This window comes from Erinaceus europaeus, chromosome 1, assembly GCF_950295315.1.
Source record: "Erinaceus europaeus chromosome 1, mEriEur2.1, whole genome shotgun sequence".
NCBI lineage: Eukaryota > Metazoa > Chordata > Mammalia > Eulipotyphla > Erinaceidae > Erinaceus > Erinaceus europaeus.
In genome coordinates, this window is record NC_080162.1 from 122,352,687 (window position 1) to 122,929,402 (window position 576,716).

Below are 576,716 nucleotides of genomic sequence, written 5' to 3' on the forward strand. Positions count from 1 at the left end.
CCCCACACACACACACATGCTGAAATGGATAAAAAGCTTTTGCATCAACCTGGCAGTTGGGTCACGCTTCTGGGTGCAAATCCCTTGAACATCAAGGTCAATAGAGCATAGCTCCTTGATCTCCATGTGGCCTTTATCTCACTATTTGTCTCAGTTTGGGGCAGTAACCCATGCTGTAATAGCAGTATTGCTGGGTTGTAAGGTATTTGTTCAACATACCTCAGGTGTTCAACAAAGTCCCTACCTTGGGGAAAATGTAATCACTTTTAACAGTGAGGAAACGCAGTAGCTCTGCCAGAATTAAAAAAAAAAAAATCAAAAGAACAACAGAAATGCAAAGAACTGCCTATTTTTACTTAACACTGGCTTTAAAAACTGTATAACTTTCCACTCTATTTGTATATGAGATTCACTGCAGGTACCACAATGTTTCAATGTCATCCCACAAAAAAGACCCCTCTACTTATTCTTCCCGCCCCTCTGTTTCTTTCCTCAGATACCACCGTAATTTTATCAGAGCAAAAGTAATCCCTTTTTTTATTTATTTACTAATGATTTAATAATGATTGAGAAAATTGTGGGGTAAGAGGATACAACTCCACAGAATTCAGTTCCTACCACCAGAGTTACATATCCCATCCCCCTCACTGGAAGTTTCTCTATTCTTTATCCCTCTGGGAGTATGGAGCAAAGGTCTCTATGGGCAGCAGAAGGTGGGCAGTCTGGCTTCTATAATTCCCTTTTTTAAATTTAATTTAATTTTTTTACTTATTTGTATTACTGAAAAAGATAGGAGAAAGAACCAGATATCACTCTGATAACATGTGCTGCCAGAGATTAAACTCAGGTCCTCAAGTTTGAGAGTCTGATGCTTTATTAACTACGCCACTTAGCAGATCATGTATGATCTTTTCAAACCTGATAACCGGGGGAAGCATGAACACAGTCTCCCACTACCACAAATTATGCAATCGAGTTTCCCACATTTGGGGTATAATTCCCTTTCTTAATGACTCAGTCACCCATTTACTGAATATTAAGTAGAGTGTTTCCTCATGTTCTAACACTCAGTCATTCAGCAAATATGCATAGACATATACAGGTCTATATGTGACCATTGTATTCATGGAGTGCAGGAGAGACGTGTGTAGGTAATTGAGATCTAGACGAGAAAACTAGAAGGAGCCTTTCCAGGAAGTGCTAGTAGGAAAAAGTTCTATAATGGTCCAGAAGATGGCACAATGGATGAGGCATTATATTTTCAACCTTGAGGTTCTGAGTTTGCTCCTAAGGTGCATATGTAGGAATAATACTCTGGTTTTTTATCTCTGTCTCTTCTCTCCTCCCCTTATTCTTTCTCATTAAACCTTTTCAAAAATGTGCCTTGAGGCTGAGGAGATAGCATGAGAGCTATACAAAAAAGACTTTCATTACTGAAACTCTCAGATCCTAATTTCAATCCCTAGCACCATCATAAATCAGAGCTGACAATGTTCTGGAAAAATATATATATATACATATATATGCTGTGATTAAAAAATAAATCCAGATGAGGAAGTAGAAACAAAGGTAGGAAAGTAATGTTTTGTTTAAATAAAGATTCTTTGAAGATATACTTGAGCAAAGCCCTGATATCAGTTTGAGAAGGGTCTCAAAGAGAACCCCCAGTCATATAAAGAGCAAAAACTGAAAATCACTTTTTTCAATAAATCCAGAAAAAATTATCTCTTCTCAGGACTTGACTGCTTGATTGAAGAATTGGTGTATTCCACCTCACCATCTGGGGCCCTAGTCAGGGAATCCTTGGATTCCCACACAAAATATGATGAGCCTAGACCTCTAATGGATCCCTCTCTGAACCACCATTGGCCACTTCTATCAGGAAATTCATCACAAACCCTCTGTGGACCCTCTCAGGACCTTGCCCTCACCATAGAGCAGCTATGGTGGGGACTGTCCCAACCTCCAAAAGGAGGCTGGAGTATCCTCTCCTGCCACTCGAGGAAGACTGGTCCTGAAACTAGTGTAGCCTAGAATGTTCTCAGCTGTGACCATGAGCTGAAATAGGGACTTAGAGGTTATACAGGCTCTGGTGCTAAATATATATCCTGAATCCGGTGGATGGAGGTAAATTCTTACACCAGTCCTTGTGCTTTGCACCACGTGCACTTAACCCATTGCACCACTGCCCAAGACTCCCATGATGGAGGTAAATTCTATCCATAGAATATTTTCCAGATTGAAAGCTACTCTCTGCCCTAATCCAACTTTCTGACCCTTTTCTTTACTCTGACATCATTTTCTCAGATAATATCTTTATCCAACTTGATGCCAGTTATAAAACTCAGGCAAAAACTACCATAGTTGTGTGCCCCTACAAGCATGGACTTCTGAGTGGTCTGGCAGGTGGCACAGTGATAAAGATTTGGATTTCAAGCATGAAGTCCTGAGTTCAATCCCCGGTAGCACATGTGCCAGTGATATCTGGTTCTTTCTCTATCCTCCTATCTTTCTCATTAATAAATAAATAAAGCCTTTAAAAAATATATTTTAAAAAATGGACTTCTGAGCTTTCTTCCACCCAACATCCCTAATCTCATCTGCTCTGTTCCTACTTTTTGGTTCCTGCTCCTTAGCCATTTTGTCTCAGTTTATGTCTTACCACCTTCCAGACACCAAGTTGCAGATGCTACCATGATTTAACCCTGACTTCTCTGGACAGATAACCTCATCAATGTGTCCTGGAATCTCACCTCTCCAGCGCCCTACCCCACAAGGGAAGGATAGAAAAAGGCCGGGGATATGGATTGACCTGCCAATGCCAAAATCTAGTGGAGAAGCAATTACAGAAGCCAGAACTCCTATCTTCTGCACCCCAAAAACAACTTTGATCCATACTCCCAAAGAATAGAAGTGATAGGAGGAAAAGAATAAGAGGGCTCTGAACTCCAGCTCCATCAGGTCCCAGAGAGAGGACAAAAAAGGGAGAGTTATCTGGATGTAGTAATAGGCTTATGTGTGCTTGGAGAGGAAGAGAGATTGGACCTGGAAGAAAAAGGGGAAAATTATGTACAGATGTAGACACATAGCTGTAGAGATGACAGTTAACCCATGTCTGCAACTCTTGGAGAACCATAGTGACTTGCAGTGGAGGGATTAGGGATTCAGAACTCTGGTGGTGGGAATGGTGTGGAATTATACCCATGTTGACATGTAATTTTGTAAATCAATAGTGAATCGCTAATAAGAAATAAATAAAAATAAAACATAAGAAATTTGTGTATTCTCTTTGCTTTGCTCTAGTTCAAGATTATGTGGAAATGGAAAATATGAGTCTCCCTAAATAAAACTCCATAGTGGTTATGCAATTGATGGAGAGTTGGTTCTATCAATAAGATCCTTCTTTACCATTGCTAGCCATAGATAGCAAAAGGAAGAAATTCAGAATATAGCCCCAAGCAAGCATCAAGCCATTGTGGGGCTTCAGTGTCCAAAGGGCAAATTACTAGACAAGAAGCTCAGTGGAGGAGCAGGAACCAGGCAACAAAAGATACTTATCTCCATACTGACTTCTCAGTACTATGATATGATTTTTCTCCTTTTCTTGTTTTTTGGACCAGTCCCTTTTCCAATTAGGGATCACAGCTGCTAAGAATAAAGTGGTATCTGTTTAACTGGCAGGAAGCACAAATAGCCCACTCATACTATCAATGGGAATCATTGTTCAGGAAATATTGCCATTGAGTTTTTAAAATATTAATGGAATTCACTTTTTTAAAAAAGTTTATTGTCAGCCTGTTTCTTTTCTGCTTAATACAGGAAGGTTTTTTTTAATAGTAGTGAATAAAAAATATTTCCCATGGAGGGCAGGGGTAGATAGCATAATGGTTATGCAAAGAGACTCTCATGCCTAAAGCTCCAAAGTCCTGAGTTCAGTCCCCTGTGACACCATAAACTAAAGCTGAGCAGAGTTCAGGGAAAAAATAATAAAATAAAAAAGGGGATCGGGCAGTAGCGCACCAGGTTAAGCACGCAAAATATGAAGTACAAGGACCCAAGCAAGTATCTCTGTTTCAGCCACCAACTTCCCGTATGCAGGGGAGTGGCTTCACAAGCAGTAAAGCAAGTTTTCAGGTGTCTACCTTTCTCTCTCCTTCTCTGTCTCCACCCCCTCAATTTCTCTCTGTCCTATTCAGTTAAAAATAAGTAAATAAAAATTTAAAAAATAATAACAAATTCCCATGGAACTGTAGATTCAGTTTTAAAACATGCAGGCATCTCAGACTTTATTTATTTATCTATTTATTTATTTATTCAACGAATTTATAGAAGAGAAACAGCCTATAAGTTTGAGTAGCTTGCTTAGTGTAGCACTAGAACTTTCTGAGCAACTTGGAACCAGTCTCTGCTCCCCATCAAGCATTCTTCTCACCGTAACAAGTTATGCCATCAGAATTATGTTTGTTAGCAAAAGCTGTAATTCACCATTAAAGATATGGTTTTGCTATGAATAAAAACCAAGAAGTGTCTTCTCCCAAAAACTTGTCTAAATACAAAGTCCATTCAAATTTCTCACAGAATTCTTGTTGAGTAAATGCCACTGTAGTCACTCAGGGAAAGAAAGTCCCATGTTTCTCAGCCTTCTGGCTAAAATCAAGGAAAGGAAAAGAACTCCTCTTGCTAAGGGAATCATGCAGCTGGGTTTCCTGAGCTCCAAGCTGTCAGGACTCTCTGAGCCTATGGCCATTTTGTTTTCCTTTTGCCATTCATTTGCCCTATGAGAGGGGTATAGTTTTGAATGTGCACTAAAAAGTAGTGGGAAGAGTTTTAATGAAGTAGATACCAAGAAACAATATTCCCCATCTAAGGGGCATTTAGAAAGGAAGCCATAACTGGAAAGCAAAGTCCAATAGAGAAGGCACATAATCTCAGTGGACTAATGAAAACCATATAGTGAGAAATTCATCAAACACTCTACTTTGATATGAATTTGCAAAAAGAAAAAAATAGTCAATCTTGTCGGGCAGCCTCCTTGCTCCATCCTCCACTGCTGACACTATGGTCTGTTTACATAATCATTGTTTTGCCTGAAAGATTCCCACCACATTATCCCCTCGGGAAATTGCTAATTCCTGCCAGTTAAAACCATCACAACAGTTGCTAAGGGTGCTTCCACCTTCCCAGCATGCCTTTTGCCTCTCTCCACCCCCTTTCCTAGCCATTTCCATTTCTGACTTGTCACTTCCAGTTTTTATCCCATAAAACCCACTTCTGTTTCTGGTTTTGCTCTCTTTTCTCTCCCACATCCCAACCTGGAGAAGGGCTGGTGTGCAGCGTGGGAGGCTGCCATTGTGGTTTTGTGCCATGTTGCCTAATCCACTGTGCTGATGCCCAACTCTGGGGCCCTGCATCAATAAAGAATTGTATTACCACACTGCCAAGAGTCCCTGGATTCTCTCTCCCGCCTGCAACATTAGCCCAGAATTCTGGTGCACCAACGTAGGACCTAACCCGCTCAGCCCCCAGATAAGTATACAGCCACTTGTCTCTCTGCAGCTTCGTGTTTTACGAAGGCACTGCGGTTGTTTATCTCTCTCTTCTTATTTTTCTGAGACCCTTCTGCCATGGGGGACCTTCCTCCTTATGAAGAGGTTTCCTAAACCCTCTATTCTTTTTTTGTGAGACAGGTTTTCTATCTCTGGGACATTTTGCTCAGGGCCACACCTTGGATCCTCTTGACCATGGTTGCAGCTTTCAGGAGATATGCAGGGCCCCCTCCCAAAAGGCTATGGGACCTTGAGGCTGCAATCCAAGATTTAAGGCAACAGGTCATTCTGCTTACCCAGCACCATACATGCTTTCTACAGAAATCAAAGTCTGCCCCAATCCAGACCCACCCTAAGCTCTCTGGATTTCACCCAGAGGCTTCCGTTTCAGCAGACATGTCTCTGGCTGATGCCACCACTTCTGCAGCTTCTCCTAACTCAGCTCCACACCACGCTGCTATCAGACACAGAATACCTTTGCCAGCTTCGCAATGGAGCTTTTCCTCCAGAGCAAGTCCACACATTCCCAGTAAACATTGCCCCCAATAGACAGAGACCTCAGGCATGGTACCCATATTCCTCCATAGATCTTAAGAAACTTTGTCAGGTCATTAAAGAGGATGAAGTCCATGTTCCGTAGACCAGGTCTATCTTACAAGGCCTTCTCCAGAACCTTAATAACCCCCAAGACTAGAGGGAGGTAGCTTGTGCTAGGGTCCCAGGCCTGCTCTTCCTTAAATGGGAGGCATTTTTTAGAGATGAATGTTTACAGAAATCCTGGAGAAATAGCCAGAATCAGCCCAAATGGGATTTTGAGGCCCTTTTTGGGGTGGGATGCTGGGAGATAGGACTTCAGTAAGCAGAAGGGAAATTTTGCCCCGACTATTTTGATCAGGTATACCTCTGTGCATTAGAAGTGTGGGAGTGATTAATATCCCCCAAGGGAATGACTTCAGCTCACATTCTCTCCCTTCACCAAGAACCTGATGAATCCCTAGCTAAATTCATTACCAGACTCCAATCAGGTTTGGAGAGAAAGATTCATGATCCTGACACCTGTTTTCTCCTCCTGCATTATTGTCTGGGATGGCATGTTTCCTGACATCCCTCAGGCATGCCTCAGTCTTAAATACGAACACCCAGACACCTGGATTATAGTGATACAGGAGATTGGATCAAGCTCTTATAAGGCAACCATTATGAGGCAGGCCTTTGCAGCCACCCTAGATAAGAAAAAGAGGGCAGGGGATTCCAGAAGATGGCGGAATAAGAAGCTCCTAGTGGCTTGATCTCTGAAAAAATTTTCTTTTCCCTTTCTTTTTACTCTATTTTCTATCCCGCTAGGACCCCTTATTGACTGGCCTACTAAAGGCAAAAAAATCCTACCATTTCCAATAGATTAAATTATTATTCCCGAAGCGCATCCCCCCCCTCCGCATAACTAGTCCCTGGGGACCAGAGATCTGCTCCTAGCAGGCTCCCCTGCTGAGCTTCTTTCTTTACCAAGATTCCTGTCCCACCAGGGGGTGCCATTCATTCTAATTCTATTCCCTTCTGAAACCTTTCGGCATTTTTCTTTCTAAGTAGCTAATCAGCTACTTAGAAAGAATTGCTCAGGGACTGAGGCAATCTGAAGCCATCCAAGCTGAAGACAGGACAGGGTTTTTTACTCTGTTCTATCTTATTATCAATACAAGATAAACGTGTACACCTTTCCCTCTCTCTTTCAGGTTGACCAGAATTAACTCTTAGTGTATTTTCCATTGCTAGGGGACCGAGTGTCTTATTAACTGCTAAAATAACTTATTTCACTTTTCCTACCGCCCCTACCCATTCTCTCCCTCCAACCCCCCGCATAGCTAATAAAATAATAAAAAATAAATAAATAAATAAAACCCTTTCCTTTCACTGCTCTTTTATTACTGTTCTTTTTCTTATCTTTTCTCTCTCTTTTTTTTCTTCTTTTTCTCATTCTTGTCATCCTTGCTTCCTTCCTCCTTCAGCTTTCTACATTCACTGATACACATTTGGGAATTATTTTGGGGAATAAATCTGACTCAGAGTCTCTCTGCATGTACCTCTGATCTACTTCCCTTTCTCCTTTAGCTACCACTAGAATATACAGTGGATAGTAGATTTGCATAACTGTCTATTCCTGATATTCTAGTCCTGAGGTTTATTATTTTTTGTTTTTTTTTTCTTTCTTAAGAATCAGCTGACTCTGCTCAGGAGGCTTAATGCAATCTAGGACAAGTTTTTTACCCTGCTCTATTTTGTTATTAATATTATATAAAGGTGTATATCTTCCCTCCTTCCTTTAGGTTGACCAGAATTAACTTTTAGGGTATCCTTCATTGCTAGGGGACTGGCATATTATCCATTGTGAGAGGAACTTGTCTCATTACTCCTACCTCCTCAACAGACTTTCCCCTTCTCCCTCATCCTAGCTAATTAAAAAATAAAATAAAATAAAAAATAAATTAATCAACTAAAAAACTCTCCTTTCACTGCTCTTTTATTACAGATTTTTTCTTATCTTTTTCTTTTCTCTCTCTTGTATCTCTTTTTTATCTTGTCTTCCATTTCTTCCTTCATTCTACTTTGTATTTCTGAATTCACTGATATTCATTTGTGAATTATTTTGGGGAAGAAATCTGACTCAGAGTGGACTCTCAATGTGTGTATCTCTGCTCTACTTCCCTTTCTCCTCTTGCTACCACTAGAATATACAATGGATAGTAGATTTGCATAATTGTCTATTCTTGCTAAACCTTTTTTCCTTTATCTTTCTTCTTCACTTGGACTTGGTTGCTATTTTTTCACAGACTGGAGACATTGTTTGGCTAACTGGTAGTGATTAAACTGCTTTAATCCTTGCTTCAGTTGCTATTGTAACTCCTGAGGTTGGTGATTTCATTTGTCATAAAGGTATTTAGTACAGTGTTTCTTGTGCACAAAACACAACAACTGAGGAACAACAGAACATAAAAATAAGAAACACATTAATACGGCAGCAGGGAAGCTTCACAAGTGGTGAAGCAGGGCTGCAGGTGTCATTCCTTTACATGCTGCTCTTTTCTTGGTTTGTCTCTACTCAATAAAAGTATTAAAAGTTGAAAAAAAAAAAGAAACACATTAATAAAAATAGGGTAGATCAAAAACAAATAAAACTGCTACTACAATGAATGAAGACAAGAGCCCAGAAGAAACTACAAATCAGCCAGAAGTAACCATAGATAAGAAAAGTATGCAAGCAGTAATAAACTTATTAATCACAGAAATGAAAAAAACTTTGGAGGAAAGGAATGGCAGTATTAGGAAAACAAAAGTTGAGACCACCAAGGAAAACACTGAATATCTCGAGGCAATTAGAGAACTGAAAGCTGAAATAGCTGAACTGAGGAAAGAAGCTGAGGGAAGGGAAAGCAGACTAACAGAAGCAGAAGACAGAATTAGTCAGACAGAGGATGAGTTAGAGAAAACTAAGGCAGAGGTGAAAGAACTCAAAAAGAGATTGAGAGACACCGAAAACAACAACAGAGACATATGGGGTGATCTCAAAACAAGTAACATTCGTAAACTGGCCTGCCAGAGAAAGAAAGGAAGGGGAAGGAAACATTCTAGAGGAAATAATAGAAGAAAATTTCCCAGACCTGAATAACAGAAAGGACATCAAGTTTCAAGAGGCCCAGAGAGTTCCAAACAGAATCACCCCAGACTTGAAGACACCAAAACACATCATAGTCACAATGAGAAGAAGTAAGGATAAAGAAAGGGTCCTAAAGGCTGCAAGAGGAAAACAAAAAGTCACATACAAGGGAAAACCCATAAGACTATCAGCAGACTTCTACACTCAAAATCTAAAAGCCAGAAAAGAATGGCAAGATATATATAAAGCCCTGAATGAAAAAGGGTTTCAAGCAAGGATAATATATCCTGCTATACTTTCATCCAAACTAGATGGAGGGATCAAAACCTTTTTAGACAAACAACAGTTAAAGGGAGTAACCATCACCAAACCAGCCCTGAAAGAGGTTCTAAAAGGCCTCTGATAAACAAGAACATCACTATAATACTTGCAATATAAAAGAGCAAACAAAAATTTTTTGAACAATAGCACTATAATACATGAAATCCATAATATCAATAAATGTCAATGGCTTAAAATCACCCATCAAAAGGCACAGAGTGGGAGGATGGATCAGAAAACATAATCTAACCATATGCTGCTTGCAAGAATCCCATCTGACACAACAAGATAAAAACAGACTTAAAGTGAAAGGATGGAAAACTATCATACAGGCTAACGGACCACAAAAAAAGGTAGGAACAGCCATTCTCATCGATGACACAATAGATTTTAAATTAAAAAAAGTAATAAAAGATAGGCAAGGATATTACATAATGATTAGAGGATCAATCAGCCAAGAAAAATTAACAATTATTAACACCAATAGTAATACAATAATAGTGGGAGACTTTAATATCCCACTCTCACACATAGACAGATCAACAAAGCAGAGAATCAACAAAGATGCAAGAGAATTAAATGAAGAGAAGACACACTAGACCTCTTGGACATTTTCAGAGTCCTTCACCCCAAAAAACTGGAATACACATTCTTCTAAAATCCACACAACACATACTCAAGGATAGACCACATGTTAAGCCACAAAGACAGCATGAATAAATTAAAGAATATTGAAATCATCCCTAGTATATTCTCAAACCACTGTGGAGTAAAACTAACATATAACAACAAACAGAAAATTATTAAAAGTCACAGAATTTGGAAACTAAACAACATGCTCCTTAAGAACCACTGGGTAAGAGAGTCACTCAAGCAGGCAATTCAAGTGTTCCTGGAAACAAATGAAAATGAAGACACAACCTATCAAAATATTTGGGACACAGCTAAAGCAGTACTGAGAGGGAAACTTATAAACATACAATCACATATTAAACACCAAGAAGAAGCTCAAATAAACGACCTTATGGCACACCTCAAGAACTTAGAGGAAGAGGAACAAAGGAACCATAAAGCATCTAGAAGGACAGAAATCACAAAAATTAGAGCAGAAATAAACAACATCGAAAATAAGAGAACCATACAGAAGATCAATGAAGCCAAATGTTGCTTCTTTGAAAGATTAAACAAAATTGACAAACCCCTGGCCAGACTCACTAAACAAAAAAGGGAGAAACTCAAATTAATAGAATTGTAAACAATGGAGGAGATAGACAACTGACACCAGAGAAATCCAGAGAATCTTGCGAAATTTCTATGAAGAACTATAAGCTACCAAGCTAGAGAATTTGGAAGAAATGGAACAATTCCTAGAAGCATATGCCCTTCCAAAACTGAACCAAGAAGACCTACAAAACCGAAATGCACCAATTACAGACAAAGAAATTGAAACCGTTATTAAGAATCTCCCCAACAACAAAAGCCCTGGACCAGATGACTTCACAAACGAATTCTACAAAATATTCAGGAAACAGTTAGTACCCATACTTCTTAAGCTTTTCCATAAGATAGAAGAAACATAAATACTCCCTTCCACCTTCTATGAAGCCAACATCACCCTGATATCAAAAGCTGATAGGGACACAACAAAAAAGGAAAACTACAGACCAATATCTCTGATGAACATACATGCCAAAATGTTAAACAAGATCTTCGCCAACCAGATACAATAGCACATCAAAAAGATTGTTCATCATGACCAAGTGGGATTCATCCCAGCAATGCAAGGCTGGTTCAACATCCATAAGTCAATCAATGTCATTCACCACATCAATAAAAGCAAAGCCAAAAACCACATGATTATCTCAATAGATGCAGAGAAAGACTTTGACAAAATCCAACATCCATTCATGCTCAAAACACTACAAAAAATAGGAATAGATGAGAAATTCCTCAAGATAGTGGAGTCTATATATAGCAAACCTACAGCCAACATCATACTCAATGGACAGAAGCTGAAAGCATTCCCCCTCAGATTGGGGACTAGACAGGGCTGTCCACTGTCACCATTACTCTTCAACATAGTATTGGAAGTTCTTGCCATAGCAATCAGGCAAGGGAAAGGAATCAAAGGGATACAGATTGGAAGGGAAGAAGTCAAGCTCTCACTATTTGCAGATGATATGATAGTATACATAGAAAGACCTAAAGAATCCAGCAGAAAACTATTGGAAATTATTAGGCAATATAGCAAGGTGTCAGGCTACAAAATCAACATACAAAAATCAGTGGCATTTCTTTAGCAAACACTAAATCTGAATAAGACATCCATAAATCACTCCCATTTACTGTCTCAGCAAAATCAATAAAATACCTAGGAGTAAAGCGGACCAAAGAAGTAAAAGACTTTTATAATGAATACTATGAGTCGTTACTCAAGGAAATAGAAACTGATACCAAGAAATGGAAATATATCCCATGCACATGGATTGGAAGAATAAATATCATCAAAATGAATATTCTCCCCAGACCCATATACAAATTGAATGCAATACACATCAAAGTTCCACCAAGTTTCTTTAAGAGAATAGAACAAACACTACAATCATTTATCTGGAACCTGAAAACATCTAGACTTACCAAAAACATCTTGAGGAAAAGAAACAGAAGTGGAGGCATCATACTCCCAGATCTCAAACTATATTATAAAGCCATCATCATCAAAACATCATGGTACTGGAACAAAAATAGGCACACAGACCAGTGGAACAGAATTGAAAGCCCAGAAATAAATCCCTAAACCTATGGACATCTAATCTTTGATACAGGGGCCCAAAGTATTAAATTGAAGAAGGAGGCTCTCTTCAATAAATGGTGCTGGGAAAACTAGGTTGTAACATGCAGAAGAATGAAACTGAACCACTTTATCTTAACAAAAACAAAAATTAACTCAAAATGGATCAGAGACCTTGATGTTAGACAAGAAACAATCAAATACTTATAGGAAAACATTGGTAAAACACTTTCCTACCTACACTTCAAGGACATCTTTGATGAAATAAACCCAATCGCAAGAAAGACTAAAGCAGAAACAAACCAATGGGACTACATCAAATTGAAAAGCTTCTTCACATACAAAGAAACTATTAAACAAACAAAGAGACCCCTCACAGAATGGGAGAAGATCTTTACATGCCATACATCAGACAAGAAACTAATCACCAAAATATATAGAGAGCTCAGCAAACTTGGCACCAAAAAAGCAAATGACCCCATTCAAAAATGGGCAGAGGATATGAACAAAACATTCACCTCAGAGGAGATCCAAAAGGCTAACAAACTTATGAAAAACTGCTCTAGGTCACTGATTGTCAGAGAAATGCAAATTAAGACAACATTGAGATACCACCTTACTCCTGTAAGAATGGCATACATCAAAAAGGACAGCAGCAACTAATGCTGGAGAGGCTGTGGGGACAGAGGAACCCTTTTGCATTGCTGATGGGAATGTAAATTGGTACAGTCTTTGTGGAGAGCAGTCTGGAAAACTCTCACAAAGCGAGACATGGACCTTCCATATGATCCAGTAATTTCTCTCCTCAGCATATTCCCCAAGGACACCATAACACCCAACCAAAAAGAGGTGTGTACTCCTATGTTAATAGCAGCACAATTCTTAATAGATAAAACCTGGAAGCAACCCAGGTGCCCAACAACAGATGAGTGGCTGAGAAAGCTGTGGTATATATACACAATGGAATACTATACAACTATCAAGAACAATGAACCCACCTTCTCTGACCAATCTTGGACAGAGATAGAAGGAATTATGTTAAGTGAGCTAAGTCAGAAAGATAAAGATGAGTATGGGATGATACCACCATCAACATAAGATGATAAAGAATATCTGAAAGGGAAACTAAAAGCAGGATCTCACTATATTGAAAGTAGGGCACGAAAGTAAAAACCCTGTGGTGAGGGGTAGACATGCAGCTTCCTGGGCTGGTGGGGGTTGGGGGTGGGTCAGTGGGATGGGACATAGTCTTTTTGGTGGTGGGAATGGTGTTTATGTACACTCCTAGTAAAGTGTAGTCATATAAATCACTAGTTAATTAACATGAGAGGGGGAAAATTGTCTCGAAGTTTTTAAAACACAGACTGAGTCATTTAAATATATAGGTTGTGTATTTGATATGTGGACTCTCTCAAAAGCCTAGACCAAGTAGATCAGAAGCAACCAATAGCACAGCTACATACAAGATACTGGGTACTATACAGTAAACCCTAACAAAAGGACTTTTCAACGTTAACCCAATTACCAAATAATGTGATGATAACATTAACTATCCATTGTCGTTTTGAACCCTAAGAGAGCAGGAACCTCACATCTCCACTAGAGAGCCTATATTTTTCCCCAGTCCTGGAACCTTAGGATAGGGCCCACTTTCCCGCATGCCTCTCCCAATCCATATCAAATAATATTGCATCTGCTGATCGCAACCTAATCAACACAATGATTGCCACCTCAACATGCTTCACTTCAGACTGTGTCCAGAGACTTCACATGTGGAATGACAACCCTTAGCTTCATTACTCGGGTGAGACCTTTCCTTTCATAGTATTCTCTAATTCCATCCCAGGTGATTCACTTTCTAACAAAGTCCCAAAACCTAGATATACACCAGGTTCTGTGAAAGAGAGCATATGTTCACACCTATCCATAAACTACTGCAAAATATGTACTTGAAAGCAGAAATACACTAGAGTTTGCAGTGAGTACCCCCCTAACACTTCCTCTCCACTATTCCAAGCTTTGGGTCCATGATTGCTCAACAATTTGTTTGGCTTTGTATGTTAACTCTCTTTTCAGCCACCAGGTTCCAGATGCCATCAGGATGCCAGCCAGGATTCCCTGGACTGAAGACCCCAATAATGTGCCCTGGAGCTCTGCTTCCCGGAGACCCACCCTACTAGGGAAAGAGAGAGGCAGACTGGGAATATGGACTGACCAGTCAATGCCCATGTTCAGAGAGGAAGCAATTACAGAAGCCAGACCTTCCACCTTCTGCAACCACAATGACTCTGGGTCCATGCTCCCAGAGGGATAGAGAATGGGAAAGCTATCAGGAGAGGGGATGGGATATGGATATTGGGTGGTGAGAATTGTGTAGAGTTGTACCCCTCCTACCCTATGGTTTTGTTAATTTATCCTTTCTTAATTAAAAAATAAATAAATAAATAAAAACATTAAAATTGTAACAGCAATAATAGTGAAAAAAAAAAAGAAGAGGGCTTGCTTCCAGTGCTGTCTCCAAGGGCAATGGCATAACCAATGTTCAGAAAATATACCACGATCCCACTTCCAGTCAGAGAAACAGAGGCCCTGAATACCTTGTCCTAGATGCCGGAAAGGTTTTCATTCAAGGAAAGATTGTTGGTTTAAATTCCATAAAAATGGCACACCCCTGCCAAATTTAGATTTAAATAGGGATTTAAATTAGGTGCAGGGCATCTCTCAGCCCCACCTTCAAGAGGGAGTCAAGCAGGTAGTCAACTAGGTGCCCAGTCTTTCTTCCGTAAACAAGATCCCAGCCTCGGACCCAAGCTGTGGCCCCACCCACAATGTCATGTAACAATAGCAGAGGGTGAGCCAGATGAAGAGCACAAGGCATGTGGGAACTCCTAGGGTAAAAATAGCCAGCTGGAGCAAGAGAATGGCCCGGATTCAGAGCCTAAGATTTTGTGGACCACCTATCTCCAAAATTAAAATACAAATTCTCTATACAGGACATTTTTGGAGGGCTCCAAATATGCCCTGTGAACTATCTTGTGGAAATTAATCAACAACAAATCTGGCATCAATCTGACATTGTGAATGTTCTAAAAAAAAAAAAAAATTGTCACTAACATGTGTTAACTCTCTAAGTAACTTGAGTTTGCTTAAAGTCTAAGGTAAAAATTAGTTTAAAATCAATATATTTTAACTAAATCTGGTCTGAAGATCCTGCACACACCTAGGGTGTGCCTCCATCTTAAATGGATGTAACAAAAGGTAGAAAAGATGCTATTGATATGTAAAGCTCTCATATACCTTCTCACTTAAAGAGGTAGAACCAACCTGGGTGAATGATAGATCACATAATACTTATGGTAATGATTCTCATGCTTGAGGCTTCTAACAATGGTTCTCCTCTTTAACTAACTATATTTTATTGTGCTTAAATTATTTAAACAGCCTTAAAATCATACTAGAAAGGCTTTCCCAAATTATAAAGATACTTTAACCAATTATAATCATCAAGTTATCAACTATAGTAAACTTCTAACTTGTTAAAAGTTTTTTTTTTTCCACAAGTGAATTACAGCTGTCAAGTTTTCACATGAAAAAGCATCTGCTCATATGGTAAGATATTAAACTGTATAGGAAGTTCTCCCATATACAACTTATGTAAGTCAATAACAACATTCACATATTTTTCTACATTTAACTGGTGTATCTCCTTTTGGGACTATAGGCCTGCCTTTGTCAGCCAACAATTTAAGGAGTTTTTTCCTTTAAAACATCACTCATGCCACAGACATCCCTTACAACCCCCAAAGACAAACGGTTGTTGAGAAGGCCCACCAAACACTTAGGCCCAATTAAGTAAAGAAAAAAGAGGGAGACATCACCCCAATATTCAGTTGGCTAATGCACTAACTACATTAAACCTCTTTTAATATCTATGAAAATTCAAACCAGACACCCTGCTCACCATGGGAAGCAGATTTATATGTGTTTCTTTCACAGGAATCCCCAGAAATCCATTTGGACCCCTGTCCTCTGACATCACCCACAAGATGGCATGACTACAGCACCCCCCCCCCGAAACCCATGATGTGACCTGACACAATCTGAAGAACCTGATTCACAGACTCCAAGACAGAAATTTCTTACTGCCTTTCTCTCACCCATCACTATCTGCCCTTCCTATTTCTGCTTTGCCTGTCAACTTTTGGCAGTTCCAGCTCACTCTATACAGAGAAGCAAAGTTCCAGTGGCTATCCTCCCCCATTGAGACAGACATGTGGCATTTCTTCCCCTGGTCATTGACATTGGACTGATGCTTCTATTGGACTTGCTGGTACACCTTTGGACACTCCCTTTACGATGCTGGACTTCAGTCAGAAGACTGAAGACACTGGAATACTCCCTTCCAGCTTCTATGAAGCCAACATCACTTTGATACCAAAAGCAGACAGGGACACAACCAGAAAAGAAAACTACAGACCAGTATCTCTGATGAACATAGATGCTAACATATTGAAGAAAATTCTAGCCAACCAAATATAGCTGTATATTAAAAAGATTGTTCATCATGACCAAGTGGGGTTTATCCCAGGCATGCAAGGTTGGTTTAATATACATAAAGCAATCAACATGAACCACCATATCAACAAAAGCAAGACCAAAAACCACATGGTCATATCAACAGATGCAGAGAAAGCCTTTGACAAAATACAACATTCCTTTATGATCAAAATGCTACAAAAATGAGAATAGACGGAAATTCCTTAAGATAGTGGAGTCTATATATAGCAAACCTACAGCCAACATCACTCAATGGTGAAAAACTGGAAGCATTTCCCCTCAGATAAGGTACTAGACAGGGATGTCCACTATCACCATTACTATTCAACATAGTATTGGAAGTTCTTGTCATAGCAGTCAGGCAGGAGCAAGGAATTAAAGGAATACAGACTGGAAGAGAAGAAGTCAAACTCTACCTGTTTGCAGATGACATGATAATATACATAGACAAACCTAAGGAATCCAGCAAGAAGCTTTTGGAAATCATCAGGCAATACAGTAAGGTGTCAGGCTACAAAATTAACATTCAAAAGTCAGTGTCATTCCTCTATGCAAACACTAAGTTAGGAGAAATTGAAATCCAGAAATCAATTCCTTTTACTATAGCAACAAAAACAATAAAATTTCTAGAAGTAAACCTAACCAAAGAAGTCAAAGACTTGTATACTGAAAATTATGTGTCACTCTTCAAGGAAATTGAAAAAGATACAAAAAAGTGGAAAGATATTCCATGTTCATGGGTTGGAAGAATTAACATCATCAAAATGAATATACTACCCAGAGACATGTACAAATTTAATAGTATCCCCATCAAGATCCCAACCACATTTTTTAGGAGAATAGAACAAATGCTACAAATGTTTATCTGGAACCAGAAAAGACCTAGAATTGCCAAAACAATATTCAGAAGAAAGAACACAACCAGAGGCATCACATTCCCAGATCTCAAATTGTATTATAGGGCCATTGTCATCAAAACTGCTTGGTACTGAAACATGAATAAACATACTGACCAGTGGAATAGGATTGAGAGCCCAGAAGTAAGCCCCCACACCTGTGGACATCTAAACTTTGACAAAGGTGCTCAGACTATTAAATGGGTAAAGCAGAGTCTCTTCAACAAATGGTGTTGGGAAAAATGGGTTGAAATATGCAGAAGAATGAAACTGAACCACTATATTTCACCAAATCCAAAAGTAAATTCCAAGTGGATCAATCATTTGGATTTAGACCACAAACTATCAGATATTTAGAGGAAAATATTGGCAGAAATCTTTTCCACATAAATTTTAAAGATATGAAATGAATCCAATTACAAAAAAGACTAAGGCAAGCATAAACATTTGGGGCTACATCAAATTAAAAATCATCTGCACAGCTAAAGAAATTACTACCCAAACCAAGAGACCCCTCACAGAATGGGAGAAGATCTTTACATGCCATACATGAGACAAGAGGCTAATAATCAGAATATATAAAGAACTTGCAAATATCAACAACAAGACAACAAATAACCCCATCCAAAAATAGGGGGAGGACATGAATAGAATATTCACCACAGAAGAGATCTAAACGGCCGAGAAAAATATGAAAAAATGCTCCAACTCTTTGATTGTCCGAAAAATGTAAATAAAGACAACAATGAGATATCACTTCACTCCTGTGAGAATGTCATACATCAGAAAATATAACAGCAGCAAATTCTGGAGAGGTTGTGGGGGCCAAAGGAACCCTCCTGAACTGTTGGTGGGAATGTCAATTGGTCCAGTCTCTGTGGAGAACAGTCTGGAGAACTCTCAGAAGGCTTGAAATGGACCTACTCTATTACCCTGCAATCCCTCTCCTGGGGATATATCCTAAGGAACCCAACACATCCATCAAAAAGATCTGTGTACACTTATGTTCTTTGCAACACAATTTGTAATAGACAAAACCAGGAAGCAACCCAGGTGTCCAACAACACATGAGTGACTGAGCAAGTTGTGATATATATATATACAATGGAATACTACTCAGCTATAAAAAATGGTGACTTCACCATTTTCAGCCGATCTTGGATGGACCTTAAAAAATTCATGTTAAGTGAAATAAGTCAGAAACAGAAGGATGAATATGGAATGATCTCACTCTCGGGCAGAAGTTGAAAAACAAGATAAGAAAAAAAAAAAAAAACACAAGTACAACCTGAACTGGAATTGGCATATTGCACCAAAGTAAAAGACTCTGGGGTGGGTGGGGTGGGAGAATACAGATCCAAGAAGGATGACAGAGGACCTAGTGGGGGTTGTATCGTTATATGGAAAACTGAGAAATGTTATGCATGTACAAACTATTGTATTTACTGTTGAATGTAAAACATTAATTCCCCAATAAAGGAATTTAAAAAAAGAGAGAAGAGAAGAAGAGAAAGAAGAGAAGAGAAGAGGAATAAGAGGTCATTTTCAGTTACAACAGGATTCCTGCTTTGACATGATTTACAGTGCAGTCTTTGAAAAATCCATTTTCTGCGGCCAGGTGGTGGCATGCCTGTTTGAGCAAACATGTTACAATGCACAAGGACTCAGGTTCAAGCCCCCATCCCCCACCTGCAAGGGTGAAGCACAGCTGCAGGTGTCTCTCTGCCTTTCTTCCTCTATATCTCATTCTTCCTTTCAATTTCTGGTTGTATCTATCCAATAAATTAAGATAATGAAAAATATTTTTTAAAAAATTCATTTTATATCTCTCAACCACAGTCTTCTGACTTTAAATTTGGAAGTTTTAATACTTGTCTTAAGATCTGAATCATGTTTAAAATGCAGACAGGTTTTTTTTAATTTATTTATAAAAAGGAAACACTGATAAGACCATAGTATAAGAGGGGTACAATCCCAAAAAATTCCCACCACCAGAACTCTGTATCCCCTGATAGCTTTCCTATTCTTATCCTTCTGAGAGTATGGACCCAAGGTCATTATGGAGTGCAGAAGGTGGAAGGTCTGGCTTCTGTAATTGCTTCCCCGCTGAACATGGGCGTTGGCAGTTTGATCCATATTCCAGCTGTAGACAGGTTTTTTAATATAATTTTTTGGCAAAGTTACAGTAGTTGTTGACACATGGGTAGAAGTTATCATCACATGTTAAGAACAAAAAAATATCACCCTCAATTTAGGGGAAAAAAGTGTTCTAGAACAGTGAAAATGTGCATGCACTAGGCTCTAGTACTACAAAAATAAGTAAATAAATAATTAAATTAATTAATTACAAGTGCTATTGTATTGGCGAAAAGGGAGGGACTGCAGTTTGTTTCCCCAACATTTAAAAAGTTCATCACACATTATCTCAGCAAAGAATTGAGGAGAGAGCATAATTTTCAGAAATTTTTATCTTTATTCGAGAAAATTGAAAACACTCATATATTCGACAGACAGAGAGAATAACAGGGGGCGGGGAGAGAGAGAGAGACAGAAGAGCAAGTCTGCAGGTGTCTATCTTTCTCGCTCCCTCTCTGATGACCTGGACAGAAAGAGAGAGGGAGAGAGAGAGAGAGACAGAAGAGAGAGAGAGAGAGATCTAACTTTCAATACCCAAGCCCCACCTCCACCTTTCCAAGCCACACGTGTCACCACTCCCATTTTCTGGGTGGTACCCTCCAGGTACCTCCTGTCCCTCAACAGTATGAAGACTAAAAAACATGAGTTTGTCGATGTATACCCTATACATTCCCTGCCCCTGACAAAAGAATGTCTCTCTTAGAGCAAAATATCTTAATCACTTGATTCAAATTCATCAAAAGTAATACTTGAAATCATATCTCAAGGTCAATCAGTTTACAAATTTGGCAGCTAAACAAAAGATGTGTGATCTATACTGTCATTTTTTTCAGTATGATAAATTCAATTAAATAAGGTTTACCAGAGTGGTAGCGCAGTGGGTTAAGCGCAGGTGGTGCAAAGTATAAGGACAGGAGCAAGGATCCCAGTTTGAGCCCCCAGTTCCCCACCTGCAGGGAAGTTGCTCCACAGTGAAGCAGGTCTGCAGGTGCCTATCTTTCTCTCTCCCTCTCTGTCTTCCCCTCCTCTCTCCATTTCTCTCTGTCCCATCCAACAATGACAACATCAATAACAACAACAATAAAACAAGGGCAACAAAAGGGAATAAATAAATAAATAAAATATTAAAAAATAAATAAGTTTACTAGAGATACATACAAAGAGCTTCAGGAGGTGGGATAGATAGCATAATGGTTATGCAAACAGACTCTTAATGTCTGAGGCTCCATGGCCCCAGGTTCAATCTACCATAACATCATACCATTCATAAAGCCAAAGCTGAGCAGTGCTCTGGTAAAAATTAAAACAAAATAAACAAACAAAAACCCTTCATTCCAGGTTGGGTGGTGGTGCACCTGGTTGAGTGCATGTGTCACAATGCACAAGGACCCAGGTTCAAGCCCCCGTCCCCACCTTCAGGGGGGAAAGCTTTACAAGTAGTGAAGCAGTGCTGCAGGTATCTGTCTCTCTTCCACTCTATCTCCCCCTTCCCTCTCAATTTCTCACTGTCTCTAGCCAATAAATAAATAAATAAATAAGATAATAATTTTTTTAAAAAAGAGTTTTAGGAACTGATCTTTGTGGCTTAGCTGCTTTTTTAACTACTAGCAAAAAAAAAAAAAAAAAAAAAAACAGAAAAACTGACAAGAAATCTGCTGTCCTAGAAACCATGATTCAAAAGCTATGTAGTAGAATCCAAGGAACTTTTTTTCTTTAGGCAGCACTATAACATGAAAGGATCAAAAATTGTTAAACTCTAGCTTGCACCTACTATGGCTCTTTTTTTAAAGGAACTTTAGTTTATATCTATTAATGTTAAAAAAAAAGAATTCTAGTTTGACCACAAGTCTTAAAAAAGTGAACTTTGGGGGGGAGTAACATAACTATGCAAAAAGACTTTCATGACTGAGGCTCAAAAGTCCCAGGTTCAATCAGTTCCCTATGCTACCGTAAACCAGCGCTGTCTAGTGTTCTGGCCCATCTCTTTCTCGTTCTTCTGCATCTCTCTCATTAAAACAAATAAAGAAACAAAATATCTTTTTTAAAGAAAGGTACTTCAGTTTCCATCTATTAGCATTAAAAAATAACTTTAGTTTGATTCTCTCTGCATATCCTGTGCTAAAAAGAACCATCCAGCTTATTTATTTATTTATTTATTTATTTATTTATTTATTTATTTATTTAAAAAAGGAGACATTAACAAAACCGTAGGATAGAAGGGGTACAATTCCCACCACCAGCTGTCTACATCCCATCCCCTCCCTGATAGCTTTCCCATTCTCTATCCCTCTGGGAGTATGGACCCAAGGTCATTGTGGGCTGCAGAAGGTAGAAGGTCTGGCTTCTGTAATTGCTTCCCCAGAATCATCCAGTTTTACAGGATGGGCTTTTAGCATCGGGCTCTGAAAATATAAAGTCTTCCAAGTATGGAGGAGACATTCTATATTAGAGGAAAAGGACAATAATGAAAGAGGAATGACTTGAGAGATTTACCTCTTTGGGCCCCTTTGGCCAATGGATCTTCTAATAAAGTTCAAGATTTTTGTTTCCTCTTGGACTGGACTGGTGTATTGCACCAAAGTAAAAGACTCTGGGGTGTGGGAGTGAGTGGGGGAGAAAGGGTTCAGGTCTTGGAACATGATGGCAGAGGAGGACCTAGTGGGGGCTGAATTGTTATGTGGAAAACTGGGGAATGTTACACATGTACAAACTGTTGTATTTTACTGTTGACTGTAAACTATTAATCCCCCTATGAAGAGTTTTTTTAAAAAAACTTGTTTCCCTTAAAAGTGACATGCACTATCGATTTGTTTGGGGAATCTACAATCTCTCTCAACACTTCTATTATTAAAACACCTCTATTATGAAAGGGTCCCGGGGTTGTTCCCTGGAACAGCCAACAGCCACATCTAAGTTATTCTCTCATCACAACAGACAAACAAAAAAGTCAACTGAATTGTGTCAGTGATCATAATTTGAAAATCATTGACCTGTTTTCTTTTTTTAGTTTTTGGTCACATGTCAGTAAGAGAGTCCAGAAAGAAACTTTCTTTTTTTTAATTAATGTTTTTTCCCATATATTTAAAGGGGGTTATCTATGTGTGAAAAGGAAGGAGGGAGCAGGGAGCATGCCTTTCCATATGCAAGTCCCTAAGATGGCATCCTGGCACCATGTGCGAGCACTATGGATGGCACCACAGAAATTACCGCAGACTGTACAGTGGTGCTGCAGTATCTCTTCTCTCTCTATCCATCTGAAATTGAAATAATAAAAGTAATACGTATTCGATTTATATTTATTTTTGCCTCCAGGGTTATCGCTGGGGCTTGGTGCAGCACCACAAATCCACTACTCCTGGTGGCCATTTTTTCCCACAGGATAGAAAAGAGAGAAATTGAGAGGGAAAAGGGAGACAGAGAGAGGGAGAAAGATAGACACCAGCAGACCTGCTTCACTGCTTGTGAAGGAACCCCCCCCCTGCAGGTGGGGGATCCGAGGGCTCAGACCAGGATCTTTGCACAGGTCCTTGCGGTTAGTACTATGTGTGCTTAACCTGCCCAGCCCCCCATATTCTAAAAAAAGATAATTGATGTAAATGTCTTGTGATGATTTAACACAATAGGCTTTATATGTTGGGGTGTAAAGTTCATCATATATGCAAGAGAGCAAGTGAAATTTACCCCTGGGTCTATCAAATGCAACTTGAAAATATGACAGTTCGGTAAACATTGCAGTTACATTTACTCTAGTATCATCACTACATATGTTGCTTTGGCTGCTTTGAACTAGGAAAATTATCAGTGGTTAAGGAACTAGATCAACTGGCATAGCATCTATCTTGCAGGCCTATGGTTCTCAGTTCCATCCTCTTACTACATATGCCAAAGTGGTACTCTGGCTTGTCTTTCTCTCTGTTTATTATAATGAAATAAATAAATACATAAATAAACAATTTATTTAATTTTTTCTTTTTTTATTTAAGAAAGGAGACATTAACAAAATCATAGGATAGGGGGTTACTACTCCACACAATTCCCACCACCCAATCTCTATATCCCATCCCCTCCCCACTAGCTTTCCCATTCTCTATCCCTCTGGGAGCATGGACCCAGGGTCTTTGTGGGTTGCAGAAGGTGGGAGGTCTGGCTTCTGTAATCGCTTCCCTGCTGAACATTGACACTGACTGGTCAATCTATACTCCCAGTCTGCCTCTCTCTTTCCCTAGTAGGGTGGGTCTCTGGGGAAGCAGAGCTCCAGGACTCATTGGTGGGGTCTTCAGTCCAGGGAAGCCTGGCCAGCATCCTGATGACATCTGGAGCCTGGGGGCTGAAAAGAGAGTTAAAATACAAAGCCAAACAAATTGTTGAAGAATCATGGACCCAAAGGATGGAATAGTGGGGATAAAATGTTGGAGGGTACTCACTGCAAAATCTAGTGTAGTACTGCTTTCAGGTATATATTTGCCTTAGTTTATGGATACGTGTGAACATATGCTCTATCTCCTGGAACCTGGTCTATATCTAGGTTTTGGGACTTTGTTAGAAAGTGAACCACCTGGGATGGAGTTAGAGAATACTATGAAAGGGAAAGTCTCACCCAAGTGATGAAGCTGAAGGGTTGTCATTCCATACCTGAAGTCTCTGGACACAGTCTGAAGTGAAGCATACTGGGGTGGCACTCGTTGTGTTGATTAGGTTGCGATCACCAGATGCAATATTATTTGATAAGAATTGGGAGAAGCATACGGGAAAGTGGGCCCTACCCTAGGGTCCCAGGACTGGGGGAAGTTTAGGCTCTATAGTGGAGAGGTGAGGTTCCTGCTGTCTTACGGTTCAAGAAGACAATGGATAGTTATTGTTAACATCACATTATTTGGTAATTGGGTTAACTTTGAAAAGTCCCTTTGTTAGACATACAATCAATTTTTCCCTTCTTATATTAATTAAATAGTGATTTATATGATGACAATTTAATAGGCGTGTACATAAACACCACTCCCATCACCAAAAGATTGTGTCCCATCCCACCCACCAAGCCTCACCCGACCCCCTGCCAGCCCAGGAAGCCACATGTCCATCCTCCCCCTCACCATAGGGTTTTTACTTTGGTGCCCTACTTTCAACTTAGTCAGATCCTGCTTTTAGTTTCACTTTCAGATCTTCTTTCTCAACTTCTGTTGATGAGTGGGATCATCCGATACTCATCTTTATCTTTCTGACTTAGCTCACTAAATATAATTCCTTCTAGCTCTGACCAAGATGGGTCAGAGAAGTTGAGTTCATTGTTCTTAGTAGCTCAAGTAGGAAGGCCTGGAAGCTTCTTCACAGACTGGGTGCCAGTAGCCAACCCCCTCCCGTCTCCCATCCTCCCATATCTCCAAACTCAGTGGCCAGTCACCTAACTCAAGTTGGACATGCTAAGATCAACCCAGTCTGGAAAAGAGAAATTTCCCATGAGTGGTCATCCCACTTCCGGTTATCTTGTCCATCTCCAAAACTCTCTCCCTTTACACTGTCTGAACTGGAAGACGCTTTGAAGAGGGTTAAACCAGGAACAGCTGCTGGCTATGATAACATCACCCCAGAACTCATTCTTAACCTGGGTTCTGCGGCAAAGAAGTGGCACACTTCATTCCTGTCCCACATCTTGGAATCTGAGTCTATGCCCAAAGTTTGGCGTCGTGCGAAGATTATAGCAGTTTTGAAACCAAAGAAAGACCCAACACTGGCCGCCAGCTATAGACCAATATCTCTCCTTTCCATGTGTTACAAACTCCTTGAGGCTGCTTCTGTCACGTATTTCTCCTCTTACAGAAAAATTCCTATCACCCGCCCAAGCTGGTTTCCGCCCAGGAAGATCTACCTGCGAACAAGTCCTGGCCCTCTCAACTTACATTGAAAATGGATTCCAGAAGAATTTAAAGACGGGTGCTGTCTTTGTTGATCTCACAGCAGCCTATGACACGGTATGGCACCGTGGTCTCCTAGTCAAGATCTCAAGATGCCTGCCTCCATGGGTGGCCAACACTATATCGTTTCTTCTCCAAAACAGAAGATTCCGGGTGCATCTGGGTGACAAGTCTAGCAGATGGAGACTTGTCTCAAGTGGCCTCCCCCAGGGCTCTGTTCTGGCTCCTATGCTATTTAATATTTACATCAATGACCTCCCAGAAACTTCTTCAAGGAAGTTCATCTACGCCGATGACATCTGCTGTGCAACTCAGGCATCCAAGTTCGACATCCTCGAGGAAACACTCACAAAAGACATGTCTCTGATATCTGATTACTGTAAAAAATGGCGACTAATCCCTAGCACTGCAAAAACGGTATCATCTGTTTTCCATCTACACCATGCCTCGGCCTCGCGTGAGCTTAATGTGCAGCTTGGCGATATGAGAATCCGGCATGAAGCCCAGGCAGTCTATCTTGGCGTTACTCTCGATTGCACTCTGTCATTTCATGAACATCTCATAAAAACTGCAGCAAAGGTGGGCGCGAGGAATAACATCATTGCAAGACTGGCCAGCTCCTCATGGGGCGCGAGTGCTTCCACACTATGATCATCATCTCTGGCATTATGCTATTCCACTGCAGAATACTGTGCCCTAGTATGGTTCCGTAGCCCCCATGTCCACTTGGTCGATTCTAAATTATATTCCTCCATGAGGATAATTTCTGGAACCATCCATTCCACCCCGGTTCCATGGCTGCCAGTTCTTAGCAACATCGCCCTGCCAGATATTCGTCGGGATGCGGCATCATCTAAGTTCATTTCCCACGTCTACGCTCCACCGGACCTGCCAATATACGCGGATATCTTCGCCCACCCTGTCCAACGCTTGACGTCTCGTCACCCAATCTGGTCCCCTATGCCTACACTGAACTTCTCTGTTCCAGTCTCTTGGAAACAGATTTGGCAGTCAGCTGAGGTAAAGAACAAACACCTCATCACAGACCCCTGCAAGCGTCAACCCGGCTTTGACCTAGTACGTTATGATTGGGCCCTCCTCAATCACTATCGAACAGGCCATGGCCGGTGCGCTGCTATGTTCCATCACTGGGGAGCCAGAGATAACCAAACTGCCCCTGCGGCTACAGACAGACTATGACCCACATAGTCAATGACTGCCACCTCTCCAGATTCAAAGGAGGTCTCGAAACTTTACATCAGGCTCAACCTGATGCTATTGACTGGCTACGGAAGAAGGGCAAATGCTAGAAGAAGAAGTAGCTGAATAGTATTCCATTGTGTGTATATACCACAGCTTTCTCAGCCACTCATCTGTTGTTGGGTACCTGGGTTGCTTCCAGGTTTTAGCTATTATGAATTGTGCTGCTATGAACATAGGAGTACACACATCTTTTTGGTTGGGTGTTATGGAGTCCTTGGGGTATATCCACAGGAAAGGAAATACTGGGTCATATGGAAGGTCCATGTCTAGACTTGTGAGAGTTCTCCAGACTGCTCTCCCCAGAGGCTGGACCAATTTATGAAAGGCTTCCTCTGTCCCCACAGCCTCTCCAGTTTGCTGCTGATGTCCTTTTTGATGTATGCCATTCTCATAGGGGTGAGGTGGTATCTCAATGTTGTCTTTATTTGCATTTCTCTGACACTCAGTGACCTGGAGCAGTTTTTCATATGTTTGTTAGCCTTTTGGATCTCCTCTGAGGTGAATGTTTTGTTCATATCCTCTGCCCACTTATGGATGGGGTCATTTGCTTTTTTGGCGCTAAGTTAGCTGAGCTCTTTGTATATTTTGGTGATTAGTCTCTTGTCTGATGTATGGCATGTGAAGATCTTCTCCCATTCTGTGAGGGGTGTCTTTGTTTGTGTGATAGTTTCTTTGGCTGTGCAGAAGCTTTTCAATTTAATATAGTCCCATTTGTTTGTTTCTGCATTAGTCTTCCTTGCAATTGGGTTTGTTTCATCAAAGATGTCCTTGAGGCTTAGGTGGGAAAGTGTTTTGCCAATGTTTTCCTCTAAGTATTTGATTGTTTCTGGTCTAACATCAAGGTCTTTAATTCATTTGGAGTTGATTTTTGTTTCTGGTGAGATAAAGTGGTTCAGTTTCATCTGCGTGTTACAACCAAGTTTTCCCAGCACCATTTATTGAAGAGAGCTTCCTTCTTCCATTTAATACTTTGGGCCCCCGTATCAAAGATTAGATGTCCATAGGTTTAGGGATTTATTTCTGGGCTTTCAATTCTGTTCCACTGGTCTGTGTGCCTATTTTTTTTTCCAATACCAGGCTGTTTTGATGATGATGGCTTTATAATAAAGTTTGAGGTCTGGGAGTATGATGCCATCATTTCTGTTTCTTTTCCTCAAGATGGTTTTGGCAATTCTAGGTGTTTTCTGGTTCCAGATAAATGATTGTAGTTTTTGGTCTATTCTCTTAAAGAAGATTGGTGGAACTTTGATGGGTATCTCATTAAATGTTATATGGCTCTGGGGAGAATATTCATTTTGATGATATTTATTCTTATGATCCATGAGCATGGGATAGCTTTCCATTTCTTGGTATCAGTTTCTATTTCCTTGAATATTGACTCATAGTTTTCAGTATACAAGTCTTTCACTTCTTTGGTCAGCTTTACTCCTAGGTATTTTATTGATTTTGCTGCAACAGTGAATGGGAGTGATTTCTGGATGTCTTCTTCTTCAGATTTAGTGTTTGCATAAAGAAATGCCACTGATTTTTGTACATTGATTTTGTAGCCTGACACCTTACTATATTGCCTAATAACTTCCAGTAGTTTTCTGCTGGATTCTTTAGGTTTTTTTATGTATATGATCATATCATCTACAAATAGTGAGAGCTTGACTTCTTCCCTTCCAATCTGTATTCCTTTGATTCCTTTCTCTTGCCTGATTGCTATGGCAAGAACTTCCAATACTATGTTGAAGAGTAATGGTGACAGTGGACAGCCCTGTCTAGTCCCTGATCTGAGGAGGAATGCTTTCAGCTTCTGTCCATTGAGTATGATGTTGGCCGTAGGTTTGCTATATATGGATTCCAGTATCTTGAGGAATTTCCCATCTATTCCCATTTTTTGTAGTGTTTTCAGCATGAATGGGTGTTGGATTTTGTCAAAGGCTTTCTCTGCATCTATTGAGATAATCATGTCATTTTTGGCTTTGCTTTTATTGATGTGGTGAATGACATTGATTGACTTACGGATGTTGAACCAGCCTTGCATTCCTGGGTTAAATCCCACTTGGTCGTGATGAACAATCTTTTTGATATGCTGCTGTATCCGGTTGGCCAAGATCTTGTTTAATATTTTGGCATGTATGTTCATCAGAGATATTGGTCTGTAGTTTTCCTTTTTTGTTGTGTCCCTTTCTGCTTTTGGTATTAGGATGATGTTGGCTTCATAGAAGGTGGAAGGCAGTATTCCTATTTCTTCAATCTTATGGAAAAGTTTTGAAAGTATGGGTACTAACTGTTTCCTGAAAGTTTTGTAGAATTCGTTTGTGAAGTCATCTGGTCCAGGACTTTTGTTTTGGGGGAGATTCTTAATAATGGTTTCAATTTCTTTGTGATTGGTGCATTTAGGTTTTGTAGTTCTTCTTGGTTCAATTTTGGCAGGGCATATGTTTCTAGGAATTGTTCCATTTCTTCCAGATTGTCTAGTTTGGTGGCGTATAGTTCTTCATAGAAGTTTCACATGTTTTCTGTATTTCTGTGGTGTCAGTTGTGATATCTCCTCTATCGTTTACAATTCTATTAATTTGAATGTTCTCCCTTTTTTGTTTAGTGAGTCTGGCTAGGGCTTTGTCAATTTTTTTAATCTTTGAAAAAACTGCATTTGACTTTGTTGATCTTCTGTATGGTTCTCTTATTTTCAATGTTGTTTATTTCTGCTCTAATTTTAGTGATTTCCATCCTTCTGGTTGCTATAGGGTTCCTTTTTTCCTCTTCCTCTAAGTCCTTGAGGTATGCAGTTAGGTCGTTTATTTGAACTTTTTCTTGTTGTTTAATATGTGATTGTATGGCTGTGAGTTTCCCTCTCAATACTGCCTTAGCTGTGTCCCAAATATTTTGATATCATGTGTCTTCATTTTCATTTGTTTCCAGGAACATTTGAATTTCTTGCTTAAGTGACTCTGACCCAGTGGTTCTTAAGCAGTATGTTGTTTAGTTTCCAAATTCTGTGACTTTTAATAATATTCTGTTTGTTTTTAAATGTCAGTTTTACTCCACTGTGGTCTGAGAAGATACTAGGGATGATGTCAATGCTCTTGAATTTATTGATGCTGTCTTTGTGGCCTAACATGTGGTTTATCCTTGAGTATGTGTTGTGTGGATTTGAGAAGAATGTGTATTCCAGTTTTTTGGGGTGAAGAACTCTGAAAATGTCTAGGAGATCTAGTCTAACCATCTCTTCATTTAATTTTCTTGTTTCTTTATTGGTTCTCTGCTTTGTTGATCTGTCTAAGTGTGAGAGTGGGATGTTAAAATCTCCCACTATTATTGTATTACTATTGATGTTTTTTTTGAAGTTCTTTCAGTAGGTGCTTGATGTATTTAGATGGTCCCTCTTTTGGTGCATAGATGTTAATAATGGTTAATTCTTCTTGGCTGATTGATCCTCTAATCATTATGTAATGTCCTTGCCTATCTTTTATTACTTTATTTAATTTAAAATCTATCATGTCTGAGATGAGAATGGCTGTTCCTGCCCTTTTTGTGGTCCATTAGCCTGTATGATAGTTTTCCACCCTTTCACTTTAGGTCTGTGTTTATCCTGTTGTGTCATATGGGATTCTTGCAAGCAGCATAGGGTTGGGTTGTGTTTTCTGATCCATCTTCCCACTCTGTGCCTTTTGATGGGTGAGTTTAAGCCATTGACGTTTAGTGATATTATCAATTTAATGTATTGTAGTACCATTGTTCAACGAGTTTTAATTTGCTCTGATATATGGCAAGTATTACAGTGAAGTTCTTGTTTATAAGAGGTCTTTTAGAACCTCTTTCAGGACCGGTTTGGTAATGGTTGCTTCCTTTAACTGTTGTTTGTCTAAGAAGGTTTTGATCTCTCCCTCTAGTTTGAATGAAAGTATAGCCGGATATACTATCCTTGGTTGAAACCCTTTTTCATTCAGGGCTCGATAGATATCTTGCCATTTTCTTCTGGCTTTTAGACTTTGAGTGGAGAAGTCTGCAGATAATCTTATGGGTTTTCCCCTGTATGTGACTTTTTGTTTTTCTCTTGCAACCTTTAGGATCCTTTTTTTATCCTTACTTCTTCTCATTGTGACTATGATGTGTCTTGGTGTCATCAAGTCTGGGTTGATTCTGCTTGGAACTCTCTGAGCCTCTTGAATCTTAATGTCCTTTCTGTTGTTCAGGTCTGGGAAGTTTTCTTCTATAATTTCTTCCAGAATATTTCCTTCCCCTTCCTCTCTTTCTTCCTATGGCAGGCCTATTATATGAATTTTACTTCTTTTGAGATCATCCCATATATCTCTGTTGTTGTTTTCAGTGTCTTTCAATCTCTTTTAGAGCTCTTTCACCTCTTTCTTAGTTTTCGCTAGCTCATCCTCTGCCTGACTAATTCTGTTTTCTGCTTCTGCTATTCTGGTTTCCCTTACCTCAGCTTCTTTCTTCATTTCAGCTATTTCAGCTTTCAGTTCTCTAATTGCCATAAGGTAAGCAGTGTTTTGACTGAGGGTCTCATTTGTTATTTCTCTAATACTGCCATTCCTTTCCTCCAAAGTTGTTTTCATTTCTGTGATTAATAAGTTTATTATTGCTTGCATACTTTTCTTATCTATGCTTACTTCTGGCTTATTTGTGGTTTCTTCCTATCTCTTGTCTTCATTCATTGTAGTAGCAGTTTTATTTGCTCTTGATATACCCATTTTTTTTATTAATGTGTTTCTTATTTTTATGTTCTGTTGTTCCTCAGTTGTGTTTTGAGTACAGGCAAAACTGTACTAAATACCTTTATGACAAATGAAATCATCAACCTCCAAATTACAATAGCAACTGGAACAAGGATTGAAGCAGTTTAACCACTACCAGTTAGCCAAACAATGTCTCTACTCCACGAAAAAATAGCAACCAAGTCCAAGTGAAGAAGAAAGAGAAAGGAAAAAAGGGATAGCAAGAATAGACAATTATTAAAATCTACTATCCCCTATATATTCTAGGGGTAGCAAGAGGAGAAATGGAAGTAGAGCAGAGATACTCTGTGTCAGATTTCTTCCCCACAATAATTCACAAATGAATATCAGTGAATTCAGAAAGCCGAAGAAGGAGGAAGGAAGAAAGGAAGACAAGAAAAAGAAAAAAAGAAGAAGAAAAACAGAGAGAGAATAGATAAGAAAAAGAACTGTAATAAAAGAGCAGTGAAAGGAAAGAGTATTTTTTAACTTAATTTTATTTTATTTTTTGATTAGCTAGGAGTAGGGAGAATGGGAGAGTGGGTAGAGGAGGTAGGAGTAGTGAAACAAGTTTCTCTCACAATGGGTAAGCCGCCCAGTCCTTTAGCATGGAAAATACACTAAGAGTTAATTCTGGTCAACCTAAAGGAGGGGGGGAAAGGGATACACCTATATATACTAATAATAAAATAGAGCAGGGTAAAAAACCTGTCCCAGATTGCCTCAAGCAGCCTAAGCAGAGGCAGCTGATTGTTAAGAAAGTAAAGCAAACAAACAAAAATAAATAAATAAACCAAACAAACAACAAAAAAAGGGGGAAAGAAAAAACACCTCAGGGAAGTCTTTGCCTTTTGTAGGTCCAGTTGGCCACTTAGACAGAAAGAAAGAGGGCCAAGGGTTTCAGAAAGGAATAGGAAAGGAATGGAACCCCTGTTGGGACAGGAATCTTGGTAAAGAAAGAAGCTCAGCAGGGGAGCCTACTAGGAGGAGCCTGTTAGGAACAGCCTTCTAGGAGCAGGGTATGGTTGTGGGAGGGAGCAGGGGTGCGCTTTGGGAATAATAAAAAATTTTTACTCTCTTTTTTCCTCTATATTCTAACCCAAACTGAGCTATATTCACCCCCTTGGTGTCATAGCTAGGACCCCAAATTTATTGTCCTTCTGAAGGCAAAAAAATCCTACCATTTCCAGCAGTTGTTGTCGGGACTCAGGCCAGTAGCTCCATCTCGGTCGCCATCGTGGCTCCACCCCCCAATAAATATTTTTTTTTTAAGTCAATAAACACAAATGAGAAAACTGAAAATTTTTCTAATTCTATTACTGTAGTTTGAGTGCTCAACAGTTAGGAAAAGTTATCAACAAAATTTCTATGAATTTGCAGACTGAAATCCACTTCCTACATCACCATAACATCTGTCAGCTCTATTATTTACTGACAAATTTGAAGTCACATTCCTGTTCCCAAGCATCCATCCAAATGATAGCCTGTGACAACTTTAATAGGTTCATGCCACTATACCGTAAGTAGAAAAGGTAATTTAGAGGAGAGAACCAAGTGTGTTAAATGTGGTAATTTGGCAACTGGATTCCTACAGGGGCCTTAAAGAAGTCCATAAGTTAGAAAAGCAACAACTAGAAACAAGCAAGATAGCTCACCTGAAAGGGTGCCTGCTTTGTTGTGCATCTTACCCAAGTCCAAGTCCTGTCCTGACCACACTGGAGGAACCTTCAGCATTGTGGTGTCTTTCCCTTTCTCCCACTGGTTCTCTGTTTCCCTCTGTTTCTCTCTCTCTCTATCTCTATCTCTCTGTCTCTCTCTCTCTCTCCTCTCTCTTCTCTCTCTCACACACACACACACACACACACACACACATCTTTATTTATTGGATATGGATAGCTAGAAATTATGAAGCTTTCTTCTTCAAGTCGGGATTGGGGGCTTGAATCTGGTTCCTTGCTCATTGTAACATGTGTGCTTAACCCAGGTGTGCCATCACTTGGTCCCTTGTTTCTGTCTCTCCCTGTCTGAAAAAGTCAGCCATGGTAAAGGGAAAAAAAAAAAAAGAGGAAAGTGGAGTAGAGGGGAGGGTGAAGGGAGGGGAGATGATAAGAACAAAGACACTGGTATCCCATATCTAGTCCTTATGTATCCCATCTCTTTGTGATTCGCCTTAAAATACTTCTGTAGTGCAACAAAATAAAAGACTCGGGGGGGGGGGGGGGGGTGTGAGAATACAGATCCAAGAAGGATGACAGAGGACCTAGTGGGGGTTGTATTGTTATATGGAAAACTGGGAAATGTTATGCATGTACAAACTATTGTATTTACTGTTGAATGTAAAACATTAATTCCCTAATAAGGAAATTTAAAAAAATACTTCTGTAAAATAGCTGGAATAGGTGTCATTATTCCCATTTTACAAATTTCAAAAGCTGTGACATTTAGGAACTAAACAACTTGCCTGATAAAAGCTGTCAGGTTTAATGTCTTGTGGGATGAATATAGACTGGACCCTTATTCTTGCCATCTTTTTTTTTTCCTCACCAGGTTTATCTCTAGCACTTAATGCCTATACAACTCTACCATTTCTAGAAACCAATGGTTTTTATAGAATGAGACAGAAAGGGAAGGAAGAAAGAGAAAAGGATCAATAAACTATGGCACTGCTCCACCATGTGTGAAGCTTTTCCCTTGAAGGACTTGAGCAAAGATCCTCAAGCATGGAAATGTGTGTGCTCTACAGAGTAGACTGCCTTGACACCTGTTCTTTCCCTTTCTCCTCTTCCTCCTCCTCCTCCCCCTTCCTCTTCTTCCACAACTCCCTTTTCCCTAGTTATCAGCACTTTTGTCAAAGACAACATGTCCTTGAACTACCTTATCAACTGTTTCTCTTTTCTACAGCTCCCTTTCCCTCCCCCCCCCCCCACAGCCCCAGTAATGAGTTCTTCTGATGTCTTAGAACTCAGACAAACATTTAGTTTAGCCACTGATTGATGAGCTCCTATTCCAACAGAAGTTTCCCTGGCTACCTGAAAGTTTGATTTAGATCATTTTACTTTTAGGAGAAACCTGCATTAGGGCTCACTTTCATTTAGTAAAAGAAATCTAAAGACAAATGTCAAAAAAGTGAAAACACTGGTGGGGGTAGATAGCATGATGTTTATGCAAAGAGACTCTCATAGCTGAGGCTCCAAAGTCCCAGGGTCAATCCAAATGCACCACATAAACCAGAGCTGATCAGTGCTCTGGGAAAAAAAAAAAAAAAAAAAAACAGCATTCAACAATTGTGGCAGCAGATATTCTAGAATATCTAAGCCACAATTAGAGGACAGCACCTCTAAGCTTCTTTTCCAGAAACTATTTTTTACACACTTGTATATGCATAGCAGCCCAGCTTAGATGGTGTGTTAGAGCTATTTTAGGTTTGATGTACTATGTGATAAGATATGGTTGGTTTTCTAGTACTCCAAGAATGCTCAAAAAGCTTTTTTTATATAAATTAATTGTAATGCTTTTTTGTTTTTTGTCTCAGGATTGGCTTTTCCAGGTAGAAAGAGACAGGAACAGAGAAAGATCACAGTATGTGGGCATCCTCCAGTACAATGGGAACCAATCTTCAGCCTGATTCACTGGTATAGCAAAGCAGACATGCTATTCAGATGTGCTATTTTAAACCTGCCTATTTGGTTATTTATTTATTTATTTATTGCTTTAAACTGTGTTGCTTCCAAAGGCTCTGCTTTTGGATAATAGGAAAACCCTGTTATCATAAATCTACCCTGTATAAAACTTAAATTGTCTACTAAGTTTCAAAACCTCATGTTATTTTGCATGGATATTTCTGGTCACTGTAATGAATAAACATGTACACTTTTGTTTTTTGTTGTAGTGATTTTTGTTTGTTTATTATTTTACCAGGGCACTGCTCAGATCTCACTTATGGTGGTACAGGAGATTAAACCTGGAACTTTGGAGCCCTCAGGCATGAGAATCTCTTTGCATAATCATTATGCTATCTATACCCACCCCCAAACATGTACACTGATTAATGGCCCAAATAACTTCATCACAAATATAAAACTATGTTTGTTGTGATCAATCTTATTTCATCTCCAAGTAATTTTGAAAAACAATGATTTAAGGTCACAAAGTTTGAAATTTTTTTTTTTAAGAAATAAACTGGGTTGAGGGGGAGACAACATAATGGTTTTGTAAAAGACTTTCATGCCTGAGGCTCTGAGGTCCCAGGTTCAATCTACAGCACCACCATAAATCGGGTCTGAGTAGTGCTCTTGCTTAAAATAATTTAGATAATTTGATTTAATTTTAAAAAACTGGACAGAGTTCCACATATAAAAAGCCACAATGGGGGTGGAGGTTGATAGCATAAAGGTTATGCAAAGAGGCACTCATGCCTGAGGCTTTGAAGTCCCAGGTTCAATCCTCCACAACACCATATGCCAGAGCTGAGCAGTACTCTGGTAAAAATAAATAAGTAAATAAATATTAAGAAAAAAAAAGGTATAAGAGGAAGAAGACAGAGGTTTCATTCCCTGCATCCCCCAGTCTCCTGTCAACCCAACATTCATAAAAACATCCTCACAATGTAGCTATTATTTTTGTTTGTTTGGTTGCTTGGTTGCTTGGTTTTTGCAATAATGCAGAGTGATTACCAATATCCTCAATCACATGATCTCAGGCAAGTGTCTGATCTTTCCATTTTTCATTCATGAAGACATTTATCAAATACTTCACTGTAGTGTCTGAATGACACTGTGAAAGAAAGAGAATTATGAGCAATATCACTATTTGAGATCAGTGAGCTATAAAGAAGGCAAGTGTGAAAGAAAAAAGAGGAAAGAGAAGCATTTAGCATGGGAAAACTGCAAACATCTACCTGTGTGTCAATTGTGAATTTACACATTTAGTTCCTCTTTGAAAGGAAAATAATCGGTTTTTCCCAGAGTATGTGCAAAGACATGATGTTGTGAGGTCTGGCTTCCGTAATTGCTTCTCCACTGGATAGGGGCATTGACAAGTCAATCCATATGCCCAGCCTGTTTCTATCTTTCCCTAGTGGGGCAGGGCTCTTTAGAAGGTGGTGTTCTAGGACACATTGGTGAGGTCATCTGCCCAGGGAAGTCAGATTGGCATCATGGTAGCATCGGCAACTTGGTGGCTAAAAAGCATTAAGATATAAAGCAGAACAAGTTGTTTAATAATCAGGAACCTAAAGGTAAGAAATAGCAGAGGAGATTTTGGGCCTTCATATTGAAAGAAACTAGGAAGGCAAATACATGATGTTAAACAGACTTTACCACATCAAGAAAAAAAGAGCAAAACCTTTTGAAAGCCTCTCCAGAGAACCATGCCCTCACTATAAAGTATCAATGGTGGAGACTGCCCCACTTCTGAAGGGAGGCTGGGTCATCCTACTCTGCCATTTGAGGAAGACTGGCCCCCAAAATGAGTACCACCTAGAATGTTCCCAGCTGTGACCGTGGACTGTAAGCTCAGGTTGACAGGGGCTTGAGGTTATACAGGCTCCTGTGCTAAATATGAATGTGCATGGGCCCTGAGTTGATCGATATGGTAAACAGTTCATTGTAGTTATACATTCTCTTCAAGTCTGGGAACTACTTTCTGCCCTAATCCAGCTTTCTAGTTCGATATTCATCTCTGACACCATTTTCCCAGACAATATTCTTTTTTTTTAAGTTTTTTTTTAATATTTATTTTCCCTTTTGTTGCCCTTGTTGTTTTATTGTTGTATTATTATTGTTGTTGTTATTGATGCCATCGTTATTGGATAGGACACAGAGAAATGGAGAGAGAAGGGGAATACAGAGGGGGAGAAAAAGATAGACACCTGTAGACCTGCTTCACTGCCTGTAAAGAGACTTTCTGCAAGTGGCAAGTCAGGGCTGGAATGCTGTCCTTGCACTTCAAGCCACCTGCTCTTAACCTGCTGTGCTACCGCCCAGCTCCCTCCCAGACAATATTCTTAGTCCACCTCCATGGTAGCTATCAAGCTCAAATAAAAATTACTAAAGTCATAGGCCCTAGGAACATACCCAAAATAGATTTTCAGATTTTTAATATTTTATCTAGTTATTATTGGATTGAGACTGAGAGAAATTGAGAGGGGAGGGAGGGAGGGAGAGAGAGGGGGGTGGAGAGAGGGAGAGAGACAGAGAGACACCTACAGCCCTGCTTCACCACTCATGAAGCTTTCCCACTGCAGGTGGGGACTTGAGTCCTTGCACACTGTGAGCACTCTGTCAGGTGCGCCACTGCCTGAACCTCCTAAAAATAGACTTTCCAGCTTCTTACTAGCCCCAAAATCTCTATTCTCACCTGCTCTATTCCTACTTTATAATAATTAAAATAAAATAAAAAACTTGACACAGCTTAGGGTGTGGTTTAAACAAACAAGAGGTTCATTACATATTAGGGTTAGGGTTAGCATTAGGGTTATTTAGATACAGCAAAATAGGCAAAGGGGCCAAGATTGGCTAGTCATGATGGTGGAAGCCATAAGTCTAAGCTAGTCATTAAAGCACTTTACACGTGTTTGGAGCAGGTCTTAGGGAGAAGGAGAGCATAGCAGGAACCGGGAACAAAACTGCAGTAACTGGAACAAAGGGCTATTTCTGGCAGACACTCTCTTAAATCAATTCCTATCAACACACAATCCCATATTATGCTTGTCAGACTGGCATCAGGCATATGTTAATTACATTTGTGTCAAAGGTAACACAATTTTCTGGTTCCTGTTTATGAAACATTTTGTCCTGCTTCACTTCCCAACTGCCTTTCAGACACCAAGTTACAGATGCAGCTATGATTCCATCCTGACTTCCCTGGGCAGCTCACCTCACCAGTGTTTCCTGGAACCCCAACTCTCCATAACCCTGTCCCACTAAGGAAAGACAGAAACAGGCTGGGGATACAGATCTACCTGCCAACCCCCATTTCCAGCAGAGAAGCAACTACAGAAGCCAGAACTCCCACCTTCTGCATCCCAAAAAGGATTTTGCCCATTGTCCCAGAGTGGGGGGAAATACTAGGGGGAAGGTGACCAGAGGGCTCTGAACTCTATTTATTTTTTTATTTTTTGTTTATAAAAAGGAAACATTGACAAAACCATAGGGTAAGAGGGGTACAACTTCACACAATTCCTTCCACAAGAACACTGTATCCCATCCCCTCCCCTGATAGCTTTCCTACTCTTTATCCCTTTGGGAGTATGGACCCAAGGTCATTGTGGGATGCAGAAAGTGGAAGGTCTGGCTTCTGTAATTGCTTCCCCGCTGAATATGGACGTTGAAAGGTCAATCCATACTCCTATGAACTCCAATTCTATCAGGACCTGAATAGACAAGAGGAAACTAAAGTAATTACATTTGGAGGTAGTAATAGGTATACGTATGACTTAGAAAGGAAGAGAAGGCAGGACAGTAAAAAAAATTGGGCAAAAACAAATAGAGATAGATAGGCAGATAAATAGTTATAGAAATAAGAGTCAACCCACATCAGTGACCTTGGGAAAACCACTGCAGTTTCCAATGGAGGGAATGTGGACACAGAACTCTGGTGGTGGGAATAGTGTGGAATTGTTCCTCTGTTATCTTTTAATTATGTAAAATGATATTAAATCACTAATAAATAAAAATTTTCTCTCAATATAGTATAGAGGACTGAAGAAAAATTCACCTTCTTCCTCTAGTGTTTTCTTCAATAGGATACAAGAGAGAATGCAACATAGAAGAGCAGCTAGGGGGCCAGGTGATGGTGCACCTGGTTAAGCACACACATTACAGTGCACAAGGACCCAGGTTCAAGCCCCTGGTCCCCACCTGCAGAGGGAAAGCTTCATAAGTGGTGAAGCAGGGCTGTAAGTGTCTCTCTGTTTCTTTCCCTCTTTAGCTCCCCCTCCCCTCTCAATTTCTCTCTGTCTCTATCCAATAATAAATAAATAGAATAAAAAGATTTTTTTTTTAATTTTAAAGCAGCTAGGTTGAGTATGCACCATGTGATAAGGTATTAGATTGTCGGGGGTTGGGCGGTAGCGCAGTGGGTTAAGTTATTAGATTGTCATTTTCAGAATGCCCTGGGCTCCTGCAGCTTTGAAATTCTTGGGAGTGGTGTGTTAGAGCAATATATCAGAGCTATCTCTACAAAGTGAATTCAAATTAGATAAGTAGCCAATTTAGATAAGACCATCACTGCTGCTATTGAACAAGAGGAGATTAAGAGAGTGTTCGTATACTCTAACATGTAGACCATCTGGTCTCGATAAAAAGCATGTCAAAATAGTTACCTGGTAACATCTGAATCATTATCACTGATCTGGTGCATTAGGAACTTTTCTTTCTTTTTCATCCTAACCTTTCACTCACTGCATCTCTTTGAGAGAATCATGTCTTCGACCAACTCTTAACTCACTCAGAGAAAAAAAGATAAATGCCACCCTACTCCCTTAAGGTACAAGTGGACTGAGAACTTCACCCTTGTTCAAAGTAGTCATAAAAGGATGAGATCATGATGTCAACAAGTCAATTAGCATTAACCCTAAGAACTTTTGCTAAAACTCTCTGGAAAGAGTTCTTTGTTCTTTGTGATCCCTAATTGTAAGAATGGTATAAGTTTAGAACTTGAATGATATAAACCTAGAAATTCTAGTCACCATGTTAGCCATCACATTCAAGTTGTTTCCTGAAAATGAGTATACACACTAAGGAAGCCAAGGCCAAGAAAGAACAAGGAGATTTACTGATGGCATTATTTGAACTACTGCTATCAGTCCTATTGAGACTTGTAACACTCTTGAAAATCTAGTTTTATGAGGTAATAAATTCCTTTTGAGTTACACAAGTTGATTTGAAATTGTAACTGAATGGATTTTTACTAATGCACCTTGGAATTCTAAATCTCTATAAAAACTGAAATATATGTGCATACAGACACATGCACATGGGCACACACACTCCAAAATTTACTGGAAGAAGAAAATTAAGTTTTTACTTCCTTTAAAAACTTAAATAGGGGGTCCGGCAGTAGCACAGCGGGTTAAGCACACATGGCACAAAGCGCAAGGACTGACAAAAGGATCCTGGTTCAAGCTTCCGGATCACCACTCACAGAGGAGTCGCTTCACAGTTGGTGAAGCAGGTCTGCAGGTGTCTATCTTTCTCTCTCCCCTCTGTCTTCCCCTCCCTCTCCATTTCTCTATGTCCCATCTAATGATGACATCAATAACAACTACAACGATAAAAAAATAAAGAAAAAAGGGAAAATAAATAAATATAAAAATATTTTTTTAAAAAACTATAATAAAAAATAAATTAAAAAAACACAAAAAATAAAATAAAATAAAAATGTGTACTATTAAAAAAAAAAAACCTAAAATATAGAGTAGGGCACCAAAGTAAAAACCCTGGGTTGAGGGTGAGGAGGGTGGATGTTTGGCTTCACAGGGCGGGGGGTGGGGAGGGATGAGATGGGATATCATCTTTGGGAACGATGTTTATATATACTATTTTTAATTTGTAGTCTTATAAATCACTATTTAAATAAAATGAGAGGGAAAATTTATTGAATATCTTAAACTTTTTAGTGCACAGACTATAGGCTGAGTCTTCGATATGCTGACTATCTTAAAAGCTTAGGCCAAGGAGAACAGAAGCAACCGGTGGCACAGCTATATACAAATAATGTCAAAAGACATAAATTATGGTGATGTTGTGTATGATACAGGAAATCCTAACAAAGGGATTTTTCAAAGTTAACCTAATTGCCAAATAATGTGATTATAGCAATAACTATCTATTGTCTCCTTAAACTCTAAGATAGCAGGAACCTCCTGCTTCCTCTATAGAGCCTATATTTCCCCCAGTCCTGGAACCTCTAGGGTGGGTCTCACTTTCCTGCATGCTTCTCTCAATTCATACCAAATGATATTGCATCTGCTGATCCCAAACTAATCAATGCAATAAGTACCACCTCAGCATGCTTCACTTCAAACTATGTCCAGAGACATCAGGCATGGAATGTCAACACTTCAGCCTCATTACTCAGAGGAGACCTTTCCTTTCTAGGATTCTCTAATTTCATTCCAGGTGGTTCACTTCCCAACAAAGTCCCAAAACTCAGATATAGACCAGGTCCCTTGAGATAGGGCATGTATTCACATGTATCCATAAATTAAGGCAAAATATATACCTGAAAGCAAAAGTACACAATAGTTTGCAGTGAGTCAGTATAAAGTTCATAATGAAATAGTATCCCCTAAGACTTAGATACCCTCCTCACCTGTTTCCTGTTATAGTTCACTCACTCACTCCCAAGCTATCCTTATCAAAGCAAGGACTGCAAAAGCTGAATAAGGGCAAGAGACTGGCAGACTTTTTTTTTTTATTTGTCTTTAATTATCTTTATTTATTTATTGGATACAGACAGCCATAAATCAAGAGGGAAGAGGTAGAGATAGAGAAGAAGAGAGACAGAGAGAGATACCTGCAGCACTGCTTCACCACTTGTGAACTGTTCCCCCTGCAGGTAAGGACCAGGGACTCGAACCTGGGTCCTTGCACATTGTAACATGTACGCTCAACCAGGTGTGCCACCACCCGGCCCTGAGACTGGCATACTTTAATGATGACTCTTTAGTCACTATCAGGCCACCCCATCAGCTGGGGCCCTATTCAGGGAATCCTGAGATTCCCAAACAGACTTGAAGGGCCTAGACCTCGATAAATCCCTTTCTCCATTGTTACTGGTCATCTCTATCAGGAACAACACAATAGATCCCCTTATGGGCCCCCATAGGACCTTGACCTCAATGTGGATCTACAATGGTAGAGAATATTCCATCCTCTGAAAGGAGGATGGACAACATACTCTATGCTACATCTGAGGAAGATGAGTCCTGAAATTGAGGCAGCTTGGAACATTCCTACTCATGACCACAAAATGTGAGCTCAGATCTACAGGGAGGCAGAGGTCACATAGGCTCCTAAGCTGAATATGGGCCCCAGATCACATCAATTCGATGGGGTTTATAGTCAACAACATCTATACACCTTCCCCATATTTGGGTGCTACTCTCTTCCCTGATCCAGCTTTCTGGCCCTTTTTCCAGCCGTGACATCATCTCCCCAGACAATAACTTGGATCCACCTGCATTTCAGATTTCAGACTCAGGGGGAAAAAAAATACCTAGTATAGCCATAGGCCCCTTGGAATATAACTAAAATATACCTACTAGCTATATACAAAATGGAGACACTCCCTACCCCCAACTCTTCATCAGCACTACTCCAGCCTTTTGGTTCATGATTAGTCAACAATTTGTTTGGTTTTATATGTTAACTCTCTTTTCAGCCACCAGGTTCCAGATGTTAGCATGATACCAACCAGACTTCCCTGGACAGACAACCCCACCAATGTGTCCTGGAGCTCCGATTCCCTAGAACCCCAACCTACTAGGGAAAGAGAGAGGCAGGCTGGGAGTATGGATCAGCCTGCCAACGCCCATGTTCAGCAGGGAAGCAATTACAAAAACCAGACCTTCCACCTTCTGCATCCCACAATGACCTTGGGTCAATGCTTCCAGAGGGTTAAAGAATAGGAAAGCTATCAGGAGAGGGGATGGGATACAGAGTTCTGGTCTTGGGAATTGTGTGGAGTTGTACCCCTCTTATTCTATGGTTTTGTCAGTGTTTCCTTTTTATAAATAAAATTTAAAAAAAACTAACATTTTTGAGTATTTTTATTGGGGTGATTAATGGTTTACAGTACATAGAATTATTAGTACATGTGTAAATTTTCTGTTTTCTGTAAAACACACTCACCTACAACATAGGTCCTCCTCCACCATCATGTACAAAAATCTGAAAGCCCCTCCTCACCCTAGAGTCCTTTACTTTGAGGCAATACACCAAACTTAGTCCAATTTCTGCTTTTTTGTTTCCTTTTCTGTTGTTACTTCTCAACTTCTGTCCATGAGTGAGATATACATTCTTCTATTTCTGGCTTATCTCACTTAACATGATTCCTTCAAAAATCCATGCAAGGTGAAGTGAAGAAGGTGATTTCATCATTCTTTTTTTTTTTTTTCAGGGTTAAGCAACAATTCTTTACTTATTCAGATGCCATAGAAGGGACCAACAATTCACACAATTTATACAACACACAGTCAACCTGATACCTCTCCTTACTTAGTAGCTGTTCTCAGGTAAAGCTCAGGACATGTTCACCAGTCGCTGTGTCACCAAGCTGATGGTCCTTCATCTGCTGGCACGACCAGATGAACGAGGGTCTCTGGCAGCTGGGGAAGCAGTTACTTAGCCTAGCCGCGTGTGCTTAAGTCTTTAGCAGCACTGGCAGCATCCCGGTCAGTAACAGCGAAGGTGCTTCATCCAGCTGGTTTCTGAGCCTCTACTTATACTATCTTGCCTCTGGTTTTAAGGTTAGATCTCCACTGCCCAATCAGGTTCGGCATTCTTAATTTTTGAGTAGTATTCTTAATAAATGAGTAGTATTCCACTGTGTATCTAGACCACAACTTACTCAGCTACTCATCTGTTGTTGGACATCTGGGTTGCTTTCAAGTTTTGGCTACAAATTGTGCTGCTATGATCATAAGTATACACAGATCTTTTTGGATGGGTGTGTTTGGTTCCTTAGGATATATCCCCAGGAGAGAAATTGCTGGATTATAGGTTAGGTCACTTCACAAGCAGTGAAGCAGGTCTGCAGATGTCTATCTGTCTTCCTTTCCTCTCTCAATTTCTCTTGTCCTATTCAACAACAATAACAACACAAGGGCAACAAAAATGAGGGGAAAAAGTGGCCTCCAGCAGCAGTGGATTTGTAGTGCTGGCACCGAGCCCCAGCAATAACCATGGAGGGAAAAAAAAAAGAAAGAAAGAAAGAAAGAAAGAAAGGGACTGGGTTGAGCATTAGAGAGGGTCATCATTTACAACCTTTTATTTAAAAAAATCTTCCCCTCTTTGTTTTTTTGCATTTGAGATAGAAAGGTATTAGAAGGATGCAGAATGTGGTGTATATGAGCATGATCATAACCAAATCATTTGAATAGTTTTGAACCAATTCTAGTGGTCAAAGGCCAAGACCAAGGAGAGCAGTTTGAAGGCTACTGAAAGGTACATGCAAAGAAAACACTGTGGCCCAGGGTGGTATCCCTGGAGGTAGAGTGTATTCTAACTATGTTTTTAAGATGTAGCTGTCAAGATTTGCTAACAGATTAGATTTGGAGTAGGTGGTAAGCAAAGGAGTAGAAAACAACTCTAGGGGTCAGGTGGTGGCACACCTGGTTGAGCTCACATATTACGTTTTTGTTTGTTTTTACCAGAGCACTGATCAGCTCTGGCTTATGGTGCTACTGAGGACTGAACCTGGGGCTTCAGAGCCTCAGGCACAAGAGTCAATTTGCATAACCATTATGCTATCTACTTCTGTCCACGTGCACATGTTGCAATGCACAAGGACCTGGGTTCAAGCTCCCAGCCCCCACCTGCAGGGGGAAAGCTTTGTGAGTGGTGAAACAGGGCTGCAAGTGTTTCTTTGTCTCTCTTTCTTTCTATCTCCTCCTTCCCTTTCAATTTCTGGAAATCTCTATCCAATAAATAAAGATAATTTTAGGGGATTCAGATAATAGCACAGCAGGTTAAGTGGACGTGGCACAAAGCGCAAGGAAAGGCTTAAGGATCTCGGTTTGAGCCCCTGATTCCCCACCTGCAGGTGAGTCAGGTGAAGCAGGACTGCAGGTGTCTATCTCTCCCCCTCTCTGTCTTCCCCTCATCTCTCTATTTCTCTCTGTCCTATCCAACAACGATGGCATCAATAACTGCAATAATAAAATAACAAGGGCAACAAATATCTTTTTTAAAAACATAATTTAAAATTTTTTAAATATTTAAAAAATTGAAAGCTTTTTTAAAAAATGAGAGAAAGGAAAGAAGGAAGGGAGGAAGGAATGAAGGAAGGAAGGAAGGAAGGAAGGAAGGAAGGAAGGAAGGAAGGAAGGACCTCTAAAGATCAGAGCACTGCTCAGCTCTGGCTGATGGTAGTGCAGGTGATTGAACCTTAGACCTCAGAGCCTCAGGCACGAGTCTTTTGCAAAACCACTAGGCTGTCTGTAGCCCTGGTATTAACTACTTTGTTTTTTATTCACCAGTGATGGGGAAAGATGCCTTAAGCATTTCTTCTTTGCAGTGTATGAGATGTTAAACTTTCTCATTAGGGCACATGGTGGTAGAGGGCTCAGTGGGAGCTGGGTTCTGCTGCTCGTACATAGACAAACAGCAGCGCATCAGGACAGCCAATTGTGCTGAAACAAACCTAGAGCATAAGATCCCTAAGAAAACTTTTTTTTTTTTCAGGGGGTAGGAGCTTTCAGGTCCTGGTGCATGATGGTGGAGGAGGGCCAAAGCTGAGGTTGAGAGTGTTTTGAAGAAAATTGAGAAATTTTACACATATATCAAAAACTGTATTTACTAAACCATTAGTCCACCCATTAAAAATCAATTAAAAAAATACAAAGAAACCTTATCTTCTCATTTGCTTCTATCTGCCATTCTGTGTGGATGGTCTTCCATCAGGACACTTATGACTCCCTCCAGGCCTTATTCCCAGCTGTATTCTGGTAAAGTTGTCTATGATATGCTTGTTATCCGGAGAGCACCATTTTCAGGGGAGTATTCTGCCATGGCTATAACTCCAGTTTTCTACTTTATCATTTTTACTGTAGGGTTTGCTTTCCAGAATTTTTCTATGAAAATACTATGTGTTGGGGCAGGTAGTGGCACATCTGGTAATGTAAACACATTACCATCCACAAGAACCTGGGTTCAAGTCCCTAGTCCCCAATTGCAGGTGTGTCACAAGAGGTGAAACAGTGCTGCAGGTGTTTCTCTTTTTTCTCTCTCCCTCATTCTCAATTTCTGTTCCAGTCCAGAAAAGAGGGGGGAGGAGGAAGGGAGAAAGAAAGGAAGGAAGGAAGAAGGAAGGAAGGAAGGAAGGAAGGAAGGAAGGAAGGAAGGAAGGAAGGAAGAAAAGAAGGAAGAAAGGAAGGGTATAGAGTGCAGGAGAGAGAGGAAGAGGGGGGGAATGGTTTCAGGGAGCAGGGGATTCATTATACAAACACCTTGCCCAGTAATAACGCCGGTGACCAGGGGCGGTGGGGGGGAAGTAGAAGAAAAGTTTGTGTCATTATTAAGAGCACATTCCTCTGAAGAAAACTTTGACTTTCTGAAAAGTGCCAGAACCATTTCAACTGGTCAGAAAGTAAAAAAGTTCAGCCCCTTATCCAAGAGAAAGCATTTTGGTGGTTAAATTTAGCAGAAGAAAAAACTTTGCTCTCATCCAAAGTCCAGACTTACCAAAAAGCTTTCTTGACCTCTCACTGTGCCCCTGGATCATTTCAGTCTGGTCTATACTATCACTAAAACAGCGGCCCTTGAATTGTGAGACTTATCACAGTGTCTCTACCACAACTGTTTGTTTATTGTTATTCATTTTCTCCTGTTCCACTGTCCTCAGCTAATACTATACATGTTAAGATTAGTTGTTACTAAGAATGTGAAGGATTTCTACACTTTCACAGTATCAATTCACTTTTTAGATTTTTTTCTTTTTTTATTTATTTATTTAAGAAAGGAGACATTAAAAAAACCATAGGATGGGGAGGGGGTACAACTCCACACAATTCCCGCCACCCAATCTCCATATCCCATCCCTTCCCCAATAGCATTCCCATTCTCTATCCCTCTGGGAGCATGGACCCAGGGTCATTGTGGGTTGCAGAAGGTGGGAGGTCTGCCTTGTATAATTGCTTCCCCGCTGAACATGGGCGTTGACTGGTGGATCCGTACTCCCAGTCTGTCTCTTTCTTTCCCTAGTAGGGTGAGTCTCTGCGGAAGAGGAGCTCCAGGACACATTGGTGGGGTCTTCAGTCCAGGGAAGCCTGGCCGGCATCCTGATGGCATTTGGAACCTGGGGGCTGAAAAGAGAGTTAACATACAAAGCCAAACAATTGTTGAGCAATCATAGACCCAAAGGTTGGAATAGTGGAGATGAAGTGTTGGGGGTTGCTCATTGCAAACTCTAGTTTACTACTGCTTTCAGGTATATATTTGCCCTGGTTTATGGATACCTGTGAACATATGCTCTATCTCCTGGAACCTGGTTTATATCTAGGTTTTGGGACTTTGTTAGGAAGTGAACCACCTGGGATGGAATTAGAGAATACTATGAAAGGAAAGGTCTCACCAGAGTAATAAAGCTGAAGGGTTGTAGTTCCACACCTGAAGTCTCTAGACACAGTCTGAAGTGAAGCATGTTGCACAGCCAAAGAAACTATCACACAAACAAAGAGACCCCTCACAGAATGGGAGAAGATCTTTATATGACATACATCAGATAAGAAACTAATCACCAAAATATACAAAGAGCTCAGCAAACTTAGCACCAAAAAAGCAAATGACCCCATCTATAAATGGGCAGAGGATATGAATAGAACATTCACTCCAGAGGAGATCCAAAAGGCTAACAAATATATGAAAAACTGCTCCAGGTCGCTGATTGTCAGAGAAATGAAAATAAAGACAACATTGAGATACCACCTCACCCCTATGAGAATGGTATACATCAAAAAAGACAGCAGCAACAAATGCTGGAGAGGATGTGGGGACAGAGGAACCCTTTTGCACTGCTGGTGGGAATGTAAATTGGTCCAGCCTCTGTGGAGAGCAGTCTGGAGAACTCTCACAAGGCTAGACATGGACCTTCCATATGACCCAGTAATTCCTCTCCTGGGAATATACCCCAAGGACTCCATAACACCCAACCAAAAAGATGTGTGTACTCCTATGTTCATAGCAGCACAATTCATAATAGCTAAAACCTGGAAGCAACCCAGGTACCCAACAACAGATAAGTAGCTGGGAAAGCTGTGGTATATATACACAATGGACTACTATGCAGCTATTAAGAACAATGAACTCAACTTCTCTGACCCATCTTGGATGGAGCTAGAAGAATTATGTTAAGTGAGCTAAGTCAGAAATATAAAGATGGGTATGGGATGATCCCACTCATCAACAGAAGTTAAGAAAGAAGATCAGAAAGGGAAACTAAAGGCAGGATCTGACTAAATTGAAAGTAGGGTACCAAAGTAAAAACCCTGTGGTGAGGGGAAGGGTTGACATGCTGGTTCCTGGGAAGGCAGGGTTGGGGTTGGGGCGGGGGTTGGGGGGGGTGGGATGGGACACAATCTTTTGTTGATGGGAGTGGTGTTTATGTACACACCTATTAAATTGTAGTCATAAATCACTAATTAATATGAAAAGGGGAAAAATTGATTGTATGTCTAACAAAGGGACTTTTCAAAGTTAACACAATTATGAAATAATGTGATGATAACAGTAAATATCCATTGTCTTCTTGAACCCTAAGACAGCAGGAACCTCACATTTCCACTATAGAGCCTAAACTTCCTCCGTCCTGGAACCCTAGGGTAGGGCCCACTTTCCTGTATGTTTCTCCCAGTTCTTATCAAATAATATTGCATCCGCTGATTGCAACCTAATCAACGCAAGGAGTGCTATCCCAGCATGCTTCACTTAATTTTTTTTAAGTTTATTATTATATATTTATTAGAAACAGAGAATTCAGGAAGGAAATGGGAGATAGAGGAGAGAAACACATAGACTTCTACAACACTACTCCACCAGTTGTGAAGCTTTCCACCTACAGGGGAGGACCAAGGGCTTGAACGCAGGCCTTTTCGAATGGTTATATGTGCACTTAATCAGATGTGCCACCAGCTGGCCCTCTCAACTCTCTTGGTACTCAGTGCATTCTCTGACTGATAATCTAATATATACATTCAAAAGGATGCTGCCTGATTTTTCTTTCATTTTTTTATTTGTAATAAATAATAGGTTACAAGACTGTAAAATTATAGTTTAGTTCCACACCACACCCATGAGCAAAATTCTGTTATCCTCTCCCTCTCATCTCTCAAAGATAACCACCATAGTTCTCACATAAACAGCTTAGCTGCCTGATTTTCAATTAATATGTGAGTTTTTTTTATAGAAAAGTTTCAGGTTTACCATTGTCCCCACTTTCTAGGTATACAATTATGGCTGTCAACTTAAAGTTTGTTTCCCTTAGTAAAATGAAGGTTGTCCTCATTCTGATAATAATAATAATAATTTTAAGGAAAGGTGCATTACAATTGGCATCACAGCTGGCAAAGAAGAAATATAATCTTCCTATTGATCATTCCTTTTTTATCTTGAAGTGCTTCTGTTAAAATAAAGTCAAAGAGCAGAGAACATGTTTTATCTGAGTTTTCTGAGTCATTAATTAATGTTTTCAAAGGCTTTTTTAAGATCTAACCATTATTCATGAGCAAGGTCTAGCTTTTTGATATCATAATGAAGTTTTCTTTCAAAGATGCTAATTGGCCCACCTGCCATGAAAGGATAATTTTACCTCTGCATTAATGACTGGAAACAATATACGTAGGCATCCCATTTTATAAATGTATAAACGAAGACTTCATAGGCCATATGTTTTTCTTCCTACTGTTACAACAATATTGAAAACCTATAATGAAAATGAACATTTTGGCAAGGCTGTGCAGTTCCTGTATATAGACTAAAGTTTGTATGAAAGAGTAAACCCATTATTGTCATTGTTTCCAGATCACAGTTTCTTTATATCAGAAAACCTTTCCATACTTCTCAACAGACCAGACTTGACTGAAATAGTCCATTCCCAGCACCTGTTCTATGAACATTGTGTTGTTTGTATTCTACTTCAATAGAGGGTAGAGAATTATTAAGTGGTATAATCAGCATGTAGATGAAAATAACAACCATGAGTTACTAAAAGCAACTAAAACAATACTGAGAAGAGTTCTCAAAGTGTTCTTTGTAACATGCTAAACTTGATTGGATAGAAAATTTGTGATATGACATTTAAGCTGACTTAATTTCTCCCAAGGGCTAGAATGATGTTTTGTACCACCAGAGGGGAGAAAAATTCTTTTGAAAGGCAAGTCAATACTCTTCTCATCTGAGGAAAGTAAGAGGACTATAAAAATCCAGCATAGAGAAGCAAGTACACTAGAGTTCTTACAAACCTGAAGGCTAAAAATAAACTTTTTCATGACACTTGTTTGAGAAAAGGGTTGTTCTAAAAGGATACTGTAGAAATAAATTTTATCCAAAATGTCTTTTTAAAAAAATATTTCGAAGCTTTTGAGTTATAATAAAAATATTGCAGCTTCAGAGTAATTTCCTTGTTGTATAGCAGGCATTCGAGGGTGGTGGCTTAGCCTTTTTCAGATTCAGGTCCCTTGAAGGAGACAAAGTATTTACTTATTAAAGAGTTATTCCAGTATTCAACAACCTAAGAAAACAATAAAAAAAACACCTCAGTTCTTGCCAACTAGATCTAACCCCTTTATAAAGTGTGTTTTATTCATAGGAATTGAAATGAACTGAAATTTTTGAATATACGATGTATAATGTTGAAAATCTGGTTTCCATATAAAGGTCTTATTCCTTTTTTTTTTTTTTATTTAAGAAAGTATTAACAAAACCATAGGGTGGGAGGGGTACAATTCCACACAATTTCCACCACCTATTCTCCATATCCCACCCCCTCCCCTGATAGCTTTCCCATTCTCTATCCCTCTGGGAGCATGGACCCAGGGTCATTGTGGGTTGCAGAAGGTAGAAGGTCTGGCTTCTGTAATTGCTTCCCCGCTGAACATGGGCGTTGACTGGTTGGTCCATATTCCCAGTCTGCCTCTCTCTTTCCCTAGTAGGGTGGGTCTCTGGGGAAACGGAGCTCCAGGACACATTGGTGGGGTCTTCAGTCCAGGGAAGCCTGGCCGGCATCCTGATGACATCTGGAACCTGGTGACTGAAAAGAGAGTTAACATACGAAGCCAAACAAGTTGTTGCGCAATCATGGACCCAAAGCTTGGAATAGTGGAGAGGAAGTGTTAAAGGGATACTCACTGCAAACTCTAGTGTACTTCTGCTTTCAGGTAGTTTTTGCAGTAGTTTACGGATACGTGTGAACATATACTCTCTCTCACAGAAACTGGTGTATATCTAGGTTTTGGGACTTTGTTAGAAAGTGAATCACCTGAGATGGAATTAGAGTATACTATGAAATGAAAGGTCTCACCCGAGTAATGAAGCTGAAGGATTGTCATTCCACACTTGTAGTCTCTGGACACAGTCTGAAGTGAAGCATGTTGAGGTGGCAATCGTTGTGTTGGTTAGGTTGTGATTGGCAGATGCAATATTATTTGATATGGATTGGGAGAGGCATACGGGAAAGTGGGCCCTATCCAATGGTCCCACTCATCAATAGAAGTTGAGGAAGAAGATCTGAAAGGGAAACTAAAAGCAGGACCTGACCAAATTGTAAGTAGGGCACCAAAGTAATAACCCTGTGGTGAGGGGTAGACATGCAGCTTCCTGGGACAGTGGGGGGTGGGAGTGGGTGGGAGGGATGGGTCACAGTCTTTTGGTGGTGGGAATGGTGTTTATGTACACTCCTAGCAAAATGTAGTCATATACATCACTAGTTAATTAATATGAGAGGGGGAAAATTAATTGTATGTCTCGAAGTTTTTCAAAACACAAACTGAATCTTTTCTCAGTATATGCAGTGTAATTGATATGCAGACTCTCTCAAAAGCCTAGACCAAGTAGATCAGAAGCAACAAATAGCACAGCTATATACAAGATACTGGGTACTGTAAAGCAAACCCTAACAGAAGGACTTTTCAAAGTTAACCCAATTACCAAATAATGTGATGATAACATTAACTATCGATTGTCTTTTTGAACCCTAAGACAGCAGGAACCTCACATCTCCACCATAGAGCCTCTACTTCCCCCAGTCCTGGAACCACTGGATAGGGCCCACTTTATTCCTTAATTTTAAAATCTGACCATATTAGTTTATGAGTTTCCATAGTATATAAGCTTCAAAATATCTTAATAAAGACTAAAATGTAGTGGGGTCAGGTGGTGGCACACCTGGTTGAGCACACATATTACAGTGCACAAGGACCCAGGTTCAAGCCCCTGATCCCCACCTGTAGGGGGAAAGCTTCATGAGTGGTGAAGCAGGGCTGCATGTGTTTCTTTGCCTCTCTCCCTCTCTATTATTCCTCCCCTCTCAATTCTCTTTGTCTCTATGCAGTAATAAATAAATAAATAATTTTTAAAAGGAATATAAAATAGTTAAGCAAAGAAACACTACTGTAAAGAAAGCTAAACATCTTTGAGTATAGATGACACATTTCAGGGGGCTGTACGTGTGTCTGTGATAACATGTGGATGTTCACTTTGATATAGTGTGCTAAGTGTTGGCTAGGCAAGTCATGAATACAGCATAGCCTCTTTTTTCATTATTCCCAAGTCCACAGAGGAGAGAGACATGTAAATCTCTAGTAATAAAGCAATGGTTGCAGAAAAGAAGAAAGTATCTACCTCAGAGGACTTAAAGGATGTTCTCACTGGAATCAAATAGATAATCAGTTTTGAGTTCTAATTTTCCATTAACTTGCATCATAGAATTAGACTTAAATTCCTCTGGAGGGGAAAAAGTATCTAGTAAGATGACATACAGAAATATAGTAAACATTCTCAAACCAAAAGGATATACAGATGGGATTGAGAAATAGCCACTCAGTAGAAATCAGACTTTTACCACCTTACCATACACAGACATCTAAATCTGAGCCTCTGGCACCACATAGGAGCACAGTATACAACAGGGGAAATTTCATGAACAATGAAGTGGAAGCGTATTGTGGTATCTCACCTTCTTTCTGCTTCTCTCTTTTCTATCTTTCTGCCTGAATTTAAAAAAAGAGCCTGCAAATAGTGGTGGAACTGTGTGTGCACAAGGCCCCAAGAACATGGAAAGAAATAGAAGAAAAAAAAAGAAAGGAAGGAAGGAAGGAAAGAAGGAAGGAAGAGAGAGAGAAAGAGAAAGAGAGAGAGGGAAGGAGAGGGAGGAAAGGAAGAAACAGGTAAAGAGAGAGAAAAAAAAAAGAGAGAGAGAAGGGGGACTAGGCTGTGGTGCATCTGGTTAAGTTCACACATTACAGTGGGGCAAGGCCCCAGGTTGAAGCCCCGCGTCCCCACTGCAGGGTGAAAGCTTCACAAGTGTGGTGAAGCAGTACTACAGGTGTCTCTCTGTCTCTCTCCCTCTCTATCTCCACTTCCCTTCTCAATTTCTTTCTGTCTCTACCCAATAATAAATAAAAAACATTTTAAAAGAGAAAAATAGTGAATAGAGAAAAAAAGAACTGATAAACTAATAATGCCAAAAATGGGTCATAAAATTACACACTACAAATAGTATCAATTTTGTGCTTGTTGTAAAAAAATTTAATATCCCCCCCCAAAAAAAAAAGCTAAAGTCAGAGTGCCACATTAGATGTCACTATCCCATTAAACCCATTTACCAGCGTCCATAGCAGACTAACCAGTGCTGAGTTATCTGGCACTGTGTATGAATGATTTGACTTCGGAGAATGATTATAATTAAATAAGCTACAAAAAAATCAAGAGAAATATTTTTTGTATTAATCCCTGAAAAAGCAAAAGAGAAAAAGAAAAGAGGAAGGAAAAAACAAATAAAGGGAAATGTTGATCTCATGTTTAACAACTGATGACATGAGTGACGGTTATCAAAAAGAGAGTGAAGAAAAACTTGAAAATTCGGTTCATTTACTCATCAGATATTAAATATATTTATTTTATTTTTTATATTTATTATTTTCCCTTTTGTTGCCCTTGTGTTTTTTTATTGTTATAGTTATTATTGCAACTGCTGTTGTCATCGTTGTTGGATAGGACAGAGAGAAATGGAGAGAGGAGGAGAAGACACAGAAGGGGTGTCGTGCTGCACCACAGAGAAGAAAGAGGGGAGATCCAAAGTGGAGAGAGGGAACACAAATCTTTTTTTTTAATTTATCTCTTTATAGGGGAATTAATGTTTTACATTCAACAGTAAATACAATAGTTGGTACATGCATAACATTCACCAGTTTCCCATTTAACAATACAACCCCCACTATGTCATTTATCATCCCTCATGGATCTGTATTCTCCCTACCAACCCACCCCAGAGTCTTGTACTTTGGTGCAATATGCCAATTACATTTCAGATTCTACTTGTATTTTCGTTTCTGATCTTGTTTTTCAACTTCTGCCTGAGAGTGAGATCATCCCATATTCATCCTTCTGTTTCTGACTTATTTCACATAACATGAATTTTTCAAGGTCCATCCAAGATCGGCTGAAAACAGTAAAGTCACCATTTTTTACAGCTGACTAGTATTGCATTGTGTAAATATATATATAACACAACTTGCTCAGCCACTCATCTGTTGTTGGATATCTGGGTTGCTTCCAGGTTTTGGCTATTAGAAATTGAGCTGCCAAGAACATATGTGTACACAGATCTTTTTGGATGGATGTGTTGGGTTCCTTAGGATATATCCCCAGGAGAGGAATTGCAGGGTCATAGGGTAGGTCCATTTCTGGCCTTCTGAGAGTTCTCCAGACTGTTCTCCACAGAGGTTGGACCAATTGACATTCCCACCAGCAGTGTAGGAGGGTTCCTTTGACCCCACACCCTCTCCAGCATTTGCTGCTGTTACCTTTTCTGATGTATGACATTCTCACAGGAGTGAAATGGTATCTCATTGTTGTCTTTATTTGCATTTCTCTGACAGTCAGAGACTTGGAGCACTTTTTCATGTGTTTCTCAGCCTTTTGGATCTCTTCTGTGGTGAATAGTCTGTCCAAGTCCTCCCCCCATTTTTGGATGGGGTTATTTGTTGTCTTGTTGTTGAGTCTGGCAAGCTCTTTATATATGTTGGTTATTAAACTCTTATCTGATGTATGGCATGTAAAGATCTTCTCCCATTCTGTGAGGGGTCTCTGGGTTTGGGTAGTGGTTTCTTTTGCTGTACAGAAGCTTTTTAATTTGATGTAGTCCCATAGGTTTATACTTGCCTTAGTCTTCTTTGTAATTGGATTCGTTTCACTGAAGATGTCTTTAAAATGTATGCGGAAAAGAGTTCTGCTAATATTTTCCTCTAAGTATCTGATAGTTTCTGGTCTAACATCCAAGTCCTTGATCCACTCGGAATTTATTTTTGTATTTGGTGAAATACAGTGATTCAGTTTCATTCTTCTGTGTGTTTCAACCCATTGTTTCCAACACCATTTGTTGAAGAGACTCTGCTTTCCCCATTTAATAGTCTGGGCACCTTTGTCAAAGATTAGATGTCCATAGGTGTGGGGCATCACTTCTGGGCTCTTCTGGGAGAAGTCTGAAAATGTTTCAGAAAGCTGTTTGTTAATGTTTGTTTATTTTTTTAATTACTATAACTCTTACTTATCTTTCTATAGAGCAAAAGAAGCAATGGGAACAAGGATATCAGAAAAACTCATTAAGAAATACTGGACCTTCCATATGATCCAGTAATTCCTCTCCTGGGGTTATACCCCAAGGACTCCATAACACCCAACCAAAAAGAGGTGTGTACTCCTATGTTCATAGCAGCACAATTCATAATAGCTAAAACCTGGAAGCAACCCAGGTGCCCAACAACAGATGAGTGGCTGAGAAAGCTGTGCTATATATACACAATGGAATACTATGCAGCTATCAAGAACAATGAACCCACCTTCTCTGACCCATCTTGGACAGAGCTAGAAGGAATTATGTTAAGTCAGCTAAGTCAGAAAGATAAAGATGAGTATGGGATGATCCCACTCATCAACAGAAGTTGAGTAAGAAGATCTGAAAGGGAAACTAAAAGCAGAACCTGATCAAATTGTAAGTAGGGCACCAAAGTAATAACACTGTGGTGAGGGGTAGACATGCAGCTTCCTGGGCCGGTGGGGGGTGGGAGTGGGTGGGAGGGATGGGTCACAGTCTTTTGGTGGTGGGAATGGTGTTTATGTACACTCCTAGCAAAATGTAGACATATAAATCAGTAGTTAATTAATATGAGAGGGGGAAAATCAGTTGTATGTCTCAAAGTTTCTCAAAACACAAACTGAATCTTTTTAATATATAGGCTGTGTATTTGATATGCGGACTCCCTCAAAAGCCTAGACCAAGTAGATTAGAAGCATCCAATAGCACAGCTATATACAAGATACTGGATACTGTACAGCAAACCATAACAAAAGGACTTTTCTAAGTTAACCCAATTAACAAATAATGTGATGATAACATTAAATATCGATTGTCTTTTTGAACCCTAAGACAGCAGGAATCTCACATCTCCACTCTAGAGCCCCTACTTCCCCCAGTCCTGGAACCCTTGGATAGGGCCCACTTTCCCGTATGCCTCTCCCAATCCATACCAAATAATATTGCATCCACCGATCACAACCTAACCAACGCAACGATTGCCACCTCAACATGCTTCACCTCAGACTGTGTCCAGAGACTTCAGATGTGGAATGACAACCCTTCAGCTTCATTACTCGGGTGAGACCTTTCCTTTTATAGTACACTCTAATTTCATCTCAGGTGGTTCACCTTCTAACAAAGTCCCATAACCTAGATATACACCAGTTTCTGTGAGAGAGAGCTTATGTGTACACGTATCCATAAACTACTGCAAAATATATACCTGAAAGCAGAAGTACACTAGAGTTTGCAGTGAGTACCTCCCTAACACTTCCTCTCCACTATTCCAAGCTTGGGGTCCATGATTGCTCAACAATTTGTTTGGCTTCGTATGTTAACTCTCTTTTCAATCACCAGGTTCCAGATGCCACCAGGATGATGGCCAGGCTTCCCTGGATTGAAGACCCCACCAATGTGTCCTGGAGCTCAGCTTCCCCAGAGACAAACCTTACTAGGGAAATAGAGAGGCAGACTGGGAGTATGGACCGACCAGTCAACGCCCATGTTCAGCGGGGAAGCAATTACAGAAGCCAGACCTTCTACCTTCTGCAACCCTCAACGACCCTGGGTCCATGCTCCCAGAGGGATAGAGAATGGGAAAGCTATCATGGGAGGGGGTGGGTTAAGGAGATTGGGTGGTGGGAATTGTGTGGAGTTGTACCCCTCCTACCTTATGGTTTTGTTAGTTAATCCTTTCTTAAATAAAAAATTAAAAAAAAAAAAAAAAAGAAATACTGGAGAAAAGAACCAGGATAAAAGTCCAGCTAAAAGCCCTGCAAAAATTGAAGCACAGAATAATCAGGTCAACATCCAAATGCTAGTTAAGGAAATAGTCACAGGAGTGAGTAAAGAGTTTGAAAGAATTGTCATCAGAAATGCAAAAACAACAAATGAGATTCTGGAAGAAAACACTAATCATCTCAAGGTTTTAAAGAGCTTAAAACTCAAATAGCTGAGCTAAGAGCACAACTAGCTGAAAAGCTAAAACAGTATCAGAACAGAGTAACAAAATACATGAACTCCAGAAAAGTAGAGGGGAGAGAGAATAGAATAAATGAGGCTAAATATAGAATTAGCAAGATAGTAATATTCGTAATTCAATCAACATGATCCACCACATCAACAAAGGTAAGACCAAAAACCACATGGTCATATCAACAGATGCAGAGAAAGCCTTTGACAAAATACAACATCCCTTTTTGATTAAAACACTACAAAGAATGGGAACAGATGGAAAATTCCTGAAGATAGTGGAGTCTATATATAGCAAACCTAGAGCCAATATCATACTTGATGGTGAAAAACTGGAAGCATTTCCCCTCAGATCAGGTACTACACAAGGCTGCCCACTGTCACCATTACTATTCAACATAGTGTTGGAAGTTCTTGCCATAGCAGTCAGGCAGGAGCAAGGAATTGAGGTATATAGATTGGAAGAGAAGAAGTCAATCTTTCCCTATTTGCAGATGACATGATAGTATACATTTGGAATGTTGCACCAAAGTAAAAGAATTCTAGAGAGGGAGAATACAGGTCCAAGAAGGATGACAGAGGACCTAGTGGGGCTTGTATTGTTATATGGAAAACTGAGAAATGTTATGCATATACAAACTATTGTATTTACTGTTGAATGTAAAACACTAATTCCCCAATAAAGAAATTAAAAAAAGAAATTAGGGTGCTAAATAAGGAGATAGATAACCTAGAACTGTTGGACATTTTCAGAGTCATTCACCCCAAGAAACTGGAATACACATTCTACTCAAATCCACATGGGTCAATCTCAAGGATAGATCATATGTTAGGCCACAAAGACAGCAAACTCAAAAGCATTGAAATCATCCCAAGCATCTTCTCAGACCACAGTGGAATTAAAATAACACTTAACAATCAACATAAGATTAGTAATAGTCCCAAAATGTGGAAGCTCAACAGTATACTACTTAACAACTCTTGGGTCAAAGAGGAAATAAAAGAAGAAATCAAAATGTTTCAAGAGTTCGATGAAAATGAAGACACAAGCTATCAAGATATTTGGGACATAGCAAAGGCAGTTCTGAGAGGGAAGATCATAGCCATACAAGCACACATTAGGAAACAAGAAAAAGCACAAATAAATAGCCTGAGTGCACATCTTAAAGACCTATAAGAAGAAGAACAAAGGAACCCTAAAGCAACCAGAAGGACAGAAATAACTAAAGTTAGGGCAGAAATAAATAACGTTGAAAATAAGAAAACCATACAAAGGATCAATGAAAGTAAATGTTGGTTCTTCACCTGAAGATTGTTTCAACACTTGTGAGCCTTCCCCTTTAGATGGGGAGCTGGGGGCTCGTGTCTTTGCACTTCATACTTTGTGCACTGAACCCAGTGTGACTCCGCTGACCCCCTCACTCCTTCCCATGACACCAGAGACATATCTAACTGAAGATTTTAGGAAAAAGCAACAACTTCATTCTGAATGTTATTAGGACAAGTTCTGTCTCTGTCAAGTGGTGGGGAGATATCTAATTATAATAAAACCTGTGACTGTGTGGATATACTATTCTAGCCCCTGTCTCCCCACCTGCAGGGGAGTCGCTTCACAAGTGGTGAAGCAGGTCTGCAGGTGTCTATCTTTCTCTCCCTCTCTCTGTCTTCCCCTCCTTTCTCCATTTCTCTCTGTCCTATCCAACAATGAAGACATCAACAACAATATTAACTACAACAACAATGAAACAACAAGGACAACAAAAAGGAAAACAAATAATAAAAACAAGATCTTGTTATAGGAAAAGAAGACAGACAACTAATCCAACTTGAAGAATTCAATATAATTTCAAGAAACAAGCTGAAACTTGAAGGGGATTTAGCCATCACAACGATAACCAACAAAAATAGCTACCATTTAGTGTTAATGTGCCATTTTTCCAGATAAGTATTAACATAATTTATTGCTCTCCTTTTATTTCTACTCTGATCTGGTTTATAGTAGTGCTGGAATTGAACCTGAGATTGAATATGAGGAATATAAGTCTTTTGTTAAGTCACTATACAAAACCTGCCCAAATTATCTGATTTTGTTTCATAAAAGTCTGTGAGTTTGTGAATTTTTTTAAATATTTTATTTACTGATTGATGAGAAAGATAGGAGGAGAGAGAGAAAGAACCAGACATCACTCTGGTACATGTGCTGCTGGGGCTTGAACTCAGGACCTCACTTGAGAGTCAAGCGCTTTATCCACTGTGCCATCTCCCGGACCACTGTCAAGTAGTGATTATTCCAGTCTCAATAGTGATGCAATTAAAACTCAAAAATTTAAAATATTTTTCAGCTCATACAACTTGCAAAGGATGCCAATGAAAGTATCTTTGGTGCTTTAGATCAAGACTCAGCAGGGATGTGAGAGCAATCTGGCCACGACATCTGTCACCCCATTGTTTGCCAGGGTTGATGTGCCTGATCTAGCTGGCTAGGCGTCTATCCCCTTCCTCCCTCACTGCTCCAAGTCCGTCACTCCCGAAGCTGACTTTGATGGGTGAAAGAGGGCGGCCTTTCGCGAATAAAGACTGACTGGTCTTTGGACCAGTCTTCAGCCGAAGGCATACCAGTATCTGCACTCTCCTGCTAGAACCTCCAAACAAGCTCTCAAAGTCCACTTGTAGGGCGGTCAAGCTTACAAGACTCCAGACATATCCAAATGAGGCACTGCATGTGGCAGTCTGCCTTTAAAAAATAATAAAATAAAATAATAAAATAAAATAATGTAATGAAATAAAATGAATTACTCCGAGGACTGTATCTGTACAGAAATAGACAATAATCTGCAGGAGGGGTCACTTCACAGGTGGTGAAGCAGGTCTGCAGGTGTCTGTCTTTCTCTCTCCCTCTCTGTCTTCCCCTCCTCTCTCCATTTTTCTCTGTTCTATCCAACAACAATAATAACCATAGCAACAATAAAAAAGAGAGAATAAATATGAGGGGCCAGGTTTTGGCGCACCTGGTTAACCCCATATGTGACAATGAACAAGGACCCAGGTTCAAGCCCCTGGTTCCTACTTGCAAAGAGAAAGCTTTGTGAGTGGTGAAGTAGGGCTGCAGGTGTATCTCTCTCCCCACCCCTTCCTCTCAATTTCTGGCTATCTCTATCCAATAAATAAATACAAAAAAAATTTAAAAAGAGAATAAATATGTTGGACTGTTTCATGTCACTCAACTATTTTATAATTATTCTCAAATTGCTATTGCAGCAAGAAAAGAGCCACAGAACATACATAAATTGATGATCATGGATGTGTTCTAGTTAAATCTTATTTATAGAAACTAAAATTTAAACTTCAGGTAATATACCATATGCTTATTCTGATTTTTTTCAAAATTAAAAAGTGCAAAAGCCTGAGAATTTGTTGCAAAAGTATTGACAACTAAACCAGTAAATAAAATGTCAAAATGGAGGCCAGGGTGGTGCACCTAGTAGAGTGCATGTGTTAAAATGTGCAAGTATGTGGATTCAAGTCCTTAGTCCCCACCTAAAGAAGAAAAAGGTTGCAAGCAGTGCTTCAAGTGTGTATGTGTCTCTCTCTCCCCTTCCCTTCTTTCTTGATTTCTGTCTCTATCCAATAAGTAAATAAATTAAAATAAAGATTTCAATTTAAAAAGTATGAACACGTAGCAAAAAAAGAATTTGAAAGGGTTGGGTGGTGGCACATCTGGTTGAGTGCACATTATCATGCACAAGGACCTTGCTTCAAGTCCCCAGTCCCCACCTGCAGGGGAGAGGCCTCAGAAGCAGTGGAGCAGTGCTGTAGGTGTCTGTCTTTCTCCCCTTCTATCTTCTCCTTCTTTCTCATTTTCTCTCTATCTTATCAAAAATAAGAAGAAGGAGGAGGAGTAGAAGGAAGAGGAGGAGGAAGAAGAGGAAGAGAAAAATGAGAAGAAGAAGGGGAAGGAGAAGAAGTGTAAGAGGCCAGGTGGTGGCACACCTGGTTGAGCACACATGTTACAATGAGCAAGGACCCAGGTTCGAGTCCCTGGTCCCCACGTGCAGGGAAAAAGCTTTGCAAGTGGTGAGGCAGTGCTGCAGGTGTCTCTCTGCCTCTCTTCCTCTCTATCCCCCCTTCCCTCTCAATTTCTGGCTGTCTCTATCCAATAAATAAATAAAGGTAATAAAAAAAAAAGAAGAGGAAGAGGAGGAAGAAGAAGAAGAGAAGGTTAAAAAAAAGAAAAAAATGGCTTCTAGGAGGAGTAGAATCATCATGCAGCCACTGAGCCCCAGAGATAATCCTGGTGGCAATGGTAAAAAGAATATGGGAAGAAAAAAAAAAAGAATATGGAAGCCATCCTAAGACATGGAAAGACATACCACATTCAAACATGCTATAGACCAGATTTGGACCAATAGCCATCAATTGCCAATAACTTCTTTAAATAACATTATATACATCTTCCACTTTTTGAAAAATTGTGTTAAGCCACTTCACTTTTATTTGTATATTTTTATATTAATTAATGGAAGAGAAAGAGGGAAGGAAAGAGGGCAAAAACTTCACTCCAGCACATTCAGTGATGAAAGTCAAACTTGGAACTTTATGCTTTAGAGTCCAACACCTCACCCACTGGGACACAACCATTTCACTCTTTTCAAAGGCTTAAAAGACTATTTCATTTCACTAAACAAAAAAATCCAAAAGAGACTTTTCACATTTATAGCAAAAAGTAAAAAGAGCATTATCTGTTGATATTGCCAAAGTAATTCTATTTCTTTTTTGTTCTGTGTATTTTTGGCTCTGTCTTGTGGAGGTGCTAGGGATTGAACTTGTGACCTGGGAACCATAACCACTGTGCTATCTCCCCACCCCACAGTAATCATTCCAGAAGCATAGCACTCACTGAGCAACAACAGTGGGAACAAGACACAAGCTCCTGCTTGGGAATTACTTTCAACAAGATGGGCTTATATATAGTTCCTTTAAAATGTTCTAATGATTTTCATAGATGTGCTTCATGTATTATATATGAAGGAAGGAGAGAGAATTCTATACAATACAGAGAGACTGAGAGAGGGACAAGGCAGCAGATGAAGTGTTGGGAATGAACTTAGAACCTCAGGAATGAAAGTTCAATGCCCTGCCAGCTAAGCTATTTCCACAGCCAATCATCCCAGCTTTTATAATATTGAGATTTTAGGCTTTATGTGTTAATTTTACATGATTTGGTAGGCTGTCTGTTGGATCTTAGCACAATGAGCTTTTTTCACAGAAGTTAATGATCTTCATAAGAACATGTTGCTTTTGGTTTAGCAGGAGAGACCTGTATCCTCAATTTTCTCTGATTTTCACTTGTACTTTTTCCCCTCCTTTTGTGATGACTGGGATTTGTTGGTTTTATTATATTTCTACTGAAATGTGAGTTACTAGTTTTTCTTTGATGTTCTCTAAGGTAGAAAATCATTTCTTACCTTCCCAGGGTGCTGCTTAGTAAGAACGTTGTGGCTTATATGGGTGCCAATTAGAAGCCATTACAGGCTGTCTGTCCTGCTGTGATGCTGAAATGTTTGGTAGAGCTTTACTTCTTGATCTTTCAAGGATTTTCTTTTTTTATTTCTCCTCACTATGTCCTATCATGACCCTCTGAGCTAAGAAGTTCACTTCTTAATACAGCTAGATAGGTAGATTGAAACTAAACATAGTGATAATATAGAAAATAACCCCTCAGTTTCTTAATACACTGGTTTGGGAGTTAGCCTAGAGCATTCCAAAGATGGAAGTAAAAGGCATGGATAGTCATTGTCTTCTTGTAGGAAAGAGGCCAGTAAATCTAAAATCATCAAAACTTAAGTCTGACTCTTAAGACTGATAAGAGGCACAACTGACTTTCAGAACACTTCCATCCTTTCTTAGAATTGTCTATATCTATTCTTCTATACTTATCTTCAATTAGGTACCTAGTGTCCTCAAAACACCTTGAAATAGATAGATGGATGATAGATAGATAGTAGTGTTCACATTATTGTTACTTTAATGATTACTTTTATTGTTACACTTTGTAAAACATTACCAGAAAAATGATAAAGGAATAAGATGATATTTCTTCCTGTCAGCTTAAATAAAATATTACCACTGCATGGGACAAAATAAGGAATTTGATAATTTCAGAATAGATGCTAGAGATTAATGAAGAGTGGGGATGAGGATGGAGAGAACAGAACCAAAACTACTTAAGTGCCATAGAGGAGAAATTTGCATTAAAATAGGAAGTTTACATCATACAGACAATTTAAAGTAAGAAGACACTTGTCTGTGAGAATATGTGGTAATAGCCAGTTTGCATAATACAAGAATGTTTCCTAAAAAACATCAGTATGATAAAAGTAGTAGTAGTTGAGACAGCCCCACTTTCCAAAGGGAAGATGGATCATCCTACCCTGAACACTGGTCCTGAAATGAGTGAAGCCTAGAATGTTCCCAGCTATGACCATGAACTGCAATTTCAGACCAATAAGGATTCAGAAGTTACATGGGCTCCTGTGTTAAATATGACTATATATGAATCATGTGTCAGGTTAATGGAGTAAACAGTTAATTTGATTCATAGATTTTCTTCAAGTTTGAGAACTACCCTCTACCCTAATCCAACTATTCTCAGATATTTTTGTCCAGCTCCATTTTAGACTTCTTAGCTTCTTTCCACCCTACGATTCCTTCTCTCATCTGCTCTATTCCTACTTTTTGGTTCCTACTCATTAATCATTGTGTCCTGCTTTATATATCACTGCCTTTCACCCACCAAGTTGCAGATGCTACTATGATTCCATCCTGACATCACTGGGTAGACAACCTCACCAATGTATCCTGGAACCTCACCTCTCCAAAACTCTACCCACTAGGGAAAGATAGAAACAGGCTGGGGGTGTGGATCAACCTGCCAATGCCCACATCCAGTAGAGAAGTAATTACAAAAGCCAGAACTACCACCTTCTGCACGCCATAAAGAATTCTGGTCTTATACTCCCAGAGGGGGAGAAATGTTAGGGGGAAGATGACCAGAAGGCTCTGAACTTCAACTACATCAGGACCCAGAGAGAGAACAGGAAAAGAGGAAGGACATTTGGAAGTAGTAATAAGTTTGGACATGTGTTGGTATGCTTCTAATTCTACTTCTAAAAACCTCTTCTGTTTCATTTGGTTTAATCCCCCCTGCTTAACACTGCATTCTATTTACATAACCACTGTATTCTATTTACATAACCACTATTAACAAGCACCACCCTCCCTCCAGGGCATTGGTGGTTCAGTGCTAGAATTCTTGCCTGCTCTGCCCCCTCTCCTTGTCACACCCTGATTTTCACCAGTCACTTTTCTCTCCACCCTCTCTACGTCACATCCTGTTCACACCCTACTTGGAAAGTATATATAAGGACAGCATTGTTCGTTTTAGTTTTTAGTTTAGTTTAGTTTAGCTCGGCTTAGATTGTGCTGCATCCTGCGTGAATAAAGAGATACTGCGTACAACCCAGCCATGAGTCCCTGGTCGTTTGTCTCCCATCAGTGAAGCTCAGCCTGACAGACATGACTTGGAATAAAAGAGAGTGAAGGTATATAGGAAAAAAGGAGGGATATATATATATATATATATATATATATATATATACAGAGAGAGAGAGAGAAAGAAAGAAAGAAAGAAAGAAAGAAAGAAAGAAAGAAAGAAAGAAAGAAAGAGAGATAGAAATAATATTCAACCCAACCCATATCTGCAATCTTGGGAAAACTATTGAAGCTTCCAATGGAGGGTATGAGGAAACAGAATTCTGGTAGTGGGAATGATGCAGAATTATACCCCTGTTATCTTATAATTTTGTATATATTAAGTCACTAGTAAAATTAATTTTAAAAAATCAGGAAGTGGTGAAGTAGATAAGAAGTTGGATTCTCAGCCATGTGATCCCAGGTCTGATACCAGGAATGACTTATAATACTAGAGTGGAGCTCTGGCTCTCTCTCCCTCATGCTCACTCATTAGTTCATTAATAAACAAACACATTAAAAAATTTAAGTATATAAAAAGAAAACTGAGTGGGGGTAGACAGCATGATGGTCATTCAAAGAGACTCTCATGCATGAGGCTCTGACGTCCCAGGTTCAACCCCCTGTACCACCATAAACCAGAGCTGTTCAGTGCTCTAGTTAAAAGTGACAAAGACTATGGGCATCTAATCTTTTATAAGGGGGCCCAAAGGATTAAATGGAAAAAGGAGGCTCTCTTCAATAAATGGTGCTGGGAAAACTGGGTTGAAACATGCAGAAGAATGAAATTGAACCACTTTATCTCACCAGAAACAAAAATCAACTCCAAATGGATCAAAGACCTAGATGTCAGACCAGAAACAATCAAATACTTAGAGGAAAACATTGGTAAAACACTTTCCCACCTACACCTCAAGGACATCTTTGATGAATCAAACCCAATTGCAAGGAAGACCAAAGCAGAAACAAACCAATGGGACTACATCAAATTGAAAAGCTTCTGCACATCCAAAGAAACTATTAAACAAACAGAGAGACCCCTCACAGAATGGGAAAAGATCTTCACATGCCAGACATCAGACAAGAAACTAATCACCAAAATATATAAAGAGCTCAGCAAACTTAGCCGCAAAAAAGCAAATGACCCCATCCAAAAATGGGCAGAGGAAATGAACAAAACATTCACCACAGAGGAGATCCAAAAGGCTAACAAACATATGAAAAACTGCTCTAGGTCACTGATTATCAGAGAAATGCAAATCAAGACAACACTAAGATACCACCTCACTCCTGTAAGAATGGCAAACATCAAAAAGGACAGCAGCAACAAATGCTGGAGAGGATGTGGGGACAGAGGAACCCTTTTACATTGCTGGTGGGAATGTAAATTGGTACAGCCTCTGTGGAGAGCAGTCTGGAAAACTCTCAGAAGGCTAGACATGGACCTTCCATATGACCCAATAATTCCTCTCCTGGGGTTATACCCCAAGGACTCCATAACACCCAACCAAAAAGAGGTGTGTACTCCTATGTTCATAGCAGCACAATTCATAATAGCTAAAACCTGGAAGCAACCCAGGTGCCCAACAACAGATGAGTGGCTGAGAAAGCTGTGCTATATATACACAATGGAATACTATGCAGCTATCAAGAACAATGAACCCACCTTCTCTGACCCATCTTGGACAGAGCTAGAAGGAATTATGTTAAGTGAACTAAGTCAGAAAGATAAAGATGAGTATGGGATGATCCCACTCATCAACAGAAGCTGACTAAGAAGATCTGAAAGGGAAACTAAAAGCAGGACCTGATCAAATTGTAAGTAGAGCACCAAAGTAAAAACCCAGTGGTGAGGGGTAGGCATGTAGCTTCCTGGGCCAGTGGGGGGTGGGAGTGGGCGGGAGGGATGGGTCACAGTCCTTTGGTGGTGGGAATGGTGTTTATGTACACTCCTAGCAAAATGTAGACATATAAATCAGTAGCTAATTAATGAGAGGGGGAAATCAATTGTATGTCTCAAAGTTTCTCAAAAGACAAACTGAATCTTTTTAATATATAGGCTATGTATTTGATATGCGGACTCTCTCAAAAGCCTAGACCAAGTAGATTAGAAGCTTCCAATAGCACAGCTATATACAAGATACTGGGTACTGTCCAGCAAACCATAACAAAGGGACTTTTCAAAGTTAACCCAATTAACAAATAATGTGATGATAATATTAACTATTGATTGTCTTTTTGAACCCTAAGACAGCAGGAACCTCACATCTTCACTATAGAGCCCCTACTTCACCCAGTCCTGGAACCCTTGGATAGGGCCCACTTTCCCGTATGCATCTCCCAATCCAAACCAAATAACATTGCATCTGCCGATCACAACCTAACCAAAGCAACGATTGCTACCTCAACATGCTTCACCTCAGAATGTATCCGGAGACTTCACGTATGGAATGACAACCCTTCAGCTTCATTACTCGGGTGAGACCTTTCCTTTAATAGTACACTCTAATTTCATCTCAGGTAGTTCACTTTCTAACAAAGTCCCATAACCTAGATATACACCAGTTTCTGTGAGAGAGAGCTTATGTGCACACGTATCCATAAACTACTGCAAAATATATACCTGAAAGCAGGACTACACTAGAGTTTGCAGTGAGTACCTCCCTAACACTTCCTCTCCACTATTCCAAGCTTGGGATCCATGATTGCTCAACAATTTGTTTGGCTTCATATGTTAACTCTCTTTTCAATCACCAGGTTTCAGATGCCACCAGGATGCTGGCTAGGCTTCCCTGGATTGAAGACCCACCAATGTGTCCTGGAGCTTAGCTTCCCCAGAGTCACACCCTACTAGGGAAAGAGAGAGGCAGACTGGGGGTATGGACCGACCAGTCAACGCCCATGTTCAGCGGGGAAGCAATTACAGAAGCCAGACCTTCTACCTTCTGCAACCCTCAACGACCCTGGGTCCATGCTCCCAGAGGGATAGAGAATGGGAAAGCTACCATGGGAGGGGGTGGGTTATGGGGATTGGGTGGAGGGAATTGTGTGGAGTTGTACCCCTCCTACCTTATGCTTTTGTTCACTAATCCTTTCTTAAATAAAAAATTTAAAAAAAAAAATAAAAGTGACAAAGATAGTAAACAACTTGTTTGACTTTATATGTTAACTCTCTTTTCAGCCACCAGGCTCCAGGTGCTAGCATGATGCCAACCAGACTTCCCTGTACAGACAACCCCAATGTGTCCTGGAGCTACGATTCCCCAGATCCCCACCCCACTAGGGAAAGAAGCAGGCTAGGAGTATGGATCGACCTTTCAACACCCATGTTCAGTGGGGAAGAAATTACAAAAGCCATACCTTCCACCTTCTGCATCCCACAATGACCTTGGGTCCATAATCCCAGAGGGATAAAGAATAAGGTAGCTATCAGGGGACGGGATGGGATGTGGAGTTCTGGTGGTGGGAATTGTATGGACTTGTACCCCTCTTAACCTATGGTTTTGTCAGTGTTTCCTTTCTATAAATAAAATAAAAAGTAACAGAAAGAAAACCTCACCTTAGATGAGAGGAAATGCAAACTAATGGCTACATATTATGTTTAATCCTCATTGCCTAAGGACTTACCAGTGTTTCTCCCTACTGTTTATGAAGCTGGAAGTGAATGGCAGGAGAGGACTGGCCATCCTAGCTCAAAACAGGACAATTATTTACACTCCTGAGACTGAAGTAGGAGCCTAAAACTCATCATGCTTTGCACCCACATTTCTTTCATATTTATTTATTTTTTAATTTTTATTTATAAAAAGGAAAAATTGACAAAAACCATAGGATAAGAGGGGTATAACTCCAGACAATTCCCATCACTGGAACTCCATATCCTATTGCCTCCCCTGATAGCTTTCCTACTCTTTAACCCACTGGGTCCATATTCAAAAGTCCTGGACCAGATGGCTTTACAAATCAATTCTACAAAACCTTCAGGAAACAGTTAATACTTATACTTCTAAAGCTCTTCCAAAAGATCGAAGAAACAGGAATACTCCCTTTCACCTTCTATGAAGCCAACATCACCCTGATAGCAAAAGCAGATAGAGATACAACAAAAAAGGAAAAGTACAGACCAATATCTCTGATGAACATAGATGCCAAAATATTAAACAAGATGCTGGCCAACTGGATACAGCAGTATATCAAAAAGATTGTTCATCATGACCGAGTGGGATTTATCCCAGGAATGCAAGGCTGGTTCAATATACATAAGTCAAGCAGTGTCATTCACCACATCAATAAAAGCAAAACCAAAAACCACATGATTATCTCAATAGATGCAGAGAAAGCCTTTGACAAAACCCAACACCCATTCATGCTCAAAACACTACAAAAAATGGGAATAGATGGGAAATTCCTCAAGATAGTGGAGTCCATATACAACAAACCTATAGCCAACATCATACTCAATGGACAGAAGCTGAAAGCATTCCCCCTCAGATCGGGGACTAGACAGGGCTGTCCATCACCATTACTTTTCAACATAGTACTGGAAGTTCTTGCCATAGCAATCAGGCAAGAGAAATAAATCAAAGGAATACAGATTGGAAGGGAAGAAGTCAAGTTCTCACTATTTGCAGATGCTATAGTAGTATACATAGAAAAACCTAAAGAATCCAGCAGAAAGCTACTGGAAGTTATTAGGCAATATAGCAAGGTGTCAGGCTACAAAATCAATGTACAAAAATCAGTAGCACTTCCTTCATATTTCTTAAGAATCCAAATTGTCAAATGACTCTTTGAAGCAAAGATTCTCTCAGCTTCCTTACAGCCAATAGTGAACAAGTGACTCTGTTATAAACAATGATGTAAGAGGAACTTTACTGAACAGTTTTCAAGAAACATACTTATGCAAAAGACCTTAATGCCTGAGACTCCAAAGTCACAGGTTCAGTTCCCAGATCATATCATAAGCCGGAGCTGAGCAGTGCTCCTATTTAAACAAAAGGAAAAAAACATACCTAGATACCTGGTATGCAACTCTGTTGTCCATTCCTCTTCTTCTTTTCTTTCTTTCTTTTTTTTTTTTTTGTCCCTTTGTCCTTGAAATAAGGCTCATATGGCTCAGACTCCAATATCCCTTTTGACCATAAGCATGAAGGTGCCACACAAAGAATGGTGTGTGGACAGCTGAAAGGAGGGTTGTTCCACACATTCACACAGTCGCCAAATTATTTCTATGCTGCTCTGAATTTTCTTTTCTTCTTTTTTAAATATTTCATTTATTTATTATTAGATAGAGGCAGAAACTGAGAGGGGAGGAAGAGCTAGAGAGGGAAAGAGAAAGAGAGACACCTGCAGCCCTGCTTCACCATTTGTGAAGCTTTCACCCTGCACATGGGGATCAGAGACTTGTGTTAAAGAGGTTGAAAGTTGGTGGGCCAGGTGGTGGCCACCTGGTTAAGCACACATGTTACAGTGCGTAAGGGCCAGCCCCTGGTACCCACCTGCAGGGGGGAAGCTTCATAAGTGGTGAAACAGTACTGCAGGTATCTGTCTCTCTTCCTCTCAATTTCCACCTGTCTCTCAGTTTCTGCTGTCTCTATCCAATAAATAAATATTTTTAATTTTTTAAAAATATTTGTTTATTTCCTTTTGTTGCCCTTGTTTTATTGTTGTAGTTATTATTGATGTTATTGCAATAGGATATGACAGAGAGAAATGGAGAGAGGAGGGGGAGACAGAGATGAGGAGAGAAAGACAGACACCTGTAGACCTATGAAGCGACTCCCCTGCAGGTGGGGAGCAAGGGGCTGGAACCTGGATCCTTATGCTTTGCATTACCTGCACTTAACCCTCTGTGCTACCACCCAACTCCCTTTAAACTTTTTTTTAAAAAAATTGAAAAGGGCGAGTTGGGCAGTAGCGCAGCAGGTTAAGCACACATGCTGCAAAGATCAAGGACTTGCTTAAGCCCCCACTTCCCACCTGCAGGGGAGTCGCTTCACAAGTGGTGAAACAGGTCTGTCTTTCTCTCCCTCTTTCTGTCTTCCCCTCTGCTCTCCATTTCTCTCTGTCCTATCCAACAATGATGGCATCAATAACAACAACAATAATAACTACGACAATAAAACAATAAGGGCAGCAAAAGGGAATAAATAAATAAATAAATTTTTTTTAAAAAAAAGTTGAAAATGGGATTGCTCTGAGGAGCAACTTGGAATGCAAACTATCTACTGAAGTGTGTTGGTAACCACCAGAGCTAAGGCCATAAATCAGACCTTGTGACCCCTTATCCTATTTGCCTGTGAGCCTGTGCATGTACAGTTCTCAGCCTCTATAAAAACCCTGTAGACAGGGCGGGGGTAGATAGTATAATGGTTATGCAAACAGACTCTCATGCCGTCAAGTCCCAGGTTAAATCTCCTGCACCATCATAAGCCAGAGCTGAGGAGTGCTCTTGTAAAAAATAAAAAGAAAGAAAGAAAGAAGAAAGGAAGGAAGAAAAAAAGAAAAGAAAAGAAAAGAAAAGAAAAGAAAAGAAAAGAAAAGAAAAGACCTGTAAACAAAGGATTCTCTGCTGGATACTTTACAGGAATGATTCTCCCCAGACTACTGGCATTAATAAAGTGTTCTTACTTTGACTCCATCAATTAGCTCTGATTTCTGGCCCCACAACTCTTGAGCCTGGGTCCTTGCACACTGTAATGTGAGTGCTTAACCAGGTGCACCACTGCCTGGAAACCTTCTCTGAATTTTTTCTACACAGGTAATAAATGAATGTTCATCTTATTTAAGCAGTTATCTTATTGGATTCCTATTATATACTGCTCCTTCTAATCCAAACTGACAAAATAAAGAGGTGAAAACTCATATGGGAGATATTGTCTCTGGATTTTTGAGGCAATTCAACTCTATGCCACCATGTATTTAGGGGCTGTTGAAGAACACAGGGGATATTGCATCAAAGCAAAGGACTCTGGGGAAGGAGTGGAAGGAATGGGATGAAGGGCCTCTCAGGTCCTGGTGTATGATGGTGGGAGATGTTGAGAAAGAGTGTCTTGCACACACCTATTATGGGGAGACGAAAGTTGGACCTATATGTCACCAACTCTACTGTTAACCACTAACTCCTCAATAAAGTGAGGAAAGTGAAAAGAGAGAAGAGAAGAGAAGAGAAGAGAAGAGAAGAGAAGAGAAGAGAAGAGAAGAGAAGAGAAGAGAAGAGAAGAGAAGAGAAGAGAAGAGAAGAGAAAAAAAAGAAAGTAGAGGAAAATAGAGAAGAGAAAGAGGAAAGAAAGAAAAAGGAAGGGGAAGGGAAGGAAAGGAAAGGAAACAGAGGCACTTCCAGACTATTGTTGCAATTTACTATTCACCTACTTGCCAATTCCAGGTGACTCTGCTCAGTTTAGAATTTGGAGTCTTTGGCCTCCTCATCTAAAAACATAAGGTGGTAGAGCAGACACTCCTTCCTTTGTCCATACTTGCTCAACAAATCTGTAATTCAGTTCCTTGTTGCAGAAATGGTGATATGTATAGGCACTAGTACTAGGATTATTGTAAACCTTAACTGAGCCAATGTATGCACTGTTCATAAAAGAATGTCTAGCACAGAGAAGTGGTAAGTATGTGCACTATTCACAGCATTATCATTAATACTATTAGTGTTTTGGACTGATGTGATAGAACATGACCTTCCCAGTATAGCATTATTCTTTTTTTTTTTATCTGTGGGTTATTTGTTTGTTTTTTTGTCACCAGGATTATACCTGGGGGTTTGGTGCATGCACAATGAATCCAGCTTTTGAAGCACTCCCCCCCCCTTTTTTTTTCTTTTTTCTATAGAGAAGTTGAGAGGGGAGGGAAAATAGAGATGGAGTGGGAGGAGAGAGAGAGAGAGAGAGAGAGAGAGAGAGAGAGATCTGTAGCACTGCTCCACCACTCCTGAAGATTCCCCCTGCAGGTGGGGGCTGGCACTTGCACTCAAGTCCTCACACATGGTGTCCTGTGTGACCTTACCAGGTTATTAAGTCTTCTGTAAATTTATTTAAAGTATTGTTACAAGTCCACTGACTTCTAAGCACAAGGGACCGAATTGAACCTTAGCATTACATGTGCCAGAGTGATATTCTGGCTTTCTCTCTTCCCATCTCCTTCTCTAACAAAAAAATAAAACTTTTAACAAATTAATTAAAACTCCTTTCATACCTGCAGTGCCAGAGGTCCCAAGTTCAATCCCTGGCCCTATGATAGGTCAAAGCTGTTCACATAACCAGATGCACCACCACCTGGCCCCCTGCAGGTATATCTCTGTGGAATATTTTCCATATATATATATATCATCTAAATGTCATTTGGGGGGCATATATTATAATACATTATATTATTTTTATAAGAGCATTTCTCAGTTCTGATTTATGATAATACAGGGGGCTGAACCTGGAAATTTAGAATCTCAAGCATGAAAGTCTTGGCTTAACCATTGTGCTATTTCTCTACCCTAAATGTCGCTAGTCAACTATTCACATATTTTCTTTTACCAGATTACATGAGTTTTTGTTGCTGTTGAACTGTATGACTTCCTTATAAGTATTTGATATCAAACCCTTGTCACACCTGTGATGAATAAATATTTTCTCCCAATTAAGTTGCCTTTTTTGTTCCTGTAGAATACTTTCCTTCTCTCTCTTTTTCTTCTCTTTCATTCTTTTTTCCTCTTATATTCCATTTTATTTAATTTCCCATTGCAATAGGTTGAACATACTTAGGAAAGAAATGAGATTTGCAAGTGGGTTTGCATAAATGTTATATATTTTCTACTTTGTACTTATGAGACTAAAGTAACAGCAAAATGATTATGCAAAGTGATTTGCATACCTAAGGCTCTTTAATCACCCAAGTTCAGTCCTCAATATACCGAAAATCCAAAATTAATATTTAATTTTATTTACTAGAAATAAAAAATAAATTTCAAAAAGAAAGTCTTATAGAATTCACTAGTAGAGTCATTGGAACTGGGGTCATGTCCTTAAGTATACTTGATTATTGCTTCAATTTTGCACTAGTGATTGGCTTATTTAACTTCTTTACTTCCTCCTGCATCAGTCTCAAGAGGTAGTATGAGCCTAAAAATGTGTCCATTTCATGTTTTCAAACTTATTTGCATAGAAACCAATATTATTTGTGTGTGATCCTTTTTATTTCTGTATTATCAGTTATAACTTCATCATCCTTATTTCTGACTGTTTTTATTATAGGATTCTTTCTATTTCTTGGTGAGTCTAGCCAATATTTTATCTATTTTATTCATTCTTTCCTAGAACCATTTTTGGATGCATTGATATTTTGCATATTTTCCTGTATTTATTTCATTTACTTTGATATAATGATGATGATTTCCAATATTCTGCTGAATTTTGCACCTGTTTTTGGCTCTGTTTCATGTAAGTTTAAATATTTGTTATATATGAAAAATATAAAGCAAATTCTAGTTCACACTGTATCTAGGAATACACCGACAACATCAATAATAGTAAATGTTTATTTACAGTTATTAATTTCTTTTATTTATTCCACAGCACTGCTTGGATCTGGCTTATGGTAGTGTTGGGGATTTAACTTGGGATCTCAAAGCCTTAGGCATTAAAGTTGTATTATTTATTTATTTATTTTTATTTCGCTATTGGGGAATTAATGTTTTACATTCAACAGTAAATACAATAGCTTGTACATGCATAACATTCCCCAGTTCCCCATATAACAATACAACCCCCACTAGGTCCTGTATCATCCTTCATGGACCTGTATTCTCCCCACACACCCAACCCAGAGTCTTTTACTTGGGTGCGATATGCCAATTCCATTTCAGGTTCTACTTCTGTTTTTTTTTCCTAATCTTGTTTTTCAACTTCTGCCTGAGAGTGAGATCATCCCATATTCATCCTTCTGTTTCTGACTTATTTCACATAACATGATTTTTTCAAGCTCTATCCAAGATCAACTGAAAACGGTGAAGTCACCATTTTTTTACAGCTGAGTAGTATTGCATTGTATATATACCACAACTTGCTCAGCCACTCATCTGTTGTTGGACACCTGGGTTGCTTCCAGGTTTTGGCTATTACAAATTGTGCTGCCAAGAACATATGTGTACACAGATTTTTTTTTGGATGGATATGTTGGGTTCCTTAGGATATATCCCCAGGAGAGGAATTGCAGGGTCATAGGGTAGGTCCATTTCTAGCCTTTTGAGAGTTCTCCAGACTGTTCTCCACAGAGGTTGGACCAATTGACATTCCCACCAGCAGTGTAGGAGGGTTGCTTTGACCCCACACCCTCTCCAGCATTTGCTGCTGTTACCTTTTCTGATGTATGACATTCTCATAGGAGTGAAGTAGTATCTCATTGTTGTCTTTATTTGCATTTCTCTGACAGTCAGAGACTTGGAGCACTTTTTCATGTGTTTCTCAGCCTTTTGGATCTCTTCTGTGGTGAATAGTCTGTCCAAGTCCTCCCCCCATTTTTGGATGGGGTTATTTGTTGTCTTGTTGTTGAGTCTGGCAAGCTCTTTATATATGTTGGTTATTAAACTCTTATCTGATGTATGGCATGTAAAGATCTTCTCCCATTCTGTGAGGGGTCTCTGGGTTTGGGTAGTGGTTTCTTTTGCTGTACAGAAGCTTTTTAATTTGATGTAGTCCCATAGGTTTATACTTGCCTTAGTCTTCTTTGTAATTGGATTCGTTTCATTGAAGATGTCTTTAAAATGTATGCGGAAAAGAATTCTGCTAATATTTTCCTCTAAGTATCTGATAGTTTCTGGTCTAACATCCAAGTCCTTGATCCACTTGGAATTTATTTTTGTATTTGGTGAAATACAGTGATTCAGTTTCATTCTTCTGCATGTTTCAACCCATTGTTTCCAACACCATTTGTTGAAGAGACTCTGCTTTCCCCATTTAATAGTCTGGGCACCTTTGTCAAAGTTTAGATGTCCATAGGTGTGGGGCCACACTTCTGGGCTCCCAATTCTATTCCACTGGTCAGTATGTCTATTCATGTTCCAGTACCAAGCAATTTTGATGACAATGACCCTATAATACAGTTTGAGATCTGGGAGTGTGATGCCTCCAGTTCTGTTCTTTTTTCTCAAGATTGTTTTGACAATTCTAGGTCTTTTCTGGTTCCAGATAAACATTTGTAGCATTTGTTCTATTCTCCTAAAAAATGTGCTTGGGATCTTGATGGGGATAGCATTAAATCTGTATATGTCTCTGGATAGTATATTCATTTTGATGATGTTAATTCTTCCAACCCATGAACATGGAAAATCTTTCCACTTCTTTGTATCTTTTTCAAATTCCTTTAGTAGTGACTCACAATTTTCAGTATACAAGTCTTTCACGTCTTTGGTTAGATTTACTCCTAGATATTTTATTTTTTTTATTGCTATAGTAAAAGGAATTGATTTCTGGATTTCAATTTCTTCTAACTTAGTGTTTGCATAGAGGAAGGCCACTGACTTTTGAATGTTAATTTTGTAGCCTGATACCTTACTATATTGCCTGGTGATTTCCAAAAGCTTCTTGCTGGATTCCTTAGGTTTTTCCATGTATACTATCATGTATTCTGCAAATAAGGAGAGTTTGACTTCTTCTCTTCCAATCTGTATCCCTTTAATTCCTTGCTCCTGCCTGATTGCTATGGCAAGAACTTCCAGTACTATGTTGAATATTAATGGTGATAGTGGACATCCCTGTCTAGTACCTGATCTGAGTGGACATGCTTCAAGTTTTTCACCATTGAGTTTGATGTTGGCTGTAGGTTTGCTATATATAGACTCCACTATCTTCAGGAATTTTCCATCTATTCCATTTTTATGTAGTGTTTTGATCATAAAGGGATATTGTATTTTGTCAAAGGCTTTCTCTGCATCTATTGATATGACCATGTGGTTTTTGGTCTTGTTTTTGTTGATGTGGTGGATCACATTGATTGATTTACATATATTAAACCAACCTTGCATGCCTGGGATAAACCCCACTTGGTCATGATGAACAATCTTTTTGATATACTGCTGTATCTGATTGACTAGAATTTTGTTCAATATTTTCGCATCTATATTCATCAGAGATATTAGTCTGTAGTTTTCTTTTTTGGTTGTGTCCCTGTCTGCTTTTGGTATCAGAGTGATGTTGGCTTCATAGAAGCTGGAAGGGAGTATTTCAGTGTCTTCAGTCTTCTGGAAGACTTTTAAAAGTAGAGGTATTAGTTCTTCTTTGAAGGTTTTGTAGAATTCATTTGTAAAACCGTCTGGTCCAGGACTTTTATTTTTGGGGAGATTTTTGATAACTGTTTCAATTTTATTAGCTGTGATGGGCCTGTTCATGTTATCTACTTCCTCTTTACTTAGTTTTGGAAGTTGGTAGGTATCTCGGAAATCGTTCATTTCTTCCAGATTCTTTAGCTTGGTGACATATAGTTGTTCATAGAAGCCTCGCATGATATGTTGAATTTCTGCAGTGTCTGTTGTGATAACTCCTTTTTCATTTAGTATCCGATTTATTTGGGTCTTCTCCCTTTTTTGTTTTGTGAGTCTGGCTAAAGGTTTGTCCATTTTGTTTACTCTTTCGAAGAACCAACATTTATTTTCGTTGATCTTTTGTATGGTTTTCTTATTCTCAATGTTATTTATTCCTGCCCTAACTTTAGTGATTTCCGTCCTTCTTGTTGCTTTAGGGTTCCTTTGTTCTTCTTCTTCTAGGTCTTTAAGATGTACAATCAGGCTGTTTATTTGTGCTTTTTCTTGTTTCGTAATGTGTGCTTGTACAGCTATGAACTTCCCTCTTAGTACTGCCTTAGCTGTGTCCCAAATATTTTGATAGCTTGTGTCTTCATTTTCACTGAATTCTTGAAACATTTTGATTTCTTCCTTTACTTCCTCTCTGACCCAGAAGTTGTTAAGAAGTGTACTGTTGAGCTTCCACATTTTGGGACTGTTACTAATCTTTTGTTGATTGTTAAGTGTTAGTTTAATTCCACTGTGGTCTGAGAAGATGCTTGGGATGATTTCAATGCTCTTGAATTTTCTGATGCTGTCTTTGTGGCCTAAGGATATGGTCTATCCTTGAGAATGACCCATGTGGATTTGAGTAAAATGTGTATTCCAGTTTCTTGGGATGAATGACTCTGAAAATGTCCAATAGTTCTAGTTTATCTATCTCTTCATTTAGCTCCCTAATGTCTTTATTGATTTTCTGCCTAGATGATCTGTCAAGTTGAGAGAGTGGGGTGTTGAAGTCCCCTACTATGATTGTGTTGCTGTTAATATATTGCTGTACCTCTTTCAGTAAAAGTTTGTTGTATTTAGATGACTTCTCATTGGGTGCATATGTTTTTTTTATTTATTTATTCATTCATTCATTCCCCTTTTTTGCCATTGCTGTTTTATTGTTGTAGTTATTATTATTGTTGTCATTGTTGATGGATAGGAAAGGGAGAAATGGAGAAAGATGAGGGAAGACAGAGAGAGGGAGAAAAAGATAGATACCTGCAGACCTGCTTCACCACTTGTGAAGCGACTGCCCTGCAGGTGGGGAGCCAAGGCTGGAACCGGAATTCTTACCCTGGTCCTTGTGCTTTGTGCCACCTGAGCTTAACCTGCTGCGCTACAGCCTCACTCCTTTTTTTTTTTTTAACATAATCTTTATGCTGTCTTCCTGGCTCAATAAAAGTAGAAAATCATAATATATACTCATTGTAAGTTTTGTAAATCTGTTTGGAATTTTTCTTTTAAGACTTCTATTTCTTTAGTGAAGTATTCCTTGAAACTTTATATCATTTTATATTAAGGTTGAACCTATGTTGAGTGCGTCATAATTCTGAGCATCCTGGTCATACAATTCATAAATTCTTTGACAATTCTTCTTGGTCTGCAAGGTTTTTTAAAATATTTATTTATTTATTCCTTTTTGTTGCCCTTGTTGTTTTATTGTTATCATTATTATTGTTGTTGTTATTGATGTCATTGTTGTTGGATAGGACAGAGAGAAATGGAGATAGGAGGGGAAGACAGAGAGGGGGAGAAAAATATAGACACCTGCAGACCTGTCTTACCTCTTGTGAAGCAACTTCCCTGCAGGTGGGGAGCCCGGGGCTCAAACCGGTATCCCTACACCATTCCTTGCGCTACCTATCGCCTAACTCCCAGTCTGCAAGTTTATAGATATTTACAATGGGCTCACTTTTTAAAAAACATTTATTTATTTATTTATTTATATGAGAAAGAGATGAAAGAGAAATCACTCTAACATATTTGGTGTAAGGGCTTGAACTCAAAACTTCATACTTGTGAGCCCAACACTTCTTCACTGAGCCACTTCCCATATTACTAGGTCCACTTTATACAGACCTCTCTAATATTAGAAGGATTGTCGGTTTGAATCTTTCTATTCATGCTTTCAGCTTGGCTCCTGTTACTGAACAGCAGGTGGTGCTAAGACTACAGTGTTTGGTTTCTCTTTTGCTTTAGAGTTGTTGCTGTGGTGGGGGGAAATAGGGGATATATATATATATATATATATATATATATATATATATATATATACCAATATGGTGCCTGGCTTCATTGTATCAATGCTTGGGTACAGTAGGAGGATTTCCTCTTCTCCTACAGATACTGCAAAATTTACCTTTTCATTCCTTTCATACAATACCTCAACTCAGGAAGCGCTTGACAAAGGCAATAAATCCATGGTCAGAACAGAGGCACTAGACAGTGTATAGCCTATAGCTCCCCAATCAGATTTTTTTATTATTATTTTTTTGCCTCTAGGGTTATCACTAGGGCTTGGTGCCTGCACTACAAATCCACAGCTCTTATGGCTTTTTTTTTGGGGGGGGGGATAGGACAGAGAGAAACTGAGAGGTGCAAGGAAGATAGAGAGAAAGTAAGAAGGGGAGAGAAAGATAGACACCTACAGACCTGCTTAACCACTTGTGAAAAAGGGATCCTTGAGCCAGTCCTTGTGCTTGGTACTATGTGCACTTAAACCAGTGTGCCACTGCCCAGCCCCCCCCCCCAAAAGTTTTTCTGATCTCTGAGAATGACTTTGACCGCACAGTTCTAACCAAGTTCTATTATTCATACTTTTATTAGCCTCTTTTGCTGGCCTCACCATGTCTCCATGTTCCCCTTTCAAGTTCCAACATAACACTTAATTCTCTGGCCCTGCCCTTCTCTGAAAATGCCAGATTTCCGCACTTTTCTGGGCACTGAACACTTCAGACTCCAGTACAATGAGTTTGTGTATTTTCAAGGAGTGAGAATGACATGGTGAAATTCCCCAGGACTTTGACATTTGAGAGAATGTGGTTGATTTCTAGTTATGACCTTGAAAAGGGTACTTTATAGTTTGCTCCACTATCATATGAATAATCACAGTTGCCTTGGAGAGAAGTTCCAAGGATTAAATCAGATAACCTATGTAAAGTACTTAGTTTTATACTTGACTCATGTTACGAGACCCATTTTTCATAGTTCTCTTTTCTTGAATTTTCATGTAGTGCTTTTCTTTCAAATCCAAACTATCTGTTCCCTGAGAATACAAATCAAGTCGTATAGTTTTTAATTCCATGAAGGTGTGTGGCACTGTTTATGGATTAGGAAATAATTGTTTGTGAAATATTAAAATGATTACCTCATATGAGGTCAAAGGTAAAGGAGGCATGTGATTCAAGTGTACAAGTCAAAATTGTCTCAACAAAATTGACACTATCGTACAAAAAGAAAAAGGATTTTTCACTTACGAATGAAAATGTGTTCCCATCTGACCCAGAAAACCTGAGTTATACTCTTTGCAAAGTCACACAACCTTATAAAGCTTTTGTATCCTCATCAGCAAATGATTTTTCTTTTCTTCCTTCCTTTCTTCCTTCCTTCCTTCCTTTCTTTCTTTCTTTCTTTCTTTCTTTCTTTCTTTCTTTCTTTCTTTCTTTCTTTCTTTCTTTTTTTACCAGAGCACTGATCAGCTGTGGTTTATGGTGGTACAGGGGACTGAAATTGGGGCTTTAGAGCCTTAGTTATGAGAGGAAAGTCTCTCTCTCTCTTATTTTAGTCTTTATTTATTTATAGGATAGTGACAGCCAGAAATTGAGAGGGAGAGAGATAAACACCAGCAGCACTACTTCACCACTTGCAAAGCTTTCCCCCTGCAGGTGGGGTTGGGGGGCTTGAACCTCAGTCCTTGCACACTATAGCATGTGCACTTAACCAGGTCCGCCACCACCTGGCCCCATGAGAGTTTCTTTGCATAACAATTATGCTATCTACCCCCACCCAGTAAATTATTTTCTAGAGCTGATTTTTTAGATAATATTTTAAATTTCTTTTTATTTGTTTTGCTGCAGATTTGTGAAAGTATTCGCCTTTTGGCTACTGGGAGTTGGAAATATACTGATAGCCGTGTGTGTGTGTGTGTGTGTGTGTGTGTGTGTGTGTGTGTGTGTTTGGCAAGAATGTAATATAGAAGCATCTGATCTGGTGATCAACCATACAGTGTTGAGTGTTTACCATCTTATTGCTATTGGTAGTATCAGCACTGCTGTAGGTTAATAGGTCAAAACATGGAGCAGAAGGAAGACTAGTTGCCTAATTGCTGTATACCATTACATTTAATACCTAAGCAGGAATGGACTTGGAGTTCAGAAGTTTGATTCTATAAGAACATTAGATTATATATCAGTACTGAGAGGTTGATTTGACCTATGCAAATTTACCAGTGGCTGACAGAAATCTAAATCCTCTGATTCAATTACTTAGCATTGTGAGGCATAAAATCATGATCTAGAACCTGGTGGCTGAAAAAGAGTTAACATATAAAGCCATACAAATTGTTGACTAATCATGGACCTAACGGCTGGAATACTGCAGATAAAGATTTGGGGCCTCTGTTTTGGAAATAGCTAGTAGGTCTATTTTAGATATATTCCAAAGGGCCCATGACTTTATTAGTTTTCGCCTGAGCCTGACATCTGATATGCAGGTCCTCAGAGCCCCACTAGGGACAGAGAGAGACAGGCTGTGAATATGGATCAACTTATAAACACCCATATTCAATGAGGATGCAATTACAGAAGCCAGACCTTCCACCTTCCCCATAATGACCCTGGGTCCATACTCCCAGAGGGTAAAAGAATAGGAAAGCAAGGAGTTGGACTGTAGCTCAGCAAGTTAGGCATACATGATGGGAAGTGCAAGGGCTGGCTTAAGGATCCCAGTTCTAGCCCCTGGCTCCCCAACTGCAGGAGAGTTGCTTCACAGGTGGTGAAGCAGGTCTGCAGGTGTCTTTCTCTCACCCTTTCTGTCTTCCCCTCCTCTCTCCATTTCTTTCTGTCCTATATAGCAATGACAACATTAATAACAACAATAATAATAATTATAACAATAAAAAAACCAGGGCAACAAAAGGGAAAATAAATAAGTAATTTTTTTTTAATTTAAGAAAGGATTAATTAACAAAACCATAGGGTAGGAGGGGTACAATTCCATACAATTCCCACCACCCAATCTCCATTTCCCACCCCCTCCCCTGATAGCTTTCCCATTCTCTATCCCTCTGGGAGCATGGACCCAGGGTCATTGTGGGTTGCAGAAGGTAGAAGGTCTGGCTTCTGTAATTGCTTCCCCGCTGAACATGGGTGTTGACTGGTTGGTCCATACTCCCAGTCTGCCTCTCTCTTTCCCTAGTAGGGTGGGTCTCTGGGGAAGCAGAGCTCCAGGACACATTATTGGGGTCTTCAGTCCAGGGAAGCCTGGCCGGCATCCTGATGGCATCTGGAACCTGGTGACTGAAAAGAGAGTTAACATACGAAGCCAAACAAATTGTTGAGCAATCATGGACACAAAGCTTGGAATAGTGGAGAGGAAGTCTTGGGGTGGGGGGGTAGTCACTGCAAACTCTAGTGTACTTCTGCTTTCAGGTATATATTTTACAGTACTTTACGGACATGTGTGAACATATGCTCTCTCTCACAGAAACTGGTGTATATCTAGGTTTTGGGACTTCGTTAGAAAGTGAACCACCTGAGATGAAATTAGAGTATACTATGAAAGGAAAGGTCTTACCTGAGTAATGAAGTTGAAGGGTTGTCATTCCACACGTGAAGTCTCTGGACACAGTCTGAAGTGAAGCATGTTGAGGTGGCAATCGTTGTGTTGGTTAGGTTGTGATCGGCAGATGCAATATTATTTGATATGGATTGGGAGAGGCATACAGGAAAGTGGGCCCTATCCAATGGTTCCAGGACTGGGGGAAGTAGAGGCTCTATAGAGGAGATGTGAGGTTCCTGCTGTCTTACGGTTCAAAAAGACAATGGATAGTTAATGTTATCATCACATTGTTTGGTAATTGGGTTAACTTTGAAAAGTCCTTTTGTTATGGTTTGCTGTACAGTACCCAGTATCTTGTATATAGTTGTGCTATTGGTTGCTTCTGATCTACTTGGTCTAGGCTTCTGAAGGTAAAAATTTTTTTTTAAATATTAAAAAAAAAAAAAAAAAATAGGGGGGGTTCCCAGAAGATGGCGGACTGAGAAGCTGCTAGTGGCTGAGCTCTGACCACATCTCCTAGAAATGGTAGGATTTTCTGCCTTTAGTAGGCCAGTCAATAAGGGGTCCTAGCGGTAACACCAAGGAGGTGACTATAATTTAATTTGGGTTAAGAATTAGAGTAGGAAAAAAGGAGAAAAAAATTTTTTTTCCTTTTAATTTTTAAGCATACCTCCTCCTCGTCCCCCCCCCCCCCCCATAACCAGTCCCTGGGGACCAGCTTCTAGCAGGCTTCCCTGCTAGGAGCTTCTTTCTTTACCAAATTCCTGTCCCACCAGGGAGTATCATTCATTCTAAGTCTATACCCTTCTGAAACCTCCGGCCTTTTTTCTTTCTAAGTAGCCAACCCCCCCCACCTCACCCCGCATAGCTAATTAAATAATTAAAAATAAATACATTAAAAAAAAAACCTTTCCTTTCACTGCTCTTTTATAACTGTTCTTTTTATCTTTTTCTTTTTTCTCTCTCTTTTTTTTCTTTTTCTCATTCTTGTCAGCCTTTCTTCCTTAATCCTACAGCTTCCAAAGCCACAGCCCCCAACCCCCACACCACCAAACAGTGCTTTTTTGAATTCACTGATACACATTTGGGAATTATTTTGGGGAAGAATTCTGACTCAGTGTGGACTCTCACTGCAAGTGTCTCTGCTCAACTTCCCTTCCTCCTTTAGCCACCCCTAGAATATACAGTGGGTAGTAGATTTGCATAACTGTCTATTTCAGCTATCCTTGTCTAGTCCTGATTTTTTTTTTCTCATTCTTAACAATCAGCTGCCTCTGATCACAAGGTCTGAGGTAATCTGGGACAGGGTTTTTATTTTATTTTTTTTACCCTGCTCTATTTTACTATTAATATTATATAAAGGCATATATCTTCCCCCCCCTTTAGGTTGATCAGAATTAACTCTTAGCATATATTTCAGTGCTAGGGTAGTGGACATCTTATCTATTGTAGGAGGAACTTGTCTCCTTACTCCTGCCTCCTCTACAGACCCTCCCCTCCCTCCCCCTCCTAGCTAATCAAAAAAAATAAATTAATTAAATTAAAAATAAAGTAATAAAAAAAACCTTTCCTTTCACTGCTCTTTAATTACAGCTCTTTTTCTTATCTTTTCCCTTTTCTCTCCCTTGTCTCTTCTTTCCTTTTCTTTTTTTTTTTTTTATCTTGTCATACACTTTTTCCTTCCTTCTTCTTTGCCTTTCTGAATTTGTGAATTATTTGGGGGAAGAAATCTGACTCAGAGTGGACTCTCTATGTGTGTATCTCTGCTCTAGTTCCCTTTCCCCTCTTGTTACCCCTAGAATATACGGTGGATAGTAGATTTGCATAACTGTCTATTCTGGCTATCTCTTCTTTCTTTTCTCTTTCTTCTTCACTGGGATTTAGGTACTATTTTTTCACAGACTGGAGAAATTGTTTGGCTAACTGGTAATGATTAAACTGCTTCAATACTTGCTTCAGTTGCTACTGTAATTCCTGAGGTTGGTGAGTGCAATTGTCATAAAGGTATTTCATACAGTGTTACTTGTACTCAAGACACAACAACTGAGGAACAACAGAGCTTAAAAAATATAAACATATAAATCAAAAAAATGGGTAGATCAAAAACAAATAAAACTGCCACTCCAATGAATGAAGACAAGAGCCCAGAAGAAACTACAAATTACCCAGAAGTAACCATAGATAAGTATGCAAGCAATAATAAACTTATTAATCACAGAAATGAAAACAACATTGGAGGAAAGGAATGGCAGTATTAGGGAAACAACAGTTGAGACCCCCAAGGAAAATACTGATTATCTTGAGGCAATTAGAGAACTGAAAGTTGAAATAGCTGTAATGAAGAAAGAAGCTGAGGCAAGGGAAAGCAGACTAACAGAAGCAGAAAACAGAATTAGTCAGACAGAGGATGAGCTAGAGAAAACGAAGAAAGAGGTAAAAGAGCTTAAAAAGAGATTGAGAGACACTGAAAACAACAACAGAGACATATGGGATGATCTCAAAAGAAGTAACATTCATATAATTGGCCTGCCAGAGGAAAAAAAAAGAATAGGAAAGCTATCAGGGGAGGGGTGGGGATGGGATATGTAGTTCTGGTGGTGGGAATTGTACCCCTCTTATCCTATGGTCTTCTCGGTGTTTCCATTTTATAAATAAATTAATTAAAAATTTAAAAATCATAATCTAAATATCAAAACCAAGCATGAGTTTATTTGTGGAACCAAATGCGTTATATAAATTTGAATCCAACCTTTTATCCAAGCTCAATGAGATATAATTGAAATAAAACACTGTGAAACTTTAAGGGTACGATGATCGGATATATGTATTTTTATGAAATAATCACTGTGGTAATGTTAGTTTACATATTCCTTGCCTCACATAGTCTACTGTTTACTGTTTGTTTGTTTGGCTGGTTGGTCAGTTTTTAGATTTTGTTTATTTTGGTGTGTGTGTGTGTGTGTGTATGTGATCACAGGGACTTTATTGCTCTAAATCAAATTTTTCTCAGAGAGAGGGAAGGATACCATAGCACCAAACTGTCCTTCAATGGGTACCAGGCTTGAATCTCGGATTATGTACATGACAAAGGTGAACTATTTTGCCAGTTCTACAACATTCAAGTACACAATGTGCATTCTTTAACTCTAGTCATCATGCCATCCATTACTTCTCCAGAAACTGTTCATTTTATAACTAACAGTGACTTTTTTGACTACCCAGTTCCTCTACCACTCCGAAGTCCTTTACAGCTATCAATATACTCTCTATTTGCATGAGTTAGATTTTTTCAGATTCCACAAACAATTCAGATCATACAATGCCTTTCTTGATTTATTTCACTTAGAATAATATCCTCCACGTTCACTTAGACCATCACAAGTAGCAAAATTTCCATCTTTTCTGTCACTAGAAAATATTATATTTTATTGACATATGACAGTTTTTGTTTTATCCTTTCAGTCATTGACACTTAGGCTGCTTTCTAATCTTAGGTACTGTTAATAAAGCTGCAATGAGCATAGACATGCAAAATTGTCGACGGGGCCAGGCAGTGGCACAACAGGTTAAGCGCACATAGTACTAAGTGCAAGGGACTGAGCAAGGGTCCTGATTCCCCACCTGCATCTCTTTCCCTCTCTATGTAACCCTTCCCCTCTCAATTTCTCTCTGTCATGTCCCATGGAAAAACTGGCCTCCAGGAGCAGTGGATTCATAGTGCCTGCATCAAAATCCAGCAATAACCCTGGAAGCACACACACACACAAAAAAAATGTTTTTGAGACAGTGATTTTGTTGCTTTCAGTTATATATCCAGAACTGAGATTGCTAGATTATCTGAAAGTTCTCTTTTTAATTTTGTAAGGAACCTCCATAGTGTGTTCCAGAGTGGCTGAACCAATCAATGCATATTCCCACCAAATTTACTAAGATTTCCTTTTTATCCACATCCTTGCCAACACTTGTTGGTTCTTGCCTCTTTAATAATAGTACTACTAACAAGCTGAGCCAAGATTTTTTTTTTTTCACCAGAGCATTAATCATCTCTGGTTTATAGTGGTGCATAGGATTGAACCGGGAGTAAGGAGCCTTAGGCATGAGAATCTCTTTGCATAACCATTATGCTATCTACGCCCCCCCCACACACACACACACATTAAGCCAAGATTTATTTTAGATAACTTAAAAGTATATCTCTTGACTTTCTTGGAAAACCAGAGGTCCCAGCCTCAAGGTTTTCCCAAATGGCAGCTATCACTGCTGTGACTAAGTAGTGCTGGCAATTTGCAGGAAGTTAGTACTCTGCAGGCTTGAATATCTCACTGTGTTATAATCCTACACTGCCATCTTTTTCATAGTAACTTGTATTGTTTTTCCTTTTTTAATATATCTTACTCACTTATTTAATGAGAGATAGACAGATAGATACCAGAACACTGCTCAGCTATGGCTTATGGTGGCACTGGAGATTGAACATGGAACTTCAGAGCCTCAGACATTAAAGTCTTTTGCATAACCATTATGCTGTCTTCCCAGTCCACTAACATTGTTTTGCTTATTTGAGAAATATCTCTTCTAGATTTATATCCCTATCAAAATTTGGAAAAACAAGTAGAAAGTTGATTTGTTGGTGGTGCTTTTTTTTTTTTACATTTATTTATTTTCCCTTTTGTTGCCCTTGTTTGTTTTTTTAATCATTGTTGTGGTTATTACTGTTGTTGTTATTGATGTTGTTGTTGTTGGATAGGACAGAGAGAAATGGAGAGAGGAGGGGAAGACAGAGAGGGGGAGAGAAAGAGACACCTGCAGATCTGCTTCACCACCTGTGAAGCGTCTCCCTTTCAGGTGGGGAGCCGGGGGCTCGAACTGGGATCTTTAATGCAGATCCTTGTGCTTGGCACCACGTGCACTTAACCTGCTGTGCTACCACCCAACTCCCTGATGCTACTTTTATTTGTCTGTTTTATTTGGTCACCTGGATTATCTCTGGGACTTGGTGCCAGCACAACTCCACCATTCATGGTGGTATTTATTTACTTACTTTTTTTTGTTCTTTTATGATAGACACAGAGAGAAATAGAGAGGGAGAGAATAAGAGAAGCATTCCTCCAGGAGCTTGCTCAGTATAGGTAGGGATGGGGGCTAGAACCTGAATCTTTGCACATGGTAGTAACATGTGCTCTACTGGGTGCACCACCACCCAGCCTCTTGAGAAAGGTGTTATATTATCATCACTATCATCATGCCCCTATTTGTTGCAAACTTCTTACTTTGTCAGACTGGATTCACAATAACTTGAGAATTGAATAAATTTTAGAACTCATTGACTAAAAAATATCCTTTAGGATTTTTTTGTGATAGAATCAAAGTAAATTCTACTGGAAAATACAGAATTCTCTCTAGAGAAAGAGACAAAGAGAAAAGAAACCTCTAACAATCACAAAACAAATTTTTCAGTTGCTTGACTTTGTGGAAAGAAAAGAAATGGCAGTAAAGTGCTTTTGTATTAGGGTATAGCTAAGCCTCCTTAGCCTTGACTGTAATCTAATGCTGCTTTTTACTTCAGGTTATTGGTATTGGTGACAGAGAGAAACAGTCACAGTTTTTTAACCTTTCAAAAAGCCTGTGGGACAGAGTTTAAAACATAGTAATGTTAAGGCAGCCAAAGACTCACTCTTTGGAAGAAAAGCTAATCCTTTTGGGGACTTCCCTTTAAAAGTGATTTTAAAGGTCCTTACACAGAGGACCATAAATGTAAAATCTGAGTTTCAATCAACTGAAACCTAAAATATGAAGGCAGCGGGGCAATCCAGTGGAAAGGGGACATGTTGTAGAGTTTGAAAACTCAAGTCTCATTTCTTATCATGCTACCCAACAATTGATGTGACCTTGAGTGGGCTTTATTTCTCTGTGTCCTAAGTTACCATTTATGAAATTTGGGTGACTACTTCACAATGTTGATACAAATATCAAAAGAGAAAATATAGCAAACTAGTCTCTTGTGAGAGCTTTCAAATGGTGGTTCTGATTCTTTGTTTTCTTTTCTTTTTCTTTTTGTTTCTTCTCTTCTTTCCTTCTCTTTTCCTTTCTTTTCCCTTCTTGTTTAAGATATAGGAAGAAAGGCAGTGGAATGGTAGGTAGGGGTGCAAATTAGACCACAGCATTGAAATGTCCTTTAATTTAGTGGAGATGAGGTTTAAACCTGGGTTACACACATGGCAAAGCAGCACACTATCCAAGTGAGCTATTTCACTGGTCCTTGGTTTATCTCCTTTTATATATAACAATGATAACTGGCATGTATATAGTGCTTGCGATTTGCCTGATCAGTCCTTACACTGATTTCCAGATTTCTCCTGCTTTGAAAATGGTTTGTCTCCCCCTCCCGACCCCCCAACCCCAGAACTGTAATTGTCTGGACCACATGACATTTCTCTTTTTTTTTAACTTTTATTTATAAAAAGGCAACACTGACAAAAACCATAGGATAAGAGGGGTACAACTCCACACAATTCCCACCATCAGAACTCCATAGACAATCCCTTCCCCTGATAGCTTTCCTATTCTTTAACCCTCTGGGAGTATGGACCCAGGGTCTTTACAGGGTGCAGAAGGTGGAAGGTCTGGCTTCTGCATTTGCTTCCCTGCTGAACATGGGCTTTGACAGGTTGATCCATACTCCCAGCCTGCCTCTCTCTTTCCCTAGTAGAGAAAGGGTTCTAGGGAATTGGAGCTCCAGGACACATTCGTGGGATTGTCTGTCCAGGGAAGTCTGTTTGGCATCATGCTAACATCTGGAACCTGGTGGCTGAAAAGAGAGTTAACATATAAAGCCAAACAAATTGTTGACTAATCATGAACCTAAAGGTTGGAATAGTGCAGATGAAGAGTTGGGTGGTGGTCACCGTTTTGTAGATAGCTAGTAGGCATATTTTAGTTATATTCCAAAGGGCCTGTGACTATACTAGTTTTGTTTGTTTGTTTATTTGTTTGTTTGTTTTTCCCCTGAGCCTGAAATCTGATATGCAGATGAATCCAAGTTATTGTCTGGGGGAGGTGATGTCATGGCTGGAAAAAGGACCAGAAAGTTGGATCAGGGAAGAGAGTAGCTCCCAAATATGGGAAAGGTGTATAAATATATATCTGAAAGCAAAAGTACACAATAGTCTACAGTGAGTCAATATAAAGTTCATACTAAGTTCTACTTAGACTTAGATACCCTCCTCATCTACTTCCTATTACATTTCCCTCACTCATTTCAAAGGTAACCTTATCAAAGCAAGGACTGCAAAAGTTGAATAAGGGCAAGAGACTAGCATACTTTAATAATGACTCTTTAGTCACTATCAGGCCACCCATCAGCTGGGGCCCTAGTGGGGGAGTCCTGAGATTCCCAAACAGATATGATGGGCTGTGTTGTATGAAAGGAGAGAAGGTTAGCACTCCCCTTGACAGATATGATGGGCCTATACCTCAAATAAATCCCTCTCTCCATTGTTACTGGTCATCTCTATCAGGAACAACAATAGACCCCTTTGTGGGCCCCCCATAGGACCTTGCCCTCAACTTGGATCAACAATGGTAGAGAATGTTCCATCCTCTGAAGGGAGGATGGACAACATACTCTATGCTACACCTGAGAAAGATGGGTCCTGATATTGGGGCAGCTTGGAATGTTCCTACTCATGACCACAGAATGTGAGCTCAGATCTAGAGGGATGCAGAGGTCAAGTAGGCTCCTGAGCTGAATATGGGCCTCAGATCACATCAAATTAATGGGGTTTATAGTCAACAATATTTATACACATGCCACTTCTTTACTCCAATGGGTGAGGTTATAAACTGACACACATGCATGAACATGCACACTGTCTCACACACACCTTTTAAAAACTATATCTATGGTAAACGTGCTAAAAATTCAGAGGGTCCTTCAGTCTGTATCAGTTCTGCCTGCCATTGTGGTATGAGAAAACAGCCATATTCAATATGGAGGTAAGTGTCTGGGCCAGTATCACAATATAATTTTGTTTATAAAATGAACAGCTGGATCAGTTTGCACTTGACTATGCATCTTCAATAGCTCATGCACATTTCTTGCTATCCTAAAGAACCCAGGTTCTCAGACAAGGCAATATATGAGCACTTCGAGGTGCACTACCACCTGGCCCCCTTTTAAATTTGGAGCTAAAAATAAATTTAATGCAAATTGAGTGCAAGAAATTGAGCTATGATACTTCACATTCGCCCCCTACAGCATCAGCCCATTTCTCAGTCTTTCTTTTAAAAAAAAATTTTTTTTTTAATTTCTTTATTGGGGAATTAATGTTTTACATTCAACAGTAAATACAATAGTTTCTACATGCATAACATTTCTCAGTCTTTGAACAGATTAATCTCCTACCACATCTGTTTTAGTTACACTTCTTCCTGAATTTGGAAAAACTAATGCCATTGCATTTTTTCTAACACTGTTTTTGATAGATTTTTTTATTAATGATTTAATACAGATTTACAAGATAACAGGGGTACAATTCCATACTATTCCTACCACCAGATTTCTGTGTCTCTATTCCCTCCATTGGAAACTACAGTATTTCACCCAGTTCATGAATATCAGTTGACTATAACAATCTATTTATTGATCTCTCTCTATATATATATGTAATATATATACATATATATTACATATATATCCCGATTTTTCCATGGTCCTACCTTATCTTCCTTTCTAAGTCATACCTACACCTATTACTACTTTTTTTAAAAAAAAATCTATTTAATCTTTATTAGATAGAGACAGCCAGAAATCAAGAGGGAAGTGGATGATAGAGAAGGGAAATAGACAGAGACAACTGCAACACTGTTTTACCGCTTGCAAAGCTTTCCCCTGCAGGTGGGGAGCAGGAGTTAGAACTCCAGTCAACATATGCACCCAACCAGGTGCACCACCACCCAGCCTGTACCTATTAATACTTCTAAATGTCCTTCCTTTTTTCACCTTCATTCTCTGGGTACTGATGGAGTTGGATTCAGAGCCCTCTTGTCATCTTCCCCTAACATTTCTTCCTCTCTGGGAATATGGACCAAAATTCTTTTTTTTTTAAATTTATTTATTGGGGAATTAATGTTTTACATTCAACAGTAAATACAATAGTTTGTACATGCATAACATCCCCCCAGTTTCCCATATAACAATACAACCCCCACTAGGTCCTCTGTCATCCTTCTTGGACCTGTATTCTCCCCAGCCACCCACCCCCACCCCAGAGTCTTTTACTTTGGTGCAATACACCAATTCCATTTCAGGTTCTACTTGTGTTTTTTTTTTTTCTAAAATTCTTCATGAGGTGCAGAAAGTGGGAGTTCTAGCTTCTGTAATTGCTTTGCATTATCTTTAATTAATTAATTAAATCAATTAATTTATTTTTCTTAATGTCCTTTCTGTTGTCCAGGACTGGGAAGTTTTCTTCTATTATTTCCTCTAGGATGTTTTCTTCCCCTTCCTCTCTTCTGGTAGTCCAATTATTGAATGTTACTTCTTTTGAGATCATCCCATATGTCTCTGTTGTTGTTTTCAGTGTCTCTCAATTTTTTTCTCTCTCTCTTTTTTTTTTTTTTTAGCTCTTTTACCTCCTTCTTAATTTTCTCTAAAGCATCCTCTGTCTGGATAATTCTGTTTTATCCTTCTGTTAATCTGTTTTCCCTTTCCTCCTCAGCTTCCTTCTTCAGTTCAGCACTTTTTTTTTTATTAAAGGGAAACACTGACAAAACCATAGGATAAGAGGGGTACAACTCCATACAATTCCCATCACCAGAACTCTGTATCCCATCCCCCTCCCTTGATAGCTTTCTTATTCTTTAACCCTCTGGGAGCATTGACCCAAGATCATTGTGGGATGCAGAAGGTGGAAGGTCTGGCTTCTATAATTGCTTCCCCGCTGAACATGGGCATTGACAGGTTGATCCATACTCCCAGCCTGCCTCTCTCTTTCCCTAGTGGGGAAGGGCTCTGGGGAATCAGAGCTCCAGGACACATTGGTGGGGTTATCTGTCCAGGGAAATCCAGTTGGCATCATGCTAGCATGTGGAACCTGGTGGCTGAAAAGAGAGTTAACATATAAAGCCAAGCAAATTCTTGACTAATCATGAACCTAAAGACTGGAGTAGTGCAGATGAAGAGTTGGTCTCCGTTTTGTAGATAGCTAGTAGGCATATTTTAGTTATATTCCAAAGGGGCTGTGGCCTATGCTAATTTTTTTTTTTCCCTGAGTCTGAAATCTGAAATGTAGGTGGATCCAAGTTATTGTCTGGGGAGATGTCATGGCTGGAAAAAGTGCCAGAAAGCAGGATCAGGAGGTAGCTCCTTAATATGGGAAAGGTGTATAAATATTGTTGACTGTAAGCCCCATCAAATTGATGTGATCTGGGGCCCATATTCAGTCTAGAAGCCTATGTGATCTCTGCCTCCCTGTAAATCTGATTTCACATTCTGTGGTCATGAGTAGGAATGTTCCAAGCTGCCCCAATATCAGGACCCATCTTCCTCAGGTGTAGCATAGAGTATGTTGTCCATCCTCCCTTCTGAGGATGGAACATTCTCTACCATTGTTGATACAAGTTGAGGGTAAGGTGAGGCCCTCAAAAGAGGCCCACAAAGGTTTCTATTGTATTGTTTCTGATAGAGATGATGGATAACAATGAGGTCTAGGCCTATCATGTCTGTTTGGGAATCTTAGGATTCCCTGAATAGGGCCCAGCTGATGGGGTGGCCTGATAGTGACTAAAGAGTCATCGCTAAAGTATGCCAGTCTTTTGCAGTCCTTGCTTTGAAAAGGTTAGCTTTGGAGTGAGTGAGGGAAGTGTAATAGGAAGTAGGTGAGGAGGGTATCTATGTCTAAGTAGATACCCTCTAAGTAGATTTCATTATGAACTTTATACTGACTCACTGTAGACTATTGTGTACTTTTGCTTCCAGGTTTATTTTGCCCTAACTTGGGGCATATGTTCACATGTATTCATATCTCATGGGACCTGGTCTATATCCAGGTTTTGGGACATGTTAGGAAGTGAACCTTGCTCAGTTACAGTATTAGCTTGTTCTGCTAGTTGTCTTTTTAGCTCAGTTATTTCAGTTTTCAGTTCACCAGTTACCTCAAGGTATCTAGTATTCTCCTTGAGGGTCTCATCTGTTGTTTCCCTGTTTCTGATAGCCTTTTCATCAATAGCTGTCCTCACTTCTGTGATTAATAGGTCAATTAATGTTTAGATATTTTCCTTATTTATAGTTGTTTCTGGCTTACTTGTAATTTTTTGGGGGAAGGGCTTATGTCCTGATTCATTGCCATAGTTGATTTAGTTGCTTTTTATTTTACCATATTTTTTTATTGGTGTGTTTTGTATTTTTGTGCCTTGGCTATTCAGATTCAGTTGTTGTGTTGAGTGAGGAAAGGCCCCACTAAACCAAAAGTCTCTTACAACTGAGGTCACAAACCTCAGCAAATACAAGAGCAGCAACAATAGTGATGATTAATGTAGTTCAACCCAAACATATTAGCCACAAAAACTTTCCCCACCCAAAACAAAACAAACCAAAAGCAAAAACAAAATAACAACTATAGCAGAAGAAAATACACAGCAAGAACAGACAATTACAAAATCTACTATCAAGCATAAATTTAAGAGATTGTGGGAAGGGAAAGAAAATAAAGGAAGAAAGAGAGTTAAAGACAGAAAAACTATTCAAACTGTTCTATGTCATATTTCTTTTTTAAAAAATATTTTTTTTATTTATTCCCTTTTGTTGCCCTTGTTTTTTTATTTTTGTAGTTATTAATGTCATCGTTGTTGGATAGGACAGAAAGAAAAGGAGAGAGGAGGGGAAAACAGAGAGGGGTAGAGAAAGAGAGACACCTGCAGACTTCCCTGTGGGTGGGAGCCAGGGGGGCTTGAACCAGGATCCTTATTTTGGTCCTTGCACTTTGTGTCACGTGAGCTTAACCCACTGTGCTACCATGGGACTCCCTATGTCAGATTTCTTACACAAGATAGATCACAGATAAGTACAAGTGAATACAGCCAATACAGGAGCAAATGCTTATGAGTTTTCAAATCAGAGAGAAGGAAAGAAAAAGAAAGAGGAAAAAAGAAAAAAGAAAGAAAGAAAGAAAGAAAACATACACACAAACAACAAACCACTACTACCACGATAGAGAGCACAGCCAATCACCAGTAAATGAAATGCATCACCAACAAAGGCTAATTTTAGTCAAAGTAATAAGAAAGGGAAATAAACTAACAGCAATGACAAAACATACAAACTAGCAAAAAACAAAAAAAGAAAGAAAGAAAATGGAAAAAAAAAAATACACCTGAGGACCAGTCTGCAGTTTAAACTATTCTAGATTGGCTATTCAAACCTCACCCCACCCTCCAAACAATTACAAAAAGCAATATAAACTAAAGAGCTAGAGGGAAGGAAAAAAGAAAGCTATTGTGGTATACTCTCACTGCCCCAGAAGAGACAGAATATTGGTCAAGGAAGTTGACCAATATGAGAGAGTTCAGCCCTCTTGAGTAAAGAAATAGGAAAACAAACAAACAAAAAAACAGAAACCCTCCTTTTCATGACTCCATACTGAGCTTGGCATCTTGAGAATGAGGTTGTCTCTACAGGACGGTCCCTTTGTCTGTAACTTGTTCCCTTAACCTCTCCAGAGTGGAGGTGGGGGTAGTACAGAGGAGGAATTGTTACTCACACAGCTTGGCTCAGGATCTGGTATGTGCCATTGTCCTTTCTGTAGCCTGTTTCAGCCTATATATGATCTGTGGCTCTCCTCCTTGGTTCCACCTTAACCCCTCCTATGCACCTCCTCCACCACTGGCCTAGAAATCCTGCCCACACTCCAGATTCTTAGGTTTTAAGCAGCTGCTTTGCAGACAGAAAGTCAGGAGATGTTCTCACACCACCATCTTGGCTCTGCCTTAATTAATTATTTTTTACCTAAACACTGCTCAATTCTGACTTGCAGTTCTGGGGATTGAATTTGAGCCCTTTGGTGCTTCAGGCACCAGAGTCTTTTTACATAATAATGCTGTCTCCCCAGTCCTTTACATTACTTTTATGATAAACTCCACAGATAGATTAGGTGGGTTCTAAACTATCTGTACCAGCGAATTATCTGGTGTGACCTTTTCCTTTTTCCTGACTTATTTTTGGTAAATATAGCTGTTCTTTTTGGAAAACTGCTCACCACACTCTATCACAATGGGATTATTGTGGGACTTGTCAATAATAGCATCTGCTTATGGCCATCATGATGGACATGGAGCATCAGTTGTGCCTCTGGTTTCTCTCTTTTAGATATAGTTCTAGTTGAAATAAGGAAAAAGTACCCCTTCCTTCCTGGGAGATAAGCTGGACACCTTGAACCTTTCAGTTGCCAATGGTTCGTTCACCTTCTCCTTGCCTGAATTTTCCATTGTCTATAATGAATTAGGGTGTGAACCCATGTATTTCCCATTTAGTTTTTAGTTTCAGTTGGGATGCTATTGTTTGAACCAAATGTTTTTTGTTTTGTTTTGTTTTGTTTTGTTTTGTTTTGTTTTGTTTTGTTTTTACCAGGTATCTTACTCTCTTCCCAAACTCCTTTAAACAGATCAATATACATTTCAATAAAGAGAATTTGCAAATATTTCCCTTCTCCTATGAGAACAAATTGTCCCTATTGCTGGGAATGTTCTCTTATCTCATTCTCCAAAGCCTGTTTTTCCTTTAAGACTCAAAACCTACAGTGTATTAACCTAGGCCTGGAAATGCAGGAATGGTTTCCAATTACAAACCTAGTTTCTGGAAGAGTACACTCAGGGTTTCTTAATGATACTTGTGTTTTACTTATGACAGTGGAGGAATGCATTCAAAAAGAAAAACATGAGGGACTCATAGATAGCTAACTTGGTAGAGTGCACAGTTTCTCATACATGTTTGAGTCCCTGGCCATCACAAGATGTGAAGAAGTAAATTCCCCAGGTCCCCAATAATTGATTCATCTAGGAGTGCCCCCTCCCATAGAAGCCTAAGTCACTAAGAGCAAACCAGATAATGAAGGAATTTCCCCTTTTCCCCACCCAAGGACAGCAGAGAGTTTTTGATTAACTAAGACTGTTTATAGAAGAGATACTGAAACCCATCTTCCCTGTAACCTTTATGCCTTGAAGTTACATGGTAACCCGCACATGTTCGCTTCTTTAACCTGGATTGCTTTCCGGAGCCGCATGGTAGTTTTGGAATGCTTATTCTAGGAATGTACTAATGTGACACCCTTGAGACCCCCATTCCCGTTCCCTTTAAAAGGGAGACCAGTTCCAGACCTCGGGATCTCAAAGCTATGGGGCCATATTGGCACTCTGGCCTGGGATCTCCTAGCTAGGATTTGTTTCTTGTCTTTGTCTGTGTCAGTTTGTATACTGGCCTTATTTTCACTCTTTCAAACTTAAGAATAAATTCCTTATACTTCATTTATATACGGGAGTTGTGTCAGTTTGTGTGGGTTCAGATCAGAAACGCCCTTTCAAAGAGAGCACTTGTAAGGGGGTATCTTTGTTGTGAGGGATGGAGAAGTGCTGTAATGCCTTTTCTCTCTCTCTCTTTTAGTTCTGTTTTACTTTCTTTAACTAGGTACTATTTTTTATTTTATTAGTGATTTGATCTGTCTTTCTCACCTTTGTATCTCTCTCCACCTTTCTGTCTTTCATCCTCTATTAAATATTAAAAAAAAAAAGACTAGTTTACCAAAAGTGGATTTGCCAGGAGAAGAGGAATTATGCATGTACAGAACCATATAAATTGCTCTGGTAACAATAAAGGAAGAAGAAGAAGAAAAATAAAGAAGAATGAAAGAGAGAAAGGGAGGAAATGAATTAAAACCATGAAGCAAAAGCCCAAAACATCCACAAATGTCGAGATTACTAGGGAACTAGGAGAAGAGCTGGAGTTTGCAGTTGAATTAGTGAAAAAACTGGACATCCTGCTAGATATCAAAACTATTAGTGACCTTAAATAGTCTACCAGAGCAGTGGAAGTGTGACTGGTTAGCTTTAAATTTTTTCCTGCAAATTTGGGATAAGAATTTCCAGATGTTCGATATAAAGAACATATTTCATGGAAAGATGGAGCAGGAGGAGAAGGCAGAGATTCAGCTACTGCTTCCTTTAGTATGGAATAGCAAATGGTCATAATTTGCAAGTGGGCTTCAATAGGAGTTTTTCATTATTTCTTCTTTAATTTTCATTGAATTTCTGGGAAGGATGAGATTTGATCTTGGAGTCCTGGGTTTGCCAATCTAGTGGCATAACCACCAAGCAATCAAGTAAAACTTGGACTGTGTTTGGTGTATTGCACCAAAGCAAAGGACCATGGAAAAAGAATGAGAAGGTAGCTAGGAGAGTTTTAGGATCCTGGTGCATGATGGTGGAAAACAGTCTAAGTTGGGGGTGAGAGTGTTTTGCAGACACCTATCACAGTGAGATAAGAAACTGTACCACTGTGCCATTAACTGTACTGTAATTCATTAAACTCCCACTCCTCTAATAAAAAGAAACAAAGTTAATTTATTTTAACTCCTCTCTTTCTTAGTTACCATATAGGCATGTCACAAAAGATGTTAAAAAAAAATCTTTTTGGGCAGGGATAGGTAGCATAATGATTATGCAAACTGACTCTCATACCTGAGGCTCTAAAGTCCCAGTTTCAATCCACCATACCACCATAAGCCAGATCTGAGCAGTGCTCTGATAAATAAATAAATAAATAAATAAATAAATAAATAAATAAATCAATCAGTTTTGGGCCAGGAGATATCTAGTTTCTCAAGTTGCAGTGATGTTTTTCTAATATTTATTTATTTATTCCCTTTTGTTGCCCTTGTTGTTTTATTGTTGTAGTTATTATTGTTGTTGTTATTGATGTTGTCATTGTTGGATAGGACAGAGAAAAATGGAGAGAGATGGGGAAGACAGGGGAGAGAAAGATAGACACCTGCAGACCTGCTTCACCACTTGTGAAGTGACTCCTCTGCAGGTGGAGAGCTGGGGACTTGAACTGGGATGGTCCTTGTGCTTTGAGCCAGGTGTGCTTAACCCTCTGCCCAACTCCACTGCAATAATGTTTTGCAAATGTAATTTCTGGAGACAAACCAAGATGTCTGTGTACATTTTTCATATAATTTAAAATATGTTATGTTAGAAACTAACAGTTTTTGTCTGTCTTCTCTTTTACCCCAGCTTATATATCCACTGACATCTACATTCTAAAGTTTCTAATAGGATTTACTTACTTGTTTATTTTGTCACCAGGGTTATCTCTGGGACCTGTAAGATGAATAGGATCTCAAAGAGCCATTTTGCTCAATATAACTTTTTCAAATGTTTTTATATATTTATTTTATTTATTTTCCCTTTTGTTGCCCTTGTTTTTTATTGTTGTTGTAGTTATTGATGTTGTTGTTGTTAGATAGGACAGGGAGAAATGGAGTGAGAGGGGGAGAGAAAGATTGACACTTGCAGACCTGCATCACTACTTGTGTAGCGACTACCCTGCAGGTGGGGAGCCAGGGGCTAGAAGCCAGATCCTTATGCTGGTCCTTGTACTTGGTGCCACATGCACTTAACCCACTGTGCACTACCACCCAACTCCCCTCAATATAACTTTATTATTTTTAAAAAATATTTTATTTTATTTATTTATTCCCTTTTGTTGCCCTTGTTGTTTTATTGTTGTAGTTATTATTGTTGTTGTCATCGTTGTTGGATAGGACAGAGAGAAATGAGACAGGAGGAGAAGACAGAGAGGAGGAGAGAAAGATAGACACCTGCAGACCTGCTTCACCACCTGTGAAGCGACTCCCCTGCAGGTGGGGAGCCGGGGTTCGAACTGGGATCCTTATGCCGGTCCTTGTGCTTTGCACCACGTGCGCTTAACCCGCTGCACTATAGCCCGACTCCCTCAATATAACTTTAATATGAGATCTAGTCTATTGTCCTACAGTGTTTAAAAGGGTAAAATGTAAAGTCCCTTAGGAAAATTAACAAATGTATATCATAGATATTATAAGACTGATATAAAGTTTATTTCAGTAGTAATAGATATGGAAGGGAAATAAAGAGATGAGACTCAAAAAGGAAGGTGGGGAATTAACATCTGAGTACTTTAAGTTCTACCTAGGGCTAATCTTGCTGCTGAGAAAGTCCCTACTACAACAGTCTTAACAGAGTGAGCAGTGATGTAACTCTCACCTAACTGGATCACTTGTAGTCTGGGTGGTGGTCTATCAAGTTTGCCAAGGACCCGCCCAGGTAAATGCCAGGTAGATATGTGCAACTGAAAGTGCTTGTCAACCCACTTAAATAGATGTATACCTGTTAGCCAACTGGGGCCACCAGAAGAGAAAGAACCTGTTGAGTCTTTTGTTCATTCATTTGCCTTCCTCCCCTGTTCTCAGTGTGTTACCTCCCAAATAGGAATGACGAACCATAATTCTGATTTTGAATCTGGAGACTGATTACTGGCTACTTCTATTCATTATACATACATCGCCACAGTTGTCTTGTTCTCTCCATTTTACATTTTGCTTCATATTCATGGTGCTTGTCTTAATTATCTTTGAATCTTTGAGTGGGTCTTCTAGTTGCTTCCTCAATTCTTTCTGAGCATAGTTACTTGGTGGTAAGTGTTTAGTCAAGAGCTGTTTATATAGATGGGCCTCACCTTAGGAATTTTTGCATTCTTGGGAGTCAGGCGGTAACACAGCAGGTTAAGCACATGTGGCGCAAAGCGCAAGGACGTGCTTAAGGGTCCTGTTTTGAGCCCCCACTTCCCACATGCAGGAGAGTCGCTTCACAAGCAGTGAAGCAGGTCTACAGGTGTCTCTCTTTCTCTCCCCCTCTCTGTCTTCCCCTCCTCTCTCCATTTCTCTCTGTCCTATCCAGCAACAACAACATCAATAACAACAACAATAATAGCTACAACAAGGGCAACAAAAGGGAATAAGTAAATAAGTATTTTTAAAAAGGAATTTTGCATTCTTAACATCCTTACAGCTTCCCTCTCATTCTGTATTGATATCATACAGATACCTTCTTCTTTTCCTCCACTATCTTTCCCTCTCCTTTTTCTTTCTGCTCTACCTTTTCCTCCTCTTCCTATTCTTCCTGCTTTTTCTTTTTTTTTAAATTTTTATTATCTTTATTTATTTATTGGATAGCCAGATATTGAGAGGGAAGGGGTGGTAGGAAGAGAGGCACCTGCAGTACTGCCTCACTACTTGTGAGGCTTTCTCCCTATAGGTGGTGACTGGGGGCTTAAACCTGGATCCTTGTGCACTGTACCATCTGTGCTCAACCAGGTGTGCCACCACCTGGCCCCCCTCCTTTTTCTTCGCTGTTCACTTTGTTTTATTTTATTTAGTGTTTTTTAATTTATTAAAATTATCTTTATTTATTGGATAGAGACAGCCAGAAATCAAGAGCATAGGGAGAGACGGAGAGGGAGAGAAAATGAGAGACACTGCTTCACCAGCTGCAAAGCTTCCCCCCGTAGGTGGGGACCAGGGATTCAAATCTGGGTCCTTATGCATTGTAACATCCACTTAACCAGGTGCACTCCCACCCAGTCCCATTTTTAAAAATATTTATTTATTTATTTTTTGTTGCTCTTGTTGTTTTTATTGTTGTAGTTATTGTTATTGTTGATGTCATTATTGTTGGATAGGACAGAGAAATGGAGAGAAGAGGGGAAGACAGAGAGAGGGAAATAAAGATAGACACCTGCAGACCTGCTTCACGACTTCTGAAGTGACACCTCCCCCCCGCAGGTGGGAGACCTGGGGACTCGAACCAGGATCCTTATGCCTGTCCTTGTGCCTCGCACCACATGCACTTAACCTGCTGCACTACTGCTTGCCCAACTCCCCCCAATCTCATTTTTAAAAAAAAATTTATTAGTTTATTTTGTATTAGATACTTAATATTGATTTTTTCAAATTGTAAGGCAATAGGGCTATAATTCCATACAGTTTCCACCACCACCATTCTGTATCCCATCCCTTCCACTGGAAATTGCAGTAGTTGTCCGAAGGTCACCAACATGGGCTGATTCTATATATATATATATTTCCCCCACTTTTAAAAACCATCCTGCCTTTACTTCCGTCCTAGTGACCCCCACATCTATTACTAGTTCCAAGAGTCTTTCCTTTGTTCTTTCTCAGATAAGCAAAATGATGCCTGGCTTCCTCTAGTGTTTTCCAGATTCCTACAGACAAACACTTTGGGTCCTGGTAGAATAGAAGTACAGAGCCCCCTGGTTGACTTCCTCTATTGCTCATTTATCTGGGAGTATGGACCAAAATTCTTTTTAGGGTACAGAAGAAAGGTGTTTTGGCTTCTGTAATCATTTCTGCACTGGACATGGGCATCATCAGGTCAATCCATACCCTAGCCTGTTTCTTTCTTTCCCTAGTGGGATAGGGCTCTGGAGAGGTGAGGTTTCAGGAGACATTGCCACTAATCATTTTGTATCACTTCTCTACTCTGAGTATTGGATAAATACCCTTGAATATGCTCAGTTACTTTTTAGGAATCAGTTCAATGATTCACATTTTCCAAACTTAAATATTAGCACTTAAATATTAGACTTAAATGTCTAACTAGTAGACGTTTCTTCAGCAGGTACTAGAGATAATATCTAAAATCAAGACAACCCAAAATGTATCACTGTTGAGGCTTAAGGAGATAGGAGCATAGTCTGACACAATCCTCCATGACCCACTTTGTGATTTGGTTTAGCCTATCTCTCCAATCCGATACCTGCTCCTCCTCCCATAAGCTGGCCTTCGTTTACCTGTGACCTTTTTGGGTTACTTTAGCCAAACAAATTTGGCATTGTCCCTGGTGTTTTCCATTGGTGCTTCCTTCATTCTGTTCTTTCTTCTCCCTAGTGTCCTCTTCCCTTAGTGTTTGAAAGACTCCCTTCTTATTAGCATCTATGTCTCACTCCAAGAGACACCAGTCAAAAGCACTTTCTTTCTTTCTTTTTCTTTCTTTCTTTCTTTCTTTCTTTCTTTCTTTCTTTCTTTCTTTCTTCCTTTCTGTCTTTCTTTATTTTCTATTTTTATTAGATAGGACAGAAAGAAATTAGAAAGAACAGAGGAGATGAAGAGGGAAGGGAAAGGTAGACAGACATACCTGCAGACCAATGACTTTCTTTAAAAGGGGAGGCCTAGAAAATATAGTTTGTCTTAATTGTATTATGAGGCTATTGTCTACTAGTTCCAAGCCCCACCAGGAGCTAAGAAACAAATAAGGCTGATCTGTCAGAGTAAGATTAATTAGCAAGACATCAGATCTAAGAGCTCTCTGAGACCTAAGGCAGGGCTGCTAAGCAGCAAAATTAGTATGACCACCAAATATAACATATTCTAAACCTTGCTAGAGGCTAGAATTTACAGAAGTGCCAGCTCTACTGTCAGGCCTTTTTTTTTTTTTAAGTCTTGGTATAAATGTGAAATGTTTAGTCTTAAACTGTGTGAGTAGAAATGGTTCAACTAAGACAATACAGATCTAAATTCGTGTTTGAAATGATATGTCTTTGTAACAAAAGTTTTTCTCCTCCTGTGTGCTATAGACCACATGTTATGTGTTTCAAGTTCAGTAAAAATTAACTTTAACATTAAAAGTGTAACTTTGAAGCTACAGTCTTACCAGGCAGAGTTATTTGAAGGAGTTTTCAACACGATTCTTATAAAGGTAAAATTAATTTGCTAAAGTAACTGAGTATTTAAGGTAAAAGCTTAAATATTCAATGTGACAATTCATCATCTCCAAAATTAAAATACAAATTCTCTATACAGGATGTTTTTGTAGAGCCCCCAAAAGTGCCCTGTAAACTGATCTTGTGGAAATTAATCCACAACAAATCTGGCATCAATCTGACACTGTAAATGTTCTAAAAAAAAAATTGTCACTAATATGTGTTAATTCTCTAAGTAACCTGAGTTTGTTTAAAGTCCAAAGTAAAAAATAGTTTAAAATCAATATATTTTAACTAAATGTGGTCTGAAGATCCTACTGTACAGAGGCTGCTACACGAGGTCACATAAGATGACCTTTAAACAAAATTATAAAGATACTTAAACCAATTATAATCATCAAGTTATCAATTATAGTAGACTTCTAACTTGTTAAAAGTTTTTTTTCTTCACAAGTAGTTGATTACAACTATGTCAAAGCCTTCACATTAAGAAGCACCTGCTCATATGATAAGATACTAAACTATATAAGAAGTTCCCCCATATTCAACTTATGTAAATTAACAACAACATTCACATATTTTTCTACAGTTAACTGGTGTATCTCGTTTACTATAGGCCTGCCTTTGTCAGCCAAAAATTTAAAGACTTTTTCCCTTTATAACATCACCCATACCACAAACATCCCTTATAACCCCCAAAGACAAATGGTTGTTGAGAAGGCCCGCCAAACACATAGGCTTAATTAAGTAAAGAAAAAAAAGTGGGGGGGGGGGTTCCTGGAAGATGGCGGACTGAGAAGCTGCTAGTGGCTTGAGCTCTGATCACATCTTCTGGAAACAGTAGGATTTTCTGCCTTTAGTAGGCCAGTCAATAAGGGGTCCTAGCGGTGACACCAAGGAGGTGACTATAACTTAATTTGGGTTAAGAATTTGAGTAGAGGTGGCGCGGACTAGCGGGAGGGCTGCTCCAGACTTCCCAGGCTGTGGCAGGCAAGGCGGGTGAGCTGGGCACTGTCCTTGGCACAGGAAGGCAGCTCCTCCGCCAGTTGCAGAGCGCTGCTAGGCGGCCGGCAGAGGACCGGGAGGGAGCACTATAGCATGGGGGCTTTCTCTTGGGAGTCTCCGGGGACCACCGCGACCCTGAGGGCGGATCCGAGGACAACCTTGAGTACAGCTCTCATTGGATCAAAAGGACTTGGAGCTAGTTTTCATCTTTGAGAAATCCTTTAAAAAAGCTTCGGGGGGGGGGGGGTCTTCCCGGAAGATGGCGGACTGAGAAGCTGCTAGTGGCTGAGCTCTGACCACATCTCCTGGAAACGATAGGATTTTCTGCCTTTAGCAGGCCAGTCAATAAGGGGTCCTAGTGGTGACACTAAGGAGGTGACTATAACTTAATTTGGGTTAAGAATTAGAGTAGGGAAAAAAGGGGGAAAAAAAAAGAGGAAAAAAAATTTTTTTCTTCCTTTTAATTTTCAAGCATACCTCCTTCCCGGCCCCCCCCACCCCCATAATCAGTCCTTTTCTTTACCAAATTCCTGTACCACCAGGGAATATAATTAATTCTAAGTCTATACACTTCTGAAACCTCTGGCCTTTTTTCTTTCTAAGTAGCCAACCCTCCCCACCTCACCCCGCATAGCTAATTAAATAATTAAAAACAAATACATTAAAAAAAACCCTTTCCTTTCACTGCCCTTTTATGACTGTTCTTTTTCTTATCTTTTTCTTTTTTCTCTCTCTCTTTCTTTTTTTTCTTTTTCTCATTCCTGTCATCCCTTCTTCCTTAATCCTACAGCTTCCAAAGTCACAGCCCCCAGCCCCCACACCAACAAACACTGTGCTTTTTTGAATTCACTGATACACATTTGGGAATTTCCTTACACTGCTCTTTAATTACAGCTCTTTTTCTTATCCTTTCCCTTTTCTCTCTCTTGTCTCTCTCTCTCTCTGTCTCTTTTTTTTAATCTTGTCATACACTTCTTCCTTCTTATTTGCCTTTCTGAATTTGTGAATTATTTTGGGGAAGAAATATGACTCAGAGTGGACTCTCTATGTGTGTATCTCTGCTCTAGTTCCCTTTCCCCTCTTGTTACCCCTAGACTATACAGTGGATAGAAGATTTGCATAACTGTCTATTCTTGCTATCCTTTCTTTTCTCTTTCTTCACTGGGATTTGGTTACTATTTTTTCACGGACTGGAAAAATTGTTTGGCTAACTGGTAACGATTAAACTACTTCAATACTTGCTTCAGTTGCTACTGTAATTCCTGAGGTTGGTAAGTGCAATTGTCATAAAAGTATTTAGTACAGTGTTACTTGTACTCAAGACACAACAACTGAGGAACAACAGAGCATAAAAAAGAAACATATAAATCAAAAAAATGGGTAGATCAAAAACAAATAAAACTGCTACTACAGTGAATGAAAACAAGAACCCAGAAGAAGCTACAAATCAGCCAGAGGTAACCATAGATAAGAAAAGTATGCAAGCAGTAATAAACTTATTAATCACAGAAATGAAAACAACATTGGAGGAAAGGAATGGCAGTATTAGGGAAACAACAGTTGAGACACCCAAGGAAAATACTGATTATCTTGAGGCAATTAGAGAACTGAAAGCTGAAATAGCTGTAATGAAGAAAGAAGCTGAGGCAAGGGAAAGCAGACTAACAGAAGCAGAAAACAGAATTAGTCAGACAGAGGATGAGCTAGAGAAAACGAAGAAAGAGGTGAAAGAGCTTAAAAAGAGATTGAGAGACACTGAAAACAACAACAGAGACATATGGGATGATCTCAAAAGAAGTAACATTCGTATAATTGGCCTGGCAGAGGAAGAAAGAGAGGAAGGGGAAGCAAACATTCTAGAGGAAATAATAGAAGAAAACTTCCCATACCTGCATAACAGAAAGGACATCAAGATTCAAGAGGCCCAGAGAGTACCAAACAGAATCAACCCAGACCTGAAGAAACCAAGACACATCATAGTCACAATGAGAAGAAGGAAGGATAAAGAAAGGATCCTAAAGGCTGCAAGAGAGAAACAAAAAGTCACATACAAGGGAAAACCCATAAGATTATCTGCAGACTTCTCCACTCAAACTCTAAAAGCCAGAAGAGAATGGCAAGATATCTATCAAGCCCTGAATGAAAAAGGGTTTCAACCAAGGATAATATATTCTGCTATACTTTCATTCAAACTAGATGGAGGGATCAAAACCTTCTTAGATAAACAACAGTTAAAGGAGGCAACCATCACCAAGCCGGCCCTGAAAGAGGTTCTAAAAGACCTCTTATAAACAAGAACATCACTATAATACTGGCAATATATCAGAGCAAACAAATTTTTTTTGAACAATGGCACTACAATACATTAAATCCATAATATCAATAAATGTCAATGGCTTAAACTCACCCATCGAAGGCACAGGGTGGGGGGATGGATCAGAAAACATAACCCAACCATATGCTGCTTGCAAGAATCCCATCTAACACAACAAGATAAACACAGATTTAAAGTGAAAGGATGGAAAACTATCATACAGGCTAACGGACCACAAAAAAGGGCAGGAACAGCCATTCTCATCTCAGACACAATAGATTTTAAATTAAATAAAGTAATAAAAGATAGGCAAGGACATTACATAATGATTAGAGGATTAATCGGCCAAGAAGACTTAGCAATTATTAACATCTATGCACCCAATGAGGGACCATCTAAATACATTAAGCACCTACTGAAAGAATTTCAAAAATACATCAATAGTAATATAATAATAGTGGGAGACTTCAATACCCCACTCTCACACTTAGACAGATAACAAAGCAGAGAACCAATAAAGATACAAGAAAATTGAATGAAGAGATTGACAGACTAGACCTCTTGGACATTTTCAGACTCCTCCACCCCAAAAAACTGGAATACACCTTCTTTTCAAATCCACATAACACATACTCAAGGATAGACCACATGTTAGGCCACAAAGACAGCATCAATGAATTCAAGAGCATTGAAATCATCCCAAGTATCTTCTCAGACCACAGTGGAGTAAAACTAACATTTAACAACAAACAGAAAATTATTAAAAGTCACAGAATTTGGAAACTAAACAACATACTCCTTAAGAACCACTGGGTCAGAGACTCACTCAAGCAGGAAATTCAAATGTTCCTGGAAACTAATGAAAATGAAGACACAACCTATCAAAATATTTGGGACACAGCTAAAGCAGTACTGAGATGTAACTTATAGCCATAAAATCACATATTAAACACCAAGAAGAAGCTCAAATGAGTGACCTTACTGCACACCTCAAGGACTTAGAGGAAGAGGAACAAAGGAACCCTAAAGCAACCAGAAGGACAGAAATCACTAAAGTTAGAGCAGAAATAAACAACATCAGAAATAAAAGAACCATACAAAAGATCAATGAAGCCAAATGTTGGTTCTTTGAAAGATTAAACAGAATTGACAAACCCTTAGCCAGACTCACCAAACAAAAAAGAGAGAAGACTGAAATTAATAGAATTGTAAACGATGGAGGAGATATCACAACTGACACCACAGAAATCCAGAGAATCCTGCGAAACTTCTATAAAGAACTATATGCTACCAAGCTAGAAAATCTGGAAGAAATGGAACAATTCCTAGAAACATATGCCCTTCCAAAACTAAACCAAGAAGAACTACAAAATCTAAATGCTCCAATCACAGACAAAAAAATTGAAACCATTAATAAGAATCTCCCCAACAACAAAAGTCCTGGACCAGATGGCTTCATAAACGAATTCTACAAAACTTTCAGGAAACAGTTAATACCCATACTTCTTAAGCTATTCCATAAGATTGAAGAAACAGGAATACTCCCTTCCACCTTCTATGAAGCCAACATCACCCTGATACCAAAATCTGATAGGGACAGAACAAAAAAGGAAAACTACACACCAATATCTCTGATGAACATAGATGCCAAAATATTAACCAAGACCTTGGCCAACCAGATACAGCAACGTATCTAAAAGATTGTTCATCACCACCAAGTGGGATTCATCCCAGCAATGCAAGGCTGGTTCAACATCCATAAGTCAATCAATGTCATTCACCACATCAATAAAAGCAAAGCCAAAAACCACATGATTATCTCAATAGATGCAGAGAAAGCCTTTGACAGGATCCAACACCCATTCATGCTCAAAACTCTACAAAAAATGGGAATAGATGGGAAATTCCTCAAGATAGTGGAGTCTATATATAGCAAACCTATAGCCAACATCATACTCAATGGACAGAAGCTGAAAGCATTCCCCCTCAGATCGGGGACAAGACAGGGCTGTCCACTGTCACCATTACTCTTCAACATAGTATTGGAAGTTCTTGCCATAGCAATCAGGCAGAGAAAGAAATCAAAGGAATACAGATTGGAAGGGAAGAAGTCAAGCTCTCACTATTTGTAGATGATATGATAGTATACATAGAAAGACCTAAAGAATCCAGCAGAAAATTACTGGAAGTTATTAGGCAATATAGCAAGGTATCAGGCTACAAAATCAATGTACAAAAATCAGTGGCATTTCTTTATGAAAACACTAAATCTGAAGACAACATCCAGAAATCACTCCCATTTACTGTCTCAGCAAAATCAATCAAATACCTAGGAATAAAGTTGACCAAAGAAGTGAAAGACTTGTATGCTGAAAACTATGAGTTGCTACTCAAGGAAATAGAAACTGATACCAAGAAATGGAAAGATATCCCATGGTCATGGATTGGAAGAATAAATATCATCAAAATGAATATTGTCCCCAGAGCCATATACAAATTTAATGCAATACCCATCAAAGTTCCAAGAAGCTTCTTTAAGAGAATAGAACAAACACTACAATCATTTATCTGGAACCTGAAAACACCTAGAATTGCCAAAACCATCTAGAGGAAAAGAAACAGAAATGGAGGCATCACACTCCCAGACCTTAAACTATATTATAATGCCATCATCATCAAAACAGTATGGTACTGGGAAAGAAAATTGGCACACAGACCAGTGGAACAGAATTGAAAGCCCAGAAATAAATCCCCACACCTACGGACATCTAATCTTTGATAAGGGAGCCCAAAGGATTAAATGGAAAAAGGAGGCTCTCTTCAATAAATGGTGCTGGGAAAACTGGGTTGAAACATGCAGAAGAATGAAATTGAACCACTTTATCTCACCAGAAACAAAAATCAACTCCAAATGGATCAAAGACCTAGATGTCAGACTAGAAACAATCAAATACTTAGAGGAAAACATTGGTAAAACACTTTCCCACATACACCTCAAGGACATCTTTGATGAATCAAACCCAATTGCAAGGAAGACTAAAGCAGAAACAAACTAATGGGACTACATCAAATTGAAAAGCTTCTGCACAGCCAAAGAAACTATTAAACAAACAAAGAGACCCCTCACAGAATGGGAGAAGATCTTCACATGCCAGACATCAGACAAGAAACTAATCACCAAAATATATAAAGAGCTCAGCAAACTTAGCACCAAAAAAGCAAATGACCCCATCCAAAAATGGGCAGAGGATATGAACAAAACATTGACCTCAGAGGAGATCCAAAAGGCTAACAAACATATGAAAAACTGCTCTAGGTCACTGATTGTCAGAGAAATGCAAATTAAGACAACACTAAGATACCACCTCACTCCTGTAAGAATGGCATACATCAAAAAGGACAGCAGCAACAAATGCTGGAGAGGCTGTGGGGACAGAGGAACCCTTTTACATTGCTGGTGGGAATGTAAATTGGTACAGCCTCTGTGGAGAGCAGTCTGGAAAACTCTCAGAAGGCTAGACATGGACCTTCCATATGATCCAGTAATTCCTCTCCTGGGGTTATACCCCAAGGACTCCATAACACCCAACCAAAAAGAGGTGTGTACTCCTATGTTCATAGCAGCACAATTCATAATAGCTAAAACCTGGAAGCAACCCAGGTGCCCAACACCAGATGAGTGGCTGAGAAAGCTGTGGTATATATACACAATGGAATACTATGCAGCTATCAAGAACAATGAACCCACCTTCTCTGATCCATCTTGGACAGAGCTAGAAGGAATTATGTTAAGTCAGCTAAGTCAGAAAGATAAAGATGAGTATGGGATGATCCCACTCATCAACAGAAGTTGAGAAAGAAGATCTGAAAGGGAAACTAAAAGCAGGACCTGACCAAATTGTATGTAGGGCACCAAAGTAAAAACCCTGTGGTGAGGGGTAGATATGCAGCTTCCTAGGACAGTGGGGGTTGGGAGTGGGTGAGAGGGATGGGTCACAGTCTTTTGGTGGTGGGAATGGTGTTTTTGTACACTCCTAGAAAAATGTAGACATATAAATCAGTAGTTAATTAATATGAGAGGGGGGAAATCAATTGTATGTCTCAAAGTTTTTCAAAACACAAACTGAATCTTTTTAATATATAGGCTGTGTATTTGATATGCAGACTCTCTCAAAAGCCTAGACCAAGTAGATTAGAAGCATCCAATAGCACAGCTATATACAAGATACTGGATACTGTACAGCAAACCATAACAAAAGGATTTTTCAAAGTTAACCCAATTAACAAATAATGTGATGATAACATTAACTATCGATTGTCTTTTTGAACCCTAAGACAGCAGGAACCTCACATCTCCACTCTAGAGCCCCTACTTCCCCCAGTCCTGGAACCCCTGGATAGGGCCCACTTTCCCGTATGCCTCTCCCAATCCATACTAAATAATATTGCATCCGCCGATCACAACCTAACCAACGCAACGATTGCCACCTCAACATGCTTCACCTCAGACTATGTCCAGAGACTTCACGTGTGGAATGACAACCCTTCAGCTTCATTACTCGGGTGAGACCTTTCCTTTCATAGTACACTCTTAACTTCATCTCAGGTGGTTCACTTTCTAACAAAGTCCCATAACCTAGATATACACCAGTTTCTGTGAGAGAGAGCTTATGTGTACATGTATCCATAAACTACTGCAAAATATATACCTGAAAGCAGAAGTACACTAGAGTTTTCAGTGAGTACCTCCCTAACACTTCCTCTCCACTATTCCAAGCTTTTGGTCCATGATTGTTCAACAATTTGTTTGGATTTGTATGTTAACTCTCTTTTCAATCACCAGGTTCCAGATGCCACCAGGATGCTGGCCAGGCTTCCTTGGATTGAAGACCCCACCAATGTGTCCTGGAGCTCAGCTTCCCCAGAGACACACCCTACTAGGGAAAGAGAGAGGCAGACTGGGAGTATGGACCGACCAGTCAATGCCCATGTTCAGTGGGGAAGAAATTACAGAAGCCAGACCTTCTACCTTCTGCAACCTTCAATGACCCTGGGTCCATGCTCCCAGAGAGATAGAGAATGGGAAAGCTATCATGGGAGGGGGTGGGTTATGGAGATTGGGTGGTGGGAATTGTGTGGAGTTGTACCCCTCCTACCCTATGGTTTTGTTAATTAATCCTTTCTTCAATAAATTTTAAAAAAAGAAAAAAAAGAGTGGATACATCCCACCAACATTCAGTGGGCTAAAGCACCAACTACATTAAACCTCTTTTAATATCTATAAAAATTTGAACCAGATGCCCTGCTAACCAAAGGAAGCACATTTGTTTGTGTTTCTTTCAAAGGAATTCCTGGAAATCCATTTGGACCCCTGTCCTCTGACATCACCCACTAGATGTCACTACTACAGTGCACACCCTGAAACCCATGATGTGACCTGACATGATCTGAAGAACCTAATTCACAGACTCCGAGAACAGAACTTTCTTACTGCCTTTCTCTCACCCATTGCTGTCTGCCCTTCGTGCCTCTGCTTCATCTATCACCTTTTGGCGGTTCCAACTCACTTTCTATAGAAAAACGGAATTCTGATGGCTGACCTTCCCCATCGAGATAGATGTGCAGTGTTTCATCCCTGGCATTTCTTCCCCTGGTCATCGGCATTGGACTGACGCTTCTATCGGACTTAGTGGTATACCTCTTAGACACTTTAGACAACTTTACAGCAGCTTCCCTTTATGCTGCTGGGTTTCTCAAAGACTGACTGCAGCAGTCCACAGACTTTGCATGTTGCTGTCTTGGAAGTCTACAGGCTACACCCCCTCGCCTTCAGTCCCTGCCCCCAGTTGCAAGAACCCCTCCCCCTGTTACTAGACACTGCGCCCAGAGGCAGAAAATGCCCTCTGAGGCAAGAAACACCCCCAGAGGCAGGAAACGCCCCTTCACATGATAGGCCCTGCTCCAGAGGCAGGAAATACTCCTTTACCCACCAGGCCTCCCCTTGACATTACACTGGCTCTTGCTGCTCTCCTACTTGTCCCTCCCTGTCTTGTTCCAGTTCTTTTAAAAATGCCTGCACGATATCATTTAGGTTTCTGCCCAACAGGTTTCTGTTCACCCCTACACTACTATTCCTCTGTCAGAGATGGAGACTTTTACAGACATTGATCCATTTAAATATGGCCATTGGAAAGAGGGAGATATTGGGAAATTGTGAGGATGTGGTTGAGCTTGGCAGGGATTGAACCTGAGGAGTGTGTCAATCCTGTTAGTCTTTCTCTCTGCTGAGAGGCTGAGTAAGGCAGGACAATAGTAACCCCAAAGGTGTGCCTCATCCTATCAGACTCCCTACCTCACAAAGCACCCTGCATTCCTGATACTGTGGCCATTAGATAAAAAGAAATGGGGGAATGTCAGGCCTTAAAGCCAGCGCCTCCCTGCTCTGTTCCATACTCCATTGCTGACACTATGGTCCATTTACATAATCATTGTTTTGCGTGAAAGATCCCCACCACATTATCCCCTCAGGGTATTGCTAATTCAGTTAAAACCATTGCAACAGTTGCTAAGGATGCTTCCACCTGCCTTTTGCCTCTCTCCATCCCCTTTCCTAGCCAATCCCATTCCCGATGTGCCACTTCCATTTTTACCCTCTAAGCCAGCTGCTCTTCCAGTTTCGCTCTCTTTCTCCTCCACATCCTGACCTGAAGAAGACCTGGAGAAGGGCTGGCATGTACAGTGGGAGGCGGCCATTGTGCTAGCTCCATGTGGCCTAAACCTGTTGTGCTCATATCAGACTCTGGGGCATCCACATCAATAAAGAATTGTATTACCACGCTGCCACAAGTTCCTTGTCTCTTTGGAGAAGCTAACCTAGCATCTACCATCTGAGTGCTGTCTAGGGGGAAGAGTTTTGATCCTCAGATTTGCCCTCCTAAGAGTAAAGTATCTTAGAGCCAAATAAACACAGGATTTTACCTAACAAACTAAGCATTTTCAGGAATGTGTGTGACAATAGTGACAAGTTTAGTCTCTACAGTTAACTTCAAATCCTGACTCTGCCATTTAGTAGCTATACAATTGTGCAAATTGTTCAACCTATGTCACTACATTTTTACCTAGGAAAATGGAACCAAAAATGATAGGAAGTATCTCCAATCATTGCTGGGAGGGTTAAGTTGCTATATATAAAATACTTAGACTAGGGGGTTCCTTACCCTATATGTCCTCTGCTCTGTCCCATAGTAAAATGCTCCTAGGAAGCCTCTCCTTAGCCAAAATGGGCAAAGCAAAAAGGAAATTTCCATTTACTTCTAGAAAAAATTGTTAGTGTGGAGGCCATGCAGTGACTACCAGGGTGAGTTCACATGTGACCTACCATGTACAAGGAGTGAGGTTCAAGCCGCTGGTCTCCACCTATAGAAGGGAAATTTCAAGAGTGGTAAAACAGTGCTACAGGTATCTCTTTTTCTCCCTCTCTATTTTCATCTCCAGTCTCAATTTCTCTCTGTCCTATCAATTAAAAGTAATCAAATTAAATTAAAAATACATTTAAAAGGAGAGGGAGAGTCACAGGGAGAGGTAGCTTCATCCTGCAGGCACTAAGTCCCAGCAATAACCCTGGTGACAATAAACACAAAACAAAACAAACAAATAAAACCCAAATACTACAACAACAAACTTTTAGTGTTCTCTTTTTATTTTATTTTCTTTATCTTTGTTTATTGGATATAGACAGCCAGAAACAGAGAGGAAAGGAAATGGTAGAGAGGAAGGGAGATAAAGACACCTGCAACACTGCTTCACCACTAACAAAGCTTTCCCCCGTAGCTCAGGACTGGAGGTTTAAACCTGGGTCCTTGTGCATTGTAAGATGTGTACTCAATCAGGTGCACCACCATCCAGCCCTAACTTTTGGTGTTCTCCAAACTCCCTAGATAGTCAAGTCAAATACTACATAAGCCCTACAATAACAAACAGTAAAAACAGTCATGACCTAAAGAACACATGACCTGTAGAAAATAAGTTCTGAAACACCTGGAATCACCAAAACAATCTTGAGGAAAAGAAACAGAAATGGAGGCATCACACTCCCAGATTGCAAACTATATTATAAAGTCATCAGCATCAAAACAGCTTGGTACTGGAACAAAAATATATACACAGACCAGTGGAACAGAATTGAAAGCCCAGAAATAAACACCCACACCTATGGACATCAAATCTTTGATAAGGGGGCCCAAAGTATTAAATGGAGGAAGGAGGCTCTCTTCAATAAATGGTGCTGGGGAAACTGGGTTGAAACATGCAGAAGAATGAAACTGAACCACTTTATCTCACCAGAAACAAAAGTCAACTACAAATGGATCAAGGACCTGAATGTTAGACCAGAAACTATCAAATACTTAGAAGAAAATATTAGTGGAACACATTCCTACTTAAATCTCAAGGACATATTTGATGACACAAACCCAATTGCAAAGAAGACTAAATAAAAAACACATCAATGGCACTACATCAAACTGAAAAGCTTCTGTACAGCAAAAGATACCATTATCCAAAGAGACCCTTCACAGAATGGGAGAAGATCTTTACATGCCATATATCAGACAAGAAGCTAATGACCAAAATATATAGAAAGCTCACCAAACTCAGCATCAAATGACCCCATCCAAAAGTGGGGAGAGGATATGAACAGAATATTCACTACAGAAGAAATACAAAAGGCCGGACTCTCTCAAAAGCCGAGACCAAGTAGATTAGAAGCATCCAATAGCACAGCTATATACAAGATACTGGATACTGTACAGCAAACCCTAACAAAAGGACTTTTCAAAGTTAACCCAATTAACAAATAATGTGATGATAACATTAACTATCGATTGTCTTTTTGAACCCTAAGACAGCAGGAACCTCACATCTCCACTCTAGAGCCCCTACTTCCCCCAGTCCTGGAACCCTTGGATAGGGCCCACTTTCCCGTATGCATCTCCCAATCCAAACCAAATAATATTGCATCCGCCGATCACAACCTAACCAACACAACGATTGCCACCTCAACATGCTTCACTTCAGACTGTGTCCAGAGACTTCACGTGTGGAATGACAACCCTTCAGCTTCATTACTCAGGTGAGACCTTTCCTTTTATAGTACACTCTAATTTCATCTCAGGTGGTTCACTTTCTAACAAAGTCCCATAACCTAGATATACACCAGTTTCTGTGAGAGAGAGCTTATGTGTACACGTATCCATAAACTACTGCAAAATATATACCTGAAAGCAGAAATACACTAGAGTTTTCAGTGAGTACCTTCCTAACACTTCCTCTCCACTATTCCAAGCTTGGGATCCATGATTGCTCAACAAATTGTTTGGCTTCGCATGTTAACTCTCTTTTCAATCACCAGGTTCCAGATGCCACCAGGATGCTGGCCAGGCTTCCCTGGATTGAAGACCCCACCAATATGTCCTGGAGCTCAGCTTCCCAGAGACACACCTTACTAGGGAAAGAGAGAGGCAGACTGGGAGTATGGACCGACCAGTCAATGCCCATGTTCAGTGGGGAAGCAATTACAGAAGCCAGACCTTCTACCTTCTGCAACCCTCAACGACCCTGGGTCCATGCTCCCAGAGGGCTAGAGAATTGGAAAGCTATCATGGGAGGGGGTGGGTTATGGAGATTGGGTGGAGGGAATTGTGTGGAGTTGTACCCCTCCTACCTTATGTTTTTGTTCATTAATCCTTTCTTAAATAAAAAATTTAAAAAAAAGAAATACAAAAGGCCAACAGACATATGAAATTAATTTCTGAGGCAGGTGTGTGGCAATGGGATTTGAGCTGCTTCTGGAAAAGCAGCTGCAAATCAGGCATTGAGTACTTTTTCAATTTTTTTCTTTTGTTACAAAAGTGAAAATCCACTTCACATTTCTCTTTTTGATATTTTAGTAATTTACAAAATTCTAAGATTATAGGGGTATAATTCCACACTATTCCTATCACTAGAGTTCTATATCCATCTCTAGCAGAAAAAGCAATAGTTCTCCCAAGGTCACAGGTATGGGTTGACAAAATGTTTACTTATTATTGGATAGAGACAGAGAGAAATTGAGAAGAAAGTGGGAGCTAGAAAGGGAAAGACACAGAGAGACACCTGCAGCCCTATTTTACCACTAGTGAAACTTTCCCCCTACAGGTGGGGACCAGGGGCTTGAACCTGGTTCCTTGCATGCTGTAATGTGTGGACTTAATCAGGTGTGCCACCGCTTGGCCCCGCTATATTTTTTAACTCATTTTTTTCCACTTCCTTTATAAGTCACACCTACTCCTATTACTATTTCAGAGAATACTTTTTCCTCTTCCCTCTCAGATCAGTGCAACAGTGCCTGACTTCCTTGGGTGTTTTCCATATTCTCTTCCATTTCAGTGATGATATAAAAACAAAGATTCCTGGTGACAAACATTTTGGGTTCCAGTGGAATTAGAGTTCAGAGCTCTCTTGTCATCTTTCCTTAATATTTCCTCCTTTCTGGGGGTGCGGAAGGAAAGAGTTCTGGTTTCTGTAATTGCTTCTCCACTGAACATGGGTGTCCGCAGGTTGATCCATACCTCCATCCTGTATCTATCTTTCTCTAGAGGGGCAGCGCTCTAGAGAGGTGAGGTTCCAGGACACATTGGTAAGGTGACCCATGGGGGTTAGGATGAAATCGTAGTAGCATCTACAACTTCCACTTCACATTTTCATCAAAACAAGTGCTGATACAGATCTTTGATAAAAGCTAAGTGGCTAACAGGAAGTTTTGGAGAAAATGTACTTATGTGACATCACCTGTCCTATAAAATCACTATTCCCCAAGAAAGTGATTTGAAGAAAGTAGAAGATAGTTGTAATTTCATTTAGAAAGTCATCTCTGGTTAACACGCATGTCTCAAATATAATGATATTTAATATTTGTCTCTTCTATTTAATTTCCTGATAGAGATAGGGAAAACAGAGGGATAGAGTGACAGCAAGAGAGACAATGAGAGAGAACACAGCACGGAAGCTCCCTTCAATGCAGTGGGGTCCTTGGTTCAAACCTAGGTTGTGCACATGGCAAAGCAGCTCACTCTATTCTCAGAATAAGCCATTTCATAGACCTTTCTCTTCTGATGCCACTTTCAGCACACAACCTACTTTTCTCATGCAAGTTTGTGTGCATAGTAGACTGTGTTGTCACAGAGGTTCCAAGAAATTCCCACCCTAGACCCTGCAAATTCCCATGGTGAATAAATAAACTACTTCTACTTATGTCTGGGTGTCCTGTATTCTTTGATACTGAGGCGAGGTATAGGCATGATGAGAATAGAAAGTTGTGCATGCTAATGCAGCGGGTTAAGCACACATGGAGCAAAAGGCCAGTAAGGATCCTGGTTCCAGCTCCCTACTCCCCACCTGCAGGGGGATCTTCCCACAAGCAATGAAGCAGGTCTGCAGGTGTCTATCATTCTCTCCCCCTCTCTGTCTTCCCCTCCTCTCTCGATTTCTCTCTGTCCTATCCAATAACAACAACTGCTATAACAATAACAACCACAACAAGGGAAACAACAAGGGCAATGAAATAGAAAAAATGGCCTCCAGGATCAGTGAATTTGTAGTGTAGGTACAGAGCCCCATCAATAACCCTGGAGGCAAAAAAAAAAAAAAGAAGAAGAAGAAAGAAAATTGTGCAGGGGCAGATCTACTTGGATTTCAAAATCATCACACTGGCATCTGGGTGCTAAAGTCTCTTTCATGTATTTAGGGTAGAATGCAGACAATCATATTTTGATTTCTCTGAAAATCCTGTGTTTGAGCACTCAGCCTCTAAAGCAGAGGGCAGTCCCAGCTGGTTTACCACCCACCACTGGTACCCTGTGTATCAGCTCCCAGTAGGATCCCGTGACTGCTATCCCTGCTGTGGGTCCCTTTGTATGAAAAAATAAATAAATAAAGAGCTTTTGCCATGAATAACCTAAGCTGGATATTGGCCCTGCTGCCCTGGAGGAAGCTTCAGTATTGTGGTGTCTTGTTCTCTGTGTGCCTCTCTATTTGTCTCTTTCTTTTAAAAATAGTTTTTGAACAATTATTTATTAACATGGGGAGAGAAGGAAAGAGGGAGAGAGAACAACCATGTCACTCTTGTATTCAATATGGGTGGCAGAATTCAGGACCTAGTGCTTGAGAGTTCCACTCCTTATGGAAATGTGTCCCTGCTGGGGTCACTGCCTCTCCCTTTCTCTCTTTCTCTCTTAAACATTTCTTTCTCCCTTTCTCTCTTAAACATTTATTTATTTATTTATTGTTTTTACTTTTCTTTCTATTTTATTCACTAGGAGCGTTGAGACTAGAAATGGTGGTAGAGAGGGAGAGAAGGAGGGGGAGGGGGAGAGAGAAAGTAAGAGAGAATCAGAGAGAGAGAGAGAGAGAGAGAGAGAGACCTGCAGCACTGCTTCACTGCTCCTGAAGCATCCCTCCTGCGGGTAGGGACCAGGGGTCAAACCTGGGTGCTTGAGCTTGCTCCTATGTGTGCTCAACCAGGTGTGCCACCTCTTGCCTCGCCTCTCTCTCATTCTATCTGCAAGAAAAACTGAACCTGGAATAGTGAAGTCCTAGTGATAACTATTAAAAAAAAAAAAGGAAGGAAGGAAGAGAAAGCTGATGGGTTAAAAAAAAAAAAAAACTAAGAAAGGAAGGAGATGTAAGCAGAGCATTAATTCCAAGGTTCTCCCTGACCTGCCTATAATAACTTCACCTCCTGCTCAATAAATATATCTCTATGTTTTCATTTAATTCTGTGAACCTGTTTAGCACATCAACCACCGTTAAGGAATTTGTCTAGGTTTTTAAACCATCCTTAATTAAAAATATTTATCATTTTAGTATGGCTAGAGAATAGACAGGAAAAAAGGTATCTTAACTTCTAACACATTGATGGTTTGAACTTCCCTTTAGAATTTCAAAGATTTGTAAGCTTTTGGTTATAGAGGGAAAGCAGAGAGGGTCAGAATGGGGGCAGCAAATAAGAAATAGGAAACATTTTGAACCATTTATGCAATCTGCTTAAGGTGAGGGAAGAACATGGGAATTCAAGGACCAGGAAGGTCCCCCGAGCTTCAGTTATGACATTAGCTAGATAGGCAGTTCCAGATTTGCCTGGAAATGTACCAGAGTGATGTCTGGTTCTCTCCCCCCCCCCATTCCTATCCCTGTCATTAGTAAATAAATATTTTAAAAATACCATTTTCCTGGGGGAAGGGACTGATGAAGATTACACTCCAAACAAGTAACTGGAAAGATGTTATTCAGATTGGAGAGACAATCACTGTCCTTTCTCTACTGGATCTTCAGGAAAAGGAGAAGGAGGAGAAGGAGGAGGAGGAGGAGGAGGAGGAGGAGGAGGAGGAGGAGGAGGAGGAGGAGGAGGAGGAGAAGGAGAAGAAGAAGAAGGAGGAGGAGGAGGAGGAGGAGGAGGAGGAGGAGGAGGAGGAGGAGGAGGAGGAGGAGGAGAAGAAGAAGAAGAAGAAGAAGAAGAAGAAGAAGAAGAAGAAGAAGAAGAAGAAGAAGAAGAAGAAGAAGAAGAAGAAGAAGAAGAAGAAGAAGAAACAGGGAAGCATTCGGTGTGGTATTCTTGCGGAATGATACATCAGAAGCAAAGTGCTAGAACAGGAAGAACATTGACCCCTGGAGTGTGCAGCAGGCAGTGACTGGGTGAAAACCCCAGTCAGCAGAGACACTTCTCCAGCGACTAGGCAGAAAAATATTCTGCATTTAAAGAACGGAAGTTTGGGACATTCTAGTTATGCTGACATCTCACTTTAAAGTTCTTAGGATAGTCTTCTCTTTTGCCTGTCAGAGAACCTGGGGTTACAATTTGCATCTGCTTGGGGAGCTGGGGGGAGGGCTCGCAGATAAGGGAGACAGGTAAGAAGCACTCAACAAAGGGGAAGAATCCTTGGAAGAAGCCCAAGTGAGAACCTAGGTGCAACTGGGGTTAAGACTGAGAGGCAATAATACAAACATGGGGGCTGTAAAATGAAAACTGCCTCCCAGGGGACTCAGACTGGACAAGCAGACCTTGCAAAAGTGCAGTGTGGACACCCGGGAGGAAGAACCAGTGGAGACGCGAGAGGACTGAGGCGGGGTGGAGAGAGGCGCACCGGGGAGGGAGGAGGTGGGGAGTGTCTGAGCCGGCCAAACGCAGAGCCCGCCCGGCTGGAACAGGTGAGCCGCGGAGGGCGGTGGTCCCGCCCCCCTTCCCCAGAGTGCTCGCACCCCGGCGCTTTGCTATTCCACGTTCCCCCGTTTCAGGCTCCGCCCCTTGCCTCTGGGGTTTTGCAACTGGCAGCTGTTCCCCCGTTTTTATCTCTCCTGTTTTTTTTTTTTTAAAGCTCGCTTCACCCCGCCCAGGATCAGGCGAGGGGGAGCCAGTTGGCTGAGGGCAGCCAGGAGAGCTGGGTGCCAGCACCAACTTCAGGAGTGGAGTCCCGCGTCCCGCCTCCAGCTCCCGGGGTGCGCTCTGCACGCTCCCGCTCCACCACCACCACTACCACTACCCGAGGCCGTGCGTTCTCCCACCACCCCCCCAACAAGCCCTTCCCCACTTTTCACCCCCTTTTGCAATCACATGGCATTTTAAGAATGCCGGAAAGATGGCGGTAGCGGGAGCGGCGGCTGTGGCGGCGGCGCCGGCCGGCGGGGGAGGCGGCCGAGCTCAGCGCAGCGGGCTGCTGGAAGTTTTGGTGCGGGATCGCTGGCACAAAGTTCTGGTGAACTTGGGCGAGGACGCCCTGGTGCTGAGCTGTGAAGAGGGCGCTGCGGCGTACAATGGCTTCGGGGCAGCCACGAATGGCTCTTTCTGCAGGGCCCCGGGGCCCTCGGGCCCCAGCGGCACGCAGTCCCCGGACTCTCCCGCCGGGGTGCGCACCGCCTTCACCGACCTGCCAGAGCAGGTGCCCGAAGCCATCTCGAACCAGAAGCGAGGCGTGAAGGTGCTGAAGCAGGAGATGGGCGGGCTGGGCATCAGCATCAAGGGAGGCAAGGAGAATAAGATGCCCATCCTCATCAGTAAGATCTTCAAGGGACTGGCGGCCGACCAGACCCAAGCCCTGTATGTGGGGGACGCCATCCTGTCTGTGAACGGAGCAGACCTGCGGGACGCCACCCACGACGAGGCGGTGCAGGCGCTGAAGCGCGCAGGCAAGGAAGTGCTCCTGGAAGGTAAGGGGTTAACCCGGCGCGCTGGCTCGGGGCAGGCACACACCCGGGCGCTTGCCCCACTGCACTTTCAGACTCAAGCACCAGATGTCACACCCCGGGGGGGGGGGGCAGGTGTGGGCGGTGGCAGGGAGTTCAGATAACTTTTACCTACTTGGGGGCAACTAGTCCCCGTCTTGGAGTTTGTCTATCGACTTTGACCCAGCAGTGGTGTCAATGGAGAAACTAGGTGCTCTGGGTTTGCTTCCTAAGTTCCTACTGTGCACAGTACATGGGGACTGGTGTCCAGAGCGGGCTGTTTCTCACTTGTGATCTGCAGAGGATACTAGTATAGCATGAAGGTTAAGGAAGTGGAACTGGAGATGAAAGGTAGACGGAGAGACACTCTCCATCTGTTCCAATGCCAGCTCACTTCACTGAGTGATAGCAACTCTTAGTTTTCATTCATTCATTCATTCTTTTTTCTTTTTTTTGTTTAAACTTCTTTATTGGGGGTTTAATGGTTTACAGCAACTCTTAGTTTTCTGCTGTGGGTGGTTTTCTTCTCCTAGCCCAGGCAATCCAGTTAACAAAAGGGTGGCATCATCAAGGAACCAGTGAAGCTTGGCTCTGCTTTGAATGCCAAGACTCCCACCACCCTTCATGACTTAAAGCCTGTCAAATTGGAAACTGCGATGATGGCTTGGGGAGCCTAACCAAAGTTCTCGGAAATGCGTTGCAGTTTTATGCAAAAGTTTGCTCCTGCTACCAGGTGTTTAGCCGGTCAGTCTGGATTCCAGGTTGCTCTGCGTGGAGAACTGGGGAAGTGGTTTTTCTCTGCCCTCCTTTTCTGGTATCTTTTTCTGGAGTGGTGTGGAAACAGCTTTGCCTTTGTAAATAGTTTTCCCAGTGTGTGTGAGGCTTCTTAGGATATCTACTCTTTGTGGACCTGACGTTCCCCAAGTCCATTCATTATGGACTGTGGATAGAATAGGTCACACCATTGTATACCCTTATGTGGCCATTATGGTATATGTGTGTGTGGCAGAGGTGGGGGCTGGGGAGTAGTTAAATAAGCTGATAATACACCTCCTCTTCACTACATCTACATTTCTCACTTGTTATCAGACTCTCTACCCTTAGCTCATTTTACACACATCTCTGTCAGCACCAGTAGCATGTGATTATTTTATGTATTTACTTGGCTTCCCCCTAAAACTGGATTGAGTTGGCTGGGTCTTCTATTTGGTTATGGGTCATCTCCCTTGAGCTTAAGTGTGACTAGATAAAGAAACCCATAGTCATTGAAACAGAGTTCTTAACTCAAACTGTAACTTAATAGTTAGTTGTTCTAAGCACTAAATTAGGTATTCAAGTCAATTTTCTGTTCACTCAGGGGTGGTGTGTGAAACTGAGAAAGTTTAGAGCTGGAAAGCTAACTTTTTATTTCCACATCTGAAAGCTGATGCAATTCCCTCGGACAGAATGGCCCACCTCTTGGCATAATATAGAGGTTTTTTTTTCCTCTTATTTGACCAGAAGCAGAAGATTGGTGATGTCTTCATATTTAATTACTATGCTGAATTCAGAAAGTTGGAGGCTATTTACTTTGGCTTGATGATTAATGTAAGTTAACAGAAAAAAGTTTTCTGTGGCAAGGGGCAAATTTGGAACTAGGACAAGAGTAGTTTGAACTATAAACTGCTGGACACCTGCTTGTAATATTCACTGTAAAGTATCAGGGAGGACAAAAGGTAGTTTATTGTTATTTCAGACACTGCTTTTCATGTTGTCTATTATAATTATTATTATTTAATAAATAAAACTTAGCAAAGAGGTTAAAAAAGACTCACCCAAAAGAGGGAATAGATGAAAATAAACTTAGACAAAAGAAAATAGTTATGTGACTGTTGATGCAACAACTGGAAACTGAGTTCTGCAAATGCTTCCAATATGAATATGGCATGTGTTGCAGACAGGACCTCTGTAGCTTATAAATGGAAACTGTTTAAACTCTTTGCCCAGCCTTCCACTGCTAGAAAGAGAAGCAAGTATCGGTTTTACTTACCAGGAGTGTCTTATTCTGAGGTGGAGTCCTGGCTGTAAATGCAGACACATAGTCACTGTATACCATTAAGTCAATATCATTCACCCCCCCTTTTTTTTGTAACTTGGTCTAGTACCAAGTTACTTCTGATATGCAGCCTCTCAATTCCAGAATTTCGCATATGAGATGTTTTGCATATGTAGTCTGGGAGAGGGAATTCAATTACTTCCTTTAGGAAGTAATTTAAGACATATATGGGGTTTGAGAAATAGTATAATGGTTATGTAAACAACTTTCATGTCTAAATCTCCACAGTCCCAGGTTTAATTCCCAACACTACCATAAGTCAGAGTTGAGCAGTACTCTAGTCTCTCTGTATCTATCTCATTCAAATAAAAATAATTTTTAAGGGGCAGGGGTAGATAGCATAATAGTTATGCAAAGAGTCTGTCATGCCTGAGGCTCTGAAGTTCCAAGTTCAATCACCTGCACCACCAAAAGCCAGAGCTCATTAGTGCTCTGGTAAAAAAAAAAAAAAAAAAAAAACCAAAAAAACATAAATAAATAAAATAAAGATATATGAACATAGTAAATACACTTTTTTAAAAAAACGTAATGCCATTTAATTTATTCATAGAGCTTTCTCTCCGAGCCAACTTTTTCTAATGGTGTGGGGAGACACTTTAGCACCTAAACTTTCCTCGGTGTGCTGAGGATCTGGCCCTGACCTGTGTTGCATGCATGGCAAAGCAGGTGCATTGTCCAAGTGAAGTATGTATGTTCAACCATAGTGTTTTTGTTGTTTTTTGAGGGAATCAATGCAGTTTAGTCCCTGAGGAACTTTCAGTCTACAACCTCATTATACACCGTGCGCCCCCTAGTGGAGAGTCCTTACCTCTACTAATGGACCGCCCTGTGAAATGAAATCCTGAAAAATCAACGTTTGTTTTTTAGTGGTTCACACTACCATATAGTTATCCTAAATTCTATAGACCTCAGTGTCCTCTTCTGAAAATTAGGAATAATGAAACTGGCTGGTCATAATGACTTTACAGGGTTGAGCACTCTGTGTGGAAGAACACTATGAGAAAAAAAATTTTAAAAGAGGAGCCCGTTGGTGTTGCAACTGGTTGAGATTACATGTTATAATGTGTAAGGACATGGGTTTAAGCCCCCAGTCCATCCCACCTGCAAGGGAAAGCTTTGCGAGTGGTGAAGCAGGACTGTAGGTGTCTCTGCCTCTCCCTCTCTATCATCCCCTTCCCTCCAATTTCTGTCTCTATCCAATAAATAAATAAAGATAATAAAAATATTTTAAAAATACAAATAAAATAAACATTTTAGAAGGATTATTATTTTTTACAATTCAAGTGAAGATGAAATCTCTCCTCCTAAGGGGTAATTATTTCCACCTCCTTAACTAAAGTTTACTTTCTAATTTTTAGTCTACTTTTTGTGTACTATAAAGCTAATGTTTGGAGAAGGCTCATTACTCTGGTTAAAGTGATTCATAGTAAAATTTTTTAGGCATTTTGTGTGTGTCAGTTTTACTTGCATTCGCTCACATTGCTCTTGTACTAACTATGTGATGTATTGCTATTCATTTTATTGGTAAAGAAACTTAATTTTTACTGACAAGTTATTTGCTTAAAGTAGCATCAGCTTAAAATACTTCCAGGTCTATCTCCATGTTAAAAGCTCATACTTGTAATCTGTAGCTGAAACAAATACTCTGAGCTTCTTAGAACTGTGGCTTTTGAGTTCATATAAGTATCATAAGTTTGTGAGGGGCCAGCTGGTGGTGCACCTGCTGAAGAGCACACATTACAATTCACAGGCTGAACTCAGGTTCAAACCCTTGTCCCCACCTGCAGGGGGAAAGCTTCATGAGTGGTGAAACAGGGCTGCAGGTGTCTCTCTCTCTCTGTCTCTTTCCCTCTCTGTTCCCCCTCCCTTCTCAGTTTCCCTCTGTCTCTATAAGATAAAATAAAAATAAGTTGATGGGCTCAAGATATTCTGCCTCAATTACGCTGAAGTTCTTGGGACAACGCTGAGGAGAAAATAAAAATTGTGTCTGCTACACAAAAGGGAAGGACAAAAAAGCGGATGAGCCTTGAAGCCTTCCTGCACCAAATGTCTGCAGTGATGTGCCCCTGTCTTAGATTAAGATCGATGCTCCCTGGTAGCACATTGGTAGCACAGAAATTAAATTGTAATTAAAACTTAAGTAATGAAACAGTTGTGGTGGTTGTCAGTGTCTAGCCACATAGTCATCAGCATTAGGATTATAAATCATTGTGCTTTAATTTCCCATCTTATGTTGTGGGTGCAGGGACTCAGTTTCCATCTAAACAGATGGTGAACCCCAAACTCCAGGAAGCACCGTTTATATAAGCTACCATGTGAATGGCACCTTGAGCTGGCCAGAGGGCACACCTGTGTAAACATCCTTGGAGTCTTGCGTGTAGAGAAGGATTTTTTTTCCATTAGATTAAAAACAAAATGATAATTGGAAACATACCAACTTTTTTTTTTATAGATGAGGTTATAGAAAAATGTGTTTCTCAATCACTTCATGGAGATCAAGGAATATAGAATATTTGGAAAGATTCTTATTGTGTTATAGAAACTAAGGAGCTAGTATAAATCTCCAAAATCTTTCTTTCTTTTTTTTTTTTGTCATTGCTTGAGTTTCATCACTCCAGGATGACTTCAGAGATGGAGGGATAGAGAGAGAATGAGAGAGGGAGAAAGTATGTGTGTGTGTGTGTGTGTGTGAGAGAGAGAGAGAGAGAGAGAGAAGCGCTACAATATCAGAACTTCTTTTTATTTATTTTTTATTGATTTGATGATCATCAACAAGATCATAGGATAAGAGGGGGTACAGTTCCTACCACCAGAGTTTCATATCCTATCCCCTTCATTGGAAGCTTCCCTATTCTTTATCCCTCTGGGAGCATGAACCAAAGTTATTTATGGGGTGCAGAAAGTGGAAGGTCTGGCTTCTGTAATTGCTTCTCCACTGGAAGTGTGCATTGGCAGGTGGATCCAAACGCCCAGCCTGTTGCTATAGTTCCGTAGTGGGGCAGGACTCTGGGGAGGTAGGGCTCCAGGACATATTGGTGAGGTCATCTGTCCAGGGAAATCAGGTTGGCATCAGAGCTTTCTTTTTTTTTTAATTTTAATTTATTTTTTATTTAAGAAAGGATACATTAACAAAACCATAGGGTAGGAGGGGTACAACTCCACACAATTCCCACCACCCAATCTCCATATCCCATCACCTCCCCTGATAGCTTTCCCATTCTCTATCCCTCTGGGAGCATGGACCCAGGGTCATTGTGGATTGCAGAAGGTGGAAGGTCTGGCTTCTGTGATTGCTTCCCTGCTGAACATGGACGTTGACTGGTCGGTCCATACTCCCAGTCTGCCTCTCTCTTTCCCTAGTAGGGTGGGTCTTTGGGGAAGTAGAGCTCCAGGACACATTGGTGGGGTCTTCAGTCCAGGGAAGCCTGGCCGGCATCCTGATGGCATCTGGAACCTGGTGGCTGAAAAGAGAGTTAACATACAAAGCCAAACAAATTGTTGAGCAATCATGGACCCAAAGCTTGGAATAGTGGAGAGGAAGTCTTGGAGGGGGGGTACTCACTGCAAACTCTAGTGTACTTCTGCTTTCAGATATATATTTTGCAGTAGTTTATGGATACGTGTGAACATATGCTCTCTCTCACAGAACCTGGTGCATATCTAGGTTTTGGGACTTTGTTAGAAAGTGAACCACCTGGGATGGAATTAGAGAATACTATGAAAGGAAAGGTCTCACCCAAGTAATGAAGCTGAAGGGTTGACATTCCACACGTGAAGTCTCTGGACACAGTCTGAGCTGAAGCATGTTGAGGTGGCAATCGTTGTGTTGACCAGGTTGCGATCGGCACATGCAATATTATTTGATATGGATTGGGAGAGGCATGAGGGAAAGTGGGCCCTATCCAAGGGTTCCAGGACTGGGGGAAATATAGGCTCTCTAGTGGAGATGTGAGGTTCCTGCTGTCTTAGGGTTCAGAAAGACAATGGATAGTTATTGTTATCATCACACTATTTGGTAATTGGGTTAACTTTGAAAAGTCCTTTTGTTAGGGTTTGCTGTATAGTACCCAGTATCTTGTATGTAGCTGTGCCATTGGTTGCTTCTGATCTACTTGGTCTAGGCTTTTGAGAGAGTCTGCATATCAAATACACAGCCTATATATTAAAAAGACTCAGTCTGTGTTTTAAAAACTTCGAGACATACTATTAATTTTCCCCCTCTTATATTAATTAACTAGTGATCTTAAAGGCAGTAGGGACCGGGTTTGAACTCCAGTTGCTGACATGACAAAGCAGCATCAAGTGAGCTATTCTGACAGCACTAAACCGTCTCTAGATCTTATTTCACCTTAAACTCTCTAAGTGCATTCCCAGAACATTTTTCATAATATTTTCTAAAACCTTTTTATTTCTAATAAAATCATAAGATGTGTGATTTATTAGTTAATTCCTTAAGTACCCATACATAGATTAAATACAAACATTAAAATAATACAGTTACTGTGTATTTTCAAAGTTGAGTCTTTAAGGACTTATATACAAATATAGCAGTAATATCTATCTCAAGTTATGTGTTTTGTTCTTGATCATATGCTAGGTTTCCAGATATCATTTTATAATCTTTGTTCCTTAGAATTCTTCTTCTTCTCCTCCTCCTCCTCCTCCTCCTCCTTCTTCTTTTTGGTTCCTTAGAATTCTAACATTTCATATTTATTTTCTACTGATTTTATTTGGCTAAGATATAAAGTCACACTGGGCCTCCAAGACTGAAGCACAAAATTAGGCTCATAACTGCTTGATAATCATAACATGCATTTCAAAAATACTATAAATTCTATTTAAATTTCAAGAACAATGTGTTCTTTATTATGATATCATAAACATAGTGAAGAAATAAAGTGAATTACTCAGTAGACAGATGACAGACACTACACCAGGGGTTGCAATCAGTGAGGGGAGTGACTGCTAGTATTTCTGTGTCAAATCTGTAAAGTCATTCTCAGTGAACAACTACAAATGAAGATGACTAAGCACATGTGGTATCACTCAGGCTTGGGTAGAATCTGTTGCTGTGAAGGATCACTTTAGTTGTTGAGAAATCCCTGTCACTATCCTTGTCTACTCTCAATAATTGGAATAGCATTTGACCTTCCTCATCTTGACCTTTAAAATGCACTCCATAAATGTCTGGACTGCATTTCAGATCTTGTATTGATCCTTCACCCTCTTGTGAGCCTCTATTCCATGAGCATGTTAATGCTGCTTGTGTGATACACCATACAGTAGTATGTGCACTATAACAGAGGCTGTTCCAAGTGCTTCTCCATTATTGAATCAAAGAGTCTCATGCTAACCCAATATTATTATTTATTTTTTTTCTTTTTCACTGCTTGTGAAGTGACCCCCCTGCAGGTGGGGAGCTGGGGGCTGGAACCCAGATCCTTGTGCCATGTGTGCTTAACCCGCTGAGCTACTGCCAGGCCCCCTAACCCAATATTATTAATGGGTCTACATGACAGATGAGAAAACTGAAACACAGTTCATCTACTTGCCAGAAAACTGTGTATAAATTCTGAGATTCAAGTATTAGATTTAACAGCTTTTGAACTTCATGGACAGCTTTTTTTTTTTTTTTTTTTAACCAGAGCACTGCTCAGCTCTGGTTTATGGTGGAGTGGGGATTGAATCTGGGACTTTGGAGCCTCAAGCATAAAGAGTCTCATTATGCTATCTTCCCTTAACAGTCAATCTTAAGAGAGAAGCAAATTAGGGATGCCAAATATCAAGAGGTGAAATGTCTATTCCTAATTAATTTTTTAAACTTTATTATTGAGTCTACCAGTCTTCTATTGTTGCTGTTATAAACTATTGGAAACCTTCAGAAATTGCAATACAAATTTATTACCTTATGGTAATTTTAAGTCAGAAGTCTGATACATCTCATCAAGCTAAAATTGAGGTGTCTTATGTGCCTTGACTCACTGCTCCCTTCTTTTAAGCCTGTGAGAATAAATAAATAAATACATCCTTCTTCTATTAAACTATTCCACACCGTAGTCTGCCTTTCTAATCTCTAGCAGTTTATGGTGGTGTGGGGGATTGAACCTGGGCCTTTAGAGCCTCAGGTCTGAGAGTGTCTTTGCATAACCATTATGCTATCTACCTCCGCCCTTCTCTTATATTTTTAAGGACATTGTTCTCACCCACATTATCCAGTATAACCTTCATATTTTAAAGTCAACTGAGTAGCAATCGTAGTTTAATTTGCAACCCTAACTTCCCTTTGCCGCGTAAAATAGCATATTCATGAGATTTGGAGACAAGGATGTGGATTTTTTTTTTTTTGCCTGCCACATCTGGCTTGCTGATGTTGTAATGAGGGTGAGGGTAGTACTTTTACAGCAACACTGAACCACAGTAAATAATCACTTCCTCCCTCACTGCAAAGGAGCTGCTCGTCTGTTCCTTTATTTACCCACCTAACAAGAAACTTGCTGAATGTCTTGTATGTGCAGCACAGTTTTAAGGCACTGCCTCCAGGAAACAACATTAGAGTGCAGACATTGTGATACAGGCATCTGTGGACTGGAGTAAAAAAACGCCTCATTCAGAGTTGGGCAGTAGCGCAGCGGGTTAAGTGCAGGTGACGCAAAGAGCAAGGACCTGCGTAAGGATCCCAGTTTGAGCCCCCGGCTCCCCACCTCCAGGGGAGTCCATTCACAAGCGGTGAAGCAGGTCTGCAGGTGTCTATCGTTCTCTCCCCTCTGTCTTCCCCTCCTGTCTCCATTTCTCTCTGTCCTATCCAACAACCATGACATCAATAACAACAATAACTACAATAGTAAAAAACAAGAACAAGAACAACAAAAAGAATAAATAAATAAATATTAAAGAAATTTTTAAAAAGCACCTCATCTCAGGCTCTATGTGATGCTGTGGTCACAAGGGAATGTGACCACATTCATGAATAAGACTTTAAGCTTGGGCATGACTGTTCATTGCAACTGCCAGGCAGAGTATGACTTTCAGACCTTACCAAGGGGAAAAGTGAAGAAAGAACAAAGAATTGAGGGGTGGTGGTGGTGAGTAAACTTGATACCCTAAGTGTAAAGTGTTTTAAGTAGTAACATGTGTTCGGTTTTGTATTTCAAGATCACTCTCTAGAGCTTGCTTCCAGAGTTAATATTGGCAAGGCTGTTGAAATAGGTTCAAAAGAATTAGGACAAATGGAAGGAAGAAGAGAGAAGAGAAGGGAGGAGGGCCAGGTGGTGGCGCACCTGGTTGAGTGCACATGTTATAATGCATAAGGACCCCCGGTTCCAGCCCTGGTCCTCACCTGCAGGAGGAAAGCTTTGCAGTGGTGACTTAGGACTGCAGGTGTCTCTCTGTCTCTCTCCCTCTCTGTTTCCCCCTTCCCTCTCAATTTCTGGCTGTCTCTATCCAATAAATAAATAAAGAGGGACCTGGACTCAGAACTTCATGCTTGAGAGGCCAATGCTCTCTCAGCTGTGTTACCTCTTGGGCTGCTGTACACATGTTCTTAAGGTTTTACTTTTGTTCTCCTCCTTATAAACATAAAGACAGTGGCATTCAGAGAGAAATGAGGTCTGTCCACTGGAAAAAAGAACTTAAAATTATTAAAAAAAAAAAAAAGAGGGGCTGGATGGTGGCACACTGGGTTAAGCACACATAGTACAAAGTGTAAGGACCTGTGCAAGGATCTGCTTTGGAGTCCCAGCTCCCCACCTGCAGGGGGTCGCTTCACAAGCTGTGAAGCAGGTCTGCAGGTGTCTTTCTCTCCCCATCTCTCTCTCTCTCTCTTTTACATAGCTCTCTTTTATTTTATTTTTTTAAATTTCTTTATTGGGGGATGGTTTACAGTCAACAGTAAAATACAGAAGTTTGTACATGCATAACATTTTTCAATGTTCCACATAACAGTTTGACCCTCACTAGGTCCTCCTCTCCCATCATGGTCCAGGACCTAAAATAAATATTTCTATTTTTGTTCTTTATTAGCTTACCTAGTTTTCTGTTGTTGTTTGTTTTTGTTTCTGTTTTGTTTTGTTTTTGCCTCCAGGGTTATTGCTGGAGCTCGGTGTCTGCACTATGAATCCACTGCTCCTGGAGGCCATTTTTCCCATTTTGTTGCTGTTGTTGTTACCCTTGTTGTCAGTGTTATTATTGTTGTCATTGCTGTTGTTGTTGTTGGATAGGACAGAGAGAAATCTAGAGAGGAAGGGAAGACGGAGAAGGGGAGAGAAAGATAGAGACCTGCAGACTTGCTTCACCACCCGTGAAGCGATCCCTCTGCAGCTGGGGAGCTGAGGGCTTGAACTGGGATCCTTGCGCTGCTCCTTGTGCTTTGTGCCACATGCACTTAGCCGCTGGGCTACCGCTGACACCCCCCTTTTTTTTCATACCAGAGCACTGAGCAGCTCTGGTTTATGGTGGTGCAGGGGATTAAACCTGGGATTTTGGAGTCTCAGGCATGAGAGTTTGCATAACCATTACGCTGTCTACTCCCACCCCCTCTCTATATTCCATTCCTCTTTCCATTTCTCTCTGCCCTATCCAATGTGGGGGGAGAAGGCCACCAGAAACAGTGGCTTTGTAGTGCCAACACCGAGCCCCAGCGATAACCCTGGAGACAAATAAAAAATAAATAAATATAATGAAATTAATTTAAAAAAGAAAAGGGGAATAAAGTCAAGAGAAGAAAACAAGAAAGACCAGAAAGTAGAGAAAGAAAGCATTTGGGAACTGAGTGAACCTCTTTATGACTCCCTTTTATCAGTGCTTTTGCTATAGGATGCATTTAGCATCAGATAGTGAAAGCAATGCCTTGCCTGTTGAGAAAAGGAATTAAGAATTGACTTTATAGACCTAGGCAGCTCTTATCATATGCTAGACTTGAAAGACAGTTGACAAAAGAGGATCCAGACAGGGTTTTTAAAAGTTATTGGAAAATGTACTTATCCTTTTAATGCTCTATTTATAACCACCTTTATTCGACCCTCTGTAGCTCAGGGACCCAAAAACTGTATATGTAAGAATGCTTTTTACCTGAGGAGATGAAAACTATCTGCTTAGCTATTTTTATTGTTTCTTCTTTTAAGCTTATGTATCAGACTGAGAATTCAGACCATATTCCATAAGTGAAGCTGATCAGAAAGACCCTTCAATACCGTTTATCCCATGCTAGGTAATGCTCTTCATTTTCAGTGATGCATTTTAGCAGTGTCCCCATGGGATTTGCATTAAAAATAACTCACAGCACATAGCTACGTAGTTGTGAAACTGAAGCTACTTACTAGTGGTCTGTTTGGCAAAAGGAAATTATTCTCTGGCACCTAGTGGCCTACTAAGAATTCTGTTACAAATGATGCATTTCAAAGTGTCGGTGTTAAAGAACATGCAGACTTTTCCCTACATTTATACCAAGTGTTTTATATACCAAACCTCATTATCCACTTGACTGGCTTTGATCTGTAAGAATGCTTGCCTTTAGCTTTGGCCCACAGAGTGAGACTCAAGAGAAAAATTCTTGAGTCGCACCAAGAAGTAAATGTCCCAGCGGATTTATGCAAATGAACTTTACTTCCAAAATGGGATAGTCAAGATGAAAAACTTCGTAATTAATAGTGATTACTGTGAGGGCAGCCAAAATAGCTGCTGGCTGGTATAGTGAGTGCACTTGACCCAGGTTCGAGCCTGACCTCCGCTGCACTGAAGGAAACTTACAGGCTATATATCTTTCTCTCTGTATTTGTCTCTGGCTATCTATAATGACAAAACACACAAACACAGTGATTACAATCAAAATTAGCATGATGATCCATACTTTAAATCAGTATTTTTTATTACTTTTTTTTTTTTTTAATATTGGATAGAGACAGCCAGACATCAAGAGGGAACAGGGTGTTAGAGAGGGAGAGAGGCAGAGAGACACCTGCAACATTGCTTCACCACTTGCAAAGCTTTTACTTTTACAGGTAGGGACTGGGACTGTTTTAAACTCTGGTCCTAACGTATTGTAACATGTGCACTCACCCAGGTGCACCACCACCTGACCCCTTAATTCAGTATTTTTTTTAAACTACTTTCCTTCCCTGTTGTTGGATGCACTCACTGTTCTTAACATGTTAAATATGCAAAGATGTATCTAGAATTTTACTGCTTACTGAATATCATTGTAATTGTCATATCCATTTTATTTGCATTGCTATTCAAACTGCCATTATTTCCCCTCTGCCTCCCCCCCTTTTTCTCTTTTCTCTCTTCAAATAGTTTACTTATTTATTTGGGAAGAGACAGAGAAATCAAGAGGGGAGTGGGGAAATAGAAAGAGAGAGGCAGAGAGACACCTGCAGCACTGCTTTACCACTTGTGAAGCTTTCCCCCCGTAGGTGGGGGCTGGGGCTTGAACCTTGTTCTTTGTGCATTGTAACATGTGTACTCAACCAGATGCACCACCACCTGGCCCTCTTTTTATTCTCTTCTCAAAGTACTCTGGTGCAGTGGTTTGAGGGTTAGGATTTGGATTGATCTCTCTGAGTGAGCTTTAATTCTTCCTCAATCTCTTTGTTTTTTTAAATAGACTTCTTTTTTTTTTTAATTATCTTTACTTATTGGGTAGAGTTAGCCAGAAATCGAGAGAAGAGGGGGAGATAGAGAGGAAGAGAGAGAGACACCTGCAGCACCCCTTCACCTCTTGCAAAGCTTCCGCCTGCAGATGGGGTTCGGGGGCTCGAACTTGGGTCCTTATGTACTGTAACGTGTGCACTTAGCCAGGTGAATCACCACCCAGCCCCCCAGTCAATCTCTTTTTTCTTTCTTTTTCTCTCCCTTTCTTTCTTTCTTTCTTTCTTTCTTCCTTTCTTTCTTTCTTCCTTTCTTCCTTTCTGGCTTTGTGATTTTTGTACAGGTTCCTTAACTACAAGCTTCCATGTCTTTTTTATTTTATTTTATTTTATTATTTATTTATTTATTTATTTATTTATTTTTTACCTCGGACTTCAGAGCCTCAGGCATGAAAGTCTCTTTGCATAACCATTATGCTATACCCCCACCCGCTTCCATATCTTAATCAGTATGTTCATTGTGAGGACTGAAGTGATTATATATTGTGAAGTGATTAGATTAGTTCATTGCCTTGAACTTACTAAACATTAAAAAATTACTAAGTATATAGTATGCCACATTTCATGTTTGGCTAAGTACTGTTTTGTGACAGTGAAGGTTCTAGCATATGTTATATGCAGTCTTAGAGACATGGGAACAGTTTGGATTGTTGGGTACTGAATGGTATCAGTGATGGCCTAGAAGAGATCACTTGGCTTGTAGAAGTGAATTATGGTCCTGAGGCGTGTGTTTCATTGATGGTTTTCAGTCACATTAGGTATTTTCCAGTGAACAAACCACAGTGTAGGATGCTGTAGGGTTTATTTGATTACTTATTTCTTTTTGGTGGCAAATTAACTACATCTTTGTATACTGACTATGCAGGATAGTGTTTATAAAAGGATGTAAGGGTTTAACCTACACAGTGAAATTCAAAAATTTTTGAAAATTTTTGTATTAACTATGGAAATTTGGAGAGCTTAAGAGCCAAACGAAGGCAAACTATTTCACTTATTAAACTGTAAAATATTTACATAACTTTTATACTGTAAGCTAGTCTTAGACTTTCTCAGTTTTTTATTCTCTTAGTTAATATTGCATTTCATATGGAAATCAGGAGGCCATCCCAAAGACCATAATGTCGAATGTGCAGAATTTAATTGGATTTCTGCTTAAAGTTGGATACCAAAGGGTTATTCCTTCAGTGTAAAGAGGAAATGAATAATAAACTTATCATAATCACAGGGACCACAGAGGAATGGACTTGTCTAAAATTGGGTATTGATTTTGAATTGCAAATCTTTTCTAGTAAAAATATACATCTAAATTTACAATATCAGCCTGAGTTTTAAAATATATATAAGTAAATAATTGAATATAAAATGATCTCAGGAACTTCTCGCAAGATGGAAAGAAGGGAGCACTGGAACAGTTACAGTGACCAAGCCCTTGTTATTCCTGGCCTTGTTCAGACTCACCACCAGGCACTTGACACTGAATTCTTGTCACTGCCTGCACTCATGGAACCTTAGGGTAGAGCTGCTACCAGGTACAACTGTGAAGCATTGAACTTTGCAAACAAGGCACATATGTGTGGCCAGACCCTCACAATTGCAAATTCTTTTGGTTGCCCGGCAAAAGCAGAGAAGGTGTGAGAAATGTCCAAGAAGTATCAGAGAGCTAAAAATCAAGTGGCTGAATTCAACTACAAGGGAGTGGCACAGCAGTGGAATAGGAGAATCCATAAGGCAAATCAGTATATTGAAGGAGAAGGTAAAGGCAGTCCAGTTATGATCTCCTGCAACTATAGATAATTAATTTTTGACAAGGGGACCCAAAGCATTAAGTGGGAGAGGTAGAATTTCTTAAACTCTTGGGAAGGTTGGGTTGACATGTATAGATGAGTGAAACAGAACTACCACATATCACCGCGCACATAAGTTAACTCTAAATGGATCAGAATTACGGACATCTGATAAGAAACTATCAAATACATAGAAGAAAAACAATGGCAGAAAACCTCATGGTGTCTGCTTTGGAAATGTCTTTGAAAACATCCAGTATTCTAACAACTTCAGGGCCCATCTACTTTATTGAGGATGGAAAACTTATGTTAAAAAGTGGGAAGTTTGGGTTGATAAGATATGGTTTATAGTCAATAAAACATTTTTCTTTTTTACATTTTTTATTTAAGAAAGGATTAATGAACAAAAACATAAGGTAGGAGGGGTACAACTCCACACAATTCCCACCACCCAATCCCCATAACCCACCCCCTCCCATGATAGCTTTCCCATTCTCTAGCCCTCTGGGAGCATGGACCCAGGGTCGTTGAGGGTTGCAGAAGGTAGAAGGTCTGGCTTCTGTAATTGCTTCCCCGCTGAACATGGGCGTTGACTGGTCGGTCCATACTCCCAGTCTGCCTCTCTCTTTCCCTAGTAAGGTGTGTCTCTGGGGAAGCTGAGCTACAGGACACATTGGTGGGGTCTTCAATCCAGGGAAGCCTGGCCATCATCCTGGTGGCATCTGAAACCTGGTGATTGAAAAGAGAGTTAACATGCGAAGCCAAACAATTTGTTGAGCAATCATGGATCCCAAGCTTGGAATAGTGGAGAGGAAGTGTTAGGGAGGTACTCACTGCAAACTCTAGTGTACTTCTGCTTTCAGGTATATATTTTGCAGTAGTTTATGGATACGTGTGCACATAAGCTGTCTCTCACAGAAACTGGTGTATATCTAGGTTATGGGACTTTGTTAGAAAGTGAATCACCTGAGATGAAATTAGAGTGTACTATAAAAGGAAAGGTCTCACCCGAGTAATGAAGCTGAAGGGTTGTCATTCCACACGTGAAGTCTCTGGACACAGTCTGAGGTGAAGCATGTTGAGGTGGCAATCGTTGCGTTGGTTAGGTTGTGATTGGCGGATGCAATATTATTTGATATGGATTGGGAGATGCATACGGGAAAGTGGGCCCTATCCAAGGGTTCCAGGACTGGGGGAAGTAGGGGCTCTAGAGTGGAAATGTGAGGTTCCTGCTGTCTTAGGGTTCAAAAAGACAATCGATATTTAATATTATCATCACATTATTTGTTAATTGGGTTAACTTTGAAAAGTCCCTTTGTTATGGTTTGCTGTACAGTATCCAGTATCTTGTATATAGCTGTGCTATTGGATGCTTCTAATCTACTTGGTCTAGGCTTTTGAGAGAGTCCGCATATCAAATACACAGCCTATATATTAAAAAGATTCAGTTTGTCTTTTGAGAAACTTTGAGACATACAATTGATTTCCCCCCTCATATTAATTAACTACTGATTTATTTGTCTGCATTTTGCTAGGAGTGTACATAAACACCATTCCCACCACCAAAGGACTGTGACCCATCCCTCCCACCCACTCCCACCCCCCACTGTCCCAGGAAGCTGCATGTCTACCCCTCACCACTGGGTTTTTACTTTGGTGCCCTATCTTTTTTACATTTTTAAGGTGGGAATTTGTTGGTACAAAAAAGCCAAAATCCAGAGAGGAATAAAATGAAATTCCTGTGGTTCTGAAATAGAACAGTCCAGAGAAGAGACAGATGTGGAATAATAAACTACCTTTATATAACTTTTAATGATAAGAAAAAAATTGGAGAATTAAGTGCTGTATGAACTATAAGAAGGGTCTAAGGATATCTGAAGTGGAAAGGAACACTTCACAGGAGAGGTGACTTATATAAGATTGCATAAGCAAAGTGCATTTAAAATAAAGATAATTACTTGCTTATTTGGGGCCCTGAATTTCAAATACTTTTATCTGAAACATGCTTTCATCTGCAGTGAGAATCAAGGTTAATGATATTTCTTCTTAGCTCACAATATTTTTAGACTTTGTCTAAATCAAAATGGTATGTTTATAACAACTAATTGCTTATCTATTACACAACTTCTTCTGTTTCTCAGAATATTAGAACGAATATTCTACATTGAAATGTTTTTCATATTAAAATATATTTTAGTTTCAGACATATTATTTGTAATATTTAAAGTACATCTATATGTACTTATATAGTGATAGTGTTCTATATAATATGCCTACTCCACTATTTCTTTTTTTAAAAGTAATTTATTTTTTTCTGATCAGAAAATCTGTTTATGAAGGTTGTTATTACTGTAAAAGTGTTCCCATAATTTATTCATTTCAGTTTTCCTCTTTTTAAAAAAAAAATCAGTTTTATGGGTGATTAATGGTTTATAGTTAACGACACATGGGTATGATTTCTCGTCTCTCCATGATAGAAGAAAACTATTCTCACCTCAAGTTAGGTCTTTTTCCCCCCATCATGCACCAGTACTCCACCTCTCCTCCTCTGCTCCCAAGTCCTTTGCTTTGGTGCAAGTTTAGTCCAAGTTTTATTTTGTGTTTTCCTTTTCTGTCCTTGTTTCTTAAATTTTGCCTGAGTGAGATCATCTGGTATCCATTTGTCCCATTTTGGCTTATCTCACCTAACCTGATTCCTTCAAACTCTGTCCAAGATAAGGCCAAGTCATCCTCTTTTTTTTAGTTGAGTTCATATTTTGAAGCTCTTACTATAGTACCAGTGGAAAAATAGGCCCAATTGGAGCAAGATAGTTGGTTTCTGTATTAAGTTCCTATCAAGAAATTTAAGGCTTGTTAGGCCAGGCTGGTCTGGTATAACAAAAAAATAAAGGAAGCTTTACTCCTCCCTCCTCCTCCCCCAAGGTAATGAAGTTACCAAAAGGAAAATGTCTATGAAGTGATAGTATATACCACTGTTACATTTTTGTAGTAGTAGTTGTTGTTTTAGGATTTGTTTATTTATTTTCATAAGAGAGATTTGACTAAAACACTGCTCAGCTGTGGTGTATGGTGGTACTAAGGATTTTACATGAGGCCTCTAAGGGCCTCTGGCATGCAAGTTTGATGTGTCACCACTTCCTGTCTCCCTGCCCAACATATTAATTCCAGTGACTATTGACTAGATCAGTTCACACTCATAAAATGTGGTCAGGTCAGTAACTTTTCATCTAAGTAATAATTTATGGAAGGGTTTCTGGCAGTTACTGATAATTTCATTTCCCCCTTTTTGAAAATTTACTTAATTTTCCTATACTCATTTCATATTTTTTCCAAATGCACTATTAGATCGCTAAATTTTCTCACAGTGATATTTTTTAAATCTTCTCACATAGCAACCAACGCATGCACAGTCTTCCCAAGCTGCACTATGGCTCACTCTTGTGTTCCTGGATCCATTATCACCTTCACTTTCTTGTTTACTTCCTAGTCTCTTTAGAACACAGTTGTTCTTCCTGAGACAGAAGATTGTGAAGGTGAATGTGTGAAAGATCTTTCATCTGTTCTTTCACTGCACTGGTACGCAGTCAACAGTCATTTCCCCTCAGCAGTTTCAGAGTTGCTGGTGAGAAATTTTATATCATTCTCTTTCTGGAATTTACAATGACTTCTTTTTGTCACTGATATTTGGATGTGGTGATTTACCTTGGTGTGAGTTTTTTTTAAAGCACTCGATGAATGCCAATAGGCAGTAATGAGCTAGTTTCTGTTTCTAAACTGTGTACCAAAGTGCCTTAGGGTGCTATAGTGAATTCACAGAGATGCTCTGGACTATTTTTAAATTTCAAGGAAAATACAGCAACATCAGTTGGATGCCAGGTAAACCATTAGCCAAAGTTTCAACATTACATTGCTACATTCATTTGTTGATGCAAATAACTTTGTGAAATTGAGTTTTTGGCTGTGACTGTGGTTAAAAACAAAATAAAACAAGACAACAATTTAGTACTTTATGAAAATTTACCTGGAGCATGTCCTGGGGATGGAAGTAAGTGTTCAATATGATTCCAAGGTTAGAGCTGTACCAATAGGTACTAAGTTTTTAGGACATAGAAATGTACCACATCATTTTGACCTATTCAATAAGCTAAAATTGGTGGTCATTTCTTTTTGCCTAGGAGTGTCATAAAAATAACTGAGACACTAAAGGTATTGGGTAGATTGGGGCATCTGTGGACTGTAGAATTTTATGTTTCAGTTCTGGAATATTCTGTTGTATTATTTCTTTGATTTCTTTGACAAGTCCTGTTCTCCGTCTTCTTCGATTACTGTAGGAAGAAACCCTTTGACTTGGGAATTGGACCCTTTGTATAGGTATGCTGACAACTGGTTTTTGTTGTCTCTTCTTCAGTTGTCCTTTTAATGTTTATTGTTCCACATAGAACTACTATCTCTTTATCTACAGCTCTTGTATTATTGCTTTTTTTTTTCCATTTCATCTGTCATATCTAAGTCCCAAGGATATTTTTCTTGTTATCATTGTTCTTTATTTTGGTTGCATACTTCTGTTGTTTGTAGATAAAATATCTTTGATGACCTCTTCGAATATATTAATAATAGTTTTCTGAAGAGTTTTTGCACCAGTATTGATTCAAGAGTTCTCCATGTTCCTTTTGATCTACTCCATGCTTGTGTATATTGGGAAAATCTGATAGTTTTGTCTATTTTAAGATTGTTTTTTTGTTATACTGCTGTTTTACCCCTCCAAGTCTAGAGATAGAGAGACAGAGAGGTAGAGACAAAGATATCACAAGCAACTACACTTCCTTCAGTGTGATAGGGGCTAGGTTCAAACCTGGGTCACGCCCATGACAAAGCAAGTTCATTGCCATCTGGAGTTGTGTACAGTACATCCTCCGTCATGATTTCTTCTGAACACATGGAAATCAAGAAGGACATAAAACACTGTTTTGAATGCCCTGGAAAGTAGTAAAGTGTATAAAGCATTGACCTCTCAAGAAGTGGTCCTAGATTCAATTCCCAGTGTCACATATATGAGAGGAATTTTTTGGCTTTCCCTCTCTCTTTCTCTCATAAACAAATGAATTCATATTTAAAAAAAGAATCTGTTTTAGAGAAAGAAAACTAATTTGAAAGGAGATGTGCAACCCTATTCTACAGCTGTACTATTCACAATAACCAAAATATGGAAACAACTTAAATTCCCAGTGGCAGATAACTGGATTAAGAAATTAGGGGATATAGATTCAATGGAATACCACTCTGCAATTAAAAAGAATATGTATCATTTGGTACAAAATGAATGAAACTGGAAACTACCATTAAATTACTATTAGTAATAAAAAAAAATGGGCATCTGATGAAGCCTGCTTACCATCTCAAGCTCAGCTTGAGGACATCTTTTTGACAACACCCCCCCCCCCTTTTTTACACTCATAGGTGAGATTACCTTTACGTTATGTCCAGAGTTTCTGAATGTTGTGGATTGATTTTCCTTTATTTGTACTTTGGAGTATATATAGGACATTAACTACATGCCTCTCTTTTAATAATACTGTTCCTGTTAGGGCAACAAAGGAACTATTGAGTTGAAGAATGCCAGTCTAAAGCTTGGACACAAGCAAAGTGGACAAACTAGATTTGTGACCTTGAGTAGTAGACTTATCTGTCTAGAACTCAGGTTTTTGTTTTTCCTACTTTTATTCTTGACAACATGAGATAACAACAGGACTTTATAGAACAATAGAGTTGACACAGGACTTAAGTATAGTGAGTAGCAAGAGAATTCCAAGTGTGCTAGTTGTTATAATGACCCCTTTGTTTTTTCTCTACTAAACCAGATGATCCTGAGAGATTAGGTCTAATCCTTCTGAAAATTTGAGAGAAAATAACAAAATGAACCCATTGCCAATTGACGGTTGCTCATTTGCCATAGCTACAATGGAGCAGGATTTAGGTGAAAGAAAGAAGCAGCTTTGATTGGCGAGTCTCACTGATTGCAAAATAATGTAGGAGGAGGTGTTAGTCATTAACTACCCAAGAGTTTCCAAAGTATAAGCCTTTATTAATTGATATAATTTATATATCAATTACTTGTTGAAAGAGGGTTTGAATCAACCCAAATGTTCTGTTTTTGGATTTGATTTTAAAATTAGGGAAAAAAAAAAGAGAGACCAAGATAAGAAGAGAAAACAGTAAGCAGAACTTGGACTGGAGTTGGTGTATTGCGCCAAAGTAAAAGACTCTGGAGTGGGTGGGGGAGAGTTCAGGTCCTGGAACATGATGACAAAGGACTTAGTGGGGATTGTATTGTTATGTGGAAAACTGGGAAATGTTATGCATGTACAGACATTTGTATTTACAGTTGATTGTAAAACATTAATCCTTAATAAAGAAATTTAAAAAATGAGACAAAAATTGAAAAAAAAATTTGCTGGTTTTCTAATGTTTTAAATGCTTTGAAGTTTCTTTTTCTTTTTTAAAGATTTTATTTATTTATGAGAAAGATAGGAGGAGAGAGAAAGAACCAGACGTCACTCTGGCACATGTGCTGCTGGGGATCAAACTCCAGACCTCATGCTTGAGAGTCCAAAGCTTTACCACTGCGCCACCTCCCAGACCACTGAAGGTTTTTATTTTCTCATAAGCAATAAACCACGGAGTCATTATTTCTCTTTTTTAAGTAGATGTACTTTCAACTAGTTCATCTTTTGTTAAATCGTGAATTGACAGGGAACCATGTTGCTTGTATAATATGATGATCCATCTCTATTTCAGGAAAATTAGTGAATATAACTTTATAACTGTTCCAAGTACTCAGTCAAGTTGTATATTCTTTGCAAATGCCCATAAGACCTAAGAAGGATTATCTCAGAGGCCAACATTTTCAAGGAAGAAACCTCAGATCTGGATTTGTAAAGGTCCATTCTTAGTTATTAACCTTTTAAAGATGTGGTCATGTTTATGCATTTATGTGTTGTTTAAATATTACCTCTCTTTATTATATAGAGACAGCCAGAAATTGAGAGGACAGAGGAGAGAGAGAAAGAGACAGAGAGAGACAGAGAGACAGAGAGACCTGCAAAATGTCTTCACTCACAAAGCGTTCTCCCTGCCGTCAGGGGCCAGGGGTCAAGACCGGGTCTTGACCATTATAACATGCGCTCAACCAGGTGCACCACCTACCCAGCCCCTGCTTTCATATGTTTGTAATGTGAAACATATCTACCAAATATATTTTGAGAGAAGGGAAAATTTCCCTGATGTGGTTATAGAGATAGATCATATGTAGACACGACCACAGCACCATCTGACAGCACTACTGAATGAGTACTACAGTGAATGCCACACAGACAATGAGGAAGGCAGTCTGAAAGTTGCAGACAATAAGGGATGTTTTTGACAAGAGTCAGGTCCTGAACTGGATAAAGAATCAGACATTTCACTGTGTAGACTTGTGCTTGTCATTACAGAGCAGCTCTATTCAAAGTCTGATCACTAGGGTGGCACAGGAAAACTCGGCACATTTCAGGCCTTGGGGGTCTCCACTTGATTTAGCCCTTGAAGTTCTTAGTCCTGGCACCTTGATTTCAAACTCCCAGGTCCTTTTCTTAGTTTCTTAAATTTTTATTTATTTATTCTTATTTTCACTGGCTAGAGACAGAGAGAAATTGAAGGAGATAGGGGGAGGTAGAGAGTGAGAGGGAAAGATGTCTTTTTAGTGTCTCATAATACATATATTTATATATTCTATTGTCTGTCATCTATCTTATGTAAACTATGTATTACTTATTGATTTCTTGTCTGTCTTCCTGGTTGGGAGGGAATAGCTTTATTCTCAATGGCGAGACTATTCCTTGAATTTAGAGAGCATTCAGTGCTTAGCAGTTAAGTGAATGAATGAATGAATGAATGAATAAATGAATGAATGAATGGCTTTTTCAAAGTAACCTTAGTTAGTATGAAAGAATGGGATTATCCACTGAGCTTCCTGTGTGGATGTCTGAGAAAATTTGCTATCAGTTGACTTGGCTTTGTGGAGAGTGAGTACAGTGATAGAAGAATTTGACAAAAAAAAAAATCATTTTCTCAAAAATTTCTAGCACTGCATTCTAAGTTATTAAGTGACTGCTGGCCTTGAAGACGTTGTATGATCTACTGGATGTTTATAAGGCTTCCCAGTTTCTTACTAACCTGTGACCTTCAGGATATTGTATAATCTAATGGATGTTTATAAGGTTCCTCAGTTTCTTACTAACGGGTGACCTTCATGATACTAAATTCACTAGCTCTTTACTTATTTCACCAGTTTGATCAAGAAGGATGGAGGCACATGGGAAAAAGTTTTGATACAAGGATCTTACCCTAATAGTGTCACAACTAAACCAATTTCAGATTGGCAGGAGAGCTTACTTGGATAGTGTGCTTGTTTGCCATGCACAGGACCCAGGTTTGAGCCTGGCCTACACCGCAGTAAAGGTGGTTTTTGTGTCACGGTTTCCTCTTCCTCCTCCCCCTCCTCTTCCTCCTTTCTTTTTTAAATGTTATTTCCTTCTTTATTATTTTTTGTTTTTATTCTATTAGTGATTTAATATTTACAAAATTACATTTCAGCAGGGGTATAATTCCATACCATTCCCACCACCAGAGTTCTGAATCCCAGTCCCTCCATTGCAAACCTCAGCAGTTCTAAAGTTGCAGACATGGGTTAACTATCATCTCTACAACTGTCTACATTTGTTCATAATTGCCCCCATTTCCTTTCAGGTCCAATCCTCTCTTCCCCTCCAAGCCACACATAACCCTGATACTACATCCACATATCTCTCCCCTTTTCATCCCCTCTCTCTGAGACTTGATGGAGCTGGAGTTCAGAGTCCTCTTATCCTCTCCCTGCTATCACTTCTCCCTCACTGGGAGTATGGATCAGAGTTGTTTTTGGGGTGCAGAAGGTAGGAGTTCTGGCTTCTGTAATTGTTTCTTCAGTGGACATGGGTATTGGCAGGTCAATCCACACCCCTCTGCCTATTTCTGTCTTTCCCTAGTGAGGTAGAGCTCCGGAGAATCTTTTTATTTGTTTATTATTGGAGAGAGAGAGAGAGAGAGAAGTTGAGAAGGGATGGGGAGATAGAGAGGGAAAGAGACAGAGAGACACCTGCCTCCCCTCCCCTCATGTGCTCAGGTGGGGGACCGGGGGCTTGAATCAGGGTCCTTGCACACTTATAATGTGTGCACTTAGCCAGGTGAGCCACCACAGGAACAAAAGTTCTTTCATGTACTTCAAACAACAATTATATAAAGGTGGAAAAAAAAAAACTGAATAATTTTTTTTTTCGCTTTTTGGCAGTAGCATTGAAATTCAGATTAAATCTTTGACTGTTAGTGCATTCTGGAGTCATGGGAATAGGATTTTCTAATCACCTTAAAAAAACCTGCATTTGACTTGTTTAGAACAATGTAGGGTTTGAAGTTAAATAGGCTGATTTGCAGTTGTACAAATTCTTGGACCCTAAGAGCCAAAGCATTGCCATTCTAGTTATTAAGAATCCCAGCACACTGGAAGAAAAAGTTTCTGAACTCAAGCTAATCCTTTGAGTGGAACACTTGCTAGATTGTACACTAATAGGTCACATCTGGAAACAGGCCTTCTTCCTGGGCAGCCTGTGTCCTCTCTCTTAGATCTCAACCTGTCTTATTTTTTTTTCAGCAGCATGATTAGAAGTGGCTGCCGCAATTGCTATGGAAAAACTCACCAGGAGGTTATCATATTTAATGTTTCAGAAAACTTCCTTTTGAAGGTGATAACAGTATTTCTTAATCACTGTGCCGTTGGGCAAGCACAGGTGTGTTGCATACCATTAAATCACTTTGTCCTGGGGACATAATGTTTTTCTTTGAAAGTATCTGGCTCTCCTTCCACCTCTAACTCCTCCTACCCCCTCTTGATGCCAAAGAAGACATATTTCCCAGACATGTTCTCCACACCCATCCATGTAGTTTTCAGAAATCCTGAGGGATTTATTCGACCCCACTTGAATCTCCAAGGTCAAAATCCATATTTCTTTTTTTCTTTTTAATTTAATGTGACAGGACAGGGATAAATTGAGAGAGAAGGGAAAGATAGATAGATAGGTAGATAGATAGATAGATAGATAGATAGATAGATAGATAGATAGATAGATAGATGAGAGGGGATAGGAGATAAATGAGAGATAGAGAAAAAGAGAGCGAGTTGCCTGTAGCACTGCTTCACCAGTTGTAAAGCTTCTCTCCTGCAGATGGGGACCAGTTGCTTGAATACAGGTCCTTGTGCATGATAATGTTTGCATTTAACTAGGTGTGCCACCATCTGGCCCCTGATTCACATTTCTTTCTTCCTTTCCTTCTTTCTTTCTCTTTCTTTTTTAAAATTATCTTTTATTTTATTTTATATTGAGTAGAAACAGCTAGTAATTGAGAGGGAAAGGGGTGATAGAGAGTGTGAGAGACAGAGAGACACTTGCAGCACTGCTTCACCACTTGCAAAGCTTTCCCCCTGCAGGTGGGGACTGGGGGCTCAAACTCAGGTCCTTGCACACTATACTGTATGTGCTCAGCCACATGAGCTACCACCTGGCCCCCTTCTTTCTCTCTCTCTCTTTCTTTCTTTCTTTCTTTCTTTCTTTCTTTCTTTCTTTCTTCCTTTCTTTCCTCCTTTCTTTCTTTTCTTTCTCTTTTAATATTTTATTGATTAATGAAAAAGATACAGAGAGAAAGAGAAAGAACCAGTTATCACTCTGGTACATGTGATGCTGGTGATCGAACTCAGGACCTCATGCTTGAGAATATCATGCTTTATCCACTGTGCCACTACCCAGACCATCACATTTATTTAATTGCATTTTGCATATAGTCGCTGAACATCTCTCATGTTCTGAGCATTATTGTGGGTGCCAGAAACAGAAGCATGCTATCAAAGCTTCTTTCTTCAAAGTACTTAGCACTCAAGCAGAGAGGCCACATTCTCTTTACCTGTCATGAGCTTTGCCTTGCGTTAGAGTCACTGAGAGGCAGGGTATAATAAATAAATAACTCAGGCCCAGTGATTCAAGGTGGTGGATTGGAATTGTATTTTAGTCAATTTTAATCGTATTTAGAATGAGTCTTGAAAAGCAAGTGGTGGCAAAACAGAGAACTTTCTTTCAGGGCTGCTTGGGTCTTGCATATTAACATTCCACTATTGTCTGGACCACCTTTAAAAATTTTATTTTTTTCATATATATAGAATATTTATTTTGCTAATATAATACAGTGTAACATGATATAAATAATGCTATGTAAGGGCTGAAGAACTATTTGGGGGATTTGCAGAAAGACTTGGAGATGACATTGTTCTTAAGGATGTTGTGCAAATACTCCATGACATCCATTACTTGCAACTTCTCATGTAAAATGGGTCTGTGCATATTAGAAGTGTACAGGGACATTCTGGGAGTGGCCCTTCCCCTACAGATGAGCAGGGACTCAGTCTCCTCTGAGGCACAGAAGGCCAGTAGCACCAGTGCTCTGGGAACCTTGGAGGCCACATGCATGTTGGGGGGGAGCTCTGGCAGATACCTTACCTGTGCACAGGCTGGAGAAAATGTCCTCCTGGTAGTGCTGATGCACCACCATATCAGTTCCCTGGTAGTGGGATCACTTGGTGATGAGGAGTGGAATGAACCAGGTGGCTATTTCTCCAGCAAAGATGCTCATCAGTGCTTCTGAGGTTTCATTTTTCATAGCAGTCACAGACAGCTGACGTGCAGAATCATATCATCGGTGTGTTACTCCCATGAGAATGCTGTGACCAGGCCGGTGCAGGGCGGGGTTGTTATCCTGTGGTATACTGTGGGTTCCCCTGTCCCTAGGGACCTGCATGGATGGGGGATGTTGAGAGGCATTCAGGGTCAGCGTGGTTGGGCCTTGGGGCACCACTGGGACCTCATGTATCTGTTTGCACAGCGATTACTGCCAGATGGCTTCTCTCACGGTTGTGCGGCTACTCTTCCAACAGGCTTCCCAGGGGCTGGGAACTCCTGGTGATGTCCTGGAATGCCGTCAAGGGGACTTTCCCACCAAGAAGGACACCTTTTCCCTGCTGGCTTCTTCTCAGCTGCTTGGGGTCTCCTTAGACATCCGTTCCAGATGGAAGGACCCACAGTTCCCAGCCTCCCTCTGTACTGTACAGGGGGGATGCCCTGGTTAGGGGTTTCAGGCTGGCTTTTGTCCTTAGCAAGAGAGATGCAATTCTCCAGACAGGAATGCCACTCTTGCTTTTTCTGAACAGATGAGAAAGTAACTTTGAGGCTGGTGTTGGGCCAGCCTAGAATCAGCAACACCCTGTCTCTGCTGGTAATTTTTCTGGGCCTCTCAAGGCAGGCAGGCACCCACATGCTGCTCAGGGGCACAGAATGCTTAATCCTGAAGCTGCATTTAAACTTTGAGTTATAGATGAACAAGACATTGGAGCATAGTACAGCTGTCACACCTGCCTCCTACATCTCCTTTGGAGTGTGGCTATGTTGACCAGCAGCAGCTTCCCACAGGGCCCCTCCCAGGCGTCTTCTCCCTCAGAAGCAGCTGTGTCCTCAGAAGCCCCTCTAAAATACTGATGTTTTCCGCCAGTGACTTGGTCACCAATTTACTCTGTACATTCTTTGTCTGTGATACCCTAGAGGACACCACCCTTTGTTATCATTTTAAAAAAAAGAAGGGCTGGGGAGACAGCATCATGGTTCTGCAAAAGACTTTCATCTCTGAGGGTATGAGGTCCCAGGTTCAAACCCCAGCACCACTTTAAGCTGGAGCTGAGCAGTCCTCTGGTCTTTCACTGTGTCTTTGTCTCTGTATTTCTCTCTCATTAAAATAATTTTTTTAAAAAAGAACAAAATACAAAGCACTATATCTGACTTCTCAGCATGGCTTTTTTTTGGGGGGGGGAGGAGACTTAAAGTGTATTTGGCTGTAAGTTATACACAATATGGTTATAACTTGGCTTTTTAAAAAATCACCATACAATTTATATATGTGTGTTTAGAACATTTGCAATAAGAAATGTTGTATCTTTCTCCATGGTTTTTGGAATTGTGAAGCTCCAACTTGCTAAACCAGTGTTCTACTACTAGCCTATTGCTCTGTTCAGCTTCTGGCTACAGGTTTTTCTTCTTTGAATTCCACTGATGTACTAATGTATGTCTTAGGCCCAGGTCCCGCTGGCTTCTGGCCACAGGCTTTCCTTCTTCTGATTCCACTAATAGGTGTCTTAGGCCCAGGCCCTGGTCCTGCTGGTTTCTGGACACAGCTTTTCCTACTAATTCAGTAATGTATATCAAAGGCAGTGGCCCTGGACCCTTTCTTTTATCAGATCCATCACAAGTTCACAGACCAAATTCTTTTAATTTCAATTCTCTTTATATATATATATATATATATATATATATATATATATATATATATACACACACACACACACACACACACACACACACAGACAGAGAGACAGAGACAGAGAGACAAAGAAATATATGAATGGACACCACAGCACTACTCCATTTGTGGATCGTCCTCAGCTATGGCGGTGCTCTCCTGGAGATTGGAGCTCAAATCTGCAGCCTACAATTTGTCAAGGATTGTGCTCTGTCAGCAGTGACACTGAAGACCATTTGGTGTGAGTGAGTTAAACATTTTGTTAAGCCAGCTACCATTTGATTTTAACTACAGGATAAAACTCATCTTTGGTCTGACATCAGAACCTGCTATAATTTTAGCCTTAACCTACTTTTCTGACTTCCCATATGAGTGTGGTGCCATAGCTAAATTATTCTCTCTCTCTCCCTTTTTTTTTCTCCACCTTCCAAAAAACCCTTTCCCATATATGTCTTGCCACAGTACTTGGCTAGAAATAAATATTTGGAGAATTCATAGTAATGAACAAATGAATGCATGTGAATATGTTTCTTTTTCTGTACTATTTCAACACGATTTTGTGCCAGAGTAGCCTAATGCCAAATCCCTGAAAGAGAAGGAGTCTTAGATTAGGTGTCTCTTCTTTGTCCAGCCAGTTGTGTCTGGGATGGGATGTCAGGACACATGGCCAGGTGCTCAGCCAACAGGGTTTCTGAGCACACTCCCTGAGAAGGGTGTCACGAGTATGACCTGTCATACCTGGGAATCCCTTCAAGGGCAGAGTTCATTGACAGGTTGGAGTAGATCATGTTATCTGAAAGGAGCAGGAGGGAACACAGAGTCTGCCAACTTTGACTCTTCTTTTTTGCCCTTGAAGTTGGGTAGAATGAAGTTGAAGGAATGGAAAGAGTTACAAAGTTAGAAAGAGGTACAAAGGAAGTGGTATTTTTAGGGGAAAGCCAGGCTTCCGTCAGGGCAAGTAAGAGGAGGAGGAGTGAGTGTTTGAAAACAGATTAAAGATAAGTAGAAAGAATTTTGTTTCTCAGAAGATACAACTTATTTTGTTTTTGCTTTAATTATGGGGCATTCATAGGTTTTTTTTTTTGCATTATGATCAGATACACATTTATTGAATATACAAGGCAAAGTCTTTGTGGATAACAGAGCTTTTATTATAAATTTTGATTCCAAGCAATAATATTACAATTTAAAAGAGAGGCAAACCACTTTTATTTTAGGGTTTACTCATAACCTAACTTCACTGAGTCAAGTGACTAAGTGAAAAGGGAGTGAATATGTCTGTTAATGAACACAAGTAAATGAACAGTGAGAAGTAGGTATAGTTATAAAACTATCAGCTTTACAGAATTTATTCTCATGAGAAACTTTTACTACCATCTATTTGTTGCCAGAATCTGTGTTCAGAATTAACTCAGAATAGTCTTCTCAACTCAGACACATTTGAAAAGCTTTTTCAGGTTAATATATAGCTAACATTTAAGAGAACTATTGGTTGGATAGTCCTTTTATATATATATGTATATATATATAAAATATGTATTTTGTTTATATATAATATATGTATATGTCTATATTTTATTTATATTTATATTTATATATATACACATATATAATATATACACTTTTTATATTTATTTCCCCTTTTGTTGCCCTTTTAAAAAAATTGTTGTAGTTATTATTGTTGTTGTTATTGATGTTGTCGTTGTTAGGACAGAGAGAAATGGAGAAAAGAGGGGAAGGCAGAGAGGTGGAGAGAAGGATAGACACCAGCAGACCTGCTTCACCACCTGTGAAGTGACTCCCCTGCAGGTGGGGAGCCAGGGGCTCGAACCAGGATCCTCAGTCCGGTCCTTGCGCTTCACACTATGCACACTTAACCCACTGTGCTACCACCGGACTCCCAGGTAGTCCTAATAAGAAGTGTTCTCTCTTTTAAACTTCTTACAAACCTACTGGAGGGCTTTAATTGTAATCAAACAAAACAAATCTCCTGTGAAGTCAGGGTCCCCTGTTGTAAAAACATTTATAAGGGGCTGACCAGAAGTCAAAGGGAAAACTGTTATTCTTTCCTTGTTCTGAGTGAAATGCAAAAGGTAAATGTAGTTGAATGGAAAAGTAAATTGAGTTTTACATTTTATGTGTTTCTCTAGCTTGGAGTGCTCAGACTTCATTCATCTGTGTAGTTAAAATTGACAAGATACTTCAATATATGACATGTCCATTTGAGGGCTCAACCTTTTATTGTAGCTACTGGTTGAATGATTCCACATCATTGGATGATGACTTTATTATGTAATTTATGTGTATAACACAACATTTTATATCGACTATATATAATATAAATGTATGCATACTTATTGTTTTAACATTACTATTACTTCTTTTGATTGTAAAGCACCTAGGGCATGTATTCATTTACAGATATTATGGTTAGCATGCTCCATTTTATTTACTGAAGATTTAAAAATAGGTAAATATGAGGTGAATTTCTAACCAACAGATCTCACTTTACCCTTTAAATAGGAAATATTTCTAGGAAAGGAAAACCTTTAGTAAACTCTGTAAGAGTGGAGGCTTCAAGGATTTGCTCATCTCCTTGGTCACATGGGTTGAATTGCTTTAGTACCCAGTTCAAATTGTAAACTCCACTATCTCTTTGATTTTTGAATATTTTAGATACAGAGAGGGAGGGAGTTAGAGAGAAGGGAGGTAGATAGATAGAGGGAGGGAGGGAGGGAGAGAGAACACACAAAAGAAAACAGTATCAAAGCTGTTGTATGCTTTACATTGGGTTCTAGTTCTCCCCCGCCAAGAGAATTGGATCAGTCCAGTTAAATTTCGCGGGCCGCTTGACCCCGCCCCAAGGAAACCGCGAGAGTTCCAGGGTTGAAGAGTTGCAGAGGAAGAGAGAGAGGGTTCCTGGGTTCCGGAGTTAGAGAGAGTGCTTGCGCCCAGCAAAGAGACAGCAGAGTTCTGTTTGGTGATTAGTTTGTCTTAGTTTATGAATCGTTGTTCCTGAATAAAGAAATACAGCTTCCCTGCCCAGCCGTTGTCTCAGCGTCTCTGTTACCCGCCTGTGAAGCAACCCGCCCGGCAAGAGCTACGAATTTTAACAACACAAAGCTTTATTCATTGTGGTGGGGGCCAGCCTTGAACCTGGGCTGTGCAGGTTAAGGGAGCTGATTCACCAGCCCAAAGCCCATGAACTCTTAGGGCAAACTTATCTGGAACTTGAGTTGATGAAGATGCAATCAGTTAAGATGAAGTCAGGGGTCAGGTGCTGGTGCTCTTGGTTTTGTGCACATGTTAAGATACATAAGGATTGGGGATCAAATTCCTGGCCCCCAACTACTGGGGGTGGGGGAAGCGTCACAAGTGGTGAAGCAGTGCTACAGGTGTCTATCTCCCCCTTTTCTCTCAATTTCTCTCTGTCCTGTCAGAGAGAGAAAGAGAGACAGAGAGACAGAGAGAGAGAGAGAGGTCATACTGAAGTAGTGCTTACCCAGTATCATCATTAATATTCTTATAAAAGAGGGACTTAATACAGGCAAGCCATGCCTACACAAGGGTGACTGTAAGAGGCACAGGGTTGTTTAAAAGCCACAGAGAAGCCCAGGACAGATCCTTCCTTTTTGACCTTAGTTTTGGACTATTGGTCTCTAGAACTGGGAGTCCCATACTGCTTAAGCCACCTCATTTGTGATGCTCTGTCCTGGTATTTTCTAGCAAGCTAACAGGTCTAGCAGTGTAGTCCTAGCAACAGTGGTGGCCATATGACTCCTCCCTCCTCAGAAGCTAATTTTCCTCATGGATATTTGTATCAGTTCCAAACTTCTATGAAGGCCTGTAGTATAGTCTAGAAATTTCTGAATACAAATGATCTATCTATTCCCCGTTTTGCAAAGCTTATTGAAAGAGCTACCTGTGAGTACCTCTTGTGAGTATGTGGATAAAACACTCACTAGTAGAGAAACTGTTTTGACTGCACTCTGTGACCTTGAGTAGCTCACGTAATTTACCGAGTCTCAGTTTTAATAGATATATTTTTTTAAAGATTTTATGTATTTATTAATGAGAAAGATAGAAAGGGAGAGAAGGAACCAGACATCATTCTGGTGCATGTGTTGCCAGGCATCAAACTCAGGACCTCATGCTTGAGAGCTCAATACTTTATCCACTTTTGTGCCACCTCCTGGACCACCACCCAGTTTTAATATTTGTAAATTAGAAGATAGTCTATCTTTTTTATGACTTTGTAAATTTAACCCCAGAAATCCTCATCATATAAGACAAAGTAAGCACACATGTATTAATAATATTGATTTACCCTTGCCACTTTTATATTATTCAAAGAAAATGCCTTTGGTTTAAAAAAAATGTGCTTAGTCTAGAAGATTTTACCTTGAAAAAGTGTCCAGGAGCCTTAGCTATCTCCACTCTTCAACCCCCAGCTCACTTCCCAGAGGAAACCAAGTTTAACTGTTTTCATATTTAGCTCTTTCAGTGGTTACCACCTTAACTTCAATAATATGCTTATGTTGCACTTATTTGATGAGCAGCTTGAGACTATCTCTCCACTCTCACCACTGACTAGTGTTTTTTTTTGTATTTTTATTTTTTTATTTTTTATTTCTTTATTGGGGAATTAATGTTTTACATTCAACAGCAAACACAATAGTTTGTGCATGCATAACATTCCCCAGTTTCCCATATAACAATACAACCCCCACTAGGTCCTCTGTCATCCTGGACCTGTATTCTCCCCACCCACCCACCCCCACCCCAGAATCTTTTACTTTGATGCGATACACCAATTCCATTTCAGGTTCTACTTGTGTGTTTTTTTTTCTTCTGATCTTGTTTTTCAACTTCTGCCTGAGAGTGAGATCATCCCGTATTCATCCTTCTGTTTCTGACTTATTTCACTTAACATGAATTTTTCAACGTCCATCCAAGATTGGCTGAAAACGGTGAAGTCACCATTTTTTACAGCTGAGTAGTATTCCATTGTGTATATATACCACAACTTGCTCAGCCACTTATCTGTTGTTGGACACCTGGGCTGCTTCCAGGTTTTGGCTATTACAAATTGTGCTGCTAAGAACATATGTGTACACAGATCTTTTTGGATGGATGTGTTGGGTTCCTTAGGATACATCCCCAGGAGAGGAATTGCAGGATCATAGGGTAGGTCCATTTCTAGCCTTTGGAGAGTTCTCCAGACTGTTCTCCACAGAGGTTGGACCATTCCCACCAGCATTGTAGGAGGGTTCCTTTGACCCCACAACCTCTCCAGCATTTGCTGCTGTTATCTTTTCTGATGTATGACATTCTCACAGGAGTGAAGTGGTATCTCATTATTGTCTTTATTTGCATTTCTCTGACAATCAGAGACTTGGAGCATTTTTTCATGTGTTTCTCAGCCTTTTGGATCTCTTTTGTGGTGAATATTCTATGTCTTCCCCCCATTTTTGGATGGGGTTATTTGTTTTCTTGTTGTTGAGTTTGGCAAGCTCTTTATATATATTGGTTATTAAACTCTTGTCTAATGTATGGCTTGTAAAGATCTTCTCCCATTCTGTGAGGGGTCTCTGGGTTTGGGTAGTGGTTTCTTTTGCTGTGAAGAAGCTTTTTAATTTGATGTAGTCCTATAGGTTTATACTTGCCTTAGTCTTCTTTGTAATTGGATTCATTTCATTGAAGATGTCTTTAAAATGTATGCGGAAAAGAGTTCTGCTAATATTTTCCTCTAAGTATCTGATAGTTTCTGGTCTAACATCCAAGTCCTTGATTCACTTGGAATTTACTTTTGTATCACTGATTAGTTTTAAAGTGGAGAATCACTGATTCAACAGGTATAACTGATAGCCTGTAGGTCAACAGACCTCTTTAGGACTCTCACTCTCTGTGGATCTAATTTGAGAAAAGAACTCTTTAGCTTTTGTCAAAGGGAAACTGGGGATTAGATGATTTCCATGGGGCATAACACAAGACAGGAAAAGGTTTGACTTAATGACTCAAGCCCTAGTTGGGCTTTAGTTGGCTTTATTTTTCTTTCCTATTTTTCTGTCTGTGTATATTTACTTAAGTATAATAAAACAAAACTTGAACTTAAAATAGTGTATGCTCCTTCTTTAGAAAAGAAAAATACTCTAATAACTCACAACTTAAAAAAAAAAGATATTTCTATAAGGGAAAGAAGTTCATTAAAAAGAAATAAAATCACTTATTCTTTAATATTAAAAAGTAAGAACCAAAGTGCATTGAAAGTATTCATTAAAGCTCACTTGTGGCACTAGTTTTTTTTACATATATTTTTATTTATTTATTTTTATCATTAGATAGTGACAGAGAGAAATTGAGAAGGGTTGGGGAGAGAGAGGGAGAGAGACAGAAAGATGCCTGCAGCCCTACTTCACCACTTGTGAAGCTTTTCCCCTGCAGGTGGGGACCAGGGGCTTGAACCTGGGTCCTTGTACACTGTAATGTGTGTGCTTAACCAGGTGCACCTGCCTGTGGCACTAGTTTAATTGGTCTTTGCAGCTTTCCCTTTCAAGAAAACTACAGTTGGTTATCCAGAACTACAACACGAGGGAACACAGAGCTAAAGAAATCATTATTGTTGCTTGGAAACACATTACTGCAATTTAGATTTTTTTGGAAATGCTGCTAGGTAAATGGCTTTGATGTAAAAATTCGAAGACCTCTTTGTCATCTCCATGATGCCAAGAAAATACACTTTTTTTTTCAATGAGTTTCATGCTGACCACTTCTGAAATAATCTGATGCATGCCTGCTGCTCATTTCTAATTCTTGACTACCTTGAACATCTCAGCAAAGTGGAGACAGGAAACACTGATATGAAATGAAGCTTCAGATGCAACTATTATAGGACTGTGGTTGAAGATAAATGCCAAGGCATCAATATAAAAAAAAATGTGGCACAGACTTGATGGAGAAGGGAAAAATGCAGAAGGAATGTAATGAAAGTGGAATACCACTTTTTGCTGGACGCTTGTACTCTTACGGCCTCTGAGGAAGCCGGGCTCCAGGACACATTGGTGGGGTTGTCTGTCTAGGGAAGTCCAATTGGCATCATGTTAGCATCTGGAACCTGGTGGCTGAAAGAGAGTTAACATATAAATCCAAACAAATTGTTGACTAATCATGAACCTAAAGGCTGGAATAGTGCACATGAAGAGTTGGGGGTCTCTGTTTTGTAGAAAGATAGTAGGCCTATTTTAGTTATATTCCAAAGTGCCCATGACTATACTAGTTTTTTTTTTCTTCTGATCCTGACATTTGATATACAGGTGGACCCAAGTTATTGTCTGAGGAGATGATGTCATGACTGGAAAAGGGCTAGAAAGCTGGATCAAGGAAGAGAATAGCTCCCAAATATGGGAAAGGTGTATGAATATTATTGACTGTAAACCCCATATATCTGATCTGGGGCCCATATTCTGCTTAGGAGCCTATGTGACCTCTGCATCCCTGTAGATCTGAGCTCACATTCTGTCGTCACCAGTAGGAATGTTCCAAGCTTTCCCATTTTAAAGACCCATCTTCCTCAGGTGGAAGGTAGAGTATGTTGTCCATCCTCCCTTCAGAGGATGGAATATCTCTACCATTGTTGATCTACAATAAAGGCAGGGTTCTGTGGGGGCCCACAAAGGAGTCTATTGTGTTGTTTCTGATGGAGATGACTGGGTAACAATGGAGAGAGGGATCTATTCGAGATCTAGGCCCATCATGATTGTCTGGGAATCTCAGGATTTCCCGACTAGGGGCCCAGCTGATGGGGTGACCTGATAGTGTCTAAAGAGTCCTTGTTAAAGTATGCCAGTCTCTTCTCCTTATTCAGCTTTTGTATCCCTTACTTTGATAAGGTTAGCTTTGGAGTGACTGAGGGAAGTGTAATAGGAAGTAGGTAAGGAGGGTACCTAAGTCTAAATAAACTATTTCATTGTGACCTTTATGGTGTCTTTCTCAGTCTTTCTGCTTGCTGCATATATTGACTTACTGCAGACTATTGTGCACTTTTGCTTTCAGGTATATATTTTGCCCTAATTTATGGATACATGTGTACATATGCCCTATCTCATGGGATCTGGTCTATATCTAGGTTTTGGACTTTGTTAGGAAGTGAACCACCTGAAATGGAATTAGAGAATCCTATGAAAGGAAAGGTCTCTGAGTAATGAGGCTGAAGGGTTGACATTCCATGCCTGATGTCTCTGGACACAGTCTGAAGTGAAGCATGCTGAGGTGGTACTTGTTGCGTTGATTAGGTTGGGATCAGCAGATGCAATATCATTCGGTATGAACTGAGAGAAGCATGCAGGAAAGTGAGCCCCACCCTAGAGGTTCAGGACTGGAGGGAATATAAGCTCTATAGAGGAAGTAGGAGTTTCCTGCTGTCTTAGGGTTTAAGAAGGCAATAGATAGTTATTGCTATAATCAAATTATTTGGCAATTGGGTTAACTTTGACAATCCCTTTGTTAGGATTTGCTGTATCATACACAACATCACCATAATTTTTGTCCTTTTAAATGCCTGTGTCTTATAAAGTAACGCCACAGGTTGCTTCTGTTCTCCCTGATCAAAGCTATTAGTGATTTAATAATGATCAACAAGACTGTGGGAAAAGAAGAATACAATTCCCATCTCCAGAGTTTCGTATCCCTTCTCCTCCATTAAAATCTTTCCTATTCTTTATCTCTCTGGAAGTATGGACCAAAATTCTTATGGGGTTCAGAAGGTGGAAGGTCTGGCTTCTGTAATTGCTTCTCTATTGCACATGGATGTTGGCAGGCTGATCCATACCTGTAGCTGTTTCTGTTTTTGCCTAGTTGGCCAGGGCTCTGGGGAAGTGGGGTTCCAGGACACATCAGTGTGGTCTGTTCAGGGAAGTCAGGTTGGTGTCAAGGTAGCATCTGCAACTTGGTGGCTGAAAAGCATTAAGATATTAAGCAGAGTAGATTGTTTAATAATCAGGAACCTAGAGGTAAGAATAGAGCAGATGAGATTTGGGGATCTTCATGTTGAAAGAAGCAAGGAAGTCTATTATAGGTATATTCCAAGGGACCCATGAATTCACTAATTTTTGCTTTGAGTCCAACAGCTAACATGAAGGTGGGCTGAAAGTATTGTCTGGAAGCTGGTATTAGAGTTGGGAAAAGGACTAGAAAGCTGCATCAGGGCAAAGAGTAGCTCCCAAATATGGGAAAAGTATATAAACACCATTAACTATAAATTCCATCCATCTGATATCTGGACCATGTCTATTCATATTTAGCCTGTGTAACCTCTGAATCCCTGTAGGTCTGAGCTCACATTCCATGTTCACAGCTTGGAACATTCTAGGTTGCACTCATTTTGGGACCAGTCTTCCTCGAGTGGCAGAGTATGTTGACCCAGCCTCCCTTCATAGAGTGGAGCAGTTTCTATCACTGTGACCTTGAGGGCAAGGTCCTGTAGAAGCCCATAAGACGGTTTATGATGTTGTTCTTAATGGAGATGACCAGTGATAGTGGAGAGAGGGATCTGTTAGAGGTCTAGACCCATCATATCTATGTGAAAATCCTAGAATTCTCTGACTAGGGCCCTAGATGATCAAGTGACCTGGTAGTGACCAAGAGGACCATCATTAAAGTGTGCTGGTCTCTTGCCCTTACTCAAATTTTGTGTCCTTCCTTATCTGGCAGGATTAGACTTAGAGTGGTTGAGGGAAGTGAAATAGGAAGTAGGTAAGGAGGGTGTCTAGGTCCAAGTAGAAAATACTTGATTAAGTATTTTATGGTGTCATTTCTAAGTCTTTCTACTTGCTTGCTGCACTTATTGAGTCACTGCAGACTCAATAAGACTTGCACACTTTTACCTTAAAGTAGATGTTTTCTTTTAACATATGGATACATGTCCACATGTGCCCTATCCCATGGGCAGTGGTCTATATCTTGGTTCTGTAACTTTGTTAGGAAGTGCACCACCCTAAATAGAACTAATGAGTTCTATGAGCTAGGAAAGGTCTCACCAGAGTATTGGAGCTGAAGGGTTATCATCCCAGACCTGGCATCTCTGGACACAGTGAAACCTGTCAAGGTGGCACTGGTTGCATTGATTTGACTGAGATCAGCAGATGCAGTATCACGTAGTATGGATCAAGAGAAGCATGAAGGAAAATGAGCAAATCCTAGAGGTTCCAAGACTTGAAGAAATAACGTATTTTACAGAGAAGGAGGAAGTTTCCTTGCTATTTTAGAGTTTAAGAAAGCAATAGATGATTGTTATTATAACCAAGTTATTTGGGAACTTACTTGGTTTATTTTGAAAATGCTATGGTTAGGGTTTACTGTACCATACAAGGCCTTACCATGATTTATGTCATTTATTGCTATTTATAAAAAACTGTATCTTATATACTGAAAAGACTGGTTGCTTCTGGTCTCACTGGTCTAAGATTAGAGGTGATTAATATTTCAGAGAAATATTCATTATTAGAAATGTGTTAGGGCAACAAAAGGGAATAAGTAAATTTAAAAAAGAAATGTGTTAACAATTTAAGCCCACTGTTAAAATTCAATCAGGTTACCAATTTGAAACCTTAAGTGCTTAAATTGAAGGAATATATACTCAGAAGGGGGGGTGTCTAGGCATTAAAAATAGATATTAAATCTATTTTCCCCTCTCATATTGATTAAATAGTGATTTATAAGACTATTAAGTTAATAAGAGTGAATATTAACACCATTTCTGCCACCAAAGGTCTGTGTCCCTATCTCCACTTCCTACCCTGTAGTGGAGCTGAAAATCTGCCTTCCTGCCTCCCCCTCACCCCTGCAGTTTTTTACTTTGGTACAATATTATTTCACTCCTTGGTTCACACTTCCTTCATCCTAATGCCTCTCATTGGATTCAGACTCTAATTCTACTTGCCAAGGATGAGAAACTGAGGCTCAGACATTGTCACTGCCCATTCCTCAGAGCTCTGTTGATTCTACCTACATGATTTGAAAACTATTATGCTTATTCTCCCTATGTTCATTGTTCCTGTCCAATTTGGGTCTTATAATCCTGTCTTCAGATGTAGATTTTGTAGTTGGGTTCTTAGTTATCAGCTTCTTTAATTCTTTATTTTTAGATTTTTTTTTTTTTTTGGCTAGAGCTATTTTTTAAAAAGTTTTTTCTCTTTCAAACTTTTAAAAATAATATTTATTTATTTATTAGATAGAGACAGTCAGAAATTAAGAGGGAAGGTAGAGAGGAAGAGAGATGGAGAGACACCTGCCACCCTGCTTCACTGCTGGCAAAGCTTTCCCCCTGTAGTTGGGGACCCGGGGCTCGAACCTGGATCCTTATGCATTATAAGATGTGCACTCAACCAGGTGTGTCACCACCAGGCTCCCAGAGCTATTTTTCTTAATAGAAGTTGTGAGCTTGTTTTTTGCTTGTTCAAAAGTACTTGCATGGGGGGGGGGGTGCTGGGTGGCATTGCACTGGGTTAAGTGCACATAGAAGCACGAAGCACAAGGACCTGTGCAAGGATTCCGGTTCGAGCCCCCTGCTCCCCACCTGTGGGGGTGAGGAGGTAGCTTCATAAGTGGTGGAGCAGGTCAGCAGGTGCCTATCTTTTTCTCTTCCTCTCTGTCTCCCCCTCCTCTCTCAATTTCTCGGTCCTATCCAATAAAATAGAAAAAATGAAAAAAAGAAAAATGGCCACCAGGAACAGGAACTGAGCCCCAGCCATAACCCAGGAGGAAAAAAAAAATGTACCTGGATTTATCTCCAGTGAGATGTCAGAATAAAAATCACAACTTTGAAAAATGTACTTGGATTTATCTCCAGTGAGATGTCAGAATAAAAATCACAACTTTGTAGTTTGAGTTCTGTTACTTCTTCTTCTTTTTTTTTTTTTTTTTTTGCCTCCAGGGTTATTGCTGGGGGGGCTCGGTGCCTGCACTACGAATCCACTGCTCCTGGAGGCCATTTTTTCCCTTTTGTTGCCTTTGTTGTCTTATTGTTGTTATTATTAATATTATTGTTGTCGTCATTGTTGGATAGGACAGAGAGAAATTGAGAGAGGAGGGGAAGACAGAGAGGGGAGAGAAAGATAGACACCTGCAGACCTGCTTCACTGCCTGTGAAGCAACTTCCCTACAGGTGGGGAGCTGAGGGCTCGAACCGATGTCCTTACGATGGTCCTTGTGCTTTGCACCATGTGCACTTAACCCACTGCACTACTGCCTGGCCCCGAGTTCTGTTACTTCTTCATGTGTCTCAACTAGGTTTTATTTAGCATAATATATATCCAGAGTCCCCTGTGCTGGTACTGGTATGATGAATAAATGAGTAATGACTGAATAAGTAAATGAATTAATGACTCAGTAGGAATGGAGCCTGCCAAACATGCATGTCTCATGTTGCCAGAACTATTAACCTCTTTCTATAACAGGTGAAAGCCTCTTAAATACATCATATTTGTGAAGTGTTTAATGATTATTCATGTCTCAATCAATGTCTTCTCTATTTGTGATTCTGAGGCATTTTGTTTATCCCACAGTCAAGCTAAGTTAATTGTATCATGATTATTTCTGTGTTCTGGGTGTCCTCAGAGATCAGAATGCTTGATGACAATGAGAAGACTTAGCCCCTCACACAAAAGCCTGGCACACAGGAAATCATATTTCTTTCAGTCTCATAATACTCATCCAATGTTCCACAAAAACTTCCTAGGTGCTTTCTCCACCTACAACCTCTCATTTTAAAATCTGCTTTTCATAGTCCTGCTAGATTAATCCTTTTGTTCTCTAAATGTTAACTTTGGCAAAGTGCTTAGAACACTGTTGAAATTACAGATTGGACTCCTGATTGAGAAGTTATTGCTTTAGACATCTTAAGTTTTCCCTCTTGATTGTGTTAAGAGTTTTTTTTTTTGGCACCCTTAGTTGCAAAAATAAATAGAATATCATTTTGTAAGGCTGTGGGAGATCTTTTAATATGTTTTTAGCTACCTCACCATTTTTCAGTATTTGTACTTGTAGAATCAGTATGGGGTCAAGAAGAAATATTCCTGGAAACAAGAAGGAGGCATATCTTAGCCTGACATGAACTTAAGAACTCTATTCTCCCTTCCCCACCTCACCCCCCACCTCCATTAACAGCAATCTTGGGAGTCACCTGAGGTATATCAAATAAATTATTGCAGTTTGATTAGGTTAGGTTCACATAAAATCTGGATGTGGTTGGAGTAAGTGACCAGACATTGTTAACACAACTTGCAAATACAGCTAAATAAGTTTTCAACTCAAGAAAGGGAGAAAGTCCAGAGAAGAAGCATCAGTTTAAGCAAACCATTTCTGCTGCTGTTGCAGATGCCACTGTTAATTGGAATTGCTGATTACCTCAGTTACTTTCAATAGTGCTTTGGGGGATACTGTTGCCGTCATATTGTCTAAATTTGTCCCTGCCACCAGTGACTAGACATCCTAGGCCACTTTAACAGGTAGCTTATTACCTGAGAGTAGGTATCTAGTTTCCTGTATTAGAAGTAGACTTTTCTCCTGGGATTTTCACCTTCTGTTCAAAGCCTGAACCACTTCAATAGAAAAAATGTGGTTCTAATAATGTTTGCAGTCACCTGTGGCCTGCAAAGTACTTAATGCTTATTAACTCATTAATCCTTTCCGTGAACCCTGAGAGGCAAGCAGATAGTAAGTCATGCTTTCTTCCTTTCTAGGGCTGTTGAGTCTGGAGCACAGATTATTTTGGATATATTAGTGGTAAATCCTGAGAAATTACCCTACCAGTTTGAGTGAAACCAATTTCTAGCAACTGACTCTTTTTTTTTCCTTTTCCCTAGAGTGGCTTTCCACTCTGCACCCACCAACCAGAAGTCTGTATTGGGTAGTTGAAGCAGGAGACACTGACTGAGAAATCAAGCTCAACTGGGTGTCTTTGTTACATCACAGCCATTATGCATGATCATGTACTTTTTCCAACTTGAGCATTTTTGTCAGTCTTTTGAGTGTCTTTAGTTAGCTACAGAGTAAGGATTTTATTTATAATAAACTTAACACCAAAAATAAACAAACAAACAAAAAAGCACAACCCAATCAGAAAATGGGGTGAGGACATGAACAGAAACTTTACAGAGGAAGACATCCAGAGAGTCAACAGATAAGAAAGTGCTCAGAATCATTGACTATCAGAGAAATACAAATACAGACAGCAATGAGATACCACTTTACACCTGCAAGAATGTCATATATTAGAAAAGACAGTAATAGCAAATTTTGGGAGAGGATGTGAGGGAAGTTTACACTCCTGTGCTGCTGGTGGGAATGTAAACTGGTCCAGTCCCTGTGGAAAGCAGTCTGGAGAGCTCTCAGAACACTAGACATAGACCTCTCCTATGACCCAGCAATTTCTCTCCTGAGGATTTGTCCAGAGGAAGCAGAAAGATTCATCAGAAGAGACCTTTGTATACCTATTTTGATAGAAGAGTGCACTGATGTGTTGACTTTCCACAAAAGTCACTGTATTTTATCTTGCTGTATGGCCCCTGTAGAATTATCACTCCTTAGGACACAGACTGGTTTTAGTTTCTTTTGTCTGTTCTCTTCCTCCCTTCCTTCTTTCCCTTCCCTTCCTTTCTGTCTCTTTTCTTTCCTCTCTCCCATTCCACTCATTCTCTCTCCCTTTTTCTTCGTCTCCTTTAATTGAGCACACCCTGGTTTATACACGTTATCAGTGTCTTCTCACCACAATACTTTGTTGTTCCTACCAGCAACAGAGCTTGGCCCACATCAAAAATAGAATGTTTAGTTTACATCAGAACAGTATTTGTGCCTGAGCTTTGATCTTGACTCTCTTGCCCGGGGCTAGTGCAGGACTTCATCACACATTGAACTTGAGACCACATGCTCACCACACCGGAGCTGCAATCCAGCAGGATGTCTCTAGCCTGCTGCAGAACTAATATCATTTGGATTAAAATCCTGCAACCATGTTTTTGTTTGTTTGTTTAATTTGCTTTTCTCAGTAAATCCCAATTACATGAGAAAGGGGGAGAAGAGAAAAAAAAGCCAGCAAAATAAGAAACTTATCCCCCCAAAACACTAAGAAAGGAAACTATGAATGATTACCTAGCTCATCCTTAAAAAAAAAAATGTTGGGAGTCGGGCTGTAGCGCAGCGGGTTAAGCGCAGGTGGCGCAAAGCACAAGGACCGACATAAGGATCCCGGTTGGAACCCCGGCTCCCCACCTGCAGGGGAGTCGCTTCACAGGCAGTGAAGCGGGTCTGCAGGTGTCTATCTTTCTCTCCTCCTCTCTGTCTTCCCCTCCTCTCTCCATTTCTCTCTGTCCTATCCAACAATGACAACAACAATAATAACTACAACAATAAAACAACAAGGGCAACAAAAGGGAATAAATAAATAAAATAAATTTAAAAAAATTTAAAAAAATGTTTCTTTGTTTTTGAGTTGTAGGCAAGGCAATATGACAAAAAAATTAACTCTGTGCTTTTCTTAGGGTTCCAGAATTATTTCTGAGCTACCTTGTTGATAGCCCACTCAGTGTGCCAAAGTTATCCTTCACCAAAATTCCCAGCTTGAAACTGTGGGTTCATCCTACACTCCTTTCTCTCACCCACTGAGTTGTTTAATCTACTGAATGCCTGTGAACCCAGGTACTACCACCCTTCCACCCCATATTTCACACAGCTGCCAGGAGATCTTTCTAGAATGCAGATCTGGCAGTGTCATTTCTCTTCACAGCCTTGCCCTTACACCTGATCCAGCCACATTAGCCCTTTTGGTTTTGCATACCTAGGTCTGTTAGATTACCTGGCCATCTTGTGATGGAGTGCACTCATAAATAAATGCCTCTGTTTTTTTTTCAACTTAATTCCACCCCCTGAAATAGTCATTTAAAATTTTAATTTGTTTTCTAATTATTTTAAATATTTATTTAATTTATTAGACAGAGACAGACAGAAACTGAGAAGGGAGGGGGAGATATAGAGGAAAAGAGACAGAGAGATACCTGCAGCCCTGCTTCACCACTCATGAAGCTTTCCCTCTGCAGGTGGGGACCTGGGTTCTTGCACACTATAATGTGTGCACTTAACCAGGTGTACTAATGCCTGGACCCCAGTTAAAAATTTTATATAATGAGATGGGGGGGGGAGAGAGAGAGAGAGAGAGAGAGAGGCCAGAGCACAGTTTCAGCATAGCATTTTCTAGTGCTGAGAATATAACCTGGGACCTCTCACACATACAAGTTCTATGCTCTCCTTAGCTGTAGGAATAACATTTTATAACTCATTACATCCTGCTTTTTCTGCTAGAGCAACTCAACTATCTCCACTTGGTTTTATCCTTTGACCTGGAGTATAACTTACTAGGCAGGAGAGTCTGCCCATACTGATCTTAAAAATCTGTTCCTCTCTGAGTTTCAGTTGTCTCATCCATTGCAGAAATACTGTGCCAAATCTTCATCTGCAATATTCCAGCTTTTAGGTTCATGATTATTCAACAATTTGTTTGGATTTATGTGTTAACTCTTTTTTCAGCCACCAGGTTCCAGATGCTACCATGATACCAACCTGACTACCTGGGCAGAGGACCCCACCAATGTGTCCTGAGCCCCCTTCCCTCTCAGAGTCCTGCCCCACTAGGGAAAGAGAGAACCAGGCTGGGAGTGTGGATCAACCTTCCAATGCCCATGTTCAGCAGGGAAGCAATTACAGAAGCCAGACCTTCTACCTTCTGCACCCCATAATGATCCTGGGTCTATACTCCCAGAGGGATAAAGAATAGGAATGCTATCAGAGGATGGGATGGGATATGGAGTTCTGGTGGTAGGAATTGTGTGGAGTTGTACCCCTCTTATCCTGTGTTTTTTTTTAATCAGTGTTTCCTTTTTATAAATAAAAAGTTAAAAAAAAGAATCACTGATTGAAGTAAATATTAATTTTAATTAAATAGTGAGAAAATTGTGCAGAGATATAGCATAGTTGCTAAATGAGTTTCCCCATGAATTGAGAATATGTGGTTTTAAAACCCATCCTCATCACTTTCTTATTTTGGTGACCCTGAACAATTACATTTGCCTGAGCAATTTAGTTTCCATTCTAAGTCTCATCTGTATGGTCACAGTACATTCTAGGGTGTCTGGGAATATTAAATGAGATAAATACAGAGTTACTATATTTGGCACACAGTAATCACATAATGGATGTTGGCTGTAATAATTTTTCTTCTTACTTGTCATTCTGTATCATAATTATTGACAGAATTCTTTCCCCATTAACTTCAGGATTCCTAAAGGAATGAGATACACCTTACTCCTGAACAGTGAACAGTGTGAACATTTGAACATTTTCTTCTTTTTTCTTTTCTTTCTTTCTTTTTTTTTTTTTTTTTTTTTTTTTTGAAATGGAGCCCTTCTTCTGAAGTTTTAATTCTAGGCTCTAGTTAACAGTACAGTCTGGGCTTCTTCTGCCCCATTTTGAAAGACATGCCAATCACTCTTTAAAACCTATTCAGAATGAACTGTATCACTCAGATCACTCCAGTTAGATCACTTTGACAGATCTCAGTTCCTGTTGCTTTATTAGTTTTTAAAGGACGTAGTTGCTATTCTGCAAGCATGCCCTCTGTGGGACTGGAGAAGGGCAAACAGCAATGACTCCATTCTCTTGTCTGTGGGCAATGTTGGTCCTACCATCAGGAGCTCACGTGTCATGGATACTTGTAATGAAAAGTTTTTAAGAGGCTTCCTCTGTAGCATTATCTTTCCCCCTCCCCCTTACTTCTCTTCTCATCCCTTCCTTGTTCCCTCTAGCCTTGAATAAATGTTGTCAGTACCAACTTTAGTCTTGAGAGCTTTGAGCTTTCATTCCTGCTCTTAACTGATCCTCAGCACAACCAACACCCAGAACTGAGCAGTGGTCTGGTGAAACAACTGCATATTTTTATGTATCTCCTTTGTTATATATAGGTTACTTGAAAAATAACTGCCCCTTTGGGGCTGAAGACACAGCATAATAGTTATGCAAGTGACTTTCATGCCTGAGACTCCAAGGCCCCAGGTTCAATCCCCTGCACCACTATAAACCAGAACTGAGCAGTGCTTTGGTGTTTTCTTTCTGTATTATTTCTCTGATTATCTCTCTCTCTCTCTAATTAAAGTAAAATTTTAAAATAAGGTAATAATCATGTCCTTAACCTCAAAATGAATTAACTCAAAGAATGTCCTTAATTCAAAGAATTCTGCAATAAAGACCGATAGAGCACACAGATAAGACATACATTGTAACACTGTTACCAAACAGAACTCCTGAGAGCAGCATATTTGTGGAAGATTCTGTTACAAAGATATTCCAAGAACTTGATGTGAATTAAGTTTCAAAGGAAAGAAGACTGATTTTATTTATTCCTCTTAGCATGCTTATAAACTGTTGTCAAGTCATACTCTCAAGTAGAAAAAAGTCAGTTTTGATTGGGAAGAAGGCAGAAACCCATTAAAGATTGCTATCCAAACTGTCTGACTACCAAGAAGAAATGAAGCACACTTCACTTGAATTTGCATAATCTTAATTGTATTTATTTTCTTAGTCAAAACATTTAATTGCTACCTAAAAGAACAGAAACCACTTATACATATTCTTTTACATCTGCCCTTTTGTGTTACTACAGAGACAGAAGTGTTTCTTGTCATTTTCCTTAAGAATAATTAGTTCTCCATTCTTTGGACAACAGAGAAAGTAGATAGTGTCATCCAAGCTCCACCCCCCTCCTAATGCCATAGATTCTAAAACTTTTATATTGCAGACTCCATATTCTCAGATTCTCATTTTTGTCTGAGTCCTTGGACCTTTCTGTTTTCTCAAAATCTTGTTCACCTCCCACTGGGACAAATTAATTTCCATTCTTGGTGATACTGGGCTGCTAGTTCCCTCTTCCAGAAACAAATTCAGTGCTGTGCAGTTGTCAAAAAAGGCCCACCAGCACCACTCTCCCCAAGCACACACATGTAATGCTATCTCTTCCCTTTCTGTTGAGTGATCAGTATGAGATTAGATCACCTAAAGTGACTCTTCTCTTTAAAATTCCATGATTACTGCTTCATACCTCTACTCATCTTTTCCTTTCCCCAACTCAATTTAAATGTGGATAAAGACTGGTGGTGGTATTTGCCTAACAAGGTAACATAGTTAGTAGAGCAGAGGATTGGTACCAGAAATAACTGCTTAAGAAAAATAGACACGGTGACATGTTTCCTTTAAGTTAGATGACTCTGGAGTTAAGAGTATTTTAAGAGGGATGTCTTACATTTAGTGTTTAAGTCCAAATTGTCTTAGGGTTCAAATTTCCAAAAGAACTAGAAGTTAGGCAAAGACTTACTGATTTGGGTATGACTCACTTCATGAAAAGAAAATATGGATGTAGAGAATGAGATGGGAGGTGCCAGCTGGTGGCATAGCCGATTAAGTACACACAGGACTAAGTACAAGGACCCTCACAAGGGTCCTGATTTGGATCCCCCCACCTGCAGGGGGGTTGTTTCATAAGCAGTGAGTCAGGTCTGCAGGTGTCTATCTTTCTTTCTTTCTCCCTTTCTGTCTCCCCTCCCCTCTCAGATTCTCTCTGTCATATCCAATACAATGGAAAAAAATGACCACCAGGAGCAGTGGATTCATAGTGCAGGTGCCAAGCCCCTGGAGGCAAGAGAGAGAGAGAAAGAGAGAAAATGAGATAGAGGGAGTGAAGAAAGCATCTACATTGACTGCATTCTCTGCAGTGATGGTAGTTGCTTTCTGGTCTCTTTATGTTAGTCCTCCCAGCAGTTTCAGTGTCTGTTGAGAGAAGTCCCTTGGAAAGGTAGGATTAATAGATGACATCCTAAGAGTGACTACTGGGGAGTCAGAAGTTGAAATAATTATAGACAATAATCCAATAAGTAGTCATTGGGCACATACAGATGAAATCAATTTCTTTCTCTTCTTCTGTTGATGTATTTTTTTGTTTTATTTTTTATTAGTGATTTAATGGCAAACGCTAGAAGAAGAAATGATTTAATATTGATTTACAAGATTGTAAGATAATAGGAGAATAATTTCATACAGTCCCCGCACCAAAGTTCTGTGTTCCCTTCCCTCCATTGAATGAAAACTTCCCTATTCTTTATCCCTCTGGGAGCATGGACCATAGATCTTTATGGGGTGCAGAAGGTGGGAGGTCTGGCTACTGTAATTGCTTCTTTGCTGGACATGGATGTTGACAGGTGGATTCATACTCCCAGCCTGTCCTTATCTTTTCCTAGTGCGATAGGGCTCTGGGGAAGTAAGCCAGGGCTGATAAACATTAAGACATAAAGCAGAACAAATCGTTTAATAATCAGGAACCTAAAGGTAAGAGTATAGCAGATGAGACTTGGAGCCTTTTGATCATCCTCATGATGAAGTTCTGAAGACATAGGTTGCCAAGCAGTAGTCACTCTTGGCTTCAAGGCATCAGTTGCGCCGGTGAAGCTAGTCAGTGGCTAGTCAATGAAGCTAGTCATTTACCAATAGCTTGGCAAAAGCCTTTTAATAGAAGAGATTTTTGAGGGGGTTGGCCAGTGGTGTATCCAGTTGAGTGCACATATTACTATACAGAAGGACCCAGCTTCAAATCCCCGATCCCCACCTGCAGAGATGAAGCTTCTCTAGTGGTGTCTTCCCCTCCCCCTCATCCTCTCCCTCCTCTCTCAATTTCTCTTCCTCTTATACAAATAAATACATATTTAAAAAGAAGAGACTTTCTTTAAAGACATTTTGTCGAAACCTTATGTGTCTTCTTACTCTGGAGACTCAGAACAAGCCTTTGGGCATATGTTTATTATACCCATTTCACAGATGAGTAGGATGAAGTGCAGAGATGCCTTAGTGATTAGCCCCAGGCCACAAATTGTGCTATACATCACTCCAGACTTGAATTGAATCATCTAATTTAGACACAACTATGATACTATTTAATTCTGTGCCCTTTTTTGTCCTTATTTTATTTTGTGAACATTTTGCATGTTCTACTGAGTGTATCAGGGACAAAAAAAAAAGATTATATCAGTAAAACAGGCTATCAATCTAAAATACAAGCTGTTTGTGTTATTGAAACATGTCAGTGAAATATGAGTGCGCAAACAATTTATATCCATTGCATACAGTTATAAAATATGTTCTAGTAGAGAAGATTACAAAAGTACTTTACTCCAACTTCCCACCAAAGCAGGGATCCTGAGATTCATCATTCAGCTTTGCTTGAACTTTAAGGTCAGGTGAATAAAAATACTAATGGCCAACACAGGAATTGATGCTAGTGATTCCTATAACTATGGAAACAAGCTAGAATACAAAGGGTAAAAAGTGTTCTTAAGAATAATAATAATAAAGGTAATGTCTAGGCTTGGGAACCTAGATTAATTAAGCCTGCATAGTGGAGAAGAGTGGGAGGTGAGAGAATTAGAAGTATTTCATTTCTGGGACTCTGTAAAGCATTGTCATGCTTTTGGTTTATTTGCTTTCATTAGATAGATAAGATTATTGTGTGTTTGTAGCTATCTACAGAATGGAGACTCCCCCAACTCTTCATCTGCACTACTCCAGCCTTTAGGTTCATGATTAGTCAACAACTTGTTTAGTTTTATATGTTAACTCTCTTTTCAGCCACCAGGTTCCAGATGCTAGCATGATGCCAACCAGACTTCCCTGGACAGACAGCCCCACCAATATGTCCTGGAGCTCCACTTCCCCAGAGCCCCACCCCATTAGGGAAAGAGAGAGGCAGGCTGGGAGTATGGATCAACCTGTCAATGCCCATGCTCAGCAGGGAAGCACTTACAGAAGCCAGACCTTGGGTCCATACTCCCAGAAGGTTAAAGAATAGGAAAACTATCAAGGGAAGGGATGGGATACAGAGTTCTGGTGGTGGGAGCTGTGTGGAGCTGTACCCCTCTTATCCTATGGTTTTGTCAGTGTTTCCTTTTTATAAATAAATAAATAAATAAGCTAAACTAACGACCATTTATATAATTTATATAATCAAAATTAGGATTCCTGTCTTCTAACTGGGCTTGGGCCATGTAATATAACCCAATAAAGGAATAAAAACAGTCGACAAGAAAAAGCAAGAAAAGAAAAACAATGAACTCCAAAGTTTATTTGTTAAAGAGAACACATGGCTTTAAATTCTTCTATAAGAGCATGAAACACTTAATAAGACAGTGTGTGTATGTGTGTGTGTGTGTAAATATGTAAGGTGATGTGTGTTAGATCGTACACATCAGAGACTTTACAATTTTATCAAGTATACTTGGAAATAACTTGGGAAAACAAAAATCAAAATAGATTAGAATAAATAAAAAGTTATCTGCTCTTATTTTCAGTGAATAAATATTTTCTAGTCAGTTACTGCTTAGAACAGTGGTAACTGTTAAGGTCGTCTTCTTAAGGTCATCATAAATTCCCTTGAAGACAGACTTTGGGGCTTATTTACTTTGGTACTACCAGTGAATGGTTAGTTATGATTTATGTTTAACTATGTGCTAAATGATAAAAATATAGTAAATGGGGAGTCGGGCTGTATCGCAGCGGGTTAAGCGCAGGTGGCGCAAAGCACAAGGACCGGCATAAGGATCCCGGTTCGAACCCCGGCTCCCCACTTCACAGGCGGTGAAGCAGGTCTGCAGGTGTCTATCTTTCTCTCCTCCTCTCTGTCTTCCCCTCCTCTCTCCATTTCTCTCTGTCCTATCCAACAACGACAACAACAATAATAACTACAACAATAAAACAACAAGGGCAACAAAAGGGAATAAATTAATAAAATAAATATTTAAAAAATATATAGTAAATGGAAATCAATATGAGGATAATAGTATTCAATCAAAAAACATTTTAGATTAGATGGTTTCTTGTTGATAAGTGATATAATCAATAATGAAGACTGAAACTTGGTGCCAGTGAGCGTAGCTATAAAACATGTAGCGGTAGTTGGGTGGTAGCACAGTGGGTTAAGCTCATGTGGCGCAAAGCACAATGACTGGCATTAAGGATCCTGATTCGAGCCCCCAGCTCCCCACCTGCAGGGCAGTCACTTCACAAGCAGTGAAGCTGATCTGTAGGTCTCTCTCTCTCTCTCTCTCCCCCTCTCTATCTTCCCCTCCTCTCTCTATTTCTCTCTGTCCTATTCAACAACAAATGGCATCAGTAACAATAACAATAATAACTACAACAATAAAAAAGGGCAACAAAAGGGAAAATTAAAAAAAAAGTGTAGCAACAACTACAAAAACAGAGATAAATCTGTGATAAAAATATGGATTTTTATAATCATATCTAGCTGTAAATCAAGGCTATGGTGTCTATGCTTTTCTCCTGTGACTCATTTTCATCATTTGCAAATAATGGGAATTAACTCCTTGACTTACAGGGAATATCGATAAAATACTGGGCCACAGAAGTGAGTCTTCCTTCCTTGGCCCTTTAATAAAAGATAAGAAGAGAAAAGAAAAAAGAAAAGAATGTGTTGAAGGAAGTGTGGAGGGGAGTGTCATGTTTTCAGTAGTTAGACTGTACTTGGTTAAAAAAATAACCCGAGTATAAAAATCATCTCCTTGTCATTCTCCTAATTTCCCAGTACCAGAATAATGTTTTGTCAAAATAGACTTTGAGATGTTTGCTGAATACTGAACTTTATTTATTGCCACTAGGGTTATTTCTGGGGCTCAGAGCCTGTGCTACAAATCCACCTCTACCTGTGGCTATCCCCTACCCCCTTTTTCCCTCTCATTTGATAGGACAGAGAGAAATTGAGAGGGAAGAAGAAGATAGAGAAGAAGAGAGAGAGAGAGACACCTATAGCAGTGCTTCACCACCTGTGAAGCTTCTTTATTGCAAGTGGAGACCAGGGGCTTAGGGGTCCTTGCACATCACCCAACTGCCCTGAATACTTTTTTTTTTTTAAAGGAATACATCACTTAAATTCTATCTGCTTGCTTAGTAACAAAACGCTGACTATAGTAACTTTAAAAACAAGAAGTTATTTTCTTAGCTGAAGTTCAGATGGAGGTCAGGTGGTGATGCACCTAATTGAGCATAATATATTACCATGTAAAAGGACCCAGCTTCAAGTCCCGCTCCCCACCTGTAGGGAGGATGTTTCAGGAGTGGTAAAGCATATCTACTTTTCCATGAACACATAATAATATCATTTATTTAATGAAAGCAAATAAACCAAAGCATGACACTGCTTTTTAAAAAATCTTTTAAAAAATATTTATTTATTCCCTTTTGTTCCCTTGTTGTTTTATTGTTGTAGTTATTGTTGTTGCTATTGATGTCGTCATTGTTGGATAGGACAGAGAGAAATGGGGAGAGGAGGGAAGACAGAGAGGAGGAGAGAAAGCTAGACACCTGCAGACCTTCTTCATGGCATGTGAAGTGACTCCCCTGCAGGTGGGGAGCTGGGGGCTCGAACCAGGATCCTTATGCCAGTCCTTGCGCTTTGCACCACGTGCACTTAACCTTCTGAGCTACCGCCTGACTCCCCATGACACTGCTTTATAGATTTAAGTGCACATATTACTATGTGCAAGTACCCGGGTTTGAGCTCCTGCACACCACCTGCGGAAGGGGGTGCTTTACAAACAGTGAAATAAGTCTGTAGGTATCTGTCTTCTTCTCTCCCTCTCTGTCTCCCCCTCTGATCTGAATTTCTCTAGCCCTATCAAATAAAATAAAATAGAAAAAATAAAAATGGCCACCAGGAACAGTAGATTTGTAGAGTTGGCACCAAGCCCCAGCCCAATAACCCTGGTTCCAAAATAAAGAAACGAAGTTCAGACATAAGTAGCCTAGGGATGTTTCCATGAAGTTTCATAGTTTCAGAGTACTTACCTCCTTCAGTGCCACGAGCCATAGCACTTTCTTTCCTTATTAAGTTCACACAATGTTTACTGAAGCTCTAGCCATCATATCTATAATCCAAGTCAGAGGGGGAAGAATGATAAAAGTAAAAGACAGTTCTCCCACAAAAGTTATCTTTTTTTTTTTTTAAAGCTCTTCTGCAATCCCCAGTCATAAATACTGCTTTTATCTGATACAATCCAGCATTCCATATAAGGAAGGCACAGAAATGTAGGTTTTTTTTTTTTTTTTGGCTGAGTATTTGAGCACTCCAATTGAAAGAGAATTGCCAGTGTTAGCAAATAATGAGATAACTGACACTGAGGTAGTAACGTATTCTCAAAAGAACTGATGCTTTTTCGAAACTTGGATTGGGTGTGGTATACAGCACTAAAGCAGAAGACTGGGGAAGGAGAGGAAGTAAAAAGGTGAAGAGGCCTTGGGGTCTTCGTGCATGATGATGGAAAAGGACCTAAGTTGGAGGTGAGAGTGTTCTGCAGACAACTACCACGGAGAGATGAGAAACTGTACCCAAGAAGCAGCAACCATGCTATAAACTATTCACCCCTTAATAAAGAGGGGGCAGGGAACGACAACATGCTTTTCTTGGATTAAGAGGTGATCATAATTGAAAGTTTATACTTCAGTTTTTTCATTGATTTAATAAAGATCTATAAGACCATAGGTTAAGAGGGGTACAATTCCACATAGTTCCCACCACCAGAGTTCCATAACCCATCCCCTCCATTGAAAGCTTTCCTATTCTTTATCCCTCTGGTAGTATGGAGCCAGAATCATTATGGGGTGCAGAAGGTAGAAGGTCTGGCTTCTGCAATTGCTTCTTCGCTAGACATGGGTGTTGGCTGGTGGATCTATACCCCCAGCTTTTTTTTTTTTTTTTTAAATCTTTCCTTAGTGGGGCAGAGCTCTGGAGAGGTGGGGTTCTAGGACACATCGTTGAAGGTCGTCTGCCTTTTATTGGTTTCTCTCCAAATAAGTTTGTTGCAACTGAGCAAGGCTTGGGATAAGTGTCATAAGTGACCATGATTCTTAAAAAAAAAAATTTTGTGGATTTTTTTGTGTCATATTCTTCAAAGCTGAATTCATATCATTGGGTAGTTAAGTGTGGCTAGGGATTATTGAATAGTACTTGTTATATATTTTTGAGAAATTTAACTGTAAAGTATGTAAAATATTTTACAAGGGGAAGGTAGTTTTTACCATTCTTGGATCCCCATGGAGCCTCTTTTTTTTTAAAGTAATTACTATTGTTAATTTTATACTATTATAACTTTGTATGGATTCTAGATATAATTTCTGCACTTATATATAGCATTAGTAGGCATTCTAGTTTCTTTTCTCCACCCCCCCTTTTTTTTCAAACCCACCCCCTTCTTAGGAAGTAAAGGTTTACAGGACAGTAGTCACTGAAGTAGCCTCTTATCTGACTATGATGGGTATTTGTGCACCACCCCCACTACCATCTAAAGTCTTCTTCCACCACTATAAAGTGGGTCCCCAATGTTCTCTTAACTCCTTCTATCTCTCCCCCTTCAGATTCCTTAATTCTTCTTCAATAGCCTACAAGTAATCTCAATTAATTGTTTTCCTCTTATTTTATCATTTTTAAAAAACATTTTTAAATATTTATTTATTTATTCCCTTTTGTTGCCCTTGTTTTATTGTTGTTGTAGTCATTGTTGGATAGGACAGAGAGAAATGGAGAGACAAGGGGAAGACAGAGAGGGGGAGAGAAAGATAGACACCTGTAGACCTGCTTCACGGCTTATGAAGCGACTCCCCTGCAAGTGGGGAGCCCGGAGCTCGAACTGGGATCCTTATGCCAGTCCTTGCACTTTGCGCCACCTGCACTTAACCCACTGTGCTACCTCCTGACTCCCTATTTTGCTTTTTTAAGTTGTATATCTGACGTATTCATTCTTCTCCTTCTGACTTATCTCACTTGACATGACTCCTTCTAGTTCCGCCCAAGATGTAGCAAAAGAGATATATCATCATTTCTTACAAACAAGTAGTGCTCCATTATGTGTCAATACTGCAATTTCCTTATCCACTCATCTGTCTTGGATGTTTGGGTTGTTTCCAAAATTAGACTGTTACAAATAGTGCAGATTTGGATAAGCATTTTCCTGTTCTTTGAGTAAACTCTTTGGAGATGAATTGCAAGATCATATAGTAGAGGCCCATTTGGAATGTTCTGAGGAATCTCCAGAATGTTTACCATAGGGGTTGAACCAGTTTTACATTCCCATCAATAATGTAGAAAGTTTCTTTTTCCCTCCTGTTCTCACTACCACTAATTTCTGTGCTCTTTAATGTAGGTTGTTCTCAGAGGTATGAGGCAGCATTTCATTGTCATCTTGATTTGCATTTCTCTGATAACCAGAGACGTGTATTTTTTTAAATTTATTTCTTTATTGGGGAATTAATGTTTTACATTCAACAGTAAATACAATAGTTTGTACATGCATAACATTCCCCAGTTTCCCATTTAACAATACAACCCCCACTATGTCATTTATCATCCTTCATGGACCTGTATTTTTTCATATTTCTGTTTTTTGTGTTTGTTTTTTTTTGCCTCCAGGCTTATCTCTGGCGCTCAGTGCCTGCACTTCAAATCCACTGCTCCTGGAGGCTATTTTTTCCCTTTTGTTGCCCTTGTTGTTGTTGTTATTGTTGCCATTGCTGTTGTTGTTGCATAGGACAGAGAGTAATGAAAAGGGAAGGGGAAGACAGAGAGGGGAAGAGAAAGATAGACTTGCTTCACCACTTGTGAAGTGACCCCCTGCTGCAGGTGGGGAGTGGGGCTCAACCAAGATCTTTATGCAGGTCCTTGCGCTTTGCTCCATGTGAGCTTAATCCAGTGTGCTAACGTCCAGTTCCTGTCTTTTTTTTTTTTTTTTCTCCAGTGTTATCGATGGGGCTCAGTGCCGGCACCACAAAGGCACTGCTCCTAGTGGCCATTTTTTCAACTCTGTTGTTGTTATTGCTGCTGTTATTGTTGTTGTTGTTGTTGTTGTTGGATAAGAGAGAGTAATCAAGAGAGGAGGGGAAGACAGAGAGGGGGAGAGAAAGATAAGATACCTGCTTCACCGCTTGTGAAGCAACCCCCCTGCAGATGGAGAGCTGGGGGCTCAAACCAAGATCCTTACAGTAGTAGTCCATGCACTTTGTGCCACCACCCGCCCCCCCTTTTCATATTTCTGTTAGCCATTTGAGTATCTTTTATGAAGATTTTGTTCATGTCCTCTCATTAAAAGAAAAACTTATTAGCGATTTGATATTGATTTACAAAATTACATGTCAACAGGGGTATAATTCCACACCATTCCCACCACCACTGTTCTGAATCCCAAGTCCCTCCACTGCAAACCATCACAGTTCTCCCAAGATTGCAGATATAGATGAACTGTCATCTCTACAACTATCCCTCTACATTTGTACATCTTTGCCCCCTTTCTCTTCTAGGTCCAGTCCTCTCTACCCCTCCAAGCCACACACAATGCTATTACTACATCCTATTACTACAACTGTTTGTAAGACTTGTGAGAACTGTGGTGTTTATCTTTTTTGAGGTTAGGGGTTGGGGATGTGGAATTTTGGTGGTGGTGTGGTATGTTTAATCTTAAAATTTTTGTAACAAACTACTAATAACAAATAAAATTATTAAAAAAAAGAAAAATGAGCTTTTCATTATTTGTAAGTATATTTCCAATTTGGCTTTTGATTTTTGTGCACGATATCTTAACAGAATTTTGAAAATTTGTCTAGTCAAGTTTATTCATCTTTTAAATATGGTGTTCAGATTTTATATAATATTTAGAAATATCTACCTTACTTTAAGTTTGTTGTAAAAGTTCATTATTCTTCTAATATTTTATGTTTCTGCTACTTGTATTTACTGTTTTATCCAGTGTAATTAATTTTCTTGAAGGTGCATTGATTTAACTTGACCTACAATGTACTAAAAATGTGGACTAAAAATAAGTTGTACTATTAATACCAAGACTTTGAGTGTCTAAATATAAGCATATAGAAATACCAGGCCCCAGGTACCAGCCAGGTGGCTTTCAAAAAGGAATATGTCATTTGTGTTTCACAAAAGTGGAACAGAGAAGACTTTAACTATAAGATAGAAAGACTCTGATTCTAGCTGTTCCAGGAAGAAAAAACATTTAAATAACCAGTGAGTCTTTTAATAATGGAATTGCTTCTTACTACAGATATTTTCATAGATTATTATTAATCATTTTCCTGAGTATCCCTGGGAATCCTGCTTTCCTTTTCTCTGTAACTCTCTGCCTGCTTTTCAAGAAAAAAAAAATTGCACTTTACAATAAGCAGCACTACCGAGCAGTTTTTGGAAAAGGAGTACCTGTAATTATTGGATATGTAAGAGTCATGATGCCCAGATATCAAAAGAAATTTCATAAGAAGTATACATATTGTGTAGACAGAATAGGTCATGAAATATTATAGTGGAAGTGGGAAGAGACTTGGTTTTGAAGTCAGAAGGGTTATATCAGCACCAGCTGTGAGTCTGGCTTTTTTATCTCTGGTATTTTTTTTATGATTTACTTATTTATTACCTGATAGAGAGAGAGAGAAATTGAGAGGGGAGCAGGAGATAGGGAGAGAGAACAGAGAAATAGCTGCAGACCTGCTTCACCACTTGTGAAGCTTCCTCCCTGCAGGTGGGGGACCACGGGCTTGAACCTGCATTCTTGTGCACTGTGATGTGAGTGCATAATCAGGTGTGCCAACACCTGGCCTGATATTTAGCTCTGAATTTTAGTTTGTTTATCTATAAAACAGGGATATTGATATTACCTATAACAAATGATTGGTTCAAGCATTCTTGAAAGCTTAAATGCTCCATTGAATATTTTAATTATATTCTTTAGGTGAAATTCTGTTGCCTAGTGTATTATTAATCAGCATTAATTGAGTGCCCACTGTATTGTATTCTGGAACATAGATAAAGAAGATTAAACAATCCCCAGAGACCCACCCTACTAGGGAAAGAGAGAGGCAGACTGGGAGTATGGACTGACCAGTCAACACCCATGTTCAGTGGGGAAGCAATTACAGAAGCCAGACCTTCTACCTTCTGCAACCCACAATGACCCTGGGTCCATGCTCCCAGAGGGATAGAGAGTGGGAAAGCTATCAGGGGAGGGGGTGGGATATGGAGATTGGGTGGTGGGAATTGTGTGGAATTGTACCCCTCCTACCCTATGGTTTTGTGAATTAATCCTTTCTTAAATAAAAAAGAAAAAAAAAAGAAGATTAAACAAGGTACCTATTCCCAAAGACCACCACTGCAGGTTATACAAAGACATTAGTAAACTCTGCTGTCTGAGCAATAAGGCCCCAAATCTATGAATTATAAAATAGAGAATGAATGAATGGCACACATGCCAAAGTAACATGTTGGCAACAAGCCTGGGAATGAATAGAGCTGGATTGGAAAATCTAGTAGAAGATTTCCTCCCATTCTCCAAACTCAAACAATCCCCTTCTTTCATGAAGGTAATGAGAGATGACAGCATAGGGATCTGGGCATAATGCACAACCTTTCATAAATCCAGCCCCTCTTTTCATCCTGATTAGAGGATAAAGGAAATGGGTTTCCTGGCTGGTCTCATCCTGGTAAACATTTTGTCTGCTTTGCAGAACCACCCCCCTAGTTAAGTGCAATTTGCTGGACCTGCAGTTGGCGAAAACAGCAGGCCCTTTGTCAGTGAGTAGAGTGGTAGTGACAGGGAGGACATTTATAAAAATTCGGGTGTATCTCATGTCCTGTGCCAGCTGGTGCTATTAGTGCTCTTTTATGCTACTCTTTTAGATAAAATTCACTACAGTCCCTAAAGCAAAACCAAGGCATAATCAGTAATCAATCTCACTTCTCTGGACTTGATTAATGCTAGTGACTTTCAAGCATGGATATGGTTCCACTGAAAGTGGAGAACACCTGAGAATTTTGGAAAAACAGAATGTTTTTAAAAATGTAACATTGATTTTTTTTAAAGTTGTTTTGGTTCTTTTCAGTGGTTTTAGTATTATTAAGAACTAGCAATTTATAAGCTAAAAGATATACTCTTACATATTGGAAGGAAGGATGAAGGTTCTCCCTGGAATCTTATTTTCAAGGACACCAAATCTCATATATGAGAGCTCTACCCTTGTGACCTTAACACCTCGCACAGTCCCAGGTCGTAAGACCATAACATTGTACTTTGTGCACTTAACCTGGGCTCAAGCCCCCAGTTCTACCTACAGGGGGAAAGCTTCACAAGTGGTCAAGCAGGGCTGCAGGTGTCTGTCTGTCTTCCTTTCTGTCCTTCACTTCTCAATTTCTGGCTGTCTCTATCCAATAAATAAAGGTAATAAAAATAAAAAAGAGAGAGAGGGAGAAGGAGAGAGGGAGAGGTGAAGGGAGAGGGAGAGAGAGAGAGAGAGAAAGAGAGACAGAGAGAGCGAGAAGAAAGAGAGAGAAGAGAGATACCTATGAAGTATTCCACTACTTGTGAAACTTTTTCCCATGCAGGTGGGGACCAGGAGCTTGAACCTAGGTCCTGGAACATGTGTGTGTTCTATCAGATGTGCCACCTCTCCCACCTCAACCATTTCTCTTTTGGTAATCATAGCTCTGCTGTCTGAATCTAAAAATTTGCTTTCATTGAATTTATTCCTTTGCTTTGCTTCTTCATATGCCACATATTAGTGAGAACATATGGTATTTTTCTTTTATTAATGACTCTTTAGCATTTCTTGTAGGAATAATTCAGTGACAATGAATTCTTTTAAATTTTATTTGTCTGAAAAATTATTTGTCACTCTTTCAAGTCTGACTGATTACCTATATATGTAGAATATTTGGGGGTGTGTATCTTCTCCATTCAGAACTTTGAATTTAACAAGTATCTGGCAGACTCTAGGCTGCTATGACAGTATGAGTATGGTTTGGTTTCTAGCAGTCAGGTATATATTGTTGAGGGCCAGATCTTTGTCAGTAGTAAGCACTTATGATAAATGATCTCTTTACCCCTAGCTAAATCAGTTATTTGTTTGGAGCAAGTATAACTCCACTTCTGGAATTTGACCTCAGGGTTTCTTACTATGGAAATTGAATTACAAAGGCAGTCAAGAACAGGTGCCTATTTGGACTCCTATCTGTTTAAAAAACTATAGAATCCTATAGTTTCTTGATTCCTATTCCAGTGTTATCAAGTATAAGATTTGGTCGCCAGAGATTCAGCACAATGTGCTCCCTCCCTGCCCCCAGAGTAAAATTCAACATTTCAAAGATTTCTTCCCAAATGTAGGTAGTTTTGTTTTATTTTTGATGAGTTCAGTACATTGTCACTACTGCATGGGTGCTGTCCTTTTATCCCTTGCTGTGGGATCTTATTTGTCTGGTTTCAGGTCTGTTTCTATGCATATTGTCCCAATTTTAGGGTCAGTTTTTCTGTTAATGAGCAAGGTTGTAAAATAAATAGGTAAACTGTTCATTCACCTTTGTCCCGCCTGGAATCCAGTCCTATGGTTTACCAGTTTGATGAGAAGAAATAGTTGTATTAAAAGTCTCTGTTGTGGGCTAGTAAGATAGCCACTTGGGATGGTGCCTGCTTGGCCATGTATGTAACCCAGGTTTGAGCCCAGCCTTCACTGATCTGGAGAAAGGTTTAATTAATGTTGTGCTGTCTTTCCCTTTTGTCTCTCTGTCTTTTTTTTTTTTTTTTCCTCCAGGGTTATCTCTGGGGCTTGGTGTCTGCACCATGAATCCATTGCTCCCATGGCCAGTTTTTTTCCATTGTTGTTATTATTGTTGTTGTTTTTGCTGCAGCTGTTGTTGGGTAGAGCAGAGAGAAATTAAGAGAGAAGGGGAAGACAGAGAGGGAGAGAAAGATAGATACCTGAACTGCTTGTAAAGTGACCCCCGCCCCCCGCAAATGAGAAGCTGGGGAGGCTCAAACCAGGATCCTTGTGCCAGCCCGTTCTTCTCACTTAACCTGGTGCACCACCACCTGGCCCTCTCTGTCTCTTTCTGTCTGAAAAATTGGGCCTGGAGTACTGAAGCCAGAGATGAGCAAAGTTTCTCTTACCACAATTGGGAAAACAGCTGTTAGAGAATAGGACTTGAGGGGTGGGGGGAGATAACATAACGGTTATGCAAAGAGACTCTCATGCCTGAGGCTCCAAGGTTTAATCCCATGAACCAATATAAACCAGAGCTGAGCAGCAGTGCTCTGGTCAAAAAGAGAGAAGTTAGGACTTGTTATGTCTGCAGCTCCAGTTTGATCCCCTTCACCACATTTAGCAGCGTAATGCTCTAGACTCTCTTACCTCTCTCAAACTTGTGTCCCTACCCCCACTCGCAATGAGATAGAAAGACTAGAAGGAGCTAGAGTTGAATATTTTCTTATTCCCAGGTTAGTTAGGCTCTGATAAAAGTCCAGAAGTTCAGATTTTGGTAACACAGAGGTCTTGTTGAGTAGAACAGTTGAGGTCCATTCCAGTATTTTTGTTTTTCCTATCTGCTGGGAACATGAGATGATGTTTCTCTCTTCTCTATAGTAAAGATACTTGATGGGCCTCCTAGAGATAAAACTCAGGATAGCATGCTTATCTCTTAAGGCTGGGTCTACAAACAAGAGTTTAAAATCTTTCAGATGAGATCAAGTTAGGCCTCTAGAAATTAGTGAAGAGAAATTAGCTTTATTGCCTTTTTAAATTATCTTTTTGTTTATTAGATAGAGACAGCCAGAAATTGAGAGGAGGGGTGAGGTAGAGAGGGAGAGAGACAGAAAGACACCTGCAGCCCTGCTCGTGAAGCTTTCCCCTTGCATGTGGAGACTAGGGACTTGAACCCAGGTCCTTTTACTTGTAACATGTGAACTCAACCAGGTGCACCACCACCTGGCCCCTGCCTTATTGCCTTTTAAATGTTACTATTAAGTACTAGCTCCAGCAAGGTATCTGCTTCCCTCTATCAACCTGTCTGTCCATATATGGAGGTGGTGATTTGCTCTGTGAACTCTGTTCTCTAATGCATCTTTAAAAAGTTATTGTCAGTTTTTTTTTTTCTTGTTGTGGGATTAGGAATGACAACTTCCAATCTCTTTAGGTATCTGAGCAAAGTAGTACCTTTCTTTATGTGACATGTGTACTAAGAATGTCTTTATTTTTTAACTATTAAGTGATTAGGAAAAACAAGGAATTGGGACAGGACAGTAGCACACCAGGTTAAGCACACCAGATTAAGCACACATAGTACAAAACACAAGGACCAGTGCAAAGATCCAGGTTTGAGCGTAAGTGTGGGGACATAAACTTGCCCTCAAAAAGCTAATGGATTAGTTTGTAGGTGTTGGAGGGTCAGTTACATAAGCTTTTGATGGACTGGTTCAGAATGTAATACACTGGAGTAGACTTGGGCAGGAGTCATTGGAGGTCAGCCTATACGGTAGAAGAAGAAGTACTTGACGATGGCCCAGCAACTGAACTTTTTCTTAGTTCTGCCAACAGGAAGAGGGATACTACTGGTTACTATCAGTAACAGAACCAGTGACAGCTATGGTGACCTCACTATTTTAATACTACTTTCAAATATGCATGACTGTACTCAAGGTGATTTTTTTTTTTAAATTATAAGTTATCAAGAGATATATTGAGGAAATGGGAAAACAGCTATGTATCAGAAGCAAAAAGCCCAAAGTAGCCTTTCAGTCTGATCTTAGGCAGTGATGTCTAGGGGTAAGTTCATAAACTATTCTGCACAAGCAGAAATGCTTGAACATGTTTTCTGTTGACGGGTTGGTCTTAGCATACTCTATACTACAGAATGTGTTTATTAGGATTATCACAGATAATATGAATTCTTGAAGTCTTAGCCTCAGTCATTACTGCTATTTGCAAGAACTAATTATAAGACACTAGAAACACTTCCTTGTAGCTGGTGAGGCTGCTCAGCAGTAGAGCACACAGGACTTAGATACCCAAGGCCCCTGATTCCATTTCTGATACCTATAAATGCCAGTCATGCCCCCCCCATAAAAGTAAATAAAACCATCACTTCTTTATTTTTGGTAGGTTGATACTGAGAAGGTGCTATACTGGACTCAGATCAATGAATGGTAGCAGGAAGACCGAAAGATAGTCTAAGCTGCCCTGTTCAGTAGAAACAATGATCCAGAGTCTTTAGAAGAGCAAGATGGCCGCACTATACTCTTGGATGCTAGTTGGAAGCCACAACCTTAAGGCTGACCTAGTTCATAACTAATTACTTGCTACAACCCTGATTGCACTCTCTTTAGAAACAAAGATCAACTTCCATACTTTCTTAGATTCTTTATAGGAGTGATTGTGAAATCCTCCCAGGAGGTCTTGCAAATGGGCCATCAACAGATTACATTGCATGTTAATGGTGCCGGAGAAATAATGAAGCAAATGACCCATGCAGAAGTGACTGAGGCATAAATGAAGATGTTCTTTACTATCTTGCTGCTTTCCTTGGAATTTTAGAACTGAAGAGGACCTTCATCTCCTTGCACTGGTCGGTCACCTTAATGAAATCTGTGTCTTAACACTCTTTCATCCATTCTTGAGTATGTCCACTGGTAGGGATCCATGTTCTCACTTCAACCTATGGTTGACTAATGACCACATTACTCAGTGATGTTGTGGCTGCAAGTTACAGAATCCAACTTCAGTTAATCTCAGGAAAAAAAAAAAACATTTTTGTCCTCTTGACAAATTTTGGGGAGGCCAGGAATCAAGGATAAGTAAAAACTAGATTTAAAACCAATCAATTTCTGTCTCTTTCACTGCCTCTGTTATTTTTCCTCCATTCTTCTTCCTTCCTTCCTTCCTTCCTGCCTTCCTTCCCTTTCTTTCTTCTTCTTCTTCTTCTCCTTCTCCTTCTTCTTTTTAAAATTCTTTATTGGGTACTTAATGGTTTACAGTCAACAGTAGAATAAAATACAATAGTTTGTACATATGTAACTTTTCTCATTTTCCACATGACAGTTCAACCTCCTTTAGGTCCTCATCTGTCTTCCAGGACCTGAACCCTCCTCCCCACCCCAGAGTCTTTTACTTTGGTGCAATACACCAACTCCAGTCCAAATTCTGCTTTGTGTTTTCCCTTCTGTTCTTGTTTTTCAACTTCTGTTTATGAGTGAGATCATCCCACATTCTTCCTTCTCTTTCTGGCTGATGTCGCTTAACATGATTCATTCAAGCTCCATCCAAGATGAGGTGAAGAAGGTGATTTTACCATTTTTTTCTTTTTCTTTTTCAATTTCTTTATTGGGGAATTAATTATTTACACTTGACAGTAAATACAATAGTTTGTACATGTATAACATTTCCCAGTTTTTCATATAACACTACAACCCGCACTAGGTCCTCTGCCATCCTTTTTGGACCTGTACTCTGAATTTACCATTTCTTTTCCTCCTCCTTCTTCTCCTTCTCCTGCTTCTTCCCCTCCTCTTCTTCTTCTTCTCCTTCTCCTCCTCCTCCTTCTCCTCCTGTTTTTTCTTCTACCAGAGCACTGCTCAACACTAGTTTATGGTGATGCAGGGAACTGAACCTGGGACTTTAGAGCCTCAGGCATGACAGTCTCTTTGCATAACCATTATGCTATCTTCCCCAACCCTCTGTTCTTCTTTCCATCTCTAATATCACTTTTTTTTGTTCCTTTCAATTTTTCAGGTTTTCTTTCTCTTCTTACTGGAAAATGAAACCACTAATAAGTTCACAAACTCATTTATACTTCATTTTTAGAAAGGGCCTAGAATTTGTCTTGTTTTCCATGTTCCCTTTGTGAGGAAAGATCTGATTGGTATTCATTCACAGGGTGTATACAGCTGTGCTCAAATGACCAGGAAGAAAGGACACCCTTTTGTTATGAGTTGGATAGAAGAAACTTTTTTTTTTTTAAAGAAAAGTGTGGTAGGTAGACAGCTAAGATGGAAATTAAAGACATCTTGAGTTGACTAAGAATGCCTTCATTAGTTAAAACTGAATGTGTGTACTTACTCATTTTGCCTTCTCTAAAACATAAATGAATTAGTTCTATATTCTTGGGCATTTCAGATGTTCAGACACATTGTTATGAAGGACCTGGGCAGTCGTCCACACAGTGAAATGCACACATTATCATGCACAAGTGCCAGGTCCAATCCCCTCCCCACCTACAAAAAGCTTCACAAGCAGTGGAGCCGTGCTGCAGTTGTCTTCCTTTCTCCCTCTCTCTCACCTCTGTTCCTCTCTAATTCTCTATGTCTTTATTGTAAAGTAAAGAGAAAAGGGGAAAAAAATTCCTTGGGAACAGTAAAGTTGTCAGTCATGGGATCTAGCAATAACCTTGGTAGCAAAAACAAACAGATCAATAAGTAGAGTTGCCATGTCTGTCCACTGGACCTATCACAGCAGTGTCAGTCTAGATCTTTCTCTGAGTTACCTTTCACTTACACTTTTGGCTCCAACACAACCCTTCTTACTTTTTCTTTATCCTCCTTAGTCACCTTGCTGTTCTACCACCCCTGCTCTAGTCCAGAGTTCTCCTTAATCTTTGGCCTTGGCAACTACAAACCTATTATCCATTATCATGTAGGAATGCAGTCCTTTCAGTAAAAAAACAGGTTTGGAAACCTGATAGATCTGTTTTGATTCCATCTCCCCCACTGAGTAAAAATGTGACCTGGAGAAATTGACTTAGCCTTTTGAAATGTTGTTGCAAGAATTAGGGGCTAGTATTTATTTAGCACATACTCACTAGCCCAAGGCCTGACATTTGAGTAAGCACTCAGTGAACCACAGATGTGGTTATTGTCATCATTATTATAATCTCAGTTGCCGGCATTCCACAGGAAAAGCACAAAGGGTTTATATATACTCTGTTCTGTGTCCATGAAGAAAAAGGTGAGATTCCACCTACTTAGAAACAGATAAGAGACTGCCTTGAAGATGTGGCATCACTACACAAGCAGGCAAAAAAATGAACCTTGTAACATTAATTTCTTTGTCCCACAGGCCTTAGATTTCAGTCTCAGTACTTCAATCACTGAGAAGTTTGCAAAAGGATGTTTGTTTGTTTGCTTTCTAAGCTCTGACTTAAGGTAACTATCTTGAGGGAAATAAAAGTCCCATTGCCTCAATATAGGGAATTGGACAAAACATAAATTTCATTTAGACCAGTTTTGCAAAGACCCTAAAGATGAGATTATTCTTCTCTGGAAGTTTTGCTGAGAATGCCAGCTCAAATCATTCATCTCAATTGAAGATAGATGGCTTCCCTGTAAGCATTCTGGCTGAATGTCTTGATATTTGAAGCTCTCTATGTTTTCACTTTAATCTACCTTTTCAGCTCTAACTCCATTCATTTCCCCCATTTTAATAAGTTCAATTCCACTCCACAAAATCTGCCTTGTAGTAAGCACCTGTGAGGTTTTCCGAACATCATTACCCTTATAGTAATTGTGTTGTAGTCAAACTAAAGCCATCTTTACCACTTTATATACCTATTCATTCACATCCATCCATCCACCAAGTTAACAAATAAATTAATATTTGCTCTATTCTTTTTTCATTGTTCCAGCTAATGAACTGGAGATGCAGATGTAAGGTCAAGTTACTGGTCTCATGAAGAGACCAATATATCTTAATGAAAGTAATAACAAACAGTTGAGTAAATTAATGCTGTGTGTTTCACATTGTGTTGAAAATTTTAAAAAAAATGGAAAATGTTGTTGGTTTTTGGGGGATGGTAGGGAAGAGTTACGTTAGTTAACTTAATGATTTGGAGTAATGGTGTACTGGGGGGAGTATGGCTGGTTCTTCCCCATGCCGTTAAAGATTTGTCACACATAAACTCAACAAAGAATTGAGGAGAAAGCATGATTTTCAGGAATTTTAAGCTTTTTCAGGAAAATTGAGAACACACACATTTGGGAGAACACATAGACAGAGAGAGAGAGAGCCAGCCATTTTCTCACACGTTAAAGGTCCCAGGTTGGCAGAGAGAGCGAGAAACCACATCCATATGGCTTCTTATGAACTCCCAAGCCCTGCCTTCACTTCCTTTCTAAGTCACACCCATACCTGTTACCACTCTCATTTCCCTGTGCAGCATTTATTTCCTTACCCCAATAGCATGAGAAACATGTGCCTGGGAAACATGTTTTCTGGTGTGGTCCAGTAGTGTCTGTGTTGCCCTAGTTCTCCATATTTGCTTACTGACCTCAGCATTGGAATCAGAAAGCTTTCTAGAATATCACCTGACAGGAATTTTATTTATTTATTTATTTATTTATTTATTTATTTATTATTTATAAAAAGGAAACACTGACAAAACCATAGGATAAGAGGGGTACAACTACACACGATTCCCACCACCAGAACTCTATATCCCATTCCCTCCTTTGATAGCTTTCCTATTCTTTAACACTCTGGGAGTATGGACCCAAGGTTATTGTGGGATGCAGAAGGTGGAAGTTCTGGCTTCTGTAAGTGCCTCCCCGCTGAATATGGGGGTTGATAGGCCAATCCATACTCCCAGTCTGCCTCTCTTTTTCCCTAGTCGGGCACGCTTCTGGGGAATTGGAGCTCCAGTACACATTGGTGCGGTCATCTGCCCAGGGAAGTTTGGTTGGCCATCATGCTGGCATCTGAAACATGATGGCTAAAAAGAGAGTTAATATATAAAGCCAAACAAGTTGTTGACTAATCATGAACCTAAAGGCTGGAGTAGTGCAGATGAAGAGTTGAGGGCAGGGGTCTCTGTTCTGTAGATAGCTAGTAGGCATATTTTAGTTATATTCCAAAGGGCCTGTGGCTATACTAGTTTTTTTTTTCCCCTGAGCCTAAAATCTGATATGCAGGTCGATCCTACTTATTGTCTGGGGAGATGATGTCATGGCTGGAAAAAGGACCAGAAAGCTGCATCAGGGAAGAGAGTAGCTCCCAAATATGGGAAAGATGTATAAATATTGTTGACTGTAAACCCCATCGAACTGATGTGATCTGGGGCCCATATTCAGCTAAGGAGCCTATGTGACCTCTGCATCCCTGCAGATCTGATCTCACATTCTGTGGTCATGAGTAGGAACGTTCCAAGCTGCCCCAATTTCAGGACCCATCTTCCTTATGTGTAGCATAGAGTATGTTGACCAGCTCCCTTCAGAGGATGGAACATTCTCTACCATTGTTGATCCAAGTTGAGGGCAAGGTCCTATGGGGGTCCACAAAGGAGTCTATTGTGTTGTTCCTGATAGAGATGACCGGTAACAATAGAGAGAGGGATTTATCGAGGTCTAGGCCCATCATGTCTATTTGGGAATCTCAGAATTCCCCGACTATGGCCCCAGCTGATGGGGTGTGCTAATAGTGACTAAAGAGTCATTGTTAAAGTATGCCAGTCTCTTGCCCTTATTCAGCTATTGCAGCCCTTGCTTTGATAAGGATAGCTTGGGAGTGAGTGAGGTAAGTATAATAAAAAATAGGTGAGGAGGGTATCTAAGTCTAAGTAGACACTATTTCATTATGAACTTCATACTGACTCACTGTAGACTATTGTGACTTTTGCTTTCAGGTGTATATTTTGCCCTAGTTTATGGATATATGTGAACATATGCCCTATCTCATGGGACCTGGTCTATATCTAGGTTGTGAGACTTTGTTGGGAAGTGAACCACCTGGAATGGAATTAGAGAATCCTTTGAAAGGAAAGGTCTCACCCTAGTAATGAGGGTGAAGCGCTGACATTCCATGCCTGGCATCTCTGGACACAGTCTGAATGAAGTAAAGTATACTTCAGGTGGTACTCATTGCGTTGGACATAGGTATTTTTTTTTTAACAGCATCTCTAAAATGAAAATAATAAGCGACTGTGGGCCATTGATCCTAACAATATGGACCTTTAAGATGGACTAACCGGGACTAGTTGGAGGCACACCTGGTTAGGTGCACACATTGTAGTGCACAAAGGCCTAAGTTCAAGCTCCTGGTCCCCATCTGCAGGGGAAAAGCTTCATGAGTGGTGAAGTACAGCTGCAGGTATCTCTGTCTCTCTCCCTCTCTAACTCCCCCACCATTCTCAATTTCTCTCTGTCTCTATCCAATAATAAACAGATAAAATATTTTTAAAAGGGAGTCGCTCAGCAGGTTAAACGCAGGTGGTGCAAAGTGCAAGGACCTGAGGAAGGATTCTGGTTCGAGCCCTGGCTCCCCACCTGCAGGGGAGTCGCTTCACAGGCAGTTAGGGTTAGGGTTAGGGTTAGGGTTAGGTCTGCAGGTGTCTGTCTTTCTCTTCCTCTCTCTGTCTTCCCCTCCTCTCTTCATTTCTCTCTGTCCTATCCAACAACGATGACATCAATAACAACAACAATAATAACTACAATAATAAAACAACAAGGGCAACAAAAGGGAATAAATAAATATTAAAAATATATTTAAAAAAAGATGGACTAACCCAGGTTTGAACACTTGCTAACTAATTGAAACTATCTCAGATTTGTAACTTAAAAATTTGTATATGTATTTGTATTAATTTATATATACATATTTATGTTTTAAAATATTTTTATTATTGGACAGAGACAGAGAATATTGAGAGGGGTGTCGGAGATATAGAGGGAGAGAGGCAGAGAGATACCTTTAGTCCTGCTTCACCACTTGTGAAGCTTTTCCCCTGCATGTGGGGACCAGGGGCTTGAACCTGGGTCCTTGTGTACTCTAATGGTGTGCTTAACCAGGTGCACCACTACCTGGCCATATATATATAATTTTATTAGCACCAGTGTTTCTGGGAACTTAACCAAACTTGCCTAATTTGGTATCAGATTGGATTTTTCATTAGCTTCTTGTCTAATGAACCATGTAAACCTGTCCTCCTACTAGGATTGGCTTTTGTTAATTAGTCCTTTTAATGTGATGTACTTTTCTCAGTGTGCATGTTATTTTTAATTAGATTAGTATGAGTTTTGGGAGAACACAGGAAGAATAACTCAGGACCATTAACAACAGTACTAGAAGAGGTTTTGGGGGGGAGTCTGTCTTTGTCTGTGCTTATGTGTGTGTTTGTGTTTTGGTGTTCACTGAAGTAAGTACAATTTATTATGGACAATTTTGTGACTACAGATTTTCTAAATGCCATTTGGAAAGATGTTTTTTGTTTGTTTGTTTGTTTGTTTGTACCAGAGCCCTGATCAGCTCTGGCTTATGGTGGTGCAGGGAATTGAACCTGGGACTTCTGAACCATAGGCCCGAGAGTCTCTTTTCATAACCGTTATTATGCTGTCTACCCCTACCCAAAACTTTTTTTAAATATTGATTTGCAAAAGTATAATATTACAGGGATATAATTCTTCAATGTTCCCACCACCAGAGTTCTTTGTATCCATTCTCTTCATTAGAAATTGCACTAGTTCTCCCAACGTCACAGATACAGGTTGATATATATAGATTTTTCCTATGATCTTGCCTTCTCTTTTTTTATAATATTTATTTATTCCCTTTTGTTGTCCTTGTATTATTGTTGTTGTTATTGATGTTGTTACTGTTGGATAGGACAGATAGAAATGGAGAGAGGAAGGGAAGACAGAGAGGGAGAGAGAAAGAGAGACACCTGTAGACCTGCTTCACCACTTGTGAAGCGACTCCCCTGCAGGTGGGGAGCCAGGGGCTCGAACTGGGATCCTTACATCGGTACTTGTGCTTTGCGCCACCTGTGCTTAACCCACTGCACTACTACCCAACTCCCCCTTCTTGCCTTCTCTTACTGGAAGAGTTTTGTAGACAAGAAAATAACAAATTCTTCATCAACAACTGGCAGCAGGTAGCAGTGCCAAGATTCCCTAGAAGACTAGGTGACATGTTGAGTCATGTGCTGAGTTGTGCCATTTTTGGTTTATTACTTTAAAACAAGATGAGCACAGGGCCGGGTGGTGGCGCACCTAGTTGAGCGCACAGGTTACAATGCACAAAGACCCAGGTTCGAGCCCCCAGTCCCTACCTGCCAGACGAAAGCTTTGTGAGAGGCGAAGTAGTGCTGCAGGTATCTCTCTGTCTCTTACCCTCTCTATCTCCCCTCCTCTTCTCAATTTCTGCCTGTCTCTATCTAATAAATAAATAAAAGATTATAAAAATATTTTAAAAAACTAAAAAAAGATATATACTTCCAAATTTCTTTTCTTATCATAATCTAACACAAACTTTAAAGAAAATGTGTTTATCAGTAAAATATCTTATTACAAATGCCCAGAAATGATTAAACATCAAAAACTGCTTTAAAATATGTCTAACAAGTCTTAGGATTATACTCATAATCTAATGAAGATGATGAGCCAACACTATCATTATTGGAGTCAATACTTCCAGCTATTTTTTGCGTATCAAACCTTACACTAGTAAAATATCATGCACACAAGACTGGAGAATAGACAATCTGTACTTCAGAAAAGCACAGTTCTATCTTTGTTTTTAATTTTAAATTTTCTTTATTAGATAGAAATTGAGAGGGGAGGGAGCGATAACGAGAGAGAGAGAGAGAGAGAGAGAGAGAGAGACCTGCATCCCTGCTTCACCACTTGTGAAGCTTTTCCCCTGCAGGTGGGGACCAGGTGCTTGAACATTGTAACTTGTGTGTTAAACCAGGTGCACCACCACCTGGCCCCCTACATTTATTTTTATAGAACAGTTCCTTGAATTACAGAGAAACACAGTTTAATCTTAAAGGACAAAAGAGAAAAGAAAAATGGAAGTCAACTCTACAACCAGGTGTTTTCTCCCAGAACCAATGGCAATATTTTCACAACTACAGATAGAGAGGTAATCTTTGGGATGGATTTCTTGTAAATAAAATCTATCTGTTAAGATGTAATTTCTTTTGACACCTGAGTCATATAAAATATGTAAAAGTATACAGATGAGGGTGAATTGAAAGACTTCAAAAACTTTTCCTTCATATATTATATCCTCTAAAGTCCCTTTATTAGTGACTACTATCTTTGCTTAGTTTTTTTTTTCCAGATTCTTTTTTTTTTTAAATTTTTTATTTAGATGTCATTACAGTATAGGGAACACATTTGGAGTCTGTCAGATTTTTTTCTTAAAATTCAGTTTATCTTTTCTTTTAAAAAATATTTATTTATTTATATATTCCCTTTTGTTGCCCTTGTTGTTTTATTGTTGTAGTTATTATTATCATTGTTGTTGGATAGGACAGAGAGAAATGATTGAGAGTCCAGTGCCTTAGCCACTGCGCCACCTCCTGGACCACAGGGACAGAGAGAAATGGAGAGAGGAGGGGAAGACAGAGAAGGGGAGAGAAAGTGAAGTGACCCCCGCTGCAGGTGGGGAGACGGAGGCTAGATCGGAATCCTTGCGCAGATTCCTGCGCTTTGCCCCACCTTCACTTTATCTTTTCACACCTACTTCTCCCATTTTCTGTCTTGTGATAACTTAGTCACTTTTTGCTTCTACACATCATTTCAGTGTCCTCCTAGAATTTCTCCTGCCTGTAACTTTGACCCTCACTCTTTTGGTCTCCAAAGCTGATAGTGGGTGCTAACAGGCCCACTAGTAGATGAGACATTTTAGACATAGATAATATGATTCTGGACTGAATAGATAGCATAATGATTATGCAAAAAGAATTTAGTGACTGAGACTCTGATGTCCCAGGTTCAATCCTAGCACCACCATAAGCCAGAGCTGAGCAGTGCTCTGGTAATAAGTAAATACATGTTCTTCTGCTACTTTGAAAACAGCACTGTAATATTTGCACACCAGTCTGGTTTTGTGAATTTTCACCATCTGAATATGATGTAGTAGACTGGGAGAGTGGCTAAAGAAAGGGGACAGGAATTTTAAATTTGCTGAGAACCTTTCCACATATTTAATCACAATTCCCTTTGCTCCAGAATAAAGCTGATTCTGCTATAAAATGGAAGTCAGCCCTTCATTTTCTATCTGACATCTCATGACAGATGGAAATGTCCCTCCTGCTTCTCATTGTTATCTCTCAGCATCCTTCTTCTCTGGACAAATGAGCATCTGTGACCTGTAGTGAGTCAATTCCATTTAAACAGAAGGGCAGATATACCCTGTTGTATTCAATTATTTTATAATCAGTTCACTTTTCTGCAGGATCTTTCTTCCAAGGGTCAGAGAACACTTTACAAACTGATTTGGCAACATTATCACAAGTCAGGGCACAGTGACCAGCATCTAAGTACTGTGATTTAGCAGTGAGTGAATATGAGAAGACAGGTTTGATTTTGATGAATGAATGATAAGCACTTTGCTGCTACCTACGTAAGGTGACACTTAGAGAAGTGAGCTCAACAAATAAATCACTAAGAAAAGAATTTCAGGCCAGCCAGCAGGGGTTGGCAGTAGTTAGGAGCCTAGATAGTCATTTCACATAGTGGATATTTAGCAGATCTTTAATGTAAATGATTAGTCATAGAAATGCATGCATTTTAAATGTTTGTTTTGAGCTAATCACTGGAGCTCAATGATACAGAGTTTAGGGGTGGAGCCATAAGATTCAGTTGTATTTGCATTCAAAAAGTTTACGTGAAGGGGGCTGGGCAGTGGTGCACCCGGTTAAGTACACACAGTATGGAAAGTAAGGATCTGGGTTAGAGACCCCACTCCCCACATATCGGGGGGACACTTCACAAGCAGTGAAGCAGATCTGTAGGTGTCTTTCTCTCTCCCTCTCTCTCTCTCCCCCCTCAATTTCTCTCTGTCCTATCCACTAAAATGGGGGATAAAATGACTGCCAGGAGCAGTGGCTTCTTAGTGCTGGCACTGAGTCCCAGTGATAACCCTGGAGGCAAAAAAAAAAAAAGTTTACATGGAAACACATGGACAAATAAACAAGATACAGATGGCCAGAAGACATGAGGAAATTAATATGCACAGTGAAAATATGTAGAGCAGAAGTTGAAACTGGAGTATTTATAATAGTTTGCTTAGTATTTAAAAATTCAATATTCTTTTGGCAGATAGATGGAGAAAAATGAGTGGTTGTGGGGGAATGTTCTTTTGAGTATTGAAACTTTGTACCCATGCATATACTCGCACATTTTACTTAGCTATTATTGAGCTTCTTTTGTGTCAGTAGAACCTAATGATATATTAGCTTCTAATCTCCACTCTGACAACCAATTGTAGTTTTGTAAGTAGCCTTTTAGGCAGCAGTTGATCTCTGATAAATCCCAACTTCCCCACCCCTATAGTGCTCACTGCAGACACCCTTATAGCTAAGTGATCTTCTTGTGTTTATGCCTTCATGCCACTCCAGTCATTTAAGTTTGAAAACACTGCTGCAGTGTGCAGTAGAGAGTGAAAAAGGCAGATATCATACCCATTTCCAGAGAGGAAGTGACTTTGAATATTGTCAAAAGCTATGATTTTTATTAGGTGGGAAATGGCCAATGGACATTTCCATATAGAGAGAAATCAAAAGAGAAAAGATAAGTAAATGCATGAACTACTAAGGAGCCTGTGTGATTTGGCAATAAGCATAGAGCTGGGAATGGGATTGGAGAGATGGGGAAAAGGTCAGATCACAGGGGACCTGATTTAGCCAACAAAGGAATGTGTACACAGCTTTAACCTCTTACTCTCTGCAACATGCTCTACCTCAAACACTAAAACAAGTCTCTAACATCCAAAAAGAAATTAATAGATGACATAAACATAGTTTCTAAGAATTCTAAGCCCACCAGAATCCTGACCCCACCATTAATACTTCTGCTTTTATTATTATTATTATTTTAATATGTATTTATTTTCCCTTTTGTTGCTTTTATTATTGCTGTTGTTATTGATGTCGTTGTTGTTGGATAGGACAGAGAGAAATCGAGAGAGGAGTGGAAGACAGAGAGGGGAAGAGAAAGATAGACACCTGCAGACCTGCTTGTGAAGTGCCTGTGAAGCGACTCCCCTGCAGGTGGGGAGCTGGGGACTGGAACTGGGATGCTTATGCCGGTCCTTGCGCTTTGTGCCACATGCACTTAACCTGCTGTGCTACCGCCTGACTCCCAGTACTTCTGCTTTTGCTCCTTCGTAAATCTGTGAATTCCCACCAGATCTGCCTTCTCAATTTCTGCTCCTCTTCCAGCTTCGTCTTAAGCTACTCTCACCTTTTTTCCACATTCCTTCCACAGGTCTTAGGTGTCTTTCTTTGCACCTGAGGGATTCCAAATTACTGTCTCCCTGACTAGATCTTTATTTCCAGTGACAGGTGCTTGCTTTCTCTTTAGGTCCCAGCTTAATTCTACTAACTCAGGGAACCTTGTCCTTGCCTACTTCTACCTTCATAATATTAGGTTATCTCATGTTTTCAAAATACCCTTGTGCTTCTCCACCATGGAACATAGAGCAGTTGATTTGCTTGTGTAATTATCTGTTCAGTGATTCTCACAGTCAGACAGTCTAAGATTCCAAATAACAAGGGTGGGGGGAGGTTACAGATTTGTCTGATTCATGTGCTGCATTACCTACCTCAGCCATAAGCAGGCAGCCCAGCAACTGCCATATTGTAGCAGGTATATCATCCTTGTTGAGTAGTACTTACAGAAATCAGTGCTTTGCAGAGAAATGATTCTGTGGGGCAGGAGAAATAGCATAATGGTTATGCAAAGAGACTGACATGCCTGAGACTCTAAAGTCACAGGTTCAAGCCCCCACACCACCATAAGCCAGAGTTGAGAGGTGCTCTGGTTTAAAAAAAAAAAGAAGACAAAGAAAAAAGAAAGAGAAATAATACTCTGCAGTTTTTTGTATTACTATAACTTGCTATATTATTAATGAGGGGGCAGCGATGGACTAAGTGGACACATGAGTAAAAGTACCTTATTTATTCATTCACTCAAACAATATGTATATACTGAAGGTTTATTATATACATAAAGAAGTGTCTGGCATTGTACAGTGCACACTGATGAATACATAAATAGAGGATTCGGGAGGAGATGCAAAGTTAAGGCAGGCAGGGAGAGAAGGAGAGAAAAAAAAAAGAAGGAAAGAAGCAAAGAAGGATCTAAGTGCATGAAATAATGTATTTCTAGTCAATAAGGCTGTTCTTGAAAGATCAGATGAGCTCCCATAATATTTATTTCTAAACGATGAAAAAAAAATCATGCACACTGATTTACATTGATGAATATTGGAAACTTATATAATATTAGCCTTTAATAATGCTTTAATAACATTTTTTTAAAGAATAGAATTAATGGAAGTCGGGCAGTAGCACAGAGGGTTAAGCGCAGGTGGAGCAAAGCATAAGGATGCTGGTTCCAGGCCCCGCCTCCCCACTTGCAGGGGAGCCACTTCACAAGCAGTGAAGCAGGTCTACAGGTGTCTATCTTTCTCTCCCCCTCTGTGTCTTCTGTTCTTCTTCTCCATTTCTCTATGTCCTATCCAACAACAATGACATCAGTAATAACTATAACAATAAAACAACAAGGGTAACAAAAGGGAATAAATAAATATTTAAAAAAAAATAGAATTGATAAATGTGAAGATGTAGGAAAAAAAGAAAAAAGAAAGGGAACTCTGTTGCACTGTTTGTGGGAATGGAAACTGGTACAATACCTATGGACAATAGTATGGAGAGTCTTTGAACAAGTGGTGAACCAGGCCTACAGGTGTCTGTCTTTTCCTCTATCTCTAACTCCCCCTCCTCTCTCAATTTCCCTCTGTCCTATCCAATTAAAAAATGGGAAAACTGGCTTCTAGGAGCAGTGAACTCATAGTGCTGGCATCAAGCCCCAGTGATAACTCTGGAGGCAAAAAAAAAAAAAAGAAAGAAAGAAAATTGAGCCACTAGTAGTAAAATTACTTAGGCCCCAGAAGTTGGTTGGTACAGTTGTAGGCAACATACAGCCTCAAGTTCAGACAATGTGTCTGCTCTATTGGGTGTACCACCATACAGCTGCTAAGGAAAAAGTCTCAAAAAAGAGGCAGGGGTAGATAACATAATGGTTATCATGCCTCCATGACTATCAGGCTCCAAAGTCCCAGATTCAGTCCCCCCCTCCCCCATAAGCCAGAGCTAAACAGTGCTCTGGTAAATAAATAAACAATTTAATTTATTCATTTAATTTAATATTAATTAATTAAACTTTAATTAATTGTTTCAAAAAGGAAAAACTAGCTGGTGAAGTGACAAAGGAACAAAGTACAGGAATAAAATGTATGAGACCCCAGATTCAATCCCTCGCACTGCATATGTCACATCAGAGTTATGGCCTCTCTGTTCTTATAAAATAAAACAAATAAACCTCAAAGGGAAGAAAGAACAAACAAAAGTGAAAATTTTTGTTCACATCCTGTGACTGTTTAAAGGTTTATAAAGTAAAAATTCTCAGACTTCGAAAGGGCTATGTAATGCCTTTGGTACAAAAACTTGAACAGGGGCAGGGGTAGATAGCAGAGTGGTTATGCAAAGAGACTCTCATGCTTCAGGCTTCAAAGTCTCAGGTTCAATCCCCTGCACCACCATAAACCAGAGTAGAACAGTACTCTGGTAAAAATAAATAAATAAATAAATAAATAAATAAATGAAATAACTTGAATAGTCTATTTTCCCAAGGTAGAAATGGAATCTCCAGAAGTTATGAGGAGTTAGATAAAGTTCACAAAATGGGCAGCTGGCTGGGATTTCAAGACCTGCACAGACCTTCCACATTCATGTTTCTAGCCAACACAAGTATTACGGCTACTGAACTCTTCCAGTGGGAATGGAAAGATGAGAAAGATAGGTGGCTTCTAATTTCCCTTAAGTCTGTTTCAGTTTTCATTTTTGTGAAACTTTATCAACAGATTTTTCACAAGACTTTCATAATCACACACAAAACCCAACTGAACAACTGAATTGGCAACCACAGCCAAGAGCCTGTTGACAGCATACAGACAACTACAAAAGGGGCGTGGTGGTGGCACACCTACTTGAGCATGTGTTACAGTGTGCAAGGATCTGGGTTTGAGCCCCCAGTCCCCACCTGCAGGGGGAAAGCTATGCAAGTGGTGAAGCAGTATTGCAGGTCTCTCTCTCTCTCCCTCTCTCTCTCTCTCTCTCCCCTTTCCCTCTAGTTTCTTATTGTCTCTATCCACTAAATAAATAAAGATAACCAAAAAAATTACAGACAACCAAAAAATATTACTGGAGAAATAGATTAAAGTGCACTTTGTAGACACATAGAAGGACCCTAGTGGTCTATGTAGAGTATATTGATCCAACTCCCAGACATGGAAAAATCAATAGACTTAGGTAGACTTATTTTAAAACAAACAAACAAAAAACTTTTCAGTAAGTATCCTTGTCAAATGCTAGTATATAATAAAAGGAATAATTTAAGACTTAGCTTCAACCTAAGATTCTGTAAATCTTTACAGAAGAGGATGCTTCTTTCTCTTTTATTTCTCCCTGCATTCAGTGAACTTCTGAGGGTTTGCACTAGCAGTGAAAAAAGTTGGAGAGAACACTTGCTGTTGGTAGGACAAGCTAGCCAGCGACATTGGCTCCAACTTTCAAGCTAGTTCCTGTAGTTCCTGTAATGCTGCCCTCTATTATTTTTTTTCAGTCCTGCTGATTCAGAGTTTGCAATATTAGGTAAGGTAAAAGATTATGTTTTAGTCTGTATTAGAAACAATAATTTATTACTTATGTTTATTTTATTAATAAAATAACTAAGCTTTACTAATTTTTTGAGGGTCAATATAGTATTGATGATATATAGTGTTTCTAATAAGAACAAAATTGTCACCAGAAGCATTATTTTTAGAAAAAGAAACTGAGGCCCAGATAGACATAGATGGCTAGTCAAGGTCCCACAGCTGTGAAGTTATTTGACTGGGGATTTAAAATGCTTGAGTTTGGCTTAGAAGTTTCCTTTTTCTTTTTCTTTCCACTGTACCAGGTGTAAAGAATTCAAAACATTGCCATATGTAAAAATATGACATCAATGTTACTGGGGCTTTTTTCTTTTTTTAATGGGCATTGAAACATTAACATTACCCTTAAAAGACATTTTCACATTTTATTTTACTTTTGTATTCTCTGCCTCAAATCTGCTGATGTATTTCCTCTTCTCCAAGTAGTCCTGGGGCCCTCTAATGCAGAACTTTGTCTTTCCTAGGCAGCAACTCACTTCACCATCCCCCTTCATGCTTGCAATTCCTACATGTGCCAGATGCTACAGAAAACAGTTCCTCTGTGTTGAATTCCCAGACTTCAGTTCCCAGACCACGGAAGGATGAGGACTGACTTTTCTGTATTCCGTCATCTCTATTTTTGTGGACAAATATATATTTAGAACAAGTTTTAACTGAAGGGGAAAAAAATCCCACTCCCAAACAACTCTTTGATCTAATGCAGAAAAATGTAGGAGTCCTCACATTTAGTAGAACAGACAGGATGTCAACTGTTGCTACAACAAAGCTTGTTTGACTAGAGTTAATAGTTTACTTTGTGAGGATGCCTGGCCACAGAGGAGAAAGGTAGCAAAATATTGGGCTAAATAGGGAAGCCAGCAGGCATTGTTTATCAGTCATCCAACAGTTAAAACCCTGGTAACCAAGTTCATGCAAAACCCTAGTGAAAGAGAAAATGCCTAATAAAATGTAAACTGGATTTCCCAGATAAAGGAAAAGAAAAAACAACTGTGTTTAAAAACTGGCATGTTGTTCAGGATTATTTTGATTGTATCTATATGTGCTTGAGTATGTCTATGCTATTTAATTTTTATTATTTTATTAATTTAATTTTATTATTAATAAAATAATTTTATTATTTAATTTTTATTAAATATCTTTTAGATTTCTTTTTATTTAAGAAAGTATTAATTAACAAAACCATAGGGTAGGAGGGGTGCAATTCCACACAATTCCCACCACCCAATCTCCATATCCCACCCCCTCCCCTGATAGCTTTCCCATTCTCTATCCCTCTGGGAGCATGGACCCAGGGTCATTGTGGGTTGCAGAAGGTAGAAGGTCTGGCTTCTGTAATTGCTTCCCCGCTGAACATGGGCTTTGACTGGTCGGTCCATACTCCCAGTCTGCCTCTCTCTTTCCCTAGTAGGGTGGGTCTCTGAGGAAGCGGAGCTCCAGGACACATTGGTGGGGTCTTCAGTCCAGAGAAGCCTGGCCAGCATCCTGATAGCATCTGGAACCTGGTGACTGAAAAGAGAGTTAACATACAAAGCCAAACAAGTTGTTGAGCAATCATGGACCCAAAGCTTGGAATAGTGGAGAGGAAATGTTAGGGGGGTACTCACTGCAAACTCTAGTGTACTTCTGCTTTCAGGTATATATTTTGCAGTAGTTTACGGATACGTGTGAACATATGCTCTCTCTCACAGAAACTGGTGTATATCTAGGTTTTGGGACTTTGTTAGAAAGTGAACCACCTGAGATGGAATTAGAGTATACTATGAAAGGAAAGGTCTCACCCGAGTAATAAAGCTGAAGGATTGTCATTCCACATGTGAAGTCTCTGGACACAGTCTGAAGTGAAGCATGTTGAGGTGGCAATCGTTGTGTTGGTTAGGTTGTGATCGGCAGATGCAATATTATTTGATATGGATTGGGAGAGGCATACGGGAAAGTGGGCCCTATCCAATGGTTCCAGGACTGGGGGAAGTAGAGGCTCTATAGTGGAGATGTGAGGTTCCTGCTGTCTTAGGGTTCAGAAAGACAATCAATAGTTAATGTTATCATCACATTATTTGGTAATTGGGTTAACTTTGAAAAGTCCTTTTGTTATGGTTTGCTGTACAGTACCCAGTATCTTGTATATAGCTGTGCTATTGGTTGCTTCTGATCTACTTGGTCTAGGCTTTTGAGAGAGTCTGCATATCAATTACACTGCATATATTGAGAAAAGATTCAGTTTGTGTTTTGAAAAACTTCGAGACATACAATTAATTTCCCCCCTCTCATATTAATTAACTAGTGATGTATATGACTACATTTTACTAGGAGTGTACATAAACACCATTCCCACCACCAAAGGACTGTGACCCATCCCTCCCACCCACTCCCACCCCCCACTGGCCCAGGAAGCTGCATGTCTACCGCTCACCTCAGGGTTTCTACTTTGGTGCCCTACGTACAGTTTGGTCAGGTCCTGCTTTTAGTTTCCCTTTCAGATCTTCTTCCTCAACTTCTGTTGATGAGTGGGATCATCCCATACTCATCTTTATCTTTCTGACTTAGCTCACTTAACATAATACCTTCTAGCTCTGTCCAAGATGGGTCAGAGAAGGTGAGTTCATTGTTCTTGATAGCTGCATAGTATTCCATTGTGTATATATAGCACAGCTTTCTCAGCCACTCATCTGTTGTTGCTTCCAGGTTTTAGCTATTATGAATTTTGCTGCTATGAACATAGGAGTACACACCTCTTTTTGGTTGGGTGCTATGGAGTCCTTGGGGTATAACCCCAGGAGAGGAATTACTGGATCATATGGAAAGTCCATGTCTAGCCTTCTGAGAGTTTTCCAGACTGCTCTCCACAGAATCCATGTGTAGCCTTCTGAGAGTTTTCCAGACTGCTCTCCACAGAGGCTGTACCAATTTACATTCCCACCAGCAATGTAAAAGGGTTCCTCTGTCCCCACAACCTCTCCAGCATTTGTTGCTGCTGTCCTTTTTGATGTATGCCATTCTTACAGGAGTGAGGTGGTATCTTAGTGTTGTCTTAATTTGCATTTCTCTGACAATCAGTGACCTAGAGCAGTTTTTCATATGTTTGTTAGCCTTTTGGATCTCCTCTGTAGTGAATGTTTTGTTCATATCCTCTGCCCATTTTTGGATGGGGTTATTTGCTTTTTTGGTGTTAAATTTGCTGAGCTCTTTGTATATTTTGGTGATTAGTTTCTTGTCTGATGTATGGCATGTGAAGATCTTCTCCCATTCTGTGAGGGGTCTCTTTGTTTGTTTAATAGTTTCTTTGGATGTGCAGAAGCTTTTCAATTTGATGTAGTCCCATTGGTTTGTTTCTGCTTTTCTTGCAATTGGGTTTGATTCATCATAGATGTCCTTGAGGTGTAGGTGTAGGTGGGAAACTGTTTTACCAATGTTTTCCTCTAAGTATTTGATTGTTTCTGGTCTGACATCTAGGTCTTTGATCCATTTGGAGTTGATTTTTGTTTGTGGTGAGATAAAGTGGTTCAGTTTCATTCTTCTGCATGTTACAACCCAGTTTTCCCAGCACCATTTATTGAAGAGAGCCTCCTTTTTCCATTTAATCCTTTGGGCCCCCTTATCAAAGGTTAGATGTCCGTAGGTGTGGGGATTTATTTCTGGGCTTTCAATTCTGTTCCACTGGTCTGTGTGGCTATTTTTGTTCCAGTACCATGCTGTTTTGATGATGATGGCTTTATAATATAGTTTAAATAAAATAATATAAAATAAAATAGTTTATAATATAGTTTAAATCATTATTTAATAATGATTAACAAGATTGTAAGATAAGACAGGTACAATTCCACACAATTCCCACAACCAGAGTTCCGTATCCCATCCCGTCCATTGAAAGCTTCCTATTCTTTACTCATCTGGGAGTATGGACCAAAATTCTTTATGGGGTACAGAAGGTGGAGGGTCTGGCTTCTGTAATTGCTTCTCTACTAGATATGGATGGTATGCCTGTGCTTTTTAAAGAAAAATATGATTGTATGACTTTTCACCAGTCTTTTTTTTTACTTGAAGTATACCAATGAATATCTGTCTGTAGTTGAAATAAAAAGAACAAATTTCATATGATCAGTATTCAGTGCACTAAATTATCTTTTCATTGGCTGTGCAGCAGTTGTTGGTCATATGTGTTGCTTACAACTACTCTTGTCATCTTTGTATCTAAATTTCTATTCAGAACTTACTAATTTCCTTAGAGTACATTAGTAAAAATGACATTAATGGGCAAAAAATTCTCTACATATTCAAAATTACACTGCTTCCAGAAAGATCTGCAGTCTGAATATAGGAAATACACTTCTTTAATTTTCTGACATTGAATATTCATGATACACAGTAATACCAACATTTTAAAAAGTCAGTTAGCTTACTTACTTTGGTACCCCAACAAATGAGAAAATTTCAAAATTCAACTTTTACTTAGGAAAATAACTGCTTGGCATTTTTTTTTTTTTAGTTGGGAAAGGCTAGACTAGGTTTTGGCAAAGCTTTTCTGTAAAAGGTCAGCAATAAATATTTTTGTCTTTGTGGGCCAAAAGGTCTCTGTCATAGCGATCATCTCTAGAGTAGCTCAAAAAAGGCCATAAATAATAGGCATGGTTCTGTGACAGTCATTTTTTATGTGCATACATTTATTTTTTAAAAACATTTAAAAATGTTTATTTATTTTAATAGAACAGAGAAATTGAGAGGGGAAGTGGAAATGGAGACGGAGAGGGAAGGAGTGAAGAGAAGGAGGAGGAAGAAGTAGAGAAAGAGGAGAAGGAGTAGGAGGAGGGGGGAGAAGGAGAGACCTGCTACCCTGCTATCATTTGTACTACATACAGCAAATATTACGACAGACATCTAGTTGGAAAGGGATGTTAAAATAATCACCCAGAGCCTTTCTCACCGTATTTATTTTCCTGCCTGTGTTCTCAATAACCAGACCACAAGTCATAGAGCAATGACACTGGCAATGGAATCCAGAGTCAAGTCTCCCCAAGACTCCAAAGGCAGAGTCAGTCCTGGGGTAAGAAGAATAACTGATCATTTTGTCTGGATAGTGTGTGTGTGTGTGTGTGTGTGTGTGTGTGTGTATGTGTGTGTGTCCAAGGTAATGCTGGAGCTCTGTGCCAGCACTACGAATCCACTGCTCCTGATGGCCAGGTTTTCCATCTTATTGGATAGGACAGAGAGAAATTGAGTAGGTAGGTGGTGAAGAGAGAAAGATAGACACCTGTAGGCCTGCTTTGTCATTTGTGAAGTGACCCCTCCTGCAGGTCAGGAACCAGGGGCTCTAGCCCGAATCCTTGCATGTTCTTGTATTACGTACTATTTGTGCTTAACACGGTGCACTATTGCCTGGCGCACTTGGATAGTTAATCAAAAGAACGAATGTCATCACAAAGCTGGAACACTTGGGATAGGAAAAATCTTGGCAAATTGTTTAATGAAAATTTACATTCTTGAAAGAAAATGGAAGATAGCTAATGTTTTTTGCAACAAGACTCTCATGCCTGAGACTGAGGTTGCACACTCAGTCCCCTACACTAGCATAAACTAGAGCTGAGCAGTCCTCTACAAACAAAAATTTCTTTATTTTATTTCTATTTTTCCCATTATGATGACAATTCCTGATATTTTAGACATAGAAAAAAGGAAATGGCAAAGATATATGTGATTTGCGTTTACTTTTTGTTTTGATTTTAGAGAGCTGAAATCTGCCCCAAATTAATAAGTTATGTATTCAAAGTTCTTTTTTGCCTAGAAAAAAGCAACTTAAATGACATTAGAAAATAACAGTAAGTTAGGAGAAAAAAAGGAAGAGGAGGAGGAGGAGGAACAGGAGGGAGGAAGGAAAGAAGGAAAGCAGAGTGGGTTGGGTTGGGCAAAGTTATACACAAGAATCCTCTGTAATTACAGCAATAAGTTATATTTACTGGTAACATGTTGAATTTATGCCCTGTCAAACACAGTAGGAGTAATGCAAAATTATGTAGATATCAGTAATAGTGTATATGACTTGTATGCAAGACGTGCCAAGTTTAATTCCTGATACCACCAACAAATAGCTCAACTTAAATGTTACCCTGGGGGGGGGGAGGACTGTAGAGGAAGTAAGAATGCACCATCTCCTCGAGAGGAGTCAGCCTCCAGCACTAATAGAGGCCAAGACGAATGACAGTTTACAGTCATCTTCTTGTATAGCTTCTGGAATCTGTGCATCTTTCTCTCGTGGGGAATTGCATTCATAGCACTGATCTTCACTTAAATGGATCTGTCAGTTTTTATAGGGAAGCGAGGTACTTGTGAATTTTTAGTGTAAGCCATATAGATAGATGTACCTTCTTCCTTTTAAGGGTTGATTTAATCAGAATTTTTCTTATAATGAAACCAGAAATAAGGCGATGATATGATTTTCCCCAGCATGTTAGCTTCTTGTAGAAGAGTCTCTGGCCCTACTTACCATACCCTCCCTCTCCCCCCCCCAAAAAAAAAGAGGTAGCATGATATATATATATATATATATTTTTTTTTTTTGTCTTAGGCTCTGGGTATAACAGTAGTGTTCTCTGAAATTTAATCCAAGACACATATGTTTAAGAAAAGATTTAGGATAAAAGAAAAAAAATCAGATTTAGGCTTATTTTGCCCCACCTGCCAACATAGTAATAATGGCATCCATAAGAGCCCCACTCTTCTAAGAGTGCCTTGTTCATTGTAATACCTGCTGCTAATGTAATGTTTTATTCATAGATTATAAGAGAGCCCGACTTTATCAGGAGATAGGGGATGTTGCTGTGCTTCTACTGCAGATCAAATCATTAGATTTTCTACTTCCTTACTGATGCACGGCTCCTTGACTCAGACCTGTGCATGGCCCTTAACTCAGCTTTCTGTTTGTATTACAGATAGCAGTGAGCAAGAGTGAAGCTGGCCAGTGTTAGCAGGAAAATCGATCAAGAAGTCAAAGAAAGGCTGTCAGTTGTGGTTTTGTAATTACCTCAGTATTGCATGCAATTTCTAGGTCCCAAGTGATAATGAAACACAGTCAGATACTTGGTGTCATCTTAAAATCCTTGTTCTTTGAAGATTAAACTTCGTTGAGATTGCCCTTACATATGTTGCCCCAACAAATCAGAGGTTTTCTTGCTATCTAATTGAACAGAAAGACACATAAAGAAGGACTTCTACCTTCCATATAGTGTTGTCACTGGCTTAGCACCTAAGGGTGTCAGGGTAAGATACCAGCTCCATACCTTCTTTAATATAGGCATGACTTATTTTATTATGTCTCACTTTATTTTGTTCCACAGGCACTGTGTTTTTTCAGAGTGATGGTAACCTTGTGTTGAGAAAGTTTTTCATTTCCATTTTTCCAGGAGCATGTTCTCACCTTGTGTCTGTCACATTTAATTAAGGTGTGTAAATTGCTTTTTTTTTTTTTTAGACATAATGCTGTTGTACTGTTAGCATACTATAGTTTAGTGTAAGCAATTTTTTTTTATCAACTGGAAAACAAAAATAATTATGTGCTTTGCTTTATTGCACTGGCCTAGAACCAAATCTGCAGTATCTCCAAAGTGTGCTTGTATTCACAAGGAGGAAGCAAATCTATTACTTTATATTTTTAATATATATTTTATTTTAATCTGTGAGTTTATATTAGGATTAGTTTAATGGAATGACCAGAAATTCAGAAGGCAAGTAAATATTTTAGACTTTACCTATCTTCTAAGAGCAGCTAGAGTTTTAATAATTATCCTAAAGGAAGAAAGACTCTGTTGTCCAGTATCTGCCTGTACAATTTTTGACCTTTCCTTTAAAAGTTCAGTTCTGTTGTTACAGGAACTTGCATATGCATAGGAATTACCTCAGTTGAACTTAAGAAACAAGGAAAGAAAAGGAAAATGGAGGGTGAAGCTTGGACTTCATGTGGGATCTTGCACCAAAACAAAGCCCTTTGGGTAGGGGGAAATGAGAGTGGACTTAGACAGGGTCTCAGTGCATGATGATGGAGAAGAGCTGAAGTTGGTGGTGGAAGTGGTGTGCAGACAACTATCTTGAGATAAGAAATTAGAACCATATATCAATAACTGTCTTGTTTTTATTTTATTTTTTAAAATTTTTTGTTAGTGATTTAATATTGATTTACAAAATTGTAAGATAATAAGGTATAATTCCATATGGTTCCCACCACCAGAGTTCTGTGTCCTCATCCTCTCCCCTTGGAAAATAGGGAGAGGTGAGGTAACAGGAAACATTGTTGAGGTCCTCTGCCCAGGAAAGTCAGGATGGAATCATAACAGCATCTGCAACTTGGTGGCTGAAATCAGGACAAAATGTTTAATAAACAAGAACCATAAGGTAGGAATAGAGCAGATGAAAGTAGGGGCCTTAGGGTAGAAGGAAGCTAGGAAGTCTGTTTTAGGAATGTTCCTGGGAGCCTGTCTTAGTAATCTTTGCTTATGCTTGATAGCCAACATGGAGGTGGACTAGAAATATTAACTGAGAAAATGGTGTCAGAGTTGAGAACTAGGAAACAGGGTTAGGGCAGAGAATTACTTGCAGACTTAAATATAAATTCAATTGACTTTGCCATGTCAATCTAACCCAGGGCCCATATCCATTCGTATTTAGCACTGGAAGCCTGTACAACTTCCTGTGATTGAGATCACAGATCATGGTCACAGCTGAGAACATTCTAGGCTGCATTCACTTCAGAATCAGTCAAGTGGTAGAATAGGATGACCCAGCCTCCCTCCAGAAAGTGGGGCAGTTCCTACCATTGTTAGTTCATGGTGAGGGTACATTCCTAGTGAGGGTACATTCCTGAAGAAGCCCACTAAAGGGCTTATGATGACATTCCCAATGGATGTGACCAATGATGGTAGATAGAGGAATCTATTAGATGTCTAGGCTCATATTTCCTATGGGGGAATCCAGGTATTCCTTTTCTAGAACCCCAGGTGATGGGGTAGTCTGATAATGGCCAAAAAAGGCTTTCTTAAGTGAGCCAGATCTTGCTTTTATCCAGTTTTTGTAGTCCCTTCTTTATCTGAGGAGCTTAGACTCTCTCCCAGTTATTAAAGCCTTATCAACAACTGTCTTGTAAACCATTATTTCTCCAACAAAATGATTTGTGAAAAAATGTTATTTGTATGAATGTTAACATGGTAGGGGGCTTTGATAAACTTCTCAGCAATAATTTTCACTGTGCAGGACTTTTTTTTTGTCTATTTTAGAACAAAATGCCCAATCTCTATTGCCTGCTTGAATGAGTTTTCACTCTTATTCAGCAAAATAATTTAAAAAAATATTAATAACTTAATATTGATTTACAAAGTTATAAAATAACAGGGCTATAATTCTGCACCATTCCCACCAATAGAATTCTATATCCCCAATCCCTCCATTGAAAGCTTTAATAATTCTCCTAAGGTCACAGATATGGGTTGACCATTATTTCTATAACTGTATATATATATATATATATATATATATATATACTTATATTCATATATGTGTCCATTTTTTTCTGTTTCTGGATTCTCTTCCTTTCTTAAGTCACACTGACACCTATTTATACTTCCAAGTGCTCTTCCTTTTTTCCTCTTTTCTGGGTCCTGATGGACTTGGAGTTCAGAGACTTCTGTTCATCTGACCCTAATATATCTCTGCTTCTGGGAATGTGGAACAAAATTCTTTTTGGGGAGCAGAAGGTGGGAGTCCAGGCTTCTATAACTGCTTCTCTGTTGGATCTGGGAGTTTACAGGTGGATCCATTTCCCCAGCCTCTTTCCTTTCTGTCTTTCCCTAGTGAGGGAGGGCTCTGGAGAGCTGAGGCTCTAGGACTTATTGGTGAGGCTGTTCAGCAAAATAATTTTAAAGCCTAGTTGAACATACACAGGGTTTCCAATATTCTGATAAGTAACTGTTATTGATTATTGTTATAATGGCTACTCCAACAACAACAACAACTGTGTAACCCATAAACCACAAACATTTATTTCTTATGGTTTTAGAAGGTGTGACTTCCAGGAGCAAAGTGCCAACATAGTCTGGGCCTGGTGAGAACCCACATCCTGGTGCATAGGAAGCTAGCTGTGTTTCCTCACACCACAGAGGGGCAACGGAGCTTTTTGGGCCCTTTTAAAAATATACGACCCACTCATGATGATAGAACTCCTCCCAAAGTTCTCACCTTCCAATAATATCCTGGGGGGGGGGGGTTAGGACTTCAGCCTACTAATGTTGGGAGAACACAAATCTTTAGTCCGTTGCAGTTGTAGAAATAAACTAGAAGGCTTTTTAGTCACTTCATTTTAAAACACTTTAGTTATGATTATAAAACACTTTATTAGTTATGATTATAAAACACTTTAGTTTCTGATTATAGCACAGAATAGGCAGAATGCCAGTGATGGAGAACAAAGAGAATAAAGCAGTTTGCTATGCTGACTGCCCTTTTGGGGTGGTGTCTCCAGGATTCCACCTTCTTCCTTCCTCCATGCTTTTTTCCTGTGATGTGTAGTCTGCATCCTTCTCTGCAGTCACCTCAGTAAAAGTATTTGTGGGGGCAGGTGCACCTGGTTGAGCACATTTTACAATTCACAAATCCCCTGAGTTTAAGACCCCCAGTCCCCACCTGCAGGGGGAAAGTTTTTCGAGTGGTGAAACAGGGCTGCTGGTGTCTCTCTGTCTCTCTTCCTCTCTGTCTCCCCCACCCTCTCAATTTCTGGCTGTCTCTATCCAGTAGCTAAAGATATAAATAAATAAATAAATAAATAAATAAGTAAATAAATAAATAAATAAATAAGCATTTGTGTTAGTTTCCCTAAAACCAAGTGTTTCTCTTCAGGAAGAGATAGCCTCTCTATTGAACCCATGCTGGGCCTTCTTTCTTTATTTATTTACATTTTTATATTTATTTATTTGTTTTCCCTTTTGTTGTCTTTGTTGTTTTTCGTTGTTGTTGTAGTTATTATTGTTGTTGTTATTAATGTCGTCGTTGTTAGATAGGACAGCAAGAAGTGGAGAGAGGAGGGGGAGACAAAGAGAAGAAGAGAAAGATAGACACCTGCAGACCTGCTTTACAGCCTGTAAAGCGACTCCCCTGCAGGCGGGGAGCCAGGGGCTCAAACTGGGATCTTTATGCAGGTCCTTGCGCTTTGTGCCACATGGGTTTAACCTGCTGCGCTACCCTTTATTGATTGATTGATTGATTCTCTTTTGTTGCCTTTATTGTTTTATTGTTGTAGTTATTATTGTTGCCATTGTTGTTGGATAGGACAGAGAGAAGTGGGGAGAGGAGGGGAAGACAGAGGGGGGAGAGAAAGATAGACACTTGCAGACCTGCTTCACCACTTGTGAAGCGACTCCCCTCCAGGTGGGGAGTCAGGGGCTTGAACCTGGATCCTTGAGCCAGTCCTTGCGCTTTGTATCACCTGCACTTAACCTGCTGCGCTACCGCCTGACTCCCCCTTTATTTTTTAATGTCACTGGAACTCCTTCATTCCAGGTAGATAAGATATCATCTTATCAATGTGGTGGGGTTAAACTTGAACCTGGCCTGTGCACCTGACAAAGCAGGTGCACTATACAAGTGAACTATTTTTGCCAGTCCCCTCTGCAGGACCTTGAGAACATTTACTGTAGTTCCCTGCCCCCACCCCTGACTTAACTTATTTTTTAAAATATATTATCTTTACAGACTTGAAAATATCTGCATAATCTCTTGACCTGTCATTTTTTTTTTTTTAAATCGGGGTTTGATGAAGGAAGGGCTTATTCCCAGGGATCATCATTGCTTGTTGCCTAGTCCTTTCCTGAAGGTGTGAGTTGATCTGACCTCCTGCTTTGTCACAGGAGAGCTCAAAGTTAGAGTTTAGAATTTCATGCTGTTTGGGATCTTCTCTGACTTTTGTGTAGGGTTCCCCCATCTTTAAAAAATATCACTCTAGATTGGCCAGGTGGTGCTGCACCTGGTTGAGCACACACATCACTCTGCACAAAGATCCAGGTTCAAGCCCCTGGCACCCACCTGCAGCGGGGAAGCTTTGAGAGTGGTGAAACAGTGCTGCATCTCTCTCTCTCCCTCTCTCTTCTCCGCCCTCCTTTCTCCTTCCCTTTTAATTTCTGTATTTTAAGTAAATAAACAAAAATATTAAATGCCATTTTAGAAAGATCATGTCTTTGGAATTTTGTTGAATTTATGTTTTCAAAAATAACAACATAGTAAGGTAAAAAAATTAATACCTTTCACTCTGATGATGATCACCTAAGAAAAAGGCAATTTCTTATTTTAAGAAGCAAATCTATTAATATATTTTTCAATTAATGGAATGCCACTCTAGTTGAAATAGTTAACAATGTACAAAAACTAGAGAATTTCTACCCTCAACTCTAGGTGGAAGCTTTTACAAATATATATATATATATATATATGTATTTTTTATTTATTATTGTCTAGACACAGAGAAATATAGAGATGAGGGGGAGGTAGAGAGGGAGAGAGACAGAGAGACACCTGCAGCCCTGCTTCCCCATTTGTGTAGCTTTCCCCCTGCAGGTGGGGGCCAGGGGCTTGAACCTAGGACTTTGTGCATTGTAATGTATGCATTTACCCAGGTGTGCCACTATCTCGCCCCTGTGGAAGCTTTTTGCAATAGTCACAGAACTGGGGGAGATGCTTGAGGAAGTCCTGTCAATCATTCCCCATGCCATGTGGAGGAAAACTAATGGCTTCAGCTGACAGGTTCAGTTAGAAATGTTTTCCTAAATAGATAAGCCAGTCATATCCCTCAGTAAGTATACCTTTCATAAGGCATAGTTGTTATACTTTTCCTTATAACACATGAAGATCCTTTTTGTTACTTTTCAAACCAGTGCAATAGAGTGACCAACAAATGCAAGAAACAGTGATACTTTTAAATACAACAACAGGGATTAAACTTGGGGCTTCATATATACAAAATAGCACTAAGCCCCCTCCAGGATCCACTTTTTTTTATGTTCATATTTTAAGAGAAGAAAGACAAAAGCACTGCTCTGCCACCCATGGAGTTCCACTCAAAGAAAAAATATTTTTTTTATTTTTTGTGGCTTAAATCATTTACGTATTATACAAACTTATTTAATATTTAGCAATTTTTTTCATTTAGCTTTCTTTTTTATTCTTAACTGTAAAAACTTTTTTATAGTTTTCTTTTATTATTAATGTTATTTTATTTATTAGTGATTTAATAATGATTGAGAAAATTGTGGGTTCAAGAGGGGTACAATTCCATACAGTTCCCACCACCAGAGTTCTATATCCCATTGCCTTCATTGGGAGTTTCCCTATTCTTTATGTCTCTGGAGTATAGACCAAAGATCTTTCTGGGGTATAGAAGGTGGAAGGTCTGGCTTCTGTAATTGCTTCTCTGAGGCACAAAGACATTGACAGGCGGATCCATACCTCCAACCTGTCTCTCTATTTCCCTAGTCAGGCAGGGCTCTGGGAAAGTGAGGTTCCAGGACATATTGGCGAGGTCATCTGCCCAGGGAAGTCAGGATGGCGTCATGGTAGCATCTGCAGCTTGGTGGTTGAAAAGCACTAAGATATAAATCAGAATAGATTGTTTAATAATCAAACACCAAAAGGTAAGAATAGAGCAGATGATATTTGGGATATTCATGTTGGGAGAAACTAGGAAGATTATTTTAGGTACAATTCTAAGGGGTGTATTACTTTACTAATTTTTGCTTGAGCCTGACAGCTAACGTGCAGGTGGACTGAAAATATTGCCTGGGAGATGGTATTAGAGTTGGTAATAGGACTAGAAAGTTGTAGGTCCCAAATATAGGAAAAAGTATATAAATACCATTAACTATAAACTCCATTGATCTAACCTAGGGAATATGTATATCCATACTTAGCACAGGAGCATGTGTAACCTCTGCATCCCTGAAGGTCTGAATTCACATTCCTTGCTCATAGCTGGTAACATTCTAGACTGCACTTATTTCAGGACCAGTCTTCCTTGAGTGGCAGAGTATGTTGACCCAGCCTCCCTTTGGAGAATGGGGAAGAGGAGAAACTATTTTTAAAGACAGGTTTCAGCTTCAAAATACTTTCTCCTAAGTGTCATAAATTGCCTGACATGTTTACTTGACTGACAAACAGCTTGAATTTTTTTTTTATTTGATTGTTGTTGATTAGTTCTTTTGCAGCACTGCTTCAAAGCTTGCTAAGCTTTTTTCCTTCAGGTGGGAACTAGAGGGTTGAACCTGAGTCCTAATGCACTGTAATGTATGAGCTCTACCAGGTGCACCACTGCCTGGCCCTTGAAGCCATTTGTGTTTGCAACATCTTAATCTCTTCATTTCTAACTTATGATAAAAGATATTTATACAGTCACCTCCACACCTCCTACACATTCCCAACTTCCATCCTAACCATAATTTCTTTCTTTCTTTCTTTCTTTTTTTTTGTAAATAGAGGGGTTAATATGATGCATGTTTTTTTTCTCCCTACAATATGGAAGTGCTTGCCATTTCCATGGTGTAAATACTTCCACCACTGATGATTCTGAATCACCAATCCAAAAATCATTAAATGATGATTTGGCAAGATGTGCACATAATGGTTGTGCAAGCCAAATAGCAGTCATAATTGTAACCATTTCATAGAGCTCTGTAAAGATTGAATACATAAATGTCAAGTACTTAAAGGTATTTGGTGCATGCTTTATAAAGTCTCTGTAGCTATGATTAGTGTTGTTACTATTATTTTTGCCCGACTGGAAAGCTTAATAAAAGAAATCAATGAAGGGTCAGGTGGTGATAGACCCGGTTAAGTGCACATAGTACAAAATGCAAGGATCCCAGTTCAAGCCCTTGCTGCCCACCTGCAGGGGGACATTTCATGGCATGACATTTCATGAGGCGCGGGGCGGGGGCATTTCATGAGCATTGAAGCAGGTTTGCAGATATCTATCTTTCTCTCCCTTTCTCTATTTCCACCTATCTCTCAATATCTCTCTGTCCTATCCAATAAAATGGGAAAAAATGGGTACAAGAACATTCATAGTGCAGGCACTGAGCTCCAGCGATAACCCTCAAGGCAAAATAAATAGATAAATAAATAAATAATAAATGAATGAATGAATGAATGAATGGTCAAGAACTTGACACATGCTGTATCTTTCCTGTAGTATAAATCATAGACTTTTTAAAAAATAGATAACAAGCAGACAGCTGCTTTCCTATTGAATTTCTTTTAGGGTCGTTGACTAATTTCCCTGGGTTCTTGACTGCTTACTTCAGGGTGTAAGTTCATGTGTAGCTGTATCATTTTCACTCAAGCCAGTCCCAGACTCTTCCATTAACTTTGAAATTTTGAATAAATAAGTTGGCACTTAAAGATTCTCTTCTTCCTCACCAATAGAACAGGAGTGATGGCACTGCTTCTCCATCTGGGCAGAGGCAAAAATTTAAAGAGGAATTAGAAAGCACTCTGTAAGTCCAAGTGCTTTGTAAATATTTAATACTTTGTTGTTGAGGTAAATGTCAGGAGAGTGTGAGACCTAACATTAATCTTTTTGTTATGACAGCTCTTTAGATGTGTTTAATTCTCCACTCTAAACACTGGGAACCCTGCACTCTTCTGGCCCTTTCTCCATTTCTAATTTTTCTTTTTTCCAGTATGTCCAAATATTTCCCATTCAACATCAAGTCACAGTTTACTCTAGTTCCTTCACAAGTGACTTGAGCTCATTAGGGACCCTAGTCTTCTCCCTCCGTCTTGATTTCCTAGATGCTTATGGGGAGAAAAAAAGCTTTGGGAAATTACTTTTTTGTTTGTTTAAATATAAGTATCCCTTTGTGTTAGAACTGATCTGGAAGGGCCAGGAGGTATCATATCGTGTTAGATACACATAGTGCAAAGTGCAAGGACCTCAGTTCAAGCTCCGGATCCTGGCCTGCAGGGGTGAAGCAGGTCTGCAGGTGTTTCTCTTTCTCTCTCTCTTCCCTTCCTCTCTTAGTTTCTCTCTGTCCTATCCAACAACAGCAGCAGCGACAACAATAACAATAACAGCAACAATAACAGCAGTAACAACAACAATGGAAAAAAATTGGCTGCCAGGAGCAGTGAATTCGTAGTATAGACACCAAGCCCTGGCAGAATTAAAAAAAAAAAAAAAAAAGGAACTGATCTGGATAGCTTTGTCCTATACAGCTCCCATGGTTGGAAATTATTTCTTCTTGTTAGGCTAGCATATTTCCTTGGGTATGCTACAGTAATATCCTGTCAGTTTTGCAACATTATCTAGTCCTTGTGACTAATGAGACTTTGTGTCTATTACTAAGTTTTACTGATTGGGAGTAACAGAGGTATCAGAAAATTGGGAGAATTATTTTAATTATTTTATTTTATTTTATTTTGTCTCCAGGGTTATTGCTAGGGCTCAGTGCCTGCACTGTGAATCCACTGTTCCTAGAGGCTATTTTGTTGCCCTTGTTGTTTATTGTTGTAATTGCTGTCATCGTTGTTGGGTAGGACAGAGAGAACTTGACAGAGGAGGGGAAGACAGAGTGGGAGAGAGAAAGATAGACACCTGCAGACTTGCTTCACCGCTTGTGAAGCAAACCCCCTGCAGGTGGGGAGCCAGGGGCTCAAACCGGAATCCTTACACCCCTTGCGCTCTGTGCTACCTGGACTTAACCCACTGAGTACTGCCCGGCCCCCTTTTTTTTATTTTTAAGCAAAATACTGCTAAGCTCTGGCTTATAGTGTTGCTGGGGATTGAACTTGGGCTTTTGTAACTTTTTAAATTTTTTATTATCTTTATTTATTTATTTATTTATTGCATAGAAACATCCAGATATTGAGAGAAAGGGGGAGGTAGATAGAGAGGGAGAGAGACAGAAACACACCTGCAGCTCTGCTTCACCATTTGTGAAGCTTTCCCCCTGTAGGTGGGGACAGGATTCTTTTTTTATTTTATTTTATTTTATTATTTTATTTTTTTATTTAAGAAAGGATTAATGAACAAAAACATAAGGTAGGAGGGGTACAACTCCACACAATTCCCACCACCCAATCTCCATAACCCACCCCCTCCCATGATAGCTTTCCCATTCTCTAGCCCTCTGGGAGCATGGACCCAGGGTCATTGAGGGTTGCAGAAGGTAGAAGGTCTGGCTTCTGTAATTGCTTCCCCGCTGAACATGGGCGTTGACTGGTCGGTCCATACTCTCAGTCTGCCTCTCTCTTTCCCTAGTAAGGTGTGTCTTTGGGGAAGCTGAGCTCCAGGACATATTGGTGGGGCCTTCAATCCAGGGAAGCCTGGCCAGCATCCTGGTGGCATCTGGAACCTGGTGATTGAAAAGAGAGTTAACATACGAAGCCAAACAAGTTGTTGAGCAATCATGGATCCCAAGCTTGGAATAGTGGAGAAGAAGTGTTAGGGGGGTACTCACTGCAAACTCTAGTGTACTTCTGCTTTCAGGTATGTATTTTGTAGTAGTTTATGGGTACATGTGAACATAAGCTCTCTCTCACAGAAACTGGTGTATATCTAGGTTATGGGACTTTGTTAGAAAGTGAACTACCTGAGATGAAATTAGAGTGTACTATAAAACGAAAGGTCTCACCTGAGTAATGAAGCTGAAGGGTTGTCATTCCACACGTGAAGTCTCTGGACACAGTCTGAAGTGAAGCATGTTGAGGTGGCAATTGTTGCGTTGGTTAGGTTGTGATTGGCGGATGCAATATTATTTGGTATGGATTGGGAGAGGCATACGGGAAAGTGGGCCCTATCCAAGGGTTCCAGGACTGGGGGAAGTAGGGGCTCTAGAGTGGAGATGTGAGGTTCCTGCTGTCTTAGGGTTCAAAAAGACAATCAATAGTTAATGTTATCATCACATTCTTTGTTAATTGGGTTAACTTAGAAAAATCCTTTTGTTATGGTTTGCTGTACAGTATCCAGTATCTTGTATATAGCTGTGCTATTGGATGCTTCTAATCTACTTGGTCTAGGCTTTTGAGAGAGTCCGCATATCAAATACACAGCCTATATATTAAAAAGATTCAGTTTGTGTTTTGAGAAACTTTGAGACATACAATTGATTTTCCCCCTCTCATATTAATTAACTACTGATTTATATGTCTACATTTTGCTAGGAGTGTACATAAACACCATTCCCACCACCAATGGACTGTGACCCATCCCTCCCGCCCACTCCCACCCCCCACTGTCCCAGGAAGCTGCATGTCTACCCCTCACCACTGGGTTTTTACTTTGGTGTCCTACTTACAATTTGATCAGGTCCTGCTTTTAGTTTCCCTTTCAGATCTTCTTAGTCAACTTCTGTTGATGAGTGGGATCATCCCATACTCATATTTATCTTTCTGACTTAGTTCACTTAACATAATTCCTTCTAGCTCCGTCCAAGATGGGTCAGAGAAGGTGGGTTCATTGTTCTTGATAGCTGCATAGTATTCCATTGTGTATATATACCACAGCTTTCTCAGCCACTCATCTGTTGTTGGGCACCTGGGTTGCTTCCAGGTTTTAGCTATTATGAATTGTGCTGCTATGAACATAGGAGTACACACCTCTTTTTGGTTGGGTGTTATGGAGTCCTTGGAGTATAACCCCAGGAGAGGAATTACTGGATCATATGGAAGGTCTATGTCTAGCCTTCTGAGAGTTTTCCAGACTGCTCTCCACAGAGGCTGTACCAATTTACATTCTCACCAGCAATGTAAAAGGGTTCCTCAGGGACAGGATTCTTATGCCTTGTAATATGTGCACTTAACCTGGTGAGTCACCCTTAACTTGGGACTTTTGATGTCTCAGGTATGAAAATCTTTTTTTGTACAACCATTTTGCTATCTCCCCAGCCTGTGAGGGATTATAAAAATAATTGCTTGTATGGAATGTTCTCTGAGGTTCTTTCTTTTGAAACTACAAGAGCTTTTCAGTAAACATTTGTCTGGACACAATTTCACAAGGAAAGTTTGCCATATTCTAAGGATAGCTTTTGCTTCAGTTGTTTGTGGTAGTACTTTGTCACAATCACCTCAGCTGTCAAACAGAAAGCAATTCTTCTGAAAAGTGCTTTACCTTACCCACTTGTTTAATTCCTAAATTGTAGAAGTCAGTTAGGAGTGAATTTCTCTCATAATTATTACTTATATTTTTATTATTTCAATTTGAGAGAACAGAGAGAAATTGAGAGGGGAGGGTAGATAGAGAGGGAGACAAAGAGAGACACCTGCAACTCTGCTTCACCAAATGTGAAGCTTCCCTCCCATGTAGGTGAAGCTGGACCCTAATTTGTAGTAACATGTACACTCAACCAGATGTGCCACTGAAACAAAATGTAATATAGATTTAGTAATTGTTTTTTAAGCATTTATTTAATTTGTCTTTTAAACTAAAAGTGTTATTTTCATAAAAATGAAGAGATAGTGGAAGGAAGGAGAGAGGAAGAGAGAAAGAGAGAGATTTCAGAGAACTATTCTACCCTTCCATATAATGACATCAGAAACTGTACCTGCAGCTTTTTGGGCCACAAAAAGCTCCGTGACTCAGACTCAAGAATTCTTGAGATTAGCAAACAAATAAACATGTAAGCCTTATACTATTTTTTTTTTTTTGGTTTAAAATTACCTTGATAGTAAGGCACACAGTTATATAAGTATTTATATTGAGATTTGCATTTTGCAGAAGACTTTATGTACATGATCTCTTCAACTCTAAAATATTATTATGGGGCTGGTGGTATAGCATCGTGGTTATGTGAAAAGATTTTTATGTCAGATATACCAAAAGTCCCAAGTTCAATCTCCATCACCACCGAAGGCCTGAGCTGAGCGGTGCTCTGATAAAAAACAAATTTCATAAATAAATTGTAAAGCAAAATAGTATGTAGTAGACAGAACTAGGAAGTGTGGTTGAGATTTATTAGAAGGCACATTTTTGTTACATTTAAAAAGGAAGAAGGGTATGAATAAAAGAAGAGAATAAGAAATCAGTCACATAATCTCTTAACTTCCTTCATTTAAAGAACTGAAGACAGTAATTATCTTTATCCTACTTCTGTCATAAGGTCTTGGATCACCTACAATATATTACCCACGAAGATCCTACTTCATCTAAGAAGTGCTTTGGAAATTCTAGTGATAGTTTTGCTACTGTTATTGTAATTATGATTTTTGTTTAAAGTTGGTTCCTTAAAATTGTTTTATTCACTGACATATAGTAAAGTTCCACTCTGGGGAAAACAGTAAATCCACAGCACTTATCAACACATCAACTGGATTGGCTTAGTTACTTAAGTGTTCATTTCTAGTGAGAGTTCCTAGTAGGGTTAAAAAATGGGTCTATACATTATGATGAATGAGAAAGGACTGAGCAAAGTTCTGAAATGGAGCAGGGAGGGAATGAGAACAACAGTGCAAGGGTAGGTGGAGAGCTTGCTGAAACTATACGTCCTAAAGACAGATCTTGATGCCTGGCCCTGGATCTGCCCTCAGCTATGAAAGTCAAGCTTGATTTGCTTCCATAACTCATTTTAGAATTCCACTGTCTCCCAGATCTCTATTACTATATTACTATATTACTGAGGATTGTATGTCTATATTACTATGTCTATATTACTATTATATATTGTATTATATATTATACATTATACATTATACATTATACATTATACATTATACATTATACATTATACATTATATATTATATATTATATATTATATATTATATATTATATATTATATATTATATATATTGTATGTCTATATTACTGAGGATTGTATGTCTCTGAATTTCTTTTGGCTTTCATTTCTTCTATTAAAAATGACAGCTTTAAATAGGAAATAATGTCAGGTTTGGACACAATTTGCCTTTCCTTCTCCACTTAGAAAACACCAATAAGATCAACCTGTCAACGCCCATGTTCGGCAGGGAAGCAATTACAGAAGCCAGATCTTCCACCTTCTGCATCCCACAATGACCTTGGGTCCATGCTCCCAGAGGGTTAAAGAATAGGAAAGCTATCAGGGGAGGGGATGGGATACAGAGTTCTGGTGGTGGGAATTGTGTGAAGTTGTACCGCTCTTATCCTATGGTTTAGTCAGTGTTTCCTTTTTATAAATAAAAAATTTAAAAAATAAAATAAAATACCAATAGAAGAAACAGCATACACTAATACCAATCATGAGAGTTGTTTAAACTGAGAACAAGTGTATAGCTAAGTAAAGTTTCTTTTGGAGTTCAGAGTTTACAAGGCATTTTTTTACATATTTTTTCTTTTCTTTTAAAGACCTTATTTATTTATTAATGAGAAAGATAAGAGGAGAGAGAGAAAGAACCAGACATCACTCTGGTACATGTGCTGCCCAGGATTGAACTTGGGACCTCATACTTGAGAGTCCATTGCTTTATCCACTGCACCACTTCCTGGACCACACACATTTTGTAATTTATCTGGACCACTGACTCTGTGAAGTTGATATCCCAAGTTTTTTTTTATTTAGAAGAAAAGAGATAGAAATATATATCTGCTTCACAAAGGTGTATTATTAAGTGAGACATTTGCAAAATATTTTATTTTTGCTCTTGGCATATAAAAAACACTGGTGCCTAATGACTGATTTTAAAATTCATTTCATCCCCGCCTTTCCTCTTCAATTAATAGTGAGAGATGAGAGAGAGAGAGTTACATACATACATACAACTCTGCCTCACCATTCTTGAAGTTTTCTGCAGGTGAGGCGTGGGAGATTGAACCCCCGTCCTTGTGCATGCTTGGGTTATAAAGAGTGTGCCATCATGAGCAGGACTGTTATGTCTTTATCAAATTCAGCCTAGCCCTTCTTTCTACCAAGTGAGAATAGATCCAAAGTCAGTAACCAAGAAGTTGGCCTTACCTGAACATCTTGGCACCATAGCCTGAGACTTCCAACCTCTAGAACTGTAAGAGTTGGTTTTTTGTTGGTTGTAGATATGGTCTGTGGCATTGTATTATAGCAGCCAAATAGGCTGAATGTTGACTTGGTAAGGCTCAGGTGAGAGATAATCAGCACCGTACCCAGGTGAAATTAGTATGCCTTGTAATAAAAAAAAATGTGTCTGTGGCTTAGGTATGGTAATGCAATCAAACGGGCTTACAGGAATAACATGCATTAATTTTCCTCTCTATTCTGGTTTCTATGGCTTCCATGTTGTAGCCTTGCCACACAGTCCTTGCATATTAATAGATGACTGGCGTGACAATCCCTGGGGAACCAGGGTGAGGGAGATGTCCTTATAGCAAAACTAAAGCTGGTTCAGTTGAAGGTGTTTATGAATCTCTTTTTTGATTACTTTATTTTTTATTTTTTAAACTTTATTCATTTGATAGGACAAAGAGAAATTTAGAGGGAAGGGGGATATATATGTATATATATATATATATATATATATATATATTCATATATATATATATATAGAGAGAGAGAGAGAGGCGGGGGAGATACCTGCATCCCTGCTTCACCACTCATGAAACTTTCCCCCTGCAGGTGGAGACTAGGGGCTTGAACCTGGGTCCTTGTGCACGGTAATGTGTGCTCTTAATCAGGTGTGCCACCAGCCCCTTATCTTTGTTTTATTTATTGTATAGAGACAGTCAGAAATTGAGAGGGGAGAGGGAAGTAGAGATAAAGAGAGACAGACACCTGTGGGACTGCTTCATCCCTTGCAAAGCTTTTCCCCTGCAGATGGGCACTGGGGGCTTGAACTTGGGTCCTTCCTTGTGCACTCAAAACAAGTACACCAAACCAGGTGTGCCACCACCAGGTCCCGTGTTTGTGAATCTCTATTTGCTTTGCTTCTTTAAAAAAAATTTTAAATTAATGATTTATCAGTGACTTTGATCAGTGACAGTGATTTTAAGGTACAAAAGATATAATTTGTCAACACTCCCACCACCAAAGCTCTTTGGCCCCAGTTGAACGATAATCAACAGAGTTTTCCCAAGGTCTTAGTAACAAGTTAGCGATTTTTTTTCTTATAAAAATTATTAATGGTTTTCAAGATTATAAGTTTACAGGGGTGTCATTCCACATGCACCTACCAAGCCTCCCAGCCCCAAACCCCAACTCTAGCCTCCATAGTTCTTGCAAAATTTCAGGGACTATTTAGTCTATCTCTCTCTCTCTCTCTCTTTCTTTTCAAGTTCATGTTTTCAATTATCTGTCTTCTACAAATGCTGTTTTGCTTCTTGACATTCCAGTGTACATCATGGAAACGTAAAGAACGTTTTGGTCTCAATCACCAGCCTTTGACAGCATTCCAAGAAAAGCAGATCCAAGTTCATGCGCTTCCAAATGTTTGTTACTGCCCTCCTGCCATACTTTCAGAATCCTCTCTGACTTAACATGAGCAAACTTGGTTTTGTTGTTTGTTTTATTTCTTAAATGCTCCTAAGTATTTTCCTGCCTTTCTTGATTTGTTCTTTCTAGTTCATTTGCTGTTCCTCTCAGCACTTCACAAGTTCTCTGTGGGTTAGTTTGACAAATAATTAACATAATTTTGACTTCAAAAAGTTTCTGTCATCTTATGTACATCCATGTGAGAACCTGTAGACACTCTCTGAATCTTTAGACTGGGGTCTCTTTTCTCCTCCAAGACTTGCTGAACAGTTCAAAGATAACCTTGTTCAGTAAAGTTTTGGTCACAGTTTTCCAATGCTTCATTCACACTCTCTCTTTGGAATGGATTTTGGTGGTAGGTGCATGTAGAATGATACCCATTAATGTTATAACCTTGAAAACCATTATTAAATAAAAAGTTAAATAATTTTTTAAAAGAAGCAATACTTAGAAATAATGTAACTCTTCCAATCTGTATCAGATTTTGTGTCAAAGTGTTTTTTTTTTTTTTCCTTCTGACTCTGGGTAAACCCTAGTATGATTGGTAGAGTTGCCATCTACTCTTTTGATAAACTAAGAAGCATTATTTCCAGAGGTTCTTAGCTTTTTCTTCTGATAAAATGATAAAAAATGATGATAAAATGATATTTTGCATTTCCTCAGACATTAAGTAAAATAATATAGTCTGACTCATTATAAAACCTAATATTGATCTGGAATGTCTTGAGTTATCAGCTTTTTTCCTCCTCTTTTATTTTTACTGAAGAAAATAGTTATTGACATCTGGTGTGTTCTCAGTACCATACCATGACAAGGTCTTTATGTTTGCTGTAATTGTTTAATTCTTTTTAAAAATTTTATTGGTGATTTAATGTTAATTTACAAATTTACAAGTTAACAGGAGCTCTGGAGTACTGGATCCCCAATCCCTCCACTGGAAGCTACAGCAGTTCTCTTAAGGTTGCAGATATGGATTAACTATTATTTTATACTATTATACTATTATTTATACAACTATCTGTCTATACTTGCTCATTTTTTTTCTGTGGTCCTATCTTCTTTTCCTTTCCAAGTCACATGTAATGGGATATAGAGTTCTGAGAGTGGGGAGCTTGTGGAATTGTACCCCTCTTACCCTATGGTCTTATCAATATTTCCATTTTATTTTTTTAATTTATTTTTTTTGGGAGTGTCCACCTTGAAAATACTAGTATTTGTGACAGGAGTTATTTGGGGGTGTCCCAATATGTCCCAATAAAGGGTGCTTTTGTAAATTACTCTGGGGGACTGGGTAAAGGCGCACTTCATTACTTTTAATTATACAGCCTTAAGGAATTCGTAAGTGATGCATAATGTGTTATACTACCAGACCTTCTTGATGATGCTTATATAAAAAAATATCTTTGAATTTTTTTTTTAAGACTCCATGAAGTTGTGGGTACAGTAAATCCCAGTGACAAGCTCCAGACAGAACACAGTATTGTCTCCCCTATTTGTCTTTCTGGGAGAGTCCTGGGGCCCTGCTGGGATCCCAGCTGAGGGGAGATTGTGCTCCCCCTGCAACCCAGGCTAGTTCCTCAGGCAGGGTCTTCCTGATAGCACGGACTCCATGCTGAGCCTTCAGCTGGCCTCTAGCTTGGAGCTGGGCATTCTGCTGCTTGGATATCTCACTGGGCTGAAGCCTGAAGAGTGACCCGGAAGCTGAGTTTGGACTGTAGTTAGGTCATAGATCCAATAGCAGTAAGGGGAGGCAGGGTAGACAGTATTTCTCAGGGTCTGTACTTGGCAACCATGAAGAATTGCCCCAACAAAGAATGCTGTTAATTTTCTTTTTTTTTAATAATTTATTTCTTTATTGGGGAATTAATGCTTTACATTCAACAGTAAATACAATAGTTTGTACATGCATAACATTCCCCAGATTCCCATTTAACAATAAATTTTTTAAAATTGTTTAATTCTCTATGATAAGCTTCAAGTTAATGCTAGTGTTGTTACTAACGGAACTATAACTCTGTAATCTTGGAAATACAGCCTTGAACAAGACAGATATTATACTCTTGTGTCCAACCATCCAATAGCAGAAAAGTCATATGATATGTTAAACTGGTTATTGCAATAAAGTGATTACAGCGGCAACTCTTCCTCTTGGCAGTGCCTACTTTTCCATAGTGATTACTGGATCTTGGAACTTAGAGTTTGGCTTACTGTTGAAAAGTGCTGCATGCTGTGAAGTGATATCACTGATTTATTATTATTATTATTATTATTATTAATTATTTTGCCTCCAGGTTTATTGCTGAAGCTCAGTGCCTGCACCATGAATCCACTGATCCTGGAGTCCATTTTTTCCCCTTTTATTGCCTTTGTTGTTGTATTATTGTTGTGGTTATTATTATTGTTGCTGGATAGGACAGAGAGATATTGAGAGAGGAGGGAAAGACAGAGGGAGAAGCGAACCCACTGCAGGTGGGAGATCTGGGGGCTCCAGAATCTTTATGCCGGTCCTTGCACTTCACACCATGTGCTATTAACCCGCTATGCTACCGCTCGACCCCCCATATCACTGATTTCTTACATCTCGTATTAATGAAAATCTTTTTTTCCTTGAGTTTTAAAAAAATATTTTATTTATTTATTAAATAGAGACAGAGAGAAATTGAGAGGGGAAGGGGAGACAGGGAGAAAGATAGAGAGACAAAGAGGTACCTGTAGCACTGCTTAACTGGTGAAGTCTTTTTTCTGAAAGTGGGGACCCAGGGCTTGAATCCCAGTCTTTGCTCATTGTAGTTTGTGCTCTCAACCAGGTATGCCACCAGCTGCCCCCATCAATGAAAATCTTTCCATCAAAAATCCTGAAAGCTTAGAGATGGAAGAGATATTATGATTGTTTATACTTAAAAAAAAAATAATACAGAGCCCACACTACATTCCTTCTTTCAGAAGGAACCAAAAAAAGCTTGGAATTTCCATTCAGTGTCCTTTAAAAAGGCAGCTGAACAGAAAAAAAAAAATCATGGGATTGGCTACATTGGGGGTTTAGAAGATACTGACTGCTTAGAGATTCAGAATCACTGAATCAGAGCCCTGCAGCCCCATGAGCAGTGTCCTGAGCACAGAAGCAATGCTTCAGGGAGATGAATGATACAGAGACTGATACTTGCACCACCACATACCAGCCAAGGTTATTTTTCATAGCCTTCAGTTAAAAGCCAAGTAGGATTTTTAATACAGACATTCTTATCACTTCAGTCCAACTTGTTTCCAGGAAGATGAAAAGAATACAGTGATCCTCAAATAAATTACTGGTTATTTTTGTACCATTCTGTGAATACTTCTTCCAGATGATATTCGTTAACTTTGCACACATGTAATTTTACTCCTAGTGAAACCTGTTGGCTAAGGTATGTGTCTATATGCCCTGTGATCATCGATTCATAGACAAACATTCATGCTGACACCAGCTAGCTACAGCTCTAATTGCATCTTGCAATGCATATGCTTTACCTCAAAGTATAAACTCTCGGAAGCACACCCAAACAGAGTTTACTTCATCTTTTTTTTTTTTTTAACAAATTGCCATACACTTTCTGTTTGGCCTCCTCTCAAAAGAAAATATTGTATGTGCTTTCTATTTATAGAACATCCCTTTATACTGAATAGAAGTGAGCTGAAGTGAATGACTTCATGATCTGAAAGCAAAAGGAACATTTCACATAGCCAGGACACAGAACCCTCCCCACAGTGGCTAAACATAAGGAGTCACTAGAAAAATCTACTTTAAGTGGGAGCTCTGCTAGAGATAATAGACATCAGTTTGGAGGTTTTTGCTTTAGAAAAATAAACTGTAATGCTGTCTTTGTTTTGGTGGTTTAGGTTTTTAGAAATGAGTTCATCATCATTCAAGTATAGGAAAGTATTTGATAACTAAAGGAGACTTGAAAAAAGTAGTTAATTTCTCATGTTATAGCACTGATTTGGAGAAAATAACACAGCTGCTATATCCTATTTAAAATGTCAGTAGTAAAACCCTTTACAAAAGTTTCGAGCTTTCTGGCTTTTAATTTTCATACCCTCATGGAGAGATAAGTATCTTAAAAAGAACCAAATTGCTTAGAGTGCTGTCAAAGAACACTCCAGTTTTGAAACACAGCTCTCTCTACATGGACAGCTTTTTTGAAATAAAACTATCATACTAGTTGCCTTTGCTGAGACTATATAGCACTGGGGAATGCTGACGGTTTGGAGTGAAAGTTCATTTTAGAGGAAGTTAAAAATTCAACAAGTCATAATCATCACTCAGAATTAAACCCATGGTAGCCAATAACAGTTGGATGCTGGGTGATAGAGAGGAAAAGTTCTACCGTGAACATCTGCAGGTTTGTTTGGCTCTGGGGTTGGTACTTGCCTGCTATGTGATTTCTGACAAATCTCTCTCCATGGGTACCCATTTCCCCCCTGCCTGCTCTTGGAGTGATTTTCTGTAATGACTCCTGGTAAGGAAAAAGAACTTATCTTTTCTATTGAAAGGTAAAACAGTCAGAACTAGCAGTCTCAAAAGTCCTCTCTTGATCTTGGGAAGTTGTCTTCCCCAGACAACTCATTCAGGATTTCATAACTAGTTCAGAGAGACAGTATTGATCATATTGGTCCATTTACAGTGCTTTGCTGTTGACCTGTTGCTATACATCTGAAAATAAGGAGCTCTTTTTATGGAACTTTTCCTTAATATTGTGGCTGTGTAGTTTCCATTTGATGAAACAAATATAGAGAGAACTAGAGAATGAAGCATTTCTTTATCTTTTCTCTTGAGCAAACTAAAATAGGCAAGGAATAGTTTGACTTGGACTTACATAATAGTTGATTCATTTACCTGAAGATACTACACTTTTTCTTCTCAACTATTACTATGAAAAGTCACCTTTGACAGGCACTATAGTAAGCTCTCTTTCTAAGTATATACTATTTAAAATGTTTAAATCACCAAGAAAAAATAGGTGCCTTTATTCCTATGTTACAAGAGGATGAAACGAAAGTAAGTAACTTGCCTAGAGCCATTCATTTGGTTCAATCCCATCCACCCAGTTCTCTCTGAAAAGTAGCCACAATTGCCAGTCTTTTCCAGAACATTCCATATAAATTCCTGGAGTAATCAGTATACTTTATTTTATAGCACTTTGCAGGAACTGCTTTTTATTTATTTATTTATACAATTTAGAAATTCATGGCAATTCTGTGTTGAGTAAGTGCTTTTGAACTATTTTTCCATCAGCATGCTCTCACTTCATGTCTCTGTCCCATTTAATTAAGGTGTATATATTTTGTAAAGAAAAAATACCACCACATACTTAATAAGCTACATTATAGTGTAAGTATAACTTATATGACTAGGAAATTTATTTATTTATTTATTTATTTATTTATGATGTTTTGCAAGATTTTTTAAATTTATTTTTTATTTAAGAAAGAATAAATTAACAAAACCATAGGATAGGAGGGGTACAACTCCACACAATTCCCACCACCCAATCTCCATATCCCATCCCCTCCCCTGATAGTTTTCCCATTCTCTAACCCTCTGCGAGCATAGACCCAGGGTCGTTGTGGGTTGCAGAAGGTGGAAGGTCTGGCTTCTGTAATTGCTTCCCCGCTGAACATGGATATTGACTGGTCTATCCATACTCCCAGTCTGCCTCTCTCTTTCCCTAGTAGGATGGGTCTTTGGAGAAGCTGAGCTCCAGGACACATTGGTGGGGTCTTCAGTCTAGGGAAGCCTGGCCAGCATCCTGATGGCATCTGGAACCTGGTGGCTGAAAAGAGAGTTAACATACAAAGCCAAACAAATTGTTGAGCAATCATGGACCCAAAGCTTGGAATAGTGGAGAGGAAGTGTTAGGGGGATACTCACTGCAAACTCTAGTGTACTTCTGCTTTCAGGTATATATTTTACACTAGTTTATGGATACATGTGAACATATGCTCTCTCCACAGAACCTGGTCTATGTCTAGGTTTTGGGACTTTGTTAGAAAATGAACCACCTAGGATGGAATTAGAGAATACTATGAGGTTCCTCCTGTCTTAGGGTTCAAAAAGACAATGGATAATTATTGTTATCATCACATTATTTGGTAATTGGGTTAACTTTGGAAAGTCCTTTTGTTAGGGTTTGTTGTATAGTAGCCAGCATCTTGTATATAGCTGTGCCACCGGTTGCTTCTTATCTACTTGGTCTAGGCTTTTGAGAGAGTCCGCATATCAAATACACAGCCTATGTATTAAAAAGACTCAGTCTGTGTTTTAAAAACTTCCAGATATACAATCAATTTTCCCCCTCTCATATTAATTAACTAGTGATTTATATGACTACAATTTAATAGGAGTGTACATAAACACCATTCCCACCACCAAAAGACTGTGTCCCATCCCACCCACCCACCCCTGCCCACCACCGGCCCAGGAAGCCACATGTCAACCCCTCACCATAGGGTTTTCACTTGGGTGCCCTACTTTCAATTTAGTCTGATCCTGCCTTTAGTTGCCCTTTCTAATCTTCTTTCTCAACTTCTGTTGATGAGTGGGATCATCCCATACTCATCTTTATCTTTCTGACTTAGCTCACTTAACATAATTCCTTCTAGCTCCATCCAAGATGGGTCAGAGAAGGTAGGTTCATTGTTCCTGATAGCTGCATAGTATTTCATTGTGTATATATACCACAGCTTTCTCAGCTACTCATCTGTTGTTGGGCACCTGGGTTGCTTCCAGGTTTTAGCTATTATGAATTGTGCTGCTATGAACATAGGAGTACCCACATCTTTTTAGTTGGGTGTTATGGAGTCCTTGGGGTATAACCCCAGGAGAGGAATTACTGGATCATATGGAAGGTCTTTGTCTAGCCTTCTGAGAGTTCTCCAGACTGCTCTCCACAGAGGATGGACCAATTTACATTCCCACCAGCAATGCAAAAGGGTTTCTCTGTCCCCACAACCTCTCCAGTATTTGTTGCTGCTGTCCTTTTTGATGTATGCCATTCTTACAGGAGTGAGGTGGTATCTCAATGATGTCTTAATTTGCATTTCTCTGACCATCAGCAACCTGGAGCAGTTTTTCATATGTTTGTTAGCCTTTTGGATCTCCTCTGAGGTCAATGTTTTGTTCATATCCTCTGACCATTTTTGGATGGGGTCATTTGCTTTTTTGGTGCTAAGTTTGCTGAGCTCTTTGTATATTTTGGTGATTAGTTTCTTTTCTGATGTATGGCATGTGAAGATCTTCTCCCATTCTGTGAGGGGTCTCTCTGTTTGTTTAATAGTTTCTTTGGATGTGCAGAAGCTTTTCAATTTGATGTAGTCCCATTGGTTTCTTTTTGCTTTAGTCTTCCTTGCAACTGGGTTTGTTTCATCAAAGATGTCCTTGAGGTTTAGGTGGGAAAGTGTTTTACCAATGTTTTCCTCTAAGTATTTGATTGTTTCTTGTCTAACATCCAGGTCTTTAATCCATTTGGAGTTGATTTTTGTTTCTGGTGTGATAAAGTGGTTCAGTTTCATTCTTCTGCATGTTACAACCCAGTTTTCCCAGCACCATTTATTAAAGAGAGCCTCCTTCTTCCATTTAATCCTTTGGGCCCCCGTATCAAAGATTAGATGTCCATAGGTGTGTTGACTTATTTCTGGGCTTTCAATTCTGTTCCACTGATCTGTGTGCCTATTTTTGTTCCAGTACCATGCTGTTTTGATGATGATGGCTTTATAATATAGTTTGTGATCTGGGAGTGTGATGCCTCCATTTCTGTTTCTTTTCCCCAAGATGGTTTTGGCAATTCTAGGTGTTTTCTGGTTCCAGTTAAATGATTGTAGTGTTTGTTCTATTCTCTTAAGCTTGGTGGAATTTTGATGGGTATTGCATTAAATTTGTATATGGCTCTGGGGAGAATATTCATTTTGATGATATTTATTCTTCTGATCCATGAGCATGGGATGTCTTTCTCTTTCTTGGTATCAGTTTCTATTTCCTTGAGTAGCAACTCATAGTTTTCAGTATACAAGTCTTTCACTTCTTTGGTCAGCTTTACTCCTAGGTATTTTATTGATTTTGCTGCAACAGTGAATGGGAGTGATTTCTGGATGTCTTCTTCTTCAGATTTAGTGTTTGCATAAAGAAATGCCACTATTTTTGTACATTGATTTTGTAGCCTGACACCATACTATATTGCCCAATAACTTCCAGTAGTTTTCTGCTGGATTCTTTAGGTTTTTCTGTGTATACTATTATATCATATGCAAATAGTTAGAGCTTGACTTCTTCCCTTCCAATCTGTATTCCTTTGATTTTTTTTCTCTTGCCTGGTTGCTATGGCAAGAACTTCTAATACTATGTTGAAGAGTAATGGTGATAGTGGACAGCCCTGTCTAGTCCCCAATCTGAGGGGGAATGCTTTCAGTTTCTGTCCATTGAGTATGATGTTGGCTGTATGTTTGTTATATATGGATTCCACTATCTTGAGGAATTTCCCATCTCTTCCCATTTTTGTAGTGTTTTGAGCATGAATGGGTATTGAATTTTGTTAAAGGCTTTCTCTGCATCTATTAAAATGATCATGTGGTTTTTGGCTTTGCTTTTATTGATATGGTGAATGACATTGATTGACTTATGGATGTTGAACCAGCCTTGCATTTCTGGGATGAATCCCTCTTGGTCATGATGAACAATATTTTGATGTGCTGCTGTACCCGGTTGGCCAAGATCTTGTTTAATATTTTGGCATGTATGTTTAACAGAGATATTGGTCTGTAGTTTTCCTTTTTTGTTGTGTCCCTATCTGCTTTTGGTATCAGGGTGATGTTGGCTTCATAGAAGTTGGAAGGGAGTATTCCTGTTTCTTCAATCTTATGGAAAAGCTTAAGAAGTATGGGTACTGTTTCCTGAAACTTTTGTTGAATTCATTTGTGACTCCAGGACTTTTGTTGTTGGGGAGATTCTTAATAACAGTTTCAATTTCTTTGTCTGTGATTGGTTTATTTAGGTTTTGTAGTTCTTGGTTCAGTTTTGGCAGGGCATATGTTTCTAGGAATTGTTCCATTTCTTCCAGATTCTCTGACTTGGTGGCGTATAGGTGGCCTATAGTTCTTCATAGAAGTTTCACATGATTTTCTGGTTTTCTGTGGTGTCAGTTGTGATATCTCCTCCATCGTTTAAAATTCTTTTAATTTGAGTCTTCTCTCTTTTTTGTTTGGTGAGTCTGGCTAGGGATTTGTCAGTTTTGTTTAATCTTTCAAAGAACCAACATTTGCCTTCATTGATCTTTTGTATGGTCCTCTTATTTTCGATGTTGTTTATTTCTGCTCTAGTTTTAGTGATTTCTGTCCTTCTGGTTGCTCTAGGGTTCCTTTGTACCTCTTCCTCTAAGTCCTTGAGGTGTACAGTAAAGTCGTTTATTTGAGAGTTTTCTGGTTGTTTAATATGTGATTGTATGGCTATAAGTTTCCCTCTCAATACTGTTTTTGCTGTGTCCCAAAATTTTGATAGCTTGTGTCTTCATTTTCATTTGTTTCCAGGAACATTTCAATTTCTTGCTTGAGTGCCTCTCTGACCCAGTGGTTCTTAAGGAGTATGATGTTTAGTTTCCAAATTCTGTGACTTTTAATAAATTTCTATTTGTTGTTAAATGTTAGTTTTACTCCACTGTGGTCTGAGAAGATACTAGGGATGATTTCAATGCTCTTGAATTCATTGATGCTGTCTTTGTGGCCTAACATGTGGTCTATCCTTAAGTATGTGTTATGTGGATTTGAGAAGAATGTGTATTCCAGGTTTTTGGGGTGAAGGACTCTGAAAATGTCCAGGAGGTCTAGTCTGTCCATCTCTTGATTTAATTCTCTTGTTTCTTTGTTGATTCTCTGCTTTGTTGATCTAAGTATGAGAGTAGGGTGTTAAAGTCTCCCACTATCATTGTATTACTATTGTTGTATTTTTGAAGTTCTTTCAGTAGGTGCTTGATGTATTTAGAGCGTCCCTCAATGGGTGCATAGATGTTAATAATTTTTAAGTCTTCTTGGCTGATTGATCCTCTAATCATTATGTAATGTCCTTTCCTATCTTTTATTACTTTATTTAATTTAAAATCTATTGTGTCAGAGATGAGAATGGCTGTTCCTGCCCTTTTATTGTGGTGCATTTGCCTTTATGATAGTTTTCCATCCTTTCACTTTAGGTCTGTGTTTATCTTGTTGTGTTATATGGGATTCTTGCAAGCAGCATATAGTTGGATTATGTTTTCTGATCCATTACCCCACTCTGTGCCTTTTGATGGGTGAGTTTAAGCCATTGACATTTATTGATATTATGGATTTAATGTATTGTAGTGCCATTGTTCAACAAATTTTTATTTGCTCTGATATATTACAAGTATTATAGTGATGTCATTGTTTATAAGAGGTCTTTTAGAACCTCTTTCAGGGCAGGCTTGGTGATGGTTGCCTCCTTTAACTGTTGTTTGTCTAAGAAGATTTTGATCCCTCCATCTAGTTTGAATGAATGTCTAGCAGGATATATTATCCTTGGTTGAAATCCTTTTTATTCAGGGATTGATAGATATCTTGCTATTCTCTTCTGGCTTTTAGACTATGAGTGGAGAAGTCTGCTGATAGTCTTATGGGTTTCCCCCTGTATGTGACTTTTTGTTTCTCTCTTGCAGCCTTTAGGATCCTTTCTTTATCCTTACTTCTTCTCATTGTGAATATGATGTGTCTCTTGGTGTCTTCAGGTCTGGGTCAATTCTGTTTGGGTCTTCAGGTCTGGGTCAATTCTGTTGGGACTCTCTGGGCCTCTTGAATCTTAATGTCCTTTCTATTGTTCAGGCCTGGGAAGTTTTCTTCTATAATTTCCTCTAGAATGCTTGCTTCCCCTTCCTCTCTTTCTTCCTCTGGCAGGCCAATTATACGAATGTTACTTCTTTTACGATCATCCCATATGTCTCTGCTGTTTTTTTCAGTGTCTCTCAATCTCTTTTTGAGCTCTTTTTACCTCTTTCTTAGTTTTCTCTAGCTCATCTTCTGTCCGGCTAATTCTGTTTTCTGCTTTTGCTAGTCTGCTTTCCCTTCCCTCAGCTTCTTTCTTCAGTTCAGCTATTTCAGCTTTCAGTTCTCTGTTTGCCTCAAGGCAATTCATATTTTCCTTGAAGGTCTCATCTGTTGTTTATCGCTAACCCTTTCCTCCAAAGTTGTTTTCATTTCTGTGATTAATAAGTATATTATTGCTTGCATACTTTTCTTATCTATGGTTACTTCTGGCTGATTTGTAGTTTCTTCATGCTTTTGTCTTCATTCATTGGAGTAGCAGTTTTATTTCCTTTTGATCTAACCTTTTTTATTTTGTTTTTTATTTTTATGTTCTGTTTTTCCTCAGTTGTTGTGTTTTTAGTACAATACAATCACCAACCTCAGAAATTACAGTAGCAACTGATGCAAGGATTGAAGCAGTTTAACCAATACCAGTTAGACAAACAATGTCTCCAGGGTGTGAAAAAATGGCAACCAAATTCAAGTGAAGAAGAAAGGGAAAGGAAAAAAGGGATAGCAAGAATAGACAGTTATGCAAATCTACTATCCACTGTATATTCTATGGGTAGCTAGAGGAGAAAGGGAAGTTGAGCAGAGATACACACAGAGAGAGTCCACTCTTAATCAGATTTCTTCCCCCAAATAATTCACAAATGTGTATCAGTGAATTCAGAAAGCCGAAGGAGGGAGGAAGAAAGGATGACTAGAATGAGAAAAATAAAAAGAGAGAGAGAAAATAAAAAAGATAAGAAAAATAACAATAATAAAAGATCAGTGAAAGGAAAGAGTTATTTATTTATTTATTATTATTTATTTATTTAGCTAGGTGGAGGGGGAAGGGAGAGAGTGGGTAGGGGATGTGTATATATTTTGGTAAAGAAAAAATACCACCACATATTTAATAAGCTATATTATAATGTAAGTATAACTTACATGACTAGGAAATTTATTTATTTTTTATATTTATTTTCCCTTTTGTTGCCCTTGTTTTTTATTGTTGTTGCAGTTGTTGTTGTTATCAATGTTGTCGTTGTTAGATAGGACAGAGAGAAATGGAGAGAGGAGGGAAAGACAGAGAGGGGGAGAGAAAGACACCTGTAGACCTGCTTCACCACCTGTGAAATGACTCCCCTGCAGATGGGGAGCCAGGGACTTGAACCAGGATTTTTATGCCTGTCTTTGCACTTCGCACCATGTGCGTTTAACCCGCTGAGCTACCGCCTGTCTCCCTAACTAGGAAATTTGAAGAGCTGATCTGATGCCCTTTCTTGCCATACTTGCTTGATTCTGGTGGCTCAGAACTGAACCTGCAGTATCTCTGATATATGTCTGTGCAAACACTTGCGTATTTATTTTCTAAACACACACACATACACACCACATTTTACACAATTCTGTCCTTTTCTTGGAAATAGGATTTAAAAAGTGTCAGCCATAGGGAGTCACTTACAAAATATTTTGTTTAACAAATGAATCCATCAAAGCAATAGGCAAGAAGGATGAAGTAGGAGAAAGAATATCTGTATAATAATAGCATCTTCCAGTAAAACTCAGAAACACTTCTCCAGACAACTGAGTTTCTAGTTTCAATTCATTCCTCTTTACCATAGTTGAAACTATGGGGTGTGACAAAAAGGACATTAGGATCTGGAATCAAACTAACACTGAACTTAGTATCCATTTACTCACCCAGCTACCAACAAATTGAGAATTCTCATAAGAAAACACCACTGCAGTGAGTCAATATATGCAGCAAGCAAGTAGAAAGACCTAAAAGACACTATAAAGTTCCTAATGAAATAGTGTCTACTTAGACTTAGATACCCTCCTTACCTACTTCCTATTACACTTCCTTCAGTCACTCTAAAGCTAAACGTATCAAAGTAAGGACTGCAAAAGCTGAATAAGGGAAAAAGACTGGCATACTTTAATGATGACTCTTTAGTCACTATCAGGCCACCCAATCAGCTGGGGCTATAGTCGGGGAGTTCTGAGATTACCAGACAGACATGATGGGCCTAGACCTCGAATACATCCCTCTCTGGCCATCTCTATCAGCAACAACACAATAGACCCCTTTGTGGGCCACCATAGGACCTTGACCTCAACGTGGATCAACAAAGATAGAGAATGTTCCATCCTCTGGCTGGACTACATACATACATCTTCTAACTGAGGAAGATGGATTCTGAAATTGGGGCAGCTTGGAACATTCCTACACATGACTACAGAATGTGAGCTCAGATCTAGAGGGATGCAGAGGTCACATAGGCTCCTAAGCTGAATATGGGCCCCAGATCACATCAAATCAATGGGGTTTACAGTCAACAATATTTATATACCTTTCCCATATTTGGGAGCTACTCTCTTCCCAGATCCAGCTTTCTGGTCCTTTTACCATTTATGACATCATCTCCCCAGACAATAACTTGGATCCACTTTCATATCAGATGTCAGCTTCAGAAAAATAAAAACAAAAACTAGTATAGTCATGGGCCCTTTGGAATATAGCTAAAGTAGGCCTACTAACTATCTACAAAATGGAGACCCCCAAATCTTCATCTGTACTACTCCAGCCTTTAGGTTCATGATTAGTCAACAATTTGTTTGGCTTTATATGTTAACTCTCTTTTCAGCCACCAGGTTCCAGATGCTACCATGATGCCAAGTGGCCCCACCAATGTGTCCTGAAGCCCCACTTCCCCAGAGCTCTGCCCCACTAGGGAAAGAGAAAGACAGGCTGGGAGTATGGATCGACCTGTTAATGTCCATGTTCAGTGGGAAAGCCAGACCTTCCACCTTCTGTACCCCATAATGACCCTGGGTCCATATTCCCAGAGGGATAAAGAATAAGAAAGCTATCAGGGGAGGGGAGGGGATACAGAATTCTGGTGATTGGAATTGTGTGGACTTGTACTCCTCTAATCCTATGTTTTCTGTCAATGTTCCTTTTTTTATAAGTAAAAATTTTTAAAAAATAGGAAAGCTATCAGGGCAGGGGGTTGAGATACAGAGTTCTGGTGGTGGGAATTGTGTGGAGTTGTAACCCTCTTATCCTATGATTTTTATCATGTTTTCTTTTTATAAATAAAAATTTAAAAAAATAAAAGACTACTACTAAGCAGGTAGTAGATTATATGCAGAAATCGCAGTAAATTCTAGTCTGTCATGAATCTCCTTTCTAGTATTTTGGTTCTACATCAGCCTGGATCTTATTTCAATATTCTACACATTGTGGGGGGAAAGAAGGGGAGGGAATCTGGCAGTGTTTTCCTCGTCTATGAAAGTGCTGTACTTTTTCTTTTTTATTTAGTATATTACAAGCCATGTGCTATACAAAGTACTTTGCTTATGATCACAATTAAGGCTCACAGCAACTTTATCAGGTTATTACCATTATGTACAGGTAGAAAAGTAAAATAATTTCCCATAGTCACCTTTCAGGAAAATAAGAGCTATACAAAAAGCCCTGATCTGCTCCTTAAACACTCACCTGCCCTTTTCTGAATTTCATCATTTCTTACATCTGAGCAGTATTTCATTGTGTATACATGCAATTTCAATGTGTATACATGTGTATTTTTAGCAACTCTTCTGTTGTTTGGCAGCTGGGTTGCTTCCAGGCTTGACCTGTTACAAATAGTGCTGCTATGAACATGGGTATCCATAGGTCTCTTTGGATAAGTGTATTTGTTTCCTTTGAATCAATCCATAGGAGAGATATTACCTGGTCATAAGATAGATATATTTTTTTATTTCTCTTTTCCTATCTATCATTTATCTATATCTATCCATCTTCTCTCTTTCTATCTGTATCATCTGTTTTTCTCTTTCTTTCTTTCTTTCTCTCCTTCTTTCTATCTATTTATCTATCTATCTATTTTTGTTTCCAAGGCTATTTCTGGGGCTCAGTGTCAGCTCTACAAATCAACTGCTCCTGGAGCCATTTTTCTCATTTTATTAGATAGGGCAGAGAGAAATTGAGAGAGGAAGGGGAGGTAAAAAGGGAGAAAGACAGACACCTGCAGACCTGCTTCACCACTTATGAAGTTCCTCCCCTGCAGGTGGGAACCAGTGGTTCAAACTTGAATCCTTGCACTTAGTACTGTGTGCACTTCATCAGGTGTGTCACCGCCGCCTTGTCATGTTGCGTCATGGGGGAGAGAAGAGACTGGAGCAGAGCAGGAACACAAATCTTAATTCACGTGGGCACCCCAGAAATGGAGGAGAGCAGAGTGGTTTAGGCCACGTGGAGCTAGCAAAATGGCTGCCTCCCACTATGATAGCAGCCCTTCTCTGGGTCAAGTAGTAGAGGAGAAAAAAGGAGCAAGAGAGAGGAAGTGGAAGCAGGAGGGCTTTTATGGGAGAAATTCCGGAAGTGGCAAGTCAGACGGGATTGGCTAGGAAAGGAGGTGGAGAAAACAAGGCACTCTGGGACGGTAGAAAGCTTCCTTAGCAATGGTTGCCAGGGTTTCAGCTCTTGCAGGAATGGATGATACCCTGAGGGGGTAATACGGTGGCAGAGAAGTCGCTTTAAAACAAGGCAGAAGATTGACATGTAAATAATAATACTCGAACGGAAATATGGTAGTTTGTGGGTCCTGCCTAACTCAACCACATCTATATAATATCCCAACATGCCCCCCACCCCATCCCCCAGGGTAGGTACATTTCTAAGGTTCTGAGGATACTATTTCCCACATGGTTTGAACCAATTTATATTCATAGCAGCAGTATAGGATTCCTTTCTCCCTAAATTCTCTGGAAGACTAGCTTCTATCTTTTCTAATATATGATATTCTCATAGGTGTGAAGTGGTATCTGGCTGTTGTATTTATTTTCATTTCTCTGATAGTTAATGAATGAGCATTTTTCCTATTTCTTTTCACTAACCTGGTCTTCCTATATAGTAATGGGTCCACTCTACTGCATGTGCCACTTATCAAGACCTTCAAGCTCTCAAATTTATGCCAATGGTTGGTGCATCTATTTTTGTTTTATAATTGTCCTGAAGTATGATTTGAGATCAGGAAGAATGATGCCTCCACTCTTTCTTGTTCTTTTTCTCAGGATTGCTTTGACAGTTCTGGGCCCTTTCATTTTCTTTAATATGTTTGTCAGCGGGACAGGGCTTTCATTAAGGTGCATTATCTGATCTCTCCTCCTCTGGTCTTCCCGCACCCAATCTAGGAGAATCTCCGTGCCTTTTTATTTTCAATCACAGCAGGCTTCATACAGTCCCTGCAGTGTAATGGCAAAGGAGAGGGAGGAAAGTGTTGGCTGAGAATTCTACAAACATTATTTAAGCTGAAGAAGAACACTGCAGATTGACTATAAGGCTATTAATGCTGACAATGCCAGGATGCTTTCTTGTCAGCATTCCAGTTTCAGATCTTTATGACTGTATAATTGCCACCATTATTCCACATCGACAGAATGTGCCTCTTCAAAACACTACTGGAAGTTCATTGTCAGTTACAAACAGTTATGTGCACTTGCTACATCATGGGTCTTGAATAGCTTTCTTCACTCTGCAGCTTGTCAGTAGAAGTAAGATAACAGCTTCAACATTCTTATATTTCATTGTTTTTTTTCTTTTATGTACCAAGAAAAACAACTGGACAGGACTGCTTTCTTTTTGTTCTTTCTTTCTATTCCCTTTTAACAAGTGTTTATTTTGTTTTATTAAAGAAATGCTGTTTTACAGAATGGTAGTTTTCTCAGAATCAAAGTTTCATACCTCCTGAAATGTGTGTTGGCACACCATGTTCACCACCAGAATACCAGGCTTCATCTAACACAGGGCACTGGGCCTCCTTCCCCCATTTACCTTCACCCACACCCCCCCATGGTAAACTCATATCTGCATACATGGAATAAGCCAGGGTTTACTAGAATTTCACACTGTCTGTCCCCTTGTTTTGTAGCAGATGTTTACATGGGAATCTCTTTCAAAATGCCTATCCTCTGGGACTGGAGGTGATTATGCTAAATGTAGTAAGTAAAGAAGTGAAGGACAACTAATGATAGTTTCATTCGTATGCAGAATATGGATGGTTAAAACAAGTAAAATCCCATTTATTGCTACTCATCCTCTGCCTCATACTTTTCACTTTTTCTTTTTAATTATCTTTATTTATTTATTGGATAGAAACAGCCAGAAATCTAAAGGGAAGGGATGATAAAGAGAGAAAGAGAGACACCTGCTGCAGCCCTGCTTCACCACTCACAAAGCTTTCCCTCTGCAGGTGGGGACCAGGAGCTTGAACCTTTTGGACCAGGAGCTTGAACCAGGCCCTTGCACATTATAACGTGTGTGCTCAACCAGATGTGCCATCACCTGACCCCCTGCCTCATACTTTTCACCCTACTCACTTCAGTAGGACTTAGCAATTTTTTAAAATTACTTTACTTATTTACTGGGTATATATAGAGAGATAAGTTGAGAAGGGTGGAGACAGAGGGAGAGAGAAAGAGAGACACCTGCAGCACTGCTTCACCATGCATGAAGCTTTCCCTCTGCAGGTGGGGACCGAGATCTAGAACCTGGCTCCATGTGCATCGTATCAGGTGCGCTACCAACCAGCTCCTTTTTTCAATTTTTTTTCAGAGCCTCACACATGTGCTGTCTGATTATTCCTGACAGCTTTTTCATTCAGATAGAGACAGTGAGAGAATAAAGACAGAGAGACAGAGAGCAAAAAACAGGTGAGATACCACAGCATTTATGCTTTCTCTGGTGCCATAGCACCTATTATGAGGTACCTAGGCTCAAGCCTGGGTGACATGCACGTTCAGGCACACATCCTATCTGGCAAGCTGTCTCTCTGACCCCCCCCCCCATCAGTGGGCCTTTCCTTCTCATCTTCATCTGTCTCTTTGCTCTATTCCTAGCCTCACTATACAGTACTGCTGCCCCCTGCTTTTTTTTCCCTCTCTAGCTGGTAACCCAGTTTGGGGGCCATATTATTCTCATCTGCTTTCTTTTCTTTTAATTATCTTTATTTATTGGAAAGAGACAGCCAGGAATGGAGAGGGAGAGAGATAGAGAGACACCTGTAGCCCTGCTTCACCATTCGTAAAGCTTTCTCCCTGCAGGTGGGGACCAGGGAGAACATAGGTCCTTGCACACTGTTATGTGTGCGGTCAACCAGGTGTGCTACCACCTTGCCCCTATCACCTACTTTACATTACAGCAAAATGACACAAAAACAGTTTTTTTTTTCTTGCCTCCAGGGTTATTATTGGGGCTCGGTGCCTGCACTATGAATCAACTGTTCCTGGAGGTCAGTTTTCCCAGTTTGTTGCTCTTGTTGTTGTTATTGTTGCCATTGCTGCTGTTGTTGTTGGATATGGATAGGACAGAGAGAAATCAAGAGAGGAGGGGGAAACAGGGGGGAGAGAAAAATAGACACCTGCAGACCTGCTTCACTGCTTCTGAAATGAACTCCCCCTACCCGCTGGTGGGGAGCCAGGAGCTCGAGCCAGGTCCGTTACACAGTTCCTTGTGCTTTGCACCATGTGCTCTAACGCCCAGCCCCCTGCAAAGGCAGCTTTCAAAACTCAAGTCTTACATTGGATTAGTTATTACAAGATAGTGTGAGCTAATGTGCAACTGTATCTCAAAACTCTGGTTGCTTCCTTCCCATCAAGATTACTCAAAACTCTTCTCCAGTCCATGTTCCCGAGAAGAGAATCTTGACTGAAAATAGCTTGCAGAATGAAAGTTGGAAAGCAGTGTGGGCTGAGGAACTCTGCTGATTGTGGAGAAAACTTTATTCTGAGAGTTACTTGAGATGCACACACCTGTTCAGCAGATGACATAAAGGGTTGTACTCAATCTTCTTTTTTTTTTTTTTTTTTTTTTTTTTGGGGGGGAAGCTGAGCTCCAGGACACATTGGTGGTGTCTTCAATCCAGGGAAGTCTGGCCGGCATCCTGATGACACCTGGAACCTGGTGACTGAAAAGAGAGTTAACATACAAAGCCAAACAAATTGTTGAGCAATCATGGACCCAAAGCTTGGAAAAGTGGAGAGGAAGTATTAGGGAGGTACTCACTGCAAACTCTAGTATACTTCTGCTTTCTTACTTTGGTGCCATACTCCAAACTCAGTCAATTTCTGCTTTGCGTTTCTACTTCTTTTTTTTTTTTTTTTTACATGAATAACATTCCCCAGATTCCCATTTAGCAATACAACCCCCACTATTTCATTCATCATTTTTCATGGACCTGTATTCTCCCCACCCACCCACCCACCCCAGAGTCTTTTACTTTGGTGTAATACTCCAATTCCATTTTAGGTTCGACTTGTGTTTTCTTTTCTAATCTTGTTTTTCAACTTCGGCCTGAGAGTGAGATCATCCCATATTCATCCTTCTGTTTCTGACTTATTTCACTCAACATGATTTTTTCAAGGTCCATCCAAGATCGGCTGAAAACCGTGAAGTCACCATTTTTTACAGCTGAGTAGTATTCCATTGTGTATATATACCACAACTTGCTCAGCCACTCATCTGTTGTTGGACACCTGGGTTGCTTCCAGGTTTTGGCTATTACAAATTGTGCTGCCAAGAACATATGTGTACACAGATCTTTTTGGATGGATGTGTTGGGTTCCTTAGGATATATCCCCAGGAGGGGAATTGCAGGGTCATAGGGTAGGTCCATTTCTAGCCTTCTGAGAGTTCTCCAGACTGTTCTCCACAGAGGTTGGACCAATTGACATTCCCACCAGCAGTGCAGGAGGGTTCCTTTGACCCCACATCCTCTCCAGCATTTGCTGCTGTTACCTTTTCTGATGTGTGACATTCTCACAGGAGTGAAGTGATATCTCATTGTTGTCTTGATTTGCATTTCTCTGACAATCAGAGACTTGGAGCATTTTTTTATGTGTTTCTTGGCCTTTTGGATCTCTTCTGTGGTGAATATTCTGTCCAATTCCTCCCCCCATTTTTGGATGGGGTTATTTGTTGTCTTGTTGTTGAGTCTGGTAAGCTCTTTATATATGTTGGTTATTAAACTCTTATCTGATGTATGGCATGTAAAGATCTTCTCCCATTCTGTGAGGGGTCTCTTGATTTGGGTAGTGGTTTCTTTTGCTGTACAGAGCTTTTTAATTTGATGTAGTCCCATAGGTTTATACTTGCCTTAGTCTTCCTTGTAATTGGATTCGTTTCATTGAAAATGTCTTTAAAATTTATGCGGAAAAAAGTTCTTCCAATATTTTTCTCTAAGTATCTGATAGTTTCTGGTCTAACATCCAAGTCCTTGATCCACTTGGAATTTACTTTTGTATTTGGTGAAATACAGTGATTCAGCTTCATTCTTCTGCATGTTTCGACCCATTGTTTCCAACACCATTTGTTGAAGAGACTCTGCTTTCCCCATGTAATAGTCTGGGCCCCTTTGTCAAAGATTAGATGTCCATAGGTGTGGGGCCTTATTTCTGGGCTCTCAATTCTATTCCACTGGTCAGTGTGTCTGTTCATGTTCCAGTACCAAGCAGTTTTGATGACAATGGCCCTATAATATAGTTTGAGATCTGGCAGTGTGATGTCTCCAGTTCTGTTCTTTTTTCTCAAGATTGTTTTGGCAATTCTAGGTCTTTTCTGGTTCCAGATAAACATTTGTAGCATTTTTTCTATTCTCCTAAAAAATGTGCTTGGGATCTTGATGGGGATAGCATTAAATTTGTAGATGGCTCTGGGTAATATATTCATTTTGATGATGTTAATTCTTCCAACCCATGAGCATGGAATATCTTTCCACTTCTTTGTGTCTTTTTCAATTTCTTTGAGTAGTGACTCATAATTTTCAGTATACAAGTTTTTCACTTCTTTGGTTAGGTTTATTCCTAGATATTTTATTGTTTTTGTTGCTATAGAAAAAGGAACTGATTTCTGGATTTCAATTTCTTCTAACTTAGTGTTTGCATAGAGGAATGCCACTGACTTTTGAATGTTAATTTTATAGCCTGACACATTACTGTATTGCCTGATGATTTCCAAAAGCTTCTTGCTAGATTCCTTAGGTTTTTCCATGTATACTATCATGTCATCTGCAAATAAGGAGAGTTTGACTTCTTCTCTTCCAATCTGTATGCCTTTAATTCCTTGCTCCTGCCTGATTGCTATGGCAAGAACTTCCAACACTATGTTGAATAGTAATGGTGATAGTGGGCAGCCCTGTCTAATACCTGATCTGAGGGGAAATGCTTCCAGTTTTTCACCATTGAGTATGATGTTGGCTGTAGGTTTGCTATATATAGACTCCACTATCTTCAGGAATTTTCCATCTATTCCTATTTTTTGTAGTGTTTTGATCATAAAGGGATGTTGTATTTTGTCAAAGGCTTTCTCTGCATCTATTGATATGACCATGTGGTTTTTGGTCTTGCTTTTGTTGATGTGGTGGATCACATTGATTGATTTACGTATATTAAACCAACCTTGCATGCCTGGGATAAACCCCACTTGGTCATGATGAACAATCTTTTTGATATACTGCTGTATCCGGTTGGCTAGAATTTTGTTCAATATTTTTGCATCTATGTTCATCAGAGATATTGGTCTGTAGTTTTCTTTTTTGGTTGTGTCCCTGTCTGCTTTTGGTATCAGGGTGATGTTGGCTTCATAGAAGCTGGCAGGGAGTATTCCAGTGTCTTCAATCTTCTGGAAGACTTTTAAAAGTAGAGGTATTAGTTCTTCTTGAAAGTTTTGTAGAATTCATTTGTAAAACCATCTGGTCCAGGACTTTTATTTTTGGGGAGATTTTTGATAACTGTTTCAATTTCATTAGCTGTGATGGGCCTGTTCATATTATCCACTTCCTCTTTACTTAGTTTTGGAAGTTGGTAGGTATCTAGGAAATCATTCATTTCTTCCAGGTTCTCTAACTTGGTGGCATATAGTTGTTCATAGAAGCCTCGCATGATATGTTGAATTTCTGCAGTGTCTGTTGTGATATCTCTTCTTTCATTTACTATCCGATTTATCTGGGTCTTCTCCCTTTTTTGTTTTGTGAGTCTGGCTAAAGGTTTGTCGATTTTGTTTCCTCTTTCGAAGAACCAACATTTACTTTCATTGATCTTTTGTATGGTTTTCCTATTCTCAATGTTATTTATTTCTGCCCTAACTTTAGTAATTTCTGTCCTTCTGGTTGCTTTAGGGTTCCTTTGTTGTTCTTCTTCTAGGTCTTTAAGATGTGCAATCAGGCTGTTTATTTGTGCCTTTTCTTGTTTCCTAATGTGTGCTTGTATAGATATGAACTTCCCTCTTAGGACTGCTTTAGCTGTGTCCCAAATATTTTGATAGCTTGTGTCTTCATTTTCATTGAACTCTCGAAACATTTTGATTTCTTCTTTGATTTCCTCTTGGACCCAGAAGTTGTTAAGAAGTGTACTGTTGAGCTTCCACATTTTGGCACTGTTACTAATCTTTTGTTGATTGTTAAGTGTTAGTTTAATTCCACTGTGGTCTGAGAAGATGCTTGGGATGATTTCAGTGCTCTTGAATAGGCTGATGCTGTCTTTGTGGCCTAACATATGGTCTATCCTTGAGAATGATCCATGTGGATTTGAGTAAAATGTGTATTCCAGTTTCTTGGGATGAATGACTCTGAAAATGTCCAATAGTTCTAGTTTATCTATCTCTTCATTTAGCTCCCTTATGTCTTTACTGATTTTCTTCCTGGATGATCTGTCAAGTTGAGATAGTGGGGTGTTGAAGTCCCCAACTATGATTGTGTTACTGTTAATATATTGCTGTAGCTCTTTCAGTAGAAGTTTGATATATTTAGATGGCTTCTCATTGGGTGCATAGATATTAATAATTGTTAAGTCCTCTTGATTGACTGATCCTCTGAGCATTAAGTAGTGTCCATTCCTATCTTTTTTAATCTTATGTATTTTAAAGTCTATCATGTCAGATATGAGAATAGCTGTTCCTGCCCTTTTTTGTGGGCCATTGGCTTGAATGATAGTTTTCCATCCTTTCACTTTAAGTCTGTGTTTGTCTTGTTGCGTTAGGTGAGTTTCCTGTAGACAACATATTGTTGGGTTGTGTTTTCTGATCCATCTTCCTACTCTGTGTCTTTTAATAGGTGAATTCAGGCCATTCACATTTATTGATATCAAAGATTGAAGATATTTTAACGCCATTCTTGTAGAGTTTTAGAGTGTTTTGATATATGTTCTATTTGTGGTGGTCTGGTTGTTTATAGGAAACCTTTCAGAACTTCTTTCAAGGCAGGCTTGGTGATGGTTGCTTCCTTCAACTGTTGCTTGTCTGAGAAGGTTTTGATGCTTCCATCTAGTCTGAATGACAATCTAGCAGGATATAGTATTCTTGGCTGAAAGCCTTTCTCATTGAGCACTCGATAGATATCTTGCCATTCTCTTCTGGCCTGTAGTGTTTGTATGGAGAAGTCTGCTGCTAATCTTATGGGTTTTCCTTTGTAGGTGACTCTTTGTTTTTCTCTTGCAGCCTTGAGGATCCTTTCTTTATCCTTATTCCTTTCCAATCTAAGTATGACATGTCTTGGTGTCTTTAGGTCTGGGTTAATTCTGTTTGGGACCCTCTGGGCTTCTTGAATCTTTATGTCTTTGGTGTTGTCTAGACTAGAGAAATTTTCAGCTATTATGGCCTGGAGAACGCTTTCTTCCTCCCCTTCTCTTTCTTCCTCTGGTAAGCCAATAATGCGTATATTGTTTCTTTTGAAGTCATCCCATAGGACTCTGTTGTTGTTTTCAGCATCTCTTAATCTCTTTTTGAGATCTCTTACTTCTTCTTTAGTTGTCTCTAATTCATCCTCAATCTTGCTCATTCTGTCTTCAGCCTCATTGATTCTATTCTCTCTGCCCTCTACTGCTTTCTGGAGTTCATCTATTTTGTTGCCCTGCTCTGATACTGTTTTAGCTTGTTCAGCTAGTTGCCTTCTTAGCTCAGCAATTTCAGCTTTCAGCTCTCTAATAACCATGAGATTATTAGAATTTTCTTCCATATTCTCATTTGTTGTTCCTGCAGTTCTGATTACAATTTTTTCAAATTCTTTACTCACTCCTGTTATTATTTCCTTAGCTAATGTTTGGATGTTGAACTCGTTGTTTTGTGCTTCGCCCTCTGGAGGACTTTTAGCTGGACTATTGTCCTGGTTCGAGTCTCCATTATTTTTTCTTGTTGTTTTAACCATTTTATATAAGTTAACAGTTTTTTCAATCCCTGAGTTGGAGTTCAGTGGTGTAAAAGCCTTTTTTTTTTTCCCCTGTAGGCTATGGTAGCCTGAGGGCTTTTAAACTATCAATAGGCTTCTTGGCTTAATCAATGACCAAGAGATAAAGCAGGGTGTGGCAGAGATAGTCCAGTGGTTATGCAAAGAGACTTTCACAGCCCTTCAGCTATGCCACCGAGGTATAGGTCTTCTCCTGAGTTTCCCGGTTAGATCTCTGTGCCCTGGTGTCCCTCCCTGTTGCTGCTTTAGATTCTGAGGGTAGTAGCAATGGAGACTCAGAGTTGTACTTGGTGAGTCTCTGGGGAGTCCTTTCCTCCCTTCAGCTGTCCCCTTGTTGGTGGAGCAGACTGGAGGTGGTGTCTCCACTGACAAACTGTTGAACTGTTAGCAGTCACTTAATCTCTCCTTAGGCCCCTCTCTCCTCTCTATCACCAGCCACGCGTGTTTGTACTCACGGGTGATTTACTGGGTTCCTGTGGTCATTATAGTCCTGTCTTGTTTTCGGTCCGGGTGGTCTCCTTTGGTATTCCTAGTTGATCCGGGAGAGGAGAGGAGACTGTACTCAGTCTTCTGTAGCAGCAGTGAAGGAGTGTGTGCCAGCTAGAAGAATTAAAATAGAGAGCCTGGGCCCAGGGCCATGACTGTCATTCTAAGCCCAAACCTTGTCAGAATGTTCAGAGCTCTAACTTAGTTTTGAAACAGGGCACCTTTGCAGGACTCTCAGACTGAACCTGCAACAGACATGTTGGTGAGTCTCCAAAGACTTTCTCTTCCTTCTGTCTTCTACGGGTTCCCTTTGACCCTTCAGAAACCCAAAAGATCTCAGCAGAACTTGAAGTCATCTCTTGCAAGACTTCATGGTGAAGGAGAAGTGTTTTGGATTCCCTAGTCTTCAATCCATCACCCATGCTTTTGGTTCCCAGCACATGTCTTCTGTGACATTAAAGATTGGGGTGTGGTGTTGAGAAATCATAGGACTTGAGTGCCTGGCGTCCCTGGTGGTTTTGATCCCCAGTATTGCATGCACCAGAGTAGTGTTCTACCTTTTTCTCTCTCATGTGCAACTCTCTTTCTCATGTAACAAATTTTTTTTTTTCAAAAATTGAGTTGCAGTGTAATTTATTTGTTAACATGCCTGCAGCCTTCTCCATTAGAGTGGAAATACCTTGTGGAACCAATGCATCCAGTGAATAATAAATATCTCTGATGCACTTGGTAATTTTTTATTTATATTTTTATTTAATTATTTATAATTAAATAATTTAATTATATATAATTTTTATTTATATTTTTTAATTTAACTATATGATGGTTTGGGAGGTGGCACAGTGGATAAAGCATTGAATTTTCAACCATGAGATCCTAAGTTCGATCCCCAGCAGCACATGATGTCTGGTTCTTTCTCTCTCTCCTCCTATTCTTCTCATGAATAAATAAATAAATTATTAATATATATATATTTTATAAAGAATCTAGAGTGGGCTTGGTAAACCCCAGGCTTATCCCACCCATTTGTAATTTTTTACTATAATTAATTTTAATAAAATCACATTAAAAAATTCTATTAATTTTTAATGGTTTAGCATGGGTTTGCAATACTTTAACATTTGGGGGCTTTCGCTTTTTTCCTTTACTGGGGGGATTAATAGTTTACAGTTAACAGTAAAATACAGTAGTTGGTCCATGTGTAACAAGTCTCAGTTTTTCATATACCACTCCCCCACCTTGGTGCTCCTCCACCATCATATTCTAGAACATAAACATATTTGTAGTTTTTCTGCATTTCAAAGTTATGCCAATCACACACAAAAAGAAAATATCAAGGATTTTGTTTGTTTGCTTTTGTCTGTATGCTTGGCTTTTGGCTTTACTTTCTATAAATAGTTTCAATAGGTTTCTTCTTTTTTTTTTTTTTGCATCATTTGTAAGATTAGTATAGAAGCTTCCAAGATTTCTGAAGTGTATTTAATGCCTAGTACATATATGTAGGTAAGTATATGCCCACATATACATATTATGGTATGTTATATGCAGTATATTTTTATGTGCCTTGAGAGCATGAACCCAAGGCCTCATACATGCGCTCCACTTTTGAGTCACACCAGCCCAGATTTTTCTATTTTGTATTTTTGTGAAAGAGAAGTGAGAAGCACTAGAGCACTGATTTACCATCCATGGAATTCTGCCTTTTTCAACCTGGATGCTTCCATGTACTCTAGGAATTGAAGCCATTGCCACACACATGACAAGTGTACAGGCCACTTTCTGAAGCTGACTTTTGTCATTCACAACACCCTAACCCTAGGAATACTCTGCCGTATTAAACCCCATTGCTCTGATAGGATAGAATAAATAAATCATAAATAACATCATGATGAAATAATCAGAATGGAAGGGAGTTTTATATCACTGTCATCCAGATCTACCCAGTGGTCTCAAACTTAGTTTTTAAAAAAAAGTTATTTATTTTTATGAGAGGAAATGAGAGACCAGAGCACTTCTCAACTCTGGCATATGGATTGAATCTGAGAACTTAGGGTCTAAGACAAACTAATATAGTGCACTAATGTGTTAAGCTTTTGATATTTTCCCTGCCCTCAAACTGGTTTTAATATTATTTTTCCTAGTTATTTTATAATATTTTACAAGATGATAAGATTTCAGGGATATGGTATCACATGGTAACCACTATCAGAGTCCTATGGCACCTTCCCATTCCGTAACTAGCACAATTCTTACCAAGTCTCACTGATAGTTTATTGACTTTTTTTCTTTTTTTCAAATCCATGTGCTGTAAGTATGTACATTCCACATATTAGCAAACTCTTCTGATGGTTATCATCCACCTCTTTACTTATTTCATAAATATAATTAATTCTTTTTGCCTTGAAGGACATAACATCATAATTATAATTGGACAGTAGTATTCCACTGACCACATATCCCAAACTTCTTTATCCAGTCATCCATTGATGGAAAACAGCACAGAGAGTTTCTTTTCTTTTAATTTATAAAATAAAATAATATCGACAAGAACATAGGATAAGAGAGGTACAATTCCTCACAATTCCTACCACCAGAGTTCCATATTTCATCCCTCACTTGAAAGCTTTCCTGTTCTTTATCCCTCTGAGAGCATGGACCCAGGATCCTTATAGGTTGGAGAAGGTGGGAGGTCTCGCTTCTGTAATTGCTTCTCTGCTGAAATGGATGTTGGCAGGTGGATCCATACCCCCAGCCTGTTTCTATCTTTCCCTAGTGGGGCAGGGCTCCAGGACACATTGGTGAGGTTGTCTGTCCAGGGAAGTCAGGTTGGTGTCATGTTAGCATCTGCAGTTGGTGTCTGAAAAGCATTTAGATATAAAGAAGAACAAATTGCTTAATAATCTGGAACCTACAGAAAAGGATATAACAGATGAGATTTAGGGTCAAAGAGTTTCTTAAATAAAAATGCAAAGACTTTATTACCCAGCATTGTGTCCTAGACACAAAGGACATAAAAACACTATTTTTAAAGCGATTTTCTTATTTATGGGGGGGGGGATTAGTGGTTTACAGTCAACAACAATAAAATATAGTAACAAAAAATAAAATACAGTAGTTTGTACATGTATAACACTTCTCAGTTTTCCACATACCAATTCAATCCCCCTCTAGGTCCTCTGCCATCATATTCCAGGACCTGAATCCTCCCCCTCCCAGCATCTTTTACTTTGGTCACCAACTGCAGCCCAAGTTCTGCTTTGTGTAAAAAGGAGCATATGCATCCCTATGTTCAGATTTGCATTGTTCAAACTTATTTTTTAACTATTATTTACTGTTTTTCAAATCTATATAGAGCACGGCTAAGTAGTATAATTACAGGTAACATTAGAATTATGTTTGTGTGAGTTTATTTCATAAGTGCAGCTTTACACATTTGCTTATTAAAAAGTCATCCAGAGGGGGTCAGGTGGTAGTGCAACGGGTTAAGCGCACATGGCGTGAAGTGCAATGATTGGCATAAGGATCCCGGTTAGAGCCCCCAGCTCCCCACCTGCACAAGGGATGAAGCAGGTCTGAAGGTGTCTATCTTTCTCTCTATCTTTCCCTCCTCTCTCGATTTCTCTTGTCCTATCCAACAACAACAGCAATAGCAACAAAAACATCACCAACAAGGGTAACAAAATGGGAAAAATGGTTTCTAGGAGCAGTGGATTTGTAGTGCTGGCACTGAGCCCCAGTAGTAACCCTGGAGGCAAAAAAAAAAAAAAAAAGAAAAAGAAAGAAAGAAAGATAGAAAAGAAAAAAATGTTATCCGGTTATAGTAATAAGATTTCAATTGGACAACACTTCTTAATTGGAAGTAAACAATGGTGGTTGCATTTTTGAGTCTGCCTCAACATCTTGTTTTGGTTGTGTAATGAGGTAAGAATCATGGCCCACACAGGTGAGTGTTTGTAAGGGGTCATGATTATTTCACAGATGCCACAGCAATTAGCCGAGAATGTGCTGTCAAACAAAACTAGACTTCAAAGTCTGTACAAAAAAATTAACCTTGTAGGAACAGTCCAAACCTTGGTTTGTTCCAATGTGTCAGGGTTTCATATCAAACATTTAGAATAGGAGCCATTTTCAATTACCGGATTTATTCAAAGGTAAATTTTTATTAGAAAATAAAATCTTAGTGGTCCCTTAATGCATGCCTTTTAGAATTCTTTAATTCTGTGACACACTAGACTTTTCTAGATTCAACTGGAACGTTACTGATTTAGCATCCCCTCAAGAGTCTAACAAATTTATAATCTTAAAGAAAGGGAGACTACTCAAGACTACCTCAGAAATACACACAAGTATTAAGGTCTTTAATAATGTGCAGAGAATTCTTCTTCAAGTCTGACACTCTTCACTTGCTATCAGAGCTTAGAACAGTGTATAGAAAACTTTTGGAAAATATTTAATAATTGCTAGTCTGAGGTTTCTATGAAAGGACAAAGTAATTTTTTACCCTCTCTTGCACTAAATAAAGATTCCTGACTTGGAGTGGTTATGTGATTAGACAGCATCCTTTTCTGATAAGGCCAATGTTTTGCCAAAGCAATGATGACTTCTTTAATTCCGCTCCACAGAATACGTTTGACTTAATACATTCTACAAGTTTGGGCTTGTAAAAAGGTCTTACTTAAGGCCCTTCATATCATTTATGTAAGTCTGCTACATCTAATCATAACTCAGGCTACAACAGAAGTGGTGCAGTGGGTCAGACAGAAAGGAATAAACAGTCATTTGACTTGTCCACTTGAGCCAACTAGTTACTTGGGAAATTATATTCAGTGATAACAGATAATACTAGGAGATGATAGGCGGGGCTTAACAGTTAGGAAGAAAAAAAATTAAGAAAAAAAAGACCCTATTGGCAAAATGGGACTACACGGTCAGAGAGTTGAGGAGGGTGCTTAAATAAGTGTTTTTTTCAAATTTATATTTATTTTCCCTTTTGTTTTTTATTGTTGTTATAGTTATTATTGTTGTTGGTGGTGGTGTCGTCATTGTTAGATAGGACAGAGAAATGGAGAGAGGAGGGGAAGACAGAGAAGGAGAGAAAGAGACACCTGCAGACCTGCTTCACTGTCTATGAAGCGACTCCCATGCAGGTGGGGAGCCATGTGCTCAAACCTAAATCCTTAGGCCGGTCCTTGCACTTCGTGCCACATTCACTTGACCTGCTGCACTACCACCTGACCCCTTGATTGCTCATAATTTCTGCTTTTTTAAAAAAATTATTTATTGTTTTACATTTGACAGTATGTATAATAATTTGTACATGAGTAACAAATCTCAGTTTTCCATATAACAATACAACCCCCACTAGGTCCTCTGTCTGTACTCTCCCCCAGCACCCACCCCAGAGTCTTTTACTTTGGTGCAATACATCAACTCCAGTTCAGGTTCTACTTGTGTTTTCTCTTCTGATCTTGTTTTTCAACTTCTGATTGAGAGTGAGATCATCCCATATTCATCCGTCTGTTTCTAACTTACTTCACTTAACATGATTTCTTCAAGCTCCATCCAAGATGTGCTAAAAATGGGAAGTCACCGTTTTTAATAGCTGAGTAGTATTCCATTGTGTATATATACCACAACTTGCTCAGCCACTCATCTGTTGTTGGACACCTGGGTTGCTTCCAGCTTTTGGCTATTATAAGTTGTTCTGCTAAGAACATAGATCTTTTTGCACAGATCTTTTTGGATGAGTGTGTTTGGTTCTTTAGGATATGTCTCCAGGAGAGGAATTGCAGGATCATAGGGTACATCCATTTCTAGCCTTCTGAGAGTTCTCCAAATTGTTCTCCACAGGTGTTGGACCAATTTACATTCTCAACAGCAGTGCAGGAGGGTTCCTTTGACCCCACAACCTCTCCAGCATTTGCTGCTGCTACCTTTTCTGATCTATGACATTCTCACAGGAGTGAAATAGAATCTCATTGTTGTCTTTATTTGCATTTCTCTGACAATCTAAATGACCAGAAACATTTTTTCATGTGTTTCTCAGCCTTTTGGATCTCTTCTGTGGTGAATATTCTGTCCATGTCTTCCCCCCATTTTTGGATAGAGTTATTTGTTTTCTTGTTGTTGAGTTTGGCAAGCTCTTTATATATTTTGGTTATTAGCCTGATGTATGGCATGTGAAGATCTTCTCCCATTCTGTGAGGGGTCTCTGTTTGGGTAGTGGTTTCTTGTGCTGTGCAGAAGCTTTTTAATTTGATGTAGTCCTATAGGTTTATACTTGCCTTAGTCTTCTTTGTAATTGGATTTGTTTCATTGAAGATGTCTTTAAAATTTATATGGAAAAGAGTTCTGCCAATATTTTCCTCTAACTATCTGATAGGTTCTGGTCTAATATTCAAGTCCTTGATCCACTTGGAATTTACTTTTGTGTTGGTGAAATATACTGGTTCAGTTTCATTCTTCTGCATGTTTCAACCCATTTTTTCCAACACCGTTTGTTGAAGAGACTCTGCTTTCCCTATTTAATAGTCTAGGCACCTTTGTCAAAGATTAGATGTCTGTACGTTTGGGGGCTTACTTCTGGGCTCTCAGTTCTATTCCACTTTTCATTGTGTCTATTCATGTTCCAGTACCAAGCAGTTTTGATTACAGTGACTCTATAATACAGTTTCAGATCTGGGAGTGTGATGGTTCCAGTTCTCTTCTTTATTCTCAAGATTCTTTTGGCAATTCTATATCTTTTCTGGTTCCAGATAAACATTTGTAGCATTTGTTCTATTTTCCTAAAAAATGTGTGGCATAGCATTAAATTTGTATATGTCTCTGGGTAGTATATTCATTTTGATGATGTTAATTCTTTCAACCCATGAACATGGATTATCTTTCCACTTTTTTTGTGTCTTTTTCAAATTCCTTAAGTAGTGACTCATAATTTTCAGTACACTATTCTTTCACTTCTTTGGCTAGGTTTGTTCCTAGGTATTTTATTGTTTTTGTTGCTATAGTAAAAGGAATTGATTTCTGGATTTCTTCTTCTTCTAACTTAGTGTTTGCATAGAGGAATGCCACTGACTTTTGTATGTTAATTTTGTAGCCTGACACCTTACTGTATTGCTTGAGGATTTCCAAAAGATAATTGCTGGATTCCATAGGTTTATCTATGTATACTATCATGTCATCTGCAAATAGGGAGAGTTTGACTTCTCTTCCAGTCTGTATCCCTTTAATTCCATGCTCCTGTGTGATTGCTATGACAAGAACTTCCAACAGTACATTGAATAGTAATGGTGATAGTGGGCAGCCCTGTCTAATACCTGATCTGAGGGGAAATGCTTCCAGTTTTTCACCACTGAGTATGATGTTGGCTGTAGGTTTGCTATATATAGACTCCACTATCTTCAGGAATTTTCCATTTATTCCTATTTTTGTAGTGTTTTGATCATAAAGCGATGTTGTATTTTGTTAAAGACTTTCTCTGCATCTATTGATATGACCGTGTAGTTTTTGGTCTTGCTTTTACTGATGTGATGGATCACGTTGATTGATTTATGCATTTTAAACCAACCTTGCATGCCTAGGATATACCCCACTTGGTCATGATGAACAGTCTTTTTAATATACCGCTGTATCTGGTTGGCTAGAATTTTGTTGAGTATTTTAGCATCTATGTTCATCAGAGATATTGGTCTGTAGTTATCTTTTTTAGCTGTGTCCCTGTCTGCTTTTTTGTATCAGAGTAATGTTGGCTTCATAGAGAAGCTGGAAAGGAGTATTGCAGTGTCTTCAATCTTCTGGAAGACTTTTTTTAAAGTAGAGATGTTAGTTCTTCTTCTTTGAAGGTTTTGTAGAATTCATTTGTAAAACCATCTTGTCCAGGACTTTTATTTTTAAGACGGTTTTTGATAACTGTTTCAATTTCATTAGCTGTTATGGACCTGGTCATATTATCTAGTTCCTTTTTATTTAATTTTGGAAGGTTGTATGTATCTAGGAAATTGTCTATTTCTCCCAGGTTCTCTAGTATGGTGGTCTAGAGTTGTGCATGTAAGCCTTGCATGATCTGTTGAATTTCTTCAGTGTCTGTGGTGATATCAACTCTTTCATTTATGATCCGATTTGTTTGGGTCTTCTTTTTTTGTTTTGTGAGTCTGGCTAAAGGTTTGTAGATCTTTTTCACTCTTTTGAAGAACCAGCATTTGCTTTCATTAATCTTTTCTATGGTTTTCTTATTTTCAATGTTATTTATTTCTGCCCTAACTCTAGTTATTTCTGTCTTTCTGATTGCATTAGGGTTCCTTTGTTCTTCTTCTTCTAGGTCTTTAAGATGTGCAATCAGGTTGTTTCTTTGTGATTTTTCTTGTTTCCTAATGTGTGCTTGTATGGCTATGAACTTCCCTCTCAGTATTGTCTTAGCAATGTCACAAATATTTTGATAGCTTGTGTATTCATTTTCATTGAACTCTTGAAATATTTTGATTTCTTCCTTTATTTCTTCTTTGGCCCAGTAGTTGTTAAGTAGTGTACTGTGGAGCTTCCACATTTTGGGACTATAATCTTTTGTTGATTGTTAAGTGTCAGTTTAAATCCACTGTGGTCTGAGAAGATACTTGGGATAATTTCAGTGCTCTTGAATTTGCTGACACTGTCTTTGTAGCCTAACACATGGTCTGTCCTTGAAAATGACCCATGTGGACTTGAGTAGAATGTGTATTCCAGTTTCTAGGGGTTAACGATTTTGAAAATGTCCAGTTGTTCTAGTTTATCTATCTCCTCATTTAGCTCCTTCATTTCTTTATTGATTTTTCTGCCTGGATGATCTGTCAAGTTGAGAGATTTGGGATGTTGAAGTCCCCTACTATTACTGTGTTTCTGTTAATATATTGCTGTAGCTCTTTCAGTAGATGTTTGATGTATTTAGATGGCTTCTCATTGGGTGAATAAATGTTAATAATTGTTAAGTCCTCTTGATTGACTGATCCTCTGAGCATTAAGTAATGTCCATCCCTGTCTTTTAAGTTTTTTTTATTTTAAAGTCTATTGTGTCAGATATGAGAATAGCTGTTTTGCCCTTTTTTTGTAGGCCATTGGTTTTTGTGATAATTTTCTATCCTTTCACTTTGAGTCTGTGTTTGTCTTATTGAGTTAGGTGGGTTTCCTGTAGACAGCATATTGTTGGGTTGTGTTTTCTGATCTATCTTCCTACTCTGTCTTCAGCCTCATTTATTCTATTCTCTCTCCCCTCTACTGTTTTCTGGAGTTCATCTGTTTTGTTACCCTGTTCTGATACTGTTTTAGCTTCTTCAGCTAATTGTGTTCTTAGCTCAGCAATTTCAGCTTTCAGCTCTCTAATAACCTTGAGTTAATTAGTGTTTTCTTCCAGAGTCTCATTGTTGGTTCTGTGTTTCTGATGACAGTTCTTTCAAACTCTTTACTCATTCCTGTGACTATTTCCTTAACAAGAGTTTGGATGTTGACCTCGCTATTTTGTGCTTCACCCTTTGGGGAGCTTTTAGCTGGACTCTTGTCCTGGTTCATTTCTCCAATATTTCTTCTTGTTGGTTTAACCATTCTATATAGTATGTTATGAGGTCCCTCTCTCAGTACTTTTCAAATTACTGGTCACTCTTGCCTGGATTGACTGTGTCTAAGTATGGTACTTAAGGAGTTCACAGTTGTGGAAATTAACAGTTGTTTCAATATTATTTTAATCCCTGAGTTGGAGCACAGAGGCTGTTAAAAGCCTCTTTTGTTTTTTTTCCTCCCTGTAGGCTATGGGAGCCTAAAGGGCTTTTAAACTATAAGTAGGCTTCTTAGTTGAATCACTCACTTTTGAAGAAGAGAAAAAGCCGGGTTGGGAGAGATAGCACAGTAGTTATGCAAAGAGGCTCTCGTACCCCAAGGATCCAAAGCTCCAGGCTCAATTCAGCTTCTCTGCTTAGCTGGGCAGCATTGCTGGGCCCTGTGAGTTTCTATGATAGCATTCTATTATTATTATTATTATTTTACCTGAGCACTGCTCAGCTCTGGCTTATGGTGGTGCAGGGGACTGAACCTGGGACTTTGGAGCCTCAGGCATGAGAGTCTCTTTGCATAACCATTATGCTATCTACCCCTGCACCCTGTGAGTTTCTAAACAATCCTGTTTATTGTCTGTAGGTTCTGAGGCAAATATTCACCATGTTCTCATCAGGAGAACAATGTGGAAAGGCTCCCACTATACAGCGCCACTGCTAGGCCACCGAGGTGTAACTCTTCTCCTAAGTTTCCTGTCAGTTCTGTTCCCAGAAGTCAGCACAGGGACTCCACCCTGCTGCTCCAGCCTCTGAGGGCAGTTGCAATGGAGACTCACAGTTGCATTTGGTGAGTCTTAAGGGAGTCCTGTTCTCCCTTCAGTAGGCTTTTTTTGTTGGTAATGCAGACTGGAGGTGGTGCCTCAACTGGTAAACTGCTGGACTGTTACCAGTTTCTCAGTCTTTCTTTAGGCTCCTCCCTGTCTACGAACCACACATGCTTGCACTCACTGGTGGTTTGGTGCGTTCCTGAAGTCGTTCTTGTCTTGCCTTGTTGCAGTCCTCCTCATAACTTCTTAGATGTTTCCAGTAGCTCTATAGTGATGTCTTCCCAGTTCACCTATCCCCCCACTTTCTTTTTATTTTATTTATCTTTTGTTTTGTATTTTTTATATTTATTATTTTCTCTTTTGTTGCCCTTGTTTTTTTTTAATTGTTGTTGTAGTTATTGTTGTTGTTGTTGATGTCGTCGTTGTTAGATAGGACAGAGAGAAATGGAGAAGGAGGGGAAGACAGAGATGGCGAGAGAAAGATAGACACCTGCAGACCTGCTTCACTGCCTGTGAAGTGACTCGCCTGTAGGTGGGGAGCCAGGGGCTCAAACCAGGATCCTCCCACTGGTCCTTGCACTTTGTGCCATGTGTGCTTAAACCGCTGTGCTATCCCACCTGACACCCTTATTTTGTATTTTTTACTGGAGCACTGCTTATAGTTGTGCAGGGAATTAAACCTGGGACTATGGAGTCTCAAGCCTGAGTCTCTTTGCATAACCATTATCCTGTCTCCCCGCCCCCCCCACTCCCTAGTCTCTTTGCTTCCCACCCCAACTCCAGGCATGCCACATATGAGTCTCTTTGCAAAGCCATTATACTGTCTCCCCCCAACCCCCAGTATGCCATTTTCTACCTCCCAAGTGCTTGCTTTTCCTTTTCCTTTACCTCCCAGGAGCAGTGAGTAGCTAGAGGATGTGTCTGAACCAGGCCTTCTGCCAATATTTTCAGAATCTTGGGTGAGAGGATAATTGGAGGTCTGTATACTACAGGTCTAAGTAGTCTAACATGATTAGAGTTACAAACTTTAAGTAAAATATGTTCAACCACATCCTATGTGGGGTCATATTTAGAAGTCTTTCTTACCTGAAGTTCTTCTCCAGAAGCTAGTGGAGGGAAGACTGGTGAGAGACCAGTGTGGGGAGGAGAAAATGGTTTGACCTGAAGCGCCTACACTTTGCTTCCCACCCCAACTCCAGGCATGCCACATATGTGGACACTTCACCCCATGCAGGTGCTGTCCACATCCTGCCCCTGCAGACTTGTGTCCTATTTGTCCCTCTTGAGCCTCAAAGTGGCATCCTATGCCCACGTGCTCTGGGGCTCAAGTTGTGGCCACTTAATTAAGAAATTCAGGGCTTTGTAGGGAAACACGGATCAAATTATGCGTATTCCCTCACTTGAAGGACCACACGGAGTGCTGTGAGTTTAGAAGGATCAGAGCTAATCCTTCTAAAAGTAGAGCACAGGGCAAGAGAGAGTCTCTTACATAGTCCAAAGGGCAGGACTGCACAAGGCTGATAGGTGGACACATCGATCACCTCTTTTCTTCCATCTGAGTCAGTCCCAGTCATCACTGAAGTGCTCTGTTTCTTGAGCCACTTGGGAAAAGAGTGCTGGATTAGCTTCACAGGCGGGAGACAGGGATGATCAGGGACTCATGGCTGAGCTGAGAACGCAGTTCAATCTTTATTCACAAGCGGGGATGCAGTCTTACAGCCTAATCACAACACACATCTGTCCTGCCTCTCTCCTGAGGTGCAAGAGTCAGGAACAAAGGAAATATGTATGATAAGGGGCAGGGAGAAGGAAAAAGCGCTAACCATCGAGGACTAAACCAAATGTCCCGGAGGCAGGGGGGGAAGACCAAACCAATGTCCCAGAGGCAGGGGGGTGCCCACCCAACAGTGGACATGCAAACAGAACACATCGCAAGCAACACAAGTGAACACAATGTGATGATAAAAACAGAAGGTCTCACAAGCAGAATCCAGAAGCATACCAACAATAGAGGGCTCTATTTTCTCTTTAATTTTGATTTCTCTAAACATTTCTTTAAGACCATCTCTCTAAATGGATGGTGATTGACTAAACAGCTCCTGATCCCAGCCCTGTCTTTATTCTACAGGGTACAACAGAAAGTCTATCTTGATCTCTGTGGCAGCCATCCACCCTGTACATCACTTGTAGCTATTTTGACAAAGATGAGAGTGATTTCTCTGACCCTATAGAGAGATCTGTGAGGATCCATCTTGTAAACTCCACCTTTTGCATGTTAAAGAACAGAAAACTCAGTGTTTCAGAACTCTCCCATTATTTGTTGGCTGAGAATCTCTATCAGGAAAACACAGAGTAGAGAGAAAATCTGTCATGCAAAGTTGGAACAGAAACACAGCTGGTGATAGGAGTTTTCAAATTCTCTAAGACACTGGAGTCATGCAAACATTTTTTTTAACTTCATTTGCTTTCTGCAAGGTCTTAGTATCTTAGTATTCAACTTGTAGAGAGGGAGTGCTATCTTAATATAGAATGGGCCCATTTGAGAGGGTTTCAGTGGGCTGCATCTTAGACTCTGTTATAGAAGGTGGTATTTCATATCATCTGGGAAGAACTGAAGGGAACATTAAACTGCATTTCCATTATCAGTTAGGTCCTTAGTGGCATCTGAGGATCAGAATCAGAGCATTCTAATCAGTCTGCCTAATGTTTTCCTGAGAGCCTCCTATATCCCTATGCTTAGTGTGCACTGGAAACCTGAACTACATTTATATGGAAAAAGGTGATCTAAAGAATGAATGAAGGAGACAACTGGTGGCACACCTGATTGAGCACACATGTTACAATGCTTAATGACCCAAGTTCAAGCCCCCTGATGTCCACCTGCAAAGGGGAAAGCTTCACAAGCAGTGAAGCATGACTGCAGATGTCTCTCTGTCTCTCTTCTTCTTTATCTTTCACCTTCCCTTTCAAAATCTCTTTGTCTCTTTCAAATAAATAAATACATATGTAAATAAAATATCTTTAAAAGGAGTGAATGAATGACGAATCATGAATCACTTCTGAAAATTGTTAAGGATTTCTGCAGAGAAGACTGACTCCCATGGCTACAATATTAAAAATCCTTAAAAACTTCCCTGAGGAGATCAGTAAAGAAATTGATATTCAGAGAATCTCAAGTTCAAGTTCTCATGGTCTTGACTCCTGTGTGAGTTACTTTGCAGTCCCAATGTTACTTCACAGAATTGGAAAAATCTTATATCCAAAGCTATATAATGAAATTTCAGATTTTAGGTTGAAGAAAAGGTCAAGAATACCTTATGTGAAATATAATGCTCAGGCCTTCTCCTGGGTACTACCAATTCCTTTAAGGAGCCTCAGATGAGACAGAAACTCATTGCTTTATGCTGTGGAGATTTCTGATTGTTCAAAGTTCTTCTTATTATCTATCAAAATCCAAAGTATCAGCAGTTCAGAAACTGGGATTTATATTGTAACCTCCAGTATCCTCTTCATAGGAGGGAGGACAGACATTGGGATGGTCGGATGCTAGAATAGTTGGTAAACTACAAGTCTTGGTCTTTACAAAAATAAAATGGATTGTCTACAATGTCGGCTAAGGAATCGGCTTTGTTCTATGTAAATGTGTGGAAGAAACATAACTTTAAAAAAACTTTTATTTATAAAAAAGAAGCACTGACAAAAAACCATAGGATAAGAGAGATACAACTCCACACAACTCCCACCACCAGAGCTCCATATTCCATCTCCTCCCCTGATAGCATTCCTATTCTTTAGCCCTCTTAGAGTATGGACCCAGGGTTATTATAGGATGCAGAAGGTGGAAGGTCTGGCTTCTGTAATTGCTTCCCTGCTGAACATGGGCATTGACAAGTTGATCCATACTCCCATCCTGTCTCTCTCTTTCCCTAGTGGGGCAAGGCTCTGGGCAATCCAGGCTCCTGGACACACCTGTGAGGTCATCTGCCCAGGGAAGTCAGGTTGGCATCATGGTAGCATCTGGAACCTGGTGGCTGAAAAAAGAGTTAACATATAAAGCCAAACAAATTGTTGACTAACCATGAACCTAAAGGCTGGAATATTGCAGATGAAGGTTTGGGGTCTCCGTTTTGGAAAAAAGCTAGTAGGACCATTTTAGTTATATTCCATAGGGCCAATGACTATAATAGTTTTTTCCTGATTCTGACATCTGATATGCAGGTGGACCCAAGTTATTGTCATGGGGAGACGATGTCATGGCTGAAAAAAAAAAAAGGGCTAGAAAGCTGGATCAGGGAAGAGAATAGCTCCCAAATATGGAAAAGGTGTATAAATATTGAAACATAACATTTTATGTGTGTAGCTTACACAGGTATATAAAAATGTAAGGTGACTAGTATGTGAAAATATTTTGAAATTTTCAGAAAATTATAGAATTATACAGAGTATACTCTTTATCCTCAGGTAATCAGTTGATGGTAGATATGCTTGAGATAAGGAAATTCATTCCTTTATCCATTTATTCAACTATGCATACATTCATAAAGTTGGTCATCATTTATGAGCTCAGCAAAACAAACAATCAAACAGAAACACAAAAGAACAATGAAGACTTGAGTTTACTTTCTCCCAAGAGAGCCCAAAATCTAGCTGGGGAGCAGTAATTTAAGCCATTAATTTTGACTCACCAAGAAAAGGATTCCCAGGGTTCTGCAAGGACTGAAGAATTGCTCCTGAATTAGATTAGAATGATTTATACCTTAAACTGGAAGATGTGACCCACAGATTCCATAAACCCTGTATAATGGATGTAAAAATAGGGCGAAAAAGCTATGATCCTTTTGCCTCATCTGAGAAGATCAAGCAACAGGTCAGCAAGTACCCATTAATGGAAGAGACTGGGTTCTTGGTGCCTGGCATGAGGGTCTACCGTGTTCATTCTGATGACTACAAGACGAAAAACCAGCACCACGGAAGAAGCTTAACAAGAGAAACGCTGAAGGACGGAGTCGCCAAGTTTTTCCATGATGGGTTCTGCTTACGGAAGGATGCCATTGCTGCCAGTATTCAGAAAATCAAGAGCATCCTGCAGTGGTTTGAAAGCCAGCAGCAGCTAAATTTTTATGCAAGTTCATTACTGTTTGTTTATGAAGGTTCATCTCAACCAACTACTACAAAATCAAACGACAGAACTTTAGCAGAGAAGTTTCTGGGCAAAGGACAACTAACTGTCAGACACAGATGTACTAGAATATAATAACAACTTTCATATGTTAAGCTCTCCAGCCAATAAAAATAAAGACTCCGGTAGGCAAAAGCTTGTCCAAGATGTATGCCCGTCACAGAAAAATGTACTCAAAAAAGCATCACAGCCAGACGTCCTTGAAAGTTGAGAATACAGAGCAGGACAATGGGTGGGAAAGCATGTCACAGGAACATTTAAACGGAAATGTCATTTCCCAACTGGAAAAAGTTCTCTGCCATCTTCCAACTGGTTGCCAAGAGATTGCAGAAGTCGAAGTGAGGATGATTGATTTTGCTCATGTCATCCCGAGCAGCACGACGGACAAGGGATATGTTTATGGACTGAAGCATCTGATCACTGTATTGCAGAGTATTTTAGACAGTTGACTCCTTGACTGCAGTATTTGGAACGGGTAGGGCAATCATAGAGTTGAGCGACAGTTAAAACTTCTGAACTTGTAATGCTATGTAAGAAGTTTGTATTGTCTCTCTCTAATTTATTTGTCTTTATACTTTTTGGTAGAAGGGTTCACTTTTTTATAACCTTACGCAAGAAAACTAATTATTTGTTCATTAGAAAACTGTGAAGAATCCAGAAACCTAGGAAGGCCAAGCAGGGAATGTGGTGGTACCATGTTTAACCATCTATTTGGCTCAAGTAAAATGCAAACAGTTACTCAGCCATGAAGAATTTAGCTCTCTAGAGCGGTTACTTTATCACGAAACTTCTATCCACTCAGTTTTGACAATGAGCCCTAACTAAACTCATTACATTATTAAATATCCTCTCAGAAATTCTGAAAGCACAGATTGATGTCCTTACTTATCACTATGTGTGGAAGTTATTAAAACTGGAGAAATTCTGCTTCAGAAGTAAGTACTGCTTAGGCTTTACAGCGAACATTTAGACCAGCATATTAAAAAGGTACTTCTTAGTGGGAAATGATCTGGAATTACTGCATTCAAAAAAGAAGATTTCCCTTTATTTTTCTCCTGTTTTTGCATAGTTCAAAACATCAAACTTCATGATAAAGAGAATTGACACAGGTAACAACAACAACAACAGCAGCAACAGAAGTCTTAAAATTCTGGGCACTAATCATTCCTGCCTGGGGTTAGGAGAAAAGTTAGCTTCAAGTGTCCCATTATTTTTCTTTAATTTTTTTAAATTCATGGGATATATAGAGAAAAGTCTTACAGATACATACATCTCTTCTTACTGAAACTTCAGGAAGATAATTGAAGTTTTGTCTCATCTCCTTTAAAACAATATTTGAGATTTCCTTTAAAATTATATTTATATATACTCATTTACATAAACAGTATAACTATAAATTGCTAAAAAATGCTTCTCATAATGCTAGCAAGAGATGGACAACATCTATCTTTGTATTATCAGAAGTACTCTGTAGATTAGAACATCCTAAATAGATTTTGATGATTATCCAAAGCTATACTTTTACTTTCAAACAGTCTTATATTCAAGAGAGAAATTATAGTTTAAGTTCATGAGGGAGCGGTCTTATTTTTGGAAAAACTAGTTTCCTAAGTGTTTAACATCTTCTACCTTTTTTGAAAATTATTATTGAATAGGTGGAGTATGTATGTATTTACTGTGTTCTTTTTGACTCATTAGAATACTAATGAATACTAAACAATTTTTCTGTGTTTCTGGGGAATGTTTTATTAGAGTTAAGTCCTCACAGCATGCCCCAATAAATTAAACTTTCGAATCCAGGGAAAGTATTTATTTTGCCTTTCTAACCCTAGAGAATTTAGCAAACAGCTTAACACAGAGAGAGATACTAAATGCTGTCTACATTCTGTGCTTACTAAATCTAACAGACCTGAACAGCTAAAATTAAAATGCCTCTTGCTATGGCAACAATTCATTTATTTATTTATTTTTAGTGAGTTAGTGTATATATTTTCCATTGAAAAATTAGACTCTACTAAGTTGGTAGCAGCTGCAAATTTTTTATTTTGGGATGGATTTAAAGTGAGAATTAATGGTTATCTTTTAGTTAATGGTTATCTTTTACTCTTTCTTTGCCTGAATTACAGATGTATGTTGTTGTTGTTATTTGTATAGCGGTTCTATAATAAAAGTCGAGCTTAGGTAATTAAACACTATTTTGGATCTTAAGATGAGGTGTTTTTTTTGGGGGGAGGGGTATGGACATTATATTTAATGAAAGTATTATCTGATTTTATTTTTTGCACACTTTAGCTCAATAGAGTAATCCGTTCCAGATTTTGTTTACCCATATTTGGAAACATAGTTTTGTAAACTCAGAGTCTTAAAACTTTTTGATGTACTATATCATACTTTGTTTCAATAAAACAAGAAGTTCTTTTGTTGTTGTTTTTCTGGGAAGGGATTAACATTTAATTTTGTTTGTTTACATTTTTTTTATCACTGTTATCTAGTCAACCCGTTTCATGTTACATGTGACTATTGTACTACTTACATTATGCTATCCCTTACATTATGCTGATAATTACCACTTTGGAAGTGTGTGATCACTCCCCATCAAGCATACTTAAACATGTAAATGTTTACATAATAAGCATGATCCAAGTCTGGGCTAAAGGAATTAGCATAGTGGCACCCCTTCCTCCCAGGAAAACATAAGTTTCGATTTAATGTATTTCTTAGGAATGCACAAATAAAAAAGGAAATTGTGGATAGTGAATAGCACACTTTTCAATAAAAAAAATTGTTAATAGTTTTATAATGGAGTGTTTACATGAATTGATATTTTAATACAGATGGAAGTTGCATAGATTCAAATAAATTAAACATTGATGACGAATGCTAAATATTTTATCTAAATAGTTTTTCAAGAAACAGTTGTGAAAATATCCATAGTAAAATGATTCTAACATGAAGCTTGTATGCACTGTTTTATGTGTTTGGATAGACTGTACTTAACTCTACACTAAAATTTGTTATTGTGGGACTTCAGATTATGCTGAACAAAAGAGAACTTTCCCCCCCCCTGAATTTTGACTTGAGTATATTCTCTGTTTTATGATCTCCAAAATGATCTCTATTTCTCCTCTACAACACCTGTCAATTTAAAAAAGAAAACAACAAAAAAACATTTTTTTAACCAGAGCACTGCTCAGCTCTGGCTGATGGTGGTGCCGGGGACTGAAGCTGGGACTTTGGAGCCTCAGGCATGAGAGTCTCTTTGCAAAACTATTATGCTTCCTACCACCTACCCCACCTGTCAGATTTCTACCATAACTTTAAGACCAGGAATTAATTTCAGAAATATATATTAAGTTGCAATTTTATTGTTTCACACACCTTGGAAACAGTTGTTTCTAGGACTTAGAATATTGTGAAAGGAGTGAGATAAAAGAAAATGGTAGCATGTTGAAATAATTTTACTTGTGGAATTAGAGGGTCTGTCCACTATTTTAAGTCTTGTTAACAGTTTAGTAGCATTTTCTCTGAACAGTTTTGATGCTTTAAAACTTGATTTGCTTTTAAAATTGTTTACAGTGCTTCCTAATAATCTTCCTTATCATGCCTTTAACCTTGATTTGATATATCACAGGCCTCGTTTATAATATCACATCCTAAATGCTTTCATAGCCTGTTAGATAGCAACTTATTTATTAAGAACTGCCGGTTTGGTTATGTAAAGAAGTTAAAAGAACATCTTAACTAATGTGAGACAATGAGTAGAGTTACCTTTGGAGGCCAGGCTTCCTAGCTTATTAATAATACTCACTGAAGGTCTGCCATGCGCCAAGCATTTGAGGCTCCCGGCTAGGCTGTTAGGAACCAGTTAGACAAAGTTCTCACCAGGCTCAGCATCCTGTCTAGGTGGAGTGGGGTGGGGTGGAGGCTTACAATAAAGAGAAATACTAATTTTAAAGGAATAGTTAGCATTGGAGTTCAAGTAAAAGTAAGGTAATTAGTTGAGATGAAACAAGTCACATATACATTAGAGAACTAGTTTAAGTAACCTCTGTTGACTTTTGAGTTTTGAGTAATAACTATATTAAAAGGCCTTAATTTCCCACTTCTCTTGCTGGTACGTTTACGTAGACCATTCGTTTAGAATAGTCTCTCTCTCTCCATCTCTCTCTCTCTCTCTCTCTCTATATATATATATATATATATATATATATATATATATAACTGTGAAAACTTCCTGTATGTATTCACAAGCAAATGGCCACACATTTTTAAAATTACATTTTATGGTTTAGTAAGAATACTTAGACCTCAGTCTTCAAATTGCTAGTATTTTAAATTTAGTACAGGGTGTCTTGTTATTTAAAATGTGTAATATTTGCAAAAGGATGGCATTTCCATTTTCTGACTTAAGTTCTTGTTCTATTTTGATAGTGCTAAATAAGATGACATTGTACCCATGCACTTAAACAACTAGAATATTCATTCAAGAGTTTTTTAAATTGCTAACGTTTGTCATCATCTAGGTTAACCTGGGCCCCGTATTCACTTACAGTACATATTAACAGAGTCATTTATGAAGTGAATAGTCTTAAGTCGGACACCCCTGCATATAAATGGAAATTCTGTGCGCAATGACACTTTACTATGGGAGATTTACTGGAAGATTTTTGAAAGCATGTGAAATTGTGTTGCACCTAAGTGACAGTGCTAAATTGTACTTGAATGAATGTATTTAGTCACCGTGACTTTGGTTTAAATGTTGAGATAATGTTATTTTTGAATATATCTGTAATTTGTATTATTGATGGGGGGGTGTTCTTAAACTGCTGGGGTTATTGCCAATATGTGATCTGTTTTTACTTTACAGAATCATCTAATGTGATATACCAGTTTTTATAAGTGATATTTAGATAATTCTACTAACTGTATATTTGACAACATTAAAATGTTTTGCATTGGGAAAAAAAAAAGAAGGAATTTCCAAGATAAATTGAACATCACAGATTGATAACATTTGGTTCTCATTACCCAACTCCTTGATGAGTTAAAAAAAACCAGGCTTCTTGATTTATTTGTATTTTCATTAATTTCTCAGGTCATTTCTCCTACTCAATGCAAGAACGTTAGTATTATAAATACAGACAATACTTTTAGCCCACCTGCATGTTAACTGTTGGGCTCATGCAAAACTTAATAAAGTCATGAGCCCCTTGGAATATAACTAAAATAGACTTCCTAGCTTCTTCCAGCATGAAGACCCCAAATCTCATTTGCTATATTCTGACCTTTAGGTTCCTGATTATTAAACAATTTGTTCTGCTTTATATCTTTTTTTTTTTCTGAGTGGGACATTATCTTTTATTATGAATGTGACTCTCACCATTCTTTACTCCCATGGGGGTTATGCTTCTCTTTGGTGGAGTGTTCTTCTTGTAATTTTTCTGTTGAGAGAAAGCTCCTGAACTTTCCCCACATTACATCTCTGTAGCATTTCTTCTCTGAAGGATTTAATAGTGCCCACTTCTCTTGAGTGAATATCACAGTTACATCTTCATAGGTCACTGAGCCCCCAGAAACTACCATTTCTTCTTCTTTATCTGAATGTCCTTTCAGGCTGGAAAATGAAGGGAAATTACAGCAGTAGCTTGAGACTCTGCTTTAAATCTGGCAGCAAAACCTTTTCACTTGACAGCACTGCACTGAAGACTCCTCTCCAAGGTCCAAATCAGCAAAAGATGCGAGCAAAATGAAGAGAAAAGTGGGGAGCCCAGAAACACAAGCTCAAACACTCTGTTCTGCTTTATATCTTAATGCTTTTAAGCCACCAAGTTGCAGATGCTACTATGATGTCAACGTGAATTCCCTGGGCAGATGACCCCACCAATGTGTCCTGGAACTTCACCCCTCCAGAGCTCTGCCTTACTAGGGAAAGACAGAAACAGGCGGGGAGTATGAATCAAATTGCTAACGCCCATGTCTAATAGAGAAGCAATTGCAGAAGCCAGACCTTCCACCTTCTGCACCCCTTTGGTCCGTATTCCCAGAGGGATAAAGAATAGGAAAGCTTCCAGTGGAGGGGGTGGGATACAGAACTCTAATGATGGGAACTGTATGGAATGGCACCCCTCTTGCCCCACAATCATTCAATCATTATTAAATCACTAATAAAATAAAAAAAAATAATAATAAATTTGAAATGAAGAAAAAAGTTAAAAAAAAAAAAAGAGAACACCATCTTTCATACTTGCCATTTAAGCTTCTGATATAGGGACCCTCTGGTCTATGCCTAATAATTCTGTCTCGCTGCTTGACATCATACAAAGTCTTACATAGGAACTCAAGCAATTCCATTTAACCTTCTGGTTTCTCACACTTTTTTAGCCATCGTCTTTTGTTTATCACTCCTTTCATAGAGACACAGTTAAAGCACAAAGCCCAAGTCTATTCTTTTTGTTCTTTTACTTTTGTTCAGTCTCTCCCCTAGGTGCACCAATCATGTGACACACACTAATTTGCTGATGTTTCCTGGATTTATTATTAAGTAACTGCCAGTCTCAGTTTTTAATGGGGATAAAAAATATTTTTTAAAAAATTTAAAAATTTTGAGCATTGGATAAAAATAAATGCAAAACTCATTTAGCTGTAAGTAATTTATCTTTCATTACCAGAAATTTCTCATTTCAAGATAATATGAGCTTACCGTAAACAAATACAAATACATGCTTTGACTTTCCTACAGATAATCTAAATTTTTTTGAGATGTGAATAGGCTAAGCTGAGATTAAATGTGCGTATAAAAATAAAAACGAAAGAAGATTATTAAGAAAGAGGTTGTATTTTTTTTTTCTAGGAACTTCTGTGCTTGCCTATCTAAAGAGAATTTGGCTGTGTGGGGGATTTAATATCTTTCAGGTACATGAGATTTCTCCAATTTGTGCTGTTAGGTAGCTCATCTTTTCTCAGGAATTCAATACTGCTGACAGATCAAGAGTTTTAACATTTCAGATCTTTTCAACATTAAGCAAATGCAATAAATACCAGAGGTGACTTGTGTTGAAAGTAAGAACAGATGTTTCTGCAGGAAGCAGGTTAGAAACTCACACCACAGACTGGCAGTAACTTTGAGGAGACTTTCTTCTATACCGTGCTTTGAATGTGCCTTGATATTTTAATATTGTATGCCTCAGAGTTTCCTTATAGAGTGTCATTTTCGCACACGAGTTGTGAATTCTTGACAACTGTTTAGCAAGGATTCATTTCCAAGGCTCATCTACTAGTTCAGTTAACAGAGAACTCTAAATATTTTGCTTGAGGATTTAGAATTTATATTTACAACTCAGACTTTGAAGCTAATATTCAAGAAAAGTCTTTGGAGAGGCTACCAACTTCCTATTTAGATCTGAAATTCATGCTTTTTGCCTTACCTCTATTAGAAATAAAAGACAAGGTATTTACCTCAGCAATTCTGAGACCTTCCAGAATATTGGTTTATTTATTGTGGCAAAATCACTCTCTGTGAAAGATATCATTGGTGTCATATTTGTTATAAATACAACCATTTGCAAGGACCAGGCTTCAGTTTGATTGGAATTGTTGAATTACAGAGCTGGCCAGAACTGACAGCATGAAGTTTAGCTGCTGCTAGTGTTCTGGGTGAGTTTTTAAATGTGGGTCACTTTAATGTAACCTAACATAGCTAACCTCCACATCTCTGCTGGGCAAAAGAACAGTTAAGGAGAACTGGGAGGCTACTCTATCAAAATTGTCTACACATTAAAAAAAAAAAAAAAATCTGGTGTGACAAATTCAATCTCCAACTCCACCCCAAATGTCAAATATGTGTTTGTAACATGAGACATGCATGAGCATACATCCTTGAAATATACAAAGAATGTGGTATGAGAATCACTGTTAGTTAGCCTGTTTTTCCACATATAATCCAAATTTAGATACTTCTTCTCTTGGCTCCAACACTCTTCTGTTTCCAGAGTTCCTCTTCTAAATAACAATAACAGAAGCTAATTTGGGTAGCAACTTTAATAGGAAATAATGTATGTTATCTGTTTTAATGATTTTATCAGATGTTATTATTAGGGCTAAATTATTCTTACATAGTCCCACATGGGTCAATCTCAGAAGCACTAGACTATGTGAATGAAATCAGAACTGTTTGCATAGATACTATATTAATCCATTTTTAGAAAATTCTAGGGAGCAGGCAGTGGTGTACCTGGTTAAGCACATACATCACAGTGCTCAAGAACCCAGGTTCAAGCCCCTGGTCCCCACCTGTAGGGGGCAAGCTTCGTGAGTGGTGAAACAAGGCTCCAAGTGTCTGTCTCTTACCCTGTCTTTCTCCTCCTCCCCTCTCAATTTCTCTATGTCTCTATACAACAATAAATATATGAAAATATTTACAATAAAGAAAGAAAATTCTAGAGTAAATAAATAATCAGGTTCTCTTTTTCTGCCCCCCCCACCTTTGTGTGTGTATGCATATGTGTGTAGGGTTGGTTGAAAAGGAGCATGAGGGGGAGTCGGGCAGTATCGCAACAGGTTAAGTGCAGGTGACGCAAAGCGCAAGGACCAGTGTAAGGATCCCGGTTCGAGCCCCTGGCTCCCCACCTTCAGGGGGGTGGCTTCACAGGCAGTGAAGCAGGTCTGCAGGTGTCTATTTTTCTCTCCCCTTCTCTGTCTTCCCCGCCTCTCTCCATTTCTCTCTGTCCAATCCAACAATGATGACATCAATAACAACAATAATAGCTACAACAATAAAACAAAAAGGTCAACAAAAAGGGATAAATAAATAAATATTTAAAAAATACTTTAAAAAAGGAGCATGAGAAAGTATTTTTTATTTGCTTGTTTTGCTTTTACTTTACTATCAGTTTACTGAGAAAATGTAGATTTGTAGGGTTGTTTTGTCACGAGATACATTTCCATATTTTCCCAAAATAGGTGTCAGTACATTTCACTCTCCACAAAACCCTGCATAAGGGCAATATCTGAGCAGATAGAAATGTTCTGTATCTTAATACTTATTTATCCAAACCGACTGAATGCGCCACTTGAGATCTGAATACTTCACTGTACCAATTATGCCTAAAAGTTAAGAATTATTATTTCTATTGCTATACATAGATGAAAATTCTGAGCTTTTTGTAAGGTTAGATAAGTTTTCCATCATCATGCAACTGAAAAGCTGAAAGAGCTATACCTCCACCCAGGCATTCCCAATTCTTGCTTCTTGCTTCCTTCCTCCCTCCCTCCCTTCCTTCCTTGCTTTCTTTCTCTCTCCCTCCCTCCCTTCATCCCTCCCTCCATTCCTTCCTTCCTTCCTTCCTTCCTTCCTTCCTTCCTTCCTTCCTTCCTTCCTTCCTTGTTGGATAGTGAAATTGAGAGGGAAGGGGAGATCGAGATGGAGAGATACAGAGAGACACCTGCAGCCATACTTCACCATGCATGAAGCTTTCCACCTGCAGATGGGGACCAGGGCTTCTGAAAAAGTTTCAAAGAAAGATATTTACATTACTCCACTGTTTGGCCATTGCATTTTCAGATACTTTTCTTCCTAGGAATAGTTAAGTTTTGTAATGTGCCTGAGTGGAGAGGGAGCAAGGAAATGGGTATCAAGAGTCCCAGATGCACAGCATCAATGGTGGTACTGTAAAGCGGGTTCAGATTTCCACTCTGTAGCTTAGTGCGAAGTTGAGCAAGTAAACCTGTCAAGAGCTTCAGCTTGTACATTTGCAAAATGTATTGTTGTAAGGCACAAATATGATAATTTATAAAGGGTCCAAAGGTGAATCTAGACTACCAGTGGATATTTGCTGTTTTTTACCCACAATTTTGGTTAAGGAGGGAATAAATGTCCTTGTGGTAGCACCAGGATTCTAGTGTCATTATATTTTTTGCAGTGTGAAGTTTTTGTCTCTACTGTGCTTTTCCAAATGGCTACATAATTAATTCATCTTCATATTAGAGAAATGCAGATAAAGTTAAGATTCAATAGTTCTAGTGCTTCTTTTTCTGGCTTCCTTCTTTTTCTGGCAACTGACATTGTTGAACAATTTGAAGTTGTTTGTATTTTATGCACTGCGTGCTTAATATCATATATTTCTAGGTTCTGCTAGAAATTCATTCCAAGTATAATTCACTTACAAATATACAATTCAATTCCATGAACTCTGGGCATGATTCACTGAAGTATGTCTTAATGTTTTCAAGTGATTGTGGAACTGCTGTAATAGAAGGAACAGGAACTATTTCTTGGAAGTAGTTAGTGTGTTATATAGCTTAATGTGGGTAGACTTTCTTAAAGAAGAATATCCCTTTTAAAAAGTGAGGGTTACTCAAGAACTTTAAAAGGAGAAAATAGGTGTTTTTTATGCATGACAAATAATGAGCTGCTTCTGTTATTATACAGAAGTATACACTAGTATAAACTAGTATAAACAGGGCGGGGGAGACAGCATAATGGTTATGCAAACAGACTCTCATGCCTGAGGCTCCTAAGTCCCAGGTTCAATCCCCCACACCACCATAAGCCTGAGCTGAGCAGTGCTCTGGTGTTTCTCTGTCTCTCCTCTCTTCATCTCTCTCAAAAATAAAATTAATTTAAAAAATTTTAAAAAACTAGTATAAACATTAACAGAACCCACTTACACCTATCAGAGCCCTCTTGAGCTCAGGCTACAAAGCTTCTATGACCCTTTTAATTGACCTAGAAGGTAAGATCAATAGGTTTTTAAATAAACATTATGTGTTGAATAAAAGATAAAAAAAAAAGAAGTGAAAATTTTGGAGCCTAAACAGAAAGTAAAACATTTATATGTTTCCTTTCAGAACTATTTTGAACTCTGGTACCAGATACTTGACAATATATACAATTCCCATTTTTATGGCATGCTTGCATGGAGAATCCTAAATTCCTAGAATGTTGGACAAAGATAGCATTCAATCTGTAAATCTCAGCAAGCATTTCCAGGGTTGTTTTATGTATTCAACCAGATAATATATGTATAGTTTCTGAAATAAAAAAGTAGTCTATCATAGATAGTATCTCCTCTTTGCTTTTTCTGATTGGGGAAATCCCCACAAAGAGAGAACAGAGGGTGCTGGCAGGTGTGTTTCACCCTAAATCCATTATAAACATTCCAACCTTACTGAAATTTTCTTATGATCCAAATTACTCCTATAGCCACTAATATCTCAGCCATCTACTCCTTCCCCGTTTTTTTATAGAACCTAGGGTCAAGCAAAGAACAAAAGGTAAGAAGATCAAAGCTCAAAAGGGAAATAGCTGGTGAACTGGAGAGATGACTTAAATCCTTCTTCCTGTTCTAAAATTATATCCGTGATGTAATCTGGGAGCAGGAAAGGAGAGAGAGGAAGTTGCGAGTGTTGAGAAGGGAAGGTTCAAACTAAACACTAAGTATTAGGTTATTAAACAACACATGTAATTTAGTTAAAAAACTGTAGTGCTTAATTTCTCTGCAAATGACTACATGGGCCATTTCCTGATTTTACTAAGCCTGTATGCTGGTTTAATGGGGTCTAGAAACATATGTTTCATACATTTTCTATAATGAGAAATTAGATAATGTTTAGCACATATCAGAAATGTTCTTAAGACAACTTGGCCTAGGTATAAATACCACAATAATCACCAGAATATATGTAAAAGAAAGTCTTGTACTTATAGAAGAATCCAAGATAACAATCTTTTTTGACTTGTTCAAAAAATGAACCACTGTTTGTAGTAGAAGACTGGGATCCTAGTATTCATAGGTAGAAACTAAAACCAGTTTATAAAATCAGGATTTTCATTATATTTTAAATTGTTTTAATTTAAGATTTGAATGACTTTTTTTTCCCAGCAACTTGGTAGAATTTACTGGCAAACTCAGATTTCAGTATTTTCACTGTAGGAAGAATATTAGCTAATGTTTACATTTCTTTGGGGTGGTTTTTTAAAATAATTTTTATTTTTTATTAATAGTTTATTACAAGAGTATAAGATTATAATGTGTATTTCCACACCACACCCACCACCAAAGTTCTGTACCCCCAGCCTCAAACCTCACAAGGTAACCACCAGAGTTCTTACAAGTCTTACAGTTTGCTTGCTTCTGTTCTGTTTGAATTTTTATTGGCAAGTTCATGTAAATCAGTTCTGTAGATTCCACATATGAGTGAAAGTATCTGGTAGTTGTCTTTCATCTCTTATTTTGCTAAGCATAATCTAACCTCCAGTTCCATCCATTTTGTTCCATATCATCTTTTTTGATCGCAGAGTAATATTCTATGGAATATATATCCCATAATTTCTTTATCCATTCATCTGTTGATGAGAATTTTGGCTACTTCCATTTTTTGGCTATTGTAAATAATGCAGCTATTAACATAGGGGTGGCTATGTCTCTTCTAATTAATGTTTGAATGTCCATTGGATAAATGACTAAGAGTGGTATTGCTGAATCATAAGGTAATTCCATTTTCATTTGTTTAAATTCTAATATGCTCATGTTTGTTAATTTGATCGATTCATATTCATCAATATTCCTAGTGTCAATAGCAAATAATTACTTATTGGCTACCGTTGTCTATCTTATTTCTCCTTGTCTTTTTTTTAAATATTTATTTTATTTATTTATTCCCTTTTGTTGCCCTTGTTGTTCTATTGTTGTAGTTATTATTGTTGTTGTCGTTGTTGGATAGGACAGAGAGAAATGGAGAGAGGAGGGGAAGACAGAGAGGAGGAGAGAAAGATAGACACCTGCAGACCTGCTTCACCGCCTGTGAAGCGACTCCCCTGCAGGTGGGGAGCCGGAGTTCGAACCGGGATCCTTATGCCGATCCTTGTGCTTTGTGCCACCTGCGCTTAACCCGCTGCGCTATAGCCCGACTCCCTTCTCCTTGTCTTTTAAACAAGTTGTATTGTTATATTTGTGACTGTTTGATTGAAAATGGAATGCTTTTCATTCTTGTCTGGTCAAGGAAAATAAACACAAAATAAATCTTTCAGGAGTTTTACTATCAGTCATGCAAGAGGAGAAAGAACTTAAGATTTGACACTCTTCTTGAAAGTCAAAGAGAGGAAATGTTTGTGTGAAATGAATCAGACCTGGGAAGTAAGAGTAGGCTATGCAAAGCTGGTGCATATCAGTCTCTGATCTGGGGACCTCTGTCATTTTTCTTCCAAATTTCAATAGTATCTTTCTGTAGGGAGATACCCCAGAACAAATTTATTATATTAGACATTAGATTTAGAACATGAGGAATCAAATTCAATGCCTGCAGACTACTTGTAATAAAATATTTATGTTCTCTAGTTTTTCATGATTCTATTTATTCTAAAAAGTTCTGCTTTGTTCTGTTACTGGTGCTTATCATAATCCTTCGTTTCATTCTTTCTCACTTCTGTTTTGTTTGTTCCCGTTTTATTTATTGGTTTGTTGTAGAGACAGAGTGGCACAGGATGTGTAGAAGAGATCACAGCATTGAAACTTGCTTCAACTCAGTGAGAGTTAAGCTCAAGCCTGGGTCATGTGCCTGGCAAAGCAGCATACTATCCAAGTGACTATATGCTGTCCCCAGCATCCTTTCTTATCTCCGTGAGAATCAAAATCACAAAAGCAACCTTGCTATTTTTAACTTTGCAGATTTAAGTAAAGCTTTTGGAGGCTTAGAGGGAAAATTTCAGAGGTACTATTATCCTAGCTCCTATAGACCTAAGAATCTTTCTTAGGCTTCTGCCATCCTGATCTAGTTCTAGCAATTCTTAGCAGCTATTCTTCCTAAAAAGTTGTGAGTAAATCCAGACAAATCCTGAGTTTTAAGAGAAAACTGAGCACATCAAGTGAATCTACTGGCATTAGTGCTGTTGATGTATTTGTGTATGCATGCCTATTTGTGTTCTGGATCAATTAGAATTTGGTGGTGGATGCTGTTAAGGTCTTAGCTCCTGTTTTAAGCCCACTAAAGCACAATCAGATTATTGTTTGGAAATTCATTTATTTTATAAGAGAAAAAAGAAAATAATGTGAAGTACATTCACTCTAGTCTATACACTCCTAGAGATCTGAATATTTGGGAGCTCACTTGTCCTGTGTTCTATCACATGATTGAGAATCTGGCCACCAGATTCTTCTGTTGCTATTGTTGTCTCTAGGACTTTGCCAGTCCAGAATGACTTTTTCAGATGAGAAGAGAGAAACAGAGACAACATTAGAGGGAGAAAGGAAAAGATACCACAACACCAAAGCTTGCCCCACTGCAATGGGAACCAGACTTGAAGGTTGGATCTCTCACATAGCAAAGTAGATGTGCTATCCTGGTGACCTATCTTGCTTGGCCTTTTTTTTTTTTAAATATGTTTGGTTAAAAGAGTAGTACACCCCTCTTTTTTTGTATGTGAGTTAATGTATCTTTTTATTTGACTTCTTTTTTGTGGACATTTGATATTTATTAGCAATGTTACTTTGCGATTAAAACACATTTTAGCTTCAGGGGTCAGGCGGTAGCACAGCGGGTTAAATGCATATAGCACAAAGCACAAGGACCTGCTCAAGGATCCTGGTTTGAGACCCCGGCTCCCCACCTGAAGGGAGGTTGCTTCACAAGGGTGAAGTAGGTCTGCAGGTGTCTATCTTTCTCTCCCTCTCTGTCTTCCCCTCCTTTCTCCATTTCTCTCTGTCCTATCTAACAAAGACAACATCAATAAGAATGTTATTGTAATGTAATGTAATATAATGTAATGTAATATAATCAACAACAATGAAAAACAACAAGGGCAACAAAAGGGCAAATAAGTAAATATTTTAAAATAAAATAAAAACATATTTTAGCTTTAAAATTCTTTTTATTTTAATTCTATTAGTCATTTGATATTGACTGACAGAATTACATATCAATAGAGGTATAATTCCATACTGCTCCCACCACCAGATTCTGAATCCCCAATCCTTCTATTGCAAGCAACTGCAGTTCTCCCAAGGTTGTAGATATGGGTTAACTGTCATCTCTGCAACTGTCTGCCTACATTAATACATAATTGCCCCCTTTTTCTTCCAGGTCCAGTTCTCTATTCCCCTCCAAGCCACTCATGACCCTATTACTACATCTAAATGTCCCTCCCTTTTCCCTCCTCTCTTCCTGGGTCCTGATGGAGCTGGAGTTCAGAGCCCTCTTGTTGTCTTCCTCCTGTCACTTCTCCCCCACTGGGAGTATGGCCCAAAGGTCTTTATAGGGTACAGAAGGTAGGAGTTTTAGCTTCTGTAATTGTCTCTGCTGGACATGATCATAGGCAGATTGATTCACACCCCCAGCCTGTTTCTGTTTTTCCCTAGTAGAGGTAGAGTTTTGGAGAGGCGAGGTTCTGAGTTCATCTAACCAGAAAAGACAGGGTAGAATCAAAATAGCATCTGCAGCTTAGTGGCTGGAAGGTGGTCAGATATAAAGTGAGGCAAAATTGTTAATAAACAAGAACCAAGAAGTAGGAACAGAGCAGGTGGTGCACTCCTTTATATGCAGTCCTGTGATCAAACACAGGGCCTCATGCATCAAGTCCTATGCTCTACAACTGAGCCCCATCCCTGGCCCCATTAAAATTCTTAAAGAACCTTTAGTGCTTTGCATGATCCAGGTAAGGATGACAATAAACCCCTAGTGAGTTTGTCCACATGGAAGTGTTTTAAACTGCAAAGTACTTTCAAAATAGTTGGTATTTGTGACAGTATTGAGTTTGATGGACTTTGTTTTTTGGTTTTTTTTTTCCAATTCTACCACACCATCTCCCTAACCCATAGATGTCTCCGCGATTCCTTTGAGTCTTCAACATATCCAGATTAGGGTAAAAAAAAAAAAAAAAAAAATCAGACCTGGCCTTTGTCTGCTCTTGCTAATGTTATTTTGTTTATTTAACATGATTTCCTTTGAAAAAGCTTTATGACTCTGGGTATCTGCCACTGAAAAGCAACTGCAAAATGACTGACTTGCAGGATGTTATTGCAGACTGTACCTAGGATGACAAGCATTTATCTTTTGGATATACCTGTATGGAAGAAGTGAGGATAGCACCTTCTGGCTTTTGATGCAATGTCCCGATTACATGTAATTTTCTTTCTTTCTTTTTTTTTTTCCTTTCCTTTTGTTGCCCTTGTTTGTTTTTTTTTAAATTGTTGTTGTGGTTATTGTTGTTATTGATGTCATTGTTATTGGATAGGACAGAGAGAAATGGAGAGAAGAGGGGATGACAGAAAGGGGGAGAGAAAGATAGACACCTGCAGACCTGCTTCACCACTTGTGAAGTGACCCCCCCCCCCCCGCAGATGGGGAGCTGGGGGCTCGAACCAGGATCCTTATGGCAGTCCTTGCACTTCTCGCCATCTGCACTTAACCCGCTGCGCTACTGCCCGACCCCCAATTTTCTTTATTTATTTATTTATTTACAAAATGGAAATATTGACAAAGCCATAGGATAAGAAGGGTACAATTTCAAATAATTCCTATCACCTGAACTCTGTATCCCATCCCCTCCCTTGATAGCTTTCCTATTCTTTATCCCCCTGGGGGCATGGACCCAGGATCATTATGGGGTACAGAAAATAGAAGGTCTGGCTTCTGTAATTGCTTCTCCACTGGACATGGGTGTTGTTAGGTCAATCAATACCCCTAGCCTGTTTCTGTCTTTCCCTAGTGGGGCACAGTTCTGGGGAGGCAGAGCTCCAGTACACATTGGCGAGGTCATCTGTCCAGGGAGGTCAGGTTGGAGTCATGGTAGCATCTGGAACCTGGTGACTGAAAAAAGTATTAAGATATTTGTGTAGTGAAGAGTAAAAATATTATCAGGAGTTGAAGATTCATTTTTTAATTTTTAATTTAGTTTTTTTTTTAATTTTTATAGGACAGAAATAAATTGAGAGGAAAGGGGTGAGATTGAGAAAGAAAAAGAGGTATACCCTTAACTCTGCTTCATCACTTGTGAATTTTCCCCCCTGCAGGTGGGAATTGGGGGCTTGAACCTGCATGCTTGCACGTGATAACTGCAGTTTACCTATTGCAACACTGTCTAGTTCCAACAGTTGAGGATTCAGATATTCTTTTTTCCTGTTACTCACTTCCTGTCTTCAAATATTTGGGTATAGCTATTCAAATAGTTAAGGTACTTTTTTTTCCAAATAGATATGGAAAGGGAAAGAGAGTGAAAGAGACCTCAGCACCAAAGCTTCATTCAATGCAGGGGGTGGGGAGTGGACTTGAACCTAGTTCACACACATGGCAAAGCAGTACACTATCCAAATTAGCTATTTCACTGACCATAGTGTATTTTCCTATGGAAGAATGGAAGAGAAATTATGCTTACCTGAGATGGTAAGAAGACGCTGGCAAATGATTAAAGGAATTAAGTCTAGATACCATTAATCTGTGTTCTCCCAGCACTTACTAATATGTGAATAGACTTTAGACTGTTTTCGTGTATGTGTCAAATTATATTCTGAAGCAATTCCCAAGACTTGGGTTTGTATGTCTTTTTTTCCCCCAGCAAGGTTATGAAATACTTAGAATGAGGAACTGTGATTCCTGTCATGTCTATCCATCATGCAATGTGTAGATCCACACAGTAAATGGAATTTGGACCCACTTTATGTCAATGAATGAAATCACACCTTGAGACATTCATAATTTTAACAGTTCCTGGTGATAAAGTATGATGATTCTGAGATAGTTTTAGATTAGAGATTTAGCAAATTCACACCTATTTCAATTTACTCCTGATTCCACATATTAAGGTGCAGCTCCCTCATCCACAACATCCTGCTCAGCTTTCAAGAGCCAGGTTTAATAAACCTCTACCTTCTCAGTATGCATTACCTTGTGCAAGGATCCAGGTTCAAGCCCCAGGTCCTCACCTGTGGGAGGTGGAAGGGGGAACTTCATGGGCCTTGAAGCTGCAAGCTTCTATTTTTTCTCCCCTTCACTACTTCCCCACACACCTCCCAAATACTTTTTGTCCTATAAAATAAAAAAAAAAAAAGAAAAGAAAAAAATGACTTCCAGGAATGGTTGATTAGTTGTGCAAGCACTGAGGTCCAGTGATAACCCAAGTGGCAATAAAAAATGAAAAATAAATTAAAAATAAGAGGGCCAGACAATGGTGCACCAGATTAAGCTCACATAGTACTATAGCTCTCCACCTGCAGCAGGACACTTCACAAGCAGTAAAGCAGTTGTCTATCTCTCTTCTACTCTGTCTCCCCCTCCTCTCTCAGTATCTCTCTGTACTATACAATTAAAAAAAATGGCTGCCAGGAGCTGTGGATTCATAATGCCAACATTGAACCCCAGCAATAGCCCTGGAGGCAAAAACCAACGTAAAATAAGAACATTTTACCTTCTCAGATGTAGTTGGCAAGTTGGAAGTGAAATAAATATTGGCAAGTGAATGAAAACAATGATCCTTCTAGACAAAGAAGAATAACTTGAGTACACAATCTCAACATGGGCTTATTTTCACACTTGCTAGGTACTATCAGGTTTGGTAAAAAGCCAGAATACATAGTTGCCCAGGAACTAAGAATCTAACACACTTGTTACACAGTTATTTACTGGTGATGACACAGACAGAAAGATGAGGTTAAAAATAAATAAATAAGCAAATAACTTCAGAAGGAATCACAGACTACTTGAAGGGTAGGGACCTTATTTCCTTCTCTTGGCAGATGACGAAAATGAGGTCCATGGAGAGAGACTTGCCTGGGGCTGGCGAGCTAGTTAGTGGCAGAACTGAAACTGTAATCCATGTACCCTACTCCCGTGGCCAATTCTCTTTCCACCTCACGACTCGGCCTCTAGAGAGATTAGCTATAGTTTCTGAGAAGTTTCTATTACCTCTTTCATCATTTCTTGGTCTTTCTGGAAATACTGATAATCTTCCTCTGCATCTTTCCTGCCTGAGATGATCCATTAAAATGTCATTAAGGAAAAGTTTTCTATTGCAATTGGACAGCAAATCCCACTTGTCAGTAGCCAGCACCCAACTTGAAAACTTAGCCAAAGGTCTTAATATCAGGTCTCTTGCCTCTAGCTGAAACCCATAATCATGTTAGAAAAATGTACATTTTGTATTCACATTCCTTAGGGTAATGAAATATTTCTTTTCCTTTCGGTAATCTGGAAATCCCCATTTTGTTGTAATTGTTAGGAAGAAAACTTAACACATATCAGAGGGACTTGCTGGCTCCTTAGGAAATAGCCTGGTAGGAGAGTTGATTGGATTTGCCTAGAGCATTTCCTCATTAGTAGCCTGTGTATGTTTTTCTTTTCAGATGTCATCTGGCTGCCCCAACAAAGCTTTAATTGTGGCAGCTTGGGCCCTGAGCACACTTGGACTTTTCTGCATGTCCTTTTCAAATCTTCACCACTGCTTGTCTTCCAAATGAAAAAGTAAAACATATTGAAAGTGACTTGGTGAATTATTAGTTTGCAGACCACTCCTTATTGCTCTCCTCCCTTACCTTTTTCTTTCCTTCCTTTTCTTTCTTCCTTCTTTCCTTCCTTCCTTTCTTTTTAACAAATGAAGATTGGTATTTTAACTTCTCAACTACAGTTTTTAATTCATGATGCCCAGAAAAACAAAAACATTGTGTATTAATTAGTTCTGGTGATGAGCCACCCTAAACCTGGGCCTGGATGATTCATTAGTTTCAATGACTCTGCCTGAAATTACTGTCCATGAGCACATGGAGGTGTAATTATGTAGACACTAGCTATTCAGTTATGCCAGGTTAAACCCTCTATTATGAATACATATTAGTGTCTTAAAAGACATTTATTGAAATGCCATAGTTTAATAGTTCAGGCTTACAAAATCAAGCTCTCTTATGTTACAGGCAATAGACTCTTAATTGGATGTTTTTCCCAGCACATTAAAAAAAATTGGCTTAAATACACAAACACACAGACAGAGAGAGAGAGAAAGAGAAGTATAGAGAGAGGCATCCCATTAATTAAAAGGAAAAGTGTGAGAAACAGTTATTGCCTCATGATTAAAAGAAAGACTGGGGAGCCAAGCTGCCTGGATTTGACTCATGCTTCACTGCCAGTTTTGTGCACTGTACTTCATGTATGATTTATCTGGTGTTTAATAGTGTCTAGCAGTGAGGTTCTAATAAGTTAGGATATCAGAAATGCTTTAAATTCATACAATGTATTCATTGTGATTTTCACTGGTTATTCCAACACATTTTCATTTATTTTATTTTTTTATTTGCCTCCAGGGTTATCGCTGAGGCTTAGTGCCAGCACTATGAATTCACTTCTCCTGGCAGGCTTTTTTTAAATTTCCATTTTACTGGACAGGACAGAGAGAAATTGAAAGGGAAGGGAAGATAGTAAGGGAGAGAGAAAGAGAGACACCAGCAGAACTGCTTCACTGCTTTTTGAAGTGACCCCCCTGCAGGTAGGGAGCCCAGGGCTCAAACTCAGGTCCTTGCTGGTCCTTTTACTTCATATTATGTGTGCTTAACCTGGTGCACCACCACCTGGCCCCTTGCATTTATTGGGATGTTCTTGGGAGGTGACCCAGCAGGTAGAGCTCTGAATTTGCATGTATGAGGTCTAAGTTCATCCTTGACATCACATGTACAAGGCAAATGCTTTCACTGAAACCCCAGGTTCAATTCCCTGTACTACCATAAACCAGAGCTGAGTAGTGTTCTAGTAAAAAAAAAAAAAAAAAACCTAGAGTAATGCTCTGAAATAATATTCTGAGGCTCTCTCATAAATAACTCTTTAAATATATGATTGTATTCAGTTAACAGAAATAGGAATGCCTCCATATATAAAAAGGAGCTGTTTTCCTTTTCTACAATAATAACTTCCTTCCTTTCCCAGCAGTCTTTCACTGGGTGGACATAGAACTTTTCAGAATTAAAAATAAATTTCTGTTCTACACAGAAATGGCTATGCAGTGAAGTTCAGGATAGTGGGTTGTTAGTAAATACAGTGTGTCAGATTCTGAAGAGTCCCTTTCAAAGGAGAATATGGTGTGTGCTTTGACTACTTTCTCCTTCCTTCTGATGAGAATTTATTTTATTTATTCATTTTCCCTTTTGTTGCCCTTGTTGTTTTTATTGTTGTTGTAATTATTATTGTTGTTGTTATTGATGTTGTCATTGTTGGATAGGACAGAGAGAAATGGAAAGAGGAGGGGAAGACAGAAAGGGGGAGAGAAAGATAGACACCTGCAGACCTGCTTCACTGCCTGTGAAGCAACTCCACTGCAGGTGGGGAGCCAGGGGGCTTGAACCAGGACCCTTATGCCAGACCTTGTGCTTCATGCCATGTGCACTTAACCCACTGCACTACTGCCTGACTCCCCTAATGAGAATTTTTATCTTTTTTTAAGTGCATATCTATTTATTTATTTATTTATTATTTTTTTAATGTTTATTTATTTATTTATTCCCTTTTGTTGCCCTTGTTGTTTTATTGTTGTAGTTATTATTGTTGTTGTCGTTGTTGGATAGGACAGAGAGAAATGGAGAGAGGAGGGGAAGACAGAGAGGAGGAGAGAAAGATAGACACCTGCAGACCTGCTTCACCGCCTGTGAAGCTACTCCCTTGCAGGTGGGGAGCCGGGGTTCGAACCGCGATCCTTATGCCGGTTCTTGTGCTTTGCGCCACCTGCGCTTAACCCGCTGCGCTACAGCCCGACTCCCGTATTTATTTATTATTTAAGAAAGGAGACATTAACAAAACCGTAGGATAGGAGGGGTACAACTCCACACAATTCCCACCACCCAGTCTCCATATCCCATACCCTCCCCTGATAGTTTTCCCATCTATCTTAAGGCTCAAACTCAGGCAGTCATCTTGAGTCATTAGATGGGAGGCTGCAAATGCAGAGCAAGCAAGGTAGGAATAGAAAGAAGCCTGTGACTATAACAACTTCAACTTTCTTTGCAGCCACTTTCTGTAACTCAAAATAGTGGTAAATCTCTATGTTATTTAATGCACTGTAGTACGGGACACCATTAAAGTCCAGTGTAGTCTTTTTTTTTTTTTTGCCTCCAGGGTTTTCACTGGGGCTTGGTGCCTACACTACAAATCCACTGCTCCTGGAGGCCATTTTTTTCCTTTTTGTTGACCTTGTTGTTGTTGTTATTGTTGCTATTGCTGTTGTGGTTGGATAAAACAGAAAGAAATGGAGAGAAGAGAGGAAGACAGAGAAGGGGAGAGAAAGACAGACACTGTAAACCTGCTTCACCACTTGTGAGGAGATCCTCCTGCAGGTGGGGAACCGGGGGCTTGAACCGGGATTCTAAGCTGGTCCTTGGCCTCCCACCATGTGACTTTAACCTGCTGCACTACCGCCTGCCCCTCTAGTCCAGTTTAGTCTTAAACAGCGTCTTACCTTCCTAAAAGTAGATCATAGTCTTACTGTTTTGATTGAAACGTATAGACATTTCAGGACACCAAGGCACAAAGAACCATGAAATGGTTTACTACTATTTCCTTGTAGAGACACTACTGTGTCCATATATACATCGCTTCATTGCTTCTATTCTTCTTGATGGAAGAAAGGAGCTTTAGTCCTCAGTTGATAACTGAGAGGGGACTACTTCACAGTAGAATTATGCTCATAACTGATGACCAAGACTTGAAGAAATCGCTTAAACCTTTTTCTAGCATGGAAGAGTATTTTGACAATTTCTATCTTCTTGTAGAATTGAAATTGTGGGTTTGTTGAGAAATTTATGGACCAATTTCTTTCATTATAAACACAATAATAAATTTCTCCATTTTCTATGTGCACCAAAAGGGATAGGACTCCTCTTAAACAAAGGGTCTGTAAGCAGAATGTTGTTTTACCTCAGGACTGATATAGAAGAAGTTTAGTAACCTCAGCATATCTTGTTTCAGAACAGTAATGATCATCTCAGTCTTCTTGTTCCTTTGAAATTGAAAACTTGTATTCTGGTGGTGCCAGAAATCTCTGGACCCATTTAGAAAATTGTCTGTCTTCCTTACCAAATTAATAAAATAAGGTGACATCTAAAGATTTCAGAAGAGTTTTTCTCACAAATTCTAAGGGAAAACTAAACCATTTAACCTTCCCTAGGTATAAAGTCATATGGTAGCTTATTTCTGCATGTCTTGATGATGAAGACCACAGATGTTGTCTTGCAAAAACCAAGGCAGATTTCTTTTTTTTTTTTTTTATTCCCTTTTGTTGCCCTTGTTGTTTTATTGTTGTAGTTATTGTTGTTGTCGTTGTTGGATAGGAGAGAAAGAAATGGAGAGAGGAGGGCAAGACAGAGAGGGGGAGAGAAAGACAGACACCTGCAGACCTGCTTCACTACTTGTGAAGCGACTCCCCTGCAGGTGGGGAGCCAGGGGCTCAAACCGGGATCCTTACACTGGTCCTTGCGCTTTGCACCACATGCGCTTAACCTGCTGTACTACCACCCAACTCCCCCAAGGCAGATTTCTTGAATGTATGAACTGGAGACTTTCCACCAGGAAAATTTGTAGCCTCTGATACAGTCTTTCTGGCTTCTGAGGTATCAGTTAAACTTATGTTATATATCCTTACTTAATTTTTTAACATCTCTTAATCTCTGTTCCAAGATTTCCTTTTATTTCTTTTATTTACCAAGACAAAAATATTTCTCAATTCTGGCTTGTGGTGGTGCTGGGAATTGAACTTGGGGGCCGTTGGTGCTTGAAGTATGAAAATCATTTTGCATAGTCATTATGCTATCTCCACAGCCCCCAAATTACTTTTTTTTAATTGTATTTTTCTGCTAGGAGTGTGTGTGTGTGTGTGTGTGTGTGTGTGTGTGTGTGTGTGTGTGTGTGTGTGTGTGTGTGTGTTGTGTTTTCCTGATGATTAAACCTGAGATTTTGGGTGCCTTCAACATGAATGTCTTTTTGCATAGCCATTATACTATCTTCCCAACCCTGTGTAATTTCTTATAATCTACAATTTACTTATTAATTCCTTCTCCTGACATGCCTACCAAAGTTTTAATTTTAGTTACAGTATTATTATCATTGTCATTGCTATTACTATGACTGGTGTTCTATTTGGTTATTTTACTAATATGTTCTGTCCCTTTTAAATAATCTCTAGATGACTACTTTTTGTTTCTTTACACATAGTAATTATACTATGTATACATTTTTGTAAGATGTGTGGGACTATTACTAGTCTGTTATTTTTACTAGTTCTTACTTATTACCTTATTACTTATTACCTTGATTCCTTGTGTACTATATTAGTTTTTTTTATCCCTCATTACTCTTGAAAATGATTCATAGGGACTCTGAAGTCTAGATGGAATCTCCTTCCCCCAGAAAGAAGCTTTATATGATTCTGTCAGGCATCTAGAAATTTTGTCCAGCTTAGGGCCTTCTAAGGACCTCATGTTACCTATTTCCCTCCCCTCTGCTTATTCTAGGCTGTAGCCTACTTTAAGTAGGGACTCTATTTTGACTACTCTTAAGAACAGTTGAGAAGTCACATTAAAATTGACTGATATTTACCAGGCTAGAGAGATAGTTTACTAGCTAAGATGTGTGCTTTGCCAGGTGCACGAGCCAGGTTTGAAGCCAAGTACCAGAAGGTAGTGCTACAAAGTCAGAAAGGTGCCAGTGCTATGGCATCTCTCTCTCTGAATGAAAAAAAGTCAGCTCAAGAATAGTGAAGTCACACACACACACACACACACACACACACACACACACACACCTGGCTCCACATATGAATAAATAATAACTTACTTTTTTCTGTTTTTATTTCCAGTTGGTATTAAATGTCATTGCCATGGGGATGGCCTTTATTAAAGACATTGCTGTGTTCTTATTGTTTCAATTTTTTTTTAAAAAAAAACATTTTCTTTCTTTTTAAAAAATATTGCTTATTTATTTTTATTTTTGGATATAAACAGAGAGAAATTGAAAGAGTAGAGGGAGATAGAGAGAGGGAACGAGCCAGAGAGACACCTGCAGCCCTGCTTCACTACTTGTGAAACTCCTCTTGCAATGGGGGCCAGGAGCTTGAAGCTGGGTCCTTGTGCACTGTAATATGCATGCTTAACCAGCTGCTCCAATGCCTGCCTCCCCCCTTTTATTAAATTTTATTAGTGATTTAATATTTGTTTATAAAATTACATGTCAACAGGGGTATAAATCCACTCCATTCCTACTACCAGGGTTCTGAACTGTCAGTCTCCCCACTGCAAGCCACCATAGTTCCCCTAAGGTTGTAGACATGGGCCAACCATCATTTCTACAACTATCTGTCCACATTTGTACATAGTTGCCCATTTTTCTCCCTGATACAATCCTCTCTTCCCCTCCAAGCCACTCATGACAACATTACTACCTCCATATGTCCCTCTCCTTTTCCTACTCTTTCTCTGGGTGCTGATGGAGCTAGAGTTCAAAGCCCTCTTACCTTCTTCCTTCCTATCACTTTTCCCCGCTCTGGGAGTATGGATCAAAGTTGTTTGGGGTACAGATGGTAGTTCTAACTTCTGTGATTGCTTCTCTGCTGGAAGTGGGCTTTGGCAGTTTGATCCATAACCCCAGCCTGATTTTCCCTACTGGCCTGGCCCCTTTATTATTATTTTTCTTTCTTTATAGAATACTGATCATCTCTGGCTTATTATGGTGGTGCAGGGGGTGGACCTGAGAGCTTCAGGCATGAAAGTCTTTTTGCATAACCGTTATACTATCTGCCCTGCCCAAGACATTGCAATTTTCTGTCCTTTCTAAATATCCCAAGTTCTAAGCCACATGAAGTGGATACTTGATAAATATTTTCCCCAAAATTTGTTTAGAATATAAAAAAGTTCAGTATTAAGAGCTTTTCTAATACAAATGTCAAAAATGTAAGTTTTTAAAACTGCAGTCTTAACTTTGCAGAAATTCAGTTCTGCTGTATTTAAAAGTGCTATTGTTGGTCTTTTTTGCTTGCAGTGAAGTACATGCGAGAAGCCACACCCTATGTGAAGAAAGGCTCCCCAGTATCGGAGATTGGGTGGGAAACGCCGCCACCAGAGTCCCCAAAGTTAGGGGGCAGCTCTTCAGACCCTCTATCATCACAGTCGTTCTCCTTCCATAGAGACCGGAAAAACATCCCTCTCAAGATGTGCTACGTCACTCGCAGCATGGCTCTGGCTGACCCTGAGAACAGGTAAAGAGAGTCAGAGCTCTCATTCTTCTCTCTCTGCAATGCTTTAACCTCAGAGGCTTAAAGGAGGTTTTAGGGGATTGGGTGTTCCTGGTAGAACCAGGGAATCTGTGTTTGGGTCCCCAGTCTCTACCACAGGGGACGGAGACTTCATCAGCAGTGGATCAGTGCTGTGGGTGTCTCTCTTTCTTTCCTTATTTCTTTTTGTCTCTATTAGAAGACAAAGAAAATGGGGGCGGGCTGATGGGAACTTTGGAATCACAGTCTAGGCACTAAGGCACAGCAATAAGCCTGATGGCTAGGGAGGGAGGGAGGGAGAGGGAAGAAAAAGGGAAAGGAGAAAGGGAAGGAATGATGAAGGGAGGGATTTTTCTAGGCTATTCTCATATTCTGAAAACACTAAATGTTTTCGATTGAATTTACCTGAAATGGCCACACTCAAGCTTGTGTTCAAGCTTGAGTTTCATCACTCTTTGTTTTCTCTTTCTTCTTCTATTATCCTCATGAAAAATCTGTATAAGTTCTGGTAAAGAACTGGAGTCAAGATTCTAAATATCTCCCATGTTTCTTCATTGCCAATTTTTGTGATTTTAGGCAAGTTTCTATAAATCTACCAAACCTCAGTTTTACCATCTGTAAAATAGGAACAATTGAAGTAGATACCATTGAGTTGTGAGGAGAGTTCTATAAACTTGTTAACATAGGAAAACCTTCCATGAGCACAAACTATGACAATATTTAACATTAATGCTTGGGACCCATGAGCAAATAAGCCTCTGTAATCCTTAATGCCCTCAATCATGTACATAGGTGTTTAGATGAGAGGGGCTATAACACTATTTTCTGCCCTACACTTTTGGTTTTACTCAAGAGACTACTTCACCATCTGTGCAGATCTCCTTATTGCTCCCATGTGATACTGGGATACAGTATCCCATGTGATACTGGGAAAGTGTCTCACACTTTCTAGACTTTGACCCAAACCTTGTGTGTTATTTAGCAACGTCTGTACATTACATCTCTTGCTACAGGATATATTTCACCCATTCCAAAGTTTCACACTTTAACTCATCTGAACAGAAAACATCTATCTGGAAGGAAAGCAGAAGCTGTGTAGAGAAGAGAGAGTATTTGAGCCAGCAAGTAAGGATCTGGTGGCCACTGCATCCACATTAATATGCCACAAATAGAAACGACTGTACTGGCCCTTATTTATAACATGTGTAGGACAGATGCAACCCGCCCCAGCAGGAAGTATTTGGCTGGATTCATCGTTGCTGATGGGGAGAAGCCAAAAGAATGGGGGTGGGGGGAGAGAGAGAGAGACAAAGTTGCCTCCTTCGTTCAGTGTTTCTTTTTGTTTGTTTCTTTTGGTTATTATTTGTTTCTTTTGGTTTTGTTCGCTTGCTGCTAGGACCTTTCTTGCTGTAGCCAGCTGAAGGATTAACTCAATCCTTGCACCAATCCTAAAGCTGCACAGAGATCCACTTCCTTAGAGAAAGATTGTTGTTCAAAGATGAGTCAGTAACAATTTAGTTGAAGGTGACAGAGGTGGTATGGCAATGGGGAATCATAGAGAAGAAATGTCAAGAAGTATGGGCATAGTCCTAGAGGTACCATGACTAGGAGAAATTAGGATCTTAAAGAGAATGCAAGGGGTTTCTTATAGTCTTAGAAAGAGCTTAGAATATCAATAATTAATTATTATGATAACCAGATTAGTTGGGGGTGATTGTTTTCTATGATAGTCCAATGGTTAGTATCTGTTAATTATCTGTTAATATACTTGACTTCACTATGCTTTGAACCCTTTTAGTGGTATCTGAACCTCTTTGTGTTTTGATACTTACAAGGCCAAAAGGTCTTGATCTGTCTGGCCTAAAATTGTAGTTGATTTAGATGTTAACAGAGCTATATTTGCAGATACATTTTAGATGAGACAGCATTTGAGATGACTAGAAAGGTGGTTCAGCAGTAGAGCACCCAATGTATGAGGGTCTGGGTTTGATTCTAGCAACAGGAAGGAGAACTGTGAAGCAGTGCTATCCTCTAAACTCTTTCTCTCTCTCTCTCTCTCTCCCCTTTCTCTCTCTCACCATTGTCTCCTGTCTCTCATTCTAAAAGCAAAGAAAACTAGGTCTGGGAAGTGGCTCTATGGTAATGTGCATGTATGAGATCCTGGGTTCTATCATCATTGACACTATTTAAAAAAAAAAAAAAGAATTCAGCAGGAGACTCAATTGGATAGTGCTTGCTCCTGCCCTGTCATGGGCACTGCCCAGTTCCAAGCCCAGCCCTCACCACAGTGGAGTAAAGCTTTGGTATTTTGTAGTCTTTCCCACTCTTCCTCCCCCTCTCTTTCTATCTGAAAAAGTAGGTGCTAAAACTCTTGTGATGGGAAAAAAAAATTTTTTTAAAGCAGACCAACTAAAAAGTTGACAAACCCCCCCCATCATGAGCCACTCCCACCCTGTTCTGTTTTAGTCTACCTCAGTATCTGCTGATTGCCTTGGCCTGCAGGTGATATCCTTATTACTCAAGAGTTTCCTCTTCCCTGGCCTCATACCCACCCAATCAAACAAGTTTTTTTTTCCCCAGGAATCTGATATCTAAGGTTTCTGATCTGATGAATGCATAATTTATCAAGTACTTATCTTGTTGTGTTAGGCATTATGCTGATTGTTTCAGACTAGAGAATGCAAAGTGGCAGCCTACAGATGTAATCAGTCCATGGATACTTGGTAAATGTTCTATCTAATGTTAAAGAAATTTGGATTCATTACCCTGTTGAATAATTTGACGTTTTCACAATAAATCACCAGAATTTTTTTTTCTAGAAAAAAATTGGAAGATTGGATGGTATTTTTCGTTCTGTGTTGATTCATAGAGGGCTCAGTAGAAGGCATCTCCTTTGATAAGAAAGTGAACTCACTTGTCATTACTATTGCTTTACTTAGAGAGCCAATTAATTGCCTGCCTAGTTCTCTATATTTCCTGCTTTCTTCCTCGTGTTTCTTTTTAACCCTGTTTTGTCCTCTTAGTGGTCTTTTGCTTATCTGTTATTTTCTTCCTCCTATACAGTGAAAAATAGGTTCAGTAGTTTTGTATGTTCCAAACATTATATGGCTTATATATGATATACCTGAACTTCCAGTTCATGCCTATAGAGTATGTGATAATTTCAGTTTACTATTACCAGAGAGGAGAGAGAGAGAGAGAGAAGAAACAAAGAGAGAGAAGACAGAGACTGGGCAACATGGATTATTGTAGAAGTGATTACTATACTAGGGAGGGGCAGTTTGAGTGGGTTATATTAAGGGGGTACTTCCAGTTGTGGTCTTATATATTGCATCTTTTCTTGTAATTAATTATATTTTAGTACACTGAACTAAGATATACAATGTACTAAAATATACAATATACAGTGTACAAGTATTGGCCAAAGGCTGATAGTTCATTTTATATGTTAAGTTAGAAAGGAGAATGCATATCTATACTTTCTTACAGACACTTCAGATCTACCTTTGATAAAGTGTGTGCAGGGTCTTGTTGGTGGTCCAGGAAGAAACTCCCTTACTATAGGATGAGTATTAATGGTGCAGTAGTGTAAAATGGAAGTCCATATAAATCAGAGTCCAGGAGACTACTTAAGTCCATACTGTTATGAACTGCTGCTAATAAGGTTAGGGAGTTAGCTGAATCTTATATATACTTATTATTGGATAGAGACAGAGAGAAGCTGAGTGAGAAGGGGGAGACAGAGAGGGAGAGAGACAGAGAGACACCTGTAGCCCTGCTTCACCACTCAAGAAGCTTTTCCCCTGCAGGTGGAGACCAGAGGCTTGAACATAGGTCCTTGTACACTGTGATGTGAGTGTTCAACCAGGTGCACCAAAGCCTGGCCCCTTAGATGAAACTTTATAGTGGTAGAGGAAGAGAAAGGAAATACTTTTTTTGCTTAGCTCTTTAAAAACACTCCCCCCCCCCTTTTCAACTTTGGTATCACGTTATTGAGGAAATGTTGATATATAGGAATTGTTGTCACATGTCCATTTTCACATTTCCTCAGGATAGGTGTCAGTACTTCTTACCTTCTACCAAATACTTAGTTCCACTACTTAACTACTAAGTTCCCCTTAGTACTTCTCCTTTCCTCTTCTGAGTCCCTGGATTTGCTCAGCAACAGCCCTTTGAGGTTTCACCTTGTACTTACCCTCAGGAAGCAAACGTGTCATGAAACTCCATACTGGGAAGAATCTCGTGTCACCAATATGGATTGTGCAGAACCCCAATATTGCTGAATATAAGAGACACACCTAACACAAAGCATGGCCTCAAAAAGGGAGAAATACAAGGATGTGCAAAGCATATAAGGTAAATGAAGGCTAATGACAACAAAAAGCATCAATTTTGATCTTGAGATATGACGAGGTAAAACACAAACCAAAAGGCACAAAACAAGTCAAGGATGGACTGATTTATGCAAAAGACCAAAGTTCACAAGTCACATCCAACAGATGAAAATGCATAGCAAATCATAGCAGGGATCTTTAAGTAGAAACTGCAGAAGCTGGATGTTGTTGCACTTGGTTTAAGTGCAGGTATTAACATACACAATGGCCCAGGTTTGAGGCCCTGGTCCCCACAGCAGGGGGGAAGCTTCACAGATGGTGAACCAGTGCTGCATGTGTCTCTCTGTCTCCCTCTACCTTGCTTTCTCTCTGTGCTATCAAGAACAATAAAGTTTAAAAAAAATTAAAAAGAGAACTGCAGAAGATGCAAGAAGAAATAACAAACATGTATGTATTAGGCAATTTAACATTTTCCTCTCAGTTCAAAATAGGATAAATGAACACAATAAACAAAAGATAAACAGGACTATACATGAAGCAAACATCATATTATATCTAGCACATCATAAGTTTTACACCCTGATATAGAACAAACACAAAATGAACTACAAATTAGGTCACAAAAACTCCAATCAGATAGTGTAGAAATAAGGCAAAAATATATTCTGATGATAATAGAATAAAACTAGAAAATCAATATCAAAACTAATCCACAGAAAGTCTTCATGGAATTTCAGGCACTTGTATCAAAGAAGTAGACACTGAAATTATAGCATTCTAAAATTAAGAACACAACACATATATTTAATATAAAAGGAAAAATTGAAACTCTGAAAACACCTAGGCCCTTTATGGAATCTTCCACCCCTTATGAGTGAACTCAAGGTTCTCATGAATTTAAATTACAACCATAAGTAGTAGCAGCTCTATACTCTATAATTGATCAAACCTAAGTTGAGGAAGGAAATTAAAGCACTAATTCTGGTTTTTAAAACCCAACCCAATGAACACCAAAGTTAGTTTTTTAACTGTGACATCCTAACTTTAGCATCTGGCAAAACAGCTCACCTAACTATAAGCACCATGACCAGGAGTTGATGGCCTCCTGGATCTTAAAAGCCTGAGAATTAATGACAAATGCCACAGCATCTCAGGTTTAATCCCTATGGTTAGTGACACAAAGCTACTTATAATTTGCATTAAAAACTCTAGTGTTCAATTTCTCAGATAGAAACAGCTATAGAACAGCAGGTAGAATTGTTGCTCTTTCTATGAAAAAGGTCACCCAGCAGGCTCTAAATCCACAAAAACATGTCACTGTTAGTGGTTGTCAATGACTACAATATTTTTTTAATTCTACCTTAAATATCCCTTGTTTTTTACTCAATAGTTTAGACACTACCCTCTTTCAGACCTGCTTCTTCAGTCCTGCAGACTATTTGGACATATTTCCTACCAAGTACTTTGTTCCCTGTTTGTTCCTTTCCAATTCACCATCTTTTTATCTTGTCCATGTAGCCAAGGAAATGTGAAGCACAGCCATGTAGTCAAAATGGTGTTCTGTCATCTTTTTTAATATGGAAACACCTATGTCTAATGTAAAAGCTCACTGGCTTTTTGGCTGTCCAGATCTCCTTTCATGCTATTTTTTAAGTAACCCCTAGACAATTTGTGAACATCTGACATTTGCCTCCTTCACAATTTCCTAGTCACCCTTTAGACCTCACAGAGGGGTAACATATGCTCTACCTTGTGTATATAGATACACACTTTTGATTTTTTTTCTTGCATGAATATGAATTCTTAAAGTCATAAGAACCTCAGATCTGAGGAATTCCATGTTTACATTTTCACACAACTTTCTAGAACTTTGCTTGGATACAAGGCAGGTATTCAAATGTGTATGATTTTTTAGTAAATGATAAAGGGGTTCATCTGTTCATTCTTGGTATTTTTATAATTTTTTAAAATAATTATTTAAAATATTTTTATTAACTTTATTTATGGATAGAGACAGAATGGAGAGGTATGAGGGTGATAGAGAGGGAGAGAGACAGAGAGATACCTGCAATACTGCTTCACCATTCATAAAGCTTTCCCCCTGCAGGTAGGGAACCTCTTGCCCCTTTTCTTTTTTCTTTATTTAGGAGCCTAATAAAACTGCCATTTTTTACCTATTCAAATACCAGCCCTTTTGTTTTTTTTAGTATTTAATCACTCTTATTCCAGAGATTCACAATAGTGACCATCTGCAATTACAGTGATTGTTTGATGACTTAATCATATGCCTCCTCATATCCCTTATGGTACTACCATGACAAAAATGCAGAGCCCAATCAGAAACCTTCATTGCTGTATGTAAGGAAAGATGTTACTTCCAGTATAGAAAACTTTTCAGGACATATTTCCTATTTGTTGTTGAGCAGAAGTTATTTTCTCAAGATACTCTTTCACAGAGATTTTTAGCCCTCCCTCCCCCACTTTTTTTTTTCTCTTCCTAGATACCTCAGTTCTAATTTCCCACCTTGGGGTTGCAAAGCTATAACCATCATTAGTATTATCAAACTCCCAGTCTTCGCTCACTCACCACTGCTGTATTTGCCTGCCTGATGATCTACTTGAATTCTCACCTTCTTGTCCTCATACCTTTTAAAAACATAGTGCCTGAGATTTTTCTTTCTTTTTTTTTTTTACTGTAAGTTTACTATAACACTAAAACATAAACAAGTAAACTTTCCCCATTATATGTCATCTATCATTTCTAGATGTTCATAGCGGAAGAGTTTCAGAATTTATGAGAACCACTATCTTTCAGAGACTGCTCTGGGGACATGGCTATAAAATTACTTGCATTTGGAGGGTTATCATAATCAAAAGTTAATATTCTGTTTTTGTCTTTTAATAAAAATTAATTGGTTTTAATTAAATTAATAAATTAATATGTTACCATTTTTATTTTTTGCTTTTTTTCCCCAAAGGAACAAAATTTATTGAGAACTTTTGACTCTGTGACTTGAAATAATCACACAAACCATATAAAGTTTCCCAGATGCACCATGCTGTATAACCCAGATTTCCTCATTTATTGTAAACTTGCAACACAGTCTTAGCTCTGCCAACTGGTCCTCTCTTCAGAGGCAACATGAAAAAATAAAGCTCTCTTACAGCTTTTGATAATGCCTATAGACTTTATAGCCAGACCTTCCACCTTCTGCACCCCATAATAACCCTGGGTCCATACTCCCAGAGGGATAAAGAATAGGAAAGCTATCAGGGGAGGGGATGGGATACAGAGTTCTGGTGGTGGGGATTATGTGGAGTTGTACCCCTCTTATCCTATGGTTTAGTCAATGTTTCCTTTTTATAAATAAAATTTTTTTTAAAAGATTAGTTCAAGTGATCCAGGAGGTGGCTCAGTGAATATAGCTTTGGACTCTGTCAAGTGTGAGGTAATGAGTTCAGTCCCCAGGAGCACATGCACCAGAGTGATGTCTGGATATTTCTCTCAGAATATGAGGAAAAAAAGAGGGGTATAGGGAGGGAGAGAGAGGGACACCTGCAACACTGTTTCCTTACCATGAAGCATTCCCTTTGCAGATGGGAACTAGGGGCTTGAACCTGGCTCTGTGTGCACTTTAATGTGTACATGTTAACCAGGTATACCATCGCCTGGCACTGGTTCTTTACATATTCTGTTATTATACTTTTGCCTGAGGTATGGCATGGCAAGATGTTCTAATACATTGTGGGGAGTCTGTCTCCCTTTTAGGGAGTTTCTCTTACTAGCAGAATTTTTCTAGCACCAGTAGGACTAACAAATATAACATTTGATTATATTCACTGACGTATTCAAGTTTTTAGGAGAATTCTCATTTTCAGAGTTATGATAGTCGGTAACTTCTAAATATTAAAAGAACAAATGTTTCTGTCTTTACATATGAGAGAGTATGTGAGCTGGAGTTCATTTGTGCTGTGTGGGTCTGGCCTCTAGTCTTCTGCCTTCATTTTGCCTCAATGGATGCCTGGGAAGAGAGGCTACCAGTGTCCCTTAGTCCTATTATTCTTCAGTTTATATCTTCAGTTTCCTGAGCTCTTTCCACAATCTGGACTCTCAGTCTGGGAATCCTAGAGATATCCGGTAGAGTCAGGACTCATGGGAATCCTGAGGATATCATAAGACAGCTGGGACTAGGTTAGGGGTAAGAAGGGAAGTAGTCAGACTGAGATTCAGGTCCTCAGGTTAATTATCAGGTAAAGCCCTTGGATTCTTTTATTTCTTGTGGTAGAGGAAAATGATCTATGTGACTTGTTACATACAGGATCCCATGGACTGGCCTGCTCTGGTTCAACTATTATAAGTGACATGAGGAAGACTACTTAATACTACGCCAGTCTTTGTATTGTCTATGCCCCCCCCGCATATCTCTCGTTAATAAATACACTAATAAAATATTAAAAAACTGTTACAGTGTAATATACATTATAAAAAAGTACACATTTTGATATATTCCTATAAATTGAACACAATAATTTATTTTTCTTATTTGTAGGGCAGAGAGAAGTTAAGAGAGGAGTGGAAGATAGAGAGGGAGAGACAGAGAGACTCCTGTAGCTCAGCTTTACCATGTGTCAAACTTTCCCCCTGCAGGTTAGTACCAGGGGCTTGAACCTGGGTACTTGGGCATGGTAATATGTGTGCTCAACTAGGTGCTACACCACTCGGCCTCAAGGTTTTATTTTTCAGTGTATTTTTTTTTAAGTAAGTTAACCTTTTGCCATCAGGCTTACGATTAAAACCAACAAACAAAATAATATGGATGAATTACTACTTTAATTTCAAACTGTCAACTTCCCTCTGCCACTAGGTCTTGCTTATTCATTAATGTACATCTCATATATATATATATAATATATATATATATATACATACATGCATACATATTTGTCTGATGCAAATGAATACATCTCCCTGCCTGTCTGTCTATCCATGTGCTTGTGGACTCTTACTTTCTTATCTGGACAAGTCTTACTCACATACATTGTTACTGTAGAAACTGTATACATGAAAATTTGATGTTGGGTTTTGACTTCCCAGTCTATTTTTCTTCATTTAAGAAAACAGGAATGGAATACAGTGAAATTTTAGCAGTTTCTTTAAAGGCTTTCAGAATGGGAAGATAAAGTAGATTATGAAGGTGGAACTAAATTATTCAGAAATCTAAAGTAGGAAGCAAATCCCAATTAGTTGTATCTTTGAGTGAGCAGAGTGAGTCAACATTAAAAAAAAAAAGCAAATATAAATAATCTTGTAACATTCACAACAGATCTTTTTTATTTTTATTTATTAGTAATTTAATATTAATTTACAAAATTATATGTCAACACAGGTATAATTATACACCATTTCCACCACCAGAGTTCTGAATTCCCATTCCTCCATTGCAAACCACTGTGGTTCTCCCAAAGTTGCAGACATAGGTTAACCATCATCTCTACAACTACCTGTCTACATTTGTCCATAATTGCCCCTTTTTCTTCCAGACCCAGTCCTCTCTTCCCCTCTAAGCCACAAATGTCCCTCCCTTTTTCCTCCTCTTTCTCTCTCTGGGTCTTGATGGAGCTGGAGTTCAGAGCCCTCTTGTCCTCTTCCTCCTATCACTTCTCCCCCACTAGGTGTATGGATCAAAATTGTTTTGGGGGTACAAAAGGCAAAAGTCCTGGCTTCTGTAAATTGCCTTACCTCTGGACATGGGCGTTGGCAGGTGGATCCACACATCCCCAGTCTCATAACAGATCTTTCAAAAAATGTAGAATATTCTTTTGTTTTAAACTTGTAGTATTTTATTTATTTTTTATTTATTAGTGGCTTTTAAGGGTTTACAAACTATAAGAACATATCTTATACTTCCATGCTGTACCCACCACTGTAGTTTTGTGTTCCCACCCTCCCAATGATAACCACCATAGTTCTCACAAACAGGACATTACATTTGGAAAGTTATTTAAAAGTCTAAATATTATTACTGTTTTTTAAATTTTTCTTTTCTTAGTTAATTAATTTTTTGATGAGGGAGATACAGAGAGAAAAATACACAGAGACCAGGGCACTGCTCAGCTCTGGTTTATGGTAGTGTTAGGACTGAACTTGAAACGTTTGATGCCTCAGGCATGAAAGCCTTTTTGCATAACCATTATGCTGTCTCCCCAGCCCAAGTCTAAATATTATTGACTAGAACATAGCATAATGGTTATGCAAACATATTGTCATGCCTGAGGCTCAGAGTTCCCAGATCCTGTCTTTGGCACTACTACAAGACAGATCTAAAAAAAGCTCTGGCAACAGCAACAACAGCAAAGGCATGTATTATTCATTTTGCAGTTCATTTGTAGACCAATCTAGAAAATTCAGAGGCTGAGGAAACAGCATAATCATTATGCAAAAGACTCTCACGTGAGACTCTGAAGACCCAGGTTCAATATCCATCACTACCATGCCAGTGTTCTGGTCTCTCTCTACCTCCCTTTTACTCCTCCTCATCCTCCTCCTCCCTCTTCCTCTCCTTCTCCTTTTTCCTCTTCCTCTTTTTCTTCCTCTTCTTCTTCTCTCTGTCTCTCTCCTCTCTCATTAAAATAAAATATTTTTAAAAGAAAGATTCATTTAAAAAATAAAAATAAACTCCCCACCTGCAGGGGAGTCGCTTCACGGGCGGTGAACCAGGTCTGCAGGTGTCTGTCTTTCTCTCCCCCTCTCTGTCTCCCCCTCCTCTCTCCATTTCTCTCTGTCCTATCCAACAACAATGACATCAATAACAACAACAGTAATAACTACAGCAATAAAAAAAGAGAGAAAAATAAAAAACTCAGGTTTGAAGTCTGGGAAACATTCTGATATTTTTATTTGATGATATTGTGCTGTTTCTTTGGTTCTCTTCTGCATCCTCTTTTGGAAGTTGAATGTTGGACTTCAAAGTTTTTCTCTGTTACATACAGCACAATTATTACTTTATTTTTTAACCCTCTTCACAAGTATATTTTAAATTCCAGCTATCTTATTCTTTGATTATTCCTGTTTAATGAAACATGCTATTCTCTTTTTGGAATACATACTCCTTGGAGACTAAAGATTTGCTTTGTTTGTTTTCTTTGTTGTCTTTTGTTTTTCTTCCAGTTACTTTTTTTTTTTTCCATTTTGTTTGGATCTTCATCTTCCTTGCTGGAGATTTTCTTAACAAAACTGGTCAATCTTTATTATCTGCTTAGTTTTTACATTGAGAGATTAAGATTTTGTTAGAGCCTATGTATGAGGGAGAGGGGGGTTTATCAATTTGGTAAAAAGCTATGCTGTTAGAAGTTGGTGAGCTTACCAAGAGAGCCTCTCAAGTTCTGTAAATAGCAGTGTTTGAAAGTTTTCCTGGCTTTATTGCCAGATTTGAAATGCTAGCTGGGACTTTTCCTAGTTTTCTTCTTCATGGGCTTGTCACAAAGTCTCTTGAAAGAATTATAAGGGAACATGTATAGTAGGTATGCAATTCCCAGTCTTCCTTTCTTAAGTTATGAGGTAGAAGTCATACCTAAGTGGAGTTAGAGAGTGAGTTCAGCTCTGGGGATAGGACCAGAGGGCCTGGGTAGATTTCCCAAAAGAAAAGCTCTCTTCATGTAAAAATCCTGACCTCTTACACCTCACTAACACCTAGGACAGCCTCCTATTGGCCAGCTAGAAGCACCAAGTGTGGTTACTACTCGCATAGTGTGCATCTTTTGTGCTAACGTTGTTGATTTCCATGTCGTCATGAAATGTTCTTGTATCCCAATCCCTATGTCCCATGTGTGCAACAAATTCTGTGCTCCCATGGCTTTTCCTAATCTTTTCCAGACCTCAGCAGGTTCATTGGATGTCTGAGAGGAGAATCATTCATTGTGAAGATGGAAAGAGAGAACATATGGATGCCCAGATGCTGCAAATCTTAACTCTCACTTGCATACCTCACTTTGGACTGTATTTTTCTGCCCATCATCATTCTTAACTCTTTGTCTCTTTGGAGATTTCAGGCTCCTAAAGATTATGCAGAACAAGGCCTCACATCTAGCTAAAATTTTCTCTTTGACTCTTCAGTTTATAAATTTCTCAGATCCTCTTCTGCATTTGGGAACCTGATTCCATTGCTACCTGCCCTTCAAATGCATATTTGTGCTGCTCTTATTTTTTTGTGGTTTATACCTATTTTACTTTCTCTTCACTAGGATCTTATAAAGGAGAAATCCACATGAATTACCAAACTCTTATGTTTTCCATAAAAGAAACCCTTGCTTAATTGTCATCTTCATATGCAACAGAGTACATAAAAGGTTTATTTTAATGAGCTTAAAAAAACATTTTTAATGAGAGTTGGGAGGTAGCGCAGCAGGTTAAGCACACATGGTACAAAGCACAAGGACTGGCGCAAGGACCCCAGTTCAAGCCCCCGGCTCCCCACCTGCAGGGGAGTTGCTTCACAGGTGGTGAAGCAGGTCTGCAGGTGTCTGTCTTTCTCCTCCCCTCTCTGTCTCCCTCCCCTCCATTTCTCTCTGTCCTATCCAACAACAATGACATCAATAACTACAATAAAGCAATGAAGGCAATAAAAGGGAATAAATAAATATTTTAAAAAACAAAATATTTTTATGGGGGCTGGGAGGTAGCGCAGTGTGTTAAATGCACAAGGACTGGCTTAAGGATCCTGGTTCGAACCCCCAACTCCCCACCTGCAGGATGGGGTGGGGGGAGATGTTCCTCTTCATAAGTGGTGAGGCAAGTCTGCAGCTGTCTGCCTTTCTCTCCCCTTCTCTGTCTTTCCCTCCTCTCTTGACTTGTCTCTGTCCTATCCTATCCAACAACAATAATAGCAATAACAATAACAACAACAATAATAACAACAACAATAAACAAGGGCAAGAAAAGGGAAAAAATGGCCTCCAGGAGCAGTGGATTCATGGTGCAGACTCCGAGCCCCAGTGATATCCCTGGAGGCAAAAAAAATATATATATAACCTGGTTATTTTAAGAAAACTTGTTTCTTTCATAAATAAACTTCAGTATTCATCCTAATTGTCATACATTTTTAATCAGTGGAAGATAAATCAGTAAGGTTTCCTTGGTAAGCTAGTTAAAAAGAGAGTTTTGCCGTCTTTGTGTAGCCTGAAGAAAAAGAGTTGAAGTAAAGGCTTACCAAACATGCCTTCATGATCCCACCACTACCCAACAGAATGAGTTCATTTAACCTCATTCTAGATTCTGTAAACACTATTCCAGGAAAATTTGTTCCTCTTCTTCAAACAGGACTGTAAGAGGTTGAACTTGACCATCTGGTTACTGAGAGAGTTTTGCTAATGTTGACTCTCAATATTTTGGTCTTGATCCTTTCCTCTTGACACATTAATTGAACTCCATTTGGTTTGCAAACAGCTGCCCCTGAATTTTGCTGCTGAGATAATGAAGCCCCTGAAGGTAACCCCAATACTATTATGCAAGCTTCCTCTTTTTCAAGCAAGTTTTATACTACTCTGGAATGAAGAGAATGGGAGGGAGTGGGAAGGATTTGCAGAGAGGCTCCCATTCTTTCTTCGTTCCATGCATGAGTGGAATTTTCTTTCCATTTTTCTTCTTTCTTTCTTTCTTTCTTCTTCTTTTTTTTTTTTTTTTTTTTTGTGGAAGATGGGCTTGGGGCACAAAGTTGCAGGTGCATTTAGAACACCTTCTTGGACATACATTGCTTGACTGTGTTGACATATACTTTCTGTATTCCTAAATAATGGCAGAATAGGATTTTTTGTCTCTTGTAAGATTGATTTTATTCTATATGAAACACACAGAGAGAGAATGTAGCAGAGATGCCTCTGACTTTGTGATGAAGAGTGAATGAGGGGGCTGGGCAGTAGTGCAATGGGTTAAGCGCATATCGTACACTAACAAATTTCAAGAAAAATGTTTAGGTCTTTGAGAGTAGTTCATAATTTGATAAAGTATGACTGATTTTAAGAAATGGCATTGAAGCTGCTTTTTAGTCCCTTTTATGTCCCTAAGTGACTTTTCAAGTTCATAGAGAACTGCTTTCTGTCTTGGCTTTCTTTGATGTAGACCATCATAAAGAAGTCAGTAAGTGGGGCCGGGTGGTGGCACACCTGGTTAATCACACACACAACAATGTACAAGGAACTGGGTTCAAGCTCCCAGCCCCCACCTGCAGGGGTAAGCTTCACGAGCTTACTGTTTCTCCCTCTCTACTTCTCTCTCTCTCTCTTTCTTTCTCTCCCCCCTTCTTCCTCTCAATTTCTGTCTATCTGATAAATAAAAGAATAAAAAAATTAAAAGAAGTCAGTAAGTGTAGTCTGGAAGGTGGTGCAGTGATAGAACATTGGATTCTCATGCATGAGTTTCTGAGTTCGGTCCCCGGCAGCAAATGTACCAGAGTAATGTCTGGATCTTTCTCTCTCTCCTCCAATCTTTCTCATAAATAAATAAATAAATAAATAAAATATTTTTTTTTAAAAAAAGAAGTCAGTAAGTGCAGAATGCGAATTGCAGTGACGTTGGCCCTTGTGCTATGCCAGAGTAGCCCCAAAACGGCTAACTAAGAATTCAATGAGGGGATTCCCAATAGAAGCGTGGGCTTTGCGAAGGAAGCAGCCGCAAATGAGAAAGCTGAGTATGTGGGGCTGCGGAGCAGAGGGAGCAAGTTGTTTGTTATAGCCTGGTAAGTAGTAGTCTCACCATGAAGACAAAGTAACATGTAAGGTTTGGGACAGGTTGACATCCCCAGACTTTTTACCTTCCTGCCCTAAGAATCTCCCGTTCATGCTTAGCATTGGCTGCACCACAGCTGGGAGCCAAAAGTCTACCAAAGCTGAGTGAGACCACTGAGTGTGTAGAGTTCAGCCTCTCAGAAGACAGAATAAGGTACAAAAATCTTATGAGGAATTTCTTTTTTCCCTTTCCTCCAAGGTTATTGCTGGAGCTTGATTCTTGCACTATGAGTCCACTGCTCCTGTGGCCACCCCCCCGCCCATAGGACAGAAAGAAATTGAGAGGTGCTGGGCCGGGCTAGCTTCACGGGTGGGAGACGGATGACCAGGGACTCATGGCTGAGCTGGGAAGCAGTATGTCGTTTATTAATCAGATACATCGCCTTTTATGCATCTCTTCACCAGAAGTGACAAGGGAAAGGAAATAACTAGGAGAGGGGGCGGAGCAAAAAAAGAGCACGAACAGAACATAGAAAGCTTCCATCTAATCAGTGGGGATTAAACCAATACCCTGCAGGAAGGGTGGGACCCAGGTAAAACAGTGATTATGTAAACAGAACACATCGTAAGTAACACAAGTGAACCTAATGTGATGATCAAAACAGAAGGTCTGATAAGCAGAATTTAGAAGCATACCAATAGAGAGGGATGGGGATGATAAAGAGGGAGAGAATGATAGACACCTGTAGACTTGCTTCTTGCCAGAGTCCTTGTGCTTTGTACTGTGTGCACTTAACCCAGTGCACTACCTCCCAACCCCCTCAAGGGAAAAAAATATATTTTTTATTTTTTTATTTTCTTTTTACTTATTTACTTAAGAAAGGAGACATTAACAAAATCATAGGATGGGGGGTACAACTCCACACAATTCCCACCACCCAATTTCCATATCCCATCCCCTCCCCAATAGCTTTCCCATTCTCTATTCCTCTGGGTGCCTGGACCCAGGGTCCTTGTGGGTTGCAGGAGGTGGGAGGTCTGGCTTCTGTAATTGCTTCCCCACTGAACATGGGCGTTGACTGGTCGATCCATACTCCCCATCTCTTTCCCTAGTAGGGTAAGTCTTGGGAAGCGGAGCTCCAGGACCATTGGTGGGGTCTTCAGTCCAGGGAAGCCTGGCTGGCATCCTGATGGCATCTGGTGGCTGAAAAGAGAGTTAAGATACAAAGCCAAACAAATTGTTGAGCAATCATGGACCCAAAGGTTGGAATAGTGGAGATGAAGTGTTGGGGGGTACTCACTGAAAACTCTAGTGTACTACTGCTTTCAGGTATATATTTGCCCTAGTTTATGGATATGTGTGAACATATGCTCTGTCTCCTGGAACCTGTTCTATATCTAGGTTTTGGGACTTTGTTAGGAAGTGAACCACCTGGAATGGAATTAAAGAATACTATGAAAGGAAAGGTCTCACCCGAGTAATGAAGCTGAAGGGTTGTCATTCCACACCTGAAGTCTTTGGACACAGTCTGAAGTGAAGCATGCTGAGGTGGCACTCGTCGCATTGATTAGGTTGCAATCAGCGGATGCAATATTATTTGATAAGAATTGGGAGAAGCATACAGGAAAGTGGGCCCTACCCTAGGGTCCCAGGACTGGGGGAAGTTTAGGCTCTATAGTGGAAATGTGAGGTTCCTGCTGTCTTAAGGTTCAAGAAGATAATGGATAGTTACTGTTATCATCACATTATTTGGTAATTGGGTTAACTTTGAAAAGACCTGCCATCTTGGCGCCGCCTCTGGGAAAAATTTTGTTTTTATTGCTAGGGCTTCACTACTCCAGGCCAACTGTTTTTGTTTGTTTGTTTTTACCAGAGCTCTGGTTTATATTGTGTGTACGTGGGGTGGGGGTGGGGGTAGTATTTAACCTGGGACTTTAAAGCCTCAGGCATGAGAGTATCTTTGCATAACCATTATGGTATCTAACCCACCCCAGGCCAACTTTTTCAGACAGAAAGAAACAGGCAGACAGACACCACAGGGCCAAACCTTCCCCTACTGTACTTCTTCTAGCATTTGCCCTTGTTCCGTAGCCAGTTAACAGCGTCAGGTTGAGCCTGATGTAAAGTTTCGAGACCTCCTTTGAATCTGGAGAGGTGGCAGTCGTTGACTAGCCAGGGTCACCCACATGGCCAAGCAAACATCATCCTTGATGAGTTAGAACAGGAGAAATTGTGAAGTTTAAGTATCCTTTTTATGCAGACACAAATAAAGCAGTATTGTATAAATTAATTCAATTTTATAGTAAGAACATGTTCTGTATATCTGTAAGTGAGCTGTTGCACATATATATAGCTCTAACATAAAAATGATTTGTATTTTAAAACATCATTGACTTGTTTGTAACATAAAAAGAAATCTTTCATGTGAAAATAGTAAAAATGAAAACACTCTGTAGTTAATTTCCACCAAATAGTAGCTGAGTTACATTAATGAGCATGAATCCCTTCTGCCTCTTTGGAAATTGATCTGATATGCATATGGCATGGGTAACTGGTTATAAGGAAGCTATGATTAATTCCAAACTGCTTTCTGGCTTTGTTCAACAACAACAACAACAACAACAACAAACATTGGATAGTCCCAAATCTGTACTTAACAGGGTACTGCTTTGTAAAGCAGCTTTGTAAAAGGTATCACACCCCATCTAGAGATTTGATCCACATTTTTCTCAGCCTTGGTGATGAGAGCTGACTCTAACAGTGATAAGGATGACAACTTGAAAGCTTAGGAAAAAAACATTTGGTTTGTTTTGCTCAAGCTGGAAGTTGCAAGCTAGAGAAGGGCATTGCAACAGGGAGTGGACAGGAGAGCTTAGCTAAGAAATAGGCTTGATGATAGGTTGATGTATTCTCCCATTAAAACAGTGCTCCATTATGACAATGCTGGGGGCTGGAGAAGCCATAGATAAGGTTGCTGCTGTCACCATACCCAACTGGTTTTCACACTGAAATACCCACAACAAGGGTAAAAGGAGAAGGGTAGGGGCCAGGTGGTGGTGCACCTGTTTGAGTGGACATGTTACAATGCCCAGTTTTGAGCCTCCAGCCCCCACCTGCAGGGTGAAAGCTTTATGTGTGGTGAAGCAGGGCTGCAAGTGTCTCTCTGTCTCTTTGCCTCTCTATCACCCCCTTCCCTCTCAATTTCTGGCTGGTTATAAGGAAACCATGATTAACTTCAAACTTCTTTCTGACTTTGTTCAACAACAATAAAAAAACATTGGATAGCTCCATAAATAAATAAAGATGATAATAATAGTAATTTAAAAAAAAAAAGGGTGTGAGGAAGGGGAAGAAGTATGTTTGAGCCATAACCACTCACCAGTGGGAATCGAATCTCAATGTTGCAGTATCATTTTAATGTTAATTTACTTTCCCCTGAAATGCCAGATACTTCCTCTGTACAGACATACTTTTACTTATAGTTTGGTGCTTCCCCCCCCTCACACACACCACCCACTGCCAGAACAAAATGCTCTCTTCCATCTCTTTTCTGAAACACTCAGCAGGGGCCAAGTATTGCAACTTGTTTTCATTTTCTAGATTATTAAAGATTTGGACAATTGGAAAATATCTCCTCATGTTACTGGAAACAAAATGCTACATTCAGAAGTGAGAATTCTTGGAGCTATGTCTTTCAGTTCTCTGGAAATATTTTTTTTCTTAGATACATCTCATTTTCTGGATGTGTTACAAAGTGATTGATTTTCAGACCAGGACAATCTGAATTTTATTTATTTATTTATTTATGCCTACAGGGTTATCGGTGGGGCTCAGTGCCTGCACTACAAGTCCACTGCTTCTGGTGGCCATTTTTCTATTTTATTAGATGGGACAGAGAGAAATTGAGAGTGGAGAGGAAGCTAGAAAGGGACGGAGAAAGACACCTGCAGACCTGCTTCACAGCTTGTGAAGCGACCTCCCTGCAGGTGGGGAGCTGGGAGGCTCAAACCAGGATCGTTGCACAGGTCACTGTGCTTCGTACTATGTGCATTTAACTGAGTACACCACTGCCCAACCCCCTCTGCTTATTTATTTGAATGACTTTGGTCAATTTGCTTCAGTTTTTTTAATTTTATTTCAATATATGACCTGAGGATACCTATATTTCTACATATGTACTGCCTTAGTGACTGAACTATTGATATTTACCTAATATCTAAAACATTGTAGCACTTAGCAGATGTAATCCCTTTCACTTGGATATTTTTTTTTTATCCATCTCTATTAACTTTATCAAAGAGTTCCTTCACTGCCGTTAGACTGTGTTAAGAAATACAAAGATTATAGCATCAGTTACTAGGAAAACCCTGAGTTCCAAAGTATGAACACTGATATTTGAGTAGATGAAAATTGTTATGTTTTTATATATTTCTATCTGGTACTGCATCTTCAGTAATTAACAGTTTGGAAAATCTAGGTCAATTTAAAGACAGTGTCCTTGGATTAATTTTTCCAGTAAATACAGAGACAAGACTTGAATCACTAAGAAGTGGCAGAATCCGTCAAGGCCACATACAGTGTTTACAGCGTTCTCTCTAGCCTGATGTCAAATATTTAGAGAAAAGAGTATAACAAACAAAACAGCATGCATGAGACAGAGCAGGTTTTTGAACCAATATATTTCTCAGTACAATTTCATAGTAATCCCAGGATTCTAATGACTTGAATAGCAGATTTGCAAACTTCACAAACGTTATTATCGTTCTGTCTGAACAGAAAGTTATAATAGTGCTATTCATGATGAATACAAATATGAAACACAACTTTTAGACTTTTTCTCTTGTTCTTCAGATGTTGGTTCATACATCTTTGGTTTCTGAATCCTTCATAAGATCAGGACACATGTTTTGAGGTAGATGCTTATACCTTTGGATATCTGTGGAAGAGAGAAATAACTCATACATATAAACACTGAGGGGGACACGTATGGCTCACCTGGTTGAGCGCACACATTACAGTGCTCAAGAAATCTGGTTTGAGCCACCACTCACCACCTGCAGGGTGCACGCTCAGTGAGTGGTGAAGCAGATGTCTATGTTTCTCTCTCCATCTTTCATTTCCTCCCCTCAGCTTCTCTCTGTCCTTTAAAATAAAATAGAAAAAAAAAAAGCCACCAGAAGCAGTGGATTCATAGGCAGGCACCAAGCTCTAATAATAACTCCGGTGGCAATTTAAAAAGGTGGGGTGGGTGGGGCAGTAGCACAGCGCATTAAGCACATGTGGTGCAAAGCGCAAGTACCGGCATAACGATTCCGGTTCGAGCCCCTGGCTCCCCACCTGCAGGGGAGTCGCCTCACAGACGGTGAAGCAGGTCTGCAGGTATCTATCTTTCTCTCCACTTTTCTGTCTTCCCCTCCTCTGTCGATTTCTCTCTGTCCTATCCAAAAAACGAACAACATCAACAACAACAATAATAACCACAACAAGGCTACAACAACAAGGGCAATTAAAAGAGGGGAAAATGGCCTCTAGGAGCAGTGGATTCATGGTGCAGGCATTGAGCCCCAGCAGTAACCCTGGAGGCAAAAAAAAAAAAAAAAAGCATTGAACTAAATGAACTAACCAGACTTCCAGTGAAAACCAGTATGCATAAAAGCTGAGAACTAATAAAGTTCTGCTCCATTCGGAATCCATATTTTGTAGTAGAAAGAGCTGTGGTTCAGAAAGAATTTTGGTCCATACTTCCAGAGAGGGAGAAATGTTAGAAGAAGATGACCATAGGGTTCTTAACTCCAATTCTATCAGGACTGAGAGAACACTCAGAAGTAGCAGTAGGTGTAGGTGTGACTTAGAAAGGAAGAGAAAGCAAGCAGGACCATAAAGAAAACAAATATATAAAAATGTAGATAATTATAGTCAAACCATGTCTGTGGCCTTGGGATAACTTTCCAATGGAGGAAATGGGGACACAGTGCTCTGGTGGTGGCAACAGTGTGGAATTATACCCCTGTTATCTCATAATTTTGTAATTCAATATGAAATCACTAATTTTTATTTTAGAAAAGTAAGCACACAACCATCACACAAACAAAAAGAAAGTAAGTAAATAAGAAAGAGCAAGTTTATGTCTTTACAAGCAGAAGACTGGTTTAAGTCCTAATCATTGTTGTTGTTGTTGTTGTTGTTGTTTGTGATTTTGACACCTTATTTTACCTCTTTTCCTCCTAGCTAACCCAGTCAAAATATGGGCATTAGGAGATTTATTTTTTCAGAAATGTTATGCAGATTAAGTGCTCTACAAAGCGGGTATACATAACCTCTTCAAAAAGGTGATTTTTATCAAGAAATATATAAATCCACTGACGGTAAAGATAGACCCCCCGAGACCATGAAATTTGTTCTTTATTCTATTCTAGGAGCATGAAATTTATTATAGATTTTATTTGCAAGAACTTTAAACCTAAAACATGTGCCTTCAAGCAAATTCTCTAGTTATTTTAGCTCTAATATAGACACCTGGGGAGGTAACTCAGAGATAGTGTGGAGGACTTGGATGAGTAAGGCCTATCTTGGATCCCCATCATATATATGCCAGAGTGATACTCTGATCTCTCTACCTTCTGCCATTCCCCTTTCATTCTAAATAAATAAATGAATCTTTTTAAAGACACCTAGACTTCCTGGAAGTACAAGTTCACTTGTTTCAATAATTGAGATTTCTCAAATAGAAAGTTAATAGAGAGGGCCAGGAGGTGGTGCACCCAGTTGAGAGCACACATTACCATGTGCAAGGACCTAGTCTCAGTTCCCACCTGCTGACGGGGGTGTGTGTGTGTGTGTGTGTGTGTGTGTGTGTGTGTGTGTGTGGTGTGTGTGTGTCAAGTTTCACAAGTGCTACTGGTGCCTCTTTCTCCCTCTATCTCCTCCCTCCCCCCTCTCAGTTTCGCTCTGTCCTATACATATATATAAATCCATAAATAAATGTTTTTTAAAAGGAAAGTTGCTAGAGGAACTAGTAATACCTAACTAATGTTAGCTTGTCTCCTTATAGTGAAAAATAGAAAGGAAAAAAAAAGCCTAGGTATCTTGAATAGGAAGATTTAATATAAGGAATTTGTTGATACAAAAAAATGGGGAGACCTTAGGTTGTGTTCTCATTAATGGCCTTCTGAACTTTATGAACTGATATAATCAGAAACCTAGGAGACTAGGAGACAGCATTGGAATTACTGAAACTGTCCAACATGAGAGCAGTGCTCCAGGAGCAAGAAACAGGGATGGGGGTGTTGATACCTTTCAGATGCCTCTCAATATCCAGAAAGTGATAATGATAGACTAAAACACTAAACCAGTAAGTATCATTCTCCTTTCTTTCTCTCTCTCTGCCTTTCTTTCTTTCTTTTTTTCTTTCTTTCTTTCTTTCTTTCAATTGACAGCCTTGTCAACAGTGGCATTCAAAACTTCAGGAGTATGTACGCTTTTTCACCTTCCAAATCTCATAGAACTATAATATATATGTAAATAGATGACGCAGAACTTAATATATTTTCTGGCTTCTAGCTATAAGAGAATCTAGCAAGGGGATCAGTTCTCAGTATTCACGACAGTGTTATCCGCATGGTAGAGCTTGAAAAATGTTATTTCTCTTTCCCTTCTCAATGAGATCTCAAAATTAAAACTTATAGGAAATTCTGTACCTTGATATGGCTGGAGGTTTTTTCAGTAACCTTCCTCTTTTATATACTGTATAAGTGTGGTAGAGTTCTGGAAAAAGAATATCTTGACAAAGGCAACAGTACTCACCCACTAGTCATATTTATTTATTTATTTACTTACTTATTTAATATTGCCACCAGGTTTATTATGGAGCTCAGTGCTGGCAGTAGGAATCTACCACTCCCTGCGACCATCACCCCTCCCCTTTTCTGTTCTACTGAATATGATATAGAGAAGTTGAAAGAGATGGGGAAGATAGAGAGGGAAGGAGAAAGATGGACAACTACAGATCTGCTTCACCACTTTTGAAGCATCCCTCCTGTAGGTGGGGCACCAGGGCTCAAACTTAGGTCCTTGCACTTGGTATTGTTGAGCTTAACCAGATGTTTCACCACCACCACCACTCCCCAATGGTTTATTTTCTCCCCTTAATTTTATTTTCTCTCCTCTCCTCATCTCTTTTCTTCTCCCTTCTTTTATTTTCCTTTCTCTTCTTTTTCCACCAGTATTATCACTGATACTCAGTGTTGACATTGTGAATCCACTGCTCCCAGCGGCTATTTTTTTCTTTCCTTTTGTTTTTCTTTCTAATTTTTTTTATTAGACAGGACAGACAGAAATTGAGAGGGGATGGGGAGTTAGGGAGAGGGAGAGGAAGACAGACACCTACAGACCTGCTTCATCTCTCTTGAAGCAACACCCCTGCAGGTGGGAACCGGGGGCTTCAACTCAATTCCTTGAGATTGGTAATATGTGCATTTATCCAGGTGTGCCCACTGCCAGCCCCTCTCCCCTTAATTTTCTATTGTTCTTATAGTTATTTCAGCCTTCTACATGACTATAACTAATGAAATATGAGCAGAAATGGTGTCTACACTTTTAGACTAAGACCGTAATTTGGTTTAAACTTCTTAAGCCTGGGATTCTGAGTGGTCCAGGCTATCCCATCTCTGATCTCACAAACCTTAGACTTCTTTTGCACCTACAGTGTTTTATTTCCACAATGTCTGGTTATGTTAGAAGGTTGAAATTTGTGATAGTTTGAGACCACAGCATAAACCTCTTACTGCATGTAATGCTATCAACATATCAGTGTACTAGCCATTCAGTTCAGTTATTGGATATGTAGTGGGACACCAGAAATTCTCATGAAGCTAGGAGTCTTCAGTATATTATATATTTTTCCTTATACTTTGTACAGTCTCAGTATAGAGGCCTTAAAGCAACTATTTGCTTCCTTTCTATTTGAAATCATCCAAGTGAATGAGCACGACCTAAAAGCTACCTCTAGATAAAAGACCAATGAAAGTATCCTTTTCTATTGCAATTGCTTTCAGAGACTGTTATCATTTGTGACTGAGGCTTTTCCCCCATGAGTGTAGATGACACTTTATTCAAAAGTAACCTTTACCCATAGTAAAGTCAAACTGTGTGTAACAATAACAACCAAATTCTGCCAAAGCTAAAATGCAGGAATTTCTGTGTTTGCATGTGGAATTGATTCTGTTTTTCTAGTTGCATTTGCTAGTATTTGAAGGCAAGATCAATTTTTAAAAGGAACTTCACAATTATTTTTGAAAGATTTATTTATTTTAATGAGAGAAAAACCAGTGTACTACTCTGGCCATATACTGTGCTGGGAATTGAATCTCATATTTACAAAGCCTATGCTTTGTATTTTTTTTTTTCATTTATAAAAAGGAAGCACTGACAAAAAACCATAGGATAACAGTGGTACAACTCCGCACAATTCCCACCACCAGAACTCCATATCCCATCCCCTCCCCTGAAGCTTTCCTATTCTTTAACCCTCTGGGAGTATGTACCCAGGGTTATTATGGGGTGCAGAAGGTAATTCCATAATTGCTTCCCCGCTGAACATGGGCGTTGGCAGGTCAATCCATACTCCCAGCCTCTCTCTCTCTTTCCCTAGTGGGGCAGGGCTCTGGGGAAACGAGGCAGCAGGACACATTGGCAGGGTCATCTGCTCAGGGAAGTTCAGTTGGTATCATTTTAGCATCTGGAACCTGGTGGCTGAAAAAAGAGTTGACATATAAGGCCAAAAAAGTTGTTGACTAATCATGAACCTAAAGACTGGAATAGTTCAGATGGTGAGTTGGGGAGTCTCCATTTTGTAGATAGTAGGCCTATTTTAGTTATATTTCAAAGGGCCCATGATTATACTAGTTTTTTGTTGTTGTTCTTCTTCTTCTCCCCTGAGCCTAACATCTGTTATGCAGGTGGATCCAAGTTATTATCTGGAGAGATGATGCCATGGCTACAAAAAAGGACCAGAAAGTTGGATCAGGGAAGAGAATAGCTCCCAAATATGGGAAAGGTGTATGAATATTGTTGACTGTAAACCCCATCAATTTGATCTGATCTAGGGCCCATATTCAGCTTAGGAGCCTACCTGACCTCTGCATCACTATAGATCTAAGCTTACATTCTGTGGTCATAAGTAGAAACGTTCCAAGCTGCCCCAATTTCAGGATCCATCTTTCTCAGGTGGAACATAAAGTATGTTGTCCAGCCTCCCTTCAGAGGATGGAACATTCTCTACCGTTGTTGATCCAAGTTGAAAGCAAGGTCCTATGGGGGCCTACAAAGGAGTCTATTGTGTTGTTCCTAATAGAGATGACCAGTAATAATGGAGAGAGGAATCTATTGGAGGTCAAGGCCCATCTTGTCTTTTTGGGAATCTCGGGACTCCTTGAATAGGACCCCAGCTGATGGGGTGGCCTGATAGTGACAAAGAGTCATTGTTAAAGTATGCCAGTCTCTTGCCCTTATTCAGCTTTTGTAGTCCTTACTTTGATAAGGTTAGCTTTGGAGTGACTGAGGGAAGTGTAATAAGAAGTGGGTAAGGAGGGTAACTAAGTCTAAGTAAACACTTTCCTTGTGAACTTTATGGGGTCTTTTTTCAGTCTTTCTACTTGCTGCATATACTAACTCACTGCAGACTGTTGTGCACTTTTGCTTTCAGGTATATATTTTGCCCTAATTTATGGATACATGTGAACATATACTCTATCTCATGGGACCTGGTCTATATCTAGGTTTTGGGACTTTGTTAGGGAGTGAACCAAGACCTTTCCAAGGAAAGGTCTCCTGAGTAATGAGGCTGAAGGATTGACATCCCATGCCTGAAGTCTTTGGACACAATCTGAAGTGAAGCATACCAAGGTGGTACTTTTTGCATTGATTAGGTTGGGATCAGCAGACGAAATATCATTTGGAATGAATTGAGAGAAGCATGCAGGAAAGTGAGCCTAGAGGTTCCAGGACTTGGGGAAATAAAGGCTCTATAGAGAAAGCAGGAGGTTCCTGCTGTCTTAAGGTTATTGCTGTAATCAAATTATTTGGCAATTGGGTTAGCTTTTAAAATTCTGTTGTTAGGATTTGCTGTATCATACACAGCATCACCATAATTTAAGGTATTTGGCATTGTTTGGATATAGCTGTGTCTTACAGAGTAATACCAGAGCACTGCTTAGTTCTGAGTTATGGTGGTGTGGTGGATTGAATCTAAGACTTTGGAACCACAGGCAGGAGAGTTTATTTGCATAGCCATTATGCTATCTACCCCCACTCAGCTTTGTATTTTCTACATTTTTGCTGCTGAAACCCTTCCCTGGCCACACAAACGTGAATTTTTTGTTAAGTGACAAACACAATTTTTTCTGTTTTTATTTCACTCTCTTAATCTTCTTCACCACTTTACTCTTTTCATTTTTTTCCTTTCTTTTTGCATAAATTCTTTTTTTTTATTTAAGAAAGTATTAATTAACAAAACCATAGGGTAGGAGGGGTACAATTCCACACAATTCCCACCACCCATTCTCCATATCCCACCCCCTCCCTTGATAGCTTTCCCATTCTCTATCCCTCTGGAAGCATGGACCCAGGGTCATTGTGGGTTGCAGAAGGTAGAAGGTCTGGCTTCTGTAATTGCTTCCCTGCTGAACATGGATGTTAACTGGTCAGTCCATACTCCCAGTCTGCCTCTCTCTCTCCCCAGTAGGGTGGTTCTCTGGGGAAGCAGAGCTCCAGGACACATTGGTGGGGTCTTCAGTCCAGGGAAGCCTGGCCGGCATCATGACAACATCTGGAACCTGGTGACTGAAAAGAGAGTTAACATACAAATCCAAACAAATTGTTGAGCAATCATGGACCCAAAGCTTGGACTAGTGGAGAGGAAGTGTTAGGGGGATACTCACTGCAAACTCTAGTGTACTTCTGCTTTCAGGTATATATTTTGCAGTAGTTTATGGATACATGTGAACATATGCTCTCTCTCACAGAAACTGTTGTATATCTAGGTTTTGGGACTTTGTAAGAAAGTGAACCACCTGAGATGGAATTAGAGTATACTATGAAAGGAAAGGTCTCACCCGAGTAATGAAGCTAAAGGGTTGTCATTCCAAACGTGTACTCGGGACACAATCTGAAGTGAAGCATGTTGAGGTGGCAGTCGTTGTGTTGTTTAGGTTGTGATTGGCAGATGCAATATTATTTGATATGGATTGAGAGAGGCATACGAGAAAGTGGGCCCTATCCAAGGGTTTCAGGACTGGGGGAAGTAGAGGCTCTATAGTGGAGATGTGAGGTTCCTGCTGTCTTAGGGTTCAAAAAGACCATCGATAGTTAATGTTATCATCACATTATTTGGTAATTGGGTTAACTTTGAAATGTCCTTTTGTTAGGGTTTGCTGTACATTACTCAGTATCCTGTATATAGCTGTGCCATTGGTTGCTTCTGATCTACTTGGTCTAGGCTTTTGAGAGAGTCTGGATATCAATTACACTGCATACATTGAGAAAAGATTCAGTTTGTGTTTTGAAAAACTTTGAGACATACAATTGATTTTCCCCCTCTCGTATTAATTAACTAGTGATGTATATGACTACATTTTACTAGGAGTGTACATAAACACCATTCCCACCACCAAAAGACTGTGACCCATCCCTCCCACCCACTCCCACCCACCCCCACTGGCCCAGGAAGCTGCATGTCTACCCCTAACCTCAGGGTTATTACTTTGGTAACCTACTTATAATTTGGTCAGGTCCTGCTTTTAGTTTCCCTTTCAAATCTTCTTCCTCAACTTCTGTTGATGAGTGGGATCATCCCATACTCATCTTTATCTTTCTGACTTAGCTCACTTAACATAATTCCTTCTAGCTCCGTCCAAGATGGGTCAGAGAAGGTGGGTTCATTGTTCTTGATAGCTGCATAGTATTCCATTGTGTATATATAGCACAGCTTTCTCAGCCACTCATCTGTTGTTGGGCACCTGGGTTGCTTCCAGGTTTTAGCTATTATGAATTGTGCTGCTATGAACACAGGCGCACACACCTCTTTTTGGTTGGGTGTTATGGAGTCCTTGGGGTATAATTCCAGGAGAGGAATTACTGGATCATATGGAAGGTCCATGTCTAGCCTTCTGAGAGTTTTCCAGACTGCTCTCCACAGAGGCTCTACCAATTTACATTCCCACCAGCAATGTAAAAGGGTTCCTCTGTCCCCACAACCTCTCCAGCATTTGTTGCTGCTGTCCTTTTTGATGTATGCCATTCTTACAGGAGTGAGGTGGTATCTTAGTGTTGTCTTAATTTGCATTTCTCTGACAATCAGTGACCTAGAGCAGTTTTTCATATGTTTGTTAGCCTTTTGGATCTCCTCTGTAGTGAATGTTTTGTTCATATCCTCTGCCCATTTTTGGATGGGGTCATTTGCTTTTTTGGTGCTAAGTTTGCTGAGCTCTTTATATATTTGGTGATTAGTTTCTTGTCTGATGTATGGCATGTGAAGATCTTCTCCCATTCTGTGAGGGGTCTCTCTGTTTGTTTAATAGTTTCTTTGGATGTGCAGAAGCTTTTCAATTTGATGTTGTCCCATTAGTTTGTTTCTGCTTTAGTCTTCCTTGCAATTGGGTTTGATTCATCAAAGATGTCCTTGAGGTGTAGGTGGGAAAGTGTTTTACCAATGTTTTCCTCTAAGTATTTGATTGTTTCTGGTCTGACATCTAGGTCTTTGATCCATTGGGAGTTGATTTTTGTTTCTGGTGAGATAAAGTGGATTAATTTCATTCTTCTGCATGTTTCAACCCAGTTTTCCCAGCACCATTTATTGAAGAGAGCCTCCTTCTTCCATTTAATTCTTTGGGCCCCCTTATCAAAGATTGGATGTCCATAGGTGTGTTGACTTATTTCTGGGCTTTCAATTCTGTTCCACTGATCTGTGTGCCTATTTTTGTTCCAGTACCATGCTGTTTTGATGATGATGGCTTTATAATATAGTTTAAGGTCTGGGAGTGTGATGCCTCCATTTCTGTTTCTTTTCCTCAAGATGGTTTTGGCAATTCTAGGTGTTTTCATGTTCCAGATAAATTGTTGTAGTGTTTGTTCTATTCTCTTAAAGAAGCTTCATGGAACTTTGATGGGTATTGCATTAAATTTGTATATGGCTCTGGGGAGAATATTCATTTTGATGATATTTATTCTTCACATCCATGAGCATGGGATATCTTTCTATTTCTTGGTATCAGTTTCTATTTCCTTGAGTAGCGACTCATAGTTTTCAGTATATAAGTCTTTCACTTCTGTGGTTAAGTTTATTCCTAGGTATTTGATTGATTTTGCTGAAACAGTAAATGGGAGTGATTTCTGGATGTCTTCTTCTTCAGATTTAGTGCTTGCATACCTTTCTTATCTATGGTTACTCCTGGCTGATTTGTAGTTTCTTCTGGGCTCTTGTCTTGTAGCAGTTTTATTTGTTTTTGATCTACCCATTTTTTTGATTTATGTGTTTCTTTTTTTTTATGCTCTGTTGTTCCTCAGTTGTTGTGTCTTGAGTTCAAGCAACACTGTACTAAATACCTTTATGACAATTGCACTCACCAACCTCAGGAATTACAGTAGCAACTGAAGCAACTATTGAAACAGTTTAATCACTACCAGTTAGCCAAACAATTTCTCCAGTCCGTGAAAGAATAGTAACCAAATCCCAGTGAAGAAGAAACAAACAAACAAAAAAGAAGGGATAGCAAGAATAGACAGTTATGCAAGTCTGCTATCCACTGTATATTCTAGGGGTAACAAGAGGGGAAAGGGAACTAGAGCAGAGATACACACGTAGAGAGTCCACTCTGAGTCAGAATTCTTCCCCAAAATAATTCCCAAATATGTATCAGTGAATTCAAAAAAGCACACTGTTTGGTGGTGTGGGGGCTGGGGCTTGTGGCTTTGGGAGCTGTAGGATTAAGGAAGAAAGGATGACAAGAATGAGAAAAAGAATAAAAAAAGAAAGAGAGAGAGAAAAAAGAAAAAGATAAGAAAAAGAACAGTCATAAAATTGCAGTGAAAGGAAAGAGTTTTTTAATTAATTTATTTATTTTTAATTATTTAATTAGCTATGTGGGGTGAGGTGCGGGGGATTGGCTACTTAGAAAGAAAAAAGAGCCAGAGGTTTCAGAAGGGTATAGACTTAGAATGAATGATACTCCCTGGTGGGAAAGGAATTTGGTAAAGACAGAAGCTCAGTAGGGGATTCTGCTAGGAGCTGGTCCCCAGGGACTGGTTAGGGGCTGGGGGGGGGGGGGGGAGGTGTGCTTAATAATTAAAAGGAAAAAAATTTTTGTTCCCTTTTTTTCTATTCTAATTCTTAACCCAAATTAAGTTATAGTCACCTCCTTGGTGTTACTGCTAGGACCCCTTATTGACTGGCCTCCTAAAGGCAGAAAATCCTACCGTTTCCAGAAGATGTGATCAGAGCTCAAGCCACTAGCAGCTTCTCAGTCTGCCATCTTCCAGGAACCCCATAAAGTCCACTTTACTCTTTTCATATTTAATCTGAGTAGGTTCCCACTGCAGTAATTTTCAATTTTCTCTTTTTTATCATTGCAGTATTGATAAGATGAAATGACAGGGCATATGTTAAATTATTTCATAATCTATATAATGTATACTGTGCACATACTCATATATGCATATACATTTATGTTAAAGATGTCCTCTCATCCCCCCACATGATAATCAGAGACCCCTCAATTTGAGTCTCTGTGCATCACTTTTTTTAGCTGTTACTAGATGGCAGTTTTACAGTATTTTTACATCTTAATTTGAGTTTATTTGGATTTTCTTACCAGCTCATTTTTTATAGTGGTCATGTTTCCTTCTGCTTGTCATTCTGTTGATGCTGCCCAGCCCAGTAATGGTACTGGGTAGATATTAAATAGTCACTAACAGAAGTAGATGTTGATTGCATGGGTATCTGTATCCATAAATGGCCTAATGGATGGATTAGTTAAAGTGAACTCAAAGAATATCTCAGAAAGAGAGGAAAGTTTCTCAGCTCTCCCATTCAGCTTTCTTATAGTCTGCATGCCACCACTGACAGGGCCAAACAGGTGTTTAAAATTTCTTCAGATGCGATCTTTGTGGTGCTTTGGAAGTTTTCCAAAATACTCCTGATGCCCAGATGGAAAATTTCTTTAAAATTATTGCCTCAGTCAGTATATTAGGTTGCAAAAAAAAAAAAAAAACCAAAAAACACCTTTTATAAGAGTATGAGAAGAAAATTACTTTACAGTATGACCACAATGCAATACATTTATTTTCCCACAGGGGAATCAGAACTTTGATCGCATATGGCTGCCAGGAGCAGTGGATTTGTAGTGCAGACACTGAACCCCAGCGATAATACTGGAGGCAAAACAAAACAAAACAAACAAACAAAAAAGAATAGGGAAACTTCCAGTGGAGGGATGGGATAGGAACTCTGGTGGTAGAAATTGTACAGAATTCTACCCCCTCTTATCCCACAATCTTGTTGATCATAATTAACTAAAAATAAATAAATAAATAAATAAAGTTCCAGAGATTGAGCCATAAGCCTTAGATGTGTGTTCCTTGTTCAGTTGAGCTACTTCCCCAGTTGCTATAAACTTGATACAATTTTTGTTTTTTTTTGTTTGTTTGTTTTTGTTTTTTTGTAACAGAGGTGTTCACTACAAATCTTCCCAAAAATGTGGGATCTTCCTCCTCATCTGCCATCTCTGCAGTCAGTGAACTAACTAGCACTTGATATGTTTTTAAGAAATGGATAGAAACTTAAAGAACAATCCATGCTAGAGTAAACTGAGACCTAATTTAGTAGGATTTCCAGATTATGCCAGTGACAAGGTACCAAAATAAAATGTAAATGATGCCTTGAAGCCAAACAGCTGATGATGTCCTAAATGTACCACAGAACACCAACAGCAGGTCTGGAAGTTTGTGAGGGACTCCAACTATCAGGCCTCACTCCAGGTCTGCATTTCAGTATGATTGACCCCATTAGACTGAGAGGCATTTTCATTTTGACTAAATCACCGCGTTCTCAACAAACTAATCTCTCATGCTTTAGTTTTCTGTCCCCCTGCCCTGTTTTTTTTTTTTTAGAAATGAAATTCATTTTTTAGTGACTCCATATATATGAGGAATTTAGCTACAGGGGGATGATGGTAGTGAAGTTAATTAAATTCAGTCAGAGCCTTGGAATGAAGCCTTAAGAAAATATAAGAAGAAGAAACAGAAAGAAAGAAAGAAAAAACCTCTTCCCTGTCAATAAGATAACTGATTTCTCATTTACAATAGCACCCACCCTGACTCACCCACCCTGACTGTGGAATGGCAGCTGCTCTAGCACATGAAAGGTCATCTTGTTGCTGCAAACAACTTTTCGGGAATGCTTATCTTAAACCTGGAAGCATTAAGGAGGTGTCCATATATAATCCAACCCTTAGATATTGCCAGCCTTGTAATTTGAGCCACCCTGCTTTATTCCCTTAGTTTCTTTTTTCTTTTTATTTTTTATTTAAGAAAGGATAAATTAACAAAACCATAGGGTAGAAGGGGTATAAATCCACACAATTCCCACCACCCAATCTTCATATCCCATCCCATCCCCTGATAGCTTTCCCATTCTCTATTCCTCTGGGAGCATGGACCCAGAGTCCTTGTGGGTTGCAGAAGGTGGGAGGTCTGGCTTCTGTAATTGCTTCCCCACTGAACATGGGCATCGACTGGTCGGTCCATACTCCCAGTCTGCCTCTCTCTTTCCCTAGTAGGGTGGGTCTCTGGGGAAGCAGAGCTCCAGGACACATTGGTGGGGTCTTCAGTCCAGGGAAGCCTGGCCGGCATCCTGATGGATCTGGAACCTGGTGGCTGAAAAGAGAGTTAACATGCGAAGCCAAACAAATTGTTGAACAATCATGGACCCAAAGCTTGGAATAGTGGAGAGGAAGTGTTAGGGGGGTACTCACTGCAAACTCTAGTGTACTTCTGCTTTCAGGTATATATATATATATTTTTTTTTTTTAATTTTTTATTTAAGAAAGGATTAGTGAACAAAAGCATAAGGTAGGAGGGGTACAACTCCACACAATTCCCAACACCCAATCCCCATAACCCACCCCCTCCCATGGTAGCTTTCCCATTCTCTATCCCTCTGGGAGCATGGACCCAGGGTCGTTGAGGGCTGCAGAAGGTAGAAGGTCTGGCTTCTGTAATTGCTTCCCCACTGAACATGGGCGTTGACTGGTCGGTCCATACCCCCAGTCTGCCTCTCTCTTTCTCTAGTAGGGTGTGACTCTGGGGAAGCTGAGCTCCAGGACACATTGGTGGGGTCTTCAATCCAGGGAAGCCTAGCCAGCATCCTGGTGGCATCTGGAACCTGGTGATTGAAAAGAGAAGCCAAACAATTTGTTGAGCAATCATGGATCCCAAGCTTGGAATAGTGGAGAGGAAGTGTTAGGGAGGTACTCACTGCAAACTCTAGTGTACTTCTGCTTTCAGGTATATATTTTGCAGTAGTTTATGGATACGTGTGCACATAAGCTCTCTCTCACAGAAACTGGTGTATATCTAGGTTATGGGACTTTGTTGGAAAGTGAACTACCTGAGATGAAATTAGAGTGTACTATTAAAGGAAAGGTCTCACCCGAGTAATGAAGCTGAAGGGTTGTCATTCCACACGTGAAGTCTCTGGATACATTCTGAGGTGAAGCATGTTGAGGTAGCAATCGTTGCTTTGGTTAGGTTGTGATCGGCATTTTGCACTAGTTTATGGATACGTGTGAACATATGCTCTCTCTCACAGAACCTGGTCTTTATCTAGGTTTTGGGACTTTGTTAGAAAGCGATCCACCTGGGATGGAATTAGAGAATACTATGAAAGGAAAGGTCTCACCCGAGTAATGAAGCCTAAGGGTTGTCATTCCACAAATGAAGTCTCTGGACACAGTCTGAGCTGAAGCATGTTGAGGTGGCAATCGTTGTGTTGATTAGGTTGCGACGGCAGATGCAATATTATTTGATATGGATTGGGAGAGGCATGCGGGAAAATGGGCCCTATCCTAAGGTTCCAGGACTGGGGGAAGTAGAGGCTCTGTAGTGGAGATGTAAGGTTCCTGCTGTCTTAGGGTTCAAAAAGACAAGGGATAGTTAATGTTATCATCACATTATTTGGTAATTGGGTTAACTTTGAAAAGTCCTTTTGTCAGGGTTTGCTGTGTAATACCCAGTATCTTGTAAATAGCTGTGCCACTGGTTGCTTCTGTATTCCCTTAGTTTCTAAGGTTGGGCCATCTGAGACTATTTTTTCCGGTCTAAGTAAACTCAACTTTCAATGATGATTCTTGGGAATAGAGTATAGCATACACCAGGGAAGTCAACAGCTTGAAGCACCATGTACTTTGTTCTGGAGTTTCAACATTTGCCCCTGTGCTGCATACAAGTAATATGGTCATGTGACTTGAATGTCTTATGTCTTCTACTTCTCCATGATGGAAAATGAGTGAATGTTAGAAAGCTCAAGAAAAATGGAGGGAATATTTAAATCATAGATAATCCCCAAGCCCTATAACTAGTTACTTTGAAAGTTATTTGCTGTCTTTAAACTAATGCTGGAAAACCAAGAGACTCTGGAGTTGGTTTATCTTTATAACATCTTTGTCTAGCACATAGCAACTTCCCAGTAAATGTCTCTGAAGTTACCTGAAATGAATCCAGTTTAATGCCAGTCAGTTTGTGTAGCCATGATAGAAAATACCATATAGTTGTTATCATAAAGGTCATCATGCTGAAAATACTTTGTCTTTGGGAGGGGAGAAGAAGGGAGCTTCTAATGCAGACCGGAAGATTTACTAGACAAATTCTAAAAGAGCTGTAACTCTTTAAGACTGTATATTTTTGTTTTTTAGTGTTTTAATTATAGTTTATAAAATTATAAGAGCGCAGATTATGGTTCCCCACTGTAGTCACCACCAAAATTCTATGCCTCCCCTCATGATTATCACCATAGTTCTCACAAAAATCTTTGAGACAGTTTGTTCTTTCCTTTTTTTTGCAACTTTATTTGTTTCAGTTCCATATATGAAAGGGCTGTATCTTAAAGACTTAAAGGGAAAGTACATGACTTCCATTCTGAGAAAGTTGTAATAACAGCAACTTTACTGTCACTCCTGAAGTAGATAACACATGCAAAACACATGGTACTGAGTGCCCAAGACTTTGAACATCAGAAATGGGAAATGAACATTGTGATATGTAACACTCTGATAGCACAGAACTTTGGTGGTTGTGGTGTGGAACTATACACTATAATCTTACAGTCTTGTAACTTAGTATTAATCACACACACTCACACACCACACCACACACACACACACACACACACACACACGCACACATGCACCTGTGATAGCTTTCTAGCCTTGAGAGTCTTCAGGTCAAAGCACAGAGAAAAAGAACTCAGAGGGTAGCCCCAAAGATTCCCTGAGTTAGAAATACAGAGTTGAGAGTAGGGAAACACCAAAACGGTTGTCCACAAGACAGACTGTGCAAAGAAAAGAGATTCACAGATAAAATTCCAAAGACTTGAAGATCCCTTCACATTCAGCACCTGCATGTGAGGGAAATACAGGAGACCAAGAAAAGGCTACCCCCAAAGAATTAGGGCAATATTTCTCACCATTGACACAAGGCCAGAAACAATTCCTGTCTAGTCAGTGGGACTGGAAAATGTCATAAATTCATCTGATATTAGATTGAGTATCCAAAGGACCTTCTCTGTACACAGTTCAGAACTCACGTTAAAAACACACAACACCAGAGGAACATCTCAGCTGATAACATAAAATGTGTGCACCTAAGGCTACCAATTCAGCTGCAGTGGCAAATGTATCAGAACAGCACTCTGACGTCTTTCTCTTTGTCTCTAGTGAAACTCTCCCTGTATCACATATGAAAGAAATAACAATAAATCCTTCTTTTTAAAAGCTCACCATTTCAGTTCTTTTAACAAAATCTTTAAAGAAACACCTAAGAAAATAAAGTTTCTATGTAATTTGTGTCTAGGAAAAATACTGAATAATATATCTTAGGAGTATCAAAATCTTTAGCAATCAACAATGAAAAATTCACATCATATAGCATCGATATGTACAATTACCATGCAAAGATGTAGGGAAATATGATCCACAGTGGATAGGAAAGCCAAGCCATTAAAACTGACAAAAAACTGACCCAAAAGTTTTAAATTAGCCAACAAGGACATTAAAACAGTTAAAGTCAGTGTATGTCATGCATTTATAAGTTAAGAAATTAAGGTAATAGGGAGTCGGCGGTAGTGTAGCAGGTTAAGCGCACGTGGCGCAAGGACTGACGTAAGGATCCCGGTTTGAGCCCCCGGCTCCCCACCTGCAGGGGGGTCGCTTCACAAGTGGTGAAGCAGATTTGCAGGTGTCTGTCTTTCTCTCCTCCCTCTGTCTTTCCCTCCTCTCTCCATTTCTCTCTGTCCTATTCAACAACAACGACATCAATAAAAACAACAATATTAACTACAACAATAAAACAAGGGCAGCAAAAGGGAATAAATGAAAAAAAATTTTTTAAAGAAATTAAGGTAATGGTTAAGGATATTGTTAACTGGTAGAGCATTAAATTTCTGTGCCTAAAGTTCCCAGCTTGATTACTGGCTTTCTTAAAAGGAGAAGGAGAAGGAGAAGAAGAAGAAATTGAAGTTATTAAAAAGATCCAAGTAAAACTTTCTGGAATGAAAATGACTATGTGTACTATTTTTTAAAAAAGCATTAGTAGAATATCTGACTTAGTAATGGGATCTATCCAAAAAGAGATACAAAGAAAGGACATTTCAGACGATACTGATAAATAAATCAGTGAAAAAAGCCTAATATGTCTATAGTTGATTCCTGAAAGATGGCAGAGGATAGACAAAAATAAGGAAAAAAAGCTTGAAAATTGTCCCAATTTAATAATAATATAAAATCTTACAGATTCACTGAAGCTTAGTAAAGCCTATGTACAAGGAACATGAAGAAAATTACATCGAGGCACAAGATCATCAAATTGCTACTGATTAGCAATTATCTTGCATAATCACTGTACTACATGATTTTTTGCAATAAATGTAAGCATGAACCTACTAGATTGAGTAAGTAATCCCATTCCTAGCTTCTTATCTAAGAGAAATGAATGGATGTGATCATACTCCAAAAAATAATAATAATTTAAAGGGATAGAGAATTATTTGTATTTAATTAAGAATTATAAACAACCAATAAGTCATTTTAAAAAATTTAACAACTTTTTTAAATCTTTATTTATTATATAGAGACAGCCAGAAATGGAAAGGGTAGGGGGAGATAGGGAGAGAGAAAGAGAGACACCTGTAACACTGCTTCACCACTCTCAAAATTTTCTCCCTGCACGTGGGGACTGGGGGCTTGAACCTGGGTCCTTGCACACTGTAATGTGAGAACTTAACTGGGTGTGCTGCTACCTGGCCCCCCAATAAGTCCTTCAAAAGGTTGCTGGATAAACAAACCAATGAGACATACAGCACTAGCAGTAAAGGAGCATAAACTATTTCATTCTCTAAATAACTACACTGCATAGAAGTCAGAAAAAAGAGCATACACTGTGTGGCTTGCTTACTGGGATTCCAGATAATGCAAAGTAAGCTATAGAAAGAGAAATAGAAGTCACAATGAATATACACATCTAAACTTAATATACACTTAGTGTATCAGTTAAACCTCAATAACATTTTTAAAAATAAATACAGCTATCAAAATAGTTTCCCCTGTAACTTGAATGATTTGCTATTTGTGGGTGTTCTCAGCTTTCCTGCATTTCTGTCCCATCACAGAATTCCTACAAACTTGAATGCACTATCTGCCATTCTTCCTCTGTCATAACTATCCTTTTCAGTAATCTCCATACCTATATTTCCTGGCGTAGTTCCATTTCCTTACCTTCCTTGCTACTCTTTAATGACAGACCTGTTCAATTATATATCATAGTATCTTGATATCATCCTCTTCACTATGCAGTAAGTGGCTAGGATAACATCCTCCTTATCTTTGTAGTCCCCTCATACCTTACAGACTCATGCATGCATATTTGGCTGTTATCTGTATTCACTATTTAGAGGGCATTTGATAATTAAACTAATACTTAGGTTTAAGTATTAATTAGCAAATTAGGTGATCATAAGAGGATGCTCTTTTGTTCTGTCCTTCTCTAACCTTTAGTATTTAGTGTTCTCTCTTCTGTGCTTGTACTGCTGCGAACTCCAGCACTGCACAGGTGAGCTAGCAGATCACCTTCTTCCAGTCTCTCCTCCAATCATGTCTTTCCAGCATGGTAACTTGACAATACAAGCTTTGTCTTGTCACTTACAATCTGCCAATGGATTCCTTCAGGCTCTCTCATGTATGACTTCACTTCCTTGCCTGTCTCTCTCTACAATTTGTCCAAGTCATTAACACACTATACTCTAGTTTCAGGATGTGTGATGCATTTTTTTTCCATTTTTATGTTTTTGTTCAGGCTGCCCTTTACAATGTTCTCTCTGTGGCTGCTCCTCCATTTTTGGTTCAACCAAGTTACCATTTTATTTCAAAATACTTTTTTAGGATTATCACTATTCCAAGCACTGAATTTAGTATAATTGGGTCCACTCCTATTTGTAGATAAAGAAACCAAGACACAGAGAGATTGAATTGTTTGCTCAAGGCTGCTCAGCACATCATCAGCATTTGGACCAAAACCAGCTGACTCCGTTAATGGCATCCCTACCACTGTGCTGTTTAGCATTTTGTTTCAGATGGTAATTGGGTTCTTTGTCTACCACAGGTCCCCATCCATCTTTATGAACAATAAACTCCTTGAAAGCCATGGCCATATTATCAGACTTCATATCCTCAGTGACCTAGTAGACTCCCTGGCATAAAAGTATGCATTAAATATTTCTGAGTGAATGATTCAGATGTGATTATGATGATCTGTGCTTGGCTCACCCCCAAATATGACTTTTTCCAATGTCTTCTTTTAGAGAGGGAGTATTTAAGTCTTGGTAAAGTCAGCCCAGAGTAATTGATAAAGCAACCCTCTTACAGATAGCCCAAGGGAACAATGTTGGATAGAAAGCTTAATCTGCAGATTCTATCATCTAGTAGTGTTTGGAATACTATGAGGTAGAGGCGGGCATCTGAACAGCCCAGGAGCTCAGGTTTAGCCCAGGTTTAGCCCAGGAGCTCACTATTATCCCATAGTGGTCTCCTCTCCCCTCTCATGATGCCGACCCCACCTCTGTAGTATTTTTATTACACTACTTCAACACATATATTCTTTAGAAAAACACCACTGCACCTTAAGCAGACCTCAACTTCACAGGCTGTTATTTCATAGAGAGAGACTTTCTTCCTAACTAGTTTGGCATTTTTGGTGTTTGCTATAAGAATGAAAAAGATTGGATTTCATGTGGTGTGACCTTTTGAAACATTTGCATTATTCTTATTTTCACTTTCTCTTGTATCCAGTTCTGAAGTGCATAACAATTTAAAACTTGCTAGATAGTTCAGAGATAATTTGTAAAAAAAAAAAAAAAAAGCAATTTTGTGGGTAAAAGATTTATTTGTGTGTGCTTGTCTAAACCCTTCAGGTAATGAAAATGATTATTACTATCTACAAAAAAAATGTGAAAGTGTCTTTGATCAAAGGCTTCACAGAGAAAATAATTATGAAGCTGTCATTTCCATAAATACTTTGACAGTGAAATATCTCCAAAGTGCTACAGTATTTCAAATACAGAAGAAGCTAGTAGTCCCCTAGTCAGGATCTTCCCTCTGGAAGTGAAATTTGCCCTCAGTACACCATGAGTTCTCATCTCTGTCCCCACTCTCTGAATTTTCATCAGCATGTAAAACTTACAGATTCTAGCCTCAATGATGTTGTGATATTACTGCCTCTAAGTGTCAGCTTGGTGCAGTAACTTCTCTCTAGAAGTTACGTTTTTCACGTTTGAAATGAGTGCTCACATTATATAACCTTTCAATTCCCTTCAGACTGTTAATTCTGTTTTTGATCATTCATTTCTTTATATATTTAAGGGAGGTAATTTTTCTTTATGCCACTAGGGTTATCACTGGGACTTGGTACTGACACTACTAATCTACAGCTTCCAGCGGTCATTTTTCCCTTTTTCTTTTCTTTATTTTTTTCCCTTATATATATTTTTGATAGAATAGAGAGAAATTGAAAGGGGAGAGGAAGATAGACAGAAAGGGAAACAGCTGCAGACCTCCTTAATTACTTATTAAGCAACCTCCCTGCAGGTGGGAATGGGGCTTGAACCCAGGCCCTTGCACATGGTAACGTGTGCTCAAGGTAGGATACTTTTTGTTTCTGCTTTTCCTCTAAGTCTAGTTCTTCCACAGTAACTGAAATTGTCAGTATCCACCCCCATTTTCTGAACCTAAACTCTCTTGCAATAGAATTTCTTCAAATCCTTGTTTCATCAACTTATGTCTTATTGCCATTCTTTGTGGACCTTATTTTCTTAATATGCTACTAATAGCTTTTATTGAAAGTTTGCTGAATACTAATGGGTATTTGGAGGTACTGAGGACAAAAAAATGTTAATATTAGTGACTAATTGTGCAGCCTTTATAGGTAATTCTTCCTTATATAGCTAGAAGAATAACTCATATTTCTCCCTATAATGAATCAGTTTCAATCTTCTTTCTTTCATTCTTTTTTAAAATTCTATTGACTAGTACATTGTAGCACTATGTAAATTTTAGGTCTGTCATTATAAATCATTGTTTATATTTGCTACATTAAGATTGCAGCTAAAAGTCCAGTCCATCTATAGCCATACAGTTGACCTCCATTGCCTTAGTTACATATCCTGGATATTCCCCACATCCTTCTGCTAAGCATCAACTTGGTCTTATAATCTAAACATTGTTTTTGGTTTATTCATTTCACTCATTTGACTGGCTCTTTATATACTATATGGGTAAAATCATAAGGTATTTGTCTTTTCATTTGACTTACCACATGATAGCCGTCTCGGCAATTGATCTTGTTGCTGTAATTTCAGTTTTCTATTTTTGTAAACAACACTGTCTTTTGTTCACTTGCATAAATCAAAAACCTAGGCAACACCTGTGATACTTCTCTCTTCCCTGTCCTGATAAGTAACCATTTGTGAAGTTTCATCAGTTCTATTTTTCTGTATATGCTCACCATGTACTTTCTACCATCCCCACCATTAGACATTTCATGGGGATACTTATACTACAGTATCATTTGTCTGAAATTCATATTTAACATTTATTTTTATTTATTTATTATTGGATAGAGACAGAGAGAAATTGAGATGGGAGGGGAAGGTAAAGAGAGAAAGAGACAGAAGACACTCGCAGTTCTGCTTCACCACTTGAGAAGTTTTCCCCCTGCAGGTGGGGACCAGGGACTTGAACCTGGGACTTTATGCATTGTAATGTGTGCGCTTAACCAGGTACACCACTGCCTGGCACCCTAAAAATTCAGATTTAACTGAACATCCTGTTTCTCCTTTTTTATTATTACTTATTTTTTTTAATCAGGTAACTAGCCTAAAATAATCTAGTGCAAAAGAAGCAAAAAATAGATCTTCAGTCTTGAAATCTTTTTATACAGATTAAACTGTGGGGTAGGTGGTTTGTTTTTCAGTATATGATACTAAGATTCAAGAGACAAATATATCTGTATTTAATTTGACCTGCACAGTGCCTTATATCTTTATATAACTTTTTTAAAAACTCCACTGGGCATAAAGTCAGACTACAAGAAAACTTTGTGAGGCACAGAGAAAATGCATAGTAGAAAAACTAAATGTTTTCTCTACTTTGACATTAGCTCTTGACTCCTCTTCTAAAACTTTGATAATGCTATCATTCCCCTAGGAAAGGGCGAAATGCTGAAACTCTTCACATATTCTGTAAATTTATGTATTACTGAAAAATTGGAATTTTGCCAACATGAATAATATTATCAGATTCCCCTACAGCTTAGCAGAACACTATATCATGCAAGACCTATCTTTGTTTTTGTTTTTTAAATTTTATTAGTGATTTAATGTTGATATATAAAATTACATGTAAACAGGGGTATAAATCCACTGTATTCCTGCCAGAGTTCTGAATCTTCAGTCTCCCCACTGCAAGCCACCACAGTTCTCCTAAGGTTGTAAACATGGGCCAACCATCATCTCTACAACTATCTGTCTACATTTTACATAATTGACCCTTACTTATTCCTGATCCAATCTTTACATCCCCTCCAAGCCACTCATGACAACATTACTACTTCCAAAAGTCCCTCTCCTTTTCCTCTTTTCTCTCTGGGTGCTGATAGAGTTGGAGTTTAGAGCCTTCTTATCCTCTTCATCCTATCACTTCTCCCCTGCTGGAAGTATAGATTAAGATTGTTTTGGGGGAGCAGAAGGTGGGAGGTCTGGCTTCTGTAATTACTTATACCCTGGACATGAGCATTGGCAGGTCGATCCATATCTTTAACCTGTTCCAGTCTTTCCCTAGTGGCACAAAGCTCTGGAGAGGCAAGGTTCCAGGACACACTAGTGAGGTGGTCTGCCCAGAGAAGCATAACCTGTTTTTGAAATGAGATTTATTTAAAAAAAAAAAAAAAGAGGAAGACACTTTTTCTGGCTTCTTTTCCACTAACTGCTTGCTCTTGAAACACTCCTTGAGTGCTCTCATTAGCTCCCATCATGGCTACCTGATTTCCAAATCCACATGTTTATCTCAGGATTACATTTTCAAGCAACAGAATCAACTCAGTTATCTTCAAGTGCTCACATACTTGCCACAGGATTTAGAGTTAGGCTAAGAATCTCAACACCCAACCATAATGCTAGGGCTATTCTAAAAAAATGTATATGTATATTGCTGTTTCAAACATTTAACTGTCACCCCATGATCCATATAATTGTCTTAGCTTTTACCAGGAGAAACTTTGGGCTGATCAAGCTCTGTTACAGAAGCTATTAAAAGCTGAATGTTAGATGATGTCACTTAGAGTTAAGCTCTACAAAACAATGCAAAAGGCAAGATAGAGTAAAAACTCACTACATTGTTGTCTGTTGTAGCTAGTACAGGGGCACAGAAGGGGAAGGAAAGAGCTATAAGAGGAAGCTGAGAATGTAAGTGGAACAGAATAGCTAGTTGGTAGAAAGAGTCTGGGGCTAGTGTGGGGGTGCCTCTTCCCAGGCGCATACTCTCTGGGTTGAATAGAACGTAACTGAAGCCAGCCTGGGCTGCTACTCACTCAGTGACATGAGAGAGAAGACTCATGAATCAAGCTTGTGGTGGTGAGGCAATGCAATTCTTTATTGATGAGATAGCTAAGGCTTTTAAAGGACAGACCCAGAAGTGGCAAGTCAGAAAAGGAAATGGCTAGGAAAGGGGTGATGAAAGGCAAAAGGGGCTGAAAAAATAGGAACTTCCTTAGCAACTGTTGCGAAGGTTTTAACTGGTAGGATTAATAATACTATCCTGCAGGCAGGGAGGGTCTTGAGGGTAGAAAGAAGATAGATCAAAGGAATGGAATGGGTGGGGATCTTTCAGGCAAAACAATGTCTATGTAGATAGGCCATAGTATCAGGAATGCAGGGTGGAGCAGGGGGAGCTGGCTTAATGTTTTAAGGAATTCCAGGCTCCTAGAGGCAGAAAAATGCAGGGTGCTTTGTGAGACTCCTCACAATTTCCAGACATCTCCCCCTTTCTTTTTTATCTAATGACTATAGTATCAGGAATGTGGGGTGCTTTGTGACGCAGGGAGTCTGATAAGATGAGGAAAACCATTGGGGTTACTCCTGTCTCTCCTTGCTCAACCTCTCGTTAGAGAGAGACTGACAGGATAGACGCACTCCTTAGGTGAAGCTCTGCCAAGCTCAACCACATCCTCACAATGTCCCGACAAAAGAGAAATATACTGACACCTATCCTGGGGAGATGTGGAAAAATACCCTTTTTACAACATTCTTGTAAGTCAGCATTCACTTAATAGAGGCATACTGAAGTTGAAAAAAAATACTTCAAGCTAAAATTTAAAAAAATAAAAATCTGATCTATAGTTTCAACTGCAACATATTCATGTGATTAAATTACTTATATTCCACACATTGTGGAATATAAGTAATTTAATCACATGAACATGCAAAAAAAAAAAAAGAAAAAACATTGTCTCTATAACTGTGTGAGAACTGGGACAATTATGGTGAGGTCTAGATTTGCTGGTGGGTGCAGTGCAGAACTATATCCCTGTAATCTTATGATGCTATAAACTTCTCTTAATTCACTAATAAAAATTACATGAAATTTTAAAAAATAATCCCAGTTTAAAAAGAAATGTGAAGCTGAATGTCTTGACCATCACATTTGCTAAAAGAGAAATTCCATACATAATTGCTTACTGCCTCTTTCAGAAGTGTCTTTTTTGAGCAAGAATTCTTCTTGAATTCTGCCTTGGAGAAAAAGAGCCAGGGGCCAGACAGTGGTATACCAGGTTGAGCTCACAAGTTACAATGCTTAGGGATACGGGTTCAAGCCTTTACTCCCTACCTGCAGGGTGAAAGATTCACAAGTGGTGAAGCAGGTCTGCAGGTGTCTTTCTGTCTCTCTCCTTCTCTATCTCCCCTTTCTCTCAGTTTCTCCCTATCCCTATCCAATAAGTAAATAAATAAATGTTTTAAAAGGGAGTCTCTTCACAAGCGGTGAAGCAGGTCAGCAGGTGTCTATTTTTCTCTACCCCTCTCTGTCTACCCGCCTCTCTCCATTTCCCTCTGTCCTATCCAATAACAATGACATCAATAATAACTACAACAATAAAACAAGGGCCAATTTAGATTCCCACCAGCAGTGCAGGAGGTTTCCTTTGACCCCACAACCTCTCCAGCATTTGCTGTTGCTACCTTTTCTGATGTATGACATTCTCACAGGAGTGAAGTGGTATCTCATTGTTGTCTTTATTTGCATTTCTCCAACAATCAAAGACTTGGAGCATTTTTTCATGTGTTTCTCAGCCTTTTGGATCTCTTTTGTGGTGAATATTCTGTCCATGTCCTCCCCCCATTTTTGGATGGGGTTATTTGTTTTCTTGTTGTTGAGTTTGACAAGCTCTTTATATATGTTGGTTATTAGCCTCTTGTCTGATGTATGGCATGTAAAGATCTTCTCCCATTCTGTGAGGGGTCTCTTTGTTTGGGTAGTGGTTTCTTTTGCTGTGCAGAAACTTTTTAATTTGATGTAGTCCCATAGGTTTATACTTGCCTTAGTCTTCTTTGTAATTGGATTTGTTTCACTGAAAATGTCTTTAAAATGTATGTGGAAAAGAGTTCTGCCAATATTTTCCTCTAAGTATCTGCCTATGATCCTGCAATTCCTATCCTCGGGATATGTCCTAAGGAACTCAACACACCCATCCCAAAAGGTCTGTGTACACATATGTTCTTAGCAGCACAATTTGTAATAGCCAAAACCTGGAAGCAACCCAGGTGTCCAACAACATATGAGTGGCTGAGCAAGTTGTGGTATATATACACAATGGAATACTATTCAGGTTATAAAAAATGGTGACTTCACCATTTTCAGCCGACCTTGGAGGGACCTTGAAAAATTCATGTTAAGTGAAATAAGTCAGAAACAGAAGGATGAATATGGAATGATCTCACTCTCAGGCAGAAGTTGAAAAATACGATCAGAAGAGAAAACACAAGTAGAACCTGAACTGGAATTGGCATATTGCACCAAAGTAAAAGACTCTGGAGTGGGTGGGTGGGGGAATATAGGTACAAGAAGGATGACAGAGCACCTAGTTGGGATTGTATTGTATATGGAAAACTGAGAAATGTTATGCATGTACAAACTATTGTATTTATTGTTGAATGTAAAACATTAATTCCCCAATAAAGAAAATTTAAAAAAGTAATGGCAACAAATGGGAATAAATAAATATTAAAAAGAATTTTAAAAAAATTTTAAAAAATAGTTGAAAATTCTACTCCCTAGAGATTGGTATTTCCATCAACCCAAGAAGTCATAGATTTGTGAATGAATGGAGGCAAGTCTAATGGCCATGAAGTTTTAAGTTTGAGTTGTCCTAGCTCCCTGTGGTTGTTGTGTTCCCTGCCTGCTTGTCTTTTTCATCTATGTCTTCTCCAAGCCTCACACTGGATAGAAAGGATCTGGAGAAACATCTATTGAAGCCTGTGTTGTCAGTTACAATTTTTTATTTATTCATTTTGTTAAGAGGCTTCAAGTCTTACGTGTCCACTTCATGTTTTTTCCAAAGGAGGGAAGTAGAGGGTGCTGGGAAAAATGATTTGGCTCAGTAGGAAACTTTGAGGGAGCTAAGAGGGAAAGAAAATGACTCCTTTATTGTGAGGATTGCCAAATGGTCTCTGAGAAGCTGTGATATCATTCATATGCTGTGCCAAGCTGGATCGAAACTGCTCATCTTGGCCGACATCTCGAATGAGTGTATAATTCCTTGGAGTTAGTATGGGCCTTTATCAGAAATAGTTCCATAGGCAGTATTTACATAACTGTGGTGGAGTGTGAGAATAAACACAGCTGTGGCATTGCCCTCAATATTTCTATTCAGCTGGGAATTAAAAGAGAACTTTATCACTGAACTACAGATAAACACAATTCATCAAGCAGTGGTCAGTTCAACTAGGGAACAGAATAGAAGTTATAAAATACTGGCCTGATGAAAATAGCTCTAATCAGCCATCCTGACTTTATTGCTCCTTTACTTCCCCCCACCCTTCTTTTTCCAGTCCAAAAATGTAGGACTCCTCAGCTAACAAGAAAGTTTTCTGGATTATTTTTTTAAGTGCTAAGAAATATGTTGAAGGTACTATTCACTGAGAATTAGCCTACTGGGGACCAACATACTTCTTCGGTAGAAGTAGGTTTTGTGGAGGAGAGAGACAATGAAAGAGACCACAGCTCAGAATCTTCCTTCAGTGTGATGGGGCCAAGCTGGAATCTGGGTTGCACATATGGCAAAGCATTGTGCTGTCCAAGTGAGCTGTTTCACCAGTCCTAGTGGTTTTGTTTGTCTGTTTTTAATGTCTATGAGAGTATCTTTTAATTCCAATATGTTGAAATGGAAGCTTGTTTGCATGGTTCTAAGTACATCTAACAAGTGAGTTTAAGCGGCCATAGGTCTTAAGCTTTAGTGCATTCCCTGTTCAGCTTTATATAGGAAGATAGCTCTGTGGTGAATTAATTTTCTAGTACTGCCATAGAAAAGTCCCACCAACTGGGAAACTTAAGTGAACAAAAATTCAATTCTGGAAGCCAGAAATGTGAAATCAAAAAATCTGCAGAGACAGTTCCTTCTGAAGGCTTTGAGGAAGAATCCAATCCATGCCTCCAATCCTTGCCTTCATCTTTACATGGCTTTTTTTCTTTCTGTGTCTCCTTGCATCCTTTATGATTCTTTTCTTTTTTTAATATTTATTTATTTTTGTTGCCCTTGTTTTTTTATTGTTATAGTTATTATTGTTGTTATAGATGTCATTGTTAGATAGAACAGAAAGAAATCGAGAGGAAGGGATGACAGGGAGGGGGAGAGAAAGATAGATACCTGCAGACCTGCTTCACCACTTGTGAAGTGATCCCCCTGCAGATGGGGGGCTGGGGCCTCAAACCAGGATCTTTATGCTGGTCCTTGCGCTTTGCACCACCTGCACTTAACCTCCTGTGCTACCACCTGACTCCCTCTTTTCTGTTTCTTTTAGTGACACTTGCACTGGACTTAGAACTCACCTGGTTTAGTGGGTGAATTAGGGAATCTTGTTTCTTTCTTTACCTTAATTGTATCTGCATATATTCTTTTTTCAAACCAGTATTCCATGAAGTCCTGAAGGTGGGAGTGGGTGAGAGTATATTTAACCAACTGTACATAGTAATTTTCTTAGGAATAGGAACTATATACTGAGATCTGCTTGCCTCTGATACACCTAAGCATGCTGAAAAATCCCTAAGTGTTCTGGAATATTCACGTATACTCAGAGAAAATTGTCATGTATGTGTATGAACATATCACTGCATGTATCCAACTCCATTTTGTTACCTAAAAGATTTACTGGAATATACTATTTAAATATGTACACGTCTCTAGTAATATATTGAGAGGTGACATATATATTCATATGTGTAGGTAATATAAAAGCACTATATTCAATCATGAGTCCTTTTCCCCTGATACTGAACCAACAGAATAGTCTTAAAATGCCAAAAGCATAAATGACAACTATTAGCATCAGGACTTACAAGTGACAAGGCACTTTTCCAATTATTATCTCATTTGATGCTCTAACAACTCTATGAAGGTTAATAATAGCACTTTCATTATGATGATCATTATTACCATCATCATCATTTCTATTTTATGAGGAGATTTAAGGTCTCAAGACTCATTGAAAATAAGTGGCCTCTTTGTGACCAGGATATGAGTCAAGACTTTTGGTTGTATCTGACAAGCCAGGTCACACTGGGTAAGCAAAAGTAAAGAAGAAAAGTTCAAGGGTATACTGCTGTGTCATTAAAGTTCGGGGCTCCAGTGGGCCGGGCTAGCTTTGCGGCGGTAGACATTGCAGTGGTAGACAGAGACTTGAGGACACACGGCTGAGCAGAGAAGCTGTATTTCTTTATTCAGGAGCAATGATACAAAAACTAACCTAAACTAATCACCACACAGATCTGTCCTGCATCTTTCTCCTCCAGCGGCAGTGTTAGGAACTCAGGAAGTATGTAGGATAGGGGGCGGGGAGAAGGGAGAAGGGAGAAGCGTGAAAAGGCAAAGACTAAACCACAATCTCCCGGAGGTGGGGGGGGAGTAAGACCAAACCAATATTAAGCATACCAACAATTCCCCCTTTTCTTTTTAACTAATTGACCATAGTATCAGGAGTGTGGGGTGAACAGAAACCTATATCATACAGGCATTTTTAAAAAAAGAAACTGGCACAAACATGGAGGAACAAGTAAGCGATCAACAAGAACCAGTGTGCTGCCAAGGGAAGGCCTGAGGGGGCATTTTTTGCCTCTGTGGGCAAGGCTTATCAACTAAAGAACATTTTCTGCCTCTGTGGGCTTTTCTTGCCTCTGGGGGGGGGGGCGTTACTTGCCTCAACAGGCATTTTTTGCCTCTGTGGGAATTACCTAGCAAGGAGAGAGGGTATGGCTTGGAGTCCCAAGGCAGCTGGCTGCAGTCAGTCTTTGAGAAACCCAGCAGCATAAAGGGAAGCTGCTTGTTTTGTGCAAAGTGTCCGAGAGGTGTACCAGTAAGTCCAATAGAAGTGCCAGTCCAAAGCAGATGTCCACGGAAGAATGACAGGGGGTGGAACGTTGTATGAGGAAGGTCGGCTGCTGGAATTCCGCTTTTCTGTAGAGAACTTGACAGCTGCAATTCACTTACTTATGAAACAGAACTTGTAGCAGATTAGAAGTTTACCACAATTGATAACTCTATTACAATTGGAAGTCTTTTTAGTATGATTTTAAGGTTGTTTAAAGTTTAAACAATAGAATGTGGAAAGGTAAACAGAAGAACCATGGGAAAAAAAGCCTCAGGCATGAGAATTATTAGCATAACCATTGTGCAATCTACCATTTCTAGTTGAGAAGGTATTTGAGAGTTTTACATATCAACATCTTACTTAACCTTTTGTTACACCCATTTAAGATGGAGACACACCCTAGGTGTGCACAGGTTTTTTTAGACCAACTTAGTTAAAATATATTGATTTTTAACTAATTTTTACCTCAGACTTTAAATGTACGTTAATTTTACTTTTATGAGAACTATGTTGACAACCTTTTTCATTTAACTCTGTCTGGTAAGAATATAGCCTTAAAGTTACATTTTTAACCTTAAAGTTAATGTTTACCAAATTTTAAACACACACGTAAACATGGTCTTTAATACACAAGAAGAAAAACCTTTGTTACGAAGACATGTCATTTTAAACACGAATTTAGATCTGTACTGTCTTAGCCATTTGGGGAGTGCGTTGTCTAGCGGTGGCCTCTTGCACAACTTCAGCTCCAGGAATTGCAGGTTGCCATCACTGGACGAATCTCTGCTTAGTCTAGCTCCTCTGCCTTCAGATCCGAGCTGGGAATCTCGACCAGGGGGCCCAGTCCCAGCAGGGAGCCCACGGTCTCCAGGTGGTCCGGGATCTGCCCAGACTTCATAGCAGGAGGGCAGGCGGGCCGGCCGTGCAGAAGGCACGGGCCAAGGTGCTTCAGAGTGGCAGCCAGGATAGGCTGTATCCCTGCCCACCATACCCACTGCCCTGCTCCCAGTGGCCGAGCAGTGTGGAGGGAGCCCGCGCCCAATGCCGCCGCGAGCTGGCTCCTGCAGTCTGGCGTTGGGCGGAAACCACAGTGTGGCCAAGAGAGAAATGTTCCAGAAACAGAAAAACAGTCTCATGAAGAAAGGGCAGAGGCCTTTGGAAACCTCTTCACAAGCAGAAAAGCAGCCCATAACGGATTCACTTATCTGGGGGATGCGCAGGTCAGGTCCCACGTGGGCGCCATATGTCATTAAAGTTCGGGGCTCCAGTGGGCTGGGCTAGCTTTGTGGCAGTAGACAGAGACTTGAGGACACACGGCTGAGCAGAGAAGCTGTATTTCTTTATTCAGGAGCAACGATTCAAAAACTAACCTAAACTAATCATCACACAGATCTGTCCTGCATCTTTCTCCTCCGGCAGCAGCAGGAACTCAGGAAGTATGTAGGATAGGGGGCGGGGAGAAGGGAGAAGCACGAAAAGGCAAAGACTAAACCACAATCTCCCGGAGGCGGGGGGGGGGGGGGGGGGGGGAGGGGGGGGTAGTGAGACCAAACCAATATTAAGCATACCAACACTGCTGTGTGTCTAGTACTACTGAATCTAGGTCTCTCAGATCTCAGCTCAGCTTTCTTCTCATGTTGTCTTCAGTTGAGGGTAGATCATATATACTGACCCCTCACCATATGCGATGAAAAAGAGTCTGCTTAACAAGTGAATCCTGCAGAAACACCAGGTCAGGATCCCTTCGTTCCAAATTGAATCACATTATCTTCATATCATGAAGCCTCCACCATCAAGCTTTTTAATTACATCACTTATTGGACAGATAATAGTTTACTATACAGTTGCTGACACATGGGTTCAGTTTCTCATCTCCACATGATAGGTGTCTACAATTTCTTCTGCAATATACCTAATGTAGAGTCTTTTCCTCCAACATGCACTGGGACCCCAACACCCCTTCATTCCTTCCCTCCCTTCCTCCCTCAGAGTCCTTTGCTTCGGCGCAGTATGCCACACCCAGTTCAATAAGCTAGGCATGAATGCAAAGCCTGTTTCCAGAAAAGGAGGGAATGGAAACTGGGAAGACAACGGTTCATATGAGAGGATAGTTTTAAATCACAAAACGTAGACTTGAAACAGGGTTTATAACCAGTAGTGGCCAGTTCTGCTACTCTTTTACTTAAGTATCCTAATTATCAATGTAAAATATCAATATAAAACTAAAAGCATACAAAGTTGCACTGTGAAGAGTGTTTGATTTGATCTTATCTTTCTTTTACCCAGTTCTCCTAATTCATCCTGCCTGTATAACACTTCAGAAAACATGTATATAAATCTTTTTTTTTTTTTGCCTCCAGGGGCTCAGTACCTGCACTATGAATTCACTGATCTTGGTGGCCATTTTTTTTTCACATTGCTGTTGTTGTTGCTGCTGCTGCTACTGTTGTTGTTGGATAGGACAGAGAGAAACTGAGAGAGGAGGGGAAGATAGAGAGGGGAAGAGAAAGAGAGACACCTGCAGACCCGCTTCACCGCTTGTGAAGTGACCCCCCCTGCAGGTGGGGAACTGGGGGCTCGAGCCAGGACTCTTGTGCCAGTCCTTGTGCTTAGCACTATGTGCATTTAACCTGTGCACTACCACCTGGCCCCCTATATAAGTCATTTTTAAATCAGTACTGTGATGCTGCTCCCACTTTTCTGCCCTTGTTTTTCTTTTCTTTTTTCAATTTTTTCCTTCTTTTTTTTAAAGTGTTCTTTTTAATTTTTTTATTATCTTTATTTATTCACTGGATAGAGACAACCGGAAATTGAAAGGGAAGGGGGAAATAAAGAGGGAGAGAAACTGAAACACCTGCAGCCCCGCCTCACTATTCGCAAAGCTTTCCCCTTGCAGATGAGGACCTGGAGCTCAAACCTGGATCCTTGCACATGTGCTCTCAATCAGATGCACCACCACTCAGCCCCTCCATTTTTAATTTCCACTGAATCATACATATTTGGTTCCCTGGCCATCCTGGTTTTCAGGATGACCTTCAAACATCCAGTCCCTGTGATATTTTCACATCCTACCTCTTAGTTATTTTTCTATTCTTGACTTTTTCTTATTTTACTTTTCTTCCTCTCCCATTTCTACTCTCCCCTCTGGTCCCCTTTATTTCCTCTTTATTACCTTTCATACTTTACTAATAAATGTGATAGGTGAAGCAACTATTAAAGTTAAACTACAAAAAACAAAAAGAACAACAAAATTTGAATGGCAACCGAAAGGTGGCTCAGTGAGCAGAGAGCAAGAGTTGCATGTGTGAGGCCCTGGATTTGATACTTGGCACTCTGGGTATAGGGGTGGTATTCTAGTTATCTTTTTAAGTAAATAAATAGTTTAAAATAAATTAAGAAAGTGGGGTATATGAGCCATCTGACATTTCAAAATTACTCGTTTGGTGTGTGCTTTCAGCAAAATATTTCAGAAAGAAGAAACTGTTTTCCATCTCTTCATCCCCTTAGTTGCTAGTTAGCTCAGGCAACTGAGAAAAAAATTGCGCTTCAACAGGCGTGTCTCTCCCCACAGTTATTTTTTCCACTCTAGGGTGTTGGAAATAGCTCATACATAGCTTTTTAGTTTCTCCTGGGGCTTGGATTTTCCTTCAACTCTAAGTCCTTTGAAAAAGAGTTGAAACAGAGTCTGGAGGACTCTGCCTGGCTGATTCGACCATTGCCATTTTGTTTTACACAAATTTGGGGATACTATTTTAAACTAGAGTGTAAACTGTAGACAGTAAAGTTAGCTTGACACTGTAATGCCACATTCATGTGTTTGTTCAGTTCATCTTTCTGATCATGTTAGGAGACAAATACATTTAACTATTTCACCACTAAAGAAATTGAGACTGGAATGTTTAGCAGCCAACATGTTAGAACCAGCCTGAACTCAAAGTCTATATGCTTGGCAACTAACCTTTGGCATATATGTGCATTAAACCATTGAGAGACCATGACATACCCAGTCCAAGAATGGGTATTTCTTTTTCTTTTTTTTAAAATTAATTTACTTATTTAAGAAAGGAGACATTAACAAAAACATAGGATGGGGGGGTACAACTCCTGGGTATTTCTTTTTCTTAAAAATTCTTATTATCTGTATTTATTGGATAGAGACAGCCAGAAATCAACCGGAAAGGGTGATAGAGAAGGAGAGAGACAGAGAGACACCTACTACACTGCTTAACCATTTGTGAAGTGTTCCCCTTTAGGTGGAGACCTGGGCCTCCAACCTGGGTCCTTGTGTGCTTAACCAGGTGTGCTACCATCAGCCTGAGTGGATCTTTATTTTCATCTCTTCAGTACTCTAGAATATTCATTGAACTAGACTACATATTGATAAGTGGAGGTTAAATAAATTTAGCCAAAGTGTGTGTGTTTGAAGTTTGTTCTAGGTAATGATAAATAGAAAGATACCACTCCCTTGATCTTGTTTTGACCTGTTGAAGGTTTTTGAGACTTCAGCACTACCAGAAACTAATTGTTTGCTTCAGATAGAAAATCTGCCTACTGGTAAAAAAAAAAATACAAGTGAGGGGGGTAATCTATACCTTCCTTTCATCTTGACTTTCTTTAGACAAAGGGAAAGTGAATGTAGACAGTTGAACTCTTACTTATTTATTGAACAAAGTATTGCTTATTATTTATTATTATTACTTACTTATTTATTGCACATCTTCTCTGTGTCAAGTCAGCTGGCAACATGAACTCACCATGAACATACTGTCCCAATGTGCTGTCAGTGAACAGCCCTTTCTCCTCTCATTGTCATTGACCCTTCTGTAGAATACAAAGTCTGTCTCATTTTATAACCTGGAGCTGTGGTTTAGTTATAAAAAATGCTTTTCACTAAAATCTATAACTTTTGGAAGTAGACTCCACAACCTTATTCCATCCAAAGCCTTCTTTTATAGTGGTTTTAAGATATTTTAACAAATTATTAGATTTTCCTGCTTTGAAGAGGTGGATCTTCATCTGTTGTGTGTGCTTTGGATGTAATGACTTACTTCTAACTAAAAATAAAACAAACAAATAAAACCTAGAAATAGTGATAGCTTCACAGAGCAAGTCTTGGAAGGAATAGTCCTCCCCTCTTCCTCTGAGAGAACACTCAAGTATCCTCTAGACAAGCCTCTTGTTTCAAGGAACGGAAGCCTTTCTGTGTGTGTGTGTGTGTGTGTGTGTGTGTGTGTGTGTGTGTGTGTGTGTGTGTTTATTCTAAGAAATGAGTCCTCAGTCCCAGTGAAGCCTTCAGTTTCCTGTAGTCATTGATGACTTTTGACCACAAACACATAAAAGCTTCTGAACAAAAACCACTCAACTAACTCACTTCCAAATTCACAACACATAGAAACTGAAATAGTAAATGTCTGGAGTTTTTAGTCATGAACTCTGAGAAACTTGTTACTCAGCAATGGATAACTGATACAGTTTTCTCCAAGAGTCCTCTATTTTGTTGTATATCTATAGACAATCATCTGGAGATACAGCACTTCAGGGAGCTTAAACTTGTGTTTAGAGAGGCCTGCTATAATCCTTATATAATTTATGGAATATTTCAAACATATACCCAAACCTCTGGAAATTCTTACTCAGTAAGTCTGGGATGGGGTCCAAGCACTTGTGTTTAATTAAATGCTAAAAAAAACTATTTAAGGTTTTCTGAAGAATAATTTTAATTTGAGAACTTCTGCTCTTTAAAAAATAATAATAAACTATAAAGAGCCATGGCCTTCTCTGTTTATGTCCCCTCTGTTCTTTCTGTGAGACTGATTATGGGAGGTCAGTTCACCTTTCAGAATGTCCACCTCAGACACTGGCAAAAAAACTAAGCTCCGTGTTTTTTCTTATGAACCCACAGAGCAGCCCTTCTCAAAAATTAAATTACACCAATTGATCTGCTAATCAGTGAACTTCATCCCAGAAATTTAGTAGGTCCTGGTTAGGAATCAGCCATTTATATCTCTAGTAAGTTCCTTAATGGCAGAGTTTGTGCTGTCTATAGCCTTACTTTGAGAAACCACTACTAAAATCATAGAACCTCTTGTACTTAAACTTTGCTTCAGAAAGAATTCTAGTTCCTTCTCTGGATACATCAGACAATAGCAACAACCAACCAAAAACAATTAAAAATCTATCTAATTTTCCTAAAGCAAAAGTAACTCATAGAATACTACTGTGCAATCAGAAAATATATATATATGTTATTGTGTCCTTTTGGGACAAAATGCATGTAACTGGAGATGATTATTCTTAGTGGAATAAGAGGTGTCACTCATCTGGAGAATCTAAAGAAGTGAAACACATGAGCTTGGGATAAAATAAACCATCTGTAAGATGAGCACTGTGGGGGTTATCATTGGGAGAGTGCAGGCACAGAATTTTGGTGGTTGGAACTGTACCCTTTAATCTTAGAAATGTGTTAACAAGTATTAAACACAAATAACATAAATGACTTGACAAAAAAAGTGTTACATGGTGGCAGAATTGTTTTTTAATTTTTTTTATTTATTAAAAGGAAACACTGACAAAACCCTCTGGAAATATGGACCCAAGATCACTGTGGGATGCAGAAGGTTGAAGGTTTGGCTTCTGAAATTGCTTCCCCACTGAACATGGGCATTGACAGGTCGATCCATACTCCCAACCTGTCTCTCTCTTTCCCTAGTGGGGAAGGGCTCTGGGGAAGCAGGGGTCCAAAGACACATTGGTGGGGTTGTCTGTTCGGGGAAGTCTGGTCTCATCCTGCTAGCATCTGGAACCTGGTGACTGACAAGAGAGTTAACATACAACGCCAAACAAATTGTTGAACAATCATGGACCTAAAGGCTGGAATAGTGCAGATGAAGTGTTGGTGGATCCTCCATTTTGTTGATAGCTAGTAGGCATATTTTAGTTATATTTCAAAGGGCCTGTAGCTATACTAGTGTTTGTTTGTTTGTTTGCTTGTTTATTTGTTTTTGCCTGAGCCTGAAATCTGATATGCCAGTGGATCCAAGTTATTGTCTGGGGAAATGATGTCATGGCTGGAAAAAGGACCAGAGAGCTGGATCAGGGACGAGAGTAGCTCTCAAATATGGGAAAGGGGTATAAATATTGTTGACTGTAAACCCATCGATTTGATGTGATCTATGGCCCATATTAGCTTAGGAGCCTGTGTGACCTCTTAATCTCTGTAGATCTGAGCTCACATTCTGTGGTCATGAGTAGGAACATTCCATGCTGCCCCAGTATCAACCCATCTTCCTCAGGTGTAGCATAGAGTATGTTGTCCATCCTTCCTTCGGAGGATGGAACATTCTCTACCATTGTTGATCCAAGTTGAGAGCAAGGTCCTATGGGGGCCCCCAAAGGGGTCTATTTTGTTGTTCCTGATAGAAATGACTGGTATCAATGGAGAGAGGGATTTATTTGAGTTCTAGGCCCTTCAGGTCTGTTTGGGAATCTCAGGATTCCCCAATTAGGGCACCCCAGCTGGTGGAATGGCCTGATAGTGAGTAAAGAATCATTGTTAAAGTAGGTGGCAGAAATTCTGTGAGTATCTATTTGTGGATTTAATAATTAAGAAAATTGAAAAGTGACTTCTAGGATGCTTGTAATAGTTTCTTTCTTTTTTAATATTTTTATTGATTTATTAATGAGAAAGATAGGAGAGAGATAGAACCAGCTGTCACTCTGGTACATGTGCTGCCAGGGACTGAACTCGGGACCTCATGCTTGAGAATCCGGTGCTTTACCTATTGCACCACCTCTCAGACCACAGATAATAGTTTATTTCTTTATCTGAGTGGTTACTGTGTCACTTTGCAAATTGCATTTCAGTCACTCACTACACTTTGTGTACTTTTCTACATAGTATACTTTGTTAAATGTTGTTAAACTTTATATTAATGATAAATACTGTCAAAACCTGGGAGAACCAGGCCTTCATTGCTTGCCTGCATCTCTTTAAACAGGACTGCTCTGGGAGCATACTGGCAACTCAGTAAAGGAAGTGTGCCTCCCACAGCCCCACCATTCTTGCTAGAAGTGCGTGCGTGTGTGTGTGTGTGTGTGTGTGTGTGTGTGTGTGTTACATCTAGGGAGTAGCTGCCACCCAAGTTGTACTTTCTTTCAAAAAAAAAATCCAGTTCTTCAAAAGGAAATAGCTGTAAATTATTTGTGCATTTAAAATTTTAGACTAGCAACTTCTTATAGGATAATATGAAATGCAAGTTAAATCCTCCTTAATGTTTTTTAAATTATTTATTTATTGTATAGAGACAGCGAGAAATCAAGAGGGAAGAGGGAGATAGAGACACCTGCAACACTGCTTCTAGACAGAGAGACACCTGCAACACTGCTTCACCACTTGCAAAACTTTCCCCCTGCAGGTGGAGGCTGGGGGCTTGAACTCAAGTCCTTGCCCATGTAATATGTGTGCTTGACATGTTGTGCCATCACCCAGCCCCTCCTTTTTTTTTTTTTAAGAATCCTAAGCAGCATTTGGCTGTTCAATTTACTGAAGATTAAAACCTTTGAGAAGAAAGAAAAACTCAGTGCAAATGTACTGCTTATTTTGCTGAAAAGTGCCTAAAAATCGTGAGTTTTTTTTTTTGTTGTTGTTGTTATTGTTGTTCCAGATAAGGACAAATATCACCTGAAAAATTTCCTCTTTCATCACATAAAACCTTTAGAGTCTTATTGGAAACATTGTTTTTCAGATTTCCTAACCTGAAATAAATTCACTGATGTTGAGATTTCCACCTTGAGATATCTCATTTTCTAAATCTTACCTATGCTACAATTTAAGTTTACTCACAAAAAGGTTTCCTCTTTAAAAGTTTGGTTTCAAAGGTAAATGAGCCCAGGATACAGTGAAACTTGTGACTTGTGGGTTATCTGCAAAACTGTTCTTTGGAAACTCAGGAACTAATACTAGATAATATAGGATAATATTGAGGTTCCTTTTGGATAGTAGCGATGAGCCACCACAGCCACACAGAACAAAAGGACCTCCCTTATTAGCTGTTGTCCGGACTAAAACAGCAGACTGTGGCTATAGTATTTAAATTTGTTGACTTTTAAGCCTAACCAACATAAATTTGAGTTCTAGTATTACCAACTCTGTAGCCTTGGGTGAAATAATGTTTCCTGTCTTTCTCCAAATAACAGTTTTCTCCTCTGTAAAATGAAATTAAAATATCAGCTGTATGGGCTATTAGTAAAGTTATATAAGATAATATGAAACGTTAACATTTTTTTCCTTATCCTATGATCCTGTTGATCATTATTAAATCAATAAGAAAAAAATTAGATGAGTAATATAGCTTGCAATTACACAGACCTATAAGTGACGTAGTAAGTTCTGAAACAATGCATTTACTTTACTTCTTACTTGATCTTCGGAGATGATTTGTTTTTGACATTATTTAAAAAATAATGGCAGGAGGGAGGGGGAGCCAAGATGGCAACTTGGAAACAATGTCAGGCATGAGCTCCAAAAAAAAAAAAAAGCTGCTTACAACCTGGGATTGACTGGAGAGGGTAGGATAATTGTTGTGTCCATGAAAGGGTAAGGGATGGTCAGGGTGACACCAAAAACAAGTCCTATAGCCCACTCTTGGTCTGGCAAACAGAAGCCAAACAGACAAAGAAACGAAAATCTTTAGCTTCACTATTTTTGAACTCACTCTCCCCCCACCCCCACCCCCCCCCCCGCACTCCTGAACCAGTTCCACTGGCTGTCCAGTTGCTCCTAGCAGGCTTTCTGAAGAGCTATTTTCTTTACCAAGATTCCTGCCTCAGCAGGGATATCATTCCAAGCCTTTTTCTTTCTCTTTCCCTCCTCTCTCTCTCTCTCTCTCTCTCTCTCTAGGTGGCTGGATCTCTATTTGAGTGACAAAATACCTGACCAATCAGAGCCTCAGCCCTGCCTGGGAAAGACTACCTGGAGGTGTTTTTTTTTGTTTGTTTGTTTTTTTTTTTGATACTTTTTTTTTTTAGTATGTTCCTTCATTTATTTCTTTTTTTTTTAATTTTTTATTTAAGAAAGGATTAATGAACAAAAACATAAGGTAGGAGGGGTACAACTCCACACAATTCCCACCACCCAATCCCCATAGCCATCCCCTCCCATGGTAGCTTTCCCATTCTCTAGCCCTCTGGGAGCATGGACCCAGGGTCGTTGAGGGTTGCAGAAGGTAGAAGGTCTGGCTTCTGTAATTGCTTCCCCACTGAACATGGGCGTTGACTGGTCGGTCCATACTCCCAGTCTGCCTCTCTCTTTCCCTAGTAAGGTGTGTCTCTGGGGAAGCTGAGCTCCAGGACACATTGGTGGGGTCTTCAATCCAGGGAAGCCTGGCCAGCATCCTGGTGGCATCTGGAACCTGGTGATTGAAAAGAGAGTTAACATATGAAGCCAAACAATTTGTTGAGCAATCATGGATCCCAAGCTTGGAATAGTGGAGAGGAAGTGTTAGGGAGGTACTCACTGCAAACTCTAGTGTACTTCTGCTTTCAGGTATATATTTTGCAGTAGTTTATGGATACGTGTGAACATAAGCTCTCTCTCACAGAAACTGGTGTATATCTAGGTTATGGGACTTTGTTAGAAAGTGAATTATCTGAGATAAAATTAGAGTGTACTATAAAAGGAAAGGTCTCACCCGAGTAATGAAGCTGAAGGGTTGTCATTCCACACGTGAAGTCTCTGGATACAGTCTGAGGTGAAGCATGGTGAGGTGGCAATTGTTGCGTTGGTTAGGTTGTGATCGGCGGATGCAATATTATTTGGTTTGGATTGGGAGATGCATGCGGGAAAGTGGGCCCTATCCAAGGGTTCCAGGACTGGGGGAAGTAGGGGCTCTAGAGTGGAGATGTGAGGTTCCTGCTGTCTTAGGGTTCAAAAAGACAAGGGATAGTTAATATTATCATCACATTATTTGGTAATTGGGTTAACTTTGAAAAGTCCCTTTGTTATGGTTTGCTGTACAGTATCCAGTATCTTGTATATAGCTGTGCTATTGGATGCTTCTAATCTACTTGGTCTAGGCTTTTGAGAGAGTCCGCATATCAAATACATAGCCTATATATTAAAAAGATTCAGTTTGTCTTTTGAGAAACTTTGAGACATACAATTGATTTTCCCCCTCTCATATTAATTAACTACTGATTTATATGTCTACATTTTGCTAGGAGTGTACATAAACACCATTTCCACCACCAAAGGACTGTGACCCATCCCTTCCGCCCACTCCCACCCCCCACTGGCCCAGGAAGCTGCATGTCTTACTTCTTATAATTGGTTGTCTTTGCTCAGGCTGTGTGCAGCCAATCTGGAGTCGTCCAATCTACAGACTGATTATTAGGGGTTTTTAATTCTATTTTATTATTACTATTATTATATACACGTATCCCCTTTCCCTCCTCTTCAGGTTGACAAAAATTAACTGCTGTTGTTTTTTTTTACATTGATAGGTGTCATATCCATTATGAGAAGAACTTATTTCTCTCTCCCTCTTCCCTCCACCCTCTTTTTTCTCTCCTCCAAGCTAATTGAAAAAAAAAAAAAACTCTTTACTTTTACTGCTTCTTTTTTCTTTTTCTTCCTTCCTCTGCTTTCTGAATTCACTGACACTTGTTTGTGAATTATTTTGTGGAAGAACTCTGACTCAGAGCGAACTCTGTGTGTGTGTGTCTTTTCTATTTTCCTTTCTCCTCTGTTATCTCTAGAACATATAGTGGACAGTAGATTTGCATAATTGTCTACTCTTACTTTACCTTTTTTCCTTTCTCTTTCTTTTTGTTTTGGTTTTCTTTGCTATATTTTTCTTGAACTGGAGGTGTTGTTTGGCTAACTGGTATTCGTTGAACTGCATCAATCCTTGCAATAGTTGCTATAGCAATAGTTGCTATTGTAATTACTGAGGTTTGTGACTGCATTTGTGGAAAGTCTTTAGTATAGCATGGCTAGTATAACATGGCTAGCACTCAAAACATAACAACTGAAAAATGACAGAACAAAGAATACAAATCACATCAATAAAAAATGGTTAAATCAAGAGCAAATAAAACTGCTACCACAATGAATCAGGACAGAAGTCCAGAAAAAACTCCAAATCAGTCAGAAGTAACCATAGATAAGAAAAGTATGCAAGCAATAGTAAACCTAGTAATCACAGAAATGAAGACAACTATGGAGTAAAGGACTATCATAATTATGGAAACATCAGATGAGACCCTAAAGGAAAATACTAGCTACCTCGAGTTAATTAGAGAAATGAAAGCTGGAATAGCTGAGCTAAAATGCCAATCAGCAGAACAAGCTAATACTGTAACTGAACTGAAGAAAGAAGCTTAGGGAAGGGAAAGCATATTAACAGAAGCAAAAACAGAATTAGCCAGACAGAGAATGAGCTAGAGAAAACTAAGAAGGAGATAAAATGCTAAAAAAGAGATTGAGAGACATTGAAAACAATGACAGAGACATATGGGATGATCTCAAAAGAAGTAACATTCAGATAATTGCACTACCAGAGAAGAAAGAGAGGAAGGGGATGTAAACATCCTAGAGAAAATAATAGAAAAAAACTAAACAGTAGAAAGGACAATAAGATTCAAGGTATATCCTCAAGGATAGACCACATATTAGGCCACAAAGACAGTATCAACAAATTCAAGAGCATTGAAATCATCCCAAGTATCTTCTCAGACCACAGTGGAGTAAAGCTAACATTCAACAACAAACAGAAAATTACCAAAAGTCACAAATTTGGGAACTCAGCAACATGCTGTTTAAGAACCTCTGAGTCAGAGAGACACTCAAGCAAGAAATTCAAATGTTCCTGGAAATAAATGAAAATGAAGACACAAGCTATCAAAATATTTGGGACACAGCTAAAGCAATACTGAGAGGGACACTCATAACCATACAATCACACATTAGAGAACAAGAAAAAGCTCAAATAAACAACCTTACTGCATGCCTTAAGGACTTAAGAGGAAGAGGAACAATAAAACCCTAAAGCAATCAGAAAGACAGAAATCACTAAAATTAGAGCAGAAATAAACAACATTGAAAATAAGAGAACCATACAAAAGATCAATGAAGCCAGATTTTGGTTCTTTGAAAAATTAAACAAGATTGACAAAGCCCAGTAGAACAGAATTGAAAGCCCAGAAATAAATCCCCACACCTATGGACATCTAATCTTTGATAAGGGAGCCCAAAGGATTAAATGGAAAAAGGAGGCTCTCTTCAATAAATGGTGCTGGGAAAACTGGGTTGAAACATGCAGAAGAATGAAATTGAACCACTTTATCTCACCAGAAACAAAAATCAACTCCAAATGGATCAAAGACCTAGATGTCAGACCAGAAACAATCAAATACTTAGAGGAAAACATTGGTAAAACACTTTCCCACCTACACCTCAAGGACATCTTTGATGAATCAAACCCAATTGCAAGGAAGACTAAAGCAGAAACAAACCAATGGGACTACATCAAATTGAAAAGCTTCTGCACATCCAAAGAAACTATTAAACAAACAGAGAGACCCCTCACAGAATGGGAGAAGATCTTCACATGCCAGACATCAGACAAGAAACTAATCACCAAAATATATAAAGAGCTCAGCAAACTTAGCACCAAAAAAGCAAATGACCCCATCCAAAAATGGGCAGAGGATATGAACAAAACATTGACCTCAGAGGAGATCCAAAAGGCTAACAAACATATGAAAAACTGCTCTAGGTCACTGATTGTCAGAGAAATGCAAATTAAGACAACACTAAGATACCACCTCACTCCTGTAAGAATGGCATACATCAAAAAGGACAGCAGCAACAAATGCTGGAGAGGCTGTGGGGACAGACGAACCCTTTTACATTGCTGGTGGGAATGTAAATTGGTAGAGCCTCTGTGGAGAGCAGTCTGGAAAACTCTCAGAAGGCTAGACATGGACCTTCCATTTAATCCAGTAATTCCTCTCCTGGGGTTATACCCCAAGGACTCCATAACACCCAACCAAAAAGAGGTGTGTACTCCTATGTTCATAGCAGCACAATTCATAATAGCTAAAACCTGGAAGCAACCCAGGTGCCCAACAACAGATGAGTGGCTGAGAAAGCTGTGGTATATATACACAATGGAATACTATGCAGCTATCAAGAACAATGAACCCACCTTCTCTGACCCATCTTGGACAGAGCTAGAAGGAATTATGTTAAGTGAGCTAAGTCAGAAAGATAAAGATGAGTATGGGATAATCCCACTCATCAACAGAAGTTGACTAAGAAGATCTGAAAGGGAAACTAAAAGCAGGACCTGACCAAATTGTAAGTAGGGCACCAAAGTAAAAACCCTGTGGTGAGGGGTAGACATGCAGCTTCCTGGGCCAGTGGGGGGTGGGAGTGGGTGGGAGGGATGGGTCACAGTCTTTTGGTGGTGGGAATGGTGTTTATGCACACTCCTAGCAAAATGTAGACATATAAATCAGTAGTTAATATGAGAGGGGGAAAATCAATTGTATGTCTCAAAGTTTTTCAAAACACAAAGTGAATCTTTTTAATATATAGGCTGTGTATTTGATATGCAGACTCTCTCAAAAGCCTAGACCAAGTAGATTAGAAGCATCCAATAGCACAGCTATATACAAGATACTGGATACTGTACAGCAAACCCTAACAAAAGGACTTTTCAAAGTTAACCCAATTACCAAATAATGTGATGATAATATTAACTATCGATTGCCTTTTTGAACCCTAAGACAGCAGGAACCTCACATCTCCACTCTAGAGCTCCTACTTCCCCCAGTCCTGGAACCCTTGGATAGGGCCCACTTTCCCGTATGCCTCTCCCAATCAAATAATATTGCATCCGCCGATCACAACCTAACCAACGCAACAATTGCCACCTCACCATGCTTCACTTCAGACTGTGTCCAGAGACTACACGTGTGGAATGACAACCCTTCAGCTTCATTACTCGGGTGAGACCTTTCCTTTTATAGTACACTCTAATTTCATCTCAGGTAATTCACTTTCTAACAAAGTCCCATAACCTAGATATACACCAGTTTCTGTGAGAGAGAGCTTATGTTCACACGTATCCATAAACTACTGCAAAATATATACCTGAAAGCAGAAGTACACTAGAGTTTGCAGTGAGTACCTCCCTAACACTCCCTCTCCACTATTCCAGCTTTGGGTCCATGATTGCTCAACAGTTTGTTTCGCTTCGCATGTTAACTCTCTTTTCAATCACCAGGTTCCAGATCCATCAGGATGCTAGCCAGGCTTCCCTGGATTGAAGACCCCACCAATGTGTCCTGGAGCTCAGCTTCCCCAGAGACAAACCCTACTAGGGAAAGAGAGAGGCAGACTGGGAGTATGGACCGACCAGCCAACGCCCATGTTCAGCGGGGAAGCAATTACAGAAGCCAGACCTTCGACCTTCTGCAACCCTCAATGACCCTGGGTCCATGCTCCCACAGGGATAGAGAATGGGAAAGCTATCAAGGGAGGGGGTGGGATATGAAGATTGGGTGATGGTAATTGAGTTGTACCCCTCCTACCCTATGGTTTTGTTAATTTATCCTTTCTTAAATAAAAAAAAAATTTTAAAAAAGAAAAAAGATTGACAAAGCCCTAGCCAAACTCAGTAAAAAAAAGGGGAGGGGGAGAAGACTCAAATAAATAGAATTGTAAATGTTAGAGGAGATATCACAACTGACACCACAAAAATCCAGAAAATTATGCAAAACTTTTACGAAGAACTATAAGCCACCAAGCTAGAGAATCTGAGAGAAATGGAAGAAATCCTAGAAACATATACCCTTCTAAAACTACCAGGAAGAACTACAAAACCTAAATAAACCAATCACAGACAAAGAAATCAAAACAGTTATTAAGAGTCTTCCCAACAACAAAAGTCCTGGACCAGATGGCTTTATAAATGAATTCTACAAAACCTTCAGGGAACAGTTAATACCTATACTTCTAAAACCCTTCCACATGATCGACGAAACAGGAACACTCCCTTCCACCTTCTATGAAGCCAACATCATCCTGATACCAAAAACTGATAGGGACACAACAGAAAAGGAAAACTTCAGACCAATATCTCTGATGAACATCGTTGCCAAAATATTGAACAAGATCCTGGCCAACCGGATACAGCAGTGTATCAGAAAGATTGTTCATCACAACCAAATGGGGTTTATCCCAGGAATGCAAGGCTGGTTCAACATACGTAAGTCAATCAGTGTCATTCACCACATCAATAAAAGCAAAACCAAAAACCACATGATTATCTCAATAGTACAGAGAAAGCCTTTGACAAAATCCAACACCCATTCATGCTCAAAACACTACAAAAAATGGGAATAGATGGGAAATTCTTCAAGATAGTGGAGTCCATATACAACAGACTTACAACCAACATCATACTCAATGGACAGAAGCTGAAAGTATTCCCCCTCAGATCGGGGACTAGACAGGGCTGTCCATTATCACAATTACTCTTCAACACAGTATTGGAACTTCTCGTCATAGCAGTCAGGCAAGAAAAAGAAATCAAAGGAATACAGATAGGAAGGGAAGAAGTCAAGCTCTCACTATTTGCAGATGATATGATAGTATACATAGAAAAACCTAAAGAATCCAGCAGAAAGCTACTGGAAATTATTAGGCAATATAGCAAGGTGTCAGGCTACAAAATCAACGTACAAAAATCAGTGGCATTTCTTTATGCAAACACTAAATCCAAAGAACAGGAATCCAGAAATCACTCCCATTCACTGTTGCAGCAAAATCAATAAAATACCTAGGAATAAACCTAACCAAAGAAGTGAAAGACTTGTATACTGAAAACTATCAGTCAGGGAGTGAACCACCTGAAATAGAATTAGAGAAACCTATGAAAGGAAAGGTCTCACCCAAGTAATAAGGCTGAAGGACTGACATTCCACGCCTGACGTCTCTGGACATAGTCTGAAGTGAAGCATGCTGAGGTGGTACTCATTGCATTGATTAGGTGTGCAATATCATTTTGTATGAATTGAGAGAAGCATTCAGGAAAGTTATCCCTACCCTAGAGTTTCCATGACTGGGGGAAATAAAGGCTATAGCAGGTTCCTGCTATCTTAGGATTTAAAAAGGCAATAAATAGTTATTGCTATAATCATATTATGTGGCAATTGGGTTCACTTTGAAAAATCCCTTTGTTAGGATTTGCTATATCATACACAACATTGCCATAATTTATGTCCTTTGACATTATTTGTTTATAGATGTGCCACTGGTTACTTCTGTTCTCCCTGGTCTAAGCTTTTAAGAGAGTCGACATATCAAAGACTCAGCCTATGGTCTGTGCATTAAAAAGTTTGAGACATTCAATTAAATTTTTCCCCTCTCATATTAATTAAATAGTGATTTATATGAGATAAATAGTAGTGTACATAAACACTATTCCCACTACCAGAAGACTGTGTCCCATCCCATTCTACCCCCCCCCCCCCCCCCGCCCAGTGAAGCCAAACTTCCACCCTCGCCCTCAACCCAGAGATTTTTACTTTGGTGTCCTACTCCAAATGCAGTTAAAATCCTGCTTTAAGTTTCCCTCTCTATTCTTATGGATACATGTGAACATATGCTCTATCTCATGGGACTTGGTCTATATCTATGTTTTGTAAAAAAAATACAATGTATAAGTATTAGCAGAAAAATGAAAAAAAAATTCTTGGCATATAGTAAATATGCCACATAGCTTAATTACTAAAGGATAAGAAGAAATAAATAAATGAGTCTATTTGGAATTTACTAATCCCTAGATCTTTCTAAGATAGAACAAACAAATACATACAGATAAGTAGGCATATTTATTTCCTTGTATGAATGGATGAATAATTTTTTTCTCTCACAGGTAGTAAGTTATGTCTAGAGCTGGAGGAATAGCTGTCCATGTAGGGCTCCTGACTAGCCATAGGAGTAGCTGAGCTTTGAGTCCCAGTGCTATATGAGAGTACCATGGTACTGGATGTAGCACTGGTAGTAATGTGTATTTCTCTGTATATATATGTATATATATATATATAATTATATATATATATATATAATTATATATATATATATAATTTATTTATTTATCTATCTATCTATCTATCTCTATATCTATCTCTTTTCTTGTATTTCAACCTGAATGCAAAAGCAGCCTATGAGCAATGAAATTGATTGTATGCAAGAACCTGATTGTATGCAAGAACCTGATTCACAAAAAAAAAAAAAAAGCTATCTGTATAAAAACTATAGAAGGGGGGCCAGGCAGGGGTGCACCTGATGAAGCACATACATTACAGTTCACAAGGACCTATGTTTGAGCCCCTGGTCCCCACCTGCAGTGGGAAAGCCTCATGAGTGGTGAAACAGGGGTGCAGGTATCTCTCTGTCTCTTTCCCTTTCTATCCCCCCATCTCAATTTCTCTCTGTCTCTTTCCAATAATAAATAAATAATAAAAATTAAAATTATGCATGTGCAAAAACCTTAATGTTTGTCAGGCATTTGGGATGGTGATAGGAAAGGAACACTGGAGACTTATCCGGGTAACATATGGGGGAGCTTTGTGCCAATGGAATAGTTCTTAAGCATGATTATGATAGTGGTTCCAGGAATATACATACAGCAAAATGACATAGAACTACTTGCTTATATTGCACCAAAGTCATTTTTCTAATTTTGATATTATGTTGATTGTTACATAAAATATAGCCATCAAGTGTCTGGGGCATAGAAGAAACTTTTCCTTTAGCCCTCGGTTCTTTTGGGGTGGGTGAACAGTCAAATCTACATCAGTAGAAGCCAAACCTTCCACCTTCTACACCCCATAATGACCCTGGGTGCATATTCCCAGAAGGATAAAGAATAGGAAAGCTTTCAAGGGAGGGGATAAGATATGGAACTCGGGTGGTGGAAATTGTGCGGAATTGTACCCCTCTTATCCTATGGTCTTGTCGGTATTTTTATTTTATAAATAAACAAAAATAAAAATACTACAATTATGAAATATAAAAAATCTACATCAGAGAGCTTAGTAGTGCAATAGTTTAGATTTAATTGCATTAGTATGGAGAATAGACATGGATGTGATTTCTAGAGTTAGTGGAAGAAAAATGAGGTCCTTTGTCTTCAGCTAATGAATGGTATAGGGCCTAGTATGGTATGAGACAGAAAGGAGATAAACATGAAAAAACTCTTATGAAGAAGATAAATGTTTGCCCTGTCATACAGATGGACTTCTCTGATAGGTTATTTTTGGTAGGAGGTCTGGCTTCTGTAATTGCTTCCCTGCTGAACATGGGCATTGACAGGTTGATCCATACTCCCAGCCTGTCTCTCTCGTTCCCTAGTGAGGCAGGGATCTGGGGAGGTGGGGCTCCAGGACACATTGGTGGGGTTATCTGCCCAGGGAAGTCAGGTTGGCATCATGGTACCATCTGGAACGTAGTGGCTCAAAAGAATTAAGGTATAAAGCAGAACAAATTATTGACTAATCATAAGCCTAAAGGCAAGAATATTGCAGATGAAGATTTGGGGTCTCCAGTTTGGAAAAAGCTAGTAGGTCTATTATAGGTATAACACCCATATTCAGTGGTGAAGCAATTATAGAAGCCAGACCTCCCTCCCACCTTCTGCACTCCATAATGTTCCTGGGTCCATACTCCCAGAGGGATAAAGAATAGGAAAGCTATCAAGGGAAGGGATGGGATATGGAGTTATGGTGGTAGGAACTGTATGAAATTGTACCCCTCTTATCCTATGGTCTTGTCAATATTTCATTTCATAAATAAAAATTTTTAAAGCTCCATTACCAATTTTATTATTCTGGGTAGTTAAGAGGAGAGAAACATGGGGCCAGGTGGTGGTGCACCTGGTTAAGTGCTCACATTATAATGTGCAAGGATGCAGGTTCAAGCCCCCAGTCCCACCTGCAGGGGGGGAAGCTTCGTGACTGTGAAGCGGAGTTGCAGGTGTCTCTCTGTCTCCCTCTCCCATCTCAATTTCTCTCTGTCTCTATCCAACAATAAATTTAAGAAAAAAAAAAAAGAGGAGAGAAACTTTTCCTATAAGTTGTTAGGGCCCTGAGTGACTTCAACTCAAAATAATCAGGATGACAAGTGATATGTGTTCAAAAGGCCTGTCCTAAATGCCTAAGAGAGGCTTATGCTTCTGTGGGAAATGGGCTAAAGGTATATCCATCCATTCCGTTTCATCTTTTTGCAGCGCCATGTTAATCAAGACGTACTTAAATATACAAAGTTGAAAAACAAAACTCTCTAGAACTTCCTCCATCACAATATACAGTGATACAGTTAGTTAAGTAAAACACTCTTGGCACACTCCCTGCCTATGTTACCCCCTCCTTTACTACACATGTTCAGTGATGAAGTGGTAAACAAATGTGCCACCGATAAGCATTCTAAAAAATGCTAAGCATGCAGTAGGGATTTTCAATCTACTTAATATAAACCATAGCAAGGATGTATATTGTTTTAAAAAGAAAACACTGTGGGTTGAGAGGTAAGCAAATAGAATCAGCTCACAGTTTGAGCATCTAGATATGAATTTATTATTAATTAAAGAAAACTAAACCTCCTTAGCTCAGAATATCTGGTAGATACATAGCTATACCCCCAGAGTCTACACCAATACCAAGATCTTCAGTAATTTGTGAATGAATGAATGAATGAATGAATAAACTATTAAAATAAGCCATGGAAAACTGACAATTCTTTTTTTTAATGTGTGTATTTATGTATTATTTTATATTCTGTTCATTTTCTTCATTCTTGATCTTCACAAATAACTACCCAAAGACTCATCTCTGGAATTTGGGGGTCCTATGTGACTTACACACTTAACTATCCTCTAGGGAGATAACAAATAGTGCAGCATTGACTTCAGGATCCCTTACTTCTTCTTAGTCACAAGATATGTCAACGGAATTCCAAACAGCTTCCATAAGCAGAAGGCATAATATTTCAATAACCAGTGGAAAGACACAGAGAATGGTCATCTGCAGAAAGGCCATACCAGGGATAACAAAGAGCAAGGCCATCAAATGTCTTCTAACAAGCTCACAATATTTCAAGGTTTCTTTTAATTAGTACCCCTAATGGAATATATGGTTTCAAGGGCTAAGTCACTCATCATCATTCACCTCAGACTCCTATCTTGCTATTGCAGTCACCTTGGCTCATGGCTCTGGCCCTCAGATACCAGTATTTGAAAAGTTACAGAAGTTATTAGCCTTGAAGTGTAATTAATCAGGCCATGAGATGTGGAAACCTAATGCAGGCACAAACCTGGCATGTTAAGATACATGTTTCCCCACAACTTGATAGTAGAGAAAGAAATTGAGAGGGGGAAAGAGAGAAAGATACCAGTAGCATTGCTTCACTCACTTGTTAAGCTCATCCCCTTTAAGTGGGAATTGGAGGCTTGAACATAGTTAAGTTGTGTGCTTAATCAGGTAAGCCACCACCCAGCCCTGGAAAGCTGACAATTCCAAAATAAATAATTTATTTAGCTTTTTGACTTAAGACCTGATGAAGCATCATCTTTCAGGAAAACTTTTCTCTTTTATTCTCTAGGCAGCTTGAAATCCACTCTCCAGATGCTAAGCATACAGTGATCCTTAGGAGCAAGGACTCAGCCACTGCCCAAGCCTGGTTCAGTGCCATCCATTCCAACGTGAGTGACCTGCTGACCCGAGTGATCACCAATGTGAGAGACCAGCTGGGGAAAACAGGCATTGCTGGGAGTCGGGAGATCAGACATCTTGGGTGGCTTGCAGAAAAGGTAAAGAAAATGTTCCTTTTGTCATTTCCCCCCAAGTCTCCTCCACACTTGTTGAACTGCATTTACCTTATTCCAAAGACTGATTCTCTCATTCACAGTCTATTTGGATTTCTTATTGATCAAGTCTACCTTTGTATTATGCAACAGCTTTGTCTTGATCAACTTTGATTCCTTCATATATAGCCCAATATGTGCTGAAATGCAAGTGGTTACTAATTGTTGAACAGATGAATGAGTGAGCTATGGCTGGGTAGTTTCTCACATTTTCATATATGGGCAAGGAAAATAACTGAGATCTATCACAGAACCCTTGTCTTGGGAGGTAAAGAAGTTGAAGTTGTTTCTGTGGGTTTTGGTTAACGTTGCTGTTGATAATACAAACACATTTACAAAGAACAGTAATACTAATAATAGCAAGGAAATCTAGAGCAACTACTATATCTGGATTCTTTTCATATTTTATCTTATATCTCCTGTGTATTCTTATGCTAGTAAGCCCTGAATGTTGTCATTTACATGCACTTATTTTGTGCAAGGCCTGGTGCTACGCAATAGTGGGGAGGGTGAATGAAGATGAATAAAGACTGTCCTTGGCGAGGACAAGTGCTGTGGTCATGCTAACACTATCACTCTGATTTCCTTTCCCAAGTTACGTGATATGTCAAAGATGTTAACACTCAGTTTGCAGAAATCTCCTGGAACTTAACTCTTCTCTTCATTTCAAAAAACTCCAACTTTTGGCATTGTCTAAATACCTGATTGCTGTCCTTTGAACTTGGCCTTGAGTGCTCAGAAACACGAGGCATTGGGGACAGTCTGACCTTTCAGTGACTCACATTCTAATAGGCAATAGGTAAATGGGAATAATGTTAATCACAATAACAGCTTTCCTGCCAGCGAACCATGTCATCTGAGTAGGCCCTGTCAAATGGCACTTGAAAATAATACTTGAACACAACATTCAGCTGTTTTCTTCCATTGTTCTTTGTTAGTAGCAGTTCATGCATGGGTCTCAGCCCCAGAGTTCAACACAAAGTAGATTGTTTGGTTTCAGAATGTACCATCCCTCACAGATTTCAAAGGACTAAAAGCATAATCGAGGTAGAAGTAGCACCAAATCATAATAAACACATGCCATAGGTAATCTATTTATTTATTTATAAAATATAAATATTGACAAGACCATAGGAAAAGAGGGTACAATTCCACACAGTTCCCACCACCAGAACTTCGTATCCCACTCCCCTCCTTGAAAGCTTTCCTATTCTTTATCCCTTTGGGAGCATGGACCCAGGGTCATTATGGGGTACAGAAGGTAGAAGATCTGGCTTCTATAAGTGCTTTTGCACTGAACATGGGTATTGGCAGGTCAGTCCATACTCCCAGCCTGTCCCTCTCTTTCCCTAGTGGGGAGGTGGGGCTCTAATCTCCTGTGACCTTGTGCATTAGGGCTTTGGATGGAAACAACACTGCAAATCTGTATGATAATATTTAAAAATCACAGTCTCTGACATGTGTTTTTATTGGGGGAGGGGAAGATTATTAGTCACTAACCTTTCAATTACATGTGACAAAAAAATTCAGATTGAGAGAAAAATAAATAAAATAAAAGCATGTGGAGTCAGGATGTACTGCTTCTGATAACTGTACAGACATCATGCGATAAAGTGCAATGATCTTAGGTCTGCCTCTCCATCTCTTGGTACCCTGTTCACTTTACTGGTCTTATAGACCCAGATTATATTTTCCATATAGTTGATTGTCACCAAGACTTCTGCCCCCATATTTCTAAAAGAAGACCTAATAGGACTAGCTAATTCAGATCATTTTTCAACAGAGGGATGAGGCTGAGATTACTGTCTTCCAAGCCCTATGCCTTGGGAGTTGAGGAGAAGTGGCCCTCTAATGAAAAATTTGATGGCTCTGCAAGAAAAAGACTAATTGGATTGAGAAAGAGGATCTGCTAAAGCAGCAGACAGTCATAGTAAAAGGAAAAACTTGGTTGTGATATATGAAAAAAAAAATCAGTCCTTTTTTGGTGACTTGCAATGAATGACATATTTCAGGATCCTGGCAGAAAATAGTAACAAACTCAAATTCAAAAAGGATGATTGGAAAGGCTTGAATATGGGGGTGATTTATGAGGCATGACTAAGGTAAGAAAGATCAATAAGACACCGAGAAGCCACTCAGAGGTAACACGGTGAGAATCTGCTATCACCCTGAAAAGGCAAGGGAAAGCAGAACCTATTTGAAACTAGCTAGACTTCTAGCTATATATATATATATATAAGGATCATTCTGTAAGAGTGGGAGAGAAACACAAACTTATGCTAACTTCTCCTGTTAACCTCCTGGTACCTCCCTTTGTCTTCTGGCTTCAGCCTTTGACTGACACTGTCACAGTCATGGGAGCCCTCATGAATCATTCTGATAAGATCAGCCTCCCCAGGTACACAGTTAGGAAAAGAGTATGAAGGGTAAATACCTTCCAAGTAGTTGTAAGTATCTGAAATTTGTACTGTGCTTTTTCTCTCTTTAGATCTCTTCAGCTATATTTTAAAACTATATTGAAAGTCATTTGAAAAATAGTGTTGTTCCATTACTAAGGATATTGAATATTTTTCCAAAGATTTTTTCACTTATGTTCTTTTATTTTTTAAGTTATCAAACTTTTTAAAAATATTTATTTATTCCCTTTTGTTGCCCTTGTTGTTTTATTGTTGTAGTTATTGATGTCATCGTTGTTAGAGAGAAATGGAGAGAGGAGGGGAAAACAGAGAGGGGGAGAGAAAGATAGACACTGCAGACCTGCTTCACCGCTTGTGAAGCGACTCCCCTGCAGGTGGAGAGCTGGGGGCTCGAACCTGGATCCTTATGCTGGTCCTTGCGCTTTGCGCCACGTGAGCTTAACCTGCTGCACTACTGCCCAACTCCCTATGTTCTTTGTTTATTCCAAATTACTGGTAGACATATTATTTAGCATTCCCTTAGAGTGGTAATGAAGGCATCCAAAAAGCTATGTTAGTTGTAAGGTTTTGTTCCTGTGATGCCATTTCAGATAATCATTACAGATATTTCTTTAAATCTTTTAAATATTGTTTACTATATCTCAAATAGCAATAATGAATTAGCCTGGGAAATTATCACAAGCAAGTATGGTTTTTATTGCCTTCATCTTTAAAAACTTCTCACAGTATCACTTGATGATACCAAAGTATCATCAAGTCCAAGTAAAAAAAATTCAAACTGCGACTTTGTTTGAATAAATATTTAATACCAAATCCTAGTGTGGAGACATATGAGTAGGTTTTTTTTTTTTTTGGAAAATGTTAAATGAATGGAAAATCTTTAATACTGTGGCTTTCTTATATTACCACAAATACCAGAAAATTCACTTGGTATTTGTAAAGCTATAAAGTGTGATCCTATATATACTCAGCTATACTTTATCTTAAATTGATGTCCTTTGTCTTTTTCTATTATGTTTATCTTCAATTTTACAGACTGATAACAGTGGCTCTGGAACATTTGTATATATCATATTTAATTCAAAATTTTTAGAGCTGGCATTTATAGGAACTCAAACAATAGTGAAGTAACAACAACGACTTCCCTTTTAAAATTCTTTTTATTGCAAATCCTAAAACTTTTTCTGTACCACAGAAGATGAACACCTTATAGGAGCATTACCCCTTTCTATAAGATAGTCTTGAACTAGAAAAAAAAAAAAAATCACTGTCTCTAAAGGACTAATTCTTTAGTGACTGGAGAGAATTTTGTGAACACACTCAAACACTGAAATGAGAAAATTAAAAGTGGTAGCAATGGGTTAATACAAGTTTTAGGGAAGCTGGTCGAAAAACAGATGAGTGTTCAACCCGGAGCAGTTTGACAAGCAATCTAGTAACTTAGATGACAACCAATTATGGAAGATCCTGGAAACTAGACAGATGGTTTGGATTTGATTTGGTGGGCTGTGTGGAGTTTTCATATGCACAATCAGAGAGATAAAAACTTACAGGTTGTTGGTGTAGATTAAGTGTGAACCCTCAAAAATCAAATGTTGATGTCCTAATCCCTGGTGTGATGGTATTTGGAGGTGAACCTTTAGGAAGTGATTAGCTTTAGATGAGATCATGAGGGTAGAGCTCCCGTGATGGAACTGCTGCCCTTAAAGGAAGTGAAGAAAACAGACTTGTCTTCCTTTTTATCACACAGGGATACAGTGAGAAGATATCTTTCTGCACACCAGGAAGAAGGTTCTGTTAGCATCCTGTGTTGGCACCTTGGTCAGGGACTTAATTGTTTCAGGCATCTTCTTTTTTTTTTTAAGGCATCTTCTATGACGTTCTCTCATAGTAGCTTAAACTCTAGAATAGTGATGTCTCCTAACCTCTCATTTCTATAGAAAAGGGGCCTAGGATTTATCGAATGGTAATGATGATGATGATGATGGTGATGATGATGTGTGTGCTTAACCAGATGTGCCACCACCTGACCCCAGGACATAGAGAATGGAAGAGTTTTATTTAAAATGATACTCTAAGTCAGCATGTAAGAATAGAGAGAGGGACAATACTGTGATATCATTATTTGTTTAATTTTTTAAAGAGTTATTTATGAGAGGGGGGGTAGAGCATTCCTTTGACATGTGTGCTGGGGATTGAACTTAGACTTCATGTTTGAGTCCAGTGTGTTATCCAGTGAGCCACCTGCTGAGCTGATATTTGTTTAATTTAAAAAAACAAATTCACATAGAGTATCCACTACCACTATTCATGTTCTGTTTTAAATTCCAGTAGCCATTCTCTTGACTCAACTGACCCAAGAGCCTCTGAGCTCGAACCATTTTCCTGGTCATCTTAGCACCTTGGTTTCATGAACTCCATGCATGAATGGTGATGCTCTAGTGTTGTCCCCTGTGAAGGCCTTTACCTGTTGACTGATCAGGTCTACAATGTAGTCTTTCCCCTAAGTGTGGCATCTTAAACTTCTAATTTAATAAACTTGTAATTTAATTTAATAAGCCCATTTGTTTCAAGATTCCCCATAAGTGACTGTCTTTAATCTAAACTGTAAAATGCCTTATGCCCCAAACACAGTTTTCAATATTTCTTTTTAATCTTTTACAGTTGTCATTGGTGTGTTTTGATTAGCTCAGTTTTGGACAAAAATAATTAACTTCTGACTCTCTTGATACTGATGAAGACAATAATAAACATGAACATTGCAGAATTGTTGGATTCAGGTTTCTCCTCAGTTCAGGTTTCTCCTCAGTCCTTGTTATCTCATTTTGAAAAATATTTCTTTTCAGATTAGAAACAGAATTCAAGGCTAATGAAACAGTTCACTTGGATAGTCTGCTACTTTGCTATACGTGCAACTGAAGGAGCCAGGCCCCCACTACAATGAAGGAAGAAGCTGTGGTCTCCATTTTTCTTCCATCTTATTAGTGGAATAATGGATAATGGTTTACAGTATTTATTTATTTATTTATTTATTTATTTATTTATTTTGCCTCTAGGGTTATCGCTGGGCTCAGTGCCTGTACTACAAATCCACTGCTCCTGGAGGCCATTTTTTTCCCTTTTGTTACCCTTGTTGTTTATCATTGTTGTTGTTATTATTATTGTTATTATTGCTGTCATTGTCGTTGGATAAGACAGAGAGAAATTGAGAGAGGAGGGGAAGACAGAGAGGGGGCGAGAAGATAGATACCTGCAGACCTGCTTCACCACTTGCAAAGAGGACACCCCACGAACAAGTAGGGAGCCGGGAGCCGGGGTCTCAGACTTGAATCCTTATGCCTGTCCTTGGTCTTCACACCATGTGCGCTTGCTTAATCCACTGCATTAGCGCCTGCCCCCCCCCCCCACAGTTTGGTTTCTGACACATGAGTACAATTTTTCATCTCCCGATTGTAGATATCCACAGAACACTCTCAACCCCTAGTTTGGGACCTTTTCCTTTGCCACACAGAATTCTTCACTCCTGGCTGTCAACTCCTTCCCCAGATTTATTTGTATTGGTGCAATACACTCCACTAGTCCAGGTTTCCCTTCGTGTTTTCCTTTTCTGTACTGGTTTCTTAAGTTCCACCTATAAGTGAGTTCATTCCCTGATCCAGCTTTCTGGTCCTTTTTCCAGCCATGCCATCATCTCCCCAGAAAATAACTTGGATCTGCTTGCATATCAGATGTTAGGCTCAGAAAAAAAAACCAAAAAACTAGCATACTCATGGGACCTTTGGAATATAACTAAAATAGGCCTACAAACTATTTACAAAACGGAGACCCCCAACTCATCATCTAAACTACTCCAGCCTTTAGGTCTATGATTAGTCAATAATTTATTTGGCTTTATATGTTGTCTCTTTTTTCAGCTACCAGGTTATGTCAGTCAACGTTCAGGGCGCCAGTATGCCGGGCTAGCTTCGCGGCGGGAGACAGACGACCAGGGACACACGGCACAGCGGAGAAGCAATATTTCTTTATTCACGAGCGAACGATTCAAAAAACTAATATAATCTAATCACAACCCTATTCTGTCCTGCCTCTCCTCCGGCGGAAGAGTCAGGAACCAAGGAAGTATATAGAATAGGGGGCGGGAGAAGGAAGAAGCTCGAACTAGCAAGAACTAAACCAAAATCTCCTGGAGGCAGGGGGAGCGAGACCAAACCAATGTAGCAGAATGACCATGTAAATAGACCACAACGTCAAGCAATGTAACAGAAGGGCTCCCAGAAGCAGAACTAGAAGCATACCAACAAGGTTCCAGATGCTAACATGATGCCAATCAGGCTTCCCTGGGCAGATGACCCCACCAATGTGTCCTGGAGCCCTGCTTCCCCAGAGCCCCGCCCCACTAGTGAAAGAGAGAGACAGGCTGGGAGTATGTCAAAGCCTATGTTCAGTGGGAAAGCAATTATAGAAGCCAGACCTCCCACCTTCTGCACCCCATAATAACCCTGGGTCCGTACTCCCAGAGAGATAAAGAATAGGAAAGCTATCGGGGAGGGGATGCTATACGGAGTTCTGGTGGTAGGAATTGTGTGGAGTTGTACCCCTCTTGTCCTATGGTTTTGGTTAGTGTTTCCTTTTTATAAATAAAATTTCTTTTAAAAGATTTATTTTTTACTTTTAAAAGTCTTTTTTTAAATATATTTATTTTTCTTTTATTTGATAGGACAGAGGGAAGGGGGATAGAGGGGGAGAGAAACAGACACCTTTAGCACTGCTTCACCAATTCCCCCAGCAGGTGGGGACAGGGGCTTGAACCTGGGGTCCTTATGCACTTTAATGTGTGCAGTTAATCAGGTGTGCCACAACCCAGCCCTGTCCTTTTTTTTTTTTTTTTTTCATAACTCACTTAGTATAATTACTTCCAGTTCCATACAAGGTGAAACAAAGCATATGACTTCATCATCACTTTAACAGCTGAGTAGTATTCCATTATGTAGACACACTATAACTTTCTTAGGTGTGATCTCCTTTATTCTCTCTCTACCTGTCTCTACATAGACAAGTAAAATAAAAGCATAACTCATCAAAACAAAACCCACTTGGGAGTGCTGAGATAAAAGTTAGTTCTCAATTGTCTTTGTTTCCATGTCAGGTTCTTTCAAATAGGAATGTCTATAAAGCTATACCTACCAGTCATTGAAGAAAAGAGGCTGGTCATTAGTATTTATTGTGTGTCTAGCCTGTCTAAGGCAGTGTGCTTTAAACAATCCCTTTCCTATGAGACAAGCTGGAGGAAATTGAGTAGCTTCTAATATTGTGTCTCTATATGTCAGAACCCAGAACACCCCACTAAGCTAATAAAGGGACCTATGAACATGTCCCTATGAATGACATGCTCCATGTCATAGTCATGACAAAGTAAGAGATATGGCAAAACAACTAAAATACTTTACTGGACTTTTCTAAAAACGAGAGCTATCTTCATCAGTCTATGCTGTTATGATAAAGTACCACACACCTCACAGCTCTGGAGATCACACCACCAGCATGACCAACTTCTGGTGCAGGACCTTTCCCTGGATTATAGATGGTTTCCTTCTTATTGTATCCTCACATATAAGAGAGGAGAAAGATTAGTTTTTATCTTCTTATCTGAGTGCTAATGCCATCATAGAACTCTCCACTCTAATATCCTAATTACTTTCCAGTTGACCTGCCTTCTAATAACATCTCATCAAGGCTTCAGTATATGAATTTGTGAGAGTCATAAGCTTTTACTCCACACCAAGAGGAAGTAAGACAGAGTAAGAGTACTATATTTTTCACTTCTGTATATATCCATCCCAATCCTCATCCCAATGCTTCTGTTCTTTTCACTAAATGAGGAAACCCAAGAAGAGACAATACTTTCCTGTCTATTCTTTGTATCTGTTCTTAATTATGTCAATAAAATTGACCTCTCTGGCTATATTCCTTTTACAGTCCACACAGTAATCTTTCTTCCTACTCTTCGTTCTTATTTTATGCTACAGAAGTCCAACAAATGGGTCCCACAAAGTCTAAACTCGTCTTTGATAGGGCCTATTAGGAGAAAATCACAACATGCACACAGACACACACACAGAGAGAGAGAGAGAGAGAGAGTGTCTCACTTTGTACAGTTCCATTATCAGGTTTTCAAGTTTCATGAAATAACACTAGCCTCTCCACAGCACAATTCAAATTTCATCAGCCCCGTTATTGAAACTCCACAGTGTACTGATCGAGTAAACCCATAGAGCACATGCTTTTGCTCGCAGTGGACTTCATTCCACAGATCCCTGTGGTCTTGGCTGATGTGCTTCATGGTCATGAACAAGCACATCACTGTGTTTCACAGTCTGTCTGTGACCCTTCATCACATGCCTAATCACATGATAAAATCGAAGTGATTAGTGGCATTCCCTTCTGCTCTGGGAGTGATAAATCAATCCAGCATTTTACATGAATGGATAGTGAAAACATGGAATTGCTCCAAACAGATGAAAGGGCAGCCAAACAAAAATTGACAACTCTGGAAGTAAACTTCAAATCTAACATAAATGAGAGCATAGATAAAATAGGTTATCATGGGGGTGTTAACATGGATACTGGAGGAGATGCTTTTGATATGGAGCCAGAATCATTTGGGGAAGGTAAATTTAGGAGCATAAATGCAGAGAGTAACTATGAAGAAAAGGTGAAATGTGCCTACAGAAGAAGTGACCTCGGTAAAAAACTTCACAGTGAAGGAACTTTCAGAGATATTTTACATCATTGAAAATGCAGAGGGGAAATATTGCTAGTGGATCCATATTTACAGGAGAACAGTGAGTTGCCAGCATAGAGGAATTGCTTCCTTGCTCTCCACAAGGAGTATGGTGAGATGGAAACAGCCAGCAGGCTTTGCTTAAACTATTCTGGGCCTTTTGGCAAAGAGATAGAACATTTTCATTATCAATCCTTCTAATTTTAAATTACAGGTTACTAAATAAATAATGGTTTTATTAGCTTTTCATTTCCCCATATAAGGACAGTAATATTTTGAGATTTTACTAAAAAAATTTAAAATCCCATTCAACAATACTATTTTTCTTCAACTGATTATGTACTATGGATTCAGCAGTCATTTCTACTGACAAACTAAACAGTCCTACAAAAAAGCAGGAATAATAATAAAAACCAGGAATACCTCTCTCTACATTTCTTTATTCGTCTCCTTGTATACCATAAGATAAATATCATACATCATCTTGGTCATTTATTTGTCTACCTGAAGTTCTCTTCTTGTATATATTCACATGAACATACACACATATTTATTCATACATACACATTTCTGTATATACTCATCTAGTTATGTCTTTAAGCATTTATATATTTGCACTTATGATTTATTAGCCCATTGTTAATTTTATTTTTTATTTTTATTAGTGATTTAGTAATGATTAATAAGATTTTAATATAACAAGGGTATAATTCAATACAGTTCCCACCACCAGAGTTCTGTGTCCCATCACCTCTATTGGAAGCTTTCCTATTCTTTTTTTAAAAATATTTATTTACTTGTTGTAGTTATTACTGTTGTTGTTATTAATGTTGTTGTTGTTAGATAGGACAGAGAGAAATGGAGAGAGGAGAGAAAGGCAGAGGGGGGAGAGAAAGATAGATACCTGCAGAACTGCTTCACCAACTGTGAAGTGACCCCTTCCCACTTTACAGGTGGGAAGCCGGGGGCCTGAACCGGAATCCTTAAGCCCGTTCTTGCACTTTGTACCACCTGTGCTTAACCCAGTGCACTACCGCCCAACTCTCACTTTTCTATACTTTACCCCTCTAGGAGTACAGATAAAAATTCTTTTTTTTTTTCAATTATTTATAAAAAGGAAACACTGACAAAAATCATAGGATAAAAGGGGTACAACTCCACACAATTCTCACCACTGGAACTCCGTATCCCATCCCCTCCCCTGATAGTTTGCCTATTCTTTATCCCTCTGTGAGTAAATTCTTTTGGGGGTATAGAAGGTGGGAGGTCTGGCTTCTGTAATTGCTTTCCAGTGGACATGGGCATTGGCAGGTTGTCCCATACTCCCAGCCTGTCCCTAGTGGGGTAGGGCTCTGGAGAGGTGAGGTTCTAGGACATATTGGTGAGGTTGTCTGTCCAGGGAAGTCAGGATGGTGTCAGAGTAGTACCTGCAACTTGGTGGCTGAAATGCAGTAAGATATAAATCAGACAAATTGTTTAATAAACAGGAATTTAAATGTAGGAATAGAGAAGGTGAAATTAGAGGTCTTTGGGTGGGAAGAATCTAGAGAGTCTATTTAGGTACGTTGTAAAGGGTATTTTAGGCATGTTGTAATTTACTTTAGTAATTTTTGCCTGAGCCTGATAGCTAACATGCAGGTGGTCTAACAATATTATCTGAGAAGATGGTGTCAGATTTGAGAACAGGCCTAGAAAACTGGACTAGGGCAGAGAGTAGCTCCCAAACTTGAGGAAAGTATATAAATACCATTAACTATTTACCCCCATCAGTCTAACCTAGGGACCATATATATTCATATTTAGCACAGGAGCCTGTGTAAACCTCTGAGGCCCTGTCCAGACCATCATTAATTTTCAGTCATAACAATAGCAAGTTACTCATCCTACAAAATTCCAGGTAAATAGAGCCAACCAAATAATCTCATTCTCTAGCTACATTGCCCAGCTTCTTGTTAGAAGATTCTCAAGTGTAAGTGCACAATAAACCTGGCTTGAGTAGTCCAGGCTCTGGTAATTAAGATCTTGACAGTCTAATTAATGGAATGATTTCTGGAGCCTTTAAAAATATCAGTTCCACCATCTGCTCAAAAATTACCTAAGTAAGAATTTCCTACCATTTCCAGGGAGAAAATAGTTTCTGACCTGAGGGAACTCCCATCTGAGAAATGAAAATAGAACTACTGCCCAGGCTACCCCAGACTTGCCTCATCTCTCTAAATCACAAGTCTTTTATGCTAGGGAACACAAACTGTTAATGCAATTAAGTGCTAATAGGCCTGGCGTGTTGCTTTAAAAGGCAGTCATCAAGTCAGTGAGTGAATCACCTCTGACAAGAGCAAGACTGAGGAAAACCTGGCAACAATTTTCTTCCTGTGAGTCTTTTACCACAAGTGTTTCAAATAAATGCACTAGTGAGAATGTCATTCAAATTATCCTCATCTTCCATTCTCTCAAGGGAAAAGCAAGAGATTCCAGGTGGGGGGTTGTAAAGGCCATGGTGAAAAGAAAGTCTGCATCAGTTCACAGTGCACTTTAGTGACATAATGTCCTAACCAAGATGGAATTGTCAGAGCCACCCATGGAAGGAAGATGGGGGTATGTACAGCTCCTTGTAGACGAGTTCCCCCAAACTCCTATAGGCCTGACTGAATCTCTTTGGAGAGGATTGTTGATCTTGAGTGAGAATAATTCATAGATTCCACTAAACGTTGTCTTCTCTTCCTAGGCATTACAGATTGTCCTTTCTTTATGAAATAGTTATCTTCTAATAAAGCTCCCTAGATTTAGCAAAGGAAAGAGGATTTCCATTGTTTGTACCAATACTCTGCTGTTCACTGACATGAGGAGGTCCCCTAGGAATCTCCCGTCTCTGTACTTAGGATGGCCAAACATATGTACCCAACACTGGCTAGATGCTATTGGCAGCAGTTCATTCGTTATAGAGTACTGGAGTGGGGTCATACATGGGAACAGTGAAACAGCAGAAGCTCTAGGAGACAGACTTTAGTAATAAGAGGGCATGGTCTCACTGAAACACTAATTCGGAGGGACCTATGAACCACTATATTCATAGTATTCACAATAGCCAAAGAGAGGAAGCAGCCTAAATACCCATCAACAGATGACTGGCTACTGAACTTATGGGATATATATTCCATGGAATGCTACCCTGCAGTCAGAAAAGATGATATTGTGTCTTTTGGGACAAATAGATGGAATTGGGGGTGATTATACTTAGCAAAATAAGTAAAGAGATGAAAGACAACTACCAGACAGTTTCACTCATATGTGGAATCTAGAGATATGACTCACGTGAACTTGGGGAAAAAACAGAAGTAGAGCCAGGTGGTGGAACACCTGGTTAAGCACACAAATTACACTGTGCATTGACCCAGGTTCAAACCCCTAGACCCTCCACCTGCAAGGGGAAAGCTTCATGAGTTATGAAGCAGAGCTGCAGGTGTCTTTCTGTCTCTTTCCATCTCTTTTTAACTTTTATTATCTTTATTAACTTACTGGATAAAGATAGCCAGAAATTAATAGGAAGGGGGAGATAGGGAGAGAGACAGAGACACCTGCAGCACTGCTTCACTACCCATGAAGCTTTCACCCTACAGGTGGGGAGCCAGGGCATGAACTGCATCCTTGCACATTATAATGAGCATTCAACCAGGTTTGCCACCACCTGGCCCCTTTTTCCCCTCTCTATCTCCCTCTCTCCTCTCAATTTCTCTCTGTTGATCTCCAATAATAAATAAATAAAATAAAAATATTTTTAAGTTTTTTTTGTTTGTTTTTGTTTTGATCAGAGCACTGCTCAGCTCTGGCTTACGATGGTGCAGGGGATTGAATCTGGGACTTTGGAGCCTCAGGCATGAAAGTTCCTTTGCATAACCATTTTGCAATCTACTCGTGCCCCTAAAAATATTTGTTAAAAAAGAAGTTGGAAATGTAATGGTAGTGACTAAAATAAATATAATATGAATTAATTTAAGTCCATTTAAAAAAAACAGAAGCAAGCAAATTTCTGACTTGTGAGAATGGGAGGTGGGAGGGTGGGATACAAAACTGTGGTGGTGGGCATGGTGTGGGACTGTACACTGTAATCTTACAATCTTGTAACCTACTATTAATCACAAATAAAAATTAATTTTCAAAAAGAGGGCATGTGCAAAGCGCAAGAACCAGAGTAAGGATCCCAGTTCAAGCCCCCGGGTCCCCACCTGCAGGGGAGTCACTTCACAAGTGGTGAAGCAGGTCTGCAGGTGTCTATCTTTCTCTACCCCTCTCTGTCTTCCCTTCCTCTCTCCATTTCTCTCTGTCCTATCCAACAACAACGATATCAATAACAGCAGCAATAATAACTACAACAATAAAACAACAAGGGCAACAAAAGGAAATAAATAGTTTTTTAAAAATGATTTAAAAAAAAATAGGGCATGGTCTCTCTGGCTTCCACGGAAAAATGTGGTTAGCTTGTTTAATATTTTATAGGATGGCAGGGAAGAAACAAACATTAAGGCTGAGTGTTAGGTGGAGTGCAGGGAACTAGCTGAGTAGGAAAATTTTCCCACTGAGTGGAAAAGTGCCCTATGAGGCTCAAGATGTAAAGCATCATGATTTTTTTTTTTTTGCCTGCAGGGTTATTGCTGGGGCTCAGTGCCAGCACTATGAATCCACTGCTCCTAGTGGCCATTTTCCTTCCTTCCTTCCTTCCTTCCTTCCTTCCTTCCTTCCTTCCTTCCTTCCTTCTTTCCTTCCTTCCTTCCTTCCTTCCTTTCCTTCCATCTTTTCTTCCTTCTTTATTTTTTTCTTTCTTTACTGGATAGGACAGTGAGAAATTGTGAGTGGAGCAGGAGATAGAGAGACACTTGCAGACCTGATTCACTGCTTGTGAAGCGACCTCCTGTAGGTGGGGAGCCTGGGGCTCAAACCAGGATCTTTGCTTCCTACTATGTGGCCCCCGCATCACATGAAATCTTTTAAATTTTTTTTATTATATTTATTTTCCCTTTTGTTGCCCTTGTTTTATTATTGTTGTTGTTATTGATGTCGTCGTTGTTGTTATTGATGTCGTCGTTGTTGTAGGACAGAGAGAAATAGAGAGGAGGGGAAGACAGATGGGGAGAGAAAGATAGAGACACCTGCAGACCTGCTTCACCACCTGTGAAGCAACTCTCCTGCAGATGGGGAGCTAGTGTGTTCAAATGAGAGGAGAATTTTCCAGCACTTGTACACAGGATCTTTAAGGAACAGAGAGATGCAGTTGGGGAACTGGGTTGTGGCACACCTGGTTGAGCACACCTGTTACAATGCAAAAGGATCCTGGTTTGAGCCCCTGATCCCCACCTGCAGGGGGAAAGCTTTGCAAAGGAAGTAGTGCTGCAGGTGTCTCTGTCTTATCACCCCTTCCCTCTTGATTTCTGGCTATCTCTATCCAATAAATAAAGAAAGAAAATTTTAAAATTAAGAAAAAAGAGAGATGCAGTTGGTTCTGTGGCAGGTTGCTTATTACCATCACCAAGAAGTTTACTTTTACTCTTAAATATATTCAAATTATAGCAGTTCAGCCTGGTATTTACTCATTCCTCCCTTCTTTGGGAAGATTAGTATTTTTGGTGTTTTGAAATTTCTAGATGTCACTTTTAGAGTACTTTTGCTGTCTTACTATTTTTTTCTATTTGAACTTTTTATTACTTCTAGACTTGGTATTACTCTAGGACTGGGCTACAGTATTACAAATACAAATGAACACATTTCATTTTCCAACCAGAGATTCTTTCAAGTTGGTATTTTCAGGTTTTATACACTGAATTGATGTCCACATTTCTCAAGGGAGTAAATTTGAAAATTATATATACATATATATCTTTGTGCTGATTTCCTTTAGAATTAAGGGTAGAAATTTGGGTTTATGTAGAATCTTAGAATCCAGTTGAAATGCTGACATATTCACATACAAACCACATCAAAATAAAATTGTGGAACTCCAGCAGGACTTTCAATTCCACCCAATTCCCTCTCAGAAAGACTCAGGAAGAGGCCCTGAAATATTCTGTGATCTGTTTTTGTCTTGCGGATTGTAACCTTGCAGAGTTAAAAGGCACTTTCTTATTTGCTCATATATGGCTCCAAAGTCTACACAGTCTGTGGGAATTAGTAGGTGGTCAATCTCTGTTTGTCAAATAAATGGGTCGGCGAATTAGTATTTTCCAGACCATGCAATCATTGCTTTCAGTAGATACTACAGCACACTTGTCTGAGGATAAAGTACTCGTACATAATGTGTTTTAAATGGCTTTGTTGAGGGAGGAGATGGACATCCCAGACACCCAGCCCTCATTTCTGTGTTTTATGCAATGATCCTTTTCACAGGAGGATTCTCAGACCATAAAATTGGAATAACTTAGAGGTTTTTCTCCTTGAAAATGTCAAGCTTCTCAATTTTGAGTGAAAGGTAGACAAGGTGATCTTTGAGTGGCTGCTCTTTATTTTCTATGAGTTTATCATCCTACTTAGTGAAAGGAATACTAGATTAGAAATTGGAAAATGAGGGCTCTGGGTTATCCCCAGGAAATAACACAACTCAGATGCAGGTCTTATTTCTTCAGTGGGATCAAAGAACTATGAAACCTTAATTAAGCTTTAGAGCTAGAAGTACAGAATAAATAATAGAATACTAAACAGTGTTTTATGTTATTGGACTATAATCATGCCACTAATGTGCATTATGTGTGAGAACAAAACTCAGCATCTCTTTGATTTTTAGTTCAAGGCATAATCCACAGACTAGTGCACTTCATCATCCATGTAAAGTACTGTAAGAACTATTCAGAATTACATGAGATAATCCTTTTAAATGCTGCTTCTCTACTGGGGCTGTGGGACATTATTGGTCTAGAATTTCATGAGGTCCAAATAGAGACTGGGAGGGCCTTCTTGAGAGGAAGGGTTTAAGAGGACGGAACCCCTGGGAATATGAGGAAGAAAGCTAAAAATTTGCAAAGCGTCAAGAGGCTAAAGAAGGCAGTGGGGGTGAGAGCTGGTCCTTGGTTATGATGACCCTTTGGCCATGGCCTGTCTTTAATTAGAACTCATACTTAGATTTCTAAAATAGTATGTGCCATGCTTACTATTATACTTTTTTGTCAAACAATTTTATTTTGGTTCATAAAATGGGGGGGGGGGGTGGTACATAGACTGTGAAGCTTATCTACCTCTCAACTTTTTCACACACTCCTTCCTCCCTAGTTCCCCCCTTGACTCCTTGCTCTTTTTCACACATGGGTGGATTAATATTGTGTGAATTCTCATCCATCCAGTCCCTTTCAGTTGAAGATCATCTAGGTTTTCACAACACTTTCTTTTCTCCAATTAGCTATGTTTTTTGCTCCCTAGCACCTTGGCTAAGGGGTGTGAAAGAGGAAGAAAGCAAACTCACCCAAGAGGATTCTTGTCAAAGGCAATGGAAAAGCATGCCCTGAGGATTCTGGCAGTGAACATGCAGTGTGTAGGTGCATCAGTGTCTCACAAAAACTTTGGATGAAGGTTTACTTGAGCACCCATATCTCCCAGATCTCTCTACACTCTGGATTACCTGAAGACAATGGTGTCAGATTCAGCAAAGTCCTATCTCTGAACATACACGACACCATTTAATCATGTGTGTCTGTAGAATTTATATACTAGTATGTCAGCTAAGGTGAATTTGGGAAACCTAGAAATCAATTTATAGCCCAATAAATTCAATAGTAACTAATTAAGTGAATATGTAAGAGGCAGGGAAGGACAGTGGATTTGCAATACAGCATGATAACTCTAACATTTTACCTGGGCACCTTCTTAGATTTTAATTCTCATTTTATTTACTGCTGTGGTGACTTTAAATAAGTTTTTTAAATTATTATCTTTATTTAGTTATTGGATAGAGACAGACAGAAATTGAGAGGGAAGGAAGTGATAGAGAGGGAGAGAGACACCTGCAGCCCTGCTTTACCACTCATGAAGCTTTCCCCCAGCAGATGGGGGCCAGGAGCTCGAACACAGCCCTTGCACACTGTAACATGTGCGATCAACCAGGTGCACCACCACCCACCCCCTCCCCAAGTTTTCTAAAGTCTTGATCTTCATCTTTTATGTCTGTAAAAAAGAGAGATTAGGGGGGCAGGTGGTGGCACACACCATTAAGCACATGTATTACCATGTGCAAAGACCTAGGTTCAAGCCCCTGCACCCTACCTGCACAGAGAACACTTCCCAAGTGGGGGAGCAGGTCTGCAGGTATCTTTCTCTCTCCCTCTCTTTTTCTTTAATTTTTTATTATATTCATTTATTTATGTATTGAATAGAGACAGCCAAAAATCAAGAAGGAAGAAGGAGATAAAGAGAGAGACCTACATCACTACTTTACCATTTGCAAAGCTTTCCCGCTATAGATGGGAACTGGGGGTTCAAACCTGGGACCTTGCACATTGTATCATGTGCGCTCAACCAGGTACACCACCACCTGGCCTCCTTTGTCCCTCTTTCTCTCCCCTCTCATCTCAATTTCTCTCTGTCCTATCAGAGAAAGGAGAAAAAAATAGAAAAAGGAAAAATTGGCAGCTGGGAGTGATAGATTCATAGTGATGGCAGTGAGCATCATCCATAATCTTGGCGGCAATAAAAAATAAGTAGAATAAAAAAGAGATCAATACCTGTCTCAATAGATAATTTATGTGATTTAAATGATTTTTTTTTTTGCAATATCTGGTGTAGGGTCTGATATATTATCATCCAAGTAAGTTGAATGGCTGTCCCAGCTAAGAAATAGTTGTCCCCATCTGCATGGGGAAAGCTTCACAAGTGGTGAAGCAGGGCTGCAAGTGTCTCTCAATCTCTGTCCCTTCCCTCTTGATTTCTGGCTGTCTCTATCCAATAAATAAAGATAATTTTTTTAAAGTTGTGACATAGTATTTGTACATAGATCATTAGACTGTAGGTGCCTCTCTCACTACCTGTCTCCCCTTCTCTCTCAGCTTTTCTCTGTCTCTAACCAAAATAAATAAATAAAATATTTTTAAAAATTAAGGCCATTAGAAATCTAATCATTCTTATGCTACTAACATATTTGCTTTCTTCTATTAATTTCACAAAAAGAATTTTCACTGACTCTTTCACCAAAATATTAACTTACTATATAGATAAGAATTATCAAATTTATATGATAGTCTTTCATTTATTCCTAACTTCTCTTTTCTGACCAAGAAGGATCACTTTCATTATCAGTATTATCATTTGGGTTTTAGATCTTCTCCCACAAAGAAACTAAGTTGATGTGCTTGTATGTGTATGTGCACATGTCTGTTTTCTTGTATTATTATAGTGGGGTGCTAGTTGTTTACAGTATAATTGTTGACACATGGGTACCATTTTTCTTCTCCCTGTGATAGATGTTTGCAAAACACTCTCACCTTTAACTTGGTTCCTTTTCCACCATCGTGCACCAGGATTCCAAAGCCTTGAAGGAATCATGTTAAGTGAGATAAGCCAAAGTGAGAAGGATGAATACCAGATAATCTCACTCATAGGCAAAACCAAAGAAAGAAGTACTGAGAGGGAAAACACAAATTAAAACTTGGACTGGGTTTCATGTGTATGTTTACTGACTTCACACAAGGGGAGAGCAGCAGAGCCTGCAGAAGGGTCCGAGGAAGGCCATCAGCCAACTGACTCTGAGTCTGTGTCAGCCCACACTTTCAGAACTGGCCCTCAGCAAAATTATAAATGACTGCAAGGCATGGACATTTGGATACACATATAGAACAACTGTATAAAATTCATGAAAGCCAAAGATCCCCTGTATTTGATATAGTCAAAATGTATGCCAACAATAGTGCTGCCAATTTGAGGAAAGGAAAAAGTAATGGAGTTTCCAGAAAAAGCATGAATAGAAAAAGCCATACTGGAGCTGGTCTCAAAAATTGGAAAGATTTAAATGTGTCATGTTTGGCCCATTCTTTGATTTCACAGAAAAGGTCCTTAAATAAAGGTGTTTACTACATAAAGCCTGGACAAATTCACATGTAAGTTTAACTAAGACACTATTATAAAATTATAAATATAATTCTATACTATACTTAATCAGCTATAAATTATGTAACACCTTCCTAAAGTTTATATAAAACACATTCACTAACTGTATGAAAACCAACTTACAGCAAAGGCCTAAGATGGCTCATTCATGATTCCTGTTTTTCTTTATACTGAAAGACATCAGAAGTCGAAAGAATACATGCACATTTGTTGGAAATTTAGAGTTCTTGATGACTTTTAGACACTAATCCATAGTTTTTATTTTGTTTTGTTTTACTATTTTATATGTAAACTTTTCTCATAGCAAGCAAGGACCCTTCAAAAGCATTTGCCAGCAGGGCCAGGTGATGGCCCTCTTTTAAATCGCAGACTTCTCATCCTATTCTCACACTTTGAGGGCAATGCAAAGGAATCTCTCTGGAGTATATTTCATGAGAGCACTGATCCATATGTAGGAATTCCATTCTCACAAATCCATCACTTCCCCATGGCTTCACCTTTTATTACTATCTCCTGAACCTTGGGTTTTCAGCCCATATATTTGAGAGCACACAAACATTCAGACCAAGACAACAATTAAATATTTACTTTATATTGCATTGTAGAGTGATTTCACGTTTGCTGTTTCCCTGAGCTTTTCTAAAAGCTCACTGCCCTTGTGCCACTGAGCTACCAGAACACAGCTAAATGAAGTGGAAGCGTGTGGGTGTGTGCAGGGCTGAGATCCCAGCTTAGAGACAGGCTGCCTGGCCCTGCAGGAGCTGCATTCCCTCGCAGGAAGAGCACAGGCTCTTGGTAATGTTGTGCACACTTCATGGTTGTCATGGTGCAAAGTGCTTACTGGGATGCTGCCCAGAAAGGTACGATCATTGAGAATAAAAGCTTTTCTTTGAATTGTGCTGACAAGAAATCTGATTCTCAGTGTTGGAATGATTGGTTTGACCTTTCATTCCTAAGTGGTTTTATGAAAATGTGAGCACTGCATGCTCTGTAATTTTAAACACTGAGGATTTTTTTTTTTCAAATTAGACCTACAAAAGTCAAGCTCATTTCAAACACTACAGTAGGGTCAGGTAATCAACTCTCAAATCATCCATACTGGTAGTCTCTTCCTTGTTGTTCCACCCTTTTTAAAAAGAGAGATTGGTAGTTATAGTATGACAGTTCTACCTGTAATATCCTATTAAAAAGTCACTTAGAAACATAACAAGCCTGGCCATCTGAAGAAGTCTTTTTTTCCTAGTATAAATTTCCAGTTCCTACTGATGTTTGTTGTCCTCAATGAAAAAGTGTAAGTACATATGTAAGCAATAGTTGTGTGCAAAATGACACTTTACAGAGATAATTTGAGAGGCCCCACTATAAGAACAGTTGTTTTTTAAAGACCTACTTAAGGAAAACAATTGATAGGAAAGAAGGAATGAAGGAAGAAAGGAATCTAGAGAGACATTGTGATTATTTTTCCTCCATTAGCTTTAAACCAGTTTATATTATTTGGGGTGACAAAATAACATAGTTTTAAAAGATATGCTGTAGAAGGGGCAGGTAGTGATGAATTCTATAGAGTGCACATTACTTGTCCTCACTGTACTTGAGGACATATGTTCAAGCCTCTTGGCCACCCACCTGCCAGGGGGAGGCTCCCTGGAGCAGCACCCCAGGTGTCTTGTCTCCTCTTTTCACTCTTTGTCTCTTTCTCTCCCTCCCTTTCACTCTCTTTCTTTCTGCCTTTTAACACTACTAAAAAAAAATTGACCCACTAAGAGCAGTAAAGTCGGCATGCAGGAAGAAAGTCCCAGTGATAACCCTGGTAGCAAAAACAAATGCTTGAAAACTTCGAGAACCAACTCTGAGACTGTTCACTTGAATCCTTGACGCATGGTATTTGATTCCTAGAAATATGATAATGCCACTTGAGGATTCAGCTTTTTCTTACTCTGGTGACAAACACAATAAATACTTCATATGAACAGAAAAGCAAATTGATAGCCGTGAAGTCTTGTGGGTCCTCAATATTTAATAAACTCCCATATTTGTCACCTTCCCCAATGACTACTTTGAACATGATATGCTCAGTGTGTGCTGTAGAACCAATGCCAAGCTGCTAACCTCTACATTTGATGAGTCCTCAGCTGAGACTCTGACCCAAGTTCCAACATATTGTTGGATCCATCATGTTGATTCTTGGCTCTGTTACTAATGTGCAGCTAATGAGATGCATGGTACACATATTAACAAGGGTTCTGGCAATGCTAATTCCAGACACACAATGATGGAGTTGGGATGAGGGCAAACAAGATACCCGGTGCACTAGTATCTAAACAGACGTGAGCAATTAGAAAACTGCGCTACAAAATCACCACTTCCTAGCTCATGGGAAGCAATAAGCAATCAAGAGGTGGAAAAAACATGCTGTTTTATATCTCCTCTTACATAAAAAAAAAAAGTCCCTTTACATCAGAGAGGTGCTTTATGAACTGTGAAATAGGGAAGAAAGTTGAAATGTTTAAAGAATCAAATAATAGCTTTTATTACCAAAGGGAAGCTGACTTCCAGTCCTGCAATGAGCAACAGTAGATTTAAGACTTTCAGGGTTAACCATGTGGCACTGACCACAAGGACATCAGTGACATTTCAAAGCAGTGCAGTGTCAGTGTTACCGAGTTTTGTTAGTTTTAGGAGGTGCCAGGCCAGGACCAGGGCACAAAAAAGATATGCTTGTCTAGCCTTGAAAGCAGATTTTCAAAAAGCAGTTGCATACAAAAGTTTTCATTAATTCATTCCAAGAGAGGTGAAATGCCTGGGAAAGATTTGTGCCTAATTTTCTATTGTGCTTGGACTACCTTGTGTTATTCCTGACTTCACTTAGATATGGACAGATTGAACTGGTTAAGAAAGTAAGAAAATCTGTTACATAATCAGTGATGGTATTAAAGATTGGTATTTAACTTTGGATGGGGAACTTCTTTTAAGTTTATTCTAACAACCTCATTTTACAGATGGGGAAATTGAGATAAGGAAAGCCTTTGCTTCACTGATTCCTCTAGATACTAGGATTATACACAGAAAAAGGGTCCTTATGATGACAGGGTAGACTAAGTGTGAATGATGACATAATTCTGAACTTCTTTCTGCCCTTACAAGCTCTGTCTCTCTTGGCAAGCCTCTGATGGTTTTGTTAGCTGAAGAAAAAAAAAAAAACCAGAATGAACTTAGATTTTAGGCACATTTATTAAAGAATCAAACTAAGGACATAGGCCCAGAAGAGACTCAAACCTAGAAGCAGTCCTTACATTATTCTGAGAGTACTGACCCAAAGATTGGGTTCTGGAATAGTAATTTTATCCATTGTATGATACAAGAGAGAGTGTTATAGCTAATATCTAAGGACTTCTACAAAATAGATGCAGTTAGGCAGCATTATTATTATTCAGTACTATCTCTGCATTGAAGCAGCCAAGCAAAGTCATTTTATTTTATTTTATTTTATTTTTTTTGTCTACCTTGTCAATCTGTTCTTCTGGGGATCAGTGGTTGGATATTGTGGACCTGTGGTTATTTGTGTGCCCTTGGTGACTGTTGAAGTTGAAGACTGTAGACGGTCTAGCTTTGAAAGCAGATTTTCAAAAAGCGGTTGCATTACAAGAGTTTCTATTAGTTCATTCCAAGAGAGATGAAATGCCTGGGAAAGATTTGTGCCTAATTTTGCACTGTGCTTGAACTACCTTGCTTCTTCATACAGACAGGAGATGTGGATTTGGCCTTTTCACAAGTGTTGCTGAGGTCTGACTTTTGGGTCACCTACATATCTATGAAAGCTAGAAATCTCAGGGCCAGGTAGCACACCTGGTTAAACATATACATTATAGTGCACAAGAACCCAAATTCAAGCCCCTGGTCCCCACCTACAGGGGGAAAGTTTCATGAGAGGTGAAGCAAGTTGCATGTTTCTCTCTCTTTCCTTTTCTATCTCCTCCCCTTAATTTATCTCTGTCTATCCAATAAGAAATTTAAATTTTTTTTAATTTTTTTATTATCTGTATTTATTGGATAGAGACAGCCAGAAATCAAGAGGGAAGGGGGTAATAGAGAGGGAGAGAGACAGAGAGACATCTGCAACCCTGCTTCACCACTCATGAAGCTTTCCCCCTGCAGGTAGGGACCGGAGGCTCGAATCCAGGTCCTTGAGCATCATAATACGTGCACTCAACCAGGTGCGCCACCACCCGGCTCCTAAAAAAAGATTTTTTTAAAAGAAAAATGGAAACCTCTGATTTCTTTGACAGTTCAATTTCTTTAAAACTCTTCTAGTTCTTGCTGAAGAATTGTAATAATAACATAAGCGAGAAATTTTATGCCAAGTTCACATCTGTTTTAACCAGATCAGAATATTATACCAAACACAGCAAACAGGGATGGCTTACAATAATAAAAATGTGTTTTCACAGTTTTGAGAGGCTGAGAGTGTTAGTTATAGGTGCTAAATTAGTATTGAGGTGAGAGCTGCTTTCCAGGCCCCAATGTGAAGAGAATGGATATAATAAAAATAAAACTTAATGCTGGGCTTTTGCTAGGGCTTTATCAAAATGGCAGACTTATTAGGTACAGAAAAACTTCGATAAGAAAATAGTCAGGAGAAAAAGGCTAGTTAGACATGTGACAGAGTCATTAGTCCTCAAATGTAGTTCACCAGCTACAACAGGTGCAGGTCCTGGAAGGTCACCATCATGTAGGTCCGTGCAAAAGATCAGACAGGACCAGCCAGAGTGGAAAGGTGAGAAGAATGGGGCAGGGTGTGACACACCTGACTGAGCCCACATATTAGAATGTGCAAGGACCCGGGTTTGAGCCCCCAGTCCCCACCTGCAGAGAGAAAGTTTTGCAAGCAGTGAAGCAGTGTTGCAGGTATCTATCTCTCTCCATCTCTATCACCCCCTTCTCAATTTCTGGCTGTCTCTATCCAATAAATAAATAAAGATTTAAAAAAAAAAGACAAGAAGAGATCCAAAAGGGTTTAAGTAATCTATATATAATCTCTTGTGAGTTTACTTTTTTTTTTGCATCAACGATATGCTAATTACATTCATGTCCCATATTTCTTTGGCTCACCTTCAGTAAAATGGTGTTCCCAGCAAATGGGGATCTTTGCATGCTTTCTTACTTATTCAAGAGACTCCTGATCACCTGGCTAAGATCTCATCTTCTGCCATCTCCTTGAGAGTTGATATCTTAATATATGACTACAAGACTGACTTCAACCTTAGCAATATCTGGTAAACTAAGCTCATTAATTATAGTAGTTTTCACTATCATTATCATCATTAGGGATATTATATAAAGTGAAAACATGAAATAAACATGATCACTTTCCTCAGACATTGAATGTCATTCATACTAAGTGCTATAGTTTAGATTTAGTAGTTAACTAGACACCATGGTATGTGCATGGGCAGACGAGTGAAATCAAGTGGGAAAAAAATCAATAATTTGCTCTATTTAGAGACATCATCATAGGTTCTGTAACAAAAATATTTGAGGTAACCTTGAAATAGGTGTTACCTTTTAGATAAGAACCAACCAACCCTAGTAATTGACTGAAACACACTAAGCAACACTAAGGGTATTTTCAGCGCAACAAATGACAGTTGCCACCTGCGACTGCTTTTTTTAAAAATTTATTTATTGGGGGGAATTAATGTTTTACAGTCAACAGTAAATACAGTAGTTTGTATATGCATAACTTGACACTGCTTCTTATTAGCAACATGGGTTGACTTTCTGTAACTTCTTGCCTCAAAGATAAGTACATTTTAATTTTCTTCACAGGTTGCATTTACACACACACATACACACACACACACACACTACAGTTCTTCATTGATTATGTAAATTATTAGTTCCAGTTTATTTACTGAAAGTTGTTTGTTTTTCCTAGACTTCCTTTTTTTTTTTATTTGGTAACTTTAAATTTTGTTGAGTCTCTCATTTAACCTGGCTACCTGGTGATTATGAGCAAAGAAGTTCTGACTAGTTCCAAGCTTAGTGGTGGAGAAGGCTAGTGACAACCAGCATTAATTAAATAATTGCTCTGTTTAGCATTCTTTGAACATTTCAGCTCATCTGGGTTGATAACCTGCTTAAGGATATTAGTGGGCTACAAATATAAAATATAATTACTGTTCTTCAAGTAGTCGATAAGCTAATTAATGAAGGAAACAACAAAAGAAATTTCAAAACAAGATAGCAATCAGCTGTGAAAACCTGCAACCCTATGTGATTAAGTAAATAAATAAATATATTAAAATTCCCTATGATTAATCAGCTACATATGAGACAAACTGGGCTTAGAAACAGTGGCTCAGCTTCATAGAGGAACTCAAAAACATAGATGTACTGAAAAATATAATTTTAGCAAGTCTCACCTCTGGAAGCCATTGGTATTACATGCCCCTAGATGGTGCAGTTGGCCTCTGCTGAATATAGAGTATAAGGTGGAGGGAGAGGGGGTCTGGGCAGTGACGCACTAGGTTAAATACACATAGTCTGAAGTGTAAGGACTCAAACAAGGATCTGGGTTTGATCCCCTGCCTCCCCATGGGGTGACTCTTCACTAGTGGTGAAGTAGGTCTGTAGGTGTCTATCCTTCTCTCACCCTCTCTACCTCACTCTCCTCTCTCAATTTCTCTCTGTCCTGTCCTATAAAATGGGGGAAAAAATGATCACCAGGAGCAGTGGATTTGTAGTGTAGGCACCGAGCCCCAGCGATAACCCTGGAGGCAAAAAAAAAAAAAAAAGAGTATTTGGTCAAGTTGTCAAGTAGAGATATCAGGAAGAAGAGGGACCCAGCACTGCTGGGGTATGGTCATGCAAAATTAGATAAAATGACCTAACACCTCTATTCTTCCTCTCCTAAAGAGGGAAAAATAAAAGAGAATTAATATTCTTTTATTCATTTCTGTCACTTTTAATTTTCTGCCTTTTTTTTTAATTGGGGGAATTAATGGTTTACAGAAAATACAGTTATTTATACATGGGCAAAATTTCTCAAAACACTCATTCCCAGGCTGGGTCTTCCTCCACCATCATGCACCATATTTGTGCAATATTTCTTACTTTTTTAAAAAATAATGTGTTCTCATTATAAGCATTATTTCCATTTGTTTTTTAATGTAGTTATAGATTTTGAAGGGTGACTCTAACCCTATAGCTAACCCTAAGGATACTTCTATGATGAAAGGAGGCAGGTTGAATTAAAAACTGTTCACCCAAGTAACTGTGGTCTCTTTTGATGACTCATAACCTTCTGCCCCAGGCTTCAATATATTGTGGCAGGACTACTGATGGTAGCTGGTTTTTTAATCACCCATTTAGGTCATTGGTGAGAGAAATGTTTGCGTTGTGATCTCCCTCAGGTTAAACCAACAGGGAACATGAACTAAATGAGAATGATTCTATACCTCGCTCTTCCTCTGTTAGGCTCCTTAATTTTTTTTTTTTTTTTTTTTTTATTTATTCCCTTTTGTTGCCCTTGTTGTCTTATTGTTGTAGTTATTGTTGTTGTTGTCATTGTTGGATAGGACAGAGAGAAATGGAGAGAGGAGGGGAAGACAGAGAGGAGGAGAGAAAGATAGACACCTGCAGACCTGCTTCACCGCCTGTGAAGCGACTCCCCTGCAGGTGGGGAGCCGGGGTTCAAACCGGGATCCTTATGCCGGTCCTTGTGCTTTGCGCCACCTGCGCTTAACCCGCTGCGCTACAGCCCGACTCCCAATTTTTTTTTTTAACCAGAGTACTTCTCAGCCAGGGGATTGAATCTGGACCTTCAGAACCTCAGACATGAAAGTCTCTTTACATAACAATTATGTTATGTACACCCCCCCCCCGCCGTCTAGGCTCTTTATAAGTTTTTACCTTGATTTCTACTAGTTGCATTTTTTTAAATTTTTTTTATTTGCTTATTTATTCCCTTTTGTTGCCCTTGGTTTTCTTATTTTATTTTTTTTATTTTGTAGATTTAATTTTTTTTTTTATTTAAGAAAGGATTAATTAACAAAACCATAGGGTAGGAGGGGTAGAACACCACACAATTCCCACCACCCAATCTCCATATCCCACCCCCTCCCCTGATAGCTTTCCCACTCTCTATCCCTCTGGGAGCATGGACCCACGGTCATTGTGGGTTGTAGAAGGTAGAAGGTCTGGCTTCTGTAATTGCTTCCCCGCTGAACATGGGCATTGACTGGTTAGTTCATACTCCCAGTCTGCCTCTCTCTTTCCCTAGTAGGGTGGGTCTCTGGGGAAACGGAGCTCCAGGACACATTGGTGGGGTCTTCAGTCCAGGGAAGCCTGTCCGGCATCCTGATGACATCTGGAACCTGGTGACTGAAAAGAGAGTTAACATACAAAGCCAAACAAATTGTTGAACAATCATGGACCCAGAGGTTGGAATAGTAGAGAGGAAGTGTTAGGGGGATACTCACTGCAAACTCTAGTGTACTTCTGCTTTCAGGTATATATTTTGCAGTAGTTTATGGATACGTGTGAACATAAGCTCTCTCTCACAGAAACTGGCGTATATATAGGTTATGGGACTTTGTTAGAAAGTGAACCACCTGAGATGGAATTAGAGTATACTATGAAAGGAAATGTCTCACCCGATTAATGAAGCTGAAGGGTTGTCATTCCACACGTGAAGTCTCTGGACACAGTCTGAAGTGAAGCATGTTGAGGTGGCAATCGTTGTGTTGATTAGGTTGTGCTCGGCAGATGCAATATTATTTGGTATGGATTGGGAGACGCATACGGGAAAGTGGGCCCTATCCAAGGGTTCCAGGACTGGGGGAAGTAGAGGCTCCATAGTGGAGATGTGAGGTTCCTGCTGTCTTAGGGTTCAAAAAGACAAGGGATAGTTAATGTTATCATCACATTATTTGGTAATTGGGTTAACTTTGAAAGTCCTTTTGTTAGGGTTTGCTATACAGTACACAGTATCTTGTATACAGCTGTGCTATTGGTTGCTTCTGATCTACTTGGTCTAGGCTTTTGAGAGAGTCCACATATCGAATACACAGCCTATATGTTAAAAAGATTCAGTCTGTGTTTTAAAAAACTTTGAGAGATACAATTGATTTTCCCCCTCTCATATTAATTAACTAGTGATTTATATGACTACATTTTACTAGGAGTGTACATAAACACCATTCCCACCACCAAAAGACTGTGACCCATCCCTCCCACCCACTCCCACCCACCCCCACTGGCCCAGGAAGCTGCATGTCTACCCCTCACCACAGGGTTTTTACTTTGGTGCCCTACTTACAGTTTGGTCAGGTCCTGCTTTTAGTTTCCCTTTCAGATCTTCTTCCTCAACTTCTGTTGATGAGTGGGATCATCCCATACTCATCTTTATCTTTCTGACTTAGCTCACTTAACATAATTCCTTCTAGCTCTGTCCAAGATGGGTCAGAGAAGGTGGGTTCATTGTTCTTGATAGCTGCATAGTATTCCATTGTGTATATATACCACAGCTTTCTCAGCCACTCATCTGTTGTTGGGCACCTGGGTTGCTTCCAGGTTTTAGCTATTATGAATTGTGCTGCTATGAACATAGGAGTACACACCTCTTTTTGGTTGGGTGTTATGGAGTCCTTGGGGTATAACCCCAGGAGAGGAATTACTGGATCATATGGAAGGTCCATGTCTAGCCTCTGAGAGTTTTCCAGACTGCTCTCCACAGAGGCTCTACCAATTTACATTCCCACCAGCAATGTAAAAAGGTTCCTCTGTCCCCACAACCTCTCCAGCATTTGTTGCTGCTGTCCTTTTTGATGTATGCCATTCTTAACAGGAGTGAGGTGGTATCTCAATGTTGTCTTAATTTGCATTTCTCTGACAATCAGTGACCTAGAGCAGTTTTTCATATGTTTGTTAGCCTTTTGGATCTCCTCTGAGGTGAATGTTTGTTCATATCCTCTGCCCATTTTTGGATGGGGTCATTTGCTTTTTTGTTGCTAAGTTTGCTGAGCTCTTTATATATTTTGGTGATTAGTTTCTTGTCTGATGTCTGGCATGTGAAGATCTTCTCCCATTCTGTGAGGGGTCTCTTTGTTTAATAGTTTCTTTGGATGTGCAGAAGCTTTTCAATTTGACGTAGTCCATTAGTTTGTTTCTGCTTTAGTCTTTCTTGGAATTGGTTTTATTTCATCAAAGATGTCCTTGAGGTATAGGTGGGACACTGTTTTACCAATGTTTTCCTCTAAGTATTTGATTGTTTCTGGTCTAACATTCAGGTCTTTGATCCATTTGGAGTTGATTTTTGTTTCTGGTGAGATAAAGTGATTCAATTTCATTCTTCTGCATGTTTCAACCCAGTTTTCCCAGCACCATTTATTGAAGAGAGCCTCCTTCTTCAATTTAATGCTTTGTTGTTGTTGTTCTTGTCCTTGTTCTTGTTGATGGTGTTGTCATCGTCGTTGTTGGATAGGACAGAGAGAAATGTAGAGAGGAGGGGAAGACAGAGAGGGGGAGAGAAAGATAGACACCTACAGACCTGCTTCACCGCCTATGAAGCAACTTCCCTGCGAATGGGGAGTCACAGGCTCAAACCAGGATCCTTGCACCGGTCCTTGCGCTTTGCACTGCTTGCACTTAGCCTGCTGCGCTACCGCCTAACACCCTTTTGCACTTAACCTGCTGCGCTACCACCTAACACCCTTTTTTATTTTATTCTTCTGGCTAATTTTTTCCTTTCCACTTATTTTGGGATTTATGTAGTTTTTCTCCTTTTATTAGTAGCCTGGATTTTGGTTTCTATTTTTGTTGGGAGGATAGGATTTATAGCACAGTTTTTTACATGTGGGCCCAATTTCCCCACTCCACTTGATGAGTGTCTGCAAAATGGCCTCATGCTCAACCTAGGACCCCCAACACCCCCACTTCTAATCTTTCCCCAGAGTCCTTTGCTTTAGTGCAGTCCACCCCCCCCCCCCCGCCAACCTCCAGTCCAGGATTCACCTTGTATTCTTCCATTTTGACCCTGTCTCCCAAGTCTCATCTACATGTGAGGTCATTCAGTATTCATCCTTGTCTTCCTCATTCATCCCACCCAACACTTTTTCTTCAGGTTCCATCCAAGGTGAGACAGAAATTGGGATTTTAGAGTTTCTAGTCAAATATCTAGGTCTGTGATAGTTGACCTTGTTTCACCAACATTAGTCATATCACTCAGTCTGTTTTGCCCTTTCTTTTCTTACGTACTTGCTGTCTTCTTTTGCTTCTGTCTTTGTTAATTCTATTGATAACACAGATCACCTCATTTAAAGTTGGAGTTCCTGTGTTTCTTTTCATGTAGGAATTCTTGCAAGACAGTATTGTTGGTAATTAATTCCTTCAGGGGCCAGGAGGCGGTTTGTCTGGTTAAGTGCTCACATTACAGTGCACAAGGACCTAGGTTCAAGCCCTTGGTCCCCAACTACAGGGGAAAATCTTCACAAGTGGTGAAGCTGGGCTGCAGGTGTCTCTCTCCCTCTCTATCTCCCCTCCCCTCGCAATCTCTCTGTTTCTATTCAATAATAAATGACTATATATATATATTTTTTAAGTTTTTAAAAAGTGAATTTTCAGGTTTTGTATGTTTGGGAAGATTTTATTTCCTCCTTCTCAGTTGAAGGTTAATCTGGCAATTAAAGTAATTGTAACTGGCAATTTTTATCTTTTAATACTATGAATAGGTTATTCCACTACCTTCTTGTTTCTAGGGTTTGTGGTGAAAAATCTGATGAAAGCCTGATGGTTCTACCTCTGTATATACTATTCTCTTTCCCTAGTAGCCTACAGTATTTTTTACTTGTCCTTGCTTTTAGATAGATTTTTACTATGATGTGTTATGGTGTAGACCATTTTGCACCCAGGAAATTAAGTGTTGGTTCAGCCTTTTTTTCTTTTTATTTATGTATTTTTTAATTTTACAAAATTACATATCAGCTGGGGTTTAAATCCACACCATTCCCACCACCATAGTTCAGAATCTTCAGTCTCCCCACTACAATCCACCACAACCCAAAGGTTGTAGACATGGGCTAACCATCATCTCTACAAATATTTGTCCACATTTCTACATAATTGCCCCTTTTTTCTCCTAATTCAACCTTCTCTTCCCCTCCAAGCCATTCATAATGACATAACTACCTCCATATGTCCCTCTCCTTTTCCTTCTCTCTCTCTCTCTCTGGGTGCTGATGGAGCTGGAGTTCAGAGCCCTCTTGTCTTCATCCTATCACTTCTCCACCAATGGGAGTATGACTCAGTGTTGTTTTTGAGGAGCAGAAAGTAGGAGTTCTGACTACTATAATTGCTTCTCTGCTGAGCATGGGCATTGACAGGTCGATCCACACCCCCCCCCCAACCTGTTTATATCTCTCTCTAGTGGACCAGAGCTCTGGAGATGCAAGAATCCAGGACATATGGTGAGTTCATCTGTCCAGATGCCCAACAACAGATGAGTGGCTGAGAAAGCTGTGGTATATATACACAATGGAATACTATGCAGCTATCAAAAACAATGAACCCACCTTCTCTGACCCATCTTGGACAGAGCTAGAAGGAATTATGTTAAGTGAGCTAAGTCAGAAAGATAAAGATGAGTATGGGATGATCCCACTCATCAACAGAAGTTGAGGAAGAAGATCTGAAAGGGAAACTAAAAGCAGGACCTGACCAAATTGTAAGTAGGGCACCAAAGTAAAAACCCTGTGGTGAGGGGTAGACATGCAGCTTCCTGGGACAGTGGGGGGTGGGAGTGGGTGGGAGGGATGGGTCACAGTCTTTTGGTGGTGGGAATGGTGTTTATGTACACTCCTAGCAAAATGTAGACATATAAATCACTAGTTAATTAATATGAGAGGGGGAAAATCAGTTGTATGTCTCAAAGTTTCTCAAAACACTAACTGAATCTTTTTAATATATAGGCTGTGTATTCGATATACAGACTCTCTCAAAAGCCTAGACCAAGTAGATTAGAAGCATCCAATAGCACAGCTATATACAAGATACTGGGTACTGTACAACAAACCATAATAAAAGGACTTTCAAAGTTAACCCAATTAACAAATAATGTGATGATAACATTAACTATCCCTTGTCTTTTTGAACCCTAAGACAGCAGGAACCTTAAATCTCCACCATAGAGTCTCTACTTCCCCCAGTCCTGGAACCCTTGGATAGGGCCCACTTTCCCGTATGCGTCTCCCAATCCATACCAAATAATATTGCATCCACCGATCACAACCTAACCAACTCAACGATTGCCACCTCAACATGCTTCACCTCAGACTGTATCCAGAGACTTCACGTGTGGAATGACAACCCTTCAGCTTCATTACTCGGGTGAGACCTTTCCTTTTATAGTACACTCTAATTTCATCTCAGGTGGTTCACCTTCTAACAAAGTCCCATAACCTAGATATACACCAGTTTCTGTGAGAGAGAGCTTATGTTCACACGTATCCATAAACTACTGCAAAATATATACCTGAAAGCAGAAGTACACTAGAGTTTGCAGTGAGTACCTCCCTAACACTTCCTCTCCACTATTCCAAGCTTGGGATCCATGATTGCTCAACAATTTGTTTGGCTTTGTATGTTAACTCTCTTTTCAATCACCAGGTTCCAGATGCCACCAGGATGCTGCCCAGGCTTCCCTGGATTGAAGACCCCACCAATGTGTCCTGGAGCTCAGCTTCCCCAGAGACACACCTTACTAGGGAAAGAGAGAGGCAGACTGGGAGTATGGACCGACCAGTCAATGCCCATGTTCAGTGGGGAAGCAGTTACAGAAGCCAGACCTTCTACCTTCTGCAACCCTCAATGACCCTTGGTCCATGCTCCCAGAGGGCTAGAGAATGGGAAAGCTATCATGGGAGGGGGTAGATTAAGGAGATTCGATGGTGGGAATTGTGTGGAGTTGTACCCCTCCTACCTTATGGTTTTGTTCGTTAATCCTTTCTTAAATAAAAAATTTAAAAAAAAAGGAGACATTAACAAAACCATAGAATAAGAGGGTTATAGTTCCACACAATTCCCTATCTCCATATCCCATCCCCTCCCCTGATAGCCTTCCCATTCTCTATCTCTCTGGGAGTATGGATGAAGGGTTGTTGTGGGTTTCAGAGGGTGGAAGGTCTGGCTTCTGTAATTGCTTTCCCGCTGAATATGGGCATTGACTGGTCGATCCATACTCCCAGTCTGCCTCTCTCTTTCCCTAGTATGGTGGGGCTTTGGGGAAGCGGAGCTCCAGTACACATTGATGGGGTCATCTGTCCAGGGATAGTTTTCTATCCTTTTTCACTTTAAGTCTGTATTTGTCCTCTTGGGTCAGATGGAATTCTTGCAAGCATCAGATGGTTGGGTTGTATTTTCTGATCCATCCTCCCACTCTGTGCCTTTTAATGGGTGAGTTTAAGCCATTGACATTTATTGATATTATAGATTTAATGTATTGCAGTGCCATTACTCAACAATTTTTTATTTTCTCTGATATATGACAAGTATTTGGAGATGTTCTTCTTTATAAGAGGTCTTTTAGAACCTCTTCCAGGGCAGGGTTGGTGATGGTTGCCTCCTTTTGCTGTTGTCTCTCTGAGATGGTTTTGCTCCCTCCAACTAGTTTGAATGAAAATCTAGCAGGATATATTATCCTGGGTGAAACCCTTTCTCATTAAGGGCTCGATAGATATCTTGCCATTCTCTTCTGGCTTTTAGAGTTTGAGTGGAGAAGTCTGCTGATAATCTTACGGGTTTCAACCTATATGTGACTTTCTCTTTTTCTCTTGCAGCCTTTAGGATCCTTTCTTTATACTTATTTCTTTTCATTGTAACTATGATGTGTCTTGATATCTGCAGGTCTGGGTTGATTCTGTTTGGGACGCTCTGGGCCTCTTGAATCTTAATGTCCTTTCTGTTGTTTAGGTCTGAGAAGTTTTCTTTTATTATTTCCTCTAGAATGTTTACTCCCTCTTCCTCTCTTCCTCTGGCAGGACAATTATACGAATCTTACTTCTTTTGAGATCATCCCATATGTCTCTGTTGTTGTTTTCAGTGTCTCTCAATCTCTTTTTGAGCTCTTTCACCTCCTACTTAGTTTCTGTAGCTTATCCCCTGGCCGGCTAAATCTGTTTTCTGCTTCTGTTAGCCTGCTTTACCTTCCCTCAGCTTCTTTCTTCAGTTCAGTTATAGTATTAGCTTGTTCTGCTAATTGACATTTTAGTTCAGCTATTTCAGCTTTCAATTCTCTAATTACTTCAATGTATCTACTATTTTCCTTGAGGGTCTCATCTGATGTTTCCCTAATTCTGATAGCCCTTTCCTCCATAGTTGTCTTCATTTATGTGATTATTAGGTTTACTATTGCTTGCATACTTTTCTTAACTATGGTTACTTCTGACAGATTTGGAGTTTCTTCTGGGCTCCTGTCTTCATTCATTGTAGTAGCAGTTTTATTTGCTCTTGGTTTTACCATTTTTTTAATTGATGTGTTTTTTATTTTTCTGTTCTGTCATTATTTAATTGTTGTGTTTTGAATACAAGCCATGCTATACTAAATACCTTTATGACAAATGCAGTCACCAGCCTCAGAAATTACAACAATAGTAGCTGAAGCAAGGATTGATGCAGTTCAATGAATACCAGTTAGCCAAACAACACCTCCAGTCCAAGACAAAATAACAACCAAATCCAAAAGAAAAAGGAGAAAGGGAAAAATGGAAAGCAAGAATAGACAATTATGCAAATATACTGCCCACTGTAAATTCTAGGGATAGCAAGAGGAGAAACGGAAGTAGAGAAGAGAAACACACACAGAGTCCACTCTGAGTCAGATTTATTCCCCAAAATATTTCACAAACAAGTATCAGTGAATTCAGAAAGCAGAATAAGGAGGAAGGAAGAAAAAAAGACAAGAACAAGAGAAAAAAAAAAGAGCAGTGAAAGGAAATCGTTTTTTTTTTTTTTTTTTAATTAGCTAGGAGGAGGGAAAAAGGGGAGAGTGGATGGAAGAGGTAGTGTGAAACATGTTCCTCTCACAATGGATAGGACATCCAATCACCTAGCAATGGAAAAAGCAATTACAGTTCATTTTGGTCAACCTGAAGAAGGAAGTGGGGAATGGGACACATGTATATATAATAGTAATAATAAATAGAATAAAGTACCCTAACAGTCAGTATGCACCTTGGACAGCTCCAGATTGGCTCAGGCAGCCTGAGCAAAGACAGCCAATAGTAAGAAGTTAAAAAAAAAAAAAAAAAAAAACCTCTTAGTAGTCTTTCCCAGACAAGGGTGAGGCTCTGTTTGGTCAGATATTTTGTCACTCAAATAGAGCTCCAGCCACTCAGAAAAAAAGAGAGAAGGAAATCAAAAAGGAAAAGGATTGGAATGACACTCCTGGTGAGCCAGTAATCTCAATAAAGAAAATAGCTCAGCGGGAAGCCTGCTAAGAGCTTCCCCTGGGATCTGGTTCTGGGGTGAGGGGGAGGGGTGAGCTTCAGAAATAATCAAAAGAATTACTTTCTTTTTTTCTCCATTTTCTAACCCAAGAGTGAGCTATAGGACCCCTCCTTGGTGTCACACTTAGGACCCCTTATTCACCCTCCTGCTGACAGCCCAGTATCCTACCCTATCCAGCAAATCCTAGGTCACAAGCCACTGCTTGTTGGAGCACATGTCAGCAGCTGCCTCCAAGCCATCATCTTGGCTCTACCCCATGGCCTATATTCTTTTCAAAGCTTTTATTACTGTCATAGTAAATAATAATCATTAAAAAATAATAATAATCATTAATAAAAAAATCTAACTTCAGGGGAAGGAAAAAAAATCTAACTTCTACATAAGAAACGTAGTAAATAAGTAAGTAAATAAGGATAGCCAGATCCTAAACCTTAGAGCCTGTGAATGTTCTCATATATGGAAAAGAAGTGTGTGTGTGTGTGTGTGTGTGTGTGTGTGTGTGTGTGTGTGTGAGTGTGTGTGGTTAAAGTGAAAAAAAGATCTTCTAACAAAGTAGTCCTGGATTACCCCCAGGTGGCCTAAATGGAATACAAGTATCATTTATGAGAAAAGAGAAAGCCTTCACACAAAAATAAAGAAAAAAAAAACATGCAATGAACATATAAGGAAGTACTCAAAAAGATGCTAGACCTCTGCCTGTGATGATGAAAGAAGAGAGTCCCAAAATTACAAAATGCAAAGAATTCAGCATAGGTCAAATAGGCTTCTAAGTTGAATATGGGCCCCAGATCACACTAAATCAATGGGGTTTGCAGTAAAAAATATTTATATCCCTTTCCCATATTTGGGAACTACTCTCTTCCCTGATCCAACTTTCTAGTCCTTTTTACAGCCATGACATCATCTCCCCAGACAATAACTTGGATCTCCCTACATATCAGATTTCAGGCTGGGGGGGGGGGGGAAGAAAAAGAAAAAAAAAACTAATATAGCCACAGGCCCTTTAAAATTTAACTAAAATATGCCTACTAGCTATCTACAAAATGGAGGACCCCCCACCTCTTCATCTGTACTATTCCAGCCTTTAGGTCCATGATTCTTCAACAATTTGTTTGGCTTTGTATGTTAATTCTCTTTTCAACCACCAGGTTCTAGATGCTAGCATGATTTTGACCAGACTTCCCTGGACAGACAACCCCACCAATATGTCCTAGAGCCCCACTTCCCCAGAGCCCTTCCCCACTAGGGAAAGAGAGAGACAGGCTGGGAGTATGGATCAACCTGTCAACGCCCATGTTCAGCGGGGAAGCAATTACAGAAGCCAGACCTTCCACCTTCTGCATCCCACAATGACTTTGGGTCCATACTCCCAGAGGGTTAAAAAATAGGAAAGCTATCAGGGGAGGGAATGGGATACAGAATTCTGGTGCTGGGAATTTTGTGGAGTTTTACTCCTCTTATCCTATGGTTTAGTAAATGTTTCCTTTTTATAAATAAAAAATTTAAAAATACAAAATAATTCATTTCTAGCCATTAAAAATGGGAAAAAAAAAAGTATTCTCCCCTAGAGCCATCTGCAACTTGGTGTCTAAAAAGCAGTAAGATATGGAAATAGGGATTTTAGGGTAGATATAAACTAGCAAATCTATTTTAGGTAAGTTCCTAGGGGCCCATGACTGGTAATTTTTGCTGGATCTTGATAGCTACCCTGCAAGTGGACTAAAAATATTATCTGGGAAGATGGTGTCAGAGTTAAGAACAGAACTAGAAAACTAGATCAGGGCTGACAGTAGCTCCCAACCTTGAAGAAAAAATATATATACAATCAACTGTACCACATGAGTCTAGTCCAGGGCCTGTGAATATTCACATTTAGTGGAGGAGCCTGTATAACCTGAAAGTCCCTGTGAGGTTAAGCTTGTAGTCCATGGTCACAGCTTGGAACATTCTAGGCTGCACTCATTTTAGGAAAGATCTAGGCCCATCATTTCTATGGGGGAATCCAAGGATTCCCTGACGAGGTAGGCCTCTGCAGGTCTTAAGCCTCTGGAGTTGAAATGGGGCAGTTAGCTAGATCAGAACTTGTTTTATCCCTGGTAGAGGACTGTGTCCAGAACTGTATGTGTGTCTCAGAAATACTGGATCATTTCCAATCTGCTCACCAAATTAGTTGCTCTGTCTCCTGTGATGGTGGTGCTCTCAAATTCTTGCTTTGTATAATTAACTAATGACTTATGTCCTCATTAAGAACTTAGCAGTCAAAATGCTGACCAATTAGCAAACTTATTAATTAGCATCCTCCTTGTATTTCTCTTATGAAGGATACTCATTTTTTCATATAAGTTGTGCCCCATGCTCCTGGAAACTGGCATCCTATGAAAATGTCAATTTAACAAGAACCTTCACTGTTGTGGCCGTGTGCAGAACACACACATTTTTAGAAATTTAATGTGGAGGCAAATTAATTTCACTCAAGAGATTTTGTACTAGTTTCTTATAAGTGCTGGAACAGCTTGTCATCTGAACTTCCCTTTGCTAGCTTCTTACATAAAAACTTGTGATTTAATTTAAAGCCACTAAGATAAGCCATGGTCATCTCCCCATCTCTAGACCCTTAACTCACCATCGGCAAAGTCTCTGCCATGTAGAGTAACATCCATAGGTTCTGAGTCCTGGAAATGGTGCACTCAATAGAGTGCACACATTGCTTACACAGGCTGCAGAGCTTAGAATACAGACATGACTATGCATGGTGCTGACTACTACAGTTGTAGAAACTCTAAGCACCAGAACATCTGAAAATATATATGATTGACATTACAGATTTTGAGATGGAGAGGTTATCCTGGATTATATAACTCTTGCCAGTCTAATCACACATGTCCTTAAAAGAAGTCAAGCTTCCCCAACTCTGCTCAGAGAGATAAAACTACAGAAGAAGATGAGGGAGAGAGTTTGAAGCATAAGATGGACTTGATACCTCATTGATGATTTTGAGGATGAAAGAAGATGGATAATGGTTAAGGATGAGTCAAGGAATACAGACAGCTCCTGCAAGTAAGAAATGGTCTTCAGCCTACAGTTAGAAAGCAAATGGCCTGCAGTTAAGTGCAAGGACCCAAGCAAGAGCTCCCTACCTGCAGGGGGTCTCTTCACAAGTGGCAAAGCAGGTCTGTAGGTGTCTATCCTCTTTCCCTTTCTATCTCCGCCCCCCCTCTCAGTTTCTCTATGTTCTATCCAGTAAAAATGGCTGCTGGGAACAGTGAACTCCTATGAGGGCACTGAGCCCCAGCAGTAACTCTGGAAAGAAGGAGAAGGAGAAGTGAAGGAGGAGGAGGAGGAGGAGGAGGAGGAGGAGAAAGGAAGGAAGGAAGCATTCAAATGGGAACATAGGTTCTACCACCACAGTGAACTGAAATTTGCCAACAATTCAACAATTTGCAAGAAAGATTCTCCTCTAGGTCCTCCATGAGAAATAGTCTTGTCAGGACTTTGCTGCTCCGGGCCACCTGTTTCAGACAGACAGAGAGAGACAGAAAAAGTGAGAGAGGGAAAGATAGCACAGTACCATTGCTCCCCCCACCCCAGTTTGGTGGAGGCTAGATTAGAACTTGGGTTGCTTACATAACAAAGCACATACCTTTCGAAAGAGCTGTTTTCCAGCCTGAGACATGGAAACAAGAGTTCTTTAGAAAAGACACTTCTTTATAGACAACAAGGAGATATCACTTCACTCCTGTGAGAATGTCACACATCAGAAAGAACAGCAACAACAAATGCTGGAGAGGCTGTGGGGACAAAGAACCCTCCTTCACTGCTGGACATAAATTGGTCCAACCCTTCTGGAGAGCAGTCTGGAGAACTCTCATAAGGCAAAAAATGGACCTTCCTTATGACCCAGAAATTCCTCTCCTGGGGATATAGCCTAAGAAGTCAAACACACCCATCCAAAAACATATGTGTACATCTATGTTCATGGCAGCATAATCCATCCTTCTACATGACTAAACTCTTAAAGCCCAAGCAATTCTTAAAAGATTGAGTCTATTGAAATGAAGCCATTCCCTTTGCCTTATCACCTGTTTTGTTTGTTACTAGAATTTGTTTGTTTCCTTGCTTTATGTCTATCTCTGCCATAGATTCAAAGTTCCAAACTTGGCAACAGCCAAGGTTTCCATAACAGATGAGTAGCTGAGAAATTTGTGGTATATATACAAAATAGAATACTACTCAGCTATTAAGAATAATGAATTTACCTTCTCCACCCCGTCTTGGATGGAACTTGAAGGAATTATGTTAAGTGAGATAAGTCAGAAAGAGAAGGATGAGAATGAGATGATGCCACTCATAAACAGAAGTTGAGGAAGAAGAACAGAAAGGGAAACACAAAGCAGAATTTGAACTGGGTTTGGAGTATTGCACCAAAGTAAAAGACTTGAGGGGGGTGGGGATGGATTTTTCAGCTCCACTGTTAAGGACATAGATCTTTGGTGGTGGGAATGATGTTAATCTATACTATTTGTTCATAGTCTTATAAATCACTATTTATTCAGTATGACTGAAAGTCTCAAGTTCTTAAATGCCTCGATTTCAGTTCTGAGTATATATTCCTTTAGTTTAAATACTTAATGTTTCACATTTGTAAACTGATTGAATTCAGACACTAGGCTTAAACTGTTAAAACATTTTAATAATAGAGAAGACATGCCTTCCCCCACATTGCAAGTAGTAAAACTAATAAAGGTTTATTAATAAATCAAATAATAAGAGATTTTAGATAAAATAGATATTAGAATTAATACCCTGTGCCTAATCCCATAAAGAGAAACCTCTGAGTAATTTTGTATTTCTCTTCCTAGACAAAGACTTTTTTTGTATTTGTGAATTGGGGCAAGCTTTAAAAATAGACTCATAGATGGCTTCATAGATGATGTGATTGATGAGATTAGGAAAAACCCCTGTCCAGTGTGCCATTTCTCCAAATAATCTTCTCATTGTGTCACTTTATGGCTGAAATGCCATCATGAACAGTTCATTTCTTTGCCTTAACAGTTTCTTCCCTCTCAAGTAGCAAATACCTTGTGCAAGACTAACTTTTTTTTTCTTTTTCTTTTTTTGAGGGGTTAATGCTTTACAGTGCAGTCATTGACATATGCATACAATTTCATTATGTAATAGGCCTCCAAAATTTTCTTCCTTCCCACCCTCCTCCTCCTTCCTCAGAGAACTTTGCTTTAATTCAGTACACCGTGTCCAGTCCATGTTTTACTTTGTGCTCTCCTTCCCTGTCACTATTTTATTAAATCCCACTAAAAAGTGATATTGTCCTTCTGCATGACTAACTAACTCTAAAGCCCCAGCAATTCTTAAAAGAATAAATACATTGAAATGAAGTCATTCCCTTTGCCTTATCTCCACTTTGTTATTAGAATTTGTTTCATTGCTTTGTGTCTATCACTACCATAGATTCAGAGTTCCATGAGGACAGGGACTAATTGTGCTTTCTTCACAATCCAACTTCTGAAATAAAATGACCTTGAAGGGGGGTTGGGCCGTAGCACAGCAGGTTAAGCGCACATGGCACTAAGCACAAGGACCGGCTTAAGGATCCCGATTTGAGTCCCAGGCTCCCTATCTGTAGTGGGATCACTAGACATGCGGTGAAACAGGTCTGCTGGTGTCTTTCTCTCCCCCACTCTGTCTTCCCCTCCTTTCTTGATTTCTCTCAGTCTTATCCAACAACAGCAATGGCAATAACAACAGGGACAACAAAAAAAATTGAGAAAAAATGGCCTCCAGGAGCAGTGGATTTGTAGTGCAGTCATCAAGCCCCAGCAATAGCCCTGGAGGCAAAATAAATAAATAAAATAAAATAACCTTGAATGTGTTTCTTCAAAATGTAGTTGGAAACAAGACATTTGAAATAATGGGACCGCAGGGTAGACAGCATAATGGTTATGCAAAGAGATTCTTATGCCTGAGGCTCCAAAGTTCCAGGTTCAATCCTCCACACCACCATAAATCAGAGCTGAGCAGTGCTCTGGTAAAATGAAAAAGAAACAATAATAAAAAAGAAATAATGGGACCTTAGGATATTGGCACAAAGAGAAGGTGAAAGGAGTAAGGCATGAGGGGACACAACTGCCTTAGGACCTGTGTAGGACCCAGAACTGACATCCTGTGGCTCCTGCTTCCATTGGTGGATATTTTGAGTCTCCCTCCTGTTGCTGCAAACACATTTTCTGACCTCACAGTTTCTTAATTATCCACCTGGGGAACTGAAACTCCTTGGCACTGAATTTCTTTAAGTTGAAAAGAAGGGAAATTGGGGAGCTGGGCGGTGGCACACCTGGTTAAGCATACTCATTACCATGCATGAGGACCTGGCTTTGAGCCCCAGCTCCCCACCTGCACAGGGAAATTACAGGAGCCATGAGGTAGGTCTGTGTCTGTCTGTGTCAAGTGTCTGTCTTTCTCTCTTCCTCTCTGTCTTCCCCTCCTCTCTACATTTCTCTCTGTCCTATTCAACAACAACAACAATAATAACTACAATAAGACAGCAAGGGCAACAAAAGGGAATAAATAAATAAATACTGAAAGAAAGAGAGAGAGAAAGAAAAGAAGAGAAGAGAAGAGAAAAGAAAAGAAAAGAAAAGAAAAGAAAAGAAAAGAAAAGAAAAATAAAGATAGAAAAATGTCTGCTGGGAGCAGTGGATTTGTAGTGTCGGCATTGAGACCCAATAAGCCTAGTGGCAAAAAATGGGGGAAGGGGGAGGAAAGAAGGTAAATCAAAGCAAAAGAGGAGTATGTGCATGGGGAATTATTTTTGAGTTCCAAAAATGATCTCTCCCCCCATACACACACAGTTGTTGTTTTTTGTTTTGTTTTGTTTTCTTTTGTTTTGTTTTGTTTTGTTTTAACAGCTATATGAACATTTGTCCAAGGTGGTTAAAAAAAAAAAGCTATGGAGAAAGTAGTGTAGGTGAAGGATCATATGCAAAAGAATCTACAGTTTCCAGAAATATCTACAGAAATTCAGTGACATCCTTGCACCTGTTATTCCAGGTGTGCTCATCAAATTCACTGACCATGTTAACACTTGCCCTTAATGGCAAGTAATGCAGAGGGAATTTCAGAGTTAAGAATAGCAAAGCCTCTAGAGTAGTTTGTGACTTGACTCCAGGGGAGCTCTTATATGAGTCATGATGAGTGGCAGCCGTTAACCACAGTTTGTACTTGTATATTTCTTGTTTGCTTGATGATTTATGTAACATCTGTCCCCCTCTAACAGCCTATAAGCTCCATCTGGGGAGTGCTGTTTGGTTCTGCTTGTTATAACATGCCCAGTTCTTAGTATAATACTTGGCATATAGCTTGGACTCAAAAAAAAAAAAAAATCTTTGTTCCACAATGAATACATATTACCTCATTTAGTTAGGTTAGCTTGTTGTAGTGGTATGAACTAGGTAGGGAGAAAAATTCTGCTTCTTAGTATAACATAAGACTCTTACTTTATTATCTGAATAGCTTTCTAACAACGCTGTCAGCCTTTTTCCTCACACTTAAAAAAATGTTATGTTCCTTAACTCTCCTCATTAATAGGGTCGGCAATAAGCAATTAGTGACTATTATAATAGAAGTAGTAAAAGGAGATTATTACCTAATATTCTCTTTATTAGAAAATAATAAAATTTAGTTCAAGTGGTCTATATATTTTTTCACTTGAAGCATCATCATTGTTTTCAAGTAGAGTCACATTTTCAATTTAATTTAATGAGAATGAATCTTTGTTGAAGACCAAAATGCTTGCAGATTAAGGAAACCAGTAGGTCAGGTCCTTTTGCACACAACGAGGACTATGAAAACTGTATCATTAAGAGAGTGGGAGCAAAGAGGAACAGGCAGCACTGTTTGGGTCACCCAAGAACATCTTCTGCCCTGTTTAAAAGGGACCTAAAGTTCCATGGAGATGTGGTCAATACACACAGAAGAAGAGTCAAGAATAAGCACATTAAATAGCTCATTTGGATAGTGCATCTACTTGACTTCATGAGGGACCCAAGTTTGAACTTGACCCCCTCCCCTGAAACTCAATAAAGGAAGTTTCTGTGCTGTTTTCTGCCTCTTTCTCTTCTTCTCTGCCCCCCTCCCCACCACCACCCTGCCCCAGTGAAACAAATTAAGATTAAAGCAGTGGAGTCCTAGCAATAAACAAAAATAAATAAGTAAATAAATAAGAGTAAACAATACATTTGAAAACTGAAAAAACAAGACAATTGCTGATACCAGCTGCTAAACATATACAAGCCATCACATTGTGATACATAATGTGGTTTTTTTTTGTATTATTTTAATGTATTTATTGGATAAGGACAACCAGAAGTTGAGAGGGAAGGGAGTAATAGTGAGGGAGAGAGACAGAGAGACACACCTACAGACCTGCTTTACCATTCACAAAGCTTTCCCCCTGCAGGTGGGGACTGGGAGCTTGAACCTGGGTCCTTGCACATTGTAATGTGCACTCTGCCAAGAACACCACCACCTGGCCCATGGGTAATGTTTTATATCCAGTATTTTACACTCCCCAGTTTGTGAGTATAAAACCAGGGGTATTCTTAGACATTCCTTCCTGGTATGGATGTACCATAGTTTCTATGTGTCTTTGTCAAATCTTTCTAGAAAAGTATGTTTGCTTCTGATCCTCAGGTCTTAAGATGGGTAGAGGGGAAAAAGTGACTACAATGAAAAGGTCACCAATCTGTTAATTATCAAAAGGTAAAGATGACAGGAACTAAACCAGCAGGGCATGGCAAATGAGAAACACATAAGTAAATTGTTGGAAGCAATAAATAAATAGATAAAACAGTGATAGTGGCAACTCTCTCTTATACCTGATCAAAGAGGGAAAACTTTCTGTTTGTGACCGTTGAGCATGTTATTGACTGTAGGTCTGCAGGAAATAGACTTAACTATTTTAAGAAATTTTGGGGACCAGGTGGTGGTGTGCCCAGTTAAACACATATTACCAAGCTCAAGAATCCTGGTTTGAACCCCTGTTCCCCACCTGCAGGGGGAAAGCTTCACGAGTAATGAAGCAGGTCTACAGGTATCTCTCTTTCCCTCTATGTTCCAGTCCCTCTCAATTTCTCTCTGTCCTATCTAATAAAAATTAGAAGGAGGGGGAGAAGGAAAAAGCCATCAGGATCAGTGGATTCATAGTGACAAAATAAAATAAAAGATAAGGAAATTTTTAATGTATCCCAATTCTTACTGTTTATGTTGTAAGTATCATGACCTATTTATTTTGTCAGATTAGCCTTCATCATCCATAACTCTAAATATGGGCAGAAAATGAAAACAAATAAACAAAACACAGGAACAAGTAGTCTACTGTCTGAAGACACAAACACTGGCACAAGTACAGCGTGAGTACATATATTCTTGAAGGCAGTTTCAGGCACATGTCTGAATTCTATTTCCATCTGAGCCAGCTACAACTATCAACTTCTTAGATCTACCCCTCCAGTTGGGGGCCAGTGGCTGCCTTCTAGCAATTGTGGTAACAGTCACAGGCCTTGACTTGTTCCCTGAACACTTTAGACTCACTCATCTTCAATTCAGAACTTCCTGCCAAGAATTTGGAGTTTCTTGAATCACACATTGACTTCTGATTTACTCTAGTTTTATATCACATTAAAAATTCAAATACAGTGTGGTCCAGGAGATAGCACAGTGGATAAAGCACTGGACTCTCAGCCATGAGGTCCGGAGTTCTGTCCTCGGCAGCACATGTACCAGAGTGATGTTTGGTTCTTTCTCTCCACCTATCTTTCTCATTAATAAATAAGTAAAATCTTTAAAAAAAAAAATTCAAATACAGATACGTGTACCACATCTAACTCAAGCATGTACAAAGACCCTCTCTTCACCAAACATTGTACTAACTCCTGGGGCAGCAGCAGTGAACAACTAGACAGTGTATGTTCTCCTACAGTTGCGTCCTAGGGTAACAATTTCAGACATCTTGTCCTAGTTAAAAAAAGATTAAGAATTTCAGAATCACTAAAGAATGTATTAAGTCAAGTATGAGGCTCTTATAAATAGACTGATTCTTATAAGTAGACTAGGTTCAGTCCTGATTCTGCTAATTTTATCTTGTTTATCTACTCAACAGATACATGAATACTTTGGGTCTTTACTTCAGAAGCATAAAATTCATGGAGTGAGGAGTCGGGCGGTAGCGCAGCGGGTTAAGTGCAGGTGGCACAAAGCTCAAGGACCGGTGTAAGGATCCTGGTTCAAGCCCCCGGCTCTCCTCGTACAGGAGAGTCACTTCACAGGCAGTGAAGCAGATCTGCAGGTGTCTTTCTCTCCTCCTCTCTGTCTTCCCCCTCCTTTCTCCATTTCTCTCTGTCCTATCCAACAACATCAATAACAACTACAATAATAACTATAGCAACAATGAAAAACAGCAAGGGCAACAAAAAGGAAAATAAATAAATAAGTATTTTTTAAAATTAATAATAAAACTCATGGAGGGGGGCTGGGAGTCAGGTGGGGGCGCTCCAGGTTAAGCACACATAATACGAATCCAGGGATTTGTGTAAGGATCCCGGTTTGAGCCCCTGGCTCCCCACCTGCAGGGGGATCACTCCACAAATGGTGAAGCAGGTCTGCAGGTGTCTATCTGTCTCCCCTTCCTCTCTCAATTTCTCTCTGTCCTATCCAATAAAAAAAATGGACCAAAAATGGCCATCAGGAGCAGTGTATTTCTGAAGACACTATGCACCAGCAATAACCCTTTGAGCAAAAAAAAAAAAAAACAAACCATGGAGGGAAGCTGTCCTTTCCTGTAACTGTAGTTCTCTTTTTAACTACTTACTCTTTTTAAAATAAATGTATTACCTTATTAGATATATACAGCCAGAAATTGAGAGAGAAGGGGGAAATAGAGTGGTAGAGAAACACCTGCAGACCTGCTTCACTACTCATGAAGCTTTCCCCCTACAGGTGGGAACTGGGGGCTTGAACTCAGGTCCTTGTGCAATGTAACAAGTGCACTCAACCAGGTGCACCTCCACAGAGCCCCCTGTAACTATGGTTCTTATTCCATAGATCTTCTTATTATAAGCCAAAGAAATAGCTCACATAGTAGGGCACATGTGTGGCCAAGCACAGTTCAGACTTGATCTTTGGTGCCACATGAAGGTACCAGGGTGCCACACTGGTGTTGTAATATGTCTCCCTCAGTCTGTATCCCTTTCTGTCTCTGTATTTGAATTTAAAAATTAGCCAGGAATAGAGAAAAATGTATATGTGTGGCCATAACTACACACACACACACACACACACACATCTCCTTGTTCTTTCACACAACAAATCCATACTGAACATTTATATGCTAAACACTCTAGTAGACAGTAGAGGTCTAGCAAACTTTGTGTTTTCATCAGTAATCAATAAGAAGCAACAAATAATGGCGGTATAGTAAAAAATAAGGTAACCTTGGAGTAAAACTTCTGAGTAATGGTTTGCATAATTGTACAGTAATAATTTTCCTCATAGGGCTATCTTTTGTTACTTATTGTTTTATTTTTTTATTGCCAGGAGTTTACTGTTCCCAGTCAACTTTTTCAAAAAGAGAGAGACAGAGGAGGAAAGGGGGGAAACACTAGAACACTGGAGTTTCCCCCAGCATGATGGGGTCAATCCTGAACCTGGATTGCATACAGGGCAAAGCAGGAACCTTCACAGGATTAAGGATTAAATAAAATAGTAGATGTGACATTTAATAGTGCTGAAATAAATAAATAAATAAATTTAACTATTGTAACAATAAGGAATAATGGGCCCAGTTGCATAAGGACATGTTAATATACTATTCTAGCATATATTTAAATTAAAACCTAAGGGGGGCTCGGTGGTGGCACACCGGTTGAATGCACATGTTACAATGCACAAGGACCCAGGTTTGAGCCCCCAGCCCCCAGTCCCCACCTGTAGAAAGAAAGCTTTTCTCTCTCTCTACCTCCCCCTCCCCTCTCAATTTTTGGCTGTCTCTATCTAACAAGTAGATAAAAATAATAAAAAATTAATTAAAACCTAAGAAAGTGACTTTATGGTAGAGTGAACACTGTGTGCATTAAGATCTGGTCCCCAATACCAAATAAAAATTAAAAAATGAAGAGGTGCTCTCTCTCAATTTCATTCTCTCTCTCTCTCATCCATATATACATAAAACTCAAAATTAATCCTTACGAAGCAAACTCTCCATCCCTCAGTGCGGGGGTATGCTCAACTAAAAAAGTGTTTCTATGCATAAAGTGGTGATAAATGAGACTAAATAAATGAACACGCCCTGCTCACTTTAATAGAAATAATGCTTCAGGCATAAGGATTTCTTTTGAGGCCAGTCTCTGAAAAAAGAATAATAATAACTCTTTATAAATCCAAGAACAGCAATAGAGGGTTGCCTACAATGTAAATGACTAGCTACTTCTTTGTAAAGATGTAGTAAGAGATTCTACTGACACCTGGAGAAAGACAAGACAGAGAGAGTGGGCATTCGAGAAAGGAAGAGAATGAAAGGAAAACTATGCAAATCTGACTTATTGTACTACACCATCTCTTTCATCATCAAAACCCATTATGTGGATGACTTCCCTGCCTTTGCTCTGCCCATTTTCTTTACTCACCTCCAAATGGCTCAAAAATCATATGAAAAACATTGTTTTCAGAAAGCAGTGTTCTTCTTCACTTCTTTCCTTTTTTTACCCAGAGCACTGCTCAGTGTTGGCTTATGGTGGTACCTGGGATTGAACCTGGGACCACTAGTGCCTTGGGCATGAAAATCTGATGCACAAATCAATATGTCCCCAACACACTTTAAACATTTTCAACAGTTAGTGTACTATATTATAAATTTTATAAATCTGAAGTTCTCAATCTCGTTTTTAATTTATGTGGAAGCTATTTTTATAGCAAAATTGTTATTAGAAACCATACAGAGCCAATGCTATCCAGAAAAGAGTCATATGAAGACATGGTCTCTCTCAATTTCTCTCTCTCTCATCCATATATACATAAAACCCAAAATTAATCCTTACAAAGCAAACTCTCCATCCCTCAGTGCTGGTATGCTCAACTAAAAAAGTGTTTCAACTCTAACATGATTTCAACTCTGACATGCTTGTTCCCTGCCAGTTTTCAGTATTAAGTTTTCAAACGTGTGATTCTACTTTTAAAAAAATTTTATTTATTTATTTATTTATTTATTTATTTATTTATTATTGGATAGAGACAGAGAGAAGTTGAGAGTGGAAGAGAGTGATAGAAAGGAAGAAAGACAGAGAAACACCTGCAGCCCTGCTTCATTACTCATGAGGCTTTCTCTCTGCAGGTGAGGACCAGGGGCTTGAACCCGGGTCCTTGCTCATTAAAATGTGTGTGCGAGGTGTGCCACTGCCAGCCCCTGTGATTCTGCTTCTTTAGATGACACTATTTCTTCCTCTTTCTTTCTTTCACTCTCTTTTTCTTTCTTTCTCTCTTTCTTTTTCAAGTTTCATCTAGTGGGAGAGGGAAAGACAATTATACAGGGAGAGATACCAAAGCACGACTAGACCATTCTTTTTTTATTATTATTTTTATTTATAAAAGGGAAACACTGAAAAAAACCACAGGATAAGAGGGGTACAAGTCCACATAATTCCCACCACCAGAACTACATATCCCATCCCCTCCCCTGATAGCTTTCCTATTCTTTAACCCTCTGGAGTATGGACCCAGGGTCATTATGGGATACAGAAGGTGGAAGGTCTGGCTTCTGTAATTGCTTCCCAGATGAACCATTCTTTTATTTTCTCTTGCCCTTGTTGTTTGATTATTTTATTGTTGTAGTTGTAGTTGTTGTTGTTGATGTCATTGTCGTTGTTGGATAGGACAGAGAGAAATGGAGAGAGGATGGGAAGACAGAGGGGCAGAGAAAGATAGATACCTGCAGACCTGCTTCACCGCCTGTGAAGTAATTCCCCTGCAAGTGGGGAGCCAGAGGCTCGAACTGGGATCCTTATGGCTGTCTTGCCATGTGTGCTTAACCCACTGTGCTACCACCCGACTCCTGGCTGAACTATTCTTAAAACTTCCACTGGTGCCATGTTTCCCCCATGGTGTCATGGTCCCAGGGCTCCAACTCAGTACATCAAACATGGTAGAAGAATTTTTTACCAGGTGAATTATCTCCTGTCTCTTGGTATGCCTGCCCCTTTTCTCTCCCTCTCTCTCTGTTTAATCATATCTTTCATATATATAATTTATTTATTTTAATAAGAGAGATTCAGAGAGAAATAAATAGAGATCAAGATCAGAGCACTGATCAGCTCTGGCTTATGGTGGTGGTGGGGACTGAACCTGAGAACTCAGACTGAAAGTCTTTTTGCATAACCATTGTGCTGTCTCCCCAGTTCAGTTGTGTCTTTCTGCATTTCACTTTATTCTCCTGAGGTTTTGTTGAATGCTCAAATGTTTTTGGAATCGTTCTCAATTTATTTTGTTCCTGAAAGAGAGTATGGTGGGGGCCAGTGGGCGGGGGGCGGTGCAGGCAGTGGCTAACCTAGTTAAGCTCTCACTTTATAGTGCACAAAGACCCAGGTTCAAGCCACTGGTTCCCACCTGCAGGGAGAAAGTTTCACAAGTGGTGAAGCAGGGCTGCAGGTGTCTCTTTGTCTTTCTCCCTCTCTCCTCTCAATTTCTCTCTGTCTCTATCCAACAATAAATAAGTGGAGCCAGTCAGTAGCACAGAGGGTTAAGCGCCAAGACTCTGGTTCAATCCCCTGGCTCCCCACCTGCAGGGAGGGCAGCTTCACAAGTGATGAAATAGGTCTACAGGTGTCTGTCTTTCTCTCCTAGTCTCTGTCTTCCCCTCCTCTCTCAATTTCTCTCTGTCCTATACAACAACAACAGCAATAACAACAATAACAAGGGCAACGAAAATGGGAAGAATTGTCTCCAGGGGCAGTGGATTCACAGTGCAGGCACCAAGCCCCAGAGATAACCCTGGAGGCAAAATAAATAAATACATACATGAGAGTATGTGGGCCACAGATATACTGTGTTTTTGTTGTTGTTTTGCAATAGGGACTATCTGAAAGGGGGAAATGTAAAACCATAAAAAGGAGAAACAGTATGTCAATTTCCATTCTCATAGCTGCCTTTTACTTAGAAATAACATTTTTGTTGTATCCTCTTTGATGAATACAGAACAGGTACCAGCTGACATGATATCAACCTCTTTTCAGTGTAGGAGGTATTTGTGCATATGCTCCAATCCAATAAAGTGTGAACTTGGGTATTTATACACAATTAATAGGATAGAGGCAGAAGCCAAGTCTGTATGAAAGATAATCTGAAACTAGGGGAAAAAATACGTATCTGTATATACTATCACTACTAACAATTGTGGATTTCTTTCAATGAAAGAAGAACATTGAGTAACTGTAAGTAGTTCCTACAGTTCTTCCTATAATAGTACAAGTGGGGAGTCGGGCAGTAGTGCAGTGGGTTAAGCGCATGTGGCGTAAAGCACAAGGACCGGCAAAAGGACCCAGGTTCCAGACCCTGGCTCCCCACCTACAGGGGAGTCGCTTCACAAGTGGTGAAGCAGGTCTACAGGTGTCTATCTTTCTCTCCCCCTTCTGCCTTCCTCTCCTCTCTCCATTTCTCTCTGTCCTATCTAACAATGACAACATCAATGACAAAAACAATAATAACTACAACAACAATGAAAAACAACAAGGACAACAAAAGGGAAAATTAAAAAAAAAAAAAGAAAAAAGAATGCCAAAAAAATGGTACGTGTCTGGGATTTAAAAAATTCAGAAAATGATATTCATGGCTAAAGCTTGGGAAAAATACAATTCTAGAATGAAATACTCATGAATATAGCATTAGGAAGAAGTGAAGAGGGGTTCACTTGAGCTGGTACATCTTTATCCAGGAATGGTCACTGCAGCAACATTTATAACACTATCACAGACTCTTAACTAAATGGCTGAAAAAGGGTTATGATCTGGTATCAGAAGGAACAGACCAAGGTATGCTGTGCATCTGAATCTCCACAGTCATCTTATAGGGAAGATAGTATGTGAGGGAACTTACTCTTGACCCTGGAAAACCATTCATTACCCCCATTTCACAGACAAGGAAACTAAAAGAGTAGAGAAGACAAGTGACTCATTTAAGGTCATACTGCAAATGGTTGTTCTAGAATTGTCTGACTTGGAATTTATCTCCTGAATATTAGATTGCCTTCTTGCTTCTAGGAAGTCAAAGAGCAAATTTTATAATGTCATCTAAACTAAAGTAGGCTAAGTAAACTTCGGAAATATTCACTTCATCCTGGGACATAGGTTTTGAGATATTGCAAAAATAGATTTTTTTTCTTCTTCTCCTCCTTCCCCCTCACTCCCTCCCTTGCCTTCTTATTCTTGCTTTTGTTTATTTAGTCAGAAGACATTTATAGATCCTACGCGAGAGTAAGCGTGTTGATATTTCTGTCATATAGCCAACATTTGGCTTTATTGAGTGTCCTTGAGACCAGGCCATAACTTTAGAAACTACTGTGATAGAGTGTTCAAACTGTACAGTCCTTACATTTTTAGCAGTCCCATCCTTCAAAGAACTCTTGACTTTCTCCCTTGAAGAGTAAATAAAGTAAGGAAATTCATAAGGAAGCCCATAGATACACTCTGTGAAAACAAAGCACAGCACACTGACGCAAAGGCTTTTTTTTTTTTAAGAAACTTGCTTCTTTTGGATTTACAGATAATGTGAACTAGCTTCTGAGAGATTAACTTTTCAAAACAGATGCATTTCTGCTATGTATCAGTATCCCATTAAAGATCATGTTTCCTGGATGCTAGGGGAGTCAAGGCTGTAAGTCAAAGATAACTTGTTTACCAAACAGGAACTGTAATTGAAATAGTCCGCTGGAGCTAATGAAAGTATAAAATAGCTATCCCTACCAGACTAAGAGGAATCTAATTTAATTATCTGTGGGTGACACCGATTAGAAACAGCCTTACATCCATTTCTAGAAGCTGTGTGTGGACAGCTCAAATTTAGTAAAAGAAGAGGAAATTGGAGGCCTGGTTAGGTGTGGAACATCTGTGAAGGAGCAGATCTACTGCAGACCTCTGTGTCCTTTAAACAGTGCTTGCTGAATACAGTTTACAGTGTTTACCAGAGGCCTAAGACACCTGGGCAGGACACTACACTTTCAGGGTTTAGGTGATTCTGCTGATTGCCCCTACCTTATGTAGAGTCCAAGCAGATCTAGTTAAAATATAGAACTGTGGGGGCCGGGCAGTAGTGCTGTGGGTTAAGCACAGATGGCACAAAGCGACAAGGACCCGCATAAGGATCCCAGTTCAAGTCCCCTGCTCCCCACTTGCAGGGGGCTCGCTTCACAAGCGGTGAAGAGGTCTTCAGGTGTCTATTTCTCTCCCCCACTCTGTCTCCCCTTCTCTCTCGATTTTTCTCTGCCCTATCTAACAACAATGGCAGTGATAACAACAATAATAATAAACAGCACCAATAAAAACAAGGGCAACAAAAGGAAAAAAAATAGCCTCCAGGAGCAGTGAATTTGTAGTGCAGGTACGGAGCCCCAGCAATAACCTGGAGGCTAGTTTCCGGAGGCGGAGCTACGAGCAGCAGATCGCTTTCTCTCCTCTCCTCTCCTCTCCCGGATCAACTAGGAATACCAAAGGAGACCACCCGGACCGAAACAAGACAGGACTAGAATGACCACAGGAACCCAGTAAACCACCCGTGAGTACAAACACACGTGGCTGGTGACAGAGAGGAGAGAGGGGCATAAGGAGAGATTAAGTGACTGCTAACAGTTCAACAGTTTATCAGTGGAGACACCACCTCCAGTCTGCTCCACAACAAGGGGACAGCTGAAGGGAGGAGAGGACTCCCCAGAGACTCACCAAGTGCAACTCTGAGTCTCCATTGCCACTATCCTCAGAATCTGGAGCAGCGATAGGGAGGGACACCAGGGGACAGAGATCTAACCAGGAAACTCAGAAGACCTATACCTCGGTGGCATAGCTGAGGGGCTGTGAAAGTCTCTTTGCATAACCACTAGATTATCTCTGCCACACCCTGCTTTATCTCTTAGTCAGGAGTCAGTGATTAAGTGAAGAAGCCTATTGATAGTTTAAAAGCCCTCAGGCACCCATAGCCTACAGGGAAGAAAAAAAAGAGGCTTTTACACCACTGAGCTCCAACTCAGGGATTGAAAAAAAACTTAACTTCCACCACGGTAAACCCTTTAATTAAATTACTTAGACACAAGTCAATCCAGGCAATAGTGATCAATAATTTGAAAAGTACTGATAAAGGGAACTCATAACATAATATATAAAATGGTTAAAACAACAAGAAAAAATATTGGAGACTCGAGCCAGGACAAGAGTCCAGCTAAAAGTCCTCCAGAGGGTGAAGCACAAAACAGCGAGTTCAACATCCAAACAGTAGCTAAGGAAATAATAACAGGAGTGACTAAAGAATTTGAAAAAATTGTAATCAGAAATGCAGGAACAACAAATGAGAATATGGAAGAAAATTCTAATAATCTCATGGTCATTAGAGAGCTGAAAGCTGAAATCGCTGAGCTAAGAAGGCAACTATCTGAACAAGCTAAAGCAGTATCAGAGCAGGGCAACAAAATAGATGAACTCCAGAAAGCAGTAGAGGGCAGAGAGAATAGAATCTATGAGGCTGAAGACAGAATTAGCAAGATTGAGGATGAATTAGAGACAACTAAAAAAGAAGTAAGAGATCTCAAAAAGAGATTAAGAGATGCTGAAAACAACAACAGAGTCCTATGGGATGACTTCAAAAGAAACAATATACGCATTATTTAGGCTTACCAGAGGAAGAAAGAGAAGGAGAGGAAGAAAGCATTCTCCAGGCCATAATAGCTGAAAATTTCTCTAGTCTAGACAACACCAAAGACATAAAGATTCAAGAAGCCCAGAGGGTCCCAAACAGAATTAACCCAGACCTAAAGACACCAAGACATGTCATACTTAGAATGGAAAGGAATAAGGATAAAGAAAGGATCCTGAAGGCTGCAAGAGAAAAACAAAGAGTCACCTACAAAGGAAAACTCATAAGATTAGCAGCAGACTTCTCCATACAAACACTACAGGCCAGAAGAGAATGGCAAGATATCTATCAAGTGCTCAATGAGAAAGGCTTTCAGCCAAGAATACTATATCCTGCTAGATTGTCATTCAGACTAGATGGAAGCATCAAAACCTTCTCAGACAAGCAACAGTTGAAGGAAGAAACCATCACCAAGCCTGCCCTGAAAGAAGTTCTGAAAGGTCTCCTATAAACAACCAGACCACCACAAATAGGACATATATCAAAACACTCTAAAAATCTACAAGAATGGCGTTAAAATATCTTCAATCTTTGATATCAATAAATGTCAATGGCCTGAATTCACCTATAAAAAGACACAGAGTAGGAAGATGGATCAGAAAACACAACCCAACAATATGTTGTCTACAGGAAACTCACCTAACTCAACAAGACAAACACAGACTTAAAGTGAAAGGATGGAAAACTATCATTCAAGCCAATGGCCCACAAAAAAGGGCAGGAAAAGCTATTCTCATATCTGACACAATAGGCTTTAAAATAGATAAGATTAAAAAAGATAGGAATGGACACTACTTAATGCTCAGAGGATCAGTCAATCAAGAGGACTTAACAATTATTAATATCTATGCACCCAATGAGAAGCCATCTAAATACATCAAACTTCTACTGAAAGAGCTACAGCAATATATTAACAGTAACACAATCATAGTTGGGGACTTCAACACCCCACTATCTCAACTTGACAGATCATCAAGGAAGAAAATCAGTAAAGACATAAGGGAGCTAAATGAAGAGATAGATAAACTAGAACTATTGGACATTTTCAGAGTCATTCATCCCAAGAAACTGGAATACACATTTTACTCAAATCCACATGGATCATTCTCAAGGATAGACCATATGTTAGGCCACAAAGACAGCATCAGCCTATTCAAGAGCACTGAAATCATCCCAAGCATCTTCTCAGACCACAGTGGAATTAAACTAACACTTAACAATCAACAAAAGATTAGTAACAGTGCCAAAATGTGGAAGCTCAACAGTACACTTCTTAACAACTTCTGGGTCAAAGAGGAAATCAAGGAAGAAATCAAAATGTTTCGAGAGTTCAATGAAAATGAAGACACAAGCTATCAAAATATTTGGGACACAGCTAAAGCAGTCCTAAGAGGGAAGTTCATAGCTATACAAGCACACATTAGGAAACAAGAAAAGGCACAAATAAACAGCCTGATTGCACATCTCAAAGACCTAGAAGAAGAACAGCAAAGGAATCCTAAAGCAACCAGAAGGACAGAAATTACTAAAGTTAGGGAAGAAATAAATAACATTGATAATAGGAAAACCATACAAAAGATCAATAAAAGTAAATGTTGGTTCTTCAAAAGAGTAAACAAAATGGACAAACCTTTAGCCAGACTCACAAAACAAAAAAGGGAGAAGACCCAAATAAATCAGATAGTAAATGAAAGAGGAGAAATCACGACAGACACTGGAGGCGTGTGTGTGTGTGTGTGTGTGTGTGTGTGTGTGTGTGTGTGTGTGTGTTATATGAAGGACAGGCATCCCACACTTGGTGAAAATGTCAAGAAACTGATTCTTCAAAAGTTACATGAAATAAGTACATCTACACCATGCCTCGGCCTCGCGTGAGCTTAATGTGCAGCTTGACAATATGAGAATCCGGCACAAAGCCCAGCCAGTCTATCTTGGCGTTACTCTCGATCGCACCCTGTCATTTCACGAACATCTCATAAAAACTGCAGCAAAGGTGGGTGCGAGGAATAACATCATTGCAAGACTGGCCAGCTCCTCGTGGGGGCGCAAGCGCTTCCACAGTACGATCATCCTCTCTGGCATTATGCTATTCCACTGCAGAATACTGTGCCCCAGTATGGTTCCGTAGCCCCCATGTCCACTTGGTCGATTCCAAATTATATTCCTCCATGAGGATAATTTCTGGAACCATCCGTTCCACCCCGGTTCCATGGCTGCCAGTTCTTAGCAACATCGCCCCACCAGATATTCGTCGTGATGCGGCATCATCTAAGTTCATTTCCCACGTCTACGCTCGACCGGACCTGCCATTATACGCGGATATCTTCGCCCACCCTGCCCAACACTTGACGTCTCATCACCCAATCTGGTCTCCTACGCCTACACTGAACTTCTCTGTTCCAGACTCTTGGAAACAGAGTTGGCAGTCAGCTGAGGTAAAGAACAAACACCTCATCACAGACCCCTGCAAGCGTCAACCCGGCTTTGACCTAGCACATTATGATTGGGCCCTCCTCAATCTCTGTCAAACAGGCCATGGCCGGTGCGCTGCTATGTTCCATCGCTGGGGAGCCAGAGACGACCCGAACTGCCCCTGCGGCTACAGACAGACTATGACCCACATAGTCAACGACTGATACCTCTCCAGATTCAAAGGAGGTCTTGAAACTTTACATCAGGCTCAACCTGACACTGTTGACTGGCTACGGAAGAAGGGCAAACGCTAGAAGAAGTAAGGGAGTGGTGATATCAGCATGTTGGACACACAGAATGATTATAAAGGCTTTTGTCATTTTTACAAACTTTTTTTTTGCCTCCAGGGTTATTGTTGGGGCTCAGTGCCTGCACTACAAATCCACTACTCCTGGAGGCTATTTTTTTCCCTTTTGTTGCCCTTGTTATTGTTGATGTTATTATTATTGCTGTTGTTAGATTGCTGTATTGTTGTTAGATAGGACAGAGAGAAATTGAGAGAGGAGGGGAAGACAGAGAGGGGGAAAGAAGGATAGACACCTGGAGACCTGCTTCACAGCTTGTGAAGTAACACCCCCGTGTAGGTGGGGAGCTGGGGGCTCAAACCAGTATCCTTGCATTGGTCCTTGAGCTTCGCATTATGTGATACAAGCTGTGTTTCAAGAACATGGAGGGGGTTGGGAGAAGTAGCATAATGGTTATACAAAGAGATTCTTATGCTTGAGGCTCCACAGTCTCAGGTTCAATCCCATAAATCTGAGCTGAGCAATGCTTTGGTATGTACGTGTGGGTGTGTATGCATGTGTATGAATATATGCATAAGTTAATTAAGTAATTAGGTAAACTTAATTTAGAGGGTTCCTGAAGTCTGAAACCCACCATGTAAGATATAAGAACTTCCTTCAAGGGATCAAAGAGATCAGAGAGTGACACACCCAACAGAATGAACATGTCACCATGGAAGAGGACTTGGGTTCAAACACCCCATCTCTACCTGCAGGGAGCTGAGTAGGACTGGGGCTTTACATTGGAAGTGCTATAGACATTATCTTTCTCTCTCCTTCTCTCACCCCTCTGTTTCTCTCTCCCTCCTCCCTTAACAAAAGAAAGGCAACAGGAAAAAAAAATTAAAAGGCTTCTAGGATCAGGGGATTTCATCAAGCAGGCACTAAGTTCTAGTGATAACCTGGATAGCAAACAAAACAAAACAAAGATTTCTTTCAATAAGCTTCACTTTTCTGACTTCACTAACATCTTTTTCTATTCTTTCACTTGTATCGTCTGCACTGGAACCTACCCTCTTTGGTTTCCATTTTTCAGAAAGAGACTAAGGGGGCTTTCAGTAGAAAGGCCACTGTGAGTGGAATACACACATGTATACATGCGTGTGCCAACATTGCTGTGCACAAAGGGTCCAAATATTTAACACACAAGCACAATACATGTGTGTGCACACACAAAAACACTTACAAACTCACTCACACAATTTTCGAGTCCCAATCCATTTTTCTTTTTTTTCCCCCCCTTTTTTTTTAATTGGGGAATTAATGTTTTACATTCAACAGTAAGTACAATAGTTTGTACATGCATAACATTCCCCAGTTTCCCATATAACAATACAAGCCCCACTAGGTCCTCTGAATCCAAGAAGGATTCAGAGGACCCAATCCATTTTTCAAGGCTAATAGCCATTCTTAAATTTCAGCCTCTGATTAATTCAGATTTACACAGATGCGCTTCAACAGAATATTGTGGTCTTTGAGGACTGGTGTAAGGATTCCAATTCGAGCCCCCAGCTCCCCACCTGCAGGGGAGTCACTTCACAGGCAGTGAAGCAGGTCTGCAGGTGTCTGTCTTTTTCTCCCCCTCTCTGTCTTCTCCTCCTCTCTCCATTTCTCTCTGTCCTAACCAACAGTGACAACAATAACAATAATAATAACCACAACAATGATAAAAACAAGGGCAACAGAAAAAGGAAAATAAATTTAAAAAAAGAAAAGAAAGAAAGGGAAAGAGGCAAAGAAACACCTGTATCCTTGTTCACTGTAATGCATAAATACATTGTTTAAAATTAGTACTATTAGGGGCCAGGAGGTAGTGTATCCAGTTGAGTGCATGTGTTACAATATAAGGGCCTGAGCTAAAGCCCTGAGGAAGAACACTTCACAACTGGTGAAGCAGTGCTGCAGGTGTCTCTGTGCTTCTTCCTCTCTGTCTCTCTGTACCTTCTTGATCTCTCTCTGTCTCTAGCAAGTAAATAAAATATTTTAAAATAGCACTATATTTGTGGCAATTTCTTAAAACAGTACTAGAGAAATTATATATTAACTTTTAAAGATGAGGATCATTCACATGAAAATGTTAATTTTTCTTGCTTGAAAAAATTGATTAGGCAATGCTCTGTCATTAATCATTCCTGGTAATAATGGGCAAAGGCTGAAAAAATGTTACTAGATAAGTGGTCTAGAGATTGGTTTTTGCTTGTATGTGTTATGCACATGTATACTCATGCACAAGCATGCAGGTTAGGATTTTCTGACTACTAGATGATTCTATTTAATACAGCCTCTAAAACACTACTCTATGTATACATTTTGAGTCCAGAGTTTTCTAGGTCATGGGCTGGGGGTGCCATTTAACACCATAGTGATTCAAATACCTAGAAAAGGTCACTGACTACAAATATCCTGATGCAGTTACAGTTGACAGCACTCACCTGTTAGGTGTTATGAAACAAATGATTTTGATTGATCTCGATCTACACAGCACATTAAGTTAAACTTCACTGTCTTAGTATTTGCAAACACTTATACTGGGATGAGCCCTGCCAGCAAAGTGTAAGACTTGCTAGAATAATAGCAACATGCAAATTAACTTTACAGTATAATGGAATTTTCACCTCCCTTACAGAACAAACTGTGTTTCACTTACTAGCCCTTCGATGGTGCAATGAGTAGTAAATACAGGAGGCTAATTTTGTTCCAACAGTTAGTTATAAATAGAAATACTTCTTAGTGGAACAGCATGTTAAGGGTTATGAATCATTTGTACCTAGTCTTTAATCAGTGGTGAGTTGAGGGATAAAGAACTTTTTATTCAAATGAGGATTTAGATCTTGAGCTCAACCAAGAGTGAAGTGTGGCCTGAATGAAACCTTATACTAAGTAAGTGGGGAGAAGAAAGAGCAGGAGGAGGAGGTGGTGGTGGAGGAAGAGAAGGAAGATGTAGTGGTGGAAGTAGAGGAGGAGCAGGAGGGAGCGGGAAGGAAGAAGAAAAAGGAGGAGGAAGAGGAGAAGGAGAAGTTTCTGCAGAGTTGGTACAAATTTGGACTTCATGCTCTCCAGTCACTGGGAGATTTTGCATGTGAGTTCCCAAATGCCCTCTCTCCCATTTCCCTCCTCTCCCACCCCACATCCTCCTCCTCCTCCTCCTCTTCCTTATTTATGGAAGGAAGCTTTGTAATCTGGCATCATAATTCTCTTCAGGCATCCTTCAATAGTCATGGCCTGTTTGTACCACATTTTCTTCCCCTTTGATGCCTAGGTAATAATATAATGCCTTAAAGGTCAATGAAAGGATAAAAAGAGCAGAAAGATAACATGACACTTATATTCTTATTGTATTGTAGGGCTGCTGTAACAAAATACTACAAACTAGATTAAACAACAGGAATAACATTTCCTGACAGCTGTGGAGTTAGAGGCCCCAACAAAAAAGTGCCAGCAGGGTTGGATCTTTATGAGGTATCTGCACAAGTTTCTGCTGCCTGCCTCTCCCCTCATTTCTGTGGGTTTTGGCAGTCTTTGGCCTTTTTTGGCATGTCTCCAGGTTGCTCTCTACAGTCATGTTCACGTGTAGTTCTCTTTGTGTATATGTATCTATATCAAAGTATCCCATGTAGAAGCAAACGCATCTTACGGTAGTGCCTTCTTATCTTGACTGATTATAATACAACTCAGCAGTGACCAGATTTCCAAAAATGGTCACATTCTGAAGTACAGAGTGTTAGGAGGGAAAAGAAGACACAAAAAAACCAAAACAGTGCTCATCACAGAGGCTCTCAATGCATGTTCACACCCCCAACCTTATCTCCCTTAATAAAGAGAATTCTTTTCTTGGCATGTAGGTTTTTAAACTGTCAGATTTAAATGACTCCAAATTTAACATGTCATGTTCACTTGAAACCTTTCTTTTCTAACTTCCCCCTCTAACATACTATTTTTAAGAGGCCCAAAGATAGAGCAAATCCCAAACAACTGTGACCTTGCTCAATTAAAGTGCTGTGTCATCCAGGCAGAGCACAGAATTGAAATTTGCTTTTGGGTTTTTCTCAGGAAAATTTGGGCTGAACAAATTAGTAAACAAGATGAAAAGGAAATGTTTACAGGTTTAAAAGAACAAACCACTATGAAACACTGCAAGGAATTCATTTTTATACAAATAGCAGGCCCCACTTTCAGACAGCTGTTGTTTTGGTCCATGGGAAATGCCCATAGCTTGGAAGAAGACCCAGAGGTTTTGAGTTGAATCAAGACACTAAAGGTAGTACATTGTTGTACAAATGTACAAGTACATTTAAAAAAAAAAAAAAACTGGTGAGAGAAATTACCTTCTAGGGATCAAAGCTTTGCTAATGAAAGGAAAGGTTAATTGATGATCAGGTGTGGGCCTAGAAGGTTTGGGGAACATGCTGAAAGCTGACTAATAATGGTCAGAGATCAGGACTTCTCTAGAGAATAGACTGTCTAGTAATAAAAGTTAACATAGGCAGTGATTAAAAACCAGAGATTACTATTCAAAGTGGGCATGACAAGGGGAATATTAAAGCAGAATCCAGTGTGAGTTCTAATAGTTCAGGCTCAGAATTTTCCAGAGAATGCTGAGTGGCGGTAACTGTTTATTCCTCATTTGGGAGGTATTCAGAAAAAATCCAGAGGGAATCTGTAGCAGTAAGAGGAAACAAGAGGTAGGGGACATAACAGCTGAGCAAATCCCCTTTAATTCCTCATGCCAAACTTGAGAAATGTGGGACTAAGGTGGCACAGTGAGTGAAGCATTGGACTCTCAAGTATGAAATCCAGAGTTCAATCCCTGACGTCCCATGTGCCAGAGTGGTGCTCTGGTTCTCTCCCCCACCTCACCCCCAATTAATAAATAAGTAAGCATTTTAAGAATAGAGAATGGTGGGGGTCGGGCAGTAGGGCAGCGGGTTAAGTGCAGGTGGCGGAAAGCGCAAGGACCGGCCTAAGGCTCCCAGTTCGAGCTCCCAGCTCCCCACCTGCAGGGGAATCGCTTCACAGATGATGAAGTAGGTCTCCAGGTATCTGTCTTTCTCTCCTCCTCTCTGTCTTCCCCTCCTCTCTCCATTTCTCTCTGTCCTATCCAACAACGAATGACATCAACAACAATAATAACCACAACAAGGGCAACAAAGAGGGGGGAGGGAAATGGCCTCCAGGAGCAGTGGATTCATGGTGCAGGCACTGAGCCCCAGCAATAACCCTGGAGACAAAAAAAAAAAAAAAAAATAGAGAATGACAAAATGTGATATATTTTATTTCCTGTAACCTCTCCTGAAACTAAGATGGCTGGGCTTACAAAACAATTAAATGATGTAAACCCCAAATAACTAATCTGTCCCTGGTATTAGTGATTAGTGTAATCTGTGTGTTCTCACGAGCAGTGAAATGTCCTCCCTACAGGTGGGAAGCTAGGGCTCAAACCAGATCCTCTGCAGTTCTTTGTGCTTACTACTATGTGCTCTTAACCGGGTACACCACCACCTGGCCCCTATGACTGCTTTTAAGTGAGATCCATTGGCATCCCCTGACCTGAGCAGATTATCATCACATCTTTCTATTGAGGGAGGTGTGATATATAGAAGGGTGAGTAAGGGGAGTCGGATGGTAGCACAGCGGGTTAAGTGTGCGTAGTGAAAAGCACAAGGACCCATGTAAGGATCCCGGTTCGAGCCCCCGACTCCCCACCTGCAAGGGAGTCGCTTCACAGGCGGTGAAGCAGGTCTGCAGGTGTCTGTCTTTCTCTCCCCCTCTCTGTCTTCCCCTCCTCTCTCCATTTCTCTCTGTCCTATTTAAAAAAAAAAAAAAAGGGACAGTAAGATTGAGACTGATGAAAGAATAGGAGACATTGAATGTTCCAACAAGATTGTCATGCTGGCTTTCAATACCAGGTCATAGGTGATAAATCAGAACAAGGGACCCTGGTAGTGACACACCTGGTTGAGTTTACACTTTATAGTACACGAGGACCCTAGTTCAAGTCCTCAGTCCCCACCTGCAAGGAAGAAGCTTCATGAGCAAACAACTGTAGATGTCTTTCTCTCTCCGTCTCTCTTTCTGTCTCTTCCTCCCCCCTCTCCCTCCCTTTCCCTCTCCATCTCCCCCTAACTTCTCAATTTCTCTGTCTTTATCCAAAATAAATAATAAACAAATATTTTTTAAATTATCAACAAAAATGTTTTAAAAGTAGAAAATAAAAACAAACTTATCAAGTCACAGGCTTGGGTGGATGAATCTTACTCTTGCAATTTATGAGTCCAAGTTGTGTTTAGCTTGAACTGAGAGAATGTAATATTTTATTTATTATATATTATTGCATGGAGACAGAGAGACAAAAAGACACCTCCAGCACTACTTCACCACTAGTGAAACTTTCCCTCTGCAGGTGGGGACCAGGGGCTTGAACCTGGATTCTTGTGCACAGTAACGTAAGAACTTAATCAGGTGTGCCACCACCTGGCTCTGAGAATGCAGTACATTTTTATACCAAGAAAAACACATGGGACTAGCATATATCTTAGAATGTTGTCATTTTGAGGAGCTGTCTGATTAGCAGGAAACAAATGCAATAAAACATTTGAAAAACCACTTTCTTTTTTATTATTTTTTTATTTATAAAAAAGGAAACATTGACAAAACCATAGGATAAGAGGGGTACAACTCCACACAATTCCCACCACCAGAACTCCATATCCCTCCCCTGATAGCTTTCCTATTTTTTATCCCTCTGGGAGCATGAACCCAAGGTCATTGTGGGATGCAGAAGGTGGAAGGTCTGGCTTCTGTACTGTAATTGCTTCCCCGCTGAACATGGACATTGACTGTTCAATTCATACTCCTAATCTGCCTCTCTCTTTCCCTAGTAGGGTGGGTCTCTGGGGAAGCGGAGCTCCAGGACACATTGGTGGGGTCTTCAGTCCAGGGAAGCCTGACCAGCATCCTGATGGCATCTGGAACGTGGTGGCTGAAAAGAGAGTTAACATACAAAGCTAAACAAATTGTTGAACAGTCATGGACCTAAAATGCAAATGAAGAGTTGGGGGTGACCCTCCATTTTGTAGATAGCTAGTAGGCATATTTTAGCTATATTCCAAAGGGCCTGTGGCTATACTAGATTTTTTTTTTTTTTTTTGAAAAACAACTTTCATGTGGTTGAAACTCTCTGTGCTATGACAGGACCTGGACTGCCATATGCCTTAGACCTCCTCTCTATGATGCTGTGGTAAGAGGAAACTTAAAACTGCCTCTGAGCAATTATCTTCCTGGGTATGTGTGATTTGCCCTACAGCTGGCTTCCTGATAAAACCCCTGGAACCAAGTTGTCCTTTTTAATTGAGTCATCAAAGACCTCAGAGTCCATTACCATCTGACCTTCTGCATAAGATAACTTACAAAAAAAAAGTCTTATGTGTGTGTTCAAATGTGAAAAAGAAAAGTGGAAAATCAACTAAAAAAATATGTGATTTCCTAACACCAACCTACATTTAAAAATGTCTATACTTTCACTAAAAAAAAAAAAAAAAAAGTCATTTTCTCAAGATTTATTTCTTGTCTTAAGGAAGTTCTGAGATCACGATGCTCCACAAACCATGTTGATGGACTTGACTCTGACTTTTCCAGTTTAAATATTTTGAGTTAATCAATGTATACCTACAAGGATCTGACTGAAAAAAAATTATTTTTGGATATCTAATATTCCCAATGTACTTTGCCCAAAAATAAAACAAAACCAACCAACCAACATAACAAAAAACTATCCTCTTTCCACTGACTTTCTATGGTTTTTTTTTGAAATTCAATTTACTGTTACATAGTAATCTATTTTGTTATTCTCTCTCCATGATGTTACATTCATCTGTTTTGCCCATCTTCCTGCCAATGCTACACTTTGGGTATTGTAGCTATGTAATAATGCTTTGAGGTCAGATGGTTATACTTCTCCAAGTTTTACCTTCCTTTCAAAACTGTTTTGGCAATTCAAGGTTCTTTGAATTCCCGTGTAAATATTATAGGCAACTTGTCAATAGCTACCTTAGAAAGTATACTGGGAGTTTTAGTGGGATTGTGTTGAATCTGTAGGCCATCTTCTGAATAATTAAAGCCTTAACAGCATTAACCTTCCAATCCATAAATACAGAATACACCTTCATTTGCTTAGGTGTTTTGGTGTTTTTTGTTTTCTCTCTCTCAGTAATACTTTTTGTCCACAGTATACATTTGTTGCATGTAATTTGTCATATTTATCTCTACTGGATTCATACTTTAATGCAGTTATAAATGACATTTTATTTCAATTTTTGTTTGGTATGTTGCTAATATATGGGAAAACACTTTCACCATCAAGTGTAATGCTAGCTTTACTTTATTATTTTATTTTATTTTATTTTATTTTATTTTTTACCAAGGCACTGCTCAGCTCTGGCTTATGGTGGTATGGGGGATTGAAACTGGGACTTTGGGGAGTCAGGCAGTTAAGCGCATGTGGCACAAAGCTCAAGAACCAGTTAGGATCCCAGTTTGAGCCCCCCAGCTCCCCACCTATAGGGGAATCCCTTCACAGGCGGTGAAGCAGGTCTGGAGGCATCTCTCTGTCTCTCTTCCTCTCTATCTCTCCTTTCTCTCTCAGTTTCTCTCTGTCTCTATCCAATAACAAATAAATACATTAAAAAAAACCAAAAAGATTAAGAAATAATAAAAAAAAAAAAAAAGAAGAAGAAGAAGAAGAAAAGAAACTGGGACTTTGAAGCCCCAGGCATGGGAGTCTGTTTGCATAACCATTATGCTATCTACCACCACCACCACCCTGCTTTCTTTATTTTTAAATGAATACGCAATTCTTGTTTGTTAAGCATTTTTATTGGGAATGGAAGCTTGAGTGTATTTTTATATAATATGATGAATTACACTTCTTAGTTATTGTTAACCAAGCCTAAATTTGGGATATTCTCTACTAAGATATGATGTGTTATTCTCTTACTATACTTTGGACCCCACTATGCTAAAATTTTACCTAGAATTAAAAAGTCTTTTTGTCAAGAGATATTAATTTGTAGGTTACTGTTCTTATAATGCCTTATCTGATTTTGACATCAATATGAAACTTGAAAACACATAAGGCCTTTTGTTACTGAAATTATTCTAATCCCTGCTGCCTCATGGCTGGATTTTAAATCCTCTGGGCAGATCAGATAATAATGAGGTGGTTTAACTGGTGATCTTCTATCCCCAAAAGAATATGGGCTGTTCCAAGTGAGGGGCAGGTATCTTGTGAGCAGTTGTTGTTAATATGTTTTCTTTCTGCCATCTCTGGGACTTCATTGCTTACTGTTCTAGTTTAGCTTTTTTTCAGCTTGAAACAGACAGAAAAGAGAGGAAAGGCAGAGGATGGGAGGGACTACAACACTGAAGCTTCCTTTAATGTTGTGGGAGCTGGGCTCAAACCTGGCTGGGTTGGACACACTGCAAAGCCGTACGCTAGGTGGGGGAAGGGGGGGAGCCAAAATGGCGACTTGGAGACAACACCTGGTGTGAGCTCAAAAAATAAGCAGCTTTCAACCTGTTATTCTCTGGAGAGGGTAGGATACCTGACGTGTCCATAGAAACGGTGAATAAAGGTTGGTCAGGATGACGCCAAAAAGAGTCCTATAAGCCACTCTTGGGCTGACAAACAGAGGCTTGACTATTTCTTTTTTTTTTTTTTTATTTATGAGAAAGATAGGAGGAGAGAGAGAGAAAGAACCAGACATCACTCTGGTACATGGGCTGCCAGGAATTGAACTCAGGACCTCATACTTGAGAGTCTAATCCTTTATCTACTGCCACCTGGCTTGACTATTTCTGAACTCACCCTTCCCCCCACCATAGAACCAGCCCTCATGGGCTAGCCAACTGCTCCCTAGCAGACTTCCCCTGGAGCTATTTTCTTTAACAAGATTCCAGGCTCAGCAGGGGTTTCATTCCAAGCATTTTTCTTTTCCTTTTCTTTTTAAGGGGTACTGGAGCTCTATTTGAGAGATAGAATACCTGACCAATCAGGGCCTGCCTGGGAAAGACTAGCTGGATGATACTGCCTGGGAAAGACTAGCTGGATGACACACACACACACACACACACACACACACACACACACACACACACACACACAATATCTTGGTTGTCTTCAGACTGACTGTTAGGGGTTTTGTTTTGTTTTGTTTTGTTTTGTTTTCCTCCAGGGTTATTGCTGGGCTCAGTGCCTGCACCATGAATCCACTGCTCCTGGAGGCTATTTTTCCCCCTTTTGTTGCCCTTGTTGTTGTAGCCTCGTTGTGGTTATTATTATTGCCATTGTTGATATTGTTTGTTGTTGGATAGGATAGAGAGAAATGGAGAGAGGAGGGGAAGACAGAGAGGGGGAGAGAAAGATAGACACCTGCAGACCTGCTTCACCACCTGTGAAGCGACTCCCCTGCAGGTGGGGAGCCAGGGTCTGGAACTGGGATCCTTACCCGGTCCTTGAGCTTTGTGCCACATGCGTTTAACCCACTGTGCCACTGCCTGACTCCAACTGTTAAGGTTTTTTACTCTATTTTATTTTATTACTATTATTATATACGTGTGTCCCTTTTCCGTCCTCTTCAGGTTGACCAAAATTAACTGTTCTTGTTTTTTCCATTGATAGGTGACTGGGTGTCCTATCCACTGGGGGAGGAATTTGTTTCTCTTTCCCTCTTCCCTCCACCCTCCTTTTTCTATCCTCCTAGATACAAAAACAAAAAACAAACAAACAAAAAAAAAACCTTCTTTCCTTTTTCTTTTGCTTTCTGAATTCATTGACACTCGTTTGTAAATTATTTTGAGGAAAAAAAATCTGACTTGGAGTGGACTCTGTGTGTGTGTGTGTGTGTGTGTGTGTATCTCTTTTCTACTTTCGTTTCTCCTCTTGCTATCCCTATAATTTATAGTGGACAGTATATTTGCATAGTTGTCTATTCTTGCTTTGCCTTTTTTTTTTTCTTTCTCTTCTTTTTCTTCTGGTTCTTTTTTATTTTTCTTGGACTGGAGGTGGTTGGCTAACTGATATTTGTTTAATTGCATCAATCCTTGCTTCAGTTGTTATTGTTGTAATTTCTGAGGTATGTGGTTGCATTTGTGAAAAGACTTTAGTATAAATGGCTTGTACTCAAAACACAACAACTAAAGAACTACAGAACAGAAAAATACAAACTACATCAATAAAAAAAAATAGTTAAAGCAAGAGCAAATAAAACTGCTACCACAATGAATCAGGACAGGAGTCCAGAAGAAACTCCAAATCAGTCACAAGTAACCATAGATAAGAAAAGTATGCAAGCAGTATTAAACCTAATAATCACAGAAATGAAGACAACTATGGAGTAAAGGGCTATCAGAATTAGGGAAACAACAGATGATACCCTCAAGGAAAATACTAGCTACCTCGAGGTAATTAGAGAAATGAAAGCTGAAATAGCTGAGCTAAAAAGGCCAAATAGCACAACAGCTAATACTGTAACTGAACTGAAGAAGGAAGCTGAGGGAAGGGAAAGCAGATTAACAAAAGCAGAAAACAGAATTAGCCAGAGAATGAGGTAAAAGTGCTAAAAAAGAGACTGAGAGACACTGAAAACAACAACAGAGACATATGGGATGATCTCAAAAGAAGTAATGTTGACATAATTCCACTACCAGAGGAAGAAAGAGAGGAAGGGGAAGTAAACGTCCTGGAGGAAATAATAGAAGAAAACTTCTCAGACCTAGACAACAGAAAGGACATTAAGATTCAAGAGGCTCAGAGAGTCTCAAACAGAATCATCCCAGACCTGAAGACACCAAGACACATCATAATTACAATGAAAAGAAGTAAAGATAAAGAAAGGATCCTAAAGGCTACAAGAGGAAAAAAAATTCACATACAGGAGAAAACTCATAAGACTATCAGCAGACTTCTCCATTCAGATTCTAAGAGCCAGAAGAGAATGGCAAGATATCTATTGAGCCCTGAATGAAAACGGGTTTCAACCTAGGCTGCTAGACTTTCATTCAGACTAAATGGAGGGATCAAAACCTTGTCAGACAGGCAACAGTTAAAGGAGGCAACCATCACCAAGCCAGATCTAAAAGAGGTTCTAAAAGACCTCTTATAAATAAGAACATCACCATAATGCCTGCAAAGCAGTATGTTATTCAAGTAAGCTATTTTGTCCACCCCACGATGACCAGCTACCATTAATTTCTCCCTGATAATTTTTTCTTAACTTTTATTTATTTATTTTGATGAAAAAAAAGAAAGACTTACAGGGACTGGATGGTGGCTCACTCAGTTAAGCGCACACAGTATGAAGCACAAGTACCTGCAGAGGATCTAAGTTCCAGCCCCAAGCTCCCGACCTGCGGGGGAGGGGGGATGCTTCACAGGCCATGAAGCAGGTCTGCAGTTGTCTTTCTCTCCCCATCTCGATCTTCCCCTCCACTCTCAATTTTTCTCTGCCCTATCCAATAAAATGGAAAAAATGGTCACCAGGAGCAGTGGATTCATAGTGCCTGCACCAAGCCCCAGCGATAACCTTAGAGGCAAAAATAAATTTAAAAAAAAAGGGAGAAAGAAAAAGAGAGAGAGAAAGCTACAGAGAAAAGACTATACATATATATATCTTTTGCATAGCCACTATACTATCTCACCAGCATTTTCACTGAAAAAAAAATTTAGCCCTTTCTGACTTTGCTACACTTTCTAAAATAAATAGAAAGTATCTCCTGATTTTCTTTTTTCTGAAAGTATTGGTATAAAGTTAGTATTATTTTGTTCTTATATATTTGGTAGAATTTCTCAGTGAAATCATCTGCCAACACCTGTGGTGATTTATCTGTTACCGAAGCACCAAAGTCCATGTTAACTTGTCTGTTGAGCTTTCCAGTTATGAACTCAGCATCTGGAGCTTTATTATAGGTGACTCATAGAAATCCAGAGCCAGTCACTGAATTTGGCTGGAATGAGCAGGCATGAAGTCGGGGGGGGGGGGGGTGTCGCTGTTGGATGTTGGGCAGAGTTGGCATGTAGAAATGATTCCCTTTTTTAATGTCCCATAATCACTATATACTTCTCACTCTGTTTTCTCTACCATTTTTTATTATTGTCTTGGCATCTATTAAACAAGATGGATCACCTCACAAATCCTCACTTTCAAGCCAGTATGTGTTCACATGCAAAACAATTTGGGACTTCTGTGAGAGGAAGCAGAGATTCCCAGTGAAACTTGCTGTGAACCAACTTTTTCCAGCCTTCTTTCTCATTCCCCATTGCCACTTTCTCACCTATCTTTTCCAGAGCACTGCTTCGCTCTGGTTTGTGATGCTGGTGAGATTCTGGTACCTCAGAGCCTGAGGCATAAAGCTGTTTTGCCTAGTCTTTATGTCTCTCCCCACCCCAATAGAGTTCTTTATTTTATTTTATCATTTTAGTGGAGAGGAGAGGGTTAATGGTTTATAGTACAGTTGTTGACACATGGGTACAATTTCTCAACTCAGCTCCATGATAGATGTCTATAAAATTCTCTCACCCCTAACTTAGGTCTCCCTCCACAATCATGCACCAAGACCCCAAAGGGCCCCTTCTCCCCCACCAAAAACTTCTCTGCCCTGCCTCCCCAGAGTACTTGGCTTTGGTGCAATCACCAAAAATTTATTTATTTATTTATTTATTTTTGAGAAGAGAAAAAGCAAAACCAGAGCATCACTCTGGTTTGGGTGATGTTGGAGACTGAACTCAAGACCTCATCTTTTTAAGTCCAATGCTCTGCAAACTGTTTGACCTCCCTTTCCCATCTGCTTCTTGATTGCTGATTGCCTGGTTCCTTGGAACAGACTTGAAGAGAGTTGCAAATTAAATGGAAATTTTTAGAGCACTTCTTGTATTCCCTATAGCCACACTTAAATTCGTTCTTCTTCTTTGGAGATGATCTGTATCTGCTTCTCTGAAAGCCTGTGCAGAGATTAATTATCTAATGTTTGTAAAGCATTTGAAAGTTGGTAAATGCTAATTAATATTACCTTGGTATCATATCCTTTGTTCTAAATACTTAGCAACTGTGAGGTGAAAGACTTAAATTAAAAAGCTATCCAGACAACAATAATCTGAAAAACAAATTTATGAATGACCTTCTTCTATTGTGAACTTTTTTCTTTTGTTAATCCCTTTCCCCACATCTAGAATTTCCTGAGTATAATAGTGAGAAAAAATAGTTTAATGTATCTGTCACATGAAAAGTGCTTTATACACATTGTCTCGTTTAATTCTCACAAAATGTGTAGGACACCCTTATCAGGAGGTTACACATCAGTGAGCAAGTGCTTATAATAGTTAAGTAATCTGCTCAGAGTCCTTCCCCATGAAAATGCAAAGCTAAATTTGAAGCCAAACCATTTGGCTCCAAAGACCCTGTGCTAGAGCAGAAGGTAGAAAATAAATGTGCTGAAAAGAATGAGTTGGCAGGGGGAAGAGAAAAGACTACCCATTGTTTTTGCCCTGTGGATAGTTCAGGGAACAAAAAAGAGGTAAAGAACATAATGAATACTAGTTGGAAGAGGTTGGGTGGATATCATAATGGCCATGCAAAAAGGCTTCATTGCTTGAGGTTCTGATGCCTAGGATTCAATCCCAGCAGTACCCTGATTTAAAAAAAAAAAAAAATCTTAATAACTGTAACAGTTCCAAACAGGGGCAGGGGATTTTGAAGTGAAGATGATAATCAAAGTCTGAAGTTGGAAAGACTGTTAGAAATAATTTAGCACTGTCATGTTATTTGGGAGATTATGGCATTAGACTTAGCAAAGAAAAATAATTTTTGCCATGTTCATTTAGCTATTTTATTTTATATTTAACTTTAATAATTGTACCTATATTAAAATAGCTCATATTAATTATTGGTGATTTAATAATGATTAACAAGACTGTAGGTTAAGAGGGGTACAGTCCCATAGTTCCATATCCCATCCACTCCATTGGAAGCTTCCCTATCCTTTATCCCTCTGGGAGTATGGACCAACAATCTTTATGGGGAGCAGAAGGTGGGAGGTCTGGCTTCTATAATTGCTATTCTGCTGGACATGGATGTTGACAGATTGATCAATACCCCCAGCCTGTTTCTGTCTTTCCCTAGTGGAGGAAGAGGTGGGGTACCAGGACACATTGGTGAGGTCATCTTCCCAGGGAAGTCAGGTTGGCATCATGGTAGCATCTGCAACTTGGTGACTAAAAGACAGTAAAATATAAAGCAGGACAAGTTTTTTAATTTAAAAATGAACCTAAAAATGAAATGCAGTGAAAAGTTTTGGTAAAATCATCTCTTTGAAAATAATCTGAAGAGTGTGGGTATTTCTGAGAAGACAAGATCAGTGGCTTCTAACTCTAAGGAATGCTGAGGATCCCACTCAAACTCCTCACAAGTACTTTTTCAAATGCTTTAAGTTCTCTTCTGAGACTTGTGATTTAATCTGATCTGAAGCTTCAATGAATTCTAAAAGTTTGAAAGCTGTTGAAGTAGGTGACTTATGAAACTTATCTCAAGTTAGGGAGTTTTTGCCTCCTTCCCTCAGTTCTTACCATTCACCCTCTTCAATTCCTTCTACTTTGCAAAATTTGCCTTGGGACTTGGTTCACAACAGTTTTACCAAAGAACAGGTTCAGAATCGAGTGTCTATTTCACTATTTCCTTCCCTTTATCTCCTTCATTAGAAATATAATCAGTTCTAAGAAACTGGGTTTGAGATAGAATCTCACATTTGTTGCAGACATCACATTCAGTAATAGAAAATTTAGATTTGTAATGGAAGTTGTCATTAGAACAACAGCACAAATACTTGTACCTGAAAAGTGTTCTTGAAAGGCTTTGTGTTATGAGGATCATCTGTCAAAAAAGTATTGTTTAAAAACCTGCTCTTTCCCATCAAACTTTCCTTTTTGAAAAATGTATCTGTCTTCATAAGTAGACTTCTACCTTCAACTACTCATGAAGTATTAAAAGTCAAACCTCTGCACAGCAGGAATAGTGGAAAATGCCTATTCCACATATTCTCACAGCAGAGTTAACATACCCACCCAGCAATCCTTGGAGGACAGTAAATGTTTTAGAGCTCTGGAATTATATACCACTGAACGCTGTGTGTTTGTGTGTGTGTGTGTGTGTGTTTTCATGATTCTGCCAGTAGAAAGTTCTGCATTTTACTGCCTATATGTACCACCCAAGTTTATTTTGCAAACTTAATAATGTTTTTGAAGAATGCTGTTTAGTTGTGTTCACACTTAAATGATTGGTTCCAGTCAAAGTTAATGGATCATACCTGACTAGGTAAGGAAGATAGGCACTTTGGGAAGAACATTTGTAGCTTCTTCAGTCCTATTTAATGATCTGGAGAAGTAATTTACTAGGTTTAATGTAGAAGCTGGAAAAACTTTATTTTAAACCTCCCCCCCCCCATCCAATGCTTGATGCCTTAAGACCATAGTATATTTACCTTGTAATGTCTGGCACATTGCCTTCTAACAATCTATCTTTCTCTCTTAAAGATGCTTTGTTGGATGAAGCAATAGACTAAAGTTAATTTTTCAGACCTATAAAATACACAAAAGGAGAAATATAGCAATTAGTCACATTCTAGTGTAAATAGCTTATAAATATGGAACTTTTATTTGGAATTATTGGAAATGGGACATTAAAAATAAAGGTAATCATTCTAGTATAAATAGCTTTCTAGGAGATTTCTTCCTGCTAAAAAGAAAAAGAATAGGGAGAGAATGTGTTGAAGTTATCACCAATGAAGATGTTCTTGACTTTCCTTATAATTTTTCTCAAGGAAAGTCATTACCTTGTCATATTGTTGCTTTCCAAAGAAAGTTTGACAAGTTTGAAACTCAGTGAGTCTCTCTTGATTTTCCCACCCAGATTTTGACTGAGGGCCTTACCATCTGCCAGTTACCATGATATGCATATTAAGTAGATTGTCTTATTAAATCTCCCCATACCTTTCTGAGGTATGTCCTACTTAACTGACTGTTATTGGTGATTATTACTTACTACTCCAAACATCAGACACATCATAATTTATTCTTCACAGTAATCCTTTGGCATAGGGACTATTATTTCCCCATTTTATATATACAGAGATCTGGAGATAAACTGACTTGCCAAAGCTCTCACAACTAGTAAAGTATGGAGATGATTTACATTCAGGCATTCTAGTTCCCTAAGAAGCATACTTAACCACTCCTGTATATGTTATCCTTATCGATGAGGAAACAGAAGCACAGTTCATAATAACATGATCATAGTCACACAGGCAATACTTAACAAATTGGGGACTCTAGCTCAGACAGTCGTGATTTATTTATTCTTCACAGTAACCCTTTGACACAGAGACTATTATTTCTCCATTCTACAGATACAGAAACAGATCTGGAGATGAACGGACTTATAAAACTTATCCCTTCTACCATCCTGCATGTTTTCTCCAATCTGATCACTTATTCCTAAAATTATACACACTTACTGCCAACCTCAATTCAGAGTCCTCTATGACATTTAAGAAAAATTAATGATAAGAATAGAAAGGAGAGAAATTAGTTCCATCATGCACTTACCTTGCTCTCTAACTTGCTTTTTTTTCTGACTTTGGATAGTGTTTTGTACTGAGAGTATGAATTTTCCTTCACTAAACTCATTGTCAGTGTCAAAAATGATCTTCTTCTCATCTGTCACAGTGCTTCTTGAGTTTTAATGAACACATGAATCACCTAACAGTTTTGTTAAAGTGCAGATTCTGACTTAATAGGTTGGTCATGAGCCTGTGACTCTGCATTTCTAGCAAGTTGCTAGACAGTGCTGATGCTGCTGAACATGAGGCACACTTGGGGTAACAAGGCTAGTGTAGCAGGCTTTTCCAAACTGAACTGAAAGAGTTGTCCCAGGACTCAGAGTTCAACTTCAAAAAGGGCATTTTTGTAGATGGAAGAAAATACAGGGAGTTTAAGATCAACACTGAGCAGAAGCACAAGGCTCTTGAAATATACTGAGTTAACATAGAGTGATGATTGAAAAGGACTTTAAAGGCCATTGGTTTCAATCATCCAACTGATGCCTCAGTCCTCTCATATCCCTGACCGGTCATCTCTGTCCTTGAGATACAGAATTGGTGGTAATGAATGGAGTTAAACATTCAGTAGAAGGGTCCAGGCAGTGGCACACCTGGTTAAGTGCACACATTCAAGTGCACAAAGACACAGATTCAAGCCCCTGGTCCCCACCTGCAGGAGGAAAGCTTCACAAATGGTGAAGCAGGGCTGTAGATGTTTGTCTGTCTTTCTCCTTCTCTATCCACTCCTCAGTTTCTCTCTGTCTCTATCCAATAATAAATAAGGATTTTAAAAAACACTCAATAGAATAAGAAAATTTCATCTGAGTAACAGAAGCAATCTAATGATGAACAAAGAAGCTGTGATATGTCGGATTTGCCCAGACAAGCATTTACCACCATAGTCTATTTTACAGAACCTTTGGATGTTTATTTAAAAACTCTCAAACCATACCAACCAAATTTCCTAATAAAAACAGATGCACTCTACCAGAGAGTCAGCTGGGAATTCTTATTCCCCCAGCCGTCTGCCTCCCACTATGAAATACAAATTTCAGTGCTCACTGGCAGGTGAGAAAGTGTGACAGATGTTTGGGAGCTGAGATGCCTCTTGGCTATACTGACTGTATGTATCAAGGACCTTGAAAAAACACATTTGAAAGATTGATCTGGAATTCATAACCAAGCTGGTTTCATGACTAGACTTCCCATTTGACTTTATGGCCTGAACTAAAGACATTTTTATGGTTGGATTTTGTTTAGTTTTGTTTTCATTGCAACTACCTCTGGTTCTTGCTGCCTGCATGACAAATACAGCTCTCCCAGCAATTGATATGAAAACAGAAGACAGAGAGGGAGAGAGAAAGAGAAGCACCTACAGCACAGCTCTGCCACTCCTGAAGCTTACCCCCTGCAGATGGGCACTAGAGACTTGAACCCAGGTCTTTCCACATAATAATGTATGCACTCAACCAGTGCACCACTGCACTGCCCTTCTATGGTTAGGCCTTCTGATTGGGGTATATAAACTCCTTTTTTGCCATCTTTTTCTTGGGTTATAGTTTGACAATTCTTTGCTTCCTGTTTCAGGTGCCTGGAGAGAGTGAGAAACAGTGGAAGCCCGCCCTGGTTGTCCTGACTGAAAAGGACCTCTTAATCTATGACAGCATGCCACGGAGGAAGGAAGCCTGGTTCAGCCCAGTTCATACATACCCTCTTCTTGCTACTAGGTAATTTTTGCCTTCTATTTGGGCATGATATGTTGCTAGTTGGAAATTAACTTGATCTTTAGCATCTACCACAGTACAGCCACTGCTCAATGTTAAAACAGTGATTGAAAGCTCCTTTAAGAATATAGCTATAGGGGGGCAGGTGGTGGCATACCAGGTTAAGCACACATAGTATGAAGCACAAGGACCCACACAAGGATCTGAGTTCAGGCCCCCTGCTGCCTGGAGAGGTCTGCAGGTATCTATCTTTCTCTCTCTATCTCTCTACCTCCCTCTATCCTCCCAATTTCTCTCTGTCCTATCCAAAAGACCACCAGGAGCAATGGATACATAGTGCCAGCATTGGGCCCCAGTGATAACCCTGGAGGCAAAAAAAATTGTCCAGGGGGGAAGGTGGTGGTATGCTGGGTTAAGCGCACATATTATGAAGCCCAAGAACCACAGTTTGAGCTCCCCAGCTTCCCACCTGTAGGGGGCAGTTCACTTCATGGACAGTGAAGCAGGACTGCAAATGTCTATCTCTCTCTATCGTCCCCTCCCATCTTAATTTCTCTCTGTCCTATCAAAAGAGAAAAAAAAATGGCCACAGGAGCAGTGGTACAGGAACCAAGCCCCAGCAATAACTTTGGAGGCAAAAAAAAAAAAAAAAGAATATACCCATACAATTTTAACCCAATAGTTATTTGTGATCAAACATAAGGCAGCACAGAGACAAAAAGATGTTTATCTTGATATTGGTCTCTGCTTAGCCATCTTCCTGGATTTCTATTCCATTCCCTTTAAGATGAACTATACACACATGTGGCATGTAGACTCACCAAGCAAGGGTCATCCTGTGGTGACACTAATAATATCCTATGGAAATATCCAACTGTGCTTATTTGGTGTACTTAGTGTAAGAAACCATTGACAAGTTCTTTCTCAGTGGTGCAATGCTCCCTATGAAAGTGGCTGCCACATTTCTTAGTACTTTCAATATACATTTATGGTTAGTGGAAAGATTCTCTTAATGCAGCACAAGTTTGCTTCCTTCACCGAAGGCTTATAACCTGAGCTCAATCAAAGAAGGTGATACCTGAGTCTTGTTACCAATTAGCTGGCATCTTCATCTCACTTCCATTGCCAGCCCCTGTGTGCTTTGTTCTTCTTCTTCTAGCGTTTGCCCTTCTTCCGTAGCCAGTCAACAGCATCAGGCTGAGCCTGATGTAAAGTTTCGAGACCTCCTTTGAATCTGGAGAGGTATCAGTCGTTGACTATGTGGGTCATAGTCTGTCTGTAGCCGCAGGGGCAGTTCGGGTCGTCTCTGGCTCCCCAGCGATGGAGCATAGCGGCGCACCGGCCATGGCCCGTTCGATAGCGATTGAGGAGGGCCCAATCATAACGTGCTAGGTCAAAGCCGGGTTGACGCTTGCAGGGGTCTGTGATGAGGTGTTTGTTCTTTACCTCAGCTGACTGCAAAGTCTGGAACAGAGAAGTTCAGTGTAGGCATAGGGGACCAGATTGGGTGACGAGACGTCAAGCGTTGGACAGGGTGGGCGAAGATATCCGCGTATAATGGCAGGTCCGGTCGAGCGTAGACGTGGGAAATGAACTTAGATGATGCCGCATCCTGACGAATATCTGGCGGGGCGATGTTGCTAAGAACTGGCAGCCATGGAACCGGGGTGGAACGGATGGTTCCAGAAATTATCCTCATAGAGGAATATAATTTGGAATCGACCAAGTGGACATGGGGGCTACGGAACCATACTGGGGCACAGTATTCTGCAGTGGAATAGCATAATGCCAGAGATGATGATCGTAGTGTGGAAGCGCTCGCGCCCCCATGAGGAGCTGGCCAGTCTTGCAATGATGTTATTCCTCGCACCCACCTTTGCTGCAGTTTTTATGAGATGTTCGTGAAATGACAGGGTGCGATCGAGAGTAACGCCAAGATAGACTGGCTGGGCTTCATGCCAGATTCTCATATCGCCAAGCTGCACATTAAGCTCACGCGAGGCCGAGGCATGGTGTAGATGGAAAACAGATGATACCGTTTTTGCAGTGCTAGGGATTAGTCGCCATTTTTTACAGTAATCAGATATCAGAGACATGTCTTTCGTGAGTGTTTCCTCGAGGATGTCAAACTTGGATGCCTGAGTTGCACAGCAGATGTCATCAGCATAGATGAACTTCCTTGTGCTTTGTGATCATGAGCACCATTTTATTACTTCTCTCCTTCTGTTTCTTTACCTTGAATCTAGGTGTGCTATGTCATATTTGTGACTTCATAGTATAGTGCCTGGCAATACTGGGTCCCTTCAGTGTCCATTGAATTAATCACTGAACACTGTGCAACAAACTCTGGAAAGAATTTGGTTCAGTTGAACATAGTAAACTGAAGTTTTGAGGCAAGAGATAAATAGACATAAATTCTCTGTTCTAGAGTGGCTGAAGTGCCAAATGAGCTATAGTCATGACTCAGGTACAGGTCTGAGAATGTAACCCAGTAGAAGAGCAAGAGCTAACTCAGAAATGGCTATAGACATGAAACTCTTCAAAATGCCTTTTACTTTTGTTTTTGTTTATTTTTGGATACCTCTAAGGATAACCTTAGATTTAGCTCCAGAGATGAATAGACAAAACCTTTAGGGACTTGGAATCAGACTCAGATCACTTTTGAAAATAATGACAAAATAAAAATAATTTGATTTTTTTGAATCTCTAAACTTCAAAAATCTATATTCTTAAAAGGACTCAACTTATGCCAATCCAGTTGAGACTCAGCTTACTCTTAGTCACCTTCTACAGTTCAAATTAAGTCTTCATTCATGAGGAAGCCACACTGGGAGGCTGTGAGGTAGACTGTGTCTAAGATATTAAAGCAGCATTGGTTATTCCTACTTCATCCCTTAGAGGGAGCAATGGTAGGAGCTGGGGTTCCTGTCATACTTCTTCCCAGAAAAGTACTTAACCTCAGGTAAATCACTTACATCTTTTTCTAGCTTTCTCATCTGCTAAGATGCACTTTGCTGGAATGCTGTTGTCTCCAAAGCCCAGGGGAGGTGAATATACATTGGCGAAATAAATTTTTAGTGCACCTTTTGACTTATGCACCTATCACAATAGCTAGCATGCATTAGCTATGGTCCACTGCCTTCTATTCCCGTTGACAAAAACAAAAACCCTCCCTTCCCTGCGTAATGATACTGAAGACGGAGTCCTTTTGTCGCTCTGGGCTGTAGAACAGGCTTCAGTGCAATTAAAGATTGAAGGTTTTCTCCCCATACACATAAAGTCTGCCCTTTGAGTTGGCAGCTTGGACTGACACTGTCCTTACTGCTGACAGTGATAGAGAGGTCAAAGGCAAATTCTGGGTCTTTTCATTATAGAAGTCACCCCAGTGCTTGCACCTGCTGATTTTTTTTATATATATAAAATAGAAACACTGACAAGACCATAGGATAAGAGGGGTACAATTCCACACAATTCACCCATCCTCTCCCTTGATAGCTTTCCTATTCTTTATCCCTCTGGGAGTATATGCCCAGGATAGGGTGCAGAAGGTGGAAGGTCTGGCTTCTGTAATTGCTTCCCCACTCAACATGGACATTGCCAAGTTGATCCTTACTCACAGCCTGTCTCTCTCTTTCCCTGGTCAGGAAGGGGTCTGGGAAGGCGGGGCTCTAGAACATGTTGGTGGGGTCCTCTGCCCAGAGAAGTCTCACCAAGTAGCTCTTTACTTTTCTTTTTTTAAGTTTTTTAAAAATATTTATTTATTTTCCCTTTTGTTGCCCTTGTTGTTTTATTGTTATAGTTATTATTGTTGTTCTTGATGTCATTGTTGTTGGATAGGACAGAGAGAAATGGAGAGAGAAGGGAAAGACAGAGAGGGGGAGAGAAAGACACCTGCAGACCTGCTTCACCACCTGTGAAGCGACTCCCCTGCGGGTGGGGAGCCGGGGGCTCGAACTAGGATCCTTACACTTTGCGCCACAGGCACTTAACCTGCTGCACCACTGCCCAACTCCCAGCTCTTTACTTTTCATGTGTTCTATATATTTGCATGTCTCACTGTATCTTTTATTTTATTTATTTTTTGTTGGATAGGACAGAGAGAAATTAAGCACACAATCTTTTTGCCTTGTGTTTCTCACACATTTTGGATAATATCTGTATCTCTTGATAGAGTTTCTGAAGATTACATTCAACAGTTAAAAGTGTCTAAGATTGTACTCTGTAAGTGCTAAATAAATTTAGTTATCACAATTTTTATTTCATTACCCAGTTTTTTGTTTGTTTGTTTGTTTTGCCTTTAGGGTTATTGCTAGGGCTTGGTGCCTGCACTACAAATCCACTGCTTCTGGAGACCATTTTTTCCACTTTGTTGTTGTTGCTGGATAGGACAGAAAGAAGTTGAGTGGGGAGGGGAAGATAAGGAGGGAGAGAGAAAGACACTTGTAGACCTGCTTCACTGATTGTATAGACTGTCCCCGCCCCCGCAGGTGGGAACCAGGGGTTCAAACCCAGATCCTTTTGCAGGTCCTTGTACTTCGTACTATGTACCTTTAACCCTGTGTGCCACCACCCAACACCCCACCCAGTATTTTTTTTTTTTTTTTACCTAAACACAGCACAGCTCTGGCTTATGGTGGTTCAGATTTATTTGTTTGTTTGTTTGTTTGTTTTTCTAGAGCACTACTCACCACTGGCTTGTGGTGATACTGGGGATTGAACCTCGTACCTTTGTGCTTCAAGCATAAAAGTCTTTTTGTATAACCATTATGCTATCTCGCTAGTTCTTGAGTTCATTGGCCACATATTTCAGACTGTCTCAGCACACCAGGAAAAAGTGACTAAAAAGTCACAGGTCTTTGTTGTAGCATGTAGATTTTGTAAAATATTATTTAGGGGGAAGAAAATAATAATAGAGAATAATCAATCCCAAGGAAAAAATGTCTCCTAAAAAGTAGAAAGCTTACTATAAAAAAGTAAAAAGCACAATGTTGGACTTGTCAAATGGCTTTACATTCAGTTTTGCCCAGTGAGGTCTCAGTTTATAAGCTGTGTGACCTGCAGCAAATTACTGGCCCTCTCTGATCCTCGATTTGCTCCTCAGGAAACTTGGGCCATAATGCCTACTGTGGAGTGGTCATGAAAATTACTATATGAGTCCTCTCTTAGTCAGTAGGGACTGTCATAACAAAACACTGCAATGTAGGCATCTTAAACCACAGGTACTTATCTTCTCACAGTTCTGAAACTTGGAAGTGGAAGTCTAAGACAAAGGGTGCCAATATTATCAGTTCCTGGAAAAAACTGCATATACCATTAAAAGTGGATAGGGAGAGCCCTTTAGTTTCTTTTTATTTTATGTGGTACTACTACGTTGAATAACACCACCATTCAGCAGCTTTCCCAGGGCCAAGTTTTTTCTCAATTTTATAATTTTATTAGTGATTTAATAATGCTTAACAAGGTTATAAGATAAGAGGGGTACAACTGCACACAGCTCCCACCATCAGAGTTCCTTGTTCCATCCCCTCCACTGGAAACTTCTCTATTTATTATCCCTCTGGGAGTATGAACCAAAGATTTTTATGGGGTACAGAAGGTGGGAGTTCTGGCTTCTGTAATTGCCTCTCCACTGGTCATGGGTATTGGCAGGTCGATCCATACTCCCAGCCTGTTTCTATCTTTCCCTAGTGGTGGAGGGCTCTGGGGAGGTGAGACTTCAGGTCTCACTGGTGAGGTCATCTAGCTTAGCCAGTGTCCTTATTGCTTCATCTTTAGAAAGAGAATAAGAAGAGACAGAAGTGACACAACACTATATCAGTGATGCTCCCATCGTTGTGGCTAGAACCTAAGGCCTTGTGCATGGCAAAGCATGCCTCTGGCCAAATGAGCTATTTCCCATCCCCAGGCATTTCTTGTGATAAGGACACTAGTTCTATCAGGACCCATCCTTTAACTTTAATGAACATTGGGCGGACGGTAGATGGCATAATGGTTATGCAAACAGACTCTCATGCCTGAGGCTCCAAAGTCCCAGATTCAATCCCCTGCACCACCATAAACCAGAGCTGAACAGTGCTCTGGTAGAAAGAAAGAAAGAAAGAAAGAAAGAAAGAAAGAAAGAAAGAAAGAAAGAAAGAAAGAAAGAAAGAAAGAAAGAAAGAGAGAGAGAAAGAAAAAAAACTTTAATGAACATCTTAGAGAATCTGTATCCAGATACTATCATATTTGTAAGTAACACTTTAACATATGATTTGAGGCAGGAACTAGAATTCAATCCATGCCAATGATACATGCACAGTCTTTTTAAACTCAGTGCCTGGGACAGTACAACTGGATAACTGCCGGTCCTGTCTTTTCCTTTAGTAGTGCTAAGAAGTTCTCTCCAGGGAAGCTGGGTTAAGTGGCCATAATACAGAGCACAAGGACTGGAGCAAGGATCCTGGTTCAAGCCCCTGAACAGGTCTGCAGGTGTCTATCTTTTTCTCCTCCTCTCTGTCTCCTCTTTCAATTCTTTCTGTCCTATCCAATAAAAAATGGAAAAAAATGGCCTGGAGGAACAGTGAATTCATAATGCTGGCACTGAGCCCCAGCAGTAACCCTGGAGGCAAAAAAAAAATTCTGTTCAGAATATCAGAGAGAGAGTTTTCCCTCATGCAAAAGAAACTGTCTAGGATTATTGCCAAGACGGAAAAGATATCTTCTAAATCAAGTTATTCCTTCAGACAGTTCATAGTTGATTTGTTAAGTCCAGACACAACTAATTCATCTTTTTCTAGAAGATGGAATTTAATTGTGTTTCATAGCAGAGGTACCAGAACTGTTCACAGTGTGTGTGGTGTCAGCCACTACACAGAGGTTTATGGCCAGTCACTTTTCCCACTGACACAATTCCATGTAGTGCCCTTGTGCATCAGCGGTGCAACTTACAGCAGTGAACTCAGGAAGTCTGCAAACATGCTGTGATTCTCATTCCTCAGATTTTCATGAGTCTTTGGGGGACTTTTTCTTTCTTTTGCTTAATGAAAGCTTATTTGGTGTTGCTGAACATTTTTTAAAAAGGTTATCTTGTCCACATGGAGTAAAAAAATATTTTTCACTGTCATCATAATTAGCAAATAAGGTAGGCCTGTAGAGAGTGACTATTAAGGTCACAATATTTGGGAATTCTAGAGGAAGTTTAACCCAGAAATTCTGCACACAGAGTCCCAGCAGTTGTCCAAAGTAGGAAATGTATAGCTTTTGAAAATGGATGATGATTCTAGCTGAGATGAACTTATACTGATGAATATGCACTTCTCTTCTTTGACATCACTGGAGAACCAGAGTCACTAAGTTGGGTAATCTTTGGTGCCTAAGGAACTTTTTTTTTTCTTGATTGGGGGGTTAATGGTTTACAGTTGACAGTAAAAAATGATAGCTTGTGCATTCATAACATTTCCTAGTTTTCCACATAACAGTTCAACCCCCATTAGATCTTCCTCTGCCATCATGTTCCAGGACCTTAACCTTCTCCCCCCACCCCAGAGTCTTTTACTTTGGTGCAATACACCAACTCCAGTCCAAGTTTTGCTTTGAGTTTTCCCTTCTGATACTGTTTTTCAACTTCTGTCTATGATTGAGATCATCCCATAATCATCCTTTTGTTTCTGACTTACCTCACTTAACATGATTTCTTCAAGCTCCATCCAAGATGGGGTAAAGAAGGTGAACTCACCATTTTTAATAGCTGAGTAGTATTCCATTGTGTGTATATATACCACAACTTACTGAGCCACTCATCTGTTGTTGGATACCTGGGTTGCCTCCAGGTTTTGTCTATTATAAATTGTGCTGCTATGAACATAGGTATACATAAATCTTTTTGGATGGGTATGTTTGGTTCACCTAAGGAACTTTTATTTGTAAGTGCAAAAAGTAGTTGCTGCCTTGGACTAGTCTCAGAAATTTTAGGAACATTTGGTAATTGCATTTGTCAGAGATTAAGTTCCAATCAGCCTGTGGTTTTACACCAAGTTTGGGAAGGACTCACTCTGAGGGTGTATCTCTGTGGTTGTTATCTAAGGTAACATAAAACGACTTATGTACCCAAGGATGTACACTATATAAAATTGATGCCTATGTACCCATGCTTGACATTTTCTACATATGCCTACTGTTCAGACTAACTTTTTTTTGTTTTAATTTTTATTTATAAAAGGGGAACACTGACAAAAACCATAGGATAAGAGAGGCACAGCTCCACATAATTCCCACCACCAGAACTCCCTATCCCATCCCATCCCCTGACAGCTTTCCTATTCTTTAACCCTCTGGGAGTATGGACCCAGGGTCATTATGGGTGCAGAAGGTGGAAATCTGGCTTCTACAATTGCTTCCCCACTGAACATGGGCATTGGCAGGTCGATTCATACTACCAACCTGTCCTTCTCTTTCCCTAGTGAAGCAGAACTCTGGGGAATCGGAGCTCTAGGACACATTGGAGTCATCTGCCCAGGGAAGTCCAGTTGGCATCATGGTAGCATCTGGAACTTGGTAGCTGAAAAAAGAGTTAACATATAAAGCTGAACAAATTGTTGACTAGTCATGAACCGAAAGACTGGAATATTGCAGATGAAGATTTGAGGTCTCCATTTTGAAGATAGCTAGCATGCCTATTTTAGTTATATTCCAAAGGGTTCATGACTATACTAGTTTTTCTCTGAGCCTGACACCTGATATGCAGGTAGACCTAAGTTGCTGTCTGTCAGACTAACTTTCAGCCTCTGTCCCGCTTCCTCACTGCCAAGTGGGGAACTCCTTAGAGTTGCTAGGTGGGAAATTAGCAGAATGAGGAGATTTATAGACTAATTTAAATTTATTATTAATTAACCAACAAATAATACAGCAATTAAATCACCAGACCTCTACTTACACTGTGATCCTGGGCAAAACATTAATCTCTACCAACTCATTTTTTTAATATATTTATTGATTTTCCCTTTTGTTGCCCTTGTTTTTTTATTGTTGTTGTAATTGTTATTGTTATTGATGTAGTCATTGTTAGAACAGAGAGAAATGGAGAGAGGAGGGGAAGACAGAGAGGGGGAGAGAAAGATAGACACCTACAGATCTGCTTCACCGCCTGTGAAGTGACTCCCCTGCAGGTGGGGAGCCGGGGCTCAAACCAGGATCCTTGAGACAGTCCTTGTGCTTTGCGTCATGTGCACTTAACCCACTGCGCTACCACCCGACTCCCACCAACTCATTTTTCTTATTATTTTTTTCATTTTTCTTATTGATATGAGCGTGACAATGACATCTTCTGCTTCATCCAATTATTGATGGTAGTATTTGAGATATATGTGTGCTTCCCATATGACTGAGATATAACAGATGATTGAAAAATGTTAACAATGTTAAGATTAGAGAACATAATTGAATCAGTGTGTGAATGACTTATAAGTAATTTGACCCCATGTAACATTACATTTATCAAGCACTCACACATCTTTTTAAAATTCTTTTCTTTTTTGTTAGTGGTTTAAATATTTTTACAAAATTATGAGGCTCCAGGGGCATATTTTCATACCCACACATAGTGTAATTCACCTTATCCTCCACCAAACACTCTTAGCTTCTTAAATCAAAGTCACTGACATAGAAGGATTGAGTGAATAAAGTATTATCAATTTCTGTGTTGGGAGATGGAAAGGAAGGATGGAAGTAGGAAGGCTGCAACCCCTGAATTTATATGGGGTGTGACTTATGCTAGAATCAGAGCAGCTTACTTTAAACAAAAGCTATTTTTAACAAAAAGACAGCCTATTGGTGACTTCCTCATTGAGGCAGGAATGCACTATTCAATTTAAGAAATGTTGTTAGTCTTCAGTTAGGGTCCAACACTATGATAGATGTTAGTGATAGGAGAATTTTTTTTATTTTTAAATTTTATTTATTTATTTTGGATAGAGAGAAAAACTGAGATGGAAAGGGGGGATAGAGAGGGAAAGAGAGCATTGTTCGAACACTCATGAAGCTTCCTCCCTGCAAGTGGGGACCAGGGATTTGAACCTGAGTCCTTGTGCACTGTAATGTGGTTGCTCAATCAGATGAGCCACCACAATTGGGAAATTTTTAAAAACATTTTCAAAGGAGGGTCAGGCAGTGGAGCACTGGGTCAAGTACACACACAGTAGAAAACGCAAGGATCCTGTTTTGAGGCCCTGGCGGGAGCCTGCAAAAACAACAAAAAAAAAATACCGGGGAGTCAGCGGTAGCACAGTGGGTTAAGTGCACGTGGCGCAAAGCGCAAGGACCTGTGTAAGGATCTCGGTTTGAGCCCCCAGTTCTCCACCTGCAGGGGAATCGCTTCACAGGTAGAGAAGCAGGTCTGCAATTGTCTTTCTCTCCCTCTCTTTGTCTTCTCCTCCTCTTTCCATTTCTCTCTGTCCTATCCAACAACAACAACAACATCAATCATAACTACAACAATAAAACAACAAGGGCAACAAAAGGGAATAAGTTAATAAAAAAAATTTTTTAATGCTTCACAAGTGGTGAAGCAAGTCCAAAGTTGTCTTTCTTTCTCTCTTCCTCTCTATCTCCCCCTCCTCTCTCAATTTCTTTCTATCCTATCCAATAAAAAGAAGAAGAAGAAGAAGGAGAAGGAGAAGGAGAAGGAGAAGGAGAAGGAGAAGGAGAAGGAGAAGGAGAAGGAGGAGAAGGAGAAGGAGAAGGAGAAGGAGAAGGAGAAGGAGAAGGAGGAGAAGGAGAAGGAGAAGAAGAAAGAAAATGGCCACCAGGAACAATAGATTCGTAGTGCATATACCGAGACCCAGCCATAACCCTGGAAGGAAAAAAAAAAAAGACTTCCAAAGGAAAATTTCCCTGCACTAGCAAGATAATTCACATGAAGTGTTCACTTGCTTGTTACTGCTCACAACATAGTTTCAAGCCCAGCCTCCACCACACTGAAGGAAGCTTCAGTGCTGTGGTGACTTTCTGTCCCTGTATTTCTATTGGAAAAACTCAACTTGGAGCAGTGACTCTCTAGTAACAACAAAAAGGAAAAGAAAAGAAAATTTTTCTAAGGTGTTGAAACATCCTCATTTCAGTGTCTTTCCTATCTGAAGTTCATGACTTGCAGGATTGATCCCCTTGCTCAGCATGACAAAAATGTACAGAATTTTCTGTAGTCAGATGAACCTAAGTTTCTTATCCTGAACAACTCCTTTACCACCCAGAACCATTGGATTTCTTGCTTGAGAAGTGAGACATTGATAATGCAACTTTTCACCTTCCTCTCTCCATATTACTGCTGGCAGCTGGCTGTAAAAGGTCACATGGTCATGGGAAATTATGGTGAACAATTATTTGTCTCTGGAAATCTACCTAAACATAATTACTAATTAATGGTTGATTCTAATTGACTTTGCTGCTCATTTTGTAGTTAGTCGGCCTTTGCTTATATCCCTCAAGAATATGAACTTTTCAGGAGATGGGGCCTTTCTTAAGTCTTTCATTATTATCTTCAGATGAAAGATAAGCTAGAAGGTGGAGCTAAAATAACATTTCAGCATTTTGTGATTGAGGACTTGCATGGTGGTCCCTAGGCAGCCTCTCCTACCCAATGCTTGGGTTTCAGTGGTTATTTTCCCTCTCACTTCCTTCCTAGAGAGTTTGCCAACTGGTGGACTCTATTAGTGGTGGCAATGGAAAAAAGTATTTGAGAGTTCAAGAGCCATTTAAGGAATCTGATCAGTTTCTCTCTCTCTCTCTCTCTCTCTCTGGGTTATGTTGTGGCATCTGCTGGGAGCTAATTACAGCAATTAAGTAAAATGAGGATGTAATATTGCTTAGCAACCCAGTTACCTAATATGTAATTTTACTAATTTGGCTGAATCTGTGTGCTGAAACTGTTTTTGTTTTAATTAAGGATATTAATAATATTGTTTTGTATGGAACATTTTATGCAACATTTTCTATTCAGAATTAAATTAGTGTATAAGTGTCCCTTGTGAGACAGTTGTTTGTTTGTTTTGTTTTTCCCAAAACTAGTCAGGCAAAGAAATCTATTTGCACATCTAGAACAATTTACAGCCTGGCTTCTTGATTACTGGGTGTGGGAGAGAGAGATTTAGCTTGGTCTCCTACAGGAAGGAGTATTTCTGTAGATAAGTTCTCCCAAATCCTGGACAAAGGATTTGACTTGGCTAGGGCTATCACACAGCCATGCAGAGTCACATGGAATCCACTAAGTTGAACAGTAAAATGAATTCTGGAGCATTTCATCCTTACTTTTTATCTGAGTAAAAGAACCCTGTATATATATTTCTTCAAGTCTATGTGGGACCCATGTTAACCATGAATGTGAAGTCTCAATAACTTTTTTTTTTTGAGAAGATGATCAATCCATAATGCTTTGCCCCTTCAAACTCTTGACTATTCACTATTAAAAATACCAGTTTTAAGGGGGCTGTGTGCAAAGCTCAAGGACCAGTGTAAGGATTCCAGTTTGAGCCCCCAGTTCCCCCACCTGCAGGAGGGAGTCGCTTCACAAGCGATGAAGCTGGTCTGCCAGTGTCTATCTTTCTCTCCCCCTCTCTGTCTTCCTCTCCTCTCTCAATTTCTCCCTGCCCTGTCCAACAACAGCAACAGTAATAACAACAATAACAGCAACAACAAGAACAACAAAAATGGAAAAAATAGCCTCCAGGAGTAGTGGATTTATATTACAGGCACTGAGCCCCAGCAATAACCCTGGAGGAAGAAAAAAAAAAAACAATTGTTAAGGATAGTTTTGAAAGAAGAAACTAGAAATGACTGTTACATTTCAAGATTACACCTCCCCCTCCAAGACTGAGTTAAGCTGGAAATTACCGTTTAGTTAATATAAACCCACATTCTACAGATTTTACATGATCTGTTTTGTGCTGTTAAAGGACTAAAGATGGGAGAGAAGTAGTAATATTTTCTAGTGTCATTCTTTCTTATATTATATATTATATCATAGTAATTATAATATATAATATAACAAATAATATAATATATTCATTATTTTATTATATATTATAAAATATATAATAATTATAATTAATAACTACACAAGTAGCTATATATATTACAGCTACTCAAGTAGTTATTTACATAGCACATACCAATGATAATATTGGTCATCACTGTATATTCTATATAGTACTTAAAAAGCAACATGATGGGTCCTGGGGAGAAGGAGAACAGGAGAAGAGCAACAGGAACCATGCACAATCTCTGCCAGCAGTCACTTAAATAACTTCTGATACACCCACAATCCCTTGTGGTTTTGCATAAGTCTGTTGTAGGGTCCTCAGACTTACCTCAGCGGTATGCTAATTATGTTCATGTCCCAACAATTCTACACCAGATGCCACTAAGTGCAGGGATCTTTTTTAAAAAATATTTATTTTATTTATATATTACATGTAAGAGAGGATTTCACACAAGGCTGAGAGAAGGAGAGGGAGGGAGAAAAACCCAAGCACCATTCCAGTACATACAGTGTTCATTCCCAAGGATAAAACCAGGAGCATCAAGTGTGAAAGTCTAGTGTGCCAACTGAGGTATTATTCCCCCAGACACCCCATGTAGTATTCTCATACTAACTCATTTCAGCCTCCCCAAAACTCCGTCAAGTAGATATATCATTATTTCCAGTTTGCATTTGAGGAAACTGAAGTATAGAGTTTTAGAAATTTGCCAAACTCACACACTTGTGTTGTAGCATCTGATACTTCTCTCTCTTCATATCCCTGGCTTCATGCTCTTGCCCCATTTTGTACGCTGAAGTGGTCCAATTCATTTGCTATCTTATTTGTACTCCTAGCTAGTAGGAAATGTAAAATATAAAATCTTCTGGAGCCTGTGCCTTTTCTTTGACTTCACATTACTGGAATTTACTCTAAGCTGTGACAGTGTGTATCTGAATTTTGTGACCAGAGAAAAAAGCATATCCTTGGGCTTCTCAAGTAGTTTCAGAGAAAAGTTAGAAACTGAGTATGAACTGTAGCTGGAAAACCTATCCCAGGGTGCCAATATCTTTCTTTCTAGCTGAATAATGTTACCGTCTCTTGGAAGACAGCATTTTCCTGGTTGCTGTATGTAGTTCCTGCCACAGATAAGAGACAGATGGTTATGTTTTTAAGAACACACAAATAGCTTGAAATGTAAAATAGTAGAAAGATAAATAATAACTATTTCAGAGTCCCCTTTGAGACTGCACATTAGGAAAGATCTTTGGGAAGAATTTTAGGAGGAATGTAAAAGAATTTTTAAAAGAAGCTGTTCCTGGTAGTATTGTAAAAATAAAAAAGATTCTTTTGGGGGACTGTATTTTTAGGGTATTTAAAATTGGTGATTTTATTAAGTTCTTAAAAACTATGGTAATAGAATAGTTCAAGAAGGGAAAGACTTAAAAACCTAAATAGCTGACACAAAGCATGAGTTATTTTCAGCCACAAGTCCATTCTCTACTCATCAGCTTTCAGAATGCATGAGTCCAGGGAAAAGTCAAGAAGACTAAAAGACAGGGCAAGAGCAGGCGAGAGAAGAGAAAGGGGGTCTGTCGGGCAGCCCCCCTGCTCCATCCTCCATTGCTGACACTACGGCCTGTTTACATAATCATTATTTTGCCTGATCTATCTTCTTTCTACCTCGCGACCTGCCCTTCCTTCAGGGTATTAATTAATCCCATCGGTTAAAACCTTTGCAACAGTTGCTAAGGGAGTTTCTAACATTAGCCCCCTCTTTCCTTTTTCTCCACCCCCTTTCCTAGCCATTTCCTTTTCTGACTTGCCACTTCCATTTCAAAATATATGAAAGCGTTGTCTCTGATCAGTAAAGACACATTGCGTTCCCGCTCCGCCACAAGTTCCTGGTCTCTTTCCCGCGTCGCTAAGCAGCAGCCCAGGTTGGCTCCAGTTGAGTTCTCTCCAACCCAGAGAGCATGTGCCCGGGAAGAAACACCCTCATGCTAGACTGGCAAGGGTTAAGCTAGATATCCAAGAGTGAAAGGGTAGGAGCCAGCAAGAGGGAAAGAGAGAGCTATTTCCAGCAGTTCACCCCTTAAATACCTTCAGTCATCTCAAGGACCTGCTCTATGCTAATGACATCTGCTAATTATGCCACAAGGCCTGGCCTTCCTCTTTGTTGAGCATAATGTGTGCATTTCCCAACATGACAGAATAGGAAAGACTCAGACTATCTACTTAGCACTACCTTTTTTCTCTCTCTCTCTCTTCCTCTTTTTATTTCTTTTATTTTTTATTTTTTTATTAATATTATATTACAAGACAATAAGATTACAATGTATAGTTGCATACCACACCCACCACCAAAGTTCTGTATCCCCACCCTCCCACTGCCAAAGGTAACCTACATTGTTCTCACAAGTCTGAGTTTGCTTGCTTCTGTTTTCTTTTTCCAAGTTCATGTGAATCAGATCTCTAAATACCACATGATAAATACCATCTCACAAGTTTTTCAGAACTCATTTTTCCTTGTGTGTACATATAGATGCAATAACCTCTTTTTTTTTCCCCTCTGTAATCCATAGACATCTAAAGATAGTAACATGTTACCTTTGGCATCCTTAGGAAAAAAACCTTTTCAATTTGAACCTTCAACCTCCCCTCTACATGATATTTTTTTAGAATTAAATGACTTTCTATATTTATAAAGCTATGCATCCATCCATCAGCACGGATATGTTCCAGAACATCTTCATTCCTGCAAAAAGAAATAGCATGCTCATTAGCAGTCAGCCCCATGTTGTGCCAGAAAATGAACTCAGGGCCTCTTGATACTGTAGCAATACCCTTGTTCAGCCTTTCCAGCACATTTTTTTCACTTTCACTTAAGAGGAGTAAGTGAGAAAAATGACATAAGACACTAATCCATAGCATTCCCATGTGCTAGGGCTTGAACCCAGAGCCTCATGCCTAGCCAAGGTACAGCCTCTACTGGGTGAATGATCCCTAAATGATTGTTTGTTTGGAATAGTGTTTGACTCCTGGTAAAAACTTTCCATCCTTTGCAGAGGACATGGGCTGTGTGAATCCTGATGTTACTTAATGTAGAAACAGGCTATTGATTTCTTAACATCTAGGAATTTGGATACAGTCTGCTTTGGCTTAGACTGAGTCTGAAGGACCATCTGAAGTTAAAAGGGATTTGTCTATTTTTTTTTCCTTTTTAAAAATTTTTATTTATAAAATGGAAACACTAACAAGACAGTAGGATAAGAGGACTACAGTTCCCACCAGAACTCTGTATCCCATTCCCTCCCCTGATAGCTTTCCTATTCTTTAACCCTCTGGGAGTATGGACCCAGGGTCATTATGGTGTGCAGAAGGTGAAAGGTCTATCTTGTGTAATTGCTTCCCCGCTGAACGTGGGCATTGGCAGGTTGATTCATACTCCCAGCCTGTCTTTCTCTTTCCTTAGTGGGGCAGGGATCTGGGGAGGTGGGATTCCAGGACACATTGGTGGGGTGATCTGCCCAGGGAAGTCAGGTTGTCATCATGGTACCATCTGGAACGTAGTGGCTCAAAAGAATTAAGGTATAAAGCAGAACAAATTGTTGACTAATCATGAACCTAAAGGCAAGAATATTTCAGATGAAGATTTAGGTTCTCCATTTTGGAAAAAGCTAGTAGGTCTATTTTAGGTATATTCCGAGGGGCCCATAACTTTACTAGTTTTTGCCTGAACCTGACAACTAACATGAGGGTTGACCCAAGGTATTGTCTGGGTAGATGGTGTCATAGTTGGAAAAAGGACTAGAAAGCTGCATTAGGGAAGAGAGTAGCTCCCAAATATGGGAAATGTATATATTAAAAGTATATAAATAAAGTGGTTTTGATTCACTATTTCTCTTTGTTTTCCTCTCTTAGCTTATATGCGTACATTGAGCTTATCTAACTATAGATAAAGTGATATTCTTTAACTCATTTGCATGTTCAGCCAGATGCAAAACTGTGGGGGCTCTTTCTTAATCTCACTCTACCACTGGAGAGGAGCTGGATGAGGAGATGGCAGAACCATGGTGAATGTGAAAGGACGAACCTGTGTCAGCAACCATATAGTAACTTGTTGTCCCTTGAATGAAGTTAAATAAATGAATAAATGACAAAAAAAAATTTTTGGAAGTATAGAGAACTCTAGCTCCAGAGTGGAAAAATGAGACCATATCAACCCTTTGGGAGCTTTTGCCAAGTTACATGTTGGGTGAAGAAGGTAGATTTCATTTTGGTGATTTCTTCTCATTCTTTTTCAACAGGCTGGTTCATTCAGGTCCAGGGAAAGGATCACCACAGACTGGTGTGGATCTCTCCTTTGCAACACGAACTGGTACCAGGCAGGGAATTGAAACACATCTCTTCAGGGCTGAGATCAGCAGAGACCTCTCTCACTGGACAAGGAGCATAGTACAGGGCTGCCACAATTCTGCTGAGCTTATTACAGAAATCACCACAGGTGAGCACTGCTATGACCATGAGCACATGTTGACAGGCAGAAGGCATTCTGAACTCTACCCTGGCCTATGAGTCGTTTCCATTACTGGCCTTTCGGGGCACTTAAACTTTCAAGTGCGGGGCCAGGCAGCAGCACACCTGGTTGAGCACTACATCACTATGCTCAAGGACCCGGGTTCAATAAGCCAGTCCCCACCTTCATGGCCAGTGTAGCAGTGCTGCAGGTGTCCTCTCTTCCTCTCTATACCCCCATCCCCTCAATTTCTCTTTGTCCTAGCACATAAAAAGAAAAGAAATAGTGGCCACTGGGAGTGTTGGGTGTGTGTGTGTGTGTGTGTGTGTGTGAGTGTCTGTGTGTGTGTGTGCGCGCGCACACACACACGCGTGCACAGGCACCAAACTCCAGTGATAATCCTGGTGTCAATAATTCTTATTTTTTTTTAAGTTCCCAAAGTTAAATTATTCTATATTAAAGCATTGCATTGCCCTACTAAAATAGAATCTAAAGTTTGGTTGTAAAAAGAAAAAAAACTGTGTCCTGTTTCATTTGAGAGAGTTGAGTAACTTGAAGAATCTCATGTCATGTTTATACCTAGGCTCCTAGAAGGCTTCCTGGAAGCATAAACTTTCAGGCATGAACTAGTAGTGCTCTTGACATAAATGACAGAAATTGATTTTGTAACAGTCCTTGGAAATATAATAGGTAATTCACAGAACTAGTTTTAAAAAAAAACTGGATAAAGAGATCTTAACAAAGAGTGGAACCTAAGGCATATAGTTGTGGGTAAAGGAATAAAGAAGTCATTGGGAAATCACCAGTGAACCCCTGCCCATGGCATTAATTAACCTATTTTTGGATAAAAACAAAAAAAATGCAAGGAAAAGGGGAGGTAGAGAAGGAAAGAGAAAGTCACCTATAACACTGCTTCACTAGTTGTGAAGCTCTCCCTCCACCCCCAAGTGGGGACTGGGGGCTTGATTCCAGGTCCTTGTGCACTATAACATATGTGCTCTATTTTATTTATTGGATAGAGACAGCCAGAAATAGAGAGGGAAGGGGTGATAGAAAAGGAGAAAGACACCTGCACCACTGCTTCATCACTTGCAAAGCTCTCCCCACTGCGGGTGGGGACCATGGGCTTAATAACGTGCGCTCAACAAGGCGTGCCACCACCCAGCCCCAAGTCAAATATTTTTAAATGAAATTAAATGGAATAGAAATAGCAGTGCAGAGAGTTGGGTGGTGGTGCAGCAAGTTAAGTGCACATGGCACAAAGCACAAGGATCTGCTAAGGATCCCAGTTTGAGCCCCCGGCCCCACACCTACAGGGGACTCACTTCACAAGCGGTAAAGAGTTCTGCAGGTGACTATCTTTCTCTCTCCCTCTCTGTCTCTCCTCCTCTCTCAGTTTCTCTCTGTCCTATCTAACAATAACGACAGCAATAACAACAACGATAAACAAGGGCAACAAAAGGGAAAAATAGTTTCTCTAAATAAAAAGAAATAGTCGTGCAATTTTTGTGTGTTTTATAGAATTTATTTGTATTTTTGTGTGTATATATCCTGAGTCACAATATGTAGTCACATTTTATGTAATTTTTATAGGTTCCCTAGTTGACTTGATTTTAAAAAATCAGAAAATGTATTATTAATTTTTTAATACTCTATTTTAATGAGGATGAGAGGGAGGGAAAAAGAGAAAGCACTGATCAACTCTGACTTAAGGTGGTGCTGGGAATTGAAACTAGGACATCAGCCTCAGACATCATAGTCTTTTGCATAACCACTATGCTGTTTCCCCTGCCCATGGGACTTGTGGAAGATGACAGGACTAGTAAAATCAGGTTGTTTGTATTCTAAATTCCATTCTAGAGAAACATGAAAATTCTCACTTACATGCCAGTATTAAAAATATAAAAAGCAAACAAAACACCAAAGAATTCATTCAAGCTACTCTGATAATTATTTTTCTTTATTTTTTTCTATATCTCCTGATAGCTGGATACATAGGTACTGTCATCTCTTTTTATTATTTTTTTAATATTTTATTTTATTTATTTATTCCCTTTTGTTGCCCTTGTTGTTTTATTGTTGTAGTTATTATTGTTATTGTCATTGTTGGATAGGACAGAGAGAAATGGAGAGAGGAGGGGAAGACAGAGAGGAGGAGAGAAAGATAGACACCTTCACACCGCCTGTGAAGCGACTCCCCTGCAGGTGGGGAGCCAGGGTTCGAACCGGGATCCTTATGCCGTTCCTTGTGCTTTGCGCCACCTGTGCTTAACCCACTGCGCTACAGCCCGACTCCCTGGTACTGTCATTTCTGTATGTCTCTGAAGAAGCAGTGTAAGGTTAGATAATCACAAGCACAAGATTTAACAACACACTCGATTGCATTCTATCTCTTCATTCTTTTTATTTAATCTTGTGTATATATCTGTATTTCTTCATCGATAAATAGTGGGAAATGATGGATACTTGCCTCATAAGGTTGTCAAGAATTAAGAAAAATAATTCACATAAAATACCAAACATAGCACTTGGCATGTAGTAAGTACTTACTACATATTTTGTCGGGTTATGTCACGGGGAGAGAGAAGAGACCAGGAACTCATGGCAGAGTGGGAATGCAAATCTTTATTCACATTGGTACCCCAGAGTTGGGTGTGGGCACAGCGGTTTAGGCCATGTGGACCTAGCAAAATGGCTGCCTCCCACTATGCCCACCAGCCCGTCTCCAGGTCTTCTCCAGGTCAGGACATGGAAGAGAAAAGAGAGTGAAACCAGAACAGCACTGGGATTTATAGGGTAAAGACAGAAGTGGCAAGTTGGAACAGGATTGGCTAGGAAAGGGGGTGGGGAGAGGCAAAAGGCATACTGGGAAGGTGGAAGTGTCCTTAGCAACTGTTGTGATGGTTTTAACTGAAGTAGCAATACCCTGAGGGGATAACGCTGCGGGGATATTTCAGGCAAAACAATGATTATGTAAGCAGAGCAGGGGGACTGGCTTTAAGGCCCAATGTCTCCCCTTTTATTTTTATCTAATGGCCATAGTATCAGGAATGCGGGATGCTTAGTGAGACAAGGAGTCTGATAGGACAAGGCACACCTTTGGGGTTACTACTGTCCCTCCTTGCTCAGCCTCTCAGTAGAGAGAGAGACTAACAGGATTGACACATTTCTCAGGTTCAAGCCCTGCCAAGCTCAACCACATCCTCACAATTTCCCAACATCTCTCTCTTTCCAATGGCCGTATTTAAATGGGTCAATGTCTGTAAAAGACTTCATCTCCGACAGAGGAATAGTAGTGTAGGGGTGAACAGAAACCTGTTGGTCGGAAACCTAAATGATATCGTGCAGGAGTTGTTAAAAGTACTGGAATAAGACAGGGAGCGATAACTAAGAGTAGCAAGGGACAGCGTGAGACTGAAGAGAGGCCTGGTAGGTGGAGAGGGGCTGTCTGATGGGCAGAAAGGGAGCACTACTGGGGACCTGATAGGCCTAGGAGCAAGAGGGGTGATCTGGCGGTGCAAAGTCCCGAGACAGCTGGCTGTAAGGTCCATGGACTGCTACAGTCAGTCCTCAAGAAGTCCAGCAGTGTAAAGGGAGTGTCCAAAGGTATATCAGCAAGTCCAATAGAAGCATCAGTCCAATGCCAATGACCAGGGGAAGAAATGCCGCATGTCTATCTCGATGGGGGAGGACAGCCACTGGAACTTTGCTTCTCTGTAGACAGTGAGCTAGAACTGCCAAAAGGTGACAGGTGAAACAGAAGCAGGAAGGGTAGACAGCGATGGGCGAGAGAAAGGCAGTAAGAAAGTTCTGTCCTTGGAGTCTGTGAATCAGGTTCTTCAGATCGTGTCAGATCACATCTTGGGTTTCAGGGGGTGCACTGTAGTCATGTCATCTTGTGGGATATGTCAGAGGACAGGGGTTCAAATGGATTCCCGGGAACTCCTGTGAAAGAAACACAAACAAATCTTTTTACACTTGTTGGTCTTAGATTTTTTCTCTTTTTTTTAAACTTTCTTTATTTTACTTGATAGAACAGAGAGAAATTGAGAAGGAAAGGGAAGTAGAGGAGTAAGTGAGAGAGAGAGAGAGAGAGAGAGAGATGTAGCACCTCTTCATCACTCATGAACCTTTCTCCCCTAAAGGTTGGGACCAGGGGCTTGAACCTGGGTCCTTGTGCATAGCAACACATGCACTTAATCAGGTACACCACCACCTGACCTCTTAAATTTTTCTCCAAGTCTGTGATGTCCAGTATTCTAGTCTCTAGCTCAGTTTGACTATTTGAATTTCAAGTCATTAAAATAAAATAAATTCCTTAGCTAGACTAGCCCTACGTGAGGTGTTCAGTCACCATATATATGTACCTTATAGCAACCCTACTAGACAACATATATCTACAACAGTCCATCTTGGTAACAAATCCTATGATACAGCTCTGAATCAGAGGAATAGGATATTAAAAAAATAAACAACTAAGGCATGATATATCCAAACGTTAGCCACACTAAAAACAACAATAAAACCACATGTGTATATATATATAGTTTATTTTGTTTGCTTGTTTTCTTAGTTATACTCTCAGAAGTTATATACTCAGATTGAGGATGTCTATACCCAGAGATTGCGAGCCAGTATTGGGGGTGGGGGGTAGGACCTGGGAATGTGTTTTGTCTTTTTGTTTGTTTGTTTGTTTTTAAGATAGAGACAGAGAGAGCCAATAAGAGACAGAGAGAGAGAGAGAGAAAGAGAGAGGGAAAGACATCAGATCACAGGAGCTTCCTTCAATGTGGTAGAGGCATGCTCGAACCTAGATCATGCCCATGACAAATCAGCACACTATCCAAGTGAGCTATTTTTTAAATATTTACTTATTCCCTTTTGTTGCCCATGTTTTTTATTGTTGTAGTTATTACTGATGCCATCATTGTTGTATAGTACAGAGAGAAATGGAGAGAGGAGGGGAAGACAGAGAGGAGGAGAGAAAGATAGACACCTGCAGACCTGCTTCACTGCCTGTGAAGCGACTCCCCTGTAGGTGGGAAGCCAGGGGCTTGAACCAGGATCCTTATGCGGTCCTTGCACTTTGCGCCCTGTGCACTTAACCCACTGTGGTACTGCCTGACTCCCTCAAGTGAGCTATTTCACTAGCCCTGAGAACCTGTGGCTAATTACCCGACTGGTGCACTGAAGTTGCTGGTTCATGAACGACTCTACACATCACTGACCTAGAACACAACTTCCTTCAGCACTCAAGAATATTCTGAAAGATGACATGCATACCAATATGTAGTTATCCACATTTCTGCTCATAGAGACCTGAAACAAACAGAAGTTTAGTATCTTCAAGATAGTCAATGTCACTTTAAATACCATCTGGAAACTTACAAGTGTCCCCAAACATTCTTTGTCAGTTTTGAAAACCTTTATATAGTTCTTTTAAAATATATTTTAATTTACTTATTTTGGCTATACAGAGAGAAATTGAGAGGGAATAAGGAGAAGAGAGAGAGAGAGGAAGAGAGAGACGCCCGCAGCGCTGCTTCAACATTTGTGAAGCTTTCCCCAGCTGGTAACATCCAGGGACTTGAACTCGGGTCCTTGCGCACTGTAATGTGTGTACTCAACCAGGTATGCCATTACCTAGCCCCATATAGTTTTTATTTTTTAAAGATTTATTTTATGTTACACATAAGAGAGAATTTCACATGAGAGATAAGCTAGAACATTACTCTGACACATGTAGTGACTGGCATGCAAACCCAGTGCTTTACCATTTGAGTTTAGCCTGTGTGTGTCTGTCTGTGTGTATGTGTGAGAGTGTTTTAATATTTTATTCGTTTTAGAAACAGAGAACCAGAGCACTTCTCAATTATATATACCAGGAAAAAAACTAGAGTGTTATTTTGTTTTTGCTCCCCCCCCTTGCCCCCCCCACACAGCTAAAATCTGGTTTATGGTGTTTGAGGATTGAACCTGTGACTTAGAGCCTCAGGCATGTCTTTTTCATAGCCATTATGCTATCTCCCCCAACTCTGTTTTTTCAAAGAGAGAGGAGAGATACCACACCAACACTTTGATGAGAACTGTAGTGCTTCCCTGTGGTATGCTGCATCTGGAAGCTAAGTTGTCCGTCTGCACAGTAATTTAAGTACCCTACCAAGTGAGCCATTTCACCAATCCCCATGCTGGAGTTTTTACTCTGAAAATTGGAAAAGACTGCATCCACTGCAATACTAAATTTAATGTTCTGTTCAGACTCCTTGTAATAACTTCAGGTGTGCTTTAGAAAAGACTAAAGGTCGCTGAAGGGGTTTAATTTATTTTACATTCTACACATTTTATAAAACGTTTTTCTCCCAACAAACTAAACTCTATTTTGACAGGGAAACAATGAGACTGTTGAAAGAAAAGCCAGAGGAAGGCAACAAAGAATTGTGTAAACTGAGCTGGCTGAGTAGAAGGAGTGAGAAAATGATGGATATGTTCAAACATACGACCCAGTTACAAGTTAAAAGATGTCTATAGAGCACACCTAGCAATCACTAAAGGCTTTAGAGAGAGCTATTGAGGGTGCTTACATTTGTATCAGAGTTTCAGTTAACTTGATAATGTGCTCCGTTTATCCTGTGTAGATCAAGAACATATTCAGATAATCGATCACATTATAGACAGGGCTTAATGTCATTTGAGGTGGACTATAATTGAAAGTAATCACAGGCAGTTAGTTTAGAATACATAATGGAATAACTTTGAAGTTCTTAGATAGAGTAAGGAAAAACTAACACATTTAAAGCATATTTGCCCACATACTCTGTCAATGATAGAATGATAAATGTTAGAGAGAGAGAGAGGAGAGGGAATTTGAGATGGGAAGCCACGGCTGGAACATAGCTTACCCAATAGAGTTATGTCTTAATTATTATATCATTAATTAATTAATCAATTAATTAATTTTTATTTATAAAAAGGAAACATTGACAAAACCATAGGATAAGAGGGGTACAACTCCACATAATTCCCACCATTCAGAACTCCGTATCCCATCCTCTCCCCTGATAGCGTTCCTATTCTTTAACCCTCTGGGAGTATAGACCCAAAGTCATTGTGGGATGCAGAAGGTGGAAGGTCTGGCTTCTGTAATTGCTTCCCTGCTGAACATGGGTGTTGACAGGTCGATCCATACTCCCAGCTTGTCTCTCTTTCCCTAGTGGGGAAGGGCTCTGGGGAAGCAGGGCTCCAGGACACACCGGTGGGGTTGTCTGTCCAGGGAAGTCTGGTTGGCATTATGCTAGCATCTGTAACCTAGTGGCTGAAAAGAGAGTTAACATATAAAGCAAAACAAATTGTTGACTAATCATGAACTTAAAGGCTGGAATAGTGCGGGTGAAGAGTTGCGGGGTCTCCATTTTGTAAATAGCTAGTAGACCTATGTTAGTCATATTCCAAAGGGCCTGTGACTATACTAGTTTTTTTTTCCATGAGCCTGAAATCTGATATGCCCCCATAGAGCATATGTTCACATGTATCCATAAACTGGAGCAAAATATATACCTGAAAGCAAAAGTACACAATAGTCTGCAGTCAGTAAAAAGTTCATAATGAAATAGTGTCTACTTAGACTTAGATACCCTCCTCACCTACTTCCTATTACACTTCCCTCACTCACTCCAAAGTTAACCTTATCAAAGCAAGGACTGCAAAAGCTGAATAAAGGCAAGAGACTGGCATACTTTAATGATGACTCTTTGCTCACTATCAGGCCACTCCATCAGCTGGGGCCCTATTCGGGGAGTCCTGAGATTCCCAAACAGACATAATGGGCCTAGACCTAGAATAAATCCCTCTCCCCAATATTACCAGTCATCTCTATCAGGAACAACACAATAGGACCTTGCCTTCAACATAGATCCACAATATAGATCAACAACATAGATCAACAACAGTAGAGAATGTTTCATCCTCTGAAGCAAGGCTGGACAACATATTCTATGCTCCACCCGAGGAAGATGGGTCCTGATATTGGGGCAGCTTGGAACGTTCCTACTCATGACCACAGAATGTGAGCTCAGATCTACAGGGATGCAAAGGTCACATAGGCTCCTAAGCTGAATATGGGCCCCAGATCAAATCAATTGGTTTACAGTCAACAATATTTATACACCTTTCCCAGATTTGGAAGCTACTCTCTTCCCTGATCCAGCTTTCTGGTCCTTTTTCTAGCCATGACATCATCTCCCTGGACAATAATTAATTTATTTTTTTTACCAAAGCACCACTCAGCTCTGGATTATGGGATTGAACCTGAAACTTTGGAGCCTTAGACATGAGAGTCTCTTTTCATAACCATTATGCTATCTACCCCTGCCTAAGACTTTATTTTGGTAACCAACACCATATATGACAAACACCTCTCTGTCATGTAATATTATATCATACAAGCATCATAATGTAAAATACTAAAAATGCCTTCCAGTTCTAAAATTCTGCAAATCAAAAAGCTCTACCATGGTGTATTTCCATGATGAGATTTAATCTATTTTCTCCTCCCATGTATTAATATGTTTTGGGTAATTGTCAACAGATTCACTAAAACCAAAGCATAGGACTGGAAAATCTCTCACCCAGTGAAGCACATGCTTTGTCATGCTTGTAACTTGGGTTTGGACTCCAGCACCACATTTGAATGCCCTGGTACTGTATTATCTTCCCCTCTCTCTTTATCTCTGTCTGAATTTTGTTAAATGGATGGCATCATCAACCCCTAAGAGCTGTGAAATTGTACATATGTTAGGACACTTCACTGCAATAGAAAAAAAAAATCATAAAAGGATGGGCAGAGGCAGATAACATATGGTTATACAAAGAGACTCTCATGCCTGAGACTCTAAAGTCCCAGGTTCAATCCCCTGTACCACCATAAACTAGAGCTGCTCAGTGCTCTGGGGATGGGGGGAATAGGAAGTGGAAGCAATAAGTATATTTCTGAGACAACTGTTATCTTTAGACTGAGAAGTAGCAGGTCTAGGGTCTTTCTGAGAGGAAGATATAAGACTTCCTGAGGAACTCTGCTCAGCCAACTCCTATTGGAGAATAATAGCCCTTATTTACAAGATGAAAAAGGTGAATGGGGATCTGTGCAAATGTTGCAATATGTAAAGACCTGGGTTCAAGCTCCTGGTCCCCACCTACAGGAGAAAAACTTCACAAGCAGTGAAGCAGTGCTGCAAGTATCTTTCTTTCTCTCTCCCTCTCTGTCTCCTCAATTCTCTCTCAATTTCCTTCTGTCTACATCAAATAAATATTTTTAAATATGGCAATAGGAAGCCATAGGAATGGGTATGTTTTAACTAGAGCTTCCACTGGAAGTCACTTCTTTTTATAAGCATCAAGAGAGACAATTTCTCCTCTCAAACTTTGAAGACATTCACCACCCCAGTATTGCTTCTCATGAAGGAGAAAAACAAGAGTGTTTGCCAAAGGCCCTATCTGCATCCCTCCTTAAGTACCAAATAGCTAAGAAGACAAATGACACAACCTAAGCCACTAGAGTTGTGACAGGTTCATCTCCAAGCTGTGCTTTTGTTCACCGACAGTATTGACTCTGCTTCATAAGCTTGTGATGGAGTGCATCTTTATTGGTTTATAGAGAGAGACATGGTCAAGGCTGGGCAGTGGCACACCACGTTAAGTTTGCATAGTACGAAGCACAAGGACCTGTCCAAGGATCCTGGTTTGAGCCCCCCAGTTGGGGGTTGTTTCACAAATGGTGAAGCAGGTCTGCAGGTGTCTTTGTTTCTCTCTTCCTCTCTATTTTACCCTCTTCTCTCAATTTCTCTCTGTCCTAAACGGAATAAGAGAAAAAATGGCCTCCAGGAGCAGTGAAGCCATAGTGCAGGTACCAAGTCCCAGTGATAATCCTGAAGGCAAAAGAGAAAGAAATGATGAGCTTCTGATGGTATAAGGTAATCAATAATGATTTTACTTTTATTCCACCTCACACCTTCTCCCTGCAAAGAATGTGTTGTAGTTTCCAAAAAATACTTTCAAATTTTTATGAAGACCTGAGTCAATCTACTTATGAGGATTTGTTCAATGTGATGTTTTGTGAAGAAGAAAAAAAAAGTCAAATTGAATCAAATTTGCTACTTAATGATATTCTTCAGACCTCATTGATCAAGGGTTTTATATATTCCCTAGGTGGCTTATAAGTATAAAGGCCTGATATCTGTTCCTAGTTGAAGTGAGGACCACAAAGGAAAACTAGTACCTTAACCTTGTTTGAGCACACATATTACAGTGTGCAGGGATCCAGGTTTAAACCCTAGGGCCCTACCTACAAGAAGAAAGATTTCTTTGTGGTGAAACAGTGCTGCATATCCCCCCCCTTTCTTCTTGATTTCTCGTGGTCTCTAACGTGTGTGTGTGTGTGTTTATGTTTTGTTTTGCTTCCAGGGTTATCGCTGGGGCTTGGCGCCTGGACCATGAATTCTCTGCTCCTGGAGGCAATTTTTTCCATTTTGTTGCCCTTGTTGTTGTTATTGTTGCTATTATTACTATTGTTGTTGTTGGATAGGACAGAGAGAAATCAAGAGAGGAGGGGAAGCCAGAGGGAAAGAGAAAGATGGACACCTGCAGACCTACTTCACCACTTGTGAAGCGACCCCCGCTGCAGGTGGGGAGCCTATGGCTGGAACCAGTATCCTCGTGCAGGTCCTTGTACTTTGCACCATGTGCACTTAACCTTCTGCATCACCTCCTGGCCCCCTAAATAATTTTTTTTAAATATTAAAAGGCTCACATACATAGGGCTGGGAAGCTAATTCACTTTGATAGTTTCCTAAAAATAAAAGAAAAAAGAAAAAAACATTGGGTAGTGGAGTATCTGGTTGAGAGCACATGTTACAATGTTCATGGACCCAGGTTCAATCCCCTGATCCCCACCTGCAGAGGTAAAGCTTCATGAGTGGTAAGGCAGGGCTACAGGTGTCTGTCTGTCTTGCCCTCCCCTCTTAATTTCTGGCTGTCTGTATTAAATATAAATATAATAAAAAAATTTAAAAAAGAAACAAACATCAAAAGGTTTTAGTTTAGTTAACATTATAATTTTTAACTATTCATTTTTAACTCTAAGTTACCTTTTTAATTTGGTATTGTAATGACAGGAATACTTGCTTGGCATCAGTTGTGTGTGTGTGTGTGTGTGTGTGTGTGTGTGTGTGTGTGTGTGTGTGTGTGTGTGTGTAAAGGAGAAAGATGATGATGATGATGATGATTCAGAGGTCACTAACTCTAAAGTGAATGTCAGTTTCCTCAAGCTTGAGGAAAATCACATGGAAGGCAAAAATACCTACCTGTCTGTTTGCTGTCAAATGTTCAGATAAAGACTAAAGCTCAGATAGAATTCAGTAAGTCTCAGGAAAAAGGACTTTTCCCCCATTTATTTCCCTTAGTTTCTTAGACGAATTAAATTGACAATAAACATCAATTCAGAGAGAATGTTTTTTGTTGGTTTTTTTTTTTTAATTTTTTATTTAAGAAAGGATTAGTGAACAAAAGCATAAGGTAGGAGGGGTACAACTCCACACAATTCCCAACACCCAATCCCCATAACCCACCCCCTCCCATGGTAGCTTTCCCATTCTCTATCCCTCTGGGAGCATGGACCCAGGGTCGTTGAGGGTTGCAGAAGGTAGAAGGTCTGGCTTCTGTAATTGCTTCCCCGCTGAACATGGGCGTTGACTGGTCGGTCCATACCCCCAGTCTGCCTCTCTCTTTCCCTAGTAGGATGTGACTCTGGGGAAGCTGAGCTCCAGGACACATTGGTGGGGTCTTCAATCCAGGGAAGCCTAGCCAGCATCCTGATGGCATCTGGAACCTGGTGATTGAAAAGAGAGTTAACATATGAAGCCAAACAATTTGTTGAGCAATCATGGATCCCAAGCTTGGAATAGTGGAGAGGAAGTGTTAGGGAGGTACTCACTGCAAACTCTAGTGTACTTCTGCTTTCAGGTATATATTTTGCAGTAGTTTATGGATACGTGTGCACATAAGCTCTCTCTCACAGAAACTGGTGTATATCTAGGTTATGGGACTTTGTTAGAAGGTGAACCACCTGAGATGAAATTAGAGTGTACTATTAAAGGAAAGGTCTCACCCGAGTAATGAAGCTGAAGGGTTGTCATTCCACACGTGAAGTCTCTGGATACATTCTGAGGTGAAGCATGTTGAGGTAGCAATCGTTGCTTTGGTTAGGTTGTGATCGGCAGATGCAATGTTATTTGGTTTGGATTGGGAGATGCATACGGGAAAGTGGGCCCTATCCAAGGGTTCCAGGACTGGGGGAAGTAGGGGCTCTATAGTGAAGATGTGAGGTTCCTGCTGTCTTAGGGTTCAAAAAGACAATCAATAGTTAATATTATCATCACATTATTTGTTAATTGGGTTAACTTTGAAAAGTCCCTTTGTTATGGTTTGCTGGACAGTACCCAGTATCTTGTATATAGCTGTGCTATTGGAAGCTTCTAATCTACTTGGTCCAGGCTTTTGAGAGAGTTCGCATATCAAATACATAGCCTATATATTAAAAAGATTCAGTTTGTCTTTTGAGAAACTTTGAGACATACAATTGATAAATCAGTAGAGAGAATATTTTTATAAGCAATTGCTAATTTTTAACTTTATAAATCTGTGATGGGGTGCTGGGAGGTGGTGTATCCAGCTGAACATATATGCTACTATGCATGAGGACTCAGGTTTGAGCTCTGGCACCACACCTGCAAGGGGGTCGGGAATCTTCACAAATGGTAGATCAGTGCTATAAGTGTCTGTCTTTCTCACTCTCTGTCTCCCCTCCCCCTCTTAATTTCTCCAATAAAAAATAAAAGTTTTAAAAATCTCTCACAGATGCTAGAAAGGGACTTTCCCAGCAGTTCTTATCATAGGAATGTACCCAGGGGAAACAAAGATGCCTATCCTAAGAGACATGTGTACACCTATGTTCATAGCAGCACTGTTTGTAATAGCCAAACTTGGAAACAATTCGGATGACCAATGCCAGATGAGTGGATAAGAAAGTTGGGGGTGGAGGGGGGGGTAGGTAGTAGCACAGCCAGTTAAGTGCACATGGTATGAAGTGCATGAAGTGCAAGGACCGGCTCCCCACCTGCGGGGGTGGGGGTCACTTCACAAGTGGTGAAGTAGGTCCACAGGTGTCTATCTTTCTCTCCCACTCTCTGTCTTCCCCTCCTTTCTCAATTTCTCTCTGTCCTATCCAACAGCAATAACAGCAATAACAATAATAACAAAGGCAACAAAAATGGGGAAAAAAGCCTCCAAGAGCACTGGATTCGTAGTGCAGGCACCAAGTCCCAGCGATAACCCTGGAGGAAAAGAAAGAAAGAAAGAAAGAAAGAAAGAAAGAAAGAAAGAAAGGAAGGAAGGAAGGAAGGAAGGAAGGAAGGAAGGAAGGAAGGAAGGAAGGAAGGAAGGAAAGTTGTGGTATACATCAACACAATGAAATACTATACAGCCATTAAAATGATGAGGTCATCTCTTTTACAATAGCTTGATCAGAAGTTTAAGGTATCATGCTGAGTGAGACAAGTCAAAAAGAGAATGACTGGGAGTCGGGCAGTAGCGCAGCAGGTTAAGCGCAGATGAGGCAAAGCGCAAGGACCAACGTAAGGATCCCAGTTTGAGCCCCCAGCTCCCCGCCTGTAGAGGGGTCGCTTCACAGGCGGTGAAGCAAGTCTGCAAGTGTCTGTCTCTCCCCATCTCTGTCTTCTCCTCCTCTCTCCATTTCTCTCTGTCCTATCCAATAACGACGGCATCAACAACAATAACAATAATAAATACAACAATAAAAAAAAGGGCAACAAAAGGGAAAATAAATAAATATTTTTTAAAAAAGAAATGCATTAAAAGAGAAGGACCAATACTGAATGATCTCACATAGTGGAGCTTAAGAAAAAAGGACAGTAAGGGAAAATATAAGGTGAAATTTGGACTGGGTGTGGTGTATTGAACCAGAGCAAAAGCTTTTGGGGGAAGGGATGGGCAAGAGTATTGGGGTCCTGGTGTATGATGGGGGGGGGTGACCTGTGTTGGAGGAGGGAATATTTCAGACACTGAGACACCTGTCATGGGCAGATAGAGATTGTGCATATATCTCATCCACTGTACTGTAAAGAATTAACCCTCTTCCTCAGTAAATTGGGAGTGGGGATCTCTGTTGGGTCTCTGGAACTGAAGAAGCTTGAAGTGTAAAGAGCCTATTATAATGGATTTATTTCTATTTTATATTTATTTATATTCATACTGTATATGTGTTTCTCTTTCCCTTTGTCTCTAACACATTCTCTCTTTCCTCCAGCTTGCACATATAAAAACCAGGAGTGCCGTTTGACCATTCATTATGAAAATGGGTTTTCCATTACCACAGAGCCACAGGAGGGTGCCTTTTCCAAGACAATCATTCAGTCTCCATATGAAAAGCTGAAAATGTCCTCAGATGATGGCATCAGGATGCTATATTTAGATTTTGGAGGCAAGGATGGAGAGATTGTAAGTGTACTTTTTTTTAACAATTTAAAAAAGATTTGTTTTTTTTGTTTTTATTTATTTATTGGATAGAAACTACCAGAAATAGAGAAGGGGGAGACAGAAAGAGAGAGAGGCAGAGAGACACCTGCAGCACTTCTTCACCACTCACAACTGGGGACTGGGGGCTCAAACCTGGGTCCTTGCATATTGTAATATGTGTGCTGAACTAGGTGCGCCACCACCCGTCCCTTAAGTGTATTTTCTGTAGGAAGTGTGGTTGTGAAATTTCATTTTATGGTGCACGCCTGTCATGGCTTTCACCATAATGCTGCCTTGCATTCAGTCAGCATCTGACTATTAATGAAATACTGGCAGCTTCTTATCTTCGTTGAGCCTTGAAAAACAGCCATAAGATTCAGTTATTTAAAAGTTCTCCAATTTCTTTTGTATTTTACATAACTATCTAAGTCAAAGGAAAGAAGCCTTTACAAAATTTAGCTTTTACTCCTTATTAGTGATTTAATAGTAATCAACAAGGTTATAAGACAACAGGGGTACAATTCCACATAGTTTCCACCATCAGAGTTCCGTGTCCTATCCCCTACATTGGAAGCTTCCTTATTCCTTATTCCCCTGGGAGTATAGACCAAAATTCTTTTTGGGGTGCAGAAGGTGGGAGGCCTGACTTCTATAAGAGCTTCTCTGCTGAACATGGGTGTTGGCAGGTTGATCCATACCCCCAGCCTGTTTCTATCTTTCCCTAGTGGTGTAGGGCTCTGGGGAGGTGAGGTTTTGGGACACATTGATGAGGTCGTTTGCCCAGGGAACTCAGGTTGGTGTCATGGTAGCAGCTGCTTTATGTATTACTGCTAAAGAGGCAGTAATATATAAAGCAGGACAATTTGTTCAATAAACAGGAACCCAAAGGTAGAAATAGAGCAAATAAAACTAGGGATCTTCCTGTGGGAAGAAGCTAGGAAGTCTATTTTAGTTGTGTTCCAAGGGGCCCATGATTTTAGTAATTTTTGCCTGAGCCCAACAGCTAACTTAAAAGTAGACTAAAAGTATTGTCTGGGCAGATGTTGTCAGAATTAAGAATAGGACTAGAAAGCTGGATCAGGGCAGAGAGTAGCTGCCAAATATAAGGAAAATATATAAATACCTTTAATTGTAAACCCTATCAATCTGACCCTGGGCCCATATCCATTCATATTTAGCACAGGAGCCTTTGTTACCTCTGAGTCCCTGTCAGTCTGAGCTTGCAGTCCTTGGTCACAGCTGGCAACATTCTACGCTGCACTCATTCAGTACTAGTCTTCTTCTTCCTCAAGTGGCAGAGTAGGTTAACCTAGCCTCCCTTTGGGGAGTGGGGCAGTCCTTATCATTACTGCTCTACAGTGAGGTCAAGGTCCTGGAAAGGCCCACAAGAGGGCTTATGCTGATGACCAGTGACAGTAGAAAGAGGGATCTATTGGACTGGACCAAGATTATTTATGAGGTGCAGAAGTGGAAGGTCTGGCTTCTGTAATTGTAGCTTTTAATTCAAGTACATATCATTCATACTTTAAAATATCAACCAGAAGCCAGACCTTCCACTTTCTGCACCCCACAATGACCTTGGGTCCATGCTCCCAGAGGCTTAAAGAATAGGAAAGCTATCGGGAGGGGATGGGATACAGAATTCTGGTAGTGGGAACTGTGTGGAGTTGTACCCCCTCTTATCCTATGGTTTTGTTAGTGTTTCCTTTTTATAAATAACAATTTTAAAAAAGAAAGAAAGAAAAACAGTCCTCAGAATTCTGCTAGGTGTCAGGGATGCAGGAGCAAATAGTGTACTGTCCTGGTCATCTGGGCCGTTAAGAGGGTGGAGAGCAAAGAGGTTGAAGAATCCAGACAAGGAAATGGAGAAACTTAGTCAAAGCTACTAGGATGGAGAGAAAACCAGGCCATCACATAGAAGTTCTGAGGTGATACTGAATAATATCCAATAAGATTAGCAAAGTTGTCAGTTAAGATTACATTTATGGGGGCTGGTTGGTGGTGCACCCAGTTGAGGGCACACATTATCATGTGCAAGGACCCAGGTTCAAGCCCCCCGTTCCTTACCTGGAGCATGGATGTTTCACAGGGGGTGAAGCAGGTCTATGGGTGTCTATCTTTCTCTCTTCCTCTACTTTCTCTCTGTCTTTGCAAATAAAAATAGAAAAAAAAAAGATAGCTTTTAGGCTTCTCATATTGATAATAGCCCCTGCATTTAAACTCCTTTCCTGTCATCATTACTGCTTACCATAATGAAATAGGTCAGTATCCCGGAAAAGCATTTTCTCCTGCTTTTATTTCTTCTTTTCTTACTTTTGGAAATGTGGTGGGGGTGGGGCAAGAAGACAGTATAGACACCATAGACTGCTCCACCACTCATGCAGGTTTCTAGGTGCTGGACCTTAGTGCTCTTGGATGATGCTGGGATTAAATCAGGGTTTGATAAATGGTTAGGTATAAACTACACCCACCTGAGCAACCTCCAGGCCATTTTTCTTAAATATGCTATCCCATCAGCAATGTAACAGTTCTTTCTCCACTTCCTCCCCAACACTTTCTGTTTGTGGGGGTAGGCCCTCCACAGCTATGAAGTGGAATCTTAAAATGTTTTTGTTTGTTTGTTTTCTTTTGGTTTTTGTTGGTTTGTTTTCACCAGAGCATTACTCAGCTCTGATTTATTGTGGTGAGGGGGTGGGGGTGGGGATTGAATATGGGACCTAAGAATCTCAGGCATGAGAGTATCTTTGCATAACCAATTTGCTACCTCTCCCCTAGTAAGCCCCCCTTCGCTTGGTTTTAATTTGCATTTCTCTGATGAGAGAAGTTAAGCATTTCCTCTTATGACTGTGTATATCTTCCTTTTTTTTCCCTTTATCTCTTTTTAAATCTTTTATTTATCTATTATTGAATAGAGACAGAAAAATTGAGAAGGGAAGGGGAGACAGAGAGGGAAAAAGACAAAGAGACACCTGCAGCCCTGCTTCACCACTTGTGAAGCTTTCCTCCTGCATGTGGGGACCAAGGGCTTGAACCCAGGTCCTTGAAAACTGTAATGTGTACATTTAGCTAGGTGTGCCACTACCTGGCCCCTGTATATCTTCTTTAGAAAACTGTCTATCCATCTCTTAAAAATGTATATTTTTTGTTGAATTGTTCTTTTTTCTTTTTGTTGAGCTTTTGAAACATCTTTATAAATGTTTGATGTCAACCACTTGTCAGATGTGTGATGTGTAAATAAATACCTTCTTCCATTTGCTAGATTGCATGCATTTCATATATATATATATATATATGCATTTCACATATATATATATATACATACATATATATATATATATATATATATGATATATATCAGAGCACTACTCAACTCTGTCTTATATTGGTACAATGGATTGAACCTGGGACTTTGAAGCCTCAGGCATGAGATTCTCTTTGAATAACCATTATGCTATCTCCCCCATACCCTCATTCAGTATTTTAATGACCCAATAAATTAGACAGTACTAAGAATATTTTTACCCCACCAATGTGTCCTGGAGCTCCGCTTCCCCAGAGACCCACCCTACTAGGGAAAGAGAGAGACAGACTGGGAGTATGGATCGACCAGTCAACGCCCATGTTCAGTGAGGAAGCAATTACAGAAGCCAGACCTTCCACCTTCTGCAACCCACAATGACTTGGGTCCATACTCCCAGAGGGATAGAGAATGGGAAAGCTATCAAGGGAGGGGATGGGATATGGTGGGAATTGTGTGGAGTTGTAGGCCTCCTATCCTATGGTTTTGTTAATGTCTCCTTTCTTAAATAAATAAAAATAAATATAAAAGAATATTTTTAAGTGACTTGTCCAAGATTGAACATCTGAAAATTGTTAGAACTGGGATATACATCTAATCTTCAGATGTGATTTTGTAAATCACTATTAAATCAGTAATAAAAATTTTAAAAATAATAATTCTGACAATTGAAAAAAGAATAAGTTCAAAGTTATTTTTTATCTTACTGAGGGGTCAAGGATTTACAAAAACATAGTTGTTCCAGTCACCATTAGACAGAAAGAAGTATGCAGATCTGTTTGATATGAAATTGCTTATTCTCTATCAAGCCTTGATGTAAATTCACTCACGTTCTTTTCTTTTTAAATTTCAGCAATTGGACCTTCATACCTGCCCCAAGCCAATTGTCTTCACCATCCATTCCTTCCTGTCAGCGAAAATTACAAGACTGGGTTTGGTGGCTTGAACAGAGGGGCAAGTTGCCTTTGAGAAAAAAACCTGTACCATTTGCAGTGAGCCATGCTCTACATATGGCATGCCACCATCAGCTTTAGATTCCCAGAAGCCTGTGCAACTGCCCCAGACTCCTCTGTCAGCTTCACCAGCTGAAAGGTGGTACCCTAAAAATACCACAAAGAGTGCCAGAATCAATGGGCATTTTAGAACAGTAAAGGGATAAAAAGATGAATGCAATTGAAAATATATGGCATAGTTTAAAATAATGACAATCAAGAACATGAACATTAGAACAGCTTGAGCAGATCTTAATCGCACCTGTTTCTAGGTAACTTGTTCACCCAGGTAAGGAAGGGCTGAATGGAGAAGAAATGGATATCTTCACCTCTCTGCCCTTCCAAGAACAATGATCTCTTGCTTTGTTGTGATTTATTTCTTACTTATAATTGAGTTTGCTTTCATGGATAAGGAGAGAAAAGTACTTCAAATGGAAACCCACCTTTTATCTGACTAGGAAGCAGCTGTTACTTTTTTCTTAATGAATTATCCTTCCGTTAAGCACGAGGATTTTGAAGTGTTCTTCTCATTAGCATGCTCTGAGTGAGAATTAAATAAAGCATACGATACTGATCTCAGCTTTAATGTGACAGAATCTGAGCCAAAGTCGACTGCTTAAATCACAAACTTTTACTGAATAGTACTGTGCCTAAAACCTGATTAATTCTGAACTATATTCACACCAATGTCCATTACCTGACAACCAAGCTAACTGCTTTATTTATCGAAATCAAATTTTAAAAAATTATATATATATATATATATATATATATATATATATATATGACTCACATTAAGTTAGCTAGCTATTCCCATTCTGTGGTTTTCAGTGGAAGTACTTGAGCAACTTATAGACCCTTGTTTCTGCCTGTGCTTACATGCATTTTTTTTTTTTTTTTGCACAGGGGACAAAACAGCCTCATTTAATTCCAGATGATTCAGGGATATATATATATATATATGTCTCCAGCAGTATAATAGAAAAATCAAATCCCATAATGGCATTCACAGTTCCTTCAGAATTCCAGGGAAATACTACTAATAACCTGATATTTTTCTACAAGTATATTTTCAGACACCATAGAGCCCATTACTGATTGAAAGACTTTGGTTTTATCTTTCAAAACTAATTCTCTAAAAAAAAATTCATCAATTGGTATGATATATAATTTAAGAGTTATTTCCCTCAAACATTGAAAATTATCTCTAGGGTATCTGTAAGCATTTGTAACAGTTTTTTCTTCTTGAGTTTACATAGACAAATGGGTTAGATTTGTATGCTTTTCAAAAATTTAATTGAGCAAATACCTATGTAAAGAACTTTGAAAAGTGAAGTTGTTTCCGGAAGGGCATAATGGTTATGCAGAGAGACTGAGGCTCCAAATTCCTAAATTCAATCTCTTGTACTATCATAAACCCAAGCTTAGCAGTGCTCTGGTAAGATTTAAAGAAAAAAAAATGCAATTGTTTCAAAGGAAGGTGATTTTTGCTCCCTTCCACATACATGTTTATTAAGTTTTATGTAGTACTAGCTTCAAGGAGCATTGATTGAGTGATGCCTTATGATCAAGAATAATGAAGAGTTTGCCAAAATGTGTGTTAAATGCTGAACTAGCCAACTTATTCAGATTCCACAACTGCAGACCTCTTCAAACAATTTAATAGGTATTATTCAAGAGGCAATCTGGGAACATTCCTTACACTTAAAGTACAACTCCTTTATTGTGAAAACTTTCTTTGGAAAACAGAGCTTTGGGACATTGATCTGGTTTTGTTTGTGTTCCTCTTCGATTTGAAAATGCTGAAGAATGAAGTTCAGTCCTGACTATTACAGGAAAGTTTTGATGCCTCTGTAAATCATGCTCTGCTCTTCCATTACATACTATTAAAATCACTGGAATGTTATCATATACAAAAATTATACTTGTGTATTGTAAATAACATTAATATATATGTTAATGCAAATAGTTTAATTAAGCAATCTGTAATCTAAGGTGCTCAGTACTACATGAAGTATGAGTTAATCACTCATAATTAAGTTGCAAAGTTCTTATTATATATTTATATAGAAAACTTAAAATGATCATAATTATAAATATTTCTTCATCACATGTTTTGGGCAGATTAGTATCAATCTGGGTGGGGGTCAACAGAAACTACATTCTCTGCATTTATAAAAATCTAATTTAAATATTTATATTTTAGAAAATATATTTGAATAAAATCAATGCATTTTTCTGAATTAAAATGTGTTATTAGCAAGAAATAGAAGATTTTACTAAGAGAATTGTGTATATGAATCATTCTTTTCTCCAAGTTAAAGTGTATCATATCAGAGTGGCTATGCTAATCCATTTCAGTACTCATTTTTCTCCTCATTCTGAATGCAATGTTACAATGACTTGACACTGATTTGTTTTTATATGTGCTATGTATGTTCTTAATTGCACAAAATCAGCTATCTGGAGCATACTTGGGTGCAGTTAATGAATCCATTTGATCATTGGAGGAAATTTGGATTTGTCAAGTTCACTCTATGTTTAATCAGTTTCATATTTGAGTTGATGAATTATTAAATGTATTCCTTTAGGAGTAAACTAATACAAATGAATTATGTTTTATCAAAAGCTGCCCATTTGTAATTAGCTATAATTAGGCGAGCCCTTCGGTAGGATAACACTTTCTTGAATCACCCCATGGGAATTCAAAGAAGACCAGTGGGAAAATAGACCTCCTTTCCTTCCTTCTTGTCTTTCTTTCTCTCATTCTCTCTCTCTCTCTCTCTCTATCTCCCTCTCCCCCCCTTCTCTTTCTTTTTCTGACTTGAATTGTGTTATAGAAACAAGACCATAAAGTTATTTAAAAATATCCAGGTAGAAGTTTGGTATTAGAGTTGATGGAATTAAAATCTTTAAGAAACACGTGTTGCTTTGCCAAAGTGCATATTGACCCTCCTGGGTTGAAGTCAGAAGAAATAATATTGGGACAAGGAGATGACTCAGCAGATACACTGCAGAACTTGGTGTCATGAGGCCTCAGGTTCAATCGCTGGGTCTATATGTGCTGTAGTGGTGCCCTTCTCTCTCTCTCTCTCTCTCTCCCTGTGTATCTCAAACACATACATGCACACACAAAAATGGTTTTAATAGAAGGATTCTACCCCAAAAATGAATGATCAAGGCCTTTAGTCCCTTGGTTTATAACTATTTTCACTTTTATCTTGAAATAATGGAGTCTGTCTTGAAAGGAACAGATATGAGAGTAATTGTTTAATATACCATAAGTTTAAATAATGTGCCTATGTTTCTAGCACTGTGGATGTTATGTAAAATTTATATATGAATTAAACAAACATTCACCTCTGAAAATGGTGGACTAGTTGTGGGCTTATGGTAAGCACAGAGGACAATGGGAGTGTGAAGACACTTTTTAAAAAATTTTTTCAGTTTATTCATAAAATTTAAAATTTTTTAAAAAGTATCCACAAGATCATAGGATAAGAGGGACTCAATTCCATATAATTCCCACCACCAGAGTTCTGCATCCACCCCTGCCCTTGAAAGCTTTCCTAGTCTTTATCCTTCTAGGACCATGGACCCAGGGTCATTATGGGGTGCAGAAGGTGGAAAGTCTGCCTTCTGTAATTGCTTTTCTGCTGAACATGGGCATTGGCAGGTCAATTCATACTCACAGCCTGTCATTCTCTTTCCCTAGTGGGGCAGTGCTCTGGAGAGGTGGGGCTCCAGGACACATTGGTGGGGTCATCTGCCCAGGGAAGTCAGGTCGGCATCATGGTATCATCTGGAACCTGGTGGCTGAAAAAGAGTTCAGATATAAAGCAGAACAAATTGTTTAATAATCAGGAACCTAAAGGCAGAAGTATAGCAGATGAGATCTGGGGTCTCCGTTTTGGAAAAAGCCATTTTAGATATATTCCAGCAGGCCCATGATTGTACTAATTTTTGCATGAGCCCAGTAGCTAACATGCAGATAGGCCAAAGGTATTATCTGGGAAGATGGTGTCAGAGTTGGAAATAGGATTAAAAAGCTGGATCAGGGAAGAGAATAGCTCCCAAATATGGTTAACTAAAAAAACCCATCGATTTGATCTGGGGCCCATATTCAGTGGTGCTAACAGGAAAAAGAGATCCATTAGCATTTCTGTGGGAGGTGTGTGTGTGTGTGTGTGTGTGTGTGTGTGTGTGTGTGTCTGTGTGTGTGTCTGTGTGTGTGTGTAGTTGCAAATACTCATTTTAGTATTCAAATTGCACTATTCTCTTTAGTACTACAACTTGCTTAAAACAGATATAACAGATTGGGGTTGAAAAAAAATTTGGGGGGAGTCAGGCTCAGCGGGTTAAGCGCAGGTGGTGCAAAGTGCAAGGACTGGCGTAAGGGTCCTGGTTTGAGCCCCAGCTCCCCACCTGCAGGGTTGTCGCTTCACTGGCCATGATGCAGGTCTGCAGGTGTCTATCTTTCTCTCCCTCTCTCTGTCTTCCCCTCCTCTTTCCATTTCTCTCTGTCCTATCCAACAATGACATCAATAATTACAACAATAAAACAAGGGCAACAAAAGGGAATAAATAAATATTTTAAAAAAGAAAAAAAATATTACTACTTGATAGTTTACAATTATTGAGGCCCCATTTAGAGTTGAATCTCAGTTTTGAAGACACATTAGAGGCCATGAAGCACATTATTGTCTAAAAGTTACTTATGATTTTAACGTTAATAATATCTTGGGATATAGGATCTGGTAGTAATATAGCAACATAGTATATCCATACAAAAATGAATGTTACACTCATTTTGAAAATTTAAGGCTGCAACATTTAAAGTTATCCAAATTTTGGTGCAGGTGCTCCATTTTATTGAAAGCTGAAGGGAAACAGTGATGTAACTATTGGTATTACCTAGTGGAGTATGATTACATCCAAGGGAGCCACCTCCCATGCTCACAATTTCTGTGTCCTCTGAACTATTCAGATAAGCAAACACATTTCTTAAAGATTTTATTTATTTATTAATGAGAAAGATAGGAGGAGACAAAGAACTAGATATCATTCTGGTACATGTGCTACCAGGAATTGAACTCAGGACCCTATGCTTGAGAGCCCAGTGCTTTATCCACTGTGCCACCTCCCAGATCATAGGAAAAACATTTTTTGAGTTTAGACTTCAACTACGTTTCATTATACAAATAAACACTTTTGACGGACTAATTACATCCTGAATTTTCTGGATATACAACTACAACATAAATTTTCTGTTTTAAAGATTGTTTTGCTCAGGGAATTTCATAATACCAAGTCACAGTAGAAGATACAATAGTTATTAAGTCACCAGTACAGATCAGTTGACTTTTTTGGAAGGGTTCGGGGCAGGTTTTTGTTTCTTTTTTAATTACCACCAGAGCTATCACTTGGGCTTGATACCCACACAGTGAATCCACCACTCCTGGTAGTCATTTTCTTTTTCTTTTTCCTCTTTCCCTCCCTCCTTCCCTATCTCCCTTTCCTCCTCCCTTTTTCCTTTCTTCCTTCCTTCCTTCTTTCCTTTCTTCCCTCCCTCCCTTTTTTCTTTTTTCCTTACTTTCTTTCTCTCTTATGAAAACAGAGAGAAACAGAGAGGGATGAGGATAATAAGGAAAGAGAAAGACACCTGCAGTACTGCTTCATCACTCCTAAAGCCTTCCCCTTGCAAGTGAGGACTGGAAACATAAACCCACATCTTAATGTGTGGTGTTGTGTATGCTCAACCAAGTGTACCGCCCACTTCCTGGGCCCTACTGAAACTTTTTTACTTTGCAGTTTGGAGAGGGCATGTTGACTATATTAAGGTACTACACACATCCTCTTCATTTCCTCAATGCCAAGGCTTGCTCTCCAAGATTGTCAGTAACACTCAGCCAGATGTACCACAGCAGAGCCACTCTGCCACAAAGCCAATCATTTACTTTTCTGAAAATACTGCCTTTCTCTCTCTCTCTCTCTCTCTCTCTCTCTCTCTCTCTCTCCCTCCCTCCCTCCCTCCCTCTCCCTCTCCCTCTCCCTCTCCCTCTCTCTCTCTCTCTTTCATTGGCTACTGTCATATAATCCAGGAAAGAAATGCATCCTTAAATGTCTGGGTCCTGTCGTCATTTCTATGCCTGAACAAAAAAAGCTAAACTGTAGAGGGCACAAGTGCTTAGTTTCCTGAGCAAATCCTAGAGAGCAATCCAGAACTATAGAGATTTGAGTCTGTGGGGACAAAGGAGATAATAGGACAATGTTGAGCAATTGATTCTTTTCTTCCTCTTTCCTGCACACTTCTCTGAGACATAGTTTCTCCATGAGCCATATTAACCTGAGAGGTAACCCATATGGTTGTGAAGACAGCTACTTTGTGACTCACTGCCTCTTTGGGTCTCTTGGGGCCAGTGCAGGAATGTATTGTCTTGTCTGCCTTTCCTCTCTCCTCTGCTTTCCACCCCCTTGCGGAATCTTAGCCTATGACCATTACTTATGCCACCTAGAGTCAGTAATAACAATTGCTTATAAAAGGTAGTTGTGGGGCCTGGGATACAGGTCACTTGGTAGAGGTTACACCCATCAGGGGACCCTGGATTAGAGCCCTGGAACCACATGTAAGCGTTATAGATGGTGAAGCATTGTTGTATTGTCTCTTAATCTCTGTCTCTTCCTTTCTCATCTCCTCTCCAAAATAAAAGGAGTGAAAAAATTGGCCCTGGGAAGCTTGGTCACTGCTGAACCATGCAAGGTCCTGATGCCACATGAAAAATAAAAATATAGGGGATTGGATCTACTCAGTTGAAGAACAAAGAATATGTTTAAGTACTGGGTCAAAGAGGAAATCAAGGAAGAAATCAAAATGTTTCAAGAGTTCAGTGAAAATGAAGACGCCCCTTTCTCTCCTCTCCTCTCCTCTCCCGGATCAACTAGGAATACCAAAGGAGACCACCGGACCGAAACAAGACAGGACTAGAAGGACCACAGGAACCCAGTAAATCACTCGTGAGTACAAACACGCATGGCTGGTGACAGAGAGGAGAGAGGGGCCTAAGGAGAGATTAAGTGGCTGCTAATAGTTCAACAGTTTATCAGTGGAGACACCACCTCCAATCTGCTCCACAACAAGGGGACAGCTGAAGGGAGGAAAGGACTCCCCAGAGACTCACTAAGTGCAACTCTGAGTCTCCATCGCTACTACCCTCAGAATCTGGAGCAGCAACAGGGAGGGACACCAGGGGACAGAGATCTAACCGGGAAACTCAGGAGAAGACCTATACCTCGGTGGCATAGCTGAGGGGCTGTGAAAGTCTCTTTGCATAACCACTAGATTATCTCTGCCACACCCTGCTTTATCTCTTGGTCAGGAGTCAGTGATTAAGCTAAGAAGCCTATTGATAGTTTAAAAGCCCTCAGGCTCCCATAGAAGAAATAAAAGAGGCTTTTACACCACTGAGCTCCAACTCAGGGACTGAAAAAACTGTTAACATATATAAAATGGTTAAAACAACAAGAAAAAATATTGGAGACTCGAACCAGGACAAGAGTCCAGCTAAAACTCCTCCAGAGGGTGAAGCACAAAACGAGTTCAACATCCAAACATTAGCTAAGGAAATAATAATAGGAGTGAGTAAAGAATTTGAAAAAATTGTAATCAGAAATGCAGGAACAACAAATGAGAAAATGGAAGAAAATTCTAATTATCTCATGGTTATTAGAGAGCTGAAAGCTGAAATTGCTGAGCTAAGAAGGCAACTAGCTGAACAAGCTAAAACAGTATCAGAGCAAGGCAACAAAATAGATGAACTCCAGAAAGCAGTAGAGGGCAGAGAGAATAGAATCTATGAGGCTGAAAACAGAATTAGCAAGATTGAGGATGAATTAGAGACAACTAAAAAAGAAGTAAGAGATCTCAAAAAGAGATTAAGAGATGCTGAAAACAACAACAGAGTCCTATGGGATGACTTCAAAAGAAACAATATACGCATTATTGGCTTACCAGAGGAAGAAAGAGAAGGAGAGGAAGAAAGCATTCTCCAGGCCATAATAGCTGAAAATTTCTCTAGTCTAGACAACACCAAAGACATAAAGATTCAAGAAGCCCAGAGGGTCCCAAACAGAATTAACCCAGACCTAAAGACACCAAGACATATCATACTTAGATTGGAAAGGAATAAGGATAAAGAAAGGATCCTGAAGGCTGCAAGAGAAAAACAAAGAGTCACCTACAAAGGAAAACTCATAAGATTAGCAGCAGACTTCTCCATACAAACACTACAGGCCAGAAGAGAATGGCAAGATATCTATCGAGTGCTCAATGAGAAAGGCTTTCAGCCAAGAATACTATATCCTGCTAGACTGTCATTCAGACTAGATGGAAGCATCAAAACCTTCTCAGACAAGCAACAGTTGAAGGAAGCAACCATCACCAAGCCTGCCCTGAAAGAAGTTCTGAAAGGTCTCCTATAAACAACCAGACCACCACAAATAGGACATATATCAAAACACTCTAAAACTCTACAAGAATGGCGTTAAAATATCTTCAATCTTTGATATCAATAAATGTCAATGGCCTGAATTCACCTATTAAAAGACACAGAGTAGGAAGATAGATCAGAAAACACAACCCAACAATATGTTGTCTATAGGAAACTCACCTAACTCAACAAGACAAACACAGACTTAAAGTGAAAGGATGGAAAACTATCATACAAGCCAATGGCCCACAAAAAAGGGCAGGAACAGCTATTCTCATATCTGACATGATAGACTTTAAAATAGATAAGATTAAAAAAGATAGGAATGGACACTACTTAATGCTCAGAGGATCAGTCAATCAAGAGGACTTAACAATTATTAATATCTATGCACCCAATGAGAAGCCATCTAAATACATCAAACTTCTACTGAAAGAGCTACAGCAATATATTAAATGGACCTACCCTATGACCCTGCAATTCCCCTCCTGGGGATATATCCTAAGGAACCCAACACATCCATCCAAAAAGATCTGTATACACATATGTTCTTGGCAGCACAATTTGTAATAGCCAAAACTTGGAAGCAACCCAGGTGTCCAACAACAGATGAGTGGCTGAGCAAGTTGTGGTATATATACACAATGGAATACTACTCAGCTGTAAAAAATGGTGACTTCACCGTTTTCAGCCCATCTTGGATGGACCTTGAAAAAATCATGTTGAGTGAAATAAGTCAGAAAGTGAAGGATGAATATGGGATGATCTCACTCTCAGGCCGAAGTTGAAAAGCAAGATTAGAAAAGAAAACACAAGTCGAACCTGAAATGGAATTGGAGTATTACACCAAAGTAAAAGACTCTGGGGTGGGTGGGTGGGTGGGTGGGGAGAATACAGGTCCATGAAAAATGATGTATGAAATAGTGGGGGTTGTATTGTTAAATGGGAATCTGGGGAATGTTATGCATGTACAAACTATTGTATTTACTGTTGAATGTAAAGCATTAATTCCCCAATAAAGAAATAAATTATTTAAAAAAAAAAAAAAAAAAAAGAAAATGAAGACGCATTGGTGGGGTTGTTTGTCCAGGGAAGTCTGGTCAGCATCATGCTAGCATCTGGAACCTGGAGGTTGAAAAGAGAGTTAATATACAAAGCCAAACAAATTGTTGAACAATCATGAACCTAAAGGCTGGAATAGTGCAGATGAAGAATTGGCACGGGGGGGGGGGGTGTGTGGTCCTCCATTTTGTAGATAGCTAGTAGGCATATTTTAGTTATATTCCAAAGGGCGTGTGACTATACTAGTTTTTTTTTATTTTCTTAATTTTTTATTTTTTTAATTTTACAGAGAAAAATAAAGAGACAGAAACAGAGAGAGAGAGAGAGATGGAGAGAGAGACACCTACAGACTTGCTTCACCACTTGTGAAGTGATCCCCCTACCGGTGGGGAGCTAGGGGGTCAAACCAGGATCCTTGAGTGGATTCTTATGCTTCATACTAACATGCTTAAACTGCTGTGCCACCACCCGACCCCTTGTGTGTGATCTTCTATCAGTGAAACCAAGTATTAGAAGCAAAGGTATTGGGGGTTTAAAATAATTTCTTCTTCCCTGTTTAGGATATTCTTTCTTCAAACCTAGAGAATCTTTTCCATCACTATTATGGTTATTTATCACTTAACTTTTATTTCTGGTAATTATATTATTTACACATTATTATATTTTAAAATTTCTTTAATGGGGAATTAATGGTTTACATTCAACAGTAAATACAATACATTATTTTTCTGATTGTGAAATCAGTTCATGAATATTGTATTAATTGCAGTGATCTTGAAGAATAAAATTAGAACCGAAAAAAATTTGTTTAATGTGCTTTCACTCATATAAAAATATATATACTTGTTGGGGTTCGGTGCCTGCACTACAAATCCACTGCTCCTGGTGGCCATATTTTTTTTTCTTTTTTCTTTCTTTTTATATTATTTATTTATTATTGGATAGAAACAGAAAGAAACTGAGAGAGAGGGAGACAGGGAGAGAGAGACAGACAGACCCATGCAGCCCTGCTTCACCACTTGTGAAGCTTTCGCCCTGCAGGTGGGGACCAGGGGTTTGAACCTGGATTCTTGTGTTCAACCAGGCGCTCCACCACCCGGCCTCATTGGCTATCTTTTTCCCCATTGTTGTTGCTGCTGTTGCTGTTGTTCTTGCTGTACAGGACAGAGAGAAATTGAGAAAGGAAGGGAATACAGAGAAGGGGAGAGAAAGACCTGCTTCACTTCTTCTGAAGGGACCCCCCCTGCAGGAACCCCCCTCCCCGCAGGTGGGGAGCAGGGGGCTCAAACCTGGATGCTTGCGCGGTCCTTGAGCTTCACACTATGTGCGCTTAACCTGGTATGCTACTGCCCAGCCCCCTAGAAGGATACACTTTTAACAATTATCAGTTACATTTCGGGAATGAGACCAGGGACCATAGATATGAGTTTAAAACCCCTCTATATTACGGGAAATTCTTACCAGTGCACATTTTAAACAGAGATTTTTCTTTTTTATAAATAATGTGCTGATAATGGTGAATAATATTCTAATCTGTTTAAAATGTCTTAATGTAGCTATTTGAACATATGGCTAGAAATTAATTACACATCACCTGTGGTCTTCTAAATTACATTAAATTTGATCTCACAAGGGGGAGTAAGTCTAATGCCTCATTAACATAACTAAGCCAGGTCCAAGGAAGCTATGAATCACATTTTCCTGATGATAGAACAGCAGTAGGAACCTCTATTTTGGCCTTTTATCTTCTATTCATCACTTCTGTGGATGAAGGGAGGCTTTTTCACAAGGGAATATTATGACTGGAAACAACAATGATGCTCAGATACTGTCACAGCAAGAAGAGTCAGGCAGAAATGCAAAATCGTGAAAAATAAGGATACCTAAGAGGTACAAAGTTAGGGGCTGGGCTGCCACTCACCTGGTTAAGCATACATATCGCCATGCAGAAGGACCCGGGTTCAAGCTCTTACTCCCCACCTGCAGGGGAGATGCTTTTTTTCTTTTTCTTTCCTTTGGCTAGAGGAAATAGAGAGAGGTACCTGCAGTACTGTTTCACCGCTTGTGAAGTTTTCCCTCTGCAAGTAGGGACCAGGGGCTTGAACCTGGGACCTTGTGCACTGTAATGTGTGTGCTCAACACCACCCAACCCCCTGGGAAGATGCTTCATGAGCAGGGAAGCAGGTCTGGAGGTGTCTACCTTTCTCTCCCTGTCTCCACTCTTCTCTTAATTTCTCTCTGTTCTGTCAAATAAAAATGGAAAGGGTGGGGAGGGGGGCCAAATGGTCACAGGAGTAGTAGATTCATAGTGCAGGAACTGAGCCCCAGCAATAACCTTGGTGGCAAAAAAAAAAAAAAAAAGACAAGAGTGGTGGAGATTCAAGCACTTAAGCCCATCCATTGAGGGAAGCCCTCCCATGTATAAGGCCTCCAGTTCCCACAGCAAGCGGAATCATTCTGCTCTCCCATTCTGTCTGATGATCGCAATCCTCTATTGATTTGGAGCAGGGTGTGGGGATATAGAAATAAAGCTTTGTTCTTAGGTTGGTAAGGTGGCTCAGTGCTAGAGCACGTGTCTTGTGCTGGGTCTATGCCTGTCACCACATGACTGCAACAAAGATAAAATAATTAAAATATCGGAAGTCTGGTGGTGGCGCAGCAGGTTAAGCGCACGTAATGCAAAACGCAAGGACCATCTTAAGGATCCCGGTTCGAGGTTCACAAGCGGTGAAGCAGGTCTGCAGGTGTCTGTCTTTCTCTCCCCCTCTCTGTCTTCCCCTCCTCTCTCCATTTCTCTCTGTCCTATGCAACAACAACGACATCAATAACAACAACAGTAATAACCACAACAATGTTAAACAAGGGCAACAAAATGGAAGATAGATATAAAAAATAAAATTAAAATTAAAATATCATAAATGGCAGAAGAGTACCTTGATCTCACTCTATTCTCAAGAAACAAGACCAGGGGCTGGGCAGTGGCACACCTGGTAAACTTTACATATTACCATGCACTTGGACTTAAGTTCAAGACCCTATTCCCACCCTGCAAGGGAATCACTTCACAGGCGGGGAAACAGGTCTGTAGGTGTCTCTCTGTCTCTCTTCCTCTCTATCTCCCCCTTCTCTGTCAATTTCTGTCTGTCTCTATCCAATAACAAATAAATAAATAATTAAAAAATAAATTTGAAAAATATATAAAATATAGATTCCTTCTTCACATCATGTGAAAAAATAAAAACAGCTCAATGTATAATAGACTAAAAAATATAAGAGATCTAATTATAAAGTAAAAGACAACACAGAGATTAGGAGAAAATATATATAAATCATCTACCAAGGGACCAGAATCAAGAATATATAAATAATACTTAAAACTATGGTCCAGGAGGTAGCACAGTGGATAAAGCACTAGACTTCAATCATGAGGTCCTGAGTTCAATCCCTAGTACAGTAGCACATGTACCAGAGTGATGACTGGTTCTTTCTCTCTCTTTCCCCCTACCTTTCTAATAAATAAATTTTAAAAACTTTTTAAAAAAATAAATTGTGTGGCACAAAGCGCAAGGACTGGCTTAAGGATCCTGGTTCAAGCCCCTGGCTCCCCACCTGCAGGGGAGTCACTTCACAGGCGGTGAAGCAGGTCTGCAGGTGTCTGTCTTTCTCTCCCCCTCTCTGTCTTCCCCTCCTCTCTCTATTTCTCTCTGTCCTATCCAACAATGACAACATCAATAACAACAACAATAACTACAACAATAAAACAAGGGCAACAAAAGGGAATAAATATTTTTTAAAAAGAAATTGTATATATAAAAAAGAATACTTAAAACACAGCAGTCAAAAGACAGATATCCCGTGTTAAAAAAAAAAAAAAGTCCAAAGGATTTGAGTGAACATTTCTCTAAGTAACAAATGAAAAATGGCCAACAAGCACATGGGAAGATGTTCAACGTCACTGGTTACCATGGAAATACAAGTAAAAAAATCACAATCAGATACTGCTTCTCACTTTGTACAATTTCCCAAAAAGACAAACAGTAAGTGTTGGTGAAAATGTGGAATGCTTAGAATGCTAAGACATTGCTGAAATGTCAAATGGTGCAACTACTGGGAAAAACAATCTTCCATTTTCTCAGGAAGGCAAACACAGAATTATATGTAAATCAGTGATTGTACTCCTAGGCAAATGCCCGAGATAATTAAGAACTTAATGTCCACACACAAACTAGCATGTGGAGGCAGCACAGTGTGCTGCTTTGCCATGTGCACGCCCAGACTCAGGGCTGGCCTCCACTGCATTGAAGGAAGCTTTGGTGCTGTGATCTCCTTCACTCTGCCTGACTTTCTATTAAAAACAAACAAACAAACTAGAACAGAAATGTCCATAGAGGGCCCAGGTAGGGGAGGGGCACTGGGTTAAGTGATCCGGGAGGTGGTGCAGTGGTAAAGCTTTGGACTCTCAAGCATGAGGTCCTGAGTTCGATCCCCGGTGCACATGTGCCAGAGTGATGTCTGGTTCTTTCTCTCTCCTCCTATCTTTCTCATAAATAAATAATAAAGAAGTCTTAAAAATGTTTTTTTAAAAAGAATTTATTAAAAAAAGAAATATCTTGTGGTCCAGGAGGTGGCGCAGTAATACTTTGGCTCTCAAGCATGAGGTTTCAAGTTCGACCCCTGCAGCACATGTGCCAGAGTGAGTGCTGCCAGTGATGTCTGGTTCTTTCTCTCTCTTCCTATCTTTCTCATAAATTAAAAAAGAAATATCTTTTAAACCTTTTCATTTTTAAAATTTTATTAGTGACTTAATATTTATAAATTATGAGAGAACAAGCATATAACTCTACACCGTTTCCACCGTCAGAGTTCTGTATCCCCAGCCCCTCCATTTGAAACTGCAGTACTTTCTTCCAAGGTTACAGATATGAGCTGACTGTAATATATATATTTGACCATTTTTTATGGTCGTGTCTTCCCGTACTTTCTTTCTTTCTTTTCCCTCCAGGGTTATTGCTGGAGCTCAGTACTTGCACTATGAATCCACTGCTCTGGAGGCTATTTTTCCCCTTTTGTTGCCCTTGTTTGTTGTTGTTATTGCTGTTGTTGGATAAGACAGAGAAATTGAGAAAGGAGGGGAAGACAGAGAGGGGGAAAGAAAGACACCTGCAGAACTGCTTCACCACTTGTGAAGCAAGCCTGCCCCCTTGCAGGTGGGGAGCTGGGGAATCAAACCAAGATCTTCATGCCAGTCCTTGCACTTTGCACCTTGTGCACTTAACCCTCTGTGCTACTGCCTATCCCCCTTCCCCTCCTTTCTAAGTCACATTCACACCTATTGCTACTTCTGGATGTCCTTCCTTTTTTTTCCATTTCTCTCTGTGGGCCCTTATGGCATTGGAGTTCAGAGTCCTCTGTTCATCTTCCCCTAACATATCTCCTCCCTCTGGTAGTACAGACCAAAATTCTTTTAGGCACACAGAGAGTGCAAGGTCTGGCTTCTGTAATTGCTTCTCCACTGGACATGGATGTTGGCAGCACCTAGCCTGTTTTTCTTTTTCCCTAGTGGGGCAAGGCTCTGGGGCGGTGAGGTTGAAGGCATGAAGTACAAGTACACCATGCAAGTCAAGTGAAGGCAGAACCTGGTTATGGAAAGCTTGGATGGCAATGGAAAACCCTTATTTCTGTTGCTGGAATGAGAGAAGTTCTAGCCCAAACCTCTAACCCTATTGAGAATTCAGGCCCTGAAGTTAAAAAAAAAAAAAAATGTGAAGCTGAGTTTTGGAATTCCAGTAAGGCATCTAAAATTTTAGGAAACAATTTCTTTGACCAACTGAATTGACTGAAAATTTTTCCAAGCCATAGTTACTGGTCTAGTTTGGGGATGTAATTTCAACAGAACAAAATGAATTGGAGCTATTGTTTCCCCCACAATGCCGTTATGTTCTTTCTTGCTTCCCCACAGGACTCCACTTCACTGCCCACCACCTACTCACAGTTCTAAGGTGCACTGGCCTGGCTCAGCAAGCAAAGCTACAGCAATGCGCATCAGTCAACTTGGTGATGACAGTGGTTAGAAACTAGAACTGAAAGGTTAACAGGCACATGAAGCTTAAGGCAGTGGAATTAATAAAAAAAAAATCACAGATGACTCTGTTAAGTTCCTCAGAGAATGTTTTAGTGCCCATAGTATATACAACACGCAACACTTGAGTATATTGTTAATAAATGTGTGTCCAGTATAGTCTCTACCATAATCAGGAAATAGAACATTTATTTATTTATTTATTTTTGCTTCCAGGATTATTGCTGGGGCTTGCTACATGCACTATGAATCCATTGCTCCTGGATGCCATTATTTTATTTTTTTTGGATAGGACAGAGAGAAATTCAGAGAGGGGAAGATAGAAGCAACCCCCCTGCAGGTGGAGAGCCTGGGCTCAAACCAGAATCCTTGTGCTTTTTACTATGTGCACTTAACCCAGTGTGCCAAGGCCCAGCCTCTGAGATAAAGCATTTATAGCAGTTTATTTCTCTTCTATTACTTCCCAGTCAACCATTTTAACATCTAACCCAGGCTTCCTTTGTTTTCTTTATATTTATCATTTCTTGAAACTCAGTATCTCTCTCTCTTTCTCTCTCTCTCAGAGGCAGAAAGAGAAACCACAGCACAGAAGCTTCCTTCAGTGCAGTAGAAGCCAAGCTCAAACCTGGGACACTCACATGACAAAGCAGCACACTATCCAAGTGAGCTATTTTGCCAGTTTTAAAACTTCACATTCCAGATGTTTTCCTCACAACATAAGGCTTTGAGTCATCCGTGTTGTTGCATACTTTGATAGTTTGCTCCTTTATATTGATGAGTTAGTATTCCACTGTATGAAAATCTTGCAAGTTGTTTTTTCATAGGTTATTTCCATTGTTTCTACTTGAAATCTAGCTTGAGAACTGAAGTTCAAGTCTTTGCATAGATTTTTTGTTTGTAGGTGGGGGAGATAGTATAGTGCTTACACAAAGAAATTCATGCCTGAGGATCAGGTTCAATACCCTACACCACAAGATGGAACTGAGCAGTGCTCTGGTCTTTTTTTTTTTTTTTTTTTTTTTTTAAAGGAATCATCAGCTGCAAAGGTCCTTAGACAAGCATGTGACAAACATGAGGTACCAAAAGAACCAGTGTGGTGGCTGCCAAATGTGCAACGGGAAATGTCGCAGAAAGTAAAGTCACGGTGGGCAGGGATAGGAGAGTGGGTCAAAAAGCACTCTTACAGGGACATGGTTGTTCACACAAAGAATAAGCAAAAACTTCCAGAAGGTTTTATTGTAAGAGCAGTATTAATTATGATTTTTCTGGTTGCTGAAATGAACAGATTGCAAGGGGGCAAGCACTATGGCAGGGAACCAATGAGAAGGGTGTTGCAAAAAAGAAAAAAAAGTTTTTTGTTTCCCAGAGCTTACTTCCTTTTATTTTTTTCATCCTCCCCCTTTTGTTGACCTTGCTGTGGTTATTGTTGTTGATGTCATTCGTTGTTAGATAGGACAGAGAGAAATGGAGAGAGGTGGGGAAGACAGAGGGGGAGAGAAAGACAGACATCTGCAGACCTGCTTCACCACCTGTGAAGCGACTCTGCTACAGGTGGGGAGCCTGGGGATCAACCGGGAGAGAAAAAGAGGGAGAGGGGGAAAGAGAGAGACTGAGGCTACTACAGCACTACTCCGCTATTTATGAAGCTTCTCCTGGTGCTATGTATGGTGCTCCAACATGGGTCCTTCATGTGCTCTACTGGGTGAGCTGTTTAGAGCCCTGTGTAGACAGGTATGCTTAATTCAATGTTGAGGAAATAGTGAAATGTCTGAATTATTATTATTATTATTTTTAAATAATTTATTTCTTTATTGGGGAATTAATGTTTTACATTCAACAGTAAATACAATAGTTTAATACAATAGTTTGTACATGCATAACATTCCCCTGAATTATATTACTATGTGTAAACTGAATTTTGTAAGTCAAGTACATTTTTTAAAAGATTTTTTTTTTTACTTTTTTCTTTTTATTTATTCCTTTTGTTGCCCTTATTTTATTGTTATAGTTATTATTGTTGTTATTGATGTCGTTGTTGGATAAGAGAGAGAAATGGAGAGAAGAGGGGAAGACATAGGGGGGAGAGAAAGATAAGACACCTGCAGACCTGCCTGCTTCACCACTTGTGAAGTGATTCCCCTGCAGGTGGGGAGCCAGGGGCTTGAACTGGGATCCTAAAGCCAGTCCTTGTGCTTTGTGCCACCTGTGCTTAACCCGCTGTGCTACGGCCTGACTCCCAAGTACTTTTCAAAATGATAGAAATTTCCATTTCCACCAACAATATCAAGATTTTCAAATGCTACTAATAGTCACTAAGACATGGTATACTGTCAAGTTTTTAAATTTTTATCTGCTCTAATGGGTGTTGAAAATATTCTCATGCTCAATGTCATTCATATATACATATATATTTGAAAGTAGCACAGCAGATTAAGTGCACATGGAGCAAAGCGCAAGGACTGGCTTAAGGAACCCAGTTCAAGCCCCTGGCTCCCCACTTGCACAATCAGAGAAGCAGGTCTGCAGGTGTCTATATTTCTCTCTACATCTTCCTCGATTTCTCTGTCCTATCCAACAACAACATCAATGGCAACAATGACAATAATGACAACAAGGGCAACAAAATGGAAAAAAAAAGCCTCCAGGAGCAGTGGATTAGTACTACAGGCACTGAGCCCCAGCAATAACCCTGGAGGCAGAAATAAATGAAAAGAAAAAAAAATGACATAAAATTCATGACATATTGTTAAGTGCAATGTGGGCAGTGTTAACATATACACATGTATGACTCTGATTTTGAAAATATTTGATGGGAGAAATGTTGGAATTTTTTTTCTCTTCATATTTTCTTTTTATTGTCTGGAAATCTATTTTGTCATTTTTTTTTTTACCATAATTTCTTTTCACCATTTCTGCTCTCCCCTTTTGATTGCTTGTTCTAACAGTGGTACCTCCAGGACGGGGTTATTGGGAGATGGACTTTTGTACCAATGTTGTCTGGCTCCAAAGCTATCCAATAAATCCTGCTGTTAAAATACATAAGAAGTGGCACAGACTCAAATAGCAGATGGAAGAGCTCGTATGTGGGATTTAGCATGCAGAGCAAGGAAACGGACAGGGTGAAGGCCTATTATTGCTATTCAGTGGTCACAGAGGGAGGTGTGGTAATGGCTCATAGCAGGTAGGGGGGCTATTCTGTCCTGGAGGGCAAGGGCACTCTGGTAAGATGGGCTAACACATACATTGAGGAGATATAAAACTGCCTCCCCAAACAGTCATCAGACAGAATTTTCTCAATGAACATCAGTTTAAGATATCATTGGGCTTGAGACCTAGTAATTAAACAGGCTCAAGTTAAAAAACATATAACATATACCAGGAATTAAAGAATTATCTTTTCCATTTATTGGAACAATTAAAATTAACCCACAACAACATTTTAAAAACAGGTATAAAATTATCAACTTAAACATTAAGATAAGTTAGAAACATAAAATAAGTGTGCAACTAGAAATTCACTGAGCATCCTTGAAAGTTACATAAATACAGGATGTTTTGGAAGTTCTTTAGAAATATAACATTTGTTCTTTGAACAAAGCTTGGAGAATATTTATAATTTACAAACTAATGAAGTAAAGTGTAGTTCTTCTTAATTTTCAGTTGTTCACGATTCTGTTTTTATTTCTTTCTTGACTTTTCTAATACCCATTCAATCACCTAGGGAGAGAAAAAGAAAAATGACTATAGCATATTTCTTTTAAAAACACAAGTGACAGAAAAAGACATAGTTAAGCCAGATTACGGGAAAACATTTAAAATAGTAACATCAAGAAAACATTTTTTAAAAAAACCCTTTTTATTTATTACTGGATAGAAACAGAGAAATTGAGAGTGATGGGGACAAGGGGCTTGAACCCGAGTCCCTGTGTACTATGATGTGTGCACTTAACCAGGTGCATCATCACCTGGCCCCAAACATTTTAATTTAATTTAATTTTTTTATTTATTGCCACCAGGGTTATCACTGGGGCTTGTTGCCAGCACTACACACCCATCACTTGTTGTGGCCATTTTTACCATTTTATTTTTTCTTTTCTTCCTTCCTACTTTATTTCCTTGCTCCCTTCTTTCATTTACCTTTGACAGAACGGAGAAGCCGAGAGAGGAGGGAAAACAGAGAGGGAGAGACTTCAAAAGACACCTGCAGACATGTTTCACCGCGTGTGAAGCACCCCTACCTGCAGATGAGGGCAGGGGTTTGAACCCGGGTCCTTGCACATGGTAATTTGTGCACTTAACCAGGTGTGCTATTGCCAATCCAGCCTTCGGAACATAAAAAATTTAAGACTAATTTTATCTTAAGCCCCCCTTTTTTTTTCCTAAACGAAGAATACATTAAGACTTGCAATGCAGAGTACAATATTGCTCTTCTCACTGGTCCAAAGGAATATTCTGCTCTGCCACTTTATTTAATAGAAAATATGTTTTCAGGGAGTCAGGCAGTAGCGCAGAGGTTAAGCGCACGTGGCGCAAAGCACAAGGACTGGCTTAAGGATCCTGGTTCAAGCCCCTGGCTCCCCACCTGCAGGAGTCACTTCACAGGCGGTGAAGCAGGTCTGCAGGTGTCTGTCTTTCTCTCCCCCTCTCTGTCTTCCCCTCCTCTCTCCATTTCTCTGTTCTATCTAACAACAACATCAATAACAACAACAATAACAACTACAACAACAATAAAAAAGACAACAAGGGCAACAAAAGGGAAAATAAAAAATAAAACATAAAATAAAAAAAAGAAAATATGTTTTCAAAAGGTCACCAGAAAAGAAATTATACAAGGGGTCAAAGGACGGCTCACTCGGCCAGGCAGTGGCACACCTGGTTAAGTGCTCACACTACAGTGTGCAAGGATCCAGGTTCAAGCTCCTGGTTCCCACCTGCAGTAGGAAAGCTTCACAAGTGGTGAAGCAGGGCTGCAGGTGTCTCTCTGTCTCTCTCCCTCTCCATCTCCCCCATCCCTCAATTTCTCTCTGTCTCTATCCAATAATAAGTAAGTAAATAAATAAATAAATAAAGGATGTCTCACCTGGTAAAGCACACACTTTGCCAAGCATGTGGACCTAGGTTTAAGACCCTGACCACCACATGGAAACACCTGTGTGGGGATGCTTCAAGAATAGTGGTGTGGCAACTTTCTTTCTCTCAAGAAAATCCTCTAGGAGTGGTGGAACCACGCTAGCACTAAGCACCAACGATATAACACCTCTAGCAAAGAAAACAAAAACAACACTACTCTCTCTCTCATATACACACACACAATAATAATAATAACAACAACAACAACAACAATAATCGTAGTAGTAGTGCAGGAAGCCACCCCCTCAGGGACCTTGGTTTGAGGAACAGGCTACTCCATCTTGTGTAAAATCTCCATCAACCATAAGCCTGCCTGACACGTAAGCAGGCAAGACCACCCCTCACCCACCTCCTAGAGATGTTTACTTAATCTCTGCAGCTGCATTCCTTCCTGGGATAGCTCCACAATTAGCAGGACAGGCATGACCATAGATGGCAAGGAAAGAGCATTCCAAGGTTAGGTAACCATAGCAACCCTGTTTACTGGAGACCCTCCCCAACCTTAGCCATCCTTAAATATACGTGAAAATTTTCAATAAACGAGACTTGATTAGACTCCTGTCTTGTCTCCATTTCTCGCATCTCTTGTCCTACCCCATTCCCACTCCCCCTCCTAGGGTCTCCGTTCGGGCCGGGGCAGTTTGGCGCCCAGATGTGGGGCCCAAGGCATGGGGGATCCAGTGAGGAACGCAGTTGATCAGAAAAGAGGACTGCAGTTGTTTCACTAATCAAGAGGTCGCCGCGAACACACCCGGTTCGAAGGAGAGACTTGGAGGAGAAGCGGACGGCTATATCATAGGACAAGAAATCAGTAAACAGGAAAAGTTTATTGAGAGTCTTAAAGACTCACTCAAGGCGCGAGGAGTAAGGGTTAAGAAAAAAGATCTTGCTCATGTTTTCCTTTTCCTTAGAGATATTTGCCTTTGGCTTCCCCAAGAGAGATCTAGTGATGAAAAAAGATAGAAAAAAGTAGGAGATGCAATAAAAGAGTATGATGACTTTTTGAGACCGGAAAAAGTCCCTGTTACTATCTTTTCTTATTTGAATCTTATAAATGAAGTAATTAGAGTCAGACCTTGACCCTGAGAGATTACAGAACTTATTAGTAAAGGAGAAGTCCTTATTTCTAAAGATTTGCCGGCTAAAGATATGGGCTTACTTCCTACTCATTCACAGGGAGCCACGGGAAGTGTCCATAAAAACTTCCCAATGGGGAGTCGGGCTGTAGCGCAGCGGGTTAAGCGCAGATGGCGCAAAGCACAAGGACTGGCATAAGGATCCCGGTTCGAACCCCAGCTCCCCACCTGCAGGGGAGTCGCTTCACAGGCGGTGAAGCAGGTCTGAGGTGTCTATCTTTCTCTCCTCCTCTCTGTCTTCCCCTCCTCTCTCCATTTCTCTCTGTCCTATCCAACAACGACAACAACAATTATAACTACAACAATAAAACAAGGGCAACAAAAGGGAATAAATAAATAAAATAAATATAAAAAAAAAAAAACTTCCCAATGACCCCACCCCCAGATTTAATTTCCTTGTGAAGATCTGTCAGTTAAAACTAACACAAAACATATCAAAAAATCCCCTATTATTGAGGAGGCTTAGATTAATTCCAACCTTGATGCCTCCCCCTCCTTCAGTTCCCTCCCCTATTTCTCAACCCACCGATAACAACAAAGATTTATTGACAAAGATAAATTTAATAAATAAATAAATAAATAAAATAAAATCAGAGACTGAACACCAGGAGTTAGTCACTCAGCTTAAAACTCTTAAAACTAGCCAGCCAAAAACATCCAGTTTTTTCCTCTGGCTGCCGCCAGAACTCTCAAAGTGTAAACCAGTTCTGAGTGAGATCTTATCTGGCTAGCAAGCTATTTTTTAAAGAATGAAATCAATCAAACAAGACATTCTCTCTAACTTAAAAGCTATTAATCAGAGAACCAGCAGACACTTTTGATACAAATTTAATGATTTGCTTCTTTAAAATTCTAAAATGTACCTTAGCCCAGAAAAGAACTTCCAAAGATTTTTCTCTGCGTGGCAGTACACTAAGCCCGCCTGTTCTGTCTGTACAGCCAATCACGGCACAGAGCTACTGCTCCACAGATTGGCAAAGACTCCAGTCAATCATTCCCTAGCCACTAATGCCCCTGGGGGGGCGGGGGGGTAGAGAGTCTGTGAGTTAGGAATCCAAAAACCAAAGCGGTTTTTCAAAGAGAAATATTTCTTTTCACCAAAAATGTCTGTTTTAAGTCTGTGTGCTAACCTTGTTTTCATTAAGGTGTGTTAACCCCTAAGTAACTAAAGTTTGTTTTCTTGGACTGGCTTTCTAATAACCCAGTCTGGGTAGAGCAGTGGTCTTGCCAGGAAAAAAGGGTTAAACATGGTATTCCTGGCCTGATAAAAATTTTTCATTTGACAGATGTGATTCAACAAAATTATTTAGTGCAAAATGGTCATCTAAAAGAAATGTTAACAGTAAAAATTTATTTTGAACATTTCAGCTATAAGGTTTATCTTAGCCTTTTAAGTTACCTATCCAAATCAAAGTAAAAGATAAATTGTGTACCCACCCTTGTTCATAGCTGCCCTAAGGGTGTGATAGCTTTGTGATAAGCAAAGATCCTAACAAAGTTTAACATTTTACTTAAAATTGTTTAAGTGACTCAAAAAAAAAAAAGTTTCCAACACAGTTCTTATGTGGTAACCTTATAAAGGTAAAAAGTCATTTGCTAAGACAGCTAAAGATTTAAAGTAAAATTCTTAAGTATTTAACATGACAATTCTTCTTCTCCAAATTGATATGTAAATTATCTATGTATTTAACTGAAAAAGTTCCAGCACATTCTGGAAGGCCCCCAAAATGTCCTGTGAACTGTTTTGTGGATATTGGTCCACAGCAAATTTGACATTTGTCTGACACTAGAGATGTTCCGAGAAGCATTGTCACTAATGTGTGTTAACTCTCTAAGTAATTAGAGTTTGTTTAAAGTTTAAAGAAAAATTTAGTCAAACTGAATTTGGTTTAGAGATCCTGGTTATGAAAATTGCTACAGGAGGTTAAAAAGATAACTTTTAAACTTATGTTCTTTAAAATTAAAACAGAGCCTCTTAAAATTAGGTACCACACACTGAGGATGTGTCTAGATCTTGACTGTGATAGATAAATGTTTTAAAAATACCTCCTCAACTAAAGAAGTAAAACTGGCCTGGGTGAGAGAAAGATAACACAATGGTTATGTTTATGCCTGAAGATGTTGCTCTGATAAATGAGGTTTAATTTAAATAAAATATGTAAAAAATTTTTTTTCCAAATAAAACATCAAATAAATATGGGACGGCCTAATGTTGAGCTATATAGATGTTTTAGCTAACCTTTTTACATTTTATTCAAGAAGTATGCCCCTGGTTTCCCTGAGAAAGAACTTTAGATATTAAAACATAAGAGAGACTAGGTAAAAAGTTAAGAGAGTTTTATGTCTGATATAGACAAAAATGCTCCAGTTAAAACTTTTATTTTGAAACTTGGTAAGAGATTTTTTTTATCTTACTCATGAGTTAGTTACTTTTGCTTTTACAGTGACTCCTTCTGATAAAGTTGTTACTGAGATAACTCCCCTATTTAGAAAGACTACAAAAATTATTATCAAATAATTGGCTTTTGAGAGTACAGATTCTACATGTCAAACCTTAATTAGTTCTTTTAGAGAGTAAAAAATCATCTGGCTTGTTTTAAGACACTGTCAGAGGTTTATTCTTGATAAATTAAGGTAATACATGGTGCTTCTGGTCTGATAGATTTGTTTTGACAAATCCTGATTTAACAAAATTATTATTTTGAACATTTAAGCTATGAGGTTTTATTTTAGCCTTTTAAGTTGCCATATTAGAGTTCTAAAGGAACAAAATCTATTAAGAGTTTTATATCTATGCTTACTCATGATAGCTTTGTGATGAGTAAAGATCTTAGTAAACTAAGTTGTAATAGTGTGCTTAAACTGTCTAATCAGTTTAAAATAATGCTAAAAAATGGTAAACATTTTATCATGTCAACACATTATGTATTGACTTTCTATAACATATTGGTATATTTTAATCAAGAGCCTTCTAAGATTATATAAAATAACTCAAACCAATTCTAACCATTAGATCATCAATTAACTTGGTACAAGTTCTCTCCCTAAGTAAATAATTATAGGTACATCTGCACATGAAAAACTGACTGCTCATATGGTAAGATTTAAAACTAAACATTTTTTTTTTAAATTTATGGGTGTGTGATGACTCCTAAAGTCACTCATATCCTAAAATTTTTCTCATTTCTTTACAAGCCTCTTAAAATTGTAATGCTTGACCTGCCATAGTGAGAGCACTTTACTGGCTCCTGCATTGTTTAATTAAGATCCTGCTATTCAAACTTTTAAAATTAATCTCCATTGATAAAAGCCAATGCTCTCTGGCAGATTGGTGTAACTCACCTGCCCATGTTTAGTAAACAAAAACTTTTTTTTTCTCAGTTGGTATTTTTTCTAAATTTATGTGGGCTACAGCTCAAACAAGAAAAACTAAAACCCTTAAGCTCAATTAATAAAAAAAAAGAAGGGGAATGCACCCCCCAATATTCAGTTGGCTAAAGTGTCAATGAAGTAACTATACTAAACCTTCTTAATATTTACAAAAATTCGAATTGTCCATTTATTGTATCTCATTGACAAAGCCACCCACCTTTCCAGTCACAGAGACATATTCTTTTTCTTCTGTTTTTCAACACTGGATGTCCATGTTTGTTTTCCTTTTATTATGGTGGATGACATTATTGCTCTTGCAAAATCCAGAGAGTCCCTGTTGACAAGTCCTTACCACAAAAGACACCATGACAGTATATACTCTAGCTAACCTCACCAACCTATCCAAGTCTTCTCTTTCTGCTGACCTACCACTGCTGACTTCATCCTTGCATGTCTATTGACCGCTCACTTTTCTCCCAATATTCCTTATGTTCAAGGAACCTCACCTAATGTGTATGCACCTTCTGTGTTTTGGTACACCACCCTATATTTTCATGTCAATTCTTCTCTACCTGGTCCTTGCCTCCTAGTTTCACTTGTTCCACAGCTGACCCTCTATGAAGAAGAAGAATTTCATCAGTTGGCGCTGACGACCACCAGAGGACCAGACGTGCTGTGTTTCTTCCCCTGGACATCACATCCACTGACTGCTTCCCTTAGACTTGCTAGTGGTGCACTAGGACACTCTATATATTCCTCCCATGAATTTTATGTCAAATTACAACAGGTTATAGACTCCACCACAAATAGTCTTGAGTCACTGCAGAGACAGATTACATCCCTAGCAAAAGTTACCTTACAAAACAGACCTGCTTACTGCAGAGGTGGGGGAGGACCTACTTAGCCCTAAAAGAAAAATGTTGCTTCTATATGGATCACTCTGGGGTGGTCAAAGACTCTATTGCTAAGGTTAGGGAAGGGTTAGAACGTAGAAAGAGACAAAGAGAGCAAGAGCAGAACTGGTTCCAAAATTGGTTTTCCACCTCTCCCTGGCTAACAACTCTTCTACCTTCCTTGCTAGGACCCTTCATAGGCCTGTTACTCCTCCTTTCTTTCAGACCTTGGATCCCCAAAAACTGACCAGTTTAGTAAAACAACAAGTGGAAGCCTTTCAAGCAAAACCTATACAGGTCCACTACCACAGGCTAGACTTAGCCGACAGAGGCCTGGCCGAAAATTAATGGCCTTCTTTTGGATAACCCCGCCTAAGACAGGGACAGGGCCAAGGCTGCTCTGATACCCCATGATGGGTAAGGGGAGATCCACTTATCAGGGACCCATTTGCCAATGACAGGATTTAGCATGTCTGTCACTTTAACCTTCCTGGTTACCAACCTAAGATAGGAAACCTCAGCCGATTATAGCTGCTGGGGCTTCAGTGATGGGTAAGGAACCATTGTGAAAGAGACGTGCACGACATGTAGCCTAAGAAAGGCGTGGTTCACCTAGGCTTCTTCCATTTTTTCTATGGTAATAAAAAGGGGGACATGCGGGAAGCCGCCCCCTCAGGGACCTTGGTTTTGAGGAACAGGCTACTCCATCTTGTGTAAAATCTCCATCAACCATAAGCCTGTCTGACACGTATGCAGGCAGTAAGACCACAGTAAGACCACCCCTCACCCACCTCCTAGGGATGTTTACTTAACCTCTGCAGCTACATTCCTTCCTGGGATAGCTCCACAATTAGCAGGACAGGCATGACCATAGATGGCAAGGAAAGAGCATTCCAAGGTTAGGTAACCATAGCAACCCTGTTTACTGGAGACCCTCCCCAACCTTAGTCATCCTTAAATACACATGAAAATTTTCAATAAACGAGACTTGATCAGACTCCTGTCTTGTCTCCATTTCTCGCGTCTCTTGTCCTACCCCATTCCCACTCCCCTTCCTAGGGTCTCCGTTTGACGACCCCGCGGGCTGGGGCAGTAGTAGTGATGATAATGATGATAATAACAAAAGAACCCCCAAACAACAGTAAGAAAAAACAAAACATAGCATCAAAAATAGACCTGTTAAATAGCTCACTTGGATAGTGTGCCATTTTGTCATATGTATAACTCAGGTGTGAGCCCAGACCCCACTGCACTGAAGAAGTTGGTGCTATTTCCTCTTTTACTCTCTCTATGCCTCTGTCTTTTGACAGAGAGAGAGAGAGAGAGAGAAGAAAGAAAGGAAGAAAAAGAGAAAGGGAGGAATAACTAAGCACTTTAAACAGATTTTTCTAGATTATTTCTTTTTCTATTTCTTTCTTTTTTTGCCTCCAGAGTTATTGCTGGGGCTTGGTATCTGCTTTATTAATCCACTGCTTCTGGTGGCCATTCCCCCCCCCCCCCCCCACTTTATTGTATAGGACAAAGAGAAAGTGAGAGGGGAGAGGGAGACAGAATGGGGAAAGATAAGACACCTGCAGACCTGCTTCACCACTTGTGAAGTGACCCCCCCACAGGTGGGGAGTTGGGGACTTGAACTGGGATCCTTGCACAGGCCCTTGTGCTTCGTACTATGTGCACTTAACCCGTGTGCCACCACCTGGCCCCCAATTATTTCTTTTGTCTTAAGTCATTCTGAATCTCTTTATGAACAGTGTCTCATAAATGCTGCTGAAGAGTTCATTATCGTTTTGCAGAATATACACAGGACAGACAGAAAAATCACTTACTAATGCTTACTTCAGGTATAAAAGTACCATAACTACCCTCTGATAGAGTAACACTAAATTGAATATAGTTTCTTGGGAGTAATTTATTTACCTGTACAACATTTTTGTTTGCTGTTTTCTTCATTTCTCCAAATAGGCCTCTTGAAGTTTTAAGATCCTAAGCATGACACAATAAAGCATTTGATAATTTGCACATTAAATTATAGTGAATAAGTCATTATTAATAAATGAGATTATCCTAAATAAATCTACAAATATCAGTGAGATTAAATAAGTATAATAATTACTCTTTTACCACCATCAATAGGTTCTCAGAAGCACCAACCTGAAGAAAAATGACATAGGGGTTGAAGAGCTTATCAGTTGGGGTGTGTGCCTCCACATGGGAGTGTCATGGAATCAGAGAAAGCTCTTTTGAGTTTATATTCCAGTATGTTCCTTCCTCCTTAAAGATTATATATACACATATGAGAGAGTCTCACATGAGGCAGAAGGAAAGAAAGATCATTTTGGTACATGTGGTGCCAGCTTTGGACTAGGAATCTTAGGCATGAAAGCCCTCCATGTTTCAGCCATTTCTTCAGTCTCACTGAGTTTCTTAACTGTAACTGTCTTTAGCCTTCCTGTTGGGCAGATCTAATTTTAATTTCCAGGAACTTTCATGTCCTATATAGTTACAGGAGTATTCTGCTTTATTATGACTTCTTTCATAGTCTCAGATTCTCATACATACAAGATTTCACTGTCACTCAGCCGATTTTATCATTCTGTATTTTATATAGAGGAGAGAAAAAGAGAGAAGGAGATAGCTGTATCACTAGAGTTTTTCCTGATATTACTGCATTGCCAGGTGGTGCCAGGGTGCCAATCCAATCAGAGCAAATAACAAGATACATGCCATACCTATCAACTGGTGACCTATCATTTGGGCTTCCTGTTCTAGCTTTCCTTATACATGGAGTTACTTATTTTCTGAAGTTTTCTATAGCCTTCTGGTCTTTCAGAGTTGTCTTTATTCCTTTATGTTTTGGCATTTCCTATATTAGAAACTTCCTATGATACTGGCTTCTTTAAAGTCTAAGCACCTAAGAGGCTCTACCAGTTGAATTGATTTAGTTCTCCCTGACCTACCAATTAGGGATTTTTTTTTTAAGATGTAGAGAGGAGAGAGAGAGAGGCCTGGGTGGTGGGGGTGGGGGGTAGAGGAGAGAAGGACAGAGCGAAGCACTGAAGCTTCCTTCAATGCTCTGTGGGCTGGGCTTGAACCTGGGTTGGACCCATAATGAGCCTCAAGATATATTATATATTAAAATCATGAATTAAACATTAGAACAAGACCTCATGTTTGCAATTAATATAGAAGACAGTATACCTTTAGATAGAACTTAGAGATCTCAAAGAGACGCTGGCTGCACGCAGGGAAACATTCATGAGTTTCTGGAATACTGTGTTTCTTCAGGGTCTCAGTAACTACTTCTTTCAACATCTTCAATAGAACATAATAGAAAGGATACAACAAACGTGATTTCAGCTTTAGAATTCAATTCTGTGAATCACATGATCACTTGTGCTGAACCAAAACTCATTAAGACAAAACAATTGAGAAGAGACCACAGATATTATAAGATAATATCAATCAACAGGAAAAATTACACTTTGGTATGTTAAGAAAAGAATTTAAATGATGCCTATACTGAATTCTGAGCATAAAAGGTACACACACACCACTGATGTATAAATAAGTACTTGCTTCTTCTTAAAGGGAAAATTTCAACAGAGAAATAAACATTTTTCTCACAGATTCCTATCTGGATATAGTTATTAATCAGCTTCAACCATGATCAGTTATGGCTAAATGAGTACTCCCTACAATTTTATTTAATTTTATCTCCAAGGTTATTGATGGGGCTCAGTGCCTGCACTACGAATTCACTGCTCTTGGAGGCTTCCCCCCCACTTTTGTTGCCCTTGTTATTACTGTTATTGCTGTTGGATAGGACAGAGAGAAATGGAGAGAGGAGGGGAAGACAGAAAGGAGAGAGGGGAAGAGAAAGACAGACACCTGCAGACCTGCTTCAGTGCTTGTGAAGTGACCCCTCTGCAAGTGGGGAGCCAGGGGCTCAAACCGGGATCCTTATGCCGGTCCTTGTGCTTTATGCCATGTGTGCTTAGCCCACTGTGCTACCGCCCAGCACCCAATACCGCCTACAATTTTAAAGTAAATTATAGATACTGTTTCATATTGTTCATATATCTGTACCATGTATTTCAAATACATCAAAAGAATTTCTTTCTATTTAGAACTAAGAGTAATGAGGAATATATCTTTACCCGTGTATGCTTCTGTGATCTTGATTCTTTAATTTGCTTTGATGTCTTGGAGTCATGTGCACTTTTTTGTCCTGAACTGGTCTTTGGAGTGCCTGTTGGAGTTTCAGAGCTAAGAACTGGAACAGAGGGACAAGTCACAGACGATGGCCTTTCTGCCTGTGGCTTTCTGGACACCGCTGCATGACGATGAGGATTGCTACTACCGCTTCTCTGAGAAACAAGAGAATCTGAACTTTCTGATTTTACAAGCCTGTAATGGGGAAAATATCAAACACATAGATGAAGCAAGTCAACAGTGAGCCTCATTTTCTATCCTAAATATTACAACCATATCCACTGAAATATAATCTCAAGAAAAGCAAATAGACTTTATTGGCAATAATGCTTTAAACAAGCAATCACTATGACAATTATAGGTAGGAGGAAAAAAGCGACAAGTAGTAGTAGTACTACAGTTCTCCCTGCCAATTTACAATCTCTCATATAAACTAGCTATGACATACCAACTGCTGAATTCTAGAATCATATTCATCTTCTAAGTGTATACAATTTTCTACTAAGATCATTTTAATGGGGGTAGGGATAAGGTATAGTGCAAATGCAAAAGATTTCTATGTCTAAGGCTTCAAGGCCCCATGTTCAATCCCAGGTACCACAAGCCAGAACTGAGTGGTGCTCCAGCAAAACAAATAAACTGTGATCATAAACTGTGGTCATAAAAATAATATATATATTTTAAATATTTACTTTCTTTATTATTGGATAGAGACAGAGAGAAATTGAGAAGGGAGGGGGAGATAGAGAAGAAGAGAGACAGAGAGACACCTGCAGCTTTGTTTTAGCACTTATGAAGTTTTCCTCCTGCAGGTGGGGACTGGGGGCTTGAACCTGGGTCCTTGGACACTGCAATGTGTGCGCTTAACCAGGTGTACCATTGCCTGGCCCCCAAAATAATATTTTTAACGGGACTGTGGAGATACTGCATTAGTAGTATACCAGACTTGCATTCCCAATGGTCCAGAGGTCTCAATCCCTGGCACTGCTGTATGTCAAAACTGAACAGTGTAAAATATAGATCAATCTAATCTATACTTTTAGTGAAGAAAATAAAGCCTATACTTACTTAACTGCCTATGCAAAGTAAATTAATTTTAAAATAACTAGGAATAAACCTGGCTCTAGTCTTTTAAATTGTTTAAATCAACTTTTTCTTTTTAGAAGATATGATCTTACATCCTCTAGTTCTGATAATTCAAAGGTACTTTATTTTCAGGAACATGTTTTTTTTTTTTTTTTTTTTTTTTTTAGTAATAAATAAGAGATCAGAAATTTAAAGAAGTATCCCAACATCATGGGAGCTGGCACTGTAGGTAAGACACTAGATTCTCATCTGGCAGCACATGTGCCAGAATGGTGTTCTGTTCTCTCTTTTTCATTAATTATCAAACAACTCTTTTTACAATGTTGTTCTTAAAGTAAAAGGCTCTGCAGTGGGTGGGAGTGTTCAGGTCCTGGAACATGATGGCAGAGGAGGACCCAGTGGGGGTTGAATATATGGAAACTGGGGGGGGGGTCATTCTTGGCTGAGGAGAAAGCTCAGCTAATAATATGGGCATTTATTAGCATACAAAGGCACACTTTGTTTTTTCCAGGTCATTTCCTTTCATAACGAATGTGCATAATCAAAAGCTCACATAAAATGAAGGATTAACCTAAGGAAGTAGCTAGAAATGCAAAAGACTTATCTACTAAACAAATGTTCTTAGGCGTAAAAATATTTTGTCAGACATTGTTAATGCACTTAATTTATCACCTTTTGTTAGGATTATGGCAATTCAGCTCTTTTGACCTTCTTTTCAATTGGGACACTTTAGTTCGGAGTTCACTTTGGAGAGTCTCTCCATCAGGGACACTTGCAGGCTCTGATAAAACTGCAGGAGAGGAAAGAGGGCTCAACACAGTAGGTACTGGAAAACTTTCTCTGGTGCAAGTAGTTTGGGTTTCATAACGAATAAGACGAGACTGAAGTTCCGAAAATCCCCCGTCTCTTTCCAGTGCTTTTTGGTCATCCAAACAGTATCTAAAGGAGAAAAAGATCACTAAAATTGAAGCCTTCCTGATGGCAACAGCCTTTTACCTACCGATTTAAAAAAAAAAAAAAGCAAAATATGCACTTAAAGAATTATGCAACTGTTAAAAATAAAGAAGTCATCTCCTCTGTCACACCTTGGACAGACCTTGAAGGTATAATGTTGAGTAAGGGGGTTGGGGAGATGGCATAATCGTTATGCAAGTAGCTTTCATGCCTGAGACTCTGAGCTCACAGGTTCAAAACCCAGCACCATTATAAGCTAGAGTTTGAGCAATGCTCTGAATGTTTAAATAATTAAAAACAAAACATTAAATCAAAATATATATAGTTGAGTAATATATAGTAAGCCCAGAAGAGAAGGATGAATATGGTGGAAATTAAGAAGCAAGGAACAGGGGTCAGGCAGTAGTGTAGCAGGTTAAGCGCATGTGGCGTGAAGAGCAAGGACTGTCATAAGGATTCTAGTTCGAGCCTCCTCACCTGCAGGGAGTAACTTCACAGGCGGTAAAGCAGTTCTGCAGGTGTCTATCTTTCTTTCCCCCTCTGTCTTCCCCTCCTATCTCCATTTCTTTCTCTCCTATCCAATGACAACAACATCAATAACAACAACTACAACAACAAGGGCAACAAAAGGGAAAAATAATTAAAAAAAAAAAAAAGAAGCAAGGAAAAGGAGTGGAAAACATAAGGGAAATGGATTGGGTATGGTGTATTGCTCCAAAGCAAAGGATTCTGGGGAAGGAGAGAAAGGGATTGGATAGAGGGACATTGAGGGTCTGGGGCATGATGGCAGAAAAAGACTTAGGTTGGGAGAGTGTCTTGCAGATATTACAGTGAGAGGAGAGGTAGTATCTGTGTGGCAACAACTAAGACTTTATTTTCCCAATAAAGTGGAAAAAAAACCAATCAATATGTAAATTAAATTTCTAAAAAGTTCTTTCCTAACTTTCTAATAATGGTTGGAAATTTAAGCAAATGGATAATTTAAACCTCACTAAGCTCAGTCTTTTCTAGCCTAGTAGATGTCATGGCAAAAGAAAAAATGTTGAAGTACACTCTGATTTCTCTTTCACTGTGTCTGGGCAATATATTAAGTTAATCCTCTTGCTTATCTTCAAAATAATACAGTTACTATTTTAATACTTTTCAAATCTCTAGCAACCTTTGACTTCTGGGCTCGCTGATATACAATGACACGAAATGACTAGTTCTGTTATGAAGGGCACATTTTATTTTCCTCAAGATTAAAAGGGTATAAAGGCATCTAAAACAGCTTACCATAGTACAGAACATTTTGAATTTTTTTCTTTGAAATTCACCTCTGACCTTAATGTCTAACTGATAAATTCTCTTCCAAATCCTTAGGCTGTCACTGTGTAGCTAGTTTCTAGTTAAAATTGATTTAAGGAGTGATCATCTAATTCTATGGAAATTAAGGAAATTTCCTATACTATAATAAATAAGCATATTAGGGGGTCAACTAGGAATACCAAAGGAGACCACCTGGAACTGCAACAAGATGGGACTAGTATGACTTCAGGAACCCACCAAATCACGGGAGTCAGTGATTAAGCTAAGAAGCCTACTTATAGTTTAAAAGCCCTCAGGCTCCCATAGCCTAGAGGGAAGAAAAAGAACAAAAGAGGCTTTTAAGGCACTGGGCTCCAACTCAGGGATTAAAATACTATTGAAACAACTGTCAACTTCCACAACTGTGAACCCTTTAATTACCTTACTTAGACACAAGTCAATCCAGGAAAGAGTGATCTGTAATTTGGAAAGTACTGAGAGAGGGACCTCATTACATACTATATAAAATGGTTAAGCCAACATGAAGAAATATTGGAGAAATGAACCAGGACAAGAGTCCAGCTAAAAGCCCTCCAAAGGGTGAAACACAAAATAATGAGGTCAACATCCAAATACTAGTTAAGGAAATAATCTCTGGAGTGAGTAAAGAGTTTGAAAGAACTGTCATTAGAAATGCAGAAACAACCAATGAGACTCTGGAAGAAAACACTAATTATCTCAAGGTTATTAGAGAGCTGAAAGCTGAAATAGCTGAGCTAAGAACACAACTAGCTGAACAAGCTAAAACAGTATCAGACCAGGGTAACAAAATAGATGAACTCCAGAAAGAAGTAGAGGGCAGAGAGAATAGAATAAATGAGGCTGAAGACAGAATAAGCAAGATCAAAGATGAATTAGAGACAACTAAAAAAGAAGCAAGAGATCTTAAAAAGAGATTAAGAGATACTGAAAACAACAACAGAGACCTATGGGATGACTTCAAAAGAAATAATATACTCATTACTGGCTTACCAGAGGAAGTAAGAGAGGGAGGGGAAGAAAGCATTCTTCAGGCCATAATAGCTGAGAACTTCCCTAATCTAGACAACATAAAAGACATAAAGGTTCAAGAAGCCCAGAGGGTCCCAAACAGAATAAACCCAGACTTAAAGACACCAAGACACATCATATTTAGTGTGGAAAGGAATAAGGATAAAGAAAGGATACTGAAGGCTGCAAGAGAAAAACAAAGGGTCACCTCCAGAGAAAAACCTATAAGATTAGCAGCAGACTTCTTCACACAAACACTAGAGGCCAGAAGAGAATGGCAAGATATCTATTGAGTGCTCAGTGAGAAAGGCTTTCAACCAAGACTACAGTACCCTGCTAGACTGTCATTCAGACTAGATGGAGGCATAAAAACCTTCTCAGACAAGCAACAGTTATAAGAGTAAACTATCACCAAGCCTGTCCTGAAAGAAGTTCTGAAAGGTCTCCTAAAAACAGTCAGAACCACCACAAATAGGCCATATATCAGAACACTCTAAAACTACAAGAATGGCGTTAAAATATCTTCAATATTTGATATCAATAAATGTCAATGGCCTGAATTCACCTATTAAAAGGCATAGAGTAGGAAGATGGATCAGAAAACACAACCCAACAAAATGCTGTCTAGAGGAAACCCACCTAACTCAATAAGACAAACAAAGACTCAAAGTGAAAGGGTGGAAAACTATCATACAAGAACTCTAAGAAGGCTAGAAATGGACCTACCCTATGATCCTGCAATTCCTCTCCTGGTGATATATCCTAAGGAACCCAACACACCCATCCCAAAAGATCTGCATACACATATGTTCTGGGCAGCACAATTTGTAATAGCCAAAACCTGGAAGCACCTCAGGTGTCCAACAACAAATGAATAGCTGAGCAAGCTGTGGTATATATACACAATGAAATACTACTCAGCTATAAAAAATGGTGACTTCACCATTTTCAGCCGATCTTGGATGGACCTTGAAAAACTCATGTTAAGTGAAATAAGTCAGAGACAGAAAGATGAATATGGGATGATGTCACTCTCAGGCAGAAGTTGAAAAACAAGACCAGAAGAGAAAACACAAGCAGAACCTGAACTAGAATTGGTGTATTGCACCAAAGTTTTTTTTTTGGAGGTGAGGAGAGAACACAGGTCCAAAAAGATGATAAAGGACCTAGTGGGGGTTTTATTGTTATATGGAAAACTGGCAAATGTTATGCCTGTAGAAACTATTCTATTTACTGTCAAATGTAAAACATTAATTCCCAATAAAGAAATTTAAAAAAAAAGCATATAGGATATATGGCCTTCGCCACCTTTTCATTTTCTCTTTTTATGTAGCTATGGGTTATTGCTGGGGCTTGGTGCATACAGGATGAATCCAGGTCTCCCAGGGCCATTTTTACTCCTTCCTTCCTTCCTTTTTGATAGGACAAAGGGAAATTGAGAGGGCTGGGGGAAAACAAAGAGAGAGAGAAAGATAGACACCAGTTTCACTGTCTGTGAAGTAGATCTCCTGCAATCAGAGAGCGGAGACTCGAGCCCAGGTGGGATGATAGATGTGCCACTGCTCGGTCCTTTGAAATCTTTCTGTTATCTGTCCACTCACCTTAACACATTGCTAAGATGCTCCCTAAAAGTAGATTTTTGTTTTCATAAGCTTTTAAGTTCCCAAGGAGTAGCATTCTGACCCTAACATCTGACTGTTTGATGGCAGTCTAGAAAATTTTCCCAAGGTCTGGAGAGATGGTGTCATAGTTAGAAAAAGGACTAGAAAGCTAGATCAGGGAAGAGAGGAGCTCCCAAATATGGGAAAAGTATGTAAATATTGTTAAATTGTCAACTCCATCTGCGACGGACCACTACAGCGGAAGAGCAGCAGGAAGGATCAGGGAACTCCAAAGGCGACCACCAAGAGGGGACCTTGTCTCTTGAAGACTGGAAAAGGGTAGGAAAAGACATGAGAAAGTATTATGCGGCTAATGGACCCACAGAGGTACCAATTATAGTTTTCTCTCTATGGAACCAGATAAGGGATTTACTTGGGGACAAATCAGAATATGAGTGCTTGCTAGGAGAGACAAGCTCCATGCAAGGGGATAATAAGAATGCCTCCTATGGAACACTTAAGCCAGAGCTGAGAGGCAGGCCTCCTGATGAAGACTGGTTAGATCCTGAAGAAGAGGCAGAACTAGAGGATGAGGCCACTCAATATCATGGGGATGAGCCTTTAGCTACTTTCCCCATGGCCTCTGCTCCTCCAGAATCATTAAGGTACAAATCTTGAGAGAATTAAAAAGAACTGATCAGGCCAAAGAGATTCGTTGCTGCTCTGATACTAGACATCACAGCACTAATTGCTCTGGTCACTTCTGTTACAGTTTTCTCATTGGCTTTGGTAAATCAAGTAAATACTGCTCACTATGTTAATCAATTATCTCAAAACATTTCTTGTAGCCTAGCAGTACAACACACTATGGATAGACAACTAGATACAAAACTGAGTGCTTTAGAAGATGTGGTCTTAACACTGGGTCAGGAACTGCAAAACATTAAATATCAGCTTCTGACTCGATGACGCTCCAACTACAAAGCTCTGTGTGTGACTCCTTTACCTTTTAACCAATCTCTCCCATGGAATAAACAAAATCATTTACTAGTAATCTGGAAACACAATGACATTTCCCATGATATTCAAACACTTCAGGCAAGAATCTCAACCATCAGCACTTCAAAAATGGAGGTGCCTGATTTATCAGAATTTGCCCAGTCACTTAAAGATGGGCTGAGCAGTCTCAGTCCTGCCAATTGGTTGCATATATTTATAGCTCTAGGAGGGATTGTCTTTATATTAATTGTTCTTTTTTTAAAAAAGAGGGAGATGCGGCGCCCCGTGCCTCGACCCCCCATGGAGGTTGACAAGGTCAACTGCCACGGCCATGAGGATGACAGACTTCAAGGAAGCTGCATCCCCGGAAATGGGCTAGGACGACGAAAAGGGCTGATGATTGAGCTAGCTGTAGTAGCTTAGGGACCTGGTAACTTTCCAGAAGCAGCCCCTATGCATGATAAATCCCCTAAGACTAGAAGATGGCACCCCCCCCCCCAAACATACTAGGCGTGCACTCATAAGACTCATGCTCCAAAAATCCGAGCCAAAAGAATTTGCAGGACAAACAATGAAGTCACTGATAGCCAGCTGATGATACAAGTGTCAAGGGAAAAACCAATTAACTAAAAACAAATAGTGCTGCATGCACAGTACAGAGCAAGAACTATGATTCTAGGCAAAACCACAAACCCCGATGCTTACCTTTTCCTTTGGTTTCGTACCAATGTTTATGTAACTGTGAAACTGTATAAAAACAGAAGTTTTAATCAAGTAAAATTGAGTTAAGTTTTTAAGAGAGAGAGAGCATTGAGAAGAAAAATAAGTAGATAAAGAGAGTAAAAAAAAAAAAAAAAAGGCTAGGGATAAATCTTCCCAACTAATGAGGTGGGGAAGGAAGATCCAGAGCCTTCTGCCCTGCCCATTGTCTGGCTTCCGCCCTGCAGCCCTAAAGAGCAGCTGCCATTAGATAAAAAATTAGATTTAAAATATAAGACAGCTGCCTATAATCATGTCATGTTAAAATGTTGTGATGTATAAACAAAATTTTCAGGTAAAACTTATCTAATAAATGTGGGGCTGTTTAATGTAAAACTGTATAGATGCTTTAACTAAGCAGTTATCTATCTTTTTTCATTTTATTCAAAAAGTGTGCCCCTGGCTTCCCAGAGAAAGCACTTTAGATATTAAAATATGGCGCAGACTAGGTGAAAAATAAAGAGAGTTTTATGTCTGAATACACCCAAAAATGTTCTGGTTAAAACCTTTTCACTTTGAAACTTGTTAAGAGATTTTTTAGACCTTACTCATAAGTTACTTTCACTTTTACAGCGATGTGCTACTTCCCATATAGTTGTTTCTGAGATAACTCCCCTATTTAGAAAGACTACAAAAATTATTATCAAATAATTTGCTTTTGAGAGAATAGATTCTACTTGTCAAACTTTAATTAGTTCTTTTAAAGAGTCAGGCTCATATCCTCCATAGCCTTGGCCGCTGCCACTGCCTTCTCCACCACACCCCCGTGAGGGAGAGAGACAGAGAGAGAGAGAGAAAAAAAAAAAAAGTGGCAAAAAAGAGGACGGAGGGAAAAAAATTCCTTTACAGCCTTTGCTTCAGTTTCTCATCACTGGGGCCAAAAAAGCACCATTAACAAACCCCTGGTTAAATAAAAAGGTTTGCTGATAGACAATTCGTGTGCTTTTGAAAAACAAAAAGGGGGAGACAAGACCACAGACTCCACATAATATCCTTAATAGAACACTCTTTACCATTAATATTTTAAATTTGGATGCACAAAGAAAATCTGCCAGTGACAGGTTCTGGAAAAACATAACTAACAGTAGATATGCACTGGTTAAATGGAAAGACCCCCTAACAGGGTCCTAGAAAGGACCAGATCCCGTCCTCATATGGGGACGAGGGCATGTCTGTGTTTTCTCCAGTTCAGATAATGAAGCCCGCTGGCTACCAGAAAGGTGCATCCGGCAAGTGGAAAAAAAGGAGACAGAATGCCTGAGAACGGAGGAAAAGATGACATTCTGCTAAACACATAAGATGGGAACAGAACACTCATTTTGATTTTAAAGAGATTAGCTCTGATGTGCCCATTTGCCTTCATACCAACAATGACACTAACATTACTGGGTGTTTAGAACTTCAAAGGACCTGAAGAGACCTCCACCCCTGCCACAAAGCAGCACACTTGACAGATACAACAGCTGATCCAGCAAAAGACTTCATCAACTCCCTCTAATTTAAATAGTAACAAAAAGATTTTTTAGATTTTAAAATTGATGATGTTGAGATACAAAAGATTTAATGATGCTTAGAGCAAATGTTCTGTTATTCCCTTTCCTCCTTGTACTAAGTTTTTAAGAGAGATAATCATATTTGAGAGTGTGTAGATAAAACTAAAAAAATGTTACAGTAAGGTGAAAGTAAAAAGAAAACTAAAATGAAATTAAAAAGAGGCTCTGATAAATGAGGTTTGATGTAAATAAGATGTGTGGGTAAGAGTAAGTGAACTCGTTGGCTGTGGGTTGATAAACTTTCATATGTGCAAGAGTTGGCCAGGGAGGAGTCCCCATGCTTTGCAGCAGCAGATTTCTTTAGATGGGTTAAAAAAAGAAAAGCTGTCAGATTTAAAAGATATGTGGGTAAAAGTAAGTGAATTTGTGTGGGAAAGAGTAAGTGATTGTGTGGGTAAGAGTAAGTAAACTTTTGTTGGCTGGGGGTTGGTAAACTTTCATATGTGTGGGAGTTGGCCAGAGAAAAGTCTAAATGCTTTGCAACAAAAGATTTCTTTAGATGGGTTAAGATAAAATCATTTCACTTAATCCTATAAATTGGATCCATTATCTTATCATGATTGGAACTGTTACTCTAGTACTAATTCTTGTTCTCTGTTCGCCAGTCGTCCTCAGATTCCTGTTGAGATCCCTCAAACAACTCCAGACAAAAATTCATCTCATTAAATTATTATCAAATAAATCAAATAAAAAAGGAGGAAATGCCACGCCCCACTCAACTCCAGAATGATGGGTCTGACAGGGTCAGCACCCTAGAAAACTCTCTTCAAGGAAGAATTCTGGGAGTGGGTCTTGGCATTCTGGGCAGATCTAAATTGAAAACTCTGATTATTGTTTTCATTACGTACATGGTAATGACGCTGTGTAATCGGGGATAAACAGCCCCTGTTCCCAGATTAGATACAGATGAACAGGAAATGAGGTGGACGAAGTTATGGGTCATAAAATACATAAAGTTTTAGGAAAAATTCTTAATAATACTTACTCACCTCCTCTTATGAAATATGTTAAAACCCTACGTAAAGTACTATCTGCTAAGCCTATTAACTCAGAAATGCATCACCCCATGAAGTACGACATTTCTGTAAAACCTTAAGGCCATCTAATCAAGAAATGAGCTTTACTTTCTGTTTCAGACATTGTTTATGTAAGACTGAAAGATATATAAGCTTTCACTTGCTGAATAAAAATTGAGTTCTGATTCACCCTCCAACAGAGTGTGGTGTATTCTGTTCTCCCCTGCGCCGACTCCTGACCCACCTAGGTGGTTGCCTTTGGAGTTCCCTGATCCTTCCTGCTGCTCCTCCGCTGTAGCGGTCCGTCGCACCCATCTCCCCAGACAATACCTTGGGTCCACCTGTATGTTAGCTGTCAGGCTCAGGCACAAACTAGTAAAGTCATGGCCCCCTTGGGATATACCTAAAATAGATCTACTAGCTTTTTCCAAAATGAAGACCCCAAATCTCATCTGTAATACTCTCGCTTTTAGGTTCATAATTAGTCAAGAATTTGTTCTGCTTTATATCTTAACTCTTTTTCAGCCACCAGGTTCCAGAAGATACCATGCTGCCAACCTCACTTCCTGGGCAGACAACCACCAATATGTCCTGGAGCCCCCCACCCCAGTCCTGCCCCACTAGGGAAAGAGAGAGACAGCCTGGGAGTATAGATCAACCTGCCAACGTCCATGTCTAGTGAAGAATCAATTACAGAAGCCAGACCTTTCACCTTCTGTACCCTATAATAACCCTGGGTCAATGATCCCAGAGAGATAAAGAATAGAAAAGCTAACAAGGGAGGGGATGGAATATGGAGCTCTGGTGGTAGGAATTATATGGAATTGTACCCCTCTCATCCTATGGTCTTGTCTTCCATTTTATAAATAAAATTAAAAAAAGAAAGAATTTTCCCTTTGATTTCTAAGAGCACAGACTATGAAGCCAGACTACCTGGAGTTAATTTTGGCTAATCACACCACTAATTAGTTGTGTGAACTTGGCCAAATTACTGAACTTTATGCTTCTGTTGCCCTGTCTGTAAAATAATGTTTATAGCAGTTATCTCAGTTACTGTGAGTATTTTTCACATAGGTACAGGCAAACACTCAGAATCAGTGCCTGGAATATGCAAGGAAGTAGTTGGAAAATGTATTCTGCTGCTATTATCATTGCTATCATTAGGTCTGTTTTTACCACAGCAAACATTAAAGCATGATCAAGATTTAAACAGAAGTTGATGACTTTTGTACCTAACTTTAGGGAGTGGGTGACAGTTCACCTGGTAGTGCACACATCATCAAGTACAAGACCTGGGTTCAAGCCCCCTACAAAGGGAGCCTAAATATTCCTAGAATGACTTAAGTCATTGAATAATGTCCTCCTGTATTTTCCCAATTATAGTACCACCCACCTAATGTAGAAACACTGAAAAATCAAATGAGCAAACAAACAGAAACCTCATCTTTCTCATTCACAAATTCTAAGTTCTTTAGATTGCTCTTAAGTTTTTATTTTCCCCCCTACGTTCATTACCTTGATAGTAATTTGTTCCCTTAAAATACCTTGTTTGAAATGTTTCGTCTGCATTCTCACATTTCTTTCAATGGTGTGAACCCACTGTGTATACTTTTATACTTTAAAAGCAAATATTATTTAGTCTGAGAGTAGAACAGATCTTGTAGGGTGTGGCCCGGAGTTCTACCTCCAGTTGTCAGATAGCACGTATGCTCAAGTGTTGCTCTGATTCTTTTTTTTTTTTTTTTTTAATTTAACCAGAGCACCACTCAGCTCTGACTTATGGTGGTGCAAGGGGATTGAACCTGAGACTTTGGAGGCTCAGGCATGAGAGGCTCTTTGCATAACCATTATGCTATCTACCCCTGCCCTACTGCTCTGATCCTTTCTCCCTATATGTACCTATAAACCAGTGCATCTTTTGAAGAATAAAGGGTTTTCACCACCTCAGAAATGAAAATCAATCTTATTGACATGTTAACAATTATCTTTCTGACTTGGCTTTATCCTACTACAAGATACTTATTACTTTTTTTTTTTTTTTTTTTTGCCTCCAGGGTTATCGCAGGGGCTTGGTGCCTGCACTACTAATCCACTGCTCCTGGAGGCCATTTTTTCCCTTTTGTTGCCCTTGTATGTTTATTGTTGTTGTTGTTGTTGTTGTTACTATTATTGTTGGCATTGCTATCGTCATTGTTGGATAGGACAGAGAGAAATTGAGAGAGGAGGGGAAGAGAGAGGGGGGGAGAGAAAGATAGACACCTGCAGAGAAAGATAGACACCTGCAGACCTGCTTCCAGGGGCTCGAACTGGGATCCTTACGATGGACCTTGCGCTTTGCCACCATGTGTACTTAACCCGCTGCGCTACTGCCCGGCCCCCACTTAGTACTTTTCAAACATAAGTATGTTACTTCTTCTTCCTAGAATATATACCCATCCACCTCACTCCTCACTCAAATATTTCCTTTTTAATCTGTCTCTCCTTAAAGATTTTTTATTATTATCTTTATTTATTGGATAGAGACAGTCAGAAATTGAGAGGACGGGGAGTAGAAAGAGAGAGAGAAACAAAGACACCTGCAACACTGCTTTACCACTTGCAAAGCTTTATTCTTGCAGGTGGGGAATGGGGGCTCGAACCTGGGTCCTTGCACACTGTAACATGAGCACTAAATTGGGTATGTCACCACATCAGCCCTTAATCGCTCTCTTTATCACTATCTCTCTGTCACCCTCTATCAAAAAGAAAGAAAAAAGAAAACAGACAAACAAAACCAAAAACAGCTGCCATGAACAGTGGAGCTGAACAGACACTGAGTCCCAGTGATAAGCCAGGTGACAAAAAAAGTAACATATTTCCTCTCACAGCTTCTAAGTAATTATAATAGAATTAGTGATGAATATTAATCTATAGTGTAATAAACACATTTACACATAAGTACCAATAAAATTTTGATGAAAATAATTAACTAGGATGTTTAAGGCTTACCAAGTAGATTGTCAACAAAATTTTGCTTTTTTTTTTTTTTTTTTTTTTTCCAGAGCACTACTCAGCTCTGGCTATGGTGATGGAGAGGATTGAATCTGGGACTTTGGAACCTCTGGCATGAAAATCTCTTTACATAACCATTATGCTATCTACCCCCACCCTCAACAAAATTTTTTCTTTCAGTAAAACATATTTATTTTTGTATGGACTGTTTTGGTTTTTGGCATATTTTCTTTGGCTTTCTAGCATAATTAATATCACTTTATTACAGCCAAATTAATACTAAATAAAGGCCATGCATGAAAGTTAAATAAATAAATGAGAAAAACTTACTCAATTCCATGATAATGACATACTGAGGCTTTTTCAAAAGGTAAACCACGAAGTTTCCGAGGACTAAGCTCTGGTGTCAAAACAAAAGTCTTTTCCCTGAAACAAGAAGTTTCTCATTTGTAATAAAGGTATATTTTAGTAACAAAAATAAAGTCTTAAGTATCTAAAACAGGAAATCTCACTTACTTCTCTTCAACTGAATCAAATGTGGAATAAAGTTAAGTTCTATCAGCAAGTGTAGGAAGGAAATTAAGCAGAGATTACGCCAGTAGATTTTGCCACTTAGATTTTATTTAAAAGGAAAGTACCCGAAGGCAGAAAGGAGGTTAATCTGTGGTAAAGGTGCCTCATTGGAAAAATCTGATTCTAAAATAGGAGAAACCTGTGTCACTTTGACATATCCATCATTACTACAGAAGGTAGAACTTGAACCAGTTTAACTAGTTCCTTCTTCCTTTATTTAAAAATCTTTTGCATTCTGCCATGACTGATCCAGCTTTCTACTCCTATCCTCAACTCTGACACCATCTTCCTAGGCAATACTTACAGTCCACCTGCATGTTGGCTGTTGGGCTCAATAAAAAATTAGTAAAGTCATGGGTCCCTTGGAATATATCTAAAATAGACTCCTAGCTTGTCCGACGCTAAGACCCCAAATCTCATTTGCTATACCCTTATCTTTAGGTTCCTTATTATTAAACAAATTGTTCTACTTTATATCTAAATGCCTTTCAGCCACCAAGTTGCAGATATTACCATGACACCAACCTGACTTCACTGGGCAGGTGACTTCACCAATGTGTCCTGGAACCTCACATCCCCAGAGCCCTGCCCCACTAAGGAAAAATAGAAACAGGCTGGGGGGGGGGGAGGGAAGGCAGGTGGTAGGGCACCAGATACTAAGTGCACATAGTATGAAGCTCAAGGACCCATGCAAAGATCTGGGTTCTAGCACCCGGCTCCCCACCTACGGGGGGGGGGGGGGGTGGTGTCGCTTCCCCAGCAGTGAAGCAGATCCACAGGTGTCCATCTTCCCGCCTTCCCCATCTCTCTCAGTTTCTCTCTGTCCTATCCAACAACAACAACAGCAGCAATAATGGAAAAAAAGATGGCCTCTAGGAGCAGTGGATTTGTAGTGCAGGCACCGAGCCCCAGTGATAATTCTGAAGGCAGGCAAAAAAGAAAAAAAGAAAGAGAAAAAGAAACAGGCTGGTATATGCCAATGCCCATATCTAGTGGAGAAGTAATTATAGAAGTCAGACCTTCCGCGTTCTGCACCCCATAAAGATCTTGGGTTCAGACTTCCAGAGGGATAAAGAATAGGGAAGCTTCCAGTGGAGGGGAGGAGATATGGAACTCTGGTGGTGGGAACTGTACCCTTCTTATACCACAATTTTGTCGATCATTATTAAATCACTAATTAAAAAAATTTTTTTAAGTTTTTTTTTTAAGGTGCCTAAGACCACATAAGGAGTTATTCAGATTTCTGGGTCTCCCACATGTACAGGAAGTAAGTATGTCAATAATAAATGCTGGGAGATTGTGCAGATGCAGTCACATCTGCCATGTTGTCCCCTCAGGCTACTGCTAGTTCCCACGAGAGTTGGGACATTCTCGGAGTGCCTGTTCCACCATGTTGTGCCCTCAGGGCATTGTCTATTTCCCCGCAATATTTGGAGTGCTTTGGTTACTCCTCCACCCTCCCATTCTCATGAGAGTTATTATCCTATCCTGGAGTGCTATGGTTACTCCTCCCCCTTCCCATTATCACGAAAGCTGCTCCTATAAAAGCCCTTCTTCTTCCGCACCTCGCTCTCTTGGCAGCACTTCACTTCGGTGTTCAGAGGCAGGAAAGGTTACTGCGTGAGGCGGCCATTTTTGCTACCTCCACGTGGCCCAACCTGCTTCTCTAGCACCCAACTCTGAGGTGCCAGCGCAAATAAAGATTTGTGTTCCCTCTTCGCTCCAGACCTCCCCTCTCTCTTCTCCGCGGCACACAACAATATCTGGCGCCCAACGTGGGGCCGCAGTCAGGCGGCTGCCACTTACCTGTGTCTGGGCGGCTTTTCTGGACCTCAGGCTGGGCGTGAGTGCGGGACACATTGGGTGCCAGATGTTGTGTGCCGCAGAGAAGAGAGAGAGGAGGTCCGGATAAGTTCCCGCTTCCCTACACCTTAGAGTCCTTGTTAAAAGATAAGTTCTTTTTCCCCATGAATCACCCAGGACCTTCCAGATAACAGCTGATTACCATGACAAATAATAATAATAATAATAATAATAAATTAATAGGAAAGATACATCCCCCAATACTCAGTTGGCTAAGGCACCAAACCTCTTTTTCTATAAAGCATTCAAATCAGATGCCCTGCTAACCATGAGAAGCAGATTGTTTGTGTTTCTTCCACAGGAATCCTGGAAAAAACCATCTGGACCCCTGCACACCCTGATATCACCCACTAGATGGCACGACTACAGTGGCACACCCCCCGAAACCCTAGATGTCACCTGACGCGATCTGAAGAACCTGATTCACAGACTCCAAGGACAGAACTTTTTTACTGCCTGTCTGCCTTTCCTGCTTCTGCTTTGACCTGTCACGTTTTGGCTGTTCCAGCTCACTCTCTACAGAAAAGCAGAATTCCAGAGGCTGACCTTCCTCATGCAGCATTTCATCCCCTGCCATTTCTCCTCCTAGTCGCCTACTTTGGACTGAGACTTCTATCAGACTTGCTGGTATACCCTTTGGACACTTTAGACAGTTTTACAGCAGCTTCCTTCCCTTCACGTTGCTGGTTTTTCAGACTGACCCTGAGTAGTTCATAGACTTTACACACTGTTGCCCAGGGAATTAGATAAAAGGAAAGGGGGAGATGCTGGGATATTGTGCAGATGCAGTCACATCTGCCATGTTGTCCCCTCAGGCTACTGCTAGTTCCCACGAGAGTTGGGACATTCTGGAAGTGCTTGTTCCGCCATGTTGTGCCCTCAGGGCATTGTCTATTTCCCCGTAATATTTGGAGTGCTTTGGTTACTCCTCCCCCCTCCCATTCTCACGAGAGTTATTATCCTATCCTGGAGTGCTATGGTTACTCCTCCCCCTTCCAACAAATAAACTCTCTTAGATGCCCCACGTGTGTTCATTTGTGTAGACTTGAAGAAACCAGGAGGGTACAGGATGATTCCTTTCCACCCCCATATATATTATATAAAATTTTTGAGTAATGTATAAATCAGGAAGAGAGAAAAATGACATCATTTAATAAAATAGAGGACTGTATATGTAAAAATGTTACACATAAAAGCATTATACATATAATTTACATTTAAATACATAAAAAGATTTAATATTTCTTAGTGTACAAATGTTACACATAAAAGTATTATACATATAATTTACAGTTAATACATAATCAGATTTAATATTTCTTACAACTTTTTTCTCATTCTTATGATATATATCTTGTGTTTAATTTGGTGTTTGTTTTCAAGTACTCTTGTTGCTATAGTTTATATCTGTTACCAAATGATCTGCCTTTCTCTAAAAGACAGCTACTGTATGGTTTCACCCAGATGCACAATATAAAGAACTGAAACACTTGAACTCATTTTAAAAGAATGTCAAATTGTAGCTAAGACTTTGTGGAAACTACAGTGGTTATCCTTGGAAGGAAGGGGGGACAGCCAGGGGACAGGAGGAGAGCACAGAATTTTATGGAGGTGGGTGAGGTGTGAAACTATACGCTTGTGATCTTATAATCTTGTAAGCCATGATAAAATGACTAATATGATAAAGGAGGGAAAGTGTTTTGTAACAGAAATTCAAGAAGTAGCACTGCTTCTGAATGATTCCTTTGTTGATGGAGTGCATGAGTGCTTATGCATTTTTGCTCAACCAGGTGTACCACTACCCCGTGCCCCTAGTAAATTATATTTTGTCACTAGAAGTCCAATGTGCTATCCATTTCGCCACAGAGCCATACATTATTTTTTATACTTTAAGAAAATTAAAGCATACTAAAATCTTTAGTAGATAAAGTATTTCTTTCATAGTGTGACACATGGGAGATGCAGATTTTTCTTTGCCTGAGAATGCTGTCATTTTGACACCTACTTTAAGAGTCAGCAATTTTAGCTATCTAGAGATATAGAAATTAAATGCTGACTCCAGTTCTTTCTCTGCAGTAGGTTTTTTAATCAGCAGGATTTCAGAACTAAAATTTCAGGAAGATATTTAGTAAAATAAGGTAAAGGTCTCCTGGTTATTGATAGGCACTCTCTTTCTCTGCCTGATTTGGAAGGCGCTTATCCAATGTTATGTTTCTGGAAGTCAGAACAGATTTAGGTAGAATAGTAGTTATGCCACAATGGACTTTATATAGCAAATATTTAGAACGAAATACTAGGGACCTCAATTTAAAAAAGAGGTAGGAACAGTATTTAAACAAGCGAGTAGAGGGGCCAGTTAGTGGCATGCCTAACTGACTGCACATGTTACTAAGTGCAAGGACTTGGACTCATATCCCAAGTCCCCACCAGGAGGAAACCTTCATGAGCAGTGAAGCAGTGGTGCAGGTGTCTCTCTTTTCCTCTATCCTCACATCCAATATTCCTGTCTCTATCAGATAAAAATTTAACAAACAAATAAATAAAATAAATAAATAGTAGAGGAGATAGCATATGGTTATGCAAAGAGACTCTCATGCCCAAGGCTCCAAAGTCCCAGGTTCAATCCCCCACACCACCATGAGCCAGAGCTGAAAAGTGCTCTAGTTAAAACACACACACACACACACACACACACACACACACACACACACACACTGTCTCTCTCTCTCTCTCACACACACACACACACACACACACTAAATAAGTAAGTAAATAAATAAATAAAGGATGCCTGGGGAAAATGGATTCACAAAATAGATGAAAATGTGTATCTATTTCTATACTTTCTTGATTCTGACAAAAGAGGTATCAACTTCTCAAAGACATGAAAAGGGAAAATTATCACATTAGCATTATGAAGTCATTAAGGCACAAAGTTACTAAAACTGTAAGGTTTTTCTCCCTATCTCTCTTGTGATCATGCATAAACAATATGCTCTATCATAATTTTTAAAAATTTTTTATTATCTTTATTTACTAGATAGAGACAGCCAGAAATCAAGTGAGTGATAGAGAGGGAGAGAGAGACAGAGAGATACCTGCAGCACTCCTTTATCACTCGCAAAGCTTTCCTCCTGCAGGTGGGGACTGGGGGCTTGAACCTGGGCCCTTGCTCATTGTAATAAGTGTGCTCAATTAGGTGTGCCAACACCCCGCCCCTGCTCTATCATAATTTTAATGAGTAAACTATTCAAACTTTGCTAACACTATATATCACAATTTTCCCTGTAATTAAGTCAAATTTAGCAACACCCAGTATTTCTTAACTGGTAGTTCAGTGAAATTTGTCACATTAGTAGTAAATTATACATGTAAACACTGAGGTTTTATTTGGTGATCTTACAGTTTCAAAAGCATTTTTATTATACTTTCCTGTTCCCTTCAGTTAAAAGGCCTTAGTTTTGCTATTAATAGGTAAGACTGACAATGTCATGAGAAGTAGTCCCAAAATCAAAGCAAAAAGGCAACACAGAAAAGAGAAATTTTAAAAAATATTTGCAAGTCAAATTATAATTTTTCCATAAAGAATATACTGCTTTGTATACCAGGTAAAACTAGTCACTTAAAAAAAAAATTATTTATTTATTCCCTTTTGTTGCCCTTGTTGTTTTATTAATGTAGTTATTATTGTTGATGTCATCATTGTTCGATAGGACAGACAGAAATGGAGACAGGAGGGGAAGACAGAGAGGGGGAAAGAAAGTTAGACACCTGCAGATGTGCTTCACCGCTTGTGAAGCGACCCCCTCATGCAGATGGGGGAACCGGGGGCTCGAACTGGAATCCTCACACTGGTCCTTGCGCTTAACCTGCTGCGCTACCGACCCACTCCCAACTAGTCACTTTTATAGGGAATATGCTGAAGATGCTTCTAGCTTTCCTATTTCCTTTCTATTCAGTAGTATAGAGCAGCAGATAGAGTATCTTTGTAAGACAAAGTATGAGAATTCAAGTCAACTTGAACACTGAGACCAAACTTGAGATTTGTTCTAAGTAGCATAAGTACTGGGGAAATATGATACCATGTTTGTTAAAAAGAAAGAAAGAAAGAAAGAAAGAAAGAAAGAAAGAAAGAAAGAAAGAAAGAAAGAAAGAAAGGGAGAAAGAAAGAAAGAGAGAAAGAAAGAAAGAGAGAAAGAAAGAAAGAGTTGAAAAATGTAATTGGCTTTATGTTCATAACTTACCCCTTTTGAATTGGTAGAGGTTGAAGATCTCCGACTGGTAATCCATCTGAGGTGAAGAATTTCAGCAATTCTTTAGCATCCAATAATGTACCTGAATCTCTTGGACCTTCCTTATGGCCCAGCCACTGCTCAGATGAGCGAGTTAATGAGCCCCTTCTAAAATAATAATGTTACACAGATTTATTAAAAGTGGATTTGAAGTCACCATAGTTAGGAAAACTCATATAAACAAAACTCAGAAAAACAGACATAGAAAACTGACACACAACACATTTCGACCCCTACATACAGGGGGGAAGCTTTACAAGTGGTGAAGCAGTGCTGCTGGTGTCTCTTTTACTGTCTCTCTCTACCTCACCCTTCCCTCTTGATTTCTGGCTGTCTCTATTCAATAAGTAAAGAAAAATAAAATAAAATATTTGTAGACCATATGGAATCTAAGTACATTTCTAAAGCTCTTTTGGTCTCAATGAAAATTGTATTTACCAAGTCAACAGTATTACTGCTATTTAGCCAAAACAAACAAACAAACAAGGTCCTACAAATATATTCTTTATAAATGATGGTGTGATTAGAAATTTAGTGGTGTGAAGTTTTCAATTCCATAAAATTAAATTCTAAACCCTTTTGTATGTTCTAAATATCACAATATTTTACATTTTAAAGACACAGACTAAGTGTACCAATTTTCTGGGAACTTAAAGCACAACTATGAAATACAGAGTCATCAGAAATCTCAAGTTCCTTTCTGCCCATGATTATTATATTACAAACAAGTAATGACTATTACTGTAGTTGAGGTCTATGTCAGAAATTATTCTCTCAAACCATTTTACATACAATATATTCTTAATCCTAACAAATTCCCTCAAAACACAATAGGCCTTAACTCAAATGAAGCAACATTTAAAAGTTCTTTGTAAAGTGAAAATAGGCATACCAAGAGTAAAAATCATCAGTCGTCTTTACTCAGATAAAAATACTAACACAAAAATAGGCTAATTACAGACTAGGGAGAGACAGAAATTTGAAATGATAATCAGAGCCTGGCTCTCAATTAGGCATTTTAATTTCTAAGTTTACTCTACTACTCTACAAACCCAAAAGTTCACAGAAAAATTTTCCCAACTGGAATAAAAAAATACTCTAGGCTTCAGAGAAGTGATAATGGTTCTTATTTAGTTAAAGATCATGTTAATACCCTGAACCATAACATAGTGCTTTTATATCTGTATAGAATGAATGCCTATTCTTCTGATGTGATAATTCAATGATTTCCTCATTATGTTATTACTTAATAACTCTTTATCAGTAGGAATCAGTTATTATATAACTATAATATGTAGTATATTGCACAATAAGTTACTAATAAGGAGTTATATAGGATTAATTTTTTTTTACTTTACGGTATTAGATGCTACTATAGCTACAAACAATGTACTGACAATGTTTCTTTCCTTTTCCTATCCCCTTTATTTTAAGATTTAAAAATAAAAATATAAGAAAAGTAGTCATACTAAGAAACACTTAAAGTATTTTCTCTGAATTTTAACTCTAGGAGGGCAAAGACTAACTTATGAGTTTAATTTGTGTATAGCTATTCTCTACTAGTAACTGATAAAAGGTCTCCTAATAAAGACTTTTCTCAGTCACCTTATATGCCAGATACCATGCAGAAATGTTTCATTTTCTTTTATATAGAACCCTGGACACAGGGACATCAAAGCAATTTAAAAGCCAAGATCAGGAAAAAATTACAAGACTAAGACATATTTTACACTAATGGTTAAAAAAAAAAATCTTGATGAAATTGTATTTGGTCAGTATTTTCAAAGTATTTTCCTTATTACCTTTGAACTCAAACCTGTCTTCTCACCGACCCTGCCCAAAGATGAAGCAGTAAACTCACACAAGAGATGATTAACTCTGTCTATAACCAAATTCTGATATTATTTTTTTCTATTTCATCCTCAATTTGTCACACAGTAATTTCTGAAAGTATACAACTTGGGTCCTTGCAAATTATTAACTTGTCTGTTCTACAGTGTGCTACCACCTGGCCTTGCACTATTTCTTTTCTCTAACAAATAAAAATATTCTTCCTTAGTTCCTTGTTTTAATCATTGTACAGAATAATTAATTTTTTTTATTATCTTTACTTAAGAAATCATAGGGGAAGGGGGTTATAGAGAGACAAAGAGACACCTGCAGCCCTGCTTCACCACTTGCAAAGCTTTCCCCCTGCAGGTAGGGACCAGGGGCTCAAATCTGGGTCCCTGTGCACTGTAACATGTGCACTCAACTAAGTGTGCCACCAGTCAGAGCCCCTATACAGTAATTTTTATTCTTGATCAAGTTACTTGCTTCCTTACGACTATCTCCCATTAAAAGGTGAACTTAAAGAGGAGAGCATAGCACTGTTGATGTTCAGAAAATATTTGCTGACATATATGCACAAAAATTTAAGGTTATTAACATTAGCAATAGAGCTAAAAATAAATCTTGGGCTTGAAATACCTGGGAAGAGGACAAAAGAAGAATTCAATTCCTCTTCTATCATCCTACTAGCCAAGAGTTATGTCCCAAATGTCTCCTATGTACTGAATCAAAATAACACCAAATTGACTCTGTCTTTTGGAGTTAATAGATGCCAAAAAATACAACAGGTGTAGTTGAGATTGGCTCACATGGGAAGGTACTTTTATTTAATCTTCTCTGTCTCTGGTACTGTTTACATTTTTTTTTTTTACTGTTTACATTTTTTAAATATTTTTAAAAATATTTATTTATTTATTCCCTTTTGTTGCCCTTGTTGTTTTATTGTTGTAGTTATTATTGTTGTTGTCATTGTTGGATAGGACAGAGAGAAATGGAGAGAAGAGGGGAAGACAGAGACACCTGCAGACCTGCTTCACCACCTGTGAAGTGACTCCCCTGCAGGTGGGGAGCTGGGGTTCGAACCGGGATCCTTATGCGGGTCCTTGTGCTTTGCGCCACCTGTGCTTAACCCGCTGCATTACAGCCCGACTCCCAAATGTTTACATTTTTAAAATTTAAATTGTTTAAACATTCATACACATGTACAGAACTATGGAATGTGGTCTGAAAATCACTGAAATGTTTGTTAACTATATTACATATACTTACAAAGCAGAAGTAGGGGAATAGAGCATTTATTATTTTTATGTTCTACTACTTTCCAGTAAGCATATATTTATACAACCTAGATATTGAATGCATGAGATTGATACTCTAGTTCTTGCTCTCATAAATAGAGCTTATAAAATAAGCATATAGATTTGCTATAAAACTGTAAAGTAGTAAATTAATAAAAGTATAAACTATAAGAATGATTTAGGAGCTAAAAAAAACTTTATGTGTTTTAATTTTATTTTAATGAGAGAGGATACATAGGGGCCAGGTGGTGGCACGCCTGGTTAAGTGCACACATTACAGTGCTCAAGGACACAGGTTCAAGACCCTGATCCCCACCTGCAGGAGGAAAGCTTCACGAGTGGTGGAGCAGGACTGCAGCTGTCTCTCTGTCTCTTTTCCTCTTTATCTCCTCCCTATTTCTCTGTATCTAATAATAGATAAATAAAAATATTTAAAAAGAGAGAGAAAGTAATACAGAGAGAAAGATGATGAATAACAGAAAAGACCAGAGCACTGCTCAGCTTTGGCTTATGGAGGGTGGTGCTGGGGACTGAACCTGGGAGCTCAGAGACTCAGACATTAAAGTCTTTTGCATAACTGCTATGCTATCTCCCCAGCCTCCAAATAATACGATTTTGAAGCATTACCTCACTTTTTGTTTAGCTTTTTCAAAATTTTCCAGATTTTGAAGAACATGTCTTTCTGGCCATTCTTGAGGATTGCTTTCTACTACACTTGAAGAAGTAGGTTCCACTGGACAGCTGTCTGAAGAGAAAGAAATAACCTAAGTATCCAAAAGTGTTAACATATTTAGTTTTATAATAAAAAAACCTGAATACATGTAGATACATACACATATATGTGAATGCTTATCTATCTCCATAGATGTCAAAATGAATTAATTGCATAACACTTATCTCTGGCATCTATTAAGGTATCTCTAGGGGCTTGGTGGTGGTGCACCCAGTTGAGCACACACAATGCAGTGAGCAAGGAGGTGGGCTTAAGTCCCCAGTCTCCAATTAGCACATCAGGTTAAGTGCACATGGTACAAAACACAAGGACCAGCTTAAGGATCCAGGTTTCAAGGCCCTGGCTCCCCACCTGTAGAGGGGGTCACTTCACAAATGGTCTTTCTCTCCTCCTCTCACAAGCCTCAAAAGCAGTGAAGCAGTGCTATAGATAACTCTCTTTCTTACTCCGTATCTCTCCTTTTTCCTCTCAATCTCTCTGCACCAGAAAGGAAAACAAAACAAAAGCTTGCCACTGGGTGTGGAGATTCATCATGCAGGCACTGTGGTAAGTCCCAGTGATAATCCTGGTGGAAAAAGAGAAAAGAAAAAGGTATCTCTGCTGACCTGAGACATGCAAAGTGCCTTGGACATGAAAAACAAAACCAAAAATACCCACACTCCAGCATAAAAACCCAATTTTGCTATATCCTCATAAAAGAAGTAACAAGGCAGATTCAGAAAATAAACAGAATTGTATGTTCATGTGGCATAAAACATTATTATTACTTTCTTGTGGAATTAGTTCTAAATAAAAATGAAGAAACTGAATATTGGATAAACTATATGATTTTCACAGGACAGTTAAGAATTAGTACCAGTTCACAGACAAATTCATACTTAAAAGATATTATCTCACTCTCAAAATTGCAAAAATTATAAATAATGTATACGTAAACATATAAAACAAATAATTCGGTCTCAGGTAAATTACTTTAGACATATCTCTTACTTAACTGTTAGTACAAACTGTCAACATATATATATATTTTTTTAAGTAATTTTTTAAAGTTATCTTTATTTATTGGATAGATATAGCCAGAAATTGAGAGGGAAGGGGGTGATACAGAGAGAGAGAGACAGGAACACCTGAAGAACTGTTTCACCACTCGTGAAGCTTCCCCCTCCCCAGCAGGTGGGGACCAGGGGCTCGAACCTGGTTTCTTGAGCACTGTAATGCGTGTGCACAACCAAGTGCGCCACCACCTGGCCCCTTGTCAACATATATTTTATACAGTAAATCATTATCAGGGTGGAGGTGGGATGCACTGGATCGACCTTCTCGTGGTGCATCCCGTGAGTACCCATTCATTGGGGAAACTGACGATACTTCCTAGCCGACTGAATCCACATGGATCCCAGTCACTTTCAAAGCTAGCAGCAAGCAGCTCCTGACAGCTTTCAACCTGACGCTGTTGACTGGCTACGGAAGAAGGGCAAACGCTAGAAGAAGAAGAAGGGTGGAGGTGATAGCATAATGGTTAAGCAGTGCTTGAAGCACTGACAAAAACTAGAGGTATGCAGTGTTTTGAAAAAAAAAAAAGCATAGGGTGGGATAGATAGTATAATGGTTATGCAAAGAGACTCTCATGCCTGAGGCTCTGAAGTCCCAGGTTCAATCCTCAGAGTTGATCAGTGATCTGGTTAAAAAAAAAAAAAAGGGAGGGGCAGTAGCACAGTGGGTTAAGCACACATGGCACAAAACACAAGGACCAGTGTAAGGATCCTGGTTTGCAAAGCACAAGGACTGGTATAAGGATCCTGGTTTGAGCCCCTGGCTCCTGACCTACAGGGTGAAGCAGGTCTGCAGGTCTCTCTTTTTTTCTCCCCTTCTATTTTCCCTCCTCTCTTGATTTCTCTTTGTCCTATCCAACAACAATGACAGCAACAACAACAACAATAATAATAACAACAACAAAGATAAAAAACAAGGGCCACAAAAGGGAAAAAATGGCCTCCAGGAGCAGTAGATTTGTAGTGCAGGCACTGAGCCCCAGCAATAACCCTGGAGGCAAAAAAAAAAAGTAAGTCACTAGTATCAAATATTATACTACTATTAATAAACTCATTATTCACAAAGTATACTTATGAGATTACTGATAACACTGACTGGGTTCAAGAACCTGAGTTCAAGTCCCCCGCCCCCTACCTTCGAGGGGAGGGAGGTGATGCTTCACAAATGATGAAGCAGGTCGGCAGGTCTCTTTCTCTCTGCCTCTTCATCTCCCCTTCTCTCAATTTCTCTGTCTTATGCAATAAAATAGGTGGGAAAAAAAGGCAACTGGGGGTGGTGGATTTATCATGCCGGCATTGAGTCCCAGCAATACCCTGGTGGCAACAACAACAAAAAAAAAATCTAAAGGGACAACTTCCATTCTCACTATAGATTTAAGTCTATACACAATGCTTGCAACACTGGCACAATTACTATTCGGGATTTCAAAATTGTTTTGAACTACAGCAGTTCTAATATAATTAACTAATAACATCTATCAGTGTTATTTATCTGTTTGACTAACCATAAAGAACCCCGTTTTTACACCCATTTTTGTTTATTCTTACAAAATGATGCTTCAGCAAAGGAACTGTTTACAAAACAGTCGTGAATATTTTAAACCATGACTAAAGAGAGGCTGGGAGGTAGCTCACCAGGGAGAGTGCACATCCCATTATAAGTACTGGCCCTGGCTTCGGGGTGTAGGCTGCTTTGGGGTGTTGGCTACTACATAGGAGCACCATCAGTACCTCTCCTTGTCTCTGTGTCTCCTTCCTAACTTTCTCTCACTCCCTCTATCTATTTATCTATCTGTCTATCTATATAAAAGAGTGGTGGAAACTTGCAGGCATAGAGCCCTAGTGACAACTCTGGTACTAAAGTATTTTGATGCCTATATTGGATTATCCCAACCAAGCACCAAAGAAATATATTGCTTCTCCTTTCTTAATAAGGGTGGTTAAATAGTGACTAGTTTATAATGTAATAAGTCTTAGAGTAAGATGAAATTATTTTGTGTTGACCAGTCCTGCTACTAAAACTATGAAGGGAAAGAGAGAGAGAGAGAGAGAGAATTAGTTCCAGAAAGTTGCCTGTGGAGTTTACAAAAGAATGCAAGTCATGTTTAGTAACAACAAAATCCAATTAATTCATATCCTCAAAGTAATTAATGACTAACTACTGGGGAAGTAACCTGGTGGTAGAGCACATGAACTTGCAGATGTGAGGTCCTGAGCTAGAACCCCAGCAGTGCACTTGCCAGTGATGCTCTGCTTCTCTCTGTTTCTTTTTCATTAACAAGTATTAAGCATCTTTCAAGTTACTCTGTGCTGCTATTTAATTTTGGGTACTTATAAATAGCAATGATGATAATGATAACACAAATGAAAGTTAAAAAACTGAAAGGGTCACTCTCTAAGTATTTATATACACGAACTCACTTAATTTTCACATTAACTATAGTAAATGGAAACCCAAGGATCAAAACTTTTAGTTGGATCTATCCATATAAGATAAAAACTGCCCCCCCAATCAATCTATCTATGTACACATATGTTCATAGCTGCATAGTTTGTTATTATTCAAACTTGGGAGCAACCCAAATGTCCAATGATAAGAGTGGCTTCTTAAATTGTGGTCTTCTTTTTGTCTTATTTCATTTAACACAGTTCAAGTTCCAACCCAGATGAGGCATCATTTTTAACAATTGAATAGTATTCCATCAAAGATATATAACACAACTTTCTTAACCACTCATTTATTGTTGGGCATCTAGGCTGCTTCCAAGTTTGGATTATTAAAAACTGTGCTGCTATGAACATAGGTATATGGAACTGCAACAAAAACAGGACTCTGGAGAAGGAAGGGGTGGGAGGTGGCTGGGAGAGGAGAACTTGGGATCCTGGGACATGATAGTGGAAAAAGACCTACATTGGGGGTGAGAGTGCTTTGCAGACATAAAACATAGGAGGTGAGAAATTGTACCCCATGTCAGAAATTGTACTGTAACCATTAACTCCCCAATAAAGGAGAAAGAAAGAAAGAAAAAAAAGGAAGAAAGGAAGGAAGAAAGGGAAGAAAGAAAGAAAGAAAGAAAGAAAGAAAGAAAGAAAGAAAGAAAAGAAATGGCAGGAGAAAGCTGCAGTCTATATGCACAATGGAATAATACTACTCAGCTTTAAGAAATAAAGAAACCTACTTTTCTGGGAGTCAGGTGGTGGCATAGCGGGTTAAGCGCAGGTGGTCCGAAAAGCAAGGACCGGTGTAAGGATCCTGGTTTGAGTCCCCGGCTCCCCACCTGCAGGAGAGTCGCTTCACAGGCTGTGAAGCAGGTCTACAGGTGTTTAACTTTCTCTCCCCCTCTTTTCATTTCTCTCTGTCCTATCCCACAACAACGACATCAATAACTACAACAGTGTTAAACAAGGGCAACCAAAGGGGAAATTAATTAATTAATTAATTTTAACAAAGAGAGAAATCCACTTTTCTATCTCTTGGATGGAATGTGAAGGAATTATGTTAAATGAGCTAAGCCAGAAGGAGAAGAATGAATATCAGATGAGCTCACATATAGATAATACATGAGAAGTAAATAAAGAAAAGGGAAACAGGGTGAGGTAAGACAAAGGACTCTAAACAGGAGGAGATTGGGGGGTGGGGAGCTGGGTATCCAATACATGAAGAGGGACTTGCGCTGGTTGTGGGAGTGGTGTGCAGACACAACTATCACAAGGAGATAAGAGATGATAGCCAACTGTCCTAAAAACCCGTATTTCTCCAATAAAATTATATATATATATAAAAAAAATCTCTTACCCTTTCTAGCATTTTAGTAAATACTAAAAGAGAACATTTTAGGAAGCTTCTTTCTTTCCACAAACACAATTATATTAATCGTGCTTACTAAAAGAAATTGTCAAAAGTTTTCCATGTTTGAATCATAAGAAACACAGTTCATCACTAAAATGGTCACATATAAAAATATTCATTATTTAAATTTATGAGATAAATTTCGATGTGACACATTAGTTTTAATAATAGTAAATAATAACATTCATAAATGCAACACAAATAAACTCATATTTAAGCAAAATTTTACCATTTAATGTATTGGAGGTTTTAGTCTTGTCTGTCTTTAGTAGAGTTGTTTTTGGAATTGTAGCATCAAAATGATCTAAAAATCGTTCCCTTGTGAGTATTAATAGACTTTTGAGCTCATCAACAGAAACTCCTTCAGACTGCTTTTCCAACTTTCTCCTTTCTGTAAGACAACAAATTGCTACAATTAGCCATATGGTTCTGCTACCTTTTTTTTTTTTAATTGAAATTATTTTTTAAAGCAAAGCAAGTGAATTTCTCCAGTAAATCCACATCCTTGTGTAGGCTTTCTTTCTTTCATTCCTTCTAAGTTTTAATCCTATTAGTAAGGATAGAATTTAAAAAAAGGAATATCCAGTTACATGAGACTAAGCAGAAAAAGAGTTATTAATAGAAAAGGTGATAGATCATAACTTCAAATTTTCAAAAATACTACAAGCCTTCAATGGGTGTGTATGTTAAAACAGGCAAGACTTTATTAAGTGATGGGAGTAGCAGCCAAATCAGCAAGAGTAAAGGTGCCTCCATTTGGGTTATGGTAAAGAGGTACTATCTACAACTTATTGGGAAGATGGTGGTGGGGTCCTGGAAAAAAAAAAAAGCAAGATTGGATGTTCCAGTGATCAAGGAAAGAGCAGTAAGAATTAAAGGTCTTGGGAGTCGGGCGGTAGTGCAGCGGGTTAAGTGCACATGGCGCAAAGCGCAGGGACCGGTGTAAGGATCCCAGTTCAAGCCCCCGGTTTCCCACCTGCAGGGGAGTCACTTCACAGGCGGTGAAGCAGGTCTGCAGGTGTCTGTCTTTCTCTCCCCCCTTCTGTCTTCCCCTCTTCTCTCCATTTCTCTCTGACCTAGCTAAGAATGACGACATTAGTAACTACAACGACAATAAAAAGACAACAAGGGCAGCAAAAGGGAAAATAAATTTTAAAAAATAATAATTAAAAAAAGGAATTAAAGGTCTTCCCACTAAATCTCACCATGCACAAAAGTCAACTCAAAATGAATCAAAGCCATGGATACCTGACCAGAAGTCATAAAATTCACAGAAGAAAACAAAGGGAGAACAGTCACTGGTGTTTGCTTTGGAGATTCCTGTCCAACACACAGAAAAGCAAAAATAGAAATAAACCTATGGGACTATATTAAACTGAAAAGCTTTTGCATAGCAAAAGAATCCATCACCTACTCAAAGTTATCCTACTGAATGGGAGACACCTTCTATATGCCACACATTAGGCAAAGGGCAATAGCCAAAATATGTAAAGAACACAAAATACGACAATAAAAAGTGTAAGCAACTCACTCAAAAAGTGAGGAAAGAGCATGAACAGACTCTTTACCATGGTAAATATTTAGATGGCCAACAGGCAAATGAAAAAAATACTCAAAGGCACTGATTATTAAAAAAATTTAAATGAAGACAACGATGAGATACTGTCTAACACCTGAGAATGGCATACATGAAGAAGGACAGACAGCAAATACTGGCAAGAATGTGGGGAGAAGTGAATTCTTCTACACTGTTAGTACTGTAATGTAAACAGGTCCAGCACCTGTGGAAAAGAGTCTGATGATTTCTCAGAAGATTGGAAATGAAACTACCATAGGATCCAGCAATTCCCATCATAGGGATATAATTACCCAAACCCAAAACACATACCTGAAGAGATCCATGTGTGCCCATGGTCACTGCACCTCTGTTCATAATAGCCAAAATGCAGAAGCATCCCAATGTCCAACATGGTGAAGAAAATTAGAGTATATAGACATAACAGAATACTACTCAGCTAGAAGAAATGATGTTAACCCTTTTGCCACAACCCTTTTTGAATGGGACTTGAAGGAATCATGTCAAAAGGGATAAGCCAAAGGAGAAGGAAAAATACCAGATGATCTCACTCTTATATGGACCTTAAGAAACAATGCAATAAATGTAGCAAAATACAATATACTTGTGATAACCACCTTCTATGGTACTGTAGCTTTACCAATAACATAGCAAGACAGTAAGCTCATCTCCAGGCCAAGATATTTATTTGATTCTCATATTAGTCAACACAGAATGTCTAAAGTTTTCATATTTTTTTCAAAATTAACCAAGTGAGAGAAAAATTTCATCATTTCTTACAGCAGCATAATATTCCACTATATATATACACACACATATACATATATATATATATATAGTCTTTGGGTATCAGGATTGCTTAGACATAATCAGATTTCAGCAGAAAGGTGTTTTGGCGTTCTTTGGATAAATCCCTAAGATAGGGATTTGCCAGATCATAGGATAGGCCCATGTTTACTATTCTGAGGAATGTCTAGACTGCTTTCCACAGCTCCTGAAGGACGTTATATTCCCCCCCCCGCCTCACCATGTTTCTTCCCTTTCTAATGTATACACTCACAGGCAGTGCCTCATTGTGGCTTGTGGCTTTTATTTGCATTTCTCTGATAATCAGTAACTGTGAATATTTTTTTCATATGCCCATTGGCCACCTGAATATCTTCTTTGGTAAAGGTTTTTTTCCATTTCCTCTCTACATTTATTTTTTTTCAGCCAGGACTCAATCCTTGCACAATGACTTTACCATTACCAGGATGTCTGTGTGTATGTGTTTTAAAGTATGGGAAGGGTGGATAAGTGTAGAACTGCTCCACTGCTTATGGACTTCCCCCGTGCGGGTGGTGGACTAGGGACTTGAACCTCTGGTCCTTGTGGCAATGTGACTTCTACTGGGTAAGTCACCACCCAACCCTCTCTTACTGTTTTTTAATGGGGTTCCTTGTTTTGTTGTTGTTGTTTTTTGGGAGCTCTTTATATATTTTGGCTATTAGTCCTTTGCTTGATGTTTGAACCATGTTAGATGAGATAAACCAGAAGAAAGAAATACAGGATGATCTCAATTACAGGTGAAACTTACTAACAAAAAAACATAGGGTGAAACATGGACTAGGCGTAGTCTGTTGCAGCAAATTCAAAGGCTTTGGTAAAGGTGGTGGAGGAGGGGGATGGGGAAGCTGGGACTAAGAGGACACTAGGGATCTAGTGTGTGATGGAGGGATACTGAAGTTGGTGAGAATAGTAGTCTACCTATCATTGGGAGATAAGAAATTATGCTCATGTGACAACAATTACCCTATAAGTCATATTTCCCTAATAAAATGATTTGATGGGAAAAATTGTACACAGGTGATAATAGTGTCATAAATAATTATTTCCCCTAATAAATTGATTAAAACAAAACAAAAGAACTAAAGGTCCTCACTTCAATTCCCAGTTACCCTTAGCTAGGAGACTCTGCTTTCAAATCATTGGTAGAAACTGAAAAGGATTGGGGCCAGGTGGTGGTATGCCTGGTTAAGTGATCACATTACAAGCCCCTGTCCCCACCTGTAGGGGAAAAGCTTCAAAAGTAGTGTCTGTCTCTCTGTCTCTCTCCTTTACCTCCTCCTCCCCTCTCAAATTTTCTCTATCTCTATCTAATAATAAATTAATTAATTTAAAAAAACTGAAAAGGATCATGAGGTATAATTTAAGGCTGAGGTTAGTTAAAGCTAAGGAATTAAATAAAAGTCTACATGTTGAAAGGTCCAATTACCTAGCTAATAGCTATACTCTACTAGAATGAAGGATTCTTTTATGATTTTTAAAAATAATTATGTATTGATTAGTGAAAGAGAAAGTCAAGGAAAGAGAGCAGCAGAACAGCATTCTGGCACATGTGTTGTGGATCAAACTTGAGACCCTCATGCTGGAAAGAGCAACACTTTGTCCACTGTGCCAACTCCTGGTTCCTATGATTCCTTTTTTTTAAAAAAGAAATGAAACTCTTCAGACAAAAGGGCTCCCCACTCATATTGAGATAAGAACCCACAACCAAAATGTTGACTTGTCACTCCACCATGATACAGTGCAACTTGCAGATATTATACTAAAGAGAGACACATATACAAAACTTCTCAGTTAGAACAGAAAAGAATCAACAGATATTTACAGAAAGTTAGTGAGGGAGCCTGTATTTCTCTGGCTTTATGGTTATACATGAAAGGGTTTTGATTTATTAACACTTCCAGTTCCTCTTCTTCCAATCACTCACTGACCTAACCTGGAAAATAAATTAGTAATAGTCTGATAAGATCTTTTCTCCCCAACTTCTATCTGATTATATTAAAGTCTTCAGGGTGTCTGGCTCTCTGTAGGGTGGAAAGAACAGATGAAGAGCTAAACCCAATACTATTTCTATTTATTAGAAAACTCTCCTGGTTATATATCAAGGTCAGATCCTTCAATTCAGCATTTTTCCCCTCAACTCTATCTATCTATCTATCTATCTAAATTTTATTTCTCAACTGTCTCTAACGCTAGAAAAGAAACAGAATATTACTTACTAAGTTAGACTTCAACCCCCACTATATATCCTCTCCAAACTAAAGTTAAATCCAGGATGAAAAGGAGAAACCACCGTAAGCATAGACCCAAAGAAAAACAGAAAAAAGAAAAATCCAACCAGAAACACTGAAACAAAAATGTTGCTGGGAACAAATGAAAGTCTGCTATAAAACACTACAGGATGTATAGAAAGATCAACAGTCGACAAGAATTTAAAGTTACGCACAAAAGAATTTAATTCTTTTTTTAATTTCATAAAAAAGTTTAAAGTGAAATTCAAGACATTCGCCAGAAACTAGAACAAAAAAAGATAAAAACAGACCATGAAATAGCTGTTTTGTCTAGTGGGATGTGCTTTCATATACTGTCTTGGGGTGTATGTATTTGAAGACAGTATGCACCCAGAAAATGTTCGCTCAGCTTTTTTTGCTTCATGCTCAGGCTGCTATGTAGAGTATAAGACATGGACAATTGGACAGGGAAGATGGCATAATGGCCATGCAAAAAGACTTTCATGCCTGAGGCTCCAAAGTCCCAGGTTCAAACCTCTGCAACCCTATAAGCCAGAGCTGAGCAGTGCTCTGGTCAATCTCGCTTTGCCTTTCTCTTTGTATCTATCTCATTAAAATAAAACAAACAAAACATTTTTTAAAAAGTAGCTACTGTCTAGGTTCTCCTTTTGAAGGTCAGTGTATGAGAAATGTCTCAGCAAATCCCCTCCTCATATGCACTTATTGGTAGGGTCAGTCTAGCTGTGACCTGAGATAACTGACACATGGTTTTTACAGAAAAGGATGACAAAAAATATCAGAAACAGTAAAGTAAAAGTTGTGATATAGGCAAGTTTTATTACAATTTCTTAGTGAGGAAATAAAAAGCTTCAGTGATTTTTATTTCCCACACAATCTGCTGGGAGCCATTCTGAAGCAAAAAGTTATCAATAGTCTGGTTTCCACTGAGAGATATGCAGTAATGTGTTTCAGAAATTAGCAGTACTTTTTTGTTAATGCTAAAGTGTACTCCAATCATGAACCTAGTCTACATATATTAAAATTTTCAGTAATATTAAAATTTGGATAAGTTGAAGAACAGGGCAAGGTATCATGTTGATCTTGATGACTAAGACATGTGGAATGAAATTAGATAAAGTTTAACTATGTTATGAGAAGGATAATTACATAGGTAAAAAAAAATTAAGCAGATTTATTTGCTCATAATTGGCAAATAAAGGTTAGAGAAGAAGACACTTGACTAGTGTGTAAAATTGCATCAGCAAAAGTATATTATTCCTAAAAAAAAAAAAAATCCCAGTAAAACTAAAGACTTCTTAAAGTGATACATTTGTTTGAGTGCACATGTTACATAGCACAAGGACGCAGGTTTGAGGCCCTGGTCCCCACCTGCAGGGGGAAAGCTTCATGAGTGGTGAAGCAGGGCTGCAGGTGTCTCTCTATCTCCCCTGCCCTCTTGATTTCTGACTGTCTTGTCCAACAAAAAATAAAGATAAAAAAGAATGTTTAAAAATATAAAGATAAATATGAACTAGAAAGTCAAAAGTATTAGAAGATTAAGCATCAATTTTTTTTTTTTTTTGCATCAATAAGATTTGCACTTGCCTGTCTGAATGTAGAGAAGCTGTACGGAGCTCAGAACAGTAACTCTGACTATAAATACAAAGCTGCTGTCTTGGCCTTTGCTTCACATATGAATTTTTTTTATTTTTATTTTCAAGTGTTCAGTTCAATGAGGAAGGCTAGGGAGTAGCACACCTGGTTGAACACATGTTACCATGTGCAAGGGTCTGGGTTTGAGCTCCTGCTCCCCACCCACAGGGGGGAAGCATCATGAGAGGTGAAGCAGATCTACAGATGTTTCTCTCTCCCTTTCTCCCATATCCTTCCCTCATAATTACTCTGTCTTATCTAATAAAAAGGAAAAGAAGGGGGGTCGGGCAGTAGCACAGCAGGCTAAGCACACATGGCGTGAAGCACAAGGGCTGGCATAAGGATCCTGGTTCGAACTCCTGGCTCTCCACCTGCGGGGGGGGGGGGGGTCGTCGCTTCACAAGAAGTGAAGCAGGTCTGCAGGTGTCTCTTTCTCTTCCCCTCTCTGTTGTCCCCTCCTCTCTCCATTTCTCTCTGTCCTATCTAACAACAACGACATCAATAACAACAATAATAATAACCACAACAACGATAAAACAACAAGGGCAACAAAAGGAAAAATATAGCCTCCAGGAGCAGTGGCTTCATGTTGCAGGCATCAGGCCCCAGCAATAATCCTGGAGGAAAAAAAGAAGAAAAAAGAAAAGAAGCAGGACTTCTGGGAGGCGTGGTTTATGGAATAGCAATGATCAGATCTGCTTTTTCCCCAAAACAACAATTAAACACAAGAGATCGAATTGGATACATAATCTACAGCTAAAAGATCCACAGCCTCAGGTCACGCCACCTTCCAGACACCAAGTTACAGATACTACCAGGACTCCATCCTGACTTTTCTGGGCAGATGACCTCACCAAAGTGTGCTGGATCCTTGTACCTCCAAGGTACAAGAGCTCTGGTTCACTGGGGAAAGATAGAAACAGGCTGGGGCACACATGGGACCCTAGTCAGGGAGTCCTGGGATTCCCACACAGACATGATGGGCCTAGACCTCTAACAGATCCCTCTAGCCACTATCACTGGTCATCTCCATCAGGAACAACATAATGGAAACCCCTATAGGACCTTGCCCTCAATGTGGGTCAACAAGGGTAGGGAATGTTCCATTTTCCGAAGGTAGGTTGGAGAGCATACTCTGCCTACCACCCGAGGATGATGGGTCCTAAAACTGGTGCAGCCTGGAATGTTCCTAGCCATGACCAAGGAATGTCAGCTCAGACCTACAAGTCTCAGGTTACATAGGCTCCTGTGTGACTATGGGCCCCAGATCAAATCCATGGGGTTTACAGTTAACAATATTTATATACATTTCCTATATTTGGGAGCTACCCTCTTCTTTGATCCAGCTTGCTAGTCCTTTTTCCTACTATGACACCATCCCCCCTAGACAATGACTTAGGTCACCTGCACATTAGATGTCAGGTGCAGGCAAAAACTAGTAGGGTCATGGGCCCCTTGAAATATACCTAAAATAGATCTACTAGCTTTTTCTAAAATGGAGGCCCCACCCAAATCTTTATCTTCGATATTCTTGCCTTTAGGATCATGATTAGTCAATAACTTGTTTGGCTCTATATGTTAACTCTTTTTTTCAGCCACCAGGTTCCAGATGCTACCATGATGCCAACCTGACTTCCTTGGGCAGACGACCCCACCAATGTGGCCTAGAGCTCTGCCCCCCAGTGCCCTGCCCCACTAGGGAAAGAGAAACACAGGCTGGTAGTATGGATTGACCTGTCAATGACCAAGTTCATTGGGGAAGCAATTATAGAAGCCAGATCTCCCACCTTTTGCACCCCATGATGATCCTAGTTCCATTTTCCCAGAGAGATGAAGAATAGGAAAGCTATCAGGGGAAGGGATTGGATACGGAGTTCTGGTGGTGGGAATTGTGTGGGTTTTGTCTCTCTTATCCTATGGTCTTATCAATATTTCCATTTTCTAAAAAAAAATAAAATAAAGGGGGGTATGGATCAACCTGTCAACACCCATGCTTAGCGGAGAAGCAATTACAGAAGCCAGAATTCCTACCTTCTGCACCCCCAAAACAACCTTGATCCATACTCCCAGAGATGATGGTTAGCCCCTGTCTACAACCTTAGGGGAACTGTGGTGGATTGCAGTGGGGCAACTGAAGATTCAGAATTATGGTGGTTGAATTGGTTTGGATTTAATCCCATGTTGACATGTAATCTTGTAAAATAAAAAATAAAATTAATTAATTTTAAAAAAACACAGGAAAAATGGCCACCAGGAGCAGTGGATTTGTACTGTAGGCACCAAGGCTCACTGATATTGCTGGTGGCAACAAACAAGCAAACACACAAAAACCCCTCAATGAATCAAGGATACTTAATAATTCCAAATACCAAAAACTAACAAATCATCAATCTCTCAGTAAAATTTAAAGTACAGCATTATCATTTTATATGTACTAGATCAACTAGATAAAACTTTAAAAAGAAAATCAATAAAAATAAATTATTTAAAAAGTTAAGCACTAAATTAATTTTTACTTATTTTTTGTTATTTTTAAAAGAAAATGATGGGGACAGAGAGATTGCTCAACAGGAAGGACTGTGCTCGGAGCTCCAGTGGCCCAATCGGTTAGTGTGTGGTACTTATACAGGAAGGGATTGTGCTTTGTGTAGGAAAAGCGGAAGAGATAAAGTCAAGGAGTTTTATCCTTCAGTTCTTTGTATTCAGGGGTTCCTATTGCTGCAATTTATATCTGTTATCAAATGACCTATATGTCTCTGAAGGACAACTGCAGGGTGGTTTCACTCACATGTGCAATATGAAGAAATGAAACACGTAAACTCAGAAAAAGTAGCCAAATTGCGGCTAATACTTTATGAAAAATATGGTCATTATCCTAGAGGATGGGATAGGCTGAGGAAGCACACAGAACCATGGTGGTGGGTATAGTTGGAATTATACCCCTGTAACCCTATGATTTCAAAAACCATTACTAAATCGCTAATTAAAATAAAATGAAGAAAAGGAATTGCCTATCACAAGGCCCCAGATAAGATAGTACAAAAGGGAGAAAGAGAGTGAGAGAAAGGAAGAAAGGAAACTAACTTCAATAATATATTACCTCACTGGGTAAAGAAAAAAGTGTTTCCGCAAGTGTATCCATCCTAAATAGGTTAACGTGATCATTAATCATAATTAAAACACAATGCTTCAGATTACAAATTGGTCATTTCATGGATATGCCCAGAGCTGGTATCTGCAGCAGCTAAGTTTTTAAGGACAAAAAAGGAAAACACAAAGCAAAACTTCAACTGCTTGGGGTGTACTGCACCAACACAAAAGTCTCTGGAAAGGGAAGGTTTGAGACAGGTTAAAGAAGGCTTTGGGGTCTTGTTGTATCCCTGTATCGACCACCATACTGAAAACCAATAACCCCCACAATAAAATGGGGTAGGGGGAAGCTATAGATATATAAATATAAGGCTTCTTTCAATGTTAGCCCCCTTCCATCACTGAGTCCTGCCCTCTGCCCAGAACTGCTTCTACATTTTCAGCATTCATTTAGCACTTCCAGAGCTTCCAATCACACCTGTAGGTAGTAATCTAATTGTAGTTGCTAGTATTTCCCTTCCTAGTCAAGAGCAGAAATGGCCCAACTGGGGTAGATTCTTCTTACTCAAAGGAGAGATACAAAAGCCAGTTTCTGAGAGTCTGTTCTTCAAAGCCAATAGTTTTTCTGGTTGGAAGGATAAAAAAAGAGGTGAAGATGAAGAAGGGGGAGAATTTGAACGAATTAACTTAAAAAGAGCTGCAGGAGGCATATGGCAAGGAATCATGGCTTTAGCAGGGACAGGATGAAGTCAAGAAGTGAATGATTCTGAGAGCTGGTGATTGAAATAAAGGTTTTCCAGTCATGAAAGTACCAGTTATAGGGAGTCGGGTGGTATCGCAGTGGGTTAAGCACACGTAGCACAAAGCACAAGGACAGGAATAAGGATCCCAGTTTGAGAACCCAGCTCCCCACCTACAGGGGAGTTGCTTCATAGGCAGTGAAGCAGGTCTGTAGTTATCTCTCTCTCCCCCTCTGTCTTCCCCGCTATCTCCATTTCTCTTTGTCCTATCCTACAATGACGACATCAACAATAATAACTACAACAATAAAAACAAGGGCAACAAAAAGGAAATAAATAAATATTTAAAAAAATCTTTAAAAAAAAGTACCAGTTATTTCAGTATTAATGGTTTTCTTGATTTTAATATGCACTACCTTTTACTGAAGTTGATTCGTCTTTCCAATTATATTTTCCTTGAAATGTGTGACATCTGTGAGCATTGCCATTATCACAAATGTTCACAGTTAATGCTTAAGAATCAAAGCTCATTTTGCTATGTTAATTACTCTGTACTTGTGTTTATTTAAGCAAAAACATAATTTATAAAGTTATTAATGCTAACCAATATAATATATTTAAAGGACTGTCTTCAAAAATAGCTAAAAGCAATGAAGTAAAAAATTTGGATAGAGAAACATTTTTCTTTAACAGTAACATACAAATTAAGTAGGAATACTATGAATCTGGCTGGGGAAAGGTGTGGACTTGTAATAGTCTATCAAGAGTAATTTATAAATGAGTGTCATACCTAGAGACATAATTATTGGGAAAGGTGTGAAAATATCAATGCATATTTCTTAGCAAGTCAACATTGTCAAAATGAAAACGTTGTAAAGTAGGGCAAAATATATACCCAAAAGCAAAAGTATACAACAGTCTGCAGTGAGTACCCCCCAACACTTCATCTGCACTATTCCAGCCTTTAGGTCCATGATTGTTCAACAATTTGTTTGGCTTTGTATGTTAACTCTCTTTTCAGCCACCAGGTTCCAGATGCCAGCACGATGCTGACAAGACTTCCCTGGACAGACGACCCCACCAATGTGTCCTAGAGCTCAGCTTCCCCAGAGTCCCACCCTACTAGAGATAGTGAGAGGCAGGCTGGGAGTATGGAACGACCAGTCAACACCCATGTTGAGCGGGTAGCAATTACAGAAGCTAGACCTTCCAACTTCTGCATCCCACAATGACCTTGGGTCCATACTCCCAGAGGGATAAAGAGTAGGAAAGCTATCAGGGGAGGGGATGGGATACAGAGATCTGGTGGGAATTATGTGGAGTTGTACCCCTCTTATCCTATGGTTTTGTTAATGTCTCCTTTTTTTTTAAATAAATAAAAAAAATTGAAAAAATGAAAAAATTGTACAAATCATTACTTACTTAGACATTCTTTTAAAGCCAAGACTTGAACATTAGCCAATTGTTTCTCTCTCTGTATAAGCTGCTCTCCAGAAAAATGTGGAAGTGAAAATAAATCAAATGGAAAGCCTGTGAAGAGTGGGAAAAAAAAATTAGCATTAAAGATGACAGGTGATAATAATTAATGCTCACTTCTTAAGAAATTAGTAGTAAAATAATTTTACTCATTGGTCTGATCTTGCTTATTTCAAAGTATAGGGTAGTAATCCAGCTGTTGACAATAAGCATACTGTCATGTTGCAGTTTTCATTTTGAGCTGCTTTGTAAATGGAGAAAATATAGAGAACAGACTTCCGTATGTTATCTTGTCTACTCAGATACTAAAATTCCTATACAACACCACTGAGATATTGTAGCTAGTTTCTAAGGATGTTCCCTCCCTCCTCTATCACCATCCACACTGTACCATATTTTCTGCTACTCAATCAGTGTTGTCCTTTCACAGTGACAGGAGGGTAACCTTATCTAAGGTAAGGTAAAAAGGTGACTGAGTCTCCTTCTCTAAGAGAAGTTAGCTATTATGAGAGAAATCAGGCTACTCAGACTTTTGTGAGGTAGTTAGTCCTGGTTGGCCAGAGGAAGAGCACATGAAGAGAAGCCAACTCTCTTCAGCACTTGCCAGTTTATCGGGGGGACTAGATATGTGGGTGAAGAAGCCATCTCATGTTAATAGGCTCTTAATCCCTGTTAAAGCTTCCAGTGAGTGGTCTGGGAGGTGCTGCAGTAGATAAAACATGGGACTCTCAAGCATGAGGTCCTGAGTTCAATCCCCGGCAGCACATGTACCAGAGTGATGTCTGGTTCTCTCGCTCCTATCTTTCTCATGAATAAATAAATAAAAAATATTTAAAAAAAAAAAGCTTCAAGTAATTTGAGTCCCAGCTGTGTGTGAGTCCAGTTATATGTGGGAAATCCAAATAGAAACATCCAGTTGAGTAATTCAACCCACAGGACAATGAGAAAATAACCGTGGTTTAAAGCCAAATTTGGGTGCAAAGGACGATAAAGTTAAATCTGGGCAGGTTTGTTATACATTTATATGTACTCAAGACATAGAATTTGAAAAGAAAAGATGGACAATAAAATAGAACAAGATTCTTGGAAGAAAAAAAGGTTATGGTGAAAAAAGGGGATGGGTGGTGGTGCAAGGATCCAGGTTCAATCCCCAGGCCCCACCTGCGTGGGGAAAGCTTCACAAGTGGTGAAGCAGGTGTCTCACTGTCTCTCCATCACTATCTCCCCCATCCTTTCAATTTCTGGCTGTCTTTTATCCAATAAATAGAGATAATAAAAGTTAAAAAAAAATAAGAAAAGGTTATAGAGTAGTAATACATGTTTAAAGTTGAAAATATTATTTTCTATTTGGAACTTACAACTGACCTTATAATTTTACTAGTTATAATGTAAAAACACTTAGTTCTGTACAAATCAACTTGTCTGAACATATTAGTAACATGTTTAAAACAAGACATCTATTTTCTGAAAGCGTAATAGAGTTTGGGGCAGAGAAATTCATTAAAAACCACATGAGCAGGGGGCTGAGCAGTGGCGCACTGGGTTAAACACCTATAGCATTAAATGCAGGGACCCAAGCAAGGATCCTGGTTCAAGCCTGGCTCCCAACCGGCAGGGGTTCACTCTATCTTTTTCTTTCTCCCTCTTATCTCCTGGTCCCCTCTCAATTGCTCTCTGTTCTACCCTATTTAAAATAAATAAATAAATAAAAGGAAAAAATGGCCACCAGGAACAGTGAACACCTAGTGCAGGCACCATGCTCCAGCAATAACCCTGGAGGTAGAAAAACAAACAAACAAAAAAACTGATCCATATACAAGAAACAAAACAATCAAACAAACCCAGCATACACACAAACATTTCCCACACAGAGTTAGCACTTACTCATCTTACTTCCTTCTGTCTTTGCTTTCATCTTTCCATGAATGAAACTGAGTGCAAATGAGCCATTGATCTGGTTTGCTGAGTAAATTAGCGTGGCTTTACACTTTCTGTTGGCACCTCCTTGTAACAAGAGATAATAACTAGAACATTCTCCTTTTGTCTCAACATCTGGAACTAAACAAAAACATTACTTTTGGTAAGCATGTGAAAACTCAGCACAAAATACCTCAGAGTCATATATTCGATCCATAGGATACTGTTTCTGTATTATTCTACGCTGTTAAGTAATTTGAAGTTCACTTAACTGAGAAAGGTGTAAAAGTAGAGGATTATAACAAAAGTACTATATGTGCAAACATTTTAAATTATGATAATTATGATAATAAATTGTCATTCATTAACTTGATATGGTTCAGTAAAATTCTATACTTATATAATCACACTTGTAATACACTATCAATTCCTCTTTATAGTTTTCACTTCTTTGATTTAGAATATCTGGACCCTTGCAAGATACACAACTGGTTATTAGTACAGAGTAGCCTCCTGCTCCTTGCAGTGGGTGTCCATGATGTATTTTACAGAGAGAATGAAGAATATTCATTCATCTGAGGTGACAGTTACATGAAGGTCAGTTAAGACAGCTTCTATTATATTTTAAAAGACAAATCATCTGAGGTTTACAATGACGGTTGAAGAAAGACTGTGAGACCTTTGAGATTAAGAATAGAAGTGATTTTTGTTGCTGTTATTGAATATGGTGAATAACAAACATAAGCATTTGTTCTCAATACCTCCTGAAATTCCACAAAATGAGAATGAAATACTTGTGATAAGCTGGGGAGACAGCAAAACGGTTAAGCAAAGAGACTCTCATGCCTGGGGTTCCAAAGTCCCAGGTTCAATCCCCTGCACCACCATAAAGCAGAGCTGAGTATGCTTTGGGGAGATTGGGGGGGGGGAGCGGGAAGGATATACCTTGAAATACCTGTGATTCTTTGTATTCTGCTTAGAAATCTGGATTTAATTGTTCTCAGGTTGGGGCCTGCTTACTTTTTTTTTTCTTTTGGTCTTTGTAATATCTGTCAGTTATTTAAAAAGCCATTGCTGAAAATCACTGAAAAGTGGGTTAGTGAAAAAGCTTACTTGGGTAGTGTGCTATTTTGTTCTGTGCGCCAGCTAGATTTAAGTGCAGCCTCCACTGCATTCAAAGAAGGTTTGGTGCTGCTGTGGTCTCTTAGTCTCTTTCACTCTGGAAAGAAGAAAGAAAGAAGGAAAGAAAGAGGGAAAGAAGGAAGGAAAGAAAGAGGGAAAGAAGGAAGGAAAGAAAGGAAGAAAGGAAGGAAGGAAGGAAGGAAGGAAGGAAGGAAGGAAGAAAGGAAGGAAGGAAGAAAGGGAGGACAATGAAATAACGACAGAAACAATACTGCATTTAGGACTCTTAAGGGTGTTGGGGTGATTCTTACCAAAAGAGTGCAGTATAATTTACATACAAGTCACATATGCCTCTGTGCATGTCTACTTACATGTGACCATTTAAAGAGAGCCACCTGGTGAGAGCCGGGGCCACCATTACATTGGATGAAGCTTTGATGCTATGGTCTCTCTATTTGTCTTTACAACTAAAAAAGACATCCCTGAGTAGTAAAACTCTACTGATAGCCAAAGGGGGAAAAGAAAAAAAAAAAAAAAAAAAGGAAGGGAAGAAAAGACCATGCAAGCAAAGCATACAACTATGTATTTATCACTATAATGTAGTTTCAGAAAACTTTCGGTATCTCTCTGTAGTCAATTCCCCCACCTACTCACAGCTGGTGGGGGATACAGAAGTGGCAACACACACAGGATTTACATGCTAGAGATCCCAGTGCCACCAACCGCTGGGATAAGTGGATGGAGGGGCCAGGTGGTGGGTGGCTTACCTAGTTAAGTGCACGTGTTAGTGTGCACAAGGACCTAGGTTCAAGCCCCTGGTCCTCACCTGCAGGGGGGAAAGCTTCACAAGTGGTGAAGCAAGGCTGCAGGCATCTCTCTTTTCCTCTTACCTCCTCCTCTCCTCTCAATTTCTCTCTATCTCTAATAATAAATAAATAAAAATTTTTTAAAAAAAGATGTAAGTGGATGGCAAAGCTTGTACTCTACCAGTACTTCTCTGTTACCTTTCTATTTTCCTTCCTTTCCAAAGCACCACTAGAGAGAGAGAGAAAGAGGGAAACACAGGTGAAGAATGGAATGAGAAAGCCAGAGGACCACTCTAGCACATGTGATGCCAGAGATTAAACTTGGAACCTCATGCTTGAGTTTCCAGTGCTTTATGCACTGTGCCACTTCCCAGGCCATGTTCTTTTGCAATTTGTTTTGGCTATTCTAGGTTCTTTGCACTCCCCAACACATTTATCACAAATTTGTTAATGTTCATGGAAAGTTCATCAGGAATTCTGTTAGGCAATTGATAAGTCAACTGAACTGGAACAGAGTTTTCTAATCCATGAAGATGGTTCACTCTATTTTGTTTCAAAAATAAAAGAAAACAAAACAAAAACACTTGGCAGCAACCTCCATGGTCTGGAGATGCTGTGAGACACCAGCAGAGACTCTGATTTTACCTATGACATTGAAAGTATTTCTTAATTTTCCCTGGACCTTAACTTTCTCATTTATAATATCCAATTAGAAAATGATGAACACTCAAGTTTTTTTTTGATAGTTTCATAAAATGTCCCCGTAAACATATGGTGAGTTTGCCAAGCACTTTTCATTAGACAACTGACTTTTCAATACAGGTTTTAAATAGAAATGTTTCAGTAGGAATTTTCGTTTGTAAGTTTAAAAGGGCTTATTTACTTGTATTTTAACTTTATGTGTCCATTTATTTATTTATTTTTAATTTTTAAATTATTTTTATATTTATTTATTTATTTTCCCTTTTGTTGCCCTTATTGTTTTTCATTGTTGTTATAGTTATTATTGTTGCTATTGATGTCATTATTAGATAGGATGGAGAGAAATGGAGAGAGGAGGGGAAGACAGAGAGGGGGAGATAAAGACAGACACCTGCAGACCTGCTTCACCGCCTGTGAAGCGACTCCCCTGCAGGTGGGGAGCCAGGGGCTCAAACCAGGGTCCTTAAGCTGGTCCTTGCTCTTCGTGCCGCATGCACTTAACCCGCTGGGCTACCGCCTGACTCCCGTGTCCATTTAATTTTTACTCTCCAGAAAACAATGACTACTAAGTGAACATTCATTATACATTTCTGTTATTATTTAAAATCATTAAAAATACATTTACTGGGAAATAGCACAGCAGTTTCACAATAGTCTTTCCCTGCCTGAGGCACCAGAGGTCCCAGGTTCAATCAACCATAAGCCAGAACAGAACAGTATACTGGTTAAAAAAAAGTGTATAAACTTAGTATTATTCATATATTAAAATCTTACAATTGGCTCATGTCAAGCAATACCTACTAAATGTAAAGCAGAGCATGCAAAAGTGTACCTAACAAAATAGTAAGTAGTCAGTGAAAATCTCTTGAAAAGTAAATATTTAATATATTATATGCAAAGTAATATATAAATGCTTGCGCACACATAGACTGAATTGTTGGCTTGCACACCTTGCTTTTTTATGTAGTATTTTTTGTAGAGTTTTTTTTCATGTTGTTTGCCACTGAGTATAGTTTTAATATATGAGACATAACTACTTCTCAATATGTATGTTATAGAAGAGCCAAAAACAGGCCTGTTTTATTCCTCATTAATCTCCAGATCAGAATACCACATCTCATATATAGTATCAACTCAATCATAAAAAAAGGAAAGAAAGGGAGCTGGGTGGTAGTGCAGTGGGTTAAGCGCACACAGTAGGAAGCACAAGGACCCGTGAAGGATGAAGCACCTAGCTCTCCACCTGACAGGGGGATAGCTTCACAGGCAGTGAAGCAGGCCTGCAGGTGTCTTGTCTATCCTTCTCTCCCCTCTCTGTCTTCCACTCTTCTCTCCTATTCAATATAAAAAAAAAGGGGAGGGGATGGCTGCCAGGAGCAGTGGATTTGTAGTGCCCCTGTGATAACCCTGGAGGCAAAAAAAAAAAAAAAAGGAAGGCTTGACTGAATGAATGAATAAATAACAAAATAACTGAAGAATAAAAATAGGGAATAGATTAAGAGATAGTAAAAATCTTGTCTTTAAATTAGCAGATTAGAGGGGAAAAGGATCTGATAATTGATATCTTATTTGGGATAAGAAGTTATTAGAGGGGGCCAGGTGGTAGCGCACTGGGTTAAGTGCACATGGCTCTAAGCCCAAGGACCAGCATAAGGATCCTGTTTCAAGCCCAGGGCTCCCCACCAGCAGTTGGGTCACCTCACAAGCAGTGAAGCAGGTCTTTCTCTCCCTCTCTGTCTTCCCCTCCTCTCTTGATTTCTCTCTGTCCTATCTAACAACAACTGCAATGGCAATAACAACAAGGGCAACAAAATGGGGAAAAAAAGGCCCCCAGGAGCAGTGAATTCAAGGTGCAGGCACTGAGCCCCAGCAATAACCCTGGAGGAAAAAAAAAAGACCTATTAGAAGTGCTATCATTAAATTTTTGACACGAAATTTTCCTGTTTTAAGAGTTAATAAGGGTCCAGAAAAAAGTTCACCTGGCTGAATGCCTACTTTACCATACACAAAGAACCCAGACTCAAGTCCAGAAGCACAGGGAAGCACCCTACAGGGCAGAGCTCCCTGTATAATTTCAGCCTTTCCTTTTCTGTCTGTATGAAGCTGAAAGGGGGAAAAAGTCTGTCAGGAGTAGGGACTTGCACAGGCACGAGACCATGGTAGGCACAAAGAAAAGTGCAATTTATACATTACCTAAAACTTGGCTATTCCGCAGAAAAGGACCGATAATGGGACAAAAATTATCAGGAAACTTTATAATCAATTTCATACTTCCCCCTCTACTTTTAAGAAGAAAAAAAAAAATACTGTAGTGTCAGTTTAATTAGTCCTTAATGAAACAGCCTAATCAGTAATCAACAATCTGTCCTCTAAGACCAGACTGTGTGATATGTCTCGTTATTATTCAGAAGTTAACAATATTACTTCCCAAATTTCAAGAATTATTTATTTTAAAAGTATATCTTTCCAAGGCAATAAAATAATGTAAAAAAGAGAAAAAGTATCTAAGTTAAGAGCAAAATCAATAAATTGCTTTAAAATAAGTACCTCAAATTTAATGGTTGCTTGATTAAAAGAAGAAAAAAATGATGAGTTGACTAGTACATACTTAAGTTTACTGAGGAACTATTATATTGAATTCCAATCAGTCATTTAAAATATAGGGAATGCTGAAAAGTGGGTTAATATTATCCCGTGGTTTCATGTTGTATTGATTCTCTTACACCTCCCCCCCAAAAATCTATTTTTGATCGCATATACATTTACTCCCTGTCTTGTGCCCTAGTACAGTGAAATAAGCTATATTAATAATGTCTCTTCCACCTAAAAGCCTTTCTTAGCTCTTAAAGCTATATTAGTTCATACATTTTGAAAAAAATTATATTCACATTTTTAACAAGTTATAATAATCATTTTTTAAAATGCCTTCCTCATTTGACTGTAATTTTTACAAAAAAGGAAGAAATTATTTTCTCTGTTCACAGTTGTGACCACAGGACTGCAAGCTCAGTCTGACAAGGCCTTGGAGGTTATTTACATGAGCTCTAAAATTTCAAATTCAGCTTAACTGATCAAATATATATTCCACATACATTTAGAATTCAACATTTTCAAAAAAATGGATTGAGTATCTCACCTATTTCCTACAAAGTATAGTATAAGGTCCTGAATTAAGAACTGCAGTTCTCAGAATTCTAGAGCTGTGCAGTATTCATAGAGATTTCTACTAGGACAGCCCTGATAGACATGTTGCAATTCCAGGTCTTAGTTCCATAATGTCACAGAAACTATGATTCAAAAGTAATATAAACTAGTCACTAAACATTTTTTCTTTTAAAGCATTGAGGAAAAGGAAAAGAGCAGCACTATGCAGCTTTGGGCAAGTGGCTAACACTTTCTTTGCACAGTAATTATCTAATAAAGTAATAGGCTTTAGAATTACATAATCTCTATTTTATAAGCAAAATTAGGGTTTCATTGCTATGACACCCAAAATGTAGCAGACTAGAGAAGCACCATAATATAACTCTTTGTTTTATTTTTTTTTTTTATGCTCCAGGGTTATTGCTGGGGTTTGGTGCCTGTACCACGAATCCATGCCTCAAGACTTTTTTTTTCTTGCCCTTGTTTTTTGTTTTTGTTTTTTTATCATTTTTGTGGTTGTTGTTATTGATGTCATTGTTGGATAGGACAGAGAGAAATGAAGAGAGGAGGGGAAGACAAGAGGAGAGATAGACACCTGCAGACCTGCTTCACTGCTTGTGGGTTCCCCCTGCAGATGGGGAGCCAAGAGCCGGGGGCTCGAACCAGGATCCTTAGGCTGGTACTTGTGCTTCGCACCATGTACACTTAACTGCTGTGCTACTGCCCGACCCCCCTACTATATAACTCTTTAGAACAAAGAGTAAAGGATCCAATTCTTGTGGAAGTTATAGAGTACTAAATGACTTGAACTAAAATTGTGCCAGTCAAAATGATAATTAGAATTAAATATAAATTTACAGGGTTATTATAAAAATCAGTCATTATTACTAAACAACAATAGACTGCATAGCACATAGTTAAGCTGTTGGGTAGGGTCCACTTATTTCTTGAGAAAATTATACAATTTTTTTTAATGCACTATAAGATAAATGAACCACTTTATTTTTGCAAATTCCTGAGTGCTAAGAAATCCATGCTTAAGGCAGAGACACAGCGCACTAGTTATACTCTAGACTTTTTCTTCTGAGTCCCCAAGGTCTTAGGTTCATTGCCCAACAGCACCAAAAACTAGAGCTGAGCAGTGTCCTAGTTTCTAACAAAATAACATGAATACTTGACGTTATAAGACAACGTCACAGGTCATAAAAAACGAAAGAACAACAACAAAAAAAAACTTAATCTGGATTCCTTTCAATCAGTAGAACTGGTATTAAAGACTTTCTTGGGGAGTCAGGTGGTAGCAAAGCACAAGGACTGGTGTAAGGATCCTGGTTCGAGCCCCTGGCTTCCCACCTGCAGGGGAGTTGCTTCACAAGCGGTGAAGCAGGTCTGCTGGTGTATTTTCTCCTCCCCTCTCTGTCTCCCCCTCCTGTCTCCATTTCTCTCTATCCTATCCCACAACAATGACAACAACAACAATAATAACTACAACAATAAAAAACAACAAGGGCAACAAAAAGGAATAAATATTAAAAAATAAGACTATCTTGGTTTAAAGAAATATAACCTTAATTTCAATTCTGATAAATGTTAAAATAAAAATCCTTACCAGTGATCGTCTTGGGTTTCTTAGATATATATTCCTTCCATTTTCTTGAACTGAGTTGGTTTGGAGGTGTAATAAGTATATTACTAACTGTACATGGCAATACAAAAAGGGCACCAACCTGGGTAAAACAAAACATTTTTTAATAACTGCACACTGAAATTCATTCTAAAGTAGTAATATCTCACACTTTTCTGCTCCCATTTCACCTCTTTAAATGGATTTAGTAAGGGTCTTCTTCCAACAATTATAAAAACTTAAACAAACAAAAACCCTGGCAGTCTGGAAGATGGCACAGTGCCCAGAGTTTTGGATTCTCAATATAAGGGCCCAAGTTTGACCTTGACATCAGAGTGATACTTTGCTCCGGTGTTAATAAATAAATCGTGAAAGCAAAACTAAACAAAAAATCTTTAAAAAGGCTAGCGAGATAGCCCACCTAGACAGTACACCTGCTGTATCATGCAAATGACCCAAGTTACAGCCCAGTCTCCATGGCACTGGAGGAAGCTTTGGTGCTCTGGGATTTTCCTGGCTTTCTTGTCTCCATCTGAAAAAAGTCAGCTCAGAGCAGTGAAGTCAAAGCAGGGACAAAAAAATAAGCAACAAGAAACCCTAAAATCAGCAGCTCCACTTTCTCTCTCTCTCTCTCACACACACACACACACACACACACACACACACACACACACACACACACACACACTCACAGCTCTTCTGCTCAATTATCTCTCTGTTAAACTTGCTATTCAGAAAACTTGTTTCAATTTTAGACTTGGGTCTAATTGTTTTGTAAGCCAGTATGAAGCTAGAAATTACACATAATTTATTTTTTTTGCCCTAGTCTCAATGAATGGGTTCAAAACTAGAATATATCTGAAGATATTCTAAAAAATTTTGTTCTTTAAGTTTATCTATAAATTGAAGAGAAGACTATATTGGAATCATATGCCAAAAAATACACAGTATTTTTGACTCAACTTATCCATTCTTGGATTGTCAAGGTTAGACACAAAGATCTTTAGCAAATATTTTTCCCCCTAAACTAAATAAATAAACATTTATTTAGGTAAATCCTAAGATTAATCAAACACTAAATAAAACAATTGTGATTTTATTCTTTTAGAAGTATAAATTACAAAAATAAATACATCATAAAAATAAATACATCCTAAAATAGCTTTTTTTTTTAAATTGGGGAAATCAATAGTTTACAGTAAATACAGTTGTTGGTACATGCGTAAAATTTTTCAGTGTTTTGCAAAGCCCCATGACCCCCTAGGTCCTCTTCCACCATCATGTACCAGGACTTGAAAACAATACCACCCCCACCCTGAGAGTCCTTTACTTTGGCACAATACACCAAACCAAGTCCAAGTTCTATACTGTGTTTCCCTTTCTGTTCTTATTTCTCAGCTTCCGTCTGTGAGTGAGACCATTTCACTCTTCTCTTTCTAGCTGATCTCACTTAAGATGATTTGTTCAAGCCCATCCAAGATGAAGTGAAGAAGGTGAATTCACTATTTGTAATAGCTGAGTAGTATTTCATTGTGTATATATACTACACATTTCTCAGTCATTCATCTGTTGTAGGAAACCTAGGTTGCTCCCAGGTTTTGTCTATTACCAACTGTGCTGCTATGGACATAGATATATACAAATCTTTTTGGATATATCCCCAGGAGAAGATTTGCTGGGTCATAGGGCAGGCTTTCCAGACTGTTCTCCATAGGGGTTGGGCCAATTCACATTCCCACCAGCAGTGCAGGAAGGTTCCTTTACCCCTGCAACCTCTCCAACATTTGTTGCTACTATCTTTTCTGATATATGATAACGTATTTCAAGAAAATACAAGGTTATTCCAAGAGACTTTTATTAACATATTTTTCAAATATCTCAAAATATTAAATTAAAAAAAAATCCTCTTCTATACCTTGTCACATAGAGAAGATAGCTGTTCCAGTAGTAGTATGGAATTCTGTTTGGTGCTATTTTTTGTCAGTCCTCTGTAATAACGAGTAAAGGGAATGAAGGAATCGAGCATTGTAAAAGTAAAATCATGTACTTTAAATGGCTGGCTACAACACACTACATGTGAATGATAGCTCAAAAAAAAAAAGTCACCTTTGTTTAAAAAGAAATAAACAAAGCAGTCAAGACAATGGCTGCTGTGACAAATATTCAATGATGCAAAATACTTTATTGCCCAACTCACAAAGTGCTTAAATTCACTTACTATTAAAATGTTAACTATAGCAATTTAAAAATTATTTCTTAAGTATTATTACTCTTGTAGAATATTGAAATTGTAAAGCACATGTAAAGTACAGGTATTTACTGCTAAGCCACTTCCAAGCATGAGACATATCTGAATATTTGTGTATAAATTACTGTTTCTCCTTCACAGATTTCTATCCTTTGTCCATCCTGCTACCCAATGAGAAATATTAGAAAGTGCTCTTCCTAATCTAAAACTTCTCTTAAAATAATATCATAAAAATATGCTGAGCATATGTTTGTTCCCACATGGCTGTGACGGACCTGGACCTCTGGTGGACCTCTCTCTCCACCATCACCAGTCACTTGCATCAGGAACATCATTGTAGGCCCTCTTGTGAGGACCAGCCCTCAATATAGAGTGGTGGTGCTGGGGACTGCCCCACTCTCCAAAGGGAGGCTGGGATGACCTGCACTGCTCCTCGGGGAAGACTGGTCCTGAGGTGGGTGCAGCCAGGAACCCAGTGTTCCTGGCTGTGACCGTGGACTGTGGACTCGGAGGTTATGCAGGCTCCTGTGCTACATATGAATGGATATGGGCCCTGGGTCATATTGATGGGGTCTACAGTTAATGAGATTTATATACTTTCCTCATATTTGGGGGCTACTTCTGCCCTGATCCAGCTTCCTAGTCCTATTCTCAACTCTGGACACCACCTTCCCAAACAATACTTAAGTGTATGCCACTAGTTATGGGCCTCTTGGGATGTACTGAAAATAAGACTTCCTAGCATTTTCCTGCACCAAGAGCCTTAGTTCTATCTTCTCTATTCTTACTTTTAGGTTCCTGATTGTTAAACAGTTTTTTTCTGTTTTATATATTAATGCTTTTTAGTCACCAAGTTGCAGATGCTACCATGATGCCATCCTGAAATCCCTGGGCAAATGACCTCACCTGAACCTCACCTCTCCAGAGCCCTGCCCACTAGGGAAAAGGAGAGGCATGCTGGGAGTATGGATCCACCTGTCAATATCCATGTCCAGGGGAGAAGCAATTACAGAAGCCAAACCTCCCACCTTCTGCAACTCATAAAGAATTTTGGTCCATACTCCCAGAAGGATGAAAAATAGGGAAGCTTCCAATGGCGGGGATAGGGTATGGAACTCTGTTGGTGGGAACTGTATTCCTCTTATCCTACAATCTTGCTAATCAATAGTTAATCACTAATAAAAAAAGAATATATAAAAAAGAGATAATCTAAAATAAAGATGTAGATAAAAGGATACAATTCAAATTCAATATTCGACATATAGCAGGAGGGTAAATCAGACAATTTTATCATTTGTACAAATTCTAAAGCAGGGCCATAATAATGGAACACCTAGAAAAGAAATTGAAATTAGCCAATGCCTTCAATACAAGAAATGAAAGCAAACAAATTAGGGACTAGCATATAAAGCTTTAAAAAGAATCTTAAAAAGCAAGTATTTACATACTATGTAAATCAAACATTTAATCCTGTACAACATAAAAGATTTTCTTCTACCTTTCAAAATAGAGAGACAAAGATTTTTTAATAAATAGGGAAAGTTTCAATTGGAAAATAGTGAGTCCAAAAAGTAGTAAGCAACAGAGGACTAGCATTCTTAACGTTTTCTGTTAATTCCTCCAAGACAGACAGATGACAGAAGAGGTTAAACTCCTGAATAAACAAGAGGGCAAGCAAATTCAAGAAGAGAAAGAAAAAACACTTCAGGATGAACTTAGTGGAGTCATACTCTAAGATTAAAAAAATATATATGTATATTAGAAGAAATTAAACAAAGATGATTGCTAATTAACAGAGAAAGTTTTACTCAGAGAAAAGAAGCTGCAGTATTTTTTTTTAATAAAACTCAAAATTAAATTAAGGGTGAGCTACTAAAACAATGAATAGTATTTCAAGAGCTGTGGGTAAGGTTTCACAAAACAAGGACAAAGAAAAGCAAACAAATCTTAAAGAAACTAAAGAGAGTTTTAAAGTTACAGGAAGCTGAACAATTCCCTCTACATTTAAGTACGTGTCTATGAGCACACACACACACACAGACCATGTACATAGCACAGGTGTATTTATTTTAGAAGTTGTATCCTAATATTCTCTTCAACAGCAGCAAATTCAAATACATTTCACACTTGAATACTTGAATCATGTACTACCAAAGAAGAGAAGCTGAGGCCATCAATTTTATGATGTTAATCTTTGGGAAAAATTTTAAATATTCTCCCTGAAAGTTGGACATAATACTTAAAATAATTCTAAGTAATTATTAGAAGATGTATTCACATAAAAGTGCCCTTTTATGAATTATCCTTTGACTAGAAAATATTACACATCAATCTGACCTCCTTATAATTTCATGAGTGCTGTACTTAATGTATTCTTGAATTGGGCCTTTGAAGGTCACTCTGAAATCTCTGAATATACATACCTCTCTGCTTTATGCTATTTTCACAGTACAGAAAGAAGAAAAAGTCAGCTAAGTCACCTCTTCTCTTAAATTTTAACCACAACATAGTTCAACTATGGTTAGGGATCAAACCTGGGAACTCAAGAGCTTCAGGCAAGGAAATATTTTTGCATAGCCATTGTTATGCTATCTTTCTGGTCCTAAGTACCCTTTTAAATTATTATATATATTTTTTCTTTTAAACTTTTTTTTTAATGTTTATTTATTTTCCCTTTTTGTTGCCCTTGTTGTTTTAGTTATTGAATTTGTTGTTGGATAGGACAGAGAGAAATGGAGAGAGAAGGGGAAAACAGAGAGGGGGAGAGAAAGATAGACACCTGCAGACTGCTTCACAGCCTGTGAAGCAACTCCCCTGCAGGTGGGGAGCCAGGGGCTCCAACCAGGATCCTTATGCCAGTCCTTGCACTTTGCACCACGTGTACTTAACCTGCTGCGCTACCACCCGACTCCCAAATTATTATATTTTTAAGGATAAGCACAATGATATATGAGACAAAAATTAAGACTTCTTAAACTGTAAGCATTTGTCAGATGCTAATCTCTTAACTCACTTAACCTTCATATTGTGTAAGGTAAATGTTATTATTGTCCACATTTCACAAATGATTTAATTAATTTATGCAAGGATAATATCACAGTTATCAGAGTTAGGTTTCAAATACAGATTTCCTTAAAATCTAATTCTACTTTCTTTCTATTATATACTTTCTTCACACAGAACCTTAGGAAGGTCATACAGAAAAGTCCAAACGGGGGTCGGGCAGTGGCGCAGTGGGTCAAGCAAGCACACGTGGCGCAAAGCGCAGGGACCGGCGTAAGGATCCCGGTTCGAGCCCCCGGCTCCCCACCTGCAGGGGAGTCGCTTCACGGGCGGTGAAGCGAGTCTGCAGGTGTCTATCTTTCTCTCCCCCTCTCTCTCTCTGTCTTTCCCTCCTCTCTCCATTTCTCTCTGTCCTATCCAACAACAAAGCAACATCAACAATGGCAAGCTGCAACAACTAGGGCAACAAAAAGGGGGAAAAATGGCCTCCACGAGCGGTGGATTCATGGTGCAGGCACCGCGCCCAGCAATAACCCTGGAGGGGAAAAAAAAAAAAAAGTCCAAACAAGAGGTAGCTGCAGACTCATCCTGACTTAAAATTAGGATCAATTCATGTTTAAAAACAAACAACACAACCCAAAAACACCTAAAACAATGATAGCTTTCCAGTATTCAGAGCTGATAATTTATAGTACTAATATATTGAAAATTGTATAAGTGAATTACACACACACACAACAATAATGTTAATTCAAGATTCAAATGTACCTGATGGAAACAAGAATAGGCACAATGGATAATTACCAAGAAAATTAGCCATAGATTGATTACCTTGTGCAAAATATTCTTATCCTTTGATGGTTCTATCTTTTTGGCAAGAAAGCAAGTATTTAAATTTGATGTACTAAAATTCTTAGGTGCGACCCCCTTTAAACAAAATTCAGGAAAACTGATTTCACATCCAAACTGGAAAGAAAATAAGAGAACAGTTGCAGAATATCATGAATAAGTCCATGGAGATCAACACGCCCCATGTCCATGTATTTTTTGATTCCACAATTCAAAAGTGTGGTTCTTCTATTTCTCTACATATCCTTCCTATTTCAACACATACATAAGATTTTTCATAAAAAGCATTCCTTAGTCCATAACCAGCCCACAAGAGTATGTTAAGCTTATTCCATGCAACCACAGAATCAAATCTCCTTTAAATTGAGCTGCTCAATATCTAGCTTCCTCACAGTCTCAAAAATGTGCATAAACAGATCTTGTTTTTCTTATTCACCACTAGACCTTAACACAGTGCCTCACAGTTTGCTTTCAATATAAGCTGTTTGATGAAATGATTAATTCCTACAGAAACAGTAGGAGTAGTCAAGGGGGTAACAATAATGATAGTTCATTTACTCAGTGATTCCTTTGTATTTTAGATCATTTAATCTTCATAAAAATCTCAATAAGGATTATTACTACTCCTACTTTATAAAGACAACCATGATACTGAGAGGATAAATACTACGCAACATGACACACACAAAAGGACTGTGAAATAGAGTTGGAGTTCATTACAATAACTCTAGGTCAAAAGCTATTCTCCACCAAAATTAAAAAAGTGATTTACAGTTTTAAGTGCAACTTGCGGAGAAGTGAATGCTTTATTTTCTATTCATAAAAGAACAAAAGGAACACATGCCAAAAAAACAAACAAACAAAAAAACACCTTGCTGTAATTTGTATGTAATCATGCAGTTTCAGAAGGCATAGAAAAAGCAACTCTCTAGGGGGTCGGGCAGTGGCGCAGTGGGTTAAGCGCACGTGGCGCAAAGCGCAGGGATCCCGGTTCGAGCCCCCGGCTCCCCACCTGCAGTGGAGTCGCTTCACGGGCGGTGAAGCAGGTATGCAGGTGTCTATCTTTCTCTCCCCCCCTCTCTCTGTCTTCCCCTCCTCTCTCCATTTCTCTCTGTCCTATCCAATAACAAAGCAACGTCAACAATGGCAATAATAACCGCAACGAGGCTGCAATAACTAGGGCAACAAAAAAGGGGAAAAAATGGCCTCCAGGAGCGGTGGATTCATGGTGCAGGTACCGCCCAGCAATAACCCTGGAGGGAAAAAAAAAAAAAGAAAAAAGGAAAAGCAACTCTCTGAGCTAATTGTATCTTGCACTCTTACAGTTGGCTAGGATTTGCTTATATTAAAGTCATTTGGAGAGGATGGTTAGTTGAAGATTTAACCTTTCCAAATAAAGAATGAGTCAGCAAGCCAAATTAAATCCTGGTGTCTTATCTGAGTGGATCGAGGGCTGGCAAAAAAAAAAAAATACTTTGTGCCGCTTTGTCACATGCATGATCCAGGGTCAAGTCTGACCCCCACCACAGTGGAAGAAGCTTTAGAGCTGTGGCTAGCTTTGCTTCTCCCTGTCTCTGTTCCTCTTTCTATCTGAAAAAGTAAGTCAACCTGGGGAAGTAAACGAACCATGATGGGGGGGGGGGTTTAAATAAATAAAGATAAACAAATAAAGAGTGCACTGAAAAAGAAAAAGTTCTAGTAATTAGTGTAATGAACTTTTATAGGAACATAAGAGTCTATTCATGCTCCCACACCATGCTAAATAAATACTAAGAAACTGTTTTGTTTCAGTGTTGAATAAAAGTATATAATGGAACTGGGAATTCCTTTCAACATGTATACAACTTAAAGCCACCACACATATTTACTCATGATAACAGATGTCAAAATAGAATTGAAGACTCATAGAACCCTCATGTAAGTTCAAAAAGCTGGTTAGTGGATGTGGTTAGCTGAGAGAACATACTTTAAGTAGTTCCCTAACAGTTTATATACACCATGAAGTGAAGCAATATGAAGAAAAACCATGAACTCAAATAATGCCAAAATTCTACTTTACAAGAATGTTACATTCTAGTATTATAGCATCCAAAATATAAGCACAGTAACTACTTGAATTTGGATGAAAAAATAAATAAATCCTACTGTTGAAGTGCTAACACCTAAGGTGTTCTGTAGCAATGTCTAGCTAGTTGTCTACTATATTAGCTCAGATATCAAGTTTCTTTCTATTTGAAAGAACTTGCTAGCTAAAGAGTAATATTCTAGAATCTCTTTTATGGTACATTTCATTAAGACTGATTTCAACTATGTATGGTACAGTGTGAACAGAATTTTCAAAAGCTGCCTCAAAAACGTATAGTTGAGAAATTCACTTACCTTTCTTTCCCATATTTGAATCTTTCCCCTCCATAATTCCTTTGAGTCAATAGACTGTCTAAGATTTCCTAGTGGTACAACATTTGCAGAAAGGTATTCTGCAATCTGACAATTTCTATAAATAGAAGAAAAAAATTAAATACAAAGATTTTATTTTATTTGGATTTAACATTAATAGTTAACTGTAAAGTTTAAGAGGCAAAACTACATAGTTTATATCACTGTTTTTACCCTCTGTAATCTACTTTTTAAAATAGTATAGTGTCTTTCTCCCTATTTCCCCTTACCTCTCCATTTCTGACTCTATAAAATATATATATATATATATGATGGTAGAGTTGTTATGTAGGCGTCAAGCCCCAGCAGTAACACTGGTGGCCATAAATAAAATAGACAAACAAGTAAATACATAAAAATACATTAGGATCATTTCCTAAAAACTCAAAAATCTCAGAAACATAAAGTATGAAGTAAATCTTGATAAATCTCTAATCACAGCACGACATAAAATTATCTTGTCACATTATTTTAAGATTTTAAATATTGAGTCTATTAGATGCATGGTGGCATGTTACTATAAAAACAGACAAAACAGAGGCTGGTTACCAGCACATTAGAAGAAAGTCCAATAATATCTCCTTTCCTTCTTTCCTTCCTTCCTTCTTCATGGCTCATGGTGGTTTCAGGGATAGAGCCTAGGACGTCAATGCCTCAGCTTTGAAAGCCTTGTGCATAAATACTATACCATATCTTTCTAACAGAAAAAGTCAACTGATAAGTAGATGAAGTCCTACTGTTGACCAAACAAAACAAGCAAAAACAACACAAACAAGAATCAGATATGTACAAAGAAGCTTACATTTCACAATGGTTTACTGACATAGTGACTTTTGCAGCGTACCATTCCTTCAAATGTTTTAATGCTCCAATAGCAGGTAAACAATCTTTCAATTTAGGAGGATCTTTATCAGAGAGCAATAGTATTACATCTATCATTGCTCTGCCTAGAAAGAAAAAATAGCATTTTTGTCATTTTTAAATATATGAAGAGTTGAAATGTCTCAAAGTAACTGGATATTGTCTATGTATAAAACAAAGAATTTTTAATTCCTGAAATTCTTTAAAATGATACATTTTTAGATGTTCAAAATTTTATTTACTTATTGAATAGAGAAGGCCAGAAATCAAGAGGGAAGGGGGTGATAGAGAGGGAGCGCGACAGACAGACACTTGCAGCCCTGCTTCATCATTCACAAAGCTTTCCCCCTGCAGGTGGACAGTGGGGGCTAGAAAGCTGTAACATGTGTGCTCAACCAGGTGGGCCACCACCCATCCCCCTGATGTTCAACATTTTTTAATGTTCATGATTCAATTTAAAGTTGTTTACTTGAAATAGCTAGCAAGTGCCAGAAAACAAAGTACATAATAGTCAACTGCCAATTCTATGCCAGTCGTTAATTCCAAACATTACTCTTAAGATCATAAATGTTACTGTAATGAACAGAAGGGGAAAAACCTGTACAATATCATTAATTTTGTCAATACTTAACTTTGTAAACAATAGGGAGTGGGGGCAGGGTAGTGGTGCATCTGAAAGAACATACACATTGCCATGTGCAAGGACTTGGGTTCGAGCCTTGGTCCTTCATGAGTGGTGAACTATGCCTCTTCTCACTCTCTCTTTCTTGCCCCCTTTCTATCTATCTCTCCTTTTCTTCTCAATGTATCTTTGTCTATATATTTAAAAAAGAAAAAAGCAGTAAAAAACCAATATGGAATGCATTAGTTTTGTTTTTAAAGGACAACTTATTCACTGGCAATTACTGGTTTCTAAGAAAGGACAATTTCATGAATTCTTTTTTAATACTTATTTATTTATTCCCTTTTGTTGCCCTTGTTGTTTTTTATTGTTGTAGTTATTAATATCACTATGTTGGATAAGACAGAGAGAAATGGAGAAGACAGAGAGGGGGAGAGAAAGATAGACACCTGCAGACCTGCTTCACTGCCTGGCAAGTGACTCCCCTGCAGGTGGGGAGCCGGGGGCTCAAACTGGGATCCTTATGTGGGTCCCTGCACTTTACCACGTGTGCTTAACCTGCTGCGCTATCGCCCGACTCCCTTTGCATGAATTCTTAATCTTCATGAAATTACAAATTTACTAAAAGACCATGAAGAAGAAAATGAAACAGAAACAAAATTAAAATTTGACAATGAACATGTTTTCAACTCAGCAAAACAGAATTTCAGATTATTTAGTTATTTTCTGTGTGAGATTTTTTTTTTTCATACTAAAATATGGTCTTCAACATAAGGACTGACCCATATGTTACAAAGTCTCTCAGGGAAATTACATATACTTCATTCATCACTAGTCACTAGGCTCTCTATCTCTTTAGCCTTTATATATTTATTATTGGATAGAGACAGAGAGAAACTGAGAGGGGAGAGGTAGATAAGAGAGGAAAAGAACAGAGCCAGGCAGTGGCGCACCTGATTGAGCACACGTTACAGTGTGTAAGGATCCAGGTTTGAGCCTCTGGTCCCCATCTGCAGAGGGAAAGCTTCACAAGTGTTGAAGCAGAACTGCAGGTGTCTCTCTCCCTTCCTCTCAATTTCTAGCTGTCTCTATCCAATAAAAATAAAGATCATAAAAAATGTTTATAAAAAAAAAGGGAGAGGAAAAGAGACAGACACTTGCAGCCCTGCTTCATCACTTGTGAAACTTCCCCTCTCCCTGTAGGTGAGGAACAGGGGTTTGAACCTGAGTCCTTGCACTGTAATGTGAGCACTTACCCAGTTCCACAGAACATAACGATAAAACATTAGGTTATAGTGAAAAGATTAATTATTAAATAAGTAAAGATACATATTTTAATTTTTTATGTTCTAATTTATGTCTAAATGGAAACAGTTATAAGAGCTTTATCCTTGTATTTTGGTAAAGTAATTGAGTATGTTTTACATTGATCTGAATTACAGTTACATTTCATTTGAATTTAAAAATTAGGAATGAGAGTATCAGTCTCTGACTGAATTTAAGGGACTGGACAGTGGCGCCCTTGTGGAGCAGACAAGCTACAACGCACAAGGACACAGGTTCAAGCCTCCAGCTCCCTCCTGTAGTGGGCAGGGAAGATTCATGTGTGATAAAGCATTGCTACAAGTGTCTCTCTCCCTGCAATTTCTCTCTGCCTCTATGAAAAATAAATAAATAAATAAAATTAAAATATTTTAAAATACTGAATTTATATACAGTATAAAATAAATAATATTCAATTATTGAAAGCTTTACCAGGAGCAGGAAGTTTGTCTGATAACTGATGCAAATTTTCTGCAGATTCTTCATAAAGTCTAAGTTAGGAGAGAAAAGCACATAAACACATAACATAAAATTCTTACAGGTCAGATAATGAAATGTATCTATATACGAGACAGTGTTAACTGTGCTATAATCATTACAACAACACCATGAGTCATCCTTACTGAAATGATTTGTTTAATGTTGCATAAATTGGACAAGTGAAAGGTATGATTCAAAGTGAGATCAAATTGTTCAACATTTAAAAAAGAAAACAAAGAGGGAGTCGGGCTGTAGCACAGCGGGTTAAGCGCAGGTGGCGCAAAGCACAAGGACCGGCATAAGGATCCCGGTTCGAACCCCGGCTCCCCACCTGCAGGGGAGTCATTTCACAGGCGGTGAAGCAGGTCTGCAGGTGTCTCTTTCTCTCCCCCCTCTGTCTTCCCCTCCTCTCTCCATTTCTCTCTGTCCTATCCAACAACGACAACAACAATAATAACTACAACAATAAAACAACAAGGGCAACAAAAGGGAATAAATAAATAAAATATTTTAAAAAAAAAAGAAAACAAAGGTAACAAAGCACACCCTATAGTATGCTTAGTATATAAAATGTAAATCATAACTAAAATATCCAACATGTTTCTGAACCTCAGAATATGGTTAAGTGCTTAATAAAAAATCTCTGAATGTCATATAAAAGCCCTGGCTGGAAACTATGATGTCTCCTCCTCCAATTCTTCACAATCTGTTATTTTTATCCATACAGTAAAATTTATATTCTCAAAGTAGTTTATCATCTGCATATAGATATTTACATCTTTTATTATTAAAACATCAGCTTAAAAAACTTCAGACATTTTAGTATAGTTTTCAAACTCCCTCTTGTGGAAGTAATCATTATATCACTTACTAGAAATACATTTATTCTCATCATCTTTTAATAGTGGTGCAAAGAGCACAAGGAATGACAAGCATTCTAAAGCTTGAAGGAACTTTAAAAAGCATCTGATGGCTGCAAAGACAGTTTATGGGGGAGGGCACGTGCCAAAAGACTTTGATTTTTGAGCCTGAGCCTCTGAAAAAGTGGTCCAGAGCAATGAAATCACGTACATTATAGGTCCCAGGTTCAAGGAAAAAAATAGGAAAGGATTTCTGCACTTTTAAAATATGAAAAGAAAGAAGCAGAGAAGTTAAATTAGTGGATGAAAGTCATATAATTATGAACTACTCCTACCAAATCCTAGAACTCCACAGTTCTGTCTGTCTTGATCAGTACAAATAAAATCTGAAAATGCAATTTTGATAAATAGTACAACGTGTGATCATTAAAGTAAATATAGTTTTATAATGAAATATGGGAAAGATTATTATATTACTTTTGTAATTTGACAGCATAGAGAGAAATTGAGAGGGAAGGGGATAGGGAGAGAAAAAAAAGATACCCATAGCACTGCTACACTGGTCATGAAGCTTCCCCCTTGCAGGTTGGGAGACTTGGGGCTTGAACTTGGGTCTTTGGGCATGCTAACAGGTGCAAATAACTCAGTGTACCACCATCTAGCCCTGAAAAATGGAAAACTAAAAGGAAAGGCAATAATTATAAACCAGAAGCAGGATACTTCATAACAGATGAAATTTATCACACGTCACTTGGATTAGCTTGTATCACTTAGATTAGCTTATTTGTGCAGCACTTTAAAAACTACAAAGGTACAGCTCTGCCAAAACATGTGACCCAGGTTAAAGACTTCCTTGTCCCCACACACTGTAGGAACTTTCAGTACTGTGCGGTCTTTTCCTCTCTCTGTGTGTGCCTCTATTTCTGTCTAGAAAAGTCAACCTGGAGAGGTGAAGAGTAAAAAGAAATAAGAAAATCAACATAGTACTTTGAAACCCTATAAAATTTAAAGATGCTTGAAGTGCTGAAGATTCACATCAGTTCACACATTTCAGTCTCACATAATAATAATAATAATGTCAGACAGCAATAAACAGTCTTTCACTGATATGCAGAATCTGAAAAAAAAAAAAAGTAAAACCAAAATAAACTAAAAAATCAGAAGACGGGAAACAGATCGATAGTTCCCAGAGGGGTAGAAGATGGAGAGGTGGGTGAAATGAAAAAGGGGCCCAAGAGGTACATATTTCCAGCTACAAAATAAATAAGACAAAAGAGATGCATTGTGCAGCATTCGATGCCTTACTGACAAAAAAAAGGTCCACTAACTAAAATTCCTATACCACAGCTATTAAAATATTGAGTATTCACACTTGTGGCGAGAATATTATGGGGTGCTAAATATTACAAAGGTATTGTAATAAGATGTAGACATACTCAGCCAAGGATACCGAGTCTCTGCTATTACTATCTTCTTCCTCAAAACACTCAACAGCACTCAAACATTCTTCAATATTTGTTTGAAGAACATCTTCAATTTCATCTTTTTCTGTATCAAAATGTATTTCTTTCCAGTCAGAGCTACAAAACTAAAATGTCAAAAGGTGTATTAAACATATGTATAACATTATTCTTACATTATTCTTAATGACTATTTATTTACATTACCTGGTAAAATCCAGATATGGCCTGTACAGCAAAGAACCACTTCTTGGAACTCGGTATTCCACCCACTGAACAGGCTTGAAAACAAAATCAAACTTATAAGAAAAAAGGCAAATAAGCAAATATTGCATCACGTCATATGAAAAATTAAACAATTTTAATATATATATGAAAATTTGGATACGTAATTTTGAAAATTTCATTTATATACATAAATCATATTATATTATTAATCCATTATACCTTTTAGCATATATATATATATATATATATATATATACATATATATGTATAGCTTAAAATACACGATAGTTTTTAAAAATTCTTTATTGGGGGATTAATGGTTTACAATAAAATACAATAGTTTGTACATGAGTATCATTTCTCAGTTTTCCACATAATAATTCAACCTCCACTAGATCCTCCTCTGCCATCATGTTCGAGGACCAGAACCCAACCCTCCCCCACTACCCCAGAGTCCACTGCTCCTGGAGGTCATTTCTTCTATTTTATTGGACAGGACAGAGAAAAACTGAGAAGAGTGAGAGAGAAAGAGAGATACCTGCAGACCTGCTTCCCAGCTAGTGAAGCGTCCCCTCTGCAGGATGATTCGAATCCACCTCTAAGGATACTTGTGCAGGTCCTGAGGATTGGTACTATGTGCAATTAACTGGGTGCATCACCATCCAGCCCCCTAAAGGTACTTTTTATTTTTATTGTTGCTTGGCCTCTCAAAAAAATTAAAAAAAAAAACCCCAAAAAACAACCTTCTCTTTAAAACACTGGGTTTCTTGAAAACTATTTTGCTACATCTTCTCTTTGCTTTAAAACTAGCATTCAGGGCCAGCTCCTCTGGGAGGGTTCCTGTTTTGGAATGTGAGTGGCACAGGGCTTCTTCTTCTTTTTCTAGCGTTTGCCCTTCTTCCGTAGCCAGTCAACAGCGTCAGGTTGAGCCTGATGTCTGCTTGTTGCTGGCTTTGAAAGTGACTGGGATCCATGTGGATTCAGTCGGCTAGGAAGGATCGTCAGTTTCCCCAATAAATGGGTACTCACGGGATGCACGAGAAGGGCTGAGCCTGGCCACACTTACTAGGGGAAGCACCAGTGCCATCATGTCTTTCCCACTCTCCTTCTCTACCAGAAAAATGTTGCTCATGGCAGTGACTACTTCCCCTCCCCCCAACCTCAGCAAAAACAAGGGATTCAGTTCCTTTTTTTTTTTTAATATTTATTTTATTTATTTATTCCCTTTTGTTGCCCTTGTTGTTTTACTGTTGTAGTTATTATTGTTGTTGTCGTCGTTGGATAGGACAGAGAGAAATGGAGAGAGGAGGGGAAGACAGAGAGGAGGAAAGAAAGATAGACACCTGCAGACCTGCTTCACCGCCTGTGAAGCGACTCCCCTGCAGGTGGGGAGCCGGGGTTCGAACCGGGATCCTTATGCCGATCCTTGTGCTTTGCGCCACCTGCGCTTAACCCGCTGCGCTACAGCCTGACTCCCAGCCAATGTCTTTTTGATCCCTTTCTTTCTTCACTTTTCACTAGCTTAGGCAACTTCTATGCCCCTAACTTCCGTCACATTTATCCATTTCCCTTCACCCTGATAGCTGCTGTCACTTCTCAGCGGACCTATTGTAGCACCCACCTTGCCCTTTCCTCTAATGTGTCTACTCTACTGCAGTCAGAATCCTTCATTGGCACAGATCTGATCAGTCTCTGCCCTCATTAAAGCCTTTAACGGCCGCTGATTATCATGAGTAAAAGGAACACTAGCAAAATGCACAAAGTCCTCTTCCTCACTATGCCTACCTCTCCATCCTTCTTTCAGTTATAATCTAATTGTACTTTCCTTAGATTTGCCACATTATGAAAGCAGTATTAACATGGTGGAAATTCAACATGAAAAGGTCTCTCCTTGCACAGTTCACATGCAATATTCACAGATTCCATTTACCATGGAGTAAGTAACATTAACTCTTCCCAAAACAGAACTCAAATTCTAGCTAAATAGTGCTGGGAGGGAACCCCAGTCAAGGAATTAGGTATAACATATTTATGGTGTATTTGGGCTAAGGACAAAATCATAACTCCTTCTCTCCATACCTACTTCTATGGGACTAATGATGGGGGAAAAAAAAAAAAATCTCATAGAGAGGAAAAAAAAAAATCACCAGTTGAGATGCTTGAATGGTTTTCATAACAATTTTATGAGATTTAAGCATCAAGAAAAGAGACTAAGCATCTCTCTACAGTTTGTATTTTCTTTAATACTTTATGGGGGACAGGATAATGGCTTATAGGCATTATCCCATCTCCCCATAAAAGGGGTCTAGAAGACACTCACACCTCCAATCTAGGGCCCTCTCCCCCAGCATACACCAGGACTTTAGTGTCCCTTCATCCTGTCCCCTTTGCTCCTTCCCACAGAATTTTGCTTTGGTGCAATATGCCACATCCAGTCCAAGTTTCACTTGATGTTTTCCCTTAACTGTTTCTTTTTCTTAAGTTCCCTCTATGAGTGAGACCATTCAGTGCTGGCCCTTCTCTTTCTGGCTTGTCTCACTCAATATACCTTCAAGTTCTGACCAAGATATTACAAAAGAGGTGGCTTCCTTTTTAATAGCTGCACAGTATTTCACTGTGTATATGTACGACTTTCTTGGCCAGTCAGGAAAGAGCCTGCCAAGTCATAGGCCTGCTTCTTGTATTCTGATGAAACTCCAAACATTTTCCCAAAGTAGTCTAATTTACTTTCCCCTGAGGCCTCCCCAACAGCTGGGTATCTCTGTTCTGACGTATGACATTCTCACAGGTATAAAGTGGTATATTATTGTTTGATTTACACATAATCAACCAGTAATTTATATATTCCTACGTGACAAAAATTAAACACTGTGCAAGAGAAATAAAAGGGTCTATACTATACTTACCAGGAAAACAGCTGTCTTCTTTATTAATTGAAGCGCTAATGCTTTTTTTCAGGAGCTGGTACACATCTGCTGCTGTTAAGTCTGTAAAACAAAAGACAGATGAGACTCAAGAGTCATATAAAGGAGGCCTAGTCCAATTTCATCAACAGAAACTCTTAGGAACAAACTCCTGTATATAAAAGAACTACATATTATGAAACTTTACATATATGTAAATCTAAACTAAGCAGAGAAAACAGGAAAGTCTCCTAGTCTTTACAAGGTAGCCAGTTAACACAAATCCAAAGCTATCTAACAGAAAACTTTCCCTATGATAGTACTGTCATAATGCTCCACACACAAGAGATATACTTCTTCCTCCTAAAAACAATTAAGTAAAATATACAGAACCTAATGGGACAAGAGCATCAGAAAGCAATGCAGTATCAAAGTGGTTTAAAAAAATATTTTACTTTTATAATTTGCTTTTAAACCTAGTTTACAAGTGAGATGTCTCCTCTTACTAGGATGTAAACTCTTGCAAGACTCATGCCGCTTTCTTTCCCATTTTTTTTTTTTTTGTAAAAGATCCTTTTGGATCACAGAAGGCAGAAATACCCATTGGAGGCACTTTACTTCCCAAAGGCAGCAACTCTTACTATGCACAGAAAATGCATTTAGTTACATTCTTGCTGAGTTAAGAACATCTTGTAACCACAAATCTGTCCTTAAATTTCAAGCACAATATTATGTTTCCATCCAGTACTAGGTTGATCTCTGAGGCAAAACTCTGAATATAAAGAAATGGGATTCCCACATAGATAATGATGGGCCTAGACCTCTAACAGATCCCTCTCTCCACTATCACTGGTCATCTCCATTAGGAACAGCATCGTGGATCCTCCTGCGGGTGTCTATAGGACCTTGTCCTCAATATGGAAAAATGGTAGAAATGCCCCACTCTAAAAGGAGGTCAGGTCAACGTACTCTGCTATTCCAGGAAGATTGGTCCTGAAATGAGTGCTGCCTAGAATGTTTCCAGCTGTGACCATGGACCGCCAGCTCAGACCTACCAGGATGCAGAGGCTACACAGGCTCCTGTGTTGAATATGGGTACCAGATCAGATCAATGGGGTTTTACAGTTAATGGTACTTATATACTTTCCCCATATTTGGGAGCTGTTCTCTGCCTTGATCCAGCTCTAGTCCTATTCCCAAATTTCACATCATCTCCCCAGACAATACTTTCTTCCCATCAGCATGTTAGCTGTTGGGCTCAGGCAAAAATTAGTGAAGTCATTGGAATATACCTAAAATAGACTTCCAAGTATCTTCCAATAGGAAGACCCCAAATCTCATGTGCTATATTCTTGCCTTTAGGTTCCTGATTACTAAACCATTTGTTCTGCTTTATATTTTAATGCTTTTCAGCCACCAAGCTGCAGATGCTACCACGACACCAACCTGACTTCCCTGGGCAGATGACTTCACCAATGTGTCCTGGAACCGCATCTCCCAGAGCCCTGACCCACTAGGGAAAGATAGAAACAGGTCGGGGGTATAGATCGACCTGCCAGCGCCCATGTCCAGTGGAGAAGCAACTACAGAAGCCAGACCTTCCACCTTCTGAACCCCATAATGACTCTGGGTCCATGCTCCCAGAGTGATAAAGAATCGGAATAGGGGTGATGGGATACGGAGCTCTGGTGGTAGGAACTGCACCCCTCTTATCTTGCTAAATCAATAAAATGTAAATTAATTTAAAAAATGGGAATCTAAAAAAACTGGAATTCAAGACCCTCAGCAGCGCATCTGATCATGAACACCAATTCTCCCTGCCTTGCATGGAGTTCCCGCTCGTCTGCTCTGCTGCGGCGCTTACCCGGCAGCTTCTCGGCGCCAGTAACCGTGGCAGCCCCGGCTTCATGTAGGACTTGCTCCCCCGCGGCCGACAGGCCCCTTCCCTCCCCCCAGATCACCAGGAGCAGGTGGCGATCCATTGCCCCGGCATCGCCACTGTGCAGGGTCTCCCGGTTAGCAAACAAATTGCCGCGCGCTAGCCGATGCACTTCCGGTCCCTTTCCACTTGGGTCGACTGGAAACTGTCCGCGCAATATCGGGTTTTTTTCCCAGAACGTTTATAACAAGCGGGTTGTTATTTCTGGATTTTTTCTCATTATATCTGCAGCATCTCCTCCCTTCGTGACGCAACTGCTGTAGGGGGTCCTGGAAAAGTGACTAAACTGACAAATGGTCAGAGGTCTAGGAACTTTTATGCTCGGTTATTGGCGTTTCCCTAGGGGGCCGATTTTACTGCGCACTGGTGAAGGATCCCGGAAGTCCCGGAAGAATAGGGGATTCTGGTCCTGCTTGTGGCAGACATGTCGAGTTTTTCTAAAGCCACACAGGTGAGATCGGGCTTTTGGGACTCGGTGGGATTCATTCCCCTGGTAAAAAGGTATCGACACCCGCCCCGCCTCCCAGCCCCGGGTTAAGGGGAACCGAACTGACGAAAAAAGCCGAGGCTTTGCCGGGGCGCACGTTAGAAGGCTGCGGTTTATTATTCTTACTGTTACTATTTACATGGCGGTGACTGGTTCTTGTCCCTCAAGAAAGGGGTTAAAGGAAACGTTCAGAGAGGTGCATCACAGGGGGCTTTGCAAACCATTGCAAGTTATTATTGTTATTATTTATATGGCGTTGGCACAGATCAGGCTGGCAACTACAAGTGTTCACTACAAATGGCTTAAGAAGCATTGCTACAGTTTTGATGTTACATAGGCTAATTGTATACAAATGTAGAGGTCAAGAGAGAGGGCCAGAATAGAGACGGACATTAGGGTGTGCGGGTGACACCCTAAAGGGAGTGAAT

The 576,716-nt window shown here is 39.4% G+C and overlaps 3 protein-coding genes, 2 non-coding genes and 1 pseudogene across 11 annotated transcripts in view; 4 read left to right on the top strand and 2 right to left on the bottom strand.

Annotated features, from left to right (window-relative positions):
• Positions 1-91,316: 91,316 nt before the first annotated feature.
• LOC132532457 (U6atac minor spliceosomal RNA) lies at positions 91,317-91,442 on the top strand. The gene has a single exon (XR_009544413.1). It is a non-coding gene; the product is annotated as a U6atac minor spliceosomal RNA (small nuclear RNA).
• Positions 91,443-122,100: 30,658 nt separating this feature from the next.
• SNTB1 (syntrophin beta 1) lies at positions 122,101-478,445 on the top strand. 2 transcript variants are annotated; one of them, XM_060195661.1, is made up of 7 exons: positions 122,101-123,265; positions 291,644-291,860; positions 363,044-363,251; positions 440,015-440,154; positions 457,445-457,641; positions 472,097-472,218; positions 476,388-478,445. In XM_060195661.1, exons 1-7 carry the CDS (start codon positions 122,698-122,700, stop codon positions 476,478-476,480), a joined length of 1,545 nt encoding a protein of 514 aa, XP_060051644.1. In that variant the 5' UTR covers positions 122,101-122,697; the 3' UTR covers positions 476,481-478,445. The 2 variants fall into 2 exon arrangements, with proteins under 2 accessions (XP_060051644.1, XP_007526286.1); XM_007526224.3 differs by having other exon boundaries at positions 122,107-123,265; positions 472,028-472,218.
• On the top strand, positions 264,909-266,364 carry LOC107522690 (inositol polyphosphate multikinase-like; annotated as a pseudogene).
• LOC132542838 (U7 small nuclear RNA) lies at positions 326,803-326,864 on the bottom strand. The gene has a single exon (XR_009553807.1). It is a non-coding gene; the product is annotated as a U7 small nuclear RNA (small nuclear RNA).
• Positions 478,446-495,535: 17,090 nt separating the features above from the next.
• Positions 495,536-576,062, bottom strand: MTBP (MDM2 binding protein). Of its 5 annotated transcripts, none has more exons than XM_060195652.1 (22): positions 575,727-576,062; positions 573,866-573,946; positions 570,939-571,012; positions 570,708-570,859; positions 568,364-568,422; positions 565,928-566,072; positions 565,069-565,183; positions 562,672-562,806; positions 560,076-560,170; positions 558,505-558,577; positions 556,575-556,692; positions 549,168-549,332; positions 547,221-547,328; positions 535,913-536,074; positions 530,676-530,793; positions 526,873-527,028; positions 520,523-520,618; positions 508,655-508,921; positions 506,842-507,091; positions 505,883-505,996; positions 504,602-504,667; positions 495,536-495,870 (listed from the first exon to the last, which is right to left on the bottom strand). In XM_060195652.1, exons 1-22 carry the CDS (start codon positions 575,842-575,844, stop codon positions 495,832-495,834), a joined length of 2,706 nt encoding a protein of 901 aa, XP_060051635.1. In that variant the 5' UTR covers positions 575,845-576,062; the 3' UTR covers positions 495,536-495,831. The 5 variants fall into 5 exon arrangements, with proteins under 5 accessions (XP_060051635.1, XP_007526296.2, XP_060051636.1 ...); XM_007526234.3 differs by having other exon boundaries at positions 549,159-549,332; positions 575,727-576,061; XM_060195653.1 differs by lacking the exon at positions 547,221-547,328 and having other exon boundaries at positions 549,159-549,332.
• Positions 576,063-576,137: 75 nt separating this feature from the next.
• MRPL13 (mitochondrial ribosomal protein L13) overlaps positions 576,138-576,716 on the top strand; it is a 30,780-nt gene continuing 30,201 nt past the window's right edge. For both annotated transcript variants that reach the window (XM_007526235.3, XM_060195646.1), the window contains exon 1: positions 576,138-576,252. In XM_007526235.3, coding sequence (XP_007526297.1) covers positions 576,226-576,252 — 27 coding nt within the window. In that variant the 5' untranslated portion in view covers positions 576,138-576,225. The remainder of the gene's footprint in view (positions 576,253-576,716) is intronic.

Bases quoted from the DNA above. Each gene is read 5' to 3' on its own strand.
- MTBP (XM_007526234.3), bottom strand. From the start codon at position 575,844: ATGGATCGCCACCTGCTCCTGGTGATCTGGGGGGAGGGAAGGGGCCTG. The intron at 566,073-568,363 runs GTAAAGCTTTCA...TTTTCTTTCTAG, and splicing joins AGACAAACTTCCTGCTCCTG to GCAGAGCAATGATAGATGTA. The intron at 549,333-556,574 runs GTAAGGATTTTT...GTTTTTGTTTAG, and splicing joins GAAACCCAAGACGATCACTG to TTCCAGATGTTGAGACAAAA.
- SNTB1 (XM_007526224.3), top strand. From the start codon at position 122,698: ATGGCGGTAGCGGGAGCGGCGGCTGTGGCGGCGGCGCCGGCCGGCGGG. The intron at 291,861-363,043 runs GTAAAGAGAGTC...TTTATTCTCTAG, and splicing joins CTGGCTGACCCTGAGAACAG to GCAGCTTGAAATCCACTCTC. The intron at 440,155-457,444 runs GTAATTTTTGCC...CTTTTTCAACAG, and splicing joins TACCCTCTTCTTGCTACTAG to GCTGGTTCATTCAGGTCCAG.